Source organism: Nyctereutes procyonoides, unplaced genomic scaffold (assembly GCF_905146905.1).
Source record: "Nyctereutes procyonoides isolate TBG_1078 unplaced genomic scaffold, NYPRO_anot_genome, whole genome shotgun sequence".
Taxonomy (NCBI): domain Eukaryota; kingdom Metazoa; phylum Chordata; class Mammalia; order Carnivora; family Canidae; genus Nyctereutes; species Nyctereutes procyonoides.
Genome location: NW_026575025.1, coordinates 3,960,658 through 4,527,399, shown reverse-complemented (window position 1 = coordinate 4,527,399; position 566,742 = coordinate 3,960,658). Strand labels below are relative to the sequence as shown.

Genomic DNA, 566,742 nt, shown 5'->3' with positions numbered 1-566,742 from the left:
CTATCAGTAGGCTGCCGACCACTGTCATCCTGACCACCCCAACTTCTGGCCATGGGAGATCAACCCTTCCTAATATAGGATCCCCATCTACTGTGGGACCCTCTGTCTCCTCTCTGGTGACATCTCCATCCAGCTCTACAGGTAAGCGATTTATCTCTTTAGTCCACCTTGCTTCCTTTGTGCTAGCGTCACTCAGCTCAGCCTCCTCCATCTGTTGACTCCCACCTTCATTGTCCTCTCACACTGCCCGTTGACTTCCAGGCCATGCTCTTGCCTCTCGGCCAATGTGCACACTACTGACAGGAGCTTCATATTCATTGTACAGCAATCTCCTTTCTTCCCCGTAACACCTTCACTTCTTTTGAGGTCAGCAGGCAGCTCAGCCTCCCCCCATTCCTCTGGCAGGTTCTGGTTGCAGGAGACCAGTCACCCATGCCAAACGGCTGGTGTTGGGCCACAAGGGGAGGGGCCCAATAGTGGCCCCACAAGCTTCAGAAAACCCTTGATTTAAGGGACTCCCAGGGTATCCAGCTTTCAGCAGCAACACCCAAAATGAGAGACTGTCAGCCTTTGTTCCTATGCAGACCTGTGAGATCTGAGGTCAGCAGGGCTGGGACAAGGCGAAATTGCCTGGGCTGGGGGCCCGAGTGCAGGGGTAGGAGCCCAGGGGAAACCCCTCTACAGGCAGGAAGGGATACTCGCCTTATGTAAACAATTGTGCAGCTTGCAATCTGCTCTCTCTATACTCAACTGAGTCGCTTTCATCCCCACATCACATGTCCTATCCTCAGGGTCAGGTCTGGGTCAGTCCCCCTCCATGCCCAGGGGCTGGCGTCTGACCACACCTATTTTGGCTCCCAGGGGTCTGCAACGTGAAGGAGCTTGAGGAGGAGGTCACGTACCGAGGGTGCACAGCCAATGTAACAGTGACCCGCTGTGAGGGTTCCTGTCCTGCCTCGGCCAGGTGAGTGCTGTCCCAAGCACCCTCCAAACAGGGCTGGGACCAGAGCTTAGAGCCGACCCCATCCCAGAGCAAGTTCCTGGCCCCAGTGAGATAGGATGAAAGGCAGGTACCCTCAGCAGCTCCCAATGTCCATGGCACCTGCCTAAGGCTGACTGCCTGACAGCCGGGGAGGTCCGCAGGGGCGAAGAGTGCTGGGGCCTGCCCGAGGGTCCCACCTATTAACTCAAACTCGGTCCACATCCTTCTCTCTGGAGTGGTCCAGCAGCCATGGGAGCACTCTGGGGGCGGTGGCCCTGACCCACACTCCTGGCTCTGGCTTCTTTGCAGCTTCAACATCTACACGAACCAAGTGGACACCCACTGTAGCTGCTGCCACCCCGTCAGCTCCTACCAGAAGCAATTTGTGCTGCCCTGCTCAGACCCTGAAGTGCTGGGACAGCAGTTGGTATTAACACTACAGATGTTCAGCAGCTGTGCATGTAGTCCACAGCACTGTGGGGTCTAGGGGAAACAGCCCCCCCAGGTGTGAGGACAAAGCACCCCTCCCAACACCAGCCCCACTACTGCTCCTGACACTGGCTTCCTGTGCTCAGCAGCCCCTCACCTTCTACAAGGCACAACGTCAAAAAGCCCCCACACACAGCTTACCAGGGCACTTGCCAGGAAGGGGCTGCCGACCCTGACTAAGCCAAGCAGGCGGCAATAAACTGGTGCCTCCTAGCCACACCTGTCGATCGTCCACACAGCCTCTCAGACTTTGAAGGTGGCTACCCCTCCCTGCCAGAACCAGCCCCCGGAAACAGCCTGAGCAACAGGTGCCTGGGAGGGGGCAACGGGAAAGGCCACCCTAGCGGGAGGCCTGAGAAGAGGGGACACATGTCCCACGAGATGCAAGGCATCTAAGCAAGGGACGAGCAGGGAAGAGGCACAGGGCAGCAGTAAAGGTGACAGTGAGGCGAGGATACTACAGCCGGGGAAGGGAAGGGAGGGGAGGATGCAAGCACCAGCCAGTATCAGCAACTGCCCACCAACCAAGCTCACCCTGGGGAGGGGCATCACACATGCCATGGAAGACCAACGCACTGTGAACAGATAACAAATAAACTAGCATTGGCCAACGCATAGGGGCTGGCCTGTGAGCTCTGTGTTGTCTCCCTATACCCTGGGCATCTATGAGTTCCCAAACCCACACCTACACAGAGTAGTAGGTACAGGGCTCTGAACATGGGCCTCTGCAGTGGCACCAGCACGCAAACTGTGACTCCCTCCAGTTGCCTTCCTGAGACCCACACTGCAACAAACGGCTGCCTGTGCCCCTTGCCACTCCACAGGGCTCCCCCAGGGCATGTCTCTGAGGAGCCCAGTCCTTGCTAACAAAGCAGGGGAATGCACAGACCCTGGCTCTCCCTGGGCCCCTTAGGTGCCAACAACAGATATTTTTGTTTAGGACAAGTCTTCCAGCAATACCCTCACCCATATAGCACATCCTCCCACCAACAGAACAGAGGCCCTGGCTCAGACCTGCCCCTGCCCCTGCCCCTGCCACCTCAAGTGCAAACAGGTGACTTGTGTCTGTGACACAGCCAACACAGTGACAAACGAGAGCCAAGAACAGGAACAGCATACAGAAGCTGGGCTCTAGCTCACCCTCGGCATGGCTCTCTGATCCCTGGCCACACACAGAGGCCCTCCTGTGGAACACAAGGTCCCACACACCCCAGAAAAGAGTAGCTCACCCTGCAGAACCTGCTTTGCCACTCACACTTGACCCTCTGATCAAACAAAGGAAGGCCAAGGTGACTATGATTATGGTCTACTCTCTGGGGTGCAGGGACGAGTGAGACTGGCTACACATCCTCTAGACCCAGCAGCAACCCCCAGCTGCTGCACTGTAAACCAAAGGCCTCAGACACTCAGGTGGCACAAACCAACACCCCTTTAAGACCACAGTGCTGGGAAAAACAGAATTCAATCCGACATCCGTGCTCTCATCGGTGGTCACATAAACACCAATATTTCCAGCTTCTGTATTTTGAACCCTGCCCCAGAGACTCATCCAGTGGACGCTGCAGCCTGCCCATGTCCACTGTGCTCACACACCCAGGGCCCTGCAGGCAGCACCCGGACCACTCATGGACACACTGTGCCAGCCATGGGCCTTGTCACACATCTGCTGCACCTGGCATTACCCACTACAATAGTCAAACGGCCTAGTTAAGATCTTGCCCCATGACAGACAAGCTGCTGCTGCTTCTCTCAGAGAATCAGAGAACTATCAGCAATAAAGCAGTAGCATTTTGATACCATTTCAAAAAAAAAAAATCTGTATTTTCATTCAAACTTGTCATTTCCCTTTACTTGGGAGATTAAGTACAGAACTGTCTTGATCTCTATGAACACCGACCCTGGGCCCATGCTCCCTTCTTCTGGCCCCACTGTAGTCCAAGTTCAGCCTCTCATTCTTGAACACACACTAGTATACCCACTCCAACCCGAAAGGGATCTGGTTTGGAGAAGCAAGGCTGAGAGACGCCTGTACACAGGGCTGTTTATTTCAGCACAGCAATGAAGACAAATGACACAGATGAAGAAAAATGCAAGACACAGGAGCCTGATCCTCCATCCTCGTGGATCAAAACTGTTCTGACAGCAATTCACACAACCTCTGAGAGACGGTCTCTTTACTCGTGCGCAGCGTGAGTCGGTACATCTGAAACAGAACACGGCAGGTCAGTGGCCACATGCGGGCTTGTGCACCGTCAGCAGAGTGCTCTGGGACAGCAGATGGCCCCTCGGGCTCCCCTGCTCAGCAATTCCCTGGAGGCACCCACGTTTTTACAAAGACTTAGGCAAACACGTATACTTTCAAGCACCTAAAATACAAAAAGTTTAACAATTAACAAGTGGCAGCAACACGTGGAGCATGCTGCAGATGGGGCACAGAACTCTGGAAAACTGGCAGTGCCCAGACCGAAGGAGCCTGCAGCTCATCCCAAGTAAAGGAAAGACAGCTGCACAGAGGCACACGGCAGCTCTACTCAGAATGGTCCCACACTGGTAGAGCCCAGGTGCCCATCCATAGGACTAGGTAAGCCCACGGGGACCCAAAGGGCACACACACACACACAGCTACAGGGCTGAGTACTGGAGGGCAGGGCCAGGCTGGCCCAACAGCAGCCCCACAGGGGCGGTCTCCACAAGAGGTTGAGAATGATGGAGAGCAGACCTCAGGGAACTTTCTGGGGTGACAGAAATGGTCTATGTACCAGCAGGGTGGTGGAGGTTACACAGGTGTACACATCTATGGGAACTCCTCAGATGACTCCACTTAGAACACACTTGACACCACAACAAGCACACAACTTGGATATATATAACAATTTCCTCAAGAAGTCTGACCTGGGCTTGCAGATTTGGTTCCAAACGCAGTAAGCATCCAATTTGGGTGGTTTTGGTGTGTATGATACCAGCCCCCACGAAATTTGCAGGATTAGGATCTACGTCTTCAAGGAGTGCAGAACCAAACCCGATGATCTGTGCAATAGACAGGCATGCAGGGCAGTGAGACTGTGGACCATGGAGGGACGATAACACAACCGACCAACCTCCAGAGACCAGGAAGCACCCCAACCCTGGGAATGCCCATCAATGGGCCTTACCTTGGCTTTGGTGATTTCTGTGTCCATCGGATGCTTTGCTTTGAAAATGTTCTGCACTTCCTGTTGGGGACTGTGAGGTATAATCAGGGGTCACCACCTCAAGCCTGGTCAGTATGGGAGGACCGAACCCTGCCCTCTGCCCCATGGCCCTGCACTCACCTGCTCAGCTGCTTCCAACGCTGAAAGAAATCCTGAGAAGCCATTTCTGTGGGCTGGAAAAATTTGTTGAGTGTGATAGGCAGCTTAACGGACACATTCTGAAAGGTTCCCCCATACCTACGGGTAAGATGGAGACGCAGTGAGCAGGGCACAAGGGCAGCTGGAAATCCTAACACTCAACTAGACAACCAAACCCCTAATGTGCCAATCAGCAGGGCACAGGGAATGTCTGCTGCTATGGTCAGGGGGTGGGGGGATGGAATGTTCTGGAAGGGTGGCACAGCCTCTATATGCACATCCAGGGGTGCTGCTCCAGCCAGACACCACTAGGCCCATCAGACTAGGTCAAGGATGGGCCTCAGGCAGGATAGCCCAGCTAAGGCTTCCACATCTCCTCACTTTTCCTCACAGCCCATTTCCTACAACTCCCAAGTTGGTTTAAATTGTATGGGATTTTTCCTTTTTGCTATGAAGAGAGACTAAAAAAAGCATTTGCCTACAGAATGAAACAAAAATTTGCATGTCTATTTCCCTTAACTCTACAAAGTACGGTCTTCAGTTCTCTGTGTTTTTAATGTTTGAAAACATGCTGTTCCAAAACTTGAACCGTACAAACACCCTATAGAAATCAGTTATTCACATACATTCTGTCCTACTCACTGACAAATGACAGCCAGGAACGGAGTAGTAATACAAAATCCATTTTTTTAAAATAATCAAAATGTAGGGCACTGGGGTGGCGTGGGGTGGCTCAGCTGGTGTCCAACTCTTGATTTCACTCAGGCTGTGATCTTGGGGTGCTGGGATCAACCCTGCATCAGACTCTGAGCTTAGCTGGGAGTCTGCTTGAGATTCTTTCCGCCCACCGCCCCCCGCTCTTCCTTCTCTAAAATAAAGAAGTCTTTTTAAAACAATCAAAATTTAAAAAAAAATAATAAAAAAAATAAAACAATCAAAATGGGGACGCTCAGTGGTTGAATGTCTGTCTGCCTTCGGCTCAGGTCGTGATCCTAGGGTCCCAGGATCGAGTCCCGCATTGGGCTCCCCGCAGGGAGCCTGCTTTTCCCTCTGCCTAGGTCTCTGCCTCTCTCTCTCTGTCTCTCCCACTCTCTCTCATGAAAGAGCACAGGACCTCAGAAACAGCGCCGTCTCACAGTGGCCTCCCAGGACCCTGCACACACCTCCTACATGCTGTGCACCTAACACTGCAGTGTGCATGGTGGGTGCTGCCACTCATCTGGGTTACCCACTTAGCCCTCACAACAACCTCCAAAGGAAGGATGTGGAGACTTGCCTAGGACGAAGGACTCCCAAGGACATGGCTCTGTGCAGGCATGACCCCACAACCCCAGGCTCCAAGCCAAAGCAGGCTGGTCATTCAACTCACTGGCCCATGAGCTCCTTACCTGAACTGGATGTTGAGGACTGGTGCCTCCGTGAAGTCAGACACACACTCTATGTTCACAACCTGTTGCACCTGGGCTCCACCATCCACAGTCGGGTCCACGGGCTTGGTCTGCAAGCTCAGATGTGTATGTGTCAAGGAGGCCATGTTGACATGTCAACACTGGAGAATTATGCCCAAGCCAAGTAAGCCCCGGAATGTTATAGAAGGGGGTCTATAAGAGAGCTCATGCTCCTCATCTTGGAAGAAATCATTAATACAGTTGATCCTACACACGTTATTTTTAATGACTGATTGGAAACACTTGCCTTTAACAATCTATGTTCAACATTTACCTTAAAATAAAAACACAGACCTGGCCTGTGGCAAACAGGTTGCTGCTTCAATCACCTCCTTGGCGGGGTATGGGAGGGCGGGCAGTATCCTTGTGTGAGCTGGGGCATTCGCATGCCTCACTCCGGTTGACCCATCCTTGGAAAAAGATCTGGATACCGGAGCCGGCATCAGCCAGTCCTACTCTAACCACGTTTCTGGTACTTATGGGGACAAGGCTGCAACCTGAACCCGGCCGCTGAAGACCAGCACAGCATAGCGCAGGTGTGAGGTCCTGGGGCCAGGCAGCCACAGCCCACATTCACTCTGCTATCAGCAGCCGCTCTCTCAGGAAGACTCCCGGAGGAGACCAGAGCTCAGAGGGGCTTAAACATCATGTGACAGGAGAATGAAAAAAGGGAAAACAAAAGTGAGTCTGTGGAACCAAACAGTCCGGCAGCAGATGCCTGCATGCCAGCTTCCCACATGCTACCAGCAGCTACCTCGAAATGAGAGACAGTGGCTCAACGCTGCCACAGCCCCAGAACACCTGGCTCTCCTGATAAAGAACAACTTCCTCAAAACCTTCCACTAAATCCCAAATGCCCATCTGCCAGGGGACACAGAAGAGATGAAACCAAGGATATTCGTCTGAAGGTCGTCTGAACAGATCAGTGTTGGAGTGAAATTTAAGAACTGCGTGGAGGTCTTATTTCCATAAAATATAAACATCCGACCTAGAAGGGAAACCACGATTCACAATGTTTCACACACATCCTGAACATTGACAGTGAAAACCACAGGAGTCACTGTTATCATCCAAACTCCAGGGGAGGGCCAGGGTCACGGGTGGACAGGGAGTCATGGTGCCCCCTGCTGGGAGAACACCAGCTCTCCATCTAAGATGTGGCCTTTCTTGGGAGAGCACCCTGACTGGGACCAGTGACCTGGGAGCTCGAAAGGAGGCCTGGCCAGACCTGCCTCCCCAATACCAATGCCCCTGGTCAGCATGGCTGGACCTTCTGAGCTCAGAATGGAAAGTAAACTTCAAATACCCCACTGAGGACAAACTGCAGCTCCACCCCCTGGCCCCTGAATGCAGGGGGCAGTCACAGCGCAGAAGACGGACACCTCACCACCCGTTCCCAGCACAGAGTTCCCAGGAGGTTTCTGTTAGTCCATACAATGTCCCTAAAACATCCCTGGAAGGCAGATGCACTCTTTCTCTCCTGCTATTCACACCTGCTCTTGTTCCTACACGGAAACCTGCATCTTCAAAAGGCTCAGAGACGACGTCCAAGAGGGAAGCAGGTAGTCCTTGGTCCTCAAGCCCTCCCAGCAGCACCCTTACAGTCAGTGGACAGTTTTCTTGGGGGGACACTCAAAAGTGCTTTTTTTTTTTTATTTGGTAAAATACATGTAACATAAAATGTACCATCTTCACCATCTCTAAGCCCACAGTTCAGGCGCACTACACACATTCACACTGTTGTGCAGCGTTCCCACTGTTCATCTCCAGGACTGTCCATCATCCCTAACAGAGACTCTGTCCCCCTGAGACATCAACCCCTATCTCTCCCCCAACCCTGACCACTGTTCACTTTCTGCCCCCAGAGACAATGACCACATCCCTCCCCTGGCCCTGTGACCATCCACTCTCTATCCCCAGGAAACACTGACTCTCGTCCCTCCCCTGGTCCCTGTGACCACCGTCAACTCTTTGTCCCCGGTAGACATTAACCCCATCCCCTCCGGCCCAGTGGCCACTGCCCACTTTCTGCCCCAGGAGACACTGACCCCATCCCTCCCCCGGCCCTTTGACCACTGTCCACTCTCTGTCCCTGTGAATCTGGAGACTCTAGGGACCTGTATGGTGGAATTCTGCAGGATATGTACCCTGGTGTCTGGTCTGTGTCACTCAGCATCACGTCCCCCAGGTCCACCCATGCTGTGGTAGGTGTCAGCGCATCCCTCCTTGTTCAGGCTGAGTGACCATCTAGCATGTGGATGGCCAGATTTATCCCCTTGTCCGCTGATGGACACTTGGGTGGCTCCCATGTATCAGCTGCCGTGAACATGGGTGTAGAGCTTCCACTCCAGTTCCTGCTCTTGACTCTGGATAAAAACCTACAAGGGGAATTGCTGGATCATATGGTCATTCCATTTTCGATTTTTGGAGGAACCTCCACATTGTCTTCCAGAGCAGCTGCACCAGCTTCCATCCCCGCCGACTGGACAGTGAATGAGGGTCCACCCTCCACATCCTCCCACACAGGTTTCTGCATTCTGCTGACAGTAGCTGTCCTGAGGACTCGAGGAGGATCCTCATGTCAGCTTTGATCTGTGCGTCCCTGATAGGGAGTGACATCGGGCATCTCCCCAAGCCCATTGGTCAGCACTATGTCTTCTCTGGAGAGATGTCTGCTCCGGTCCTCTGCCCATCTTTGAACCAGGTTTTTTTTTTTAATTATTGAAATTTAGGACTTTTCTGGGTACTCTGGAAATTAGACCTTTATCAGATGCGTGACATGCACATATTTTCTGCTTATAGTTTCTGATTGAAGATTTTCATTAAGTAATTAAAGCACATACCCAAATTCTGCCGGAATTCAGACTTCAGTCCAATTTGAAGCAGCTGATTTTCAAACAGCACACCGTTATTTTTACAGACGAACCTGGGAGGAAGGGACAGCATGTAAGTCCCTCAGAGTCACCCAATGAAAATATAAAGATTTTTTTTTTAAGATTTTATTTATTTATTTTGAGAGAGTGAGAGATAGCAACAGAGAACACAAAATAGGAGGAGAGGAAGAAGCAGGCTTCCCACTGAACAGGGAGCCCGACGCGGGGCTTGATCCCAGGACCCTGAGACTATGACCTGAGCTGAAGGCAGACATTTCACCCACTGAGCCACCCAGGTGCCCCCAAAATATAAAGATTTGCTTTGAAAAAGAGTGTAACAAAAAAGCCAGAAAAGGCTCTATGGGACTCAAAGTAATGGTAAAGTAGAAAAGTATTCTAGACAACACCAGTTAAAGTGCCCACTAGAGACCTGGGATGTGGTCACACAGGACAGGGCAGGACAGAGCTCTGCCCTCCACAAGGGCTGGCTTCTCCATGACTCAAGCATGCACACCAGGGCCCAACACACACTCTCAGGCCAGACCTGATGCAGGGCGCTGGCCGCAGATCTGGGGGTAACCACTAGCAGAGCAGCCAGGCCACCTCAAGCAATGCCCACCCCCCAATGTAGGGTTAGTGTCTGCATCCCACAGAGGCCCAGGGTTTGACTCCCTACATGGTATCTACACTACACAGAATCAGGAAAATATAAAATAACGTGTATTCTAGTTTTGCTTAAATTTATCTCATATGTTACATATATATCTTAAAGTGTCCTGGCCTCCTCTACCATAAATCACGATTACATGGTGAATCGAGACCAAAAGGGGCAAGGTGCAGCACAGTCACTGAGGCAGCAGGAGCCAGCCCCACCTTCTGGACACCTGCTCTGGGGGCTCCCTAGTCCGCACATGGAGGAGGAGGCACGGTCCACAGTGGGCAGTGGGGTGGGCAGGCAGGAAGTGCACTGCCATGTGGAGCCCTCTATGATATCCAGGGACAGTGAGAAACAGATGCTCCAGGGCAGCAGCCCCCATACCCTGAAATCTCTTAGTCCAACTGTGCTGCTGGAGAAGCTCAGAGCCTGCACTCCCTGCCCTCACCCTGTTTTGTACAGAGGAGCCTGCAGGTACCCTACAGAGGGTTCAGGTGCCGCTGTTGTGTATGCACGCCCACCAGTGTGGAACACCCTTGCAGTCCCCCTCATATGGAGAAAACCCCAGCAGAAATGGCTGGGCCTGGTCCACCTCGGCATCCACCCCACAGAGCTGTGTTCCCCTTGGTCTCCACAGCTGCCCTTCCACCTCATCCAGCACCCTTATCTCAATACAATCGGCTCTCTGCCCAGCTCAAGCTGCTCAAGCTGCACATGAAGCCTCATAGAAAAAGTGCCTTCCACTCAGTACACACAACTATTTTCCACAATTACACCTGAGCTGTGTGATCTCAAGGGGACAAACACAAGTGACCAGACAACAGGGCTCTAAGTACACACACCCACAGGGCCACTGCTCCGCCCATACTTACCCCTCACCCTAATGCAGACCCAGGGAGGGGCCAGCCCGCTGCACCCCACCCCCACATGCAAGGCCCTGCGGTGGTGGACATGGCCAGGTTGGTTTGGAGCAAACCAGTTTAAGCTGACATTTGTCAAGGGAGTGGCAAGGGCATTGACCTCTGACCGCTAGGTGATAGATGTAGCTTAACAACCAATACATAGTTGGATGGTGGGTTTTGAAGGACGGCCTCAGCCACAGCCTGACCCTGTGGGGTGAGAGGCTCCTGACGCCCGCCTACAAAGGCCTTCCCACACCCTGAGCTGTGCTACCTGCACCTCCACCCACACCCTGCCCATAGCAGCTAAGACACGGACAAGCTCCCTTTAGACAGCAGCCAGGGCTCCAGCTGCAGCAACTGCCCCCACGCCTCCTGCCCCCTCATACTCTGTGCAGACCTGCACACACACGAGGACCCCAAACACCAGGTGAAGTCCCTGCCCTGGACCACTGCCCAAAACAATACACCCAGCTTAGAGCAGACACTCTCCCCAGGACACTCACTGCTTCAGCACTGAAGGCCTCACAACCTGGGGTCTGCGGTGCTTTTCAATGTCCAACTCAGCACTTCTAGAAGCCAAAGATGGTAACTGACATCCATCCAAACCTGCCTCTCTCCTCCTCATCTTCAACAAGCAACAGGAAGCAAGAATAAGCAGACCCTATGAACCCCAAGAGAGAAAAACTGCAAAAGCACCAGAATCCTGGGGCCATGGCCATGACACCGCAGGACAAAGGCTCCTGTCCATCTGGCTGGCCTGCCCCCACCTCCTGGCCAGATTTAAGACCAGCAGAGACACAAGGGACAGAGAGCAGACAGGAAAAAGGTACGGAACCACACCACAAAAAAAGCAGGAAAGAAAACATGCCAGGAAGAACAATGTGGCATCTGGCATCCTGAAGACAGAGAAGAGGAGCCAAGTGGAGGACTCACGGAAGACAGGACATCTCGCTGAAGCCAGATGAGACGCAGGGAAGGCAGGGCTGCTAGAGGAGAAGATCGAACACACCTCACCTCAGGACAGACTGGGATACATACAGTGGGAGGGTGCAACAGAGGAGTGTGTCTGAACGCAAAGGGAAGGTCGGACACCCACCAGGCACACAGCACACACAGGGGGGTTGTGGCCGGAGCTGGGGGTGCAGGCCAGACAATGGCTGTAGGGCACCAGGGGCACAGCTATGGAGGTACACACGCTCATGGCCAGCCCCTATGGTCTTTTTTTTTTTTTTTTACCTGATCTTCTTGAGAAAGTTGCTACCTTTCTCTAGTGAGAACTGACAGTTCCTGAAGGTGCAGGGCTTGTCCAGGAGCAAACCTGCCTAGCATGGCTAGCGCCCTGAGCTCTGCCAGGAAGGGGCCTGGACAAGAAGGACCGAGGCCCCCTCCAACCAGCTGGTGCTGACTGTGGGCCCAGGGCAGGGGTCAGAGGCCGAGAGGGTCCCTGTCTTGAGGATATGAGAGACCAACTACCTGGCAAAGTTGTCTTCAGAGCCGGGAGCCAGCGGTGCAACCGCGGAGGGTGAGTCTGAGAACACATCCACAAGCAGCCCGCCAGAGGAAGGTGGGGGGCCCACGGGGGCAGGTGGTGCAGCCCCCAGACCCAAGAGGTCTGCGGATGGAGAAGGTGTGGACTGGAAAAGAGGGAAAAAGAGGGTCAGTGGGGAACCTCCGGGCACACCATCGCCTGCACTCCCCACCCACAGCTCCCACCAGGCTGCTCTGGGCAAGTGTCCAGCACAGGAGCGGTGTCTGCACCCCAAAGTCAAGCCTGAAGCCAGAGCTGGAGGATCAGTCACAATCTCACACAACTAGAAAAACAGTCAACCTTCTTTTACAAAGATTATTTAAATGGGAATGCTTTTGCCACGCAAGAGATCAAAAAGAAGACCCCACATGCCACTGTCAACCTTCCCAAGCAGAAGTCAGTGTGAGAGATGAAGTCAGCAAGGAACTCAGGGCACACTCTTGGTTTAACTGTAGGTCTTACTGAGTCACAGATAAAAACCCTATAGAACATACATTAAAAAAAAAAAATTGCTTCTGATACTAAGCAAAAGACAAAGCAAACAAACCACTGAGGGACCACGCCCCCGACTAAGCACTCACCCAGCTGACACATACATTCTGACCCTGCATCTGAGAGGCCGCAGGGCTCTGGTTACTGCTACAGCAGTGCTGCCATAAGAACCAGGGATGAGCAGCTCAGCCCTCATCTTGAATGACTTTTGAGTGTTCCACTGAGTGTTCACGAAGATACAAGTTAGTTTGGAATTATCCAAGACTCCATCTTGATGCCATTTCACACTGCGGCATGAATATTTGGCTGGGTTTTCATGTACATTCATCTTTCCAGGAACGCAGCTACCCTACGAGCTGAAGGAGGCCTTTCCTCCTTCCCTTTCTTTCCTCAGCACATGGGCACCCACCCTGGGCATTGGTCAGTCACACCCATGGGCAAGGCCTCTGCCCACCACCTGCTTGCTCCCAGTGTGGCCATACTAACCAGTTACATATGAAAATCAATATTAATATAAATAACTGCTCATTCCTCTTTCAAATTTAGTTAGTACATTGAATTTCCAAAAAATTATATGTGTCACTATGCAATACCATGTACAAACTCCACTCCAAGGTAAAGGAGGTATTACAAAACATGCGCTCTGCAAAGAGGGTGTGGGTCAGACGGGGCTGAGGACCTCCTCTGTGATGGCCCCTCCTTCCCTGAGGCTAGAAGGGGAGGGAGGTGTGCAGTGCACCAAGACCAGCCCTGCAGGGGCTGCTGGCAGAGAAGAGGGGCGGGGCTCCTCAGGAAGGGGAGTGGCACTAATCACCTGGGCCCCAGGAGAAGGGACAGGGACCACAGAGGAGCTGTCAAGAGACGGAATATGAGAAATTTCTGCAACATCAGTATGGGTCTAGATGGGACCTCTAAAGGTGGCTCCTGGCCCTCGCTACACCTATGACAGTACTCCTGATGGCACAGTTACTCACCACACTGTCATTGTTGGAGTCTAACTATCTGAGGGGCATTATGAATTATGCAAGGAAGGTGTCTGTCATAGCTGACAGACCTGCAGCCTAAATGGGGATTATTTCCCCTCTGCCACCTATTCCAAGATCTTTACCACCTGTTCCTGAATAATGGTTCAAATGTTTGTTTAAAATTTCTTTTTTTTTAAGATTTTATTTATTTATTCATAAGAGACAGAGAGAGAGAGAGGCAGAGACATAGGCAGAGGGAGAAGCAGGCTCCCTATGGGGAGCCCAATATGGGGCTCGATCCCTGGACCCCAGGACCACAACCCGAGCCAAAGTCAGACACTCAACCACTGAGCCACCCAGACACCCCTAAAATTTATTTATTTGAGAGAAGAGAAGGAAAGAGAGTCTCAAGCATTCTCTGAGCCAAGGGCAGAGCCCAATGCAGACCTCAGTCCCAGGACCCTGAGATCAAGACCTGAGCTGAAGCCAAGAGTCAGAAGCTTCACCAACTGAGCCACCCAGGCACCCTGGGGCTCAAATGTTTTTGTTTTTGTTTTTTAAGATTTTATTTATTTGAAAGAGAGAAAGAAAGAGAAAGAGAGAGCATGGGTACACATGAGCAGAGGGAGAGGGAGAAGCAGGCTCCTAGCTGTGTTGTGAGCCTGAGAAGGTGGAGCTCAATCCCAGGGCTGTAGGACCCCAGGACCACAACCTGAGCCACAGTCAGGCACCCCCACACTTCTTAAAGTACGAAAATATTTTGTCCAGGGGCACCTGAGTGGCTCAGTCGCTTAAGTGTCCAACGCCTGATTTTGGCTCAGGTCATGATATCTGGGTTGTGAGATCAAGCCCCACATCAGGCTCTGCACTCAGCAGGTAGTCTGCTTAGAATTCTCTCCCTCTGCCCCTCCCCACACCCACATGCATGCATGTGCCCTTGCTTGCTCACTCTCTCTAAAAAATTTTAAAAATTTTAAGAAGAAAAAAAGAGAATCTTTTGCTCAGTTAAGTCAAATATGCACCCCAAAAGTTATAAGAGTTTTACAAAAGCAAGGCTGTTCTGTTGGGAGGACCCACCTGGACAAGCACTCCCTTTCTAGATCCCCTGTGCAGGTCTGCCCCAAGGCAGGAGTGCTGAGATCCACTGCCTCTTTGCTGCCTCCTCCTCCTTCCAGGACTCAGGGAGACCCTGCCCAGGGAGTCTAGTCTGCCTGGCACCCATCCACACAAGTTACTCCTCCTCACCTTGACAGCAACAACAGCAGGAATCAGAACAGCAAGGAGAGTCTCACATGCCCACAGAGTGCATGTTGGCTCCAAGCTCCACTACCAGCCTGAAAGCCCCAGGAGGACTGGGAAGTCTCCACATATCCACCAGAAGTGGCCCTGGCGCCATCACAGACACTCACCATGCATATTCACCACACACAGACAAGCAACCAGAAGGCACAGGTGTCAAAGCCTCAGGCCCATGGAAGGTAGACCCAACCCAAGGAGGTCATCCTGTTACAAAGAAAACATTCTTCCAGCATCGTCCATGACCCTAAGTAAGACATGCTGACCGATGCTACTCCCCAGTAAAACACACCAGTTTTCCACATAAAATCCAGGTATCTCAATGCCATTTTGAGGCAGGGCCTCCCCTTTGAGGTGGAAAGAAGACTAGAAGAAAGTTTCAACCAAGAGAGACACCTTTCTCTTTTCTGTCCTGCTTCTCCTGCTCCCTTTGGAGGGGTCTCTGATCCGACCCCCCAGGAATCTGAGCACTGAGGACAAATGAGAACTCATGTTATCATGATACTGTCCACAGCACTGCCATTTCTCAGCTCAGAAGGGGCATCCGCTCAACAACCACAAACACCTACCCACCAGGCACCCCTAACAGTCAAGCAGAAAGCTCATAGCCTGAAGTTAAAACATTTGCCGAATTAACCTGCAAGAAAACCTCCCTCCTCCCCATTCCCAAGAATATGCATTATCAACAACTAGTTAAATCTTACGCCTTCTCAAAGTGAGGCTCACATCCAGCATCAGTAAGGGGCCAATGGATTCCCAAGGGCCACAGCCTGGGTGCAGCTGGGCAAACCAGATGTGGCCCAAGGCCTAGTACGTGTACACCTCTCAGGAAAAATCAAGAACCAAATAAGGAGAAACCAATGACAATTGTCAGAATTGACATTAAAGCCTACTTCCTGTGCTTACGTATGTGTGCTCAGCTGGCAGCTGGAGCTGCTGGAAAGAAGGAGGGTGTGGGGCTGCCTCCCGAGGCAGACAGGCATCGTAGTTTCTCCAGGATGACAGTCCCATCCTGCATTGTATGTGTCCGTCTTCAGATACACCACTGGCAGTGGAGCCACTGCCCCCAGCACCGAGGGAAGAACCCACCCTGGTGTAGCACAAACACCAGCTCACACACAAGCCCACAGGTGCACTGCCTCCAGACATCAGGCCACTTCACAAATATAATCTATTGACAAAACCCTGGCACTCAGATGACCTTTGGGACCTCCTCACAAACAAGTGTCCATGTGCCCTGGGGCACCTAGAAGAAGGGAGAGGTCAGTCATTGCCTTCAAGACTCAGGTCCACTCTGAGCCCAGGGGACAGGTGCAAAGGCATGGAGTTTAAAAAGCCAGCCCTGGGGATCCCTGGTTGGCGCAGCGGTTTGGCGCCTGCCTTTGGCTCAGGGCGCGATCCTGGAGACCCGGGATCGAATCCCATATCGGGCTCCCAGTGCATGGAGCCTGCTTCTCCCTCTGCCTGTGTCTCTGCCTCTCTCTCTCTTTCTCTGTGACTATCATAAATAAATAAATAAATAAATAAATAAATAAATAAATAAATAAATAAATAAATAGCCAGCCCTGTAGGTTACCCAGGGACAAAGGGATGATGACCACCTGGAGAAAAAGCATGTATTTATCATTCACCACAAAACCAATTTGTGAAATTCAACTGCCAGAAATCAGGGAGCAGGCATCACACGGAAACACACCAGAAGATCCAGACTTAAATCACCTCCAGAAAGAAGGCATCGGGGCTCCGGAGACTTCTGTCACCGGGGGGACCCCAAGTCCAGGGCCCAGTGAGGCCTGAACATAGGGTTCATGGCAGGCCCAGTGTCCTAAGCTCGAAGGCCAGACACATGGTCAATAGGGGCACACAAGCAGACCTGGGGACAGGCAAGGAGACCCCACCAAAGAGCACCAGGACTCAGACACAAGCACACGCTTGACAAGCAAACCTCCACAGCCCTGGTCTGTCCACATATGGACACACATCCCCCCTGACACTCCTCCTCATAATGGCCACCTGATAGCACTAAGAAGTACTGTTCACATCACTGGACCAAGATCCCAGAAAGGAAACAAAGCTCTCTAGAATTCCTTTTGCAACAGACAAGCAGAAAGCCCGTGGTTGTGGGGAGAAAGGCCCAGCACCCAGGTGGTGGCTGCATGGCAGGGCTAGAGTGCACATTCTCACAAAGCTCCTGCTCCAGTCAGGAAGAGTCAAGAAATAACTCTCAGAACTCCATCTCCCATCTGACAAACATCAAAGGACATGTTTTCATTTATATGTGAATATTTTCACCATGTCACACAGAAAAGGGAAACTGGTTCTAATCCAATTCACCACTGAAAACCTCAAAGAACAGGATGAGGTGGGTCGGTCTGCTCCAAATCAACAAGGAGTAATTGGACAGGCCTCCTACATGATGAGGCAGTCCTGCAAGAGCAGTGAGTGACTGCAACATCTGAATCAAAGTTAGGGCAGAGAAGAGCTGGACCCTTGGCAGAGATCTGAAGGATGGCCTGAAATTTGGAGCAGGCGCCTGGGTAAGAAAAGCTTCTGGAGGTCATGGGGAAAGGAGAGGTGAAGACCTAGACTCAGTCCCACCGCTATGTTCTCAGCACATACGGTCAGACTCAACACAGAATTCTCCCCACCAGGCAAACACTCTGCTGGCCCCGAATCTAGGGGAGCAGGCGACCCAGGAGCTCCAGCTGGGCATTGGCATCAGGAAGGGACCCACCGCGGCGCTGGCCGGGGCAGGCTCAGGGCCCCCATTGACATCTGCGCTCCTCTCCCGCTTAGCATCCTCCAGGTCTGTCACAGTGTTTGGGCCCTTCTTCTTCTTGAGCTTGGCCAGGATGGAAGACTCACGCTCTGGAAAAGGTGGCATCTCCTCCAGGACGGTTGCCTGGAGAAAGAAGCGCCAAGTGACCAGAGCTCAAGGCCCTGCAGCCTCCAGCCCCAAGACAAGTGACGACATAGCAGGGCGGGAGAGGCCAGAGCCTACCAGGATGTCGGTGCTGGCCACTGTGCTGAGCCTCAGATACTCCACGGCCCGTTGCTGCAGCTCCACATCCGCGTTCTTCAGCTGGCTGTCGCTGCGCAGCACATCCTGAATGGTGGTTTTCACCTCCGGAAAAAGGTTCACAAACTTGATGTAGGTAGACAAGAGCAGCGCCCTGGTGGGGACGCTGCACAGGTGGAACTTGGAGTGTAACAAGTTGAACTGGATCAGGGGGCTGCAGGGCAGAGACAGGTGGAGGCATGTCAGCCTTTGTCTCAGACACCCCATGCATCTCACCAACAGGGTAAGCGGGGAGTGGCTCTGGGAAATGGAACCACGTTCAGCCAGAGCCACTCCCATAAAAGAAGAATATGCCAGCAGGCATGCACCTCCAACTCTGGACTGAGTTACGAGCTTCCTCTCTAATAATGTCAGCCATATGACCACATGGCTGTCATCAACTAGAATCTCTGTTTTTATACAGCTTGAAGGAAAATAAAAATATATGAATCCAGAGCTAAAGTGTTCTTGTTCTGGCTCTCCCAACAAGCAGGTAAGGACATCTGCCAGCCTTGACTCTGCCATCAGGTGAGGACCAGGAGACAGAGAGCCAATATCACAACACAGTGCTCACCCGACTCCCACAGGCTCTCTCACCTGGATCTCGGGTCCCCAGCTATCAAGTTTCCAAACTCCCCCAGGATGTAGCCACCCACTTTGACCAGGTTCTCATGGCACGCCGGAGCCTGGAGAGCCTGTAAAACAGTGAGCACGATGAGCCCGAGGCACAGGAGCTCACAGCATAGGTGACAGAGCTAAGAGGCATCTGAGGTCAGAGTGGAGCCACTAAGTCATGACGACGCACCACAACTAAATAGAACTTGGGTCGGTTTCTGTATGTTAGTGCAAGCTTCCAGCAAAGCTTCCAGGAGACCCTCCTGGCTTTAGCACCCACCCCCTTTCTTCCCTTCCCACCACTTCTATAGGTACATCAGGAGCAGCGGAGCCCCAGAAGCAGCGATGTGGCCAATCCCAGCCCTGGGATGAGAGCTGGGCTCTACTCAGGCCCCAGGTGGGGGCAGGTGCACATCAGCAACCTCCTGAGGGCACATGTCCCTCACCAATAGAGGCCCTGCTCGTACTGGAGACAAGGCTCAGGCAGAGGAGGTGTCCACAGCATGAGCGAGGACCTCTCAGAATAGCAGGTAGGAGACATGAGGGAAGCCAGAACCCCACACTTTATCCAGAGAGGGGCATCCGGACCATACCTCGAACACCGTCTTGGCAGCATAGCCCTGCACATCGTCCCGGTTGATGACAATCTGAATGACACGGTACCACACCTCTTCACTCACATAGTCACCAGCAATCCGGATCAGGTTGAGGATGGTGTCCACGTACCACGTGTAGTCCACAGCATACTTCTCCGCCAAGATGGCAACCTTCAGCACCTGCAGAGGGTAGAGTCTCAGGGCAGGTGTTCCAGGCCCCACAGCAGCAGCAGCAGTAGTAGTGGCAGCCGTGGCGGCAGCAGGAGCAGCACCGGGTGCTTCCCGACGTCAACTCCAGGGGTTCAGAAGGACCGACGCATGTGCCAAAGTTTGCATGTGCAAGAAGCTTCCCATCCAATTCTCAATAGAGCCCAGAAAGTTTAAGACTTGCAGATTTAACTGGGGAAAACCAAACTACCCTCCAGAAATAAACTCAGAGAGACGCAGTCTAGGAAAACACACAGGAGGGCTGGATCATGGCTGCAGGAGGACACAAAAGCCTCACCCTGCATTGCCACCCGACTACAGCCATGGCATGGGTTCCCCTGGGTCTCCTCCTGCTCTGGCCAGGTTTTCTCAACACTCTCCCGTCTACTCTTTGTGGGAGACCACACACACTCATTTCCCCCTACACACTGCAGAGCACTCTAAGGGTCACATGCACTGCCCAGGGGCAATGGCACTGGGCTCTCCAAGAGCAGACCCTGGTCTCCTCACCCAGTCACCTTCTTGGGGGCACTAAGCCCCCTGAACAGCATCCACTGTGAACACTAGACCCTGTCCTTCACACAGCTGCCCATGCTCACACCACACTTTTCCATGCCTTCACCTTCCTAGAGCCTAGACCACCATCCAACTGCTTGGCCCGCCCTCTGGCGTCCACACCGACTCTCCATAGTGACGCCAGAGCAGCATTCCAAAACTCACTCTGCATCACTGCCCTCAGCTTAAAATCCTTTGATCCTAGAGCTTGCCCCAAAGCTGATCACACAGGGTTCCCCCGCCAGCATCTTCACTGCCCCTGCCACACATGCCCTACTCCCACCATGCTAAACTGCCTCCTTGCCTCCCAGTGGCCCACCCCCCTGCACCTTCACCCTCTCCTGACAAGCTCACTGACACCTCCTGCAGAAGTCCCACAGCTCTTCACAACAATGCCTCCCAAGGCCCCCCACCCAAGGTCCAGAGCCCTGACCCTGCCAATCCTTAGCCACTCTACAAGCAGGTCTGCCATCCTGCCTATGAGCTGCCTTACCAATGGACAGAAAGGCCCCTTGTGAGCAGGGCAGCACACAGAACATCAGGTGTGGCTGCCCAACAGCTAGTGTGACCCCAGGGCACATCCTCATACAGACCAGGCTGCACAGATGGGCAGACAGACCACTGACCTGGAAACAGAATGTTGGTCTTACTCCTCATATGACAAAAGCTGACTGAGGAACATCACTCATCATTTTAAAGGAAAAGCAGGAGCCAACACGGAGCTGGCTAACATTCAAGACCTTAAAAACCTACCCAAATACACAGTCCATCTCTGCTCAGAACACACCAGCAGGGATAATGACCGTGCCCCAGTGACTACCATCCCCAGAGGCAGCTCCGCCCACACAGGCATTAAGCCCATGACCTGCTCCAAACACCTCCAAACATGACCCCCACCACCCACCACTCCCTGCATGTCTATTCCTGGAGCTTCCTCCTCACTTTACTGGTTGGGCATCAGTGCAGCTCCAGGGTTGCTTCCTCTGAGAAGCCTTCCTTGACCTTCTTCTCCAGGGCTGCCCTGCTCCTCAGTGAAGCATGGCCATGTAGTAATTAAGCACGCCACTTAGCATTGAAGAGCTAGCACCTGGCACAGCCTGGCCAGGGAGCCACAGCCATTCAATAAATGATCCCCTATAAACCTGAGTGTCCGATTGTAAGCAGAGTCACATATACCCAGAAGCTCTGAGCCTTTCATTTCCAAACCAAACACCAGCCTAGGAGCAATCCTGAGAGTTACTTGTGGTGAGCTCTCACACTGGACACCTGCTCCCCAGGGCTCCCCACGAGGCCTCAGCTGCACCTTGCTACCCAGAACAACAAACAAGAAACACTTTTCATAGGAGACAGAGGCTGCAGGGTTGCTGACTTTGGCAACTGACCTCTCCACAAAGATTCACACTGAGCCCTCTGTGAATCACACACACTCAGGGTCCCCATGTGCTGACCACAGGATACCAGGAACCTGGTATGCCCCAATTCTGCATCACCACAGCCTTCCCCACAGTCACCACGTGTGTGACTCTGACAAGGTGTTTGGTATATGCACCCACTTTGCTGATGATCTAATGCTGGAAATATCTACCAGGTAGGAAATGGTGGCTGTACTCAACATATCAGAGAGGAAGGAGCATGTGCCCAGAACGTAAGCTGTAATTCCAAGGTTCAATCTTGCAGACTTTTGCCCACAGTAATCTGAACTCGTGCTCACCTGAGTTGCAAAAGTATCTCACTGTGAGGGTCCCTGCTCACACAGGCTGTTCAAAGTCATTTCCGAAAGACTGAAAGGCTCCACTGAGAATGCTGATAGGAAGCTAAGGCAAAGGAATCTCTCACCCAGAACCAAGTAGATTCCCAGAAAAGTGCCAGAAAAGAATCACACACTAAGAAAAGGAAGACTGTTGGCGGCATAATGGCCATCGGACTCACGATCTCCTCCCGGATCGAGTAGTCAGCCGTCTCCAGGTAGCTCAGCATCTCGGCCACAATCTGCTGAGCATTGCTGCGGTCACACATGGCGTAGAGGAGGTCCACAGCCCGCTGCCGGACGCTCACGTCCCGCTCCGTCTGAGGGTGTGAGGCACAGGGTGAAAAGCCACTCAAGCGGACTGTGGGCAGAGTGGCCAGACCCCAGTGGCTCAGGCACCCTTCTCCACCCAAAGCTCACTGTGTTGAGCTCTTCCCAGTGAGCTCTAGATGCAGGGAGCACCAGACACATACTGCTCATGCAGAGCCCCTCACTCCTGCACTTGGGCCCAGCAGCCGTGGCCCCCCAAAAGCAAGGTGCATCCCTAGGAGTAGGTCAGAGGCCTCTCTACTGTATGGTCACATTCTGGCACCTTCCGTATCACCTGGGAGCTCATCACAGTGCCACTCTCAGGTCCCACCCTAGACTGCTTCTGCAATGGAACAATGCTCAGCATAGGACAGCCTGGGAAGCATGGCTGAAGGACCGAGGAACAGGCAAAGGCAAGGGCAAATCTGACTTCTGGCAATAACTGATAACTAACACCAAAACCAGGGCCAGAGAATCCAGAACACCACAAAGCTAACTGCCAGCCCCTGTGTGGCATCTTATTCAAAACACACACCAAAAATGCTAAAACACAAAGGGATAGAGTCAGACCTGTTCTTAACCATAAGCCTGGGACAGAACAAGGGGCTCCGTGGCATCCCTGCCTGACTTCTGTTCCCCAGTGCCCCTAGTCTAGCAATCTCTAACACTGGGAGTACCCTCATGTCCCACCATGGGCGGTGAGCCCACAAAGCCTGTTTTAGAGACCCATAAAGACAGGTAACAGTGGGAAAAAAAAAAAAAAAAAAAAAAGACAGGTAACAGGAACAGGTCATCTCAACTTGGCTCTTCCAGCTCTAGAACTTAAATTCCTTGAGAAAAGGGAGTTTTCTCAGAGACAAGAACAAAATATTTTTTCTATGAAAAAGAAGTGTTTGCAATGATTCATACATCTACCGTGACTAGGTTACATGCAAAACATGGTGTTCCAGGGACGCCTGGGTGGCTCAGCAGTTGGGCACCTGCCTTTGGCTCAGGATGTGACCCTGGAGTCCCAGGATCAAGTCCCACATCAGGCTCCCTGCATGGAGCCTGCTTCTCCCTCTGCCTGTCTCTGCTTCTCTGTGTGTGTGTGTGTGTGTGTGTCTCTCATGAATAAATAAATAAAATCTTTTTAAAAAATGGTATTTCATACTGCGTGCTATAAGCTGACCTCATAGGCAGAGAAAGAATCATCCAGACAGTGAAAGCCCCAGAGGACAGACCACTTGCCTTCAGAGCATTGATGACTGTCTCGATGTGTGTCTTGACTGCCTCGTGGGAGAACTCGGAACTGGCTAGCGTGCACATGCTCTCCAGGGCCAGGTAGCGCAGGTTGGTCTCCCGATGCTGCAGGAACTGGCCAAGCTGGTTACAGGCGCGGACAAGCAGGTTTGGCTCACTGCACAGAAAGGAGAAAGGGAGTGGGTGGGAGTTCCTCAGCATGTACCTCACAGACAGGACCACTTACAGGTCAGCATGGCAGGTGGCATCAGAAGCCAGCACGCTGCTGAGGGAGACCTTGGGGCCCGCTACAACGAAGGCTAGTTTTACATTTGCTCTGTTCACTGCCACCTCATCTGCAGAATTCCACCAGCTCCAAAGAGCTAGTGACACAGAGGGACTATCCCAAACCGAGACCTTCCTGAGCCTCTGTGCCAAGCTCACTTAGGGTTCTCGCCAAGGGGCCAGAGAGGCACCTTGGCCAGAGGCAGCAAGCCTTGGTGAATGGCTGAACAAAGGCCTTGCACACGAGAAGACTCCTGAGAGCCACATGCACAGACACAGAGGCACGAGATCAGTGAGTCCTGAAGGACCCCTCCCCAAGGAGTTCTGGTTGCACTGCTATTTACTCTTGACTTTGTCCTCATGATGTCATTGCTCTTTAAATATCTTCAATAGGGCAGCCCGGGTGGCTCAGCGGTTTAGCACTACGTTTGGCCCAGGGCATGATCCTGGAGACCCAGGATCGAGTCCCATGTCGGGCTCCCTGCATGAAGCCTGCTTCTCCCTCTGCCTGTGTCTCTACCTCTCTCTCTCTCTCTGTCTCTCATGAATAAATAAAATCTTTAAAAAATAAATACACACACACACACACATATATATATATATATATATATATATATATATATATATATATATATATCTTCAATAAAGACCGAAGGGCTTCCTCTAACATCAGAACTTTTAACAGTTCCCAACTCTGCTGACCAACGACTCTCCATAGGACATTCTCTCACAAGAAACTACATCTGCCCAGAAACACTGAGGTGGAAGGCAGCTAGGAGAGGGCCTGCCAGGCCACCTGTGCCCCCACACCACCTTGGGGGTGTGCAGCAGTCTGCAGTCACGAGACCCTAGGGGCATCTCCCCACAGTCCTACCCTAGGAGCCATACTGCCATGCTAACGGGAAGTCTAAAATAAGGCATCATTCGCAAGGCCACAGGCAGGAAGGCCACAGGCAGGAAGGACCACCAGAGCTGAGGAAGACAGGCAAGGAAGCAAACCATTCTACATCTACTATCGCCCCGTGCTGTACTGACACACATGGCTGTTCCACCCCCTCCCCATAAAGGCCTCAGACCAACACTGAGCGCAGCTTTGTGCTGCAGGATAGTTAACAAGCACACACACCCCCATCCCTTCTGTAGGGTTATGGGAGAAGCCAAGCAGGATCAGGGTGCCCAAGGGGAGCAGGAGAGGCCCTCAGGAAAATGGTGCAGAAGTCTGAGGCCAGAGAGAGCAGGGAATGCTGGAGGAGCGCAAAGAAAAGGGACTGCACAGGGGCCTAGGCCCATCTGAGGAGTGCAGAGACACCGTGTCAGTGTCGGGAAAGGATAAGCACCCTATGTCATCCAGCAGGCCTCCTGTCAACAAGAAAGGGCACACATACGTGTTTACGAGGGGTGTATCTTCAAGCCCACTTACGGGAAAGGTCAAGGGAAGGAGAGCACCATCCACTGCTGACCCACCTATCGTGGTGAATGATCAGGCTGATCGCCTCAAAGAGCACGGCGTTCTTAGCGTTGGAATGCTGCACTTTTTTTGACTTTGGTGGTTCCTGGGCTTTGTTCAGAATCGTCTCCAGGCACTCGGTCAGGCGGCCTCGCACTGCGGGGTCTTCTGGGCAACACAGAGCACTGTGAGGCAGGGTTCCCCACACCCACCAGCCCCTCCCAGCCACACCACCTCACAACCCAGGGGGAAATGGCTGGTGCACGTTCCTGGTCCAACTGCAGAGCTACTGAAAATGAGAGGATTTAATAGCCAGGGTAACTACACATACATTTTAAAGCAAATATGATACACAAAACCTTCGCTGCGTTACAGATTACACAAATCAAGAGAAAATAAAATCTCACAGTTTGAAAGACAGGAGGCAAAAGATCTTTTGCTCCACCTTCATTCCCAATAGATAGAAAATGTTACTAAAGCCAATAAAAAGAGAAAGAAATGTTTAAAGTTCTAATTAAACCAGAGGAAAAAAATAACAAACAAAAAAAAGAATAAGAAAGCAGTAAAAATGTCAGAGGATCAGAAACAATCTGTCCACCAAAACCCCCAGCACCTCTGGGGTGTCACAAATCCAGCCACCGGAGAGAGAAGCAGAACTCTGAGGACGATCACAGGAGGGGTACCACCAGGACCCAGCCACCTAGAAGCCCAAAGTTTAGGGGCCAGCCATGAGAAAACTGGAGTTCACGGTCTAAAAGGAGGGTCAGATGAGGAAACTCACACCCACAGGCAGGTGGAGATGCCCCAGATCTCAGAATGAATCAGCAGGATGGCTGCTAGGCAGGCCGAGCGGGCAACCAGGGGCAGCAGGGGGATGCAGTAAGGAACAGAGCCATTGGAAGCATCTATAAAAATTTTCATCTACATTCTTCAGCCAAGAAATTCTATTTCTAGAACTAGTTAAATGTAACATTGTCACCATAAAATATGAACAGGAAAATATCCCCAATGCATACATTAAAGTTATACAGATTATTAAAAATTTACATAAAGTTTGTAGGCCTTTCAAGTTTTACTGAAAAAGAGTGTTTCAAACCCTGCACAGATCTGATACTATATAAAAAGCAGAAATAATCCCAAATTGTAACAAAATTTTGAGTCCTCTACCCACTGCTCTAGGAAAGCCAAAATGTGTGGCAGCATCACAAGGATCCACAGAACAAGAATCAGCTCTGGGAAAAGACTAATAAAAATAATAAACAAAAGACATAACCCTAAGATACTGAAGTAAATCTCACTCAGAGAGGTCTTTGCTGCGTAGCTGTTACCTGGGGGTGGATAGCACTGTAGCAACCTCAGAAGTTTTACGGACAGCCAGGGAGCCGGGACAAAATAGTAGGTATAATCCTGAAGGTCTGTGGATGCAGACGTCACAATCTGTAAGACAATACAGGGTGCGGGCAGATGTCACTAAGACAGGGCCTCAGTGTGGTCCTCAGATCACACACTGAGAAATGGTTCTGTTCAATGAGCTAAGAATATTAATACACTTCTCTCACTTTAGAATAAAGGAGCATAACGATGCCAGGCTCTCAGGGAGAGCGTCCCACCCACTGTCACTTTCAGGAGTGGTACCACATGCTCTTACTGTGTAACGGCTACCGCACTCTGCAAGCACAAACCAGCTGATACCACTGACCTGAAAATGCTACAGAATTCAAATGGTCCTAGACTGGGAACCCAATCTTTCCTTTGTGGACCAAGAAGCGAGTAAAATACAAAAGGGAGAACTTTGGTCCCCTCAGAAGGGAGAAGTTGGTGTTCTGAACCCAGCCCCGTACCTCCACAGGCCTCCAGTGCCAACCCCTGCCATGAGCTCACCAAGGCCAAAGAGCAAGTTTCCTTCATTCATGGTTCCATCTCCTTGGCCGTGGAGGTCCTTGGCAGGGCAGACATTCCCTCCACCTTCTGAATATATGACTGCCCTAAGACATTTCATTTCCACTAACATACAGCCCAGTGCCTTCCCTACCCCCATGTGTCAGGGAGGTCAGAGGAGTGCCGTCCTACAAAGTTCACAGGTCATATGTAAGTATATCACTTTACATATCACTTTAGGTCATATGTAAGCACATTCAGGAAGGTTTCACCCTGACCCCTACCCTCAACTCCAGGACAGCAGCCCACCAGACCCAGGACACGGCCCCTCCTGCAGGAAGGCGAGCTCCACACTGTAAGGCATGGACAGGACAAGTAAAGCAATCAGAGGGCCTGAATGACAAAGAGCAGAAGACAGGGAGCACTCTGCTCCTCAAGACACAAGGAGCCAAAGCAGGCTGTCTCCCACAACTAAAGCCACACTCAGAAACTTAACTTATAAATCCACACATTTGAAACAAATACAAAAATAAAAGCAATGAAGAATTCACCTCAAAGATTTACAAAGGGACTAGCAAATTAACCCAAGAAAGTAAAGGAAATGAAACAAAGATAGCAACAGGGGCACCTGAGTGGCTCAGTGGTTGAGGTCTGCCTTTGGCTCAGGGCATGATTCTGGGGTCCTGGGATCCAGTCCCACATCGGGCTCCCCACAGACAGCCTGCATCTTCCTCTGCCTATGTCTCTGCCTCTCTCTCTCTCTCTGTGTGTGTGTTTCTCATGAATAAATAAATAAAATCTTTAAAACAAAGATAGGAAGAGAAAGCAGCCAGGGAGGAAAACCACAACAGAGACAGCAACAAGTCAGAAGCCATTACACTCAATGGGCTTATCAGGGATGTGAAAAGGCACAAGCAGCCCATGGAAAAGAAAAGGGGGCAAAAGTACGGCCCACACCCTCTTGACCCCACAATGTACAGAGACTTTCTGTCCATACATTTGAATGTTCAAATTAGCAAATGCCATGAAAATAAAATTTAAAATCCAACCAAAACTGATGAAAGGACAGAAAATGTAAAGACCCGTAACTCATTAAATAAGTTGAATCCAAAAGAAGAAACTCTCCCACAAAGAAATTCTAACTTCATATGGCTTCACCAGTTAATTCATGATAAAACTATTTGCAAAGTTATAGAAAGGAATTTCCTTAGTGTGACAGGGAACCAACGACCACAAAGCCAGGAAAACGGCCCATCATGTGAAACACTGAAGACTCCCCCTCGAGGCAAGGAAGAACATCCTCTCATAGCCACACCAAGTACAGGTCTGTGTGGGAGTGGGAAACACATACAAATACAGGCTGGGAAAGAAAACTCATCATCCACAGACATGATGGAGTACAAAGGAGATCTAATGCAACCTACACAGAAATTACTAAGATTAGTGAGCTTGGCAGAGTTGCCAACCCCAAGATCAATGTACAAAAATCACTTGCACAAACCAACACATGGTGGTTATAAAACACACTTTAAGACATCATTGGGGGACACGTGGGCAGCTCAGTCAGTGAAACATCTGACTTCGGCTCAAGTCATAATCTCTGCGCTCAATGGGGAGCCTGCTGCTCCCTCTGTCCCTTCCCTCCCACTCATGCTCTAGGTCTCAAATAAATAAATAAAATCTTAAAAAAAAAGATATTGATATGAATAGCATTTTAAAAATAAGCCGTATAAAGATGAATCTAACAAAAGATAAAGTAATCTCTACTCAAGAAGTTCTAAAACATTACTGAGAAAAATTAAGGACTCTCCAAATAAATGGAGAGGGACACTATGGTCATGGATTCAAAGACTCAATATTGTAAAGATTTTAATTCTTTCAAAACTGATCTACAGATTACAGTCCCAACAGGATTTTGGGGATGGGGGAACAAGATATGAGGGCGTGCTCCACTGGACATCCAGTTCCAGTAACTAGACAGCATGCCACTGTGCAAACTGAACAGAGACAGCAGCAGGGTGTGCAGACCTAGCTCACTGGTTTCTGGCCAAGGTGGCGCCCAGCGGGATGGTGTCAGGGAGGCACTAGGACAACTGGAGAGACACAGAAGCCAGTCCCAAGGTAGCTGTCAACCTAAATGTGAAACTGCAGAACAGGGGCAGACTTCCTAGACAGGGGACAAAAGGCACTAACCAGGAAGGAAAGGGTTCGGGCACTAGAACTGAGTGTCTGTGATCACAGAAGGCTTCACCAAGGCAGCGAAACGGCAAGTTACAGAGCAGGCTGAAGCATACAAAGATGCCATTTTTGAACACCAATCATGGTTAAATGTGGGCAGTTTTGTTTGGTTCAATCTAACATAACCAACAAAGTGCTCATATTTAAATATAAAGAATTTCTTCTACAAGCCAACAAAAAGGAAACTATTAAACGAGAGGGATGCCTGGGTGGCTCAGTGGTTGAGCGTCTGCCTTCAGTCCAGTGCATGATGTGATCCCGCAGCCCTGGGATCAAGTCCCTCATCGGGCTCTCTGCATGGAGCCTGCTTCTCCCTCTGCCTATGTCTCTGCCTCTCTCTCTCTCTCTGTGTCTCTCATGAAAAAATAAATCTTTAAAAAAAAAAAAAAAGACATTCAAAAAAAGCAACAAACATGCAAAGCCACTCAACCTTGAGGATAATCAAAAAAATGCAGGTTTAAATTACAATGAGATACCACCATGCCCCCAGGATGGTTAAAATCTAAAAAGCCAAGATGCAAGGCACTGGGAACTGCACACTGCTGGCAGGAAGGCCAGCTGGTACAGCTGCCTGCTCACCCTTCGAGGTGACCCAGCTACGCCACCTCTAGGGACACACCCACCAGCAATTCACTCACATGAACCAACCAAGAGATAGCCAAGCTGGGTCACTCCTAATCACCTCAGCTTTGGACAAGACAAGGGGTACGTTGTGGTGTATTCATACAAATTCCACACAGCATCAAAAACGAAGGAATGGCACATAAAACAATTATGACAACTCCACAACACTGAGCACTTCGAGTCAAACACAAAAGAATAGATGTACACGTAGGGTCCCTATGGACAACAATTCAAGATGCCCGATTTAAAGAACATGTGCTCAGGCAGCAGAGCAAATGAAAGCAAGCAGTGAGGCTATCCAAGTGAGGACAGGGCTCCTTGTGGTGGGGAGCACCGGCCAGTATCCCCGTTCCCCACCCTGCGCAGTGGCCGAGCAGCTCTCAGGAAACACAACCGTGAGCTGGGCTGCCTTATTCTGGGCACTTTCCCATATGGACAGGACATTTCTCAACTGACAAAAAGGTTGAAAGAAAACCCAACAACATCCTAACCAAGGCAAGTTCTCACTCCTCAATTTACAAACTGAGCCAAAGACCTTGTGTTCTAAATAGTAAGCTAATATCTTAGTTAAATAGAATAACTAGGACCAAAACACACTCTGATACCCGTTCCCCATCAATAGACTTACCCTGCTTAGTCTGGAGACGGCCAGAGAGACAGAGGTCTTGAACTCCTCAGGATTCTTCTGTGCCAAGGTGGTGATGAGACTAGTGGCAGCAGTCACCACGCCCTGGAACAAACACACAACAGATGCATACTATGAGTACATCCAACATGCCTGAAGCTGACTTCTCATTGTAAACTCATTTTCCAAATAAAATTTTAAAACTGAGAGCAACAACCTAGAGCCCCTGGGCCAGATTCAAAACTACTTTGCCCCACCGTGTCTTTAAAAACTGAGATAGCACACAGGCATTGTTTTCATCTTGGAGCTTCTGAGAACCTGGGCATTCGGCAATTCGAGGGCCCAGACCCCTGCCACAGTGGAGGCTGTTGGAGGATGGCAGCAGCCCCAGGCAAATCTCCACCTGCCCCTCCACCTGACTGCCTTATTCTGGATCTGACTCCCTGTCTGGCCCTGTAGTCAGCTGTACTCACTGCTGCCCCTAATGTAAATCACTCCGTGTAGGGCACCCAGCTGGCCTCAGTCAGTAGAGCACCCAACTCTTGATCTCAGAGTTGAGTTTGAGCTCCATGTTGGTTGTAGAGATTATGTAAAAATAAAATTTTAAAAACAAAAGCAAAAAACCCCACTCTGAATGGACCGGGGAAGGCGATGTTACCTTTAGACTCATTTGAATCTTCACAACCCAAAAGTAAGACTGTGGAAAACAGCAGCTGAAAGAGCCCATTCTTCCCCCTCTTGAAAAGTAGTCTGGGTTGCATGCATCTCTGCATGCTGGTCCCCAAAGCATCCCTGGCCCCACAGAGCCCACCCCACACAGCACCCTCCCTCAGTGCACAGGATCTCCCATGCAGCACAGGGACATCTCTGCTCCTGGCCCAGGACAACTAGGAGCTGCTCCAACCAACTCTTGTCTCTTGAAGGGAAATACTGGTTAAGTAAGTAAGTTCTCTCATAAATATAAAATAGTAAAACAAAAAAATAATACTTATTGACAATGAAGATGCAAACAAAGCTCAGGAAGCCACCCAGATCATCATTTAACCCCTCTGGTCCTCCTCCACCTCACCCCTGAGCAGGTGGGGGAAGGGCAGCATTTTCTACAGCTACAAAGGCACAAGGACAGTGAGCCCCGGCCCCAGCGGAGCACCTCCTTCAGCTTTCTACCGACAACCTGAAAACTATCCTAAAGAAACAGATCTAACCGGCCTCCTGGACTCTCCTGACCTCGAGACCAAAGATAGCCACATCTCAGGCCACCTTTAATGACAAAGCCAAGAGGTGCATGACACAGCAACCACAGCCACATAAAGGACAGCCGCCACCAAGAGAACAGAGAACACACGCAAAGAGCAGAGATGAAAAAAGACAGTGATGGGCTTGGCCCTCCTGTGGTTGAGGTGGGTTGTAGCGGCCCATGGCCAGGCACATACCAGGCTATACAGCTGGTGAGCCAGTCATGGGCATCAAAACACTGGGGCTGTGGAATCATATAGTGTCAAAAGAGATGAACTCCCACAGCCACCACTCTGGAAAACTGCTGAGTGTGAACACCTGTTGGGCATGTGGTTCGGGCCTCCTGAGCTGCCCCAGCTCTGAACCTTCATCACCTCCTGGCTCAAGTCTAGATCTTCTCGAAGACACTAAATCCCTCTAAGCCTCAATTTCCATATGTGCAAAACTGGAAAAAGCCCCCCTGCTTCCCAGGGTCTGCCTGGAAGGCGACTTGTAGCCTCGAGCCTCACAGCCTCCAGCATGACTTCCCGACTCTACAAGTGGAGTCTGAACTTGAAAAGACTGAGCAGGACCCATGTGACCCAGCATGCAGTCCCAAACTCCACTCCCCCCAGGTCCCTTCCCTCTCCCTACAACATGGCTGCACAGACCTAGCTCCACTCTGAAGAAGAGCTGCCCTGCTTGGACACAAATATCCCAGGAAGTATGGGCAATGACAATGTGGGAACAGCCCATGGGGCTGCCACAGCAGAAGCAAACATGCCAATGACACATCCACAAGCTCTCTCCTCTAATCTGCATGCAATGATCTTTTTCTTTTTTCTTTTTTTTTTTTTTTTTTTGAGAAGGAGAAGGAGTGAGGGGCATAGAGAGAGTGAGAGAATCTCAAGCAGGCTCCCAACTGAGTGCAGGGCTTGACCCCACAACCCTGAGATCATGACTTGAGCCAAAATCAAGAGTCATATGCTCAACTGACTGAGACAGCCAGGCTCCCCTATTTTTAATTTAATTTTTAAAGTAGATTTCTTTCTGGGAAAAAAATGTAGTAACCAGTTAACATACTCATACCTATCCACTGAGCAGGAAAAATCTGTGTTGAATTTCAATCCTCTCATTTATACAACAAAATGCATGTAGCACAAAGCCACTGAACCCAACATCAGCTCCTATTTAAACCTGACTGCTGGTGTCACGTCCTTGTGTGCCCCTTCCAGTGTAACCCATGTCACATCACAACCACAAAGTCCCCCCTACATCTCTCTGTCCTTATCTACAACACAGGGAGGACAGTCAGGCTGGGCCTGTGCAGTGACCATGTAGATTAGTAAGACTGCATGCCAGAGCTTAGGTTGGGGTCACTGACACCCTCCTCATTACCCCAGATAGGCACACCATACAGAATACCCTCCCAAAACAGGGTACTTCCAGGAGACACTGATCTCTTATTCATCTGCACAGCCCCAGCACACAGGAGGCCCTCTGACGACCAGTTATGTGGTGGGCCAGAGGCCATGTCTGTGTTGTCCAATCCCAGGGAAGTGGGAGCTCCTCCCCCTAGCCACACGGCCCCACAAGTGCTCACACACTCAGTGGACTGAGCTGTGGAAGTCTGCCCCCAGCATCATAAGAAACTACACTTAGCTGCTTTCATAGTGGCTATTCCAGAAACGGTTACTCAGTGAGGTGAGCGGGGCCACAACTCCACAAGTATTTACCAAATGCTGGTCGTTCAGAAGGTGAACAACTCGGGATGTCCAGTCACCCATGGGGACGAGATCAGGAGATGTTCTATACAAACGCAGCAAACAAAGGGCGGCACTCTGCTTCACGCTGTCCATGGTGTCTCTGAAAGACAGATACCGGTGGTCACTCAAGAATAAACTCGGCTCCCCATGTGGCCCCACCAAGCTGAGCAAGGCCCCAAGCCTCACAGAGAACACCCACGGTAACCTGGAGACCAGGTTGCTTCCACCTCTGAGTGTGATCAAGCTCATGCCCACCTCCTCTAAGAGGTCATGTGTGGGCTGTGTCCAGACAGTGGCAGAAGGCTGTCTGCTCGAATGACTTTGCCTCTGACTTCGCCTCAAAGAAAATCAACAGCAGAGAGTCCTGCCAGGAAGTCTTTCATCTCCAAAAGTGTCCATTCTGGTGTTTTTCCCAAATGCTGAAGAGGACCTTGGCTATGCAAGATGGAGCATATTCAACTAATGTTCCTCTGGATCACTATTTTCGTTTAACAATTCACTTAATAACACACAATCAAAACAGTGTTAAGAGAGCCTTGCACTCCCACCAAACTCCCCTGGTGACTCTCTCCTGCCCCCTGCCTTCACTCTGTGCCCTCCTGCCCCTTCAGCACAGTTGATTGTGAAGAGCCAGGCTCCTGCACTATGGAGCCCAGCATCCCAAGAACGAGCCCAGCGTCTCAGGGACACAGCGAACACTGAGAAGCTATAGGTCAGAACAACTGTAGACGCCCCAGGAGAGGGGCTTTGGAGGGTTTCTGGTTCAGGTTTTAATGCTGCCTAAGGGCAGACAATGTTCCCAACACTCTGTCTACCCCTCAGCCTCCCTACTCCCAGCCAAACTCTGCTGGGTCACCAGGGAAGCTACAGGCCCACCAAGGAATAACCAAGGGCAGGCTCTATGGAGAAGAACAAGTCAGCATTCTCAAAGCACTGGTCCACATGGTGGGGGCTCTCGGTCCACACGGAGGGAAGAGAAGGGTTTGCAGCTGTCTTTACCATTCACCTCCCTGGTACAGTTCTGGTTCCTAAATGAATCCAACCCAAGAAACCTCCAAACTGCTACCCATTCTACTCCAAACGGAAAGTACCTTAGTAAAACGTTCTGTCAGATGCTATACTACCTGGGAAGCAGGAGCTACCTGCCCCTCTCTCTGGTCCCACAACTTCCTCACAAGGAGCAGCAAGGAACAAGGCAATGCGTCCTGCAGGCCTCGTGGCAGAACTGCGCTAGTACCAAGGAGCCAGTGTGTCTCTATGCTTGCAACAGTGCATCCCAACTAGCACAGGAGGGCCTTCCCATCCTGCCCTTCCCACGCAGCTCCAATGCCCACCCTAGAACACTCCAGAGGAGGGAAGTACAACATCCAGCATCCCTGGGAGGCCAGGGAGAATGCTGCCACCTTGTTTCCATTCTGTCTCAGGCCCAGGGCTCAATACCTGCACAGCTTCTCTTTCTGAATGCAGAATGAACCTCAGCATAACAGACACCCTACTGAGACGCCTGGGTGGCTCAGCGGCTGGGCAGCTGCCTTCGGCTCAGGTCATGATCTCAGGATCCAGGATGGAGTCTTGCATCAGGCTCCTGCAAAGAGCCTGCTTCTCCCTCTGTGTCTCTGCCTCTCTCTCTCTCTCTCTGTCTCTCATGAATAAATAAATAAATCATTAAAAATAATAATAATAAGAGCCAATTCTGGTGCAGGGATTTGACTTTGTTCAAACCAAGTCACTACACACTCTCCCTTGCAGCCCCTCAGTCTATCTCTGGCCATCTCTGTGAGCTGTCCATGGCTTAACTGCATTTTCAAGAGCTGAGAATGGTTTTCAAGTATGGCTTGTGGGTAGCCCGGACCTGGTGTCTGTGACCTTGATTCTGACAGACACTTAGCTGTGCAAGGCCTCCCCCACCGTTGGCGCCCCAGGCCTTGTAACTCGCAGACATGGCTCAGTTGTCCTCCTGCAGCAGGGCTCTCTCCCCGCCCGTCCACTCTGATGTTCATCCAGGCTGGGCTTCGTTATGCACCCTCTGTGTCCTTTTAATCTGCAAACGCAGTCCATCCTTTATTCTAGGAAAATGTTCTCGAATTATCATCTGAATACTTGCCAGAGATTACCTCTGTCTTACATTTAATTTTCCAACAATATTTATTTACCAAGCATGTGCTGTATACCAGGTATTGTTCAAAATGCAGGAAATAAAGCAACAGCCATAGCAGACAAAAACCTCAGCCCCCAGGGAGCTTGCCTTCTGAGGGCGGAGGCAGGCAGTACACAGACGTGTTCACTGGCATGTGCCAGAACAAAAAAGATGCCAGACAGAGGCCAGAGGGAGCAAAGGGGACCAAGGAAGGCCTTGCCAGGCCTGGAGCAGCCCTAACGGGTAAGGAAGAAAAAACGTTGTGAAGCCCTAAGTCCACACCGTCCCCAGCTCTTTCAGATGGACTCAAGGCCTCTTCTGTCTTGGTACCTCTCCTCTCAGGGTGTCCATCATGCCCTGCAGCCCTCCAAGGCAGACACTGAATGGTGTCATCTCAGCCCCCCCACTTGGTTCCTCAGCTCTGCAGCCCCTTCCAGGGTGTGACTGACTGCTGGCACATCCTCTGTGAGCCTTCCCCACTCACAGTCCTCTGGGGCCTCGTCTCCAGCCTGGTCTCTCTGTCCACCTTTGGTGCCACACACCTTGGACACTCCTCCAGGGCTTGCATGGCCACAGCCCTTCTCGTGGCTCCTCTAGCCCAGGGCTCACCCCCAGGGCACAGCAGGAGCCAGGCGTGCAGGATGTGGAGTAGCATTCCCAGGGTCCTCGCCCAAAGCGCTGTGGCCTCAGTATGCTCACTGCCAGTCATCCTGGAGGAGGTGGTCCCCCAAGTCCTGATGAAGTGCCCAGGACTGGGGCACTTGTTGGGCCAGACATGTCACCAGGGTGTGAGCCCTCAGTTAGTTTCCCAACTCAGCAGAGACCTGGAATATGAAGCAGGGCCCTGCCTCTGCCATGCCCCAAGGCACTGGACAGCCCAGCACAGTTTCAAACTCTTCCAGAGCTGCCTGCTCTCTCGTGTGGCCTCTCTTCAAATTAAAGGGGGTTGGTTTCTAAGAATTCTCAGGATTTGGGTGTTTGGCCTTTTCTTTGGTAATGCTCTTGAGAAAGGGCAAGAAAGGACCCTGTGCTACACCATAGGATAACTGCATTCCCTTCTTCAGTGGTTGAAGGTTGTAGTTGGTTGTGGTTGGCAGGATTCCTCTATTTTTCTTTCTTTTTTAAAAAGATTTTATTTATTTATTCATGAGAGACACAGACAGAGAGGCAGAGGGATAAGCAGGCTCCCTGCGGGGAGCCTGATGTGGGACTTGATCTCAGGACCCCAGGATCATGCCCTGAGCCAAAGGTAGATGCTCAACCACTGAGCCACCCAGGTTCCCAGGATTCTTCTTTCATCTACCTTTTTTGTTTTTTTTTTTAAGATTTTTATTTATTGGGCAGCCCCGTGGCTCAGCGGTTTAGCACCGCCTTCGACCCAGGGCATGATCCTGAAGACCCAGGATCGAGTCCCACGTCGGGCTCCCTGCATGGAGCCTGCTTCTCCCTCTGCCTGTGTCTCTGCCTCTCTCTCTCTGTGACTGTCATGAATAAATAAATAAAATCTTTATTGTTTTATTTTTATTTTTTTGTAAATTATTTACTTACTTATTTATTTATTCATGAGAGACACAGAGTGAGAGAGAGGGAGGCAGAGACACAGGCAGAGGGAGAAGCAGGCTCCATGCAGGGAGCCCAACGCGGCACGGGAGCCCAACGCGGCACTCAGTCCCGGGTCTCTAGGATCACGCCCTGGGCTGAAGGCGGCGCTAAACTGCTGAGCCACCAGGGCTGCCCTCTTTCATCTACTTTAAAACCCAGTGGTACTGGGGGAGCAAAGGTATGAGCAGATGTCACCAGGCACCTAGACATACAATTCTCCCACTATCTAAGACAGGCAGATTAACTCATCCTATAAATTCTTTAAGTAGTTACATGTCTGACTTACTTCACAGGAAAAACATACCCAGCTACAAGGATTTTTGGAATCTCCCCAGCGAAGGCCTCGGCCATCTCTCGGCTGCCCACGTTGGCGATGCAGTGCAGGGCCAGGCCCATGAAGGTGGGGTTCCGACTGGCCAGGTCATTCTTGATGGCATTGTTGATGAGCCGGATGAGCTCACTGTTGGAGTTCACCAGCACAGAGATGAAGAGGTAGCCCTGGGTTCCAGAGACAAGAGGACAGAGAGCTCATGACAACCAGACCAATGCGGGACAACCATGCACACACATCCAGCCTTTAATCAGCCTCCCAAGGCCTCCAGTCTGCCCTGTATTCTGCAGGAGGAATCATGTCAGAGGGTTCCTCAAACACTGATGAAAACACCAGTTCTGTTAAAGAAGCAAAGTGTCTGCTTCCAGCTCTGCCAGGAGACAACCATGTGGGACACACCTAAGAAGCACTTAGCCAGGTGTCCCCATGGTCCCCACCCCCAGCACTCGTCCCATTCACCTATCCGTGGCAGTGTGTCTGAGCAACCTGGACTCACCACTGTCCCAAACGGGGTTGAAAGGACCCTGACTGGAAGGCCCTAAGAAACTACAGTGATCGGATGCCTGGGTGGCTCAGTGGTTGAGCGTCTGCCTTCGGCCCAGGGTGTAATCCTGTGGTCCTGGGATTGAGTCCCACATCGGACTCCCTGTAAGCCTGCTTCTCCCTCTGCCTATGTCTCTGCCTTTCTCTCTCTCTGTTTCTCTCATGAATAAATAAATAAAATCTTAAAAAAAAAAAAAAACCTACAGCAAGTTCCAGAAACCCTGCTGTGACTTTACCCTCTTTCTATTTTCCTTAGCTTCCCCTCACCACTGGCCAAACTCCAGCCCTGAGTCACCCCCTGTCCACACCCTGGCCTTCCTGGACTCATCTCATCCCTGACCACACAGGTGTAACTCCTACACAGCTTCCTATTGTATGTCTACCCATACATCCACATCTTCACATCCGTTCCAGTCACTGCTATCCCCTCTTCAGCTCTGCACTCCATGCACGTGCCCCTGGCTGGGTGTTACCTGCTCTGTCTGCCTCTGCAGACAAGGTTAACTCCTCCTCCTCCTGTGCCCACTCAGGCCCCAGAGAGCACCAAGGGCCTCCTTCCCTGGGCACTGGCTGCAGCTATAATTCTCTATCCATGGGCTGGAGGATGCCATCTCCCCATCAGAAAAGAGCAGGGGCCACGTCTGCTTCTGGTCACGGTGTCCCCAGCGCACCCAGCATACTGCTCGGGCCATGGCAGACATTCAAATTCTTATGGGTAAATACCAATACTTTACAAAATTCCTCAGGGATATAGAGTATTCCTTTCACTTGTAAGTTAAATTTTTGGACAGAGGAAACTGTTACTTTGCAACACTGCAGAAAACATAAAAGTATCATTCCTCCCAGAGGCCATAGGACTAGAGTTACAAAGCCTGAGAGGGTTTTAGGTACCCAGGCACCAGCACCATCTAGGAAGGCAAGGGCACACCCATCTGTGACTCCATCTCTTAAACCAGGTGGCTGTGGTGCCCTTGTCAGAAACAGAAAGTCAGGGGAGTCCTGAATGGCTCAGTGGTTGAGCGTCTGCCTTCACCTCAGGTCATAGTCCCAAGGTCCTGGGATCAAGTCCCACATCGGGCTCCCCGCAGGGAACCTGCTTCTCCCTCTGCCTTTGTCTGCCTCTCTCTCTGTATCTCTCATGAATAAATAAACAAAATCTTAAAAAAAGAAAAAAGAAAGAAACAAACAAACATACAGAAAATCGTACAAGTAGCCACCAGGTGAACCAGGCATTGCAGGGAAGGAAACAGGCAGGCCCGAGACACCCATCACATCCAAACTGGGTCTCGTGGGCATCCAGCTAGACCCACAGCAAATTCTCAGGCAGCAGGGAAGGTGTACAAGAAGGACAAGGAAAGAAATAGCCACCTTATCAGAGGAGCCTTATCAGTCCTTCCATGGGCAGGGCTGCATCCTGGAGGAGGGGGAGGCCCCCCCTGGGCCCTCCACCCCCTCACAACACTCACGATCTGCTTCTCCGTGTATCTGTTGGAGCTCAGCAGGTTCACGGCCTCCATGTGCCCAAAGTCAATGTCATGACCCAGAAGGAAGATGAAGAGCAACTTGCAGACGTACTTTTTTTTACTATAGCCATCAAGAGCCTTGTCACCTGGAGAAGAGGTGGGGGAGGCGGGGAGAGCAGAGAAGCCTTCAGACACATGGCACAGCTATGCTGAGTGCAAATGACATTTCTAGACCAGGCGGTACACATCAGAATCCAAAGGTTTGGCCTCCCTTAAAAAATAGAAGCCTAGAAGCAAGAGTTCTGCCCTCCCAGGGCAGCCCAGGCACGCCAGGCCCCAAGGGCCTCCTCAGACCTACCATAGCCCCGCCAGGGCCCCTGGAGCCAGCCCCAACTTACTAGATGATCCCCCTTTCACTTCAGTTTTAGGACAAATCACCCACCCATGGAAATCACACACAAGAAGACCAGAGGAGTGGCACCAGGGGGACTCAGTTGGTTGAGCGTCTCACTGTTGGTTTCAGCTCAGGTCGTGATCTCAGGGGGATGTGATCTCAAGGTCCTGGGATCAAGTCCTATGTTGGGGCTCTGTGCTCAGCATGGAGTCTGCTTGTCCCTCTCCCTTTGCTCCTCCCCCCAGCACCCATGCTCTCTCTTTCTCTAAAATAAATAAAATCTTTAAAAAAAAAAAAAAAAAGGACCAGAGGGACCCATGTCTTCATCCTCATCACAGCACAACTGAGCCCCTCACTAGAGATCATAACAAGGTAGGTTCAAGACACATCATTGGAAGAATGTAAAATGCTACATTCTGCCATTTTAGGTATCAGAAGTCCTTATTTCGCCTGACAAGTATACAGTGTTCCTTAGACTCAACCATTAGCTGCAGAGGTCACAACCAGAGGAGTGGTCATCTCACTGAGCCGGGTCTCCCAATGACACTGTTGCCACATTATGAAGGACCCACATGGGACACGAGTGGGCCAGACGGGACTTGGGAGAGATGGGAAGACAAGGACAGAAATGGTCATCCCTGGGGAAAGGTCAGGAGACCTGTGCTCTGTGGACGAGCAGTGGCTGACCCCAAAGGGTGATTCCCAGGATGACAATCCAGTGTCACCCAACCAGCTGGTCACCTCGCCTTGACAAGTTCTGAGAAATCTTCCTTTTCACCAAAAAACATAATGACTAAAATTAAAGGGCCAAAGCCTGGTTCCCCCGCCACCACCCTCTACTCACTCACCCACTCCATGCACCTGGGGAGCCCAGTTCCGTCACTTCCTGGCTAGGACACATCCCCATGTGCTGAGGGAGAGCATCTGAAAGTGCAGGGCATGCAGCTCAAGGCAAACTGTAGCAGTCTCCCATCTCCTCCCCACCCAGTCATCCTTCAAGAACCAGCCTGTATTCCATCACCTTCTGAAAGCCTCCTTTAACAACCAAGCCCAACAACCAACCCTATCCTATCTCCTCTCACCTCCTGGAGACTGGTCCCTGCTACTGAGAGCACATCTTAAAGGAAAACACAGCAGTGTCAGGCTTAGTCAAACTGAGCTCAATGGAGATGGCCATGGAAGTACCAGGGCTGGGGGGGGGGGGGGGCTCCTTCCCTAAAGCACCTTGACTGCTTTCTGTTCCTGCAGGACCGGGGACACCGGGTCCCTCCTCTGATGCTGGGACTTTGAGGCTGAGCCCACAAGAAAGGAAAGGTCAACACTCAGGCAAGAAAAAAAAAAAAAAAACACTCCGGCAAGAACACTCAGGCATCTCTCAGCCCCGAGGCAGCTGTGACAGACGGGGAATGTTAATACTCAGAATGCAGTTTGTGGGACTCACAAGGTACTGCAGAGGCTGCAGACCAACCTGAGTCCCAGTCCAGAGGGAAGTCAATAGCCACCCCACCAGAAGCCAGAGTACCCAAACAAGCAACATCTCCAGTGAGAAGGTGGCAAAGGGAACCTGCACCCCCCAAAGAGCACCACCAGGGAGATCTGCCTATTTATGCCATAACTCAGTGCAATCGGTAAAGAAATGACAGCCCCAAGAACATGGGGCCCATGCTCTGCCTCCACACCTCTCCCAGTTGCCCACCCTTGTGCAGCCCCACCTCCTTTTAGGGGCTCCTCACCTACTGAAGAGTGACCCATAGGGAAGCTTTCCCTTTCTACTGATCACCCTAACCCTGGGGCCTGCCATGGAGAACCGTGCCGATGGGCAGGCTTCCCCAAGCCTGGCCACCATGGGAAGCACTGTCACTTCCAAGACTCATGCTGGAATCTGGCTGGAGGGGTTCCTGCAGAGCTTCATAGGGTCTGGGAAGCTCTGGCTACAAGGTTCACAGTGACTCCAGTGCTTTCTCTGGCAAGTTTCAACCCAGGAGCCTTCCTACCAGGAGCCAGCTACAAGGGACCAGGTCACCTCTGGGCTCGAGAGTGACATATAGCACCCTGTGCCTCAAGTGTCACAGGCAAGGAGGGAGATGCCAAGTGCTCCAAGTGAAGGCACCTGCACTTTAGTCTCAGTGAGAGGCATTGAAAACAAAGAGCTTTGCCCACTCCACAGCCCAGATGCTTCCGTACTTACCGGCTCCATCAGCATTCATGCAGCCCCTCAGGACTCCAACCCAGGCACACAGTATGTCAGAAACCCCTCCGTGTGTGTGAGGAGCTTGGCATCCTGATGGTAGAGGGCCATCAGAGGGACATGTCTGCAGATGGGACCCTCCCGCAGTTTGAGATGAGAACAGGAGGGACTCAAACCCAGGCACACAGTATGTCAGAAACCCCTCCGTGTGTGTGAGGAGCCTGGCGTCCTGATGGTAGAGGGCCATCCGAGGAACATGTCTGCAGATGGGACCCTCCCACAGTTTGAGATGAGAACAGGAGGAGCTCTGAGGACTCACAAGACCTCTTGGCACCACCCTGCCCACAAACTATATGCAGCCCTCAGTGTGACCTCAGGGTCCACACCACTATCCACATTCTCTCTGCAGCCTGCACAAGGAGAGTCACCACTCTCCGTGCTCCTGGGAGCCTGCACCCTGGCCTGGCCAAACCAGCTGCCTTCTCTGCTCCCCTGGGAGCTGAGCTAGCCCCTCGCTCCAAGGAGGGGGCCTCCCAACCTGTGCTCCTGGGGTCTCTCCTTCAGTCCAAGTGGCTACACTACCTCATCAGGCCTTGCAGTCACACTGAACAGAGCTCAGGAATTCCCCACAGTGATTGTTCCTCTAACCCACCATGGTTCCACTCTCCCAACCAGACCGGACTAAGATGGTCCTCAAAATGTTGGTTTCAGGGACGCCTGGGTGGCTCAGAGGTTGGGCGCCTGCCTCCAGCTCAGGTCATGATCCCAGGATCCAGGACTGAGTCCCGCATCAGGCTCCCTGCATGAAGCCTGCTTCTCTCTCTGCCTGTATCTCTGCCTCTCTCTCAGTCTGTGTCTCTCATGAATAAATAAATAAATCTTAAAAAAAAAAAAGTTGGTTTCATCGTGGGCTAGAACTGTGTTTTTATTTCAATAATTCTGAACTGTGAAATTGTACCTCTCCTGCCTGAAAGGGGATGGCTCACGTCCTCACTTGTTGAGATCAGAGAAGAGAGGAGGCAGGAAAGCAGGCCATCACTGCACCGCATCCTGACTGAAGATCAGGATCCAGTCTGCACCCCTGGGACCTCCAAGTTCTCTAGAACCCCCTCCTCAGTGGGCCAATATGGCAATTAAGCAGGACACCACACAGGGGACTTAGCAGCGCCCGAGACAAAGGGAGAGTGCAACAGAGGTTGATAAGAACCGTTTATCACTGACTCTTTAGAAGCATGCTGATTTCAAAACGTGAACCATGGGGAAAAAAGCTTCTGATCAGAAAAACTAAAACCTGGTATTTCCATAACAAGATATTAAGCTAAAAGACTGGAGAGTGAGTTAGTGACCGCTGCATCCAGGCACAGAGACACACAAGCTCCCTCTTTCCCTAGTGCTGCGGCTGGAGGGAAAACAGGCAGGCACCCCTGTGTGCCCACCATCTGGGTCACAGTCAGGGCAGTCCTGCAGAACCACAAGGCTGCTCCCCGGCACCTGACCCTCCTGCCACATCCCAGCACCAATTATCTGATAACACCCACTCAGTCACTCATGCTTCTGAAGGCCCATCCCGTCTGTTTCAACAATGACAATGGTGAAAATTTGTCCAAGATAACCACTCTTCAGGGACAGGGGAGATGCAGCCAGCCCAATGTCAGAAAGCTTTACCTACGAACTCAGCCTGACATAAATCTGTCACTTGTGCCTTAAGGATAGGACCCTTGTGCTAAACACAGACCTGGCCTGGGGGCCATCACATAAAGTAGGGAACAGTCTCCTTACCCACTGTGATGTCTGAACACGGCCACCAGGGGCCAACTGATCTTGCCCAGAAAGATGTTCTCACCTGACAACTAGGATGCCAGCAAGAACTGGCACGGCTTACAGGCAGAACCTTCTGTCACTAAAGCAATGCAACTGAGTCCCCAGTAACCAGATTCTTCTGGACAGTTTTCAAGCTATGATCTTTTTCCACCCTTTCTCTCACAGAGATTGGTGCTCAACAGGTATTTTCTTATGTTCAAAGAGGTAAAAAGGATATGATACCAAGGACGGACACAGAACTTCCTTGCTTTGCACCGTGATGATATACTTCCCTTGCCCCCCATGCCATTCTGTCCACCTCCTCTGTGAACTGTCTTAGAAATGCTCACACCAGAAAATCCACTCTTCCTCTCCAGATCCCCGGAGACCCGAGGCATTTCCTTCACTCTCTCTGATGCTTATCGATTTTATTTGCTTTAAAAAAAAGGGGAGATGCAAATTAAATCCAGAACAAGGTACCACCACATCCTGACCACAATAACTAAGCCTTCTGAGACAACCATACCAGGTACAGGGAGAATGTGGAAGAACCGAGACTGTTCACACACGGCACGCCAGAGCACAACACACATAGCCACTCTGGAGAATGGTGTGGTGGCTTCTCACAGCGTGAGACCTACACCTTCCACGTGCCCAGGGAGTGTGTGCCCAGGGAGTGCTCACCACAGCTCTGCCTCTCATAGGCACTGGGCACCAGCTGAATGTCCACCCCTGGGCAAACCCACATGCTATGCAAGAAGTACATCCTGATGCACTGCAGAGGCAGCGTGAGCGCACCGGGGCTGCACTGCGCTCAGGTGAAGACAGCAGCTGTGAGGGACCTCACACCGTACACTTCCTTTCACATGACTTTTCCAGATACAGCAAAGCCATGGTGACAGAAAGTGGGCCTGTGGCTGCTGAGGACTAAGGAAGGTGGCTGAGAGCCAAGGGACATGAGAACATTCAAGGTGCGGGAAATGTCGTTTGATTCGTGTTGGTGGCTGCCAAAATACATACGTCTTCCAAAATTCAAAGTGCACACTTAAGATGAGTAAATTTTATTGTGAATAAATATCACATAAAGCCAATTTTTAAAACATTATCATCAAATACATCAAGAAGAAAAGCACGAAAGATGACAGAACACTGGCAAAGCACTGGGCGCTGGTGCAGTCGGCCCTGTTGTGAGCCAGGGTGACACACCCCTCCCAGTGAGCTTTCACACTTCCTCCATCAAAAGCTGTGGTTTATTTAAGTCTCTCTACACCTACAATAATTCTTCATGGAAATTTCTTTATTCACCTGTGCACCCCTAGAACTTAGTGGACACCCCATGGTCATTCAAGTTAGCATATACTGTAGTAAACTGCAGACAGCGATAAGCAATCATCATGTCTGTAAACTCTAACACAGCAGCTGTTTTCTAATGGTTTCAAGACACAGTGTGCTGATTAATGTCATAATAACTACCTCATTCCACCCCAAGACTCAGTGGCTTACATGACAAGCACTGACATCTTGCTAATGAGTCTTGGCAGAGGTGGCCTCCAGCCACAAGCAGAATCTAGGTCTGAGCAGGGTGTCTCTCCTTCTCTTAGCACAGCAGCACCTGAAGCTTGTTCTTCTCATGGAGACGATGGGAAGACCTCGAAGGGGTGAGTGGAAACGAGCTTAGGTTTGAAGGTGGCACAGACACCATCTATATCACACAGGCCACAGGACCCTCTCTCAATGAAAGAACTCACCCACCAGTAAAGGCATCGGCTCTAGCTCTCTCAGTGGCAAGGTTTGGGATTATAGATGCAGCTTTCTCATGTTCCTGGGATTGTCATGTTTTATCACTTTTCATCTGTTTATCATCAATTTTACTTCAACGTGTATTTGCAACTCCACAATACATTTTTGTGCACAACGATCATGTACATTTCTCCACGTATCTGCCACTCCTTCTCTTTTCTTTTTTTTTTTAACATTTTATTTATTTATTCACAAGAGACAGAGACAGAGAGAGAGGCAGAGACATAGGCAGAGAGAGAAGCAGGCTCCATGCAGGGAGCCCAATGTGGGACTCGATCCCAGGACTCTATGATCATGCCCTGGGCCGAAGGCAGATGCTCAACTGCTGAGCCACCCAGGCATCCCCACTGTCTCCCTTTTCTGCCACATTCTGACCTCTCCTCTGGGATTATTTGTTTCTGGCCCGAAGTACAGCCTTTAGAATTTCCTTTTCCTCATGGGAAACTCTCCATTTTTGTCTGAAAAAGTTGCATTTTAGCTTTATTCTTAAAGACACTCTTCCTGGCTACAGTCTCCAGCTGGTTGTTCTCCAGCACATCACCAGTCTGGCACTCTGCTGTGTGCGCAGCCAGCTGTCAGCATGGCACATCCCCCCACCTGGCTACTCTCAGGACCCTCTGTCTCTGGATTCCCGCATTCCACGGTAACATGTCTACACGCACATTTCACTCACTTAGGCTGTGTGCTGAGCCTGCATTTTGGTAAGTTTCATGCATTCTTTTTTTTTTTTTAAGATACACAAATTAATTACTATTTTGAAGATATTTAACAATTTATTGAAGTCAGAAAAACAAAGTCTCAATATATAAAATCTAGAAAGGTCAAACTAGGAATTCGATTTCAAAGGATTTAGAAAAAAAAAAAAAGATGGTTAGATGCTACGAAGGAGGTGGCAATTCCTTAATCCCTTACTGGTGTGCATGCTGTCAGGTCCGAGGGCCTCTTCCATCCTGTCAAGGGGAACACTGACCTTCTCTCCTCCTGTACACACGATTTCATGTGATCTAAAAGCTGTCACATCCTCCCTCCTTTCCTTCTGGGACGCCAGTTACACCTTTCAGAATCTTCCACCACACCCCTCTGTCTCTCACAGGAGATCTGTCTTTCAAATCTCCTTAGACATTGGGGAGATCTTGCACAAGTCCCAGGGCTAGGGATGCCTCCCAGAAGTGATGTCTATCCAGTTTAAAAAAAAAAAAAAAACAGGCAGTCATCTCCCGTATTTTCCCTTTACCAACTGCTTCAAGGGGCAAACCTCGGCCGCAGATATCCAAAGCCGTATACAACGTGACCACAAAGTTTGATTCTAGATTTATTTTCCACCAGCTCCCCATATGAACCTTACATCACACTCATGCTTATATCCTGCTGCCTGAACACACCCCCGTCCTCTTACCTCTGGGCCATCACCCTGAAACTCCTATCCTCCTCCATTTCAACTACTCCACCTGTTGAAATCCCAAATTGCTCCCAAACCAGGCCAGAGCAAATAAATCACTTTCTGTGTTTCAATCTTTATTATGAAACTAAATCCTCATTACAAAAAAAAAAAAATGCTCTGTGTTATTTGCCCTCTACCTGTGCTATATCCAGGACAGTTTGGTCTTTACCTATCACTCAGAGTACTAATCTCTACGCAGTTACGTGTGCTGTTTGAAATCCAGAGTCCTGGGGTGCCTGGGGGCTCAGTCAGTGAAGCATCTGCCATCAGCTCAGGTTATGACCCCCAGAGTCCTGGAATCGAGTCCCACATCAGGTTCCATGCTCAGCAGGAAGCCTGCTTCTCTCCTTCCCTCTGCCACTCCCCCTGCTTATATGCTCTCTTTCTGTTAAATAAATAAATAAATAAATAAATAAATAAATAAATAAAATAGAAAAGAAAAGAAAAGAAAAGAAAAGAAAAGAAAGAAGGAAGGAAGGAAGGAAGGAAGGAAGGAAGGAAGGAAGGAAGGAAGAGAAGAAAGAAAGAAAGGAAGAAGGAAGAAGAAGGAAGGAAGAAGGAGGAAGAAGAAGAAAGAAAGAAGAAAGAAGAAGAAAGAAAGAAAGAAAGAAAGAAGAAGAAAGAATCCTTCATTCTGGTTACTACAGGTCTCAGTTCTGGAATGTCCATGCTCATGATCCACCATGTCATATTTCATACCGCAAGTCTCCTGCTCAAAATTTCAAGTGTACCTTTTCTTTAAAAATGGTAGACCTGGGGATCCCTGGGAGGCTCAGTGGTATAGTGCCTGCCTTTGGCCCAGGGTGTGATCCTGGAGTCCCAGGATCAAGTCCCGCATCTAGCTCCCTGCAATGGAGCCTGCTTCTCCCTCTGCCTGTGTTTCTGCCCGTGTGTGTGTGCGTGTGTGTATGTGTGTGTGTCTCGTGAGTAAATAAAATCTTTTAAAAAAATGGTAGACCTACTTCTTTACTATGATCTGAATTTGGTATCAGAGGTTTCTATAATTCTGTCTCTGCCATCTCTGCTGATTGTTGCTCATGCTGTCCTGATTGTGCCTGGTCATCTGTAACTGTATGCTTGACGTTGTATGTGAGAAGTCAATTCTTCTAGGAATCATGTGCACCTACAATGATAATACCATCCTCCAGAGGGTCATTTCCTTCCTTTAAGCCAGTGTAAAAGTCTGAGGGTCTGAGGTTCTGTGGGGCACCCAGGTGTCCAAAGCCCCACTGCACATCTGTCACAGGGCTGAGTCACTTCCAGTCCACTGTTGCTCTAGAGCATTGCCTCTGAAAGTCTCAGTGTAAAGTGGAAGACGTCTCTACTTCTGGCGGCCTCTGGGCTTTGATCTTTCTCTTAGATCAGGGTTGCTCAACCTCAGCACTTTGACATCTTAGGCCAGGTCATTCTTGGGCCAGGGGTAGGCTATCCCGTGCATGGCAGGATGATTAGTAGCCTCCCTGACCTCCACCCACTAGATGGCAGCAGCGCACCCCCTCCCCCTCCCAGTTGTGACAGAACTCTAGATGTGGCCAAATGTCCCCTAGACAGCAAAACCACACTGACAGATAATCATCCCTCCTGACTCTCAAGGAATCCTCCTTGTTTCTTGTCACTCTATGAGGCTTTCAAGATTTTTTAACATTGTGTCTCTTTCTGTTTTCAGGAGAAGGTGTCGCTGAAGTCTGCACTGTCCAACTTGGCAGTGGTAGCCACATGTGGCTGCTGAGCACCTGAAGCCTAGCTAGTCTGAACTGAGTGTGCCCTAAATGTACAATACATACCAGATTTCAAAGACTTGGCATGAAAAAGATGGAGGATATCTCTGTATGGAAAGAGAGAACTTTTTCTATTGACTACATGTTGCAATGATAATATTTTAGACATAAGAGATTAAATAAAATACATTAAAAATCAGGTTTTTTTTAAAGTTTTTTTGTATTTTTTAGTAATCTCTACACCCAACATGGGTCTCAAGTTTTTTTGTATTTTTTAGTAATCTCTACACCCAACATGGGTCTCAAACTCACAACCCCAAGATCAAGAGTCACACACTCTTCTGACTGAGCCAGCCAGGCACCCCTAAAATGAGTTTTATCTGCTTCTTTCTACTTTTTTTTTCTACTTTTTTTTTTAATGTGGCTCCTAGAAAATTTAGAATTATGTGTGTGTCTGCATTAGTGACCTGCATTCTATTTCTCCTGGACAACACAGACCTAAATTATGTAATCTGCCATAACTGGAAGCACAAGCCCCCGGGGCACATTTCTGAGGACAAAGGGTAGGTTTTCTCTTATCTGTTACTAGTCAGAGCATACACATACTCAATGCCAACCGGTTAAGAGATAAGAAGGAACCTCTTTCCCTATCTAGGACAGCTTAGCTTAGGCAGGCATGAAGACAGAAGAAATAACAGAAGTCGTGTTTGCCCAAAAACACTTCTATAGACAGTCTGAAGATTTACTATCCAATGGGCCATGAACTGTTTTTTAATAACAATACGATTTATGCTTATTCAGCAGTCACTTTCTATGAAGCAATTTTTATATATTCCCATACAAAGATATAATTAGTGCAGCAGACATAGATGCTCCCTTCACTTAAGGATTGGAACTGCCGAGAGTGTGGTTGGCTGACAGGGTAGCTCTGTCAGGGACTGCCTTCCTTGGCTTCAAGCCACAGCTGAGCAAGGGGGTGATACAAGGGCCCAGCCATTCCCACCAATGCCAGACGCCTCTAATAGGCAATCTTCACCCCAAAGCTCCCTAATGGGCCAGTGGCAATCTGAGCAGACCAGCATTTCCCTGCAGCACCTCCTCTGCCTTCACAACTCCTCTGGCCTCCATGCTCATCTCAAAGTCGGCTTCATAGAAAACCCAGCCCAAGATGATCATCAACATCCCACTTCACAGTTGAGAAAAGACACAGAGAAGGGTAAGTAACGTGACAAGGTAGTACAGCTAGTAAGCATCACAGCAGGGACATATCTGCAGGGAGTCAAGGCACCCTTCCTCTTAACTACCATTTAACAGTCCCTGTAAGAAGTAATGAAAGTTATAAACCCTTCACCAGAGAAGATACACAGATGGCAAACGAGCACACAAAAAGATGCTCTACAGGGGATCCCTGGGTGGCTCAGCAGTTTAATGCCTGCCTTTGGCCCAGGGCACGATCCTGGAGTCCCGGGATCAAGTCCCATGTTGGGCTCCTGGCATGGAGCCTGCTTCTCCCTCTGCCTGTGTCTCTGCCTCTCTCCCTCTCTCATTCTCTATCATGAATGAATGAATGAATGAATGAATAAATAAATAAATAAACCTTTTTTAAAAAGATGCTCTACATCACATGTCATCAGGGAAATGCAGATTAAAACAACAATAAGTGGGACACCCTGGGTGGCTCAGCAGTTGGGCATCTGCCTTCAGCTCAGGGCGTGATCCCCGTGTCCCGGGATCGAGTCCCACATCAGGCTCCCTGCATGGAGACTGCTTTCCCTCTGCCTATTGTCTCTGCCTCCCTCTCTGTATCTCTCATGAATAAATAAAATCTTTAATAAACAAACAAATAAATAAATAAAACAGTAAGAGCCCTCTCCTCTCAGATAGATAAAATCTTTAAAATAGTGAGATCCCTCTGTGCACCTGCTGAAAGGGCCCAAATCCAGAACACTGGCAAGGACAAGGAACAACACAAATGCTCATTTCTGTGGCTGGTGGGGACGCAGAGTGGTCCAGCCACTCTGGGACATGGTCTGGCGGCCTCTTATAAAACGACACATACCATCACCTCCCAATCCAGTGGTCATGCTCCCTGGTATTTACCAAAGGAGCTGAAAGCTTATGTCCACACAGAACCTGCCCCTGGGATGTTCATGGCAGCTTTATTTAGTTCTAGCAATGACATTCTTAACTGACCAAACTTGAAAGTAACTGAGATATCCTTCAGTAGGTGGACAGATGATACATGTGGCCCATCCAGACACTGGACTGTTAGCCTGTGATCAAGAGAAATGAGCTGTGAAGTCATGGAAAGACGTGAAAAAACCTTCAAGGCATCTGCCTGAGTGGAGGATGGCTGTCTGAAAAGACCGTGCACTGTGCGATTCCAACTCTGTGACGTTCTGGAAAAGGCAAAACTATGGAGACAGTAAAAAGATGACTGGTTGCCAGAGGTGGGGTAGAAGGAACAGCTAAACAGGCAGACCACAAAAGATTTTTTGGGCAGTGATACTACTCTGCATGATACTATGACAGTGGATACATATCATCACACATTTGTCCAAAACCACAGAATGCATACCACCAAGAGTGACTCCTAACATCAACTGGACTTTGGGTGATAGAGGTGTCCATGTAGGTTCATCGACTGCAGCAAATGTACCACCCTGGTGAGGATATCAACAATGGGGCTGTGCATGTGTGGGATCAGGAGTATACAGGAAGTCTCTGTACCTTCTTCTCAATTTTGCTGGAACCTAAAACTGCTCTAAAAAAAATCTTGATTAAAAAAATTTAAGCAATGAAAGTTATAGACTCCCCCACCCCATATATCTACATACATATTCACATACGTTTGTGTATACGAAAAAGCAAACCGTGAATTTTCACATACAATTTCAGAAGTTTCACAGACCTCCTAAAAGTTCCTTAGGCCCAGCTAAAAACATGAAAACATAATACATAAACATAATTCCGTAGGGCCCAAAAGGGAAATACTCAAATTCCACTAGTTTTTGCATCACTTGGTAACAAGATATCCATTCTCAAGTCCTAAAAAACCATCCATTCCTAAGAATTCTGCTGTCCACCCATCCCTGCAGCTCCTGGGTTCAGTCCTAGCTCTCTATTCCATTCATTGATTCCAGGCAACCTCAGCCTCTCTCATGGCTAAAGTCTGCTCAGAGGCTTGAACCAGATCTCAAACCTGGAAAAATTAAAAGCTTAAAATGGAGTCTTCACGGACTAACCAGCCTTTCACAGACATATCCTCAAGAATGAAAACCCACACTTAAGTTTTTCACAACAGGGATGCTCAGGAAACTAAGCTCCCTACAAACTGACCTCCAGACAGGCAGCCTACCTGAGTGGAGTGGGTCATGTGATACATTCTGCATTCACAAAGCCAAACATGCTTCAATATGGGAAGTGCTTAATCACTTTATAATACTTGAAACAAATAACAAGTGACTTCAGGCAGAGTGTTTCTTTGAGATTCATACTTTTAGCCAGCTCAGGGGAAAGGCTGGGTCCTGTGAGGGAGCACTCAACCGGATCAATTCTACACACCAGCTGTCAAACTCAAGGGCAACCATTGGTTTGACTTCAAGTAGGGGATCCTGGGGGGCACAGTCAGTTGAGCATCTGACTCTTGATTTTGGCTCAGGTCATGATCTCCGGATCATGGGATCCAGCCCCTCCTCTGGTCCTGCACTCAGCGGGGACTCTGAGATTCTCTCTCCCTCTCACGCTCATTCACTCACTCATGCTCACTCTCTCTCTCACAAATAAATAAATAAAACCTTTAAACACATTTTAATTCTAAAAGCGCCAAGAGAGTAATGGTGCTAACTTAGAACTTCGGTTTGAATGGAAAGAATTAATATGGCATTAGAAAACTAGTCCCTGCTGTTTAAAATTTACAAAAGCCCATTTCACGAAAAAGACTGAATGCACTTACCTTTAAATTTTGATCTAATGTTTGCCAGTTCTTTGTTTATTCTCTTTATTTCTGCTTCTTTACTTTTACCTAAAAAAACAAGAACACAAATGCATTCTTAACTGATTTCTGAGCAAATGTCTGTCCCCTGATAAGACCAATACATCAGAATTAAAGGCAGAATCACTGCTTTTAGGAGTCAAGGAAAGAAGTGATCAGCCAACACCAAAACCAGTAGGGAGGTGGCTGGGACAGAAGCCAGGGGCCCTGACACAGGCCCTCCCCAAGTCAAAACAGGGCAAGTCCATAAGCACCACACAGGAAAGCAGCCACTATAAAAAGGGAGGGGATCTACAATGCCATTTTTTAAATTTTATTTATTTATTTTTTTTATTCATGATAGACATAGAGAGAGAGAGAGAGAGAGAGAGAGAGAGAGAGAGAGAGAGGCAGAGACACAGGCAGAGGGAGAAACAGGCTCCATGCCGAGAGTCCGACGCAGAACTGGATGCCGGGACTCCAGGATCCCGCCCTGGGCCAAAGGCAGGCGCCAAACCGCTGAGCCACCCAGGGATCCCCTACAATGCCATTTTTAATCCTACCTTTGCCACAGCTCTGGAACTGAAAGCACAAATAATTCCTGCTAACCGTTTTCCACAATAAATCATTATCAGCTAATAGTTTACTCCTAAAATTGACTATTACGGCCATGGAGAATTTTTTAAAGTATAAAGTTTTAACTATTATAGGCTGCCAATTTTCATTCTTTATGAAGTTCAACGACCTACAAAACCTGATAAATCCACTCTTACCATATGCGATGAAGTTGGTGAAGTTTTCTCCATAATATGTAAAAGAGATAGAAGGTATATCATATACTTGACAGTCAAACATTCCCACATCCTAGATCTATTGCTAAATTGGACTTAATCCAACAAATATTTGTGTGCATGGAGCATGTGAGATGTGGAATGAAGATCAGACCACAGACAGTCTTACTCCACTTGACCAAGTGTGGAGACCAAGGCCTAGAGTGTGTGGAAGACTTTCTAAGGGCCACATAGCTGACAAGTACTGTAGAAATATAAGAAATGATTCATCACACAGGACATGGAGAATTGTACATGAAAACACATCTCCGTAAATTCCCATCACTTTGTGAAAGCAGGTACAAAGTTTATTTTGAAAGACCCTCTCTAGGCGAGTCCTTGCATCAGTGACTGTATCTGCATTGGGAGGAAAGGCCTCTGTGGCATCCATCCCATCAAAACACTGCCAGCCCCAGGTGCTCACAGATGCCCAGACAGGGAGCTCACCTGTGTCCTCCTCCAGAAACACTGTCCAGAATGCTCAGGCCTACTATGCCTCCCCTTGCAGAACTTAAGTCCCCTCCTCCAGCAAAGCAACCTCTTTCTCTCCAGGACACTCCCAGAACATCATTTATCTTTTACTACTAACTTGTTAAAAAAAATAGGGCCCCAGAAAGCTCCTGACGGAGCAGCTGGTCAGGACAGGGCCAAGAGCAGACTCATTCACCAGGTACCATTGAAGGTGCCAAGACATAGGCTAAAACAACACATCCTGCCCTTGGGGATCCTATGTTCCAGGCAGGGGTGGGTGTTCCTTCAATGGAACAAGCACAGCACAGTCTGCTCCAGGGAACAAGGGGTGCAGGCAGGGGGAAGCAGCCAAGCACCTCTCACCAGCCATGATGTCATGCAAGCCAGAGTCAGTCATGACAGTGAAGATAAGGAGCAGCCAATGGCTTCCCGAAGGGTCAGGGGAGGGGGAGGGGACACCCGGTAGAACAGTGGGCTTTAATGGCACAGCGTGGCAGGTCGAGAGCAAATTGTTTCTTAAATCATTCTTAAAAAGTGTTATTTTTGCTGAAGTTGCCTTTTTTTGGACCTGGCTAAAATGGCCATGAAAATGATGTCTTGGGGATCCCTGGGTGGCGCAGCGGTTTGGCGCCTGCCTTTGGCCCAGGGCACGATCCTGGAGACCCAGGATCGAGTCCCACATCGGGCTCCCGGTGCATGGAGCCTGCTTCTCCCTCTGCCTGTGTCTCTGCCTCTCTCTCTCTCTCTGTGACTATCATAAATAAATAAATAAAAGATAGATAGATAGATAGAAAGAAAGAAAGAAAGAAAGAAAGAAAGAAAGAAAGAAAGAAAGAAAGGAAATGTTAAACATTATTTTAAAAAAAAAAAAGAAAAGAAAATGATGTCTCGGTAGCCTTCTGATTCACATGACAAAGACCACAAGCAGCTTCACACAGCCTGGACTAAATGAAGAAGACAAGCACTGTGGCCATGTGCGCACCTGTGTATGTGTGCGCTCCTGTGCATTTGTGTATGTGTGCCTGTGTGTGCATGCATCCATCTGTGTGTCTGCGTGTGCGCCCGTGTCTGTGTGCCTGTGTGCATGCACCAATGTGTGTGTGTGCCCATGTGTTTGTGCACACACCCATGTGTCTATGTGTTTGCCTGTGTGTGCACACCTGTGTGTCTATGTGTATGTGTGCCTGCATGTGTGCACATCCATATGTGTATACATATCCATGTGTATGTGTGCCTGTGTGCACACACCCATGCATGTCTACGTGTGTGTGCTGGTGTGTATGCCCAGGTGTGTACATGTATGCGTGACTGTGTGTGTGCACCCGTGTATATGTGTATGTGTGCCTGTGTGTACATGCACCTGTGTGTCTGTGCGTGTGCCCATGTGTCGGTATATGTGCCTCTGTGTGTACACCCGTGTGAGTGCATGCTGTGTGTTTGTACACACGCCTGTGTGTCTATGTATGTGCCTGTGTGCGCTGTGTCTGTGTGTGTATGCCTGTGTGTGTGCACCTGTGTCTACATGTGGGTACCTGTGTGCACGCCCACGTGTGTTGTGTGTGTGCACATGTGTGTATGCGCACCCTTGTGTGTGTGTCCATGTGTGTGCACCTGTGTGTATGTTTATGTGTGCTCATGTGTGTGCCTGTTTGTATGGGTGCCTGTGTTTATTATTATTATTATTATGGGTACCTGTGTGTGTACGCCCATGTATCTGTATATGTGTGCCAGTGTGTGAGCCTGTGTGTCTGTGTGTACATGCACCCATGTGTGTGCGCGCACACATGCCCATGTGTACCTATGTGTACTTATGCCTGTGTGTAAATGTGTGCCCGTGTTTGTATATGAGCACCTATATGTATATGAATGCCTGTGACTATGTTTGTGTACATGTGTGTTTCTCACAAAGTGTACAGCAATCTGTTTCTGTGCTGCTCTCTGGTATGTGCACTCTACTCCACCTACTCAAGCCCTATAGGAAAAGAGCCTTCAAGTGGCAAAAATCATGTTGTACAGAGTCAAAAGGGGTCAGATCTACAGCAGAGATAAGGAAATGATTGGGAAGCAGTGGAAAGAAGTAGTAATACTGAATGAACTAAATGAACTTTCATTAAATCCGCAGATATATTACCCAAGATTGGAAAATCACTAAATAAAACTAAAAGCACAAAAAGTTACAAGGGAAACTGTCAGGAAAAACAGAAACAAATGATTAAGCATGCTCCATCTGTGGAACAAGACCAGGGGTGGGGCAAAAAGCCATGGCTTTGTCTCCAAAGTTTTTTCAAAATGGCCAATTTACAACAAACACACAAACATACTTTTTTTTTCCAATCAGGGCAGGTGAGGGTTCTCCTGGAGGAGAGGCACGAAAATATGCCAAGAGTAGGCTTTAGAACCAGGCATGTGAGGCTGGAATCCCAGAGCCTCTCTGTTCCCTCTGCAATCAAGGGGAAGTTACTTCACATCTCTGAGCACACTCCTAAAGCGAAGCCAAGGGACAAGATACAATACATGCATGAGAGAGACGGTAGAGAGGTAAGTGATGTCTTAGCCAGACCAGGGGACAGGAGAGCCCAAAGCAGACCAGGTGAGCTTAGAAGGCTGAGTATGAGGACCTCCCACCAAGCAAGGACTGTGGGCCTGCTATGAGTCACACTGAGCCCAAGAGGAACAGTGGGACAGGGAAGGTCTGCAGAAGCAGGACAGAGCCTGGAAGCTCTGGAAGCAGTCACCAGGTAAAAACAACAGAGGGGGAGCACTGTGTGACAGAAAAGCCACCCTGGACCGTGCCTCCATCAACAGCCTAGAAAACTAATTTCACATAAAAATAAGCAACAGGCAATTACTGAGGTCGAATCCCACACAAGGAGACTATAAGAAAACAGGGCAACAGGAGCAGAACAGTATCCCCACAAACAATGAGGATGCCTCAGAAAAACACCCCAACAGGGCAGCCCAGGTGGCTCAGCGGTTTAGCGCCGCCTTCAGCTCAACGTGTGATCCTGGAGAGTCTCACATCAGGCTCCCTGCATAGTGTCTGCTTCTCCCTCTGCCTGTGTCTCTGCCTCTTTCTCTGTGTGTGTCTCTCATGAATAAATAAATAAAATCTTAAAAAAAAAAAACACACTCCAACAGAAGAGATAGAAAAAGATCTATTTCAAAATAGAGACCTTGGGCAGCCCCAGCGGCCCAGCGGTTTAGCACCGCCTTCAGCCTGGGGTGCGATCCTGGAGACCCGGGATGGAGTCCCATGTCAGGCTCCCCGCATGGAGCCTGCTTCTCCCTCTGCGTGTGTCTCTGCCTATCTCTCTGTGTCTGCTGTCATGAATAAATAAATAAAATCTTTAAAAAAAAATAGAGACCTTAAGAAAAATACAGAAGACATCTAAAAATTCCCTAGAAAAATTCAGATATTAGATAAAAGAAGTCAGGTAAATAAATTAGAAATAAAAGTAATTACAGAAATGAAGAATAACCTATAAGGAACACAAGAACAAATAAACACAAAAGGTCTTGACAGAAACAGAAGATACAAGGAACATTATTTAAACCAAACAGAAATGAACAAGATAAAGGATTCAAGAAAAAGTAGCAACTATTGAAAATGGAGAAAAATACAACATATGGCCAGCAGGAGTCCCTGAGGAAGACCACCAACTAAGCAGCCAAACAGACTACAACATGTCACTTAGAAAGACTTTCCTGGGGCAGCCCCGGTGGCACAGCGGTTTAGCGCCGCCTGCAGCCCGGGGTGTGATCCTGGAGACCCAGGATCGAGTCCCATATCAGGCTTCCTGCAGGGAGCCTGCTTCTCCCTCTGCCTGTGTCTCTGCCTCTCCGCTCTCTCTGAATGAATAAATAAATAAATCTTTAAAAAAAAAAAAAGATTTTCCTGAAATTACTACACCAGTACCTGGGAACACTGACCCCAAAAAACACAAACCAACATATTTTCTAACAAAAGTACTAGACTTTAAAGAAAAAAAAAATCCTCTGAACATCTAAGAAGAAAGAGCAAGCAGCTTATATGAGAAAGGAAATCAGAAGATACCCTCAGATTCTGGTGTCACTTCACAGCAGAAGAAAAGGGTGTGACATCTGAGCTCTGTGCAGAAAGGAAATGTGAGACCTGGACGTTTCACCCAGCACAATCAGCCCCTAGTGTGCCTGGCACAAACTCAATCAATGTCTGAGAATCCAGAGCACCATGAGCATGCCCTAGGCCGCCTGTGTTACTCCAGTGAATGAGCAGACGTCCCAAGCTTCTGAGGACATCAGATAGCACCAAAATGAGAGTGAAGAGGGAGGCCATGCAAGTATGGGTACACACGCAGAGAAAGCACAGCTGCTGCCAGGTGGGGCAGGAGAGCAGGCTGGGCCATCTGTCCCTGGTCACCACACTGACAGTGGCAGGCTCAGAGCCTGTCTTGGGTGCAACAGAGTAAAGGTGACAAGTGATCGGGAGGTAGCCTACCCAGTCACCACCAGCATCCTTGAGATTCCTGGTGTGGAGGAGGTTCAAGAGAAAACCCTGGCTGTCCAAAATGAGCTGGAGTCCACGATGACCTCATGAGGCACCTTCTCTTTAAGATGTGTATGCGCATCTCCTAGAGCTGTCCTGTGAGGAGGCACAGAACAACATCTGGTAGCCCAGGTCGTGCTCTAGGAGCACTACTTCCCACTACTTGGCCAAACCGCTGACTTCACAGCTGGGTGAGGCCCACAACAAGCCCAGACTTCACAGTTACTCCCAAGGAACCCACACCACCAGGACCCTGTCAGGAACACTCAGCACCAAGTGAGGAGCCTCCATGGGCCAAAGGGGGAACAGCATGAGCTTCGGAAAGGATAAAATGTGCAGTAGTCAGTTTAAAAACAAAAACAGTTGGGCAGCCCCAGTGGCCCAGCTGTTTAGCGTTGCCTTCAGCCCAGGGCGTGATCCTGGAGACCCGGGATTGAGTCCCACATCAGACTCCCTGCATGGAGCCTGCTTCTCCCTCCGCCTGTGTCTCTACCCCTCTCTCCCTCCCTCTCTCTCTCTCTCTCTCTCTCTCTCTCTCTCTCTCTCTGCCTCTCATAAATAAATAAAATAAAATCTTAAAAAAAAAAAGCACCTAATTTGTCACCTAGAGGGGCTAGGAAGGAACGAGTGACTATAGAAACTGGTAAATGAAGGGATAAAACCAAGCAGCTGCCCCACCTTGGCCACACGAAGTGCCCCTGGGAACCACAAAGGAAGGAAGGGTCTCTGGATAAACACATCCCAACAGGTCCATGAGAAAGAAAGGGATCACCACTCTGCATCCTCCCAAAGGAAGTGGAACGGAGCAGGAGAGGTGGATGGCTGTGAGCATCACAAGGCATCAGACAGACACAGCATGAGCCCTGCGGAGAACAGCACAGCGTCCCCTCGAGTCTAGCCAATGTCAGTTGCATGTGACTGGCCTCCATCCCCAGCTGCCAGACAGCCAAGAACACGATGGGACGCACGAGGACCTCCACCACTTAATGTCCCTTAATGTCCTGGGTCTTCCAGAGACTGTTGTCAAGAAAAGGAAGGAACACAGATTAAAAGATTGAAGAACAGGAAATGTTTAGAAATGGGCATCCTTGTGGAGAAAGGTGCGGAAGGACACAAAGGAACGCAGAGAGGGCGGTAGGTGTGAGGGGAGGTGAATGGGACAGGGCACGTGGAAGGGCCTCTGGGGCCATCATCCGGGGGAAGTCACAAGGGTGTCACCTTATCATAACTCACTCATCTCCAAACATAGATTTTATGTGATGTCTCTCCATTTTATTTTACAACAAAAAGGAGAAAAGAAGATTCCCTGCTGAGGCAGGATTCCTGAACTTCAGGAATGTTCATGCTAAAGCTGGATGCTGCCCTGCCTCCGGCTGGGTCCTTGGGTCCATCTGACCACAGCTTCCTGTACACTAAACCCGAGCCTCTTCTGAGGGCGGAGGATGCCATCCAGCCCTCTCATGTAGTCTGTGTACGATGTCCTGCCCACCATGCATCACGTCTCCTTTAAGTGGGGGGAACCAAAAAGACTCCCTGGAACCCCCAGTCAACCCCTTCTTCCCTTACCCCAAGCCCTCTGCAGCAGCTTCCCCTCCAACTAAGCAGTGAGGATGTCACCTCTTTAAGAAACCCCCTTGACCCTTCCCAACAGGGCTGGGCGGCTTCTCATGTCTGCAGCCTCAGTGACCTTAAGTCTCCCAGATACTTCCTGCCCCTGTCCCCACCTGACCCTCTCTCAACTAACAACAGCCTTGCATTGCTCCACCCCCACCACCCACCCCCAGGGCTGAGTGAGGACTAACACAGACAAAGAAGGCTAGGCAGGAGGAGTTGGGCTCCTCCATGGACAGTTAGCCCATGCAGGGACTACCAACCAGAACGGAAATCACCAGAACACACCACAGTGGAAGGCCCTGAGCCAACCTGGGCTCAGATTTAGGCCAGACTGTCCCAGTCACAAACTGGACTACAACCCCAGGGCCCCAATCTCACAGCAGACACCACCATGGAGGGCAAGGAGCACCAGCCCTCACAACATAAGCCCAGAGAGGGAGCCCTTAACCGGACACAGGCTGCTCTCAGATGAACAAGGCTATCTCTTGGCATTAAACCTGAAAACGCCAAAGGGGAATTCCACCTGCTGCACTGAGCTCTAACACGCCCATCCAAGGTAAGGTTTGAAAGGAAATCTAGCACAACTGCGGGTGACTGATAATCCATGTGCAGACTAATGCACTCAAACCAACATGTATGTCCTAAATTGACCAGAATGCCCTGGGAGGAGGCCTATTCCCTGGTGCACCATCAATTCACCATTCTCCAGTAGGTGAGGACACCACAGAGCAACTTGTCCACCAGGGCCCCATCAAGGGCTTTCCTGGCAAAGCCTAGTCATGCTCACTCACACTGTACATCTCTCCAGGCAGAGGGCCCCAACAACAACCAAGCCACCCCACACTGCTGGGGGCAAATCTAGCAAAAAAATCTTATCTTTTTAGATGAAGCAGTAGCTTTAGGGGATGAGGAGAGGTCTACTGTCCATCCTGACTTCAAAAAAAAAAAAAAACAATTTTGAAAGGGAAAATTGTCAATGAGAGTAGCTGGACTAGAGTGTTAAGCCTCGCCAGGCTTGATCTTTGTTCCACAATGAAGAGATTCTGGTCTTTGCCACCCTGTGTTGTCCCTATCTAAAATGCAGCAGGCCAGTTAGCCACTGAAGATACTGAGCCTCTACCAGGCAATCCCCACAGTGGACTTAGGAGCTCTGGTAGCTAATAAGTAACCTGGACTAGCCCACACCCATTGCCCAAAAACCAGCCACAATTTGTGCCCAGTAAGTAGCAAAGAATGCACTCTGCACGCATAGGCTTTGATAAAAGCTCTTGGATTTTTAGAATTACCACCCTTGGTCATTCTTCCGGAATAACATGCTGGTTAATGATTTCTTCTTGTTTGCAAGCTGAATTAATCAACTGACAGCACTGGTGTTCTGTGATCCTAAATTTGGAAACAAAGAGTACAGGAGCGATCACAATTTTAAGATACCAACCTACTAAAATCTAAAGATAGTAAGTATGGAAATTTACAATAAAATTTGGTCTTAGTAAAGAATTTTAGTTGGTGTATAAAATGATTTCACTGGGCAGCCCCAGTGGCTCAGTGGTTTAGCACCGCCCTCAGGCCGGGGCAAGATCCTGGAGACCCGGGATCGAGTTCCGCATTGGGCTCCCTGCATTGCGCCTGCTTCTCCCTCTGCCTGTGTGTGTCTCTCACTGTGTGTGTCTCTATGAATAAATAAATAAAATCTTAAAATGATTTCACTAAGTAAACCTAAAGTCCAAAATTTACCAAACAGAAGCCTATTTTTTAAGTTTTTTTTAGTAATCTGTACACCAAATGTGGGGCTCAAACTCATGACCCCAAGATCAAGAGTCAGTCAGGCATCCCCAAAAGCCCATTTCTGAAGTAAGACATTGTTGCTAAAATTAGCACTGAAGGTGTCCACACAATGGTCCACAAGCCTGCAATCAACCCTGGGCTGTAATGCTATTCCATGTCTCAATACCTATGTGACCTGGGACCATCAACTTAATGTCTTTGGGCCTCAGTTTCTCCTTCATTAAATGGAATACTATCCAACAAAGGGCTGTGATGAGGATCACATAAGATAACAAGCAAGAAGTGCACACAAAGCAGTGTGGCCACAGAAGGCTACAGGATCATCAGGGATATTCCCTACATTTTCTAATGCATAGGAAGGATGGGTCTCAGAACAGAAACTGTCAACAACAAATTATAAGAAAACACTCCAAAGATCATAAATTGTTATACTATAAAAAATAAAGTCAGTTTTTTCACAACAGGTTTGCCACCAGAACCCAGGTGTCGTGAAAACCACTGCTAAACCTAAACCAAAATGGGAAAGGAAAAGATTCACATCAACATTGTCATCATTGGACACGTAGATTCAGGCATGTCTACCACTACTGGCCACCTGATCTACAAATGTGGGATCGACAAAAGAACTATCGAAAAATTTGAGGAGACTGCTGAGATGGGAAAAGGCTCCTTCAAGTATGCCTGGATCTTGGATAAACTGAAAGCTGAACGTGAATGTGGTATCACCATTGGTATCTCCCTGTGGAAATTTGAGACCAGCAAGTATTATGTGACCATCATTGATGCCCCAGGATACAGAGGCTTTATAAAAAACATGATTACAGGCACATCTCAGGCTGACTGTGCTGTCCTGATTGTTGGGGCTGGTGTTGGTGAATTTAAAGCAGGTATCTCCAAGAATGGGCAGACCCGTGAGCATGCCCTTCTGGCTTACACACTGGGTGTAAAACAACTAATTGTTGGTGTTAACAAAATGGATTCGACTGAACCACCCTACAGCCAGAAGAGATACGAGGAAATCATTAAGGAAGTCGGCACCTACATTAAGAAAACTGGCTACAACCCCGACACAGTAGCATTTGTGCCAATTTCTGGTTGGAATGGTGACAACATGCTGGAGCCAACTGCTAACATGCCTTGGTTCAAGGGATGGAAAGTCACCCATAAAGATGGAATGCCAGCGGAACCACACTGCTTGAAGCTCTGGATTGCATTCTGCCACCAACTCGTCCAACTGATAAGCCCTTACATCTGCCTCTCCAAGACATCTACAAAATTGGTGGTATTAGTACTGTCCCAGTGGATCGAGTAGAGACTGGTGCTCTTAAGCCTGGCATGATGGTCACCTTTGCTCCAGTCAATGTTACAACTGAAGTAAAGTCTGTTGAAATGCACCATGAAACTTTGACTGAGGCTCTTCCTGGGGACAATGTGGGCTTCAATGTCAAGAACATATCTGTCAAAGATGTTCATCGTGGCAACGTGGCTGGTGACAGCAAAAATGACCCACCAACGGAAGAAGCTGGCTTCGCAGCTCAGGTGATTATCCTGAACCATCCAGGCCAAATCAGTGCTGGATATGCACATGTGCTGGATTGTCAGCTCACGTTGCTTGCAAGTTTGCTGAGCTGAAGGAAAAGATAGATCATCATTCTGGAAAAAAGCTGGAAGATGGTCCCAAGTTCTTGAAATCTGGGGATGCTGATATTGTTGATATGGTTCCTGGTAAAACCTATGTGTGTTGTTGATATGGTTCAATTGTTGATATGGTTCCTGGCAAACCTATGTGTGTTGAGAGCTTCTCTGACTATCCTCCTCTGGGCCTTTTTGCTGTTTGTGACATGAGACAGATGGTTGCTGTGGGTGTCATCAAAGCAGTGGACAAGAAGGCAGCCAGAGCTGGCAAAGTCACCAAGTCTACCCAGAAAAGCTCAGAAGGCTAAATGAATATTATCCCCAATACCTGCCATCCCAGTCTCAATCAGCAGTGGAAGAACGGTCTCAGAACTGTTTGTGTCAATTGGCCATTTAAGTTTAATAGTAAAAGACTGGTTAATGATAACAATGCATCATAAAACCTTCAGAAGGAAAGGAGAATGTTTTGTGGACTATTTGGGGGTTTTTTGTGCATGTGTGGCAGTTTTAAGTCACTAGTTTTTAAAATCAGTACTTTTTAATGGAAATGTCTTGACCAAAAATCTGTCACAGAATTTTGATACCCATTAAAACAAGAGTTTAATGAGAAAAAAATAAAAATAAAAATAAATCACTCTTAACTCTGACAAATGTTAACTGGACTATCTTTTTTTTTTATTGAAGTGTAGTTGACATATAATATCATGTTAGTTTCAGGTATACAACATAGTGATTCAACATTTATATACATTCAGAAGTGACCACCACAGGGTGCCTGGGTGGCTCCATCAGGGAAGTGTCTGACTCTTGATTTCAGCCCAAGTTATGATCTCATGGGTCAGGAGATCGAGCCCCGCATCGGGTGCCACACTCAACAGAGAGTCTGCTTGAGATTCTCTCCCTCTGCCCCTCTCCCCACTCACATGCTCACTCTCTCATACTCTCTCTAAAAATAAATAAATAGGGGCACCTAGGTGGCTCAATGGTGAAGCATCTGCTTTCAGCCCAGGTCAAGATCCCAGGGTCCTGGGATGGAGTCCTACATGAGGCTCTCTGCTCAGCCAAGAGCCTGTGCTCTCTCTTTTGCTATCTCTGTTGCTATCTCTGTCTAATAAAATAAATATTTAAAAACATAATAAAATAAAAATAAATCTTTTTTTAAAAAAGTGACTACCACTATAAATCTAGCTATCTACGTCATACAAAGTGGCTACATACTATTTAACTATGCATTATATCTCCATGTCTTATTTATAACTGTAAATCTGTACCTTTTTTGATCAAGCCCCAACCCCTTCCATGGTTATAAATCAACCATTTTTTTTTAAGGCAGACACTTAATCGACTGAGCCACCCAGGTGCCCAAAGTGAATTTTTTCAATAAATACAGTATGGTACTATAAATGTACTCTCCTTATCATTTTCTGAATAACACATTCTTTTCTCTAGCTTACTTTATTGTATATAGGGGTGCTAGGGTGGCTCAGTCAGCTAAGCGTCCAACTACTGATTTCAGCTCAGATCATGATCTCTGGGTGGTGAGATGGAGCCCTGTATCAGACTCCCCACTCAGCAGGAGCTCTGCTTGGCATTCTCTTTCCCTCTCCCCTCACTTGCATATAATACGTGCACTCTCTCTAAAATTAATAAATAAATTTTTAAAAATATATAGTATATGATATGTACAACACACAAAATATGAACTATGTTACCAGAAAGGCTTCCAGTCAATAGCAGGCTATTAATAAAGTTTTGGTGGGCAAAGTTACATGCAGATATTTCAATGTCCAGGGCTCAATACCCCTAACACCATGCTGCTCAAGGAACAAGATATATGGATATATCACCTTTTCCTCTCTTGATGGATTTGTGGGATGTTTCTGGGCTACTATGAATAAATGTTGCTATGAACACTGATATACAAGTGTCTATGTAAACATGTCTTCATTTCTTGAGTGGACTCCTAGGAGTAGAATTGCTAGGTCATATGATAATTCTATGTTTCATATTTTGAGGAACTAACAAGATGTTCTCCCAATGGGCAGCACCATTTTATATCACCACTAGAAAAGAATGAGGGTTGTAGTTTCTCCACAACTTTGCCAACACTTGCTACAGTCCACGCTTTTCTTTCCTAATGAGTGTGAAGTAACAGCTCACTGTGGTTTTGATTTGCATTTGCCTGATCACTGTTAATGTGCTACTGGACATTTGTATACCCTCTCTGGAAACATGTATATTCATATATTTTATCCATTTTTAATTGAATTGTTTTCAGCTCTTTATCCTGGACACAAGCCTTTTATCAAATATATGATTTTCAAATATTTTCTGGCATTTTTCAGTTATCTTTTCTTTTTTTTTTGGTTCAACTTTTATTAAAGTAATCTCTATACCCTACATGGGCCTCAAACTCAACCTCAAGATCAAGAGTCTCACGCTCCACTGAGACAGCCAGATATCCATGTCTTTTCATTTTCCTGATAGCATTTTACAGCATGAAAGTTTTTAATTCTGATGTATTCCAATTTCTTTATCACTTATACTTCTGTCAGTGTATCTGAGAAACCATCTCCCAGAGTCACAAGAATTTACTCCTATATCTTCTTGTAAGAGTTCTACAGCTTTAGCCCATGAGCAGGTTGGCCTGCCCTTCCTCTTGACTCATTCTCCATGTGACTCGTTTGGCCAGTGGAATGAAGTAGAAGCGACAGCAAGCCAGCTCCAAGCAGAAGACTCATGAAGCCTTCACATTTCTGCTTATGCTCTAGAGAAGAGGTTCTCAACAGGAGGCAGTTTTGGCAGTACCCTGAAAAGTTACTAGCTGTTACAACTTGGGAGATTCTACCCAACCTAGTGAGGTTAGAAATCCTGCTGAAAATCCTGTAGTGGACATGACAACTTTCCACAAGAAAAAATTAGTCTAAAATGTCAAACAGGGATCCCTGGGTGGCTCAGCAGTTTGGTGCCTGCCTTTGGCCCAGGGCACGATCCTGGAGTCCCGGGATCGAGTCCCATGTCGGACTCCCAGCATGGAGCCTGCTTCTCCCTCTGCCTATGTCTCTGCCTTTCTCTCTCTCTCTCTCTCTCTCTCTCTCTCTCTCTCTCTATGATGAATGAATGAATGAATGAATGAATGAATAAAATCTTTTTAAAAAGACTAAATAAATACATAAATAAATAAATAAATAAATAAATAAATAAATAAATAAATAAATAAAATATCAAACAGTTGAAGCTGAGAAACTGTGTTCTTTAAACTCTGAAAGAAGGACATGCCTAAACTGGCCCTTGGGTCTTAGGGGGAGAATAAGAGACACATGGAATAAAACTAATTTGCAGAAATATGAGCAAGCCCATCAAGATTAACTAACAGCCTTGTGACTTATGAGATTTAATAATTTATTTTATAGTAAAAAAAAGTTCTACAGCTTTAGATTTTGCATTAAGGTTTATGATCCATTTTGAGTTAATTTGTGTGTATGGTGTGAGATTCTTTTACATATGGATGTTCAGTTCTCCTAGCACCTGTTAAAAGACTTTTCTTTCCCCCAGTGAACTGTCTTGGCACTCTTGTCAAAAATCAACTGACCGAAAATGAAAAGGCTTATTTCTGACTCTCAATATTATTCCATTCAGGGATCCCTGGGTGGCACAGCGGTTTGGCGCCTGCCTTTGGCCCAGGGCGCGATCCTGGAGATCCGGGATCGAATCCCACGTCGGGCTCCCGGTGCATGGAGCCTGCTTCTCCCTCTGCCTGTGTCTCTGCCTCTCTCTCTCTCTCTCTCTCTGTGACTATCATAAATAAAAAAAAAAAAAATATATTATTCCATTCATCTATATATCTATCCTTATTCCATTAACAACACCGTCTTGATTACTTTGTATTAAGATTTAGAATAGGAAAGTGAATCCACAAACTTTACTCATCTTTTCTGAAACTGATTGACTATTGAGTCCCTTGAATTTCCTTTTTTTTAAGATTCTATTTATATATTCATAGGAGACAGAGGGAGAAGCAGAGACACAGAGAGTGGGAGAAGCAGGCTCCTCACAGGGATCCCAATGTGGGACTCGATCCCTAGACCCAGGATCACACCTTGAGTCAAAGGCAGACTCAACTGCTGAGCCACCCAGGTGTCCCGAGTCCCTTGAATTTCTATGTGAATTTCAAAATCACCTTATTCGGGGATCTCTGGGTGGCTCAGCAGTTAGGTGCCTGCCTTCGGCCTAGGGTGTGATTCTGGAGCCCCAGGATCGAGTCCCGTGTTGGGCTCCCTGCATGGAGCCTGCTTCTGCCCCACCCCCCTCTCTGTGTCTCTCATGAGTGAATAAATAAAATCTTTAAAAAAAAAAAATCACATTATTCTCAGGAAAAAACACCTTGGGGGATTATTGGTATCTTAACAATATTGTCTTCCAATCCATCAACATGGGATGTCCCTACTTAGGACTCTTTTACTACTCCCTTTCAATAATTGTTTGTAGTTAAGTGTACAAGCCTTACACTCCTTTTGTTAGAACTTATTCCTATGGGGGAAAAAAAAAGAACTTATTCCTATGTATTTTACTGAGACTCAGACTCACAACCTCGAAATCAAGAGTCACATGCTCTACCGACTGAGCCAGCCAGGTACCCCTGTATTTTATTCTTTTTCTTTTAAAGATTTTTTTTATTTATTCATGAGAGATACAGAGAAAGAGAGAGGCGAAGACACAGGCAGAGGGAGAAGCAGGTTCTATGCAGGAAGCCCGATGTGGGACTTGATCCTGGGGTTCCAGGATCATGCCCTGGGCCGAAGGCAGGCACCAAACCACCGAGCCACCCAGGGATCCCCTGTATTTTTTTTTTTTGATACTATTGTAAATAGAATTGTTTCCTTGTCAGTGTAAAAAAATACAATTGATTTTTCTATATTGATTTTATATACTGCAACCTTGCTCAACCCATTTATAATTCTAACAGTTTTCTAGTGGATTCCTTAGTATCTTCTATATACAGAATGATGTGACCTATATACATAGGGATCATTCTATTTCTTTCCAACCTGCATGCCTTTTATTCCTTTTTTTTTTTTTTATCACTGTCCAGGCTACAATCTCCAGTATTAAACAAGAGCAGTGAGAGCAAACATCCTTGTCATAGTACTGATCTTAGAGGGAAACATTCATTCTTTCAGCACTAAATAGGATCTTAGCTGTGCAGTTTAATAGATATCTTTTTATCAAGTAAAGAAGTTCCCTCATATTTCTAATTTGTTGAGTACTTTTATCATAAAAGCATATTTGGGTTTTGTTAAATGTTTTTTCTGCAACTATCAATACAACCAGGTGTTTTCTTTGTTGTATTAATATGGCTATTTTCAGATGTTAAACCAACCCTGAATTCACGGGATAAATTTTACAATGACCTAATTAGAATCTTTCTTATATGTTGCTGGATTCAGTTGGCCAGTATTTAATTAAAGACTTTACTTAGGGGCAGCCCCTGTGGCTCAGCAGTTTAGCACTGCCTTCAGCCCAGGGCATGATCCTGGAGTCCCAGGATGGAGTCCTATGTCAGGCTCCCTGCATGGAGCCTGCTTCTCTGCCTTTCTCTCTCTGTATCTCTCATGAATAAATAAATAAAATCTTTCATAAAAAAATTTTAAAAATTAAGACTTTAGCTTCTGGGGTAACTTGATGGCTCGATCGGAAGACCATGTGACTCTTGATCTCACTGTTGTTAGAGCCCCATATTGAATATAGAGATTACTAAAAATAAAAAAAGAGATTACTAAAAATAAATAAACAAACTTAAAAAAAGATTTTAGCCTCTATATTCACAATAGATGTTATACTGTAGCTTTCTTTCCTATGACATGTTTGTCTGGTTTTGTTATCAGGGTAATAATGACCTCAGAATGAGTTGGATAGTATTACTTCCATTTCTTTTTTTTTTTTTAAGATTTTATTTATGCAAGAGAGAGAGAGAGCACAAGCAGGGGGAGGGTAGAGGGACAAGGAGAAGCAGACTTCCTGCTGAGCAGGGAGCCCAACATGAGTCTCGATCCCAGGACCTGGGATCATGACTCGCACCAAAGGCAGATAGATGCCCAACTGACTAAGCCATGCAGGCACCACTTCTATTTCTTTTCAAAGAGTTTGTAAAGGATTAGAGCTGATTATTTAAGTTTTTGATAGAATTCAACAATAAAGCCATCTGGTACAAGATTTTTTCTTGTGGGAAATGTTTAAATTATTAATATAATCTCTTCACCCGGGATCCCTGGGTGGCGCAGCGGTTTAGTGCCTGCCTTTGGCCTAGGGCACGATCCCGGAGACCCGGGATCAAGTCCCATGTCGGGCTCCCGGTGCGTGGAGCTGCTTCTCCCTCTGCCTCTCTCTCTCTGTGACTATCATAAATAAATTTAAAAAATTTTAAAAATTTTAAAAAAAAGTAAAAAAAATATATATAATCTCTTCACCCATTACAAACCTATGCGGATTTTGTGTTTCTTCTTGAGTCAATTTCAGTTATTTTTGTCTTTCTCCAGATTTATCCATCTTATTTATTTTTGATACACAATTATTCATAGCATTCAATATTAATACTTTTTATTTCTGTAAAGTCAGTTCTTTCATTCTTGATTTTAGTAATTTTGAGCCTTTTTTTTTTCCTTGGTCCATCTAGCTAAAGATTTGTCAGTTTTGTTTATCTTTTCAAAGAACCAATCTTTGATCTAATCTTTGTTCTTTTCTTCTTTCTGCTTGTTTTGGGTTTTGTTTGCTCTTTTTCTTCTGGATTCTTAAAGTGAAATATTCAGTTAATGATTTGTGATCTTCTTTCTAAAACAAGTATTTACAGTTGTAAATTTCCCCCAAGTACTGCTTTCACTGCATCCCTTACATTTTGGTATATTGGGTTATTTTCATTTATCTCAAATCTTTTCTTTTAAAGATTTTATTTATTTATTCATGAGAGACACACAGAGAGACAGAGAGAGAGAGAGACAGGCAGAGACTGGCAGAGGGAGAAGCAGGCTCGATCCCAGATCCTGGGATCACACCCTGAGCCAAAGGTAGACACTCAACCACTGACCCACCCAGGCATCCCTCAAAGTACTTGAGGGAGATCATCAAGAAGATGTAATCCCTATTTAACCCATGAACCAGACCCAGGCACCTGGCAACTCCTCACCCCATCTAGTCCTTGGAATATGGGTTCCGCTTGCCTTCTCCTCTCCCAAAAACTGCCCAAATACAGAGCCTTGAGACAGTGAACTATGTGGTACTGAGACCATGTAGATGGTATATATGACTGAATCCACTTAATGCCTCTGAATAAACTTTTTAAGATTTGGTGAGCGGATACAAAGATCTATTAGTCTTGTAGCCACTCAAGCCAAACTTCATATGTAAGTTGTTTTGCTATTAAACCTGCCACCTACCAAGCTGACCTGGCCTGCCTCTTCGTCAGCCTCTTTCTGCCCTCCAAATACGGGGCCCAGTTTCAGACTATACCCAGGAAGCTCCCAAGCAGCTTACAAACCAGCACCCTGTATTTTCTTCTTTGACCCAGTAGTTATTTAGGAGGGTATCTAATTTTCACATATTTGTCAATTTTCCAAATTTCCTTCTGTTACTGATTTCTTTTTTTTTTTAAGATTTTATTTATTTATTCATGAGAGACATAGAGCGAGGCAGAGAGAGAGGCAGAGAGAGAGGCAGAGGGAGAAGCAGGCTCTATGCAGGGAGCCTGATGTGGGACTCCATCCCGGGTCTCCAGGATCATGCCCAGGGCCAAAGGCGGTGCTAAACCGCTGAGCCACCTGGGCTGCTCTGTTACTGATTTCATCCCATTGTGGCTGAAGAACATACTCTGTATGATTTCAATCCTTTTAAATTTACTTAGGCTTTTCTTTATAACTAACATATACTCTATTCTGAAGAATGCTCCATGTGCAATGGAGAAGAATGTGTGTATTCTCTTATTGGATGGAAACAATCTATAAATATATGTTAAGTCTGGCTGATTTATAGTGTTGAATCTCCTAACCATTACAGATCATATCTAATTGTTTATCCTTTTTTTAAAAGATTTTATTTATTTGACATAGAGAGTAAGAACACAAGTATGGGGGACAGCAGAGGGAAAGAGAGAAGCAGGCTCCCCAAATAGCAGGGAGCCCGATGTAGGCTCAATCCCAGGACCCTGGGATCATGACCTGAGTGAGCTGCAGGCAGATGCTCAACCCACTGAGCCACTGAGGCACCCCTCTAATTGTATATCTATTACTGAAAGTAGTGTACTGAAGTCTCCAGCTATTATAATTGTCTATTTCTCCCCTTCATCATCATGTATTTTTCTCTATGTATTTTAAGGCTCTATTATTAGATGTAGCTATGTTTATAGTTGATGTATCTTGAGAGATTCACCCTTTATCATTATAAAATTTAGGTCACTAAATTTTTGTCTTAATGTCTATTTTGTCTGCTATTAGCAGAACCCCTTCAGCTCTCTTCTGGTTACTACTGACAAGGCACATCACTTTTCTTCCATTCATTTGTTATCTTTTAATCTATAGTGTCTTTTCAAGAAAGGGTATACTTGGATTTTTTTAAAATCCATTCTGCCAATTTCTGCTTTTTTTATTTTTTTAAGTATGCTCAACGCAGGGCTTAAAATCACAACCCTGAGAACAAGACCTGAGCTAAGATCAGGGGTCAGACACTCAACTGACTAAGCCACTCAGGTGGTGCAGGTGCTCCCAATCTCTGCCTTTTAATTTAAGTATTTAATCTGCTTACAACATCTAAACTAATTATCAAAAAGGCAGGATTCATATCTGCCATTTTGCTATATTTTCTATATATCTTGTACCTCCGTTCCCGTATTCTTCTATTACTGTCTTCTTTGTGTTAAACAGGTATTTCTTAGTGCACCACTTTAATTCCCTTGTTTCTTTTGCTGTATTTTTTAAGCTACTTTCTTAGTAGTTGCCTGGAGATTATAATTAACACCTTAACTTAAAACAATCCAGTATGGGTTAATACTAACTTAATTGGAATAGTATAGAGAAATTTTGCTCCAATATATATGCTCTGTTCTCCCCTCCCCCCTTTATACTATTATTGTCATACAAATTACATCTTTATACATTATAAACCCATCAGTAGTTTTATTTAAACTGTATTTAAAATAATTGAAATTGTTACATGCAGTTGTTTTTTAAACCAAATAAAAGACAAAAAGTTATTCTAAAGTACTAACATTATAACATGCCTATACAGTTGTATTTACCATTGCTCTTTATTTCCACATGTATTCTACTCTTTAGTGCCTCTCATTTCAGCCTGAAGCACTCACTTTAGTATTTATTGTATGGCAGGTCTGTGAACATCAAATTCCCTCTCTCTTGTTTATTTAATAATATCTTAATTTCTCCATTTTTGAAAGATGCTTTTGCTGAATACACAATTCTTGGCTGACAATCTTTTTCTTTCAGCATTTTGTAGATGTCAGCCCACTGCCTTCTGAGCTCCATTGTCTTAGAAGTGAGCTGTTAATCTTGAGGATCTCTCAAAAACCGGTAAGTCACTTTCCTCACTGCTTTCAGGAGTATCCCTATGTCTTTATCTTTCAACAGTTTGACTATGATGCATCTAGGTATTGATGTCCTTATTAGAGGTCATCTTGGATATACAGATTAATGTTTGTCACTAAATTCTGGGAGTTTATGTCTTCAAATAATCTTTGTGCACCTTTCTCCTACTCCTCTCCTTATGGGATTCCAATTATGGAGAGATCAGTATGCTAGATGATGTTCCACAGATCTCTGAGGCTCTCTTTATTTTTCTTTATTCTATTTTTCTTCCTGTTCCTTAGATTGGGTCTATACTTACCTTGATATTGATCTTAATTTAATTATCTTAACAAACCTACTTTCTCCTGTCAGCTCAAATCTGTTAAGCACCCAACCCCCAGTAACTTTTTGAATTTACTGTATTTTTAACCCCAGAGTTTCTACCTGGCTTTTTTTTTTTCTAATAATTTCTACCTCCTCTTTGATATGCTCTATTTGGTGAGAAATCATTTTCATGTTTTCCTTTAATTCTTTAGACACAATTTAAGTTCCTGGAACAGATTTATAATAGATTTACTACTTGTCTAGTAAGTTCATCATCTAGATTCTTTCAAGGACAGTTTGTATTGCATACTTTTTTTCCTGTGTATAGACTATATTTTCCTTTTTCTTTGCACATATCATAATTTACTGAAAACTGGGCATTTTAGGTAATATAATGTGGCAACCCTGCTGTTTGCTGTATTATTGTTGCTTCATTTGTCTGGTTAGTGACTTTCATATAATACTTCTGTAAAATCTATAATTCCCCAGAGTTTATAGCTACTGAAGTCTTTGCTCAGTTAACTTAGGGTGAGTTCGGGATGCCTGGGTGGCTCAGCAGTTGAGCGTCTGCCTTTGGCTAAGGGTGTGATCCCACGTTCCGGAGATAGAGTCCCACATCAGGCTCCCTGTGAGGAGCCTGCTTCTCCCCCTGCCTGTGTCTCTGCCTGTCTCCATGTGTCTCTCATGAATACATAAATAAAATCTTTACAAAAAAGAAATAACTTAGTGATAAGTTCATGACTGCTCAGGGATTTCCTTAAGTGCCTTGATGAATAAGTGTCCCAGACATTGCCAAGGAACTATGTGTGTTGAAGCACACTTCCAATACTCAAGCAGGCAACTCAAGTAACTCTGCCTTGCCTTCACTTCCTATTTGCACAGTGACTCAAGATTAGCCAGAGGTGAGAAACTGGGGCCCTTTCAAGTCTTTCCTAGGCATACATACAATACTGGACTCGTACAGCCTTCCAGATCCACAGAAATCTGTCAGAGCTTTTCAAAGCCCCCTGATAGCATGTCATTCTTCACATCTTCCTTTTAAGATTTTGGCTAGACTCCTGTTTGCCCCGTTTGTGATATTAAACAAATGTCACTATTTTCCACAAATAAACTAGGACAGAACTTTTCCCACTGAACAAGGTCAAGTAAAGGTAAGTTCTGCAAATGGGGCTTTTCCAGAAAGCTCTAAGACTGGACAAACAGTAATGGTTCTCTGAGAATGGGACTTTTTGAGGGGCTCCAAACCTATCTGTCCTTTCCAGTGGCTGCAAGCCTACTCATTTTCACAGCTACATGGTTGTGAAGCTGATTATCATAGGAGAGGAGAATGAGAGCAGGGCAAGTCAGAGGTTCAACGGTTTTGTTAAATAAATCCTCCTGAGATTGTTTTAACCTTTGGTTAATTTCCAGAGTTCTGACAAAGTTGACATTGACCATTTTTACCACTGTTTTCACTGCTTTTATGGAGGGTTGGATTTATGAAGGTTTTCATTCCACCATTCTAACTAAATGGCAATTGTTATAGATTCAAAGCCACTACAAATAAAGAGTACTTACTTTACCATTCATGCCCTGTCAATTCTGATTTCTATATTTCCAAAATTCACCCCACCTTTCCATTCCTATCTTCATTCAGACCCTCACCATCTCCTACACCAAAGCAATTAAGCTTTTCATAACTGGCTTTCCTGCCTTAACACCTAATCTAAAAACCCATCCTCTGTATTCAAAATTACTATTCTACTAATAAAAAATAAGTTGCATAGTGTCACTCTCCTGCTTAAAATACATCAGTGGTCCACATCTTACAGAGGAGGTTCCCCATGATCTAGTTTTAGCCTCTCCTACCTCTGCTATATTCCCACCACCCACTAGATACTACTCACACTAGAAACCACTCATAACTCCTTAAGTGTGTCTTGCTGCCACTCATGCCTCTCTTCAGCATGATGCATGGTATTCCCCACTTTCCTGGATCATCCCCCCACACTGTGAGTTTAGCAAGACCTGACCCAAACATTATCTCTGTATTACCATGCCTGACCAGTCTCTCTCTCCCCTAAGCTGATCATCACTCATTTTCATTATTCATCTCACACCACTTAATACTATGCATTACAAGGGCATGAGGAACTCTGAGGACGGAGACCACGTCTCATTATTCCCAATGTTTAGTATGAAAAAAAAAAAAGCCAGTCTTTATAATGCTATACACGAGGTCCTACACACCACTTGTCTCCCCACCTTTATTACCACTGTGACCTAACCTCCTACTCCCTTCCTTTTGGCTTGCTCTATTGAAGCCATATAGGCCTCCTGTTTCTACCACACATTGATTATCCTCCTCCCATGAAGCCTTTGTACTTGTTGTTCCCTCTGTCCAAAACATTCTCCCCCCTAATTTCTATATGACCCAGTGTCTTCAAGTCTTGCGCACCTGTTACCCTCATAACGACCAACCCTGGTCACCCTATTTGGAGTTGAAAACCCATATTCCCCATCACCTTCTCTCCTTAATTTTTCTGTTATACTTATTGTCTTCCAACATAAGATATAATTTTCTTTTCGTTTTCCATCTCCATTTACCAGAATGTAAGTAAGCTCCATGTGAGCAGGCAGTGTTGTTTTATTCACTGGCATAGCCTAAGTACCTGGCATTTAGTAAGTACCCAGTAAATGTTTGTTGAGAAAAGAATGTCCAGTACATCATATATGTTAATGACAGCATACACCTGAGCACTCTTAATGTGCTAAAGTGTTCCAAGAGCTTTTAAGCAATTGAGCTAGAAACAAGTAACATTGGTAGCACCTTGGTGGTACAGTCAGTTAAGTGTCTGACTCTTGGCTTTGGCTCAGGTCATAATCTCAGGATCGCAATATCAAACCCAGTATTGGGCTCTGCACTCAATGGGGAGTCTGCTTGAGATTGTCTCCTTCTGCTCCTCTGGCTCATGCTCTGCCTCTCTCGCTCTAAAATAAATAAATGAATGAATGAATGAATTTTTAAAAAGAAACAACTGATATTATTAAGGACTAAGACTGCCATCAATGGGGGCACCTGGTTGGCTCAATGGTTAAATGTCTGTCTACCTTTGGCTCAGGTTGTGATCCCCAGGCCCTGAGATCAAGTCCCACAGCAGGCTCCCTATGGGAAGCCTACGTCTCTTTCTCTGTGAGTCTCATGAATAAATAAACGAAATATAAAAAAAAAAAAAAAGACTGCACCAATGCAGGTGATGTTTTTGTCTTCAAGAGAAAACTCTCCTTCCACATCCTCCCTCTCCCTCACCTCCATCCTATCACCAAGTCTTGTCCATTTTTCCTCTAAAAGCATGTTCTGTTCTTACTCTCTCTATTGCCACCATCTCATCTGGACTCTTCCAACTTTTACCTTCTTTTCTTGGCCTCCTCCAACCTATTTTCCACACAGAAGCCAGGGTAATCTTTTAAATATAATTAGCCCGATCATTTACATGATTTTGTTCAGCAGCTTCCTACATAATATCTAAGAAAAACTCAAACTCAGTGCTAGGGCCTTCAAAGCCTGGTATGTTCTGGCCTCCACCCAACAGTCTACTTTCATTTCTGCTACTCTGCCTCTCACTCACTGCGCTCTAGCTGCATGGGTCTTTCAGGTCCTGAAGCAGCCCTTTTCTCCTCAGGAGGCTGGCCCAGGGCAACTTTACGACCCAGCTTACATGTTGCTTCTTCAAAGAGACCTTCTAGGAACACTTTACCTAAGTAGTCTCTCTTTTAGGCTCCACCATGAGGAAGTATACTCTAAAAATTGTTTTTAAAGTTTGAGTTAAAAAAAAAAAAGTTTGAGTTCAGAGTTTATTTTTTTTTTAATTTTATTTATTTATGATAGTCACAGAAAGAGAGAGAAGCAGAGACACAGGCAGAGGGAGAAGCAGGCTCCATGCACCGGGAGCCCGATGTGGGATTCGATCCCGGGTCTTCAGGATCGCGCCCTGGGCCAAAGGCAGGCGCCAAACCACTGCGCCATCCAGGGATCCCCAAATTCAGAGTTTAAAGTAACTCTTTGGAAAACTTAGGTATCCAAACTCCTGTGGATTGAGTCATCATTTTTTTTTTGATTGAGTCATCATTACCAATAAGATAACTACTGACTTCACCACAAAGACAAATTTCCATTTACTATATTCCATTACCAGCAAAAACTGCCTCATCAACACAGATCATGTCTATGGAACAAAATCCTATTAGATGCCTATCTTCTCTTGCTTTGATTTCCAGGTTTCAGAGCACCACAAACTAAACGTATATATACTGTATTGTTCTGTTTAATGAAGAACAAGATCCTCCCTGCTTGCTTGCTTCAGATAAGAACTAGAAAAAAATGCCACAGAATCACATGGTCTCTTTAAGTTCCACATAGAAACACATGCCACAAGTGCCTGAGTGGCTCAGTGGGTTAAGTGTCTGCCTTTGGGACAGGTCATGATCCCAGGGTCTTAGGATCGAGCCCCGCATCAGGGTCCCTGGTCAGCAGGAAGCCTGTTTCTTCTCCCTCTGCTGTTCCCCCTTCTTGTGCTCTCTCACTCTTGTTCTCTCTCAAATAAATAAAATCTAAAAAAAGAAAGAAGAAAAAAAATACATGCCAAACAAGATTTATAGAACCTTCCAAAATTAGATTTAATAATAAAAGTTATTACTACTTCATTTGAGAATTAGAGAGTAAAAATGCTAAAGTAAAATTATTATTTCCCAAGGCGTGGCTAATCCAAAGTATTAAAAAAAAAAAACCATAAAGGTTTTGAAGGTTCATGTGTGTATAATATATAAAATTAGGAGGCACTTGGGTGGCTCAGTAAGTTAAGCGTCCATTTTCATTTTTTTTTCTTAAGATTTTATTTATTTATTCATGAGAGACAGAGAGAGAGAGAGAGAGAGGCAGAGACACAGGCAGAGGAAGAAGCAGGCTCCACACAGGGAACCTGATGTGGGACTCGATCCTGGGACTCCAGGATCATGCCCTGGGCTGAAGGCAGGTACCAAATCGCTGAGCCACCCAGGGATCCCCAAGCGTCCAACTCTTGATCTCAGCTCAGGTCTCAATCTCAGAGTCATGAGTTTAAGCCCCGGGTTGAGCTCCACACTGGGCATGAATACTACTTGAAGAATATATATATTTATATACTGTATGTTTTGTGTGTGTGTGTGTATAAAATTGATCCAAAACTTACTTAAAAGAAAAAGACTGTATGATAGGAGCCACACTTTGGGAAAAAGACTGTATGATAGGAGCCACACTTTGGGATGCTGGAAAGAGATGATCAAGTAGTAACTACTCAGGCTAACAGAGCTGAAGAGATAAAGCTCTGTTATAACAGAGATAAAGCTGTAACCCAGCTGCCTGAAGGAGGGAGAACTAGTAAAAAGCAAACCTTCCCAAAGAACCTGAAAAGGCTTAGGAATTGAAAATGTCAGGTGCCTCAGGAGATAGACATGAGGAGAAGGGGTAAGTCTATACAAGAAGCAGCAGGCTCCCTCCAGTATACCCTGCAGTCAAGCAATCTACTCCCACAATCCCAGCAGAAGACTAGAAGTTTCCCCTCTGGAAAAGCAGGAACACAGAAGCTCTAGCCCTGGTGATACCACGGAATGCTAGGATAAGGTGACACACTAAGAAAAGCACAACTGAGTGATAGACTCGCTGATGGTGAGACATCCTCTCCCAGAAAAATGGCAGCTGGATTTACAATACCCACCTACCTCACCAAGCAGGAGATGAGACTGAAGGGTCATTCTTGGAAAGACTGAAGAGAAAACTGACACATAGGTTCCCCCAATGACAGAGACCCCCTCATCCATCACCATGCAGAGAGGCTTCCCACTGAAGCCCTGACCATGCTGACCAGGTACAAGTGAGTGGAGAGACTCCAATCACCAGGCATCCAGGAAGGTCTCAGAGCATGAGCCAGAAACCAAAACAAACCTACAAAAAGGAAATCAGAGCAAAGAAGCTATACAGAGGAAGAAACTCCAAAGCAATCCATATTCTTATGTAAAGAAAATACAGCTCTAAGAACAAGATACACCAAAAATTGAGCACGTGGACAATAAGAAAGGCTTCAAATTATAAAGTTACCAGCAGAAAGCTTTAAAAAGTTTGAAAGAAGAGCTAGAGGACAAAGCTGAAAATCTCAGAAAATAAAACACCACAAAGGTAAGGAAATGGAAGATGAGAGATAAAAAGGTAAGAAAATATAAGCCAAGAGGTCCAAATCTCATCTATTAGAGGACCACTCAAAAAAGGAGAAAGTGAAAGGAAATTATCAGAGAAATAAAACAAGAACACTTCCCCAAACCAAAAGGACATTTCAGTTTCCAGACTGAAAAAGGCCACCAAATGCCACACCTGGGCACAGCATCTTAAAATTGCAGACCACTAGAAACTAAGAATACAGCCATGCCTTCAAAATTGAGAAAAAGTTAGTTTCAGCTAGAATTCTATCAGAGCCAAATTCTCAAGTACATAGGTAAAAAATACATTTTTTTTTCAAAAATGCAATTATCTCTGAAGAATTTTACCTGCTATGCACTTTTACCAACTGCAAACGTGCACAAGCCTAGAGCACAGGCACATGGACTCCAAAGAACAGAGGTCCAGCTAGTGACAAGACCCTCAGGACTATGGTGAAGGGAAATCCCAGGAGGGCAGCATGAGCAAAAATAACCTGTCCAGACAACAGCAGAACTGACTACTCTAGGAAGGACACACCCAACATGGAAAGGGGCTGAGAGTCTACCTGCTGTGTCCAACCACATGAAGGGGGATCTTACAGTCATTTCCAGAAACTTAGGGACAAAAAGCAACAAGTGCATTAAAAAGTACAAAAGTACAGGACACCCAGCCAGCGTAGTCAGTGAAAGGCGTAACTTTTGATCTCAGGGTTATGAGTTTGAGCCCCACATGGGGTGTAGAGACTACCTAAAAATAAAACTTCATGGGGCACCAGGGTGGGTCAGTCAGTTGAGCATCTGGATTAGGCTTAGGTCATGATCCCAGAGTCCTGGGATCAAGCCCCATGTCAGGCACCCTGCTGGGCAGGGAGTCTGCTTCTCCCTCTCCCCCTGCCCTGCTGGTGCTCTCTCTCAAATAAATAATAAAATATTTAAAAATAAACAAATAAAACCTTAAAAAAAGTACAGAAGTACAAAGGCAATACTTAACACGAAAGACATTATTAAGTTGAACTATTAGGGCACCTGGGTGGCTTAGTTGGTTAAGCATCTGCCTTCGGCTCTGGTGGCAATCTCAGGATTCTGGGATCAGCCCCACATCAAACTCTCTGCTCAGTGGGGAGTCTACTTCTTCCCATCATTCACCCTCTGTGCTCTCTCTCATATTAATAAATAAAATCTTTAAAAAAAAAAAGGTTAATAAGAGACATTATTCATGAGAGACACAGAGAAAGAAGCAGAGACATAGGCAGAGGGAAAAGCAGGCTCCACGCAGGGAGCCAGATGTGGGGCTCGATCCTGGATCCCGGGATCATACCCTGAGCCAAAGGCAGACACTCAAACACTGAGCCACCCAGGTGTCCCTAAATAAACAAAATCTTAAAAAAAAAAAAAAAAGTTGGGATCCCTGGGTGGCGCAGCGGTTTAGCGCCTGCCTTTGGCCCAGGGCGCGATCCTGGAGACCTGGGATCGAATCCCACGTCGGGCTCCCGGTGCATGGAGCCTGCTTCTCCCTCTGCCTGTGTCTCTGCCTCTCTCTCTCTCCCTCTCTCTGTGACTATCATAAATAAATGAAAAAAAAAAAAAAAAAAAAAAAAAGTTGAACTATCATTCTCAGCTGAGAAGAATATTGAGAAGAATATTTTCAGACATTAATTAAATACTATACAGGGGCAGCCCCAGTGGTGCAGCGGTTTGGCGCTGCCTGCAGCCTGGGGTGTGATCCTGGAGACCCGGGATAGAGTCCCACATCGGGCTCCCTGCATGGAGCCTGCTTCTCCCTCTGTTTGTGTCTCTACCTCTCTCTCTGTCTATGAATAAATAAATAAAATCTTTTAAAAAAAATTAAATGCTATACATTGATAAAATTTCATGACACATTTGAGAGTGAAAGAAGGAAAGCTTGGGTAAATTAAACCCTCATCTTCCATAGCGAGAAGTCAATAAATAATAACTAAAGGGGAACAAATACCTATAAATGGTATAAACATGTGATTTACTAATCACATTTTTTTAAAGATTTATTTATTTATTTATGATAGAGAGAGAGAGAGAGACAGAGAGACAGAGAGACAGAGAGACAGAGAGACGCAGAGACAAAGGAGGAGGGTGAATCAGGCTCCATGCTGGGAGCCTGACGCGGCACTCGATCCCGGGACTCCAGGACGCGCCCTGGGCCAAAGGCAGGCACTAAACCACTGAGCCACCCAGGGATCCCTACTAATCACATTTTTTAAAGTAAATATGAGAAGGAATGACTATGAAATGAAATTAATTGACTCTGAGGTTTAAGAATGGAGAGATGAGGCAGAGGTCAAGTGTTTTATAATTAACTTCTTTCCCCCCCCCCATAATTAACTTCTTAAACTACGTTCTTGATTTTAACTTTTTTCTAACTTTTATAACATTTTTTAAATATTTATTTATTTGAGAGAGGGCAAGAGTGAGAGAGCACAAAGCAGGGGGAGCAGCAGAGGAAGAAGAAGCAGGCTCCCCACCAGAGGCAGAGGGAGTTGGAGAAGCAGGCTCTCTGCTGAGCAAGGAGCCCAACACTGGCCTGGGTCCCAGGGGGATCATGACCTGAGCCAAAGGCAGACGCTCAATCAACTGAGCCACCCAGGTGTCCTTACTAAAAGACAAGATGAAACAAGAAAATAACAAAAATGTACACAATTGGGAAGACATGCCCGATTACTTACTATGACACTACCTATCTCCTTGCCATGCTAGGATCACCATTGGTGATGAATGTCTATGCACATGACCCCACACAACCCGCTGGCCTTGACCTCAGCCACTCACATAATCTAGTCCCTGCCACAGCCATCCCTCCAATAGTTATCCTCCTATCCCTCCAATAGTTATCCTCCTATCCACGGCAGGCATCCTACCAGCCCCAACCTTTCAACTCAATCAGGTAACCCAACTCTTCTGACACCCAATAGCTACCAACCCCAGGACATATGTTGTCTCTCTCTCCCCACTCCTCCCTTTCCCATCCTCACCCCCACATATGTTGTCTTTCTCTCTCTACCCACTCCTCCATTCCCCAACCTCACCCCGACTTAGCCAGCTTCAATCCCATTGCATATACTAAGTCCTGACCCTGCTTCTCCATCTGTTCACTTGCCTGGCAAAACCCCTCCCTGTTAAATCCAATTCTTGGCCAAGAAGCACCACAACCTGGAGAGCTGAGTGTGCCTGGTGAAACCACACACCCATTGATGGGCTGCCCTCACACGCGGGAGGCCCTGCCATCTCTTCTTAACAGCCACCGCACAGTCTCACCTCTACTCGGGATAGCCCCTCCCTCCCCTCACTGGCCTCCAGTAAGCCCACTACTCCCTCTCTGACAGCCCCACATAGGCAATCACTCGTACCACCTTCCCTTGCACCTCAGCTATTCTCCACCCCTCCCCCTTCTCCCTGGCCCTTCTCTCTTCTAGCAGCCTACAAAGATGCTCTCTCCTACTTCCCCTACTACCCAAGAGTCCTCCCCTTCCCTCCCTGTTCAGAGCCTCCTAACAGGTCTGCCTGCTTCCTCCCCGCCTTCCCAACACCACAATCAATAATTCTTCCCAAAGGTAAGTCCCTTCTCCACTCACTCCCTACTGGCTCCACCTGTCACTAGGGATTAAAGCCAGAGTTCTTAGAATAGCCTATGAAATCCCCATCATCTGCCTTGCCCCTTGCACCCAACTGCAATGTCCCAGGCTCCTTCCCCAGCTCAGTCCAGCTACACTGTCTGCCAGTTCTGCAGGTATGCCTGACCCCCAGCTGAACTATCTAATCTTATTTCCTCTTGATATAGTATGTATGCACTATATATTATACTTATTTTATGTCTACCTCACTAGAACATAAGCCACATGAGGATATTGTTTTGCTCACTGTGCAAAACTGGCACTCGTGAACTGAAGAGCAAATGAATTAAACTTAAAATTAAAAAAACCTTTTTTGACTCCACTGTGATAAGCAGAATACCACCACCCAACCCCCATCCCACAAAGGTGCCCATGCCCTAATACTAGGACTTTGTAGGGTATCTTTCATGGCAAGAGGAACTCTGCAGATGTCATTAAGATAGGAAGCTTACCGTGGATCATGCAGATGGGCCCAATCTAATCACATGAGCCCTTAAAAGCAGAGAGGCAAGAGATGAGCTGAGAAGTCAGAGAGTTCCATTATTTTGAAAGGGACTCACCGGAAGGGCCTCATGGAAGACTTGAGGAGGAATGTGGGCAGGCTCTAGGAGGTAAGCCAGCAACGAAAGGGGACCCTCAGCCCCCCACTAAAAGGACTGATTGAAAGCAGCTTCACTGCCAGAGTCTTCAGAAGGAACACCTTGATTTCAACTTTGTGACTCTAGGCAGAGAACCCTGCCAAGCCAGGCTGCGTATGGCTTCTGATCTACAGAACATGAGATAGCATGGGATTACTAAATCTGTGTTAACTTGTTAGAGCTGCACGAAAGAGCTAAGACACCCTCTGCATCCTGTCATCACCATCTCATTTCTCTTCTCTTTAGAGCAAAACTCAAGGGGGTTGGCACTCATGTTTCCCAATTATTTTCCCCTAAACTACCCCATCAGGTTCACCTCTGCTCAGTCCACTCAAGTGACCCACCAGACTGCTCCCTCCTCAGTGGACATGTCTCTTCCTGACTGCTTCAGGCCTGAGTGCCTAGAGCTCCAGTCATCTTCCTAGAGAGCTGGGCCAGCACTGTGCTTGGGAGAAAAGACTTGGAGCCAGGTACCCTGAGTCTGAATCCCTGTTCTACCACTTCAAAGGCAGTCATGTGGCCTTGGGCTCATGCCTTTAGGTTCCTCATCTCTGAAACAGGGAGGATCACAATCCCTACTGGAAAGGACTATCGTGACTATAAGATGTGTAAATGAAGGTAGCAGGCTTGGAGGCATGCCAAGCACACAGTAAAGCTATAGGAGGCACTAGGAGTGAGAGCTATGTTCTGATGACTTCCACTCACCCCCTTGGTGAGCTCCCAGCCTCATGGCTTCAAATAACACCTACCAGTAATGCCCCTGTATTTTTACCTCCAGCCCAGACCCTTTATCTGAATTCTGTCTTGAAAATCTAACTGCAGATTCAACAGATTCCCTCTGCCTGTGTCTCTCATGAAAAAATAAATAAAATCTTTAAAAATTAAAAATAGGGATCCCTGGGTGGCGCAGTGGTTTAGCGCCTGCCTTTGGCCCAGGGCGCGATCCTGGAGACCCGGGATCGAATCCCACGTCGGGCTCCCGGTGCATGGAGCCTGCTTCTCCCTCTGCCTGTGTCTCTGCCTCTCTCTCTCTGTGTGTGACTATAATAAATTAAACAAAAAAAAAAAAAAAAAAACAGATCCAGAAATGAAAGATGATAGACTCAGGAGGTAAGGACATTAAAACAAATCATCATAACTACATTCCATATGCTCAAAGAGGTAGAGGGTATCATAAGAATGTTCACAGATACAGACAACATATGGAAAGACCCAAATTGAAGTTCAAGACATGAGACATGATATCTGAGATGAAAAATATGCTAGATGAGATTGACAGATGAGACACTGCAGATTAGTGGACCTAAAAACATAGCACAGAAATGATCCAAAATGAAACAAACACAGAGAGGGCAGCCAGGTGGCTCAGAGGTTTAGCATCGCTTTCAGCCCAGGGCCTGATTCTGGAGACCTGGGATGGCGTCCCGTGTCGGGCTCCCTACATGGTGCCTGCTTCTCCCTCTGCCTGCGTCTCTGCCTCTCTCTCTGTGTGTGTCTCCCATGAATAAATAAATAAATAAAATCTTAAAAAAAAAAAAAACGGAGAAAAACAGACTAAAAAACATGAGCAGAGCATCACTGAGCTGTTGGACAACTTCAAGTGGCCTAATATACATGTAACAGGAGTGCCCAAAGGTGGGATGGGGACAGAAAAAAATACAAAAATAATGGCCAAATTTTTTAACTTTGATGAAAACCAGAAACACACTGATCTCAGAAGCTCAAATCCCAAACACAAGAAACATGAAGAAAATTACAAGGCACATAACAAATAAAATGGACTAAAACCAGTGAAAAGAAAAGACAATAAAAACAGCCAGAGGGGGACATCTGTGTGGCTCAGTGGTTGAACATCTGCCTTCAGCTCAGGGCGGGATTCCAGGGTCCCCGTAAGGACCCTGCTTCTCCCTCTGCCTGTATCTCTCATGAAAAAATAAATAAAATCTTTAAAAATTAAAAATAGGGATCCCTGGGTGGCGCAGCGGTTTAGCGCCTGCCTTTGGCCCAGGGCGCGATCCTGGAGACCCGGGATCGAATCCCACGTCGGGCTCCCGGTGCATGGAGCCTGCTTCTCCCTCTGCCTGTGTCTCTGCCTCTCTCTCTCTCTCTCTCTGTGTGTGTGTGTGACTATCATAAATAAAAAATTAAAAAAAAAAAAAAAGCAAAACACAAATCCCAATGCAGCACTGCCTGCCCTAAGGAGCTCCAAGTGCTTTAGGTACACTAAATAACTAATCCTCATTACTCTTCAGTTGCCACCAGAAGGGATTTTAAAGGCAAGCAAAGCACCTTACCATGCAAAACAAAAACCAGGCAACCCAACTTGGATGCTGACCTCCACACTTTTCTCCATAAACAGACACCAAATCCTGGGGCACGTGACAAGGTACATGGGAGCCATCCTGAATACAAGGAATACACAAAACCACCACAGCTCTCACTGGGTTCAAATTTAGGACAAAAATGAAGACTCCAGACTTAACAGAGCCACAATTTGCAAAGGTGACAAAGAAAAGGAAACAGTACCAGGATCTGACCCAAACCACAAGCCAGAAATTTGTTTCCCTAACTGAACATAGCTAGCAGGGCCAGTCTCTCCAGTCCCCGTCTCTGGATGCAGCAGGAAGCTAAGGGAGAGATGTGGGCCCAGAACATAACAAGGGAGTGGGTCTCAGCCTCACTACAAAGACCTCCTCCCCTTATGGGGCACATTGCTACCCTCTCCAACCTGCCACATCCCCAAGAACACAAGGGCCAGCCCACAGGCCCCACCCTCCCACCAGATGTGCCTCCCCCTCTTTCCACCTGGTGGCTCCCAATTCCCACAGTATTTTCCTGATTCCATCTCCCACACTCTCATTGTTAGGTGATTGTGGGCCCTAGTTCTTTTTTTTTTTTTTTTAAGATTTTATTTATTTATTCATGAGAGACAGAGCGAGAGGCAGAGACACAGGCAGAGGAGAAGCAGGCTCCTTGTAGGAAGCTCGATGTGGGACTCAATCCCAGAACTCCGGGATCACACCCTGAGCTGAAGGCAGATGCTCAACTGCTGAGCCACCCAGGCATCCCGTGGGCCCTAGTCCTCATCCTCTCTGCCAATAATACTGAAGGAAAAAGAATGAAGAGTTGGCAGGAAGTGATGTTTGCATCAAGTGATGCCTGATGTAAGGCAGGCAGGGACGAGACTGTCACCACAAGTTTAAACTGTGTCTTACGAGCAGTCGCAACACTTTGGGCAAGGCTAGGACTCGCCTCTTCCTTTCTGGTGCTGTGCATCTCTGCATCTCACCATCCCCATACTCTTCTTGGTCTTCTTCCCAACTCAGTCACCAGGGCACTATTTTAAAACAAGGCCACTTCCTCCTTGCCTGCTATTTATCCCATGTGCTGTGGTTGTACCTCCTTGGCTCTCTTCACCAGAGTGCAAGAGCTAATCTTATCGCTCAGCCTCAGCTCCCACCTCCGTGGGAACACCCACTTGAACTTATCTGCCCTGAACTTCTCATAACCAAATGGCTCATACAACTTTTCATGACATTTCAACCATGTCAACTTTCATCGCAAAGCCATTTTGAAAAATGCCAATGCCAGAATCAGTAAATAGAGTTTTATCATCTAAATCTTAACTATCAGGATGCCCAGGTGGCTCAGCCACTGAGCATCTGCCTTCAACTCAGGGCGTGATCCCAGAGTCCTGGGATCGAATCCCACACCAGGCTCTTCACAGGGAGCCTGCATCTCCCTCTGCCTCTGTCTCCACCTCTCTCTGTGTGTCTCTTATGAATAAAGTATTTAAAAAAAAAAAAGATAAATAACACATGACCTAGTGAAAACTGTTCATCTCTATTTCCTGAAAATTATCATTCATTTTGTTAAGGTGAAGGCAAAAACTATTTAATTTACTTCATACTGCACTGGAAGATGACAGGAACCATAAAATTTCTAACTCCCCAACTTGTGGTTTCAATACCAAACCTCTGTGCTTGGGGCACCTGGGTGGCTCAGTGGTTGAGCATCTGCCTTTGGCTCAGGGCACAATCCCAGGGTCCTAAGATCAAGTCCTGCATCGGTCTCCCCACAGGGACCCCGCTTCTCTCTCGGCCTATATCTCTGCCTCTGTGTGTCTCTCACAAATATATAAAATATTTAAAAAACAAATAAACAAACCTCTGTGCTGACCAAAATGAAGGGGCAGAACAGGAGAGGTACCACTCCTATGTATCTATCCTACACTCATTTCATCACACTGGATCCAGGGAGGGAATGGACCAGACATGCTTTAACAAAAAAAGAATATTCAATGAGCTCAGAGGCAAACATGAAACATTCCAAAGTTTGACTTGGAACTACCTTTTGTAGATGCTTGAACATCTGGCATTCCTCTACTATTCCCTCTGCCCTCTAGGACCTCTTCACCTTGCTTTCAGGGCAAAGACTCATCTTGTCCACCTGAACAACCACTTCCTCTCCTTATTCTGCTTTCAGGAGTCTTGAATACAGGTGGCACTCAATAAAGAAGAATGCACTGGCAGAACTCTTTACATTTGTCTGCAAACTCTTCAGGGGGGCAGGGACCGTTAGCTCTATTTCCCTGAACCCCACAAAGTTCACATAACAGGCCCAGGTGCCATACCTTACTCAAAACCTGAGGCCAAATTTGTCCCGGAATCCAGAACTGCTCAGACTTTAGGAGGAAGCACAGCACACATTGTGTCCTGGAAGCACACATTTGTGAACACTCATGCAGGAGGGAGACCACACAGAGCTTCATGACCATACAAGGCCAGCACTTTTGCCAAATGAGTCTACCAAAAAGTTACCAAAAAGACTTTTCATCTTGGGAGTCTTATTACACTTTGAATATCAGTAAGGGTGACAAACATGAGAGACACCTAACTCTGGGAAATGAACAAGGGGTAGTGGAAGGGGAAGTGGGTGGGGGGTTGGGGTGACTGGGTGATGGGCACTGAGGGGGGCACTTGGCGGGATGAGCACTGGATGTTATGCTATATGTTGGCAAATTGAACTCAATTTAAAAAAAAAAATGAAATTTGAGCTAAGGAAAGACAGCCTCAGGTCTGAGAAATTTGGAAGAGCTCCGAGCCCCGCCCACTCAGGAGCTTACACCAGAGAGCCACCTTCTCTGGGGGCACCATCACACTGGAATCCTCTCTGCCCTGACTCTATTTGAGCCAAGGAAATGCTATTTAATCCCACATAGACAGTCTTTCCAATAACTCTACAACTACAAAATCCTGACACATATTGTTGCCAAAACAACAGAGTGAAAATCATTTTAAGAAGAAAGAGAAATCATGCTAAGTATCTCACATGAGAATATACTTATCACCAAGACATTTCAACTTGTCATAAAAGAAACAGAGTGACCTCCACTTCAAAGGAGCCAGAAGGGAAACAAGGAAGAATACATAGGTATTTCCTCGATAGAGGAACCACCAATCTTGGCAGAAAAATTCAACCTGGATCAAAGACTTCCTTCCTCCTCCAGCATAGTGGTTCGTCCCTCCCTTTACCCTCTGTCACACACTTCCTAAATCCGTTTCTAAAGAATATAAATTATGCATAAGACTGCAAAAGAAAATATGCAGGGAGAGCATTCTTTTTCAAAAAGTCAGCATTTTTTCAAATGTCCAGTCAAAACTAAAATGTTTTTAAGAACTTTAAAAGTAAAAAAGCAGACTGGCAAACTCTGATTCTGATCTTTATTATTACTCAGGAAAATCAAGTACCAACTTTATGTTTAATTTCCTACACTGACACTTAAGTGGAATTTAAATTTTTTTTTAAAGATTTTATTTAGGGCAGCCCCGGTGGCACAGCGGTTTAGCGCTGCCGCCTGCAGCCCAGGGTGTGGTCCTGGAGACCCGGGATCGAGTCCCACATCAGGCTCCTTGCATGGAGCCTGCTTCTCCCTCTGCCTGTGTCTCTCTCTGCGTGTCTTTCATGAATAAATAAATAAAATCTTTAAAAAATAAATAAAAAAAATAAAGATTTTATTTATTTATACATGAGAGACAGAGGGGAAGAGAGAGAGAGAGAGGCAGAGACACAGGCAGAGGAAGAAGCAGGCTCCAGGCAGGGAGCCTGACATGGGACTCGATCCTGGGTCTCCAGGATCACGCCCTAGGCTGAAGGCGGCGCTAAACCACTGAGCCACCGGGGCTGCCCAGAATTTAAATTATGTTCAGTTTCTCCATATCCAATTTATGACTCATAACAAAAGGAATTTTATGAATAAATACATGTTTTAAACTTCAATCACGCTAAAATATAATTCAAAGGGATGCCCAATTTCAACAAAGTTAGCAGAAACAGAAAGGACAAAGTTTCATTACCAACACAATGAGCAGAGCGCTGATACTTACTCCACTGCACCTGCAGCAAAATTGCATGCTTTCTCCAATAACATGGGAAATTTGTTTTTCTGCCAAATAGCTAATTACATCTCTCCACTTGTTTCCCTTCATTTGAGCGAGTGCCTGGAGGGATTAAATAAAATGCCTCCAAGCACGATGGAAGTGTCTTAATTCATCTGCACAGTCCCAGCCCCCGCCACCTCGTGCATGGAGGAATAAATGGCAATTTCCTGCCCACTGGCAACGTGACTGGTCTCACAAGAATGAAGACCTATTACTTCTCTTTCATTGCAGTCTTGATTATTTTGCAGTCAATTCCAAGTCTGACAACACTTTCAGCAGTGTTTCACATTCTCAGCGCTGTTACAGCGTTGACATGTGAATGGCAATGCATAAAGACATGAATTAATTTATATAGGACTGTCCGCCAGTAAAAGACATATGTAAAAGTAAACAAAAGTTCCAAAATAACTGAATAGCTAATAACTATTATTTTTCCCAATTTTATCAGTTCTTTCATTTTCTCTCAATTCAGCACTTGGGGGGCACCTGGGTGCCTCAGCTGGTTGAGCATCAGACTCTTAGTTTTGGCTCAGGTCATGATCTTAGCACAGCGCTGGGCTTTGGAGCCTGCTTGAGATTCTCTCCCTCTCCCCTCTACCTCTTTGGCCCCTCCCACTAGCGTGTGCACTTGTGTATGCACATGAGTGCCACGTGCATGCACACAAGCACTTTTCCTCTTTCTCTCAAATAAATCTTAAAAAAAAAAAAAAAAAAACCCACCCCTTGGATATGATAACCATCAATGCAACAGCCTGGATGGGCCTCAAGACAATTGTGCTGAGTGAGAAAAGCCAATCTTGACAAGTCACATATTGTACAATCCCATTCACACAATATCCCTGAGATGTTATGTAGATACAGAGAACAAACTAGAAGCTGGGGGTGGGTAGGTGGGCTATACTGGTAACACAACGGGGCTTTGTGATAATGGAACAACTCTGTATCTTGATTAACATGGGGGTTACAGGAAGCTACACGTGATCAAAGTACAAAGATGAACACGCACGCAGGCGCGCGTGCACACACACCAGTGTGGGTAAAACTGATAAAATATAAATACGGGCTGTGGAATGTACCAATGTCAGTTTCCTGGTGTTGAAATTGACTGTTATTGGAGAAATCCCCTTCAAAGAGGTTGGGTGAAGGGTGCTGGGACCTCCCTGCTCATTTCTTACTTCTTACGAATCTATATCTACTTTGAGACAAAGAATTATTTAAAAATTGGGACTGGGCAGCTCTGGTGGCTCAGCGGTTTAGCGCCACCTTCACCCAGGGCATGATCCTGGAGACCCAGGATCGAGTCCCACGTCGGGCTCCCTGCAATGGAGCCTGCTTCTCCCTCTGCCTGTGTCTCTGCCTCTCTCTGTGTGTGTCTCTCATGAATAAATAAATAAAATCTTTAATAAATAAATAAATAAAAATAAAAATTGGGACTAAATAAAAAGATTAGGATTTTTTAAGTATCAATATAAAAAAAAGACAAAAAGAAACAGTTCATTAACTCCTACACACTGAACTCACATTAGCCAAATTTAGTGGTCCCAGGGTTGAAGTTAATCAGAAAAGGTCAACTTAATTTTATGAGGCACTGAATTAGTTTGCTACATGAGCCACAAAAGCTACAGGCTTGAGGAAGACTACATAACAGGAGCACCTTTACAAACCCTGGAGCATATTCGCTGTTGCCAAAGCTAAGAAGAGTCCTGTTCCCAGCCAGCCATCTGAAGTGAACAACTTACATGAGGCGCAAAGAGATGCAAAGCCTACCCTTGAAGGTCTTAGAAGGGGAAATTTAAGAAACTAGTTCAGAAAGGTAAAAGGGAGCTGCAATTTTAGAGCTGAAACAGACTCTAGTGATACTCTAGCTCAAAATCCACTCCTCTCCATCAGCTGAAGAAACCCAAGGCTCAGCAGCCACTGGCTTCAGGTCATGGAGCAGGTGAGAGGCAGCTGGGTCTCTTCACAGAGCCTGGCCACATCTATCACATTCACAAGAAACCAATCAGCACACAAAATCTGAGGTGGGGAAAGGGGAAGCTGGAGCCAGCTCCCTGCCCCAGGGGGTTAAGCTCAGATGGCTCTGGCCATCCATCCGGCCAGGGTTAGCTTTCTGACCCTATCCCCAGCCACAGCCAGCCTACACATGCTCAGAACGTTCATTCCCTGCTGCTCCATCACATCTTGGCCCTCGACCTGCAGTGCTCTTTAGACAAAATCGGCATGAGAATCATCTTGAAGCTAAATCCTTTCTGGCTCACTCATCTATTCATTTACTAGGCTCGTGTCTCATGCCAGATGCTGTGCAAGCAGCGGAAAGACATGACAAGCAAGACAGATGTGGTGCCTACCTTGTGGGGTTCACAGTGAAGGGGGGGGCACAGCACCACAGACCCATGACACCGCTCTAGAAGTGCGGCACTATGACAAAACAAAGAGTAAGGTGGGAAAGGTGGTCCTGAGGAAGGGACTGTAGTAAACAGAGACCTGGCCCCAAGAAAAATGAGGCAGCCCTTCCTCCTTAAGCTCCTTTGGGGAAGAGACTATCCTATTCATTGGTCTCTATCAGTGGCCCTCAACCAGAGAAAACTCTGCCCCGTAGGGCAACGTCTGGACACACCGCTGGTTGTCACAATGGAGGCACCTCGTTGTATGGAGACCAGGGATGGTGCTGTCCAACACCACTGGACAGCTCTGCACAACAAATAACCCAATCTCAGCAGTGTGGGGGGTGGAGAAAGTCTGCTCTAAGGTCAGTCAACAAGTATCTGCCGAGTTCTCCCATATGGCAGGCAGTTACCTTCCACTCAACTGCAGACCTAGCACAGGATACATGTCTAAGATGCGGGTGACCGGCTGTCAAGAAAATGGGTTTCAATCTCAATGTCTTTCTTGCCCACTGCATTCTTCTTCCAAAATGGAAGAACTGACATCACTCCTAATTTAAGGCTGCTAAGCCTTTACCCAAGGGTTCCCCTGCAGTGATAGCGCACACACACTCAGCTTTACAAAAGCTGAAATCACATTAAATAGCACAGGAAGGAAAATAAAAATACTGCCTACTTGTAAATACTCCGATCTGAGTGTGCTACCACTCTGATTTCTCGATTTCTCGCACAGGAAGGGGAGGGACAGATGATCAGAGCTTCTCTGGGGGAGAAGCAGGCTGGCACCTAGGTCCCCCCCCGTTTAAGGAGGTGAGGGCTTCAAGGCAAGGCTCAACACAACAGCATCTACCAGCAAGTGAGGTTACAGACTCTCTTCAAAACATACATTAACCCTAAGGCAATAAAAATCAACTATCTGGCAGGTAATAAAAAAATAATAATAATAAGATGCACCAGATAGGAAAACTGGTTTTGCCTTTAATTTCTTTAATTAAATAAAGGAGAGATCTCTGAAGGCTGTAGCTTCTCTACAAACAGAAGCCCCCACCTGCCTCCTGGCTTCTTTCGCTTCTGGTGTGGATTTCTTCCACTGTGAGGGGACGCGAGTGTCCCGAAGAAGGGGCCAGCAGCCAGGGCAGCCACCCTCCACTGCCCTGTGTCTGCACTCCTGGGGGCGGTGAGTCATTTCATCAGGGCCTAATAAGCCACCAGGACCCGGGCGGAGCTGCCTCCCAGGCAAGGCAGCTTTCGCTGCCCCCACTCCCAAAGTGAAAATCCACGCTATTTTGGAACACGCTGGGTTAAATGCTCCATTACTAGAAAGATGAGCAGACTGCTCCAGATGACATCATGCTGGGGGGGGGGGTCTTCACCAGAACCCTGTCGAAGACGCCACAGCCCCCCCACGACTGGAGAACCCCCACCTGCCCTGCACCCCGCACCCCTGCTCACTGTTCCCTGACCCGCAGGCCCCAGGCCCAGCCCCCGACTCTGCCTCCCAGAGGCCTGCGCCCTCCTCGGCGGCCCTGTAGGTCCCTCGCACCCCAGGCCCGCGCCCCCGACCTCTGCCCTCTGGGCCCGCACCCAGACCCCCGCCCTGCACCCCGACCCTACGCCCCCAGACCCCCGCCCTCCAGGTCCGCACTGGACCCCGTCCCGCACCCCCACCGACGCCTGCCCTCCAGGTCGGCACCCGGACCCCGCCCCGCGTCCCCGCGCCCCCTGCCCCCAGGGTCTGCACCGGCCCCCGCGCCCCCTGCCCCCGCGCCCCCCGGTCGGCTCCGGGACCCCGCCCCGCGCCCCCGGTCGGCCCCGCGCCCCTGCCCCGCGCCCCTGCCCCCTGCCCCTGCCCCCAGGGTCTGCACCGGCCCCCGCGCCCCCTGCCCCCGCGCCCCCGGTCGGCTCCGGGACCCCGCGCCGCCCCTCGCCCCTCGCCCCTCGCCCCGCGCCCCTCGCAGGCCGGGTCCCGCGCCGCCGCCACTCACAGTTGCGGATGTCGGAGATGAAGACCGCCAGGCCCCGCATCCCGTCCCCCTTCGACACGGCCGGCATCTTCGGGCCCCGGGGAGCGGCCTGGGCTGCCGGGCCGGGAGGAGGAGCCGAGAGCGGGGAGCCGGGAGCGGGTCGCCTCCGCCTCAGGAGCCGCCTCAGCCGGAGCCGCCTAAGGCTCCGAGAGCCGCTTTCAGGGCCGCCGCGCGCGCGCACGCACGCACGCTCGCTCGTCCCGCGTGCACGCGCACGCTCGCCCGCGGCTCGCCGCGTGCACGCGCACGCCCGCTCGCGCGGCTGCGGGCGGAGCGGGGACGAGCGCGTCAAGCGCTGGCGCGTAGAGGCAGGCGCGGGGGCGCCCCCTGCAGGCGGGAGCACGGGGTTCGTGTCCGGGGCTCCCCATCCGCCCCCCACGACCCTGTCCAACCCAGGCTCTGGGTCCGGAGCCCCGAGCGCCTGACGTGCACGTCACCGCTGCCCAGGGCCACCAGCCCCTTCCTGAGGCCTGAAGACGAAGGACTGCCCACCACACCCCCACCCCCACCCCGCACCGCACCCTCGGACCGCGGGCCAGTCTAGACCTAAAGCCCTCCAGGCCCAGCCAGAGCCCTGTGCCACCTGCCACCACCCACCTCCTCTTGCCCCAGACGTGAACACGGAGGACCGTCCCTGTGGTCAACAGAGGCCTGGAGCCTGGACCACCCACCCCACACCCACACACCCCCACCCTTCCACCCCCCAGTCTGCGTGGACAGCAGGTGGCCCTGTTGAGCTCCCTTTGTGAAGCCAAATGGCTTTGAAAAGGAAGCTTTCTCCTGAGGGGGGAGGGGGGTTGTCTGGGCCCCAGAACCTGGTGCAGGTCCCCACCCACAAAAGAGGCCTGTCCCTCCCTGGCTCACTTCCTCAGTTCCCAGGGAAAAGTCAGGGCTGGCTAGACCCTGGCCGGGAGGAGGAAGGGGTGGGGCCCCTGCCACAGACCAGGCGCCCCACCCAGGCTCTGGGCCTGCAGGACCCCCTGGGGGAAACTGGAACCCTGGACGCTGGAATCCTTATAAGGCAGCAATTTCACCAGCCTCCAAGACCTTCTGAAGAGCTGGGCCAGGAGAGGGCTTCCTGGAGGAGGGGAGATCCACAGGGAACACATCCTGGCACCTGGAGGTAACCCTCCCATGGCCAAGCCAGGGGACTCAGACAAGCAGACCCTGACCCACTCACGGCAGCCACTCATGGAACAGGACGATGCCCAGAGGTTGCAGGGACCTACGTGGGGCATGGACAGACTGCCAGCTCAGGCAGAGGTGGAAGGCTTCTCTGAGGGAGGCTTGGAGTTGCGCAGACATCCTACCCCCTTTCAGAGATTCTGGGCCTCCCAAGCCTCCTGACATTCCCCAAAGTATGTGTGTTTGGGGAGGGGATCATGAAAAAGACCCCACAATGTCCCCCAGCTCCCAGACCTTGCCAGACACACAGCTCTCAGATCATTATTACCATTAGATCTCGGACCTGAGTCCACTCAGCCCTTCCTAATCATGGACACTCCTCTGCAAGGGAAAGGCCACCTTTATGAGTATGAAGTGCTTGGAAACAGTTTCATAAGTTGTGTGACATCTGTCACATTTTAGCCACTTGTAGTCACAACTGTGTTTCTAAGGGCAAGGGTGGAGCTGAGAGTCTCAGTCCAGCATCCCTGGACACTGGGAAGTAAAGACAAAAGCCCACCACTGGCATGGTGAAGGAGAACACAAAAGCTGGGGAGCCTAGAGCCTGAAGCGTGGCCATGGGATCAGGAGACCCCCGTGCACCATTAGCTGGCTGTCCTGCCTCCTTCTCAGACGTGAGCCTGCTCAGCCCCCTGGTCACTTTTGCAAGTGATGCTTCCCATAATCTCTGGAGGAGTGGGCTGCAGACAATGATCCTTCCAGAAAATTGGGGTTGGTGGCCTGGTCCTGATGTGGCTAGAGGCCCTGAGCAGGCTACAGGGACGGGGAAGTGGCAGTCCTGGGCACCAGGAATGACATGCTTAGGGAAGGCCAGGTTCTGGGAACCAAGCATGTCCCCTGCCACGGACAACATGCTGAGCATGAGAAATTCAAGAACTCTACAGCAGGCCGGTGTTGTTTTGTCTTATAAAGATTTTATTTATTTATTCATGAGAAAGAGAGAGAGAGAGAGGCAGAGACACAGGCAGAGGGAGAAGCAGGCTCCATGCAGGGAGCCTGACATGGGACTCGATCCCGGGTCTCCAGGATCACGCCCCAGGCTAAAGGCAGCGCTAAACCGCTAAGCCACAGGGGCTGCCCCAGGCCGGTGTTTTAAATGAAATAGACCAACTAGAGAAGGAAAGTCATGGGATGGAACTCCTGACTGCTCCTTTTGGGGTGGCAGGAAGCTGCAGTGTCTGGGGAGCTCATTTTTTGCAGCCACACAGCTGGATTTGGGTTTTTATAAAAAACCACAGAAGTTGAATCTAGGCCCTCCCCAAATCTGTGGGAAAGCTGGAGTGCTGGAGTGGCACACGTAGGGTTCAGGGAACTGGAACAGAGTAAAAGGCATGAGGTGGGGACCCGCAGCACCCCCCCCTTGCCAAAAACCCCCTACCGCCTCCAAGGCCCCTCTCCCCTCATTGGATGAAGTCATCTCTGTCCTTGAAGATGCTCTAATGACATCCTTTGAAGGAATATTTTTTTAAATTTTTTATTTATTTATGATAGTCACACACAGAATGAGAGAGAGGCAGAGACACAGGCAGAGGAAGAAGAAGGCTCCATGCACCGGGAGCCCGACATGGGATTCGATCCCGGGTCTCCAGGATCGCGCCCTGGGCCAAAGGCAGGCACCAAACCGCTGCGCCACCCAGGGATCCCTGAAGGAATATTTTTTAAGAGAAAAGTCTGACTCCCTCAAAGCCCTGGCCCCACCCCTTAAGACCTGAGAGAGTCGGTCTGGATATAAAGTCACATTCCAATGGGGAAAGCTTAGCCACCACAAGAACCAGAGAAGTTAGGTTTATGCCTGCAGAACCCTCCAGAACATGTGTGGGATGAATTCTGAGAGAGTGGGCTTGTCCCACAGGGCACCCGGCAGTCTGGGTCAGCTGAGCCAGCGTAGGCAGCCATCAGCCTGGGAGCTGGACTCCAGGAGCCCTTGTTCAAACAGCTTGAGATGTCAGAATTTCCAGAAATTCCTGGATATGTTGCAGAGAAAGGAATGCAGAGATTTCTTCTCTCGCAGTTCTAGAATCTGGACGTCAAGTTTTCGGAAGGGCTGGTGCCTCCTGAAGCTGTGGCTGAGGATCGGGCCCAGGCCTCTCGAGGCTCGGAGATGGCCGTCTTCTCCCAGGGTCTCCTCACGTGGCCTGCCCTCTGCGCTCCTCATTCTCTGTGTCCACATCTCCCCTTCTTACAAGGACACCAGTCACACTGGCTAAGGGATCTGCTGTACACCGGTATGAAGTCAATTATTACATCTGAAGTGACTCCAGTAAAGTCACATTCTGAGGGACTCCCACATATGAACTTTTAGGGGACACGGTTCACCCTATCACAGACGGTATTGTGAGAACAGGTGGGTCAGGATTTCTGTGCCCTCTTGCCCATACTACCTGGAACAGGCTGAGACAGCTGGAGCTCCGTCTCAGATGGTGACAATGGTCCCTCCACTAGTCGCTGCGCCAGCTCAACCTCTCCTGTTTGAACCGCTGCCACTGTGTCTGGGGGAAGGGGCCTTTGTTGTGTCCCACCAAATCAAGTTCCTACTTAACACCTCTTCCCACGCCTGAGGGCTGCGTGTCATTAAAGTCCTGGGTGGCTCAGTAGTTGAGTGTCTGCCTTCGGCTCAGGTCGTGATCCCAGGGTCCTGGGATCAAGTCCCACGGTGGGCTCCCTGCTCAGTGGGAGGTCTGCTTGTCCCTCTGCCTCTGCTCCTCCCCCTGCCCATGCTTGCTCACTCTCACTCTCCCTCTCTTTCAAATAAATAAAATTTAAAAAAATAATAAGTTTTATTTATTCAAGAGGGGGGAGGCCCAAGAGGGTAAGGCAGGGGAGAGAGAATCTCAAGAAAATCCCCCCACCCCCGTTGAGCTTGGAGCCCAACTGGAGGGCTGGATCCCATGATCCTGAGATCATGACCTGAGCCGAAACCAAGAGTGAAATGCCCAACTGACTGAGCCCCCAGGTGCTCACGGCTTTGGGTGTTTTGTGGCAAAGGCATCTGTTAGGGCCAATATTCACCCAGCAAGTATGAGCTAATGGAATATATATCAAGTTTAAGGTCAGCCTGGGATCGGGCAGCCCAAAAAGCTCAGCAGTTTAGCGCCGCCTTCGGCCTGGGGTATGATCCTGGGGACCTGGGATCGAGTCCCACATGGGGCTCCCTGCATGGAGCCTGCTTCTCCCTCTGCCTGTGTCTCTGCCTCTCTCTCTCTCTCTCTCTCTGTTTCTCACGAATAAATAAAATCTTTAAAATATAAAAAGAGGGATCCCTGGGTGGCGCAGCAGTTTGGCGCCTGCCTTTGGCCCAGGGCGTGATCCTGGAGACCCGGGATCGAATCCCACGTCGGGCTCCAGGGGCATGGAGCCTGCTTCTCCCTCTGCCTGTGTCTCTGCCTCTCTCTCTCTCTGTGACTATCATAAATAAATAAATTAATTAATTAAAAAAATAAAATAAAATAAAATAAAATATAAAAAGATCAGCCTGGGGAAAAATAGAATTAGAAAAGAAAACATGGGGATCCCTGGGTGGCGCAGCGGTTTGGCGCCTGCCTTTGGCCCAGGGCGTGATCCTGGAGACCCGGGATCGAATCCCATATCGGGCTCCCAGTGCATGGAGCCTGCTTCTCCCTCTGCCTGTGTCTCTGCCTCTCTCTCTCTCTCTCTGTGACTATCATAAATAAATAAATTAAAAAAAAAAAAAAGAAAACATGCCCACCAACACCAGTTCAGGCCACCTGTACCACTGCATAAATCCTGTGACAGGGGATCCCTGGGTGGCGCAGCGGTTTGGCGCCTGCCTTTGGCCCAGGGCGCGATCCTGGAGACCCGGGATCGAATCCCACATCGGGCTCCCGGTGCATGGAGCCTGCTTCTCCCTCTGCCTATGTCTCTGCCTCTCTCTCTCTCTCTCTCTCTCTGTGACTATCATAAATAAATAAAAAATTAAAAAAAAAATCCTGTGACAGCCGAAACAAATGACCACAAACTTGAGGCTTGAAAACAAGAGAAATTGATTCTCCCCCAGTTGTAGAGATCAGAGACCAGCAGAGGAATCCCCCCGGAGGCGCTGGGGGGAGACTCTGTCCTTGCTTCTCTTCCAGCTGCCAGTGGTGGCCAGTATCCTTGGCTCTAGGCTGTGGAACCCCAGACTGTGCTTCTGTCACCTCAAGGTCTCGTCTCCTGTGTCTGTGTCTCAAATCTCCCTGTTTTCTTTTTTCTTTTTTAAGATTTATTTATTTATTTGTTCATGAGAGACACACACAGAGAGAGAGAGAGAGAGAGAGAGAGAGAGAGAGAGAGGCAGAGACACAGGCAGAGGGAGGAGCAGGCTCCACGCAGGGAGCCCGATGCGAGACTCAATCCCGGGTCTCCAGGATCATGACCTGAGCCGAAGGCAGACGCTCAACTGCTGAGCCACCCAGGCATCCCACCTGTTTTCTCTTATAAGCATTTCCATCATTGGATTTGGGGCTCACCCTAAATCCAAGATGATCTCATCCTAAGATCCTTAATCACATCTCCAGAGACCACATTTCCAAACAAGGTCACCTTCACAGGTGCTGGGGTTTGGGACATAGACAACCTTCTGAAATCCACAATTTGTGCCACTCCACCTCCAAGACATCACACACACACTGCCCCTCCCTTTGGTACAGGGGTATTTTAAGGACGATTGCGGGATGGTGAGAAGCATGAAACCCAGCACTGACGCCATAAAACACACAGCCCTGTGCCGGGCCACCCACCCACCACAGACGCTGGCTTGCCTCTGCGTGGATACCTGCACACCAGACGGTACAGAACAGCCAGGTCACAGCTCTCACCCTGGCCGAGGCCAGAGGGGTTGGCAGGGGCTCACACATGAGACACAGACAGAAATGTGCTGTGCTGGCTCTGGAGCTAAATCTGAAAGCTTCCACTACACGTGAGTAAGCCCCACTCCTTCCTTCTTTCTCTGGACTATGCTTATCCCAGCACCCCGGGAGGATGTCTCCATCCATGCCCAGGGGAGGCCTCGGCAGCAGGAAATCCTGATATGTGTTCTTCCTGGGCTTCCGGCCTCTTAACTGGAATGTTTTGAGATTCAGGAATGAGAGTACACAGTCAGTGATAGTGGCCTGGGCCCTGCCTTAGGGGCAACCCCTGGCTCAGCGGCACCCCTGCCCCCCCCCATTAAAATAGGAAGAGTCATGTGTTGCCCCTGCTAGGAAGGGCCTTGTCTTGCGCTGACTTGGCAAATGAGGAGAGGCCCAGCACCACTTGCAAGATGAGGACACCGCACCCTTACCCCACCCTCACCACACCCCAGGAACATACAAGCCTAGCCCCCAAAGTCCGACAGCCACCGGGCACCTCCAACAAACATGTGCAAGTGCTCTTGGGGTGTGTCACGAGCTCCCCATAGTTACTGAGGGACACTTTTTTAAGAAAAAAAAGTAATCTCTATGCCCAACATAGGGCTTGAACTCATGACCCTGAGAGCAAGAGTCATACGCTCTGCCGAAGGAGCCAGCCAAGTGCCTCACTTAGGGACACTTTTGAAGATGTCCCAGAGGGGCAGCCTCAGGTTAGGAATGCTTGGTAGGCCAAGTGCCCCTGGGGTGGGGTGCTCTGGCTCTGAGGGTGTCCCCAATGCTTGGGGGGCGTGCTCAGTTGGCCACAGGAGGGCTGGTTTCTGCAGACCTCCTTGCTTCATGTGAACATATACCTGTCCTCTTCTGTCCCCCAGGGCCCACTGCAGATAAGTAGGGGACAAGGAGGAGGACAGTCTGAGGGTGGGTCAGACCTGGGCTTGAAATTCAGAGCCTGAATCTCTACCTGGGTACCCCACACCCAGCCATGGTAGGGTGGGCTGCCTCACAGGCAAGGGAGCCAGGAATCGAGCCTGGAGACTGGATTTAGGGACAAGGCAAGGGGGTTATACTCAGATTTACATTAGATTTAAATAATCAGGATTTGATCTATTGAAGTTATAAATTTTTTTAATAAAATATTTTATCTATTCATGAGAGACACACAGAAAGAAGCAGAGACATAGGCAGAGGGAGAAGCAGGCTCCCTGCAGGGAGCCTGATGTGGGACTCTATCCCAGGACCCTGAGAACACCACCTGAACCAAGGCAAAAGCTCAACCACTGAGCCAGCCAGGCGTCCCTGAAGTTATAAACTCAAAACCTAATATTTAAAAAAGATTTTATTTATTTATTCATGAAAGACAGAAAAAAAGACCCAGAGACATAGGCAGAGAGAGAAGCAGGCTCCATGTAGGGAGCCAGATGTGGGACTCGATCCTGGGAGTCCAAGATCACGTCCTGAGTTGAAAGCAGATGCTTAACCACTGAGCCTCCCAGGCATCCCCAAAACTTAACTTTTTAACCTGTCAGGTCCAATTTCATAAACCCTATTATTCTCTTTATAAGCCTAGCATATTTACAGTCATTTTTCAAGGGCCTCTCAAAATATTTGGTCCCATCTACAAACCGAGCACATTGAACATCTTCCACATCTCAAAATGAATTTATAAATTCAGTTCTCTTTCACTTCCTTTTTAAGGGATTTGGCTTCTCCGAATTGAAAACTAAATCGTGGGTGCTTCAAGAATTCATACATTCAATAGATCAACATTTAAAATGTGGTGAATCCCAAGTTGTCTCTGATGCTCCGGAAACATGACATACCAAACGCGTTTAGGTTTCACTCACTATGTGGGCACTAAGGCTCGGGACAGAATCAGAATTCTCTTAGGCTGCTCTATGCGTCCCTCTAAACCTTACTGTGGCTGAAAGTTGTACACCCGCTTCAAGAAGTCGGTTTCCCATGCAGGTTCTAGGGCCTCTTGGCATCCAGCAGCAGGGAAGCTGATGCCCCAGAACCCTGCCCAGTGGGGGCTTTGCTTAGAGGGCAGACACTGTCTGTCCCTCCTTCCTGCTAGCTCTTGGGTTTCTGTCAATGCTGGCTCAGAGTGAAACTGAGTGGACTTTGCCACTCTTCATCTCTGAAGACCTCTGAACTCAACGGGCGCTCATCTAGTCACTGAATGGTGACTGGGAGCTTTTCTCAACAGACCTTTGAGACTGCTGGAACCTCCTTTGCATTCCTAGGACTGAGTAGCTGGGCACCTAGCCGAGCTGACTGGGGTCCTCTCCAGACCTCGGCCCGACTTGGGGTCACCACTCCTAGGTCAGGCCTCAGGGATGAACTGGGTGCCAGGAACACAGAGCTGCCAGTGACAACTGGCACATAACGTACCCGGAGCAGTAACCTCCGGCAGCCGCCAGCCCCGTTTGGGAAGACTGTGGAGGGTCAGCTGGCAGGAAATATGGGGAAGAGAAAGAAGGAAATATGATCAAGAAGAGAGAGAACGAAGTTCAGTTCAGGAAGAAGCCTCACAAGCAGCAGAAATGGGGAAACCAGGCGGGCAGTGCGCCCTGAGGCTGAAGGGGCAGAGCCGGGTGGGGACGACTGCGCGGTTTTCTGCAGGAAACTGCTGGGAACAGCTAGGAATGGGGGGGGGGGGGAGGGGCCGTCAGCTTGCATCCGGTGTAAAGTGTCTCGGGGTGAAAACCTCGCCCACGATGTGTTCAGCCCCAAAGGCGCCCACTCCTCTTGGCCACACTGAGTTGGAAGCGGTTCTGTGTGCCTGGGGGTGGGGGCTCCCGCCTGTGAGGGATGCAGTTTGCGCCACAGACCTTGGAGGCAGGACACAGAGCACCGGGTCCGAGCCACGCGGGGCTCGAGGTCCAGGGGCCATCCAGGGGCCTGGGGCCCCGCGGGTCCACGGAGCCGCCAGAGGCAGAGGGCCGAACAGCGCCCCCTCGGGGGCATGTGGGGGACGGCGGGCAGGCCAGGACCGAGGGGGGCCACCCCAGGGGAAGGAGGGGCCCCGGACAGGCGACTCCCGAAGGTCTCCGCGCGGCCGCCTCGGGGCGCGGCTGGGGCGCCAGCCTCCCGAGGGCCAGTCTTGCCCCCAGCCCTGCGCTCCGCCCCCGGCCCCCGCATCAGGCCCTGGCTCTACCCCGCCCCCCGCTCCCGCAGCCCGGCCGCGTACCAGCTCCCGCCCGGTTCCAGCTCCGGCCTCTGACCCCGCCCGCAGCCCCGCCTCACGCCCGCCCCCGGCCCGGCCTCTGCCCTGCGCCGCCCCCAGCTTCGGCCCCGCCCCTGCCCCAGAGTGCTGCGCGCGGCGGCGGCGCTCCAGCGTCCTGGGGCGGGACTTCCGGCGGCGCCCGTGAGCGCCTTCCGGCCGCGCGCGACGGTGGTCCGGCCGGCCTCCGGGACATGAAGGTGAGCCCGGCGGTGGCCGGCCGGGGTGGCGTCCGCGCCCCGCGTCTCCGCGGCTGCTCCTCCTTCTCGCACTGCCCCAGTTCCGCGCCGCGAAGTGGGCTCGCGGGGGACGCGTGTGAGAGCAGGAGGCGCGCAGGGAGTGAGCGCGGGTGTGAGAGATGGAGCGTGGATGAGAGGGGTGAGCGTGTGCGGCCTGTGAGAGAAGGGGTGTGAGCGTGCGGGAGAGTGGGGCTGGTGTGTCAGGGGGGGTGAGGGGCTGATGTGAGGTTGGAACTGGTGTGTGAGAGCGCGGCATGAGCGTGCCGGAGAGTGGAGCTGGTGTGTCAGGGTGTGAGCGTGAGGGGCTGGTGTGTGAGAGGGTGTGAGTGTGTGGGTCCTGTGAGAGAAGGGGTGTGAGCGTGCGGGAGAGTGGGGCTGGTGTGTCGGGGTGTGAGCGTGAGGGGCTGGTGTGTGAGAGGGTGTGAGCGTGTGGGGCCTGTGAGAGAAGGGGTGTGAGCGTGCGGGAGAGTGGGGCTGGTGTGTCGGGGTGTGAGCGTGAGGGGCTGGTGTGTGAGAGGGTGTGAGCGTGTGGGGCCTGTGAGAGAAGGGGTGTGAGCGTGCGGGAGAGTGGGGCTGGTGTGTCGGGGGGGGGGTGAGGGGCTGATGTGAGGTTGGAACTGGTGTGTGAGAGCGCGGCATGAGCGTGCCGGAGAGTGGAGCTGGTGTGTCAGGGTGTGAGCGTGTGGGTGTGAGAGGGGCTGGTGTGTGAGAGGGTGTGAGCGTGTGCGGCCTGTGAGAGAAGGGGTGTGAGCGTGCGGGAGAGTGGGGCTGGTGTGTCGGGGTGTGAGCGTGAGGGGCTGGTGTGTGAGAGGGTGTGAGCGTGTGCGGCCTGTGAGAGAAGGGGTGTGAGCGTGCGGGAGAGTGGGGCTGGTGTGTCGGGGTGTGAGCGTGAGGGGCTGGTGTGTGAGAGGGTGTGAGTGTGTGGGTCCTGTGAGAGAAGGGGTGTGAGCGTGCGGGAGAGTGGGGCTGGTGTGTCGGGGTGTGAGCGTGAGGGGCTGGTGTGTGAGAGGGTGTGAGCGTGTGCGGCCTGTGAGAGAAGGGGTGTGAGCGTGCGGGAGAGTGGGGCTGGTGTGTCGGGGTGTGAGCGTGAGGGGCTGGTGTGTGAGCATGCAGGCGTGAGCGTGTGGGACCTGTGAGAGAACGAGTGTGCGAGAGTGGCGGTGTGAGAGCCAGTTTGTGCAAGAGGGTGTGGGAGTAAGTAAGCACCTGAGTAAGAGACAAGTGTGAGCAGCACGCTTCCTGTGACTGAGGTGGGTGTGACTGGTGTCCCCAGAGGCCAGGCCAGAGTGCGGGGCAGGTGGCCCGGTGCTTGTTGGGGTGCACTCGGCTCTGGGCCTCCACAGCTGTAGACCTCTCACACTGGAGGGTGACTCCGCAGCCTCTTGCTTCCCACAGAGCCAGGGGACTGGGTTGGTGGCACAGCTGGACCATGAGCTGTCTGTGGCGTCCTGCGTCCATCGCTCCGTTGAGTTAGTGTAGTGCGGTGGTCGTGCACTGCAGCTCCTTCACCTCTGAGTGGGATTTACTTTGGTTCCTGTGTCCTGGGTTTTGATGGGTGACACGGGGTCAATAAATGTCCCAGGGCTGTGCTCATCCTGCCTCTTACACTGCCTTCACTTCCCAGAGTGCACTCACACCTCACCCAGGAATAGAGTTGGCTCCGAGACTTGTGCTTAAAGGCGAGAATGTGTGTGACTGACCATTTTATCACACTTGGTGCAGGAACAGCCCTACTCAATCAGAAAATTGGCTCATGGTCTAGCCGCGTTTTGATGACACGCAGGGTACGTTGGTTAGTGTTTCTCAAACTGCATATTACTGAATAATGAGACCAATTGGTGGATAAAAATCAATTTTCTTTTTTTTTTTTTTTTAAGATTTATCCATTAGTTTCAGAGAGTGAACACACGTGCATGCACACGAGTGAGGGGAGAGGCAGACGGAAAGCAGACTCCCTGTTGAGCATGGAGCCCAACATTTGATCCCATAACCCTGAGACCATCACCTGACCCAACACCAAGAGTCAGATACTCAGCTGACCAAGCCACCCAGGCCCCCTTAAAATCAGTTTCTTAAAAACGAAATAGAAGAATTGTCAGTGCATCCCAGAGCAGGGTTAGCTCTGGTTAGCGGCTTTCATTTAACGTGTACATGTATTCACATATGGCACATGCACACATGTCCTGGGCTGTGGCACATTCTCAGTGTGAGTTTCAAAACATTTGAAAGTTACTGTTGTGACTTGCTGTCCTTTGGTCAGCACACTTGGAGTCCCTGGAATAGTGGGGCTCCGTTGTTAGAGCAGATCGGAGACGCCTGCCTCCCACAGGCCCACTAGGTGATCACAGACCTGAAGCGGTCACTCCACACCGCACTCTGCAGGCCCCTTGCTGCCTAAAGGAGATCATTGCATCTGTGGAGGAAACTGCCACAAGAGCAGGGCTCTGTGGAGAGCACGATGGGAGAATTTGTCCTTGGGCCTCAGGTAAAGTGGCCAGGCCCACGGTGCACAGCAGGGAGCCATCAGAGGTGCCAGACAAGGGGCCTCACTGCTGCTCGAGCACCCCACGTGTCATGGCAGGTCACTTGCTGTGTTCTCACCACCTTGTGTCAGGTCTGAAAAGTTCATGGCCAGTTAGGGAGTAGCCCGGCATTCATGAGTAGCTGGCTCATAAAGCCATCACGCCTCATCCCAGGGCTGGCCACCAGGCACAGTCCAGTGCCAACAGACCTTGAGCTCAGTCTGGCTCTTTCTGTTGCCCCCTCCACTGGGTTCAGAGGGGATCCATCACTTCCTCCAGACCAGTCCCATCTCCACCCTTTCCTCTTTCTTCCTTCCCCATAGTGTGAAATCACAGGTCAAGGAGCAGGTGAGCCACAAGCAGAGGGGTCTTTGGGTGGGCAGGCAGCAGGTGGGGTGGCAGGCCACGGACCAAGGGTGAGAAGGCTGCTGGGGCACACCCAAGGCCGCTGTGGATGGATTGAGGACCACCCTCCTTCCTCCTGGGTTTCTCATATCTTCCATCCTCGAACCCAACCTCCACCCTGGAGCTGAGGAGGAACCTGAGGTCATGGAGTGGACCCAAGGGGGCTAGGGTCAAAGATGGGGGTGCCTTTCTGAGGAATCCTCCCCCTACTCTACATGGCTCCTACTAGCAGGTGCAGTTGTCCCTGCACGCACAGCTGTCCTCTCAGCTCTGCAGCCCCCTATGCAAACATGTTTGTTCATGTTGTTTTTCTGCCCTCGTGGGGCCAGGCTTCCTAGAGTCAGCCCCTCATAGCTTGGCAGCTGAGGTGTAAGCCTGACCAGGTGTGTTCTGTGTAACCTGCCCTCGGCTGTGAGAGGGAGCCCAAGTCAGAGCTGTGGCCCCAAGATGGGAGGGGGCGGGGACTGTTGTTCTTGATGACTCTGATGCCAGGAAGTGTCACTGAGGAGGTGGGGGGAGGCTGGCAATCTGGGCCTGGGTCTTTGTATCCATCCCCACAGCCCAAAGCTGTGCAGCCTGTGGTGCACCATGAAGGGAAGTGGCTGGAAAGGAGGTTTTGGAGGAGGTGAAAACAGGCTTTTGGCCAGGACATCAACAGGGTGAAGGGGATGAGGGGGTGAGTCCTGCGGAGATCCTGTCTGCCAGCACCTGACAGGGCGCACCCTGCCCGACTGGGGCTCTGGAGACCCCATAGCCAGAGGAAAGGCCATATGCCTGCCTGCTGGCAGGAGGCTAGGCTGGCTCCCCGGGGCCTGCAGGGTCTCCTCTGGCTCTGCCACTAAGTGACTCCTTAGGTGGTCTGGAAGGGGCAGTCCGCCAGGGCTGTGCGTCTGGGGACCAAGATACTCTTCACACTTACACACCTTAAGGCCTCATTAAGGACTGCAGTCAGCCTGGGCCTGCTTGTTCCTTGACTGCCTTGAGTGAAAAACGAGGTGGAATTGTTGGGGGAGAGGGGTGGAGGCAGAACCTAAAAGTAAACTGCAAGCTCATAGAAGTCCAGGGTAGGGAGGGCAGAAAATACAGCTAAAGCCAAAAAGACACGCAATGATCAGCAGTTCAGATAGCCTCCTCTTTTACTTTTTAGCATCACCCTTTCTGTACTCTCTCTGTAGGTGTATGTACACATGGGAATTCTTACATAAAGCTGGGATCCAACCTAAGTTGGAAAGTATATTTATGAATAGATTGTCATCCAAAAGATTTTCACAAATTGAATTCCCAGCAACAGCTCTTGAGAATTGCTGCTGTCCCAGGTCCGCGCCATCAGTATCATTCTCTTTAGTCCTCACCAACACTGTGTGTCTGCTCCTGTGATTGCTGGTGAGGGTGAGGTGTGGTTTCTAGGGCTTAGGGCACCTCTATGTGTTATAGGGTGTATCTGTGAATTCCAAGGTGCCTCTGCGCATTCCAGGGGAGCTCTGTGTATTCCAGGGCGCCTCTGCGTGTTCCAAGGGATCTCTGTGTATTCTGGGAGACCTCTGTGTATTCTGGGTGCCTCTGTGTGTTCCAGGGGGTGTCTGTGTATTCCAGGGTGCCTCTGTGTATTCCAGGGGATCTCTGTGTATTCCAGGGTGCCTCTGTGTATTCCAGGGCGCCTCTGCGTGTTCCAAGGGATCTCTGTGTATTCTGGGAGATTTCTGTGTATTCTGGGTGCCTCTGTGTGTCCCAGGGGGTGTCTGTGTATTCCAGGGTGCCTCTGTGTATTCCAGGGGATCTCCGTGTATTCCAGGGTGCCTCTGTGTATTCCAGGGTGCCTCTGCGTGTTCCAAGGGATCTCTGTGTATTCTGGGAGATCTCTATGTATTCTGGGTGCCTCTGTGTGTTCCAGGGGATGTCTGTGTATTCCAGGGTGCCTCTGTGTATTCCAGGGTGCCTCTGTGTATTCCAGGGTGCCTCTGTGTATTCCAGGGGATCTCTGTATATTCCATGACGCCTCTGTCTGTTCCAGGGGATGTCTGCATATTCCCGGGGATCTCTGCGTGTTCCAGGGGTTCTCTGTATATTCCAGGGTACCTCTGTCTGTTCCAGGGCATGTCTGTGTATTTCAGGGGATCTCTGTGTATTCCAGGGCACCTCTGTATGTTCCAGGAGATCTCTGTATATTCCATGGCGCCTCTGTCTGTTCCAGGGGATGTATGCATATTCCAAAGGATCTCTGTGTGTTCCAGGGGATCTCTGTGTATTCTGAGGCACCTCTGTCTGTTCCAGGGTATCTCTGCGTATTCCAGGGGATCTCTGCATATTCCAGGGGATATCTGTGTAATCCAGTGGATCTCTGTGTATTCCAAAGCGCCTCTGTCTGTTCCAGGGTGTATCTGCATATTCCAAGGTATCTCTGCGTATTCCAGGGGATCTCTGCATATTCCAGGGGATCTCTGTGTATTCCAGGGCGCCTCTGTCTATTCCAGGGGATCTCTGCATATTCCAGGGGATCTCCATGTATTCCAGTGGATCTCCATGTATTCCAGGGCCCCTCTGCCTATCCCAGGAGATCTCTGCATATTCCAGGGGATCTCTGTGTCTTCCAGGGGATCTCTGTATATTCCAGGATGCCTCTGTCTGTTCCAGAGGATCTCTGTGTATTCCAGGGGATCTTTGTGTATTCCAGGGGATCTCTGTGTGTTCCAGGGGATCTCTGTGTATTCCGAGGCGCCTCTGTCTGCTCCAGGGAATCTCTGTGTGTTCCAGGGTATTTCTGCGTATTCCGGGGGATCTCTGTGTTTTCCAAGGCGCCTCTCTCTGTTCTAGGGAATCTCTGTGTATTCCAGGGTGTTTCTGCGTGTTCCAGGGGAACTCTGTGTATTCCAGGGCGCCTCTGCGTGTTCCAGGGGATCTCTGCGTGTTCCAGGGGATCTCTGTGTATTCCAGGGCACCTCTGTCTGTTTCAGGGGATCTCTGTGTATTCCAGGACATCTCTGTGTATTCAGAAGCGTCTCTGTCTGTTCCAAGGGATATCTGTGTATTCCAGGCTGTTTCTGCGTGTTCCAGGGGATCTCTCTGTATTCCAAGGCGTCTCTGTCTGTTCCAGGGGATCTCAGTGTATTCCAGGCTGTTTCTGCGTATTCCAGGGGGTCTCTGCGTGTTCCAGGGGATCTCTGTGTATTCTGGAGAATCTCTGTGTATTCCAGGGTGTTTCTGTGTATTCCAAGGTGTCTCTGTGATTCCAGGGCATCTGTGTGTGCTATAGGCATCTTTGTATCTTGGGTGTGTATAACGTGAGGTACTTCTGCATTATGGGATATCTCTATGTTACAATGTGTCTGTATTACACAGTATCTCTATTATGGGGTATGCCTGGCTTTACAGGGTATCTAGATAGCATGTCTATGTGGGGTACCTGGTGGGTGTTAGGGAGTAAGAGGTGACTATACCTTTGTTTCCTGTATTTTTGTAGTAGAGCGTTTTTTATTGGAGCGTCTTATTCTTGATTTGTAAGAGTTCTTTGCTTATAATGAACAGATGACGGATAGGAACACATTGTGAAGTATGTTCTGATTTTTTTTTCTGGTTTATTATCTCTTTATACTTGCTTTTTTGTTTTCTAAATGAAAGTGTCACATTTCTACGTAATGAATTCCATTGGCGTGTTCTTTAACCTCCACACTGCTGATGTACTTGGAAGAGCCTTCTCTATCCTGAGTTTACAGAGGCAAGCACTCTTATTTTCCTCTAGTCCTTTCCGTGGCACTGCTCTTTCACTCTTAATCTCTCTAGTAGCCCATAGTTCTTTGGGTCATGGGGAGCAGCCACTGTTCTGGTTGGCTGCCTTCTGGTAAGGGTAGCCCTGAGGCAGTGGGGGATGGCACTGACTAGCAGCAGGGAGGCCGCTTTCTGGGCATCTGAGGAAGGAGGGCCCAGCAGTGCCAGAGGCTGGGAGGGCCGCCAGGGTGGGCCCAGGGTACGGCTCTGTCCTGGGGCCAGTGCCCAGCCTAGTGCCACAAGGACCTAGGCCCTATGAGGTGTTCCATTTGGCAGAGGGGTCACCTCACACTCCTGGTGGTCACGTGCTCTGCTCTCCCTACAGCCCCCTGGCCCCCGAAGTTGGACCGCACTGTAACTTCCACCATGAGGATGCTGCTCAGCATGCTCTGGCTTGCTCTGGCTTGCAGCTCTGTTCATACTACTCTGTCAAAGTCAGACGCCAAAAAGGCTGCCTCAAAGACACTGCTGGAGAAGGTAGGGGTGGTCTGGGGGTTGGCCTCTTCCTGCCCCTTGGGGTTGAGTGCTGAGGCCTGTGATGTAACACTCTGTAAGCCAGGAGGCTGGGGCCTTGGCCTCCTTAGGTGGCCAGCTAGTAGTGTTCAGGACTCCGGCTGGTGGCCTGGGAGGGAGTAACTTATGGCGCTGGGGCTGATGGTGTGCCCACCCCTACTGGCCCAGATGTTGGCCATCACCTCGCCTCTGCTTCTCCCCGTGCTCGCACTCCCATCCTGCCTTGCAGAGCAGTGGTCAAGCGGATCAGACAGACGGGCTGTGCTTTTGTGCCATTTTTCTGGGATGGGAGAGTGAGTCCTCAGGGATTGTCAGCTCCTCAAGGGTGGGTCTTTCCTGGTGGTCTCCGGTCAGCAGCACCTTATTCATTACAGGACACAGTGCCTGGCTGATCAGAAGACTTGCTATTCCTCTGGGTCCCATGTTTTACGTGTGGTTGGCAGGCCCTGACTACTTTGTCCTTTGCTTTTGTTTTAGACTCAGTTTTCAGAGAAACCTGTTCAAGACCGAGGTCTGGTGGTGACGGAGCTTAGGGCTGAAGATGTGGTTCTGGAGCATCGTAGCTACTGCTCACCGAAGGCCCGGGAGAGGCACTTTGCTGGGGACGTCCTGGGCTATGTCACTCCAGTAAGCAAGTCCCTGGGGAGGAGAGAGAGATCTTAAAGGCAAGGTGGCCACTGGGATCTGTGTCCTCACTTCATTGGGTTGCTGCTATGCAGGTGCAGTGGTAGAGGGGCCTCCCGACAAAGTGACAGCTGTCCCAAGAGTTTTCTGGGGGCTTGTCCCATGTGGCATAGGTGATCCTGTGGTGTCCCAGTTCAGTCTCTAGGGCCCTTTGTCCCCAGCTGCAAGCGCGCTCACTTGTTTTCCATTTTCTGCCAGTGGAACAGCCATGGCTACGATGTTGCAAAGGTCTTCGGGGGCAAGTTCACACAGATCTCACCTGTGTGGCTGCAACTGAAGCGACGAGGTCGGGAGATGTTTGAGGTCACAGGCCTTCACGACGTGGACCAAGGTTCTCATGTTGCTGCTCATCTGTGCTCATTCTGAGGGCCCAGGAGAGTGTGAGCGCATGTCTGTATGTGTGAGTGTGAGAGTGTGACCCTCTGCCTCGTTTTGTGTGTGTGTGAGTGTGAGTGTGAGAGAGAGAGAGAGACTATCTGGCATTGGCCCAAGCCCTGTCCCCCTTGGCAGTTTGTACACAGGGTCCAAGGAGGAAGTGTCCAGGAGGGCCCAACTGTCTTGACAGCTACTTCTGTGAGCATGCACCCAAGTTTACATAGCCATCCCCCCTTCTGGGTTTAGAGAGAGGGTGTGTTAGCTATTTCTGGTGTTCCAAGACCTAAGGCCGTCCCTCAATACTGGGAGGGAGGGCAGTGTCAGAGGACACAGGCTGGGCTGCAATGGGACCTGGACCTTGGGCACTCTTTAGCTCCAGGAAACAGTCCCAGCCCCCTTGGAGGCCACTTTTCTCCAGATGTGGCCAACACCATCTCCTTCCGCCTACTGGCCCAGTGGTCTGACCTGCCCTGGAGGCTCTGCAGGGAGAGGAGAGGGGAAGGGAGGAGGGAGAAAGGAAGAGGAGGAGGTTGACTTACAGATTCTCTCCTGCTGCTTCCCCTCTGCACTTCCACTGCAGGGGCCCCAGCATTTTCTACGTTGAGGGAGGAGTAAGTCTTCATGTGTGTGAGGGGCTGTGCCCCTGCATTGACTGTTGTCTTCCCGTCCTACAGGGTGGATGCGGGCAATCAGGAAGCAGGCCAAGGGCTTACGTATAGGTAAGTCCAGTGGGCCTGGGCTGTTAGGGTACCTAGCCCTTAAGCTACATGCTGTGAGGTAGAGGCCCTGGCAGGACCAGGCTGAGAGTGTTGCTAACCCTACCCTGCCCAGTCCTGGAGCTCACAGCTGGCAAGAGTGTTCCCAAAGTACAGTGGTATTAGTAGGGTCTAGAGATTGGAGCAGGGGAGCAGGTGACAGCTGAACAGAAGGAACCATGGGCAGTAGGGCCAGGTAGGGACCCATCAGGGTGGAAGATGGTCCAGCAGGAGCCAGGCAGTGAGAAGCTAGAGGAGCTGGGGTCTGGGCACTCAGTGACTTGGTGTGTGAGGGGAAAAAGAGGTTGGCATTACCTGATGCCCCTCCCTTGCCAGGCCATGTGAGTGCTCAGCGGTGTGGTCACTCTACTCTGCTGGCCAAGGGCTGCCCTGAGGGCAGGGCCAAGTACAGAAGGGTCACAGTCGCTGTGTGGGTCTGTCCCCCAAGTGCCCCGACTCCTGTTTGAGGACTGGACTCATGAGGACTTCCGGAACGTCTTGGACAGTGAGGACGAGATAGAAGAGCTTGGCAAGACCATGGTCCAGGTGGCCAAGGTGAGCCTTGGCACTGCATGGGGCCAACACGGGCTGCCCTAGGCTTCCTCTTGAGCACAGAAGTCCTCCGTGCTGGGGAGGCTTTTCTTGGGTGATACCCAGAAAAGGAGCTGCCCGCTGCCCTCCTGGCCCTTCTGGCCCCCAGGGGTTGGGGTTGGAGAGGCATATGAGTAGACAGGACACGAGGGCTGATCCCTCTGCTCCTGGCTCCTGTGGGGACCCCCACACTGCTCCCTTCAGAGGGGCTTCTGAGCCTGCCATGACTTCACTGCGTGGCGGGCTCTGTTGCCTTTCCACCTGTCCCTCTGAGGTCATTAGAACCTCTTCAACTGCCCTGTGCCTTTCAGAGCCAACACTTTGACGGCTTCGTGGTGGAGGTGTGGAGCCAGCTGCTGAGCCAGAAGCATGTGTGAGTGGGCTCTGTGCTCTTCCTGGCCCCCTGGTGTCTTGGAGGGAGGGCCACTCTGGGGAGGGTCTTCCTCCCACAGTCTACACCTGGGGGCAGGGATGACACCTCAGAAACAGCCAAGGGCCAGCGTCTGGCTCTGACCATGCTGCTTTGTTAGCCGGGATACCTGCATGGATGGTAAAGGGAGTATGATAAGCGTCACCCAAGAATGCCTGTGGGAGAACTATGGCCCAGGCAGTGATGGCAATGTCAGGCTTGGGCATAAGCAGGAACTCCTTTTTTGAGTATGATGGAGCCTTCCTAGGGACATGAGAAAAGGTCCGTTGAGTGTGGCCACAGTCATCTTGGACAAGAATCAGCCTCCCAGGCCTGCAGGTTCTGCGTGCTCCCCTTGTGGTGGCACCCACCTGCCTGTGACCACAGTGACCAGGCAAGGCAGGAGTGGTGAGGTGTCACCTGCAACAGCCACCACCCTCTTCTGGCAGGGACATAGGAGGTCAGCCCCACAAAGGACAGGGCGGCTACCAAGCTCTCCTGCCCAGGGTATCTTGGGTGTTCATCTGGCGGAGCAGTGATGTAACCCACACAGTGCTGGGCGTGGCAGAGGCTGGTTGCCAGCTACCCCCAGTTCTGGAACTAGCCATCCCTTCCCTTTTCTGCCTGAAAGACTCCCAGCTCAAAGCTGCCCCCCACCCCACCCCTTCTTTCTCCATGCCTCAGCGGGAGCTCTGGCTTAGGGTGGCCCCCCTTCTGGCCTTCTGCAGCTGCAGGCCATTCTCTGCCCACTCAGAGGCGGCATACCCAAGCAGGTCTCCTCTCACCGGGTGCAGGTGGAAGGTGTGCTATTGGCTTTCATCTGTGCCTGGAGACAGGCATGCCTGGGGGCTCCCACCCCACTTGGGCCCAAGTCCCGACTCCTGAGAGGGCTCTGAGGCCCAGTTTGTGGGGGAAGAATTGGTAGAGATTGTGAGAGCCAAGTTGAGGGGTTTCTTGTGCATGCACAGGGCCAGCACATCAGGGGCCCCAGCTCTTGGCCGAGAGACCCTCCTCACCTATCCCCCCAAGGCTGTGTCGTGATCCTTGCAAGGCAACGGCCCTGACGAGGCAACCTCCCAGCACCTTCTGAGCAGGAAGAGCAGGATCTTTCCCTGAAGCTTCTTACCAGACAGCTTCATTCTGCCCTGGTTCACAGCAGGCAGCACGGGTTTACCTGGGCCGCAGCCAAGATGTAGCAAGCATGTGATGAGGAGGCAGCCAGCAGGGCAGTCGAGCCAGGTGGATGGAGCAGAGAGCAGCCAGCATGACAGATGTCTCTGGGCACATTGCTACCTGGGAGCCATCTCCCAGGACAGAATGGGCCAAGCTGTGGCGTGGCATGGCATGATGAGAACATTTCACGAGGCCATTCCTCTCCCGACCCCCCAACCCCTGCCATGTCACCCGCATTGAGGCTTGTGGCTAGGTGTTCGAGGGTACTGCTTCTGTCTGCAAAAGTCTGCCTGGAAAGGCCGTTGTGGACAAATGCTGTGGGGCACATGGCCTATGTGGAATGGCAGGGATAATGGTACAGCATCTCCATGACACCCTGGACTCTGGGTCCCCCCGGCCTCCATCCCACAAAAGTCCTCTGGAGAGGACCAGGTGGGCTGAGCAGTTGGAGCAGGCAGGGATGGTGCCCAGCTCTAGTGAGTGGCCTGTTCCCCTCCCTTCGTACCTAGGGTGTGGCAGCCTGTTCTGTGGGGGCACAGGTGGCCACAGGTTCCCACCTGGTGGGTACTGCCCCAGGGGCACAAGACCACCCTTGCCTTCTCATAAGCATGCAGTCCTAGGGCCATCCAGAAAGCCAGGAAAGCAAGTGACAGTGACAGTGTTACAGACAGTGTGACATCTTTGGGCAGAGCTGATGGGGCGCATGCTCCCCAAGGGCTTGACCATACCCCAAGCGCCCTCCTTGCAGGAGAGACACCGTGACACCAGAGATCACTCCTGCTGAGCTGTGATCTAGCTGTACCCGTCCTGTTCTTGCCAAGACAGCCGGGGCTGCACCTGCAGCTGTACTCTGCACACTTGTGTGGAGTGGGGCCTGGAGGTGGGCACTGGGCCCCACGCCCTGGCCATGCAAGGGTGGCCAGGACAGCCCCACTGTCCCTGCCAGCGAGTCTCAGTGCCTTAGACCCTCTGAGCTGTGTGTGGAGGATGGACTCCCCATGCTCTACAGACTAGGGCCAGGCCAGAGGGAACACACGGAGCTTGGGCCTGCCACCTTCAGGGCTCATGGACACTGGTCACTTTACGGTCCTATCCTCACTGTGGCCTGAGGGGAGGGGAGTTGCCTGATAGGTGGTCCCTGGAGCCAAGCTAGTCCCCATTCCACTGGGCATACCTGCCATGCCTCTAGGGGCCAGAGGAGCCCATGACTGCAGCTCCCTCTCTCTCCCCTACCTGCTGGCCCACTTCCTTTTGAGATGTGTCCAGGCAGAAGAGGAGAGTGATACCTGATGCCCACCCCAGGTGTTACTTCCATGTGCCCCAGGACTGGGGATGCCCCCTACCTAGGACTGAGACAGACGGCTGAGTCTGGATGTCTTCCAGGCTGGGGGGTGGGTGCCACATGAGGGGGGCTGGGTAGTTGAGGCCTGTGCTTCGGGGTGTTAGGCTAGGACTCCCCCTCAAGTCAAGACCTGGTTGGTGGAGCTGCCCTCGCTATGCTGGTCCTGAGGCACCTCTCAGGTGATGCGTGGCACCCAGTACGTCTTGTGGCATTCGTGGCCTGCACTGGCCTGGCCAATGGCAGATCAGCATGCTGGGCACATGCATGTGGGTCTTTTCTCACCCTCTGGCCACACTGTCTGGGAGAGTCCAGAGGTGGTGGGGGTGCTGCCCAGACACCCCTTTTTTTCCCATGCTATTCTCAGGGTGACCCTGGATGAGGAGGGACAGGGACCAGCCAAGTTCTGAGCAGGCCCAGTTTGGGTGGAGAATAACCCCCACAGGACCTGATGGGCTGCCCTAGTGGTCGAGCATCTGCAGTGCACAGGGCTACATTGGAACCTTCTAGGGCAGAAAGTGCCCATGAAGGGGTGTGTGCCTTGTAGCGGGTCTGGGTCCAGCGGCCCGACTTCTTGTTCTTGATCTCCTGGTTCTTTGCAGGGGCCTCATCCACATGCTTACCCACCTGGCTGAGGCCCTGCACCAAGCCCGGCTGTTGGCCATCCTGGTCATCCCGCCGGCCGTCACTCCAGGGTAAGTGCCATGCTTGCTGGGGGTGGGGCAGATCCTTCCTGGTCAACAGCAGCCCTGGGTGGGTAGACACTGGGAGCTAGAGACGGGGACCCAAGTCAGCCACGACAGCACATCTTCACAGGTCCGCAGTGGAAAGCTATGCCCTTCCACCCAACTGTTAAAAGACATCAGAAGTTGAGGGGTGCATCTTTTAGACACTTCCATTCTCGACTGCAGCCCTGGAGCTTCACCACAATGCAGGGCTTTAGGATGAATCCAAACCTGCCATGCCCTAGGCAGGTCAAGGCTGTGTGGTCACACCACCTCCTTCACCGTCCTGACTATTCACCCTTCCCAGCCTGGTGGAGGCAGCCCTTCTGGAACCTAGGGAACAACAGGCAGCCTAGGCCCACGTCCCCTTCACCCAGGGTGTCACCGGTGCTAGGCACCAGGGATGCTCCAGGTGGGTTGTGAGGACCAGGGGTAGACCGAAGGTCAAATGGGAGGGTGTTGTTGGGGAGGAGATTGCAGGTCCACGCTGGGCCCCCACCGTGTGGAGTGGCAGCAGGATGGTGTGCCAGTTTGTGGGAGCAACATGGGTACTCCCCTGGGGAGCTGGGGCCTGTGATTTCTAACTGTGGTTCACAGGCTGATGGGCTCATAGAAGTGCCTCTGGGGCACTCTAGCAGCTGAGACAGATATTCCCTGTCAATAGCACCTGCCTGGCCCTCAGGCCCCACCGTCCCTGCTGCATGCCGGCAGAGGTTGTACATGTGGCTCCTTTGCATCACCTGGGCATTGGCCTGCTGTCTGAGTGTCCTCCCCACATTTTCTGGGTCCCCAGTGGGGAGGGTCCCACATGCTGGCACCTCCCTCCTGGAGCGAGGCAGATTGCTCAGCCTAGGAAGGAGCCCAGCTGGAGCCCCACCTGTCTGTCCTTCATCTCACATGTACAAACACATGTGCACATCTGTGTGTGTGTTTTTTGGGGGGGGTACTTGTGTGTCCTGAGGCCTGGTTCCAATGAGGCAGAGGCTCTTATGGCCACCTGAGGTTAGCGCTGGGGCTGGAAGAGCAGCTTTTGCTCTGGGGAGGTTGAGGAGCAGACCCTCTAGAATCTGTGAGCTTGGCTGCGGTGCTTGGCACCCATTTCCTGGGTCTCCCAGTTTCTGTGCATGGTTTGGGGAACGGGGTGCTTGGCCAGGTTAAGACCCTGTCGCCTTTTGTGGTCAGGAGCCGTCTGTGGAATGGGTGCAGGAGATAAGCTCCTCAGAGTCTGGGGGCATCTCCTTGGGCAGAGGGCTGGTGGGGCTGGGGTGCCTCCCTGCTGCCCTCTCCATAGAGCCTAGCAGCTTCTAGCACATACATAGGGCAGGGTTACAGAGGATATGCTGGAGAGAGTGGGAGCGTCGGGTGCTGGACGCCCCTCAGGGCCACTCCCTGGGCCTGGCCTGGAAGGCTGCAGTGGGGTGCATCTTTCCTGCTGGCGCCTCTGTGTCCAAGGATTCTTACCCCCAAGCTCCTGGCACCTAGGCAGGAAGTGGATGGCCTGCCTCTCACCCTGTGGCCACCAAGGGAGGATGTACCTTCCAAAGGCAGCTGAAGGGCGGTGTGCAGACCACATGGCCAGTGTGGTCGGGGCTCAGGGTGGGGGTTCTAAGCAACCTGGTTGGGGGGGTATGGGCCTGGTCTGTGCTGTCCTGGCTGTATGCCAGCCCAGCACTTTTCCCCCAGGGCTCTGGCTGGTAGTGCCCGGCAGGAGCTCATCTTGTTGACATCAACCCCCCCCACACACACACTAGCTGACAGCTCCCCAACAGAGAAGCCCAATAGATGCTTCTTATTGACGTCTTCTGCTGCAGAACATAATCCTGCTCATCATTCACCTCACAAAGGCTGGCTGCTGGCACACTGAACAATAACAGCTCTGGGAGGGGGTCTGCAGGCCTGTGATGCCTTTTCTCTGCTGTGGGACTGTGTCTGGGACTCTGGGCTCCGGTAGCCATGCTGACCTTGAGCCTGCCCCCAAGGTCACAGCCCTACCTCCAGTGGAGCTGGCACTCTGGAGCTTTTACACCAATGGAGACACTAGCTCCAGCTGGAGGAGGAGCCACAGGGTTGAGCAGGCAAGAGGCAGTCGGGCTTGGGTGAACAGGCCTATGAGGAGCCAACGTGGTGCCCTGAGAGGGAGAGTAGGGTCAGTGACCTCTGTCTTCCACATACCATCCCTGAGCTGCTCTATCAGGGCCGCTCTGGGGGTGGCGTCCAGGGGCTGGGCAGTGTGGCTGGCGGGGGGCAGGACTTGGGGTTTACCACTAGTAGGTGGCTGGTCTGTGGCATCTTGGGGAAGATAGCAGGGAGGGTCAAGCTGCAAGCCTGTGGCCACAGGACTAAGAAGTTGGGACAGGATCCTCTCTGAGGAAACTAGAGGCACACTGCACATGTGCTCTCTAGCCATCTAGAGGGGGAACAGGGCTGCAGGATATTTGTGGGCCCCACCTGGAGTGCCCTTCCCCCATTTCAGGTAGCTGTGGGAGTCTCAGGCAGCCACGCTGGGCTGCATGGCTGCCCAGCCTTCTAGGAAGGAAAGATACCCAGGGTTGGAAAGAAGGTGGCTCAGCCTTCTGGCAGACCAGGGGCTGAGAAACATCTGGCAGACCAGGACCATCCCAGGAGGAGAGGTGTAGGGGCCAAGCTTGTGGTAGTAGGCTGGTATGTGTGTGGAGGACTGGTCCGGAGGAGCTGGATGCCCCGGGAAGGGTGCCCCGGCTGGGTACAAGGGAAGGTTGGGTTGGGTTGGGAGACAGACTCCATGAAGCCTAAAGCACCTCTGACTGGGCAGCTGCTGAACTTGGCAAAGGAGGAGGGACTCCAGTATTTGTGCCTGATGTGAGCCTGGTCCAGACTTCTCCGGCAGGCATCTCTATGCTGTGGACTTCTTGGGGCAAAGTATTAATGGGAGAAGGGCCTTGAAAAACCAGCCTCCCCGACCTCCATGGCCGTCATCAGGAGTGTCTGCTCTGAGCACTGGTGGGCCCATGGCCGCGAGGCCTTCTGCCACCTGGAGGCCTCCTCCCAGCTCATTTCTCATTGCCCCTTGCCTGCCTGAGTCCTGTTCCCAGGTGACCTTCCCCGCACACCTGATCCTGGCATTTCTGGGACCCTGGGTGGGCAGGGAAGGTGTCTAGCACCAGATGCCCCCCTGGGCACTGTGGGGACTAAGACACGGGACTAAGGGGTGCGCTCCCCGCTGGACCACCACACTGCTGCCCACAGCCCTGCCTCCCCTCCTGAACCACTGAATCCAGCAATGGCAGGGCCTAGGTGTCTGGGTTCCTCTGTGAATGTCTCATCTGGAGATAAGTGAGCCTTTGAAAGGAAAGTGTCTTCCTAGAGCCAATATACATGCCGTTCTTGTGGCACCCCAGGGCCGAATCCTAGAGGGTACAAGATGTGTTCACACACCTACTGTCACCTGTTTTCCTTCTGCTGGGCTCTAGAATCTTCCGCCTTACATTGGGGGGCTTGTCCCAAGTGTGGCCTCAGGGAATATGGCTGTCCTGGTGCAGCAAAGCATCTGCCCCCAGACGTGTCCCTCAGCACCCTATTGTGTCTGATGCTCATCACTGAGTTGGGACTACGAGGTTGTGGTCTGCCAGCACTGCTTATCTTCTGGTCCTATAGGTGCCCCGTGTCTCGGGGCCCTGGGCCTGGCATCCTGGCTGCTTCCCCAAAAGGCAGCTGCTGGAGAAGCTCTGCCCTGGGTTGGAGTGGGGCTGCCTTGAGACAGTATCTCATGGTCACCTGTGTCCCATTGGATGACCATCTTTGAGGTCCTTGCAGTGAGACACACTTGCCCAGGGTTCCTGGGGTGCAGGCTAAGAAGAGGGGTCCTGTCTACTCACAGTGTGGAAAGCCACACCCCCCCCCCAGGATGTGGCATTCTTAGGGGTTGCTGCAGGCAGAGCAGGCAGGCTAGCAGATTGACACCTGTGGGAATGGGGTGATCCCGGAGCTGGGCTGGTCTCGCCCTTGGATACACAGCGAGGAGGGTGGGGACAGGCAGGGAATGAGCCTTTGCTTGACCACCAACATTGGGCTTGATGTTGCCTTCTCAGCCTACCCCTGCTCTTGGAATGTGGCCCTGACTCCGTCCAGGGCTGTGCCGCATACCTGAGTGACATGTTACTTTCCAGGAAAAGTGGCCCGCAGTCCCCCAAAAGTGGAGGAAGGATGGGGCATGGTCTGGGAGCCCATACAGCCAGTTTGCTGTGTCTTTAGTTGGACTAGGGTGTCCGCTGGGGCGGGGCTGGCCAGGCTGTGAGAGATGGGCAGTGGTAATTTTGCTTATCGTTTTTGCAGGACTGACCAGCTGGGCATGTTCACACACAAGGAGTTTGAGCAGCTGGCCCCTGTGCTGGATGGCTTCAGCCTCATGACCTATGACTACCCCACAGCACAGCAGTGAGTGTAGGCACTAAGGGGCCTGGTGGGCTCCATGACGTGGTGCAGGGGTGCTCTCTTTGGGGCCCGGACATTGGACAGGCAGAGGGGCATAGCCTGGCTTCCCACCAGCGTGCTTAAGGCCACACTTCTATCAGCTTTTGGTTCCAGGGATACGGGGGGCCTGAAGCCCATAATTGCCCCTGCATTGGGCAGCCTTCACATTTTCAGGGCATGGGATAGAGGGCAAAGGACAGCCCTCATGGGAAGACCATCCTGGGGTGGCCATCTGTGCCAACATGGTGGCCATTGGCACTGGGCCTGCCTTGTTGCCAAGAATTGCTCCTGTCGGCAGGGCTCGCTGCCTTGGGTGTAGGCAGTGTCACAGTGCTGCCCATTGCTGCCTCACCTACCCCGGAGGCCAGGGCCTAGCGGATGTGGACAGAGGTCCAGCTGGAAGGCACTGTAGAAGGCCTGATGTCTGCTGCCCTCCTTCCCACTGCGCGTGGTCTCCTGCCGCAGCCTGGAGTGCCCACAGTACACGGCATGACCTCTGCCTACTGCTGAAACCCACTCCCTCACTCCTGCAGGCCTGGCCCCAATGCACCATTGTCCTGGGTTCGAGCCTGCGTCCAGGTTCTGGATCCCAAGTCCAAGTGGCGGAGCAAGATCCTCCTGGGGCTCAACCTCTACGGCATGGACTATGCAGCCTCCAGGGATGCACGCGAGCCCGTCATTGGGGCCAGGTAAGCCCAGGGCCCCCCACAACACAGGGTGGCTGCCTGTGCAGACTGCACCCTGGGGCCTTTATTCCAGTGTCTCCTGCAGGTGGTGCCTTAGAGCCAGGGAACGGCCTGGCAGGGCTGAGCCTGTCAGGTTGGGGGGGTACCACCCCAGGGCCGCAGCTGGGATGCCCCTTGCCGCCCTGTCCGCAGGTGTGCAGACTGCCTTCCCAGTACAAGTGGCAGGTGAGCCTGGCCTGGGAGGCCCTTGGCTCTTGCACATGTGCATACTTTCATGGGTCATCTCGCATCCAAGGAGCCCTTCAGGTCTCTTGCCTTTCGGTTCTGCTGGTGTCACATTCTTTCAGCTTTGTTTTGCTTTTATTTTCTGGAAGATATTTTTGCTGGATGGTTGATTCTAGGTTATTCCATCTCCATCTTCCTGCCACAACCTGTCCAATGAGACAGCGATGGCACAGCTTGGTTCTGGTGTACCTTCATGTGGTTTTATGTGTTTTGCACTTGATTTTCATTGAGTTTTTGGGACCTGTATGTTCATACTTTTCATGAAATTTAGAAAAATTTTGGTTAGTTTCTTCAGATACTCTTTCTGTCCTTTTTTTTTAAGATTGTATTTATTTATTCATGAGAGACAGAGACAGGAGAAGCAGGCTCCATACAGGAAGCCCAGTGTGGGACTCGATCCCGAGACTCCAGGATCTGCCCTGGGCTGAAGGCAGGTGTTAAACCGCCGAGCCACCCAGGGATCCCCTCTGTCCCGTTCTTTTTCTCTTTCGGGCCCTTAAATATGTGTGCCTGGTCAGTCGATGTGTCCCCTGCCCACTGACACTTGTATGTTTTGCTGCTCCCTGAGTCAGGCCTGCCCTGGGTCCAATTAGCTGGTAGCTTTCCTGCCTGTGCATCTGTCTGGCCGGAGCTCTGCAGACCAGGTTAGACACCAGACATTGTGAATTGTGCCTTTTGGGGCACTGGGCATTTTGGCAATCCTGAATCTTCTCAGCCTTCATTTGGGGCGTCTGGAAACCATGTGAGCCGGCCACTCTTCGGAGAACTGTCCTGTTTGTGGACGTTGGGTTCAGACCCTGTGGCCTGGGTGTGCTCCTGTTGCAGCTAGCTGTCCTTGGCGTCTCTGCAGGTGACCCCACAGACCTGCCGCCACCAGGGATGTGATAAGTCACCTGGGGCCTGCTGCCCCACCAGGCCTCTCTATGGCTGTCCATACTTGTCGTCCATGGCGACTCCCTTCAGCTGTTCCGTGGTGGAGGGCTGCTTGGTTGGCCTTTGGCTAGACTCAAGGGTCCTGAGGGGTGCTTGCAGCTGCCTACCCAGAGGGGTGGGGGCTTCCCTGTTTCCTCCTGCCCCTTTCCTGATTCCTCCAAGCCCCTCCTGCTCTGAGGGTTGGGCCTCCAGGACAAGGAGAAATGCCCATGAGGGGCATCCTGAGGGGCTCAATCAGCCAGCACTACCGTACAAACTGCAGACACTCACTGTCCTCCATCCTGGAGGCCAAGGCCCAAGGTCCAGGCAAAGGCAGGTGGGGTCCTCCTGAGGCCTCTCTGCATGTGTGTGGATGGCCGTGCCCTGAGTCCTCATGGGGTCGTCCCTTCGTGCGTGTCTGTATCTTGATGTTCTCTTCTTTTTTAAAAGATATTAGTCACTTATTTGAGACACAGAGAGCGCGCACAAGTAGAGGGAGTGGCAGAGGCAGAGGGAGAAGCAGATTCCCCACCGAGCAGGAAGCCCGACACCGGGCGCGATCCCAGGACCCTGAGATCATGACCTAAGCTGAAAGCAGATGCTTCACCCACTGAGCCCCCCAGGAGCCCCAGGATGTCCTCCTCTTACTAGGACCTCAGTGACCCCAAGTTGCCTCAAACCCCCTCTGTAAAGGCCCCATTTCCAGATGTGGCCACATCCTAGGGTGCTGGGGGTCCGCAGTCCAGCATTGGAATCTGAAGGACACAGTTCATCTCTGCCACCACCTCAGGGAGAGAGAGTTATTGTTTATTAACTAAACGTGGGCCTGCAGCAGCATGTGGAATGGATCAGGCTTGTGGGTTTTTTTTTTGTTTTGTTTTGTTTAAGATTTTTATTTATATGAAAGGGAGGGAGATAGAGTGAGAGCACAAGCAGGGGGAGCCAAGGCAGAGAGAGGAAGAAACAGGCTCTCTGTTAAGCAGGGGCCCTATGCCGGGCTCGATCCTAGGACCCTGAAATCATGACCTGAGCCAGAGGCAGCCACTTAACCAACTGAGCTACCCAGTGGCCCCTCATCAGGCTTGTTAACCCCAGTCTGGCAGTGAACCCCATGCACGCCCAGCCTGAGACATATGACAGGCGGCCTCCACTGGCCGCGAGTGTCTGGCCCCTGACCATTGGAGGTGAGGAGACAAGGCCTCAGTGACAAAGGTGTGTGTGAGTATGTGTGCACACACCACCTGCCCTCAGATATGCGGGGCTCTGGCTGTCCCCCAGCCTGGGACGGAAGGCTGTGCCCTGTCCTGTTCCTCCCCAGCTGTGCCCCACTGATAGGTCCAGGTGGGAGTCAGAGGAGGGAGGTGGTACCACTCCAGCTTGTCTAAGGGCAGTGGCTTGGTTGGAGAGTGGTCTAGGGGCTCAGTGGCATGGCTGGTTTGCGTGTCAGGTGAGAATCTGCTGCCCTGCCCAGTTAGGCTGGAGGAGGCCACCGCCACTGCCCTGCCTCTGCCTCACTTTGGTGGGAGCAGGTGGCAGCTCAGCGGGGCCTCCCATGGGTCAGACCCGGCACAGTGCTGAGGTGGCAGGGCTGTGGCTCATGCACCTCCAGGGCACATGGGGTCAGGCAGCGGTACCCACTTTGGTCCTGCCTAGTGGGTTGGTCCTATAGAGAGGGGCTGAGGGGCCTTGGGTGAAAGTGACCAGTGTGTGGCAGGCAGACAGGTGCAGAACTGCAGCCTCCAGGTGGTGACCTGAGGCTGAGGATTTTGAAGCAGCAGGGGTCATGTCTGATTCTAGGGAGGGCCATAGTGTAGGGCTGCCCCAGATCACCTCCACGGAGGACCTTGCTGTGCTCCTGTCCACGCCGGGCCTCCACCTGCTCTGCTGTAGAAGGGGACTAGGCCTGGTGCCCTGAGACCAGGCAAGAGACTCTGGTCCTATAGTGGCTCCTGGGTTTCTCCTCGTGCCCCTCTTATCCCTCTGCTTGTCCCCCTGTTCCTGGGCGATCTCAGGCTGAGGGCACAGGCTGCACCGATGTGCCATGTGCCTGTGCAGTGGGGTCAGGGTGGATACAGGTGCCCCAGGGGGCCTACCTCCTGCCTGGCTTTACCCTCCCTTGGAGGTCCCCCCTGGATCCTGGCAGGCTGGGGGCCATGCCCTCCACAGTGGGCGGGAGAGTCTACGCCCCAGGTCATGGTAGGGTGCCTGCAGTAGAGGGGTGAGGTCCTGGGGAAGGGCTTCTCACTGTCCCAGGGACAGTCAGGGCTGTTGCTGCAACACGAGGTCCTTGAGCCTTGAGCCCCGAACGTGGTGTGGAGGGGCAGACATGCGGCCCTCCGTGTGGTCACTCCCCACAGGCCCCCACGCAGTTGGATTCACGTTTAGGGGACCTTTACTAAAGTGGGGTCTCAGGCAGATCACGGTTCCCATACAGTACCTTCCCTGGGGTTCATGTCACAGTGAGCCACCCCTGTGGAGGGGATCAGGAGGGACGTCCCCTCCCTCCATGAGACGGGGTCAAGCCTAGGGAGGGGTCACAACCCCCCCCCAGGTCGGTCCAGAGATGAGAGCTCCAGTCCAAGGACAGCAGCAGCTCCTGGTAGGAACAGAGGACACACAGCGGGTGATGGGTGCTGGCCCATGTGCCAGCGTGAGCACCCCTACAACACCAACAGGGAGGTGCCCCTCAGGCACCTCTGGGTCTCACTCCACCTCCTTGCCCCTGACATGATTTTTCCAGGCAGTCAGTCCAGGTATGGGGTGCAGGGGAGCCCCACAGTCCCTCGGGCTCTTCAGCCTTCATGCTGACAGAAGCCTGGGAAACCTGTTTCAGGGTCGTCTGCCATCCTGACTTGGCCTCTCCGACACTTGGGACCTAGATCCTTTGTGGCAGGTGTCCCTGGTCCCTTCCAGGGAGTGCGGGATCAGCCGCCTCACCATCTGCTCAGCCTCAGAGCCAAGAGCCCATGGCGGGGGCAAGAGGCCAGCTCCCTCAGGCCTGACATGTGGTCTCCTGGCCTCTGCCAGCCAGGCCTGGGCTCTGGGCCTTGCCAAGGGTGAAGATCACTGTATGATCTGCAGTGGCTCAGTTTCCCTCCTGACTTACTAGTCTCTGTTGGCCATCCCTGGGCAACACACGGACCTCTTGTGACCATGGAGCTCCTTTGTGTGTCTCAGTGACTCCCAGCTTTGGGGAGTCTGGGTAGCTGTGAAACACCCACCCACCCCAGGATGTGGGGTGGAAGGTACTGACCTGTAGGTACCCATACCTGCAAAGCTCCTTTCCTGAGAGGCTGTGTTACTTCCCTGGCAGGCCAAGATGTCCTCTGGGGCCTGCAGCCCCCACCCTGCTGGGCCTCTCCTGCCCCTGCTCAGGGATCCTCCCCTGGACCCCAGTTAAAGCCAGCCCCGGCTGGAGCACAGCCAAATGGGTCCCTAAAGGGCAGGTCATGCTTGGCAGTCTCGAGAGCCAGGGCACCAGGGGTCACAGGGATGCAGGGGCTTGGGGATGGATGCTTCCCTGCAAGGCCAGTCCCTGTGGCAGCCCTGGGCCTCCCACTCCCCCTGGTTGAGGACTGCAGGTCCACATGAGGCCCCATGGGCAGGGAGCTGTGGGGTGAACCACGCAGGCACAGCTGCTCTGCCGGTGTTGCTCTGTTGCACCTCGTGTCACTCCAGCCGACTGGAGAGGCTGACTTTCCGTGGCCTTTTGTCTGACTCCATGCCCTGCTCCTGTCTGGATCCTGGACCTCCTTGGGCACCTTGCTTGGCTTCAGTGCACCCATTGGCACAGTTCTGTGGGCATCTTCCACTGTGGCTGCTGTGTCCTACTGAAGACCATCCCAGCCGTGCTGGGGGAGCCCTGTTGCCTGTGGGTGGGGCCTGCCACCCAGGCTTCTTGTGTCACCTACAGAGAAGCAGCTGGCCTGGCATCCAGTGGATTCATGGTGTGGTCCTACATCAGGGAGACCCTACTTTGTGCACCCCAAGAAGACTGTCGCCAAGGGCATGGCCCCAGCTGCATACCATGGGGCCCTCAGGGATGCCGAGTCAGGCAGCCACTCCAAGGGAGCTCTGGGTTGGCAGGGGCTAGGGCATGGTGGCTCTGGCTGCAGCAGGAGTGGTGACAAGGAGAGGCCTCTGGGCATGTGGGTCCCACCCTTTGTGTTTATCAGGCCAAGGCCCTCTTGTCCTGGGAGGTCAAGGGTCTGGGGTTCGTGTAGGTCCTAAGGCCAGCTCGGCAGAGGTCCAGCACAGGTGGTTTAGACTCGACCCAACCTCTCGTTTGCCTCTGGTCTTGTAGGGGCAGGGGTCCCTGTTAGCGTGCAGGGGGACCTCAGGCCCCACCACTGAAGGCGAGAAGCCACATGCCAGTTTCCTTGGGAGTGAGGGGACCCCTGTGCCCCTCTCATCCTCTTCGGGGTCCTCCCTCTCTGGCTGGGGTGGGTCCTGCACAGACATGCCCTGATTTTCTGTCTCCTGCTGGAGTCCTCTCTCTTAAGCAGCCTGCAGGTGGTCTCTGTGCCCCGACCCCTGCTGCCCCCACTGGAAGGCCCAATAATATCCTCTCTCGGGTGTCCCTGCATTCTATGGTGTGTTTTCACCAGGTCTTATGCAGAGTCCTGTCTGGCCATCCTGGAGCCCTCCCATCTGAGCCTTGTCACTTTTGGGGGGAAACACCCTGCACACCCCAAAACTCAGCATGGCACTAAGTTGTGCAGCCAGCCCCTCAATCCCACATTTTCTTCACCCAAAACAAAGCCTGGGACCCTCTTAGCACCCCTTGCCCCCACCCCACCCCCCATGACCAGTGACCACTGACCCACGTTCTGTGAGTTGGCCTGGTCTGGACAGTTCCTTGGAGCGGAGCTGTGCGCTCTCTACCTGAGGCCTTGCACGTGCTGATTTTGGGGAAACACTCAGGCCATATTGTTGAAATATTTCTTACTTATTTCTGTGCCCAGCTCCATGCTCCCTTTGCTTCCCAGGCCGGCTCCTCCCAACCCGGCTCCATATGCACCCTGCTCTGCGTCCTTCCAAGGGGCCTCTCCCCACTGGCTTCTCTGTGTCCCCAGGGCCTGCTTGGTGGTTCCCAGGGCTGTGCTCAGGCAAGCGTGAGGGCCTTTGTGGCCCCAATCAGGGCACCCAGAGGGGAGGGACTGAACCCTGACACAGACTCCAGCCTCAACAACCCCCAACCCAAGGGCCCATCCACCCCCCTGGCCCCCTGGACTTTTCTCACAGCCACCTAGCACGGGATCAAAAGTCCCAAATAATATTAATGAACAGAGGAGTGTTTTAATTACTGATCATCGGATGCTTCTGGATGGTGGGAACTGCAGGGCATAGCAGGTGCCCGTCCTGTCCTGCCTGCCCCCATGTGGCCACCAGGGAGGACTGCACACAGACACTGAATGTGCCTTACTGACGCATCTGCACCTCGGGAAGCCCCCTGTCCTCTGCAGCCTCAGAGCCTTGGCTCCAGCCGTCAGAAAGGGCTGCTCTAGCTTCAGCCGTCAGAAAGGGCTGCTCTAGGCTTAAGGCAACCCCAAAATATCCTGGCCTCTGGAAGGACCCAGAAACCACTGCTGCAGCCTTCTGTCCCCAGAGCCAGGCTGGGGGGCCACAGGACCGCTGGGAGCTGCCCCTTCAGGGCCTGTTCTTCCTCTGAGGCCTGTGGTTTGCCCTGAACACCCCTCACAGCTGCAGATGCCACTGCCTCTCCCGTGGCACTCAGCAGTGCCTACATGGATGCTCATGGGGCAGGGATGACACCGCATGAGGCCCAGGTGGGACACCCAGCCCCTTGGTACCATCCCACACTCCACTGTGTAGCTCACGGTAGCAAACTTCCAGGTGCCCCCGGGGCTGCTGCTCCCTTCTCTGTCTTCCCCACCCCCAAGGGAGCTCACACAGGTCTGGGCTGAGGGCTCCAAGCCCTATCCATTGCTCCTGGGTCCATGGTACACACGTGGCCCTCACACAGCTGGGCGTGCTGCCAGCACCACCCGGACCCACAGGGGCTGACAGCCACCCAGTCCTGCCACCCCTGCTGTGACAGCCTCAGCTGCCTTGCCCCTCTGGCTGTTGGGGCTGTCTCCACTCCCACACCATGCCTTGGCCTCCCCCAGGTACATCCAGATGCTGAAGGACCACAGGCCCCGGATCATTTGGGACAGCCAGGCAGCAGAGCACTTCTTCGAGTACAAGAAGTGAGTGTCCAGGAGGAGGCCCTAGGTGAGGGGTGAGCCTGCCCAGGCTGGCCAGGGGCCCCTGGGGGCACAAGCTCTACCACCACCCCTGAGGGCTGGGCCAGCCCAAGGAATAGGACCCGTGGAGGGGCCTTTCAATGGCATCTGAGACCTCTGCTGGAAGCAGAGGAGGGGCCAGCACTCCCTTCCACTTGGGGTGGGGGTGGTGGGTGGTGGGAGAAGCAGAGGTGGGCAGCAGGCAAAGCCTCGTCCTCTTTTGCAGAAGCCGTGGTGGGAGGCACATCGTCTTCTACCCAACTCTGAAGGTACGCGTGGGCCGGCCTTGATGCTGGGGGTGAAGCAGGAGGTACAACCCCTCCCCATGATGACCCTTGCCCTCAGTGAGGCCGTGGTGAGCAGTGGAGGTCAGCACGGGTCTGACCTGCTACTGCCTGGTGGCAGGGGGTGCCAGAGGGTGAGAGGTGGGGCTGATGCCTGCCTGTTGGTCCAGTCTGTGCAGGTACGGCTGGAGCTGGCCCGGGAGCTGGGCGTCGGAGTGTCCATGTGGGAGCTGGGCCAGGGCCTCGACTATTTCTATGACTTGCTCTAGGCCTCGCTCCAAGCAGATAGGTGCTTTCCTAATCGTTGGAGTCACTTGACATGCAAAATACAAACTCTTCTGTTTTCCATTCAGTGTGTGCTACGGTCCTCATGCAGTGGTGAAGGGGTCCTGGGAGCCAGGCCTCTTCACCAGCGATGTGGGGAGGGGCCATCCTGGCGGGGTTGCCCGGAGAGCGCAGGCCTCTTACTGCCCAGCTGGCCCAGTCTGCTTGTCACCACCCTACAAGGCTGTGGGGGCTGCTGTACAGAGCCCAGCTCAGAAGCTGTTCTTGTACCCAGAGGCCCTGGGCTGCAGAAGGACTCCTGGGAGCCCATCGATGCCAGTGACCTGAGCGTCAGGTTCTGCCCTCAGGTGTACCCACGTACCCCGGATGAAACATCAGGAGAGACTCTGGGATTTCCAGGAGCCAAATTTAGCTGGTCCCCAGCCCCGCAGCCCAGTCCCTGCTCCCCAGCACCTGAGCTCTGTAGGTCTGTGAGCTCCAAGCGGCAGAACTCCCTTGGCAGACATGCCCGACCAGGGCCCACCTGCTGTTTCCGGGAGCCAGAGCCCTGCCAGGCCAGACCACTCAGATGCTGTGTGTGAGCTTGTGGTTATACCACTGCTCTGGGCTTTCCCCGAAGCACTTGAGGGTTCCTGGCTGAGAGTCCTGGGGTGGAGGCCATGCTCCCTAATCTCTTGCTATGGGACATGAAGTGAGAAGGGCTCTAAGGGGCAGGGCCTGTTGGAGCCATTTGCCATCCAGGAGAATCCTGCTGTCCTGCCAACTGCGCCCACTCCCAGCCCATCCAGACCTGCTCTTGGGGTGGGGTCGGGAGGGCCCCTAAGGTGGGTAGGGAGTCTGGACCTGAATAGGACAGATTGGGGGTGACATGAAGCCATCATAAGCCTATGTTCTCAGCAGCTGTGTATGGGTGTGTGTGTGTGTGCATGCTTAAGCACATGCCTGCACATGTGTTCACGTGGATGCCCCTGCTTGTGGATTGTCAAGCAGGGATGCCGACTGGCACATGGGGCCATAGCCTGGGTTCCCTGAGGCCCCACAACAGGCCTTCTCCCCATGCCCCTCAGCCAGCTCAAAGGCCTGGGCAGGAGGGAAGCCAGGAGGCCATAGCCCCAGGGCTGGGGTGCAGGACTCTAGTGTGTCCAGAAGGCTATTCAGGAGATGGGAGGCTCAGAGGAGTCGGCGTTGGTGACAGACACTGGGTATGCAGGAAGATGGGACCAGTGAAGGGGGTGGGAGCTGGGGAGGGGTCCTGATGTCAGACCCCCGGGGTACTCCGTGAGAGCAGTGAGCCTGGAAAGCACCCAGAAGTAGCAGGTGGGGTCTGTGCTGGTGGGCGGGGACCCTGGTGAACCACAGGCTCCAGGGGCCGTGGGGGAAGCAGAGTCAGGACTGGAGTTTGAGGGGTCACGTAGGAGGCTGTGAGCAACAAGGGTCCCAGGTCTGCAAGCTGTTTGCTTGGTCCAGCCTGAACGTGGGATGGGTGTGTTGCTGGTCACGTACTAGGAGAAACATGACTGGGGGACCCAGGTACCAGCCAGAGGGCACCATGAACACTGCTGGGGGTTACATGGGGACTGCTTTGTCAGACGTGTCACTGTCCCTCCTGGCTTCCCAGATGTTGGCTGGGAGGAGATGACTAACTGCACATTGGTTCTCATAGTTTCTGTGGAGTGAGGATGGGTGGCATTGGTGGGACTTGGAGGCATACTGTGGCCAGGGGCGGTACTCAGCTGGGCATCCCCAAAGGGGCCCTCCACATAAGAACAGGGACCTGAGGTGTCCCCAAGGGGACAGGGAGCTGGCAGGAAGGAGGGCTGGAAATGGAGATTTTCGGGGGCCACATGCCTGACAGCTAGTGAAATTCCCAGGAGGGGCCCATCCCCAACCCAAAACCCCCAGCAGCCACTGCAAGCGGTGGTCACTGCTCCACTCCTGACAGCCCACTTTATTTGCAGAATCCATTACAGATTATCAGTTAAGGGGTAAAGTTCACAGGAGCAGAGGGCCCCCTGGGGCCAGGTAAGGCCCTGGGGCTAGATGGAGGCCGCCCCACATCAGGGGAGGGAGGTGCCCCTGCCTGGCTTCCTGCATCCCAGTTTGCAGAGGTTTCGTGGCTAGTCCCACGCATGTGCAGGAACCCTACCCCAGGTACCGGGCACATGTTAGGGGGTCCCATGGCCAAACGGTCTGTGGGCAGAGGGTCAGGGCCGCAACAGACACCGGGGTGGGGGGCTGTCATCCACGCACTTTATTAAGATGCACCCAGAGCCTGCCCCGGCTCCGCTGTGGAATGTGGGTGGCAGGGCTGCAGCCCCACCTTGAGCACCAGGACCAGTGGGTGGCCTTTCACCCCCACCCCCACCCATGAATAGCCCCGACCAATAGGGGTGCAAACACTGCTCTCTGGAGGATACGGGATGGGGATATGAAAAGCGCCAGAAGCCCCTCCTGTCCCCGTCCCGCCCACATTGCCAGTGCTGGGCCACCCCCTCCAGCATGGTGTTCCCAGGACTGACAGAGTCCGGGGGTGGGTGGTGGGGGTGGGGGCTGGTGCTGAGTCCTGCAGCAGGAGAGGCAGGAGGGGACACGGTCATCTCCCCAGTGGGCGGTGTCCTTTGGCGGCAAGGCAGAGGTGGCAGGCAGTGGGCAGCCTACGCACAGTAGGTGTCTGCCTTCACCACCTGACAGTACATGGTCATAGCGAAGGTCAGACCCAAGAGCTGTGGGGACATGAGGGGGCTGGGCAGGACCGCTTCAGGAACCACGGGCACAGGGGTCCTGCCCACAGACCCCACCCCGTAGCTTCCTCCCCGGAGGCCTGGTCCTCACTTCTCCAGGAACGCCTCCCCCTGATCTTGGCATAGGGGACACGCTGGGGGTTCCAGAGCTTGGTCCCTAGACCAGCCTTTCTGTCGGCGTGGCCACTGTGGTTCTGCTGGTGGCTTCAGGGCCCCTCAGCTCCAGGCCCCCTCTCTGCCTGCCCATCACCCAACTGTGATCACCTGAGTGTGCACCCCAGGAATGGGCTGCCCTCGCCTCAGGGCTCTGTGCTGCCCAGTCCCGTGACCACCACCCACCACAGCCACTGGGCTCAGGCTGCAGGAACAAGGCTGACCTGCCTGTCCCTGAGATGTCAAAGGTCACCTGCCCACAGAGTGGCCCCTGACCATCCCTCTTGAACCCCACCTCTACTGGCGAGCCTGGGTACTAGGCTGGAGGCCGGGTGGGTCCAGCTGGCCCCTGAGGCAGGCCCCCCCCACAGCCTACCTGTACCAGTGCCGTGCACAGCCCAAAGATGCCCACAGCCAGAAGGTTCTCCTGGAGCCATGTCTTCACCGTCTCGTAGCATGGCTGGAGGCAGAGGGTGCGTCACAGGGGCCATGAAGCCAGCCCTTCGCACCCCCAGGTCCCCAGGGCCAGGATGTGTGGGGAGGGTGGGTGCTCACCGCCTTCCACCAGGTGCCAGGTGCATGAAGTCCACAGCTCTCACTGAACTCTAGACAGCAGGAGTCGGGCACGCGGGTGGCATTATAGACCTCAAACCAGTCGGTGTAGTTGGAAACCCCACAGCAGCGAAACTACGACAGGCACAGGCTAGGATGGCTGGGGAGCCGGGGGTGGGCCCTACCCCCTACTCGGTCCACCCCAGCCCCCACCCCCCACCTGCATACCCACACCCAGACTCACGTCGGTCTGGATGATGCTCCATGCATTGGTGAGGCCAACGTTGCCTGGGGTGCCGTACAGATGCAGACCCTTCTTCAGGTCTCGTTGGGCGTACCTGTCGATCTGCAGGTGCAGTGTGGTCAGCAGGGCCACCCACCCCAACGGCCAGCTCCACCTCATCCAGATCTCACAGGCGCCCCACATCACCCCCTGCCTGTCCCTGTCCCTGGGCCCTGGCTGGCACTGGAGTGAGACACCCAGCATGAACTCCTGTTAGCTTCAGGTACGGAGACAGACGGACAAGGACAGAAACACCGTGAGTGGTCTGCACATGCGGGGTTCGGATGAGGGGCCCAGAAGCTATGACACCCCCGTGGCCCCCAGAACTTGGTTCCCGAGACCATCCTCCAGCGGAGGAACTGGGGCTCCTAGGTCTGCAGGGTCGACCAGCACCAGGAAGCCTGGAGGGGAGTGTGCCAGAGGACCCAGGGACCAGAGCCCCCACCGGGCAAAGGCCAAAACCGTGAGCAAAGTGAGGAGCACAGGCCCCGGGTCTAACCCAGACGATAAAACATGGAAAAGAGCCTTGATTTTTAGTATATGTGCTGCCGAAGCGAGCACAGGACCTTGAGTAATGTAAATCAATGACTGCATGGGGACGGGTGTTTTCCTACCCAGTGGACACTCGGTCCAGGACAGTGGGAGTTCCGCCCACACCCCTGTCCCCCCACTCCCACTGTGCCAGAATCCCAGAGCCTCCAGGGCATTGGCAGCCCCTCTGGGACCCGCCTCTGGTGGCTGTGGTGAACAGTGGGACTGCCCTGAGTGGGTAGCGGGGCCATGGCCCCTTGCTGGGTGGGGAGGGCAGGGGTGGCCAAACCTTGTCAGTGTAGGCGAAGAACAGGACAGTGACGGTGACCTCCAGCAGGAGCACCAGCAACAGCGTCACAAAGAACTGCAGAGGAGATGGGTGTCAGGGACGACCACCCCAACTCCCTGCCCCCTAGCCTGTGGAGCCTTCCAGGGCTGGGGCTGCAAACCTAAGACGGATGCCTCCAGCCCAGGGTCCATCCCTGGGGACCAGCACATGCCCCTTGTGCTGCCCCACCCCCCTCTCTGTCCCAGGGGCTCTTCCCTTGCTCCGCTGACCCCAGGGGACGCACCTAGGCTTCATGCCTGTGTCCCTGTGGCAGGCAGGCAGGTGGAGCAGTGCCCAAGGCAGGGGGTAGGTCGGACTGTGATGACCCTGGGGGTCACAGCCGTCAGAGCAGCCAGGGGTGGTCACCACCCCTTTGGGAAAGACCAAGGTGAGGGGACAGCCACCAGGAGCCTGAGAAGTGCCCCCATACAGCACAGACCTTGCCCACTGGGTAGCACCCCCACCATCCGAGCACCCCCAGAGGCATAGCCCTGACCCAGGCCAGCTGAGCAGCAGAGACAGCCTGCATCCACCTTGCCTTTCCTGCAGACAAGAATGAGGTTGGGGCAGGGACGATGTGGACAGGGCCGGGGAAGTGGGCTCTGGACTCCCCCTGCATAGAAGCCTGGGGCTGGGCTCCCCCACACACACTGCAGCTTCCTGCCCTGGGGCAGCTGGGGATCCAGCCTCACCCCACCTGCTGCTCCAAGAGATCAGAGCCCCAGGCCCTGATGGGAGCATCTGGAACGTGCTGAACAGCTGGGGAGGCTGGACATCTTGGGGGGCGTGCCCTCAGGGACCCCACCCTGGGCAAGAGCTCCTCAGACAAGGTCAATTTGAAGGGGTGATTTAGGACTGGAAGCTGCCCAAGGCCTTTACTGGACACATTAACAGGTGAGGAGCCTGACCCGGGGACACTTCCCCTTCTCCATTATCGGTGATTAACGTCCCCAGTAAATGTGTCCAAGGCAGAGGTGGGGACCGTGAGCCTCTCAACAGAGGGTCCAGGGACAGGAGCCAGGGAGGGGTCCCAGGAAGGGTGGTCTCAGAGTAGGCTGGAGGGGCCCTGCCTGGCACTCGTGTGCGCTTGTGCACGGGTGGGCATGTGAGCACACACGTGTCTGTTCCATCGCAGGAGGCTTCCACGAAGCTCTGAGCCAGCAGCTCCCTAGCACCTGACCCCCACCACCCCAGCCTGGTCTGGAAGGCCCCATCAGAGCCCCCAGGGGCTGCCACAGGCCATAGCAGTGATGTGTTCCTGCCCGGAGGGGTCAGCGACCCAGAGGCACCCAGCGGGGGGCACTCACAGTGAGCAAGAGGCACTTGTGCTCCTTGATGGCGCCGATGCAGCCCACGAAGCCGATGGCCATGACAAAGGTCCCGGTAACGATAAGCAGGTTGGCAGCCGACAGGGACGGGAAGGAGGAGGACAGGGTAGCGAAGTTCCCCTGGGTGGCAGCCAGCCAGATGCCAACGCCGAGGATGCCGCAGCCTCCCAGCTGGGACCACAGGGGTGGGGAGAGAGGGCAGTGAGGCCACCACCCACGCCTCCCAGACCGCCCCAGAGCAGGCTGCAGTCCCACCGGATCCCTGTGGCCACGCAGAGTGGCATCCCACAGGCCTGCGCACCCTCGCCTGCCCCGCTGACCTCCCAGCACCCAGCTGGTCCCCATGCACCCCTGGTCCACAGCCACAGTGATGGGGACCCCAAGGTCCCTGACCTTTGGTGAGGAGGGGATGGTCTAAGGAGACTTTTTTTTTTTAAGATTTTATTTATTTATTCATGAGAGACACACACAGAGAGAGAGGCAGAGACACAGGCAGAGGGAGAAGCAGGCTCCGTGCAGGGAGCCTAACATGGGACTAGATCCCAGGTCTCCATGATCACGCCCTGAGCTGAAGGCAGGTGCCAAACTGCCTAGCCACCTAGGCGTCCCTAAGGACACTCTCCATTCAGGACGTGAACGGGGTGGCTGCCCTTGTCCCAATGATATGGTGAGGCAGCCTGGGCAGGAGCCCCAGGGCTACTCCCGAACATCATCTCTCCAGGAAGTGTCCCCTTTTGCCCCCAGAGCCTGGCCCACGTCTGCCCCACAGCCTCTGGACCTGAGCAGTCAGGGAGACCTGCCCTAGATCCCTGGAGACTCTTCCGGACCACACACTCCTCTTCCTAAAACCACCTCCCAGTGGGTGGCCACACTCCCCATCAGCCGCCTGGTGTCCCCCACTGTCACTTTCTAAGCACAAGCCCCAAAGCACCCGCCAGGCCCTGGTGTGGATACCAGCACAGGAGCGGAGCAGACAACCCCATCCCTGGCCCTCCCCTGGCCCTCGCGGCCCCTCCTTAACCACTGGGACTTTTACTGAATTTCATAGTTGCTCTTTATTACACACAATTAAAATGAGAGGGGCAATGCTGAGCTCTGGGGAAAGCCAGGCGGCCCTGGGGACCCCTCCCCACTGCTCACCATCTGGCCTGGCTCCCATTTCCTCAGCCCCCAGGGCTCTCCTGGGCACGATGTCCAGCCCTTGGAGTGATCACCCTGCACGCCCGGGACAGGCTAGGTCACAGACTCAGGGGATACCATACCCACCCAGGGCCACCACAAGCCCTGCATCACCCCCACAAAAGCCTCCTGAGCCGAATGGCCAGACTCCCACCTCATTTCCCAGATCAGTAAACTGAGGCTGGGAAACGAGCCACCTGTCCAGTCAGAGGCAGAGTCAAGGGGAGCCAGGGCCATCCACACACGGCTCCCCAACAACTGGCCTGGTTCCCTGAGCCTGGCAGGGACCCCATGACTCAGCAGACCCCCAGGGCTCGGAGACCCCTGCCCAAGGAAGCCTCACCTTCTGTGTGCCCGTGCTCACCCCTTCCCCTGCCAGCTGGTCAGCCACACCCTGGGGTGGCAGTGGGGCCACCACTCCCTTCTCCATAACCCACTGGGGAGTGTGCACACCACGTATTAAGCCAGGCTGGCAGGAGACTGCAGTTATGGGGGGGGCAGAATGCAGTTCCCAGCCCAAGAGCAGAGGGGCCGTGGCTCCCCGAGTGTAGACAGGCTCTGGGCCAGGTCCAGCGGCATCTGGGATCCCTCCGGGCCTTGCCTAGGCTGAGCGGGGCAGGAGAGCCCCCCAGCTGAGCCCCAGCTCAGCACCATCCGGTGGGGGGGTGGGGGTGGGGTGTCCAATCAGCCCAGGGTGAACATGCGGGTCCTGTCTGGCCCCCTGCCCCTCTTTGCACCTTCCACAGAAGAACTTTGATCCAAAAATTATAAACATCTCCTCTGAATGCTGCTGGCTCGGGCCGGGTTCAGGAAGCTGGGCCATCCTGCCTGTCTGAGCCTCTCCCCAGGGTAGGTGGGCGTCTGCGGCTCAGGTAAGGTGTGGAAGGGGGCAGGGCCAGTGCCCGCAGGCACCAGGTTAGGGGGACCCTGGTCCACAGGCTGCCCTGCCCCTGGATGGATCACATGGCCCTGGACGTTCCCAGAGGGCCCACGGTAGATGGGGACAAAGGCCTCCACCCACCTAGGCCATACCCACCCAGGGATGTGACTCCTGTGAGGCCATCTCCATGCCAGGATCAAACCCAGGGCCATGACAAGGCTGCCCAGACGAGGCTCAGAGGTGGCAGGGCAGCCGGGGGACCCACCCAGAGGAGTGGCTCCATTGCCCCTGTGCCTGGGTATGTGCCCAGTATGAGCAGCCAGCTGCCCTGTGGTGGTTGGGGGGGGCATGGGGTGACACCCCCATCGCAGAGCTGGGCTTGGGCATAGCCCAACAGCAGAACAGGGTCTGCTGGCTTCAGGGAGATGCGCACCCCCCCACACCCCCATGGGGAGGAGGCGGCACCCCCAGCAGCCCCGGTGCTGTCCAAGGTGCTGACCCCAGGCCCAGCCACTGAGGGGACACCCAGCACCTCTGGGCACCCCACGCCCACCTGTGGGAGGCACCACTCAACATGATGGGGACAGAAGCTGGGACAGGCCGTGGCTCATTCAACCCTCCCAGCCAACCTACAGATGAGAAACATGGCTGAGGGCTTTCCTGGGGCTAGGCCCCTCGCCCGTGCCCATCAGACGCCCAGCGCTGTGTCCCCACAACGTCCCTGCTGCCTCTGGGATCTCCAGAGCCCCTGGGGGAGGGGCTGCCCAGTGGGGTGCTGCACGCGAAGGGTGCTGTGGCTGGGGACCAGGGAGGATCTGGGTCAGGGAGGGCATGAGGGTGGGCCACTCCCCATGGAGACGGCACCTTGACCGGCCACCATGCCCAGGCCTTGTGGCGGCTTGTCCCCCACTGAGCTATGCAGCCCTCACTTTGGGCGAGTCACGTCTCCAAGCTGAGCCCCAGAACGCCCCTCAGTGGGTGAGGCTGCCTCCTGCAGCAGGTCCCTGAGCCCAGAAGAATTATTCCTTCCTCACAACCCCACTGCCTGCCTTCAAGGACAGTAGACGGCTCCTGTCAGCAGGAAACTGAGCCCGTCTGAGCTCTCTCGCCCCATGGGAACACATGAAAGGGCACGGGGAGGACACGGCAAGCAGAGCGGCTGTGGGAGTCCAGCTCCCGGGGAATCTGGGGGGGCTCCCCACTCCCAGCACTGGTGGAAATGAATTCCCTTAATTAACTCTGCACACAACGTCCCACCTCCACCTGAGATGGCAAAAGAGACCCACACTGTGACACACACAGCCCACGCTGCTGGACACCTCTCACCGTCAGCCTCACACACAGACGCATGTCACAGACATGCTGCCCTATGACCTGCCATATTCCAAGCCCCAAGGCCCCCCATGTGCAAGCATGTTTGCATAGACCAGTCACCAAAAACTCACACATACTCACTAACAATGTACGAGCACAGTTAATAAAATTACCTGTAATTTTGAAAATGTTTCTGCATATGCAGCTTTTAAAACATTTTGGCAGGAAAATTATAGCCTCCAAGTGCAGGAAAAAACAAGGCCCTTTAGATTCAGATGCAGAGCATGAAACAGGGTAAAAGAGGCTGAGGTCGCTGGGAGACTGGGACACCAGCCCCCGCCATGGATGTTCAGCCCCACTTTCTCACTGCTTAGGACACTGGCTGGACTCTCCTCCCCAGTCACAAGAAAGCCCAGCTGGCTCCCAGAAACAGACCCCATGAAGCCTGAGAGGGGGACCCCCACCCCTGCCCCTCCATCCGCTGTGGCCTCTGTCTCCCTCCATGTGCCTCGAGCACACGCCCGATCTCCGGCCCTCCCCTGTCACCAGCCCCAGCCCAGTACCTGGCTTACGCTCCCCCCTCATCCTGCTGTCCATTTTCCTGTCTGCATTTTTCGGTTTGGCTTAGGGCTGGGGGTATAGGGACGCCTCGGTCTGCGATGCCACCCCACCCCCAGGCCCATGAAGGGGCAGGTGTCAGGTGGCCCTCTGCCACTGCCCCTCCGGCCAGCAGATGGCAGGACAGCTGGCCACGTCCTTGGAACACAGCGGAGGGCCAGGTGCCCGCAGGGCCTGAGCCTGTGCCCAGAAGCCCCTCGCCGGGCAGCCAGCACAGCCTCAGGGTGGGGGCTGGGCATGGGGGGTGTCTCACCCCTCCCGCCAGCACTTTGGGAATGGCAAAACGTGTCCGCAGTGCCAGAAACCAGGTCTGCACCTGCCCGAGTTGAGTGAAGGGGCTGAGCCCCTCCTGCCAGGCAGAAACATCCCCTATACCTCGACTGGGCCCTGTTACCTGGGGGACAGCTCAGCAGGGCGCTCACTTAAAATCTACGCCATGGCCTGCATGTAATTTTCTTAAACGCCAACCAAGCCCCCAACCAAGCACCATCCCCAGCCCCATTCACTCACGCCAGCCCCGGGAGCCCCAAGGCTCAGACGCAAGGAGACCAGCCCCAGGCCCCAGGGAGACAGCCCTACTGACCGAGGACCCCCTGAGGCCAGTGTCCAAGGAGGCCAGCAGCTCCAGGAAGGCCCGAGTCCCCCCTCCAGGGCAAGGAGGAGCTCCCTGGGAGCCTCTGGGGGACAGAGAAGGACCACAGCAGCAGGAGGACCCTGCAGGCTCAGTCAATAGAGAGGGTGACTCCTGATCTCAGGGTTGTGAGTTCAAGTCCCCTATTGGGTGTAGAGATGGCTTAAAAATAAGATTTAAAAAAGGGGGGGCCTGGGTGGCTCAGCTTAGCATTAGACTCTTGATCTCAGCTCAGGTCTTGATTTTGGGGTGGTGAGTTCCAGTCCCCGTTGGGCTCCAAGCAAGAACCTCAGCGGCCCTCCCTGGGGGAGGGGAGGGAGAGGCCATGGCTGGAGCCCCAGGGCAGCCAGAGGGCAGACAAAGCACTGAAGCGCAGCAGGACAGGGCCAGGGCCACAGACAGGAGGTGCAACTGGGTTGGGGACCCCCGGCCTCAACTCCCACTCCAGCCCTTCATGGCCAAGGCCACAGCTCTCTGGGGGCACAGAGCCCTGCTCCTGCTACAGCCCCCCCACCTCTGCTTTGGATACAGAGGGTTCCCTAGAGAGGCCTGGCAGGCCCGCCTCTCCCCCCTCGCTCATCTTCCAAAAAAGGCTAGACTCCAGGGACACGCACAGAGGCACCGCGAAGCCCCTCTGGGCCACTGGGTGGACAGGCCTGACAAGCACCCAGGATAGTGCTGGCGCTGCCTGGATCCCCCTCACTGCCTGCGGCCACCCGCAACCTCTCAGGGAGACCAGCAACCCAGCAACAACCCACAGGCCTGGTGCCGCCATCAGGGCCTCTATACACAAGCGGATTGTTGCTGCTCACAGTATGTCTGCGGCCGCCCCCACCCTGGGAGGGAGGGCTCTGCAGGGGGCGCGGCACGGCCACCAGGCACCAAACATTCCCAGGCCCCAGAGCCCCGTCCATCCCGTTAACCAGCTGCCAACCTAAGGATGAGAGTGCCCTGACTTTTGACCAGGGAGTCAAGTGCCCCTCCCTTCCTGGGGGCCCTCCACTCGATCCCAGCACACAATCCGCCCACCCTCCCTGCACCCATCACAAGGCTGCACAGCCACCCCTACCTGCGGTCAGCAGGACACCCCCTGCCTTAGCCTATCGCACAAAGAAATAGGAGCCAGGACCCAAGGATGCCCCCAGCACCATCAAGAGGCCGGGCCAAGAAGAGCCCCAGGGTCTGGGGTCTGAGATGCTCACTGGTCTTGCCCCTGTGACATTAGCAGGCCCAGTAGCCTCAACAGGCCCCTGTGGCATGCTTCCTTCCCCAGCTGCAGGGAGGGTTGGGGGGAGGTCACAGCCCCAGCTCTACAGGGCCTTCTGCCACCATGTGTCCACTCCTCCTCCACCAGTCTCTGGGGCCTTGCCCAAGGGCCAGGCCACCCACTTGGATGTCATGCATCACCACAGGGGAAAATCCAGGCCCCCCTGTGCTGCAGCTGGGGAAGGGGAGACCCTGAGGAGACCCCGAGGAGGGTAGGACTCACCCAAAGTCCTCCACTGGCCTGCGCAGCAGGAGATGGCAGGCAGGGCTCCAACCCCCACCCCAGCCACACAGAGGGACTCTGAGCACAAGTTCAGGCAGAGGCAGGGCAGCGAGCAGCCCAGAGCTAGGGAAGGGGGTGGGGAGGGACACCTGCCAGGGGTGCAGCAGAAGGAGGGGCCCTCAACTCGGCTGGTCCCAGTCTGGGAGGCACAGAAACAGGCTTACCTTGCTAAGCTCAGCCGTGCCTCCACTCAGGTCCCCCCAGGACCCCCGAGCCCCAGAGACTGACTGCCCCTGGAGGAGCCCCAAGCACTCTGACCCAGGGCAGGGCAGGAGCAGGAAGAACATGTCCTCCCGCTCCCCAAACCCCTACCCCTGTCACGGCAGGGGGGCTCGTAGGGGCTGTACGTCTCCAAACCCTCACCCTGTGCCTGGCATCACACGGTATACCTGCCTGCTCCCAGGAGACACCCCCACCCCATGGTGGAGGCCCTGACCCTAAACTGCCCTGGGCAGGCCTCACATGGAGGCCCCATGTGCTGTGGGAAGGCAGGACAGGGTCTGGGGGTCAGTTGGCTCTGAACTCTGGGGGGGCCCCCACCACCCACCTCTGGGTGGTACCTGTGCTGTCCCAGCTCCCCGTCTCAGGGCACCCCGGCTTTAAACACTGGTGACAACACGCAAGCCTGTCTCCTTCCCTGAGACGAGCCGGGGACCCAGCCAGTGCAGGAGGACCTAGCAGGTCAATCCCAGGACAGACCGGTGATGACTGTTTCCTGTCCCACAAGGGCCCATAAATAGGACTCGATGATCTCCTGAGCCAGCCCTCCTGCTCCCTGCCTCCCCAGGCTGTCAGGAACTGTGGTGCCAGCAGGGGCACCCTGGGGCTAGTGCAGGGGTGGGGGGGGGAACCAAATTGCTGGGGGAGCCAGGGGTGCAGGAGCCTCAAGGGGCTAGGTGGTCTACCTCCCTCAGGATCGAGGACCTGAGGTAAGGGGGTGCCAGGCAGGGCTTGGAGGACAGAAGAGTAAAGACGAGGGCAGGACATAGAGAAGTCATTGCGGATGGGGCCCTCGGGAGTCCCTTGGCCTGTGCCTGCAGCCTTACCTCCTGCCACCCCCCCCAACCAAGGCCCCCGCACCCATGCCCACTGGGAGCCACATGTGGGACAGACACAGCTGCCCCACCAGACACTGACCTGGCCAGCCCTGCAGGGTGGGGTCAGAGGCAGTGACACAGGTGCATGTCTTGAGGTCCAGCCCCTAGGACTCCCCTCCCACTACCTCAGCCCTGACCCTCACAGCTCCAGTGGGGAGACTGAGGCATGACACTCAGGGGTGCAGGGCGGGGCTGTCCTCTAGCTTCCTAGTGACAGAGGGGGAGTCCAGCACCCCCAGGTACAAAGGAGCTGGGGGCTCAGGGGAGTGTGCTCTGGCCTCCGCCCCGGCCACCTGCAGCCCAGCTGATCCCTGCCCAGGGCCCCAGCGTCCAGACCAGTCCCACCACGCCTCATGTCGGAGTGCTTCCTAGGGGCCGAGGGCAGGCCGGGTGCCCCCTTCTGACCCCCAAGGTATCAGACCCCAGCTGGGCACCATACTGGGGCAGAGAGGGGCCCAGGTCAGCAGCAGGAGACCAGTTTGCTTCACAGGGAAGTAGAACTGTGGAAGAAAAGGGAAATGGATTTTCCAGCCCAAGACGGGGTCCCAAGGGGGTTTTCTGATTTGCTCTTTTCCAGGCTGAGGCCTGGCAGAGCGTGTCTGGCCTGCAGCTGGTAGGGACGCTCCCTCAGGGCTCCCAGGGCAAACATAGCCCTGCCTGGGGACCCACTGGGGGGGCTGCTCTCAGACCACAGGCTCCCTTGAGGGGTCCCCTCTCCTGCCCCCAAGCAGTTGTCCAGATGGCTGAGGAGAGGAGATAAGGGAAAGGACAAGACTTGCCCATGTCCCGGGACCTGACTACCCACCACACCCACTGCCTGCCCCACCCCAAGCAGTCGGCCACCTACACCACCACTACTGTCAAGTCTGGTCACCTGCAGCAACACGCAGACTCTGCCAGCCACTCAGTGCAACCACACCGGCGCCCCCTGCAGCTGGGCAACATCCCCCACCAGAAGACCAGAAGACGTTCACGCCTTCACACCCCTGGGTCGGGCTCCAGCTGTCACACACCTCTGCCGCCAGCTCCTGGCCTCAGGGTACTTCACTCTGGGCCTGGGCCTCATTTCTCCTGAGAGTCTCTCGTAGAGAAACAACCCTTGGCATGACCACCTCTGGAAGCAGGCATCTGGGGAAGGGTTCCTTGGGTCTCCTTGGGTCACACCCCTTCCGGGGACCCCTGACTCCCTCTACCACTAGCTGGGAAGAGGAAAGTACAGCCTGACAAGGAAGGCAGGTGCAAAAAGATAGACCCAGGTCTCTGGGTATGTGGCCTTAACTGGACAGCATGTAAACGGCATGGAAGGATGGCCTCCTTGTGGGGCCCAGAGCCCAGGCTGGAGCTAAAGCCACACCCCCTCAGTCCAGGTTATGTCCAGAACTACCCATGGAGCAAGAGGGACCTTGGCATCCTCTCTCCACCACGCCTCCTAGCCCAGCCAGTGGAACCCCAGCCTGGCCAGGCTTGTTCCAAGACGCTCCCTGCAGTTACGGGACTGGGGCTGGGTGACGACTTTGTCATCTCCCCACCCACCCACCCAGCCAGCCTTGTATGGAGGAAGAAGAGGCCACCCTCTAGGACGAATACCTCTGGACACACACCTCCTGTCTGAGCACACCCAACCCACCTCAGCAAAAGTTATGGGTGACCCCCAACACACACTCCCCGCATGAAGGAAGAAGAGCCAGCAGGGAGGCCAAACTCCCCAGCACACTCCGTGGCCCAACACCCTGGTCAGTGTCGGGCCCAGCCAGACAACTCACCGGTACACACACCCCCTCCCTCCCCACAGCACCTGCAGACACTGGAGGGGACCACCCGGACCCCAACAGCCCCCTCAGAACCTCCTAAGTCAGACCACTGGTGCGGGGTGGAAAGTCAAGAAAGGACGCCGGCTGCGCGGAGGGAGGGGAGGGGAGAAGGGAGAGGAGGAGATGGAGGGAGGCACCAGAGTTCCACGCAGGAACCCGGGCGCAGGGGGGCGCAGAGCCTAGCCTCCCTGTCGGGCGCGCAGGTGCGGGACACGTCCGGTCCCAGGAAGACAGCGGAGAGGACAAGGGGCAGCGGCCGGGAGTGCAGAGCCTCGGCCAGAGCCCAGCTGTCCCGGAAACCCGCCTCCCGCAGGCCACCCCAGCCACGGCCTCCAGCTGGGGCGGCGACCCTGCCCCCCCCCCCTGTGCATCCATCTGGGTCCCGGTGTCTGCCCCCCATCCCAGCTGGGGTGGTGACCCTGGCCCCACCCCCACCCCGCGCATCCATCTGGGTCCCGGTGTCTGCCCCCATCCCAGCTGGGGCGGCGACCCTGGGCGCCCCCCACCCCGCCCCGCCGCCACTCACCCAGAAGAGCAGGTTGAAGGCGAACATGAGGAACTTGACGCCCTGGAGGCAGCCGCGCGCCATGCTGCAGCGCTTCAGCTCTAGGAGGAAGATGAAGGAGAGGTCCAGGTAGAAGACCACGTACTTGTTGCCCTTGGGCGCCGTGTAGCGCGCCTGAGCCGCCTTGGGGCCGGGGCTGGCGTGCAGGCCGGAGAAGGGGCCGCCGTCCCCGCCGTCCCCCGTCCCGCCGTCCCCGCCGTCCCCGGCGCCCGCGCGCCCGTACAGGCTGCTGTAGCGCCGGAAGGGGCCCCCGCGCGCGAAGCCCGGCTCCTTGCCCTCCGGCGACGGGCTGCGCCGGTAGGTGGACTCGTCCGTGCTCGAGCGGCGCATCGCGCCAGGGCCGCCGCCGGGCTCAGCGCCCCGCGCCCCGCGCCCCGCCGCGCCGCATCCCGCCCCCCCGGCCCCGGCCCCGCTCCCCGCTCCGCCCCGGCGGCGGCCCCGGACACCTGCCCGGTCCCCGCGCCGCAGCCCCGGCCCTCGCCCAGCGCCCGCCCGCCAATCCGCGCCCGCCCCGCCCCGCCCCCCAGGACCCCTCCCCGCCCCCAGCCCCCGCCAATCCGCGCCCGCCCCCTCCCGCCGCGCCGCCCCGCCGAGCCCACCGCCAATCGCGGCCCCGGGCCGACGACCCCGCCCCGCCCCCGGCCCCGCCCGCGCTGGCGTCCCCCCAGCCCCCCAGCCCCCCTTGCCTCCCCCGGGCCCGCCCGGGAGGAAGATGCTCTGGAAGGGCGGGGACTGCGTCGGGCGGCCCGGGGGCCCGGGGCGGAGGGGGCCGGGAACGAGGTCGCACTGCCCCGCCGCCGGGCCGAGACCTCGGACCGCACTCGAGGCGCACAGGGCTATGCAAATGAAGGGGTGACCCAGTTGCTTTCTGGTGGTGACCTGGGGCGGCTTCGACCTGGGTTCAAGTCAAGAGAGAGACTGCGCCGGGCGGTGCAGCCCCGAACACTCCCTGGGGGGCGCGCTCTCCAGGGACCCCCGAAGCCCCGCCGTTTACAGCTTGGATGGGAAGAGGCCTCTGTGGGCAGAGGAATCAGCCTGGGTTACCCACCCCGGGGTGGGGGTGGGGGCGGCTGCCCCTGAGAGGGACTAGGGCTGGGGAGGGAAAAAGGGGAGGGTGCCTAGGAGGGCAGGCCAGTCCTCAAGAACCCTGGGCAAGGCTTTTGGACTCACAGGGAGGGACTGGAACTCACAGGAGGGTTGCAGGGCGGGGTGCTCCCTGGGTGGGGGCACCCCCCTCCCCTGGTCCTGTTTCTCCAGGTAGCATGAGCCACCTGCTCACACACAGCCCCTTCTGCTTTAATGCTCTGCTGCCACTGTCTGAGAATTACTGGTCTTTTTGGAGGGGGCGTCACATTTCATGTTGCACCAGCCTGGGCCAGAAGTCGGACCCTGCCCCCCCTGGACACATCCACGCACGTGCAGCGAGGACCCACACCAAGCTCACAGATCCCCAGGGTGACCCGCACACACACGCACAACAGTCTAGGTAGGAGTACATATGCATACTACACTCGCACATTGGGGGACATGTTCCCTAAGCTGCACCCCTAGCTCACCCCACTGGTGGGGGCATGGTCTCTGGGGCCACTGGTGTTGGGGGGAGACATCAGCATGTAAGTCAGACACCGCCTTCCTATCTGGCCCCGGGCCTGCAGCCCAGGAGGCCAAAGAAGAGCTGAGCTCCTCCTCCCGGAGCTCTGGGCCTGGGGCTGTAGCCAAGGCCTACTAGGTCAGCATGGGGTCCACTGGCAGTGTCCACCCAATAGGACAGTCCTAGAAACTGAAGCCCAAAGAGGGAAGGGCTGGCTCAGGGTCCCTGAGACTTGGGTAGCAAGAGCTCAGAGTGCGGAGAGGTGGGAGAGAAAGAGGCGGATGGGAAGGAGGAGGGGAGGCAGGAGTGCCCAGGAAGGGATACTGACAAGGTGACAAACTGAGAGACAGTGGTGTGGGAGGCAGCCTGTTGAAGGGGGGAGGGATGTGCAGCAGCCAGGGCAGAACTACCTGGAGGACTGGGGGCCCAGTGAGGTCTGGCAGCCCTGCTGGGCCCTGAGGACCAATAGCATCAGACCTCTGCTGCCCCCTGAAGGCCCTTTGTAGAACTGCACTCAAGCCCCAGGGGCCAAGCCTGAAAGCCTCTTCCTACAGAGCAGAGCTGGCCCTGGCAGGGAGGGGGGACAGGAGAGTCCCAGAGTCCTTGCCTGTCTCACAAGGCTGGCCAGCCTGGGGTTTCCCATGCCCCCCATCTTTCCCTCCTTCAAGTGTGCTTTGGTACATCTGGGCCCCAGAAAACGGACACAACAGTGATGTGCCAGGGGCCCAGTGGAGAAGCAGGCAGCGGAGGGCCCCACCCCAGCCCTACAGAAACCACTGCCCACAGCTCTGCTCAGGAAACGAGTGACCCCCTTGAGACCCCAGCACCCCCTTGGCTCAAGTCAGCAGCTCCACAGCCCAATACGAGGGTGGACGCCCTGGGATGCTGAGTGTGTGCTCAGGGTGCAGCTGTGGGCACAGGTGGCCAAGGGAGGATCCAGGGCTGACCCAGCCCCACCCCACCTCACCCCATATGCCCTACACTGATAGCACCCCCACAGGTTGGGCTCAGACACACTCAGGGAGGTATGGCTGGACCCTGGGCACAGACACCTGCCGCCAGCTCATCAGTTTTATCCTTCTCAAAGAGCCTCGGGCCACAGATGAGTGAGGAGTGGGGCCTGAGGGGCGAGAGTCTGTCTCCTTTTGGGCCTGGCTCCCAAGACAGGGCCTCCAAGGATGAGGAAGCGGGGTTGGCCCAGGCTGGCAGGAGAGCAGTGATGGGCAGGACTCCCCACGGAGCCCCGGACTCACCTCTCCACCCCTTCATCATGCTGGAGTGGGGCAGGGAGAGGACAGAAGGGGAGTTGGCCTAGGTTCCACAGTGGGCCCCAGCACCCAGGGAGCTCTCAGCTCTGTTTCACTCAGCTGTCAGTGTCCCAACGTCCCCCAAAACATCCCATCTACAAAACCCTGTGCCACCCCAGGTGGTGAACAGGAGTACTTGATCTGAAATAAAATTAGAAAATTCATCCAAGGGTCCTGGGGCCAGCTGCAATGAGGACACAGGTCTGGGCTGAGGCCAAGTGGGGCGGGGCTTTCCTCAATGCCCTGGCCCAGTGTCAGGAACCCTGTCCTCAAAGTGCGGCCTCTCCCCCCCAGGGGTCCCCTTCCTCTAGCAGGTGGGGCCCCCGTGAGACATGGTCAGGAGATGGCATCCAGCTGGCTCAGACCCTGCGCCAGGACCCGAAGAGCATCCAGCTGGCAAGGCCCCCGGGGCCCGGGGTGGATGAGCCCATGAGGCTGTCCGGGTCTGCACTGCTGCTGCCACTGCCCACCCCGACTGGCATACCTGGGCCTGCCGCAGGAAAGAAGCTGGGCGGTGCTCGGTTCCTCCAAAGGTGAGCCAGCAGGTGGGCCAGTCGTCAGTGTGGCCAAGGCAGGCTGGAGCCCTGTGGAAGGAAGATGGACAGGATGGAGACCCACACCGGACCCTCTGCAGGGGCTCCTGGAGGCTGAGCAGGCACCCAGGGGAGGGGGGGACAGCCCTCCTCTCAGGACCAGGTCCCTAGGAGGACTGGAGAGGGCGCCTGGGCTGGGGAGGCACTGCCTGATTCAGGAGCTGGGGGCGGGGGGTCACATAGGGCTTTGCTCCCAGCCTTGGATGACTCATCCTGAGACACCCCAGGAGGCAGGCAGACTTGCAGGCACAGACACAGGGACAGCACACAGGGGTCCGTGCATCCAGAGAGTATACATGTTCAGAGGCGTGGATTCATGCACAATGCGGGATCTGGCCTTGGGTGTCCACATGCCCCAAGATGCCCTGCACCCACCCATTCCTGGGCTCCAAGCAGACATGTGCCCTGAGCCACCAACCTCACTCTCCCTGCAGAGCCAGCTGCTGATGACTCACCGGGCCCACTTGCCTGCCATTGGTGTTCACAGGACCATTCTGTCCTCCCCCAGCAGCCAGGGGCTTGGAGGGGACCCCCAATCTCATGGGGTGCCTGAAGGCATCCCGGTCAGGTGCCCCACACCTCACTCCTCAGACCAGGTGCTCCTTGCAGCCCCAGTGGCAGGTGGGAGCGGTCAGTCTTCCCAGCAGCCCAAGGGCAGGAGGGGACTGCAGGTTCAGTAAATCACCCTGGCAGGTGTCTGTCCCCCACACCCATCCTCTTGTGGGCAGCCCACTGCCTGCCAGCCCACCCAAACTTATGCCTGGGGTTGACCAGAGGCCACAGAGCAGAGGGAGTCCTGGCTCCTCCCCCCAGGTGACCTGATACCTGTCCTCCCCAGAACCTCAGAGAGGAGAGGACACACCTGGGAGCCCTCAGCAGTCCCCATGCCCAGGGAGAAAGCATCCACGGGAAGGTTTCAGGCCCAGAAAGTAGGGCAGCAGGGAGGGGGTGGGGGCACGCATGTCATCCACTTTCCCTGATAAGCCCCCAAAGCCCACAGCAACATTCCAGGAGCTAAAAACCATGCACCATATGGTGCCATTGTGCCCCCTATACCCCAAGACCTGGGCGTCAGGCGGACGGGGCCTCCTGGCAGGGCCTAAAGGGCAGATCTACCAGCAGCCCCTCAAGCCTCCTTGGGCCCCCCAAAATGTGGAAGTCCCATGGCCAACACCAAGTGGAGGCTGGATGAGACCCACTGCGCAGTGGTGCTCCAGCCCTCACCCCCCTGCTCCCCCCTCCCCCCGAGGCAGCCCCTGGATCCTCCATGAATGACCTCTGGCCCTTCTGACCTCCATAGCCCTCCTCCAAGAGTGCAGAGCTCCTACTCCCATCTAGGGCAGCCCAGACATGGCCGTGCAGCTGGGCCAGGATGCAGGGGCCAGATGGGACACCAGCTGGGTCCATGGTTCACCCAGGCCCAGCCTCCTCCTCCAGGAAGCCTCCTTCCCCATCCTCTGCATGCAGGGTCTGATGTGCCGCATCCCAGGGAATGGAACCTGTGGCAGGCAGCAGGGACAACCCGAGGAAGAGCCCCAAGACCAACACACCGGCAGTCCTGGGCTGGGCCTGCTCGACTCTCCAGGGCTCTGGGATGGGCAGTGGTTGGAGGACCCCAGAACGGCATAAGCCATGAGAAGGCCGTGGGTACCTACCTGGCCGGATCCAGGTCACACTCAAAGAGGAACTACCCCAAAAGCGGACACAAAGGTGGGAGGTTGCCAGGGGCTGGGAGGCAGCAGGGGCTTGGCCTGGGGGCACACACCCCAGCAGGGACAGATCCTGGGCAGAGCAGAGCCAGCCGCCTCCCGGGGGGGCCCCCAGGCCCAGCAGGCTCTGAGGCGGCTTTGAGGAGCCAGGGAGGCCCCGCCAACACAAACAGTCCTGTGGTGTCGGCCTTCCGGCTGCTGATCCAGCCCCTGCAGGCCCCAGGCCCCACAGTCCCCAGGCCCACCCGGCCCACCCTGGGGGAGGGGTACCCCCTACACACACAGAGCCTGGGCAAGGCCAACCCCCACCTCAGGGTCCTCCCCTACATCCCTGCTCCTCCTGCAGCCCCCCCACCCCCCAGGGGGGCATTTCTGTCCTGGAGGTGGTGGTGGAGAGAAACCATCAGGACCCTCTCTCAGGTACCCAGTGTGTGCCCACCCACCTCCAGGCCAGTGTGGTTCCCCCAGAGCCCTACCACATGGGGCCCAGGCCACAGGGCTGCCTGGCAGTGTTGTTCCCAAATGCCCTGAGCCCGGGCTCGTCCAAGGGGTCACTAGGTCAGGGCCACCGCAGCCTCAAGCACGCTTGCAGACACCGTCACTCAAGACTCCTCAATCCCCAGGGCCAAGGGCTAGTGCAGGCTCAGCAGGCAAGGGACCCTGTGTGACCCAGGGGAGGCATCCGAGCATGGCCGTGCAGGGACCCCCCACCCTCGCCCCGTGAGTGCACATCTGCCCAGAGCAAGAGGAGCAGGGGCCAGGCCTGCATTACCAGGACTGGGTCCCTCCCGCTGGGCAGCTATAGGTTCTACCCACACTCTACAGACGGAGAAATGATGCCAGGACTGGTGGGCAGGGTCGGCTGATTCCCTGTACACCGGGCCAGGCTCTTGGCTGGAGCGTCTCAGCAGCAGAAGCTTCCACTGCTGTCCTCCGCCCCTGCCTGCCCTGCAGTGACCCTTTTCTGGCAGGAAGCGTGGCTCACGGGTTCCCAACCACATGTGGCACAGCCCTCCCTCCCTCCCTATGCCCGCCCCCAACAAGATACCCTATGCTCCAAACGCTGGCAGTCTCCCTCCCCAGAGGCCTGGGCCACATCTGTGCTGACACTGCACCAGAGAGGAGAAGTGAGGGCCCCCCTTCCCCTGCAGGCCCCCGAGGCTCCCCTCCCCACCCCTCCTCCCCACCAGTGCCTGGGGCCCTAAGGGCTCCCTCCCGCCCAACCCAACTCCCCCCACAACACACACAGAGGGACAAGGCCACCCAGGGCTGAGGCAGCTGGCAGGGCTGACCTCTGAGGCTCCCCAGTGTCCTGCAGGGTTGAGGAAGGCAGGGTAGAGACAGAGAAGAGGACCCAAGGCCCCACAGGGTGTCCCTGCACACCTGTGCTGAGGGGTGCAGCCGGGATGCTCCCCACCGTCTGTCCTTGGAAATCAGGGAGCTGGAGGGAGGAGCCCAGGAAGAGGCCACCACCCCCCCAAATCTACACACAACTCACAGAATTCCAGGAATGTCAACTTGGCTCAGGCCTGGATCAAGGCGGGAGGCTCATTCCCCTCACTCTTTCAGAGTAAACAACTACTCCCAGCAGGAGCATGGGTGGGGCAGGCCCTGGGCCCCTCCTCCAGGAAGCCTTCCACCCCAGCGGCTCCCCAAGTTCCACCCAGCTGACAGCCTGGGTCCCCTCCGCTGTGTCCCTCACCTGCACAGTTGCCAATAGCCTCTGCAGGGAGCCTGGGTCTGACCCCAGGCCACCGTGACTCCAGGCCCCCTCTCCTGTCCCTCTGTCCAGGCACAGGATGTGCGTCCAGTGGGTGGGGTGGGGGGGCAGCTGGGAAGGGAAGTGGCCTCTCTCGTGGCTCTGCACGTGGCAGCGTGGAGGATGACAAATGCACTGGGCAGGCTGTCCAGGGCCCAGGCAGAGGTGGCCAGCGCCTCCCAGGCCCCAGGGGACCCTCAGGCTCCCTCGCTGAAGCTGAGGCCAGAATCCACCACCCACCGTGGGAGGGTGGGGAGTACAGGCCCCACACATGCCCAGCCCACCTAACTAGCTGACACCCGCCCTACACCCCCCCCCACCCCCTGCAGGCGCTGCTCTGGAACACATCCATCCCCCACAGCCCCAAAGTCTGCCTCCTCCAGGGAGCCCTCCCTGCCTCCCCCCCCGACAGATCTGCACCCCCCCCCCGTGGCCCCCGGATCGAGGAGTTCACCTCACCCCGCCCCCAGGGTCACAGCCTCGTCGTCCCTTCCACCCTCTGTGGCTGCTGCCCCACCATCTCTGACTCCACCACCTACTCCAGTCCTGGCACGAACCCGCGGCCTAGAGCTGCCCGCAGGTATGGCCTCCAGGCTCCTATCCAAGGGGTCCCCCGGCCAGGATCAATGCACTCCCTGACACAAGCGGGCTCTGCAGGGCGCCTCTTCCACGCCGCCCTCCCGGACCACCCGCTCCAGCCTCCGCCCTGCTCTGAGTCCTCAGAGCCCCGACCGCCCGCACCCCCAGGCCCTTCCTCCGAGGGCCGCAGAGGGCGGCTGGGGCGCTGGGGGGCAGGAGCTGCGGCCGAGCCGGCCGTCGGGGCTACAGTGCGGCCGAGCGGGCCGGGCCGGGGCGGGGACAGCCGTCGCCGGGCCGGGCCCGGAGGGGCGGCGGGAAGGTCCCTCCGGGGCCCCCCGCGCCCGCCCCCCGCCGCGGGTCCCCGCGACCCCGGCCCCGGCCCGGCCCCGCCACTTGTTGCTGCGGCTCGGCTCGGGGCTCCAACTCTGCGCCCGCTCGGCTCGGCCCCGGCCCGGGTCCGGGTCCCGGTCCGGGGTTCCGAGGGGCGGGACCTCGGCCGCATCCCCGCGGACCGGCTCTGTACCTGCGCGCGGTCCGCCCGCCGCGCAGCTGTCAGTCATGCGGACACGAGGAAGGCGAAGCGCCGCCGTCGGGCCCTTTCGGTCCCGCTAGGCCGCCGTAGGCCGGGACGTACCAAGGCGGCGGGCCGGGGGGGGGGCGCCTGCTCCGGTCGCGGCCGCGTGGGCCCCGGAGCCCCCGGTCCGCGCGGAAGGAACTCGGCCCGGCAGGGAACGGACGGCGGCGGCAGTGGGGACGGCGGGGCGGGCCGGGGGCGGCCGGGGGCGTGGCGGGACTGGGACTTCTCCCCCCCGCGCCATGGACGCGCCCTCGGCGGGGCCTGCTCCCGGGCGGAAGCGCCGCCCCATCTGCCAGTCCCCGCGCCGCCGCCGTCGCCGCCGGCGCCATGATCATCCCGGTCCGCTGCTTCACCTGCGGCAAGATCGTCGGCAACAAGTGGGAAGCCTACCTGGGGCTGCTGCAGGCCGAGTACACCGAGGGGTGAGGCTCCGGGCCGGGCGGCGTGCGGAGCCGGGGCCGCGGGGGGCGGGGGGGCCCTGCTGGGCGCGGGGCCGGCGCGTCGGGCCGGGGCGCGGGGGGCGGGGGCGGGGCGCGGGGCGCGGGGGGCGCAGGCTCCGGGCTCCAGGTGCCGGCCGCGAGCAAGGGGGCAGGCGGGCAGCGGGACTGCGGCAGCGCGGGGACTTGCACACGGCCCCCGGCAGGTCGTGGCTCCTGCCCAGCGCAGTTCGGTGCTCCCTGCCCTCCCGCCCTCGGAGGTCCCGGGGCCGCTCTCCCGTCGCTGCGCGTCAGCCCGGCCGTCAGCACCGGCCTCGTGGGCATCTCTGCACACTTAACCCTGGCCTGCGGCGTTTGGGATGAGCGGGGAGGCCAGGTTCCTGTGAGTCCGTCGGAAAGACCCGAGTGTGAGGGAACCGGCCAGAGGCCCTGGAAGCCCCGGGCAGGGGCCGCCCAGCCCTGCGGCTTCCCAGCTCGGCGGCGCCGCACGTCGGAGCAGTGCTCTGGGGATTTTCTGGAAGCCCTTGGGGCAACAGGGGCTGGGCCCCAGGGACACTGACAACTCTAATCGGCTTGGGAAACGGGAGAGAGACGGCTCCCTCCGCGGCGGGCGGGCGGGGAGGTGGGGCTTGCTCCAGCAGGGCTCGGGTCCTCCGCGTGCCCAGGACTGCCTGCCCCAACCGGGTGTGATCTGCCCCTCACCCACAGAGATGCCCTGGATGCGCTGGGCCTGAAGCGCTACTGCTGCCGCCGCATGCTGCTGGCACACGTGGACCTGATCGAGAAGCTGCTCAACTACGCGCCTCTGGAGAAGTGACAAGTGACCTGCTCACGCCCGTCACCCGGTCACCCGCTGTGCTCACCAGGGGCCGTCTGCGCCGTGCCCCCAGGCACTCCAGTGTGGTGGGGGTGGCATGGAGCATGCCTGTCCACCACCTGTGGATGTGTGTCCCTGCTCTGGAAAGAACTGTCCATTAAAGGTCTTTGCAGAACCATGAAGAGGTCCTAACAGTTGGCCTGGCTTTGCGGGACTCCCTGGTGTTTCCGTGTCCTGCCTCATGCTTGAAGCTGCTTGGGGATAGACGTGGCTCTCACCATTCAGGGCCCAGAGGTGGCGGGGGGTGGTGGAGGGCATCTCACAGCCCAGTGACAGTACACAGACAGCCAAGAGCACTCAGGTTGAGGGTCAGGAGACATTGGCCTGCCCACCACCAGGTTCTGGTTGACCTTTAGGACGAGCACGGAGATCCTCACATCTCTTCCCAGGATCTCAACAACCAGATATTTGAGCCCTGAGTGGAATGCCTGCTGCAGTCTCAGCTGCCCATCCTGAGATCTTGCTGCCAGAAGCTTCTAGGCTCCAGCCAAGTTCCTGTGGAGGGGCAGGGGTGGTGCCCAGCCTCCATAGCCAGCACTGAGACCCGCACAGTGGGTTGAGGGTGGCCCTGAGGAGGCTCTGCTGGGTGTCAGGGTTTGCCAAGCTCCCGGTGGCCTGGGTATTAGCACTTAATCCTGCGGGCCTGCCCAAGAGCTATCTGTCCTATTCCAGGTCCACTGAGGCTTACAACTGGCAGCTGTCGCCCTGGACGGGAGTCTACCAGGCCCTAGTGCCCTTAAGCAGGCAGAAGGCAGGAATGTGTGGTTAGAAGAGAGGAGGGGACTCTGACACCTTCTTCAGGGCCAGCCCTGCTGCCCAGGCATCTGACATGCGGTCCTCTGAGGGCCGATGAACAAACCTATCACGGCAGGGGGAGGAAGGGTCTGCCAGGGGTACATGCCCTGCAGAGCTCAGGCCTCTCCCCATCCCTAACGGCTACGCATGCCAGAAGGACGTTTGGAAACAAGCAGGTCCAGGCCATTTGAGGCCTCCATGGCCTCTGGGAGGCTCTCCCCCCCTGCCACCATTTTTCTGTCCCAGAACGGGCATGGTTCTGTTTCACAGCCTGTGCTCAGCGGTCCCTGCTACTGGCTGCCTCTTGCTGGAGTCCCATCAGTCTCCAGAATGTACCCTCCCGGCCCCAGCCCCTGTCCCGGCACTGGGTGGGTGGTTCTGTCCACCCTGGTGGTGGGGGGAAGGCCCTGAGGACCAGGACCCTGACAGTCACTAACACAATAAGCTCAATCCATTCCACAAACGTTTATTGAGCGCCTATTGTGTGGCACGAGCAGTTCTAGGCATTTGTGATAACAGCAGTGAATAAAACCCACAAACCCCCTGCTTCTGGGAAGGAGAGAGGACTGTGGACAAGTAAATGTGTGGCCTTTGGGGAGAGAGGTGGGGAAATCCAAGCAGAGGCTCGGGCAGCAGAGACTTGAGGACAGAGGCCAGGAACCCCAGGGCAGGACCGGGCTTACTTGGCTTTCCCAGGGATCTGTGGACACCTGGGACTCCACATACAGGTGTCCTGTACTCCCCTCACCTACCCCACCTAGCCAAGTCCCCCTTAGACTGCACGGGACCATCTCGGGGTCTAGGAGCATCCTAGAGTGGGCCCGCCCCTCCAGCTGAGCGCAGGCATCAGGAACCCCAAGGTCCCATGACCCCACTCACAGGCAGAAGTACTGCTCCTTCCCCACCCTGGGGGGGCAAGCCTCAGGCCTTTGGTCTGCAGAGAAAGGCACTTGTAGCTCCCTCTGAGGGTGGGGATCCCCAGAGGTCATGGTGATGGTTTGGGGTGTGCACATGGGCTTAAGAACGCACCCTCCCTGGCAGAGTGGGGAGGGGGGAAGGAGCAGCATCCTGGAACCCCAGCTCCTGGCCCTCAGTAGTGTCAGCTCAGTAGTCAGGTGGCGAGGCTGCGGCATACACAGTGGTACACCTATGCTCAGTAGTGTTCCAGCTTCAGGCTCTTGTACAGGCAGCATGTGAAGATCATGCCAAAGACCTGTGGCACAGGGCCAGCATGAGTGTGGCACAGTGCCAGCCACATGGTGTGCCCCAGCACCCACCAGGGCCTGTCCCACCCCACCCCCGAACCTGCACACAGGCGATGCCAATGCCCACAGCACCGATGACCCTCAGGTGCTCCTGGATGAAGGTCTCCAGCTTGGTGATGCAGCCACCCTGGCAGAGTAGGGGTCAGGGCACTGAAGGGAGGCGATTCTAGCCACCCCCCCAACTGCTGCAGCCCGACCCCCCTCCAGGTGTGACCACACCAACCCCCAGCATCCTGGGCCCCTGGCTCCTCGGCCCTTCCCAGGCACCCCAGGCACCCACCAGCCTACCTCCACCTTGTAGATGTTGGAGGCGTGGTCCCGCTGCCCACAACCAGGCACCACAGTCTTGCAGCAGCTGTCGGGAACCACACGGCTGCCCGCCTGGCCCGAGCGGATCCACTCACTGTCCCGCCAGTCTTGTGAGTTGTTGCTGCCACAGCAGTGGAACTGCGGTAGGAACACGGCCCAGACTAAGTCCCCGTCCCACCCACCCCCATGGTAGGGTTCATACAGAGGTCCAGGGGTGCCCAAGGGGATGTGTATGCACCCCATGGCACCACCCACTCACCTCCTGTTGCAGCTTATCCACAGCACTGGTCACACCCTCATGGCCTGGCTGGTGGTACCGCTTGGTCATGGTGTCCTTCAGGTTGTCCTTGAGCTCAGCGTTCAGCTGGGGGTGAGGTGGTCACAACTTCAGCTGTACAGCCTAAGATCCCTCAAGGTAGGTGGGGCAGGTAGAAGCAGGTGCCGACGATGGGGGGAGAGGTTCGGGAAGGCTGCTGGCCTGGGAGGGGGTGGGCTGGGCTGGGAGAATCACCAGGTGGCCATGGAGAGGGCTGGGGACAGGGAGAGAGATCCAGATCCCAGGGACACCCTCCTCCCCTCCTGAGCCCCTAGCTGGGCAGTTTGGGCACTGACAGGCAGGCTGTGCCTCCCTGCTGTCGGCCCTACCCACTGGGACACAGCCCCCACCCCCAGGGCCTCCTGGCACAGTGGTCAGTTCTGGAGCATGGGGGATCATGTCTGTGTGTCTGCACATGTCTGTCCCTCCATGGTCCTGTCTGTCCAGGCTCCTCACCTGCTGGTAGTAGATGTAGGCCAGAATGCCAGCAATGATCTCCAGCAGAAAGATGATGAGGAGCAGGATGAAGTACTGGGGGTGAGCAGGGACCCAGTTAGGTGGGACTGGACACATGGAGTCCTATCCCATGAGGACTCCCAGTGTCCAGCACCGCAGAGCAGAGCCCCCAGCCTCCGATCCCAAGTGGCCACAGAGGGCTCCGGGCAGCAGGTGGGTGCTGGCGGTCCCTTATGCTTTCCCTCAGAGCTGGTGTCTTCCCTCAGCTGGCCCAGCTGGGATGTGGGGACTCAGGGCTGGACAAGTGCCCCCCACCCAGCACAGGTGAGCACAGCACAGGCTATTCTGCAGTGTCACACCTGACCCCCAACATTCCTTTCCTTCTCAGAGCCAGCCCGGACAGCCTAGTAGGGAGCCCCCACTAACCAGGCGCAGCAGGTTCCGCCGCTCCTTGAAGGTGGCACAGCAGCCCAGAACGCCAGTCACCATGACGACAACGCCAGCCACCACCAGGATGTAGGCTGTGGCCAGGTAGGTGCCCGAGGCCAGCAAGCTGATATAGTCACTCTTGAGGGCCAGCGTCCAGATGCCCACTGCCATGACGGCCAGACCAGCCAGCTGTGGGCAGTGCGCACTGGTCAGCACATCCGGCGCAGGTCTAAGGGATGGGGCTGAGCCCCCAGGCCAAGGCTCCCTTCAGGGACCAGGGATGGGAGGGAGGAGACACCTGCCCGTGGTAGTCAGGGGGAGGGAGTCCTCACCCAGAAGCAGCAGTTGAAGGTGAAGAGCAGGTACTTGAGGCAGACGGTGCCACATGTCGTCTTCTCATTGAACTCCCCCATCCTGGGGCCAAGAGGCAAGGGGAGGTCAGATAGCCCACACCACCAGGACTTGACCAGGAGGCCAGCCAGACACCAGTGGGGATGGTAGGGAGGGGGACACCGATGCCCAGGCAAGCCCCGGGTTGAAGCCCAGCCAACCAGCTGCCCCGAATGAAGGTCCTGGGAACGTGTTCACAAGAAGCAGGATGTCTCCTGGGAGAGCACTTCGAGGGCCCCCACCCCCAGTGCAGCCAGGGCCAGTGTCTGGCGCCCACAGCCAAGCTGAAGGCCAGGCCCTAGAAGGCCGAAGGGCCTGGCTTCTCTGCTCAGTGCCCAGCGCACAAAGGAGACATGGAGGACCCCAAGCATCACCGCTGACTCACCTCTGCTGGCAGCCAGGGTAGGAAGACCCGGCAGGTCCCTCAGGGTGAGCTCATGCAGGCCCCGCCCATCCCCCCCACACACACACAACATTCCCGGAGCTGCACGTCACAGTCTGGCAGGCTAGCAGGCACCCACTGGAGGCTGGAGGATTGGAGGCCACTCAGACACAGGCTGATCGGCCCCTTACTAGCCACATAGCCTCAGGGAAGCCCCTTGGGTTTCTGTTAAAGGGAAGGCCTTCCTTTCTCCGAGCCAGGGTGGGAAGAAGAGACGGTGCTGGACAGGCAGAGCCAGCAGAAACACATGCCCCAGACCTCTGCTGGTTCTCACTACTGGAAAGGGGGGCCACACCAACCCCAGTAAGATGCGAAGGGACACCTTGCCTGGTCCGCTGGGCAGAGTCTGGACTGGGGAGGGTGGGAGAGGGCCCGACGGCACAGATGGCAGGTGGACGCCCCCCCTCCCACGTTTCCAGACAGACAGCACCACCCAGAGCTGAACTTTCACCACCCCACCCAGCACTTACCTGGCTGCTGGTGGAGACTGGCTCCTCTCTAAGACAGGTGGACCGAAGTTCCCTAAGAGCCTCCACTAGAAAGGCAGGGACAGGTCACAGGTCTGGCCGGCGCTGGACAGGCAGGATCCTATCACCCCTCCTTGTGGCCACCTCTGGCAGTGGATCCCGACCAGCTGGGCTTCCGGAGTAGGCAGCGTCCACTCCCAGGGCAGGGAGGGGCGAGGCCAGGCCCGGTATTTTAGTCTGGGCTTGGGCGGGGCAGGGCAGAAAACATTTCTGGATAGTGTGATCCTGGAAGGGGAGGGACCACTCGCCTTCTCCAAGCACCCCGCTCTGGGCCTTCCTGCAGACCGGCCACTGCCCCTTACCCCACCCAACAGCAGTACCTGCCAGCCAGGCAGGAAAAAAGACGCAGACCGCTGCCGCGGAGCTGGGGTACGGCAGCCCCTGGGCCCGAGGCCCCAGCCCCCACGGCCCGCGCGCATAAACCGGCAGAGGAGGGGCCCCGGTTTCCGGTAGTGCCTGGCGGATGTGAGCCCCTTGGGACGCGCCGGCCAGAGATAGTTCCTGCGGCCGTGACAGAGCTGCCCCAGCCAGACCCTGCGACTCAGCCGGGGGTCTCGGCCGCCCGCGCCCGGAGGACTGGACCCTGCGCTCCGCGCAGCCAGGCCCGGGGAGGCATCCGCGCGTTACCGCGTGGAGCCGCCGCCCCCGCCCGGGCGAGCGACGGAGGAAGGAAGGGCACCGGTGTCCGGAGACAATGACCACGGTGCTCCGATGGGGCCGAAGGGGCCGCCAGCCCAGCGCAAAAACCCCGGGGGCGCCTCGCCCCCGCTCCGGGTGCCCCTCTGCCCACCCGGGAGCCCCTCTGCGCACCCGGCTCCCCGGCGGCCGGCTCCCTCCCGAAGGGGCCCGCGCAGCGGCTGCGGCCAGGCCCTCCCGGGCCTCCCGGGCCTCCCTCCAGACGCCTGCAGCCGGGCCCCGGAGTCCGGGACGCACAGACCCTCCCGGCCCGTCTGGCCCGGCGGTGCACTCACCCGCCACGCGTCGGAGTCGGCGGGGCGGGCGGGGAGGGGCGATGGGGGCGGTGGCTCGGGGTGCAGAGACTGCGCGGCCGCGGGAGCCTGCGAGAGCTACGCGCCCCGCCCGCGCCCCGGGCCCCAGGCCCCGCCCACGGCCCCAGGTCCAAGGCCCCGCCCACGGCCCCAGGTCCCAGGCCCCGCCCACGGCGGCGGGCGCGGGGCAGGTCCGGACAGTGCGCCGGCGGCGCCGGCGGCGGCGGCGGCGGCGGGGGTCCGCCCGGGACTGCGGAGGCGGGCGTGCTGCAGCCCGCGGGCGCCACGGCCCCGCCAGGGCCTCATACCCTCGGGAGACAGAGGAGCTGAGTGGGGGGGCGGTGGAGACGGCGGCGGCCCGCCCGGCCGGGGCTCTGGACTGTGTCCGAGACCGCGCCCTCCTCCAGGCCCAGTTCCCGGTTCTCTCCTCCAAACGCAGGGACCGCCTGAGGCTGCAGGGTCGGCCGGACAGATGCTGGCCTCTGTGGGGGAGGTCTGGAGTTGCGATCGGATGCAGGAGCGGGGTCTCTGGGCGCAGTATACAGGATGGCCTGGGTCCCTGCCAGAGACAGTCTGGTCTGGGAGGTCTGGGTCCTGGGAGGGCTGGCAAGGGCTGAGGGAGACGGGGCGGAGCCTGCTGACCTGCCAGACTGCAAAACGGACAGTGGGATTAAGGAGACAGAGGGGACCCCCAGCCCACCAGGCTCATTCCCAGACCCAGGGAGGGACGTCAGAATCTGCAGGCATTTGGAATAGCTCTGCGCAAACAGTGGGCAACACTCGTCCTCAGCTCTTTGCCCAGGGTTGGTGGTTCTGGCCAGCAGCTCCCAGCTTCCCAGAGAGGGTGGAGGAAGGAACAGAGAGGTGGCTGGAGACCTACCCCTTGGAGGTCCCGCTCAGGACTGGCTCACCTCTAGTGGGCTGAGGTGGTCCACCCAGGGCCAGGTATGTGTGAGGACCGGTTTGGGGAGGAGGCTGGGAGCGGGTTCCTTAGTGAGACAATGGGCCTCAGTCCCCCTGTTCCTACAGAGGGCCCTATGGGACTTCAGGTTTAATGGACAGTGAGGTCTTGAAGGCATGACCAGAGACATACAGGGACATCCACAGCCCCAGGTCCACAGAGCCAGGGACCCGTGCCACACAGGTACCATCCACTTGGTTGAGTGTACCATGGATACCCCATTTGTGTAGCACACGCATGCAGTGGCTTTTTACACATAGGCCAAGGAGGTCACAGTGCAGTCAATGGGCTTTATTAGGAGGAAGGAGTTTTTCTGCTGGTCAGAGATCGGTTTGATGGAATGGGGACAGGATGGGGACCAGCAGGGAGGAACATGAAACGGGCCACTCCTCAGTTCCTTCATGTCTACATGCAGGCAGGCCAGGCAGTCCACGGAATAGAGCCCACATCCTGGATGAGCAGCCCCTAGCCACGATGCACCACCTTCAAGGGGCAGCTTCTCCAAGTAATGCCCAGTGAGTCACTCAGGGATGGTCAGCGGGCACTGGGAAGATGGCCAGAGCCACGTCTTGGAGGGCGAGCCCAGCTGCAGCAGCAGCAACAGCAGCAGGTGGGCCCTGGCGAGCGGGCCACTGCCAGGGCTTTCCTTCGGCCACTGCCCAGCCGCTTGGCCTCACAGGCATCCCTCTGGTCTCGCAGCCTTGTGTTCAGCTCCCTGGGGAAGGGGAGTCCAAGGTTCAAAGAGGTCTCAAGAGGCAGCATTCCAGGGTGGGGAATGTGGGCTCTGCTCTCCCTCACACCAGAAGAGAGGTGTCCCACTGGGGCTGCAGCAGGAGGGATGGAGGACAGACACAAGGAAGGACTTCCTCCAAGTGGGATGAGGCAGTGGTCAGGAATGTGGGGAGCTGGGAGCTCCCGAGTTGAGCCGAGCCCCTTCCCTCGTGGGGCCTGAGCCAGACCGCACCTGAGGAGCTCCAGCTGTCGCAGGAGGCTGAGCTTCTCTTTCTGCATGTTCCTTGAGACTGCGACCACCTCTCTGCAGGAGGGAGGTGGTGACCGGGATGCAGGAAGGCTCCTGGGGCGTCCCACGACCCTAGCCCACAAAGACCCTGAAGGCGGGGCTGGGACAGGGGCTGGGGATGGAAGTGGCCTGGACCTGAGCCCCAAAACCGATCCCCGCCGGCCTTGCCCTCCCAGGGCCCGCCCCAGAGGGACGGCCTCCTCCCCCAACCCGAGGCACCGTAGGGTTTGCTCCTGGCGGCCCTGCAGGTCGCCCTCCAGTCTGCGGAGCTGCTCCTGCGCTCCCTCCAACTGAGTTCTCAGCGCCTCGTGGGCTAGCCACAGCTGGGCGTTCTGCGCCTGCGCCTCCAGCTGCTCGCTGGCCCGGGCCTGCAGCTGCTGTTCCAGCTGCGGAGATGGAGGGGCAAGGGGGATCGAAGCTGGGGAGAACCCCTCACCTCTCCTTCGGGGCACTGTGTTGCCCCTGACTCCCAAGGGTTGAAGCACTGGGGACACTGAGGCACAGGGAAACCGCAGGTTCACCCAGGAGTACGTGGGTGACGGTGGGGACCGGCCAGGGGCGGGGGGCGGGGGGTGGGGGGCTGGCAGCTGGCGGCCACTCACCTCCCGCTGTCGCAGGCCCGCACGCTCCAGCTCCTGGTCGCGGTTCTGCAGCTCCAGCTCCAGGAGGCCTCTGCGCTCCTCCCGGGGGAGGTCCTGGGGTTCGCGGGGAGCTCCTGAGCCTCAGCGGAGGTGGGGGGCCGGGGCCGGGTGGAGCCGATCGGGGAGGGCGGGGTCAGGGAGACGCGCGCCTGGGATTGGGTCGGGCGGGGGCCAGGGGCGGGCGAGGGGGGGGGCTTCGGGCCCACCTGAGTCCGCAGGCGCTGGCGCTGCTCCCGAAGTTGCTGCTCCATCTCCTCGTATAGACACCGCACCTCCCTCTCGTGCTCGCTCTCCCGCCTTCGGGGACCGGGTGCAGGACAGCTGCTCTGAGCCTGCCGGCACTATAGACCCCAGCCCCGCCTCCACCGCCTCCCGGAGTCCTGCTCCGGGGCGCCAGGCCTCGCCCCGGCCCCAGCCCTCACCGTCGCAGCGCCTGCTCCAGGCTGTCCCGCTCTCGGGCCGCCTCCTCCAGGCAGGCCGACGCGCGCATCAGAACATCCTCGAAGGAGCCCAGCAGCTCCGGTCGCTCGCGCTGCAGCCGGGTCCAGAGCGTCCGCACCGCTCGCTGTCTGCAAGGGGAGTGCAGGAGCTGAAATTGAGGCGGGGCCTCCCCGACCTCATCCCTAAGGGTAAGCCCTCCGGGGCACCTGCAGCGGATAGGCCAGCTGCGTTTGTACATGCAGGGGATCCCTCTAGTGGGTGCTCTTGCCCCTGCCTGGGCTCAGCGTGTCCGGGACTTGGCGGGGCAGCCAGCTGTCTCCTGTGCACACAGGGCTGTGCCGGGCGCCTGCCCTTCTGCCCACAGCCTTGCCGGCTGCCCCCTGAAATGCAAATTCTGCGGGAAATCACGCTCAGCCCCTCCCAGGTGTCACAGCTGACAGAGCGACTGGGCCAGTCCCCGCGTGAGGACCCTGAGCAAGAACAGACGTCGGGCACCCTGGACAGGCAGCATGAACAGGGGGGCATAGAGGAGGGAACTGGGAGCCGCGCTGGCACCAACTCACTCGCCCAGGACGGGGGCCACCCCCAGCTGCTCCAGCGCCTGGCCGACTCTCTCCTCCTCCTCTTCCTCCTCCTCCAGGGAGCCCCCCGTGCCATGCACATCTGACCAGCCTGACTCAAAGGTTTCCTCTGGAGCCTGGGAGGGCAGTGCGCCCTGGGCTGACTCCACCCCCACAAACTTCCCTGTGGACACGAAGGTGAAATTACCAAGGCTGTGGGGGAGCACCCTGGCTTGGCCACCCACCCCACCCCCATGCACGCGCACTCACCCACACACACAAACACATCCTGTCCGTATCCCAAGCCCAGTTTCCTGTTTTTCTTCCTTATTCTGGTCTGATTCTTGGCCCAGGAACGGGAGGTAACACCCGGGCCAGGATGGAGCAAGCCTAGCTCCCAGCCCCACCTGGGTTTGGCACCTTAGGGAGGGGATCATTGAGCAGGAGGGCCAGCTCCACACACAGCATCTGTGGGGGGCTCCCTCCGGTGCCTGTATGTGTTGACACCAGTACATGCTCCGCAGGGAGGCCACGGAGAGGCACAGACTGCCGTCCGTGTTGGGTGCGGGCACCAGGGTGCCACATGTGCCAGTGGAGAGTCTCTGCGCAACAGGGGGTAGGGAGGTGTCTCGGGGCTTAGCTCACCAAGACCAAGGCAGAACTCCCAAGCGGTGAGGAAGCCCATGTGGGCCTGATCCAGGCTTTCAAACACAGCCTCTAGCTGTTCTGGCGTGAGGGGCAGGTCGCTCTGCAGGCCCTAGCCAGGCAAGGATGGCACAGCTGAGGAGCCAAGGTCAGCCCCTGACTGGGGCAGCTCTTGGGAGTGGGGATTCACCTGCAGGTCATGCCGAGTGATGAAGCCCTTGGCGTCCTTGTCACACAGCAGAAACAGTTCCTGGGCCTGCTGCAGCATCTCTGCCCTTGGCCTCACAGAGCCCGCCTCCTCCACCTCCTCCTCCTCCTCCTGGGCCTCCCCAGTACCCGGCTTCCTGGGCCTGGCCAGAGGAGGGGGGTTCCCTGCCATCATGTGCTGTGAAGCCAAGGCAGAGTCGGGGCCTGAGCAGAGCTCAAGAGACATGAGTGGGAGAAGGAGGGAAAGTGGAGGGCCCTGGAAGAGGACTGGGCTGGGTGGCAGCCTGTGGGGAGTAAGGAGAGAAGGGCCTCCTCCCACCAGGTGCGAAGGTGGGACATGGCATGGCAGAGGTCCAGAGAGGAGCAGAGCTGGGGGTGGATTCTCCCTTGGGGGTACTGCTGCAGGAAGGGGTGTCGTGGGTGAGAGTGATGCAGGCTCCAAGCCTGTGGGGGCTGCCCAGGGAGCTAGAGGCTGCAGCTCAGGGGAAGCCAGTGCAGGACAGGAGCTGGGGAGGGCCACCTGGGGAGGGGGCAGCAGGAGAAGAAGAAGGCAGCTGGTGGTGCCTGGTGATGGAAAATAAGGAGGTGGGGTCTCCTGGCAGCCTTGGGGGAGAGAGGTGGGGTGAGGGTCTGGACAGCGGGAGAAGGAGCTGAGCAGGTCCTGAGGTTGGGCACTGGACACCTGGCTGACCGCTGGGCCAGGGGGAGCGTGCGGCCAATCCTGGCTGAGTCGTTAGCCCCTGAGTCCCGGCCTCAGAGGTCCTGGCCTCCAGCGGTCAGGGGACGACGCAAGCTCCTCCCCTCCTGCCGCAGCCCCTCCCACCGGGCCCCAGGGGTGCAGACGCGGGGTCTCCACCTGGGACACCGATGGGACACGAAGCCTTCCAAGGCCCTGGTCAGGAACGCGCCGGACCGACGCTGACGGCCCTTCCCCCAGCCCTGGGCGCTGGGGCACCGCCAGACTCACCCCCTCCGGTTCGCGGAACCTTCCCGGGGCCTCCCTCCCCGCGGGCGCCCCGCCCCCTCATCAGAGCCACCTGTCGTTCCCACCACGCCCAGCTCCCGGATTTCCCAAGTTTACCCCCAGCACGGGGACACCTCCCCCAACCTGGGGGGCCCCGGGTCCTCTCCTCCCAGCCCAGGACCTCGATTTTCTCTCCCCGCCCGTGAGATCTTCCCGGGGCGCGACCTCCCGAGAGGGCAAGTCTGAGGCCGGGCGGGCCGAGGGCGCGAGGGACTCCGGTCGCACCCCGTCCCCGGTGCCCCCGGCCCCCCGCCCCCCGCCCCCCGCGGCTCGTGGGCTCCCGGGACCAGAGGCCATCCCCGCAGGAAGCTGTGCGCGCGGGCCGGGCGAGGGGTGGGGAGCGGGGAAGGGGGGCCGCCGCCCGCCGCCGCTCGGCTCCCGGGGCCCCAGGGTGGGCGCGCCCCGGGGTCGCCGGGGAGGCGGCGCGGTGGGGACCCCGAGGCGCCTACCTGCCGCCGCCCCGCCGCACCTGCCGCGCGGTCCGCGGCTCCCCCGGAAGGCGGCGGCGCGCGGGGGTCCCGGGCCCGGAGCAGCTCCCGCGGCCCTGCAGGAACTGGGACCCCGGGCTGGGCCGGCCGGGCGGAGCCGCCGCCGCCACCGCCGCCGTGTCTCCGCCTCCCGGCGCTGCCCCGGCCGCCCGGCCCTCGCCCCACACCCCGCGGCGCCCCCGGTCTGTCCCGACTGGGCCGCGTTCCCCGCCGGGCGCAGACGCCCCCCGGCGGCCCGGGGACCCCTCCCAGGCGGCGCGGCGGCAGGAGGGCGGGGCTGTCCCCGCGGATCCGGAGTTAAGGCGCCAAAGTGTGTGCAGGACTAAGCCCGGCGGGAGACCGACCAAAATACCCCCATGCTCATCTCGGGTGCGGGGACTTCACGCCCTATGCTTTCCCGACTTCTGTCTTTCTTGCGGTTAAACGATTAGCTCGTAATATATTACAAAATGGCACTTAAATCAGCGGCAGGATGCCTGTACCAGTGCGGGAGGGCAGGAGTGGGCGTGGGGGTCAAGGAGGCCTTCCCCTCAGCAGCCCGACCCTCAGCTCTGCTTCTGGGACGCAGCCCTGTCTTGGGTTCTCCTTCCCGGAGCGCTGGGCGAAGGAGCTGGGTGGGGCCCGCACGGGACCTTCCTGCTGGGGGACAAAACCCATTCTCCTGCCAGCAGTCCCCCCACCCCCTGCCCCCAGCCCAGCCTGCACCCACCTGGAGGGTGGTGGGGGTCCAGAAGCCTCTGCTTCTCCAGGGGCCTGGGATCCTGCTGAACTCGAACAGGTTGGGCCTATAGGACAGGACCTTGAGAGGGAGAGGGGGCCGGCTCCTGGCACAGGCACCCAGGGACCTGCCCAGCCGGCTCTCCCAGTCCTGCGGTCCCACCGTTATTGTTGGCAGGGGGCTGCCACCACTGCCACAGCTACCTGACCCCTTGGCAAGGACTGAGAGCTCTGGACGGCCAGCCAGCCACCCGGCTCTGCCCCAGAGCCCTTCACCCATGGGCCCTCACGGTCACCACGAAGGGCTGGCTGCATCCCCTCAGACTGGCCAGGACAGAGGACACTTTCAGGAAACTGTGCCCATGGAACAAGGTCCAGCCTCCTCTGGGTCAGACCTCACCCTGCCTGACATTCTAGACCCTTCCTACATATTGGTAGGAGACTGGCTACCCTGTGTGGTGGGGAGGGGGACAGGGGATTGGGAAGGTGTGTTCGCTGGCCAGAGGGGTTGGCCCAGGGCCTCGCCCAGAGCCCTGCACCACATGCCCAAAGTGGAGCAGGCCCCGTGTGTCCCAGGTGTCCTGGAGTTCAGGTATACTCAGCTTGGGAACCCCACCCTCCACGGCCATTCAACCCTGAGATCAGCCCCACACCAGCTGTGTCACCATGGAGTGGAGATGCAAACGCCACCTTTTGTAAACATTTCTTGGTTTTTATTTAGCAAGGATCTTGGTCCCAATATTTTCACTGGTCCTTGGAAAGTTAGGCCCAAGGGTCAGTCCGCAGACCTCAGGACAAAGCACAGCAAACATATGGGTCCTGGCTAGAGAGGTGGGCAAACCCCTGGAGGCCCACGAGTGCCTTTAGGGGAAGGCCTCAGGGCTGGCTGGCAGGCCCTGAATGTCAGACTCAAGGAGAAGCTGACCTGAAGTACAGACGTCGGCCAGGGAGGCACACACGAGTGAAGGAGGCAGGGGCTGAGCTGTGGCATTTATTACATCTGCTTTGGCAAAAATAAATAATTCTTCACATATGTTCCTCAGCAAAACATGACAAACGAGGAGGGAGGAGCAGGTGCAAAGTTCTCAGAAGTAATACTGCTTGGACTAGGGGGCACCAGGTGCTGGGGGCCCCGCCCTCTGCCCCAACTCTGGGGCGGAGCCTGGGGGGAGATGAAGGCACAGGTGAGGGCAGGGGTCTTGGGTACCCTCCCTACAGGGGCAGCGAGGGAGTGGTTGGTGGAAGGGTTGACCACAAGTCCCCTTCTAGCAGCTGTGAGGGGCCCCATCTTCTGACTCCTGCAGGGGTGAGAGAGAGGCCCGGGAGGGGATCTCAGCCCATCCCAGGGCCCCACCTCACAGGGCAGGGAAGCTGGGGGGCCCAGCCCTCAGCACTGGGACCCCAGGGGGGCTGGGACAGGTGGTGCAAGGGTGCTCAGCACGGGGGCGAGGAGGGTGGGAGCTGTGGGGGCCTAGGGGCAGGACCAGCGCCAGCAGGCATGCGCAGGGCATCAGGTGGGAAGGCCACGTTGGTGCAAAAAAGGCCCAGCAGCAGCTGGCGCTGGCATTCCTCCCACTTGGCCAGAGCGTCCCCTAGTGAGAGGTTTTTGCGCATCCAGCTGGGCAGCGCCTCGCTGTAGGCAGCACAGGACAGTGGCACGGAGGGCAGGGACTGGGTGCGGCGGAGCTCCATCTGCTCAGACAGCCTGCGGTGGGGAGGGATGGAGGCGGGAGGGCTTTAGCAGAGGCCACTGAGGCTTCAGGCCCTGGGTAGACGCAACAGTGACAGGGGCTCACCTGGAGGGCAGGTGGCTTCCCAGCTTCCTCTTGGCACGCATCACCAGGTACTGGCAGATGCTACCCGTCTGCTCCTTCATCCACCGGATGTCCTCGGGGACGTCAGGCAGCCACTCCAGCAAGCTGGGCCGGGCGGGGAGGCATGGCCGAGGGTCTATGGCTCGGCCCTCATGCCATGCCCCATCTAGCCCCGCCTGTGCCCCAGCTTCTGGAACCCCTGATGTGGCATCTCTGCAGCCCCCCCACCTGTAGCCTTTTCTCCAGGTGATTCCCACTCATAGATAACCCCAAAGTCTGGTCCCCCTGCTCCCTGCCCCAACCCCCCCAGTCCACTCACCGGATGGTAAAGGACACAGCACTCTCCAGAGGCAGAGTGTAGGGCACCATCATGGCAGTGGCCAGACGCACGGGTAACATGTTGGAGAAGGTGCTCAGCAGATCCTTGGGCTCTATGCAGGCCTCCAGCAGGGCTGGGGGAGACGCAGGAGGGAAGCTGACAGCCGCTGGGGAGGCTGGGACCTCTCTGGCCTCAGCGCCCCCCAGCAGCCGGGAGCTCCCATGCACCCCCACTCCCACGTCCACACACCTTCATTGAGCCGCGCGGGCAGATGTTCCAGGATATGATCCTCCAGGGCTGGCTGCGAGTGGCTGTCCACTAGGGCCCTCTCTGTGGCCTCCTGGTTGTCCTCCACATCCTCGTCCTTGGGGTCATGGGGGTGTGCAGGGGGCAGCGCCAGCAGGGGGTTGGGTCGGTTCAGGAGGCCTGGGTGGGGACCCCCGACAGGTGATCAGCACTGTGGCAGGGACAGCAGTGCAGAGCCGTGGTTCCCACCCGCCCACAGCTGCTCGGGGCAGCACCCACGCACCGTTCCGCCTCAGGAAACGCAGGCCATCCCGATAGCCCTGCTTGCACATCTCCCGCAGCACCTGAGGCAGGGACGATAAATTAGAGCAGGGCGCCACATGTCCCCTGCTCTGCCCCCTTGAGTCCCTGGCGTCCCCACAACCCCTCTGCTCCACTAAGCTCACGTGGACCCAGCTGGACAGGCCCGCAGGCCACAGCACTCTGTCCCAGCCCTGAGAAGGGGCTGTCCAGACCCCACCCCAGCCTGGTCCCTCCAAGAAGGCCATCTGACAGCTTACCCACCCCTCAACCCCCAGCACTCAGCGAGGAGCGGCCCTGCAGGCCGGCCCCCCAGCGCAGGGCTGGCCGGGCAGACCCACCGTGGGCTCGGGCGGGAACAGAGCCTTGGACAAGCGGTAGAGATTGCGTAGGTTGAACTGGATGCTGGTGTTGGTCACCCGGAGCTCATGGATGTTGGTGGAGCTGTCCTGCGGGCAGATGTCACTCTCTCCCGAAAAGGGGGACACAGTGATGGTGTTCTTGAGCTCATACAGGGGCAGGTTGTCTGAGATGCCGCCGTCAACATAGCGCTGCAGCCGGGACACACAGTCACACAGGGAGATGCCTGAAGACCCACTGGACTACCTTGGGCCCTACCCAGTGGCTACTTCCCTTGGGCCTTTCACCCAGTGGGCACTGGGCACTGGCCACGGGCCTGGCTGACTATTGAGCAGATGGCTAGGCCTAGGGGGGTGGGGTGGAGACAGCCACGGGAAGTATGTGTCTCTGGGGACCTGCCGAGCTGTTGAGCAACTCGAGGGAAGTGAGGCAACAGGCAGTGGAGCAGTGAGGGGCTGGGGGGCACCAACGGCCTTCTTCCCCACTGCCCAGGAAATGTGCCAGGGGATACTTACTACGCCCTGGAGGGAGGGCGGGATGAGGCCACAGTACACGGGGATGAATGTGCTGCACACATTGGCCTGTGGGGCGGGGACACGGAAGGAGTGGTGAGCAGGAGCCCAGGTTGGTCGTGCATCCCCGGTGCTGCCCCAGCAGGGCTCACCTGGATGAGCTCGTCCTTGGAGTGGAAGTGGGATATGATGACATTCTCGCCATCAGAGACACGGGTCAGGGAGATGCCCAGGCGCCCGCTGGCACGCTCATGGCTGTCAGCGGGCAGGGTCTTGAGAAGACAACTCCGGATGGTCTTCACCAGGTTGAAGGAGGGGTGCAGAGGACCCAGGAACCGCTTCCGCGCTTCCTTGGACACTGCGATGATGTTGGCACCTGCCTCGCCTGGGTCAGAAGGGCCAAGGGTCAAGGGCCGGCACTCCTGGCTTAGCACACGCCCCACGGCTCCACTCCCGGGGGCCCACAGAACGTGGACATGTGGCATCTCCACCCACCCTGGAGAACTCCCAGGGCCGGCCTGGAACCTGGCCCACAACTGGGACTTTTGCTACCTGTCCCTGGAGAGACAGAGTCAGGCTACTGCCCCAGGAGAGCTGACAGCTGTAGCCAAGGCCTGCCCACTGCCCAGTATTTCCCAACTGCTTGGTCTGATCCATGAGTCATTGGGCCCGGCCTGGCGTGGCCCCCAGCCTGGGAAAGCAGAGGTTCAACCTTGACCAGCCTCAGCCTTCACCCACTTGGCCAGATCCAGATCCAGGGAGTCCAGCACAGGCCTGTGGGTATGAGGCTGGAAAGAGTGGGGTCCCACCATCTCTAAGAAACCATGACTGTGACCCACTGCAGCCAAGAACAAGCACCTGCCATGGTGCTTCTTGGGGGCCCAGGGGTGTTGGCCTCACCAAAGGCAGAGCAGGGGCCCAGGAGCGGTCACAGAGTTGGGGGGCCTTGGGGAAAGCTGCACATCACATTATCCTGCTCAGAAGTGGGGCCAGAACCTGCCATGCTCTGGGGACTGCAGCTACCCAAGCCCACTCATGAGAAAGAGGCTTCCTGGGGGTGGGAGGAGATGGTGCTCTGGGACCCATGTCCTCCACTACACACCAGGGAGCCAGGTGTGTCCTGAGACTGGCACACAAATCTGAGAGACAGTGGCCTGAAAGCTTCCAAGACAGGGAGGGCAGGGCCACAGAGGTGAACCCCTAGGTCCCCAGGATGGAGAGCTCTGCTCCTTCATACCACCCTCCTCAGGGCAAAGGTCATGGGCAGGGGGCAGCGGAGAACACTGGACAGGCTCCCGCTGGGCAGGGCATTTGAGAACCTGATGACCCTTCTGTCACCTTGGCTACCCTGGTAGGTTGGGGGCTGGGCACCATGCCCAGAACTCCTGAAGTACTCCGTGTGCTGTAAACAGCACTTGCAGGCGCCTGCCGGAAGTGTGTGTGAGTGGAGAAGCCCATCCCAGCACACGCAGACACGACAGCCCTGCTGTCTGCAGCCCTGCTGTTGCACGACGGCCCATGGGGCTGGAAAGTCCTGAAGCACCTCCCACCCCAGGGAGTGTGGGCAGAAAACTTTGGCCAGCCCTGGGGACCCAGGCCCACAGTGGGTGCTGTGCAAGGAAGGAGCGGGGAGGGGAGGGCCTGCCCTGCCCTGCCCGGGCCTGACCCGCAGGGCTCCCCTCCCAGATGCCCCCGGAGGCACATGCCACAGTACCCAAATCCTCTTAAGAGGCCGCCCTCGTACCGGGCCCCGGGGACAGCGCAGCCTGGAACAGCACAGCCCCAGGACACGGTGACCGCTGGCACCCAGGCCGCCGCCGACTACGGGGGCGCTGAGGCCCCTCCCCCGGCTCTCGCGGTCCCGCCCACGAGTTACTTTCTCTTCGCGAAGAAATCTCTCGGCTGCACCTGCCAGCGCCTCCAGCCTCTGCGCTCCGAGCGCGGCCCCCAAGGCGCGCGCGGCCGCACCCCAATCCCCGGGCGCCCCGGAGCCAAACAAGCCAGGCCCCGCCCCCGGCCGGCTCCCGGCTCGGATCTCCGTCCGCTGACCCCTCCCCGCCGCCCCGCCGCCCGGTCCACACTGCGGCGGCGCATCCGCTCACCCAGGCAGGCTCCGGTCACCAGCGCCGTGGCCGTGAGCGCCCCGGCCGAGGCCCCGTAGATGTGCGCGGCGTTGGCCACCAGGAAGGGCGCGTGCTCGCGGAGGCAGGAGGCCACGCCGATGTGGTAGACGCCGAGGAAGCCGCAGCCCGCGAACGAGATGTTCCACGTCGCCTCCCGGGGGAACATCGCCGCGGCCCCCGGCTCCGGGGCTGCCGCGCACCGCGCGCTCCGCTCGCTCCGGGCCGGCCCGGCCCCGCCGCCGCTGCAGCTCGGGGTCCCCGCCGGCCGAGGCGGAGACGCTGCGGGGCCGGCGGGCGCGGCGGGCTTTGAGCGGGGGCGGGGGGCGGGCGGGGGCGGGGCCGGCTCGCGCCGCCCAATCGGAGCGCGTGGGGAACGGCCGCGCCCTCCGCCGCCCCGAGCCCCGCCCCCGCCCCGACGCCGGCCCCGGGGGGAGGGGCGACCCCAGGCCCGGGGCGCGCGGAACCCGCGGGGAGGCTGGCGAGGGGAGCGCCCCGGGGTCTTCCCGCCCCCTCCTCGGGGTCCGCCTACAACACCCACTCGGGACCCTGAGGAGCTCGCCCCACGGCAGGGACCCCGCCCCCCCCCGCGTGACTCATCCACAGACTGACCCATAAACGTCTGGGATGCAAACAGTACGCAGCTTCCAGAGCTGACACTAGCGCTGTAGACCCCGAGCTGACCTCAGCCCCAGCTGCCCGCGGCCTCAGCCCCCCCCACCCCCAGCTGGCGACGAACCTGGATTGTCCTAGCGTCCGACCTCGGCTCCTCAGGGTGTGGGGTCTACCGGGCTGTGACTCGGGCCCTGCCCCGCCCCCGCTAATTGCCCCAGCAGGTGGAGCATCCCAGTGATGTCACCCTCCCGCCCCTTTTCCGCATTTTTCTCCTTTCTATGTTGTTGGGCAGCATAGCCTGGTTTGCCCCCAGGAGCCAGCTCTGAGCCTCACCCCACCTCCCCAGCAAGGGGCTGGTTGTTGCTGGGGTGGTGGGATGCCTCTGTCTCCCCAGGAACACCCACTCCCTAGGCAGGAGCTTGGCTCAAGGCCCGGATGCTGCCAGAGCTGTGGATTTGGGATTGCCCCCGACGATGCAGGCCCAGGCTCAGGCTGAGAAGCCAGAGTGGGGCACCACCCCGCCCCCCCCCCCCCCCCCCCCCCCCCCCGGCAGGCCCATCATCTATCCCACAGCTTGCTGTCAGCCACCTGTACTTGGCACTGAACTCCCGTCTGGCAGAGGGGCCAGCACAGGATGCAGCAAGTTCAATCCAGACCAAGCCCTACTGGGGGGTGGGCGTGGGGAGACACTGTTTACAGAAGCTCAAAACGAGGACTGAGAGGGGACGGGGTGTGGGGGCAGTTAATCCAGAACGGTCACAGGGCTGCCCAGCTGCCCAAGAGCAGGCACAGGGCCCTGGGGGGGGGGCGAGTTTGGGAGAGGGGAGCCCAGGCCTGGGTACCAGGAAAGAGGAAAGACCTAGATGAGAGTGTTCTATGATTTTGAGAGTACAGATCTGTTGCCTCTGGTTAGGTTTTCTCCTAGGTATCTCGTGGGTTTTGTGCAATTGTAAATGGGATCTAGTCTTTAATGTCTTTCTTCTGTCTCGTTGTTAGTGTACAGAAATGCAACTGATGTGAGCACCGGGGTGGCTCAGTCAGTTGAGTGTCTGCCTTTGGCTCAGGTCATGATCCCGGACACCTGGGATTGAGCCCCACATAGGGCTCCCTGCTCAGTGTGGAGTCTGCCCACAGTCTCTCTCTGTGTGTCTCTCATGAATAAATGAATAAAATCTTAAAAAAAAAAAAACCCAGATGTGGTATATGTATATAGAATGGACTATTAGTCATCAGAAAGAATGGAATCTTGCTGTTTGCAATGCTGTGGTTAGAACTACAGCATATGATGCTAAGTGAAATAAGTCAGAGAAAGACAATTATCTTTAAATTTTATTTATTTTAAAGATTTTATTTATTCATGAGAGACACACAGAGAGAGGAGAGAGAGAGAGAGAGAGAGATGAGAGAGAGAGAGAAGCAGGCTCCATGCAGGGAGCCTGACGTGGGACTGGATCCTGGGTCTCCAGGATCAGACCCTGGGCTGAGGGCAGTGCTAAACCACTGAGCCACTCGGGCTGCCCCGAGAAAGACAATTATAACATTTTACTCATATGTGGAAACCAACAAAGGAGCAAAACAAAGAAGCAGAGGGGAATAGAGAAAGGGAGGGAAAAATAAAACAAGACGAAATCAGAAAGGGAGGCAAACCCTAAGAGACTCCTAACTCTGGAAAACAAACTGAGGGCTGCTGGAGGGGAGGAGGGTGGGGGAACGGGGTCACTGGGTGATGGGCATGAAGGAGGCACGTGGTGTGATCAGCACTGACTGCTCTATACAACTGATGATTCACTGACGTCTACCTCTGAAACCAATAATATGCGATGTTAATTGAATTTAAAATTAAAAAACAAAGTAAAAATAATGAAATCTCAAAGAAAACCCCAAAATTTCATAAATGACTAGAATAATAAATTTGGCCTAGACAAACTTGACCTTCTCTTTTACCTATGGACCCAACCCCCCCCCCCCCCCCCCAGTGCTTTAGATGGATGTATAGTACAGGGTATGACCCACCAGGATGATCAGGGCCCCTCCTGAATAAGCCCCTGGGGATGCAGCCAGAACCAGCAGGGGGCGAGTGTGTAGTACAATGGGGATGAAGCAGACCCCCAAGGCTGGCCTGAGAAGTCCAGGGGTTCACCAGGGTGACCTAGGGGTAGCTGGGCGGTGCAGACTGGGCCAAGGACTGAGGAAAGTCCTCGCCTGCCCTGCTCCAAAAAGCCAGGGTCCAGGCCTTCCTGCTTCTGAGGGACGGGGGCCTAGGCGGGTGGCACTGCCCCAGTGCAGGGAGACCTCTGCCCCCATTTCCACACCAGGGTTGAGCTGTTGTGCGTACATATCCCTCCCTCCAGGCCCCTGGGAATGTCTGCTCTGCAGCCAGGAACACAGCAGCACTTCCAGGAACCCTGGCCAGGGTGGGGGTTGCAGCGGGGGTGTGTGCGTGTATGTGTGTGTGTGTGTGTGGGGTGGACCTCCCCCTCCTCCCAGCCAGGGTGGATGAGAACCCTTGGTGTTTGCTGTGTCACTCCCATAGTGTCCCTCTGACCACACCTTAGTGGTGTGGTCACTTCAGGGTCCAAGGTCTGCCCATGGACTCTGGGTTTTCTCCTCTGGGGAACCCTCTAGCTGAACCTGGGGCAGTGTCCCCTCACCACCCCCTCTCCCCACCCTGCTCTCACTTGCCCCTTGCAGCACAGGCTGCCAGTGATGCTCACGGCCCACTTCGCACCACGGTCCCACTCCTCTGGGTAACCAAAGGGCTTACTTAGGTCTTCTTTCCCACACCCCATGCACACTCCTGCCCTGCAGGCCCCCTTCCCAGGCTTCCTTGACAGCCTCGTTCTGTGCTTTCCCTACAGAACCACAGCCCAACTAGCAGCAGGTCCTCCTTCTGGGATATAGTAGGTAACACAATAGTTCCACCCAGGGCCTTCAAACAGGGAGGCAGAGTGCCTGCTGAGCCATCTGGCATTGGCAAGCAGAGGACCCAAGGCCCAACATAGCAGCTGGACAAAGTGTGGGAAACTCTGCCTTCTGCCCCTGCATTCCAGGCCAAAGCCTGGCAGGAGGCATAAGCAGGTCCCCCAAATAACTTAGTGGGCACATGGCCCAACATCACTTCCTATGAGCCACATCCACATCTGCTCAGGCCTGCACACAGGTGGTCACAGAGCTTGAAGGGGTTTGGGACCGTCCTAAGTTGCTCACAGACCACCATGAGCTTGAACAGGAACCGGACTTGACTCTGCAGAGAAACTGAGGGATCCCGCATGCACCACCAGCATGCCCTCTTTGTGCAACCAAAGAATGCTACCAGAGCCACCCCAAAGCAGTGGAGACCACCCACTGCGGTTTTAAGTTGTCCTGTGTGTCCCCTTAAAGCTCCCTCTCTGGGAAGGCCCCCCAGCAGCCCTCAGAAACCAGGCCCATGCCCAGGAAGGCTCATGTCCCCTTCTGAGCCTCCTCAAGGCCTGGCCATACCTAAGATCCACAGACGTCCGCCATCCCAAGTACCCATTTCCACACCAGATGCCCTGCTCTTTGCGCAGCTTCTCCTGCCTAGAACCCCGCCGCACCAGCAAGGGCTCTGCTTTCTCCTGGGCTGAAGGCCTGCCTGCGCACCAACGCCACACTCTTACAAAACACCCACACGCCACTCCACAGATACACAAAAAGGGTTTTATTTGCCAGTGGGTGGGGGTGGGCAGGACCCTAATCAAATAAGCCGAATCCCATGTCGTCATCTGACTCCTCGGACTCCTCTTTCTTCTCGTCTTTCTTTTCCTCCGCTGTGGAAAAGAAGGGGGCAGTGAGTACAACCCTCACAAAGCCAGACGCCCGTGGAGACCCTGCCTCAGCCTCCACTTACCTGCGGCTGGGGCAGCACCAGCAGCAGGAGCTGCAGACCCTGGGGCGGCAGACACGGCCACAGCCCCACCAGCAGGCACACTGGCCAACTTGCCAATTCCTGTGGGAATCAGGAAGGTGAGACCAGAGAAGTGCTCGGCCTTAGGCCTACCTCAGGGGAGTGATGGCATGGTCTCCCTGATGTGCAGGAGCCCACCACATGGATGCCCCAGCCCTGAGATCCGTATCTGGAAACCCTACCCCAAAGCTAAGTTGGACAAACATGTTCACAATCAGGCAGACACAATCTGGCACTTGGGTCCAGATTCCCGTTTATGGGCTCCCACAGGGCTGTGGGCTAAGGCACCCACCACCACCCACACAGGAACAGAATAACGTCCCATCAGGTCCCATCAGCTCCAGCCTTGTCACCAGGACACCATCCGCCCAGCAAGGATGGCAGGAACCTGCGGTCACCCCTGGCACCCCCAGTCTGCCCCCAACCACTTCACGCAGACTACATGACCAGACTTATTTACAAAACCCGTTCCCAAGATCTCTAAGGTCGCCTCTGCAGGCAGGTGGCCCTGCGGGGTGAAAGCACCAGCATCCCCTGCTGCCTTATGGCCAGGACTGTCCAGAAGCATCCCTGGCACGAGCCACTGCCTGCCCGCTGTCCTGGGTGAGGCTTCTGGAGTGCTCTGGTCCACAAGCGAAACCTGGCGGGCCACGGGAGGACCCGCAGGGATTAGGATGGACCCTGAGAACGCAGCCCCGGCCCACAACCTCACCCTGAGCGATCACGTCCTCGATGTTTTTCCCGTTGAGCTCGCTGATGACCTACAACGACCATAACCGGCAATTACCTGGGGCTCGGCCACGCGCCCCTGCCTCACCTCCCATGCGGCTCCTCCCCGAAAAGACCCGCTATGAGGAGCCCCGGGCGCCCTAAGCTTCCTGGGAAACCCGCCCGATGTCTCGGTGTACGCGCCCCCCCCCCCCCCCGGCGCGGCTGGACACCTGCGGGCTGGACGGAAGGACGTGCCTGAGGAAGCTGCGCCCCTCGGGACACACGACAGGGTCTCAGGGACGCCCCCCCCCCCCCGCAGGCTGGAGTCCGCCTCGCCCCGCAGCCCTCCGGCCGCCGGGGCCGCCCGACACGTATCCGCGGGGCCGGCTACCTTGTTGAGCCGGTCATCGTCCGCCTCGATGCCCACGCTGTCCAGGATCTTCTTGATATCCTTGGCGCTGGGGGAGGTGTTGCCCCCGAGGGCGGCCAGCAGGTAGGAGGCGACGTAGCGCATCCTGACGCGGGAGGAGAGCACGACGGCCTTGCCCCTTGGCCCCGGCCCCCGCCCCGCGTGCTCCCGCCCGGCGCCCCACGCCAAGCCCCGGCCCGCGCCCGCCAGGCCCCGCGGCCCCCCGCGGCCCCCCACGGCTCCCCGCGACCCCGCCGCCCACTCACTCGGCGGCGGAGAAGCCTCACGCGTGCGACCTCGGCGGCGTCAGGGACGGAAAGGAAGGCGCCGGCGCGAGGGGCGGGGGTAATCCGCTACCCAGAAGCCCCCGGGCCCCGCGCGCCGCGCAGCGCTGGCGCCTGCGAGTGACGTCACGCGCGCCCAGGCCGCGGAGACGAGAGCCCTCGTGTTGTGCGGTCCGGCCGCCGCCGCAGGCGGACTCCAAGTCCCAGGGCGCACCGCTGCCGGAAGTGCGGGCACGCGGCCTGCGCGGGGCACGTGGCCGGCCAGCCTCGCTCGCTGCTGCGGGGGTGGGGCGTTGGGCCGCGGTCCGCGCGGGGTGGTCGTTCGTCTGTGGGGCCGCGTGGCCCCGAACTCACCTTCGCGTCCGCGCGGATGTCCGCCCTGTCACGCGCTCACGCTCCGTGCGGGGAGCCTGCAGGTTGCGGCGCTGCGAGGGCGGGGCCCGCCCCTGCTCGTCCGAGCGAGGATGCACGAGAGTAATAACGCTGCACGCGGAAGGGATGCGGCGGCGGCCCGAAGACCTGGGGCGAGCCCGGGTCAGGGGCCAGGGGCAGAGGCCCGCGGTGGCTGGAGAGGGACCAGGAGCAGAGCCGGCCCAGCCCTGGGGGGGGTGCCCTCAGGGTCATCTCCCCATCGTACACAGAGGTGGGGCGCAGGCAGGTCTCCCTGCCGTGGGGTGCCCTCAGGGTCATCACCCCCATCGTACACAGGTGGGGTGCAGGCAGGTCTCCCTGCTGTGTGGGGTGCCCTCAGGGTCATCTCCCCATTTTACACAGAGGTGGGTTGCAGGCAGGTCTCCCTGCTGTGGGGTGCCCTCCGGGTCATCACCCCATCGTACACAGAGGTGGGGTGCAGGCAGGGTCATCACCCCCATCTTACACAGGTGGGGTGCAGGCAGGTCTCCCTGCTGTGTGGGGTGCCCTCAGGGTCATCTCCCCATTTTACACAGAGGTGGGGTGCATGGCAGGTCTCCCTGCTGTGGGGTGCCCTCCGGGTCATCACCCCATCGTACACAGAGGTGGGGTGCAGGCAGGTCTCCCTGCTGTGGGGTGCCCTCAGGGTCATCACCCCCATCGTACACAGGTGGGGTGCAGGCAGGTCTCCCTGCTGTGTGGGGTGCCCTCAGGGTCATCACCCCATTGTACACAGAGGTGGGGTGCAGGCAGGTCTCCCTGCTGTGGGGGTGCCCTCCGGGTCATCACCCCATCGTACACAGAGGTGGGGTGCAGGCAGGTCTCCCTGCTGTGGGGGTGCCCTTGGTGTCATCACCCCATCGTACACAGAGGTGGGCACAGGCAGGTCTCTCTGCTGTGGGGGTGCCCTTGGTGTCATCACCCCATCGTAGACACAGGTGGGTGCAGGTAGGTCTCCTTACTCTTGGGGTGCCCTCGCTGTCATCACCCCCATCATAGACAGAGGTGGGGCACAGGTCTCACTCAAGGCCCCACACTCGGAGTAAAATGGGGACAATCGGGTGGGGCATATTGTGATGTGTGATGTGTGGCGTTGGAGGTGACAGGATATGTCAGGTTTGCCATTCCAGCCACAGGATTCAGTGGCCCTGGGTGTTTTCCCAGTTACACAGCTGTCACCACTCTCTACCCACAGGGGATTTCGTCCTCCCAAGTTGGGAGTCCACACCAGCTCAGCAGTAACTCCCTACTTCCTCCCCCAGCCCCTGGCACCCACCACTTTGGACTCATTTGACTGCTCTGGGATCCCGACTGGATGCAGACGTGGAAGCAGACTATTTACCCTCTCGGACATTCTCGAGGTTCATCCGTATCTTGGTGTATATCAGAATTTCATTCCCTTTTAATGTTGAATAATGGGGCAGCCCAGGTAACTCAGCAGTTTAGCGCTGCCTTCAGCCCAGGGCCTGATCCCAGGGTCCTCGGATCGAGTCCCACATCAGGCTCCCTGCATGGAGCCTGCTTTTCTCTCTGCCTGTGTCTCTGCCTCTCTCTCTCTCATGGGTAAATAAATAAAATATTAAAAAATAAAGTAAAGCTGAATAACGTCCTGTGGTGGTTGTTTAAGTCTCTGGCAGCCTCGCAGAAACAACGGGGGCCAGGAGCCGGGGCAAGTGCAGGCCTGGCGGAACTGCCCTTCCTGGCAGGCGGGCGGCTGGTGGCGTGGGAGCCCCTGATCTGGGGCAGAGCAGGTGAATGAGCACAGGTCTGGTAGGCTCTCCACAGGCAGACCTAGTGTGAGGTTCTCAGCTGTGGCACTTAGTTCCGGTGACCTGGGGCAAGCTCTGATGTCACAGCCTCCTTTTCCTTCCCTGTGAGATGCAAAGATTGAGGCAGAGGAGGCATGGGCTAGCCCCCGGCTGGGGCACCTGGCCAAAGTGCCGCTAAAGCAGGATAGCAGGAGCTGGGCCCCGGCCGCTAGAGGAGCCTCAGGAAGGCTTCCCGGAGAAGGAGGCCCCAGAGGCTGGCCGGGGCCCGGTACCCGTGCTGCTCTGGCTTCTGGCAGGAGGCGGATCTGAGGCCGCAGCTGCGTCTGGGCCCCCCTCCCCCGAGGTTGCACGCGCTCACCTCCCGGCCGCGGAGCGCACAGCTGCAGGGCAGGGCGGGCCCGGGGCCGGGAATCTCCGAGAGGGCGGGCTGGGCGGCGCGACGCGGGCCTCCCGGCGGGAGAGGCCGGCCCGAGGCGGACGAGCAGGAAGCCGAGCACCGCGGGGCCGGCGGCTGGCGGTCGGGGTCCGCGGCCGCGTCTCCTGGGCTGCAGGCTGGACAGGGGCGGGGCGGGGGGTGCGGGCACCCCGAGGCCTCCGCCTGCGCCCCAGCCCGGCGGCGTCCGGCCTGGGCGGGCCCCCGACGCCTGGGCCGCTCCGAGCGCTCCAGCGGGAACCCGGCGTGGGGCGCCCACCCGGGACGGCGCCCAGCCCGGAGCGCAGGTACGCGCAGGGCGAGGGCGGGGGGCGGGGGCGCTCTCCCGGCCAGGACCGGCCCCGTCCGAGCCCCGAGTGCGCGGGCCACTGCTCCTGACCCGCGACCTCGGTGCAGACGGGAAGCGTGGGAGACCCCTCCCCCAGCGTCCCATCCCCAGGACTCCGCGCTGCCCAGTGGCTCACCCCCCCACCCCATTCACTTATCTGACATGTGTGGGCACAATCGCCCCTTTCCTGGCCTGGGCCACTGTCCCCACGTGGTAGAGTCCTCAGCCTCGGGTCAAAGCTGGTGGGTGTGAAGGTTGGCAGTGGGGCTGGACCTCCAGCTCTTGGGGGGGGGGGGACAGAACAGCCAGGATGACACGACAGCTCTAGGGGTCTCCTTCAGATTTCCAGAAGTGGAATGTCAAGCCTCATTTCTCCCTCCTCCCCCCAGTCAGGTTCTCTGGGCTCCTCTGCACACACATCTCGCTCTGGGCTGCCTTCCCAGTCCTGGGGTCCTCCTTCCCCAGCCTTCTTTCAAAAGTGACCTGTCCAGGGGAGGCTCTGGGCTCTGTGCATCAGCTGGTCTGGCTCAGGGGACGACTCCCTCCCCCCTCCCCAGCCAGAGTCCCCATTCCCCTGAACGGAGGAGGGCCCAGCCTCCCTCCCTCTCCCCACTCCTCCCCCTGACTCTGCAGCCTCCCGGGCCCTGTCTGAGCAGGCCTGTTTGGCAGGCTGGGACATGTCTGGCCCCCGAGGACAGCCGGTGGGCGATGGCTGCAGAGGCAGAGGGGCTGGAGCCCCAGGCAGCTGCTACCGAAGATGCTGCAGGAGATGCCACAGAGGCTACGGATGCGGAGCTCCGTCTCCTGGTTGGGAACCGGTTGAGCCTGGACCTGTACCCTGGGGGGTGCCACCGGCTGCTCCATCTCTGTGCCCAGCGACCCCCTCAGCTGCAGGAAGTGGAGTTCTTGCAGCTGAGTGGCCACGAGGACCCTCAGCTGCTAGAGGCTACCCTGACCCAGGTGCCGCGGAGCCTGCAGCGCCTTCGCTCCCTGGTCCTCAGAGGTGAGCCCCACCTGGTCCCAGCCCTGTCCCAACCCTGCCCATGCTGCAGCTGCCCAGTGGTGTCCCCCAGCAGACAGCAGCATGGCTATTCTTTCTGGGGCAGGTCATGGGTGATGGCTGTCAGCCGAGATAAGCCTGTCGTATGCATCCCTGTCTCCCTGCATCGCTGGGGTCTCTGTCCCTCTCTGGGTGGGGTTGGGGTAGAGAGGTCTGTGCCGCTGAGCTGAGCCCTGGGATTCCGGCCCTGAGGGCCACATCTGCTCTCCCCCTTTCTAGGTGGACAACACTGGGATGTGCTGGGTGCCTGCCTCCGGGGCTCTCTGACCACACTGCCCGCTGGCCTGAGTGGCCTGGCCCGCTTGGCCCACCTAGATCTGAGCTTCAACAGCCTGGAGACGCTGCCGGCCTGCATCCCACAGATGCATGGCCTGAGCACCCTCCTGCTCTCTTACAACCACCTCTCAGAGCTCCCTGAGGCCCTCGGAGCCCTCCCCTCCCTTACCTTCCTCTCTGTGACCCATAATCGTTTGCAAACGCTGCCCATAGCACTGGGAGCTCTCTCCACCCTGCAGCGCCTTGATCTCTCAGGGAACCTTCTGGACACTCTGCCCCCTGAGATTGGAGGCCTGAGCAGCCTCACTGAGCTCAATCTGGCTTCCAACCGGCTGCAGGGCCTCCCGACCTCCCTTGGTAAGTAGGGGTCAGGCCCCTTTTGGCTCCTCGGGCCTGATGGAGAGGGCCCTTTGGCCACTGTCTGGCCTCCACTCTCTGTGGGCCCCACCTTGTCCTCCACAGGGGACCCTGCACACACAATCTTGGCCACCTTGGAGCCTTCACTCCTCCAGGTGGCACTCGTTTGCCCTTCCTTCCCTGGATTTCAAGCTCCCCGAGTCTGGCCATGGGGCAGAGACTGGAAAGGCTTCTCTGCTGGGGCCTGCCATGAGTATCCTGTCCTGGCCAGGACTGGGCGTGGCCCTGGGTGGTGGTCCTCTGCCGGCCCTAAGCTGGCACCTGCCCAGCCAGGGCTGGGCATGGCCTTGAGGGTCCTCTGCTGGCCCTAAGCTGGCATCTCCCCACAGTGGGGCTGCGGTCCTTGCGGCTCCTTGTTTTGCACAGCAACCTCCTGACCTCAGTGCCCACTGGCCTGGTACACCTCCCGCTGCTCACTCGGCTGGATCTGAGGGACAACCAGCTCCGGGACGTGCCCCCGGAGCTCCTGGACGCCCCCTTTGTGCGCCTTCAGGGGAACCCCCTGGGCGAGGCTCTACCTGCCCCCCAAAGCCCCCCAGGTAGGCTTGTTCCTGGGAAGGGTCAGACCACAGACAGGCCGGGATGTAGGTACCGTAGGTATACTAACAGCTTGCCTGTCCTTGCACAGGGGCGCCGGTGATCCTGGAAATGCCCAGACTGTTCCTGAACTCAGATGTGGACAGGTGTGTGTGTATGTGTGTGTTGCTGAAAAAGCACGTCTCTACCCTGTCACCCTATCCATAATGTGCACCTCGCTCAGGCTCCAGGGATCTTCTAGAGTTTCCCAGGGGTGCCCGATTCAGCCACACCCCTTTCTATTGTCTGACCTGATGCCCACTCTGTCACACAGCTTCCCTGTGACTCCCCAAGGCTGCTCCGTGACCCTGGCGTGTGGCGTCCGCCTGCAGTTCCCTGCTGGGGCCACTGCTAGCCCTGTCAACATCCAGTATCGTCTCTGGCTGCCAGAGCCACGCCTTGTTCCCTTGGGTCCCCATGACTCCCTGCTCAGTGGTGTCCTGGAGCTGCAGCCCCATGGGGTGGCCTTCCGGCAGGCACGACCAGGGCAAGTCGGGGTGGGGGGCAGGTGAGGAGGGCCCAGATGTGGCCCTGGTATTCACAATGGCCTTGCCTGGCAGAAGGTGAGCCTGTGGCTGCTCTTCGTGCCCCCCCGCATCCGGCGTTGCCGGGAGGTGGTGGTCAGGACCCTGAGTGGTGATAGCTGGGGTGACCTGGACACTCATGTGGAAGAAGAGGCACCCAAGGTGAGAGCTGTCTGGGAAAGGGCACTAGGGAGGAGCTCCGCCTACACCCTGTTCACCCCCACTTTTCCTCTGTCCCTATCCTCTCCGATTCTGTCTCCTCTGACCTCACCTCCCATGCCCAGCGGCTTTGGGCTCACTGCCAGGTGCCCCACTTCTCATGGTTCCTCGTGGTTTCGCGTCCTGTGTCCGACACCTGCCTGGTGCCACCAGAAGGGACGTTGCTGTGCTGCTCAGGATATCCCGGGGTCAAGGTCACATTCCCACCTGGGGCCACTGAAGAGCCTCGTAGTGTCTGCATGCAGGTGCGGACAGGGCAGCCTCTGTGGATGGTGGGTGGTTTCTCAACACATAGGCAAGCCTGGGGTCCCTGTTTGCCCCAGGTGGTGCGCATGGCCAGCAGAGAACTTCGAGCCCTGCTGGGGGAGCCTGAGGCTGCGGCCAGCCCCCTGCTGTGCCTCTCACAGAGTGGTGGCCCTCCTAGCTTCCTCCAGCCTGTCACTGTGCAGCTGCCTTTGCCCCCTGGGGTCACAGGTAAGAGGTGGCCCTTCCTTGGGCCCAGCTGAATCTATGACCCCTGGGTTGAGGGGGTCATGTTCGGGGTGGGGGAGCCCCTGCCAGGGACGCCTCAGCCGGTGGTTCCCTCGCGTCCTCAGGCCTGAGTCTGGATCGCTCTTGTCTTCACCTGCTGTACCGGACCCCTCTTGAAGCTGCTTGGGATGACATCACAGCTCAGGTGGCCCTGGAGCTCACCCACCTGTATGCTCGCTTCCAGGTCACCCACTTCTCTTGGTCGGTGCCCCCAGCCCCAGCATCTTCAGCCCTTCCCCCTCCCCTCCCCCCAGCCTGTCTGTGCAGCCCTGCTCACCCCTGAGCCCAACCAGGTACTGGCTCTGGTACACCACCAAGACCTGTGTGCAAGACCTGGCTCGGAAGGCCTGGGAGCGGCTGCGTCTGCACCGAGTCAACCTCATTGCCCTGCAGAGGCGCCGGGACCCAGAGCAGGTCCTGCTGCAATGCCTGCCCCGCGACAAGGTAGGTGTGGGGCCCAGAGGGCTGCAAGGGCCTGCGTGGGGGTGTGGGGCGCTGAGCTCAGAGCCAGTGGGTGCCCCCCTAGGTGGATGCCACCCTGCGGCGACTGCTGGACCGTTACCGAGGCCCTGAGCCCTCTGACACGGTGGAGATGTTTGAGGGTGAAAAATTCTTCGCCGCTTTTGAGAAGGGTATTGATGTGGATGCTGGTACGCCGCCCTGCCTGCCCTATGGAGGGGATGCTGGGGTCCATTCTCCAGGCTCCCTGCTGAGCCCATCCCTTCCATGTAGAACGCCCAGACTGCGTGGAAGGCAGGGTCTGCTTTGTCTTCTACTCACACTTGAAGAACGTGAAGGAGGTCTACGTGACCACTACCCTGGACCGGCAGGTTCAGGCTGTGAGGGGCCAGGTGGGTCAGCCAGGTGGGGTGCCTCTGGCTGCTTGGACAAAGTTCAGAACACTGAACCTCATCTTATCCCAATGCTAGGTGTCCTTCTACCGGGGAGCAGTGCCTGAGGAGGTGCCTGAGGAGGCCAAGGCTGCCCGGCAGAGGAAGGGCATGGACACCATGTGGATGGCCACTCTACCCATCAAGCTGCCGGTGTGGCCTGGGGTGGTGGGCACTGTGTATGAAGGGGGCAGGGGCGGCACCGAAGCCTGGGGGTGGTCAGGGGCAGAAGGCAGGGCTCATTGCACCCCTTCTTTTTCACAGAGATTGCGGGGGTCTGAGGGGCTGGGGCAGGGGCGGGGGCCTAGCCTCTCTCTGGCACCTCTGAACCTGGGCGATGCTGAGACTGGCTTCCTGACCCAGAGCAACCTGCTGACCGTGGCTGGGCGCCTGGGCCCTGACTGGCCAGCTGTGGCCCTGCACCTGGGCCTGCCCTACCGGGAGCTGCAGCGCATCCGTCATGAGTTCCGGTGAGTTCCTCTAGGCCTTCTGATGCTGGCTCCAGACCAGCCTCAGCCCTGGGTCCTGGCCGTCTGGAGAGCCTCACAAGAGGCTGGCTGAAGTTCCATTCAGGGTGGATGAGGACAGGGCAAACAGGCTCACCCCACCCAGGGAGCTGGAATCTACTCTGGGTGAGTGAGCAGAACCTTGGGTGGGTGGCTGGGCCTCTCTATGACCATCCTCCTCCCCACTAGGGATGACCTGGATGGCCAGATCCGTCATATGCTCTTCTCCTGGGCTGAGCGCCAGGCTGGGCAACCAGGGGCTGTGGGGCTTCTCCTGCGGGCCTTGGAGCAGAGTGACCGGCTGGATGTAGCTGAGGAGGTGAGGGCCATCCTGGAGCTTGGCCGCCAGAAGTACAAGGACAGCATCCAGCGCACAAGCCTGGCCCCCAGGGGCCTTGACCCAGCTGACCCTGCAGCACCACAGTCTGTGGAGTCTGCCCAGGCGTAGACCCCCACTGACTTTGGGATGGCCCCTGATGGACCCTGCCAAAGGGTCAGGGGTCCCCAGTTTCAAGCCTTCCCTGAATATGCGGACAGTGACCTCCTACGTGTAACAAATATGTACTGTTGTGGCTGCTTCTCGGAGCTCAGTTTATTTGTTGGGTAGAAGAGCGGGTGGAAGGCCAGGGGTGGGCTGAGATCAGAGGCCCGGGCCCTGCTGGGAGGGGACCTTGTGTAAAGACTTCAGTACCCCCGCCCCCCGTTGCTCCCGCTTCCTCCCATGTGCCCAGAAGGGAGAGAGGCTCCAGCTACAAAGTACCGGTGCAGCACCGACGACGGATACAAAGTCCCCTGCGTGCGGGGCTTCGCATCGCTGGCTGCGGCGGGCAGGTGCGCGCTGTGCAGCGGTCTCGCCTCCGCGTCTGCCTTCTGCTGCGCCCCCCACCCCCACAGTGCACAGTGTCCCCGCGGAGCTGGGGCCGAGTCCCCGAGGCGGAGGCCAGGCCGCGGGGGGCGCACACGTGGGACCCCGCCGGACCTGTGTGGACCTGCGTGTGGCTGGAGTAGCCATCGCCTGGGGCAGCGTGACGGTCTGGGCCCCGTCCGGACCCCCTTCCAGGGGGACGAGGGGCGGAGCCGGAGCCTCCAGCCCCCACCCCAAGCCTCCTTTGTCCACGGGTTGGGGCACCTCGAACAGGATGGAAACCCCCCTGCCCCAAGGGGAAGGGACGCGGGGAGATTGAATGAGGAACTCGGGGCCAGGGCCAGGCTCTGAGCCTATCCTCCATCCCTTCCGTGGGGGTGGGGGAGGGGGAGCGCAGCGACTTCGTTTGTGCGAGATTTTACCCCTGGGAGGGTCTGCAAGTGGGGGCAGCAAGCAGCCCGTGGGGGATCTCTGTGGGCAGCGGTGACCATAGCCCGCCTTGGTCCTTAATTTACCTGGCTGCAGGGGTGGAGGCGGGGGACAGTGAGGGTTGACAGCCCTGGGCCTCAGGCTTGCAGGGGGGGGGGGTGGGTTTCTGTGGCAACAGAGACTTCGTTGGGGGTGGCCCTTCCACAGTTGTCTCCCAAGTGGGGGGGTGGGAACCACAGAGTGAGGACAGACAAATGGGAGGTTCTGGGGCCAGTAGACCCCTTGCCAGTCTCCCCAGGCAGAGCTCCTTCGTTGTCACTGCTGTCAGGCCAGCCACCCTCTTCCCTGCTCCTCCTGCAGCCTGAGCCATATCATGGGAGACCCCAGGACTCCCTGTGTCCTCAGGGTTGGACCCCTGGGCCCGCCTTCTCCTCCCATGACAGCTGTCTTCCCTCACCCATCCAGAATGGATTGACAGTTACTTATCACTTACTGCTCCAGGCTGCGGACAGCTCATAGATATTTCGCTAACAAGTTGAAGGCATTGGGGATCCCTTTTCTCAACCATGGCTCTGGCCTCTATGTCTGGATCAACCTGAAAGTGGTGAGCACTGGGAAGGAGGCCCTGAATTTTGGGGCAGACCTGCCCGATGGGTTTTTGGCTCAGCTCTGTCCTTCAGCCTTCCTCAGTGCCTGGATCCATGCATGTTTGAGGAAGAACTGCTGCTCCATTGCTGCTTCCTGGACAACAAGCTAATGCTGTCCTGGGGCAAGACCTGCATGTGTAAGGAGCCTGGCTAGTTCCATATCCAAGGCAGACGCTTAACCACTGAGTCAGCCAGGGATCCCAAGATTTTCTTTATTTGAGAGAGAGGGAGAGAGAGGGAGAGCACAAGCAGGGGAGGGACAGAGGGAGAGGGAGAAGCAGACTCCCTGGTGAGCAGGAAGCCTGACATGGGGCTCGATCCCCAGACCCCAGACCATGACCTGAGCTGAAGGTAGATGCTTAACCAAACTGAGCCACCTAGGCACCCCTCAAAAGGCTTTTTTTTTTTTTTTAGGTTTTATTTATTTATTCATGAGAGACCAGAGAGAGAGAGAGGCAGACACGGAGGGAGAAGCAGGCTCCATGCAGGAAGCCGGATGTGGGATTTGATCCGGGGACTCTGGGATCATGGCCTGAACCAAAGGCAGATGCTCAATCTCTGAGCCACCCAGGCATCCCTCAAAAGGCTTTTTATTTTTTTTTAATTTTTAAAAAAATTTTTATTTACTTATGATAGTCACACACAGAGAGAGAGAGGCAGAGACACAGGCAGAGGGAGAAGCAGGCTCCATGCACCGGGAGCCCGATGTGGGATTCGATTCCGGGTCTCCAGGATCGCGCCCTAGGCCAAAGGCAGGCGCCAAACCGCTGCGCCACCCAGGGATCCCCCTCAAAAGGCTTTTTAAGATGAATATCTAGTGATAAGCCTGGGGTCTTCCATTTTCATCTCTAGTGTTTGCAGCTATTCGAATCACACCACCTATGAGTTTCTCTGAAAAGCTCTTGCACTTTAGTTGGAAGACTGATGCTATGACATGGGCCCAGCACAGACTACTACATTTTATAGATGACAGAAGAGTTTTTAGCACCAACTGATGGGTTTGGTCAGTCACTTGGCTTTGTGGCCATCTCTCTGGGGTCCAGATTTGGTAGTCCTTGTTCTTCAATGAAAATCTTTTTTCTGGGGATTCCTGGGTGGCGCAGCGGTTTGGCGCCTGCCTTTGGCCCAGGGCGCGATCCTGGAGACCCGGGATCGAGTCCCACGTCGGGCTTCCGGTGCATGGAGCCTGCTTCTCCCTCTGCCTGTGTCTCTGCCTCTCTCTCTCTCTGTGACTATCATAAATAAATAAAAATTAAAAAAAAATCTTTTTTCTTTTTTTAATCATAATTAAAAAAAAATACTCCAGCAAATGCTGATTCTTTGTTGTTGTTGTTTTTATACCAATGTTCTTTAGAAATTGACTAATGGGTTAATAGACACAGAGAAGGAATTCATTGGATGAATGAAGGAGCTCACCAGGCCAGAGAAGATGAAGATGTGAAAGATGAGAAGCAGAGGTGCTCTTGGGATTTCTGTAATGGGGGCTATAGACAGTCTCACCAGGACACTGTCCTAGGTTAAAAGGGATAGTGCCTTTCATGGAAGGGATAGACAATTTTATCTTCCATCCCACCCAAGATTTGAATGGTTGAGTGGAGAAAACTTAGTATCTCCCTATCCATGAACATGGAACTTCCTTCCATTTATTTAGGTCTTTAATTTCCCTCAGCAAGATCTTTGTGGCTTTCAGAGCACACATTTTGTCCTACACACCTCTTGTTAGGTTTATCACTATACTGTGCTTTTCATATTCTGCTAAAGATGTTGTTAACTTCATTTTGTTTGTTGCTAGTATGAAACTGATTTTTGTATCTATCAAGAGCTTTGAGGGCTCTGAGATTTTTACCCTACTTACAAGTGAACAGGTTTCATGTATGCTGGCAGAAGGCATAAGAACTCTGGGTCAGAGATAAAAGACAGCTTATTACAGCAGTAGCAAGGACCAGAGTATCAGTTCATGGTTCCCCAAGCCCTGGTTCCTACAGGGCAAAGCGAGGAGTATCCGCTGATGCCTGCACATGCAGTAAGGGGTTCCGCAGAAGAGGAAACCCAAGCTTAATGGAACAGGATTCTCCCCCCCCTTTTTTTTAGATTTTATTTCTTTGAGAAAGAAAGGGAGATAGAGCATGAGCAGGTGGGAGGAGCAGAGGGAAAGGGAGAATCAGGCTCCCTGCTTAGCAGAGAGACTAACATCAGGCTCCATCCCAGGACCCTGAGATCATGACCTGAGCCAAAGGCAGACACTTAACTGACTGAGCCACCCAGGCACCTCAAGAAACAGGATTCTTTTATGATGAGCAGTAAGCCTGCCTGAACTTTGGTCCCAAAGGAGACATTATCTTTTTTATATTGAGTAATAAATCTATCCTTTGCTCTAGTGGGAGATACTATTGCTGTCATCCAATGCTGTTCACTCTACACATCTGTGGATATATGTGTGTATGTATATGTGTGTCTATCTCCTTGAAGATAGCCTAGAACTAAGACAGGCAGAAACATGAGAGACCTAGGAAGAATCCTCTCCTGACAGTATCCTGTGACCTTGTTAAACTTATTAGCCCTTAGCCCCATGGCAAGGGGGTGGGTGGGTGGGATTTCTTTGAATTTTCAATGTATATAATCATATTGACTGTGGCTAAAGATGATTTTCCTTCTTCCTTTTGAATATTTCTAATTTTTCTGTTCTAATTACCTTGCCTAGGACCTCCAGTACAGTGTTAAATGAATGCAGTGAGGAAGGACATTCTTGTTCTCAATCTTAGCAGAACTGAGGTCACTCTCACTCTTTTTTTTTTTAAGAGAGAGAACAGTGGGAAGGGGGAACCAGAGGAAGAAGGAAAGAGAGAATCTTCAGCATCCCCAGTGAGTAGTTGATCTCCTAACCCTGAGATCATGACCTGAGCTGAACTGAGTCAGATGCCTGAGCCACCCAGTGCCTCTTACTCTTAAGTAAAATGTAATTGTAAATATTTTTCATGCTGCCCTTCACCAGATAAGAGTTCCTTCAATTCCTAGTTTTCTGAGAGTTTTTCCATGAATGAGGGTTCCCTCTTTGTCATAGATATTTATCTATACCTCTAAAGAAGGTATAATTCTTTTAATAATTTAAAAAAATTATTAATGTGATAAATTCCATTGGATTTTTAAAATGTTAAGTCCTATTCCTGCAATAAAATGCATGTAGTCATGATGTATCCCCCTTGTATATATCATTGGATTTCATTTGGTATTAAGAATTTTACATTGGGGGGCACCTGGTGGCTTCGTCGGTTAAGCATCTGCCTTCAGCTTAGGTCATGGGATCAAGCCTCACCTGGGACTCCCTGCTCAGTGGAGAGAGCCTGCTTCTCCCTCTCCCCCTGCTTGTGATTGCTCTCTCCCTCTCCCTCTCTCTCTCTGTGTCAAATAAATAAATAACATGAAAAAAAGAATTTTACATTGCACAGTGGGTCCCCCTCCCAAAAGAATTTTACCTCTATTTTCATGAAGACTATTATGCTATAATTTTCTTATTTAGTAATGCATTGTTGGTTTTCTTATCAGAGTAAAATTGACCTCATAAATAGTTTGGAAATTCTCTTTCCTCAATTTTCTGAAAGTTTGTGTCAAGCTAATTTTTTAAAAAATCTTCAACTGTTTAGTAAAATTCACCTGCAAAGCCATCTGTACTGGAGTTTTCTTTATGGGAAGGTTTTTACTCATGAATTTCATTTCTGTAACAGATATAGGGCTATTCACATTTTCTATTTCTTGTGTCAGTTTTGTCAACTTGTGTCTTTCAAGAAAATTTGTCCATATAAGTTCAATTCCTGAGATGAAATTGTTTATAATGTTCCCTTGTTATCCCTTTAATATCTGCATGATCTATTGTATTATCTCCTTTTCCTTTTCTGATATTGAAATGAGTTTTATTAGTTAATTAATTAATTAATTAAAATATTTTATTTAGTTATTCATAAGACACACACAGAGAGAGGCAGAGACATAGGCAGAGGGAGAAGCAGGCTCCATGCGGGGAGCCCGATGTGGGACTGGATCTCGGGACTCCAAGGTCATGCTCTGGGCCAAAGGCAGATGCTCAACCACCAAGCCACCCGGGCATCACTATCAGTTAATTTAAATGAAAAAATGTTTATCAATTGCACTGATCTTTTCAAATAATTAACTTTTGGTTTCATTTCTCTTCTGTTTCATTTTTACTTTTATTTCTTTTTATTTCCTTTGGGTTTTACTTGTCTTTATTTTATCTTCTTAATGTGGAAGCTTAGATCAACAGTTTTAAGCTTTTTTTATCTTTCAAATAAAAGCATTTGAAGTTATTGACTTCTCTCCAAGTATTGCTTTCCATGTAATTTTTGACATGTTGGGTTTTTAGTATATGTGCTGCTGAAGCGAGCATGACATGTTGGGTTTTAATGATTGTTCGATTTTCTAATATCCTTTGAAATCCTTCACTTACCTTTGTTAATGATTTCTACTTTAGTACCATTATAAGTAGCGAACATAAAATATGACTTCAATCTTTTGAAGTTATATTGAGACCTGTTTATGGCTAAGAATGTGGCCATAACATATGGCCATATTGTCTTGGTCAGTGTTTCATGCACACTTGTAAAGAAGTTTATTTTGGGGGATCCCTGGGTGGTGCAGCGGTTTGGCGCATGCCTTTGGCCCAGGGCGTGATCCTGGAGACCCGGGATCGAATCCCACGTCGGGCTCCCGGTGCATGGAGCCTGCTTCTCCCTCTGCCTATGTCTCTGCCTTTCTCTCTATCTCTCTGTGACTATCATAAAGAAATAAAAATTTTAAAAAAGTTTATTTTGCATAATTAGGTGGGTTGTGTTATAATATCAATTATGTTAAATTGTTTTATGATGTTTAAATCTTCTGATTCTTACTGTCATTTGATCTGTTCTATCTATTATTGAGAGGAGAGTGCTAAATTTCCCAACTCTAATTGTTGATTTACCTGTATTTCCCTTTATTTCTGTTGGGTTTCTGCCTCATATATTTTGAAGCATTGTTATTAGGGGTACGAACATTTAAAATTGTTTGTCATCTTGATGAATGATCAATTTGTCACTTTGAAGTGTCATTTTTAATTTTTGGTAATTCTTTTTGTTTTAAAGTCTACAATATCAGGTATTATGAATTCTTCTGCTTTATTTTTCCTTTGTGTTAAGATACATATATGTAAAATTTCCCATCTTAACCATTTTTAAGTGTACAATTCACTTGTATGTACATTCTAATACATCTGTAATACATTCACATTGTTGTGCAGCCATATCCACTATCCAGCCCCATAGCTCTTTTCATTTTGTAAAACTGAAAATCTATACCTGTTAAATAATAACTCCACATACTTCCCTTCTTCTAGTCCCTGGAAACCACCATTTTACTTTCTGTCTTTGTTTTTTTTTTTTTTCTTTTTCTTTCTGTCTTTGATTTTGACTACTCTAAGTACCTCATATGTAGACTCATACAATTTTTGTCTTTTTGTGACTGGCTTATTTCACTTACGTACTGCCCTCATGTTTCATCCATGTTGTAGTATGCATCAGAATTTTCTTCGGGCTGAATAAGATATAACATTTTGCTTATCCATTCATCTGTTTATGGACTTTTGGGTCATTTCCACATTTTAGCTATTGTGAATAATGGTGCTACGAACATGGATGTATAAATATCTCTTCAAGTTTCTATTCTCTTGAAAATATATCCAGAAGTGGAATTGCTGGGTCAAATATCAATTCTAATTTTTTGAGGAATCTCCATATTGTCCACAGTGGCTGTACCATTTTACATTCCCACCAAAAGTGCACATTGAGTTCCAATTTCTCCCTGCCAACATTTGTTTTCCAGTTTTTGGATAATAGCATACTTTTATGATTATTTGCATGGTGTATTTTTCTCCCAATTTTACTTTTAACTGTTTGTCTTTTTATTTAACATGTCTTGCAATCACCATATACTTGAATCTTGATGTTTTATCTGGTCTGATGATCTTTTAATTGGCCCTTAATGATGACATTTAAGGTAATTATTCATATAGTTGGATTTCAGCCAACTATTTTGCTATTTCTTTTCTATTTTGTGTATGTTCTTTTTTTAAAATGATTTTATTTATTTATTCAGGAGAGACACAGAGAGAGAGATAGAGGCAGAGACACAGGCAGAGGGAGAAGCAGGCCCCATACAGGGAGCCTGATGTGGGACTCGATCCCGGGTCTCCAGGATCACACCCCGGGCTGAAGGCGCAGCTAAACCGCTGAGCCACCAGGGCTGCCCATGTGTATGTTCTTTTTAATTTTTTTCCTGCCTGCTTGCCTTCTTTCAGATTAATCAAGTATTATTTAGTGCTACATGTTATTACTGTTTTTGGCTTCTTGGTTATATTGTTTGACTTTTTTTTATTGTTTGACTTTTTAAAAAATTGTTTGCTCTAGAGACTAATATATATATATACATATATATATATATAGAGAGAGAGATATGGAGATATATATATATCTCCATATTGGTGAGAAGTCCACATTCCTAAACATGGTTTATTTATAATGATTCATGACCTGAGCCCTCCCTGTGTCTCCAGCCTTTCTCCTAAGCCCTGCAAGCTCATCCTGTTAGATCTGTTACAGTTTGTTAATGTTCCAGAGTGACCCTGACCTTCAAGGCCTTATCAAATGCATCCGTTTCCAACACTCCACCATCTCACAAGCTAACTAGGACTTATCCTTTGGAACTCAGCCATCATAGTCTATAGCAATTGTATGTGCGTAGGGCTTCCCATATGGGGCCAATGCATGTGTCGGGGTTGAGGGTGAATCTCCCTGCTGCTTGCTTCCATGGCCCAGTAATCTCTTTTTTAAGGCATTAGTAAGAGTACTTATTGGAATTAAACAGAATATGACTTAAATGGAGAGAACTGGCTTGTACAGAACATAACACAGAGGACCAACAAAGTCATGAGAGGTGCTGAAGGTCACAATGTTCCTGGCAAGGCCAAAGAGAAGACAAGAAGTGGAATGGCCAGAAGACCACCAAGTCTTCCCAACTTGTGTTAAGGGATCCTGCTTATTTCATGGGGAAAAGAGACTTTTCCTATTCAAGGCTTTGCACAGGCCTGGGAAACCTAACACACTGTGGAAGCCCCAGAACGTGTAGGGTCGGTGGCAGAGTTCAACAAATGTCCCATGGAGTGAAAGGAGGTGAATTTCAAATGCCAGCAGAAAAACTCTCACACGGGCAGGATCTTTATTTTATTTTTTTTTAAGATTTTATTACACACACACACAGAAAGAGAGGCAGAGAGAGAAGCCCGCCCACGCAGGGAGCCTGATGCGGGACTCGATCCCGGGTCTCCAGGATCGCGCCCTGGGCCAAAGGCAGGCGCCAAACCGCTGAGCCCCCCGGGCGTCCGGGGGAGGATGTTTTAAGGATGCCCTCGCTTTAACCCAGCGAGCCTTCTCCACGGGTGCAAGCAGGCACGCACTGGCCGAGTAGCCTCCGTGAGTCTAAGGGCTTCAAAATGGGGAAACTGAGGCCGGGGGGGCGGAGGAGGCGCCCCACGTGCCAGGCGAGGAGACCGCGGCCAGCGGCGGCCTCAGGTTCCGAGCGCGGGTGGGCGCCCGGCGGGTCGGGGAGCCCCCGGCAGCGCGCGGGTCACGCCGGGGCGTCCGCGAGGCCCCGCTCCGCAGCGTCCGCGCCCCCTCCCCAGCGCCGCCCGGGGCCGCCACCCCGCACCGCAGCGCCGCGGAGCGCAGGGGGCGGCGCCGCTCGCGCTTCCTCGCCCCGCGGCGGCCGCGTCTGGTCTCGCGAGGCTCCGCCGCCCTCCGAGGCCGCCTTCCCGCCGCGGCCGAGCCTTCCCCGCGCAGCTCCGAGGCCCGCGGCGCGGCGGCTGCAGCCCCGGCCCCGCCTGCCTCTCCGCTCCCGCCGCGCTGCGGGTGCGCCGGCCTGGGCCGTCCGCGGGGGGCGAGGTGAGCCCGGGAGAGCCCGGCCGCGGGGGGCGCGGGGTGGGCGCGGGGTGAGCCCGGGAGAGCCCGGCCGCGGGGGGCGCGGGGTGGGCGCGGGGTGAGCCCGGGAGAGCCCGGCCGCGGGGTGCCGGGGGGCCGGGGGCGCAGGGTGCAGCCGGGGCGCCCCGGGGTTCGGGGTTCGGGGTTCGGGCCGCGCGCTGTCCCCCCGGCGAGGAGTGCTGATCACGCGTTGTACCGGGCGGGAGCCCGGAGCCAGGGTCTGTTCCAAGCGCCTAGCCCACGATGGCTCGTTTTTTTTTTTTTTTTTTTAGATTTTTTAAAAAAGATTTTATTTATTTATTCATGATAGACATAGGGGGAGACAGAGGCAGAGACACAGGCAGAGGGAGAAGCAGGCGCCATGCAGGGAGCCCGATGTGGGACTCGATCCGGGGTCTCCAGGATCACGCCCCGGGCTGAAGGCGGCGCTAAACCGCTGCGCCACCGGGGCTGCCCCGGGGCTGCCCCCCCCCCACCCCCCACCCCGTGACTCGTAACATTTATAGGCTCCGCTGCCCTGTGCTTCCACCGCGCTCTGCAGGTGAGGACACCGGCCCGGAAAGTGGAGGGCTCGTGGCCAATGGCAGGAGGAGACCCCCCTCCCCTGGCACCAGTGCTCCCCTCCACCTGGCTGCGCCTGAATTTGGGAGACCCGCCCCGCCCCGCCCCGCCCCCGTAGTCCTGCCCTTAGTCCTTACACACCATCCGCGCCAGATCACCGGGCAATCTCCTGCCCTTTAGCCCTGTTGACATCATCACCGCAAAGCCCCTGGGCCTCCAGGCTCTTTCTGCTTTGAGACAGAAAATTTTAACCTGTTTTATTATTATTATTATTATTATTATTATTTTATTTTAATTGAGGTCAGCAAGAACGGAAAAGGAACGATGATGATCCCTTAGGCTGCAGAATGAAAAACCCCATAAATGTAAAACAAGCAAAAGCAGCTATAAGGTTACAGTCATATAAAAGTAGCAAGGGTAGCCCCCTGGCCCTGAATAGATCCTTAGCAGAACTGAGTTGTTGAAGCCATTGCACACATGGCTACGACTGGTAAGGGACACAGGAAAGGGTGACTAAACATAAAGGAAGGGGTCTATGGAAAATGGGAAGGGCCTCGTGACTCCCCATTCAGTTTGGCTACTGTGAAAAGCCCTTCTTTTCCGAATGCTTAATTCAGTCCCTGAATGCTTCTGTGTTTTTTGCAGATGTTCACTCTGCCTCAGGAAGAATCCAGGGCACCTGCCACTGGTCTGGGCTCAGCCTCCACACGGGACAGTAACTATGGGGATGGTCTGGAAAGAGAATGCTCCAGAAAACCAGACCAGAAGCTGCCAGAGTTCTGTGCAATGGGTGATCCCACTGCCATGTTTTCCTCTAACAGCTCCTACCTCTCCTCTAGAGGAGGCATCATTAAATGGTTCTGGGACTCAGCGGAGGAGGGCTACAGAACCTACCACATGGACGAGTATGATGAGGATAAGAACCCCAGTGTGAGTGAGACCCCCAGCTCCACTGGAACCCAAGGGGAGACTGCAGGGTGGGATGCCCTACCTTGACCAAGAGGGTAGCTCCTAGCCTGTTCTAGATGCTGGGGTTACAGCTATGAGCAAAAAAAAAAAAAAAAAAAAAAAAAGCAAAGTTCCTGTGCTCATGGGATTTTTGTTTTAGTGGAGGAGGCAGATGGAGAACAGGCAAAAAAAAAAAAAAAAAATCCCTGTAATATGTGGTGCTAAGTGCTATAGCCATTTATAAAGCCAGGTAAAGAGGATAGAGAACAGTGGGGTAGTCTGAGGATATTGCTGTTTTATGTAAAGTGGTCACAGAGGGCCACTTCCCTAAGATGACAGTTCAAAGTGGAGACCCGAAGAATGTGAAGGATTGTATTAGTTATCTGTTGCTGTGTAACAAATTAGCTTAGGTTTCAGCAGCTGAAAGGAAACATTTCATAATTTCTGGGGTTCAGGATCTGGGCAGGTGCCTCAGGCTCAGAATCTTCTGTGAACTTGCAGTGAAGCCAGGGTCATGGTTTCATCTTAGGCTTGACTTGGTTGAGGAGCAGGAGAGAAGATAGCTTCCAGGCTCATTCACGTGGTTGTTGGCAGGCCCGGTCCTTCGCCACACAGGAATCTCCATGGGACTGGCTCACGCATGACATGGCAGCTGGGTTCCCCCAGGGCAGGTGATCCAAGAGAGAATGAGACACCATGAGTACCCAGGATAGAAGCCGTAGACCTCATAACCTGTTCTTACAAGATGTCACATCTGCCCCTCCTGAGAAGCGGGTCACTAGGTTCTGCCCACAGTCTCAGAGAAGGGATTACACAAGGGTGTGGATACCAAGAGGTGGGGATTGCTCCCTGGGAGCCATCTGAGGGGCTGCCTGTCAAGGTGAGCCCTGCAGAGACCTGGGGGAAAATGTTCCAGGCAGAGGAAAGAGTGGGTTCAAAGGCCCCAGGGTGGATCTGTGCTTGATGAGTTCAAGGGACAGCCCAGGGGCCAGTGTGGCTGGAATGTAGTGCGACTGGCAGGAGATGAGGTCAGAAGGATCGGGGGTGGGGGGTGGGGGGGGGGTGGAGACCCTGTGGGGCTTCATGGGACACCGACAGGCTTCTGAGTTTGGACAGAGCAAGATAAAAGGTGTTGGGAGGAGGAGCAGTATGATCTGATTTTGGTTTTCAGAAGATGCCTTGGGGGCTGGCTACCGTGTAGAGGGTAGGGTGAGTGCAGGCAAGCAAGGGAAGAGGGCAGCCTTTGCAAGAACAGAGATGAGATACTCCACTGGGGAGCTTCACTGGTGGCTCCATTGGGGTCTTAGCCATGGAGGGTGATAAGGGACTGGGCTCTCCACCTGTTTTGAAGGTGGAAGTGGCAGGATTTGTGGACGGATTAGTGGTAAGCAGAGGTGCCTACTGGTTTGTTCCTCAGGGGTCAGCAGTTCTAGTGCATGAGCCTCCCTGGGGACTCTGCGGGACAGCTTGAGGTGGGCCTTTCCCCCTCAGGTCCGGGGAGACACTGCCTCGTGGGTGGGATCAAAGTGTTGTGTGGTTGCCCGGGGTCTCCCATGGGAGCCCTTCTTGGCTGACAGGTATCCCTGTTTCTGTTCTACTGCAGAAGGCACCGCAGCACTGCTTTACTTTGTACATTCTCTTGTACTGTAAACATGTATCTTCTTGCGAGATACAGTGGTGTCTCAGGCATGCATCCAGCCTTCAGGGATCTGGTCATCCAGTGGGGGAGATAAAGCATGTACATTGGTCCCTGTGACCTGGAAGCAGAGACTAAGTGGGGTGCTCTAAAGGGCAACAGATCAAGAGCTTTGGATTCCAGAAGAAGAAAAGATACCTTTCTAGGTGGGGTTCTGGGGAGGCTTCCTGGAGGAGATGGCATTAATAGAGCTTTAGAAATGTGAAGATGGGACCAGGGAGCTGAGTGGAGGTGGGACAAGGAAGGGTGTTTGGAGGGGCAGGATTACTCCCTCTTTGCTTTCCTGACTCAGTATGCTCCTCGGGCCACCCTTTGGGACCCCTGGGCTGTGCTCACCCTGCCTCCGTCTCTCTGTCTCCAGGGCATCATTAACTTGGGCACCAGTGAGAATAAACTCTGCTTTGACCTGTTATCCAGGCGGGTAAGTCCTAGTGGCATCAGCAGCTCCCAGGGACTGTCTTTTCTTGGATTTCCCTGGAACACTTCCCTGATAAGAGCCTGCTGCTTGCCTCAGCAGCCCTGGCCTGAGCCAGGAGACCCAGGTTCCAAGTCCGTCTCAGGGACAACCTCTGTGATCTTGGGTGAGTCACTTCCCTATTTGGATCCTGCTTCTTCACCTCTTCCCCACACTCAGTCCCTCCGGCTGCTGGCTGGGTCCTGCTCTCATGAGGTGGGGGTGGGATAGGGAGCATTCAGTGGGGTGTGATCAGTATTTAACAACTGGCTCTGGGGTAGGGAGGACTCTGATTTGTAGCTTTTGCCAATTCCCATAGTGTAAATACCTCCACCGTGGCTGATTTCAAGCCACGGGTATGACCTCCCTGTACACAAAGTTGGGAAAAAAGGGGTTGTGGCACCCATTATGTAGTATCCCCACCATCTAAACACAAAGATGGAAATAACCTCAAGAGCACATGTAGGAATGTAGTGACATAATCAAAAGCAGTGATGTTTTAGTTATTACCTTCGTTTATTACTGGTGTTTTTATTTTTATTTTTATTTTTTTTATTTTTATTATTTATTTATTTATTTTTTTAAATTTTTATTTATGATAGAGAGAGAGAGAGAGAGAGAGAGAGAGAGAGAGGCAGAGACACAGGCAGAGGGAGAAGCAGGCTCCATGCACCGGGAGCCCGACGTGGGATTCGATCCCGGGTCTCCAGGATCGTGCCCTGGGCCAAAGGCAGGCACTAAACCACTGCGCCACCAGGGATCCCATTACTGGTGTTTTTAATGCAGTGTGCTTATTTGTACATTTATACAGTTTAATTAAAAAAAATTTTTTTTAAACATAGCCTGTAAAATTCCTGGAAACTTACTAAGTAGATTTCTTGAGCTGGTGTGAGCCATCTCTAGCAAACCACTAAATATGCCTGATAAATGTGTTTTCCAAGGCCACGGACTCAGAGTCTGGGCTTGTGGTGGGAGTGACGGCTGACCCAAAGGAACTTATTTCCAAGGGAGACAAATCTAAGACCTAAGGGGAGAGGGATATAGGGAGGGGGCTCAAAAGGCATGGTCTACCTACCAGTTCCCTGCTGCACTGACCCACAGAAGTAAAATGTGAGCCACATATATAATTTAAAATATCCTGTTAGATAAGTAAAAAGAAACTGGTAAATTCATCTGAGGAATATATTTTATTTAGCCTAATATATCCAAAATAGGACCATTTCAACATGTAATCAATGTAAAAATTTGGCATATTTTACGTAGTTTTCATATCAAGTCTTTAAAATCCAGTGAGTTGGCTCAGTTCAGGCAAGCCACAATCCAGGTGCTCAGCAGACATGCATGGCTAGCGGCCTTCGACTAGACAGGGCAGCTCTATGGGCAGAAGGGGAGAGGGAGAAGGTTGGAGTTGTGTCCAAGTGGCTGATTGCCTTTCTTCCTTTGGTTCCCTTCTTAAGACTTCTGGCTTTCCTTGGCACTGTGTGTGCAATGCTCTGGGAGTTACCCAGCATCGGGGCAGGGTGGGGATGGTGTCGAAACAGCCGCATTTTTTAAAGATTTTATTTATTTATTCATGAGAGAGAGAGAGAGAGAGAGAGGCAGAGACACAGGCAGAGGGAGAAGGAGTTCTCCATGCTGGGGACCCGATGTGGGACTCGATCCTGGGTCTCCAGGATCACACCCTGAGCTGAAGGCTGATGCTCAACCACTGAGCCACCCAGGCATCCCAAAATGGCCACATTTTCCAAAGCATAGGGTTGAACTGAGCCAGGAACACAATGGCCTGAATCCCTCCAGAAGTTGGAGCCAACACTGAGGGGATGGCACCCAATTCTAGGACCCCTTGTGTCACCCCAAGGAGAAGCCGAGTAGCATGGTCTATCACTGCCTCTACAAATCCACCCCTCTGGGTTTTTAATTTTTTAAATATATTTGTTTATATATTCATTCATTCATTCATGCAAGCACAAACATATGAGCAAGGGGAGGGGCAGAGGGAGAGGGAGAGAGAGAATCCCAAGCAGACTCTCCCAAGCAGCCCCACAAGGAGCTCAGTCAGGTGCTCGATCTCATGACCCTGAGATCATGACCAGAGCAGAAATCGAGAGTCAGATACTCAGCCCCACTCTTCCCTCTGCCCCTAGCTGAGTCAGAGTGACATGCTGCGGGTGGAGCCATCATTGCTGCAGTACCCTGACTGGAGGGGACATCTGTTGTAAGTAGTTGCCATGGGCCAGTGGTTCTCAGCCCAGGGTGGTTTTGCTCCCCAGGGGACATAGGGCATCTGGGAACACTTATGGTTGTTGTAACTGGGGAGGAGGTATTATTGGCATTTCCTGGGTAGAGGCCGGTGATGCTGCAAAACCTCCTACGATGCCCAGGAAAGCCCCCACAACATATAATGACCCTGCCCCAGATGTGAATATGGCAGGTAGAGAAAGCCTGCTTGAGGCTGAGGGCCTGTCCTGGAGACCTGGCAGTCGTGGGGTCTCCTGGAACATCTGCAGGGAGAGAGCGTCTGGCGGTCTCACCCAGCTCAGGAGCTCCCTAGCTTGGTTTCTCGGGTCTGAGGCATGTGGGGGGCCTTCGGGCATGGAGCCCTTGTCGCCATGCTCTCAGTGGCTTTAGAGGAACCAGAATCAGTGTTGTGGGATGGGATGCTGGCTAGGGCATTTCCTTCTGGTAAGAGGGGACATGGTAAATAATGCTAATTGGGGTTTGTACTGACTGAGCACTTGCTAGGGGCAGCTGCTGTTCTAAAGGGCAGTGGCCAAGCAGGACTTGATTCCAAAGCACATGTTCCTGTAGTAATTAGGATGGTAGGCCCTGGAGACAGCCTGCTGGCTTGGGAGTGAACTGTACCACTCAGCAGCAAGTGACTGATTTCCCTCGAGCCTGTTTCTCTGTGAAATGGGAATGACAATAATAATAGCATCATACGATTGTTGGGAAGATTGAAGGAGTAAAGTTCCCTGAGTAACTCCTAACTCCTGCATAATGTAAATGCTCAATGACACTTAGCAACAGTGACTCTGACGATAGTTATTGTTATGATAGCACTGTTATTAGTTAGAGCTGCATGTGGATGGAGTGTTATTTTTGGTATCCTGGCGGCCTGTGTATTAGGTGGTGGGTCCTGTCCTAGAACTACAGAGAATGCAAGTCTGCATGCGTGTAGGTAGTGGTGAGGTGGGGGGCTGGTGGCCCTGAGATGCGGAGGCCACACTGACCCCGCTGCCCTCGTGGGAAGCCAGAGAAGGATAATGGATCTGGGTGAGGATTGACCAGAGGAGCTTTGGGATGGGCTGTGGGTCGGGGATGACGAGCACTGCCCATCTCTCTGTCTGATCTCTAGTCTCCGGGAGGAAGTGGCCAGATTCCTGTCTTTCTACTGCAAGAGCCCTGCACCCCTTAAACCAGAGAACGTGAGTAGCCCCCTGCTCTGCTCTCCCCTGCTCCTCTGCCCACCTCCCCCAACTTTTGACAGTGGGTAGGGGTAGCATGGGCTTGGGATCTGCCTTTCACTCAGTTTTGACTTGATTCCAGGTGGAATTAGGATACCTCTTCCCTTTTTCTTCCTCATCCTAGATATTTAGGGGATATAATTTGGATACAGTTTCTGTTCCAGTTTGTTCTATGGTCCCTCATTGCCTCCACATCCTGGGGCAAGACACATGGAGTGGCCAGCCCCCTCTCCCTTGCTCTGTTGATCTAGAGCACAGTCCAAAGAATAAATCACAGATGCACTGGGCTGTTGGGCAGGAGAGGCCTTCAGCTTCTCCTGGTGGCTTTGCCATGACAGAGCCACAGAGGGCACCAAGATGGGACCTGCTCCCCCATCCCCACAACCGCTAGCCCAGATGCAGCTGGAGATCCTTGTTCCTCCTGGACAGATACTCATCTTTGTCACACGGATGTGTCACCCTTAGGTGGTTGTTCTGAATGGCTGTGCCTCCCTCTTCTCTGCTCTGGCCACAGTGCTGTGTGAGGTGGGGGGTAAGTGGCCCATGGCCTGCTCTGCACGGGGCACTGCCCTATGCCTGCAGTGTCCACAGTTGCCTGTCTTTGCGATGCTTTCGGCCATAATAGACTACTAGACTGCAGGGGGCTTAATCAGTGGCTTGATGAGATACTCGGATATTGGCAGTTTCTGAGGAGGTCGACATGATGCCAGGGTTCTGGCCTTCTCTCTGTGATGACCTTGGTTTTTCCTTTCATGTGATGGCTGTCGTGTCCTTTCATGACAGTGGATCTAAAGTAGGGAGAAAGGGTAAGGTTGTGTCCTGCCTGTGTCTTTTTTTTATTGGCAGGGGGCAGGAGAGATACTCTCCCCCCAAAAAAGTCCCAGCAGAGCCCACCTTATGTCTTATTGGACAGAACTGACTCACAAACCCATTCCCCAAGCAGTCTCTGGCAAACAGGATAAGAACCACAATTGACTGAAACCAAAAGTGGTTCATCCCCAAGGGCCAGGGATAGGCCACCTTCCTCAGACTTACTGCAGGTCATATCCGGGAAATCTGGTGCTCTCTTAGCCAGAATACTGGAATGGCTGTTGAGTAGGCAGTCAGCAGCGTCTGCTACAGGAGCCATAGTTGGCCAGAGAGCGGGTCATGGCCAGGGGTTATTGTCGCCAGAATAGAGGCCCACTCACTCCAGCTTCACTGACAGTGATTACATGGGTAGCGTTTACTGACCACGTGCTATGTTACAGGCACTGGCCTAGGGCTTTACACATAGACTCATTTAATCCTCACTTCTCCCCTCTGAGCTAGGCTCTGTGCCTTCCCCGTTCCACAGAGGAGGACACAGGGCATAAGGAGTTAAGTAACTTGTCAAATTCATACAGAGAGAGAGCGGAACTAGGATTTGAACCACAAGATGAAGATTCATCACAAAGACAGGCTAGGCAATTCCTCCCCATTTGAGAACCGTCAAGAGCGGGATCAGTGTCACCCTCTCCACCTCTCACAGGGGTGTGCAGTCCCTCCTCCTCCCCTTTGTACATGCGAGCCTCTCTTTGGACCTTCCTCACCTCCCACGTGGCCCAGGGTAGCTGCCCCAGCTCCATCTGCTCAGATGCACCTCCTCATCTCATGAGTGTCTCCGCTTCCCGGAGTGACGTCATGGGAGAGAGCACGTGCTGGGTGTCTGGCTGCCAGCGGATCAGCTCCCTTGGGTCCCTGGTTTACATCTGCTCCACTCCTCGTGGCTGGGATAGGGCACATGTAGGACAGAGGCTGCCCCTCCCAGAGCTGTGAGTGGGGCAGATAGGAAGGGAGGGCAGCCTGACCATGCATCCTCTTGAGAACTGGAGGAATGCCCGCCTCCGTAGTAGGGTAGACCTTGGAGGTCATTATCAGCACCCCCATCCATGGCGAGAGTCTTCTGCATGACATCTCCCTCCCACCCCTGCCAGATGGCTCAGCCTTGTGTTTGTGTGTCCCCTGTACAGGGAGGGTCCACTCCTCCTGAACACACTCGATCTTTGGGCAGCTCTGTATGTTGTCACATTTGTTGAAGCTGCCCGGATCCCCCGGTGACTTCAACTCACTGGATCCCAGTCTGTGCTTGGAGGGGCCCAGCAGGTGGAGAGCTTCAGTGGGATCCTCTGAGGCTTGGTGTCCTCCTTGGTAAAGTTAGGGTGAGAATAGTACTGATGTCATAGAGTGATTGCGAGGATCGAATGAGATAACACACAAATACACGTTTAGCCCAGTTCCCAGCATGTAGTAAGTGTTCAGTAAACGTTAGCTACTGATGAGCAGAAAAGGGACTGATCTCAGGGAATCCAAACGTTAGAAAGAGCTTGGGAGTTGAAAGATGGAGTGTACCCCCAATGCTTTCCCAAAGACATGGAAAGCTGGGAGGGACGTGGAGCCTGTGGATGGGGGACTGGGTGTTCTGGCCACAGGGTGACAGGCGCTGGCCCACTCCTGCCCTCAGAGGCTTTCCTGATCCCCGCCCCTTACTATGGAGCCATCACACAGCATGTCTGTCTCTATGGCAATGTCCGACTGGTCTGTGTCCATCTGGACAGTGAGGTAAGAGTTCCTGAGAACCCAGGTAAGGCCTGGGCCTTCTTCCTAGAGGTGAAGACTTTCCTGTCTCTGAATTTGAGGGGAGTCATGGGAGGAAGTCCCTGCTGAGGGCTCTGGGGTTATGGCTGGAAGGGGAGTAGAGCCTTCTGTTGCCCATGGCTGTCCATAACCTGGGTTCCCTTGGGGCTCCCCAGGTCCTGGCTCTGAGGTCTCCAGGTTTAGGGTAGAAGCCAAGGGCAGCCCCAGGGAGACTACAGCAAAATGGCGGGGTGAGGACAGGCAAAGCAGACCTCAGCCTGTAAGTTCTTGGACCCCAGTCAGAGGATCTATGGGGGCTCTTCCCCACTCTGAGTGATGAGATGTCCCTGATATAATGGGGTGGAGAAGGGGGGCCTTGGGGGGAGTGAACTTGTCAGAGTTTCTTCAGAGACTATTCTTAGGAGGCTAGAGATAACAGGAGAGATCCCAGAAGTTCAGGTTTGGGGGATCGGTGAATTTGGCTGGTGGTTTTTCTCCATCTTTCCCCAGGTCACTGGGCTGGACACACGTCCCTTCCAGCTCACAGTGGAGAAGCTGGAGATGGCCCTGCAAAGAGCTCATTCTGAGGTCTGGGAGTCAAATCAAACCCAGGGCTGGGAGGGATGGGTCTGAGCAGGGTGCAGACTTCTGTGGCCGATCTCATCCTGGGAGCAAGGTTGGCCCTCCTCAACAGGGTTGGGGTTTCAGATGGTCACAGGGAACCATTATGGGGGGCCAATCAGGAGCATACCCTTGGAAGGTCTTCCCACTAGAGCAAGACTCAGACCTACATCTCCACAGTCAACCAGGGAGCTTAACACCTCCACCCCTCTTCCACCCTATTTTGACTCAGTGGGTCAAGTGTGGGGCTTAGGGGTCTGTAGTGCATCAGTCTCCTGGTGATTCGAGGACGTGATTCCCCTCTCACTTGGTCGGGGCCTACTGAAGAAAGACAGATGGGATCCCTGGGTGGTGCAGCGGTTTGGCGCCTGCCTTTGGCCCAGGGCGCGATCCTGGAGACCCGGGATCGAATCCCACGTCGGGCTCCCGGTGCATGGAGCCTGCTTCTGCCTCTGCCTCTCTCTCTTTCTCTCTCTGTGACTATCATAAATAAATAAAAAATTAAAAAAAAAAAGAAGAAAGACAGAGACAAGTACTACTCCCATGGCTTCTTTCCTGCCCATGGTCATTAAAGGTTTTTTTTTTTTCTCATTAAAGTTGTAAGTGCCTACTGTGGGAATTCTAAAAGGGAAAACCCCTATCCATTACTCTACCAACAAAGACAACCTGTACCAGCATTTGGGCATTTTTGCCTCTGGGCTTTGTTCTCTGCCTTTTTTTTTCTTTCCTGGTCCACACATTTGCACATATGTATATCTGCTGCAGATACCTAATTCTCTGCCCTTGTTTGCGTCACATTGGGTCATGAACCTGTTCCCATCACATTTCCCTGGGAGTCTGCCCAGCAATCGGCCCCATTCGGGCTCTGGCCTTCAGGAGGAGCTGAGCGTTTTCTGTCCCACTGATGGTTTCAGGGTGTGAAGGTCAAAGGTCTCATCCTCATCAATCCCCACAACCCTCTGGGTGACATCTACTCCCCAGGAGAGCTGCGGGACTACCTGGAATTTGCCAAGAGGTGAGGCACCCCACAGTCACCCCTCAAAACATCCTGGCCAACCAGGATACTGATGGGGGCTTTGGGACAGGCCTTCAAAGTGAGGAGTGGAGCCAGACTTGAGTCTGGGTCTGTGTGTACATAATTGTTTGGCGCTTCATGGTACCCTTCTTCTGTGGAGGTACCCAAGGCCCCTCTTCCACGGTGCTTCAAAAGCCCCGCTGACATCTGCTTTGTATGCCTGGCTTCCTGTTTGAAAAAAAAAAAAAAAAGATGCAAGAAAGGTGTGTCTGGAAAAAAATTTGGTAACCTTGGGCTCAGCTGTGGTCCTCTTGGATTTCTGAGTCATTGCCTCCCCACCCTGTGGGACACATTCGGCCTCAGACCAAGCCGTCTCCTCCCCACTCCCTGCCCCTCCAGGCACAAGCTGCATGTGATGGTGGATGAGGTCTACATGCTGTCCGTGTTTGAGAAGTCGGCAGCGTACTGCAGTGTCCTGAGCCTGGAAGGGTGAGCCTGCCCTGCCACAGCCGACTCTGCCAACCCCGGTCTCCTGGCCCCTTGTGGCTTGGCCCATAGGATGTGACCTGTCCTAGGGCAGTTCTTCCATTCAGCTGGTCCCACTGTCCTCAGATCCTCTAAGGAGAAGACGGGATGGCTGGGCTACATCAGGGGTTTTCATATTGTTCTGTGGCCTCTCTGAGAGCTCCAAGGAGGGGCCAGGCCATAGGATTCCTAGGGGTGGTGGTGGGGAGAGGGCTGCAAGGGTGGGAACTGGTCTCTGTTGCTGTTCCCCTTATCTGCAGAGTAGCTTCAGCCCCATGGATGTATGCATCCATCCATCCATTCATCCACTCACTAATTCATTCAGCAAATCCGTCTGTAGCCCCAGGCATGTGCCAAGCACTTCTAGCTATTTGGGCTTTTTCATTAGATTTAGTCCAAGCCAAAAATCTGTGGTTGAAACAGCTTTGGAAACTCTTGGATCAGATCATCTGTAAAGTCTGTAAATGTGACATTGAGCGAATCTAACAGTTCTTGGTTTTGTTCAGAACTTTGGACCCTGTGAAGTCCTTTCCGTTGGTTCTCTCAGCTGATTTTCACGAGGCTCTGCCAAGTGGATGGTTGTTACACCTGTTTGTTTATGGATTAGGAAAGTGAGACACAGAGAAATAGCAACTTGTCATCTACTCTGTGCCAGCCACTGTGGTAGGTGCTGGGAGACAACAGTGAATGAGAAAGACAGGCCCCATATTATGTGGAACTTTTATTTCTAGCCAGAGAAAACATTTTAAAAATTTTATTTATTTGAGAGCAAGAGGGAGAGACAGTGAGCAGGAGGGAGAGGGAGAGAGAATCTTTTTTTTAAAGATTTTTTTTATTTATTCATGAGAGACACACAGAGAGAGAGGCAGAGACACAGGCAGAGGGAGAAGCAGGCTCCATGCACCGGGAGCCCGATGTGGGATTTGATCCTGGGTCTCCAGGATTGTGCCCTGGGCCAAAGGCAGGTGCCAAACTGCTGCGCCACCCAGGGATCCCTGGGATAGAGAATCTTAAGCAGACTCCATGCTGAGGGTAGAGCCCAATGTGGGGCTTGATCCCATGACTGCAAGATTATGACCTGAGCCAAAACCAAGACTTAGACACTTAACCAACTGAGCCACCTAGGTGCCCCCAGGGAAAAAAAAAATTTTAGCAGCTAAATACACAGTCATTTGCGGCTGTAAATGCTAAAAAGGGGAAGTCTGGGGAGGCATGAGGGGATCTGTTTGGGGTCCCCAGTGGGCCTGGTCTACTGGGAGGTGGTCAGAGAAAGTCTGAGGAAATGGAGCTTGATCTGAGCTATAGATCAGGAATTGGCAAATAGTTTTGGATCAGATGGCAAATATTTTAGGCTTTATAGGCCTTTGGTCTCTCACTCAACTCTGCCTTATAGCACAAAAGCGGCCCCAGACAGGATGTATATGAGAAAGCATGGCTGTGTTTCAGTAAAGCTTTATTTACAAAAACAGGCCTCTGGCCCGGTTTAGCATGCAGGCTGTAGTTTGCTGATCCTTGCTCTGATGCACATATAGGGTTTAGCAATTCAAGAGATGAAACCAGGGCTTCACACAGAACCAGAACCAGATTCATCCAACTCCTCATTTGTTCAGCCAAACATGTATGAGCCTCTGTGGATCTGTGTTGCTTCTGTTCCCACACTGTTCTCTGCAGGTTGCCTGACCCCCAGAGGACCCATGTGATGTGGGCGACCAGCAAGGTAGGTTCTTGGCTGGCCTTGGGTGTCAGGGAGGTGGGAGGGCAGAGAGGGGGGTGGAACCAGCTTCCTCTGTGGAGGGCTGGCCACTGCCTAGGGTGCCTTTCTCCTGTAGGACTTCGGGATGTCTGGGCTCCGCTTTGGCACGCTGTACACAGAAAACAGGGACGTGGCCACTGCGGTGGCTTCCCTCTGCCGATATCATGGCCTCAGTGGCTTGGTCCAGTACCAGATGGCACAGCTGCTCCAGGACCGTGGTGACTGCCTGGGCCTGGGCCCTTGAGAATGGGGAAGAGGTTGTAGTTGGTCGGGGACTGGCCAGGGATCGTGGGTGCCTCTTGCATGAGAAGACTTTAGGGTGGTGTTCGAGAGCCCCAGGACCACAACTGGGTTTTTAACTGGCTTGCTCACTCCCTGGCTGTGTGGCCCATTTCCTTCACCTCCCCAAACCTCAGTTAGTGTGATTTGTCAATTCAAATAGTACCTGGCATATAAGAGCCACTTACTTGGTCAACATGAACTCATTATTATCATCTGTGAGCATTTGAAAAAAGAGAGTAGATGCTACAAAGGGAACACGGTTATAATGGAAGCATCTCTGCCTATGAGGGTCTCAGATACTGAGTCTTAATAGCAAGGTTCCAGTTTGGGGTGATCCAGCAAAGGTGATCTGTAACTGGAGCTAGATATTCTCATCGCGCCATCTCATTCCAGAATCCTAGGAAGCAGATATTCCTTTATTTTCCCTGGTATTTTATAGATGAGGAAATGAGGGCCGGATACTCTAACCTGCTACAACAGCTGAAATTGAAAATAGCAGTGACACCCTCAAGTGTTGGCGAGGATGCAGAGCAACTGGAACTCTCGCACTGCTCTGGGAATGTAAAGTGGCAGAGCTGCTCTGGAAAGCAACTGGCAGTTACTTGCAGAGTTATACATACACTTAGCAAATGGCCCAGCAATCCCACTCCTAGCTCTTTACCCATATGGTCACTCAAAACCAAATATTCACTATGGGAATATTTGTAGCTGCTTTGTTCACGATCACCCCAAACTGGAAGCACCCCAAAATGTCCTTCCATGGATGAATGAGGGAGCAAAGTGTGGCACGTCCACACGATGGAATACGACTCTACAGTGAGATCTAGGGCAGCACAGACTAAGCTCAAAGGCATTGTGCTGAGTGAAAGAGGCCAGTCTCACAAGATGGCATGACTGTAGGATTCCTCTCGTGACATTCTGGAAAAGGCAAAACCAGAGTGATGGAGAACAGACCCTTGGTTGTGGGGGGGCAGGGGAGTGATGTGACTATAAACAGCACGAGGGTGTTCTTTGGAGCAAGGGAAATGTTTGGTGTCCTGCTTGCAGGGGGTGATGACACAAATCTGTACATGTGTTGAAACTCATCAAATGGGGGTCTCCTGGGTGGTTCACTCAGTTAAGCATCTGACTGTTGGTTTCAGCTCAGGTCATGATCTCAGGTTTGTGAGATCAAATCCCGCATTGGGGTCCATGCTGGGTGTGGAGCCTGCTTGAGATTTTCTCTCTCCCCCTCTCTCTGCCCCTCCCCCTGCTTGCGAGCGTCTCTCGAGCTTGCCCACTCTCTCTCAAAAAAAAAAGAAATGTCAAATCATTAAAAAAACCCCAAAACTTCATCAAATGAGACACTAGAGAAAGTTAATAAAAAAGATGAGGACGGGGAGGCGAAGTAGCCAAAGGCCCCACATCTTGTGAGTGGCCAGGCCAGGATCTGAACTGCAGCCTCTGTGACTCGGAAGCATCCCTGTGTGTGAGTGGGCCATCCTTCAGTTAGGGTCTGCACCCTGAGGGACTCTGAGTCTGCAGGCTGGGAGCTATGAGGCCAGGTATCTGGATTTTGGGGGCTTTTTACTGGACATTGAATATTCCCATCCTCCCCATCAACCAGCTGGAGAAAGGGTCTTGGCAGCTCGTGGCCCTTTTCTTTTCTTTTTTAAAGATTTTATTTATTTATTCATGAGACACACAGAAAGACATAGGAGAAGCAGACTCCCTGTGGGGAGCCCGATGTAGGACTTGATCCCAAGGCCCCAGGATCACGACATGAGCCAAAGGCAGATGCTCAACTACTGAGCCACCCAGGTGTCCCTCATGGCCTTTTTCTTGTTACCATTTAGACTCATGGGACAGAGTGGAGGATTGATGAGAGATTTATTTTTTGGCTTCTCTTTTCACCCAAACAGACTGGATCAACCAGGTGTACTTGCCGGAGAACCATGCCCGGCTCAAGGCTGCCCACACCTATGTCACGGGGGAGCTCCGGGCCCTGGGGATCCCCTTCCTGAGCGGTGGGGCAGGCTTCTTCATCTGGGTTGACCTGAGGAAGGTAATGCAAGTGGGGCTGTAGGCAGGGAGGGAGTTTAAGCCTCTCTCTCTGGCAGGGGAGGGGTAGGGGTGTCTCATCTGCAGCCTGAACCCCTTCCACCCTCCCAGTACCTGCCCGAGGCCACCTTTAAGGAGGAAATGCTGCTGTGGCGCTGCTTTTTGGACAACAAGGTGCTGCTGTCCTGTGGCAAAACCTTCGAGTGTAAAGAGCCTGGCTGGTTCCGCTTGGTCTTCTCAGACAAGGCCCACCGCCTCTGCCTGGGTGAGTGACCTCACCTCCTCACCATGCCCTTCATTCTGTCCTCCCTCTTCTCGTCTCACCTGTGGCTCTAGCAGCCTCAGCTGGCTCATCCTGCCCGCCCCCTAGCCAGGGTGCTAACTTCTCCTCCCCAGGGATGCAGAGGGTCCGGCAGGTGCTTGAGGGCAAATCCCAGGCAGCAGAAGCCCCGTCTTCCTGTCAGAGCCAGGAGCCAAGGAGCCAGCACAGGTGAGCTGGTCATCGCCCAGTGACTGCAGGGCCTGGCAGCAACCGCCAATCTGAGCTACTTGGGGCTGGGAAGACTGGTGGTGGATGACACATTTGGCAAGAGGGTACCCGACGCGGCCTCGCCCCTGAAGAAGAACCATTTCTTGCCTCTCTCAGAGGCGGTGAGAGACTCCTCCAGCTGTGCTATGCTCTGGCCCTTCCCCCTCTATTAAACACGACTGGGAGACACTAGAAGCCTCTGTTGTGAGTAATTTACAGAAGGGAGGAGTCGTGACTGCTCCTAACCACAACCGTTAGCCCCTCTGAGGACATGGAAAGAAAACAACTGGTACCTTCTTTTGATGGCACCTTCCTTCCTCCTTCGTTGCGGGGGACAAGTCAGAGGGACAACACAGAGAAGAACGATTACTGCCCAGAAATAAACAAGAGCGATAATTTCCCAACTACCAGGAGAAAGGAGTTACTTCCGTATGTTCAGATGTTCTCCCCATGTTAGGGTATGTGGGCCCACAGGACACCTGGGACCCGGGACAGGCCTCTGGGTGGACCACGGTGAACAGGACTCTGTGGTGGTGATCGGGAAGGGCTTCTCTGCCTCTGGGATGCTCTTCCTCCTTCTCTTTCCTGGCAAGGAGCTGCCTGCACGGACCATCTCACACCCGAGTGATCTGGCCATGACTGTTGGGGCGGGGGGGATAGGGGCTGGACCTCAAACCAAGGCTTGCCTTTCCACCCTAAGTATATAGAGGGCCATTCATGCCATCCTCAGGGTGCTTTAGTTCAGAGCCCAAATGAGCTTTCTGAACTGACCTGAAAGCTGTGTGCTAAGGCCCCTTCTCTGGTATCTCCACTGCCATGTAGAAAAGCTTTCTCTTTCTTTGTTTCTGTTTTAACAGTGTCAGTGTATATATGCTGTAAACCATAACATTTGATAAAAGATTTGCTTTCCCCTACATTTCTGCCTTTCATTCGTTCATTCCTTCTCCTTGTCTTTTCTTGAATACCTTCTATGTGCCAGACACTGTGCTGGTAATTTATGTGCATTATTTCTAACTTTGACAATTCCTGGGAAGCTGATGTTATTATCTCCCATTAGAGGGCAGCCTGGGTGGCTCAATGGTTTAGCGGCACCTTCGGCCCAGGGGACCGATCCTGGGGGTCCTGGGATCGAGTCCCACGTTGGGCTCCCTGTGTGGAGCCTGCTTCTCCCTCTGCCTGTGTCTCTGCCTCTCTCTCTCTCTCTCTGTGTGTGTCTCTCATGAATAAATAAATAAAATCTTAAAAAAAGATAAATTATTATCTCCCATTTGAGAGATGAGGCCCCTGAGTTTCAAAGAGATGGAGTGATGTTCTCAAAGTCACGTAGCTGGGAAGTACCAGAGCTGGGATTCAAAGTCAGGTCAGTGTGGTTGCAAATCCTGTGCTGTTTTTACCCTGCCAAACCAGGTGCCAGCAAGATGCTTTGAGTCTTTTCAGAACCAGGCTTCGTGTTGTTATCGTCAGCACCTTTAACGATTTTTCAGTCTTTGGCCAAGTATTGCTCCTTTCTATTCCTGCTTCCAGGAAACACTGGTACTAGGATTCGGTGATTCACTGGAAAGCCTTTAGGTTTTATAGAGGGTCAGAGTAAGAAGGGCCACGTTGAGAGCCCTTTGCATCCCCTTCAAAAACCTCTGTTGTGATGCTGCCATCGTTGTTCGGGGTCCCCCAAGGAGGGACCCAGGTGATACACTGCATTTAGAATTCTCAGAGGAATGACTCCTAGTTCTTCTTTAGGGGGAATCCAAGGTAACTTCCTGGCAGAGGCCGACTGAGCCATGAATCTGGACCTGAACCCAGTCCATCTGTTTCATTTGGCAGAAGGGGGGTGCCTACAATCCCAGCTGGCTGGTGCTGTGTGAAGGGATGTGTATCTCTTTGTTGGAGTATGGGTCTGGATACCTGTCTCAGGTCCCCCTTTATGCTCACCTTCCTGCTTTGCTTGTTATAACAGCCAGCCAGTTGTGCATGAGCATAGCCCCAGGGCCACCTCAGCTGCTCCAAATGTCACTTATTGTCCCTAGGCTTCTCTCACAGCCTCATGGGGCACACACAGACTGAGAACTCTAAGTGAGTTAACACTTCTGGGGTGATCCTTAAGCCGTGGGGGACAGTAACCAGCAGATAAATACCCCTGCATGCACGTGGCCTGCTGTGCAGGCCGTCGTCGTCGTCGTCGTCTTCTTCTTCTTCTTCTTCTTCTTCTTCTTCTTCTTCTTCTTCTTCTCCTCCTCCTTCTCCCTCCTTCTCCCTCCTTCTCCTCCTCCTTCTCCTCCTCCTTCTCCTCCTCCTTCTCCTCCTCCTTCTCCTCCTCCTCCTCCTCCTTCATATTTTATTTATTTATTCACGAGAAACACACACACACACACACACACACACACACACACACACACACACAGAGTTAGAGACGCAGGCAGAGGGAGAAGCAGGCTCCATGCAGGGAGCCTGACGTGGGACTCGATCCTGGGTCTCCAGGATCACGCCCTGGACTGCAGGCAGCGCTAAACTGCTGAGCCACTGGGGCTGCCCTGGCCTTCTTTTTAAATTTTTTTTTTAAAGATTTATTTATTTATTTATTCATTCATAGAGAGCGAGAGAGAGGCAGAGACGCAGGCAGAGGGAGAAGCAGGCTCCATGCAGGGAGCCTGACGTGGGACTCGATCCCGGGTCTCCAGGATCACACCCCGGGCTGCAGGCGGCGCCAAACCGCTGCGCCACCGGGGCTGCCCTTAAATTTTTTTTTTATTATTATGTTTTCGATTCTGCATAGCTTCTCGAAGAGTCGGGCTGGGACGGAGCCCCGGGTCCCAACGGCAGTAGCCTGCTCTATAACACACCTCTTGACAGGCTTTTTTTCTCTTAGGCTCATTGCAATCTCACTGTTCCCTAAGATTGCTTCCCAGAATAGCCACCTGCTTCAACACTGTCTGTCAGGGAACTATGCAAAACAGGGTTTATATGATAGGGGGACCACATCCACCATCTGTTTTCTGAGCTCAAGCTACTTTCCCCAGCAACCCTGAGATGCGGGTCCGGGTTTGGGTACCAACATGGTCAGACACTTCCCTGGTGTTATCTGTGAGTCTTTGCAAAAACCCTCTATTGTTGGCTATTACAAGGATAAGTGTCTTCCATGGGGAAAGAATAAGTTTCTCCTTTTCAATCATTGAAAATTCCTCAGCTATTCTGTTACTTAAGACTTGTTCGCAAATGATAACTAAAAATGGTAAATGTAGCTCACGTTTAAACAAAAGGGGGATGGGTTTATTGAATTAACCAAGAAGGGGAGGGTTAGATGTTTCAGGTATGGCTCTAGCCAGGAGTTCAAATCATGCCATCAGATTTCGTGTTCTCTCTTTCTAGCTTCCTCTATATGGCTTCATTTTCAAGTACATTATAAAAACTAATAAAACCAGCAAAATCGATAAATCCATTATGAGGTTGACTATTCATGACAAAAATAAAAGCAGACAGAGTAAAAGCTACCAATATCAAGAATGAAAAAGGGGATATTACTACAGAGTGGGGGGAATAAAGAGAGAAAGAATGTACTATTGATACATGCAACAATATCAGTGAATCTCCAAACATTAAGTTAGACAAAATAGCCCAGACACAAGAATGACCAACTGTATGGTTCCTTTGAGAAACTGCATGCACAGAGAGTGGAACAAGAACAGCAGTTGCTTATGGGAAGACTCAGAACAATGGAATTGTTCTATTCCTTGATGGGTTATGGGTTACACAGATGGGGATATTCATCAAAGTCATTGACTCTTACAGCTAAGACCTGTGCAGTTCGCTCTATGTACACTTTACCTCAATTTTTAAAAATTAATAGCTATATTTTAGCAGAAGCTCAAGAGATGTCTGAGACCAGTACTAGACCTAGATGGTATGTGTAACTCTCCTAGGGACTTAGCCTACATAGATTTCTTTGAAACACTTCCAAAGTCCTTTATTGGAAGCAAGGCCAGGAGCCGCTCTGGGAGTGGGGTCCCAGTCCCAGTCTATGGTTCCTCTGATGCTGTTCCTGATTGGGACAGGTGGCTTCCACGGATGGGCTACTTGGTTAGCTCCTTCAAGAATTCTGATTCTTGATTACTTTTGTTAATGCTTTCTATTGTATATTTGCTTTGTAATTTAATGAGGTTTTTCTTTTTTTTTTTTTTGCCTGAGTACATGTGAACTATGATTTTTGCATAAAAGGAAAATGATTATTTGTCACTCCTTTCACCTGCCTTTATGTTTTCCCCATCACTGGCCATAGCTATTATTATTCCCTGATTTCTTTCAACTTAATTTTTTTCTTTCTATGTGTCACCCCCTTCACCCATTTTTGTCACCTTCCACCCCCACCTCCAGCAACCACTAACCTATCCTCTATATCTATAAGCTTATTTTTGTAACTTTTATTTTTTTATTTTTTGTTATTTTTAAATTTTTATTTATTTATGATAGCCACAGAGAGAGAGAGAGAGAGAGAGGCAGAGACACAGGCAGAGGGAGAAGCAGGCTCCATGCACCGGGAGCCCGACGTGGGACTCGATCCCGGGTCTCCAGGATCGCGCCCTGGGCCAAAGGGCCAAACCGCTGCGCCACCCAGGGATCCCAATTATTTTTGTAACTTTTAAAAAAGATTTTATTATTTATTTATGAGAGACACAGACTGAGCGAGAGAGGTAGAGACACAGGCAGAGGGAGAAGCAGGCTCCTCTCAGGGACCCCGACGTGGGACTCGATCCTGGATCCTGGGATCATGACCTGAGCGGAAGGCAAGTGCCCAACCGCTGAGCCACCCAGGTGTCCCATATAAGCTTATTTTTCTAAAATTTGTTTTTGTTCTTAGATTCCAGCGTAAGAGAGATCACCCAGTATTTGTCTTTCCCTGCCTGACTTATTTAGTATATGATGTCCTCGAGGTTCATCCATGTTGTCCCCAGTGGCAAGATTTCGTTGCTTGTTATGGCTGAATAATATTCCATTGTATGGAGGTACCTGGGTGGCACAGTTGGTTAAGCTTCTGACTCTAGGTTTGGGCTCAGGTTGTGATCTCAGGGTCGTGAGATCAAGCCCTGAGTAGGACTGTGCTGGGTGTGGAACCTGGTTAAGATTCTCTTTCCCTCTGCCCCTCCCATCTGCTCTCTTTCTAGTATAAATAAATCTTAAAAAACTTGTTATAAAAAATATTCCCTTGTATGTGTATATATCTCCTTTTCTTCACCCACTCATCTCTCTCTCTCTTTTAAAAAGATTTTATTTATTTATTCGTGAGAGACACACAGAGAGAGGCAGAGACACAGGCAGGAGGAGCAGGCTCCCTGCGGGGAGTTTGATGTGGGACTTAATCCCGGTACCTGGGATTATGACTTGAGCAGAAGGCAGATGCTTAACCACTGAGGCATGCAGGGGTCCCTGTCCCTCTCTTTTAATGCCTTGGTCCATCTCTTTGTTTCCTCTTCAATCTGCATTCTGGGTAGTCTGTTCAGAGCTATACCCCAATTTACTAATTGTGTCTCATATACTATTTAATTTAGGGATTGAGTTCCTGGTTTTTATGTTTAGTACTTTTTCAACCTCCTTGGTCTTTTTTTTTTTTAATTTATTTATTTATGATAGTTACAGAGAGAGAGAGAGAGGCAGAGACACAGGCAGAGGGAGAAGCAGGCTCCATGCACCGGGAGCCCGACGTGGGATTCGATCCTGGGTCTCCAGGATCGCGCCCTGGGCCAAAGGCAGGCGCCAAACCGCTGCGCCACCCAGGGATCCCAGGATAGGGTTTTATTGTGCATGTATAATAAGCCTAGATCTGTGTTTATTAAGACAGATCGTATAAATAATACATGATCATATAAATAATACAGAAAGAGACAAAACAAGTCTCTTTCCCCATTTCTAGCTCCACCATTACTCCTTCCAAAACAGTTTCTGCTTCTTGGTTTCCCTCCAGAAAAAAAAAAAATTATTACATAAGCTTGAATATAGATATCTGCATGCATATTTTCTCTCTCCTGTTTTTTTTCATATACATATTTTACGGAAAGGGGACCATATTTGCTCACTGTTTTATTTTTTATTTATTTATTTATCATAGAGAGAGAGAGAGAGAGAGAGAGAGGCAGAGACACAGGCAGAGGGAGAAGCAGGCTCCATGTCAGGAGCCCGACGTGGGACTCGATCCCGAGACTCCAGGATCGCGCCCTGGTCCAAAGGCAGGCGCCAAACCGCTGCGCCACCCAGGGATCCCCTGCTCACTGTTTTAGAGCATGCTTCCATATTAACACATCTTCGAGGTATTTCTCTACCGACCTATATGCATTATTACGTGATTCCATTATAGCCACAATTTATTTTGATTGCCATAAAACTTTCCGTGGTTGATTTTGTTTCCAGTTTTCAGCTATCGTCTGGAACGCTGCCGTGACGGGTATTTTTGGTAGGCGTTGTTGAGACTAGCCTTAGGGTAAGCTCCGTGCAGAGGGACTGGTTGGGCGGGTGGCGGGGGTTTCACCTGCGAGGGATACAGCCGAGTTGCTCTCGAGGAAAGCTGCACGCCCCGCAGCACTCGTCGTCGTCAAGCGTTTACACGTGTCGGGTCTGTAAGCGCGGCATGGTGCCTCGCCGTTCGGGCCTGCAGTTTCTTTAATTATGAACGAGGCTGCCGTTGTGTACTGAATTTCCTATCATCTTGGGGGCATGTGGGTTTGTGGACTTGGAGTGCAGAGCAAGAGCAAGGCTCTCTCGGAGCTTTTTTTTTTTTTTTTTGCGCAAGAGTTTCGGGGCGGAGCTCCAGCGGGGAGAAACCGCCAGCGGTGCCCTGACTCCTCCTGTCCAGCAGGGGGCGCGGGCCCGGCCGCTCCCGCAGGCGCAGGGCGCCCCGTGTCACGTCGCCCCGCCCGGTCGCTGGCGCCGCTCTCCCCGTGCGCTCGCGCGGACCCGGCGCCGGCGGTGGCGGCCGGCGGCTCGGCGCGACCCCTCCCGGGCGGCCGTGGCCCGCGCTCCGCGACATGCCCCGGTGACCGAGCGGGAGGCGAGCGTGGCCGAGGTAAGCGCCGCGCGGAGGGGCCCCGGGGGCCGCGCGGAGGCCGGAGGGCGGCGAGGGGTCACCCCAGCCAGCCGGGGCGGCTCGGACGTCTCCCGCCGCGGGGGCGCCTGCAGCTGCGCCCGGCCTGGCCCCGGCCCGCCGCGCTCCGTGCTGCCCACCTGTGCCGGGCCCCGCGCGGCCCCGCCCCTCCACTCCCCCTCCCCGCGCAGCCCCGCCCCTCCCCTCCCCTCCCCCCGCGCAGCCCCTCCCCCTCCCCTCCCCTCCCCGCGCAGCCCCTCCCCTCCCCGTGCAGCCCCGCCCCTCCCCCTCCCCCTCCCCGCGCAGCCCCGCGCCCGCCCCCCCGCGCAGCCCGTCCCTCCCCTCCCCCTCCCGTGCAGCCCCGCCCCTCCACTCCCCCTCCCCGCGCAGCCCCGCCCCTCCCCCTCCCCGCGCAGCCCGCCCCTCCACTCCCCTCCCCTCCCCCTCCCCGCGCAGCCCCGCCCCTCCCCTCCCCGCGCAGCCCCGCCCCTCCCCCTCCCCGCGCAGCCCCGCGCCCGCCCCCTCCCCGCGCAGCCCCGCCCCCCCCTCCCCGCGCAGCCCCGCCCCTCCCCCTCCCCGCGCAGCCCGCCCCTCCATTCCCCTCCCCGTGCAGCCCCGCCCCTCCACTCCCTCCCCCTCCCCGCGCAGCCCCGCCCCTCCCCCTCCCCGCGCAGCCCGCCCGTCCATTCCCCTCCCCGTGCAGCCCCGCCCCTCCACTCCCCTCCCCCTCCCCGTGCAGCCCCGCCCCTCCACTCCCCTCCCCCTCCCCGCGCAGCCCCGCCCCTCCCCTCCCCCTCCCTCGCTTCCTCTCCCGCAGCTGCCCGCCTCTCCGCGAGCTGCGGCGGCTTCGGACGCTGCCGGCGGCCTAGGGCAGCCCCTGCAGCGCGGGACTCCGGGCGGCCTTTGCGCCGTGGCCCCCGCGCGGACAGAGGACTGCGTGGGGAGGCGGCCCGGAGTGCTCGGGCCCGGGGCATCCGCTGGAACCTCGGGAGAACCAGCTCTGCCTACAGTTTCGAGGCCCAGATGATTCGGTGCTTGGTGCGACTGAACTGGGAGCCGCTCATCCAGAAGGGTCCTTGGCTTACTGGTCTGAAGAGGCCTTGAAATAGGCCCGTTTTAATTCTTACAAGTCCGTCGAGTGCTCTAAGGCCTTGACCTGGTCTTGGTTTGTAAATTTCAGAGCTCAGGGCAGCCCGGGCGGCTCAGCGGTTTAGCGCCTGCCTTCGGCCGAGGGGGCCTGACCCTGGAGACCTGGGATCCAGTCCCAAGTCGGGCTCCCTGCACAGAACCTGCTTCTCCCTCTGCCTGTGTCTCTGCACCCCCCCCCCCGCCTGCCTCTCTCTCTCTCTCTCTCTCTCTCTCTCTCTCTCTCTCTCGCTTTGTCTCTCATGAATAAATAAAAAAAAAAATCAGAGCTCAAAGGCTATTCGCAGTAATATATTGACTCAATTTCCAGCATTCCTCACTTCCGCTGAGCTGATTTCAGCCTCTTGGTTGCATGTGATGGCATGAATAGATAGATTTGGGTCCGTCAAGTTATACTGGCTTTCCTAATTGAGGAGTGAAAAAAGGTATAGATCTAGGCTTTTATGGGTAATGAGGGGAGACATGGACGTTAACAGCTCTGGCTCCAGAGTCAGGCTGCCATCCTCCAAATCCTAGCCTTCGCATTTTCTTTTTTTTTTTTTTTAAAGATTTTATTTATTTATTCATGAGAGACACACACACACAGAGAGAGACAGAGACAGAGACACAGGCAGAGGGAGAAGCAGGCTCCCTGCAGGGAGCCCAGAGTGGGACTCGATCCCGGGTCACCAGGATCATGTCCTGGGCCAACTGCAGGTGCTAAACCGCTGAGCCACCTGGGCTGCCCCCTCATTTACTACTTTTGTGACATTGTTCAAGTTACTTAGCCTTCCCCTTGCACTTTCCTTGTCTATAAAATGAGGATAAGTATAGCTTGTCGCATGGAACCGTTAGATTAAATAAGTTAACGCAAAGTGCTTAAAACAGATGCATGTAGTAAGTCTTCAATAAAGTTTAGTTATTGTATACATTGTATTAATTATAGTATAATTCCCACAATCGAAGAAACACTTTTCTTTTTCCCATTGGAGACATTTTTTTAGGGATGGTTAGCCATAATATAACTTTAATTATAAAGAACACTATCAGATAAGGCAATGAATCACAGATATTCCTGTTTTTGCTAATATTTGGTTTGTTTTCAGGCACAGTGGACTTAAGTTCCAGTATAACAGTGGCCCTGGGAGTTCAACTGTGAGGGCTTTTCTAAAAAGTTTCAAATAATTATTGTGACTCAAAGGATTGGACTAGTTGGATTGGATGTAGCGTTAAGCACCAAGTAAAGTTTTTTCAGGCACATTTTAGGAATAAATAATTCCAGGAACAGAAAATGCATCTCATCCTGACAGTAGAGTGGACTTAAAGGTTTTTCCAGTGACTCAGTGCTTGACAGCTAGCCAGATGATTCCAGTGTTTTGCAGGGACAGGTTTGGTATGTTTTAAGGAGGATAACGTTTGTAGGGCTTTGTTGTGAAATTCTTGTTTCATCCAGGTTATGGTATTATGTGGAACATTAATTAGTAGAAGACTCCTTTCATTCTGTCCTGTTCTGAGATGCTCAGAGTCAGGGGCTTCGAATGTAGTGGTAGTAGTGAGTATCCTCTTTGGATGGGAAGATCATGGCTTGTTTTCTTGGGTGATGGTTTTGGGGACATACATCCTTCTCTGCCTCAGTGTGTGCAAATTGATTATAAGAAAATGAGAACCAACAGAAGAGACAGACTTGCAAATACTTAATATAACATGGCTAATGCTGTGATATATGTGAAAGGCAGATGGATGCTCACCAAGAAGGTTCTCTATCTCTAAAGCACCACTTAGTAAGGAACTCCCCTGCCCCATCTCTCATCCTTTTCTTTCCTTTTTCATTTAAGGCTTTTCTCCTTTTTTTTTTTTTTTTTAAGACTGACTTACTTGAGAGGGAGAGAGAATGCAAGCACGTGAGCAGGGAGGAAGGGCAGAGGGAGAGAGAATCCCAAGCCGACTTCCTGCTGAATGCAGAGCCCAGTGTGGGGCTTGATCTCATAGCTCTGAGATCATGACCTGAGCTGAAATCAAGATTTGGACGTTAAATGACTGAGGCACCTAGGTGTCTCTCCCCTCATTTTAAAATAGTTTAATTATACCTCAAGGGCTCACCATATCTCTCAGCTGTTTTTTTTTTTTTAAGATTTTTAAAAAGATTTTATTTATTTATTCATGAGAGAGAGAGAGAGAGAAAGAGAGAGGCAGAGATACAGGCAGAGGGAGAAGCAGGCTCCATGTAGGACACCTGATGAGGGACTTGATCCCGGGTCTCCAGGATCACACCCTGCGGCGGTAAACCACTGCACCACTGGGGCTGCCTTCTCTTAGCTGTTTGGCAGAGACTTGTGGGAGTTTGCTTAGGCTGTGTAGGCATATCTCAGATATGGGAGTTTACATCTGGGAATAGCCCCCGACCACTAGGGGATGGGTTCCAATAGATGAATGCTGTAGCTTCCTATCCTTCAATGAGACAGTTCTGTGTTCTCCATGACTCTGCAGAGCCCCATACTGAGCCCCATTCCCAGCTCAGTATGGTAACCCTCATGGCTATCCATTCTCCCCTGACTCCTCTCCTGTGTCCCTCACTCTGGCGTTCTGGACTCATCTTCTGCAAGCTTCCTGCTTTCAAGTTGTTTTTTTCTTAGTTTGGCAGAACGTGAACTAAGACAGTTGGTGCTAGAAGTGGCTCTAGAAAGCCGACCCTGAGAATAGTATTGTAAAACTGGAATCCCTTACCCTCAAATGGCAACAAGGACCCCTGTGTTGCTGTTGACAACCCCTGGTACTCTCTAGCATCACAGTGGTACAACTCTTGCCCATGGTGGGTGGTATGGGATTCAGGTAGAAGGAAAGCATTGGCTAGTACAGTAGCTCTAGTACGTGAGCAGTATATGGACAATGACAATAATGATAAGGCTCATGGACTTGGCTGTCTCTTGGCATCTTCCTTCGAGCCTTGAGGTAAGGTCAGGCTCGGATCAGCCAGTTACCAACCCAGTGCACACCGTGAGCGACAGAAAGCTCTGTGGTCATATCTCCTGCAGCCGGATGGCAGACTGTTGAAAATCAGGTCCAGAATTTAATCATTATGGTAGAGCTGCAGAGGACGCCCAATGCACAGCCTTGGCAGGTTGCCTCTGCTAAAGCCAGGGGGGAGACCTGAGATGGAGATATTTGGTGGAGGCATTGAGAACTCTGAACTCCCAGATTTCCTTTAATCCTCTCAGCTGGCAGAAGTATCCACCTCTCTTTGTCCGGACATTCTGCAAAGACCTCACTGAAGGCTCTTGCCTTGCAGGATGGTCCTTATCTTCCTCAAGATCTGCCTCCTCCCCTCAGGATTCCAGCATTGGGAGGAAGTATAGTCACTGCTGCTGGGCAGGTAGCTTTTGTACTAAAAGAGTTGCAGGATGTGGCTCATGGGAAGCAGCAGGAGCTGGGGGCACACGTGTGGGAGTGAATCTTGAGGGTGTCAGCTGAAGAGTGGAGTGGTGGGGGACCGTAGAGTTGCTTGGGAGAGGCTGTGTTGCTTGGGGAGCATCCTCTAGGGATTTGGGATTTAATGATCTTGCAAGAGCAACTGGAGCCAATCCTAATAGGCTGCTGGACAGATGCCTTCAAACTTGGACATGACAACAATCTGTACCGCTGGTTCTCAGGTAGGGGTGATTTTGCCTCGCCAGGGATGTTTGGCAGTGTCTGGATGTATCTTTGGTTGTCAAAACTGGGGGTTGTTTCTGCCTCCCCACAGAAAAGGATGATCTGGCTCGAGATGTCAGTAGTGCGTTAGGGCCTGGCCTGTGGTAAATGAGGTGGAGATGCCAGAACTGTCTTGTTAGAGTGTTGAGGAAAGGATCAGAGGTATAGGGAGGTGGAGATTTGAAATGGATTTCTTGGGCAGCTCGGGTGGCTCCAGTTTAGCACTGCCTAAATAAATAAATAAAATCTTAAAAAATAAAAATAGAAAAATAAAATCTGTTGTTTATAGAAAAAATCCATTTCATTTGTTTTTAAAGATTTTATTTATTTATTCATGAGAGACACACACACAGAGAGAGAGAGGCAGAGACACAGGCAGAGGGAGAAGCAGGCTCCGACATGGGAGCCCGACATGGGACTCGATCCTGGGTCTCCAGGATCACGCCCTGGGCAGAAGGCAGCGTTAAACTGCTGAGCCACGGGATCTGCCCTGTGACCTGATTTTAGATCTCCTGGTACACACCCCCAGCACTGGGGCCAAGGACTCTGTTTCAACAAGCTGCCCCCGAGATTCCGACCCTTTGGGTGTTAGAGAAGCACTGATTCAAGGTATAACTATACCTTGAGAGCCTGTGGGGAAGTGGAATGTGCAGCTCCTTGCATGCATTTGTCCTGAGACTTCCTATCTCCTAGCTCCCAGAGACCTAGAGACTGGCAAAGCTGTGGAGGGGCCTGGAGGGAGTAGGGAGCAGGGGCAAGCTGGTTGTTAGAATGACAGAAAAAGTGAAATCACTCTCAGGCCTGTACTTCTGTCCTGGCATCAATGAGTATATATGAATGGTTGATGTATATTCCCCAAAGATGATCGTTTTTAAGCTTCAAATGTATGTGCTTTCATGCATTAGTCTGTGACAAATTTCTTATGTTCCACCTCATAGTCTCAAGAGATAGGAGTTGAAATCTTTGGTGATTGTTTATTTACATTTTGCCCAAGAACTGGTATGAAGGCAACAATCAAGGCTTGCCGGTACCCTGCCAGCTAGGCAGGAAGCAGTTTTGCCACGTGGGCAGTGACTGGGGAGAGCTTCGTTTAGCCGAAGTAAAAATGGTTGCTAACCTTTAAGATGGTTTATGAACATTTCAGTTATTTCCTTTTTTATGAGTAGCTTTTCTGAAAAACCAGTGAGTAGAATGAGACCATTTTGTAGGCTGGGACTCTGACATATGGCATGTGGAAGCAGCTTATCGCAGTGACATGGTGAGTCTGTGACATGTGACACAGTCCCATGGCTCTTCCCTCCCCACACAGTGTCTAGACATCAGATGGGGAAGATTTGTGTTTGGTAAGGATCTTAAGTTGTGGTCTACAGGGAAAGTGTATTTTCAGTGGAGGACTAAGAATTTTCTTTATATCAGCCAGGGATGCTTATTGGCTGTTTCATTCATGTATTGCCGTATAACAAACCAACCCACAATTTAGTGGCTTAAACAACAATAACCACTATGTATTTGCTAGGGGTGTGCAGTGGAACTTGCTGGGCATGGTTCCTGTCTGTTGTATACAGTTTCCATTGGGGTCTCCCCGAGGTTACTTTCAGCTGGGAGCTTGGTGTCCTCATGACATGACAGCTGGGTTCCCAGAGGACAAGAGGAGCAGATGCAGGGTCTCTCAAGGTCTAAGCTCAAAAGCCTGAGAATGTCACTCCTGTCATATTCTCTTGGTCAGAGCAAGTCACAAGGCGAGCCCAGATTCAGGGGGAAGAGAAATAGATTCTACTTTTTTTTTTAATATTTTTTATTTATTTATTCATGAGAGACACACACAGAGAGAGAGAGAGAGAGAGAGAGAGAAAGGCAGAGGCAGAGGAAGAAGCAGGCTCCATGCAGAGATCCTGATGTGGGACTCGATCCTGGGTCTCCAGGATCATGCCCTGGGCTGAAGGCGGCGCTAAACCGCTGAGCCACCAGAGCTGCTCAGATTCTACCTTTTGATTAGAAAAGTGGCATGCACATCAAAGATGTGAAGAATTGGGCAGCCCAGGTGGCTCAGCGGTTTGGCACCTGCCTTTGGCCCAGGACGTGATCCTGGAGACCTGGGATCGAGTCCCACATCGGGCTCCCTGCATGGAGCCTGCTTCTCTCTCTGCCTGTGTCTCTGCCTCTCTCTCTCTCTCTCTCTCTCTCTCTCTCTCTCTCTCTCTCTCTCTCTGTCTCTCATGAATGAATAAATAAATAAAATCTTAAAAAAAAAAAAGATGTGAAGAATTGTTGACATCAGTCTTTGGAAATTGACCCAGCACGTTGCCCCTTCTTTCCCTCCTTCCTTATCTCCCTAGGCTTTTCTTTTCTTTTTTAAGGATTTTATTTATTTATTCATGAGAGACACAGAGAGAGGCAGAGACAGGCAGAGGGAGAAGCAGGCTCCCTGCAGGGAGCCCAACGTGGGACTCGATCCCAGGACCCCAGGATCATGCCCTAGGCCGAAGGCAGGAGCCAAACCACTGAGTCACCCAGGGATCTCCTCCCTAGGCTTTTCTTCATTGCTTCTTTCCATCTGAATATGTCAACTGTCACCTTCATTATAAAACATCACTGTAGGGCAGCCCCGGTGGCTCAGCAGTTTATCGCTGCCTTCAGTCCAGGGCATGATCCTGGAGACCCAGGATCAAGTCCCACATCAGGCTCCCTGCATGGAGCCTGCTCCTCCCTCTGCCTGTGTCTCTGCCGCCCCGCACCGCGCCCCCCCCCCCCCCCGTCTCTCCTGAATAAATAAATAAAATCTTTAAAAAAAAAAATCACTGTATATGTTTTTTTAAAGATTAAAGAGTATCTTTTCTAACAGCCCTTGGCACTTTATGGACACTTTACTAGTGCTGTTTTTACATTTTGTATCTTGTTAGAGTTTTGTCCCACCTCCCTTAGTAAAATAAAAGCTCCCTTAAGGTGAGGTCCTGCTTCCTTCCTCGTTTCTTGCACTGTGCATGGTAGGTACTCACTCATCACAGGGTTGACCATATAAGTGAATGAAAACAGATTTTAGAATAACCAAGAGTCAGTTTGTCCAGACGAAGCATCAGTTTATGTTAGCAAGTGTTTTTTTTTTAAAGATTAAAAACATTATTTAGGGAGTTGGGGGAGGGGCAGAGCAGCCTCCTTGCTGAACATGGACCCCTTGACACTCAATCTCATGACCCTGAGATCATGACCTGAGATGAAACCAAAAATTGGATGTTCAACTCACTGAGCCACCCAGGTGCCCCGTATGTTAGCCACGTGTTTATTTTTAATTTTTTTAATTAAAAAAATATTTATTTATTCATGAGAGACAGAGAGGGAGAGGCAGGCTCCATCCAGGAAGCCCGATGTGGGACTCGATCCCGGAACTCCAGGATCACGCCCTGAGCCAAAGGCAGACGCTCAACCACTGAGCTATCCAGGCGTCCCTAGCCACGTGTTTAAAAACAAAACAAACCAAAACAGCTATTTTTATTCTATTTTTGATTTTTCTTCCTTGGTTAGTGTCCCTCTTCCTAGGCCCCATACACTTACAACTTATGCTTTTATTAAATATATATTTATAGGATACAGTTATACTTTATCAATATTTGTATTTGATATGTGTAGTATTAAATGCTAAATATAGCGTGTAGCTATATTTAATATATAAATATATACTTGTATATGTTTAGAAGAAGGGTGAAATTCCATTTCATGATGTCCTCAAACCACATCAGGGAAAGAAATAGTAGGCTGAAAGTCAAAGTCCTTTCAGGGGTCATTGGCTGCCCTAACTACTTCATTTTTCTTGTGTCTCTTCCTGGAACTAGGAGTGGGAGGAAGAAGCTGTGTGTGTCATTATGTGTGCGTCAGTTAAGTACAATATCCGGGGTCCTGCCCTTATCCCAAGAATGAAGACCAAGCACCGAATCTACTACATCACCCTCTTCTCCATTGTCCTGCTGGGCCTCATTGCCACTGGCATGTTTCAGTTCTGGCCCCATTCCATTGAGTCCTCCAGTGACTGGAATGTAGAGAAGCGCAGTGTCCGTGACGTGCCAGTGGTCAGGCTGCCAGCCGATAGTCCCATCCCTGAGCGGGGCGATCTCAGTTGCAGAATGCACACGTGTTTTGATGTCTACCGCTGTGGCTTCAACCCAAAGAACAAAATCAAGGTGTATATCTACTCTCTGAAAAAGTACGTGGATGACTTCGGTGTCCCAGTCAGCAACACCATCTCCCGAGAGTATAACGAACTGCTCATGGCCATCTCAGACAGCGACTACTATACTGATGACATCAACCGGGCCTGCCTGTTTGTCCCATCCATCGACGTACTTAACCAGAACACGCTTCGCATTAAGGAGACAGCACAAGCGTTGGCCCAGCTCTCTAGGTATGTAGAACGTTTACAGACGGGGGCCAGGTCCTTTGGGGAACTGCAGGGAAGTACATGGAGAGGGAATGGTTCTCCCTTGAGCTGGCCTTCAGCTGTTCTTTCCTTGTGGGATGGCATGTGTAGGAGTGACCAACTTGTAGCACAAATTCAGTGCTGGAAGCACCTCGCCTCTGTACCAATGAAAAGCAGTTTGCCATTGGTGCTATTGCTGTGGGCTCCCAACATCTTAGAATTTAAAATCAAAGGATAGTTCATCTCACTGCCTTCCTTTTATATTGAAATTCCCCCCCCTTCCTTACTTACATGTATACACGTTCACTGTAAAAAAGTCTGGGAATAAAAGTAAGCAAAAAGAAGAACGTGAGATTGGTTGCATGGTGCTACCTCTAGGATGTTACTTTCCAGTGGCTTTTGTATAAAAAATATAAACACAAAAAATATATACATTTTTGTATGAAGTACCTGCATATGCACGTGTACATACATGTTTTGTCAAAAATGGTATTACACATTCTATACTCTTGTGCTGCCCTTTTTCCTTAATATGTTATGAATATATTTCCAAATAATTTCATATCCTTTTACTATATAATTTTAAGGGTTGTATAGCATTCCATTTTACACATGTTTCATGATGTATTTAACCAGCCTTCTATGTTTCTTTTTTGTTCCTTTAATCAAATGATGTCATTATCATAGGCACTTCTGTAGTGGCCAAGCTCAAAATACACATCCATTTTTTCTTTTTTAAAAAAGATTTTATTTATTTATTCATGAGAGACCCACAGAGAGAAGCAGAGACATAGGGAGAGGGAGGAGAAGCAGGCTCCATGCAGGGAGCCCGATGTGGGACTCAATCCTGGGACTCTGGGATCACACCCGGAGCCAAAGGCAGATGCTCAACTGCTGAGCCACCCAGGCGTCCCTCCATCTGTTTTTTCTTTAGAAGAGCCAGGCTAGCGTCTGACATACTCTTGCGGTTTCTAGGAATTCACTTTACACCCCTGAGAAGTAGCCCTCTTTGGGTTTGGGGATACTTGCTACTTGTCATCTTCATACTCATCATCATATGTCATCATCATACTGACTCTTGTTTTTATGTCTTCCCATAGTTGACACATGAATTCGCCTACATGTTTAATTTCTTAATAGGTGGGATCGAGGTACAAACCACCTGCTGTTCAACATGTTGCCTGGAGGCCCCCCAGATTATAACACAGCTCTGGATGTCCCCAGAGACAGGTAAGTGTATTTGGGGTTGTCCCTGTGATGGCTTTCTGAGGATTAAGGAAAGACCCTTTCTGTCATGTGAAGTCATATTTCTAAGCTTAGTGGGACACACTATGTAATCAGAATTGTTTGTTAAAGAAATTGTCCTAGGCATTGCCCTGCTTGAGACATAGATGTAGTGAGATGGAACCTGCTTAAATCTGTTGTGGAGAACCAACTAGTAGCATAGGGTTTCAAAAAATGGATTTTTTCCCTCAGTCTGGGTTTTGCTCTTCTTAATGCAGCACCTCCACCTCCAAGGCCTGGTTCATGGCTGGCTTGTGTTGGCTCTGTCTGAACTGGGGAGCACTGGCTCAAAGTAGAGCCGCAGTTTACTATGGGAAGGGAGGTATGCAAATGACCCCCCAGTCTGTAGTGTCAGAGCAACGAGGGCACTCCAGTTCATGTACTCCCCATTGCTTCAGTCAGTGGGGTCCTTCCCTCCTGCGCCCACACACTTCTCTCCTTCTTCTCTTCCTATTGAAACCTTCCAAACAGCATGTGTGGTGTGGAGTGGCCAGGATCACAGGATTATGATTCTAGATCTGCTTGCTGTGTTTATCAGCCCTTTCCCACATTGACGGAACTGCTTGGTCTGGAGGCTTCCCAGAAGGCTCGGGAATGAGGTGCCACATGAGGTTCCTTTCCGAGTACTGGGTTCAAGGCATTGAGGACAGCACAAAGGTGAGGCTCAAGCCAGGGGTCTCAGGTAAAACGCCAGGTGCAGCAGTGTTGTAAGTTGATGTCAGAACTCACTCATAAGTGATTTTTTTAAAAAAGATTTATTTATTTATGATAGACACAGAGAGGGAGAGAGAGAGAGAGAGGCAGAGACACAGGCAGAGGGAGATGCAAGCTCCATGCCAGGAGCCTGACGCGGGACTCGATCCTGGGACTTCAGGATCGCGCCCTGGGCCAAAGGCAGGCGCCAAACTGATGAGCCACCCAGGGATCCCCATAAGTGATTTTTTTTTTTACAGTTGATGTTTAACTCTTAAAATCATTGTTAGTGGTTAGAGGGTAGCCTGAGGCCAGCGGTGTTCTCAGCTCCCTAAAGGCTGACCCCATCATTTATGAAAATCTGTGCTTGGTACTACTTTTCCCTGGAAGATTAAACCCAAGCCCTCTTTGCCTTAAAGAGATTACGCAGAGTCAGTGTTGTGTTTCTATCTGTAAATACAGTTATCACTAGAAGAGACCTGGAGGACCGGTCCTCACCTTTGGTGTAGAAACCATGTTGGTCGATAGAGGGCAGTCAGGCCACACAGTTTCTGCAGAAAACCCACTAAAATACGAACGGAGCCCTCAGTTTGGCTGTCCGCCCCAGCATTCCTGACTGGGCTACTGTTTCATGGGTTTGGTTGCTCTGGGAAAGTAAGATACTTTAGGGAACAGAGGAGGGAAGAAAAAGCTGTTAGGAATGCAGTGTCTTCACCTGCTGCTCTGGGTTTATTTTAAGAAGGGCTTATTTCTGTTTGGGACATTTCACTTTTTGCTGACATTTTGGTATATGTATTTGCATGGGAGAAGGATTTTATTTTTATCAAGTGCACATGTTAAATGGGATTTCATTTCTCTGCGGGGGAAGTGTCAAGTAGTCCGGAAGAAGTTTAAGTTCTTGCTATTGCTTAGGTGTTAAGGATCAGGAAGGTTAAATCTTTTTCCCTGTGTATGTATTGTTGTAAGTGATTGTAGGCAGTCCAATACAAGTAATGAATCCCTGTGTAGTCCTCCTTTATCTGTGCATGTGGGGAATTTTGTTTTGAAACCTAGATGGTCTTCTGGTTGTGAGTTTTTCTTATCACTTGTCCTCATTCCTGGATTCAGAGGAGGCAAGAACCATGAGGACAGAATGGTTTTAGCAGGGGTTGCATATTGGAGTATTTGGAAATTAGAAAGCAGGCAGGCACGCCAGATTAGATTACTTCAAGGGTCTCTTGAAGTCTAAGGTCATAGATGTGATTACTTGAGAATGATTTTACTCGGGGAAATGCAGGGACCAGGACAGAAGGAAATGTCTGCTCAGCATATATATCTTTTGTGCTACTTAAATCTGTTTTTATTTCTCTTTCACTATTTAAAAACCCTACACGTGATACACGTGTACTTTCTTTAAACAAGATTGCAACAATGTGTAAGCTTATAAAGAGTAAAATGTGAACATATGTTTTCAAATCCTCCTCTATTTTCACTTTCTTACTGAAAGGTAATCACTCTCCTTTAATACTATGTATTTTTCTAGCTTTTTTTCTATGGATTTATACACAAAGGTGTATATATATGTATATATATATACGAGTACACATATATATATACTTGCACATGTGTGAAATTTAAGTGGGAGCAAATTATACCTCTTTTTTTTGTTTTGGTTTTTTAAAATATTTATTTATTTATTTATTTAATATAGTCACACAGAGAGAGAGAGAGAGAGGCAGAGACACAGGCAGAGGGAGAAGCAGGCTCCATGCACCGGGAGCCCGACGTGGGATTCGATCCCGGGTCTCCAGGATTGCGCCCTGGGCCAAAGGCAGGCGCCAAACTGCTGCGCCACCCAGGGATCCCAAATTATACCTCTTCAATGCCTTACTTTACCAATCTTATTTTCTCATATATATTCTGTAATATTATTATAATGCTGGATTTTTATTATTTTTTTTGCACATATTTTTCACAGATTTCAACTTTGTGTGGGTTTTGTTTAACTTGTTATGGAAAATTTCAAACCTGTATAAAAGAAGAGACTAGAGTGTTGAACCCATACCCCCCTGTCCAGCTTTGGTAATTACCAACTCAAGGCTGGTCTCCATTCATTTGTACTCCTTCTCACTTCCCCACCAGGTTATCTAGCAGCAAATCCTAGGTGTTACATCATTACATCTGTAAATATTTCCATTTGAATCTCTCCATGATAAAGGATTTTTAAAAAATATAACTATAATACAACTATTTTCACACCTTAAAAATTAATAGGAATCTACTATCAACAAATAGCTAGCCATTGTTCAGATTTACCTGTCTCATACATATTTTTTTTTTATAGTTTGTTTGATTCAGTAAACAAATAAGGATGACTCATAGAATTGGTCAGGTTAAAAAAATTTTTTTTTGCAAAATATGAAGCTTTATATTTGAGGAGTTTGCAGGCCTGATTACCTGCATGGTTCAAATGAAATGCAAAAGATGAGCTTGCAGACGAACTGTGTTTAGGCTTTTTGGACACTCAGGAGGAAAACTAGGAGAACATCTGAGGATAGCTCAGAGCAGGGACAATGGAGTGTGTGAGGCCACATGGAAGGCTCCTTGACAGAGGAGATGTACTAGTGCCAGGAAGGCTTGCAACACGCTTAAAGTGCTGGAGGACACTTTGAGTGGCATAACATTTGGCCTGGCATAAGTCTGATTATCAGATTAATGCTTTTTTAGCTACAAGTTTTCTGTTCAATCTCTTTCAGCTTTGGACCTGATCTCTGATTTTGGGATACAGAATAGGAAAACAATGTGCATTTCAGAAATGCACTTTTCACTCAATGCAAAACATGTGTTCTCTAAAGCAAGGGAAGCTTACACTCTTGTCTCTATTATAATGTTATAGAGTCCTTGGCAGATGATGATACGGGGACTTGAAGACAAAATCTTATCAGTAGGAGGGCTGGTGTGAGGTCTGTTTGGCTAATTGCAGTCCTGGGTCTTGCCGAAGTTGCAAGTGGAGATCTCATGTGGATGATCGGTGACATGAGAAGTGTTTCAGATTGCATGCTTTCCTCCTACCAGTATATAACCCCCACCCTACTCTAGAACAGAGTACCAGTGGGGCCCCAGGGACAGAGTAACAGTAAAAGTTGGTGTGATACACACCTGCTTCCTTTCTTTTTTTTTTTTTAATTTTTTATTTATTTATGATAGAGAGAGAGGCAGAGACACAGGCTGAGGGAGAAGCAGGCTCCGTGCACCGGGAGCCTGACGTGGGATTCGATCCTGGGTCTCCAGGATCGCGCCCTGGGCCAAAGGCAGGCGCCAAACCGCTGTGCCACCCAGGGATCCCATCCTGCTTCCTTTCTTGTCACATGCGCCTTCCCCTCTCCTCTGGGGCTGTGGCTGTAATTACCTAATCACCCATTACCCTGGTTTACCTGGACTGCTTGGTCCCTGTATATTGGATCCATGTTTGTTTCTCGGCACAGAGGTCATGGGGTTCCATACAGTCTGCTTGCTGTCATGGAACTGGTCCAAATTCATGTTGGGTGGATTCACTGCTGAATGTTAGTCAGGAAAAATAGGACCGTATGTTGGTACTGAGGATAGTAAGTTTTACAGAGTAGACTGGCAGCTGGAGAGGTTTTTAGCCTGCACATTACCTCACTAACCAATTCTTGGTTTCATAAAGCTTAAATAAACAGATTGGGATTTCCAGGGGTGGTTGGAAAATCTTTGAACTTAAACTGGTCATGTTAGACGGGAATGTAGGTTGTCATCAGGGCAGGGAGAGGATTGGTAGCAATCAATATTGCAAAAAATGTGGTTTCTCAGTTCAGACATTTTGGCTCAGAGTGTGCGGTACGTGGAACTGGCAAAACTCTGCCCCAGTAAGTGATTTTGATGGGTTTGAGGCCCCAGGGACAGAATAACAGTAAAAGTTGGTGTGATACACACCTGCTTCCTTTCTCTGATGAAGTGTCACTGTACTACTTGCTGGATTCAATTAAAACAGTATGTTCCTAGCTTCTAATTAAGGAGAATAAAAGTTAGTGCATTCAGACTGCATGGGACGCACTACAGGTCCAGTCCTGGATTCTTGCTTCCTGTACGGGGAGCGAGTAGCTGGAATGGAGGTGAGAGCTGGTGGAGACCACACGATTCACATGCAGCTCTTGGACAACACTGAAAAGACCTGCCTGGGGCAGGAATTGCAGAGAGGCTGGGGCGTGTGTAGCATGGGATGAAATACTTAGCCATCGTCACTGCTTTCTGTGCCCATTGTCGCCTGGGGTTCAGGCCAGAGGGTGAGTGAGTGACTACTGTAACCAGTTTTCACATGCAGACCTGTTGTCTGTTCCTGCTGTTGTGCGTCTTGAGGAGTGGGGTATGGCTTTGGAGAGGGGTGAATGGGATTTGAGTAAGGTAGCAAAGGAACTTTTCATAGGGTGTCCCCTGGGCTGTGGTGTGTTTTAAAAATGAAAAAGAAGAAAAGACTACTTTGGACTCCAGAAGAAGGCTGTTAACTCAGGGATCAAATGCAGCTGATGTCTAGGATATGTGAATGTAAAACGTTGAGCACGGTGTCTTTAGAGAAAAGTGACTCAGAATACAGGTCTTTGTTAATATTATTACTGACCCGGTTACTCCTATCTCTTCCCACAGAGCTTATCAGAATGAAGACCTTTCTCATTCTTTGACAAAATCCTGTACTTTCAGGGCTCTGTTGGCTGGTGGTGGCTTCTCTACGTGGACTTACCGGCAAGGCTATGATGTCAGCATTCCGGTCTACAGCCCGCTGTCAGCTGAAGTGGACCTTCCGGAGAAAGGACCGGGGTAAGGGGCATTCAGTGCAGCCAGGGGTGCTGTGAGATGCCAGCGAGTTTCCGCCTGCTGGGTTCCACAGCACCGAAGCCTCAGTTACAGGCCAGGGGCTTGGAGTCTGCCATCTTCCCCACCTCGCGCCAGGCCTTTATCCTTCAGTTTTCTCTGGCTCAGTGAGTGCACAGTGCTGTCTGCCCAGCTTTCCAAATCCTGAATTTCTGTGGTGTCCCTCACTGTTTTATCTCCCTTCCTTCCTGTACCAGAAGAGTAAGTCCTATTGATTGCTCCTCCTAAATATTTCTTAGATCTGCCGACTTCTCCATCTCCTCTGCCCCCATCCCACCCCAGGTGACTGTCATCTCTCCCTTGGATCGTGGAAATGGCCTCTTGTTTGGTTTCCTTGCTTCTCATCTTGCTGTCCTCACAACCCGATTGCTGTTCATTTCCCATTTCCCTTTGGGTAAAGCCCAAACCTCTTAAAATGTCTTTCAAGACCCTCTGGCACAGGACCAATCTCCATCTCCACCTCCCCCTCCACCTTTATCCTAGAATGAGCATTGCTCTTTTCAATTTTTTGGGCTGCAAATACTCTCCACTATCTGGAGGTCTTCTCTGTGATTTTCATCAGACTTATGACCTGCTGTCTTTTAGGTTTTAACTCGAGTACTGCTTACTCTAGGGGCACCTTCCTAGCCCCTGGAATGGTTCTTCTGGTTTATGCCCCCATAGCAGCCTCCACTCCTCCTTGTGTACCAGTCACTAGGCCATATTGTAATGACTTGCTTACAGCCTATCTGCTTGGGATTTTGGATTTTGCAAGTGCAGTGAGGCTAATACCTGGTCTGTTTTTTGACTGCCATGTTCACTGTGCCTGTCACACTATTGGTTCATATTGTTGGCTTGTGAATGAAAAAATGAAAAGACCTTGGATGAGCAGGACATTTTGTCTAGGATTTTTTGATGTGGTCTATTTAAAATTGGGCTAATTCATGGTAAGAATCTCAATAAGCTTTTCTATAGTTTCTTTTTCTTTTTTTAAGACTCTATTCATGAGAGAGAGACAGAGAGAGAGAGAGAGAGAGAGAGAGAGAGAGAGAGACATAGGTAGAGGGAGAAGCACATTCCACGCAGGGAGCCTGACATGGGACTTGATCCCGGGTCTCCAGGATCATGCCCTGGGCTGAAGGCAGGCGCTAAACCGCTGAGCCACCCAGGCTGCCCAGAATCTCAATAAGCTTTAAACAAACATGATAATGATAGTATTCTTGTGTGCCATGTGCTCACCTATGAACTTGACCGATTTTTGTATATTGCCACACTAGAAATGTCATACAGGGTGTGATTTAAAAACTCACACATAGTATTTGGTCTCAGAAGTGAATCTTTTTTTTTTTTCCTAAAGATTTTACTTATTTATTCATGAGAGACGCAGAGAGGCAGAGACATAGGTAAAGGGAGAAGCAGGCTCCCTGGGGGAGTCTGATGTGGGACTCGACCCTGGGACCCTTGGGATCACGACCTGAGCCAAGGGCAGGTGCTCAACCACTAAGCCACCCTGGTGCCCCCAGAAATGAGTCTTAAGGAAATAGTTTGCAAAGCATCCCAAACTTCCACTTAGAAGCCTTTATGGATTCTTTGAGAAATAAGAACTTTTCCGAAGTGAAGAAATTTCTCTCCTGTGTATGTGTGTTGTATTGTGTAGCCTGGTGACCAAATTGTCTAACTTACTTAGACATAGCAAATTTTGTTATTTAGATAAGGTGAGATTGAAACATTTTTCTACCGTTAGACAAGTACAAAGAGTGAATAAATAGTTCATGAATTTATTGCCTAGATCAACTTTCTGGATTTTCTGTTAGAGTTGACTTTTTATTTTGTTATTTAAAAATTTTTTTATTGATATAACTCATTTACTGTAAAATTCATTCTTTTAAAGTGTATACTCCAGTGGGTTTATTTATTTTTTATTTTGTAAGGATTTATTTACTTAGAGGGAGAGCGTTACTCATTTCTATCTTCCTCTTTTTTTTTTTTAAGATTTTATTTATTTATTCATGAGACACACAGAGAGAGAAGCAGAGACATAGGCAGAGGGAGAAGCAGGCTCCCTGTGGGGAGTCTGACATGGGACTTGATCCTAGGACCCCTGGATCACGACCTGAGCCAAAGGTAGATGCTAAACCACTGAGCTACCCAGGTGCTCCCATTTCTATCTTCTTTAGAGAAATGTCTGTTCCTGTCTTCCTGTTTCTTGACTAGACTTTTTAATTTTTTTGTCTTGATGACTACAGCTTTGTAATATAGCTTGAAATCCAGAATCATGATGCCTCCAGTTTGTTTTTCTTTTTGAGGATTGCTTTGGCTATTTGTCATCTACCCATTTTTTTTTATATTGGATTTTTGTTGAATTGTAAGAATTCTTTATATATTTTAGTTACTAGATACTTATCAGATATATGATTTGCAAGTATTTTCTCCCATTCTATAAGTTGTCTTTTCATTATCTTGATGGTGTCCTTGAATGCACAAAAGTGTCTTATTTTGATGAAGCCTGATTCATCTGTTTTTCTTTTGATTGCTTATACTTCTGGTGTCATGCATAAGAAATCCTTGACTAAGATCACAAAATTTAGACCTGTGGTTTCTTCTAAGAATTTTATCATTTTAGCCCTTAAATTTTTTTTTATCTATTTTGAGTTAAAATTTTTTTTCTTTTAAAGATTGTATTTATTTATTCATGAGAGAGAGAGGGAGAGAGAGAGAGAGGCAGAGACACAGGCAGAGGGAGAAGCAGGCTCCACACAGGGAGCCCGACGTGGCACTCGATCCCAGGTCCCCAGGACCACACCCTGGGCCAAAGGTGGCACTAAATTGCTGAGCCACCTGGGTTGCCCTGAGTTAAATTTTTTTAAAGGTTTATTTATTTTAGAAAAAGAGAGCATGAGCAGGAGTTGGGGGAGGGGGAGAAGGTGAGAGGATCTTCAAGCAGACTCCCTGCTGAGCAGAGAGCCCATGTGGGACTCCATGCCACGACCCATGAGATCATGACCTGAGCTGAAATCAAGAGTCAGACACTTGACTGGCTTGAGCCACCCAGAGGCCATATTTTAGTTAATTTTTATATGTGGTGTGATGTAGGGATCTATAACTTCATTCTTTTACTGGTGGATATCCAGTTGTCTTAACGACGTTTGTTAATGGGGATCCCTGGGTGGCTCAGCAGTTTAGTGCCTGCCTTTGGGCTGGGGCGCGATCCTGGAGTCCCGGGATCGAGTCCCACGTTGGGCTCCCTGCATGGAGCCTGCTTCTCCCTCCTGCTGTGTCTCTGCCTCTCTCTCTCTCTGTGTCTATCATAAATGAATAAATAAATCTTTAAAAAAAAAAGTTTGTTAAAAAGACTGTTCTTTCCCATTGAATGATCGTGGCATTTTTGTTGAAAATCAGTTGATCAGAGATAGATTGGCTTATTTCTGGACTCCTTATTCTGTTCCATTGGTCTGTATGTTTATCCTTATGCCAGTACCATACTGTCTTGATTACTGTAGCTTTGTAGTAAGTTTGGAAATTGGTAAATGTGAGAACTTTGTTCTTTTTTTAAGGTTTTGTTTTTGTTTTTGTTTGTTTGCTTTAGTCTATTCAAGGTCCCTTGCATTTTAATTACTTTTTTAGTAATACAACTTGAATAAGTACAAATGAAAAACAATTTAAACTCTTTTTGCTTATATGACTTCAAAATTAAAAAAGATTTACAAATTAAATGCAAACAAATCTACAAAACTAATAATGTTCACATTAACAATTTGATAGCTGAGGCTTTTTCTTTGAAACCAAATTGTGTCTTTTAAGGTGAGTGTAGAGTTAATTATGGTTTTGGGGGTTTGGCATGCCTATGCTGTTTACCTGTGGGGGTGATGATGTACTTCTCTTTACCACTTTTCCTGTTTGAATGACGAGGAAGCTTCCCTTTAGCCTATTGTGACATCATTTATCTTTATCTGGTGCAGATGCATGATTCATATTTTTCCCGACATTTTTTTATGAAACTCTTAAAGCCAGGCAGCAGTGTTTTAAAAATTTGGCAGTACAGTGAATATTTGTATACCCATCACTTAGGTTCTGCAATTAGCATTTCATTTTGCTTGTTTTACATGATTTACATTTTAAGTCTTCCTCTCTTCTCATTAGCCCACTACATAAACACTTGGACATTGAAAAACTCTTAGCAGTATTTATCATTAAATATGAGCAAAACTATGACCATACACATTTTTTTTTTTGATCTTCATCAAGATGAAAATACAAAATAATTCTTACAGAGGATCATAGACTGGAGAAAAGGATATAGTTCAATGCTGATTTAAAAAATTTTTCTTTACTATTTTTTATTTTTATTTTTTTAATTTTTTTAATTTATTTATGATAGTCACACAGAGAGAGAGAGAGAGAGAGAGAGAGAGAGAGGCAGAGACATAGGCAGAGGGAGAAGCAGGCTCCATGCGCCGGGAGCCCGACGTGGGATTCGATCCCGGGTCTCCAGGATCGCGCCCTGGGCCAAAGGCAGGCGCCAAACCGCTGCGCCACCCAGGGATCCCCTCTTTACTACTTTTTAAAATTTAAGTTCAATTAACTAACATATAGTGTATTATTAGTTTCAGAGGTAGAGTTTAGTGATTCATCAGTTGCATATAATACCCAGTGCTCATCACATCACATGCCCTCCTTAATGCCCATCACCCACTTACTCCATCCCCCCATCCACTTCCCCTCCAGCAACCCTCAGTTTGTTTCTTAGAGTTAAGAGTCTCTTATGGTTTGTCTCCCTCTCTGATTTCATTTTGTTTTATTTCTCTCTCCCTTCCCCTATGCTCCTCTGTTTTGTTTCTTAAATTCTGTGTATGAGTGAAATCATATGGTAATTGTCATTCCCTGATTGACTTATTTCGTTTAGCATAATACCCTCAAGGTCTATCCACGTCATTGCAAATGGCAAGATTTCATTTTTTTTGATGGCTGAGTAATATTCCATTATATATATATATATATACATATATATATGTATATATATATATATATATACCACATCTTGTTTATTCATTCATCTGTCAATGGACATCTTAGCTCTTTCCAGTTTGGCTATTAATGGACATCGCTGCGATAAACACGGGTGCAGGTGCCCCTTTGGATCACTACATTTGTACCTTGGGGTAAATACCCAGTAGTGCAATTGCTGGGTCGTAGGGTAGCTCTGTTTTCAACTTTTTGAGGAACTTCCATATTTTCCAGAGTGGCTGCACCAGCTTACTTTCCTACCAACAGTGTAAGAGGCTTCTCCTTTCTCTGCATCCTCACCAACATCTATCATTTCCTGACTTATTAATTTTAGCCTCAGTGTTGTGTTTTTTTTTTTAAGATTTTATTTATTCATGAAAGAGAGAGAGAGAGAGAGAGAGGCAGAGACAGAAGCAGAGGGAGAAGCAGGCAGCCTGACGTGGGACTCGATCCCTGGTCTCCAGGATCAGGCCCTGGGCTGAAGGTGGTGCTAAACCTCTGAGCCACTAGGGCTGCCCTGTGACTAGATGTCTGTAATGAGAAAGAATGATCCGTGTGAGTGAGCCCAGCTGGTACTCTTTCCGGTGGTACAAGTCTTTTGTCATGTATCTAGGATCTTAATTTGGAATATTTATGTAGCACTAGATAAAATAGGTATTATAATATAAATACATTTTAATAGATATCATAATATAAAACTCTAATAGTGGAGAAAAGTCAGTTAACCTAGAAAAAAGATTTTACTTCTCTACAGTCTGCTTCTGTGAACATTTACTTAAATTTAAATTTAAACCAGTTGTGTAAAAAAATAAATAAACCAGTTGTGTAGTTTTTGAAAGTCGTTTTTTAACCTTCTGCTTTTTTAAATTTTTCCTCTGAAGTTGTTTTGGAAACTATTTAATTCAGTTCACTGCAGTTCAGATCAAATCCTTATTGAAGGCCTGTTTAGACCAAGCATAGCTAGGCTCGTGGTTCTCAACACGGGAGGGAGCATCATTTTTGTCTCCCCAGGGACATTTGGCAATATGTGGTGCCTTTTTGACTGTTTTGACTTAGGGTGTATGTGTGTTGGGGTCCCTATGACCACCTCCAATTTCAATGATTTGCTGAGAAGCTCAGGACTCAATATATATAGTCATACTCATGGCTATAATTTATTGTAGCAAAAGGAAACTAAGCCTAGTCAGCAAAGGGAAAAGGTACATGAGGTGAAGTCCGAGGAAACTGGGTGCAGGCATCAAAGGTCCTCTTCCAGTGGTGTCACACGGTCACACAGGATGTACTTAACTCCCCCTGCAACCACTGGTGACAAGATACATAAAATGTTGCTTACCAGGGAACTTGTTAGAGGCTCCACACCCCGGGTTTTCATTGGGAGCTAATCACATGCACATTGTCTGCTTGGCATGTGCCAACGTTTCAGATTTCCAGAAAGAAAGCAAGTGTTTAACATAAACCATATTGTTTGTACAGACAGTTTGGGCACAGGAAGGGTTCTGGGGAGGAGGTCCCCTAAAACACCAACCAAGAGCCAGCCTTTCAGAGGAGGGCAGTCAGACCTAGTGTGTTAACTGTTCTGCACAGGGTGTTCCTGGTATCTGGTGAGTGGAGGCCGGAGGTGTGGTGAAATCTCTGCAGTGCACAATGTGCAGCAGAGAATTGTGGGGTCCACCTGTCAGCAGTGCTGCGGAGAGCAAGCCGGAGGGTCAGGTCTGTCCCTTCAGCATGGCTGTCTCTGGGCCTTTCTTTAGTAAGACTGCTTGAACTCTCCTCGCTTTATTATCTAATTTCTCTAGTATAATCTAGCTCTCTTATATTGGTTTGGACTCTTCTTTCCCTTCAGAATTTGACCTCGGGAAAAAAACCTACCAAAAGGAAAAGATTCAGTAAAAACAGAACTAACCATCTCTGAACAGTAAAAATTCTTTTCAGGTGATTACTTTCAAAGATTTAAACTGCTGTCGTGGTGGTATTTTCTTAGTAACTGAATCTTCCTAGTTTTTATGTATAATTAGACTGAAATTAAGATCTTTAACTAAATCACTTAAGCTCTCAGGCTCTGAAGAATTTTGTGTCCAGTAACTAGAAGGAGGAAGAGTAGATCTGTGAGGACAGGGAAGACAGCTAAAGGCTGCCTGGGGCGCCATCCTCCCCCTGCTGGCCAATTGGTGGATTTCTACAGCTCAGCTCAGCAGGACTCGTGCTCCAGTTCCCTCCAGCTTGCAGTTTGGCCCAGAAGTTTGATGTTTCTTTCATAAGCAACACTCCCTTCTCTCTGAAGGAAAAAGAAGAAGAAGAAGGAGGAAAAAAAAGGACAAAGAGAGACTCCAGACTCATCACCCTTTCCAGGGACTTGAGAGGAGGCAGGGTGGGTGACCTTATGGCCACGCTCTGGATTTGTTGTTCTTTGTGAGAGTTGCTTCTTAAGGGAATTCCCACATCTCTTGAGGGCTACATAGAGTAGTGAGAGCTTTGTTTTTATTTTTATTTTAAATCTCTCTCAATATTTTTTCAATGGGAAGCTGAGGATTGTTGCTATTGATAGCTTCTTCTCACAGCTGTGTTGGGCTCAGCTGGAATTCTTGTCCTTGTCTCTCTAAAAGGAACTAAATTGGGAGTTTACAACTGTTACTATTGAGGGAGACTTCAAGTTCTCAGCATGATTTTGCTTAAACTTAAATATCAGCGCTGCTGGGAGGAAACATGAAAGTCCTAACTAGTAATTTCAGTCCTTAAAAGAAAAACAAATCCACCTTAAGATTTTGTTTGCTTAAAACTAAAATGGGCACACTCCATCAGCCATCTGTCAGGTCAGGGAGAACCAGCAGGCAGACAGAGGGAATGTTTCTAGACCCTTGTGCACATCTGCACATTTATGCTGAAAATGGAGTAATGGTAGAGTAGGGATTCAGTGACCCTGGTGATCCAATATCTAAAATACAACTTTGTTTCTTGATGGTGAAACTCAGCCAAAGTCCTTCTTTACTCAGGAACGTCTGTATTTATTTCTGGGTCTATGTAGATGGATAGTCTCTGTGTTATCTCTGGACATTGAAAACCGTGCATTCATATCCCTGTCTGCAACTCCATCCAGCCCTACAGGAGCATTCTGTTTTTTTCCTTTTGCATATTTGTAACTCCGTTCTCTGACAGTGAGAAATCTAGCTCTCATTTATCCTCAGTATCGTTACATTTGATCTACTCTTGCACATAACCAAAGTTCTGTGGTGCCATGGCCTCCATCACTGCACAGATGCCCTCTTCACCTTCACTCAGACTCTGAGTCCCCCACGTTGTGCCCCTACTGCTATATCCTACCCAGTTGCCCCAGCAGATACCCTCCTCAGCCTTCTTGGGTTCCAGCACCCCATACTGGGGTGAGAGTGCCATTGCTCTTCCCCTTCCTACAACATAGCACCCTATTCAGCCTGCCCAGGCTCTAACACTGTTCTGGGATTCCCACATGCCCTCCTAACCTTCTTATCCCATTGGATTGCCATGGCTGCAGAGACCTTGGATACCCTTTCAGGGCTCTCATACTCTGCATTGGGCCACCTCCCAGCTCTTCCCTCAGTAGAATCCTTCACCCTAGAAAGGCTTCAGCATTCCAGGCGCGCCATTTCTGTCCCCACCCATGCCATGCAGAATCACTCTTTTCTCTCCGGAACTCCCAACTCTTTGCGCCCTTCTGCATGGACACCTTTCTGGGTACCATCGTGTCTGTTCTTATTCTACACAGCGTAGAGCATTGCCAGTTTTAGGCTAGCTGCTCCACTTAAATAGAAAGTCTCCAGAAGCATCCAGCAAATAACCATTGCCCATGAAATTTATAGTAGAACCAGTGTCTTAGGAATCGGAAAGACCTTTAAAGGTCATTTGGCCCTAACTTAATGCATGGCTGATTTCACCATGACTTGTTAATGAGAAGTTTTCTGACTTGAAAAAAAAAAAAACACCAGTCTGTTTCATTTCCAGATAACTCTAATTGTTAAGGTGGTTTTAAACCCTGCTTGTCTTAGGACACCTGGGTGGCTCAGTGGCTGAGCGTCTGTCTTTGGCTCAGGTTGTGATCCTGGGGATCGAGTCCCACACTGGGCTCCCCACAGGGAGCCTGCTTCTCCCTCTGCCTGTGTCTCTGCCTCTCTCTCTCTGTCTCTCATGAATAAATAAATAAAATCTTTGAAACCCCCCCCCCAAACCCTGCTTGTTTTGTGAGTTTGCCTATAAGTCTTTCTCTTGTTTAACCAGACAAGTTTGATTACAGAAATACTTTGAAGGGAGATGGTATTCACTTTGAGATGATCTGCAAGTGCTTTTTTTTTTTTTTTTAAAGATTTTATTTATTTATTTGCCAGAGAGATAGAGCACAAGGCAGAGGGAGAGGGAGAAGCAGAGAGCAGGGAACTCAACGCAGAGCTGGATCCCAGGCCCCTGGGATCATGACCTGAGCCAAAGGCAGACACTTAACCAACTGAATCAACCAGGCACCCTGTAAGTGCTCTTTTATATGATCTTTCCATCATCAAGTCATCCATCTAAAAATTAATGCTTTTGCAAAAGAAAAATTATTGAGGCTTAGGGCTGGGAATAGAATCCAAAAGTGTTTCAGTGTCTAGAAGGAATACTTTCAGCTATAAATATTCAGCATATTGTTCAATAAATTGTAATTTAGGGGGAAATTGTCCAGGATGAGAGGAACCAGTCTGTATGGCTGATCCAAACTGGCTCCCCGATGGGTTGCTATTCCATATCTTTCTTATCTCCACTTAACTTTACCCTGGTGTCTGGATCTGAGTGGCCATTGAGGGCAGCTCTATCAAATAGACCTTTCTGCGGTGGGAGATCATCTGTATTTCTGCTCTTAGGTGCCCCACTAGCTACATAATGGCTATTGAGAATTTCAAATGTGGCTGGTGTGACAGAGGAACTGAATTTTAAGTTTAAAGTTTTTTTTTTTGTTTGTTTGTTTTATTTATTTACGATAGTCACACACAGAGAGAGAGGCAGAGACATAGGCAGAGGGAGAAGCAGGCTCCATGCACCGGGAGCCCGACGTGGGACTCGATCCCGGGTCTCCAGGATCGCGCCCTGGGCCAAAGGCAGGCGCCAAACCACTGCGCCACCCAGGGATCCCTGAATTTTAAGTTTAATTTTAATGGTCTCATGTGGCTGATTGCTGTTAAGACAGGTTTTAGGGAATGTGTACATCCTTTTCTTTCTTAACTGTGGCAGGGTAAGTACCCTTTGCTTGTAGTTCAGCTGCTTAAAGGAATTACCAGAAGAAATGGTTCTGAGGATTGGAAGGCCATCTGGCTGTGGGGTGTGTTGTGTGTTTCTGGAGTTTCTGTAGCTGTGCTGGCTGGCAAGGGGAGCGCTGCCCTGCTCCACTCATTGCTCTATGTTTGGGACCTGAAGCTTAGTGCTGGGTGAAATGTGATGACCTTTTCAGTCAGAGTGGTTGTTCTTAGGCTATGGATGTATGGGTAAGGCATTCTCCAGCTAGAACCTCCAAGTAAGTCTAAGAAACTAAAAAAAGAAAAAAAAATTACCCTTCCTTTTTCCCAAAGCAAGAAGAAAAATAAAAGAAAAAAAAAAAAAGAAGAGAGATGGGGGTCAGTATAGGTTTTGGTCTTCCTTCCTTCCTTCCTTCCTTCCTTCCTTCCTTCCTTCCATCCATCCATCCATCCATCCATCCATCAATGAGAGACACACACAGAGAGAGAGGCACAGACACACAGAGGCAGAGACACAGGCAGAGGGAGAAGCAGGCTCCATCAGGAAGCCCGACACGGGACCCGATCCCGGGATTCCAGGATCACGCCCTGGGTTGAAGGTGGTGCTAAACTGCTGAGCCACCTGGGCTGCCTGGTTTTGGTCTTTCTTATGTGCAGACTTGTATCAGCCTGCCTGGTGGCATTGCCTATGAGATGTATGCCCACCCCCCGACCCCCCACCCAGAACTTACCCTGGTGCAGTCTAGTGTGGGGTAGACTCATATTATTACTGCTTCTTGGTCTGATGGGTGTTTCACTTTTTCCTGGAACCTGTTTTATATTATTCATTTCTTTGATGGTGATCGCAGTCGTCCCTCAACCTGTATAGTGTTTATGCCGTGTAACCTCTCTGCCTGTGGGAATCTTGCCTTCAAGGAGAGAATGACTTACCCTGAAACTCCCCCTTGACTTCTGGCTTACTAACTTTGTAAGTATTCGGATTTTTATCTCTTATGGAGATCTAAATGGCACTAGACCCCCAGAAATCCTTACTTCACTCCATTTTCTTTTAGACATCCTTGCTATCCAGATGTTAAGAGTGGCTCCCTACTTTGGTGAAGATAGTTTTTCCCACTTATCGTTCTCAACACAAATTCAGTCTTCCTGTGTCCAGGGGGCTTGGGGATAAGGGGCTGTTTTCACTGCAGCATCTCCAGAGCCGGAGGAGGCCATTCAGCACCCAGAAGCAGTCCTTTTACCCCTCCGGTTTTACAGCCGGTACTTAGCCCATTGTTTCCCTCTCTTCCTATTTGAACAAGGCAGCCAGCTCTCAGTTCCTTTACCCATCTGAGTCCTCAGATATAACTTAGGATAACATGCTGATGCTTCTCCAAACAGCCAGTTTCTCTCTTTTTCCACACACGTACACAGGTATTTATAGCGTGCTCTCCAAGCTTGGCCTATGACAAGCATCTCCTCACAGCATGAACAACTTCTCCCAATAAAATATTTATAAAGATTGCACGTGACTGAATCATACCTTAGGTTCTTATGGTGTATAATACTGTAAGTACTGAGCAACACCACGGAGTGTAATTTTCCAGAAAATCGAGGGATGCGATGGCTGGTGAGAATCCACTTATTGCCATAAGTGTAACATCCAAGTTTATCTTTCCTTGACCAGCAGGCCAGCAGCAGCGTTCCAGTCACACTTTTTGCTCTCTTGTAGTCCCCGGCGCTACTTCCTGCTGTCCTCTCAGATGGCCGTCCACCCCGAGTACAGAGAAGACCTGGAAGCCATCCAGGCCAAACACGGGGAGTCAGTGTTAGTACTGGATAAATGCACCAACCTCTCAGAGGGCGTCCTGTCAGTCCGTAAGCGCTGCCGGGAGCACCAGGTCTACGATTACCCCCAGGTGCTGCAGGTGAGCATTTGTCCTTCACTCTCTCGGAGCTGGTGGAGGGCCCTTTCATGAAGTAACATGCACCCCAGCAAGAGGCCTTGTTTTCCACATGCATCCAGGAGAATTAACCTCGGGGAGCTGAAAACGTACTGCTCCTTACCAGCCACATGGGCCCTCGGGTGCGTCAGTGTCTGGTGTACCGTTTGTGCAGAGCTGCTTGGCCTGGGAGTGTTCTTGCTCCTTTCAGATATTCAGTAACACTCCAGAATTTCAACTGTGATGGGTTTGCAGAGAAATCACATGGATAGAGTGGGCAAAAGTATTTTACTTTTACCCTGTATTCAAAAGCCCGTCCAGAGAAATTCCCTTCTTTAAGGTGGCAGCTTGTATCCTCTGGCATGCTGGCCCACAAGGCTACAGTCACCTTTTGCTGGGAATGGGAAATTTTCACTTTTTGTTACTGTTTTGTCTGTTGCTGTTTTGCCACCCTCGGCATGTCCTACTGGCAGTATGTCCTTTACTTAAGTCATGGGCATGGCACTATTTCCATAACCACTGGCAGAGTAGTCCTTTGGGGGATATTTTAAGCATAAGCAAGATGCTTGACATTCCAAGGGCATGGGGGCTAGGAAAGGAGAAAGTGAGTTTTGTTCCCTGAAATATCTAAAATAGTTCAAGAAGAAATAGCAAGGAGCTGGTGTGATTCTTTTTTTTTTTTTTTTTTTTTTAAATCTCCTAAGAGAACTGGCCCATGCTGAGATTGTTAAAATACTTTCTCTCAAAAAGTGCTGTATCTCCTCTGGAATGTCTGACTGATAACAGTGGTGATGTGAGCAGGAGTATTTATAGTAACCTTTGTCTAGACAGGAAAAATGGCTATCAGCACGTGTGTCCACATCTGGATGCCGACTCTTCAGGGCAGGCTGAGCTGTCCACCTGCACCTCTAGGCGCCATGACGGATTCTCTTCTTTAGCCCTTGCTGCTTTCTCATGTATCCCCAGAGGAGTTTGCCATATTGAGTTTCTCTACATTTTTTTTTTTTTCCCTGAGCCTGCCTTTTCTCTAGCTGTAAAGATGAAACAGTGGGCTTTTTTTTTTTTTTTTTAAAGTATATTTTTTCCTCCTGAAGAGGCAAAAACTGGGAGAAACTGAGTGTTAGAGATAGGGTTGTTTCTTATTTCGGTTTACCTGTTGTAACTGTCCTCCTGTACATCTGTCATTTTCTGAAATGTTCCCCACAGGGACTAGTTTTGAGGGAATGAAAGGAGAAGAATTTTTTTGAGATTTTGCTTTCTGTTTGATTTATTGTTCCAAGAAGAACATATTTGTGTGTTTTCAAAAGCATTGCATTTATAAAATGAATGTCTTCTATGTGCAGAGCACACTGGTCGATGCTATGAGGAGTAGAAGGATGAGAGTTGATAGCTTCCCTCTAGGGGGTCCTCTAGAAAGCCTGAATGCCCAGACAAAATAATTCTGTTATGAGGTAGGCTGATGTCAGTGCTCTAAGTGGGGCTCAACCCCTATGCCATGGTGTTTGCATAGTCAACTAGGGCTGGAAGGGACCAGTCTGTGGGACGTCACATTATTGAGCACCCAGAAAAAGACTTGGACATTGGTTCTGGACATTTTAGATGCCACCAGTAGCAGCATTGGGATGACACTGAAGAGTGGAAAATATGAAGCATTGCAGCCAGTTCAGCTTTTCCAGTTCCACTGGTGTGAGTTTTTATCTGGTAGCATTTGCAGTCAGGATGTCTCAGTATTGCTTGGCTTCAGCCCTCAGGAGGACTTCATGGTCTGCAGTGATCAGAGTAAGTGGATCAGCGAAACTGATTTGTAATCCCCTGCCTCTGCTTGTGTTCCTGCAGGAGGCCACTTTCTGTGTGGTCCTTCGTGGTGCTCGGCTGGGCCAGGCGGTACTGAGTGACGTTTTACGTGCTGGCTGTGTCCCGGTTGTCATTGCAGACTCCTATATTTTGCCTTTCTCTGAAGTTCTGGACTGGAAGAGGTGAGTGTTACCTTCTAATAAACTTTACGCCAGTGATTCTGTGTGTATTAGATTTTGAAAGCGCCCTAAGTAATTGTAATGCCTACTGAGGTTTGGGAACTACTTCTGTAGAGCGTTTTACTGTATTTTCCATCAGATGAGTTAGCCTGGTGGCCTAGAGCAGAGGTTCACAAACTGAAGCCTTTGGGCCAAATATGGGAAGCTGCCAGGTTTTGTAAATAAAGTTTTATTGAAACACAGCCATGCCCATTCACTCACATAATTATCTACTGGCTGTTTTTTTTTTTTTTCTGCTACTACGGCAGAGCTGAGTAGTTGTGACAGATTATATGGTCCACAAAGTCTAAAATATTTATTATCTGGCCTTTTACCAAAGATGTTTAGCAGCCCTTGGTCAAGAGCAGAGGTTCTCCACTGTAACCGCAGAGTATATTCATCTGAAGGACTTTAAAATATGCCTGGGCCTTACCCTCAGGAATGCAGCACGTCAAAGCTCAGTGGGTGTGATTTGTAGCCACACTGGTGAAACACTACTCTAGAGATGCTACAGAATTTGCATAATGTTACTAGCTGGAGGTGGAGTGCCTCCACAGAGAAACATTCCCAGTGCCCAGATGGACAAACGTAGGTTCCGCTCGGTTATGGCTGTAATGGACAGCAGAGCTCTCTGTCTCGTGTCGTTTCATTTCCCTAGGACTCTGACGGTTAAAGATCATTGAAAATTAGCCCCCTTTGTGTATACCTCTCAGCTAACTCTGCCTCAGATACTTTCTCCTCTCCCAACTGTTCTGATGTTTCCCTTCCTGTCCGATCACCATAGGTATTTGTTTTTTTTTTAATTTTATTTATTTATGATAGTTACACACACACACACAGAGAGAGAGAGAGAGAGGCAGAGACATAGGCAGAGGGAGAAGCAGGCTCCATGCACCGGGAGCCCGATGTGGGATTCGATCCTGGGTCTCCAGGATCGCGCCCTGGGCCAAAGGCAGGTGCCAAACCGCTGCGCCACCCAGGGATCCCTCACCATAGGTATTTGAACAATGTAAGTGGTGTTCATTCTTGGGTACCTTCATTCATCTCATAGTTATTGGAAAATCTTCTGTGAATAATGTAGTCTCTGCTCTTAAGGAGCCTGGGATCTTGTGGGGAAGATAAACCAAGCATTTTAATAATGTGTGACAAGTGCCATAGTAGATGCCGGCACAGGGGGTGGTGGAAGCCCAGAACAGAGGGGGAGCCTCATTCAGCCTGAAAGATGAGGCTGTGTAATTCTTTTTATCTTAGGTGCTGAGCCACTTTCAGTCCTTTAAGCACCCGTGGAGACATTTGTTGAGGGCCCTTTATTTGCCGGGTACCGTGTTAGGTATGGGGAAACAAAGATGATCAAGGTCAAACGTTGCCTCTAGGAAGCCCCTAGTCTAGTGGTGGAAGATAGACAAGTAAACCAGCAATGACCAACTACTGTGATGAGACACAACCCGGCTGGATGGAATGGTAGGAGAAACACTAGAAGGATGCAAACACCATTGTCGGCAGTGGATTTGGTGAGGGCTTCGTGGAGGCAGTACTCTGAGTGAACCCAGACCGGCTTGGGTAGCTGTAATAATGGATAAGTGGTGGAAGGGCTTTGGACTTGGAGCTAGATGGCCTGGGTTCAGGTAACCAGCCCTGTCACTGGTTAGCTTTGTGATCTTGCCAAATCATTTTTCCTTTTTTTTTTTTTTTTTTTGAGCCTCAGTTTTCCTATCCATGTAGTAGAAATCATGTACTTATTTAGCGAATATTTATTAAGTACCACGTGTGCTAGACAGTGTACCAGGTGCTCAGGGTGTGGAACCAGACATGGTTTCCATCCTAACAGACTACTAATCTTGATTGGGGGGCAGGTTTCAGATTTAATAAGTTAATTGGTACAAACATAATGGGAAACCCTGCTAGGTGCCCTGGCGGATGGCTCATCGCTGAGCCATCTGTCTTCCTCACCCGCATGTCTAGCCTGCCGGCCACTGCTGCCAGTTACGGCCTCACCACTTTCACCAGCTCTTCCACTGTATTTTGTGATGGTCTCCAGCCATTCTTCTGCCCCGGCTTTCTGCAGTTTCTACTAACTACTAACTTTAGGCAGAATGACCCTGTTGGAACTTAATCAGAGATGCTAGCACTGCCTAAAACCTTCTAATGGCTTTCTGTTCAGTTAAAGTCTAGTCCTTACTGTAGCCTGCAAGGCCCGGTGCGGTCTGCTGTGCCCCTCCCTCCCCTGTTTACCTCCTGGTATTCTCCATCTTTACTGTTCTCCAGCCACCCCAGCCTCCTTGCTGTTGCCAGATCATTCCCAGCATGCTTCTTCTTCCTTGGGGCCTTCTGCTTGTTAGCCCTTCTGCCTAGAATGCTCTCCTGCAGGTGTTCTCATGGCACTCAGCCCCAGACGCCTTTGTCTGGTTTGGTCACTGTTCTAATCCAAGTCCCTGGCACATGATAGCGGCTCCATAAATGTGCTGAATGAGTGAATGGATTTGAGGAGATAGCTAAAGGAGAAAAGTCCTTGCTGTTCAGAGCAGGGAGTGAAGATACAGAGGAGTGCACCAGGCAGGAGGAAGTTCATACCCACAGACCCCCTGGTGGGCAGAGCATGGTTTGTTGAAGTGGCTGAAAGGGCATCAGCATGGCTGGGACACACGGGTGGTGTGGAGGGAGGTGAAGAGACAGAGCAGGTGAGAGGACTCCTTTGAGAAGGTCGGCCCTGAGAGAGGAGGAGGATGAGGGAGCCACTCACTGGAAGGAATGCGGACCGAAGGGGAGTGTGGGTGTTTGTGCTCAGAAGAATGCAACGAGACAGGTCCGTAGAGGTGCTGTGTGTAAAGGGCCTTGGGTATAGAAACTGTTTTGCTCTTGTCTCTAGAGCATCTGTGGTCGTGCCGGAAGAAAAGATGTCAGATGTGTACAGTATTTTGCAGAGCATCCCGCAAAGGCAGATTGAAGAAATGCAGCGGCAGGTAAGAGGCTGGGCAGGCTTGCTGGGGAGGTGACATGGGTGGTCGGAAGGGTGGCTTGTGTGGTGGGGATACACATCCACAGAGCTGAATGCGTGAGGCACTCTATTGACTCACCAGACTGAGGAGAGGAAAGCAGACCCAGGTGAGGCCACATCAAATGAGGTTTTAAATAATAACAGTGAGAGATTTAAAAGCTCTGCTGAGGTAAGCCCACATTTTTCTGTTTTAGGGTCGTAGGGTAGCAGTGTGTTCAAGACACAAATCTGAACCTTTTTGGCTGGTGGTTCTCTCAGCAGGTGATAGTTGTAGTGAGTAAGGCAGCCCTGGAAGAGGGGACATTTCAGGATGATGCCTCTGAGTGGCTGTTACCCAGGAGAATGTTGTCATACCAGCTGGCCTAGGTCCCCAGTTCCAGCAGCCTCCCTCATTGAGCACCCCTGTGCCCTGGAACAGCTATTGCACCCCTGCCTCACTTTCTGGTTTTCTTTCCTTCTGATAACCCTTCCCCTGGGTTGCTCTCTTCTGGTCTGAAGCATGCCACTGGAGGTCCTGGATAGTCCTGCTTCTCTTTCCTTTCTCTGTCCAGAACGAAATTTAGTTGGGCTGAAATGTCAAGTTAAAAAAATTTAAAAAGACCACCCCAAATTGGTTTCTGTGCTAATTGTTTCCTTTCTTTTTAAGTAGATTCTTAAGGTTTTTATTTTTGTAAAAATAATCTTTGTAGGAGATGAACGGCAGAGAGGGTTGGAGGGTTCTCAGCTTTGAGTCTGTGACTGTCCCGTGTCCCCTCTGTTCTCGGTCTGGCACCTCCACCCCAGGTGGAGAGCCTGCCTGTGACCTTGTCCAGGGAATGGGTGTCAGGCCTCTGTCTGGGTAAGGGCAGGGTGGTCACCTAGCTGTGGGATGGGCGGGAATTGGGCCTTCTGACTGCTTTGTGATTATGTGTTCAGTTTGTCCTCTTCCTTCCCGCCTCATCTCTGCCCCCACCTGGGGTGCTGCAGCAGACGACCTTGGGTTTTCCCAAGGTCTGATTTTCCTCAGCAGCTCTCTTGGGCCCAGAGAGTCAGGTGCCATGGCTCATTCTGTCTTCAGCTTCTGTGTTTTGTTGCTGAGGCTCTTCTCCCATCTTTTTCTTGATCTTAGAGTGACTGTGTATTCTTTTTTCAAAATTTGTCATAATCGTCATGTTAGGGTTTTAGGAGGCAGTGAAAATTAAAAATAAAAGAGGGTCGAGACCACCCCCTTTTATTGCTTTAAACCATGGAGATGGCCATGTCACGCAGTACTCTAGACTGCCTGCATTCAGCACCATCTCGGCTGGGCACCGACTCTGCCGTCAGTGCAAATCCTCTGCCAAGGATTTGCCTCCTCTGGATCTCAGTGACCTCATCTTTAAAACATATTGACTTCCTGATTGGAAAACAGGTCACAGGGGCGCCTGGGTGGCTCAGTCAGTTAAGCATCTGCCTTTGGCTCAGATCATGATTCTGGGGTCCTGGCTTCTATCCGGGTATTGGGCTCCCTGCTCAGTGGGGAGTCTGCTTCTCCCTCTTCCTCTGTGTGCATTCTCTCTTGTTCAAATAAATAAAATCTCAGGGATCCCTGGGTGGCGCAGTGGTTTGGCGCCTGCCTTTGGCCCGGGGCGCGATCCTGGAGGCCCGGGATCGAGTCCCGCATCGGGCTCCCGGTGCATGGAGCCCACTTCTTCCTCTGCCTGTGTCTCTGCCTCTCTCTCTCTGTCTCTCTCTGTGACTATCATAAAAAAAAAAATAATAAAATAAAATCTTAAAAAACAAAACTAATCTCAGTTGAGTTTTAGCCTCCTCGTTGTTTTTTCAGAGCTATTCATGTTCATTTTAAGTGTCTGAGCTTCTCAGTTATTACTTGAGTACTAGCCTTATCTGAGTTTCAGTCAGTTAGAAAGTCCATCTGGAGAGCTCTAGATTTTTCATCTAAACCTGTGGTTCTTATAAGTTTCAAAGAAGAACGTGTTCCTTTTCACAGAAGAAGAGTTCTGGTGTCCAAGCTCTGGGTGTTTCTTTTATATAGCATCTTGATTTATTAACTAAGTAGAGAGTCATCTGCCAAATCAGACACCATCTTAAGATTCCAGTCTGACAAGGCCAAGTAAAAACCCACCATCATCATGTTGGGAGAGAGAATCCTTTGGTTTTCAGGGCAGAGTTCCCACTGCTAGCTTATAGAATACCATTATTCCACAGAGCAGGCTGGGGAACCACAGGTCTGAGACTAGCACAGCTGGTTGTTTCTGAGTCCAGGCTCAGAAATCGTAAATCCGTTGAGATGGAATGAGTAGAGGTCATTTAAAATAGGGTACTTTGAGGTTATTTGGGTTTAAAGAGATAAACTTGGAGTCAAAAGACTTGGATATGAGCCATGGCTCTGTCCCTATGAATTATACGACAGTGATAAGTCACCAAAGCTCACTGGGTTTTCATTTTCTCCTTTATGAAATGATGGGATCGGCTAGATCCTCTCTCATGTTCCGTTTAGTTGTTTTAAAAAGTCTGTGAACCTCTTGTCCTTAGCAAGAATATCACTGACCTTGACAGCATTAATGTCTAGTGGCCATGTCTTTGCTACACACCTCTAGACCTGAGGGCCATTTACCTCTCTGAGTGGTGAGCATCCACATTGTGTCAACTTGTTCAGAAAGGCAGTCTCGGCATTTTCTGCCTCCTTTTCCAAGTTTTCCTTCCACTTTCTCATGCCTCTCTTCGCTGCTTTCAGACCTTTTAATGCTCTCCACTGCAGTGCCCCATGGAGTCCTGCTCCCCTTTCCCTGAATATTGTGTTCCCAAAATGACCTCTTTTCTTCTCTCAATCTCTGATTTCTAGACTGGACTGATCTCAACCAAAAGTGAGATTAGCTGGTTGAAGTAATTCCCAAAGAGGTATAAAGATGATCAGGTTTAGCTACTAGATGCCAATAGCACACCCTTTACCCAAGGTGTGATAATCAAAAATGTCTCTAGATATTGCTAAATGTCCCGTGTGGGGCAACACTGCTTTGATCGGGAACCACCATTCCATTGATAGTGAAGGTCTTATCTAACACTAGCGAGAGTTCTTTTGTTCTCTAGGACCCTTTGCAGAATCTGCTTGTCATTTTGCCCTCTGTTTACCATCCATCGATTTAACCTGATCTTGGCAGGAGTGGCTTTGGCACACACTTGGTTCTGAAAAGTTTTTACACCTTAGTGAATCTTTTTAGGGAGGTCAGATTTGGATCTGTTTGTAAGACAGATATAAAATTTTAGGGAAATCCTGTCATATCAGTAGTTGATGGCTTAGAGCCCCTGGTTGATAGGTCAGAATGAGCCGAGCCTGAGCAATAGTCTGAATTTCTTGCTCAGCAGCTGAAAACCAACTTGAGAAGTTGCAGGGACAGTTGCAGCCAGCAGGGGTCTCCATCTACTTTTAAGTGACTCCTTTTCCTTGGGACCGCATAAATGTTTCCAAGATATCCTAAGGTACTTCTCCCTGGCTTTGTCCTCAGTAGTCCGTGACTAGTTCTTTCAGATGAGGAAGAAATAGCACCGGGCATGGGATTTTGGCTGTCCGAAGAGGGAACAGAGCTATGTTTCTGATTGGCTCCAGCGGTCTGGGGGTGCAATCTTGGTGATGGAAGTATTATAGTGACATTTTGCAGCTTAGAGCTCGGGACGAGTGAGGCCACAGTGTGGCTGGCGGGGGTTGCAGTGAAAGTCTTCATCATGACTTGGGCATAAGGATGCACCAAGGGAGAGACACTTTGCCTCACAAGGAAAAGTAAGTAAATTTGCCTCCCGACCTTAGATATGATGTTGAAGCAGCCACAAAGTTAAGGACAAGGCTAGAGCCTACAGAAAGTAAGTTATCTACTCCTGAGAGCTGACAAGAGTGTTGGCAAACATGGTATTGGACAAGCTGGGTCGGGGGGAGCTTGTTGATTTTCTTTGTAGGTAAATTAAAAACCAGTTTCTTCTATTAGTAGAGGGTGAGAGTTATATAACAGTATAAAGCCAACTTATCAGTTGGCCTCTTATCGTCCTATGAGCTAAATTAACTAGTTAATTTAGTGAAGTCCTAATTGAGTGTTGTTTTTTTCAAGGGGAGATAATCATAAATTTATGATTCTCAGCCGCTAAGACCTGGTGGTGTATGGGAATAAGCACAAAGAAAGTTGAGAAGATGGCGGACATTTTCTAAAGCACATTAGGGGTCTGATATGGAAGGGAACAGTTACGGGCTAAAGTCAGGGACAGATTTATTGGGGAAGTGGCATTTGAGGTAGCTCTTAAAGGTGGAGAGGCCTATCCACCACCTCTCTTATGCTGGAAGACAGGCAGAAGTATGCGACTCTTTTTCTGTAATCAGAAGGAGCTTTCATATCCCTAGTCACCCTTGAACGACAATTGAAATGAAAGCAACCTAGGCCCTTGGAAGGCCGGGTGTACACGGGGCTGTATAGTTGGAAATGTTTGTGTGGAGAGGGAGGAAGGCGTAAATGGATCCGCAGTTTATCTGTTGAGTGGAGTTTCCAAACATTCTTTTATTGGTCAGTGGCTCCACCAGCAGTGACCTCTAACCTCGGCCACACTAGGAGGTGGAAGTCAGGAGCCTGCCTTGCCTTTGAACTCTTCTCTGTACTCGATTGCCTGGGAGCCTTTGAGGTGGCAGAAACAGTCAGCATCTTCTTTTCTCCCTGGCCTTTAAGCCTGGGTGAGTTAAAAAAATCAGTTTCTTTTCCGTCTGTTACACTGACCCATCCCAGTTGGCCTTCATATTTTCCTAGTAAGTATACCGAATATCTGTGCTGCTGAGGAGTACTTGAAGATGTAATTGACTGATTAGGAAAAAGACAAAACAGTTCTACTTAAGAAAATAAAACCCAGCCATGTGGCACCCTCACCGACCAGGGCTGTAGTTAGGCCTCGCTATGATAAAGGAGAGAGTGAAACAGAGCTCATAGCAGTGCATGTGTGTGTGTGCACAGCAGAGGTCACGCACTTTGTCTGCAGGACGGCCCCTAAAACAAGACTTGGATTTCAACACAGCGACTTAGCTGGTTTCCATAGTCGTGGTAGCTTAGAAATCACAAATATGAAGGGTCTCTGAGAGGGGTCATCAGCCAGTCTGGTGTGAATAGCAAAGATGGAAAAGCTGTTTCAAAAATAGAACTCTCAGTACATTGGATATATGGCTGGCAGCTTTGCAGGCTTTACTATATCCCGGGTGCGTCATTGTAAGACAGCAGAATTCCTTGGTTCAAAGAAGTACATGTTTGTTTGTTTTTTGTATTTTGGATTTCTGACATCCAAAGGAGACTTGCCATCAGTTTGAACATTGAATATGGTTTCTGTTTTTTTCCCCTAAAGCTGTTATTGACAGGGTGTCTTAAAACTGAGGAAATAGGGATCCCTGGGTGGCGCAGTGGTTTGGTGCCTGCCTTTAGCCCAGGGCGCGATCCTGGAGACCCGGGATCGAATCCCACGTCGGGCTCCCGGTGCATGGAGCCTGCTTCTCCCTCTGCCTGTGTCTCTGTCTCTCTCTCTCTCTGTGACTATCATAAATAAATAAAATTAAAAAAAAAAAAACTGAGGAAATACAGAGGTTGCTTTTCTTGGTGATGCCCTTGAATCTTTAAGTGAAGGCTTAAATTTTGTGTAACATATATATATTTAAAATTGTGGTTCTTAATGTAATATACTTATATAAATATACTATAATATACTTATACAAAGTTTTTATAGAGTCTATCTAAAATGTTTGTTTTTACAGACAAGTAAATACAGAGAACAAACTGATGGTCACCAGAGGGGAGGTGGGTGGGGAGGGGTGGGGGAAATAGGTGATGGGGATTAAGTACACTTACCATGATGAACACCGAGTAATGTATAGGATTCTTGAATCACTGTATCTTACACCTGAAACTAATATAACACTACATGTTCATCCTATTGGAATTAAAATGAAAAACTTAGTAAAAAAAGGTTTTTATCTTTAAAAAGTGTTTTGTGATTCAGTGAAAGGTATAAACCCTCAGATGTCTAGAAACCTTGGCAGCCTGTTCTCTAAAGGTTCCCCATGTGGGTGGCTTGACTGTCTTGTCTGTCTCCAGTTGTATAGCTGTCCCTGTCCACTACCTCCCCACCCCTGCTCGCCCCCAGCACATGGGTTTACAGAGCTAACTGTTTAAACACAGTAGTGAGATAGGCAGGCAGACAGATAATCTGAATGTTTTAATGTGAGGACACCGAGGATAAAGGCATGTAAAGTAATCCTCCCAAGACCGCACACCATGTGAGGGACCGACAGGGAGCACACTCTCTTTTGCTGCCCACAGCTTTATTCAAATCACAGAACTGTGTGGCCTGGATTGAGGCAAAAAAAAAAAAAAAAAAAAATCAGATGAACTTGCCAATAATTCAAGATGACTGCTTATTGGATAGTCTTCTCAAAAAAGTGGTCGCTTGAGACATTTAGGGCTGGATGCATCCCTGGAAATATATTATGAAGAATATGGAAAATATTTCATTTCTGATTTCCAGAATCAATACTGTAATGCTTGTCACTTTTATCCCCCCACCTGTGAAATTGAAAAAATTTTTATATACATAAACTGAACTCTCACAGCTTTTAAAAAATGCCAAATATTCCCTGCCTCCTTTTCTCCTCCACTCTCCGGCCCCTATAAGTCATTTTGAGCTCTGTTTCCCGATCTTTGCTTTTGTATTGGATTGCTTGCCCTTAAACAAAACACACTGACCTGATCCCTGGAATTCTTCCTGCAAAACAGACAACCGTGGTTCTGACACAAAGCTGGGCTCTTTGGCCTGTGGGAGAGCCTTCGGGATTGAAGTGGGGTCACTTTATGGGATATTCTGAATTTTAAAATTTCTTTTCAGTGGCACTGGATTCTCTGTGTTTGAGTTTTCCTGAACATATAAATCCATATTATAAGAGATTGGTTAATGTATGTTGTTTAAAGCAGAATAAAATAAGGACTCATTTAATTGGAACTCCTAAGGAAGAGCATTTTTATGTGTTTCACTTTTTTTCCCCCAACTTTAGTATTAAGAACCTTATTGGAAAAAGGCTTTTGCCAAGTATCTGATGGGAAGCCAAGAAAAGCATTTTAATAGAACTGTCTCAAATTTATAGTACACTAGGGCCTGTAAATAAATTTTCCTGTCTTTAAGGTTTGCGCTGATTTGCAGTTATTTTGTATAGCTTCTGAGATTTAAATCCTCACAGTCCAGATGGAGAGACCATAAAGCTGCTTTCCTTGGCAATCCTGGCACACCTTGTCCACGGGCAAACATAAATGAGTCATGTGTGGAACCTGGTCTGTCAATGCTCACTTATCTTTCTAAGGTGCCAGCTTTAATTAGTTCAGTGACTTTTCTTAGAGCAGCCCACCTAAATATTCTCCAAATTTAGGAGAATTAGAGTCTTTATTATTTTTTTTATTTTTATTTTTTTAGAGTCTTTAATTTCATAATGCAAACACATCAGATAAATCTGTATTAAGCACCTGCTCTATTCCTAGTATTATACAGGCTTGTTGAGGGAGATTTTATTTAAAAGATCCTGTCTTTAAGAAAGGCCCTGAGGTTGCCGGGGAAGAGTACTTTGAGTAATATACCTACTAAAAAGGCCAGAAGTTCTGTCATTCGTTGTGCCATGGAGAGTCAGGAATAGATCGGAGGTGAAGGGAATCTTCACAACTGGGTAGTCTCAGGAAGACAGGGTGCTCTGGGAGGGTATTGACTTCCACCCAGAGGTGGCTTCTATGAGAAAGAGTCAGCAGGTAAGATGGAGTGGATCGAGCAGGGACTTTGAACACCAAAGGCAAAAAACTTTGTGAGAAGTAGAAGGCAGGGAAGGTCATTGACAAGTGGAGAATAATGATGGGTGATGGAAAGGAAAAGAAGTATTCATTAAGGAGATTGAGAACCAAATCAAAGAGCTGGAAGGGACCTTCAAAACTGTTCAACGCTTTCCTCATATTTTATAAATGATGCATAAGCTCTAGAGTTCAGGTGATCTGGAGAATGAATTGTTAGGGCCAGGGTTGAGCCTGACCGGAGCCCAGGTCTCCTGACTCCCATCTGATGATTTCGGGTGGGGGTGGGGGTGGGGGAGCCTGGACATTGAGTACTACAGTATTTTCTAGACCGAGGGTCATGATTCATTAGTTAGGTCATGAAGTCAATTTAGTGGGCGATGACTAGCATTCTCTCTCTCTCTCTTTTTTTTTTTTAACATATTACATTTTAAATTCAGGTTTTTTTTTAATATTTTTAAAATTTATTTATTCATGAGAGACACAGAGAGAGAGATGCATAGACACAGGCAGAGGGAGAAGCAGGCTCCATGCAGAGAGCCTGACGTGGGGCTCGATCCTGGGACTCCAGGATCACACTCCGGGCTGCAGGTGGCGCTAAACCGCTGCGCCACTTGGGCTGCCCCCCCCTTTTTTTTAATGAAATATAATAGAAAGGAGAATATCAGCATATTACCCAATAAAGGTAAGTACTTCCAGAAACCTCTATTTCAGCCATACATGTAGATGACTTGTGAGCTGCAGTATAAAATGTATTTGTTTCTTAGTGTGGGTCCCAGTCCAGAAAGTTTGAAACATGTTGGTAGTGGCAAGCATGTGGATTTTTGAGTTGAACAGACCTGAATTCAAATCCTAAACTGTGCTGCAAAAGCTAACTTGTGACTGTAGGCTAGTTACTTAACTTTTTGAAGCTTCCATTTTCTTATCTCAGACCTAGGACTAATAACACCATGGAGCAGTGTTATTGATGACATGAAATAATTAAAGCATCTGGGTTCTGGCCTGCTCCATGCTGGCAGTTATTTGGAATTGCTCTGCCTGGGTTTGAGTTTGAGTATTGGAAGGAGCCTTCTGGTTTGGAGTTTGGTCTTAAGGAACCACAGTGAGTTACCAACATGGATGTATTATGCATTTGCTTCTGGGCTTGGAAACTTGAAACAGAATTTATTCCTGTGGGTCTGGTGTACTTTCTATATCTTGGCATGGAAGGCGGTTCACCTCTCTGTTTTTCTGTTAGGATCAGAATGGTTGATTAAAATCAGTGGTTCTCTAGTTGGCCTTTAAAAAAAAAACCAACTCATTGGCACATTTGGATAAAGTACTATTACCTTTTTCTTCTTTCCAGTGAGAAAAACTTATACTGAATCTTTTTTCCTCTCTTCAAATGTATTCTCTGCCAAATGATGATTTTATTCATTGTTTAAACTGGAAAATTCAAAAAGAAATGAACCTAAAGAGAAAAGTTACAATCAGAATTGACATTTGGGTGGTGAAGGGTTGAAGAATGTGAGTTCACTGGGTAAGAACTAAAAATAAAGGGAATTTGTATAAGAGTTTAAGAGAACTGGCCAGATAGCTCGCAGAAATAGCTGTTGTTCTCATCTCCCTGAAAAGAACTGAGTTCTGTTATATAATTTTCCTGGTACTCTCTGCCTCTTCCTTTTTCCTCTCTTCCTCCTACTGCCTCCCTTCCCCATTCCTCTCTGGCCAGCTCCATCCCAGATTTAAAATCCCGCTGGAGAGTGGGGACGAGAGCTTCATCCCCCAGATGATTTGGGCCAGGGGCTAAAACACTGCCATAAATCTGTAGCTCATTTTAATGCCACGTTAAAGCAGTGTGAGCGGCTGGTTTCCGTGGCCCCTGCCCTGTTTCTTTATGGGCTTCTTTGGCTCTTCTTTATAAAGAGGCCCCGCGGAGTCATTTTCAAGTTCTTATCAGTTCGATGACAGCTATATGGGTCTTTCTGCTGAGTCCAGGAGCTCCGGCAGGCGTGTGAAACTTCTGATATTAAAATTGAAGAAAAATGCCAGGCAGGAGGGATGGGGTAGCGTGGAGGCCGCGGTTTGGAGGTAAAAGACTAGTGAGATCATTAACCTTTGCAGGTCCAGAACCCTGCCGTTGGCCAGAAGAGTCACTTCTCTTGGTGGAGGCAGGGCGGTGAGGGTTAGGCAAGAGAGGATTTTCCAAGGGCTTTTATTTTTATCCCTTGGTTAGAAAGTGCCATTGCACTGGCAGTTTGTGTTTTCAAGCTTCATTCGGCAAGGGAGTTGGGCAGCCCCGAAGGGCTAGGGGAGCCAGGTTTACCGTGTACCTGTTTTCTAAAGGCCGCCTGAGTGGCTGGGCCTCTGCTCACACATCTTTGCCCACAGCATCACTTATCAAATTTAAAGGGACTTTCATCATTCTGCTTTGCTGCCCCTCTTAGACCAGATTGCTAACCCCCAGTAATCCTCCCCGAGTGCTGCGTGGAAACACCAGGCCCTCCGTAAATGTCAGCCTGCCATGCCTGGCCCTTTTTACCCTCTCAGTTACGGAGGAATGGAACTGGAAGCTACTCCTCCCTCTTCCCTACCACTTTTCCTTTCTTTTTTTTTTTTTTTGCTGGAAAACTCCCGCAGCAGACAGCTGAGAGGAAGGAAAAACCATTACCTGGATCAAGGCCAGCAGCTTGGTGGGAGCTACAAAATCTCTGGCATCTCCTGACCAGAATGTTTTTCCAGGCGTTTCAAAAAGTGCATCTCTGCCCTCCTTCTCCTTTCAGTTTTCCAACCTTGATTTCCAGAGCGACTGGGGTGGGTGGAATATGCCCTCAGGATGTGCTTTCTATCTGCCAGCTCTTCTAACCCAAGCCTTCAGGAAGACCTTAGTAACGATAAGCAAAACCCAGTGGATATGTGTTTTTAAGTGCTGCGTGCCCTTTTGGCACCAAACACGTTATTTTTCCTTTTTCAGAGAGTTTTGGACATGAGCAGTTTTGCAAGTGTGTTCAATTTAAAATAGCCACTTGAGGTTGAGGCAAAAGGGAGGAATTTTTGTAGTAAGTTCGTCAAATTATATGGCTGTTGATCTAGGATTAATGATTTTCATTGAGCAAACAATAAAAATATACTGGTTGGTTTTATTGCTCATGTAGCTCCTGTGGGGAGAGTAATTAGGTATAAAAACCAAACGAGCAATAAAACAAAATAAAATGCCCCAAACTCCAAAGCAATAGACCTACTTTTGAATACATTTTCTGGGGACTAAATTAGTTAAGAAGTTTATCAAACTGGGTGTTTTGTGTATGGTGTAATTTTAACAAACTTACTGCAAATATTTAAGTTATGAAGAATAAGTTATATAAAAATAATTTGAGTATATTGGAAGTTTTCCCTAAATATGTGATTATGAATAATCATTGCACAGCCTTTTTGAGGGATCAGGGTTGATGGGATGGTCATTTTCCTTTGGGCATTGGTTAGAGAGCTGTCTCTGGAGTTAACATGGGTTAATCCTCGGTAATGAGTCCCCAGTATGGGACATTGCTTCAGGAAATGGCCTCTCTAATAAAAGTGTTAAATATTAATTTGCACCCTATATAAAAATTGTCTGACTCTTTGGGGCTGGTTTCCCACAGAGTGGGACTGTTCGTGAAGAATTTCTGAGAAATAATTGTTTATTACAGGAAGCCCAATGCAGCTCTTGTAAATTTGTTATATATTTGTTTATAAAAATATTTAGGTTTGTTTACAAAATAATAACTTGTCAATTATCAAGTATTGATTGGTAAAGAAAGCACTATATCCAGGTCTTTAGTAAGGGTTCGAGTGATCCATAGGATTTCTGCCTATATTTATAGATATTAATATAGTTATTATATATTTATGTATGTATATATTCAATCTCCCTCAGCATCACACAGGTTGGAAGGATTTGGGGTTGCATAATTATTTTTGGCATGGCATAGTTTTTGACTTTATAGTAGCACAATCAATCTTTTTTTTTTAATTTTTTTTTTATTTGTTCATTTATGATAGTCACAGAGAGAGAGAGAGAGACAGAGACAGAGACACAGGCAGAGGGAGAAGCAGGTTCCATGCACCGGGAGCCCGATATGGGATTCGATCCCGGGTCTCCAGGATCGCGCCCTGGGCCAAAGGCAGGCGCTAAACCGCTGCGCCACCCAGGGATCCCCTAGCACAATTAATCTTATAATTCCATGCTACTCTTCTTGGGAAGATTGTTCTAAGACTATAATCATGTATATTTATTTCATTTCTCTTCACCTAAAGATGTTTCATGCTAAATCAGGTTAGGATTGGTATAGATGTAGCTCCATGTGAACCATTTCTGGCAATAGAGTTATCTTTGTCCTTGTAATTCAAGGCTAATTTGTTATATTTCAATGTGTACTTCTCATTTTGATAAGGACTTTAAATAGGGGGCAGCCCCGGAGGCGCAGCAATTTAGCACTGCCTGCAGCCCAGGGCATGATCCTGGAGACCCAGGATCGAGTCCCGCGTCGGGCTCCCTGCGTGGAGCCTGCTTCTCCCTCTGCCTGTGTCTCTGCCTCTCTCTCCCTCTGTGCCTCTATGAATGAATTAAAAAAAAAAATCTTAAATAGGACAGCAGTTCGCTTGTTATCTCTCAGATTCCAATACTTTTCATTAAAATATTTCAGATAAGTGAAATACATATGCATATTGAGGTATTTTTCATTTTCAGGTTAATTTGAGCAGGTCTTGATGATCTTATATATGTATTAAAGATCCTTGAGTGTTTTTCTTGTTCTAAGCTGCAGACTGAGAGGGTTGAGTTCATCTGTGAGGTGTTTTGGCATTTGACCAGAATGGGAAGACCTAGACAGTGGTACATGTCTGAATAACATGCTCGTGGATTGTGGTGTAGTGTATAGGGAGCAGTGGACCTGAGTGGGTTTCCCGAGCCACGAATAACCACAAATCCATATTCCCCAAATCTCTGCCTAATGAGTTGTAGGTAACTTTGAATATGACATAACAGCAAGCATAATCTTTGGAAATCTTTTTGGCCTAACCTGCAGATTGGAAATCATAGAGTAGAAAGATTTTAACTGTTTCATCAGCTACTGTAGTGATTTTTCACTGTGAGGCAAAGGGAGGGATCAGAATTCCATGTTGGGATTTTCAAACCTCACATACCTCTCAAACTCCCTCTCAGTTCTTTTTTTTTTAAGATTTTATTTATTCATGAGAGAGAGAGAGAGAGAGGCAGAGACGCAGGCAGAGGGAGAAGCAGGCTCCATGCAGGGAGCCCGATGCAGGACTCGATCCCGGGACTCCAGGACCACGGCCTGGGCCGAAGGCAGGCGCTAAACCGCTGAGCCACCCAGGGATCCCCTCTCAGTCAGTTCTTAACTGCATTCTGGCACAGGGGTGTAGGGAGAGGGCAGGGAACAGGGACATGAATTTCTCTTGAAAGTTCCTGCTGTGATGAACCTCAGCTACTCTTACACATGGGTGTATATCATCCTTCAGGTGAGAAGGGGCAGGGGAAAAATTGAGACCCATTGACAAAGCAAGTGTAGCTAGTTCAAATTTTCCTTCTGTCAGAGTCCCAATTTGGAGAATGTATGGGGTTTCCATTCAGGATCAATAGGAGAGCTTGTTTTAATAATCCTTAATCAGATGATGGAGCTTTCCAGCAGCAAGCAGCTTATAGAGTTCTCGTGCCCTGGTCATGTGGAATAGTGATAAATAGCATTGGATCCATACTCTTCTCAATTTCTCTTTTTCTGTGAACGTGTAGGGACAGTGGAAAGGGCTCACATGTGACTGTCTGCTCAGTTAGTATCTGCAGCCAAAAAAGAGGACTTGCCAAAGAAGATCTCCTTAGTTTTCTGTAGTTGGATTGTCACTATGTGGGAAACAGGGCAGAGGAGAGAACATCGCCCTGAAGTATGCCTTCCCATCTGTCCTCTTGGTCCCCTTGCATACTGTGTTTGTGTGTGTCTTAATCAAAGCGGGGCAAGCCTTTCCAATGTGCCTGGTTGGAGTGAGGCTTGTTTTACATTTGCCTTCTCTAATCAAACAGACTTAGGCTCGCATTCTCCTGGTTTTAGCACAGGATATCTCACCCCAGGCAGATTCCTGTACAAGTAGTTGGCCCATGTTGTCTTCTTATTTATTTATTTTTGGTGACAGATCTTGATTAAAGTGTTCCAATTCACCTTTCAGCTATTCTGTGGAAGCAGCTGGGAAAGAGAGTTGGTGAGCTGCTAACCACTAAAGCAGCTCCTGATCTGACCTCAGGAATAGTAGGATTCAGAGATGTGGGTAGCTCAGAGAACGGTCAGAAGCAATGAATCTCTAGTCTTTTTGCTGAGAAGGTTTGACCAAGCAGAGTTTTATTGGTCAGTGGCTCCTGCTTTAGTAACCTTTAACCCCTATGGCTCTTGGAAGTACAAGCCACTGGCCGGCCTTGCCTTTGAACTCCTCATGGCTCCTGCTACCTCAAAGGCTCCCAGTCAGAGGCTTGTGTTTTGCTTGGGATCTCTCCTCACAGCGGGGCGTCAGCAGTTGGGAAAACTGATCCACCCTTAGAACATTGATATATTTGAAGGTGATACCCCTGAGACTTGAAACCTGTGGCTTTCTATTTCAGGAGCTGTCTGTCATATGTCAAGAAACATGGCTCAGAGTACCCCTTTTTCTTCCTGGATCCCTTCTTGTTTCCCATAGGATAGGCGATCATAACATTCAAGCATTCCCTACAAGTGTTCACAAAGTATTCCCCTTTCTTTTTTTTTTGTTCCCTACTTTCAAACTCTTTTACCTCTTTCTCTTCTGACTTGCTCCAAGTAGCATCTATTTTGAAATAATTCTTTTAAATTGCATGCTAAAACATGCAAATCATAGCCATCTTTGGTGTTTGGGTTCATAATTAATGGTGAAGATGGCATGGTACAAGTGTCACAAGGCTCAAATATTCAATCTTTGCTGCCAGATTTGATGACCCCCACTTGTGAGATAGCTTAGTTATACTTTTCACTGTCCTCTTGATCCCATTTGACCTTCTAGGGAAACTAGATCTTACAGGGAGACATAGAAAGGGTGTGGATCACCCTCCACATTTGCTCGGCTTTCTCTCTAAGAAACAGGAGTAAAAGCTTTAATATTGAGAGGCAAATCCAGGGACCCATGGATATTAGATGATTTCAATATAGGTTCTTCAGTGAGAAACCAAATTTCTCATTCTTAGACTGTTGAGTAGAAAATGTCTCTTCTACTCATGATGCCTTTAGCCTAGAAAAGGAGAAAATGGACTCTTCGAGGTCCTCTGTTTTTCTAGAATTCAAATAGAATATTATTGATAATCTTTAGCAGAAAGGACATTCTGGCAAGGTCTTTTTCTGCCTCAGAGCAAAGATTGTTTTTTTTTAGCAGGTACTTAGGTGTTGGAAGAGCCAGGCCTGGTTTTACCACTGTCTTGTTCTGTGGTCATGAACTTATATTTCCCAGTTGGCAAAGGGAAGGGGAACATTTTTATTTTAACACCTGTGTTTGGCACTGTATTGGGAACTTCCTTCTGAAAATCTGATGAGGTAGCGTTATTTTTCTCATATTAATAAAGCAGGAGGGCAAACCTTAGAGGCTAGTAGATGGCCTGAGTATACACAGTATAAGTGGCAGATTTTACATTAGAAAGACTTTGTGGCATGTGATTGAAAAGTATAAAGTTTATTTATAAAGCTCTAATTTTCTTTGTTTAGAGCACCTTTTGTTCTATTATAATAATCTACAATATTTATAAAATGCCCATGTTGTGTAAGATACTCTACATGATTGAGAGCTGCACAAGCTATGGCTCTTGTTCTTGAGCAGCCAGTAGTATTAAGGGGGAGGTATGTAATGTCTATTCATGTCTGTATTAGTTTGCTATGGCTGCTGTAACGAAACCCTCCAGACTGGGTAGCTTATGCTACAGAAATTTATTTTTTCGCAGTTCTAGAGGCTGGAAGACCAAGATAAAGGTGTCAACAAGGTGGTTTTCCCCTGAGCCCTCTTCCCAACCTGCAAGTGGTTGTCCTCTTGCTGCTTCTTTACATGTTGTCCCTCTGTGAATTTTGAGGGGGTATCATTCTGTCCCTCAGTGTCTATATCAGGTACAAGAGCCAAAGAAAGTGGCTGTCATTTAATTGGCTCCATTGAATTGAGCTTCTCTCCTTATTGTGGACTCCACTTCTGAGATGTTTTTTTTCCTAATCCACATCTCAGCTCCTAACCAGGTAAGACTGTAGAAAGGGGGTGCAAGGGGGTGAAGCATAAACTGCTTTAAGTGCCACCTACATATCACATCATTCCACTGCACACCAGGACACAGAGAAGTGGTCTGGTGGGCTCCACTCAGAATTTGCGAAGTGCCTCTGCCCTGGACACCAGTCAGTGAGGTAGGACTTCTGTCACACTCTTTCATCACAACAGGGTGACAAGGATATAATTAAAAGAGTTTATTAAGCCCTGTAAAAGCTTGGTTTTTATTTTGTTTTGTTGTGTCAGTGGAGAGATTCTTAGAGGTGAGGTTGTTTTTTTTTTTCATTGAAATTTTGAGAATCACAATTCATGTTTTTTCTATGGAATGGAAAGGTTAAAAGTGCAGGATTATGTGCTAGGTTGAGAACATTTGGACTTTATTTTTTTTAAAGATTTTATTTATTTATTCATGAGAGACACACACACACACACACACACACAGAGGCAGAGACATAGGCAGAAGGAGAAGCAGGCTCCCTGCGGGGAGCCTGATGTGGGACTCGATCCCAGGATCCCGGGATCATGACCTGAACCAAAAGCAGACGCTCAATCATTGAGCCACCCAGGTGCCCCACTTCTGGACTTTATTTATTTATTTATTTATTTAGATTTTATTTATTTATTCATGAGAGACACACAGAGAGAAGCAGAGACACAGGCAGAGGGAGAAGCAGGCTCCTTGCAGGGAACCAGATGTGGAACTCAATCCTGGACCCTGGGATCACACCCTGAGCTAAAGGCAGATGCTCAACCGCTTGAGCCACCCAGGCGTCCCATTCCATTTCTGCATTTGTGCTAAAAGTGATTTTTCATCTTTCATAAAACTTCTGTCACTGAAGATGGTTATTTGCGGGCAGGAGGAACGGCATGTGGCAGAGGAAACAGGTGTATGAAAATAACAGATTCCTATCCCTAAAGAGAAATTGTTAATTTATTCTCATAACTGTCCCTGCCTGCTGTTGGTTGCCTCACTGAAATAGGTCATCAGGATCCATGCCATCCCTACCTCAACTCACACACGCACATTCTAGCCTCAGAATTAGGTGGATGGTCTGTTAATTTAGTGGTGGATTATAATAAAGAAGATCTTTGTTGAACAATTGTTTTTTCACTTTTGTTTTTAATAATGGAAACCATGTCTCCTCGGCCAAGCTAAGTTTATGGTCTTTAACTATATTATTTTTATGTTTTTCAGAGCATTGAATTCTCCTTGACTAATAACCAGAGCACATGGTGTTCAAAAAACTAAGGATACAGTGAGCTTCTCAGTTTATCTTTTGTAAAGCATGTAAATAATCTCTTTAGAAGTTTGCTCTGTTGATCCATTAGTAAACCAGAGTTTGCTGCTACCCTACCCCTTTAAAACAAGCCAGCTAGGTGCATTTATTTCCAATGGGCTAGGCCTGGGAGAGAGGAGATGTCTGTGTTTTATTGACTTTCACTTTTTTTTTCTTGTAGTCTGCATTGTTTTTCTATAGCAGATTTGTTAACATGATTGGTACATTTGACATATTTTGGGACATGAGAGATAACATGTCTCTTTAATGAAATTATTTCTTTCATCTGAGCAGCTAAGGTTACTTTTCAGGTAATGTGAGGGACACCTCCCCTACCACCCACCCCCTCCACACAACTTCTGTCCACCTCCAAAGAAAGTAACTCTCAGGGAAATTGTGAACTGAGCATCAGACTTGGAGAAAGTCACATCTGGTACCAGCAATAGGCAGGTGGTAGTTGTGTGCATCTACCTTTATTCTGTCCTCTCCAGTGGTGCTTAGTATGTGACTTTGAATAAGTCACTTGTCTTGAGATGTGTCCATTTTATCATCTGTTTGTTTTTATAATCTCTGGTAAGGACTAACTCTTGACTGTGTTACAATGAATGGAAGATTCAGGGTGAAGGTGGGAATTATGTTGTCTAGACGGTTATTCCCTAAGTGTTGTTGAGGAAACTTCGTGGTTATACAGTTATTCTCAGAGAGGTCCTCCAACATCACTTAGGATAAACTTTAACTGTTCCTGCCACTGTATTGGGTCAGAGTTTAAATGCCTCTCTTAAATTGGTGAAAAGCATGTAGGCATGCAGCTGGGAAAGGGAGGTTTCTGGAAAAGTTGAGCATCATGGAGGGGTAGGAAATCTTATTTTTTTTTTAGGGGTAGGAAATCTTGAGGTTGTGGATTGATTCCTTTCATCAGCAGCTCAGTGCGTGTTCTAGTTCTACGTGAGTGAAATCAGGAAATTTAAGAGAAAAGCAGGACCAGTAAACCCCCATGAATGTCTCAGTGGCTCCTTGTTCTCATCTGTAAAATCGGGATGATGTCCTTTGGTTGTGAAGATTAAGTAAGTTAATCTAGGAGAAGCACTTAAAACAATGCCTGGTTCATAGCAAGTGCCTGGTTTAATTGACAAATACTGAGCCCCTGCTTTGTCTGAGATCTAGATTGGAGTGCTGGGGACAAAACAGGTGAAAATCCCTGCCTGCATGGTGCTTACATTGCTGTGTGTGGGATATGTGTTAGATGGTGATATGGTGATGAGCCTCATTTGAGGTTAGGAATGTTGGACACAGAACTAATGGTGAGCATTCAGTTCACTTTTCTCACCCTTTCTCTTGGGGCACTTGACTTTTACACTGAGAAGTATGTCTTTTGGGACATCCTTGTAGCTTATAGGTTGCTTCTCCTTGTCTTCAGTTTCTGTTTTCCACCTAATTGTGCATTTACTTCTCCCTTTCTAACCTCTTGCATGACTTAGAGAAAGAGAGGGATTGGGAATCTCCATTTTTCATTTTCTTCTCTTCATCCTATCTTCTAGTTTTTTTCTCTGTATCCTTTCTCTGTTGATAACTCAAGTTTTTAAACTCTTTATAGGACTCAACCATGTAATATGATGCCAGGTGAGCTTATAAAGAACTTGTAAATAGATGTTGGCCCTTGAAAAAGACACCTTATATAATGAAAAACTCTGAACTTAGGCGGGCATCCTGTTTTGCCATCAGAAAATATTGCCCTGTACTTCAGCTTTCAGACTTCTCCCTTGCATTTTTGTGATTATTGAAGAATATATGGTGTGGCTGTTTTCTCTGGTAACTACGAGTGGGAACTGTGTCCTCAGTCTTTAGTCATTGCCTGTAAACCTGACTCCTGGGCTGAAGATGAACAGAAGGAAATCTGTGCTTCCAGTGGGTGAGGTATGCTTGTGTGCGCACCTGTGGGGGTTTCCTAGCCAGCTCTGTTGCAGAGCTAGGATATGAGTCCTTGTGTGAGTCCTTGCTTGCTTACCTGACCTTCCAGTGAGTGGCTCGTATAGTTCTGGATGTAAGAATGAGATCGAGAACTTGTAGAAGTAAGCTACATGAAGGGGAAGTTGTGTATTAAAGAGTATTCATGCAGGGCTGTGGGCCACCCCTTTTGTCCTCCAGAAACTCTTGGTAGTGTGCTGGGAGACATAGCAGGAGGATTGGACAAAGGCCTCCTCATCTCAGGGCCAGGAGGACCGCGTTACATTTAGAGATGCTTCACAGAGATGCTAGGAGTGGAGAAAGTTAGATTTCAAGGAGTAAGTCCTCTGCAGCCTGCCGAGGGGAAAGGTTCTTTTTTTTTTTTTTTTTATTCATTTATGATAGTCACTCAGAGAGAGAGAGAGAGAGAGGCAGAGACACAGGCAGAGGGAGAAGCAGGCTCCATGCGCCGGGAGCCCAATATGGGACTCGACCCCGGGTCCCCAGGATCGCGCCCCGGGCCAAAGGCAGGCGCCAAACCGCTGCGCCACCCAGGGTTCCCGAGGGGAAAGGTTCTAAGCAAGTTTTCAAAGCCCAGTAGTTTACAGTAGGGTTCGCTCTTGATGCTTTACATTCTGTGGGTTTTGACAAATGTATAATGGCATGTATCCACCATGTTACTATTTCGAATTTAATTCCATTGTGGCAAAAGAGTTGGTATTATTATTCTTTTAAATTTATTGAGGTATGTTTTATGGCCAAGAAGGTGGCTGTCCAGGTGAATGTTCCATGTGAGCTTGAGAAAAATATGTAGTCTGCTGATGTTGGAGAAAGTAGTCTTATATGGTACGGTGAAGTTCTACTGTGTCCTTACTGATTTTCTGTCTTCTGGATCTGTCCGTTTCTGATAGAAGGTCTCCAACGATAATAGTGGATTCATCTGTTTCTCCGTGAAGTTCTGTCAATTTTTGCCTCACATATTTTGATGATCTTTTACTATGTGCATACAAATTAAGGAAAGTTTATTGTCTCCTTGGAGTATTGACCCCTTTATTATTATGTAATGCCCTCTTTATGTAATTCCTTGCTCTGAATTCTACTCTTTCTGAAATTAATACAGCTATTCCCACTGTCTTTGGATTAGTGTTAGCATGGTATATTTTTCTTCATCCTTCTACTTTTATGTGTCTTTGTTTTTTTTTTTTTTGTTGTTGTTTTGTTTTGTTTTTAAAGATTTTATTTGTTTAAGAGAGACAGAGTGAGTGTGTTCCCAGATTGAGAGGGAGAAACAGACTCCTGCTGAGCAGGGAGCCTGACATGGGGCTCGATCCTAGGACATTGGGATGAAGACCTGAGCCGAAGGTCCTCTTTATTCTTTTTTATTTGTTTTTTATTTTTCACGTATTTTTTTAGAGAGAGAGTGCACACAAACGGCGGGGGAGGGGCAAAAGGAGAAGGAGAGAATCTTTTTTTTTTAAATATTTTATTTATTTATTCATGATAGACATAGACAGAGACAGAGACACAGGCAGAGGGAGAAGCAGGCTCTATGCCGGGAGCCTGACATGGGACTTGATCCCGGGACTCCAGAATCATGCCCTGGGCCAAAGGCAGGCGCTGAACTGCTGAGCCACCCAGGGATCCCCAGAAGGAGAGAATCTTAAGCAGGCTTCACACCGGCATGGAGCCCAACATAGGCCTCGATCCCATGACTCTGAGATCATGACCTGAGCCAAAATTGAGAGTCAGATGCTAACTGACTGAGCCATCCAGGCGCCCCCCCCCCCCTTTTAAGATTTTATTTATTCATAGAGACTCAGAGAGGGAGAGAGGGAGAGAGGCAGAGACACAGGCAGAGGGAGAAGCAGGCACCATGCAGAGAGCCTGACGTGGGACTCGATCCAGGGTCTCCAGGATCACTCCCTGGACTGCAGGCGGCGCTAAACCGCTGCCACCAGGGCTGCCCCCAGGCGCCCCTTTTATGTGTCATTATATTTAAAGTGGGTTTCTCATAGACATAAACAGTAGGTTTTGGTTTTCAACCACTCTGACAATCTGTCTTTTAATGGTTATATTTAGACCATTAACATTTAAAGTGATTGTTGAAATAGTTGGATGCATATTGACCATATTTATTATTGTTTTCTATATGTCGCTTTTGTTCCTGTTTCTGACTTCCACACTTTTTTTAAGATTTATTTATGAGAGAGAGAGAGAGAGAGAGAGAGAGAGCGAGCACATGAGCAAGGGGCAGAGGCAGAGGGAGAGGAGAGAGAAGCTTCAAGCAGACTCCTGCTGAGCATGGAGCACAATATGGGGCTCCATCTCAGGACCCTTAGATCATGACCTGAGCCAAAATTAAGAGTTGGCTGCTTAGCCAATTGAGCCATCCAGGCACCCCAGACTTGCACACTTTTTATGTCTTTTGTGGTTTTAACTGAGTACATGATTGCATTTTCTGAGCATATCAGTTGCACTTAACTTTTTAAAAACATTTTTAATGGTTGCCCTTGAGATTGCCCTATACATTTATGTCAAATCCAAGTTCTCTTTAACACTTTTCTGCTTCAGAGATAGTGGAAGTATAGATCTTCCTTGATTTACAATGGGGGATATGTCCTGTAAACCCACTGTAAGTTGAAAGAAAGTATAAGTCAAAAATACATTTAATATTCTTAAGCTACTGAACATCACAGTTTAGCCTGGATGATCTTAAACGTGCTCAGGGCATTAGTCTCCAGGGGGCAAAATCTTATAACACAAAGCCTATTTTATATTTATATTAAGGTGCTGAGTATTTCATGTAATTTATTGAATCCTGTAGTGAAAGTGAAAAACAGAATGGTTGTAAATGTATCGATTGTTTACTGCATGATCTTGTGGCTGACTGGAAGCTGGGGCTCACTACTGCCCAGCATCAGAAGAGAGTATCATATCACATATTGCTAACCTGTGAAAAGATCCAAATTCAGAATTCAAAGTACAGTTTCTACTGAATGCATATTGCTTTCACACCATTGTGAAGTCAAAAAAAATCATAAGTCAAACCACCTTAAGTCTAGGGGACTCTCTGTACCTTATGTTAACAATATAATTTTAATTCCCTCCTCTTGTTCCTTGTATCACTGTTGTCATTTTGTTTATATATAAGTATACATATTGGACTACATTTGTTGCTGTTATTATTTTGAACAAATTGTTAGGTGAATTAGGAATAAGAAACATAAAAGTCTATATATTATCTTCACTTATGTCTTCTTTGATTCTCTTCCTTTCTTTATATAGATCTAAGTTTCTGACCTGTATCATTGTTCTTCTAGCTGAAGAAACTCTTCTAACATTTCTTGCAAGGCAGGACTATGGGCAACAGGTTCCCTCAGTTTTTGTTTGTCTGAGGAATTCTTTATTTTTCAAAAATGCTTTTTGAAGGATAATTTTCCAGAGTATAGAATTCTAGCGTGGTGGGGTTTTTTTCACTTTAAATATTTCTGAGGAGAAGTTGGATGTAATTGTTCCTTGTGTTCCTATAGAGGCAAAGGGTTTTTTTTTCTCTTCTTCCAGGTTTTTTTAATATTTGATTTTTCTGAAGTTTTAGTATGATGTAGCACTATTTTTGGTCTTTATCCCAGCTGGTGTTTTCTGAATCTGTGGCTTGGTGTCTGACATTAATTTGGGAGAAATTGGTCATTGTTGCTTTAAATACTGCTTCTCTTCCTTTCTTTTTTTTTTTTTTCCTGGTATGTATATTGTGTGTATGTTACACCTTTTATGGTTGTCCCATATCCCATAATCCTTGCATATTCTGTTCTAGTTTTTTTTGTTATATCTTCAAGCTCAGAGATCTTTTCCTCAGCCCTGTCCATCCCATACTGATGGTCATAGGCATTCTTCATTTTGGTACAGGACTTTTGAAGGATTGTCCTGCATTTCTTTTCAGTTCTTTTTTAGAATTTCCATCTCTCTGAATTTCAGGTGTGGAAGAGCCCTTAAGCATCATGTAATCCTGTCAATTGTAAGGTATGAAAATTGAGATCTGGAAAGTTAAATGACTTAGCATCATTTATTTCCTATTTAATGGCAGAATAGAGTAAATTGGAATCTGTTCTACCTACTACCTTTATAAAGTTGATACTACAGACAAAACCCTTAAGTCAAAAAAAAAAAAAAAAGCCTTACGTTGTGGGCTGTCCTCCAGCTGATACATCATTAATTATACAGCGCAATCCCTGGTTTCCCTGGGAGACCTATTGCTTTCATATACATAATCATTCTTAAATATACAAGGCCTCTCTCGCTTAATTTGAACATGTGGTATTATTAATGATACTGCCTTGGTGATTGGGAATCATGTTCTGTTTAGTTAATGACATTCAGAGAAACTTATATTGGAGATAAACCTTAACAGGTTAAACCCAACCTGATTCAAAGCATAGCTGCAGTTCTGGATTTATCCTTTAAGGCAGCCTGTGGTTTCGTCAGTACCATGATGAAAAGAACATGGACTTCAGAGTTAGATGAAGTGGTTTTGAGTTCTGGATCTGTCAGTTAAAAGCTTTGTGACCACAGACAAGTTACCGTTAATCTTTCTGAGCCTGGTCTTCTTGTCTGTAAACTGGAGATATGTTAACTGTAGGATTTTTGGGAGGGTGAAGTGAAAAAGTTTATGCCATTTTTTTTTAAGAGTCATAATTTTTTTTAAATTTTTTTATTTATTTATGATAGTCACACCCAGAGAGAGAGAGAGAGAGAGAGAGAGAGAGAGAGAGAGAGGCAGAGACACAGGCAGAGGAGAAGCAGGCTCCATGCACCGGGAGCCCGATGTGGGATTCGATCCCGGGTCTCCAGGATCGCGCCCTGGGCCAAAGGCAGGTGCTAAACCGCTGCGCCACCCAGGGATCCCGTTTATGCCATATTTAATTGATTCTCCGTCCTGTATTTTTTTTCAGATTTTAAAATCTCCGATGTCAGGATTGTATTACAATTTGGTGTTATGCTTTTTCTTTCTTAGCGTTCTATAAAATAATGGTGCATCTTACAATTTTTGGTGCTAGGCAGCTATCCCACTTTCACAGAATGCACAAATCCTAGACAAAATAGTAAAATTGAATCTGGCAGCATATAAAAAAGGGATACTGTCTCATGACTAAGTGAGATCAGGAACGTAAAGTTGGTTTGATGCTGAAAAGGTTTTTTTTTTTTTTTTTGATGCTGAAAAGTTAATGTAAATTACCACATTAACAGAATGAAGTAGAAAACCCACTTGATCATCTTTCAAATGTAGGAAAAAATCATTTGATAAAATTCAACAGCCATGCTTGAGAAAAACCTGCTAAATGAGGAATAGAAAGGAACTTCTGCAATTTGATAAAGGAGATTTATGAGAAACCTACATCTAACATATTACTTACTGATTAAATATTGAATGCTTTCCCCTAAGATTGTGATCATGTGGGATCCCTGGGTGGCGCAGTGGTTTGGCGCCTGCCTTTGGCCCAGGGCGCGATCCTGGAGACCTGGGATCGAATCCCACATCGGGCTCCCGGTGCATGGAGCCTGCTTCTCCCTCTGCCTGTGTCTCTGCCTCTCTCTCTCTCTCTCTGTGACTATCATAAATAAATAAAAATTAAAAAAATAAAAAAAAAGATTGTGATCATGTCAAGCATGCTTACTTTTAGCATTCATATTCAGTATTTTACTGAAGGTCCTAGGCAGTGCAAAAGGAAAATAAATAAAAGGCATAAAAGTTGGAAAAGAAAAAGTTAACATGGTCTTCGTTTGGAAATGACATGATTATATACTCAGAAAGACCAGAATAATCTACAAGCACTGTACTAGTAGGTAAATTTAACAAGGTTTTAGAATACAAATGATTGGGCTCTAAGAAAATTCAGATTTTTACTTTGTCAAATGTTTTCTTGTTGCGGTGTAGGTGGTGGTCTTTTGTGATCTTCTGTAACCTAGCTAAAAGTAGAATCAAACTATTGATTTTATTATGCTTATTTCATAATTATTTACCTTCCTGGATTTTGTAATTACTTTACAGATTTCTAGCTGATTCTCTTGATTTTTCTAGATATAAAATCCTATCATCTGCAAATAATTATCGATTTTGTATTTAAGGTAATGAAGTCCATATTTATGGTTTTGATGTAAGAGGACAGTAACAGGAGAATATTTAGATGAATGTAAAAGAAAACTCCGCTAACAATTGCTTAAGGAAATCAGGGTTTAAACGTCTCACATTGAAAGAAACCCAGAATTAGGTCATCCAGGAGAGGTGTCATGATTCAGTGATACCATCAGGGAAGCAGGTTTCTTTCTGGATTTCTGCTCCATCACCTTTAGCATGCTAACTTTTTCTTTTCAGTTAAAATACATCTGCTTCAATCCCAACCAGTCGTGTTTGCATTCCAGGTAAGCAGAGAGAGGGCCAAGGGAAAAGGCCAGAAGGCTTCATGTAGTAAGACTTTATCTTTTTATTTAGGAAAGTGCACTTTTTTTTTTTTTTTTTGCATTGCTGCAAAAAAGGCTGGACTATTTGTATTTAAGTTGATTTTGTTAGTAAAAATGAGGAAGATAATGGATGTTGGGGAGGCAACTATTGTCTCTCACGAGGACTAAGTATTATCTGTACTATGAGAAGTTGGGGTAAGGGAATGGGCCCTGCCGCCATGCTCTGTATGTGTAAAATCTTGCTGAGTACTGCTGAGATTTAACAGTTTGGGGTTTTGTTTTGTTTATTTAAAAAAAATTATTTTGTACCTGGTTACTTTAGTGAATTTCCTTACTAGCTCTGATAGGTTTTTAACTGATTCTCTAGACTTTTCTTAACAGCCAATCTATGGAAAGCTCTTGGATTTCTTTTCAAATTCCTTTCTTTTTTCTTTTTTCTTATTAATTCTATTAGTTTTCTTTGTTTCATTTTTTTCCAAATGATCAAATTGGGTGCTTTAATTTTGAACCGTAATTCTGTGTGTACATCAGAGTGAAGCTAAATATGAGACTAGAAGCAATTGAAATTTAGAAATATTTGCAGGGTCAGTAGATTTCATCTTTGAGTTTTTATTTTTTTTTTATTTTTAAGTTTTTAAAAAAGATTATTAGAGACAGAGAGAGAGAAACAGGCAGAGGGAGAGGCAGGCTCCATGCAGGGAGCCGGACACAGGTCTCCAGGATCACGCCCTGGGCAGAAGGCAGTGCTAAACTGCTAAGCACCGGGGCTGCCCTCATCTTTGAGTTTTTAAATAAAACGTAGCTATGAGTTTTCCTCTTTTAAAGAGATGAGATATATGATTGGGCATCCACTTAACACTTAAGGCAAATGTCAGTTTTTTACTTAGTGAAATTATTAATGAGGAAAGAAAATGTTTTAGTATTTCCATGAGCCACAAATCCCCATGGTTTTAAGGATTGTAATAGAATGCCACACCATATGTCCATAAACTAGGTAAAAGAAGAAGGAGGAGGGGGAGGGGGAGGGGGAGGGGGAGGGGGAGGGGGAGGGTAATACCCAGTGAATACAATTTTACAGTTTTTAATCTTTTCAAAGAATAGTGAAAGTTCTTTGATACATCTTTCTCTAGGAGGTGGAGCTTAATTATCCTCCCTGGGAAAATAAACCAAACATAGTGACTTGCTTCTAATCTAATAGAATATGGAATGGGATGGCAGCTTTACAGTGGAGATGCCAACAGACCCACTCTAACCGGGTGATCAGAGTTCACTTCTCTGTAATGAGTCATGTTGGTAGCATATGTCTCCCTATATGATGGGAAGAGAACAGGACATCACCTCTGGACTATCCTCCAAAATCCATGACCTCAGTCTCATGATTAAAAAATATCAGACCAACCGAAATTGAGAGACATTCTGTGAAATGCCTGACCAGTACTATCCAAAAGTGTCCAGGTCATGAAAGAGCAGGAAAGACTGAGAAATTATCTTAAATTGGAGGAGACTAGGGAGATGTGACAACTAAAGGCAGTGCAGTCTCCTGGACCGGATCCTGGAACAGGAAAAGGATCTTAGGGGAGAACTGGGGAAATCCGAAAAGAAAAATCTGTTAGTGAAGGGAATTAACTACATGTGAACATCCTAGGTTTGGCCATTATACCCGGTTTATATGATGGTAATGTCATGGGAAGCTGGCTGAGGGATATTCGGGAACCCTCTGTGCCTCTATTGTTTCTCGAAGCCTCACATTATTTCAGAATAAAGTTAAAACAAAAGCATTTATCACTTTGCATGGTAATGAAACAAAAAAAGATGAACGCGTACCAAAAAATTGCAAAATGGCCTCTGCTGTTACGTGAACAGAGATCTGTGGTTTTGTCTTTTGTCAAATTCCAGTGAGTGTGGCACATGTGGGCTCCTGCAGTGCTGCTTCAGGTAACTGAGATGATTGGATTGGGAAGCCGTACTGGTTGGTGGAAAAGTGCCCCAGAGGCATCTATCAGACTCTCAGGCAGAGGATGCAGCTGGAGAGGGCAAATAAAGTGGCTCACGAACAAAGGAGTGAAAAAAAACCCTTTTGTGTTCTCTGTTCTAAGGTATTCTAAATGCAATGAAATTAACAAAATATTTTATTAAGCAAAAGAAAAAATGTAGTGTTGATAAATTCTAGGTATATTAACCTTTTTTGCTTCACAAATCTCTTCTTATTTGGAAGAAAGTAAATTCTATTATTGTTTGTTGAATTGTTCTGTGAAGGTGGACCACATGTTTGTGAACTTCCTTTACTCTAGAAAAGCCTTTAGTCCATGAGAAGCGCCTCTGAGCACTTTGGTTGGTATTTTTTTTCATGTAACTCTTACGTTTATAAAAATGGAGTAAAAGAAAAAACAAAGCCAGCAAGCTCACAGTAGTTCTCAACTAGCAGTTAGGATGCTTGGATTATAATGTGACATCACTGCTGAGTTTTTTCAGCTGTCAGGTAGAGATGACCTGAGCCTGTGCCTGCTGCCTCCAGGATGTGTTGAGGTTGTCCAGGAAGGGCATCAGGCCCCCTGCTCCGGCACTCTCACCTTTCCAGTAAGGTATTGAGGGAAGGAGCCAGTCTAGCCCTGAGCGTGCTGCACAGAAGGTTTGGGAAAGGCAGGGATGTTCATGTGTCACATTTTGTCACAGCAAACCAATGAGAAGGAGATAATGAGCCTTGGTACGTGTGTTTAGAAAGACTTGGAATCACTTCGGAAGTTTTCAGATTTGTCTTCAGACACAGCTTTGAGAAATTAATCCCTGAGGCCTGGAAATATCTCCCAGCCCTGAACCTGAAATAAATGGTTCCTTCGATGCTAGTGTGTCAAGGGGAAGCTTCCCATAGCTCAGGTCTCCTGAAAAAAAAAAAATACAGAAGTAATTCTGCATCTTTAAGAGTATGGCTGCTCCTTTAACTTGTTGAGGGAGAAGGTGAATGCTTTATTTAATGTCTTGGTTCTCTGAGCTTCTCAAGTCTGTGTTTTGTTGTTTTTCATTAATTTTGGAAAATTTAGCCATTATTTCTTTAAATATATCTGTTGCCTTGTTTCCACCCTTTCTTTTGGGACTCCAGTTACAGACACATCACATCAGAATATTCGATCCCATCCTACAGCTGTTGGATCTCTGTTTTCTTTTGCTCCTTTTCTTCTGTGCACTTCAGTTTGGATAACTTTCCATTTCAAGTTCACCATTTCTTTCCCCTGCTATTTCTAGTGTGCTGAGAAGCTAGTCGAAGGAATTCTTCATTTATGATACTGGCATTTTTATTTCTGGCATATCATTTAGTTATTTTTTGTAGTTGCCATCTCTCTATCGAATATTCTTGTCATTTATGCAGGATGTCTACCTTCTTCACCAGATTCTTAAACTTATTAATTATAGTTATTTAAAGTCCCTAAGAGTTCCAATAGCTTGGCTATCTTTGGTCTGGTTCTGTTGACAGCTTTATATTATGACAGTGGATTGTTTTCTCTTACTTTTTTCTTTCTGGTAAATTTTGATTGAATGGTAGTGTGTGTAGAAAAACTGCCCTAAAGTAAATGCCACGTGCAGAAATGGGCACGGAGCTAACTGGCCTAATGGATGACAGGCCGGGTTTGTGTTTTCTGTTGCCTGGCTTACCTTCAGCACACCTCAGATATCAGGTGGTGCCGCTGGCCAGCCACTGCCTTGTGCTCCATGTGGGGCCAGGGTGCTGGGATTTCTCTCAAGAGTTCACCCTCACCCTCCTCTTTCAGCAGGCCCTGCGTCACCTGTGCCACACAGGAGGCCTTTTGCCCTGAGCCATGGACAACCATTGCTTGCATGGGGTGCCAGGTTCATGGTGAGAGTGGTGGGCTTTTCCCTTCCCCTGGTCCAGTGTCAGTCGTGGGCAGATCTGTTTGCCAGGGTATTGGAGGTGGGGCTTTTCAGGTTCTGCTTCTTTTCCCTGTGGCAGCTCTGTTCTTTACTGCCAGGGGTCTCAGCTTCGAGAGAATTTCCTGCCCCTCCTGTAGGGGCAGAGGCTTTTGCTTTGATCCCTCCCTCAGTGGTGGTCTGAAGGTTGCTGGAAGGCTTCCTACCCATCCCCAGTGGCAGGCTGCCTTTCTACCCTTCTCCCGCAGCTGGGACCTCTGTGTTTGCCTCTTGAGCCTGGGAGGTTTTCCTGCTTCTCCCCCGGCAATTCAAGACTTTGCTTTGGATGAAAAAATGTCCACAAAATGGGCAGAGTGTGTACCTGTGCCACTGAGGGGGCTTCTTTTTGATTTCCTTCCCTGCTCCAGTCTTTCTCAAGAACATCCAGCAGAAAGGAGCTTGCAAGGGAATTGCAGACTCCCCTTGTGTCTAGAGCTTCCAAATGGTCCTGCTAACCCACACTCAGTGGTAAGAATTTGTTAATATTTTGGCTGGTTTCTTTGGCTGCTTTTACTGCAGCACCTCTACCTTATCTGATCTTCCAAAGCTGGAGTAATTTGCCCCATTGCTCCTAGAGGAGCTTGTCACCCTTTGACATTCGGGCTCCCCTGATTGCCTCATGACCACAGCTCTCTGATGGGCCTAAGATAGTTATGATGTTAATGGGTTATCTGGTGGGTTTTTGTCATTGTTATGGTGGGGTCCGTGTTCTCTTGTGGCTTACCTCCTAAGCAGAAGCAGATGCTTTCTGTTGTGACCAACCAGTGGGTTTGGGGCAGGGACACAGCAGCATTCAAGCAAGTACTGATCCACAAGTACTTGTTATTGTCAGGTGTTTGGACAGTGTTACTACCACTTGGAATTCAGGACAGAAGCATTACTGGCTGGTTTATTGTTTGGTGTGTGTGTGTGTGTGTGTGTGTGTGTCTGTGTGTGTGGTTTTCACTAGGAAACTCCTTTAACAGGCTGAAAGGAGACCATTGATGGGGGTCACATTCAGGAGGTTCTGGTGAGAAGGGCAGGGCAAAGTTGGTTACTGTGAGGGCACTGGAGAGCCCTCATTGTACTTTTGGGATGAAGATGCTCTTGGATGACTCTGGGGTAGTGGGGGTTCTTAAATATGAACTTTGGACTGTTAGATATCTTGACCACTCCTAGGTAGCAAACTTACATGGCATCGTTTTAGAAACTGTTTATTTCCCCTCAGAGTTTGTACCTAGTCTGTACTAAATGTAGTGTGAGGGACACTATTGTCCTATTTCTGCCTTGCTGTCCCACCTCCAAATAGGTTTGCCTTCTTTTCCCTCAAATCTATGTCCCCATTACACTATGTTTTAACATTTTGTATACAAGATGTGATCATTGTTGTTAAATGATGGGTTGGTACTTAGAAGATTTGGAAATTTCCGTGAGATGCCTGTGGTGCCTCATGCCTGTGAGGGAGTAGTGGTTAGTGGATTCCCTCTTTCAACAAGTGTCTGACTGCCTCCTCTCTGACAGGCACTGTGCCAAAGCTGGGAGTCGTGGTGAGCAAAACCAGATGTGTTCCCACTCTCCTGGTTCCTGGAGAAGTACTGTCCTCTTCCTTGGAAGCTAGGAGATTACCTAGAAGGGACATGTTATTGGTTCTTGAACTTTTCAGTACAAACTTCTGTCACTCCCATTTGATGTGTTTTTATTATTTCTAACTCTCGTCTCTGACCGGTTGGATTTCTTTACTGTCTTCAAGAATTAAGATGAATGGAGTGCAACATTGGAGTCCCATTCTCTCTTCTTCCCCTCCATCCATTCTCACCCTCAAAGTAGTGTTGATTGTGTTCTAATGTAAGTGACTAAGACCCTAAGGAGACAGGGTGGATGTAAGTATTGAGGACAGAGCTAACATCTTCTCATCGTCTATTCTGCACTAGTACTGAATGAGGAGCTTTATAGACATCATTGAATCTTTACAGCTTCGTGAGATAGGTGGTATGTTCTCCATCTTGCAGATTCACCAAACACAGAGAGGTTAAGTAATTTGAATTGTTCCACATGCTCATAGCTTTTTTACAACACTGCCTTGGCTTCCTTTAAACACTTATTACTGCTCATCCTGTTAGCTTTATGTTACTGAAAACCAAAGAAATTAATCACAGTTAACTGATGTATAAACTGAGGTAGCGATTTTAATTTGAAATACCTTTTTGCTTATGAAAGCTTTAAATTGGGCCAATTCCTGATCTTTAGGAACTTTAGAATTCTCATGATTGGAAAGCATTAGGAACTTTGTGGTTCTTATGCTTTGAAATCTGCATTTTTTTTTTTTTTGGTGAAATCTGCATGTTTTATAAAATTACGGTGGCATATGTTTAACGAAGAAAGGTTAGAGGCTTTGTTCAAGATTATGTTGGTATGACCAATGCATCTGTGACTTAAGTCTTCAGCTGTGCAATTTCCACAAGGTTGAGTGACTAAGGAATTTGCGTAGCTGCTGAAGAGATCTTCGTTTAGCATTTCAGGAAGTGATAAATGTGGCCCATGTTTTAGGGGATAAAAGGAAATCAAAACCTAAGTATTTGCTTATTGGATGGGAACAGTGGTGCTTTCCTGCATTGTCTTCGTAGCTGAAACTCCTTCCTCTCTGCCAATGAGTGGCTGATATTGAGTCCTGGAGGGGCCGTAAATTATAATGCCTTCTAAATACTACAAGGTGTTACCGAGGTCCTGCAGAAATAATTAAGCTTGAGAAGTTCACTTATCCTCAGGCAGAGATACTTGAGCTGTGATTATTGGCCAGGCTTGCTTCCTTTATAAGTGAATTACAATTTGGTGGACAGGGCGAGATGATTTGAGACAACTTAAATTAGAAGCTTTGTCCTACAGTTGTGCCTTTGGCTGGTATGCTAGGTGGATTTGTTACCAATCATTGTTTCCTTTAAATCCCAAAGGCTGCTGTCTCCATGGTGATTGAATGTGAACATAAAGCTTTGGAGTGCTTAAGTTTGAATGTAGCTTAATTTGGATGTGATTTAAAATCAAAGAATACATGATGGACCCATTTGGGTGGAAAAGTGGGTAAATATTGAAGATGTATGTGTTTATGTGTGGGTTCTTGCTTCCTAGTGAATTTTTACGCCTTTCAGTTTCTTAAGGAAGGACTGTTTCCTAAACCTCAGTGTGGCTGGTACTCCTGCACTCTAGAATGGGCTGGGAAAGATCCTGGGTTTGAATTGTAACCCTGCCACTTAACCTGTTTTGTATCTTGGTTTCCTTATATAGAAAATGAAACTGCACCAGGTAAGCAACACACTGATTTTAAAGAGCAAATGAGATCATGCCTACAAACATGCATTTGCAACAGGTCATCCTAACACCTACAAGGAAGCTAATAAAACAAAAACCAAGACCCCCAGTTTCCACATCCATGAAACTCAGGGTCTAGCTGAAGAGAGAATAGTGCTCATCTGAAGTAACAGGAAAACCATTCTAGAACAGTAGATAGCAGAAACAACCTATAAAGGCTCTAAGTGCTGTGGGATTTCCTGGTAAAGAGAGATTGTTGGTATTTGGGGTGATCAGTAAAGGCTTCACAGGGAAGATAGATTCTTTCAGGTCTCATAAAATGTCAGTATTTCGGCTAGATGATGGGCAGGACAGCAGCAACATGACTAAGCAGGAATGAGATTGGAGTGAGTAGTAGGGTATATCTAAGAAGCAGTGGCAGGCAGCCATCCAGCCACTGGGCCATTCCCAGATGGCACACTACAGGACAGCATAAGCCAGATGCCCTTGGTTGACAAATCTGTGTCAGGTTTTCCTTGAGTAGGAGAAATTCTCATTGTGAGGCTTTGCCTCTTCTTATACTTCGTGGGGAGATTAGTCATCACACACCTCAGCAGGTGTTGCAGGCTTTCTCTTATGAATGGAGGACTTGCTTGGGAAACAGAACCAAAGTTGGCTGGTGTAGACTAGAAAGCATCTTTTTCCTCCACCTGTTTTGGTTGTATTTTGAATTTCTCACATTACGTTTCCACATGTTCAGTCCCTTGCAGAAATTCTCGTAGCCTCTGATTTTGAGTGGAATCACAGGTCTGAACGATGCTGGACAGACAGGTCACCTAGACCGGCATCTTGCTTTCTTGGGAACTGAATCTGAACTCTGCTTGGACAAGAAACCAGCTTCTTTCAAAAGACTGTATCGGGCTGTGACAGTGTAGCTGGTATTATAGTAACCCTCCAGCCAGGGAAAGAAGAAGTATAAAAGTTTATGAAAATAGATAAAGCAGCAGTATAGAAGCATTCAAGAGCAATCCGTGCAGTCAGTGCTTAAGGGACCATGGCTCCTGAGAGACGGGAGGCTCACTGAGCTGTGTTTCCTCTGGAGTCTGAGCAGAAAGCAGCAGTCCCATCGGGCTGAGAGATTGGAATAAGGGCTGTCCCAAAGCATCCAGGATTTGAAGGACAGTATCTTAGTAAGACGAGAACCACAGGGAAGGAAGCAGAAATTGGCGTGCAGTCTTTCCTTGAAGTGTTTGCCAGCTCCTGAGGTGCACGTGATCAGAGCAAGACTCCCAAGACTCCCCGCAGGAAGAAGCAGCTGGGAGCATAACAAGCTGTGCAAACATTCTAGCAACCATATATAGTGCTAGTGAGATGGAGTTTGGTGTTTGAGGCCTGCCAGGATAGAGGGGTCCTGATAAATACCCCAGGCTTTATCTGAAGGCTCCAAAGGGCTACACTGCAAGAGTTAGGAAAGGCCAAAAAAATTTGGCCCTAGCAAAACTTAAAACCAGCCACTGAGGATTAAAGTGCATTCTCTGTGTCTTCTACAAGAATGTTATATACTCTTAGGAAGATATCTGGTACATCCAGAACCTCTGCAGTTTTTAAATACTGAATGTCTGGTACCCAATAAAAAAATTAAGAGGTAGAAATGGAAACCAGATGACCAAAATGAAGAGTAAATACAGATAATAGAAAGAGACTCACAGATGACTCAGATATTAGTTATCAATCAGGAACCATGCTCAATAAAATAATAGAATTTCAACAAAGATAAGAAATCTACTTTTTAAAAAAGTCCAGTAGAAATTCTGTAACTGAAAAATATATGAACTAAATTGAGAAGTCAATAGATGGGTTTAAATGCAGTTTAGTCATACACACATAGACACACATACAGGACAGAGGATTATTGGACCAGGAGAAAAATTAGTAGAAAATACCCAGATGGCAGCATAGAAAAGAGAATAAGAGACAGATGGGGCATGGTGAAAATGTAGAGTCCCAGGAGAAGAGAGTGTGACAGAACTAATATTTGAAGAACTATTGTCTAAGAGTTTTCTAAAAACAGTGAAAGACATCAAACCACAGAGTGAAGACGCTCTACAATTCTCAGTGGGATAAATACGAAGAGCCACACCTAGGTACATCATAGGTGAATTGCTCTAAGCCAAAGACAGAGAAAAGCTTAAATGTGGTAGGGAATAAAGGGCAAAGTTTTTATTTTTTATTTATTTTTTATTTATTTTTTATTTTTTTTTAAGGGCAAAGTTTTTAAATAACACATGATCTCTGACCATAGTGCAATCAAAGTAGAAGTCAGTAACAGAGATAAATAAAAAAAAATCCCCAAGTGTTTGGAAATTAAATAATATATTTATAAAAAATTATTTTTTTACCTAAATTATAATGAAAATGTATATAATTGTGTAAGATTCTTTTAAAATCGTGCATAGGGGTCAACTTATAGCTTTAAGTGCATATATTAGAAATGAAGAAAGATTAAAATCAGTAACCTAAACTTCAGTCTCAAGAAACCAAATGCAAGGTGAATTAAATGAGATATATTACTACAGATTCTACAGGCATTGAATAGATGTTAGCACATGTTTAGTCTAATAAATTTAACAATTTAGGGATCCCTGGGTCCCTGGTGGCTCAACGGTTTGGCCCCTGCCTTCCGCCCAGGGCGTGATCCTGGAGTCCTGGGATTGAGTCCCACATCGGGCTCCCTGCATGGAGCCTGCTTCTCCCTCTGCCTGTGTCTCTGCCTCTCTCTCCGTGTGTCTTTCATGAATAAATAAATAAAATCTTCTAAAAAATTAACAATTTAGATGAACACATTCCTCAATACTTTTTGAAACTGACACACTCATTAAAATATGTATAAACCTGTGTCAATGAAAGAAGATTAATCCATGATTCAAAACTTTCACACATCCAAAAACAAGTAGCCCAGATAGCTTTCGGGTAAATTCTAAACCTTTCAAGAGAGAAATAATTGCATAGAATAGTTGCATAAAATGTCTCAGGGAATAGAAATAGAAGGAATACTTTTCCATTCATTTTATGAGCATAACCTTGATACCAAAACCTGACTTAAACGTTAACAAAAGAAGACACAAAAGAGTAAATACCATTTGGGTTCTATTTGTGTGAAAATTCAGTAGCAGACACGATAGAAATCAGAATAATAACTACTCTTGGATGATTGAGATAGTGCCTGGGAGATAGAAGGAAGTCTTCTGGGGTCCTGGAATGTTTTATATCTTTATTTTGGTAATAGTCACGAGTATGTACATACCTAAAAATTTGTTGAGTTGTACACTTAAGGTTTGTGCACTTTATGTAAGAAAAAAAAGGACTATAACTTATTCTGGTATAACATGTTGATATTTTCATCAAGATATGGTTTCTCTTATATCCAGATTGAACCCAATGTGCATTTCACTTGCTCACACTGTTTTGACTCCCATTTGATAAATGCACACTCCTGATGCAGCTGGCTTAAACAGCAGGGAGCATTCGCTGTAGGCTCCCTTCCTGTGGGAATAAAGGAATTACTCAGACCCAGAGCTGGCTGTGATAGAGCATATCTAGTTCCTCCACTGTGTCTCGCTTGCTCTCTGAACATAGCGTTGTTTTCTTTACAGGCACGGTGGTTCTGGGAAGCGTACTTTCAGTCAATTAAAGCCATTGCCCTGGCCACTCTACAGATTATCAATGACCGCATCTATCCATATGCTGCCCTCTCCTATGAAGAATGGAATGACCCTCCCAATGTGGTGAGTGAATTCCGGTGCTAACCATGTCAGCTATGGTCCAGATGTCAAGATGGGACAAAGAAAGACGTACTGAGTGTGTAAAGTTTATTTATTTAAATACTAGCTTTCTGACATGAGGGTGTGCTAGCCGACAGCTTAATTTTGAAATGATAACAAAAGTAAGAAATACAGAAGCAGCAGCTTCCAGTTTGTTTTAAATGTGCTTAGGAAGACAGTATGCTTATTTATTGCAGAGATAAATGGGGAGGCCTGGCTCTTGTTGGAAATCAAACACTTCCTGATGATTTCTGCAGTTGTGGTGCTTAGAACTCTTGAAAAGATCCTGTAAGCAGCTTAATAAGAATAGCTTATATTTTGAGTGCTTACTCTTTGCCGAGGACTGTGTTAAGTGCTTTACATAGATGATTTCAACTAATATTGCCCTCACTGTGTGAGGAAGATAATCAGCAAAAGGGACCTGGAGGCATCATGGATGGCTATAGTCAAGACTTGCTCCAGACCGGCTGAGGCCCCTGGGTGTATCCAGCATAGTTGGGGTGGTCGGAAGCTGCTCTCAGGACTTCTTCCTTGCTTGACGGGTCATAAGGCCACTAGTGTGGCATTGTAGGGATTGTGGCAGTGGTCACACCTTCTTTCTCATGGAAAATGCCTGGAGCTCTGGGACTGGAAATTACTGTTTCCTAGCTGCACTGGATCATACCCGCCTGCCTTGTCCACAGGCCTCAAGGCTTTCATGTAAGAGAACTAGACTTCAGTCCATTCTTCATTTTAATCAGTGCTATCTTTCTGGCCAGCCCTCCTGGTCTCCTGATTTCACCTTCTCTAAATAGTGTGTATACAACCGCCTGGTTAATCTTCATATAGGATCCTCCTTCCCTCCCTCCTGCCACTACTAAGTGGTAATTGTGTGTCAGGCACCCCACCAGGGGCTGGGCATGCAGAAAAAGAAGTCAAGTCCCTTGTATCAGAGGAGCTCTCTGCTAACTTGGAAAATCAGTGAGTAGGCAATGGAGTATGTGAAGTCCTGTAATAGGGTGGTGTCCAGAGTGCCACGGTGCCAGTGGGGAGGTGGCACCATTGCTGGGAGGGGCCGGGACACTGCCTGAAATGGGTTGTCCTGAGAGGAAGGAAATACATACTTGTGGTAAAATCCAGCACAACAAAAACAGACACCTTTCTGTTGTGCTTGAGGGAGTTTCCTTCTGTCTTTCTTTTCCCTTGGATCCATCACTGGAGGTGACCTTCCAGAGTGCTTCTATCCATGTATGAACATACGTATGTAATTTTTAGATGAGATCACGTTACACATGGTGTTCAGTATTTTGCCTTTTTTACTGTAATAGGAATAGATCATGGACTTAATTTCCACTTCATTCTCCATAGGTGTCCTTTAGCTCTAAGGATGGCTTTAAGTATTCCATTGTTTTAAGTCTGTCTTACATAACAGATCTATTATTGATAGAAATTTAGATTGCTTTTATTTTTTTCCATTTCCAAATAGTAATACAAGATGTATTTTCATATATGTTTGCTAAAATATGGGAATATATTTATAGAATTCTAGCTGAAAAATATACACATTTTGAATGGTATTAATTTCAGCTGAGAAATAATATTTTGAATGTTGATAGACATTAGTAAATTACCCTTTCAAAAGACTATGCCTGCTTATAGTTCCACGAAAAATATTTTGGTTATTTGGCTCTCCATGCCTTCAGTAACCCTGAGTACTTGAATTTGTGCTGTTAGGTAAAAAATGGTCTTATAAGTGGGTTTTTCAGGTGGAAGGTTGATATTTCTGTCAGTTTCTCCTGGAGTACATGTACAAATCCTTTTCGTATTTTATTAGCCACAGTGAATTTTTAGATTGTTTTAGGCATTTATTCATTCAGTAGGTATATATTGAGTTCTCACTAACTTCTACTTTCTAAACAGTGTTCTTGGTACTTGAACTGTATTAGGGAACAAAGCAGAGAAGATCCATGCCTTTGAGAATTTAAATTGCAATGGGTCTTGCTATCTGGAAGCAAGATTTGTCTTTCAGTAGAATTTTTTTTAAAGACTTTATTTATTCATGAGAGAGACAGGGAGAGAGGCAGAGACACAGGCAGAGGGAGAAGTAGGCTCCCCATGGGGAGCCTGATGTGGACTCGATCCCAGGACCTGGGATCATGCCCTGAGCCAAAGGCAAACACTCAACCTCTAAGCCACCCAGGCATCCCTTTCTTCTTCTTCTTCTTCTTCTTCTTCTTCTTCTTCTTCTTCTTCTTTCTTCTTTCTTCTTTCTTCTTTCTTCTTTCTTCTTCTTCCTCCTCCTCCTCCTCCTCCTCCTCCTCCTCCTCCTTCTCCTCCTCCTTCTCCTCCTTCTCCTCCTCCTCCTCCTCCTCCTCCTCCTCCTTCTCCTCCTTCTCCTCCTCCTCCTCCTTCTCCTCCTCCTCCTCCTCCTCCTCCTCCTTCTTCTTCTTCTTCTCTTTTCCTTTTCTTTTTTTTTAAGATTTTATTTTATTTATTCATGAGAGACACACACACACAGAGACGAGAGAGAGAGAGAGAGAGAGAGAGAGAGAGGCAGAGACACACACAGAGAGAGAAGCAGGCTCCATGCAGGGAGCCTAACATGGGACTTGATCCCAGGTCTCCAGGATCACACGCCGGGCTGAAGGCGGCGCTAAACTGCTAAGCCACCAGGGTTGCCCCAGGCATCTCTTCCTAGTAGAATTTTGAAGTAGTTTTTATATCAGTCTTTCACAATTCCAGATTAAGTTTTTAAAAGATATTTTACCTTTCTTATACTCTATAAAGGAATGCTTTCTGATATTATAGTTTCTAACCAGTTATCATTGTATAAAGATACATTATTGGCTTTCAATATAAATTTTGTTAATACAGGGATCCCTGGGTGGCGCAGCGGTTTGGCGCCTGCCTTTGGCCCGGGGCGCGATCCCGGAGACCCGGGATCGAATCCCACGTCGGGCTCCCGGTGCATGGAGCCTGCTTCTCCCTCTGCCTGTGTCTCTGCCTCTCTCTCTCTCTGTGTGTGACTATCATAAAAAAAAAAAAAGTTTAAAAAAAATTTTTGTTAATACAAATTTATTATATTATTATTAATTATTATATATTAATAATACATATTATTTATTATAATACAAATACAAAATTTCAATATAAATTTTGTTAACTACTTTTTAAAAAAGGTTTTATTTATTTATTTGACAGAGAGAGTGCAAGAGAGCACAAGCAGGAGGCAAGGGCAGAGGGAGAGGGAGAAATAGGCCCCCCCGCTGAGCAGGGAACCTGATGTGGGACTTGATGCCAGGACCCCAGGATCATGACCTGAGCCCAAGGCAGATACTTAACCAATTGAGCCACCCAAGTGCTCCTTGTTAACTACTCTTACTGAATTCTACAGTTTCACTTTTTAAAATGTTGACTCTCTTGTGTTTTCTACCTATACAATCATATGTACCAATACTAAATTTCCCTCCTTTTTCTGGTACTTGAACCTTGTATTTTCTTTTATCTAAGTGCATTGGCTAGAACTTCAGAGAAAGGGGAGAATGGTGGTTCTATGCAGAAGGAACAGCAAATTCAGAGGTGCAGAGGGTCTGGGGAGCATGCAAGTTTAAGGAACTTCAGGAAGGTCAGTGGGGCAGGACTGAAGGAGGCTCATGAGGGAGGGGTAGAAGAGAAAGCCTGGAGAGGGCCCCAAACCCCAAACACCTCCAATGTCACAAAGGTGTTGGCGTTTTAGCTGTGAGTAATTTAAATTGGGACGGAGATTGCATTTTGGGATTTCGGGCTCTCCATGCCTTCAGTATGGAGAGTCAAACATCAGCATGGAAAATGGATCCCTTGCAGCAGGACAAGGGTAGGAGCAAGGCCCAGTTTCAGGAGCCCAGGTGAGAAGTATGGGGCAGATTTGAGGGAGGGCAGGCAGAAGTGATTGTGCTAACTGGCAAATGAGGGCAGTTAGGGGAGTGAGACATATGGGGCATTTTATCTAGGTAGGGAGTAGGTACATGGGGGTCATGAGTGAGGGTGATACTGGCGTCCAAACTCAGTCTGGCTCCAGCCTTTCTGGTTTCATTCCCTTCTCTTCTCTTTCAGGGAGTTCTAGATTCTGGCAATACAATGTTGTCCTTCCTATGTATGCTCCATGCTCTCCCTTTTCTGTTCCTTTGTGACTATTGGTCCTTTTGCCGAGATGCTCTTCTCCACTGTCACCTCTGATTGTCTACATTTTATCCAGGTTTCAGTGACCTGCTCATATACCCCTTTCTCCTTGAGGTTTTCTGGTTGCCTTAAACAGGAAGTAATCTTTTCCAATTTGTAACTCTTAGAGCGTGTTATAGGTGTTTCTTTCCTATCGCTTAACATGCATAGAAACAGTTTCCTATAGAGTTTAAACCCTTAAAGGAATTTCTGAGCTATCTTGGTATTTCTTGTAATACCCAGGACATTCTTTTTTTTTTTTTTTTTTTTTTTTTTTACCCAGGACATTCTAATTCAGACAGAAGGCTCTTGATGTATAAATGACAGAAGGAGGGTGGGATGGAGGGAGGGAAGGACAGGGGAAAGGAGGAACATTGGGATCCCAGGACATGAGCCATCCAGGACTCACCCACCTGCTAATATGATATCCACTGTTTCATTTGATGTAAACCCTGTTGGGAAGGTGGGGAAAGTGATAGATTCTTTTCCCATCTTAATAGTCATGATGAAACTCACAGTTATGACTTGTCTAAGGTCATATAGTTGGCAAGTTGTCTAAACAAGTGAGAACCTAGATCTTTTGATTATCTTGAATTGTTTATAGAATTTTGTAGGAGCCATTGAGCTTCCTCCTCTAGGCTGAGGCATTTCCACTATTCCAAGTATGTGGCATAAGTTTGGGACGAAGAATACTACTCCTGTTCCTCTGCAGGGGAATTCGTTTAGATGGGATGGTCATGACCCAGCCAGAAGGTGTGGAAAGGGTGGGACTTTATTCTGTACTTTATCTAAAGCTCTAAGAAAAGTCTAATAAGAATAGGTGGTTGGTATTTCCGTTCTCTGTGTTTCATAAGACTATGAGCCAGGGGAAAAACACTACCTTAAATTCTGTAGTTTTGAAATCGATGTGTTTTAATATAGGACAAAATGGTCAAAGTGCTGGACTGTCAATTTGAAAAAGAACGTAAGTATAAAAAGCTTAAATCTGGATATGCAACTGGAAAATACAGCTTCTGTTTTTATTTTAGCTTCTTAAATTGTTCTTTTCAGGCTAATTTAGTGCTCACCACATTTCTAGGAGCTCAGGTGCTGAGAGCCCTGATTTAAAGCAGTGGGTTGTACATTTCTGCATCTTCAATGAAGGCAACTGACAGGAGGTCTGAGTAGCACTGATTTATTTACAGTTAACTTTTCCCCTCCCCTTTGGAAATATTTAACCTACTCTAGATGTGATTACCGTGAGCCCAGCCTTCAGGGGAGTCTCCCCTCTAGATTCCATCAAATTTACAATATCAGACATCCCGAGGTGGGAGTAGGTGTGGATCTAGGTCGGTAAATCAAGGGTTGGTCTGATGTTTTCAAAGCAGTGCTGTCAGAGGCTCTAGCCAGCCACGCATTCAGCTTGCTCAGAGCAGAGAGGAAGGGGTGAGAGCAGAGAGTCCTATTTTGCCAGATACTGCTGCCTTAGTTTAATGTAAAAAAAGCCCCCAAACCAAAAAACCCCAAGTGTTTGTGTCACAGATGACATTTGCCTATTTTATCTCTAACTGGGTAGGAGGCAGGTTATGTTACCCACGTTGTGCTGCACTCTCAAAACTTGAAAAAGTTTGACAAAATAATTCTTGAGCATAACTTTAAAGTAGCAGACCTGTCTGATTTGGAGAGATTGGCCCTCTGTTTTGCTTCTTGTCCTTGGAAGGAATTTCTCAGCAAGTTAAGGTTCCTTATGTGTGGACAATGAGTTTGCTTTTACCGATTTGCTTTCTTAGCTCCTCATGGTTAGGCTGCCCGAATTTCACGTCTTTTAGGTCTCTCCATGCTTTCATTTTTCTCCCTTTTTTGCAAATGTCAGTAAAACTTTATCATCTCCCCAAGTACTCCACACCTGTATCACTTCTAATGTTAGTGTCATTTGTGGTCTTACCTGTGGCAGGTACATCCTTACATCTGGACCTAGCTGATGGAGGGGGGAGCTCCTCAGCTACCCTCTCTTGCCTTACCTCTGGTTCTCTGCCAAATGTGAGCATGTCTGGAGGACAGAGATGGAGGCAAGTGAGTTCAATGTGATATGGGGATGCATTCGACTGAGTTTTTGGTTTCTGACATGTGCCACCAAAACCGTATCCTCTTAGTGACAATTTTTAAAAAACAACATAATATGGCCCTAAAATTATGTTGGAGAGTGGAATGTATTCCCAGGTCATGTTTCTATGATGTGATTTGAAAGGTTGTACCCCCTTTTATCAATATGTCATAACCTTATATACCCAGTCCCGTTTGAGGGACACTTTGTATTTTTTTAAATTTGCTATCCTAAATAACACTAATCAAGAGACGTGATTAGTCACATTTTCCCCTTTTCTGCATTGACCATATTGGACCTAGAGTAGAAAGGAGAGATAGCAGGGATCCTAGGGCCTTTCACAGAAATTGATGAGGAAAATGGGGAAGTGGCTTAACATGGACTATTGTACCCAACATAAGAAAAAGGTTGAAAAACAAGAGTTTATTCCTGTGAAATCTAGCCAGAGGGGTGACTTAGCTGCGAGCAAGACCACAGATGAGGATTATATACTTATCTCGACTTCTAGGAGCCTCACATCCAAGTCTCAGTAAGGGATTGGTAGGGGGGAGTGTGCATCAGAGCACTTGATTAGCACTTTTCACCCAATGAGGAGTAGCAATCAGAACTGCAGGTAAAGGGCGTCCGAGCTTGCCGGTAGCTCCTGTAAGTTCTCAAGGAGATGAGTGCATACTTAGTACACACTAGAATCTCCTGGAAAGCTTGTTAAAGCACAGATTGCTGCCATTCCACCCCATGTCACAGACTGGGTAGGTCTGGGTGAGGTCCTGGAATTTACATTTCTAGCAAGTTCCCAGATGGTGTTAGTGCTGCTAGTCCAGGGACTGTACTTTGATGTGGGGTTGATTCACTGTGTGTGTCCTAACTCACCCACCGGAGAAGGCTCTCCCTCTCCTGCCCAGTTCCTCTTTAGGACCTCTTGGGCCTGGATCCAGAGCATCTAAGGAAGGCTCAGACTGCATCTGTCTTGGCCCCATGAAGTACTCAGGGCTGGCTGCACCGAGATGTCCAGACGGCAGCCCCCACTCACCAATGTTGTGGTTGTACAAGCAGCTGAAAATATCACTCAGCAGTAAACACTACCAAGCAATAAATCACTCTGCAGGCTGAAGAAGCGCCAGCTCACATGCGTGAAACAGAGCTCTGAGTCGAAGAGATACCATGTTAACAGTCTGTTTAACTCAGCTCCGTGCCCTTTAACTTCCAGGTTGTGGAATGTTTCTCTGGAATTTGAAAGCCTACCCTGCCCCCAGGAGGCCTGCTTGGCTTATTCTCCTCTTCTTCCTCCCACTGCCTAGATATGACTAAAGTATGTATGGAATTTGGAAATTTAAGCTTGAATTTTAAGCACATACGTGTAAGCTTTTTGAAGTCTTGTTTTTAGAGATATCACATTTGTAGGATCACAGTTATACAATGGCTCCAGTACACTACCATGAATTCCAAACCTTCCCTTGTTTGTGTAGACCTTGCCACCAAACTGTTCTGTAGAAACTGGCTAGAAAGTCTCAGGTCATGAGTAGCTAGGGAATAAAGAAAGCTAAGTTAGGGCTGTGGGTGGAGAGATGCAGGAAGATCCAAAGAGCTTGATATGGGGCCCCAAGCAAAGAACTTGGCTCACTTGGATGGTGAGTAGAAAATGGAAAAAACAAGAGGTCACAAGCCAGATCCGGATGGGGAGGGTGTGTAAGGAATAAAAGGATGAGCTTGGGGGTGTGGCCGAGATGATTGTGTCCATTAGATCTTTTGCGTGAACACCCTGTATCCTTCCTAATAGAGAGAGACTCATACACCTATGTCACACATGCCATGTATACATGGCCAATGTGGTGGTGGCGGTGGGTGAATTGGCACATGCTGGTTCCCTGGATACAGTCCTACCTCCATTGCTTTTATAGAGGCCAGTTTTATGGCTCTTGCTTTCATGAATCAAAACCTGACTACTTCCTTACATCATATAGCTGGTAGGAGGGCAGTGACTAGAATGGTTTTTTGGAGTTTTGTGGATGCTTGATCTGGCAGCAGATTAAATAAGAACATATTGAGTGTTTTGGCACAGTCATCCTTGGCACTTGCCCCAGCTATCACTTATTAGCACATATTCTCTTTCCCCTTTGGGGGGGACCATTTTAATTCTCCCTTGATGTGTGGTTAAATGATTCAATAGTAGAAGTTACTAGGAAAATATAGTTGCTAGGTATTAAAACATCAGTATAATGAATTTTGTTTTCATTTCTAATATCCTATGGTAGTTACATGCCTCCCAATTAATGAATATTTGAGTATAATTTTCTAATAAATGGGTTGTTGCAGTTGCAGAGTAGAAAAATTTCCCCATTGCTCCAACTAGGTTGATTCTTGATTTTTGCTTCTCTTTTTTATCTTAGTTGTATTTCTTAGTTTTACATTTTTAAAAGTTGTATAGCTTAACAGTGCTTCAAAATTCAAATGGTAAGATAAAACATATAACTAAAATTGAGGCATGTTCCCAAGGGGCAACTACTTTCAACTCTTACAGCTTTCCTCTGGGATTTATCTTCCTATCTTCCCATCAAATGCTTAGGGTACTATTTTTTTTTTTTAATTTCTCAGTCATAGACATTATCTTTTTACTTCCTTTGGGTCAGTACTTTGTCTCTTTTCTCTCCTCTTTCTTTACACATTTCCTTTCTCCCATCTTACCAGTGGGGCTGTATCACCATTTTTTATTGAAGCAGTATTTATTGGGTGTTTTTAGCTGAACAAAGTGGTAAACCATGATTATGTGTTTTTTTTCTTGTACAACTTTCTATTTTCCGGGGAGTTAATAACTGCTTTTTTCCCTCTTAGTTTTCCATGTTCTATCATTAACTGATTTTTACTCAGTTCTCCAACAAGAGTAAAATGGTCAAACCTAAGTAAATTATAGGATTTCCCTTCCTCTTCCTTTTCATTCTCTTTGTCTCTTTTTTTCCCCCCTCTCTTTACCTCCCTCCCTTTTCTCCTATAGCAATTCATCTTAAGCTCTGGTCTGGATTGATTGCTCCCTGGGTCTCCTATGCAGTGGTCATCCTAAATTTTCAGTTCACTATGATTCTGGGAACTCCCCCCTTTTTTCCCTCTCCTTTGTTGAATTCTTTGTTTCCAGGGTCTAACATCTTTCTCTTTTTTGTTTTATTTTTTCCAACAGCTTCTGGAGAAAGGGACCATTGGAAGATAAATTTTCATGTCTGAAAATGTATTTATTCTATTTTGCATTTGATTAATAACTGGACTACTAGTGTAAACTTCTGGTTGAAATGGGTTTTCTTTAGAATTTTGGAAGGATGGTTCCATTATTTTTGAAGTTTCCCATTTTAATTTTAGAAAGTGAGATGTCATTCTAATTTGTGTGACATTTTTATCTTCTTGGGAAATTCTGTGTTCTGAAATCTTATGATGTGCCTGGTATGAGTGGTTTATTTTGTTCAGTAGAAACTGATTTGGGCCCTCTTATGTTGGAGATTGAGGTCCAATGTGAGAAATTTTCATGTTTTAGATCTCTTTTTATTCCCATGTTTTCTTTTTTTTCTCTTTATGGAACTTCTGTTAACCTAAATGATGAATGTGTTAGATTGAGTCTTATTTTCCGTATCATTTCTGTTCTACTTATCATCTTTTTATTTCAGTTATCTTTTTTAGTTTCTTAGCTGTTTTCTCAATTTTACCTTCTAACCAGTCTTCTGATTTAAAAAATTTGTTTACTTTTAATTTCTAAGCTTTTTCTTGGTTTTATAAAAAAAAATATTAGAGAGAGAGAGAGAGAAAGAGAGAGAGTGACCAAGCAAGGGGTAGGGCAGAGGGAGAGGAGAGAGAGAATCCTCAAGTGGACTGACTCCCCCATTAGCAGGGAGCCTGACTCAGGGCTTGATCCCAGGACCCTGAGATTATGACTTGAGCTGAAATCAAGAGTTGGACACTTAACTGACTGAGCCACCCAAGTACCCCTTTTTCTTGATTTCTAATTAATCTTTTTTTATAGCTTCCTATTCTTGTTGTAAGGATATAGTACTTTCTCTCTTAAGATACTGTGATTTTCTTTTCTTTTTCTTTAGCTCCCTGTATTGTTTGTTTGCTTTGAATTCCCTTTTCAGTTCTTTATTTTCTTTCGTATTGGTAACTTTTTTCATATACTTGATGTTTTTCACAGTCTTCTCTTGTTTAAAAGTGAGACTCTGAAAGCTGGTTGGGAGTTCTCTGTAAGGCTTATCAACTGATGGGCTTTACTTAGGCTAAGAGAATGGAGACCCAATCATTTGCCCAGATGTCAGTATTCATGGGTTATTTGTATTGGATCGGTTCATTGATGCAGAGAATAATCTTTCTGCCTTCAGGAGTGGGGGAGGATGGATAGTGTCTGGGTTGCAAACATTTGGGGAGCTGAGTGGAGCGGGGAAGGAGACAGGTTCTCATTTTTAATTTTATAGATGATTACTTAATCCGTCATATTCAGCGTGGTGCCTCACCCTCCCTTCAGTGCCTCGGGTCTCTGACTGTGGAGTCTCTCTCATTCATTTTCTCCAGAGGATAAACTTCCCTTTTCCTGCTAAGGCGGCAGGGGGTGAAGGGAGGACTGGGAGAGGATTGTTGGCCTGCCTGTGCCTGTTAGTTTAAGGGATCTGGGAACCAATGTTCCTTATTTCTGTTTTCAGAGTCCCTTCTTCCTAGATACCTAGTACTTACAATTTTTTAAAAAAGATTTTATTTATTTATTTATTTGAGAGAAAAAGTGTGTGGGAGGGGGGAGGAGCATAGGGAGAGGGACAAGCAGACTCCATAGTAAGTGTAGAGTCTGATATGGGGCTGTATCCCAGGACCCTGAGATCATGACCTGAGCTGTAGTCAGACACTTACCTGACTTAAGCCACCTGGGTGCTCCCTAGGATCTCTAATTTATGAGATCCTCTAATTTCTTCTAGTCATCCTTGGAAAGTTTAGCTTTTTTTTTTTTTTTTTTTGGTTTGTTTGGTGGTTTATATTACTCTATCTGCTGTTTGTTTAAACAGCCCTAAAATTCTCTAAATTTTAAATTTTGACATAATTTCAAACTTAAAGTTCCAAAAATAATAGTTTCTGTACCTGCTATACCATATTTGTCAAATGTTAATATTTTACATATTCTCTCTATTCTTTTCTCTTTCTGTATATATGTGTATGTACACATTTTTATTTATGTATTTTTTCCTGAGCCATTTGAAAGTTGTAGTTATGACACACATTTACTCCCAAATGCTTCTCTCTTTTTTTTTTTAAATTTTTTTTATTTATTTATGATAGTCACACAGAGAGAGAGAGAGGCAGAGACACAGGCAGAGGGAGAAGCAGGCTCCATGCACCGGGAGCCCGATGTGGGACTCGATCCCGGGTCTCCAGGATCGCGCCCTGGGCCAAAGGCAGGCACCAAACCACTGCGCCACCCAGGGATCCCCCAAATGCTTCTCATAAAGAATCACAGTACAGTTATCAAAGTCATCGGAAATAAACATTGATGTAATATTATTATTTAATCTACAGACCTTATTTAGATTTTGTCAATTATCCTAAAGTCCCTTATAGCAAAAGAAAATTCCAGACCATATATTACTTTAGTTGTCATGCTTCCTTACTCTAGAACAGTTTCTCAAAGTCTTCCTTTGCCTTGCATGACATTGATGCTTTTTAAGAGAAAGTGTTAGTTATTTTGTGATTTGGATTTGCTGGATACTTTTGTATCAATTTATGCATTCAATTTGAAGTTGTCAAAATTCAAATTATGAATTTTTGACTAGAATATCACAAAAATAATATGTTCTCAATGCATCACATTGGAGGACTCATAATGTCAATTTGCCCCGTGACTAGTGATGGTAACTTCAATCACAGATTTTGGCTGGATTTTTCCAGTGTAAAGTTACTGTTTTTGTTTTTAATGAGTCTTGTGGGGAAATGCTTTGAGACCATGTAAATACCCTGCTGCTTCTCAAACTTTGCCCAGTTGGTTGTAGTATCCACTGATGATTTCTTGCCTGAATCAGTTATTGTAGTGGTTGCTAAATGGTGATTCTGTAATTCCCATTCTCTATCTGCTTTTGAGAGTGATTATTTTGTCTTTGACCTGAGCTCTCATGTCTTTAATCAGTTTTGGAAAACTCTCCGTTGTTTACTCTTTGAATATTATCTGTCATTTTTACAGATTATTATTTTTCCTTTTCCTGTTAAATACATGTCAGACCTCCTTCATCCTGTTGTTATGTCTTTCAGGTTTTTTCCCCCCTCACGTTTTCCACATTTTTATCTCTCTGTATGGAACACTGGATAATTTTTTCACATCGATTTTGCTGTTCTCTTCAGCTGTGACTGATTTCTTTTTCACCCATCCATTGAGATTTAAATTTCAGTGGTTAGTTTTAGAAACTCTATTATCGTTGAAATCTGTCTGCCTGGACTTTTTTTCATAGTGTTTTTTTTTAAAAAAAAACTATGATTTAAATTCATTCTTTTGTATCTTTAATTATTTGAGATACTTTATATTTTCTAGTTATCCAATTTTTAAATTTCTTGCAAGGTCTGCTCCTGTCATATGTCTACTGCCTGTTGTTCTTGTTGCTTTGTTTTCTTACATGTTTTAGAATTTTGGAATGTGAGTTCATCTTCAAGAAGGCTTTCTCTGGTAATCTTTGCCACCTGGGCAAGGGAGTATTACTCCAGAGGGTTTGTTCATTCTAGTTTTTTGTTTGTTTTGGCTTCTGCTAGGTGTTCCAAAGTTATGCTGGAGACAAATCACTTATTAATTTCTCAGTAGGAAGTTTCCATACTACCGATGTCAATTTGGTTTATTTTTTAATTTTTAAAAAATATTTTATTTATTTATTCATGAGAGACACACACACACACAGAGAGAGGGAGAGACAGACAGAGACAGAGACACAGGTAGAGAGAGAAGCAGGCTCCATGCAGGGAGCCTGATGTGGCACTTGATCCTGGGACTCCAGGATCATGCCCTGGGCTGAAGGCAGGCGCTAAACTGCTGAGCCACCCAGGGACCCCTGTCAATTTTGTTTAAACACCAAACCTGTATGAGGGCTAGTCTCTGTTGAAAGCATCCCAACCCAGACTCAATTTGAAAAAGATAAATGTTTTTTATCACCTCCATCTATGAGGGGATGATATTCTGGACCACCTTTTCACTGAAGGATTCTGTCTTTGTGTGCATGCCTCACTTCTTGTTTCCTTATTCGCTGTGCCCAGAGCCATTGTGCCTCTGACTGAGTGGATGTCAAATCCCTATGTCACCCAGCCCAGCAACTCCCTCTGCCCTCCACAGGGCTCCACAGCACCCACCCCTACACTTTCAGCTCCCAATTGCAGTTTTCTTGTTGGTTTTGGTGCCTGGGATTTCCCATTTCTTGTGGGCTCAGCTATCTATTGAAAAGGAGTTATATTCTATCCTAGGTTTCTGTGTATTATATAGCAAGAAACTTCATCTGTTTTACCTCCCAAAATGTGTTAAATTCTTGTCCACTGTTGTCTCCTGGCCTTTTTGCCCTTCTAGGTTACTGCCTTTCTTTTTTCCAGTAGGAAGTGGAAATAAAACAAAGTAGACAAAGCATATGCCTTACTGAAATTCCAGAGAAATGAAGAATTGAGAAATGACTGCATTGTAGAGGTGATCCTTTCCACATTGTATCATCTTGAATGGTGGTGGTATACTCCTGTCAACTCAAAACCACCAAAAGCTTTGGTTTTCTTGGTCATACCTGTGTTGGTGTGTTGGCTTAGAAGCCATAAGCTGTGACTGAATCTTTTTTCAAGAGTTTCTGTTTACAAAGCCGGTGAAGTCTTCTTCCATACTATATATAGCTAGCCAGCAAATATTTTTATCCTGGGCCAGAGAATGAACCTCTCTTTCTGTCAGAATATTTCAACTATAAGATAGATGAAATCAGAAATTTGTTTTACCTCTTGTGAGAAGTGGTGATTTCAGCACTTTCAGCACAGAATGTGTTGACATTCTTGAATGCTTTGGATTACAGATGAGCCTTGTTTATCTGAATCAAATAAATCACTAGCTTTTTCACTGAAGCGTTTTCAGTATACTTATTAAGTTACAGATGCAAGGATGATGTTTGTGTGTTTAAAGACCATGTTTTAAAAATAATCCCTGTCTTTTGAATTATCAACAGCTGAACTGTTATTTTTAATATATCGAATTATGAACCAATAAAATCAATGATATGTTATTTTTGCCCCTATTTTATTGTATTCACCCACTTAACTGATTAGCAGTATCTTAAAACTATCTTACCATAGATATATTTAGTGAAATTTATTACTTGCAGACTGATATAACTCATGAATTATTAAAAGTATCAGCATATGGAACCCACTCTTTCCTCATTCCAAATTCTTTTAATATGGCTTATGTTGAGCCATTTAACTGGCTTCTATCCATCCCACTGATGGAAGCCACAGCCAGACAAGGGTTCTTATAAATGATTGGCTTCCTTTCCAAGCAAAAGGAGGATGAAATGTCAACTTTTTCCTCTACTACCTGAAAAGCAATCAGTGGCAACCCTTTCTGCTCTTCTTGACAGTAGTTTGGCTTTAGTAGTTTGACAGTAGCGGGCATTTAGCCAAATGTGAATTTCAGTGCTATATAAAGAAAAAATTGAAGTAGCTAAAACTCAGATAATAGCTGGAATTTTCAGAGAGGGATTCAGATGGGTTTAACCTGTGAGTCTTCAGTAAGTTAACTATAGCTCAGAAATTCCTGAACTGCACATTTTAATCCCTTCTTTCCTGGTGATGAGCTGAGTGATTTGAGGTTACTTACAGAATCTCTCTTTGCAGCAATTTGCTCATCTGTAGGACTGGGTTTAGGGATAATAACAGCTTCAGAAGAATAGTGTAGCTGATTACTAAAGACTAATCAAGACCACTGAAGAAGACATTTTGGAATCAAACCTTGAGTTTCAAGACTATTTATTAACTTGATCTTGTGCTTTGAAATTTGTTACCCTTATTTGTGCAATGGGGCTTTTACTTCACAGGATTATTATGAGATCTTAATGAAATAATATACGTGGAAGCATTTTGTAAGTGGTATAGCACCATAAAAAGTAAAGTGTTGTTCACATAAGGCTGCTAGTATAATACTTTATCACATGGAAGCAAATTTTAGAATTAGATAGGACCCTGGTAGGGAAAATTGAAATTCTCAGGATGATGGCTTTTGTTTTTGTACCCAGATAGGCTCTATTATGTATTTTCTGTTGTTCAGTACTTAAAACCCCAACAGTTAACATTCTATTTGCTCTATTCTTATAGAGGAGAAGTGTGACTTACTTAAGGTCCACATCTCCATCATTCTATCTTATAAAAGAGGAAATGGAATCTGAAGAAGATTCTCAGCCCATCATTCCATCTATTATATTGCCATATTTTCATAAGTGTTTTTATCTTGCACACAAACGTGGCACCCCAATTAAATGGGAAACACAACAGTAAATAATTAGATTGACAGTGTGAATATAGAAAGACTTCTGTCACTGGTTTTATGATGGATTAGATATGCTAAATGACCTTCCCATCTGAACAACTGACATACTAGATGAAGTATCATAAAGCAGTTTTAACCTATTGCTAAGCTGGCATGAAAGTAAGATGTTTATTGACTCACTAAACAGAGTGAAGCTTGGTATTCTGGCAGGCAAGTAGGAACCAGGGTCAGCTTTGGCTGTGGTAAGTTTTGCCATTTTGTGACCTGGGACTTCTGCTATGCAGGGGATAGGATGGAAAGGCTATGGCCTGTGCACACTGGGGAATCTAAAAAGAGCTTCCTGGAGGAGCCAGAAAACTGAAAGACTGTATTTTCAGTGAAAGGGTAAAGAGAAATAGGTTTGTAGTGATCCTGCTGCTGAAATACAGTTACAAGCCACCTTCACATGGTTTATAGTCCAAATTCATAAAACGGGTGCAGTCCTGGGATTGAGCCCCACATCGGGCTCCCTGCTAAGCAGGGAGCCTGCTTCTCCCTGTCCCTCTGCTTCTCCCCCAACTTGTGTGTGCTTGCTCTCTCCCTCAAATCAATCAATCAATCAATCAATCTTAAAAAAAAGGAAGTGGCCCTGAATTGATATTGACCAGTAGATGTAGACTCAGACCCTCTTTTGAGTAATTGATCTTCCATCTAGGTCTCAAATAATTCTTACAAATAAAGTGTCTAAGGAAAATGAACAGCTCACAGTTAAAATCCACAAGACCATAGAGAAATAAGGCAATATCATGATTGAGAGATCAGCAGAAACATACCTTCAAGGACTTTGATTATTGGATTAGATTAGATTATTAGATTCAAAGAAACTGTTCCGATGCAGCCCAAAGAGACAAAAAAGTGAAATGATATGGAAAACAGAAGCACAAAATCTAATCAGAGTTCCAGAAGGGGAAGATGGAGAGAGTGGAAAGAGACCCTTTGAAAGGGCAATAACTGAGAACTTTCCAGAATTGTTGAGTGTTGGCAGACCTCAGATTCAGGAAGACCTAGAAACCACAAGCAGGATCATCATAATGAAACTGAGGTACACTGAAGATAGAGAAGACCTTAAGCTCCTCTAGAAGAAGAGAGGCAGACTACTGGGAGAAATTCCTTGCCCCATGCTCCTGTGACCTGAATTAGTGTCTCTGGCTCAGTTTCTTTGGATGTCAGCGAGTCACAGTGCCTGATACCTCGGATGTGGTTAGACTCATTCCCAGCTCCACCGTATATATGAACAAATTATGTAAGTCAGTTACAGGGATTTTAAGTTGATAAGTTATTAGTTAAGTCTGCAGCACGGAGGGGATTTCTAGCCTTTGCTTTTTCTTCATCTTTCATGTATCTTTTTAATGGGAAGTCAGTGAAATTTAGCCATTGGAGTTATTTTTTGTGAACAATGAGTTATTTTTTGTGGGTGGAATGAATCAGAGATATAATGCAACGAGTAGACTTCAGACTTGCAGCCGAATCTTTTCTCCCTCCATCTAGGAGAGCCTGCTAGAAAAGGGGCGTTAGATCTCCGTGCCTCTCTGCTTTCCTGAGACAGCGCATGCCCAGTGGCATGTGTGCTGCCAGTAGTTGGGGCTGTAGAGGTTTAATGGCTAAGGTAACGTGGGCCACGTTACTGATTGCCCCTTTCAAATCTCCCAGTAACCATTAACATAAATATCATCTCACCATTTTGGACAGGGGACACCACCCTTATGCACGTTAGTAATACGATGCTAATGCTTAACCCTTTCCTGGCTTTGTTTGCTTCAGAGGCCTTGCCCTGTATCCATGGGTAGGTAGTCTGTCTGAACCTAGAGGAGAAACAGAAGGGTTAACTCCTTTTGGTTTTGCCCTTTGACCACTTCAGGATGAGAGGCATGATGAAATACTTTTCAAAATCTTCAGTGGAAACACATCATGCATAATTGGAGCAAAAAAGAATAAATCAAAGCTTTTACCCCCTTTTAGTCTGGTAATTCATAATTGAAACCACATTGAGGTAGGGGTTGATAACTTCAAAACAAGCAGGAAAACTGCCCTTTCTATCAAGGTAGGGATAGGTAAGACTCCTCATTACCAGGGGCTGAAAAGCTTCTGTATAACAAGCCTGTCCTCTCCTTTCCTTTCTCCTCTGAATTCTCACTTTTCTGCTTAGGTAGATACCTCCAGTGAGAGCAAATGTGGGTTCACTCCAGTTTTCCTAGTGCTCTTTTTGTCACATGAATTTAGACATAGTGACATTTAAAAAATTTTCTGATACAGTGAATAATAGGAATTAAATTTTGAACCATCCTGCTTCGAGGTTGATTTTTTCTGTCTGGAGTTTAGTTGGTTTACGTTGAAAGAGCCCTTCAGTTGGTAATGGAATGTGCTTTTCCTCACTCTTGATTTTCTAATCCTCAAGTAGTTCCAGCAAGGACATTTCAGAATGCTTGGCAAAGGTTATTTGCTCCCTACCTTCCTCCACTTTCTGTATGGTAAGTAACCTGGCTAGAATGGTTTTGGTAGGGCTTCCATGACCTTTCAACTAAAACAAAAGAAAACAAAAAGGCAAAACAAGATTGCAGGAAGGGGCCAGACAACCTTCTTTTGTGTGAGATTGCTAAAGATACACCTAGTTCGAGTTTGAATTTCTTTCTTGAAGGAGGAAACCCCTTTGCACTGGAAGCTGACTACGCCTAGCCTCCCAGGGCCTTTCTTTCAGGCATCCTGAAACCCAAACCCACGACTCTCTTGCTGTGTAGTCTGCTCACTGCTAGCTCATCGACCAGGGCTTTCCAGAATAAGCAATATGAAGAAACTTTCCTAAAGCTGGCTGGTATCGTAGCTACTATGAATTACATTTATGTGATTGCAGTTTAACAATCTGGATTTCTTATTGAAGCTTCTATAATGAATATCTGTTGTGGGAATGAGAAGTGAAGTTTGGGAGGATGGGCGAGAGATGGACAAGGTATTTTGGCCACATGCCAGTGCTCTGTCAGAATGATACACACTTCTCCTCCCATCTTTGAGTGAACAGCTTCACTGGGTAGATTTGAAAGTGGTATTATTGATAACCAAGATTCGGACAGTTCGGGTGTATTAGGTGGGCTTTGCCTTTTTTTTCAGGTCACCAGGCTGGGTGCCTGGTTTCATGCCCTATCTTGCCGTGATGGAGATCTAATCAGGCAACAGAGTTAATTGCCAGCATTGTTTGCCTTTTCCCTGGCAGAAGTTAGAGTCTTGAGTAAATTATGGAGGTTTAAATTTGCTTGATTTCCTGCAGAAAGTGGGGTCAAGAGGTCCCAGACTGTAGACACTCTCTTTGGTCAGCCAGCAGGGGGTCAGTTCTTAAAGGTATTTCAAAGGTGACTAAATGCTGTTTTTGAAATGTCCTTCTCCACTAAGTTTTTTTCTCTGGGGGTTAGTTTGTTGACCTTAGCCCAGTGGAGTGGAGTGTCTGTGTGAAGGCACGTACCCCAATTAAAGCTGCCTTTCTCCACGCTGTCACTGTGCTCCAAAGGCAAATGGGATTATGTTTGAGGAGGGAAAAGGCAATTGGCACAGAAGCCTAGTTGCAGATCAACATTTCCTATTTCTGACCTTTTGAAATAGAACTTAAAGGTAGCCATGATCACTTAACAGTAAAACAATAATCAGGGAAAGAAAGTTACGAGAAAGAACTGATCACAAAGCTAATCATGTGACTTAAAGAACCTTCCCTCATTCAAGGCTTTTCATGCTGTGGCAGTTGGCCTGCCTGGCCGGTCCCTCTCATTTCCACTTTCCTTCCTTCTCTCCTTGTCCTGTGAGCCCCTCTAAGCAGGGCTGCTCAGTTTGTCCCCTTCTCATCTCCTCCAGGGAAGTAGAGGTCACCGTGTAGACCTTTATATTCCCAAGGGACTTGAATACCTTGTGACAGTACTGGTTATTCTACTTAGCTGTCCTCCCCATCAGATTATGAACACGTTGAGGGGAACGCCTGTGTTGTCTTGGCATCTGTAACACTCTTCTAGGTGTATAGTATGTGCTCAGGAAATGCTGACTGAGTGAATGAGCACCAGAAATACCATTGGTAGGGATGATTGTTGAATTGCTGATGCCATTGTTTTGGCAGGTAAGAAGAATACGAATGGGGAGAACTGGACTTTTTTGTGTTTGTTTTAAGCTACAGTTCATACAGCTCTGTGCTGAGCTGAGCCCTCTGCTCATTACTTATGTGCCAGATCTCATTCTGTCATTATCACCTTAGCAGATAGGTACCATCATGGTTCCCACTACTTTATATATGAGGAAATTAATACAGGAGTAGCTTTACACATCACAAAACTAGTAAATGGCGGGGCCTAGAATCGAACTCTGTTAAATATCCTCATCCTGCACTTCTTCAGAATAGTTGGCACAATAAGATTCTCGGTAAGTGCTTTAAAATGAATTAAGTTGGAAATTATTTCAGCACTCATGATATCAGTCATTTGAGTGTACATCACCTGTCTACACTCATACATAAAGAGGGCAGAAAGAACATGACCTGGGTCATTTGGGTTTAACTTTCTCATTTGAAACAGGTTTTTATTGAGTAGTGCTAGGCACTGGCTGGGTACTGTTATAACAGTTATGGCTCTTGCTTTCATGATAAAATATAAAGAATAGGAAGGAAAAGAGGAAATTGTGAAAATAAAAAAACAGTGTATTTGGAGAGGAAGTAGAGGTAGAGAATCCAGATAAGTTAGGACCCTAAAGCATTATAAGGTCAATGTAGAAAGGAAGAAGGATTTCATTTAGACTTGTTGCTGGAAGAGACCTCACAATTGCCATCCCACTTGTAGGAACTTGGAAAGTAAAGCCCAGAGAAACGATTACTCCCACAAGATCCACCATTGCCTACCATTTATCGAATGCTTGTAGTATGAGGTACTTTACATGTATTAACCCTTTACTTTCATTAACAACCCATGGGTTGTTAAGAAATAATAATTTAAAAATGTTAATAATTAACATTATTAGAAAGTATTGTTATTATTATTTATCATACCTGGAAAAGTAGTAGCATTATCACAATTATGGAAACTGAGGTGCAAGAGAGGTTAAGTGCCTTTCCCAGATCGCACAGCTGATAAGTTAAAGAGCCTAGATTCATGTTAAGGACACGTGATTCCCAAACTGACCCCAAGTAGGCCAACTCCTGTTTTGAAGTCATTTGCCTCAACCCTGTCAGCATATCCTACAGTAAAGCACCACGCCTGTGTCCTAGGAAATAACACAGCTTCTGTGTTACGTCTGTTTAAATCTCAACATCTGTATTTTATGGAGAAGTGTTGGTAGAATTTCAGACCTTGTTGTTATGCTTGTTTGCCTGCTCTGTCTCCCCCTTACACTGTCTTTTCTGATTCCCCAGTTTTCAGCCCTATCTGGTATGCAAGTGAGTAGTATGGAAAAACTGAGCACCAGGACAAGTGACTGTCTGCTTCCCACCCATCCCTTCCTACCTCTCCTCCTCCTCTTCCACAGTCATCCATTTCCCGAATGGAGCTGGCAAATGGGATGAGACCAAATCGGTCCTCTTGCCAGAGAGTCTGGTTCCTTCTCCTGGCAAGGCCTTGAAATCAGAGCTGTAATGCCCTTCAGGGGGTGCCTGTGTTTAAATTCCATGGGATTCGTTTTCTGAAACCCAGCTTCGCATCTCTCAGGGAACTTTCTCCTCCTTTTAATGTCATCCAGGCATTTGAGTGTGTTGGCATTCCCCACTTCTCCCAAAGAACAGACCCCATTTTGTTGGAGTTTTAATAGTTTTTCCTTCTGTGTTAGAGGTGTATTTACCTTTTTTAATTTATGTGTTTCCTTTGTGTCAATGTTATGTATTTGGTGTGTTTTAGTACACATACTTTCTGAAATCGTAGTGTTTGGGGTGGGCTCTATCTTATTGGCCCATATGTGATTATCAAGGATAAAGAACTTCCAGCATTTTTGTCTCAGAGAAGAGTTAGAAGTAATAAACTCTAGCATTCCCCACAGTTCCAGTTTCCAGAGTCTATAAAATGCTGATCCTGCCTTGGACTCAGAGTAGGAGGGTGTGAGGAAGGGCCATGGGCCTTCATCATTGGGTGTTCTGAAGGCAGACCTTGAACATCATAACATCATTCACTCTTCCCTCTCTCCCTCCCTTTCTTTTTTTGACTGGTAAAGCAAATGATTAGACATCATTCAGTGTTTTCAACCCTAGAGTTTCATCATGTGTAAAATGAGAGTAACCGTATCTGGCTTGGGGGTTGTTGTGAGGCTCAGATAAGAGATTGCTTGTATAGCCCGGTTCCTGACAGTTAGTCAGTGCTCAGTAAAGCTTTCACACACATTGCAGTATTTAACACCCATCCTCAAAAACTCAATTTTTGTGTCTTTTCCATTTAACGTGGTGTTTTTCAAGGAGAAGAGAGTATTGTTTTGGGAGGAGTAAATGAGTGGATTGGGATGATGATGGTGAGATGCCGTGTGGGTTCAAGATTAATTGTGTCTGGAGCACAGGGCTACTTGCTGACTTTCATTTCCATAAGGATCAGGAATACAGAATAAGATTTGCAGTAGAAAACTAAAAGGGGTTCCTACAGATGTGATGAGATGCTAAGGTACCAGTGCTAAAATCTAGGTGCATTCCTGAGACTGCAGCTTAAAGTCAAAGCGTGAGGTCATGGAACCAGAAAGTCAGCACTGAGAAGACAGCCTTTCTTATTGTGTCTCATGGCTGTGAAATCTAATTATGGCCTGTTGTGGACATTTTGGCTTTAATATCCTGATTACATTAGGACTCCTGGAATCCCATTCAGTCTCTTGAGTTCCCATCCCATGTGGATTCCATGTGTTTGTGTACATTTCCTGTCCCACACTGTTCCATCTGGCAAACAGCTGTTGTCCTCTACGTGGTGATGGGTGTCCATCAGTGATAAGGGTGAAGTTGATGGGGGACCTTGGGAATCCCAGAGGACAAGAGAATAAGCAGCCAGAATAACAGGACATTTCATGTTTAGCCACCTTCTGGCAGAGCTGAAGTTTGGTCCTGGGCTTTTCACATAATAACCTACCAATGTGAATATAATGAATGCCACTGAACTATACACTTAAAAATGGCTAAAATGCAGGTTTCGTGATTTTTACTACAGTTTAAAAGAAATGTCATATACCAAAAACCATTTTCTGCTTTAAATGAGAAGATTGTATATTATATGAATTATATCTCAAAAAAGCTGTTTAAAATATAACAATGTTTTAACAATCTTATCAGTACAAAAGTATTTTTGCTTGTATTACTGCATTAAAAGTTACTTAATGTTTTAATGGTAGCAAAGAAATTGAATTTCCTTCATTACTTTTTATACCTGATTTTGAGAAAATTTCAGAATTACAGAGAAGTTGCAAGAATGTAGAGTGAACTCATGCTGAGAACTCATTGCCTAGATTTTTGCATTTTATATGTTCTCACTCTTTCTTCCCAGTGTCAGAAGTGATGTGCTTTGATACGTTTTTTTTTTTTTTTTTTGCTTTTTTTTTTTTTCAGATTCAATGTGCTAATTACTTATTGGGCCCTTTCAATCTGAAAATTCATGTCTCTTCTATATTCTGTCCTAAGAATTTATTTAATTTCTTTGATAGTCTTATTTCTTCTGTGTTCTTTGTCTTATTTTTCAGGAACCTCCTATTAGGTGGATGTTGGACCTCCTGGGTTTTCTCATCTTCTCTCTTCTATTTTTCATCTTGCCTTTTTGTTCATGAGACTGGAATATGTTACCTTTTCCTTTCAACTCTTTTAAATTAAGCTATCATATTTTTAATGTCCAAGAGTTCTTTCCTATTCTTTGACAGATATTTTTAAATAAAAATAGCAGTTTATTCTTATTTCATGGATGAAAAATTCTCTTCCTGAGGATATAATTTGTTGTTGATGTTGTTTTAATTTCCTTCTGCTCCTTCTATTGTCTTTGTTTCCTCTGAGTTCCTTCTTTTCTATATGTCCATTTGGTTTTTGTCATTGTCCTGAAGATGTTCTTGAAATGACTGATTCTAGGATCTGTTCATGATTATCAAGGAAGCACTGAGAACCTGATCAGAAAACAGCTCTATGTGTGAGGGTGAGCCTCCTACCTGGAAGGCTTCACTGTTAGAGAGTGGAAGGGCCAGCTAGCCATGTGGCTGCCAGCGTTTGGGGACCTGGAGGGGAAGAAGGCTGGGTGGCTCATCATTTAGAATGTAGACTTTCACCTGCATTGTCCTCTCCGCTCTGGCCATGTTTCCATATCCAGAGCTTCAGTTCCTCAGAGAATATACCTCCTTCCACTGGCAGGGATGGGCAACAAGAAGAGGTTTCTGGCTGAGTGGCTGGTTGAAGGGGAGATTTGTAGATCTGGGTCTCTTTTGCTCCTTCTACATACTTTTAACCAGTCTTCCTGTTTTCAATCCTGCCCCTCCTCTTACCCCACTAGGTTCCCACAGAGTTTATTTATGAGCCTTTGTGACATTTAACACTTTGGACTTATTTTCTTTGTGGGCCCCCTCTGTGTGGTAGCTTCGCTCTTGCCCTCATTTTCCTGCCCTACTGCTGCCATTTCTCTTGTCCCTCCCCATCTTTCTGAAGCCCATCGATACTGCTCATCTGGTGTTGTATTTTCTCTCATTTCACTGTCATTGTGCACTTGTATTTTGTATCTACTGTCACTTGAGTGGGCTTGAGGGAGATTGGAGATCAGTGTACATGTTTAATTTGCTGTGTTTAACTAAAAATCTCTTCTCAGCTACAGAAAGTCTCTGCTTCTGTTTTAGTGGCCTCAGAGCTAAAGTTTGGGGAACAGAAGACTTGGAATAATTGCTTTAGTTCTTGGGTTTGTCTTGGTAAAAGCCACCAAATCTCCCATGTTCTAATTTATTGACAGCGGTGAAAAAGAGATCAGCCCCATTGTTACTAGATCCTTCTCTAACCCCCACTACTCTGTTGCCTTGCAGAAGTGGGGCAGTGTGAGCAACCCGCTCTTCCTCCCATTGATCCCACCACAGTCGCAAGGTTTCACCGCCATTGTCCTCACCTATGACCGAGTGGAGAGCCTCTTCCGGGTCATCACTGAGGTGTCCAAGGTGCCCAGTCTATCCAAGCTGCTAGTCGTTTGGAATAACCAGAATAAAAATCCTCCAGAAGGTAAGAAGAGTGGGAAAATGATGTGTTCAGGAAAGGCCTGGTTTGGGTGTTAGTGCAACTCTCAGCTGGATCGATTTTGGATGGCCAAATTATTTGTGTCCTTAGGTTTAAATGAATTTTCCTCCTTTGTCAACAACAATCCCATTTCTGAGGCAGTGTGACCCCAGTTTTCTCAGTCATCTCATTCTTGTTCTAGGGTGGCCCATTTAACTCCAAGCCCATGGCATGTGCTATAGCCACAAGTGTTTGAGAGCTTAGGAATCAGTGGGATCAAAGGCCAGCAGCCTTGGGAAAACAGATCTCTGCTTCCCTCAGCCATCTCAGCTGATTTGTTTATAGGAAAACTGAGTTTAAAAGGCATTAGTTTTCTCTTTCCTTATCTCAGCTCTGATACTGCACTTTTCTTCAAAAAAAAAAAAAAAAAAAAAAAAAGAGAATGGCCTCACTTCTAATTAGGATACTCAGCGGAAGATGCCCTGCTCAGGCTTCGAATCAGTTCCTTAAAGTGAGTGCTCACTCAGGTTCCCATTGGTTCATCCTTAATCACTTTGTCCCTTGCCGTGGCCACCCCTGTAAGCTGCTGGCTGGCGCTGGCAGCTCGGGTTGAGGACTGTTTGATTAATTGGATTTGTTTTTCATTCAGGACGCATAGAGTATGTTCCACCTGCATTTAGTTTCTCATTCAGTCTGTCTATTACTGATCCTAATCCCAGGGACTTCAAAGCTCCTGCCCTTTATAGCCTATTAAAGCCAGGAAGTTTCTGATGGATTAGAGCAAGGAATGAGTTTGAAGTTTGTAATGTGCACCACTGTCACCGATAAGGTCTAGTTTATTACCTGACAGTAGTATCTGCACTTTTTATGGCTGTTCCCTTTTCATTGGTAATACTGAAGTCAGGATAGTCGACCTTGGAGACTGGTAGTAGTGGGTCTCTGAGTTTTGGCAGGGAAAAGAACATTTTCTGTAGACAAATCAGAGTTTGCCCCTAGAAAATTCTTTAGTTCCTCCTGAGATGTTTAAGAAATTTTCCTTAGTGGGAAAATGTTTGTTCTCTGAGGGAGTCATATGCGTTCTCTATTTAGGGAGCCATAGTTTGAGTAAACAAAATGGCTGCTTTAAATGAAAGTCCTGTTTTACGCTCCAGAGAGCAGTACTTTTTCTTGTTAACTATCTTTTTATGCCAAGTTTGTTTTCCTCCCAGCATCTCATTTTCTGGGTTTTTGTTTGTTTGTTTCATTTATTTGACTCTCAAAAAAAGGAGAAGGAAAGGGGTAGAAGGAAATAAGGAACAGAGGAGAAGGAAGAACTGGACGGGAAGGAAAGGAAAGACAGCGATAAACAGGAGCTGTGCAGGGAGGCCCATGGGGAGGGCCACGGAGAAGGCCATTGAGAGGGCCACAGAGAGGGCCTCGGCCAGCTTGCTCGGAGGGAAGTGAATCAGATGGTTTGGTGCTGCTCTGTAGTGTCTCCTGTAAAAAGAATGAGTTGTGTTTTGAGAAGGAAGGCTGCGTATCCCTCTTCAGATCTGGAATAGCCCACTGCGTTGTGCTGCACTCACACTCAAGCGTTTATTCCCAGGTACAGGGACCGCCAGCTTTCAGAGGGAGCCTATCAGCACCCCACCTGCCCAGATAGGCACAGATGCAGATTCTGGAGCTACATGCAAAAGAGGCTTCTCCTTCCCTGAAACATTGGTTAGCCACTTCAGGCTTCAGGTGAATGATTTATTGTGAATTCAAGTCACTTCTTTGGGGCGAGTATCATTGCAGACGGTGAGAAGGGAAAAACCGTGTTCTGCCTTCTTGGTCAAAGCCCAGACACTGATGTAACAGAGCAGTAGCACGAACCTAGGTTTTGGAGCTGGGTGTTCAGTTTTAATTTTTGGTAGACACTGGTTACCAAAATGTAGTGGTTAATTTTATGACCAGGAGCTTAGTTTATTTTTGAAATATTTTGGCTCCAGGGAGGAAAGCGAGCCCTCAACTGACGAGGCCCCAGTTTTGACACGTTTAGAGACTGAACCAGCTTTTTTTTCTAGCAGTGGTTTTTAAGTCTATGCTCAGGCTCTGGCAGTGTGGTTGTTTGGGGAGAGCATGAACCATGTTTAATCTTCTGTGGGGTGTTTGTTCAGTTGGTAAATGGGGCTGTCAGCTCTGGCCCTCATGCCAGCAAAGCCATCTGAATCTGTATGTATGGCATTAGTAACACATATATATTTTTTAAAAAGTAAGTCCAGGGCTTTGAAATATTAGAGGCAAAAGTGATGTTTTTCACTTTCTCTACATTTACTAAAATAAATATTGTGGTGAATATGTCTGCTGCTGGGAGGGTTCATGCAGGCAGAGACCACCCCCCACCCTCCCAACGCCTTTTTTTCACCCTCCAACCAAATGCTTTTTTTCTTTTTGGTTACATTTAAGTCTAAATTGCTGGGTTTGAAGTTTAAGTAAATACTTAGACTAGGCAATAGAAATTTCCAGTGAGCTTTCATCACATTGGTTTTGAGCTCTGTCAGAAAAAAAAGGCAAGCCAGTGCTTTCCTCCTCCCCAACTCTTCAATTTCCAAACTTGATGGATATAGAGGTTGTTTGACTTGGCCCCCGGCCTCCCTATGAAGGAAGCTATTACATTGTACATCTCATATAGGTTTAACTCAGCCTTCTGTTTTAGCTGATTTCAGGGTTAAATTTGAATTGACCTCAGGAGCTCCCTAGCTTCAGATTATGACTTTCATAGTTGTTAGCAGGCAGGATGGCCTGGGCTGAATGTGTCAGGATGGTCATTCCAGAGGAGGCAACAGAGAAGTAGAAGCAACAGCTGCCTTCTTTTGAGCTGAATTCAGGGACTATGAGGAATTAAGGTCATGTGGACCCTCCGTACACCAAGCAGCTTGAGCACTCCTAAGGTGAGCTCAAGGTTTGTATGGAGATAATCTGGCCATTTATTTTATTGATCTGTGGTTGTGTTTGTGACAGTGATTGCCAGGATGGGTGTGAGGTCATCTGCAGTCAACCTGATAATTTTATAGTACCTTTGCCAAGTTGGAGGAAAAATTCTCTTTGCTCACATCTTTCTTGGCATCCAACATGGAGCAAACCGTTAATCAATACACATTTTAAAAAAATCCTTAACACAAAGAGTTCTTTTTCTCCTTCAAGCTAGGCTAAAGTTCCTAACTGTGAAGTTATCAGGTCACCTGGCTCAGCTGTTTGTTTTTCATAAATTCGGCAATGTGTTTAAAAAAACCTGTTTTTCAGACTACGTTGTGTGGATGGAAGGTGACATTTTTATTTTGCCAGCTACAGATTCAAAGGATGAGACACAGGGTACAAGGCTATGCTGTTTTAGTTTGAATACATTTAGAATTTCACTTAGAATTTAGAAGGAGTAAGGGAAAAGAGACCCCATTTGGCCTCAGCAATGGAATTAGAGCCTGAAGGTCTCTGGCTATGAACTGTGTCCTTCCACACCCTAAAAGGGCTACCTCACAGTTTTCTGTGTACACCTCCTCAGGTTGTCAGGAGAGAAGTGAAGGCCATAAGGCTTTACAAGAACTCTTTTATGAAGATAAAGATGAAATGATGTTTTTATCACCATGTATTATATACCTTTTAAATCCCAGGAATAGAACTGTACTAAATTCTTTACACATATTATCACATCCTTATGACAGATCTGCAAGGAAGCTGTTCTCATTCTCATTTATAAAAAATGAAACCCTGATTAGTTGTGTAATATGCCTGAATCACAGAGCTGCAAATGGCAGAGCCAGAAATGAACACAGCTCTCTGTGGATCCAGAGCTCATGCCCCTTACAGGAAGGCCCACTGTATCCACTTAAATTACCATTTAGCGGTAGGAAAATCATCGTGTTTGTCTGTTCTCTGATTTGGGATTATGTAGAACTAGGTCTTGTCAGGGACTCAGAGACAGAAAAGTAAATCTGTTCTTTTGAAAACACTAATGGAAGGGGGAAAAAAGTTCTTTTTTCTCACCCATATTTTTCTTTCTCACCGCATGCTTCTGTACTAAGTTTTTAAACAATCGGTATTACCTGCTTTAGGGCAGGGAGTAATTACAGTAATTTGATTTCTGTTCTCCACAGAAGGAATGCTAAAGCCTGAGAGAATGGTAGTTCCCTTTCTTTGAGGCCTATTTTATTTGAGAATGTGAAAACAAAAAACTGGAAATTCTATTTAGAGGGCTGTCTTGTGGTAATGATGGTGCAGCTGACCATTGAGGTGGAGACTGCTTTTGCCCTGGCTTTTGGCTACCCAGGCCTACCTCAGAACTCACATTTCCTTCTTCACCCCATGCCATCCTTTTTGGTCTTCATCATTCTAAAACTTCCCTATCAAAGACTTTACAGGGCAGGGCCAAGTTAGTTCTCTGTGGATATTGATTGTCGCAGGTAATTCTTTGGGTATAGGTAACAACTGTGGAAAACCCATTTGTGGGTTGAACATGCTGTATCCACTCACCAAGTGAAAGTCCAAATCCCATCCAGGGTAGAGGAATGTTCACACTTAACTAAAGCAGCTAGCCTATTTTCTGTATTTATATTGCAAAAAGAAGAGCTGTTTGTTACTTTGTGAGATTAACATGGAAAAGGTTCCAGGTTCTTTTGTTTCATTTGTGAGTTCCATTGTCTCAGTTCTAGAAGGTTATTGGCAGGGATCCTGTTTATGTGAAAGTGGATATGGAAGGTACTAGCTGGGGGCATGCCACTGGATCATCAGAGTAATGTGCCAGATCTAACATGTACCACTTTTGCCACCCTTACACCTAAGGTTTAGAAGTCCATTGGTTCAGTAAATAGACACAAATGTTCAAAGGAAGGTACTGCTGACATTTAGTGGATGTCTCCTTTGGGTCAGGCACTGTACTGCTAAGTGCATTCATGTTCATGTTCATTCTCACAGTCAGCCATGGGAAGATAGCGTTATTATTCTATCTTCATAGTTGAAGAAACAGGTTAAAAGTGATTCACTCGTTTAAGATCCCATGGCTAGTAAGGACTACACCTGGGATTCAAAGCTCTTCCCAAAAACTGTTCTTTCTATGATATATTACAGCCTCATGAAATCCTGGACCTCAGAGGCGTCCTGTTTGGTTTCTCATATGATGTCAAGTAGAAATCTGACCTAAGTTAGTACATTTCAAGTAAAAGCACACATTGAATTGATAAAGGCATTTCATCATTTCATTTTTTCTGTTTCTCCATCAGAAGATTCTTTTTAAAAACATTTTTATTTGTTTATTTTTAAATGTTTATTTGAGAGCGAGTATGTGCACAAGCAGAGTGAGAGGCGGGGCGGGGAGGGGGGGAAATCCTCAAGCAGACTTGCCACTGAGCATAGAGCCCAATGTGGTGCTTCATCTCACGACCCTGAAATCATGACCTGAGTTGAAATCAAGAGTTGGACACTCAACAAACTGAGCCACCCAGGCTCCCCTATTTATTTTAAGTAATCTCTACACCCAACATGGGGCTTGAATTCATAACCTGGAGACCTAGCATCACATGCTCCTCTGGGCCAGCTGGGCATCCCTCCATCAGAAGATTCTTGCCTATTTTGAGTCTAAATTAGTTGTCCTGTAACTTCCACCCAGCCATTGGTCATGGTTCTAACTTGAGAGATATGTCATAGAGAAAAATTCCCCTTTCATCTAATAGCCCTCCTGATACCCTGTCTATATTAGTCAAGGCCTAGGTAGGAGACAGAAACCACACAGTAACCAGAACAAGAAAGGTTTAATGGAAACAATTATTAACTGGTAACAGGTGATTGATGACTAAGGGGTATAAACTGTAAAGACAGCAGGAAATAAATTTGGGAATGTCCCTTCCCCAGCTAGCTCTGAGTTTCAGACTGTGTTGGACAGCATGTGACTGTAGCCCACTGCATAGTGAAGTTTGCTGAGGTGCCACAGGCCAACTCTGGCAAACAAACTTAACCACCCCCCTTCAGTACCCACAAAATTCAACAGGAAGCTAGCTACCCGGGCACGTTCTTGAGTTTGCTTGAAAATTGAAGGCTTCAGTGGAGCTCCCTGGGAACCACCCATGGGAAGGAGCTCAGCTAGTTGCTCTTGGTGTCTGCAGGACCTGTCACAGAACTGCCCTGAGGATGCCACTTAAACTTGGTAGAGAGAAGTGCCCCTGCTGCCTATCTTCTGGTCAAGTACTGTAGGAGCAAGAAGTTAAAGAGGCACTCCTGAACCAGGAAGAACAGCACCCCCTTCCTTCCCAAGTGTCCCTCCAGCACCCTCTACTGGCAAAGCCTAATGTCAAGCTAGTTGGTGGAGGGCAAATATTTACTGGATCTAGTTCCAGTATGAGAAACAGGGCAGTGATGGGTGAAATTGAAGCTGAGAGGCAATACATTGAAAACTGGCGCCATTAATCTCCTTAAACATTCTGTAGAAATTCTGGATTCAAGTACCTGTACTGTCCTTGTAACTCCCCCCCACCTGTTTTCCAGCTTCTTGGAACTTTTCCCATCTTACCATACCTAACTCTGAACACAAAACCTTTCAAAGTGTGGTTCAGGACCTCTGGACATCCATGAGTACCTTTCAGGGGGCCTTGAAGTTGAAATTATCCTCATAGTAATGCCAAGTCCTCTCCACTCCCCACTCTTTATCCTTTCACAAGGGGACAGAAGTTTCCAGAGGCTACATGACATGGGCTACATCACTCTATTGGCTAGTGGGATGTGCTTGTGTATTCTTGTGTTTTAAAATTACCTCAGTTTTAATTTCTCATACCAATAAATTGTGTATGTGTGTGTGCGTGCGCGCATATCCCAGAGAAAGCTTCTTTGGGGTTCTCAACAATTTTTAAGAGCATATAGAAATCCTGACACCAGAAAGTTTGAGAACTAACTGGTGGTCTAGTCTAGTAGGTGGAGCTGTAACCTCTTGCGTTTTAGATATTAACAATTTATGTTTCATAAGACTTTGGAAAGTAGACTAATGGCCAAGGGTTGCATTTATCTGGAAGAGGAGGGGAAGCAAACAAGAATAAGGATGACTGCTGGAAAACCTGTTGAGCTTCATTGTTTTGCCCCAGGTCTAGAGAAGCATGAGGTCTTCACACTGCAGTAGATGGTACATGTTCTGTTTGGCCTTTGATGCTAAACAGACTTAGATTCAATCGCTGGCCTTATCATTTAGTAGCTCTGTAACCCCTGCCAAATTACTTAATCTCTCAGAGCCTTGTAACTACTGCTTTGTCAATAATTCCTGCCCCAGGAGGTTGTCAGGAGGATTGGATAACATTGCATCCACAAAGTGTGTGCCATATATTAGTTGCTTAATAAAGGCCCTCCCCCACTCCGTTTATTCTTAGAAGACAGTGAGAGGGACTTGCTGACACCCCATAGGTAACATGGGACATAGTCTTCAGTCTCGAGTCCTGTCCCTATCTACCTTATTCCAAAGCTATTGATTAATTATGCGCTTCGAGCCAGGGATGAAACTATAATTAACTACTGTTATTGATTAAAAGACAGTGGCCCCTAGGATTATTTCTTTGATGTTCCATCTTTTTTTTCCAAACATGCTTCTTTTGGAGTTGACCGCTGTTTTAGGCTCTGTGCTTATTTAAGACAGAATGTCTTAATTATAGGGCCTCCATTTATGCAGGCTTTTTCCGGGACCCTGGTGGCATCACAACAATGTGTTCCTTGGATATACTATAAAATAGATAGAAGTAAGATATTTTATCTGCAGGCAGTACAGACAGCCTTTTCCTTTCTGACTCTCCCTCCCCATACTTCTCTTCAGTATTGTGACTTTGGGATGGCCACAGGCATTTTGGGGCTGCAAGACTCAGGCAAACTAGATCTTTCCACAATTACACGATGGGCTTCTTGGAAGCAGTCTGATACCTAGCTTTCCCATCATCATTTGACAAATGTTGTGTGAAGAACAGACTATCCTCTGTAAAGAACCCTGATGTTTATGGACAAGGGTACTGTACTAAAGAGGTACTAATTTCATGCTGTGCTAAATGCAACATTTTAAAATAAGGAACCTGCGGTTGAATCACTTCAATCATTTCAAAGTAGAATGGGAAAAAATGTAAGGCAAGTCATGGGTTGGCGTTTCTTCAGTATACTAGAAAAATCCCACATAATTGGACGTAGAAATTTGATATTTACTCTGTAAATTGTTCGTGATGAGAAACCAACTCCAGTGAATCAGAGAGAAGGGGCTGTTGAGGGGATGACGTGCTATAAGTTAAGAAACCTACATTGTACAAGGAGAACGTTTTTGAGGGGTGGATTTGAGCAGCATTGGTATTTGTGATTGCATTGTGGAGGTTGGCACACTGGGGCGGACATCTAGAGTACATGTTTTGTAATTGCCAGCAGAGCGGAGGCATGTCTTGAGCTGGGGTGTACCTCACTGAAGGTAGTTTGGGGAGGTGCAGAGCTGTGATATTAAACCATGAGCCTGAGAATGAGACTGTGTGGACTCCTGCCCTCTTGTTGTTGTCATGATCTTGGGCAAGTCTTTTGGCTTCTCTGTCTCAGTTGTGAGTTGAAGCCATTTGTGCATTCTGGTGAAGATAGTATTGAGAATTAGAGGTGTTGCAAGGACTTAGAGAGGACAGAAATACTTACCAAATTTTATAACAGTGCCTTTGTAAGAACACCCCCTTGAACAGTCATACGTGTAGATTTAATGGGAGCCACTGAAGGAAGTTTCGTCTCATATGTGATGTGCTTTTACCTTTTCTTTTCTTTTCTTTTCTTTTCTTTTTTCTTTTTTTTTTTTACCATTTCATCTCCTCACAGGCGTTAGAAGAGTAATACATGCCTCATCCTGTTCCCCATCCTTCCCCTAGATTCTCTCTGGCCCAAAATCCGGGTTCCATTAAAAGTTGTGAGGACTGCTGAAAACAAGCTGAGTAACCGTTTCTTCCCATATGATGAAATCGAGACGGAGGCTGTCCTGGCTATCGATGATGATATCATCATGCTGACCTCTGACGAGCTGCAGTTTGGTTATGAGGTAAGGAGCTTTCAAACGGTCTATTTACATAGTTGATATTTCTTGCCTAGTGTTGCTTGTCTTTCCTGATGAAGAGTATTCTGTGTCGTTCTCTAAAGTCATAGTTTCTAAATCCTAGTAGAGTCTAAAGGTGCGGCATAGGAGCGTGGGTTATGAAGCTGTTCTTTAAAACTTGGGGGAAACCCTCTTCCAGAATGACAGCTGTGCCCTCCACTCGTTTTGGGAACTCCCAAGGAGAGCCCCAGGGGATGTTTTCAAAAGAGCATCTATAGCATGTAACGAGCACTTAATTGATGTCTCCTTGAAGAGTGCTTCCCCTGACTCAAGCAGCTGGGCACTGCAACGATAAAAACGTCAGTAAGCGAAGAAGCTGGCGGCACTGACAAACAGAAAGCAGACCCGGTTGATGACTTTCTCTCTGAGGTTTAAGTGGAGAGGCTGGCCGCCTGTCTTCAGGGAGAAACATTCTCTATCACCGTTCATTCAGTGTGGCTGATGGATGAGGCTGGGTTCAGGGGTTAAGTATGGAGACCAGTAAAGGTCTCCCCAGGGGAAAGTGCCAGAGCCGAGGCCTGGTGAGAGGCAATGGGAATTGATGAGCTCTGTCAGGGAGGATGTGCGGGAGAGGCCTGATGGCGGCGGCAGGCAGAGGCCTGGGACCCAAGCAGAACAGAGAGTATGCATCAATTAGCCTCAGCCAGCACGGGGAAAGTGGTGAAATCTGTCCCCTACACTCGTCCTGCCCCTGAGAGAGGGGCAGCCATTTTCTCTGGCTGACTCAGAGTTTGCTGACTTTGAGGTTCTAATAAATCATGAAATTGTATTATATGAAGCCATTGGGTACTCAGATTTCATTAAAAGACAGATAATGAAGTTGTATTTTATGAAGCCCTTTGGTACTCAGATTTTACTAAATGAATACATTTTGTGTATTCTATATTTATTATAGAAGTTTATTTTGGGGGGCACCTCGGTGGCTCGGTTGAGCGTCTGACTCTTGGTTTCAGCTTAGGTCATGATCTGAGGATTGTGGGATCTAGCCCTACGTTGGGCTCTGTGCTTAGGGAGTCCACTTGGGATTCTCTCCCCCTCCTCTTGGTCCCTCCTCCCACTTGCACACACGCTCTCTCTCTCTCAAATAAATCAATCTTTTAAAAAAAGAGAGAGAAATTTATTTTCTAACCCTTAAAATAAAGGTGGATTTTGAGGGGAAAGAAATAGGAATCCCCCTCACCATTATCACCACCAAGTTTTCTGGTTTGTTATTGTTGTTGTTTTTTAATGTAGCTCCATTTGACTGTAAAAGAAATTGTTGTGAACTAGGCTGATGTGAGACACAGTTGGTCAGTGTAGTTACCGGCCAGCGAAAGGTGTGAGAGTGGGTAATAAAACATACATCATCTTTTTGGGTTTATTCTCATTCACAGAGTTATCTTTTACATGATCACATCTAGGGTATTGGATGATTTTTAGCATACCATCATTCCCATTTTTTAAGAAAGCCAATTACCTACTTGTTTCTCTAGCCAACTCTGGCAAAAAGACCAATTTTTTCTGCCAATGTTTTCTCTGTTTGTTGCATATAGTGGCTTTGGACTATACTTACCTGTTTATTTTTGTGGTAAAAGGGAGGTGGAAAAGGGAACATTTGGAATGATATAACCAAGATGGACAGAGTGCTCCCTCTTCAATGTTTTCAATTGGACTAAATGATGTCTAGTAAAAGAAAGATAGACTAATGTATTCCTTTCGACCTTGAGTTGAAACCTTGATACTCAGGTATATTGAAACCTGGGATTTCTTTCAATCTTGAGTTTATTTCACTCCTCTTCCCCTCTTTCCTCGGATGTTCTGTGTTTGATTCCACGTCACCTTGAAGGAAGTAATTGCATATCAGAGGAGTGGTGGGCAAGAAAACACCTCATCTCCATTAATCTTCTCAAGATCCTGTGTAAGGAAAACTTTCATAACTACCCTCCATATTCCAGTGAATGTTTTGGCTGTTTACAGACATTACTCAACGATCTTTTCCCAAACCTGCAAGATGGTTATTATTTTCTCCTTCTTTACTAAGGTGTAGCAAGGCTAGGTATCTTGCCTGCAGTCACACAGCTAATGAGTGGAAGAGTTGGAATGTAGGTTCCAGTGTGTCTACACTATACTGTCTCCCTGGAGGGTTTTATCCTGTCATAGACCACAGGTTTGCAAAATTCACACTAAGAGCCAGGAGCATATCTGTTGTCTTTCACAGAATTATCTTGGCTAAGGTAAACAAATAGGTTTCTCAGACATCCCTACTATTGGTGCTTTAGGGTAATTTTATAAAAGTTATTTCTTGCATAGTAATTAATATAATGGACAATGTTAGGAAAGCTCTGGGCCTTCTACTCTTTGACCAGTTAACGACCACAGACAAGTTATTTAATCTTTCTGGGTGATAGTTTATTCTTATATGAAGTGGCAGTAATGATAGTGACTTCATTAGGTTATTATGTATATTAGAAAGTTACAGTGCCTCCCACATGGAAGGAAAATGCTCAGGAACTGTACTTTCTATGTGGTGGGCAGTGTGCTCTGCACTTAACAAGACATTTTATAAGACATTGTATCAGTAACTGCTACAATGGCAGCTACTATGATTAGTCTTGCGATTCCCCTCACGATTCCACCGTGGTTCATGAGAAAGGTGGTTTGTTGTTTCCATTCTTCAGAGGGGACATTTCTGTTCTAGAGAGGATACCCATTTTTGTGTTGAGTCAGAAGACAGAAGTTGATGGTGCTCCCGAATCCTGTTTTTCTTTTTTTTCTCAAAGCCTAAGACTATTTCATGCAGGAATTGGGAGGAGCCTGACTGATTAAGTAAATAAACAAATCTGTTAACAAAAATTTACATCTTAAGGAAGTTATGTTGGAACCAGAGCTACTTTCTTGTATTTAGCACAGAGTATTAGGATTCTCTCTTATTAATTGCTACTCATCCTTCAGTACTCAGCTCAAATGTTGCTATCTCAAGGAAGCTTTCAGAGAGTTCCCAGACTAGGTTAGGTTCAGAGCACTCTCTGCCTCTTTGTAAGCAAATAATTAATTGTGAAGTATATTGTTTAGTGTCTGCTTTTCTTCTGTAATGTAAGCCCCACAAAGGCAGGAATCATGGTTGTCTTGTTCATTGCTATATCGTCCATGACTAATCCAGTTTATTCCTTTCAGGGTTACTCTGTAATATTTGATGAATAAACAAATTTTTATTACCAGAATGCATGTGAAAGATATGAAATAAGTTATTCTGGCCTGCCTGCCTGCCTATGTACTCTCCCATGATCCATAATCTCGATCCAGCCATTTTGGAAAACAGTTTGGAGTTTAAAATGTTAAGGATACATCTACCATATGGCCCCACCATTCTTCTCATAGAGATTTACCCTAGAGAAATAAGAGAATATGTATACACAATACTTATACACCAATATTCATAGCAGTTTTTATTTGTGATAGCTGGAAACTGGAGGAAAAGCACCCAGTGTCTATCAAATTTGAATGAATAATCCTGGTATATCTATACAATAGAATACTACTCAGTAATAAATATGAATGAGCTATGGAGACATACAACAACATGCATGTATTTAAAAATAATGCTGAGTGAATGAAGCAAGATGGAAAAGAATTTATTTTATGATTCTATTAACATGAAATTCTAGAAAATGCAAATTAATGTTTAGTGATTGAAAGATCAGTGGTTGCCTGGCATAGGAGTAGGGAAGGTCAAGCTGTGAAGGGCAAGAGGGAACAATAACAAAGGGGCAACAAAACTAGGGGAAATGGAGATGTTCATTATCTTAACTGGGATGATGATTTTACTGGTGTATACAGATATCAAAACATAAAAATTATGCACTTTAAATAGATCCAGTTTATTGTATGTCAACTATATTTCCAAAAAGCTATAAAAAATTATCTTCATGCAAAAGTGTAAAAAATGAAATGAAATATGTGCCAAACATGTTCAGTGAAAACCATAAGACTTTGCTGAAAGAAATTGGAGAGCGACTGCATAAATGGAAAGATGGACCATATGGATCTATCCAAAGACTTAACTATTACTAAGGTGTGAGTGTTCCCCGTATTCTTCTGTAGGTTCAAAGCAGTCCCATGCAAAATCCCAGAAGGCTTTCTTTATTTTTTTTAATTGAAATTGACAAACTTGGGGCACCTGTGTGGCTCGGTGGTTGAGCATTTATTTGCCTTTGACTCAGGTCATGATCCTGGAGACCTGGGATTGAGTTCCACATCACACTCCCTGCAGGGAGCCTGCTTCTCCTGCTGCCTGTGTCTCTGCCTCTCTCTCTCTGTCTCTCATGAATAAATAAGTAAAATCTTAAAAAAAAATGAAATTAACAAACTTGTTCTAAAATTGAAATGGAAACACAGTAGACCTGAAGAAAAGCCAAAGCAATTTTGGGAAAGCAGAGCAAGTTTCAGGACTACCTTATTTTAAGAATTACTAAAAAGCTACAGTAATCAAGACACTGTGGTATTATTGTCAACTTAGAAATATACATCAGTGAGACAGAATAAAGAGTCCAGAAATAGAACACACATGTATGGTCAATTAATTTTCAACAAAGGACCCAAGTCCGTTCAAGAGAGATGGGACAGTCTTTTTCACTAAGTGGTGCTGGAACAATGTGATATCCTTAAGTAAAAAAAAATAAATAAATCATGACCATTACCACACACTGTATATAAAAATTTAGCTAGTCCTAAATGTAAGAACTGAAATTATAAAACTTCTTGAAGAAAACAGAGGAGAAAAATCATAGTGTATCTAGGATAAAGATGATTCTTAAATAGGAGACAAGTAGATGACTTATAAAAGAAACCAAAATGGATAAGTTGGACTTCTTCAAAATCAACAATGGTTGAAAAGACACTTCTAAGAAGATTAAAATGCAAGTCATATATTGGAGGAAATATTTCCAGAACCTACATGTGATAAAGAACTTGTATCTTTATCACAGGGGCACCTGGGTGGCTCATTTGGTTGAGTGTCTGGCTCTTAGTTTCAGCTGAGATCAAGATCTCAGAGTCCTGGAATTGAGCTCCGAGTTGGAGTTGGGAGAGTCTCTCCCTCTGCCCACCCGCCACTCTCTCTCAAATAAATAAATAAATAAATAAATAAATCGTTTTTTTTTTTTTTAAGAAAAAAAAAGAAAATAAAAATATCCAAAAAATAAAGAACTCTCACAACTCAATAAGAAGAAAACAAAGAAGTAAAAAAAAAAAAATGGGCAAAAGGTTTGAGGAGTTACTTCATAAAAGAAATTGTGTAGATATAAACTAACATATAAAAAAATTCTCCACATCGTAGTCATTAGGGCAATTCTAAAATAAAAGCACAAAAAGTTACCATGACCTACCTTCTAGAATGGCTAAATAAAACTTAAAAGACTGACAATGCCACATGTTGATGAGGCTGTGGAGCAACTAGAACTCTCATTGGTAAAAATGGAAACTGGTACAACTAATTTGGAAAACAGTTTGGCAGTTTCTCATGAAGTTAAACATATACTTCACATGTGATGCAGCCTCCAAAATAAATAAAAACATACGTCTTTACACCAAGACTTGTACTCATTGTTCATAGCCTTATTCATAAGATAGAGAACTATATATATCAGCGGGCAAATGAAGGAATAAATTGTGGAAAATCTATGCAATGGAATACTACTCAGCAAGAAAAAGAAATGAACTACTGATATATGGAGCAACATGGAAAAAGCCTAAAATCATTATGTTAAGAGAATGAAGGCAGATACTAAAGAGTATGTTCTGTGTGGGTCCATTTGTATGAAATTCTAGAGTAGAAAAAACTATATTACCAGGAGTAGAGGGATGGGATCGTCATCAAAAGAATAGAAAGGAACTTTGTAGGCAATGGAAATGTTCTATACTATGGTTGTGATGGTGGTTTTATGACTATGTCAAAAGACTTAAAATTGGTGATTTTATTGTAAGTAAAGTACATTCTAATGCTGAAAAAAATTTTGGGATGCAACTGAAGTAGTTCTTAGAGGAAATTTATAGCATTAAATGCTTTTATTAAGAAAGAAGATTGGTCTGAAAGCAATCATGTTAAGTTCGTTCCCCTTTAACAACTTAGAAAAAGAAGAGTAAATTAAACCTAAAGCAAGTTAGAAGGAAAGAGTAAAGATAAGTGCTAATAAAGTCAGTGAAGTAGAAAAACAAACCAACAGAGAAAATTAACAGATCCAAAAATTGACCTTTAGAAAAGATTAACAAAATGGATAAACCCCTAGCCAGAACACTAAAAAAAAAAAAGAGAGAGAGAACATAAATTATCAATGTTAGGAATGAAAAGGAATTAAAGGAGGATTGTTTAGATCCTAGAGACATTAATAAAAGAATACCAATAGAATATTGTGAAAATTTTCATGAAAGTATGAATTCTTTGAAAATTACAACTTACATAAAAATTAAATGGAATGTATATAATTCACTATTAAAAAACTGAAGTTATCGGGCAGACTGGGTGGCTCAGCGGTTTAGTGCCGCCTTCAGCCCAGTGCCTGATCCTGGAGACCTGGGATTGAGTCCCATGTCAGGCTCCCTGCATGGAGCCTACTTCTCCCTCTGCCTGTGTCTCTGCCTCTCTCTCTGTGTGTGTGTCTCTCATGAATGCATAAATAAAATCTTTAAAAAAAATTTTTAAAATTAAAAAAAAAACTGAAGTTATCAAAATCTTCCTACAAAGAAAACTCCAGGCCTAGATGGTTTTACTGGTGAGTTCTTGAGAATAAAGTGATAGTTTTAGATTGGAAAGAAAATTAGAGATAATCTAGCTTGCTCTCTTTTGCTTATGGGTAAGGCCCATCCTTAAACTACATAAAGCCGGTAAGTGACTTACCCAGTGCCACCCAGTTAGTGGGTAGCACTAATAAGGCTTAAACTGAGTTTAGTGGTATTTTCATTGTACCATGTCACCTATAAAAATTTCATTATATAACTGAGCTCATAGAGAAAACCAATTATATAGAATTATAATAATCATTATATAGCTGTTCTTATTTTTGACTGTGTATCAGACCCATTTGTTGAAATCTCTGTGTGGTGAAGATGAAAACAACTGAGCATTTTCCATGTTATTCTAATAGTCACAAACAAGAATATATCAGTCAGGAAAATAGAGTCCATACTAGTTGTTTCAGTAGAATGGATTTAATATATGAAATTTCTAATACAGGGTGTTAGAGAGCTTGAGACAGCAAAAGGGGACACTGAAAGTGTAAAGAGGCAATAACTCCAGGACTTGAGGAACAAGGGAAAGGAGGGAAGTGGCTGGGATCATTAGAACCTACATGTTTGGAAGAGAGTCCACCCCGCTTCTCCCAGCGCTGGGCCTTAGACCTTGGTAGAGGGCCACTGGTTGGTTTCTGTTAGTAGTTCTGAGGGTCCAGATGAGGCTGGTTCTGGAATGCTGGAAATGCCTAGAACCATCTCCTGTTGAGGTAAAAGGCCACACTGCTGGGAAAAGCAGGCAAGACGGGAAATAATTCCCTTCTTCATTTCTCCAGTGTCTCTCTAGTGCCCCCCATTCACAGAACCTAGCAAAAGTGAAATAATTGCAGTCTTGGCCCTAGCATCACAAAACAGAATTTAGAAAGGAGAGTTGAGGCTTCAAGACGACAACTTAATAACTAGCACCGCCTGCCCACCTTTGGTTACTTGTGTCCATTCACACCCTTCTACACGTTTGAGCTTCCTTACAGCAATATTTAATAACCTTATTCTTCCATAAGAGGATGCAACTGTCCTTCATACATAGAAAGACCTCCCATTTTCTCCCCCAAAAAGGAAGGTACAAAGTCCCAATAGTCATATCAATCTCTGGGTAATTATTAATTCCTTCTAAATTTAGTTACAAGTCTGCTTGAGTATTCTGTAACTTAGTGAATAAATGATAGACTTCCAATTCTGGATGAGCTTGAATAAGCACATTCTACCCTGTTCCTCAAAAAAGAAGTCAGGCTGGCTAGGGACCTCAGGACTTGAGGGTTGCCCCAGCAATGAGTTTCCTTGGTTCCTTCCCTCCCTCTCTCTCCCTCTTTACCATTCTCCTGTATAACCCCAGCCTCAGTACTAGAGAAGGCCATAACATAGGCACAGATAGAAACAAACAACAACAACAAAAAAATGACAACAACAAGAAAACAAGGACTGGGAAGAGGGCAGCCCTATGATTGAGCCTTTTTAAAGACTATACCACTCTAGGCCATGCAGATACCATGAAAGAAGCCATTCATACTCCTGCCAAGTAGATGCTGTGACTGTAGAGGTTGTCGTGCAGAGCCCTGTTGACCACCCTCACCCTGCATTAACAGGAGCAGAGACTCTTTCTCTGCCCGCCTCTCTCCACTGCCCATGCCTTGCACTAAGTGTCAGCAAAGAGGCAGGTGCAGAGACTGTTGGGCAAGAATTTTGTCCATCATCTCCAGACTGCAGTAAGCCATGGAGAGCGAGGAAGCAGCACCTCATCTCTTGCCAGCCAGAGAGTTGGAGGGAAGATTAAGGAAAGGAGGAGACTGTGAAAGGGATTCTTCAATGAATCCTGTGTGAAGTCCTGGGGCACTCCCATCTCTTCCTTCAAAGCAACCCATGAATGGAACTGGGAATGCAGCAAAAACTGAGAAACAAACAATGGTGTGGAATACCAATGAGGTTTCAAAAATTAGCCTCTGGGTAATGGTACCATGCAAGATGGGCATACCAGAAGAGCACTATCAAGTCTTTGAAAACTGAATTGTTATTCAGCCCACAGACCATGAAGTCAGGGCATACATTCTGAATCTAAACTCCCTGCTCAAGTGGAGAAATTTAAAAGGAACAGAGTCTCATAGTAATATTCAAAGTGTTCAAGATGCAATCCAAAATTACTCATCATACCAAGATTGAGGGAAGTCACAATTTTTATGAGGAAAGACAGTTAACGGATACCAACACCAAGATAACACAGATGTTGGAATTATTTGACAAGGGTTTTAAAACCGTGATCATAAAAGATCCTCTAATAAGTGATTATGAGCACTCTTGAAACAAATGGAAAAATAGAAAGTCTCAGAAAAGAGACAGAGATATGAAGAACAACCAGATGGAAATTTCAGAACTGAAAATTATAGAAACTGAAATTTAAAACTTACTGATAGGCTTGGTTGGTAAATGGAGACAACAGGAAAGAAATCGTGAACTTGAGGGTAAATCGATAGTAATTATCCAATTCAAACAACAGAAAGTAGATTGAAAAAAAAAATAACAGAGCCCCAGATACCTGTGGGGCAATCACAAAAGATACTATGTTTGTATCATCGGAGTCCCAGAAGAAGACAAAGAATGTGGTGCTGAAAAAAATATTTGAAGAAATAATGGCTGAAAACTTCCAGAATTGGCAAAGGATGTTAAACTCACAGATTCGAGAAACTAAAGAAAGCACAGACATCCAAAGAGTGTTATTTTTTAAAAAAATTTTATTTATTTATTCATGAGAGACATGGAGAGAGGCAGAGACATAGGCAGAGGAAGAGGCAGGTTTCCCATGGGGAATCTGATGTGGGAGTGGATCCTGTACCCCAGGATTACACCCTGAGCTGAAGGGAGATGCTCAACCGCTGAGCCATCCAGGTGTCCCCAAAGAGTAAGTTATATAAATTTATGTGTAGTGTATAAACTGAGGAAATTGTGGCAGTAATTATTATTAAAATAGTAATTGGAAAAGGAGACAAATAAATGGCACAAATAAAAAGGAGAGAGAGAAGGAAAGGAGAAGATATGCCTCCTTGCTGCTACAGTCTCTGGGCCTATTGCTTGGTCCTGAGACTGTCGTTGATATTTATAACTTTCCTCTTGCCCCACCCATCCGGTGTTCCTTTGTTCTCTGCCAACACTCTAGCACATTCCTCACAGACCCAGTCTTTTTAATGTCTCCAGCACTATTCAGACTTCCCATTTCTTCTTGTGTTTGTTTTGATAAATTATGTTTTTCACGGAATCTCTTCATTTCATTTGAACTATAAAATGTATTGCTGTAAAGTCAGGATATTATGTTACTGTTGTTTCAAATCTGGGAGATCTGCAATGATGTTCTCTTTTTCACTCCTGGTGTTTCAGCATCTTGGTCAGTCCTGTTATAGCAGTGCAAAGAATCTTTGCACTATATCTTTGCAAAGAATCAGCTTGTGATCTTGTTAATTTTTCCTTATTACCTATTTGTTTTGTCTTTCATTAACTTTCCTCTGCTTTCATGAGTTTGAGTTGCTGTTATTCTCCTAGTCTTTCAGTTTGATAGCTTAGATCATTGATCTCAATATTTATTTTTCCAATATATACATTTAAAGCTCTAAATTTCTGGGTAATTACTGCTTTAGGCATATCCCCAAGTCTTGATTTGTCATATTTTTGTTATCCTTAAGTTTTAAATGTTTTAAAATTTCCATTGTAATATCTTCTTTGACCCATAGTCATATAAAAGTATATTATTTATTTTGCCCATTTTTAAAGTTATCTTTTTCTTATTGATTTTTTTTTTAAGATTTTATTTATTTGTTCATGAGAGAGAGAGAGGCAAAGACACAGGCAGAGAGAGAAGCAGGCTCCATGCAGGGAACCTGATGCCGGACTCAATCCCGGGACTCGGGGACCATGCCCTGTGCTGAAGGCAGACTCTCAACTGCTGAGACACCCAGGGGTCCCTTCTTATTGATTTCTGATTTGATTCTCCTGTGGTCAGATACTCTATACGGCTTCATTGTTTTGAAATTTACTGTGACTATATGGTCTAGTGAAAGGTCTGTTTTGGTAGATGTTCTGCATGCACCTAAAAAGAGTTTACATTCTGCGGTTGTAGATTTAATGATCTTATGAGGTCATCTAGGTAAGATTAGTTATCTTGGCACTTTTAAGTTTTTAGAAGTTTTTATTTAAATTCCAGCTATTTAACATACAGTGTAATATTATTTTCAGGTGTACAATATAATTAGTCATTCCACTCTTCCATAAAAAACCCCCTGCATTCCTTAATCCCCATCACTTATTTTCCCATTCCACATCTTCCCCCCGCCCCGCTGTCATCACCAGTTTCTTCTCTGTAGTTAAACTTTAAATTTTATTAGAATCAAAATATTGCCCTGCTTGTTCTTCTCCAAAATAGGCATCTCCATTTCTTCTGTTATTTTCCCCCCATGGCCTTTATCATTTCTGTAGTAAATTCGTTATCCTCATTTAAATAAAAAAAATAGTTTAAACATTTAATATGTGGGCACCAAAGAGGAACCATGCAACAGACCTTTCTTACTGTGGCTCCAAAGAATTTTTTGAGAAATCTGGAGAGACAGAAGCATCTCCCCATCTGGGAATTTTTCAGAAAGAGGAAGCCAGCAGTCTTTCCAGTATCTCGAGTGGTTTTACTAGTGCTGCCAGGAGATGGAAGACTAGACCAGATGACTTCCTGAAATCCCTTTGGGTGTAATGAATCTGAAGCATAGGCAGACCGGTATAGTGTAGTTCCATGTGAAAAAGTGTCAAACTTCTGTGCATAGAAAGTGGCAAACTCCTTTGCTTCCTTGTGTAACAGGGAGGTGATGGGCAGCCACACACCAGGAGTTGAAGGGAGAATGTGGCAGTTACTTTGATAGAGGACAGCCAGAGCAGAGAGGATGGTGAGCTGGGGCCTGTTTTGGTCGTGGTTCTGCTGATGCCTCTTCTGAGGCCTCACATGTATTCAGGCACAGAGTTCCAGCATGGTTTTCATAAACGTGAGAGCATTTTAAGGCAGTGCTTTTGTTAGAGGAGTGGAAGCATCAATGTCCAGGGACCACTTTAAAGCAATGGGCTCCAGGGCTTGCTTAAGGAACACGGAGCACAGACCAAAGGGCAGCTTGCACACTGCATGCTTCCTGAAGTGAGAGAAGGAAGCATGGGGCTAATGTAAGAGGTAGGTGAGAGTGGACTCCAGAACCCTTTTCCAGAACGTGGTTTACTAGTGCACGGCTAGGTAGCACTAACCTCATCTCCTGAGGTGTGTAGACTGGGTGGGAGGTTCGGGATTGCTGTGTGCCTGGTGACTGTCCCCAGCATTCCCACTGGAAGGCTGTGTAAAAGAAACACGGTGTCAGAATGTGAAGGGACCTTAGAGATCATCCTGTCACCTGATGTTTTATGACTTAGGAAACCGAGGTTACTTCTTTAAGGTGTGAAATGGGCTTCGTTCCCCTGGAGGTACACCCTAGCGAGTGCCTGGGGGAGGAGAGGCCAGGCCATGTAGGAGACAGCTTTTTTCTTCCAGTGGCTGTGATTTGAGCCTACAGACATTTGGATTTGAGACCTAATACTGGGGATCATTATTTATTTAATTGGAGGAAAACACAGGGGTCATTTGCCTGTTTATATGGGTCATATTCCCTGTTGGAAGGCAGAAAGTTTGGGAAATGTTACATTCCCTTTCCAGCCCTGAAATCAGGAGCGAAAGAATGCTCTTCTCTAGCCCTGCGTGTTTCTGACTTGTTTGACAAGCTCTAGTGAGCTACCAGATGTGGAAATTCTTTTCAGCCTGGGATAATTTATTTATCTGTTTATGTATTTTACCAGGAAAGTATCTATTGAGTTCTTGATACTCATTTGCAAGGAACTCCTGGGGGAGCAGTAGCAGTGTATAGTGTTACTTGAGTGTTTGATTTTTTTTTTTCCAAGTCTGTCTGCTTTTACTTCAGACCTAAAGAGCTGGGAAATAAAATGCAACTTGTTCCTCCTCCCCTCCCCCGCCTTTAAGAGCATTTAAAACATGTGGCAGAAAATGAGCCAGGCGGACTTGGCTGAGTGTATGAACCCGTGAATTTATTTTTCCTTTCATACTTTGATCCTCATTTCCAACCATAAAAATTATTAGTAGCACTTAAGTGTTGAACATTTTTCACCTGAGAGATGTGGAACGCTCTTGGCTAATAATACTGGTTATAAAGTCAGTACTTCATGTGGGGATGGGAATTGGCTTAGAATGACTGTGTGTTGTTAGGAACACAAAATGCTGATGCCTTTCTCTTACTGCCTGGGTATCCTGTAGCTGGCAGAGGCTGGTTGAAGCTCTTGTGTGCTAATAAATTATGAGAATTTCATTATATTATTTTGTTCACAACAACCTAAGGTAATGGCAAGTATCAACGAATAGTTGTTGACTACAAGTATTCACTGAATCATGGCAAGACAGCAAAATAGCATAGAACGCCCCACTTTTTTTCTGGAGAACATAACACCATTTCTGAGCAGGTTCCCCTGGTATAAGAAGAACCAAGAGGAAAGGTGTCAATTGGAGAATGAGCGTGCTATGTATGGTCACATGAGGCAGTGAGAAGCAGACTGATACGAGGAGGGTGGAAGTTGTGTTTGGGTTAACACTGGAAACTAGGTTGGTCAGGCAATATAGGGCCAGCTGAAAAGATTAAGGCAGTAAAGAGGTATTCTAGGTTTATAAAAAGGTGTCTGGTCCAAGCGAATTTGAAACAACAGACACTGAAGACAGGGAAAGCTGGGTAGATGGAGGTGGAAAGTCAATAGACCTAAGGTTCAAATGGATGAAAGAACCAAATAGAAGGAAAAGATGGGCTTACAATAGTTCACATTTAATTTGCAATGAGGGAGCTTGGCTAATTGGAGAATTCCAGAGCTGAGGCTCTATGTAATAGTTATATTTTAAACAGAATTAGTAAGGTTTGACATACCTATATACTTCAGGGAGAGCAGAAAGATATGATCTGTGATTCTAAGTAAACTATCCCACTTTCTCTCTTCTCGGTAGAGGAGCTGAGAGGTGAAAACAGCCTATCATAGAATAGACAACAATCACCTCTTCTAAAAGTTAGCAGAGGAGTGGCTGGGTAGCTCAGTTGGTTAAGCATCTGCCTTCAGCTCAGGTCATGATCCCAGGGTGCTAGGATCGGCCCGTGTTGGGCTTGCTGCTCAGAGGGGAATCTGCTTCTCCCTTTCCCTCTGGTCCCTCCTCGCTCATTCATTCTCTCTCTCTCTCTGTCTCTCAAATAAATGGGATCTTTGAAAAAAAAGAAAGGGAAAAAAAGTAAAAGCCAGCAGACAACTTAAAAAGAATGACTATCTCTGGCCTGTTCGTTTCTCTCTAAGCCTTCTGCCAGTGAGAATACCACAGATACTGGGTCTGAGGAGCAAATAAATGTAAAACAAGTGTTGGACTGGGTCTAAAGATTGTTTCTCACAGACTTGTGGTTATGGTCCCTCTGATAGGAAATTAACTGCTTTCCTTCCTAGATGTAAGCCAGAGTCCTAAATCTGAAGATGTGCTCAGGTTTCTTGGGAATCCAGGAGGCTGTCTTCAGAAACGTTCTTCTTGATGATACATGGAACTGCCTGTCTCATCCTGCCATGGGCTTTTGGGCAGGTTTACCCTTTGGGTTCATCCAGGGCTCCAAGAAACATGGTTCTTACATAGCCACAACTAATAAATAGGGGGCGTCCCTAAAGGAGTCCCAGAATGCAAGGGATATCCCTGTAGTGGGTGGATAATCTAATTTTTTGAAGTGTCTCAACCTTCAGAAAGAACCAGTACTGTAGATTTCCATTCTTTAACCTTTTGGCTGACTTAGATCTTTGAGCCTTCACAGAATCTGATCCAGTGGGTTACTGAGAGATTCCAGCATTTCTTTCTGTCCCCTGAATGATGGACTGTCCACATGACCACCAGCACTAGGATTCAGAGTGAGCTGGCCCCATTTCTAGGATGCAAAGACTCAAACCTTGCCAAAGCTGTTCTGGGTCACAGCGTTTGTTATGGGTCTGGCACTACAGCTTTACAGTATACCTAGAGCCATTTTGCCAGAGCTGAGCTTTTGAGAATTACACAAGTCTTATGACTTGTACAATATGCCCTCCTCATTAAGTATCTAGAGAAGTAGATGACTGTAAGTTCTTTGAACCTTATATATTATATACTATTATATCTGGGTGAGTGATAGTACCTTTCCTGAGCATGGCTATAATATCAGCACAATATTGAATCTTGAAAAAGACATCTGTCTGTCTTCCATTTTTCAATTTTCTTATGTACCCAAAGAATGGGCATTATGGAAACTGTTGTCTTCAGAAGAGGAACGGGCCAAACAGCCCATTTCAGTGAGCGCCTCTGCCCAGAAAGTATGATCAGAGCCTCTGTCCAAGGAGACACGTGGAAAAGTGTGGTCGGAGGTGGGTGGCTCTTTCTTAGAGAGTTCTCTCTCTAGGGTGTTCTTATTGCTGCTCCTTGTTTTCAACCCGGAGGAGAACCGGGGAATCTATCAGGTCTATCCTATCTCCATCTTGCACTGATTTACACCCGAGGCTCCCGGGAGCCGGGGAAGCAGTGCACGTGGGCCACCGCTACAGCAAGAGCTGAAAGAAGACCCCCGAAGCCGCCGCCAGGAGCCCATGGAGGTGCTGAGAGGAGCCGCAGTGAAGTTTGACCTCTCAGAACTTTTCTAAAGCACCCAGTCCCCGCCGGAGAATAAGGCAAACAAATATTAAGGGAAGGAAATCGAATATGTATGCTGAACCTTGAAGCAACATCTGAGCGTTTAAAAAAGTGCCCATTTGGGAATTACAATAGAGTGACGCTTTTTTCTTCCCCACTGAGCAAATTAAAATTACAAGCTCAGAATTTATTTACCTAGCCATTAATGAAACATCAAATGCTCCCTGTCCTGAAGAGGCGGGAACATGCTTCCTGCTGGTGTATCTTATCACCCGAGTGTCTCCTCCTCACAGACTTCCATCCCAAATAAGTCAGGTGAGTGGTTTCAGTATGTTTTCCATAAGCGCTTACTTTGTTTGCGCCGCCGGGCAGTACTGGTGCTTTCCCCACCTTTCTACTCCAGGTGCTGCGTGCCCCCCAACTGTACCCCAGCATCTTTCCTGTCTGCAGCCAGGTTAGGCGCACCTGGCTTTGGAGCCCCACTCCTCTAGAACTGATACTTATGATGTGGGATAGTTATTTTAAAGAGGTGTCGATACACTTGATGGTTTAAATATGCATACTTTCCCTTCCCCCATTCAAATGGAGATAGCTGCAAAGATATTCCAACCTGAAAGGATCCATATGTTCGAGGGTTATTGTTCCAAAAGCTGCCTGTTGTCTTCTTGGGATTGATTACAGGCTTTGGCTGTTCCAGGAATTCAGAGCTTCAGAATTCGGCTTATGATTTGGGGATATGGGGAATTTGTCTTGCATGGGCTGCTTATCTGCCTTGATTTTGATAGAGTTGCTTCAGGGAGGTGTGTGGGCAGGACTTGGCATGGGGCCAGGGGAAATGAAAGCCGAGGCAGCATCCAGGCTGTGAATGGCTCCGGCTCCAGGGGCTCTCAGGGGGACAGCGTCTGTAGCTTTCCAGAGAACATTCTATGTTGTTCCCCAACGTGAAGCTGCATCCTTCATTGCCAGTTGTAAAACTGCTTGTGAGATCATGAATTTGAGGCAGTGGTTGCTGATGGCTGCAGCATTAAAGAGCAGTTGCACATTTTGGAAGAATAAGAAAAAAGCTTAAAGGATCTGAATAGTCTGCTGGCTTTAGAACTGTCATGACCGGGAACAATGAGTCTTTAGAAGGCAAGGTGGACCAGTCAGTGAGATGTTTATAGCTCACCTCTTAGGTCATATTCATTTGTTGGTGCTTGAAAATTGGTGCCTGGGGTTCTCATTAATCGTGATCGTGGTATATTTGCTACTGTCCGGCCAGTTAGGATCAGGAGTTGGCAGCATTCATTTCTAGGTTCCCAACCAGCCTTTGAGTTAGATTGAAGATTTGAGGATTGCGGCTCTCATGTTGACACTCTACTCGTTTGTACAGCCAGGCCGCTAATTACACCCGGGGCCTAGATCTCTGGGGCTGGATTGCAGAGCTCCTCTAACTTAGAGCGGTCCACTCAGGCAGGATTGTGTCTGCCCTATGTACTACTCTATGCCTAGTGCTTGACACATCGTGGATATTTGGTAAATATTGACTGAATGAGTGAACTTAATGTATTTGGACCTTGAATTTTCATATATATATTTTTTCATTCTGTGAGTAAAATTATAAGGAGTTGTTCAAAGTTAAATGATTCTGTGTTCTATATTCAGTGAGAGAATCCAAGTAGGGGTCTGCTTGCTGGCCTGCCAAACACCTAGGGAAGAATAATTTCATACTAACTACTTACCTGGTTGGGGACAATGGGATTCTCAACCCTCACTTTGTAATTTAACTTTATTCTTAAAATGAAATCCATAAAACTTTTTCCTTGTTCTCCACTTGTTCCTTTTTCCATGCTTTCCTACCCCAACCCAGAAGTAATCTTACCATCCTCTTAACTCTTTGGGGGGGCTTTTTCAACTTCATCCTTGCTTTCTTTCATCTCTAGCTTTTTATGCAAATGACATTTAGTTTTTCTAAATGGTAAGCTCCTAAGTAACAGGATCTTTGCTTTATTTTTATATTCTCTCTTTGAAGTGTAAAACTGTCCCTAAAAACTATGTCTGGTGAAGGGCGCCTGGGTGGCTCAGTCAGTTAAACATCCAAATCTTGACTTCGGCCCAGGTCATGATCTCAGGGTCGTGAGATTGAGCCGTGTGTCAAACTTCATGCTCAGTGTGGAGTCCACTTGAGATTCTCTCTCTCTTCCTCTGCCCCTCCCTCAGTGTGCACTTGTGTGTACTCTCTCTTGCAAAATAAATACGTTATAATTTTAAGAAATTATGCTGAGTGAAAAAACCCAATCCAAAATGTTGCATACTATGTAATTCCATTTATATAGTCCTCTTCTTCAAATTATAAAATTACAGAAATGGAGACTACATTAGTGGTTGCCTGTGGATGGAGGGGAGGATGTCTCTAAAAGATCAGCAGGAAGAGCTTTGTGGTGACAGGGATACTCTGTATCTTAACTGTGTCAATGTTGTGTTGTAAAGTCACACTAGTTTTGCAAGCTATTGCCATAGGAGGAAACTGGGTGAAGCTCTGTTCATTTATTTCTTACAACTGCTTTTGAATTTGCAATTATCTCAAAATGTTTAATGGAAAAAAATAGTGGTGGCTCAGTAAGTATCTTTGAATTGAATGCATAAATAATTAATAATAGGACTACTCAAATCTCTCTCTCCCTAAGCTTTAATGATGATTTTGGCTTGCTGTTCGATTGCCTTTCTAAAACTTGATATTAGGATTAATATTTTTAAGGTAGATGGAACAGCTCTGGATTAAAAAAATGTGTTGAGGACATCCTTCCTTTTGACAGTTTGGACTTTATTCTAGTTTTTCCCTTATATTGTAAGCCACCCCAAGTCATTTTTTGGAAATGCTTGGGATATAAATAAATAATTTGAAAGATTCCCTCAACTGCTTAATTACCCAATAGGAGATTATGGGGGTTAAGCAGATGTATGGGGAGGGCATTAAGCTGAATGAACTCATTACATAATCATTTTTGAACTGCATTGATGCTTTAGCGAGGATTACAGAGTTTATGGTCAGTGCTACTTCTTCCCTTTGCACAGTGAGAAAGAAACAGGGTTTTGGCCATTTTGTAGTAGCATCCCTGATTGCAAGTGGTAGAAGTCACCAGGGCAGTGACTTGAAGTAAGGAGAGTTTCCCCCCTTGCTGGACAGAGCTCAGATCTTTAGTCCCCGATCTTTTAAATTGAGCCTCACCAAAATCAACTTGAAATTCTGAAGGCTGGGTCATGGTTATTTACTAAAGTTTTGTTTCCACTCATGTGGGATTTAAAGAGAGTAGCCATTTGACTTATGATCACTATTCTTCTTTTAACTTCATTGAACAATCCTCTGGGACCAGACTTAGAATCATACCCCTTCCCCAGAGCTGGGGTTATGGAAATACAAATGATTTCATGTTTAGTGGGTCTTAAGGGGTGCAAGATTGGAAAACCCACGACCCAGTCATGACCCATCCCATCCTCCTCCTGTCGCCTCAAACTCACGTCTGTCCTTCCCTTTGTTATTATCTCTCGGGAGATTCATTGCCTCACAAAAAATAGTGGTTAAATTTAATCTTTTATTCAGCAGCCTTTTTCTTGTATCTCCTTTTCTGTCCCGGAGCCTCCCAGATTACAAGATTCTAGTAGGCCCATGGATGTCACATGTGGGATCCCACTAGATTGGTGCACAGCTGACAGGACTTCCTTCTCTCAATGGTGCGAGCATGTGGCTTTCTTTCCAAATGGGAACTGCATTCATGGAGAGCCTTCAGCTTTTAGAAGACAAGTACCAAGGGGGAGCAAAGGGTTTTGTGGACTTCCCCACCTCCTCTCCTTACCCTATTCTACTTTCAGCTTGGACAGTGTGCACAATTGACTCTTCCTGTGTCTGCACAAGCACTGGTGGCGAACATGAACTCTGAATATGATTTCAGACATTCCCACCTGACCTTGTTTCCCAAGTGAGGGACTGAGCTTGGGGAGCTGAGGTGCTTTTTAGACTCAGAAGAGTGGGGAATCCCATGACTTCACAAACAGATGCCTGGCCTGGGAGTTAGGACTGAGTCTAGACTTGAAGTAAGAGTGTGATATTAGGAGAACTAGTTCCTCTCCAGCTCTGTTTCCTCATCTGTACCATGAGGGAGCTGGACTGAATGAGCTCTGTCTTCCAAATGGTCTCTTGCTGCAAATTTCTGAGGTCACATGGGCAGGGGTCAGCAGCCCAAAAGGCCAGAAGTGTGAATCTTCTCCTTACCATCTGCAGAAGGCACCTGGTTGCACCATCTGGTGAGCTGGCACAGGTAAGGATGAGGAGAAGGTGTTCAAACCACATTCTCCAGCAGTGCCTTTTGGATCGTGGTGACCACTGCAAGATCTAACAGCACACATTCCTCTATCAACTCTGGCCAATGGCAGCCTGTCTCTTTTGCCTTCATCACTACCCTGAGCCTGAAGAAAGAACTTGAAAGGAATGGAGAGCATGTCTCCTGGAACCAAGGCATGAACCTTCAGCCAGATTGGGGCACATAGGATTGCTGCCCAAATCCCAGAAGCCTTCCATGATCCTGGCTTTCCTGTGCGGCTTATTTTAAGCAGACCCCTGTCTTGGGTTGGAAAGGTTTCTCAGGCAAACTGAAGTGATCTAACAGGTAAATCTTAATACTTAGCACAGTGTGTACATCTATTTGTCAAAACCAATCAGCATTAGGGAACTCAGGGTGACACCTGCAGGGCTCCCTTGCACTAGATGTCTAGCATTAGCAATTAGTTCATTGTGTCTCAGGCATGGACAGAGGCTCTTTGGCTTTTTGCAAAGCACCCCCTTGACAAAAACTACCAACCGGCAGTGTGATTAAAAGCATGAGCTGAAAATAAGGCCAATCAGGCTGGAGCTCTCCGTTCCACTTTGTTTCAGGAAATGCCAAATATAAAAGGTGAGCTCTGTTCCCAGAGGGCTGAGAGTGAATCTGATAACTGGCTCTTCTGTTAAAACTGGCTAGGAATTGGAATGCAGCCAGCTTGCCCTTTCCCATCTGGGCAGCAGGCGAGACAAGCCTGGGGAAAGAATGGCCACTAATTCAAAGACATTCACAAGTTGGGTTCCTTGCAGCTCTGCCTCTGCTGACCCAGGCATGCATGACCACAGGGTTCAGTCTGGCTCCTAGAGTTCTCTTCTTCTTTGATGGTTAGGGATTGACACAACCCAGGGGGCATGCACCAGGGAGAGAGGTGAAACCCTGGCCCGGTTTGATGCGCCTTGGATCTGTATTTGCTGCATTTCCCTCAACACTCCTTAGTCTGTCTCTGGGCTCCTGAATCCTGATCCATATGGTATCCCTCTCACCCAGTAGCAATATCCCTGTGGAACCGTGCCTTTGAAAGTGTGATGACTATAGCAGCCACTTCAGAGAGTTACTTTTCTCCTAAAGCTGACCCATGATTTCATAATTGTATATCCCAGATGGGCACCACCTGTTGTTACACCTTCCCCCTTATCCCCTCCCTGGTCTGTTTCCTGAATCTGACTATGGTTAGCACACACCCGGGGTTTAAAATGCACTCTCTGAGCTGGCTTAGAATATAGTGCATTAGCTAGCCTCTTTTCGGGAACATTTATTGGGTACCCATATGTGTATGGCATTTTAAACCGAAGTTAAATAATGCAGGCCATGTACTTTAGAAACTTAAACTTGCAACTGATCATAGTTGATGAGTTAGTTTCTTAGTAAGGAAAAATATATAAGATTTTATAACTTGCAACTGATCATAGTTGATGAGTTAGTTTCTTAGTAAGGAAAAATATATAAGATTAATCCAACCCCTTTTTTGCAGATGGCAAAATGAAAGCAGGGCAACCTGAGCAGGTCACTTGCACAACTCCTCAGTGGCAGAGCTAGTCCTTCATCATCCGCTTTGACCAGGTCCGCATGGTGCACTTTTTCGTAGCATGTAATCTAGGTTGCCTCTTTTGCCTTTGAAACAAAGGTGGAAGATCTTAGTTTGATCACCTAGCATGGGGAAGCCACAGAAGACCTTGGAAGTTTAAGAAGAGAAAGAGAGAAAAAGAATAGATAGATAACTCTGCAGAGAGCTCAGGGAGGGCAGTTGGGAGTCCAGAGAAGAGCAGATTTCCATAAGAAGTGAGTGGTTAGGACCAAGATTGTAAACATCAGAGTGGAAGGAAGCAGTTAGAGCATGGTATTATGTTGTTGCAGTCTCCATTTGAAGAGTGATGTGGAAATAGGCCCCAAATGTAAAGACCATTAAATTATTGCTAAGCCCTTAACTAAGGCATAGAGTTTTTTTTCTTTTTCTTTTTTCTTTTTTTTAAGGCATAGAGTTTTAATAGAGGCTCTGTCTTCAAACTTGTGCATGATTAAAAATACATGAGATTGGTGTATACGGAGGACTTCAACAGTACAGGCAAACAATCGAGTAGTGGCATAGTGACCTGCACATAGCCAGTGGAGCACTGTTACAGAGCTCTAGGGATTTAATGTGAAGTTTTAGATGCCCGCGCTGCAATATATAAAGGCATCTGTTAGTAATGACAAAAGGCTGACCCCAGAGCATTTCCCTGAAGTAAAAAGAAAAAAGCTGAATTAGAGTGGGAGGTGGATAGTCAGGAGGAGAGGGGGTGGAATTTGAGTTCTTGTTCTTCTGGCTGGGAAGATGCTTTACTGTCTACATAATCGACTTCGTACTACACTGGGGCTCGATTAGAGAGGGCCCATCCTGCTCAGCTCCACTCCGTTTTGATCCCGTAGTCAGCTGCAGAGTTATAGATGAAGTGACAAGGATGGTATCTTGATTGTATCCAGCTGCCTGGAGTAAGTCAAGGGCAGAGAGGCCCCGCGTGAGGAACAGCGCTCACTCACGGCTCCAAAGGAATCTGAAATCCAGGACACCTCGGATGCTTTTCGAACAGCAGAGTTTAGCATTCTGTGACCCAGCACCACCCAATTAAGTCCCTGTGGAGAGAAGTCTGATACATGGCTTCAGCTAATAGGAAGAAGATTGAAATCCTAACAGCATTTGGCCCAAAACTGAGCTGATGTTATTATGGTTCTTGCAAACGGGCAGAGTGTACAGATCGGAGGGCTGTGTTGCCTCAGAATAGCTATGGATTGGAGGAGAATGCAGCTTCCGTCCATCAGGGGTGTGACCCATGGATGCCTCTCTATCCGACCCCCCCCAACCCTCCGCCCAACTAGCCCACCTCAGTGGGTCGTGTGTAGTTACTTGTGCCTGGACCCTTGCAGAACCTCTTTAATTCCATGGAGGGGAAGCCAAGAGTGGGTACCAGTGTGACTGGACCAGGCAGGTGCCCGGTGCTAACAGAAGGAGACTGGCAGTGCATCGGATGGTGTGTGCCCAGGCCCCCAAACCAAACAGAAGCCCTGGCTCACATGCTATGTTGTTGCTCTGGGCTCTGTAAAACCGTAATAGTATCATATTATTTTAATCTACTGAAATCCAAACCCAGAGTAGGAACACAGCAGCAGCCTCACACATCTGAGGAAATGTTCGACATGGCTTCGTTTGTCTGCAGCTTTTATGATGGTGGCTGTGGCTGATTAACTCTGTTGGGTACAACATGGTGTTAATGAGGCCAAGGTTGTGGGTTTGAGAGATCTGTTAGGTGAACCGGTGTCACACAAAGGAAACTCCAGACCATGCTCAAGACCCGGGTCAGATATCCCATAAAGGCGTGTGGATGATCACAGGAGGACTGGGGAGGACGATGTAATGACAGCGAATATCGCTTCCCTGCTTCTGGAAAAGCAGTTTAAAACATGTGCTTCAGCGATGGTGAATTATTACTGTGATCTTCACGCGCAAAGGAGATCACATTATTATTAATGGTAACCGTTGATCAGTACTGTCGTTGACTTCCTTTCTGAATTAAGGAGAACACTAGCTCTGCCTGCGAGGGAAAGAGAAAGGCTCTTTGGGTCCTTCTTTATTGTCCGCTTTTTTGCCTCTTGATATCTTGTGTTCCACGTGTGCCTATGGAACACTGTCCTGTGTGGGCACTGCTTTTTGTGCTTGGGAAACCACAGTGAATAAGACAAAGCCTCTGTCTTCGTGGAGATAAAATTCTGTGGGAGGAAAATATGTAATAAATAAGGAAACAATAAATAACTGAAACAATTTCAAGAGATTGGAAGTTTGGTGGAGGAAAGGACAGGGAGGAGATGTGATGAATAATGGCCGGGAGGGAGACAGTGTTTACCTTGGGTAGGAAAGTCTGAAAAGGCCTCTTGAAAGGAGGTGACATTTAGGCAGAGACCTGACTGATGGGCTGGCTTTCTGAAGTGCTGGGACAACATTCCAGTCGAAGAAATAGATGAAGAGGTCATGATTCCAGAACAGCAAGGCCACCAAAATGTGGGAGAATGTGGTGTGAGAGGAGAGGTTGGACATTGGCTGGGCCCTTTAGGGGGTGTTAAGGAGTTTGGCTATTATTCGTGGTCAGCGGGAATCCATTTTTTTGTTTTGTTTCAGGGGTGGAACAATTCTTGATGATTTTGGAGGGTGTTGGGTTGAAGTGTGTCCTCCTAAACAGTTATGTTGAAATCCTAACCCTTAAGAAACCTGATTTGGAAATAGGATCTCTTTAGAAGTAATGGAGTTAAAATGAGGTCATTAGGGTAGGCCTTAATCCACTTTGACTGATATCCTTATAAAAAGAAATTTGGACACACACATACACACTGAGGGAGGAAGGCTGTATGAAGACAAAGGTTAGGAAAGATGCATCTAATGCACCTACAAGCCAAGGAGTGCCCAAAATTGACAGCCAGCCATAGAAGCTAGAAAGCACCAAGGAAAGATGGTTCCCCTATAGGTGTAAGAGGGAGCAGGGCCCTCCCAACACCTTGATTTCAGACTTCTAGATTTCTGTTGTTTTAAGCCATGTGGTATGGTGACTTTGTTACAGTATCCCTAGCAAACTACAAAAGGGGCAGGAGGTGCTGGCACATGGCTCTGCCCTTGGGAAAGCAATGATGCATCCTCCCTGGACTCAGTGACATGTGGGTGTTGGGGAAGCATCTGTCTGCTGTAGCATATGACCATATGACACACACACACACACACACACACATATATATATATAATGAAAATAAATATATAATGAAGATACACACACACACACAGAGCCTGTTGGTTGAGATACCCTCAACTAGATCTTTTTCACCTTACCAGAGGATTCCCCGGTAAACTTGTAAGTTGGGGCACCTAGGTGGCTCAGTCAATTAAGCATCTGACTCTTGATTTTAGCTCAGGTTATGATCTCAGAGTTGAGATTGAGCCCCACATCTGGCTCTGTGCAGAGTCTGCTTGTCCCTCTCCCTCTGCTCTTCCCCCTGCTTGTATGATCATTCTCCCTCTTTGTCTTTGAAATAAACAAAGACATAAAATCTTTAATAAAAAAAAAGTGCTCAGAACACTTACATTAACCTAAAGTGGGGCAAAATCATCTAACACAAAGCCTATTTTATAATATTAAAGTATTGAGTATCCCATGTAATTTATTTTAATACTGAAAGGGAAAAACAGAATAGTTGTCTGAGTACAGGATGATCTTAAGTGTACTGATTATTGACTGTCAGCAATTGTGTGGCGGACAAGCTGCAGCTTGCTGCCACTGCCCGGTGCGTAAGAGAGGATCATACTACATATTGCTGGCCCAGGAGGAGATAAAAAATTTGAAGTAGTTTCTACTGAATGCATATTACTTTTTTACCATCGTGAAGTCAAAAAATCATAAGTTGAACTATTGCCAGTTAGGGACCATCTGTATTCTAATATTCTTTTAGGAATAGTCCTGTTAGAGATATTGTGGAAATAATGGTTTGGGAGGGTGAGAGTGGAGGCAAGGACAGGCGTTAGAGGCCTATTAACAACAATCTAGGTGAGAGATGATGATGGGTTGAGCTCAAGAGTGGGCTGGGAGAGTTGGTGAGAGGTGGTCAGAAGTAGAACCAGCAGAACTTGCTGATGGATGGGGTGTGGGGAAGAAAGAAGTAGAGGAATAAAGACTGACTAGTGACTTTTGGGCTGGGGTGGTCTGGGTAGACGATTTACTGAGATGGAGAGGATAAAGAGAATGGCATATCTGGGGATAGGGGCTCAGGAATATGCATGCACTGGACATGTTAAGTTTGAGATGCCTATTGTTTATCCAGTTGAAGATATTGAGTAGTTGGTTATCTCAGGAACATTCTGGGCTAAATGAATTTAGAGATCAGTAGATTATAGAAGGTGTTAAAAATGATTGAAACTAGCTGAAATGATTCAACTTGTTTAAAGAAGAGACCAGGGCACAGGACTGGACCCTCAGGAGTTCTGTTGTTTAGGGGCCTGGGTAAAGGATGAGGAATCATGGTTGCTGAGAAGTGGCACCATGAACAGCTACTAAGTTGTCCATACGTCTTAATGGCATGAACTTCCTCTTTAAAGGTTAAACTAAGGATCCCTGGGTGGCGCAGCGGTTTAGCGCCTGCCTTTGGCCCAGGGCGCGATCCTGGGGACCCGGGATCGAATCCCACGTCGGGCTCCCGGTGCATGGAGCCTGCTTCTCCCTCTGCCTGTGTCTCTGCCTCTCTCTCTCTCTCTCACTGTGTGCCTATCATAAATAAATAAAAAAAATTAAAAAAAATAAAGGTTAAACTAAATTATACAGAAATACACGAGGTAAGTATTGGGAGTACCCCATCCCCAGTATACCAGATTCTGTTTCACAAAACTGTATCTAAGAGCCTTCCCAAATATGGAAATCAAGTTTTTGTTCTCAGTATGTTATAGATTATAGAATCAGACACATTCTTTCTACATGCGGCTTCTAAAAGGTCATAAGGATGGCTGTGTTCTCTAGGGAATTAGAGTTTTAAAAAAGTTTTTTTAGAAACAGACTTTCTAGGGCACCTGGATGGTGCAGTCAGTTAAGTGTCTGATTCTTGGTTTCAGCTCAGGTCATGATTTCAGGGTCATGGGATTGAGCCTCATGTCAGGCTATGCGCTGGGTGTGGTGTTCACTTAAGACTTTTTCTCCCTCTGCCCCTCTCCACTGCTTACTTGCTCACTCACTCAGTCTCTCTCCCTAAATAAATAAATCTTTAGAAACAGAGACTAAGTTTTCACAATGGCCAAATTTAATGCAAATGTGGGCAGTCAAGGGGCACCCGGGTGGCTTAGTTGGTTCAGTGTCTGCCTTCAGCTCAGGCATGATCCCATTGTCCTGGGATTGAGCCCCACATTGGGCTCCCTGCTTGGTGGGGAGTCTGCTTCTCCCTCTCCTTCTGCCCCTCTCCCCCCACTTGTGCACTTGTTCTCTCTCTCCCTCTCTCTAATAAATAAATAAAATCTTCAAAAAAAAAAAAACAACAAAAACCGAGAACCGTCAAGTTGCAGGAGTCCATGTATTCTTCACATGTGCGTACATTAAGAATGGAACCTGTTTCCATGATCATGTGTTAAGAGATTGCATACCTTGGCCCAATTTAGTGAGCCGTTACTACATTACTTGAAATTTCCCAGCAATGGCAGGGGGATTTGGAGGAAATTAGAATCCACATCTGACTTTGAATATTGACAGAGTAACTAGCCCCTGTTTAATGAAGTATCTTCAGAAGCCCATTTCAGCCTTAGCTGGTCAAGATCTGGCTCTGGGGAGTCTGTCTGTACCGTTTGGGTAACGTAGCACTGTGCCTGGTCACTGTCTGAACTGGGAAGTGATTGTGGATGTGTTTCTCCCCTCAGGTCTGGCGGGAGTTTCCTGACCGCTTAGTGGGTTACCCAGGTCGTCTGCACCTCTGGGACCACGAGATGAGTAAGTGGAAGTATGAATCTGAGTGGACCAATGAGGTATCCATGGTGCTCACGGGAGCAGCTTTTTATCACAAGGTAAGGTTGGGGGTGGGGCAGGCTGGGGCCATGTGGGTCTGAAGTGACAACTGCGTGCATGACACTTGTGCTGCGTGGCTCAGTTGAATTTCTGCCGAGTGTAGGAAAAAATGTCCTACTCAGAGAGCTTACAGAGGCCATGTTGTAGTGGGTGTCAACTATACATCAGTTAAAGAAAGAAAGGCTATGTTGTGTGGTTTTTGTTACTTTTCTTACTATGCAAATAATGTATGCTCATAATAGAAAATAGGGAAAATTCATAACAAACTTCATCTTACAAGAAAAGTCACACACATACAAAAAAGTCATTTGTAGTCCTATCACTTAGCGATAACCATTGTTATTGTGTAAATGTTTTCTCCAATTTGCCTTTGGAGAAAACTTACTTACTTACATATACATTCTGTGTAAACATTCTCATTAGCCTGCTTTTTGCATGTATTATGAGTTCCTTTAACATCAACATTCCTTCATAACATAATTGCTAATACGGTATTCTAATATCCATAAATCATGTGTAACTATTCTTCTATCACTGGATATTTAGATTGTCTCAGGGGTTTTTTTTGGCTATTTTAGATAATGCTTAATTTCTAATGCTTAGTGATCAATATCCATTTTCATAACTGTACTTGTGATCATTATGATAGATTTCTAGAAGTGGAATTATATCAAAGGGAATGAACATTTTGTAGAGGTTTTAAGATTATATATATGTCTGTTTTCTTCAGAATTGTTTGTGCCAATTTACATTCCCACCAACAAAATATAAAACTATGTTACTATAACCCGTCTTGCATGAAATATATAAAAAAGGGAAAAAATCAAACTGAGCTGGTTTGATAATTGAAAAAGGATCTCTTTTCACTATGATTTGATCACGGTGGTTGAAATTCCTTTTGTATCTTTTGTATTTCCTCTCTTCTGAGAATCATCACTTCACATTTTTTACTTTTTTTATTAGGGAGAGGTTGAAATTGCTTTGGACTTTAGAATATTCAGTTTGATGGTAGAGTGCTCCTGGGAGTGTATGGTTGAATTGACTATAATACCTTGTCCCTTGTCATCAGTTGTACAAGGTACTGATGTCAGGAGAACATCTGCTTCTCTCTCCGGCCCAGTGTAGTTAATTTAACAGAATTGTGTTATATTGACTGCATGTTGGTTTCTCAGCGCTGCTGTGTACTTTTCAGGGCTCTCAATCCAGAAATGGGTTTTGTTCTTAGCAATAATTGAATAAGTTTATAATTCTTGGGGTTTATGGTCATATACTGTGTACATTCCCCCCTGTCCATGAATTTCTGCACTATCTCATACATGTAGGTTATGGCAGCTTCAAAACTGCCTCATTTGGGGTTGCCTGGGTGGTTCAGTCATTTGAGTGTCTGACTCTTGATTTCAGCTCAGGTCATGATTTCAGAGTCCTGGGTTCAAGCCCCATGTTGGGCTTTGTGCTCAGCATGGAGCCTGCTTGTTTCTGCCTTGCCCTCTCCCTCTGCCCCTTCTCCCTGCTTGTGCACACACACACCTACTCTCTTTCTCTAAAATGAATAAATCTTAAAAAAATAATTGCCTTATTTTGTATTTTTTTAAAAAAGTGCACACCTTTGTAGTGTCAGTCTGCCATGAGTTTATCTCTGTTTCTATTTGCAATCTGTGGACAGAAAGTAGAACATAAGATGGAGTACTGTGGCTCAAGGCGAAGAACTGAGTAGAGGTCAGTGTGTAGTGTGTCTCTGGCTGATATTTTATTTATCAAACATAGGATATATGAGCTTGAAGGGCCTGCATCCTATAAGGGCTTCACAACCTGTCTCTCTTCTACAATAGGTGACGTTTCAAAGAATGACAGTATTAAAGATTCTTTGTCTTCTGTCCAAAAGCATTCTAATACTTCTTACAGCCTTGTGTTAATCCTAGGAGAGAAGGCTTGTCCCCACGCCATGATTAAGTTGCCCTTTGACTATTAACCGTGGGACAGTGCTATATGAATCTTTCCTCTTTTTGTCTCACCTGACAGTATTTTAATTATCTATATACCTACAAAATGCCTGGGGATATCAAGAACTGGGTGGATGCTCATATGAACTGTGAAGACATTGCCATGAATTTCCTGGTGGCTAACGTCACGGGGAAAGCTGTCATCAAGGTAAGACATCCTGGTCTGGCTCTGCCACTAACTTTGTGATCTTGGGCAAATTTCTGTTTCTCTGGGCCTGAGAAGTTCTGATAAGTATAATTGAAGCATTGGATTATATGAACTTTAAGCTCCCTTCCAGCTTTAAGATTTTATGATTGATGTAGTCACATTTTAACACTGAAGCTAGGCTTTGATAATTTAAACATGTTTTCTTTTTCTATATGGTTTCTTTAGTTATAGTTTTTAATCTCCAGTATCAGAGATAAAGGCTGTGATGGTCAATCTACAAATCATGTTTTAAAAATGTAATTATATTCTCAAAGCTGATTTGGAATCTAGATCTGTTAAAGAATGCAACTTACATCTTTCTTAAGGTAGCTGGTTTTTATTTTTTAAAGACACTGAAGAGGGGCACCTGGGTGGCTCAGTGGTTGAGTCTGATTTTGGCTCAGGTCATGATCCCAGAATCCCGGCATCCAGTCCCACATCAGGCTCCCTGCAAGGAGCCTGCTTCTCCCTTTGCCTATGTCTCTGCCTCTCTCTATGTCTCATGAATAAATAAAGTCTTAAAAAAAAAGACATTGTGAAGATAGTACACCTTGTACAGTTATAACTGTAGTTTTTCTAAACATTGTTTTTAAATATCAATCACCAGTTTTTAAAAGCACCTTTTCCATAATGTGTTAAAAGCTGAGAGTACATGAGGATCACGCAAGGGGGAATGCCTGGGTGGCTCAGTGGTTGAGCATCTGCCTTTGGCTCAGGGTGTGATCCCAGAATCCTGGGATCCAGTCCCACATCGGGCTCCCCACAGGGAGCCTGCTTCTCCCTCTGCCTGTGTCTCTGCCTCTCTTTGTGTTTCTCATGAATAAATAAATAAAATCTTAAAAAAAAAAAAAGGATCACATGAGTATCTCTTTATCTGTAAATGGGTGTCTATTCCTGAAACATAGATTTTGCTCAAACCAGATCCCAAGAAACAAAGAGAGTTTACCTTTTTTTTTTTTTTTTTTTTTAATGAGTAGAATCATCCTAACCTTTTTTCCTTCTGGATTAGAATTCCATATAAAAATGGGCAGTGCTTCTAGGCCAGATTCTGTATTGGAATCTTTGCATACTGGAAGCTTACATTGGAAGTGTGGTGTGGCATTCCCCACTGATTGTTCATGCTATGAACTGATGGGAGAAGCCCAATTAAACTGAAGTGACCGGGGAGAGAGGAAGAGTCCCTGTCTGAGCTCTGTAAACTTGGCCCAGGCCTCACCCTGCTGCCGCCCTCTAACTCAGTCAACAGTCACTGCAAGAGAAAGTAAAGCATGTAAACCACAAAACTAAGTTTTAAAGGAACCCCTCTTATCTCCAAAATTGCTTTTTGATGTGCTTCAAGATATTTTTAGCTGAGCTTGCTTACTCCGGACAGTTGTTGCGGCATCTGTGTGCTTCTTAGCCTGGCCTTAGTTATCTAGCTTTCTCTCCTCACCCCCCACCTCTCTATTGTTTACTTAGCTTCACTAGGTTAGGATAACAGTCTCCCTGGGTTTGCTAAGAAAACCATTAGAAGTTTAAGGTTTGGGAGAGCAAGAGGGAGAGTCAGGGAAAAGAATTCCAAGGGTGAGGGGGACCATTGGATTTTTTCCTGATCGAAGGGAATTGCAAAATAACCTGGCATCTTCAAGAGCATGGCGCTGTTCATAGCATTTGCCATTAGCTGGAAGAAGGAAAAAGAGTGCCTGTTGGAACTAAGGTTACGGTGAAAGTTATGGGAAGCTGTATTTCATCGCCCTTATGGCTGCAAGAACAAATGGTGTTTATACAAGGACCTTGGCAGTGAGAAAACAGTCATTAAACAGGAATTAAGGAGCTTGTCATCACCACTTCTTTCCAGTTACAGAAGGCAAAAGCCCTCCAAGCCTTTTTTATTGGGCCCTTGTGAGTTGTGCTGTTGGCCAAGCCAGACAGAATTGAATGGAGGAATGGTGAGGTGTGTGTGTGTGTGTGTGTGTGTGTGTGTGTGTGTGTGTGCACGCGCGCGCATGCGCACACGCATGCGCATGCACACGTGTGGGAGAAGTAAGCAGCTCAGCTTACAGAGCAGATGCACCACTGTGCACAGTGGTGTCACAAACATGATTTTACTGTCCTTGGTACTAACAACCAGGTATATTTTTTTATTCCTCTGGCAGGTAACACCACGAAAAAAATTCAAGTGTCCTGAGTGCACAGCCATTGATGGGCTTTCACTTGACCAGACGCACATGGTGGAGAGGTGAGTGAGCCTCTAACCAGAAGTTTGCCCTAGCCTCTGATCCCCATTTCCTGCCTTGGTCCTGTTTATGGGACTTGTTGGAGATATAAGGACAGCAGCTGGTAGCCATAGTCACCTCCTTTTGCACTGTGGGAATTGGGTTAGTTCAAGCCCAGGTCACCCAAAGAATTAATTTGGAATGCTACTCACTCAGTTTGTAATGGCTGGAAGGGTCTTAAAAATATAGCTGGCCTTAAGCTCCAGAAGTCGGATTCTCCATGTGGACTAAGCATTTAACTATCCACAGTCATTTGAGTGGAAGATAGTTAATTCCAAGAAAATACTAGATTGTTTTTCTGGATAGTATCTCCATGTGACAATAAAAGCTTGATTAGAAAGCATTAAACCAAACCCAGAGACAAGTTACCTTTCCTGACCTACCAAGAACAGAATTGAAAGCACAGCTCTTTACAGAGAGAGAGAAAAGAAGAGGGCAGCTCTGAAATACTCCTTTTATTCCAATTTGGTCAGTTACTCATCAAGCACACCTTTCTGTGGAATGTGATACTGAGCGTTGTAGGTGAGTGTAAAACAAGTGAGAGGCGTGTACATCTTCCCTCAGAACCGTGATAATCTTATAGTAGACCTAATTGTTCTCAGTTGTATCCCACAGGTCCCCCAGCTTGGCATCTCCTGAACCAAACCTAATTCTCCTTACATGGAACAGCAGGCTTGGACATCCAGGTGCACTGTTGTCAAGGGACCAGAGTGCACTCAGTGTCAGAGTAGCCTTTTGGAATAAGATATCTAGTTTGGGTTTCCAGAGGGCTCAGATGGATCTTCTTTCAGCATCCATTTCTGAAGTGTATCAGCCATATTAAAGTCCTTAATGCCTGGAGGATTTTTTGTACAAAAAAATTGTTTCACTTGGCCTGGGTTATAATGCTTTTTTCTCTTTCTTATTTTTTATTCTTATCCTCTAAATAATCCTTTACCCTTTCATATATAAATATCTTACCCAAATGACATGACTTTTATCAACTGTCATGTGAAATAATACATTATTGTGATTTTGGAAACATCTGTCACTGGTATCATAGGAATTACATAGCCAAGGGCAGCGATAGTAAGAAGAGACCCCACAGCTCATTTAGAAGAGACCCCAATTATGGTTATATTGGAGTACTTGAAATTATTATTAAACCTACCTCCATTCTTTGTGTTTGGGAGAATTCATAGCATGAAGCAATTGAATAATTGATTGGGCTGAGTGAAAATGGTGAGGTTATATGGTATAAGATAGAAATTTTAGGAAGAAAAGTTGGCCTGATAATGGCCTGGAAGTTCATGCTAAAGCCAAACAATTCTGGAGCACCACTGAGATAGCAGATGTAAAGAGACTTAACATGCAGTGAGAGAGATTTAAGTTAGATATTTTTATTATTAAACATTGAAGAAAGTATCTAAGGGAGAGGTGGGGGCTTCCTCTTGGGAATAGGCTTTTGAAAATAGATTAGGTGACTGCCCAGATGTTGTTAGGCTTGAATCAGATTCTGTCAGAGTTTATAATTAACAACAACAAATATATGCACACACGTGTAAGTGTGTGTGTGTGTGTAACAATCTAAAGCTATATGTGATAAGTGCCATAAGGGAGGCTCCGAATGTTATAATTTATCGGAGGAAAGAGAAATGACTTCTCACTAGGTCGGTTACTAGGAATAATTTTGTAAAAGATGGCTCTTGAAGTCAGCCTTTAAAGATCATTAGGATCCCTGGGCAAGAAGAGGAGATCCCAGGCAGGGGAGACTGGGTGCTTGAAGTTCCAGTCAGCAGGATGAAGGTGTATCTGGCAAACAGTTAGGAGTCCAGTCTGGCTAGAGTGTAGAATTCTGTTGGTGCCATACCCTAAAGAACTACCCAGTGAAGGAGTTTGAACTTCCTTCTTTAGGCTCTGATACACCATTTAAGGTTTTTGAACAGGGGAGCTTGATCAGAGTATTGTTTTGAGATTCATTTGGAAGTAGTGTACAGAATGGAATGGAGATGAAGGAACTGAAGAAAACAAATTTGGAAAGCTTGAACTAAATTGCATGTAGGAAGGAAGGGATGAGTTGAATTGTAAGAGATTTTTTTTTCTCCGCAAAGGAGGATATGCTAGAACTTGAGGTTATGGGGAGAGAATTGACGGTGGGAGCATAGATGTTAAGTCAGGAAGAATGGTAGTACCGTCAGCAGTGTGAATGATATAGTTCAGAGGAGACACCAGTTAAGGGAGGAGGTGGTGTGGATGGTTGCACCTTCAGCAGTGTGATTAATGAGGACAGGAGGAGATTTGAATCATGGCTGAAGTTGGAGAGCAATAAGGCAGATGTGGAGATGTAGGTACGAAGCAAGCATTTGGAAATGTGGAACTAGACCTTCAGGAAGAAGTTGAAAACAAAGGTAGATATTGAAAAGACATCTGCCCAGGGATGGCCATTGACTGGAGAAAAGGCAAGGACAGAATCTTGAGAAACTCTGACATTTAGGAGACAGAACGAGTAACTGAGAACAGAAGCAGCCACGGTGAGGCCATGAGAGAACCACGGTCTGCAGTGCACAGAAGCAAGGGAGGAGCAAGGAACGCGCAGACTGGGAAAAGGTCTTTGACATGAATGGTCAGTGGTGACCTTGAAAAAAATAATGCCAGGAAGTGATGGGGCTTAGGGGTTATGGAGTGTGAGTCTGTGGTGAGGAAGTGGAGTTAGTGAATGTAGAATACTCTTTGGAGAAATTTGAGAGGGAACGGAGGAAATCAGTCTTGAAATCAGAAACTGGGAGCAAAACTATTTGGATTAAAGATTGAATCACTAAATGATTAAATGAGGCACTTAAATCGGGAGGGAGGAAGGTATGATTTAAGCCATCCTGGGTAGACCAAGAGATGGAGTTACAACTGAAGAATTATTCATTTGCTGGGTTGTGGGTTTTTTTTTTTTAATGGTTCGCTTTCCAGAATTCACATTTTGCACAAAACAGTGAAAAAAGTTAACCGCTTTGCAAGTTATGACCTTCTGTTATTTATTCTCATATTTGGGGTCTTGAAGCAGAAATCTCGTTTGTGTCCGAGAGTAGCTCTTACTGCCCAGCATCCATTTCCAGGATCTACTGTTAATTCTTTACAAACCAGAAGACTTTGTAACTGTTCATTTTGACCAGTAGCTTCAACAGGCTAAGGCAATATGGCAGACAGACAGTGCTGCTCTTAAGAAAAGGAACATTGTATTTTGAATCAGTCCCATCTTTGTTCAAATTATGGATTTGCTATTTAGTAGCTGTCTGACTTAGAAAAACTGATTTGCCTTATCCTGAACCCTGGTCTTTTCATCACCTAAAATAGATATATTAATATCTATCAAACTACAGTGTCCATTCATGGGTTCAACAAATACCTATTGAGCGTCTTTGTACTGAACACTGTGTTATGTGCTGGAGATGAATGCGGTAATAATATTGGAAAGCCTGTAGCATGATGCCGGGCAACATTAGTTTCCTTCCAGTTTCCTCCAGCACTAATCCTAAAGGCTCCAGGTTACTTTAGGTAATTGTATGTGTTTACAAGGAAAACAGAAAACCGTTAGTCCTTTCTCCCGCAGACACTTCCAGCACTTCAGAGGTAGACATTGGCGTTTCTGAGCCTGTTCATACTAGATTAGAAAACCAACCCAGGGAGCATTTACTGACGGGATGGCTGGATCCCTGATGGAACAACTCAGGTGAGCCTCCAGCAACCAGCCAAAATCACCATCTACCCCAACCTGTTGCCCAGCCTAGATCTCCTGTGTGAAAAGAGAGTGGGAAACCCTGTTAGTACCTGGCAGGAGAGTTAAGGACCTTTACCACTCAGTGGCCAGCGGCTTCTCCAGTGGCTGTGTGGAGAGAAAGAAGCACTCAGGAGGCCTGCGTTAGCCAGGGGCAGCTGTCAACAAGTCAGCTGGCCTGAGCCCCCAGTGGCCTCTTGCCTGTGGCTCGGCCCTGTTGGCAGATCTAGGTATAGAGGAGGCATTGTCCTCGGTACTACTCTCCAACGGGCTGTGGAGCCACTGTCCTCTGCCAAGAGCCACGGTTCTTTAATGTGTGCTCACTGGTACCTGTGCTGGGCGAGGCTGGGCTTTGCTGGCCAGAGTCTACGGGCGTGATGACCGGAAACTGGAAGAATCCGTACATGTTTATTGGCAGAACAGCTCCTGAAAGTAAGACCTTGGAGAGACTGACTTTGCCGCCACCTTGACCCTCTACTTGGAGGAGAGGGAAGTCGCTGTGCTTGCTCAATACCCGCTTTGTGGAGATTCCTCCAACTTTCCCAGGATCCCCTTGGACGCCCACCTCCTGAGTCTCACAAGACTGCCAGCAGGAGGGAAAGTCCCTTACCTGCGAGTTATGGTAGTGTGATGGAAGCACAAAGGCTCTCCTGCCAGTGTAGAGACCCAGCTCTTGCATCATTTCCACTCTGGGGCCTTGGGCCTCAGCTTTCACTCCTCGGCCCTTAATAGGAATCTACTGTAAACCAGCCCTTGGAGACCTCAAGGGGGCTGCCTTAAAGAATCAATGAAATCATATTTTTAAATTGTCTGGCACATAGTAGGTACTTAACAGTGGTTAATTTCCAGCCTCTCCATTTGGAGACTTGGACTCTGGAATTATGTTCATAAATACATTTATATCATCTCATAGGAATCCCTGGGCGGCGCAGCGGTTTGACGCCTGCCTTTGCCCCAGGGTGTGATCCTGGGGACCCGAGATCGAATCCCATGTCAGGCTCCCGGTGCATGGAGCCTGCTTCTCCCTCTGCCTGTGTCTCTGCCTCTCTCTCTCACTGTGTGCCTATCATAAATTAAAAAAAAAATTAAAAAATTAAAAAAAAATATATCATCTCATAATTAAGATTTTTTAGTCTCAGGAGCCAGACTGCCTGGCTTTGGCTCTGCCTTTTATTGTTATCTGACCTCCTTTGGACGTGTTCCTTAGCTTCTCTGTGTCTCAGTCTTCCCAGTGTAAAATCGGAATGATCATAGGACCTACCCTGTGGCATTTTTGGTTGGTGGAGTGGGTTCCTGATCTACATAGGGCATTTGTAACATAGCCTGGAACTATGATACATAGTAGTTGTTGCTTTGTGGTGCTGGACAGTGGTATTATTAGCCAGAAGAGCTTCGAATGACACGGTAACACATTCTTTTAGAAACATAATGACCAAGAGAAGAGAATTGATGACTGGCTTCTTTATTAATTGATTTCTTCCTCAAGCTCCAAAGATTCAAAAACTTGTGGATTAAAATAATTTGAAACAAGGCTTCCAGTATCTCAAGACAGAGGAGACTTCCCGTCTGTGTCTTGAAATCCAGCCCCTCTTGGGTTAATGGTTCTGCCTAATGGGTTTGTTCTTACTGTAGCTCTCGGCTGCCTGGGCCCAACTTGAGGGGAGACAGCACTGACCCTTCTGAAATCCATCCTGGAGGTCCCCTTCACTTCAAAAGCCATGTTTACAGCCTTGTTTTTCCCCTCTGGTCTGGATGCTAGAGTGTCCTCCCAGCTGTCACACTCAGTTGGCCTGATTGACCAGAACCATTTCCCACCAGCCTGCCTGACCTGCTCACCTCGGAGGAGGCTGCTCACTGGCTTCAGGGGGTGGTATGGTGGCAGGGGCACCCCCGGCTCCCCTCCTGCAGAGCCTATGGCCTGTTCTATCACTGAGCCCCATGTCCCCACATGTTCTGACAAGGGAACTGGACGCCAGCTGTCAGCTGGCCAGTAGTTCTAGGATCACCGTGAATAAATTGGTTGAATGAGTGCAGGGTTTATTGTTTGGAGGTGAGGCTCACTGCCCATTACCTTCTTTTACCTTTCCTTGCTCCAGGTGTACAGTCCTTGCTGAAGCTCAGATCCAGGTGCCTTTTTCCTCTCCAGCCTTTGCCTTCTCTTTAGCTGGCGGAGATGGGGTTAAGAATGGTTGGCAGCTAATCCACCTTGGTTTGAGGCCTGCTTGTACCGAGGGGGAAGAATGATTGGAATTTGAGGGGGAGGGGAAGAATTCTTCTGACCTCTGCGGGCCCATGTCCTCCAGACAGCATCCCTGGTTCACTTTCTCCCCCTGAACAATAGTCACAGCTCCCCCAGATCCCTTCTTCTGCCCACACCCTCCCTACCTTTTATAAGAACCTGGGAGCAGCCTGAGGATGCTTGAATGTCTTTTGTTGATGCTGAATAGGATGTGTTTTGCTCTCATCTGTCAGCCTCTTGAACTTTTTCTCTGTTTTCCTCCCCCTTCCCCTCTCATCCATCACCCGCCTCCCCTCCCCAAACCCCTCAGGTCTGAGTGCATCAACAAGTTTGCTTCAGTCTTTGGAACAATGCCTCTTAAGGTGGTGGAGCACCGAGCAGACCCTGTCCTGTACAAAGATGACTTTCCTGAGAAACTAAAGAGCTTCCCCAACATTGGCAGCTTATGAAACAGGCCCCTGGCAGGGAGTCTGAATGTTAAGCTTGGACGGAGGAGGAGAGCACAGCCTCCCTGATACTCTGATATCAGGGTGTGGGGGATCTTCAATTGACATGCTGGACTGTGACACCTAACCTGCTTCTACCAGAACCGGAACCTAAAGAGAACATCCAAGCACCTTGAGTGGTGCACACCCTGTTCTAGTGTTTTTTTTATCACCTCCAATGAGCTCTTGTTGAATATGCCAAATGGAAGTCTTTGTGGCATGCTCTCAATCTCAGGCGCCCTTTGTTTGCAATTCCAATAGGACCATCTTAGAGGAGACGTCACTGCCCCTAAGACTGGAGAAGACCAACCTACTGGCCATATTAGATTTGGGGAGCCACGTACATAGCTTACCTTTAGCTACTTCAAATCAATTGAGTTCTTAGGAGGAAAAGTCAAACCAAGAATTTGGTGCAAAATCCCAACATCTTAGTGGGATTTGACATACGCCCTGGGTCCTGGGACACTGGACCCATGTGTAGGCAGAGGACCGAGTACTGAATTGGGATCTTGTAAGTTCCATGAACCATACCTCTTTGGTTTGGCTTTTTGATATGATTAAAATAATTTTTTATTCCTTTTTATACTATGTCTTAACTGCTGATTATTGGTAATCCAAGAAACTTTCTTTCTTTCTTTCTTTCTTTCTTTCTTTCTTTCTTTCTTTCTTTCTTTCTTTCTTTCTCTCTCTCTCTCTCTCTCCCTTTCTTTCTTTCTTTCTTTCTTTCTTTCTTTCTTTCTTTCTTTCTTTCTTTCTCTTTCTTTCTTTCTTTCTTTCTTTCTTTCTTTCTTTCTTTCTTTCTTTCTTTCTTTCTTTCTTTCTTTTCTTTCTTTCTTTCTTTCTTTCTTTCTTTCTTTCTTTCTTTCTTTCTTTCTTTCTTTCTTTCTTTCTTTCTTTCTTTCTATATTTAACTCCATCTTCTGGTTAATTCCAGTCTACCGTCCGTGTCTAGGAGGATATGGAGCCAGGATGAATATCTGGTGTCATGTGCATCAAGTAGAACATCCCCAAACCATAAACATTCTAAGAGAAGATGTCTTCGAAAACCTCCAAGGGAATCTGTTTGCTTCTTGATTAGATGAGTGGATTTTTTTATAGGTGTTCTCTGGGAAAGCACAGGGCCTCTACTAGCCATACTCTGATGCTCTAGTTGGTGCCATGTCAAGGGAGTTGTGACCCCCACCCCAAGGGGATGCCAAAATTTCCCTCATTCTTTCGATGTAAACTTAATGTTAGCCAGGGAGGTTCTGGCTAATGTTAAATGTGACTATAACAACTGCTTTGCAATAGTTGCCGGTATATTTAAATCGTTAAATTTCAGCATTTAGTAATACTGCACATGTGTGAATTATACCTCTTTAAGCCCTGTTGATGAACAAATCTACTCTGGCAAATGTTAGATGTTATGGATTCGAACCAGATTTATCTGGCTCTAATATTAAGATTAGCCACAGTTTGGGCTTTAGCCATAACATATGTCCCCAGAACACAAAATACATAACAATTTGCTTGGAATATGGTTATAATTACTGAAACCTAGCTGTGTGCCAGTCGAAGTCACTAATACACCACCCATTGTTCTCGAGTGACACGAAGGTGAATAGTTACTATGCTATATATTTTAAACTTGTAGTTTTAACAAGAGTTACTTCAGATGTGTTCCCATAGACTTTGAGAGGTCAAAACAAACTTCAAGAAGTAGCAGAATTGAAAAACAGGAATCATGAGAGTTTCATCTTCTCTCACAATGAGATGTGAGAACACTGGACTGTTGTGTTAGAAAGGACGAAATGCCATCTCCCCGTCGAGGCTGTAGGTGTGGACACGGAAGCTGTGATTTGTCCACGTGCTGCATTCAAACACTGGTGCCCAATAAATACTGTTGATTTGAATAATTATATTCTGGCCAGGAGGGGACACGGGAAGGCACTTAGTCTCATATTCATAAACCTGGGGGTGGTAGGATAGAAACCAAGAGAAGGGGCTTTCTGCTGTCACAGACAGTGAGTACTGCCCCCCTTCCTGGGGTTCCCTAGCTTGTTTTCCAAGATTCAGGGTGGGTGGTGGAGTTGGTCCTCACATTTAAATAACCCTGCTGGCAGCTGAGAACCATGCCAACTTTGTATGCGTGTCGTCCCCTCAGCCTCACCCCCTGAGGTTTTCTGCTCTTTTTCACGTCACTGAATCCACTGCCTTAGTGGCTGGCGTGTAATCCAGGTTTCCCTCTCTGAGGACAAATGTTTTCTTTCTCTTTTCTTTTTTAAAACTCTGTTAGCCCTTTGGTTTTGGAAGAGGAACACTTCAATCCAAGATGATTGGGAGCCCCTGGGAGCTGTGTTAGTATGACTTTATCACCTTCTTAGGAGTCACTGGACTTCTCAGGGCATTAAAACTCCATGTAAGGCACCTCACAACCCCCAGAAGTATTGTGGATTAGATCCAGCAACATAGCATGAAACGACTTGCAGTATGGAATGAGTATTTATATCCCAGGCACTTGAAACCTCAAAGTTTCTACCTAATGGACAGACAGGTGGTGCAGGTCACAAGGAGAAATTCAGGGCAGGAATATAGCAAGCAGTCATGATTCATGGATTCCGAGGGGGCTGGGGACTCCACGCCCTTCTCTGTATTTCTAAGCTGCTCACCAGCAAGCCTCACCCATAAGCTTGGGCTGGGATCATCTGCCCTTGGGATGCCATAGAGCCTGGTTTCAGAAGCGGAACAATAATGCTAATTAAAATGTCATGTTCTGGCCTACAACAGACAACAGCTGGTTTTAGATTAAGAAATCTTTTTTAAGAAATTGCATCCTGCTGGCCTGTACAGAAGATGAACCTGAGCTGGCCCTGGCCCTGGCCCAAATGTGCACTGAGTCACTTGCCTTTGCCCCCAGGGACCTAATTGGGGTGAGCCAGCTTGGAATGCAGGTTGGAAACACTTTTTCACTGGTTACCATTACATAGTTCTTAATATTCTTATCTCGTGTATTTAGCAAGACTTACACGTGTTTAGGCAAGAACCTCCTTCTCAAGGAAAATTAGAGGAAAATAACAACTTCTGTTCTCAGAACCTCTGGTTCTTTCCTGCAAATGATGCGATACTGTCTCTTCTCCATACTCAGTGTCATGAAGTTCAAGACTCCAACTACCTGGTTTCTCTGCCAAGGCCTTATGTACTTCCAACTGTGCTGCCAACTTGTGGTTTTGGGGGCTAGTTTCTCTGCTGTCTTTGAAAGGAAGCGAGCATCATACTGGTGTGTGCTGACCAGGACTGGGAGCCGGAAAGGGCAAGCTGCCTCTTTGCTGTCATTTGCCGAAGGAGCCACTAATAATTGTGTGCCCCCAGCAGCTCCTGGGATGGTCTCTGGCAGGAATGTTCCTACCACTGAGAGGTACAGGTTCCTAGCCACAGATTCTAAAGTTGTGATTGCTGGGGTAACATTCAAGACCCTTTGACAGTAGAATTAAGAGGTAGCTGAAGGCAGAGGCCACTTGGAAAGTGGCTCAAGTCTGGTGACACTTCATGGCTGGCCAGTAGGAGGGTCCCATGGGAGCCCAGCTGGGAGGGAGAGGTTTGGGCTATTGGAGGTCTCCCATCAGCCACCCATCCTGAGCCTGATGGGTCCCACTTGCTCTGGAGCCATTAGCTTCCTTTGGGGTAGGCTCCCTTTCCCGTCTCTTGTGGCCCAGGTAGCCTGTTGCAGCAGAAGCAGCTGCAGCAGGCTGCTCCCCAAGCAGCCCTGGTACAGAGAGGCGGGGACAGAGTGCAAAACTGGCCCCAAGCCTCTTCGGCCATTTCCTGAGGAGGTGTTCTGGCAGGAGTGCCCACTGTATTGGCAGGCAGCTGCCATCCAGGAAGACTCTGGAAGCAACTTGAGCTTTCCACTGCAGGGCCTGCAGGCAAATGAAACCGAGGGGCCGGTCTACTCACCTCAGCCCTGCTCAGTTCTAAGCTCTGGGGCTCCTGTTCCAGGGCTTAGATACCCACCATTTCCTGTGTCTGAGTAAAATCGGGTACAGCTTGTGGCTCCGTTGTGCCAACCAACCAAGCACGGCCTGACAATCTGTGAACAGGCTTCATCGACCTGGTGGAGAAAAGTTAGGCAGGACTGTCCTCTCAGTTTTAAGGTTTTGCCTTCCCTTTATGGCGGGAACATTCTAAACTCAGCCCACAGCCTCTCACCCACCTTTGTCAAAGTTGGATGGACTTGTCAGGGATTTCAGCCTCAGGCTTTGTGACTTCCAGGTTCTCAGGGAGGGCTGTGGGTCTGCACAGGTACCTTTGTGCCATGGCTTTTTCGTTTCAGGCTCACCACTGCTGCCGACACAGGGAAGGTTACAGGACAGAGGGGGGGCCCCCTCCCAACTTTCCAGGCCTCTTTCATTCTCAAGAAACAGTTGAGTCACCAAGCATCTGTGTCTGGTATTTTGCTTCCACAAATTTACAACCTTTCCAGGGTAGTTTTTTCTTTCTTTTTGCCTACTCCCCAACTAGGCTTGGGCCCCTGGTTGCATTTCTTCCCGGTCCCCCTAAAGGGTACAGAGCTGTCAGGCAGAAGAGGAGGAAGGGGAAGGATGCTTGCGTGGCTCTCGAGAGCTCTCGGGCAGCTGTGTCTACTAGAGGCTTCTCAGCAAAGCTCCATCTTGTCTGCAACCTCTCAGGAGCTGCACATGGGGTGAGAGCTGCCAACAGAGCAGGGACTGGAGTCCATATGTCTTAGCCCCAAACCACCAGCCACTCCGTATAGAGAGTTTTCCTATGGAAGCCACCATAAGAGTCTTCCCTTCAGAATATGTCTACGTGGGCTTTTACTTATAGCCACCAACTTATATCACTAGAAACTATGCCCAAGAATAAACTCAAGGAGCGTCTCATTTTCTGGCAATGCCAACTGAAGGACAACTGGCTAATTACTGACCCAGGTGGAATAAGAGAGCATTTATTCAGTCATTAGGGTTTTCTAATCATTCATTCATCAAAATACACTTTTTGCTAGACTCTGTGCCAGGTCTAGGAAATAGAGAGTTGAATAAGACACTGTTCTGAGTTCCAGGCGCTCCAATTCTGGCGGGAGTTCTTGAGGTGTGTAAGATGGTGGGAGCTGGTCAGTGGCCTGGGACTCGACACATACGTTTTATCCTAGCTATAAATGAAGACTGTTAACACCATCTTCTCTGGTCCGTGGAGGATACAAGGATATTTTCATTTCCTCTTCTCATAGCACCTTCCCTTGAACTCTGAGACTCCCTTGGCCTTGAGAGAGTCCACTCCTGTCCCTTCATTTCTTCAACCAGAAACAAGGTAGCAAGAGCACTTAGGCCTGGGATGGTAAGATGGAATGATGTATGAGATCTTTTCCCCCTCTCTTAACCAAGGCCTTTACAAGGTTATACCTGGTGATGCTGGCAGCCGGCCCTTTTCCGGCCCCTATTTCTGCTCACCCTGTTACCAGAGAGCCTGGGGGTCTGGATCCTATCTGGCCCCGTCAGGGTGGATTACCAAATGAGTGGTTCTTTTGCCCCAGTCCCTTTCCTGTGCTATAAATAAGCCCCATGTTTATTTTCTTATGTTATTGAAATGAGCACTTGGGATCTGGGCCTCTTGACGAGTCCAGAGAGCGTCCATCCGGTGCCTGGTGAGGGCCCTGCATGGCTGGCTGCTGTCTGAAGCTATTTGGAGTCCTACCCCTGTGTTTTGGATGTGGCTTAATTTCAATAGTAAGGTCTGTATGCAGCCCTGTATCTGCTGATTTTCAGGTTTCAGCTTTCTGCCAGCCTCACTGCCTGCTTAGAAGTAAAGTTGTGTTTCTCATTAAGGGGATAACAGCCACAATTGAGGTAATTAACAAAAATTGTGCATTGGTGGCAGCAGCTCCTATAGGATTTCCAATAGTCTTTCTCTAGTAGATCCTGAAGGGTTATTTCATCCCTTCCCTTCTGCCTACCCTGTGCCTACTCTCTGTTCTTCTTTTCTGGATATAGTCCCAATAACTTCTCTTCTAACAGCTTTATTCTTGTCACCAGTTTGGTTCAACGTATTGACAACTTGGCCAAATGAGAATTCCATTAACACCATCTTCTCCAGTTCTTGGGAGATGCAGGGATTTTTTCCCCCCTCTCTTCTCATAGCATCTTCCACTTGCTAATTGTATCTTGGCCTTTCTTCAGAAGTTACAAGGATGAAGATCAGATTGATGCTCCTTTTAGTCCCATGGCCACACCATCTTACTGGAGAGGTTGACCTAGGACAACATTGGATTAGAAAGGGAACATCTGGCAGTCCAGTGCAGCGTATCACATGCTGTGTCTAGGTCTGAGAACTAGGAAACCTTCTGAGTTAGGACTTCCTAAGGAGTGATTTCTGCCTCCTTCAGGCTCTGACAACACATCAAAAGTACCCAGTGAGATTATGGGCAGGACACAGCTTTATCAGAACTTGGCCTGAAGAGCATCTGCTCCTCCGGATGGATTAGCCTGGTAAGTCAGTAGAGAAATCTTTTTGTAGACATAACCTGAACCTGAAGTCTGTTAATGAAGAAAATTGTGCCAACAAAATTTAATTCACTTTCAGAGAAGAGACCAAGAGAAAGTAAATTTTCACTCAAGTATTTTTAGTCTGCTGACTCCTAAATATTCCCTCCCTTAAAAACTAAGAAGCCTGGGCAGCCCCAGTGGCTCAGTGGTTTAGTGCTACCTACAGCCCTGGGGACTCGGGATCGAGTCCCGCGTAGGGCTCCCTGCATGGAGCCTACTTCTCCCTCTGCCTGTGTCTCTGCCTCTCTCTCTCTCTCTCTCTCTCCTCTCTGTGTATCCTCATGAATAAAATAAAATCTTTAACAACAACAAAAAAACCAAAAGACTAAGAAGCCTGATGTGATGGATTCATTCAATCAATACATATTTGTTGAGCACTTACTATGTACCAGATACTGTTCTTCATGCGAGGATGCTACATTGAACAGAACAAAATGCCCACTTTTGTCTAAAAGTTTACATTCTAAGAAAGAAGATAACCAAAACAAGTGAAGGAATATAATTTCAAATAGTCATAAATGCTGTGAAGAAAATAAAGTAAGGAGAGATAGTAGCTTGGGCATGAGGAGGTATTTTAGATGTGTTGGTCAGAGTGACATTTAAGCACAGATGTAAATGTTGAGAAGAAGTGAACCATGAGGGTACCAGGCAGAGGGAAGCACTAGCACGAAGGCCCTCCCTTCAGGCAGGAACAAGCTCAGCTTCTTTTAAGAACAGCAAGAACGCCTGTGTATTTAGTGTGGAGTGCATGGTAGAGGTGACACCAGAAAAGTAGGCCAGCACCAGATTGTGTTAGGACCATGGAGGCCAAAAGGATTCTAGATTTCTCGTGTGTGATAGGAAGACACTGGAAGGTTTTAAGCAAAAGCAGTGATATCTGAATGGTATTTTTCTAAAAGATCATTTTGGCTACTGTGTGGAGAGTAGGCTACATGGAACAAGAATGAAGGAAAGGAAATCAATTAGAAGGCTATTTTAGGGAGCCTGAGTGAGAGATGGTGGCTTAGTTAGACATGGATGGTAGTAGCAGAGGCAGTAAGAAGTTATACTGGGAATACAGTCTTACTGGACTTCCTGATGAATGTAGGAGAAGAAAACAATAGAGGATTCACAGCCAGCTCCTGGGTTTTTGTCCTGAGTACCAGAGTGATACCATTAGTTGGACTATGTCGACTATGCAGGGGTGAGGGCACTCAAGTGTTGAGAGTGAAAATCAAGTGCCTTACTTCACACATGCTAAGTTTGAGATGCCTTTTGGACATCCAAGTGGTAGTGTCATTTAAGCAGATATCTAGAGCTCAGGGTAAAAGTTAAGACTGACTATATAGATGGGATTTAAAACCATGAGATAAAATGAGATTGCCCAGAGAGTCAGTATAGGTAGAGAAGAGAAAAGGACCAGGGCCTGGTTACTAGGTCCACTCTAACATTTATAGATAGAGGAAAAAAGGAAAACCTAGAAAAGGAGATTGAAGAGTTGCTGGTGAGTTGGGAAGAAAGCTGGGAAAGTATCTGCAAGATGGACTGTGATAAATTAACGATGCATATTGTAAACCCTAGAGCAACCACTAAGAACTTTAAAAGTGGATAGCTAATAGGCCAATATTGAAGGTGGAACTCCAGAAAAATATTTAATTAAAAAGGCAGAAAAAGAAAAAAGTAAAGAACAGGACAAATAAATAATAGACTTAAACCCAAATATATCAGTAATTGCATTAAATATAAATGTAAACATTGTAATGAAAGAGTAGAGATTATAATTTTGAATTAAACAGCAAAAAGAAATACTATCTATAAGGAAAACACTAAAATACAGTTAGAGTTTACTAGACAATCATAAATCATAAGGAAGGTGGAGATGATTATATCAATACAGGACAAAATTAACTTCAAAGCCGGAATATTGCTAGGGAGAAAGAGGAATATTTCATAATGATAAAGGAATCCATCAAGAAGACAAAACAGGTAGTCCTAAATTAGGCACTGAATAACGATGCTTCAAAATATATAAAGCAAAAACCAACACTGAAAGTGAACAAGAAAGTCTACAGTTATATTTGGATGTTTCAACATTCTTCTATTAATAATTTTTTCAAAAGACTATTTTTTTAATTTTTATTTATTTATGATAGTCACAGAGAGAGAGAGAGAGGCAGAGACACAGGCAGAGGGAGAAGCAGGCTCCATGCACTGGGAGCCCCGACGTGGGATTCGATCCCGGGTCTCCAGGATCGTGCCCTGGGCCAAAGGCAGGCGCCAAACTGCTGCGCCACCCAGGGATCCCATCAAAAGACTATTTATTAGAGAATATGAGAGGAGAAGGAGAGGCCTAGGGAGAAGCAGACTCCCCACTGAGCAGGGAGCCTGATGTGGGGCTCAAAGCAGGGCTCCATCCCCTCATCTAACTCAGATCATGACCTAGGCTAAAGGTAGATGCTTAACCAACTGAGCCATCCAGGCTCCCCACTGTCTAGTAACTAATAGAACAAATTGATAGAAAAATCCTAAAGATACAGATGAGGGATGCCTGGGTGGCTCAGTGGTTGAGCATTTGCCTTTGGCTCAGGGCGCGGTTCAGCAGTCCTGGGATCAAGTCCTGCATTGGGCTCCCTGCATTTAACCCGCTTCTCCCTCTGCCTGTGTCTTTGCCTCTCTCTGTGTCTCATGAATAAATAAATAAAATCTTAAAAAAAAAAAGAAAGATACAGATGACTTGAATAATACTATCAACTATTTTGGCTTAATTGATAGTTACAGAACACTTCATTCACTAACTGATTACACATTCTTAAGTATACATGCAACATGCACCAACAAATGCATGGCACCATAAAATAAGTCTCAGTAAATTTTGAGGAAAACACAAAAACTGTGTTCTCTGTTCACATTGGAATTGAATAACGTATCTGTGGAAGTCCTCAATAGGTCGAAATAACATTTCTAAATAATGCATGCGTTCATAAAGACACAAAGGAAATTAGAAATATTTGGGGCTAAATGAAAATGAAAACACAGGGCAGCCTCCTCTCTGTGCATTCTCACGAATAAATAAATAAAATCTTGAAAAAAATTAGTGAACCAAATCCAACAATATAGTTTAAAAAATCATAGACCACGACCAAGTGGAATTTGGTCCCAGGATGCAAGGGTGGTTCAATATTTGCAAAACAATCAATGTGATATGTCACATCAAGAGAAAGAATAAAAACCATATGATCATTTCAATAGCTGCAGGAAAAGCATTTGACAAAGTACAACTTCCATTCATGATAAAACCCCTCTGCAGAGTATCTAAAGGAAACAAAGTATCTCAACATAATAAAGGCCTTATATGAGAAACCCATAGCCAACATCACTCTCGGTGAAAAAGTGAGAGCTTTTCCCCTAAGGTCAGGAACGAGACAAAGATGTCCACACATACCCTTTTTATTCAACATAGTACTGGAAGTCCTAGCCACAGCAATTGGCTAGGCTATGCTGTGGCTATGTTGGCTATGACAACATAAAGAAGTAAAAGGCACCCAAATTGGTAAGGAAGAAATAAAACTTTCACTGTTTGCAGATGACATGATACCATATATAGAAGACCCTAAAGACTGCCAAAACACAACTAGAACTGATAAATAAGTTCAGTTAGGTTGCAGGATACAAAATCAATTTATAATGGGACTATATTGTTGCACAAAAAAAAAAAACACCTAGGAATAAATTTATCCAAGAAAGTGAAAGACCCACATACTGAAAACTACAAGACATTAATGAAAGAAATTAAGAAGATACAAAAAATGGGTATTCTGTGCTCATGGATTAGAAGAGTATTGTTAACATGTCCATACTAACCAAAGCAGTCTACAGATGTAAGGTAGTCCCTATCAAAATACCAATAACACTTTTTACAGAACTAGAACAAGTAATCCTAAAATTTGTATGGAACCACAAAAGACCTCTAATAGCCAAAGCAATCTTTTTTTTTTAAAAAAAGATTTTATTTATTTGAGAGAGAGAGAGCATGCACAGAAGAGAGAGAGGATGAGTGGGGGGAGGGGCAGAGGGAGACGCAGACTCCCCGCTGAGCAGAGAGACTAAGGTTGGGGGGGGGGGGGCTAGATCCCAGGACCTTGGGTTCATGATCTGAACTGAAGGGCAGATGCTTAACTGACTGAGCCACCTGGGCGCCCCCCTAAAGCAATCTTGAAAAAGAAAAAACTGGAGGCATCACAATTCCATATTTCAAGTTATATTACAAAGCTGTAGTAATCAAAACAGTATGGTAGTAGCACAAAGATAGACTCCTATAGATCAATGGAACAAAATAGAAAACCCAGAAATAAAACCCACGATTATATGGTCAATTAATCTTTGACAAAGGAGGAATGAATATACAATAGGATGTTGGGAAAACTAGACTGCCACATGCTAAAGAATGAAACCGGGCTACTTTCTTACATCATACACAAAAATAAACGCAAGATGGATTGAAGACCTAAATGTAAGATCTGAACCCATAAAAATCCTAGAAGAGAGCTCAGGGAGTAATCTGTCTGACATCAGCCATAGCGATAGTTTTCTAGATATGTCACTGGAGGCAAGGGGGAAAAAAACTATTGGAGCTACACCCAGTTGAAAAGCTTCTGCAAAGCAAAGGAAACGATCAACAAAACTAAAAGGCAACCTATGGAATGGGAGGAGATATTTGCAAATGACCTATCTGGTAAAAAGGTTAGTATCTAAAATATATAATGAACTGATACAACCCAATACCCCAAAACAAATAATCCAATTAAGAAATGTGCAGAAGGGGCCCTGGGTGGCTCAGTGGTTGAGCGTCTATACCTTAGGCTCAGGATGTCATCCTAGGGTCCTGGGATCAAGTCCCACATCAGGCTTCCTGCATGGAGCCTGCTTCTCCCTCTGCCTATGTCTCTGCCTCCCTCCCTCTCTGTGTCTCTCATGAATAAATAAATATTTTTTAAAAAAATGTGCAGAAGACATGAACAGACATTTCTCCAAAGAAGACATACAAATGGCCGACAGACACATGAAAAGATGCTCAGTATCACTCATGATCAGGGAAATGCATATCAAAGCTACCATAAGATACCACCTCGTACCTCTCAGTGTCATGCTAAAATCAACAATATAAGAAACAAGTAGTGTTGGCAAGGATGTGGAGGAAAAGGAACCTTCTTGCACTGTTGGTGAGAATGCAAACTAGTGCAGCTACTGTGGAAAACAGTATGGAGGTTCCTCAAGAAATTAAAAATAAAACTGTCCTACAATTGAGGAATTGCACTACTGGGTATTTATCCAAAAAATGCAGACACTATTTCAAAGGAATACAGTCATCCCTGTGTTTATTGCAGCATTATCTACAATAACCAAACTATGGAAGCAACCCAAGTGTCCATTGACTGATGAATGGATAAAGAAGAGGTGGTGTGGAGTGTGTGTGTGTGATGGAATACTACTCAGCCATTAAAAAGAATGAAATCTTGCCATTTGCAATGACGTGATGGAGCTGGAGGGTATCATGCTAAGTGAAATAGGTGAGTCAGAGAAGGACAAACACCATGTGATTTCACTCATGTGGAATTTAAGAAATGAGCAAAGGGGGAAAAGGGGGGGGGCAAGCCAAAAAACAGACTCTTAACTATAGAGAACACACCGATGATTACCAGGGGGGAGGTTGGTGGGGGAAATAGGGGATGGAGATTAAAGAGCACACATATCATGATGAAATAAAATGATTTTTTTAAAAGGTGGGAAAGTGTAATGGATGTCTTGGATTTGCAGGAATCTGGAGTCCGGGTTGGGGCATTAGAAAAGATGAGGCTGGGTAGGCATTTAGGCCTAAATAAAAGAGCTGAAATGTCTATGTGTAGGCCGTGCAGAGACTTCTCCGTTGCCTATTAGGGTTAGGGATGTGATCAGAGCTGGCTGGTCGTTGGCAGCCGCTTTGGGGTCTGGGTTGGCCATGGCATGGAGCAGGCTAGGAATGGCACGTGGCCACTTTGGGACATAAGCAACAAGGCTCAGAGTTGAGATGTTGCTGGGCCCGTTTGCGAACTTGCTGGGACCTGCTGAGAGCCTCTGGGTCATGAGTGTGGGGAAGAGCAGCCCTCGTCATTTCTGTGCCTTCCCCTCCTATGTCACACACCAGCCACCCTGCTTGTTAGAGACTGCATTGTGTCCACCTGCAAAATTCCTGTATTGAAGCCCTAACCCCCACCGTACCCCCCAGTGTGACTGGGTTCAGACACAGGGCCTATGAGGAAGTAATAGGGGTTAAGTGAGGTCCTAAGGGTGGGATCTTAATGCCATGGGACTGGTCTTCCTAAGAAAAGGAAGAGACACCAGAAGTCCTTCTGCACGAGCGGAGAGACAAAGCCACGTGAGCACACAGGGAGAGAGTGACCGTCTACAAGCCAGGCAGCAAAGCCTCACTAGAAACCAAATGTGCCAGCACCTTGATCGTGGACTTCTCGCCTTCGCCAGAACTGCGAGAAAAGAACCATGATTTAAGCCACTCAGTGTGATGGTGTCTTGTGCTGGCAGCCTGAGCACACTCATACACTGCTCCCCACCAGCTCTCTCCCCGGCACCCCCTTTTCAGTCCAATATCGGGGCTTCTTATGCTTCCCAGTATGGCAACTTCCCAGACACCGGAGTGCATGACTCCCCCTGTCTGGACAGCTAGCTCTGAACTAGTTTCAAATGCTCTAATTCTGGCAGCCTGGGTGGCTCAGCAGTTGAGCGCCGCCTTCAGCCCAGGGCCTGATCCTGGAGACCTGGGATCGAGTCCCACGTCGGGCTCCCTGCACAGAGCCTGCTTCTCCCTCTGCCTGTGTCTCTGCCTCTCTCTCTCTCTCTCTCTCTCTCTCTGTGTGTGTGTCTCTCATGAATAAATAAATAAAATCTTAAAAAGCAAAAACAAATGCTCTAATTCTTTTGACTTCATAACCACCTTGTAAGAAAAGCAAGAGAGCTGGTTGTCCCCATTTTACAGGTGAAGTACCAGAAAGTTGGAGGGGGCTTGAGATAACTGAGCTAATAGGTCGCAAAATCAGTTGTTAAGTCTGGGTTTATGGGCACTGGGGTGGCTCAGTCAGTTGGGTGGCTGTCTTGGGCTCAGGTCGTGACCCCGGGGTCCTGGGATCAAGTCTCATGTCGGGCTCCCTGCTCGGTGGGGAGCTTGCTTCTCCCTCTCCCTCTCCCTCTGCTGCTTCCCCTGCTTGTGCTCTCTCTTTGTCAAACAAGTAGATAAAATCTTTAAAGAACAAACAAACAAACAAACCTGGGTCTCCTGTGCCTCGCTTTACCCCAAGGCTTCCAGGCCCGTGCCTTCCCACGCTCTCATCTGAGCAGAGCTTTCCGTCCAAACCTATCTCAAGAGGTGACACGGGCCACTTTGTGTTTCTTTCTTCATCAGGATGACGACGGCTCACATCCCGTCCCTTGTCCTGCCCGTGCACCTGCCCACCCATGCACTTCTTTCCTGTCTCTTCATAGTAATAGCTTGGCCTGTGGTCACAGCAACAGGAGCTCCTGTCTTTCTCTGAGCCTGGATGTCGCAGAGATCCGCTGCGAGTAGAGGACGGAGAAGGGATGGGGAAGGGGCTTGAGATGCCACCACGGAGAAGCCCCAGGGATGTGGCATCTGCAGCGGGCCCCGACAGGGAGATCTCATGCAGGCCCCACAGCGGGTTTGCTCCCAACTCCTTAAGGCAACACCTTAACACATGGTGTGCACATGGTCATAAACTGAAGCTCCTTTCGGAAGTTTGCCTTCCTCAAGCCTGTTGGTCTGTGTTGAGCTGGAAAAAAAAATCTGTTTGGAATCACAGAATTCCTGGGAAAATGTCAACTCTCACACCCCATTGTCTCTGGAGCTGGCATGCATCTCACTTCTGAGTACACAGACAGTTTGCAGTGGCCCTATTTTGGGGAACGGGCTGTTTGTGGAGGGCCTATTGTTCCTCGGCAGCTGAGCATGCAAGTCTGGGCCTGTGGGAGGAGGAGGGCCCCCGCTCCGGCACCGCCCTGCTCCCCCGCAGCTACGTCGGGGGTTCTGCTGATCAACGGACAGCCAGCCTGCGGCACCCCCAGGGCAGCACTGTTCCCTGTGGCACGACCTGGGGTAGTGGGGTGGGTGAGGAGCTGAAGGTGCGAGCAGTGAGGGGGGCACGTGTGGATTGCCCTGAGGCAGGTGGAGGTGTGGAGGGCTTAGGTGGTATGAGGACTCTCCAGGGGTGACTTGGACAGTAGGGGCTGAGCTCAAGCCTCAGCAGAAGAGGTCTGAGATGAGCACCCTCGGACATGAGACCCCGGGGCCATCTTGGGGAGCTGGCCTTGTGCTGGCTTTGGCAAGCCTCGAGGGCGCTCGATGGCTGGAGAGACAGGGTGGGCAAGGCCCACGGCCAGGTGGAAGCTCTGAGTCCCCTCCTGGCTGATCCCCGGGGACCTGAGCCGGCTCCCAGCTCCCTCTACGTGAATCCCTTCTCTGACCTTCCCCTTCCCCCCTCGTGAACCAGAGCATCACCTCCTTCCCATCTTTCCATTTATTCTCTCGGTTCCTCAACTGAGGACATTCTGAGACATCCACATGTGAACAGAACCAACCTGTCTCTCCTTGGAGCTTTTTAGGCCCATGGGGCCGTCAGACAACGTGTAGACTACGTGCTGCAACAGTATTAGCAACAGCTCTGCGGGAGCCCCGAGGGGCCAGCAGTTGACCTTGAGTGGAGGTAGGGCTGGGGGCCGGGACCTAAGGAAGAGCTTCACAGACGGTGTGTCGCCCTTGGGAGGGAGCCTCGGAGAACCAACAGGGGTTCCCCAGGTGCAGGCGGCTGGCGGTGGTGGGGGTGTGGGCATTCTAAACAGACGGCGCATCCGGTAATGTGGCCGACTGACCCGCCCCACGGGGCGTGGGGGACAGTGGTGGCACTGGAGGGTGGAGCCGCGGTCGTGTTGGAGGAAGGCCCGCTGCCCTCACCTCCCCGGGTCCCCAGGTCCCCTGGACGACCCTGTCAAGCCACCCGCGCTTGGGCCGTAGCACTCACCTGGACTCCGGGAGCCGGGGTGCTCAGCGCCCATGGCCAAGAGCGGAGGCACCGGGCAGCACCCAAGCCCATGGCGCTTCCCTCTCTGCTTCCTGCCCGGGGACTCGGCAGAGACTGGGGATGGAGATTCCAAGTGCCACCGTGACCGAGCCCAAGAGGTGACTTCTTCAAAAATAAAAGCCCAGGGCACCTGGGTGGCTCAGTGATTGAGCATCTGCCTTAGGCTCAGAGCGTGATCCTGGGGTCCTAGGATCGAGTCCTGCATCGGGCTCCCTGCATGGAGCCTGCTTCTCCCTCTGCCTGTGTCTCTGCCTCTGTGTGTCTGTCGTGAATAAATAACTAAATATTTAAAACAAAAAGAACAACAAAAATGCCCAGCCCAGACCAACCTAAAACCAGGTTGGGTCTACACTGAATATGACCTCACTCACCGCAGGTACCAGATCTGAGCTGTAGCTCTGAGAAAGCAACACTTAAAAAGCTGGAAGGAGAGGATGGGAAAGACCTTCCTGGTGGATGCCCAGCTGGTAACCAGAGGGGGATGTCTTTCTTTGGGGGACAATCATCGTCCTTTATGTCACTGCACCACATCTGCTTACAGCCTGTGTGTATCCCCCACGCCGGTGACCTGGTCAGGGACAGGCTTCTTGCCCACCACGATGTGAGAGCTGCTCCCCCTCCCCACACAGGGGTCCCTTGGAGGCCAACTGTCTCTTCCCTGAGTCACCTTTGTGTCGGAAAGCAAGGAAGCACCTACTCTGTGGGCCCTCCCTGCTTTGTAATCGGCTTCTAGAGTTTGCTGTAAAAATCATCTGGCCACATCTCCTGCACGTTCCCTCAGCTGCTGAGGAGTAGAGCCTGTCCTGTGCTCTGGGCCAAGCAACCAGGCTTCCCTGCCCCGACCTCCCCGGCCCGGCTCTCTCTGCTTGCAGGACAGCCCCTGGAAGTCCAGACTGGCGCTCAGTGCCCGAGGGGCTGGCTATGCCACCGTGAAGACCTCGAAGACCTCCGGGCATGGGCAGGGCTGAGCACACCCGAGCCATGGTGGGGGTGAGATGGTGGGGGGCAGAGGAGCTGCTGTGACCCTTTGTGCTGCCTGAGAGGTGGACTCTGGTCCCTCGCAGCTTGTGGGCTGTGCTGGCAGGACCTCTGGGATGAAGGGGGGCTGTCCCAGACCCTCGCAGGCCACGCACCCCCCTCTCCGTGCAGGAGCCCTGGCCACCTGTTGTTAATCTAGCCCTGGTAATCCATTCTGTTCTGTGTCAGCAGTTCAAAAGGGCACTGTTAGTATTTTTTGCCGACTTCAATTAATGTGAGATTTCAGAGGCCCCTCTGATCACATTTCATCTGTCACAAGTCAGGAACAAAACAGACAGGTTCCAGTTGAGAGGAGGAAGGAGAAGGAGTTTATTGCAAACACCAACCAAACAGACAGTTTGGGCTGTGCCCAGCAAAGGGTGCTCCGGAGTGCCCGGTTGCTCCCACTCGCCGTTTGGCCCCATGCCTAGGCCCTAGGTCCCCTTCTCGCCAAGATTCCTCCCCTCCCAAAGAAGATGTAAGTGCAATAACTTACTTTAAAAAGGCAAGAAACGATTCTTTTAATATTTTGCTATAATGTAGTTACATGGTGGTATAGGCAGTAAAACTTTATGGAACTGACCTCATTTTTTTATACATTTTTCTGAAATTTTAACGTATTTTTAATATATATTTTTAATATTCCACCCCAGGCCGTTAAGCTAAAGGAAAAGTTGCGTTTATACAGGGTTAAAATATCTTACAATGAGAACAGTCATTGTTGGCTGAGGTTCACGTTCCTTGTAGTGCTCAGCTCTCTTTTCAACCACTGCACATCCAAACAGATTATTAGGCACTGAAAGCTGTCCTTCAAAATCAGTAGTATAAAGGCCTAGCTCTATGTGTGTAAGTGGGGGTGGGGGGTGGGGGGTGAGGGGAGGGCGAGATTAGGCCACATGTGGTTCGCCTGAATGCCTTTCCTCCTTCCAGCATCCTTGGCGAAGGGGGGCTGTTGTGACTTTGCAAGTAGGGTTCTCGTTGTCTTCTCATTTTTCTCTTTCAGGGGTGTGGATTATTATCCTGGGGGCCAGTCTGCCAACCATCCTCCCCCAGCTAGTCTTGTTTGCCTTTGCCCCTGACACACCGGGGAGACCAGGGGCCCAGAGTGTCCTGCGAGATGGTCTCCCCTCAACCTGGCCCCGGAGACAGAGCGGCCACCTGGGGATGGTACGGGGTAGCTTTCATGGAAAAGCTCCTCTTGGCTGCCCAGCCAGAAAGAGGTGGGGGGTGGTGGCGCTGGAGCTGGGCCCCATGTGGCTACTGCAATGGATGCTGGGGACCCACCTCGCGATTTTTGTCCCCATCCCCTTGCAGCATCTCTGAACCGACCGGGCCACCGTGCTTCTTGGAGCTGGAGGCGCGGTGGTGAGAGCCAAGAATCAAGTATAGTTGAAAGGATTCAAGAAAGGTTACAGAGCCCCTGTCCCCTCAGGTGCCTTTGGAGACGTGGGGACAAGCCTCTCTGTGGCCCCCAGAGCCCTCTCCTCCCATGCCCCGGGAGCACTGAGGGCAGCTGAGGGCGGTAGCAGCACCTTGGGGTCAGGCCCTGGCTGCGCGGCCTATTTCGCAGCCGGGGTCAAGGCTCTCCTGGGTCGAGGAGGCTGCCCTTGGGTGGCTGGCTCCCTCAGGCTCGCACCTCTGTCTCGGTGCAGATCTGGGGCAAGTAGCCCAAGGGAAGCCTCGCCTCTTGTAGCTTATCTGCTTAGCACTGAGCCACGGGCCTGCCTGTTTCCCCTCCCTGCCCGCCTTCCTGAGACCTCGCTCCCCAGGAAGCCAGCCAGCCCTGGAGGGGCCCCCACAGCCTGCGGGGTGCTCCGGGGACGCCTCCTGCCCTCCCGGGCCTGGGCCTAGCCACCCACCAGGAAGCAACCCAAGGGAAGGCCGAGGAGAGGGAGGACCTCGAGCGGAGAGCTGAGATGCTGCGTGAGGCCCCACCACCTGTGCGCCCCACTCCTCGGGTGGTCCTCCCCGCTCTGGCCTCCCCGGGCGGGCACCTGCTCATCTCCATCGTAAAGGGATCCTATTAAGTACAGGGTCTCCAAGTCCCTCCCAGCCCTAGGTTCAAGGATTCTCAGAGGACTGGGCAGGCCCTGGGGGGCTGGGGCAGGCAGTTCCCCGTGGGGGGTGATCCAGCACGGTTCATGCCGACATTTGAATCATAAATACTTGGCTGTGTGGTGGGCCACAGGGCTTCCCTCTGTTAGAGGCTTTTTTGTCAAAATTTATCCGACTTGGGTCTAGCCCAGCCAGAAAGCAGTCAGACAGGGGAACTGAGCACTCAGGGTCCTTTCCAGAAGAATCTGCCTAGAGCCTGCTCTCTCGGTCCCCTCCTCCTCCAGGGCTCTCCTGGGGTCTCCACCTCACTGTGCTGACCCCCTCCTGGGTGAACACAACGTATGGTGAGGGTTCCTCCCTTGTCCTTGGCAGCCACCAGCGCCCTGAAGGGGAAGACTGGGAACTATTCCCAGCCTTAAATGCTTCTCTCTTCCCCTTCCTAGATTTGGGGAGCCTGAGTTATTTCAGTGAACCTCAGAACTGGAAGAGGATTCCTAAGCGCCCTTCCAAGATCCTCAGATATAGGGAACATTTAAAAACCAACATTTAACTCCATGTCCAAGATGCTTTTCACTTCTAGAAGATCGATGTTAGAGCTACGGTTCACAGAGGGGTCGGACTCCGACCAAGGGCGCCCAAAGCCAGGTCCTTCCCCAGTCCTGCCTCCAGGGCACATGAGAACACGAGGCAGAGGCGAGGACTGGGATTCCTCCTAAACCTTGAGTGTCCCACCCTCCACCCAAGCCAACGGGCTGTCCTGCATGCAAGCCCCCAAGGCTGCTGGCCTCTGCCCTCTTCCTGGACAGGATCAAGGGTAGGGAAAAGTGAGGACTTCTCCCCAGCGGCTGCCTGGAGGGGCCTCTCGGCCTCTGAAGGCTTCCCCGGAGGGCACGTACTTGTGCCACAGGCTTAGGTGGATCTGGTGCCAAAACTCAAGCCTCACATCTCAGATGGGACAGATGTGCAGCTCCACCTCGGAAGGAGGCCCCTTCCTGCAGGCAGGGAAACTGCTTCTGGACAGCATCCTGCCCCCTGTCCCCACCTGGAACAGGGCGAGTGACCAGGGGAGCGTAGCTAGCCCAAGAGCCCTTCTCGAGGCTGGAGGGGGCGCTGAGCTTTGGGATTCCCTAGGGAAGGAGTGCAAGAGCAGACTCTCTCTGGCCCGCCTGGGAGATCAGGAGCCCGCACCCACCGAGGAAGGCTCTGGGCAGATCTGGTGCCGCTCCTGGGACGGCTGACGAGGGACAGGCAGTCTGAGGCAGTGTAAGGGCCGAGGGGCCAAGGGTGGGCCCCCCTCCGTCAGCAAATTCTGCAGGCTGCTCTTGCCTCCTCTGCCAACACGACTTCAGGCCCCGCTTGTGTGTTCCGACGTGTTTACGTCCTTCCACACCAGGACACTGCTCAGCAGCCCTGGCAAGTGACCAGAGTGGATGGGGGACGGGACAAGCGTCTCCAGGTCCTCCTCCAGGGGCCTGGCTGGCTGGAGAACAAAGCTGCCCAGACCTGCCTGCTGTAACAGGCATCCTGCTGGTTGTGGGGTGTCGGGTGGTCAGGAGAGTGGAAGTGTGTGCCTGAGCCCCTGTCCCTTCCCAGACACCTCCCTGAAGCTCTTCCTCTCTCTCGAAGCTTCTCTTCTCCCAACCCTGTTGGGTTACCGTGGGCGGTGTGTCCTCCCCTTGCGGCGTTTGCCAAGATGCAGAATCTCGGGGTGCAAGGGAACTCAAACACGCCCCCTCGGGGACTGTCTGCTCTCCTAGGTGCCAGCATCGCTGGGTGACAGCAGGATTCTTCAGCTCCAGCTCCTGTCCTTTCTGTCCATCCCTCCAGGTGGGTTGGGCACAGGCACGGTGGGTGAGGCTGAGGCAGGTGTCTTGGGTCCAGGAGGTTGGATTCTGGGGGGCTTTTAGGAGGACGAAAGGGGGTGGGAGGGATAGGAGGCCAACTCTGCAGGACTCTGAAGAACAGGTCACTGGCCTGGTGACCAGGGGACCACACAGCAGAGGGAAGGACGGACGTGGCTGCACTTGGCCGCTGCTGGGCCTGGATGGGGATTGATCCTTGCCTCAACCCTCAAGCCGGGCGGGGCGGAGCAGCAGTGGGGAGAGGGGGTCTTCAGCTTATAATGGATGCAAAGCTGTAAACCTCGGCCACCTGGCCTCCTCCACCGCCTTGGGCCGGGAGCAGGGGCCTCGGCCTCAGTACCAGGGAGGGCGGGACCGGCTGTCCCCTCCCTCCCAGTGGCCGGTGGGGCCTCACACTTGGGGTGGCTGAAAGTGCTGAGGGCCAGGCCCCTGGCCCAGGCCAGGTTCCTAAGAGGAGAGTCCGACGGGAGGCTGGGGGCCTGGAAAGCGTGGGCGTGGCCGGTGCCCCGAGGTGGGGGAGGGCGTGGGGATGGGCCGGGGGCTGCCCTGTCATGTGGCCCAGGAGATGGCCGCACTGTGCTCCTTGGCCTTCATGCGGAGGGCCGCGATGCTCGACGTCTTGCGGTCCGGCTCCCCGTTGAGCTCGTAGCCGTTGAGGCCCGGGCTGAGGCCCGCTGCTCCAAACAGGCCTCCCATGTGCGTCTGGCCCACGTGGCCGCCCGCCCCGGAGACGCTCAGGAAGTCGGTGACGCCGCCGGCCCCCGAGCCAGGGGGGTGGGTGTGAGGGGACATGCAGGCGGGCACCGGGTCACAGGGCACCACGCAGGCTGGCACCGGCGAGGCAGCCCCGTTGTTGCCGATCCAGGACGGGTTCTGAATCTGCGGAGAGCGAAGGGAGAGCTGTCACAGGCTGGCAGGGGTGGGGCGCAGAGGGGGGCGCTCACCCCGGATGACCTCGCCCCGCTCACCAGCCCCTCATCATGATGGAGTGAGTCCTTCTGGACTGTTCACCTGGGAGCCTCTCAAAATTTTCGTGGCCGTCCAGACCTGGGACGGTTGGGGTTCTAGGCTTTGGCTCCTCTGTTCCAAGCTGTTAGAAATTCTGTTTTCAGGACTGAACTCCAAACTCCATCAAGGGTCCGGCATCTGAGGGCAGGTCCGCCCCAGCCAGCTGGCTTCCGAATTTCAGGTGTGGGGGACAGACACTGTCTCCCCCTCCACGGCCCCCTTAACATCAGCAGCTGTGTCTTACTGACCTGTGGTTCCTCACCGGGCCTGGGGCATCCCAGGTACCTGAGAAATGGGAGCGGACCTGAACTCAGAGAGCTCTGGGCTTGTGGGCGGAGGTGTGGAGGGGGCAGGGCTGGGCCGTGGGGCCTGATCTCCCAGCTGTGAGACCCAGCGGCCGGCCGAGGTTCCAAGGCCCGTGTGCCTGAGGCTTCAGAACTTATTCAGAATGGAAGGGGCTTACGGGCCACCTCAGAAGGCCATGAGGCGAGTGCCCGTGAGTGGGTGGTTGGAGCCAGCCTGGATATCCACAGGCCTGTGCGTGTGTGTGTGTGTGTGTGTGTGTGTGAGAGAGAGAGAGAGAGAGACAGGGAGGGAGATGCTCAGACAGCAGGTGGGGGTGGACTGGAGGCACACCTGAGGCAGGCAGGGTGAGCAGGACCTCTCAGCCGTGATTACTGGTGGTGCTCAAGCAGCTCCTGCTGGCCTGCTCCCCGCTCCCCACCCAGAGTTTGTAGTCCACTCAGGGAAGGCACTTGGAGGCCCAATGAGGCGGGAACTCTGCCCCCAGTTCCCACAGGGCATTGCCACCGCGGGTTGGCCTGGCCACCTTCTTCCCAGTTGGGGTGCTGGGGAATCAGGGGCCTTTCCCTTTCCCTCCATCAAGAGGCCAGCATGTATGATAGGTGGTGCTGCAGGCAGGAGGTATGAGCGCACCCTGTGTTGGTCCTCTGCCCCCCTCCCTCCTCTCGGGCAGCAGAGATCCAGACCCAGGAGCCAGGCTGGAGGCCCATCCTCTGGAGCCAGAAGATGAAAATATGCAGCAGGAGCTGAGGACCAGGTGTGTGTGCGTGTGTGTGTGTGCATGAGTGTGACACCTCACATTCCTCAGCCTCACCCCAGGCCTGACCCCTGCCCCTGCCCCATGAATCCTGGCAGGGGGTGGGACAGAGCTGGTCTGAGTGGGGCGCCCAGGAGCCGCGGGACAGCAGGGCCCTGGGGCAGTGGGTCTAAAGGAAGCAGGGAGGCCTGTGCCGTGGCTGGGCTTGCAGCTGAAGGCAGACGCCACGCTGCCACTGCCACCGAGAGGCCTGAGCAGAGGGAACAGTCACCTCTGCCAAGCAGGTTGTGGGTGTGAGGAGCTGACTTAGCTAGAAAGACATTTCTGCAAGTGCCCCGGGTATCGGCCGCTCCTCACACTACTTCTCATCCCCACTGAAGACCCCAATGCCACTAGAATGGGGACAGGCTGACAGGACAGGACACAGTCGCCTTTTCAGAAAGCTGAGAGCCGCAGAGCAACCTTTATCCAGCTGTCTGGTCCCTATAGTACTCCTGCGTTGTCTAATTTTGGCCTTTTGACCACCTCACGAAAGAGCTGGGTGGGTATTGTATTGTGTTCAGTTTTCCAGGGAAGAAACCGAGGCTCAGAGGGCGCGTGGCTGGCCTGCAGTGAGAAAGAGCCGGAGGCCAGCCCATCGGGGACCCAGACCTACATGGCTACTACAGCCTTGCCCTGTGCCCCCCAGCTTTCCAGACTTCGCCTTCCTAGGAAACACTCCGAATGGCTCCTGAGGCCCCAGTCTTCATGCAGCCTGGGTTCTGAGGCCCACAGCCAAAGTGGTAAAAATGGCAGAGGAGAAAGCCACCCTCTCTGTCCCAGCATGTCCCTCCTGAAGCTCAGCCAAGCCTGGGCCAACACTTAGGCTAGGTAGAAACGGTCCCAGCACCCCACCTTCTGGTACGAACATGCGCACACCTGTTCCAGGCTTGGTGAGTCCCATCTCGGGGTGAAGGGTGGGGGGGCTAGGCCCAGAGGTGCCCATTCCCAGGGCCTGGGGGCTGGCGGTGGCAGCTGGGGCAGGGCCTCACCTGGGCATAGTTCTCCGCTCGGGTGAGGAGGGGAAGCTCATAGGCCGTGGAGAAGTGGGTCCGAACCTGCTGCATCTGCCCGAAACGTTCCCTCTTCCTCCACTTGGCCCTCCGGTTCTGGAACCAGACCTGCAAGACAGCAGTCGTCACAGGGGTCGGCAGCACACATCACTTCCTGGAGCCCCCTGCCCTCCACCGCGCGGGCTGGGCCGTGGGGCTGCAGAAAGGGTCTGCCTCAGCCTTGAGCCTCTAGCCTCACAATCCAGAATCATCAGTGCAGAGTCTGGAAGGCAGCTCACCCCCAACTAACCACAGTGGGACCCTGGGCCAGACTTCACCTTTCCAGGCTTCAGAGTACAGAGCAGGCGAGTGTCACACCCACACAACGCGACGCTGGCCATCCTAGCAGTCACCTAACCGACCCCGGAACAGTGTGGCCTAACCTGCCTCGGGCTGCAGACTCCCAAGGGAAACCTGAGGGGAACCTGAGAAAAGCTGTGATGGCTCCTCTGGAAAGTCATTTTCTGGATATTCATGCATACGTGTGTGTACACACACACACACACACACACACACACACACACACACCTGCTATCATCTTCCACAAGCTCCCTGGGGCCAGTCCATTGGCCCAGAATAAGAATTCCTACCTGCCTGAGTCCTCTCTGCAGCCTTCATGTTGGCAAGCCTCCCGCCTCAAGCCCCCTGTGCTAAAGGTCCCATGGGGAACAGGGGTTAAGCCGAGCAGCAGAGGCCCTCAGGGATGACTTCATGGAGGGGGGGGCTGGGCCGGGCCTGACTGCAGAAATAGCAGGGCCCACTCAGGAGACCCCAGGAGGTCGCGCTGCCCCGCTGGCGGGTGGTGGGAGAGGAAGAATGATGGACGCAGAGGTCAGATTGTGGAGGGCCTTGAGGCCCGGGTGAGGGGCTTGCCCTTGGTGTGCTCGGTAGGGGTGGCCACGGCGAGATCTGGCCTGACTGAGGAGGAGTGAAGACCCACCTGTCCCTGAGCAGGGACAGATGTGGCGTTGCCTTAATTGGGGACCTGGGAGGGGGACGGTGGTCCCTGAACCAGACGTGTGAGCCGTGGTCTTTGATGGGGCGTGGGGGTCATTGGGTCCTTTCCCTGTGCAAGAACATTTCCGGCAGGTGAGAACTTTCCTGAGCTTTGTGGGCAAGAGCTGGACTTGGGGCCTGCCACTCCTGCCCATGATTTGGGATCTGGGGTGTGAGAAGGGAAGGGATCAGCTTCCAGACCAGAAGTGGCTTCAGGCTGAGTCAAGGGCAGGCCTCAGATCCCCAGATGGGGGCTTTATCAGCTGGAAGTGCACCTGCCAGTGGACTCAGGTGCCAGCGGGCCCACCCCAACGGCTCCCCGCCAGCAGCCTTGCCGAGAGCACGGAGCATCCTCAGAAGAGGGAGAAGGAGCTGGCTCCGCCTGGTCTGGCTTCTGCTGTGCTGGACAGCAGAGCCCCGTCCTAGCTCCCGCATGGCTGCTGGCCTCAGTTTCTGTATCTGGGAAATGGGGCTGATATCTGTACGGGTGTCCTCACAAGGGTGGTGCCTCACAGAGCAGCAGGTGAGAGGTGAGAAATGCTGTCCGAGAGCTTTTAAGAGGACTTCACACTTGTTTATAGCTCCTGACCTTTCTTGCTGTCTTTTGCTAAAAGACGTCAAAGAAGCTGGGGTGTGTGTGTCTCGTGTTAGTGTGGGGAGGGTGGGGTCGGGGGGGAGCATGGGGCGGCACCTCAGTTTCCCTCCCTAGTCCCAGCGGTACATGTGTGCGGGCACAAGTGTCACGTGCGCACACCCACACACGCGCGCGTGCGCACACACACACACACACACAGAAGCTGGCATGGCTTTGAGAGTCATTGCGCCTCCCCGTCTTGAGTCGGGCGCAGGAGGAGCACTCGGCCCCTGCTCCAGAGCCTGCCGGCCCGTCCCCTCCAGGGGCTCCTGGGGTCGGGCCCCCGGCCGCCTGCCGAGAGCCAAGGGCGGATCGGGTCTCCTCTCTGTGCCTCTGAAACGGGATCCCCCTTTATCAGTGGCCTGGAATGGGGGGCAGGGGGCAGGATGAGAGAATGAATCAGAGGAGCTTGTTTTCATTTCATGTTTAATTTCCTGCAGGCTTAGCTCCGTCTTTCCGCTCCTTCCTCAGCCTCCCAGGGTTTGCTGGGGGGGACGCCAGGGGGAGGGGTGAAGCCCACTGGAGGCATCAAGATATATGGCTCCAGTCTTTCTCTGGGGGGTGGGGGGGGTGGAGAGAGGGTGAGGAAAAGTCGCTGTGGCCGCCACTGTGGGGGGTTTGCAGGGAGCCCCATGGGGGGGAGGGCAGAGCGGCAGGTGGAGGGGTGACCTTGGAGGTGTCACTCAGGCTCTGGACAGGCTGGGGGCGGGCACAGTACAGGGCGTGGGGGGGTGTTCAGCGGTCCCAGAAGTGGGAGGAAGGGCAGAGTGGGGGGTGATGGAATGTGGGGGAGCGGCGGTGGGGGTGCTGGGTTATCTGGGCGGACAGTGGCGGGGGAGAGCCGCAGAGATAGCGCTGTCTTTGGGATGGGAGTGGAGGAGGGTTAAAGACTCAGAGAGATGGGGAGGTGGGGGGGCAGCAGAAGCGCCCAACCCCTCCTCCTGAGCCTGCAGCCCTGGGCCCTGCTCCCTGCACAGGCCTGGAGCTCTCCTGCCCCGGGGCCTGAGCTTCATTAGCCTCGTGGCTCTGCGGCCTCCTGGGGCATCAGCCCATCCACTGCGTGGCGGCCGGGCATCCTCAGGCCCCTCTGAGCTCACGCTGGAGGCTCGGGGGTCAGGCGCGGCTGTCCTTCCATCCCTGGGCCCTGGAGCCTGGCGCTCCGAGAGCTGTCCACAGATGCTCTGTGCCTTGGGGCTCTGCGGCCCCAGCCTGGCTCCACGGGACACCCCTAAGGGGGACAGGGGACCACGAGGTCCAGCCTTCCTGTCTGCATGTTGCGCCCCAGGACCACCCCGCTCCTGGCCCACCCTGGCCTGGGCCTGCTCAGCACAGGCCTCTCCCCAAGGAACCAACCGTCTTGGCGGGGGCTTCAGTAACCGCAGCCCATCTGGGGCCAGGGCGGGGTGGCCCAGGGCGGGGAGGCCTCTGTCTTATTGTCTTCAGACACCAGCTGCGGAGATTGGAATCCCAGACAGCAGAGAGAGAGGCCCCTGCAGCCCCTGGAGCAGGGCCAAACCCCGAGCTTCTTCCCAGGAAAGGTCCATCTTGGAGCTGCCCACCCCCTCCCTGTCCCCACCGCCACTCTACGCCAGGCACCTGGCTTCCCACCAGCTGAGCACGGGCCCCCGAACAAACTCGGCAGAGGCAGGCAGGGGGTTCCACCATCACTCCCCCCAAACCTCAGGGCACTGCCAGGCTCGATCCAGAGGTCTGACGCACATGGAGATCCCACCCACCCTGCTGCCTTTATAAAAAGAAAAGTCTCAGAACAATATGGCCCATGTCCTGGCACAGCAAACTAAAGAAAAGAAACACTGTGCGGGAACTCAAGAGTCCTGGATTCTAGTCTCAGCACCGCCACGGAGTCACCGTTCTTGAGTTACCTGGCCACAGGTGATCACGTCCCACCTGTGGGCTTCTTCCTCCTTACCATCAAATGAGAGGACCCGATGATCCTTTCCAGTGCTAACACTCTATACTCTCATGATCCTCTCCTTGGATGATAAGAGAGGCGACATGTCAGCATCTCCCTTTCTGCCTTGGCTGCTGGGAAGCTCGGGGTTGAAATTCGTGCTCAGTGGCAACGATGATTCTTAGCCTAGACGTCTGAGGTAATAACCTTCCTATTTCATGACACTGTTCTTGTTTTCAGATGCAACTAAGTCTTTAATCATAGCTGCCTCAATGCCTTTACGGAAGTTGGCATAAATGGGTATGTGTGCATGCACGCAGAGGGGACACTCTGCTTTGGCTGTGTGATGGCACCTCAGAAATGTTTTACATGACCGTCATTTCCATGCTTTGTACTAGAAGAGCCATCCTTCTCTTGATACTAAGTGAATTCTACTCCTGGGCACTCCCATCCCCTTGTAAGGAACACACACTGTGCAGAGGATGTGCAGAGGTCTATCCCACGCCAACCCGGAGCCTACAGGAATGTCCCACAACTGGCCGCCCCCTTCTTCACAGTCTCCTTCGGTTCCTCCCAATTCACAGGCTGGGCTGAGGCCAGGTTCTGGGGTTCCTGTCCAGACTCTGAGGCACATGAGGTCACATCGTGGCTTATCCTGATGCAAGTAACAGAGTTGGTGTGTGGAAGCTTCTGGAATGACAGTTGAGCCTCAGATGCTCTGCCTTTCTTCCCCAACCACTCAGCAGGCACTGGACAGGACTAAGAAGGGGGTAGCCCGACCCCAGGAACTTGTGGCTGGCTAAACAAGCCAACTTCGGTTCGTTTTGGGTAGTACCTGCAGTTTCTGGATGGCCACGTATGTATGGTTATTGCTGGTCCTTTTCTGCATGATCCATTTTGAAAGAAAACGGCTCTGGACTATGTTACAGTTGCTCTGCCTTGTTACAGAGAACATGGTTGAGACTGAGGAGCCTTTTACTGATGCCCTTCGGGACGCTCTGCTGAAGGTTCTCTAGTGAACTGAGGCAGCAGGGGGCGCCCTTGGGGCCTGCGGATAACGGAAGGCTCTGTCCTGGCACCGAACCCACCCACTTCTGAGCTGAGGCCAGCCCAGATGAGATGTGTTGCTTTAAAAAAAAAAAAAAAAAAAAAAAAAAACAAAAAAACCAACAACTGCTCTTTGCTCTCAAGCTGTTGACTTACCCAGCCTCCTGGAGGGGAAAAGCTGCTATCTGAAAACACTTTATTTGCCATTTCTAACATGCTCTTGGTTGGAAAAGTAGACTGAGCATGGCATTTATTTATGTGAAGCTGAAGCCCGAGCTTTAAAGCATGGGTTTGTCTCCCGAGTTTTGGGTTCTCAGAGGTCTTTGCTTCCTTTCTGGTTCTTTTCTTGCTGTAGCTTCATGCGAGGACACACCTCTCTGGACAAAGGAGGTCCACCAATCTACAGATATTTATCTTTTGCCCTTGTTACTCTGAATTCAGCCTTCTCTAATTGGTAGGAATACAGTGATGAACAATCAGACAGTACTTGTCCTCAAGCAGCTCACATTGTAGTGAGAGGAGACAAACATAATTTAAGCCAGTCATAAATTCTATAAAGAAGACAAAACAGGACAGTGTGATAGAAGGTGACCTGATTTGCTTGTGTTGTATCGTGTTGGTTTGAGATGGGTTGGGTTGTGTTAGGTTGAATGTGTTGGCTTGGGTTATGTTGTGTTGGGTTGGGTTCTGTTGGGTTGTGTTGAGCTGTGTTGGGTTGGGTTGACTGCATTGTTTGGGTTGTGTTGTGTTGGGTTCTGTTGGATTGTATTGAACCATGTCAGGCTGGGTTGACTGTGGTGTTTGGGTTGTGTTGTGTTGGGTGTTTCAATGGCTGGATGGTGGTAGGGGGCTACTGGTTTAGCCATGATGGTGGAGGAGGAGGCAGCCATCCTAGGCAAAATGAAGAGGTGGAATGTTCTCTTCTTCTGTCCATTGGACTGCGGTGGATGTTTTTAGGTTTACCCTGCTTCCTTCCTAAGAGATAGGCTTTTGAGGGCATAGATGAGTTATCTTCTCCTCTGTGAAAGGGCCTGAACACCCATACCACAGAGAGCCTAGAAATACACTAACCGCTTCCTGCACCTCCCCCGGGGCCCTCCTTCTGTCCCTGCTCCCGCCAGAGCAAGAGGCCTGGTATTCAGGTAGATAAAAGCAGACTTGCTCTGGTTGGAGCAGGGACTGGGGTAAAGAAAGCCCTGGTGCAGTTGAGGGACGGTCAGGTGGTCCCAGCTTTGGCCACTGGCCCGATGGCAGGCCCTCACCTCTCCCACCACCACCGCCGGGTGCCATCACTGACCTGCACACGGGCCTCGGTGAGGTCTGTCCTCATGGCCAGCTGCTCCCGGGCGTATACGTCGGGGTAGTGGGTCTTCTGGAAGACCTTCTCCAGCTCCTCCAGCTGGTAGCTGGTGAAAGTCGTTCGGTTCCTCCGCTTCTTGCCCTTGTTGCTCTCAGAGTCGGCCTTCTCCAGCGGGCTGGGGAGGTCGGCGCTGGCCTGGTCCTGGGGCCCCTTCACTCCAGCCTCCTTCACACTGAGGTAGCTGCTGTCCATCCCCACGGTGTCAGAGTCGGGTGGCAACTCTGGCTCACCCAGGGAGCTCTCTTTGGCTGGGGGTGGGGAGGGGGGAAGAAATGAGGTCAGAAACCAGTGGCTGAACTGAGCAAGAAAGAAGGGAGGGGCAGGGCCCTCCCTCAGCCAGTCCCCTCTCAGCGTCCCACTGGATTCGAGGTCAGGAGGCCCAGGTTCTAATCCCGGCTTGCTCCGCATCACTTGCCATCAGGGAAATACAAATCAAAACCACAATGAGATCCCACCTCACACCAGTGAGAATGGGGAAAATTAACAAGACAGGAAGCCACAAATGTTGGAGAGGATGCGGAGAAAGGGGAACCCTCTTGCACTGTTGGTGGGAATGTGAACTGGTGCAGCTGCTCTGGAAAACTGTGTGGAGGTTCCTCAAAGGGTTAACAGATCTGCCCTACGACCCAGCAATTGCACTGTTGGGGATTTATCCCAAAGATACAGATGCAGTGAAACACCGGGACACCTGCACCCTGATGTCTATAGCAGCAATGTCACAGTAGCAAACTGTGGAAGGAGCCTCGGTGTCCATCGAAGGATGAATGGATGAAGAAGACGTGGCCTATATATACAATGGAATATTCCTCAGCCATTAGAAACGACAAATACCCACCATTTACTTCGATGTGGATGGAACTGGAGGGTATTATGCTGAGTGAAGTAAGTCAATCGGAGAAGGACAAACATTATACGGTCTTGTTCATTTGGGGAATATAAAAAGTAGTGAAAGGGAATAAAGGGGAAAGGAGAGAAAATGAGTGGGAAATATCAGGGAGGGAGACAGAACATGAGAGACTCCTAACTCTGGGAAACGAACAAGGGGTGGTGGAAGGGAGGTGGGTGGGGGGTGGGGGTGACTGGGTGACTGGGCACTGAGGGGGACACTTGATGGGATGAACACTGGGTGTTATGCTATAGGTTGGCGAATCGAACTCCAATAAAAAAAAATACATAATCCCGGCTTGCCATTACCGTGCTGTGTGACTTTGGGCAGATCCATTTCCATCTCTGAGCCTCTTTGCCATCATCTCAGAGTGCACCCCCTTCAGCACCAACATAATATGACTCTGGGTCAGCCAATCTGATCTCTCAGACCTTGAATCCCCACCCCCACTGACCCTAGGCTCCTCCTTCTAGAAGGATTCCCTTTGCCAGGACTTTTGCTTTGGATATGGGGAATGCCAACCCAGTGCCTCAGACTCCTGGGGAAGGGGAAACTAATTCAGCATCCACGTCTGGCCCAGTGGGGCGGCGGCGAGGAGGAAGGCAGCGTCGAGGCAGACGGGAATGCCCCTCCTGTCCTAGCCTGGTCCCGCTTAGGCTCAGCAGGAGTGTGGAGAGCCCCCTGCCCCCAAAGGATCCCGCGCCAGGGGTCACGCCCCACCCCCTCCCCGGGCTTCACCTACCGCCCACGCAGGGTCCTGCCTCCTCCAGGCAAGTGGTGCATTTACTAAGGAGCCCGGGCGGCACCTGTGTCACGTCCCCACCTGCATTCCCGGGGACACTGACACGAGCGCCCAGGCAGATTCACACTAAGCTGGCGGCCTGGGAATGCCGCCACTGCCATCTGCCAGGACGCGGCTCCGCGGGCCGATTCCCAGTCGCCCAGCGCTGGAAAGGAGCGGTGGATCTAAGTAAGTCAGGGGTGAGGGCGTGGAGGCCAGTGGGGGTGCGGGGGGCGGCGGGAGTAACTGGTCCGTGTCCAAATGGCCCAGTGAGCCCCCTGGGCAGACGCACTGGCCTCAGAATCAAGGTTAGAGGGACACCTGGGGGGCTCAGTGGTTGAGCATCTGCCTTCAGCTCAGGTCGTGATCCTGGGGTCCTAGGATCAAGTCCTGCATCGGGCTCCTGAAGGGAGCCTGCTTCTCCCTCTGCCTGTGTCTCTGCCTCTCTCTGTGTCTCTCATGAATTAAAAAAAAAAAAAAGAATCAAGGTTAGAGCACGGTCTCTAGAGCCGGTGAAGGATATGAATCCCACACATACTGCACTCCAGCTGTGTACTAGGACAGTTCCCTTATCAGCTTCGTGCCTCAGTTTCCCCACCTATAAAATGGGGATGAAGATACCTGTGGGATCTCCCTCCTGGGGTGGTGTGGGATTAAGGAGGCCACCAGGCAAAGCCCTTAGCACGGCGGTGCGGGCGGGCTGCGTAGGTTGCTGCCTGTAATGGTATCCCCAGTTCTGGGATGGACTTCCGAGCAGCAGGGGGCTCTGGCCCTGGAGACGCCTTCCCTTGGGAAGAGCAGGCAGGCCCTCCCCAGAGCATCCGCGTGTAGAGACGGGTGCAGGTGCTGGCCTGGGAGATGCTTGGGCCCTTCTCGTGGCCCGTGACTCCCGTGGAGTGCGGTCGTGTGCGGGGCGCAAGCACAGAGTAGTAAGGCCTCCGGGGAGCCTCTGAGAAGCACAAGTACAGGTTCCGATTGACACCAGCACATGTGTTGGTGTGAGCCCCTCTGAGGGGCAGGGGTCCAAGCGGTGGGCACGAAGGATCAGGACTGTGCCTCCCGCTCAGGTCCCCTGACAGCATCCATGTCCTGGGGGCTGAGGGTTCGGGCTGGCTCTCCTCCGTAGCTTTCTGTGTGCCCTGGGGGCTCTCTCGATGCTGGGGAGGTGGGAGGGACATCGGCCTGGCATCCCCACCTCTCTCTCCAGAGCACCGAGGAAGGGAGTGGAGGTGAGTGCCTGGAGCCCACTGCTGGAGGCCACCAACCACGCTGATGCCAAGGGGGAGGTTGACAGCTCCCAGGCCTCCTGCGGGGGACACCCACGCGAGCCCGGGCACACGCAGACCGCCACGGCTTCAGTGACAACATTATGCAAACTGCAGCTGGCAGTGGGGCCAAGAGCTTTCAGCGAAGATATTTATCTTGCTGGCAGACAAACAAGTTTTATGTTTTGGGTTTTTTTTTTTTTTTAAGAGAAGAAATCCCACCCAGCCTCACCAAAAATAAACATCTCTGTTATGCAATTTCCTGGAGGCCAGACTGGGGGGCAGCCCCTGCCCCTCCTGCACTGATCTCCAGGCCCCATCCCATGACCCCACAGACCCTCAGAGTGTCCTCTGGCATCCGGCCTGGGACGGGGACCACCCCGCACAGCAACAGGGGCCCGGGCTGCACGGGGAGCTGCATGTTACAGAAACCGAGGGTTGTAGGGAGCAGCCCAAACTCCTAGTTTTAACTGGTGGGAAGCTCACGCCAGAGAGAGCAGGGAATGTGTGCTAATAAGTGACAAAGCACAGCCTCTAGGTCCTGGATCGGTCCTCTATTCCTACCCTGTGGCTTGGGGCCTTTTCCCGGGGAGACGGGGTAGGGCCAGAGGAATGCAGGGAGCTCCCATAATCGAGGAGTCCTGCTCTGCTCCTCCTGGGGGGCAGAAGGACCAGCCTCTGAGGATGAGGAGGGGAAGACACGGCCCCTGAGAGGAGCCCCTCCTTGTTGACCTAGGTCTGGTCTTAGCCAGTGGGCAGACAGCAGAGCCTCCAGTCTTCTATGGCGAGAAGTAAGAATCCAGTTTCTCGTACTACTGAGACCCAAGGAGTGGGGGAAAAACAGGGAGACAGCACAGTGTGCACAAAGGCCACCGGACCAGGAGCTGGAGGTCCGCTCTTGGCCCCAGCTCTACCATGAGGTGCCCGTCACCTCGGATGACTCTTCTCACATCACAGAGTCTCCTCTGCAAATGCAGTGGCTGTGCTCCATCTGGAGCCGGGGGGCGGGGGGTGGCAGGGCTGTGGCACCGCCTCAGCCCAGTGGAGTGTCCCTCCTGCCCAAGCCACCACCGGGGCCTTCCCTGAGGGTGTGGGGTGGCGAGAAGAGGGGACAGGGATGGGGACCTGTCTGCATCCAGGCAAACGTCGGCCAATTGGGAAGGCTTAGGGATGGAAGGAATTCTGGCAAACGGATGCTTCGGCTCCTCAAAGAAGAGGGAAGAGAGCCTCCTCACCTCAGTCTTCACTACTGATCATTTTGCTTTAAATCTGGAGACTGGGTCTCTAGTTTCAATGGCAAAGAACAATTCCCCAAGGTTCCATGGCCCACCCGATGGGTCAGAAGGACAAGCCAAGGCCCTCTCAGGGGCTCAGTTTGAAGATCCCAGACTGGGGTGAAGAGGGGGTCTATTGCAAACTCTTTCCAACCTGCAGCATCTCCAGCAGGTGCTGCCGCGGGGGCTGCGGTGATGGCCAGCTTGCTGCCAACAGGACAGCCGGGCCTTTCATCCTGAGGTCCAGCCCATGTCTGTCTCTCGGACAGTGTGGCTCGCTGGTCCCGGCTCCAGCTCTGCAGGGCCCTTCCCGGGATGGCCACCACACCTCCCCGAGTCCTCTGTCCTGACTAAACAGCTGTGGTTTTGACTCCTGTTCTCAGGTGGCCCCACATTTAACAAGACTGACACAGTAGGTGCCAGGGATGGGCTGCGGGGTGGTGCTGGGCCCCGGGCAAAGCCAGCACTTTGCTCCCCAACCATATGATCCTGAGGAGCTGGGTGGAGAGTCAGGCGGGTGGCCCCAGGCCTGGGTGCTTGGTCAGGATCCAGTCGCCCTGCAGTGCCCTCCTCAACAAGGCAGCTGCTGAAAACAGAGGACCCCACAACTCACGAGGAAGTACCCTTGACCAAAGGTCACCATGGACCCCCTTGGTCTCCCTCCCATGCACCCCCGGCCACCTGCCTGGAATGCCCTCCTTGCCAGCTGACCTCCAAGATCCAGGCAAGAGCCAGCTCCTCCAGGAAGTCCTCCCAGACTGCCACAACCCTACGGATCCCTTTATCCTCTGCTCAGCCTCTCCAGTTCCTGCCTGGGTTTCTGACTAGTATCTAATCAAGCCCTGAGTGTCCATTTCCTGCTAGAGAACCTCAGTTCCCCAAGGGTTGGAAACTCATGTCGCTGTGTCGCTGACTCTGGGCTGAGCCCAGGATGGGGCTGATGGCAGATGTACAGCGAGAAGTTGCTGAAGAATAAGTGAACGACTCTAGCAACCAAATACTACGGGCTCTCACTCTGTCCAGCTACCTTCATGTGCTACTGTGAGCCAGCTGCACGCAGAAAGGGTTTGTGGAACAAATGAATGAGCCAATTCATCCTGCCAGACGAGGAGGAGATGGGTGGGTAGGATACGTGAAAAAGAGGCTTGCAATCACGAATGCCTCCACGGACAGCTGGCAGCGGAAGGAGCAGGAGGGGATGACTGGCCAAAGGGGAGGGGGAGAAGGCCAACAGACACTGAAGGGTGTCAGGGGACAGGGGAGAAGCAAGAGGTGGCATTCACAGAAGAGGCTCTAGAATTTAATCGTCCAGGGAAGCCAGTCCCAAAGTGGCTCCCAGATCTGCCAGGAGCCAGCTCCATCCCCACCATGTGGCCACAGTGGGATAAAGGCCCCTGGGAGACCCTCAGCTTGCCCTGCTTCAGGGCCAGGCTTCTTCAGGGACGAGAGCACCATGCTGCACGAGGCTGAGCCGTAACTGAGCCCCCGGGGTCCAGGCCACCTGCCTGCAGGTCTGGCTTCCCCCGCCCTTCCTTCCATATGCACTCGGCCCTGGCACCATGTTGGTGCCCCTCTCCTGAGAGGGCTCTGTCCTCGTTCTGGGGCCCAAGACCATGTAATTCCGATCTGCAGCTTCCCAAGGGAATGTCCCGATGTGGATATAAACCCCAGACGGCCCAGAGGAATCAAGTCATGTGCATACACAAAACATCAAGAAGAATCCATGGCTGCCCCGCCCAAGGTCTGCATGCAATGGCAGCCACGATGGTGCGGCATGCCCTTCGAACAGCCCTAGGTACATATTTCCATCAGCCACTTCTGATGAAGTAGAAGCATTTGGTTCAAGGATATAGTCCTAGTCAGGAGCCCCAGAAGGTCCCTCCAACCTCTGCCAGAACTCCGAGAAATACAAGAGATGGAAAACCTCTCTTCCTTCCCTTACCCTCTGCTGCTTGTCCTGGTTCAGCCGGGTGATGTCACACTAGGCCCATCTAACCTTTTTTTTTTTTTTTGATACAGAAGCCCTTGAGAGATTTCTGAAAGTGACTGTGATTTTTAAATTTTTAGAATTCTTCATGACTGATTTCAAGAGAGGGTACTTCTGAAGCGGGGAGGATGCTGGAGGCCTCTTTGTGTGTATTCAGTTCTGTGTGCGCGGATGGGTGCCCTCGGGCATGTGGCACCAGTCTGCAGTTGTGAATGGGTGTGGGGAACACATGTGTGGTTGCCTGCGGATGGGTCTGTGCAGCAAGCAGGCCCACAAGTAGGATGTGTGCTGCTGTGTACGGGGATTTGTGCAAGTGAGCGTTACTCTGCAGACACACATAGGTGAGTATGGACATAGGAGCGGTGTGTGTGTGTGTGTGTGTGTGTGTGTGTGTGTGTGTAGTTGCGCACAGGCCCATGCATATGGAGTATATGTCTAAGGGGTCTGAGTAATTTTATCCTCCATGGTTTTGATTACATCTATTTTTCCTCCAAACATCTGCTTTGTGGGGGACATGCGGCTCGCTCTGTTCTCGGGTGAGCTGGCCTCGCACACCCTGTGGCAGAGTGCACAGCGCCGATGTAATCTCCTTAAACAAAACAGGCCAGCATGAGGCCCTTTCATGCTATTTAAAGGGCACCGACTAAACCCACTGCTGTCCAAACAGTCCTGTGGGGGTAGGGGCGAAGGTTAAAGGTGAGCCATTGATCACGTCCCCAGCCCACCTCATCTGCCACTGGGCTCCATCCGGAGCTCAGCCTGGCCAGTCCCTGGTTTAGCTCCGGGCCCAATAAATAATCCCGAAGGGGCAGCAGTAACTGAGGAGACATTTCAGGGAACGTGGTCTCACCGGGTAGAGGCAGCCGGCGTCCCTGCCCTTGGGGAGCTGCCCATCTGCGGAGGACCGCAGGAGGTGGAAGCTCAGGTGCTCAGGCCAGCCACCCGCAGGTGATGTAGCTGAACCCCTGCTCCCCAACACAAGCTCCAAAAATGTCTCTTAAAACACAGGAGGTCCGAGAGACTGTCACAGACCATGGGAGGGTAAGGAGACTTGTGGCCTACCTGTGGTGTCCTGGATTGGGTCCCAGGAAAGGGACATCAGGAAAAAACCAGTGACCTCTGAATAAAGTGTGGGGTTTAGTTAACAGAAAAGAGAAAAGGGAAAAGACACACAAAAAAGTGGATGAAACATCTACATAGACACTTCACCCGGCAAGACATACAGGTGGCAAAAAAGCATGAAAAGACTCTCCGCCTATCATCCAGCCTGGAAATGCAAACTACAACCCCAGGGAGAGAGCACCACGCACCTACTGCAAAGGAGGTGGAAAACCCGATGGCACCAGGTGATGACGGGGCCGAGGAGCAAGGGAAACTCCCATGTCACTGGCGGGAAAACCGAGCAGCAGTTACACGATTAGACACACGCTCCCCAAGTGACCCAGCAACTCCACTGCGAGGCATTGGCCCGGGAGACACGAAGACTTATTTTCAGAGGAAAAACACCAAACCTGCCTGCAAATATTTACAGCAGTTTTGCTCAGAATCATCCCAAACGAGAAACAACCTAAAAGTCCCCTAACAGGTGAATGGATAAGCAAACTTGGAACCTCTGTGCAAGAGGATAGGACTCAGAGATAGAAGGAGTGAGGTATTATCCAGACAATGGCATGAAGTAACTCTCAAAAGCAGCATTATGGTCTGTAAAAGAAGCCAGACTCAAAATTTACATATGTATGACTCCACTTATTTATCATATGACATCCTGGGAAAGACAACAGCCTGAGGATGGAGAACAGATCACTGGTTGCCAGGGGCTGGGGGGGAGGAGGGCTTGACCACACAGGGCCGGGATGGGGACCCATCCTGCACCCCAGCTGCGGTGGGGAGTATGTGAATCTGCACAGGAATCTGTGAAGATTCGAAAAACTATACACCCCCCGGATTTTAATTTTGCAGCACGTTATTATAAAAATGAAAGGCATGTACACTATACAGAAAAATATGCAATTGTGTTTCAGTATATCAGAGAAAAACTCAAACCAAACCAAACCAAAACAAACCTAATGAATGAAAAGTTTGCATGTCTTCACCCACAAATCCCACTTCCAGAATTTATCCTAAAGAAAGAATTACGGATGGGCACAAAGAATTAGCTGGAGAGAAGGTTTGTTATATGGAAAAACCAAAAATAACCAAAATGCCCAGTAATAGGAGATTGGTTAAACAAAGGATGTTATTTTCATAAATAGAAGATCCTTCCTGATATTTATTCTGCAAATTGTTTCTTTCTTGGCATCTAGCACACATTATTGTGTATTTATTTGGGATATTTCCCCCTTGTTTATTGTCTCTCTCTGCCTTCCATAAAACGGGGAGTATATCTGAATATATTTGCTTTGTCTACCCCTGTCCAGTGCCTACTAATTGTGGCTGGTAGGCAGTAGGGGTTCAATAAACATTTGATGAGCCAATGAATGAAACCGATGTTCTAAAAGAACAGCATTTTAGCATCTGGCAGGATGTTCCTGTTATAGTAAGTAAGTCTCATCTTTAAAAATAGGAGAATGGAGTATCTATCCTTAGAAAATTCTAGAAGTTTCCTGAGGTGGGAATATAGGTATATGGGTTGATGTTCCTTTTATCTTTTCTGGTCTGAGTTAATTTTCTATTTGTCCTACCATGAACAAGAATTGCTTTTATCAAATTGCTATTTGAAAGCAGCAATTAAAATCCCAAATGATAGGGGTGCCTGGGTGGCTCAGTTGGTTAAGCATCTGCCTTTGGCTCAGGTCATGATTCCAGGGTCCCCGCTTGGCAGGAGGTCTGTTCTCTCTCTCTCTCTGTCAAATAAATAAATAAGATCTCTAAAAAAACCCCAAGAAGAATCCCAAATCATGATTGCTTTCATAGGGTGCTGGACTCTGCCGTGAAATTTTGGGAGGTGAGAGATGAGCACCAATAAGGGTGGATGGAAGAAGAGAAGGGTAGGGATGATTCAGAGAAAGGCCACTTTTGTGGTGGGGATTGGGCGCTGTCCTCATAAACTGGGTGCCCCATACCTCTTGAGTTTTCTTGGGCACTGGAGGCTTCCAGACCACAGGCTTACGTTCACCTCCCAATGAGTTTCTCTGCTGTCAGGCCCACCACCCTCAAATACAACCAGACACACACATCTGATTATATTGTGACCTTCTCTAAAGGCTTTCCCTAGCACCCAGAGCTCTCACTGGGATTGCCAGATAAAACACAGGGTGTTCAGTTAAATTAGAATTTCAGAGAAACAATGAATGATTTTTAATATACATATGTCCTAAATACTGCTTGGGAAATACTGAAAATAAAAATTTTTCCTTGTTACTTTGAAATTCAAATTTAACGGAGCATTTTGGTTTTATTGTTAGGGCTTTTAAAAAAAATCTTGTTTAGTTTTTTGTTTTTTTGTTTGCTAAATATGCCAACCTTACAAATCAGACTTACTGTGGTATTTATGATTGCCCAGACAGGACTAACGTCTGCCTACTGTATAGACTTACCTCCTCTCACCCGCCACCTCGATTCTAGTCCCACAGACCCACTTTCACTCCCCCAGAACACCACACAAATATAATCATTATCCATGTTCCATATGGAAAAATGTTAAAAATCAATAAGCTAAGTGAAGATAAACCAAGAAAAAAAAAAGTATAACACACAAACATAAACACACACCCAGGGGGACACAGTTTTTCCTATGCCTTTTTTTAACCTAACACAATATCCAGGACATCTTTCCATGCTGTTCTCTATTCTTCTACCATCACATCATTTTTAACGGCTGCATATTATTCCGCCAGAAGGACAAGCTCTATTTAGCCAATACCCTACTGCTGGGCAACCGGGTTTCTGATTGTTTGAAATTATAACAGGCCTGCGATGAACATCGTCATAGTTAAATCTTTCATGCATCATGGTGAAAAAGTTAGAAGAAACTCCAAGAACTAGAAAAACTCAACTGGAGCCTATTCACATTGGAAGGTCTCTGATACACACGGCCAAACTGTCTTTCGGAGCCACGGTGGTTCCTCAGCTACTTGCATGCCTGCCTGCTTCAGGGCTAGTGGCGGTCATCGTGTTTCAAAAATCTTTGCCAGTGTGATAAATGAAAGTGAGCTCTTAAAAAAAAAAAAGTGAGCTCTTGTTTGAATTTACATTTTTATTACTAGCAAAGTTAAATCTTTCCTCTGTTAGATTCCTTCTTTTGTGGATTGCTTTTACTGGACTCCCAAGATTCAGGGCAAGGATGACCCCTGGACTGGACTTACCTCTTGAATACTAATTCCTTGCTTTCTAGTGTATGTACCCACCCTCCCAACCCCCCACTCGAGTGTGAGCAGTCCAGAGCAGGGCCTCCCCGAAGTGCAGCTGGGTCCTGACCCAGGCCTGGGCTCCTGCTGCCTTTGCTTGCTCTGTACGTCCTGCTGGGGGGTGACCAAGGGCACTCATAGGGGAGGGACCCAGGCCACAGGGCTGGGCTGCAGACCCAGGAGGGCCTTGATCTGTCAGCACACACTGCTGTATGGGGTGGCTGTGGCATGGGGGCAGGAAAGTGGGATGAAAAACCCACCTAGCCACAGGGCAGGGCACAAAGGACCAAAGGTGACCCTGTTGCTGCTATGGCCCTGCACAGACCTTTTGGCTTCTCTGTGTCCTCATTTCAACAAATATTGCCTGGCTCCCTGCCAGGGAGTGGGGATGGAGTTATGGAGGGGGCACTTCTCCTTGGGAAGTCACAGCTGAGGAGGAGTCCCCAGGCCCTGGGACATGATGCTCAACCAAAGGCGAGTTCCCTGGTCCCCTGCCTGCTGGAAGATTCCAGAGCCCCACTCCCAGCTGGCCAGGATCAAGGCTGCAGTTGCTCCTCCTGCCACCAGGAGGCACTGCAGTCCCAATTAAGTTCCTTGGGGGCAGAAGGCGGTCCCCAGGGCCCCAAGCCTTGAGGAGGTTTCTGGAAGTTTGCTCCAAAACCAACGCCCCACCTGAGAGGGTTTGCCAAACAAGCAGCTCTCCGGCCCTACTATGTGTCTGCCACTATCCTGGCACCACAAGGGGGTCACAGCAGAGATGAACGAGATGCGTCCCTGCCCTTCCCCACAGAGCACATTTCCCCTCCAGTTCTGGGGGCTCTCACGTTCTCGACTGAAATCAACCCCCTCAAAACTCCCACACGGGGGCTCTCATGAGTGTCCTCACTCCACAGAGACACAGAGAGACAGGACTCCTTGAATGTCACCAGCAACTGAGTGGTGGCTTATTTCCTAAAGCCACCTCCCTTGGTGGGGACCCTGGGGAATCTGGGTCCTCCAGCTGCTGGCGAAGGAGCCATGCAAAGGCCCCCCCAACACACCTGGTGGTTTCTCACCCAGCTGGCTTTCTATGTTGTGGGCAGATCTGTGGCCAACTCGTCTGTGGGTTCTCCTGGAGGGGGGGGGGCATCACAGGGGCAGGGGAAGCAGCCCCTGACCGCTGCGCCACCCGCACACAGAAGCTCTCTTCGTCCTTCTCACACTGGCTGGGGTGGTCTTCTTGGGGCCCAGAGGCTGAAGGGGGCTGCCCAGGGCCCAGGAAGGAAAAGGAACTAGCAGTGTGCTTTCCCAAAAAACCAGTGACTGGGCCTTGTGCTGGACCCATGACCAGGACATCATCCATCAGGCCGCCACCACGCAGCCACAGTGTGAAATGCATCCAGAACCTGTGGCCTGTGGGAGTTAGTGGCTCATCCAAGAACCTACAAGTGGTCAGAGGCAGAGCTAGGGCTTGAACCCCCTGCCTGGGCATCTTCTCTGCAGGACAGAGAAGAGCCTCTGGGGGGCAGAGGCTCCATGCAAGGCTGGGATGGGGCAGCCAGGAGATGAGGTCAAGAGGAAAGAACAAGATCAAGAGTCCCAGGAAGCAGCTCCTCTCAGATGCTTCTCTCACCAACCGTCCCACCTTCAGCGCCACCCCCGAGACAACTCCTTCGAACATCTGGGATTTCAAATGGGGACCCATGCCTTTCTCGTGGGACCTCGGCTTCGGGGTCTCCTCCATCCCCCAGCCTGCACCCCATCAATCCTCTCCCCAGCACACTGTCTTGTTTTCCATTTGTTCTCCTCTAAAAACGGAAGGATTCAGAGGAAGGGGTTATGTGTGTGCAGCTCCCTTTTAAGCAGTGTGCAAGGAAACAACATGTATGTGTGTGTGCGCGTAAATCAGTACATGCATGTATATGCAGAGAGCCTGCAAGAGGGGCTGAGGGTCACACAAATACAGAAAGACTTGGCGCAATAGGGACCCGCAATTCTTTGTCCTCTGCTTCTAACTTTTCTCTTAGCCTGAAACTGTGGCCAAACAAAAAGTTTTTTAAAAAAAGAAGTATGTGGATCATGCTGTATTATATATTTGAAAATTGCTAAGAGAGTAGATCTCGAGAGTTCTCATCCCAGGGAAAAAACTGTATTGCAACTACGGAAGGTGACAGGTGTTAGCTAGACTTACTGTGGCGATCATTTCTTGACATATCCAAATATCAAATCATTATGTTGTGAACCTGAAAATGATATAATGTTCTATGTTAATTATACCTCCATTTAAAATTTAAATTAAAAAAAGATTAGGACTACAAAAAAAAAAAAAGGATGTGGGTGTGAATGGGAAGAAACCACCTTACACAGGAATCCCCTTTCTGAAGGTGGCGTCAATAGGAATTTGAGCAGGGCGTGCACTGGAGTGTCCTTAGCAGCCACTGCCATCCCCGCCTTCACAAATGGGCCTGCACACCAACAGCAAAATCCCAAGGCAGATGTCAGCTCTGGGAATGAACCTTGCTTCTCCAGCCCTCTGAAAACTCTCACTTCCACGGAAGCGCCCGGTGACCCAGTCGGAGCACGTGATTTTTCTAGCAGCATTTCTAAGACCTGTAGGAGGCATATTTTGTTAGCAGAGGTCAAGCTACCCTTGGAACTTAAAAGTAAAAGAAGTACTTTATTTTTTGAGGCCATTATAATTTCACCTTGCTTACAACTGATATGAATGAGTGAGGTTTCCTTGTCTCAAAAAAAAAAAAAAAAGGAAGAAAAGGGAATTATAAGAAAGCCTCTGACAATAGCTAAAATATGTGCATGGCAGATGAATGGATAAGCAAACTGTGGTCTCTCCCTACAATGGAATGTTATTCAGCCTTAAAAAGGAAGAGAATTCTGATCTATGCCACAACATGGATGAACCTTGAGGACAGGCTGATAAGTGAAATAAGCCAGTCACAGAAAAGCCTCTGCTCCTGTGAGGTACCTGGGGTGGTCAAGTTCACAGAGAGGGGGCCCCTGGGTGGCTCAGTGGTTGAGCATCTGCCCTTGGCTCGGGGCGTGATCCTGGGGTCCTGGGATGGAGTCCTGCATCAGGCTCCCCACAGGGAGCCTGCTTCTCCCTCTGCCTATGTCTCTGCCTCTTTCTCTGTGTGTCTCTCATGAATAAATAAATACAATCTTAAAAAAAAAAGTTCACAAAGAGAAAATGGTGGTTGCCAGGGGCTGGGAGGGGGTGGCAAGTTAGTGGTTAGTGGGTATAAGAGTTTTGCTTTTCCAGGATGAGAAGAGCTCTGGAGATAAATGGCGGTGATAGTTGTACAACATTATTAACATATTTAATACCACTGAACTGTGTACTTAAAAATAGTTCAGGTGCTAATTATTCCCCAATTAAAAGACAGTTTTAAAATGGGGCACCTGGGTGGCTCAGTGTCTACCTTGGGCTCAGGTCGTGATCCTGGGGTGCTGGGATCAAGTCCCACATCAGGCCCCCACAGGGAGCCTGCTTCTCCCCTGCCTGTGTCTCTGCCTCTCTCTGTGTGTCTCTCATGAATAAATAAATTTAAAAATCTTTAAAAAATAGTTTTAAGATGGTAAATTTTATGTTACAGGTCTCTTTCATCACAATCAAAAAATTGAAAAAAAAAAAAAAAAGTAAGTCCCCTAGCCAGTGTTCCCTAGGGCCTGTGTGCTGGTTTCGGCTCTACCCAGGGCTAGGTCCCCTCCACCTATCAGCTTCCACCCCCAAGTTCCTTTTCTCATTGTCTCTTGATACCGTGTCTGGGTTTCCATCTCTTCACGCCCTCATCACTCGGTCCACTCAGGTGTCCATTTATGGACCATTTCCCCTTGGTCGTGGCCTTATGGAGAGGACAGATTGGGTAACAGTGGTTAATTGTCCTGGGGCCCAAGAGCAAGAGCCCTGCATCCTGCACACAGCAGGGTCTATAAGAAGGATGGTCAGTTTTGCTTGAAAAGGTCCAGGGAGGTTTCAGTGATGGTGTGGCCTTGAACTGAATGCTGAAAACCAAAGACATGCTACATTTTATGGTAAAACAGGACACCTCTAACTCTCAGGCCAGGCAGGTCCTAATTAATTACCATGGAGGAATCTGAGATGGGAGCCTCCCCCCAGGGCTGGGGACAATAATAAAAACAATCACATAATCCCTCTGAGTGGTACCAACCCATCCACTAATTTCATGAAAAGCCCACTTACGATTGAACACTCTTGATGTTTAGTATGGTGGGGTGGGGGGCTTGACCTCAGCCAGAACTCACCCCCTGCCCCATTAGCTGTTCCCCAAGGACACTGAAGTTTCCTGGCTCCTCCCTTCCAGCCCAGCCCTGGTCTCAACCCCAAGCTCGGCCTCCCATGGCTGGAGGAGACCCTGGAACCTTACAGGGAGCTGGCCTGGCCAGTCGGGTCGCTGCCAGAGAAGCAGAAGGAGCCTCACAAGCCCTCCCCTCACCCCAGCTAGAAGCCCCAGAGCTTGGGGACCACACGCCCCCACCTCCCCAACACCTTACAGGGAGGATGTGGAGACTCTGGGCCATCCCACAGCCTGTTAGGGGAAGATCTCCGTCTCCCGACTTCAAATCAGCCCTGTGGTGTGTCTGCAGTTTTGCTCCTCTCCACCTCCACCAAACCATACAGCCTGGGGCTTGTCCCTCAACATCTCCCACAGAGCCCTTCTGAGCCTCCATCCCTCCTCCATCCCTCCGTCATCCCTCCTCCATCCCTCCTCCCCAACAGGGAGAAAGTCTGCTGTCCCCAGCCACCCCCACGGAGACACTGAAATAGCACTTTTCAGACCCAAGGCAGGCCAAATGGAGAAGTTTAAATCCTGCCCCAGGCAAAATGAAATGAATGAGAAATCTTTGGAGTCGGACAGACTTGATTTCTGATTTTGCCAATCATTTGCTTCACTCACTCACGCACTCATTCATTTGTTCGTTCATTCATTCATTCATTCACTCAGCAACATTTCTGGAGGACCAGCTCTGTGCAAAGTTCCCGGTGGTGGAAATACAAAGCCTGATTAAGAACTTCCTTCAAAAGGCCCACGGTCGTGAGGGGGGCACTGATTACGGCGTAGGGTGCTGGACAGAGCTGGGGCACCTAGGCAGCCCTCAGGGGAGGGGGATATTTTTAGGGGCCAAACCAGATCTCTATAAAGCAGGGGCTTGGAGGCAACAATTTGATGGCCTGAAGCCACGCTTTGCTAGCACTTAACAAAAGATGAGGAAATGTCGGTTTTCCCTACCCAAGAAGTGGAGGGAGTTCTAAATTTAGTAGGTTATGGGGAAGGCTCCCAAGCCAGCTGTGGCTCTGCTGCTGAAGGGTGTGACTTGGCCTCTGTGTGCCTGGGTCTCCTCACCTGTAAAGTGAGGCCAATACTGCCCACACCCCAGAACGTTTGTGAGTTTTGAATGAAGCAGAGTGCAAGAATGCATATCCCTGCCGGAGACACAGCATGATCTCTACCAGAGGGAGTCCTCCAGGAGAAATTAATACATAGGTTATTTGGGGCCAAGTCAGGCCAGGGCAGCTGCAGGAGCTATGCCAAGTCACCCCACCTGCACATGTCCCCTTGTGATCAGGGCCCACTTCCCACATCTATAACAAAGACTGGGGCAGCCCCGGTGGCGCAGTGGTTTGGTGCTGCCTGCAGCCTGGGGTGTGATCCTGGAGATCCGGGATCGAGTCCCACGTCTGGCTCCCTGTGTGGAGCCTGCTTCTCCCTCTGCCTGTGTCTCTGCCTCTCTCTCTCTCTCTCTCTCTCTCTCTCTCTCTGTCTCAATTAGTAAATAAAATCTTAAAAAAAAAAAAACAACCAAAGACTGTCCATGGGCTGAGACGCTTGAAACCACAGTAAAAACAAGATGTTAGATTTATTTTGTTCAATACTTACTTAAAACTATAGTTTTTTATTTTTTTATTTATCTACGATAGTCACACACACACACACACAGAGAGAGAGAGAGGCAGAGACACAGGCAGAGGGAGAAGCAGGCTCCATGCACCGGGAGCCTGACGTGGGATTCGATCCCGGGTCTCCAGGATCGCGCCCTGGGCCAAAGGCAGGCGCCAAACCGCTGCGCCACCCAGGGATCCCCCTATAGTTTGTTTTTTAAAGAAAGACCTTCCATAAATACGTTTTAGCCTAAGGTACATTGCAAGGTGAAGGCACAACGGAGAAAGGAGAATTGTAATTTTAACCACTGCTTTGATGACAAAGTTCGGGTCAGTTGTAAACTACTTATAAAATCCTCACTCCCCCGTACGCTCTTGGTGACATCTGGACAACTTGCCTAGGCGGGCACCCCAATGTTTAACTGCTCAAGAATTTGTCAGTGGGAACATCTAGTGCCTTCCACCCGCTGTATCATCCGAAAGGCATCTGGGGTGGGCAGTGGCAAGAGGGGCCATTCCAGAAATGTACCACTAGCTGCTGTCACAGAGAACTGGGCTCGCTGATTCAGGGCGGGGTCTGGCCCCTTGAGCTGGGTGAGCCCCAAGTCACCTTCCCAGGCTGGTATCACCACCTCCCTGTGAATTCCCTGCCATACTCTTCTTTGAGCTTCCCTAAGGCCCCTACCAATTAAATCACTCATCACAAAGCATCACAAGAGAAGAAGGGCAGCCTCTGTCATTGGATGGGACCCTCACCAGAGGCAGGGAAGGCATCTGGCTGTGCTCTGTCACCCATGCTGCCCCCAGCGAATACCTGTTGCTGAATTAATCTTGTTAAACAAATGAACATCTCAGCGGAAGGACCATGTGGGCCTGCAGAGACTGCTTCTTCCACCAAAATCAAGGGTTTTCTTTCTCCAAGAGTGTTTATTCAAACCTAAAGAATCATTTATAAACTGAAAAAGCAAGAAGATTTTTCTCCCCTTGGGCAAGAAAGGAAAACTAATGGCTGAATTCATTGTAAGCCTGCCAGTTAGTGTTCTGAGATTGATAAAGATGGATAAGATTATTCTATCTCAGCTTCAAAAAGTTCCACCTTTGGGCAGCCTGGGTGGCTCAGCGGTTTAGCGCTGCCTTCGGCTCGGGGCCTGATCCTGGAGACCTGGGATCGAGTCCCACGTCGGGCTCCTTGCATGGAGCCTGCTTCTCCTTCTGCATGTGTCTCTGCCTCTCTCTCTCTCTCTCTCTCTCTCTATGTCTCTCATGAATAAATAAATAAAATCTTAAAAAAAGTTCCACCTTTATAACTATCATATGGTTAAGATTTCAAAATTTCTAGAACATACTGGTGTCTAAGCTATTGATAAGCGTTTCCATCTAAATGGCTGGAATTTGGAAGTAGGTAAGTATCAATAATCCTCAATATTCCAATATTTATGTGTTGGTTGGAGAATGGTCCTTTCATTGACCTCTGCTCATCGGGACTGAAAAAAAGTTTTCAAAGACGTCTCTGCTTTAAAATGGATGGTGTGGGGGATCCCTGGGTGGCTCAGTGATTTGGTGCCTGCCTTCGGTCCAGGGCGTGATCCTGGAGTCCCGGGATCGAGTCCCACATCGGGCTCCCTGTGTGGAGCCTACTTCTCCCTCTGTCTGTGTCTCTGCCTCTCTCTCTGTGTGTCTCTCATGAATAAATAAAATATTAAAAATAAAATAAAATAAAATGGATGGTGTAGGGGCGCCTGGGTGGCTCAGTGATTAAGGGTCCACCTTTGGCTCAGGTCATGATCTCGGGGTCCTGGGATGGAGTCCTGCTTTGGGCTCAACGGGGAGTCTGCTTGTCTCTCTGGCCCTTCCCTGCTTGTGTGCTCACGTGCTTTCTCTCTCTCTCTCTCCAATAAATACATAAAATCTTTTTAAAAATAATAAAAAATAATATAAAATGCATAGCATGCACCTTCTACCAAGAAAACCTTAATCTGAAGAGGATATGTGATGAGCTCATCTCTTTTCTACTTGTTACCACTTCTTGGGAGATGAAACATCCCATAAAACAGTGAGAATGTACTTTGTGTAGCATAAAGCTGACTTCTGTAGATCTTCTCCGACGGGCTGAGTCCCATGGGGCTCATTAGGTAAAGCCAGAGTCAGCTGCCTGCCTTCAGGGAGGAAGCCTGGCCCTCACTGTCCACCCACCTGCCCCAGCTCAGGAAACTTTTTTCCAGGTCAGCAGTTCCCTTCAACCCTGGTCCAGGCACTGATGCTGAACCAACAAGGAGGCTGGTCCACATGTGGTCAGTTATCATGAGTTTTGGGGTGGGGTTTGCTTGGCTCCTTCCTCACCCACGGAGCTGCTACCAAGATGGGGCCTTGAGCTGGGCTGGCCTGGTTCTGAGGATGTCTCTGGAAGCAGGAGGGAGATGGGGTCTGTGCACCTGCTACAGTGGTCATCACTGTAGTGGGTGAGGGGAAGACTGTGCTGCATACTGAAAACCTGCCCCTGGCACACCCCACTCCACAACTTACTGAGCTCTCCCCCATGACTGATGGTGCCCGACGGGCTCCTGGGCATGAGGTCGCCAAGGCCATAAGCATTAACCTTATGGGCAAAGGAGTGGAGGAAGAAAAAGTCCCTATGGCTTCAGGACATCTGGGTTCAATTCAAGCAGAGCTGCTTGGGCACCTGGCCCTCGCTGGTTCTCCACCTCTTCATTTGTAAATTAGGAGTACTAATACCTCCTGAGGGGTTTGAGTGCTAGAGCCCAGTACAGGCTTGGCCCATGGGCGATGCTCACCACCACTCCCCTACTCACAGCTGGGTGAGCTGGGGCCCAGAGGAGGTGCAAAACCTCCCTGACAGGCACTGAGCCTGACATTCTCTGTGTCCAGCCCTGAGCCCACGCAGAAATGAATACACTCGAATCCCACCCTTGGGGACCTCCTGGTCTGATGCTGTCAGACGAACACAGAGAACAGACTTTCAGAAGCGGAAGAAAGAAAGTTATGTTCCAGCTCCTGATGCCTGAGTACAAGGTATAGCAACCTGGGAAGATGCAGGCTGTAGGTTCTGAGGGGTGTGGGGGTGCCCTCCTTCTCCCTCCTTGACCCTTCCCTGTCCTGTCCCCATGCTAAGGCTGTCGGGCAGCCTCTACTCCTTGTATCACTCATCCATATTTTAAAGGATTTTGTCAACCACCCAGTTTAGATTCAGTAATCATTTGTTCAATTTCCAATCTGATGTACCCAAGTCAACTGTAACTACCCATCAAAATTTCTGATCAGCCTTGCATAGTCAGGGTTCCAGCAAAATCCTTGCAATAATAACAGCTCATATTTATTGAGCACTTACTCTGTTCTAAGGACTGTTCTAAGATCTTTACCTATATTATCTTATTTAATTTTCATGGTACTCCTAAAAGGTAGGTAGTAGACTTATCCTCACTTTACATATAAAGAAGTTGAGGCAGAGAGGTCAACTTATTTGCCCAAGGCCCCTCAGCTGTACAGGCTGACATCTGTTCCCAGGTCCTGACACACCAGCTTCCCCAAACCAACGGCATCTAAAGCTTCGGGCTGCCTGTGAACCTAGTCGTGGGCCGCACACAGTTTCTACATGATTCCAAGAATACCAGGGAGTGTGCCTGTTCTCCATCTTGGGGCACCCAGTTGGGACACCAGGCTTGAGCAGGTCTATGTCTAGTCACCAGGGCTGGGGCACTGCAAGGTAAGAGGCCCCGGCCTCACAAGGGAGCCCCCTTAGCAAATCCCTCTCATGGGAATCAAACAGAAAATAATTAAAGCTACAGGGCCAACAGCATGGAGCTGGTTTCGGGTGGATGGGGGCTTGGCTTCCCTCTGGGAGTTCATCCCTGCTCCACCAGAAGGGGGCGCTGGGATCCTCTTACTGAATGAAGAGGTCCCAGATTGGGGCTCTCAGGAGTCCAAATGGAGTGTAGACCCTAAGAGCACGCGAGAGTTTTCTCAGGCCACGTCCTCACAGGAGGGTCAGCTGACATACTTGGTACTTCTAAACTTCCAGGGGCCTAGCCAGTGGCCAAAGTCATAATTCTGGCACTCTTGCCCATGGCTCTGCCCTCCACCCCTTCTTACCCACTCTGGTTCCTGGAAAACAAATGTGTCCCTGAGCTGGATCTCTTTGGCTGGTTAGTCATTAGCTTGAAGGAAAGGGGGTGAACAGGATGACTTTTAAGGTTCCCCATATTCTGGGATTCCGGACTTCACCTCAGAAGGCCATGCCAGGGACAGACAGACAAACCAATGGAACAGAATGGAGAGCCTAGCAACAAACTCTCAGCTATATGGCTAAAGGATTTATGACAAAGGGGACAACAAGACCATTCACAGAGAAAGGAAAGTCTTTCCAACAAATGGTGCTGGGGAAACTGGATATCTAACTGCGAAAGAATAAAGAGTTGGATCCTTACTCAGAATGGACCTCAACGTAAGAGCAGAAACGATAAAGCTCCTAGAAGAAAACACCAGGGAAATTCTTCACGACATGTGAGTTAGCGATGATTTCTTGGATGTGACATCAAAAGCACAGGCAACAAAAGACAAAAATTGATAAATTGGATTTCATCCAATTAAAATCTTCTGTGCATCCGAAAGACACTATCCAGAGAGTGAGAGACAACCCCCAGAATGAGAGAGAATATTTGCAAATCATGTATCTGATGAGGGATTATTCTCCAGAACCTATAAAGAACTCCTACAGTTCAACAACATATAAACAAGCAACTCAACCCCAAAAATGGGCAACAGACCCGAATCCTCATTTCTTCAGCGAAGATCTACAGCTGGCCAGACACAAAAGGACAGCTACTGTGTGATTCCGCTTCCATGAGGCACCTACTCATCAGGGAATGGTTCGCTTAAAATGGTTACAATGCTAAATTTTATGTACTATTTTGCCCCAATAAAAAACTATCCCTTAATTAGGGAGATTTGGAATTTTTATAACGGCCATGTGAGTAGCACAGAGAACACTCAGCCTGGGCTCTGGGCCTCTCGCTGCGATGCCCAGAGGCCTCCACGGGCCAGGCTCGCTCCTTCCCAAACACCTCGGGTCCTCTCCCAACTAAAGCCCTGCGCCTGCTGAGCCGAGGCTGCCAGTTCCAGCTCCTTCAGCGTGAGTGCCTCTTCGACCTCCCCAAGGCCACTTCAAATGTCCAGACCCACAGAGTCCCAGTCCCTCCACACTTTCCCTGGGGACTCTGGCTCCTGCTCCTCCGGGTCCCTGAGGTCAGGGGTCAGCTCACTCACTGCCAGATGCCCCACACCTCCCTGACGCAGGCTCAGGCCTGTGGGGATTTGTGGACAGGAGAGGCCTGGGGCAGCCAGCACACTTCCCACAGCGGTGTGTTTATGCCCAGTTCTCTCTACAAAGGGGGAGGAGGGAGCCCTGGGCCTCTCTGTCCACACCATCCGCCCCCCCTCCCGCCCCCGCAGAGCCTGGTGCACTGTGATCATGGCTGCCCCCCCAGTGCTGACTATACCACACCCCAGGCTCAGGTCTAAATGCTTTTTCTTGTCTGGGCTGTGAACTCAAGAGGGCATCCTGGCCAGAATAGACCACTGTATCCCTTATGTGTGTGTGTGTGTGTGTGTGTGTGTGTGTGTGTGTTTGGGGGATGGGTCTCAGGACCCCAGGGGTGTAGGCTAGGAGGACAAGGGGCCCAGAATGGGGGGCAGGTGGGAGTGGGGCCGCAGGTAGGAGGGCCCTAGCACTCATTGCAGAGAATGGGGAGACCTGGGGACAAGAGTCAGGTGGGGAGGGAGGGTACTCATCTCTCTAGACCTGGACCCTGGCTTGTGACCCCTGAGGTGACAGCCAAGGGGAAACAGTGGGGCAAGGGGGTGTCCCTCCAACTGCGGGGTCTGAGAGAACTCCAGGCTCCTACAAAATAGGGCTACCCAAGGCCTCTCTGCTCCCACACCCCGCGCTCTGCAGGGATCCCTGTGGGGAATAGGCTATTTTCCGCCAGGGTGCCAGAGAACTGGAAGTTGGGTTTTCATCCCAGGTCTGGATTCAAAGGCAGGAGGAATGAAGAGAGAATTAGAAAGACTGGCTCATTGTTGGTTCCTTGCAAGGTCTTCAGCGCCACCCTGCCCTGACCAGAGTTTCTGGTACGTTCCTGGGGCCTCTGGAAACTCAATGAGAAATCCCTAACGCTGGTTTGGGGCACCTGTGTACCTGTGTCCTGCTGCCCGACTCCCCACCCCCCACCCCCCAGCCGCCCCTATTCTCACCGAAGCTCAGCAGGACACATGAACAGGTGAAGAAGCTGTGCCCATGGTCAGAGTCAGGTCTGGAACTCTGACCTGCCGAGCACCAAGCCCACCCTTGACCTCCCCACCCACTGCATCCTCCTATGTGTGGAAGGGAAGAGCTCTTTGGAGGCCACATCTATAAAACCCAGTCTTCCAATCTCATAGGGTTAGCGTAGCCTCAACTCTAATCAGGATCATCCTACAAAAGGATGCTTTTCGGGCTCTCAGGGCCTCTGGCCATCAGAACTTACTTTCTCCCTTCCTAGTAGTCTCACCTAGGGCAAGGTCCTCGATCCCTCCAAGTCTGTTTGCACCCGTGAAGTAAGGATGGCAGGAGGATCTATCTGATGGGGGCAGCAATTGACTGGGGTTCAATGAAATCACACACAAGATTTGGTACATGGCCTGTTGCCTGGACAGGAGCACTCAGGACTTGTGGGTTGTCACACCGTATCAGCAGCACAGAGGTTCTGTCCTGACCACTCAAGCCCCTCTTTTTGCCTCACAATCCACCAGACTCACTTCATTCTTGTCTCTGTCCTGCAGATGAGAAAACTGAGGCAGGGAGCCAGGCCAGGCACCCCAGACTTGCCCTTTGGCGGGTCGGACTACCCTTCTGCTTCCAGAGGGGCCTCTCTCAGTACAATGAATCGGGCAGAGTGGTGGGGCCCCGAGACCATCTGAGGATCCTGAAGGAACCATTCACCTCTCTCCTGGTGCCTTAATCCCAGGCCTGGACTAGCACAGAAGGCCAAGGCCTCAGAAATCGTCTAGTGTCATGTGGGGATTTTACAGATGGGAGACTGAGGCCCCGAATGGGGACCTATGTAGGGGAGCTGTGCGCCTGTCTTTCCTGCTCCTTCTAGATAGTGGGGGCGTGAAGTTGTTCCAGCTCAGTTGTCCACCCATGAGGCTGGATGGTGGGGCCATGGAGCAGACCAGGGAGACCAGGGGACACTGAGGTGTCCATACACCTGGGAGGCCCCAGAATTTCCATCCCCATTCTGAAACCTGATTAGAACCCCCCACTTCCCTGCCATCATTTGCCATGACTTAGTGCCCTCCAGGGTGGATAGTGTGAGGGGGTGGGGCTCTCAACCCTTCCCAGCAGAGAACTTGACCATGCAGGATGTACCTGCAGGCACACTACCTCTCTGCACCCTCATATCCCCACACTCTCCTCCCTCCCAGGAAAGACAGGCCCAAAGGCCTCAATTTATAAATGAGAAGATTGAGTGGAACCATGGAGATAGGGGACAGTTCCAAAGGCACATTTCTGGGCAAAGCCAAGACTTGAACTCAGATCTCTTGCTCTCCAGAGAAGGCTTGGAGGGAGAAAAGGAGGATGAGGCAGCCTGGAGCTGTTCAGCTACCAGAGAAGATCCAGTGAGTCCGTGACAACTTCTGACTTCCCCCAACATCTCTGAGCCTTCCCTTAACTGGGCGAGGTTAGGCTCACCTGGGAGTGGGGTGGGGGGACTTCTCACGTGTACAGCCCCTCCTGCCATGCATGCCCCACTGCCTGAGTTGGGGCTTCCCCATCCCAGTACCAGCCCCAGTGAACTGGACTTGCCCCAGTTACTGATCCTCCTCCCACTCTAGACCTGCAAGCAGGGGCCACGTCCTGTGCTTCTCAGAATCCCCCACAAGGCCTGGTGCAGTGACGGCAAAGTTTGAAGAGCAGTGAATAAGTAGAATCAGCATCTCAGTCCCCCTGTCTGTGAAACAGGACATTTGAGCCAGCAGACATCTGGCGTCTCTTCTAACACTGGGTGGGACACCCTCCCCAACAATGTGATCCGCTGCATATGGTGGGGGTGGGGGGACCAAGGCTCCTGGACATGACCAATGCCCCGGGCCGGGCAGGTGGCCCTTCGAGAGAGAGGGACATTGGTCATGTGGCCTCACCAAACTCCTTCAGGCATGCACACGCATGGTTTCCACCATTCAGGGAAGAAAACTTGTCCTACAGAGCCTTGCATCGATCTGGAGTCCCAGCCAAGTCACAGGTGGGATGAGTCCCTGTAATCCCACGGGACCTCCACAGTACTCTACTGTTGCCCTGATTCCCCAGGCTCTCACGGTGGAGTCCACCTTTTTCTCTCAGGGGAGTGGGGCTGCAAGCACCTGCCCTATTTGAGGGGTGAGTGTGTGACTTACTGAAGGGGTTACGGCAAAGGGAGAGGGTGAGCGAGCCCTGCAGATATTCCCTCAACCCCTTCCTCACCCAACCCCAGCAGTGGAAGGAAGGAAACCCAGTTGTGCTTTCTGCCTTCCCACTAACCTGCCTACAGGGCTCCACTTCTCTCTGGGTCTCAGTTTGCTCATCGGCTAAACAGGACGTGCAATGTGCATAAAGATGGCATCCAGGGTGGTTTCTCTTCCACAGTGAGCTACACAGAGGGTATATTTGAGAGGGAGGGGTTGGAGGAGGCCTCTTGGTGGTGTGGGTGGGCTTCGTGGACCCTGCCAGGGACCCAGGAAGACTCCAGGGCTCTGCATCTACTGGCCACACGGGGACTCTCCTGCCACTCAGTGAGTCAGCTTTGGGGGGGCGGGGAGGACTGCGATTGGTGGCTGGGCAGGCCACAGGCCTTGAAGCACAGGCGCTCAGTCACTGTGTTCCCACAAGTGACTCTGGCAGCTGACTCTATGCCTGCCACAGGAGGCCTAGAGGGGTGCCCCTAACTGGCACAGGTGCTCCCCCTAACATGAATGCAGCTCCCCTGCACAGGGTACAGCAGGCACAGGCACGTCTTTCACACAGGAGGGCACATAAGTTAGTCCACATGGCCATACCTTGAAGCACATGTGGACAGCAGGACCCAGACCCAGCGACTATGGGCGGGACACATGACAACTGAGGTCACGCTGGGCACAGGCTCATAAAACCCATAGCTGTGCTCCAGCACACTCTGAATGAGACACCAGTTCCCCATCATCCCTCCAGCCAGTAAACATTGATTACGCCCAAAGATAGGACCTAAGCTATCGGAAAACAGGCAGGCACTGTGTTCTAGGAGAAAGTCTGGCACGTAGTAGGTGCTCAGTAAGTGTGGAGACAGGGAAGATGAGTGGAGATAGGGGACGTGAGCAGGCTGGAGGAGGGGCTGGGGAGCCCAGGGCCTCCGCTGCAGCTTGGCCATTGTGGGGCCAAGCCGCTCCCCAGTTGGCTCCTCTCCATATTTTTAGCCCAAGCCTGGAGTCCAGAACCTGCATTGAACCAGGGCCCTTCAGGGCCACCTGCCCACTTATCCTGGACTGCAGCTCACTTTGCCCCTGCGCCCCTTAGCTCACCTCTGGGAACCCTCAAGACCCGTTTCTGCTTCCAGGGAAGCATTTTCTGTCCATTCTATCCAATCTCTCCCTGTGAGAAAGTATGTAAAGGGGAGGGGAGGGCAGGGAAATGGGGTGAAGGCCACCCCGGACTGGTACTGTCCCAGAAACCCCTAGAGGGCCTTTGGAAATTGCCCAAACTCCTGCGTTTCACAAATTTGGACCTGGGAGGGCCTGGGGAAGGGGCTTTCCCAAGGCCACGCAGGGAGTAGAGAGCACAGCAGTGGAGACCATAGGCGGTCTACACCGGATTGTGCGCCCTGCCCTGTGCACGGGTGCCACGCTGGATCTCAGCATCCTCGCCCAAACCCCAAGCCTTCCACAGACTCTCAATCTTCTCCACCAGGGCCCTCGGAGTGCGCAGAGAACCAGCTGCTTTGCCCCAGCCCGAGTCGCCAGCAGTCCATCTGCAAGGGCCTTGGGGCTGCTGCCCACGCTCCGCGGCCCCCAGTTTGGAGGGAGAATCCGCTCTAAGGCAATCTGCTTCCAGAATCCAAAGAAGCCCGCGCAACTCTCCCTCTTTCTGGAACATGCAGCAGCGCCCGAATCCAGCAGCTCAGAGCCTGGGTGCGTACTGGAGCCCTGGCAGTGAGGTGGCCCGGTAAGACAGGTATTTGGTGGGTGGTAGCGCCTCAGTCTCTCTCTCTCTCTCTCTCTCTCTCTCTCTCTCTCTCTCTCTCACACACACACACACACACACACACACACACACGCACGCACTCACACACACACACACACACACACGCACTCACACACACACATCCCACTAGTATTTCCCAGTAAAACCTTCCTTTCCAAAAAGGCGCTTCGGGTGCAGTGGAGCTCCGTGGTGATCCTTCTATCTGCCGCTCCAGCCAAAATCTGAAACTGTTCGCTGCCGCGGATGCCACCCAAATCCCCAGGCTTTTGCTCCTCTGAACCTCCCCTCCGCCAAACCTCAACTCTCTTCCCACCGCTCCCTCTCCTCTTCGGTGCTGGCAGTGGCGCCTTCGGGGTAGGATGGGGATAGAAAAATGGTCTTTGGTAAGGTAATGAATGCACTAGGCATGATGGGGGGCGGTGGGCGGGTCTGGGGTCCCCAGGACACTTCACTGGACACTGGGGAGGCCTCTATCGCACCACTGAGTCAGCCTTTGTAGGGAGACCGGCTGTCAGGCAACAGAGCATTTGCCGATGATGATCCAGGCTCCCTGGACCCCTGACTGGATGAGGAAGGAGAATCTTGCAAGGAGGTGGGGGTGTGGCCCATTTGCACATTTGTTAGCCAGAGATGGCTCTAGGGGGCTGCCGCTCTGGAGGGGAGGTCCCTGGCGGCCACGAATAACTGTGATCCCAGATAAGCACCCGCCTGGGGCTGGGAGGGATTGCTGGCTGGAGAGAGGTGCCTCCTCTTTCTGGTCTAATCCAGACCAGTCCCAAGGCGCGTGGTGCCCAGGGCCGCTGAGCAAGGGGACCCGGTGTCTTAAACCCTGAATTCACTGAGCAGTATCAGCACGGAGCTGTCTTGGTTTCCTAATCTGATGGCCCGGCTTGTCACTTTAGCGACGCTGGAGAACCCGTAGCTTCGGGAGGAGCACGTGGCCAGATGGCGCCTGGCAGGCTGCGTCCAGACGCAAAACCCGGCTCCCACCGCCCCACCCAAAACAGTGCCTGGGCCTCGGTGGGGGGTAGGGGGGCGTGGGAGCGGGCTTAGAGTGTGGGGAGCCAAGTACTCTGTCACAGAATCTTTCCCCTACTCCCATTTCCTTGCAACAAAATGCTGCGTACCACCAAGCCTGGCTTCCCCCTTCCCGGACCCCTGCACTCGGGGGGCCTCGGGGGTGCTCCTGGCAGGCAGTTTTCCCCGCCGCCTGCCTGCCTGCTGCTTTGGGCACCGTGGGCTGCGGATGAGCCCAAACCCAGATGGAGCGCTCTCGCTCCGGACTCCAGCCTCCCCTCACCTCCACTGCTGCAAAGGCCACCGTACTGCCATTAAGTATTTCAATTTTCCATCAAAACAAAGCCCCCGTAAGCGGAGCGGCAGGAAGAAAGCGGCTGAGGCCCAGATAAAGGTATGTCCCGGGAAAAGTGTGCCCAGCTGCTCTCCAAAACGAAAGTCCTTAGGGACTTTGGCGAAATGTTACGCACAGTATTTTAACGCGTTTTCCTACCTGGGCTCGGTTTTGCAGCCTGCGCAGCCCAGGGCTTGGGTGAGTCCGGGGCAGCCCGACCGCTGCAGCGAGGTTTGTGGGGCAGCTGGTAAGCCACCTCGTTTTGCGTTTTGCAGTCCGGGTAGTGCAAATGTCCCGGCAGATGGGGTCACCCTATTCAAGGTGTCTCCAGCTCTCTGAAGTCTTTTCTGAAAATTTCTTAAAACAACTCACCAAAAAAATTTCCCCCCAAATTTTCGTCTGCATATACGTGTCTGTATCGTGATCCCGGCGGTAGTTACACGGGTGTACACATACGGAACAATTCTTCGAACTTTCCACTTAGCTGTGTACTGTGCTGAACGTGAATTATAATAAAGAAAACTACAAATCGATTGATTTAAAATACTAAACCTTTCATCCAGGCCTTCGGTTTTTCGTAGTTAAGGTCATTTGCGGCGGACTTTTCGCGTTGCTGACTGCTATGGAAATCAACCAAGTACTACATTAAAAGCATTTTCCTTCTCTGCCCCCTCCTCGAAAATTGACCCGGGTCGGCCACTGCACAGCTACCCAGGCTGAAGTTTTCTCTCCACCAACCTACAATCGCCCACGGGTTCTTGCCTGCTTCTTCTCCCCTGTCCCTTCCTCGCTGTCTTATTTTCGGCTTTCTCTTCTAGGAAACCGCACGCTGATTCTTGGACTGGCTTTGACTACGACCCTGGCAGCGTCGACACATTTGGTGGTGTGTGGATCCTGCCGGTGCGGGGAAAGAAATACCCTTAGCGTTCACACACTGCGTCTAATTCGGTAAATGGGGACGCGCCCCAGGGGTCTCCAGCCTGGCCCGGGTCTCCAGACCTTTGAGCTGTGAGCGCTTCTTTCTTGGGGGCGGGGGGGGGGCGCGATGGCTGGCAAGGTAGCCAGCTGCTAGCCAGCAAGGAAAACCTGCGTGCACCGAATCGAAAGCGAAAGAGGAGGGCGCGGGGCTGCTCCCCGAAGCTTCCCGGGGCGCAGGGCTGGGGCCTGGGGCTGCGGCTGCTGCGGCAGCGGCGACCGGGACTGGGGGCGAGGCGCGGGACTTCTCACCCGGCGAGGAGGAGGCTCGTTGTGCGGCTGAGAAACGTCGAGTCTCCAACCTGGCGTGTCTGCTGGGGGCCCACGGGCCCAAGGACGGGCCAGGGACCAGCAAGGACTTCGCAAGGCTGAAGTGCGCACCGGCCGGAGCCCAGCGAGGCCGAGATTGCCGCGCGCGCGCACCCGTGGGTCGCATTCGTAGACTTGCAATGATCTCCGCACCGGCGCGGACTGCGGACTCCGCTGGCTCCCGGCACTTTAGTACTGATGGGGCAACGGAGGCCCAGGAAGGAGTAGGGACGCCAGCGGACTTAGAGGAGTTCTCACCTCCACTTCGGGGAGCTCCGAGAAGCAGGAGGCCGGGCCCTGGGGGACGAGAGGCGGCTTCTGCGCCCCGCGCTCTCAGCGTGGACCCGGCGCAGCCCCCAGGCCTACACCTCGCTCGGTCAGGGGCGCTTGGACACGCGGAGAGTGGCTCCCGGAGGAGCTCTCCGGGGCCTCGCCTCCCGCTGATGGAGTTTGGCAGATCGAGAACTGGGATTTCCAGCCCCCGGAACCAACAGAGTCCCGAGGGAAGTTGCAGGGTCCAAGCTACCTGCCCTCAGACCGCCAGCAGCCGCAGTGGAGCCCACCGCTGAGACCTTGTCTGCTCCCGCCCCGTTCCCTGTTCCCTGGGCTCCTGGGAACACCCTAAGGTTTTCTCGTTGAACTCCATTTACCCCCTTTTGACCCCACACTCTCCAAGTGTGGGGGAGACCTGCCACCAAAGTGTGCCTCAGTTTCCCTGCTTGCTGGCCTTGGACAAAGCCAACTCCAGAGGCCCTCCTCCCTGCCTCTGTAAAGGGCGCAGCCCAACCCCTGGGTGTCTTGGTTTCTCAGCTTGGACTTCATGTGCCTAATCTTTCTGCAAGGGCCAGAAATCTCCTCCTGGCCAGGGAAGCTCGGCTGCTAGGAGAAGAATAAACAGAGCTGTTTGTTGTTTGTGGCTTTGCCCTGAGCAGTGCCTCCATCTCAGGCAGCAGCGGAGTTGGGGGTCCTGTTGCTGATTCTGGGCTGCTTTTTGTCCTGCAGCCTGTGGCTTTGCCCAGAGCTTGTCTTCAGAGCGTCGGCAGGTCCCCAACAGCACAGGGGCTTTTAGGGGGAAACCTGGAGGAGACAAGCCGTTGGCTCTCACAGTGTGTGTGGGGGGTGGGGGGCACTGACTACCCAGTTATCTCTCTGAGGAAAGGAGCTTTAGAGGAGTCACTGGTTCAACTGGTCAATGCAAGTGGAGGAAGGGCCAGGCTGGTGTGTGGGAGCCAGAGGGGGCCATCCCTTTCCTCTTCCTCCTAGACCTGAAAACATCTTCCAAACAAGAGGTTTGGAAGCAGCTAGAGACCTCTTCTTCTGTAATGTCTCTTCCTCTTCAAAAGCCTCACTGGGGAATTTCTTTCAAACATGAAAATCCATCATAGTAGGAGAGAAAGCCTATGAGGCCCTGGGCTTTGCACAATAGACCTCCATGAGTCCTCCAGGCCGAGACTTGCCCCCACCTAATAGTCTCCAGTGACAGGGACCAGGAGGGGCCTGGGTAAAGCAGAGAGGAGGGAGCCTGTGTCTGTAGCATGGGCAGGCAGGTGCCTGCTGACTGGAGCTGACAACCCCTGCCTGCGCCAGTGTGGAAGGAGCACCTGTGTGGAGCCGAGAATGTCTGTGATCTGAGTGCCTGATCTCATTCCAACGGGAAGGTGGGGAGGAAAGGTGGAGGAAATGGGGAAAGGCCACTGGATCTTTCTAAATTTGCTCTCAGGCCTGTCCTGTGGCTTTGGGAGTGTGTGACTTTGTGTGAGGCCACACGAGTGAGTGTATTTGGTGTGTGACTATGTTGGTTCAGGAGGAAGAGGTTGTGTGTGTGCTTGTGTGTGTAGTAGTAGTCAAGTGTATGATTGTGTAAGTATTTGTGTCAACAGCCACTAATGAACTAGTTCTGAGCCTCCGCAAAGCTAGTGTGAATATTAGCAAGTGCCTGCCACGGGCTGTTTTCCTGTTCTAGCCACCAAGGCCTCCACCATGTCCCATGTCCCATGTCTGTCCCCAGTCTTGGTGTCTCTCCATCCTTCCTGGACTAAAACAGCCAAAACCACTGCTGTGTCAGGACCAGCTCATCTCCAGGGCCCTGCCTGAATGCCAAGGCCTCAGGGAGAATGTGTACGCAGGGCTCCTAGCCCAGAGAAGATATTTTACTCCTTTCTGGGTTTCTGTCTGCCAGCTCGGGGCTTGTCAATCCTGATTCAATGGGCAAGAAGGCCCAGGCTCCCGAGCTGCTCCGGCCTCAGGCTGCCCTTCCCTCCATCATGGTTGCTAAGCTCCAGGGGCGCAGGCCTACCTCCCGCCTGCAAGCTCAAGGGGGCCTGGAGGTCATTTAGGCCTCGGGTTCCCTGTGGGCACAAGTCAGGACCCAGAAGCTTCCCTCTTTCCCCAGTATTGCGCTGCCTGCGGCTCTGCAGCTCCCTGCCTCCTTGCGGGTCGGTCCTTAACCGTTGTTGCGAGGCCAGCCAGGTTCGCGGAGGAGAAACGCGCCGGGAGCGCCCGCGGGCCTGCTCTCCACCGCGAGCGGGGCTAGTAGGGGGTGTGCGTAAGGAAAGAACTCGGGTCTTCGGCGGCTCCAGGCGTCTAGGGCCCCGCGCCCGGGCGGCATCCGGGGCGCGCTCTGCCGACTGCGCCCCGGGCTCCCAGGGGGCTGGGCACCTGCGACGCTCCCACCTGCAGCACGGCCGGGGGAGCCCCGGGGCCTTCGGGGAGCGAGGCCTCGGCAGCCCGGGAGCCCCGCGCCGCCCCTGTCGGCCGCCGCACGCCGCGAGCCGGGCGAAGCATCCGCTTCGGAGGCGGCCCCGTGAGCAGCGCTAAGTCAGTGGGTTGGGGAACCGGCGAGGTCGGGGTCGAGCTGAACAGCCCGTACGCTCCGAGCCCCCGGCGTAGGGAGATGACGGCGGCGGGACGGACCCCAGGGTCCCCTCGGAACAGTCGGTTCCTATTTCCGACCCGGAGCCCCCCAGCGCGGCCCCGCGCCTCCCCGGCCCGCAGCGTCCGGCCTCCCGCAAGCCGAGGGGGCTCGAGGCGCTCCGAAGCCCCGGGCCCGGGCTCCCCGGCCCTGAGCGCGCCGCACGTGCACTCACCGTAGCAGGGGACCTGCAAGGCCGCGTTGTGTCCGCCACTGCCCTCCTGGAGTTTGAGGCTGCCGTCCGGGGGAGTCTTGCAAGCGCCGCGCTGCAAGTAGAGATGCGGTTGCTGCGCGGGCGGCTGCGGCTGCGGCTGCGGCTGCTGCGGGGCCGGCGGCTGCGGCTGCGGCTGCGGCTGCGGCTGCGGCTGCGGCGGGAACTTGTTAAAGGAGCCCCGCGCCCCGGCGCCGCTCTCCAGGGGGGCCCCCAGGTCCTGCTGCCCCGCGCCGCCGTAGCGGGCCCGGCTCTTGGCGTCTCCGAAGCCCTGCGCTTTGGTGGCGGCCGAGAGGAAAGTTGTGCCGAACTTATCGCCGCCGGGGTATGCCCTAAAAGGCGATGAGCCCTCCCGGCTCTGCGACACCGGGCCGTAGTAGGCGTCCATGGCAGCAGCCGGCGACTCGCAGTAAGAGACGCAAGTCTCAGCATTCATGCCTGGCCTGCGCGGGCGCGAGCGAGAGCGCGAGGACGCCACCGCGCGCCTCGGCCGGGAGTTTGGAGAGGCGAGGAGGCGGGGGCCTTGCGCGCCGCGCGGGCCTGCTCCGCTCCCTCCTCCTCCCCTCCACGTCTCTCTCTCTCTCTCTCTCTCTCTCTCTTTCTCTCCTCCTCCTCCTCCTCTCTCTCTCTCTCTCTCACTCACTCTCTCTCTCTCCCTCTCTCCTCTCCTCCTCCTCTCTCTTCCTTCTCCCTCCCCACAGCTGGCCCAGGGAGAGAACGGAGGGCTGTAAGAAGATTCAGATGTTTCAGAAAGTTGACCAGATCTCCCAAACCCTCTTAAGATTTTAAGGTGGGAGGGGGGAAAAGAGGGAGAGTGAATTTTTCACCCGCCCCCCCACTCTCTCCTTCCTTCTCTCCTTCTTCCCCTCCACCCGCTCCCCTCTCCCTCCTCTCCTAACACCCTCTGCTCCTCCCTCCCTCTCTCTTAAGGAGATGCTACTAACTCGCTCGCTGGGGATTAAACCCGGAGGCGCCGGAGGGCCTTTCGGATTCTAGATTCTAGGCCCGAGGGAGAGGTCACCCGCCCCGCCCCCCCCCCCCCCCCCAGGATTCCTGAGACCAGGCTGAGAACTGGCGGGTCCAAGCTTTCGCCTTAGGGGAGGAGGGCATGCAAGACTTTAGCGACAAATGAAAAGAAATTAGAAAAGAGAGAAGAAACAAACAAACAAAAAACAACACCTAACAAGTTTTCACTTTCAAAGTCAGAAGGGTTGCTAGCCTCCCCTTGCCGGTGGGTCCTTTGGACACTTCCCTTCGAATTTGTCGGCACAGCTTTGGGCCTTCCCACTGGTGCCTCTTCTTCTGCTTCCAAATCCTTGTCCCCATTCTCGGTCCCTTTAGGAACTTAGCATACTTCAGAGGCGGGAGTTCTGGGCACCACCACTTTTCTGTCTTATTAACTATTTCCCTCCCCTATAAGGGCGGTCGGTCAGGGTGTCGAGGGGCCTGTGTGCACTCAAATACCGGAGAAAACCTTGATGGGCCAGGTTACAGAAGCTGTAGAGCTCGGTCCCCTCCATCCCCTCCTTGGACAGAGCCACGATTTCCTCACGTCTGCGCCCAGCCCAGGGGATTCTCCACCGACAGGGCTGAGAGCAAAGAGTTTGGAGACCTGCTGGCCACGCCTCGTCGTCGCGCTGTCACCTGCACACAGCTTGGGGTAAGGGTGAGGCAGTCTCTTCTTTCTCTAGACTCACTGTCTCCGACTGTAAAACCAATGGCTTGGATTTGATGGGCTGTGGTTTCCGTCGGCAACGCGCGCCTCAGGGCAGTGCGGCCAGCCACAGCAAGCGAGTAGAACTTTTAGGGTGCGTCCACCCTTTCCCCAGGGTTGGTCATCCACTGCGCTGTACCACAACAACTGTGAGGGGTGGAGGTTGGGATCCCCAGTTTTAGATGAACAAACTGAAGCTCAGAGGGGTCGGTCACCTGGCAGGGGCTGCCTGGGAACCCATGCTGGGGCTAGTCCCTCCGCGGTCCTGGGATGCCAGTGGGGATGGAGACAGCGAAAACGCAAAGAAGGGAGGAAGCGGGTCCCCCACTGGGGAATGACTCCTTCCAAGGAGACCACTTAGAGCAGCTTTTGATAAACTGCAGGGGAAGTCTGCGGATTGAGGACTCACCTCCGAAGCAGCCGGATGGGGTGAGAGATGGAGGGGCAGAGTAAAATGAGAGAGGGCCTGAGCGTTATGGACCCAGGGATGTGGGTCGGAAATTAATCTTCTGTGCCTAAGTTCCCCCCAAAGAAAAAAATACCAGGAGGGTCGTGCTTCTACCCCGAACTTCAGCCAGGCTAATCCTCATTCCCACCCCACTCCCTTGGTATCTCTGCTCCTTGCTCTGCCGCCGACTGCTCTATCCCACATCTGGTTTCTATCGTGGCTTACCTTGAAGTGCTCGTTAATAAAGATATTCCGAAAACCTAGGCCAGGGGTGTGCAGATCCGAACCCCTCCCCCGCCGCCCATTGGGACCCGGGCTTCTCTGGCCCGCAGACATCAGCCACACAGATATAAGTAATTTTGTATTTATTGAGCACCCATTGTGCCAGAAGCCATCCTCACATCATTCTGCCTGCCACCCCAGAAGGACATGACAACGCTCATCTTGTCCTACCCATTTTGCAGATGGATAGACTGAAACTCGAAGAAATCATCCGATTTTCCAACCTCAGATAGTAAAAAGTGGATAAGCCTCCCATCATCCCAAATGCTCCTGTCCACCCAACTTCTTTCAGTTCTTAGAACCTGCCAAGTTCTGCCTATAGCTTAGGGGTTACCTCTACCTGGAATTCCCCAATCTCATTCTCGGGGCTTTTGTCTTGTTAATGATTTGGGGTCCAGCTTAGGGTCCCTTTCTCCCGAAAGCCTTCTCCTGTCTCCTGGTGGTATTTAGTGCTCCCATTTGCTGAGTCTCTATCTTGGACCATGTTGTTTTCTTGGTTGCGCATGTCAGGGCGAATCTTGACCTCACTACTCAGAGGTTCCTAGAGGGCAGCATATGCCATGCCTGGTGCCTCACAGATATTTGTGAAATAAAATATTAAAGCCAGAGCTGTTGGCAACTAGTTACTCTCCCTTCCCCCTTCAGGAATCAAGCGACAAAATTAAGAGCTGCCAACCTCTCTGGGGCTGCCCAAGAATAGTGACCTCTCTCAAAACAGGGACCAGGCCTGTTTTGTTCACTATGGGACTTGATAGAGCATAGGTCCTCATGAAATGTGTGTTGAATGAATGAACGAAAACGGCATGTGGCCCAGAGGCTTAGGGGTGAATTTTTGCCAAAGAGTGCCAAGCAAGCAGGCTATCCGTTCCATGCACCCGGAAGCTGCCTGCAAGCACCTTACATGCTGGCAGCAAACCCTCCCTCTACTTCTCCCCCACCCCTTCAATTCCAGGCCTAGACATGAGGGGAAGACCATGAGCATTAAAATGCATGGGTATAAGACAGGTGCCGTTGCAATTATACAATATTCTCCAGTAACCTTTGTGCTGCTGCCAGCTCTCAATGCAGAAAACCTACCCAGTTCCAGGAAGCTTTCTTTGAGCACTGCCTCTCACCACCTACCCATCTGCACTTTTATCACCTGTTTCATTAGTGCCTTATTAATCAGCCTTTTCCCCAGCTACCTGGGGAATCTCAAACCCTGGGCACTTGGGCACAGTATTTGATGCCTTCAACTAGAATCCCTTTGGCTCACCAAGGTCCTGCGTCCTTGGAACCATGATGAGAGCCTTCTACCTTTCTACACTGTATCTTATCTTATGGATGGACTCAGAAGAAGTTAGTACTTGCCTGCGTGCGAGTGAGGAAGCATGTACTTGCATGTGGGTTTGCCTGTGTTGGGATGAAAACATGCTGGGTGTGTTGTTTGCCTCCTGAAAATCACAACTGACCCCCTCTCCTAAGCCCCTCCGAAAACACACCTTTCAGGAGGGAACAGTGATAAGCGTAGCTCGTTATTTCTGTGTGCGTTCAATCATTTGTTCACCCGTCAGTCCATCCATCTGTCCATCCATCCCTCCCTCCCTCCCTCCATTGCTAAAAGCTAAGCCACTACCACCCACCTCCCCCTATGAGGGTTACCAGCCATCTGGCAACTCCGAGGGCACTGAAGCCAGGTTTTGGCCCTAGCCTCTGCCTTCTAGGTGGGTTATTTCTCCTGCAGCTAATGCTCCCTCTGCTTGCTCTTTGTCTTGAAGCTCTGAAGACCGCCTTAACTTGCCTGGCTTGGCCACATCTCTGTGCTTCCAGTTATTTCACTACACACCAGGAAGGATGTGGATCATCAGCGCTCTCTGTTTTAAGTCCTGCATACCCACCCCTTGGCAGGCACATCTCACCTGTCCCCTTTATTCTAGTCTACCTTTCGAAACTCCTCCTCTGAGGGCTGCAAGCAGCTTCCCCCTTTGGAGGGCTCCACACACAGCTGGGGAAGGGGAAGTGCTGAAGAAAAGCCTTTCTTTGTCAAGCCCAAGTGCCTAGGGTCACCTCTTCTGGGAGACCTTCCTTCACTACCCCAGCTACTGCTCCATCACATCTGCCCGTTTATTTTTTCCCATGATATCTATGCTGATCCGACATGATTTTCACATTTGTTGATCGATTTGGTTTGTTGTCTGTCTTCCTACTAGAATGTGAGTTCATGGCTACTCTCTCCCCAGTAGGAAGTACAGTGCCTGGCACACAGTACTGCTCAGTAATATCTGTTGAATGAATGCCTGAAGGAGTGAATGAATGAATAGCAGGGGAGCATGCTCCAGCATTAGAGGGCAACTGCTCAGTCCTTGTGGCTCAGGGCTGGAAATCTGGAGATCAGGCATGTAAGACTGAGTTGGTTAGAAGGTCCTGGATTGGGGAAAGTCATTGCAGACACACCTTTCTTTCAAAGGGAAGGACAGGGACTTCTGGAATGCTCAGTCGAGGGTCTGCCTTGCTCGGTCTTGATTCCAGAGTCCTGAGATCCAGCCTGCCTGACAACAAGGGGTTGTTGGGTTGTTGTCTTTGTAGTCATTGGGGCTTCCTGCTCAGGGGGGAGCCTGATTCTCGTCTCCCTCTGCCTGGACTCCCTCTGCTCATTTGTGTTCTCTTTCCGTGTCAATAAATAAATAAATAAATACAACCTTTCAATAAAAAAATAAAGGGAAGGACAGATGTGGAGGCTTCCCCTTTGGTCTAAGCTTTCCCCCGTGCTCCCCCCCCCTTTGCACTCTCACCCCTACTGGACAAACAGTGGAGCTCAGGGCTCAGGCACTCTAGCCCTGGGTGGCCGACTAGCTTATCTTCTACTTGACTTCTCCTGACTGCTCCTAGCCTCAACTTCCAGCTTGAGGAAAATAGGGAGCATACCCACCTCAGCGAGTGTGTAGACTACTTGGCTCCAAATTGCCCCTCTTCAGATTGCAAGAGGCAACAAAGACTGCTCAGAAGTTTGGGGCCGATGAAAGGATGTTTTGGACACCTGGAGAATGGGCAGGAAGAGTCAATATATAAATTGGGGAGGGCAAGAATCTTATGAATTTTGCACAGGATCCCTTCCTGTCCCTGCAGACCCCTGCTCACAAGCCTCACACGCTGGAAATAACATAGTATTGGCAATAATGTATTGGACAACTGTTTTAAGTAAGTTCTTGCACACTGAGATCTTTGCAGTCCTCACAATAGCCCCATGGTGGTACTATTATTCTTATTTTACAGTGATTAAAACATCCAAACACAGAGAAGTGAAGCAATTGCTTAGTGTCATCAGCAAAGCAGGGGATTTGATTCTAACCTAGGTCATCTTACATCCGAACCCATGCCCCTGGGGCATGTGGGTGCTCAGTCAGTTAAGTGTCTGTCTTCAGCAGGTGGTGGTCCCAGGGTCCTGGGATGAAGCCCCGCTTGGAGCTTTCTGCTCAGCGGGGAGCCTGCTTCTCCCTCTCCCTTTGCCTGCTCCTCCCCCTGCTTGTGCGCGCTCTCTCTCTGTCAAATAAATAAATACAATCTTAAAAAATAATAAAAACTAAAAAAAAAAAAGAAGAAGAAGAAGAACGCATGCTCCTGATCACTTTTCGTTGTCGTCGGAGACCTCTGTAACCAAAGTCTGGTTCTCAGAGATTTCTGGGGACCGGCGGGTCGAATGGTTCTTGATCCCCCCGGGCTCCAGGGCGCGCAGAGAGGCTCTCACTTCTCCAGGGCGCGATAGGAGTGAACCCGGCCGGGAAGGACTCGCAGCGATCCGCAGCCCCGACCGCGCACGCGGACCCACGAGCATCCAGCATCCCATACCCAGCCCCAGTCTCCCCGAGGGCGGAGGGACGCGGAGGCACCTGCACCCCGTGCGCCCGCTCCCGCGCTGCCCTCGGGCCTGCCGCGCCCCCTGTCGGACGGCGGCGGGAGGGTGGCACAGCCCCGCCCAGGTTCTCCAGGCGGCGGGGCGCAGGACGCCGCAGGTCCGGCCCAGGTGCACCCGGCTGCCGTGCGGAAGGAGCGGGGTGGCCTAGGAGCGTTGAGCTCGCGGGAGGACCTAGTCCGAGGGGCGCGGGACCAGGTCCCCGCCTGCCCTTCCTTCCTGCAGGGCTTTGTACCCCGAGTTTCAGTGCTTCGCTTTTTCCCATGCCCCCGGGCCCCATTCCACCCCCGGCTGGGGACGCGCCGGAATTCGGTGCGGGAAGAGGTCTTGGAGGACAACCACCTCCCCCACCGCCTGCACTTTGTTTAATAAGGTCGGAGAGCAAGGGGTGGAAAGGAAGCCCGCCTTCAGGGGCATGTCCTGCATTAATCTGAGAATGGCGCGAACTCCCTCCCGAGGGGCCGGATAAGCGAGGCGTTCTAGAATTCTCGTTGCTCACACTTGGTCTTGGGCTTCGAAGAAGTAACGGGGGAAGGATGGAGGTTTTCACCAAGGACCCACCCCGCCGCCTGCTCCAGCCGGGACGCGCACCTTTGCCCACCCAGATGCGCGACGTCGCCCCCGCGGGCTGGGTTCCCGTCGTCGAAAGGCGCAGGCCCCGAGACACAGCTCGGTTCCCTGCCCTCCTCCTCCCAAGCGCAAGGCGGGGGAGAGAGCTCTGAGGGCCAGAGCAGGCAGAAAATAGGGCTCAGAAGCTGGTGAGAGGGGGTCTGCACTCTGCCGCCTTCATCCCCCATCCGGAGGGGACCTTGTCAGAACCCGAAGGCTTCCTCTGGGCTCCCGGTACAGCCCAAGATGCACCCCTGGCTAATTTATACCTGCAAACACTTCTCTCAAGCATCATTATTAGCCAACCCCCCAACCAGGTGTTTGGATTAAGACCCCTGGCCCTTGTTTTCTCCCTGTCCTTTCTCTCCTGGAAGTCAGTCCTTAAAGTTTCAAAAAGTGGCTGAAAAAGACTGGTCCTGGGAAGACAGGACACTCCCCCTCACATTCACAGGGATCCTGAGGCACCTCCTAGGCAGAAACCTCAGTTTCTTGAGGTGCTTGTTGGGAGGAGAGGATCTGTCCTGCTCAGCCTGAGTTCTGGGAAAGCACTAGGAACTCTGTGCCCATTTCTCTGATGGGAAAATGGAGGCTTCAGCAATGTAGGGAAAGAAGTGGCAATGGTGATGGCCAGAAGGATCTGAGGCTGCCCTTACACTGTGTGTACCTTACCTGTTTCTGGGGAGAGGGTTCAAAACTTTCAGCAGAGTCTCAGAGGAGTCCTTAACCCCAGCAGGTTAAACTCCACTCGTCTGGGCAGAGCTGACTCCTGGGACAAAACTGGGCTTTCCCCAAAAGTCCTCTCTGGTCCTCAGACCTGTACTCTGCACCAGAGAGGCCCACATGCTCCTCCTGGGACCATCCGACTGATTCCTGTCCAGTGAGGGTGGTCTTTACCTCCCCCATCACAGACAACCAAGCTGGAGCCAGAAGAGGCAAAGGGGCAGGCTTTTATGGGGGCAGGAAAGAACTGGCATATTGATTCTCTCCCACTGGGGATCCTGGAGTTCCACCCTGGGCCACCCTCCCTTTTCCCTTGGTTCCCCACCATTGCCAAAAACTCCTGGCACATCCCCAGTCCCTCACCCACCCCCTCACTCTGCTCCTATCACTAGGGGAAGCAGGGTCCCTAACTCCATTTCTCCTTCTCCTCAACTTCCAGGGCCCTGGCCTCCAAAGTCCTCCTCTATGGTTTCATTTGTCCACTTACCCCCTCTGCCAGCCCCAAGAGTTTGTGGGGCAGCCAGTGGCAACTGTGTTGACTCCAATTCCAACACTTCCCACTTCCCCAGTGTTATGCTCTAGGATGGTGGGAGAAGGCTTCTGGATGTTCTCTGGGACAGAGCTGGGCTGGGGAGTCTGCGGGTAGTGATGGGGAGGTCTCTGGGGCTGGAGAAGGGGGAGGTGGAGGGAGGAGGGAGCTAGGACAGCAATTCCATCAGGGGTTCAGAGCCCAGCTTCGGATTCAAGTTTGAATCCCAGTTCTGCCACTTTTTGGCTGCGTAATGTGGGCCAAGTGACTGCCTTTGGAAGTCTCGGTTTCCTCTTCTGCATAATGGGGGTGATCACAGCAGCCACGTCACAGGATGGCTGTACAGAGTAAATGAGATCATGTTAAGGTATTTTCTAGTAACAACAGTAATTGTCTCCTTTCTATATTGGAGAATCTGCTATTTTAACATCATAGCTCAGCCTTACAGAAGCAGAAATGGCCATTTGGGGTTTCTGTCCTTCTACCTTTGGGGAAATGGGCCATATTCATCCTCGTCTCTGGCCACAGCTCCTCCATGGATGGGTCAGGTTCTTCTCAAAGCACCGGGAGTGAAAAGGCCAAAGGAGTTCACAGCTTCCAGAGTCCTGCCATTCCGAAGTTGGTGCCAGTCGTTGGTGGAAGTTATGTGGTGTGTGTGTGTGTGTGTGTGTGTGTGTGTGTGTGTGTGAAAGGGGAGTTAAGGGGAGTGCAAGCTCCCCCCCTCCCACCTTGCCCTTCAAGCAGCAGCTCCCTCACATCCTTTGATTCTTTTTGTAAGCTCCCCACTGTCCTGTAAGGTAGGGTGTAAGCCCCTGTTTACTGCCAGGGAAGTGGAAGCCCAGAGAGGTCACACCCTTTGCCCAAGGTCATATTGCCCACAACAGGTCAGGCTGACCCCCAAGCTCAGTGCCTTGGGCTCCCTGGCCTGGTATCTTTGTCCCAGCAGTTAGAGTGGGCCAAGACCTCACCGTCCTGGGGTGGGGGTGGGAAGCTGGCATTTACATGCCTCCCCTGCACCCCTCCCCCGCTGACTGGCCAGCCCCAGGCCTCAGGGCCTCTCCAGAGGGAGGGATCCTGGCCCTAGCACCTGTCATAAGAGGCAGCCAGAGTGCACATTCTGATCCGAATAATCCCGAGGCTTGTGATTGGCAGGGAGGAGGGGGAGGAAGGGTTGAGGGGAGGGCAGGGCAGTGGAGAATGCCGAGAGAAGTATTTCAGGAACCCCAGAAACCAGAGAAGGAGGAGAGACAGTTACAGAGCTTGGCACAGTGCCTGGCACATAGTAGGTGCTTAGGGCGCGGTGGTGGTTATTCTATTTCTCTTGCCTCCTGCGCTCACTAGCTGCCTCTCCACCTCCCTACGTCCTCCAGCCGTCGGGTGGTATCTGAGGACGCCCGAGGTCTGACCTGGACCCTCTCATTCCCACCCTGCCTGCGGTCCTTCCGACCCTGGGACCTGGGGGCTCACAGCTGGCCTCGCCGCCACCGCACTCCCCCGGTCACACCCCAACGGCGCGCACAGCTGTGGGCAAACTGGGACTACTTCTCTTCCAGTTGACCTCTCCTCCCCTAGCCCAGGGAGGAGGGAGGGGGTGGGGGAGGGGGATGTGGGGGCTTTCACCGCCGAGAGCACAGGGCCCAACTGCAGCGCGGCCGGGTGGCTCCCCAACACCTAGCCCTAGGGGGAACCTAGGGCGGCACCGACTCCGCGCCCCCGGCACTGGAGTGAATGGACTTGGAAAACCCAAAGGGCAGGCGTCAGGATAAAAGACACAGCACATCTAGGGCGCTGCGCCGGGTTCGGGCCGCCACCAGGGGACGGAGGCGAGGCCCCGCGGTGGTGGCACCTTCCCGGAGTTGCTTGGATGCCGGTTCAGGCCCCCGGGGGCGCTGCCGCGGATCCGTGCAACGCGCTCTCCCTGGGTCCTCGCCCCAGGGCTGGAGCTGAAGGAGGCCGAGCGGGCTGGAAGAGGAGCCCCCTCGCCCCCAAACACCGGGGAGCTGCGAGCCCGCGGAGGGGGCGGCCGCACCGCCTGGGGCCAGAGTCCCGGCCGCGTCTGCGCCGTGAGGCGCGGAGCTCGCTCTCCGCCCGCCCTGTCATCCCCGCGGGCGCCGCACCCGTCGGCTACTTTCTCTAAGTTGAATTCGTTTGCAGGCTGGGGTCGAGTTGTTCAGGGGCTGGTTGAAAACGCGCGGGCTCTCGGGTCGGGGCGGAACTGGTTGCTAATCCCAGATCTGCGCGCAGAGCCTTGGGTCACTTGTCTCCGCGCCTCAGTGTCCCCAGCTGTGAAACGGGCGTGCTCTTTGCTGTTTCCTGGGGAAGACGCCACGAGGGTGGGGGCTCCCTCCACTCCAGCTCTTACTCGTTGGGACAGTGGCAGGATTTGCCCGGCTTGGAGGAACACGCGGTTCTTGCCGTTACAGTGACCTCGTGTGCAATCGCGTTCAGATGACCTGGTCGCCAGGTTCCCGGGCTCCTCATCCTCCCCCCCCCCCCCCCCCCCGTCCGCTCCTGGGACCACGTGCCTCCCTTTAGGGACTCTTCTGGTCCCCAAGTGTGGCCAGTCAAATCCTTTGAGGATTTGTCTCCTTTAAAATAATCGCCCGGGGGATCCCTGGGTGGCTCAGCGGTTTGGCGCCTGCCTTTGGCCCAGGGCACGGTCCTGCATGCGGTCCGGCAAGGAGCCTGCCTCTCCCTCTGCCTGTGTCTCTGCCTCTCTCTCTCTCTCTCTCTCTCTCTCTATGTCTATCATAAATAATAAATAAAATCTTAAAAAAAAGTTTAAAAAATTAAAATAATTGGCAGGACTCACCCTTCCTCTCGCCAAGCTGGGATGGTTTCCGTTTCTGGGAGATAAAGGTGGGGAACCAAACGAGCTTTGCTAATTATTGCACCTAGAGTAGACATGGATGCCTATTTTCCTCTTTTTTTTAAAAGGTGAAATTCACATAACCTAAAATTAGCCATTTAATTAATTTATTTTTTTACATTTGCCGTTTTAAAGTGAACTGCAGTGGCATATAGTACATTCGAAGTGTTGTACAACCACCACCTCTGTCTAGTTCCAAAACCTTTTCATCACTTTAAAAGGACCTATATTTTCCTTTTTTCAGTTCTGTCACCAGAATGGAGCTGTAAGTAGGCAGACAAACTAGATGCCAGAAGTCCATACCTTGTACCTCCACGACTTCCCTTTTCAATGCCTTTCAAAGAAATTCAGTTTCTCAAATGATTTGCAAGGTTGATCTCAGGGGACTGCGGAGCCAAGGAGGTGGGAATAGCGTGTTTTTTAGAACCCAGGGAACCAGTGTGTGTGTGTGTGTGTGTAAGAGATTATGAAACAGGGCACTGGAGAACCAGGCCCAGGTAACAGGTGCTTGCTGGTCCTGCTCATCCAAATTACAGGTGCCATCGTCATTCTGCAGGATTGGGGACTCTGCATTTACAGTTTCATACAAACATTTCACAGCGGTGTCTTTTAACCGTTTGAGGGCAGCCGCTGTGGTAATCGCATGAAAACAAAGGATCCTCTTTCTAGAAAGATGCAGATAGATGTTACATTGGTTTCCTGGGGCTGTCATAACAAATGACCACAGACTTGGTGCCTTAGAAGAACAGAAATTTATTCTCTCACAACTCTAGAGGCAAGACGTCTGAAATCAATGAGTCATGAGGGCCATGTTCTGGGGAGGACACTTCCTTGCCTTTTCCAGCTCCAGATGGCTCCAGGGTCCCTGTGGCTTCACAACTCCCATTTCCACCTCTATCTTCACATGACCTTCCCTGTGTCTTCTCCTCTTCCGTGTCTTATAAGTACACTTGCCACTGGAATAAGGGTCCCCTGGAGAATCCAGGATTATCTCAAACATCTTTTTTTTTGTCCCCCCAAAACAGTCATACTCGCAGGTACCAGAGGTTAGGACCTGGAGATACCTTCTGGGGGCTACCATTTCACTCAGCGCACCCAATTTTGCATACAATGTCAGGGCATCCCAGACTGCTGTTTAGGCCAGGAGTCTCTGATTTAATTCCTTTCATCACAAGGGAATCCTGCGATGTTGCTGTCAGGAAGGGAAAGGGGAAAGAGGCCACACTTGTGTCCATGGTTTCCCTTAAGGACCCCCCCTCCCTACACACATGGTTAAAAGAAGAAAACGGACCCACTCTTCTGCCCCCTTGATATCATCTACCCTTTTGAGGGAGAACATTCCAGAACAGAAGGCTAGAGACAGAAACTGGTTTTGCCTTTTGACAAAGAAGCCCTTGAAAAATGCAGCATCAGCCGGAATCTAAATTTGTGAAAATGGACCAACAGGAAATTTTGCCCTGTCAGACAAGCTTCATAAAGACCCTGTAGGGGCTCTCTGGCTCAGAGACGCCTTTTAAGAAAATTGCAACTTTTAGTCAAACCCTGAGGGAAATCTCACAAAGATCTTCAAACTCCTTTGTGGCTTCTCCTGGGGTGGTGACAGAAGAAACAAGCTTCTCTCCCTCCCTCTCCTACCCCCCCCCAAGGGGAGCAGTGTGGAGAGGAATCAGGCAGGGCTGGGGAGAGTTATTCTCAGAGCTAGGCAACAGGATGGCCCCAAAGATAGAAGTGACAGCTCCCTCAGCTGAGTCCCTGGGCCGTCACCTGTGTCCTTCCTGCAGATCGGATTTATAGAGTGTAACATTTTAATAAAAAACACACACACCTTCCCATTTTGGTGCATTAAGAGATTTCTAACAAAACACTGTAATGTTGCTATAAATTTTTCTCCCAGCACCCTCAAAAGTCATAACTCAGCTCTAGCATTTCGTATTTAATGTTTATTTTGATGGCAACATTCCAGCCAGCATAGGGGCTCAGGGTGGGGAAAGAGAGAATGCAGAAATGCCTCCTCCTTCCTAGCCATTCACTGTGTGTTTTTAATAAAATCCCCGCAAATTGGGGAGCTGACACTGGGAAAGGAAGGAGGGAAATCATGACACCTTATCAGGAAGCACCAGTGGCCTTAGCTCTAGGGAGAGCTGGGGTGAGGCCCTGGCGGGGTCGGTCCAATCTGGGTCCCCAGAGGGTTTTCTGGAATGTCTCCTCTGCCCATGCCATATGTTCTGTCTGAAATGCTCTTCTCTCTTCCCTCTAGCAGCTTCTGAGGCACAGAAGCTTCATTTTCTGGAATTTCCTCCACACCTGTTCTCCACTGGACAACTCTCCCTGAAAAGTATTCATTCTATCCACTTACCACCTGTAATACAACCTGGGGCTGGAAGGCAATCAGGCAAAAATGTTGAGCAAATGAATGAATGAATGGACCCATGAACTTAGTAGCCCCGGCCAGAGAATTCTTTTTCACTACATTTGAGCTACCTTCACAAAACCAGCTGTTTTGGGAGCAGTTAATTATTTTCTGCTTTAAAAAGAGATCTGAATAGTTGAACATCATATGGAAACCAGCTCTGGCCTCCTTTGCATTCCAAGTTGCTGTATTCCAACTGTCTTATGCTCAGACACAGGTCAGAAGAGAGGTCAGTTAGGCCTTCTGGTCCCTTACTTTGCCTCCAGGTGGAAATGAAAGGTGAGGTGCCACTCCAAACTGCCAAGACGTGGTGACTGCTTCCTGGAGGTTGAGACTAGGGGTCCTGATGATACCTGATGCTTTAGCTGTGGGGCCTCCCCAGGAGTCTCCTGCCTCCAGCCTCTCTTTCTCAGCACCTCACAACACCCTCTGCTTGTCTTCCCATGGGGCCACTGGTCAAAGCCTGGGTTTCCAGGATGACCCATCACCAGGGCTTGCTCAGATTCTCAGTGGAGATAATGAATGGAAAACATGCTTGTGAATGGCAGAGTGCCACAATGGCGTGGAGGGTAGCACTTAACACAGTTCAGTGGTTGAGAGTCACATGGGTAGTGAGCGGGTCAGACCCTGGAGTCCCTGCCACTGTGTCACCTACTGGCATGAGACCTCAGTTTTCTCATCTGCAAACTGGCAGTAACTTTAGTAATTGGGTCCTGGGGAGGAGGAGAGAGGATTACTTGAGAAAGTTCCGGGGGGGATTGGCATAGGTAAGTACTCTATCTTCATTCTTTAGGATGAGACATGATCTGGCTGTCGACCTGCCACTCCCAGATCTCTGGGCATGGTCGGCAATTTGGGCAGGGGTCCTGTTCCTCCTCTCCTACCTCTACTCCACATCCCTCCCCAGAAGGGAGAAGTAGTCTCTTCCAGGCTGCTTTATTTCACTTTCTCTGTGGAGGAAAACTGTTCTTTCATCAAGGGTTTGAATCCTGCCTCTGCCACTTATTCACTGGTCAACCTCAGGTGAGTTACTTAACCTCTCTGGGCCTCTGTGTTCCTATCTGATGAATGAGGATGATAATGCTGGCCTTCATACATGCCTCTGAGGACGAAAGGAGATGATGGGAAGGCGTGGTACACAAAGGGTCAGGGTCACTTGATAAATATGTTTTCTTTCCTCCCTTACCCCAAGTAGATGACAAGTGGATACCTTATACCTGCTGTTCTGGGTGCCTCTCCAGGGCCTACCCACAGATGGTGCCTATTAGCTGCCACAGGTGGATGGACGAGTGGGAGTTACATTGCCCATACTGGGGAGCTCTCAGGGAGATACCTCACTCATCCTGGCTCCATCTTTCCTTTTTTTTTAAAGAAGATTTTTTTTATTTATGTATTTATTGTGCATGTGAGTGGGGGGAGGGGCAGAGGGAGAGGGAGAAGGAGAGAGAGAATCCCAAGCAGACTCCCCGCTGAGTGCAGAGCCTGATGCTGGGCTTGATCCTAGGACCCTGAGATCATGACCTGAGCTGAAATCAAGAGTTGGTTGTTTCACCAACTGAGCCATCTAGGCGCCCCTACATTTTTCCTTTTGACAAAACTCTCAGCCTGGCCCAGGACATTTAAAAGCTGAGATAAACAGTTACAGGGCAAAGCCAAAGATTTGGGCTTTTCCCAAAGTGTTGCAAATCTTTGGCTCTTTCCAAAGTGTTTCTGAGCCTTTTAGGCAGGATCTTAGCCCCCAGCCTACAACCCCTCTAGCTTTAATGGGTGCTGAGTACTTTACACCCCATGAAACCCACTGCAAATGGTCCTGGCCTCTGATGTGCAAGTCCAGGCTGGCAGCAGGGCGCTGGCGCGCAGCCTCTGCCTGAGGGAATGACAGCCTGATGGGGGCTGGAGGAGGAGATGATACAGGACCTTCTAGAAACACCATGGCAGCTAGAGCAAGTCAGGCCTTTACCCTAGCTGGGCAGACATCTCTCCCTTGCCAAATAGGGCAGCAAGACCTGCTCTTTCAGGAGCATTTCCATCAACTCCCAGGAGCACCTCCTGATCAAGCTGTGAATCTGACCCAGAGTAATAATAATCAATAGTTAGAGTCATGTATTGAGCACCTATGATGAATCAGACCCATTTCTCAGCTTGTCCCAGGGATTCTATCTTCTGGGGGTACCCAATGCAAATTCACCAAATTCACCACCTCTGGGACTCATGGTCACTTACCTTGCTTTAATTCTTTGGAGCACATATTACTAGCTGTCACTATGTGGCTTATTTATTTGTGTACCTGTCTACTCCCTGTCCCCACATTAAAATGCCAGGGACCTCAGGTGTTTTTCATACTCCAGGGCCGAGTGTGCCGAGAGGTGCTCGGCACAGAACAGGTACTCGGTAAATATTTTATTATTTTATTTTTCACTGGAATGAACGGATGCCTTCATTCAGAGAAATCTTACAGGAAGGTACTATGGCTAATCTTCATTTTTCAGATAAGACAAATGACACAGAGGATTGGCCTGGAGCCTTGACAACTGGCACACAGTCTGGACGGGTGGACCTGAGATTCCATCTCTGGAATATTCGACTGAAATCCATACAGTCCTACCCTACACCACCTAACCTTGCCACCTGGCTTCCTGTAAGGTGAATATTCAGTTGGAAACATAAGGCCTGGTCAAAAAGGGAAATTTGTTTCCCTTGTATTTGAAGAGACATTTCCCAAGCATTTCTATTCATGATCCTACCAACATCCTGTGTTCTTTAGTTTTCACAGAATCCGTTCAGGCTGTGATCATTGTGGACATTCTATAATGAAGGCATCAAAGCTCAGAGAGGTTGACCATGTGCCAAAAGACACACAGCAAGGAAGTGGTGGCAGAGCTGACATTCAAGTCTGGATCTGGCCAGAAAGGCTGTGCACCTCTCGCCTTGTAGGCTCATGGCCTCCCAGGGAATCTGAGTGACCTCTCTGGGGTCACACAGCCAGGAAAGGGGCAAAGCAGAAACTGGGTTAGGGTTTGGGATGCCCCACCTGGTTCTTCTCCCCCAAATCAGTATTGCAGCCTTGAAGCCAGGGGTGCAGAAGGCAGGTGTGAGGTCCATGACTGAATATGTGGTGGGGATGCCCTGAGGGCCAGGAATTGGCAGAGGGTGATGGAGCCTCTATCAAGGAGACTCATGGGACTGCATGCATGCATGTGCACATGTGCGTGCATGTGGAAAATGCTAAGGCCTGAGTATTCGGAGCTTCTGGCCCACCCGCACCCCTACCCACCATGGATCAGAGGCATTGCAGAGTGAGGACAAATGGCAAAGAAGCCAGAAAAAGTGGTCGTGTTTACGTGGGAAAGGCTGCAGAGACATAGGAAGCAGGAACATCATAGACAGGCTAGGGGTGGGCGAGTGGGGTTTTGAGACTCTGCAGTCAGGAGAGAAGGGAGACAGAGGTGAGGGGGGTGGAGGTGCCAGTTCTAGGAGCCCTGAGGGGAGAGCAAGGGTCTTTCAGATGGTCTTGGTGTTACGCATTACGAATAGAATCTCCCTGGTCTTGTGAGCCTGAAGTAAACATTTTAAGGGGATTTTAAGTTGGTTTTGGATGCTGGCCAATGTTTCTTTGATTGAGGTTCTGGGACTAGAGGGGCTAGGAGATGACTTAGCTTTAGGGAGTTAAGGTGTCTGTGCAGGTGTGTTCTCTATGTGTGTGCATATGTTTGCACATGTGTGTGTTCATATGCATGTAGGAGGTTGCTCTCACTGAAGTTGTCTGTGTGCACGTGTGTGTGTGTGTGTGTGTGTGTGTGTGTGTGTTGGGGGGTGGGTACCAGCACTGCTCAGCCCCAAACTGTGAACATAGCCCCTACTCGGGAGTGGAATCAGATAACCCAGGAGCATCTGGGAGGCTTGAATCAGGAGAAGCTTCCCACCTCCACTTTTGGGGAATTGGAGTTTGTTATGGGATAGGGCAGGGTGTGGGGGAGACCAGCTCAGAAAAACCCAAAGTGGCCTCTATGGGGATTTAGCTGAGAGCAGAGACAGAAGGACCCAGGCAACTGGTGGTGGACCTTGGGGAGAGGGGGAGATTCTAGAGGTGGTGAGGAGCATCCACTGAGGCTGCCTTTAGCTTTCCTCTGACCCCCCCACCCAGAGCGAGTAGCGCTGGGGCCCTCTGGCAAACAACAGCAAGTGCCTGGATCTCTGCAACTAAAGCACTGGGCACAAGGAGAAAGTCTTGAACTTGGTCTCAAGAAACTTGGGTTCTCAGCATGGCTCCATACACAATGACAGGCTGTGCAACCTTGGGCAAGTCACTCGGCCTCTCTGAGCCCAGCTTTTCCACAGGGAAGACTGCATGGGCTGGTGGGCAGAAAGTGCTCTGTGAGCTCCGAGGGGCTGGGCCAGTGGGGGTCTGGGTTTCTTACTGCAACAACTGCCAGTGGTGACCCTGCCGTGCTTTCCACGAATTCTGGCTCTGCCCTTCAGGACAGCAGGGTCTCAAAAATCCTCTCAGCCTTTCATTTCATCTTCTTGAATTTGACATCAGTCTGATTCTTTTAGAAGGTCAGTCCGGGGACCGGCTCGAGGGTCCAGCCTGGGAGCTTGCCCAGGTGCCCTGTGATCTGTCTTCCAGGGGGTGACCGGTGGCTACGCCAGCTACTCGTAGTTCTTTTTTCTGTTAACGTTAACAAATTGCACTTGTTGTCCTCTGAGACTCAACTCTTGCACCTCACCTTCTCCAGGTCACCTACAGTGCCAGGTTATCTGTTGATAATGTCCTTGACTGTAGACACCACAACTGCCGCTTACAGGCAGGGAAACCAAGACCCCCAACTCTCAGCTGGTGGCAGAGCCAGCAGGTCCCTCTTGGCTCCGGGCTGTAATACTCTGTGGATGAAGTTAGTTGTCAGCGGCCCTATTCTCAGTGCACATAAATTGCTCCCCGGTTCACATCCCTGAACCCACTGGTTAAACTTCGTTTTCCTGGCCACGCGATGCACGCGCAGTGCTCTGAAACCCACCCTGTGAAGGTCACAGACAAGCCTCTGGGCCTCCAGCAACAGCCTGTCACCGCTGCCTTGCAGGGTGCGTGTGACCGTGTGACCAGCACCTCGCTCCTTCCTCCTTCTGGCTTTTTTTTTTTCTATACCATTCCCGCCCCCTCTTCCAGCACACTCCTCCTCAGACCCTCCTTCTGGCCCAGTGGCCTCCCCACCCAAACGCTCAGTCTGGCCTGCTCCCTCCCCCAGCCTCTCCTCCAGGGCTGAGCCCCTGGAGCCAGAGCCTTGGCCGGGATGAAAGCCCCTGGCCGGTCCCATAAATCAGCTGGTCTGTGCCCCTTAACCTTTCCCATTAACCTCTCACACTGGCAGGTATTAGGTGTTACACTTGGTTGCCATAAATTACTTGCCAATGAATTTATGAGCACCCCCCCCCTTAGAGGCCTGCTTCCTCGTCCTCCCCCCACCTCCCCTCAGGGCCTTCCAGGGACCAAGCCCCAGGCTTGGCAGTGCCTGGTCCTGGCCTGAAACTCCCTATTTGATGCTCCACCCCTGACCCCCTAGTAGGTGTGGCAGACTGGAGGGTTCTAGGGGCCGAGGGGAAGGCAGGCTTGTGTGACGGTGATCCCTTAACTCCGACACCCAGAGCTCCTGGCCCTGGAGGCTGTGACCTGCTGCTTCCACAGGTTTACCTCAAAGGTGACCTGATCCTAAGTAATAATACCTGCCGTTGCTCATTGTTTTTACTGCCTGTCGGGCCCTCCACTGTCTCTGACTCTCCTGACAGTCTTGTGGGGGGTGAATTGTTACCCCATTTCACATGGGAGGAATCGGACACGCAGGCAATGACGTGAGGTGAAGAGGCCCACAGGCTGACGGTGACAGACATTCGCCTTCCTTCCACACAAGTGTGTGAAGGGAGGAGGCCACTCTACAGATAAGAAAGCTGAGGCCCCCAGAGGCCAGCTGACTTGCCCGAGTCCCAAGCTCATGGGGGACGGGCGGGGACCACTGGTGTTGGGGGTGAGTGAGTTACAACCGTGTCCACTCTGTAAAAAATCTGGTCCCGCAAGAGTAATGCTGCCTCTGGACACCGTGGTGACTCTGTGAACCAGAATATTTGTCTCATTCGCTTGTCTCGCTGCCAGTCAGGTTATGGTGATAATAATCATAATGTGATGGTAGTGACCATAATGATGCTGGTGGCTGCCATAGGGGGTTACGTGTACTTAACTGCTACAACAGGCATTCTTTTTTTTTTTAAGATTTTATTTATTCATGAGAGACACAGAGAGAGAGGCAGAGACACAGGCAGAGGGAGAAGCAGGCTCCCCGTAGGGAGCCCTGTGCAGGACTTGATGCCAGGACCCCAGGGTCATGACCTAAGCCAAAGGCAGACACTTAACCGCTGAGCCACCCAGGCGTCCCTACAGCAGGCAGTCTATGTGCAGGAAGTTGCCAATTTTCTCCATGTTTTGGGGTAGATACTATTGTTATGCCCATTTTACAGAAGAGGAAACTGAGGCAAAGAGAGATCAGCTAACTTATTGAAAGTGACCCAGCTAGTGAGCGCCAGGCCCAGGAGCCCAGCAGTTGGTCTCTGGGGCACCCACTCCCCATGGCTAGTACGGATGCTAATAACCAATGTGACGACACCACAAATAATTAGAGCGACAGTTGCACGGGCCCCTCCAGGGGCCAGTGGCTGTCAGTCTACTGGTGTCTGTGGTAGAGGCAGGAGGTAGCCATGTCTCTACCCAGGACATGAGGCCTGCCTGGTTTTCAGGCTTCTGCTTTTCCTAGGTGGCAGTGGAGACTGGAGCTACACGCTTTCCCTACATGAGCCCAGGTCCACCGGGGGTGCCCGTCCTGGCTCTTGCTCCAGCCCTGACCCCTGGACTCCTGGAGCCAGGGGGCCTTCACTGCAGCTTCCCGGATGTGGTACAGAGGAGAGGGGAGCAAGTGTCTGGGACGGTAGGGAGCAGCTGGAAGGGGACAGGAAGGAGGCATGGGGAGGAAGCTGGTTTCACGGGACCCACGGGGACAGCAGACAGAAGTCTCAGAGGCCAGTTGCCATCGAGGGCCATGTGCCCTCCTCCCTGGCCTCTCCAGTACCCAGGCCCCAGAGCTCAAACACATGCACAAGGCCCCCCCCCCCGCCCCCCCCCGACAGGGCCACACTTTCAAGAAAGGCTATTTCCTAGTATTGCTCTTGCTTGTGTATAATAATCCCGACCCAGAGGGCAATGGAAGGCTCGGTCAGAGGGTGCTGCTGCTCCCTCCACCCACTAGATGGGAGACCTGGGTCCCCATCAAACAGTAATTGATTTTAGATACACCAGGACAGTCTGGGGATGGAGATTATTTCTAGGTGAGGATGGGGAAAGGAGAGGAAGTGCTTTCTTTAAGGGTCTGGGAAACTGACCACTAGGGTCCCGTTATACCGGCAAGGGCACGAGTGCCAGTCCTACAGACCTGGTTCACCTTCCAGCCGGACTGGGTTCAACAGTGTCTCCTTCAGACTCGCGTCCGCTCAGAACTTGCAAATGTAGCCTTAATCGGAAAGAGGGCCTTTGCAGATGTGATTAGTTAAGATGAGGTCAGATTGGATTAGGGTGGGCTCTCACCCCACCACCGGCCTCCTTATAAGCAGAGGGAAGTGGGGACACGGGCACGTAGGGGAGGCAGAGGTGGAAGGGACATGTGAACAAGCCAAGGACTAGGAGGGGTTGCCGGCAACCGCCAGAAGCTAGAAGCAGCAGAGAAGGCTTCTTTCCTTAGAGTCTTTGGAGGGAGCATGGCCCTGCTGCCCCTTGGTTTTGGACTCCTGGCCTCCAGAACTGGAAGAGAACAAACTTCTGCTGTCTGAAGCCACCCGGGTTGTGGTACTTTGTTATAGCAGCCCCCGAGGAAGGGACAAAGGGGCCCCGGACTCCCAAGCGGGGTTACCTTGTGCCGGTCACTAGCCTCTCCAGGCCTTGCTGAGAACCCTTCCAGTGAGGAAAAAACCTAGTTCGGGGTGTTGTGAGGATTAAATGGAATAATGTACACAAGTCTGAAGCGGTTCAGTAAACAGCAGTGGAATCTGACTCCAGTGTGTTTAAATACAGTAATTCTTCAGAGCTGGGCTCCCCGGCTGCTCCGGGAGAGGGGACCGACGGCCCCATGTTATTTTTTATGGTTAATTTTGGAAATTCCAAGTTAACAATTATGTTAAAACTTGATATTTCTGTAAGCTCTATTGAGAGTATCACAAGTTGTATATTCAACATTTTGAAGAAGAAGGGGGGAAAAATCCGTCGTATTTTTCACTCTGCGCGCACACAGATTACATGCTTGTACCAAATGAATGAACAGTTAGTTTATACCAGATGCCAGCCGACAGCCTGATGCCAACTGGAAATAAAGTTATGGATGTATATACACTCATATAAACTGATCTCTAACCTTGTATATAAAACCATATGTGTCTATCTCTTTATGCACACTGGATGCATAGATTACTCATCACAGATGCATACACATATATGTCTTCAACAGGTCCATCCAGCAAATATTTACTCAGTGTTCACTCTGTGCAGGGTGTGTGTATGTAAATGTGTGTGCGCAGAGAGAGAGGAATATGTGTTTGTACATAAATAATATACACACATAGCTGATTCTACCAGAAGCCAACCAGATTCTGGATGCAGGCAGTGGGAGCCTTGCCACGGGAAGACGATATACTCCACACGCCCTGCCTGGGGGATGTGCCAAATTTGGAGGTGAACATAGCCACCCTGGGGAGTGAGGGGGCAGCATGGGGCAGATGGCAGGTGAGGGAGGAAGGTCTCTGGCTCCCTCTAAGGAGAGCAGAGTTAGGATTAGAGTCGCAAGCCCCTTCAGGTCAATCACACCCGGGCTGTCTCTGTCTCCATCTAGTTGGGGACATGGGAGGAAGCACCTCTTGAGAAGCATCTGGGGTGCATGGCCCCTTGTTCCTGCCTTCTAGGCTGAGTGTCAGCTCCTGGATATAGGGGGACCGAATGGTCCCCAGCACCAGCCTCCACTTCAGAGGCCTCCCATGTGCTCCACAGCCCCCCCCCCCCGCTCCCCGATGGCACTTCTCTTTAGGATAGGGCTGGGTCGGTGTGGCTGAGTCAGAGCTCACTGGGGGACAGGTTGGGGGAGAAGAAGAGGGTAGCCGGGAGGGCTGTGCTCTCTCCTTCCTCTCATAACTGAAGTGATTCATCCACCCCCTGCCTTCTCCGCTTGACTCCAAAGGGGGCTATTGGGTCCTGTGGGTGCTCTGCCCCCAGAGCCCAGTACAGGGCCTGCCTCCCTGGGAGGCTCTTAATGAAATTCTGGGAACATGGAGGCTTAGAGAAGTGAAGGGGCTTGCCCTGGGGGCGTGGGCAGCCAGGCAGTAGAGTGAGGCTTGAGTGCGCACACCCGCCTCAGAGCAGACCCACTGCTTTACACATGCAGCAAGTGGCTCACGGCCTGTCTGGGACTGGACCCACTCCACGTGCCACTGGCTTACTGTGGCCCGGCCCACCACGACAGGAGCGGCCCCTTGTCTGACTTGTTTGCACCTGAGCTCCAGGGCACCGAGCACACAAATGGGATGGCGGTCGGTGCTCGGCAGGTGTTCACTGAACAAGTGAATGACTCAGGGCCTCCAGTCAAGGACACTTCCCATAACAACTAGACATTTCTAAAAGGCCTGGAGCTGAAACAGTAATTGATTTTAGATACACGAGGGCAGTCTGGGGATGCAGATTATTTCCAGGTGAGGATGGGGAAAGGAGAGGAAGTGCTTTCTTTAAGCGTCTGGGAAGCTGACCACCAGGGCCTGAACGTACTTTATCTCATTATGGGTAGCTGGCATGATTTCTATTTCACAGATGAGGAGGCTGAAGTTCAGAGAGGTAAAGCAACATGCTCAAGGTCACACAGCCAGGATGTGGCAATGGTGGTCTGATTTAACTCCCATTCTGGGCCTCAGGGAAAAATCACTGCTGGTCTTGCTGTTGAACCCAGGCTGTAGTTACTGCCTGCCTGACCTCTCCCCTTTCTCTTCTTCTATGAGGATCTAGTTATTTTCCAGAGCAAAAAAGGATACACTTGGGGTATTCAAGCTTGGGATTCTTTTTTCTCTCTTTTGGTATGCCATTAGGAAGGATGCTGGTTCTGGCCTCTTCCAAGGGCTACACCAGAGGCAACATAGGCTTCTGGCAATGCGCCCCCTCCCCAAGAAGCCCACCTTTCTTTGTCCTCTCAGGAGAGTTCCCCTGATGTGAATGAGAGGGATGGTTTGTAGGGGTGGTCTCTAGTCCCAGCCAGCTGGCACAAAAGGAAATGGTTTGTGGATTTAGGTGTTGGATGAATGAATAAAGGAACATAAAGCGGGTCCCTGGTCACTAGGAACACAATCAGCATACACCTGTGGGCTGATGCAGGTGGATCGTGCTTCTGCCACGGGGATGGAGTGCAGATGTCCCCTGGGGGTGGTCCCTGGGGTTTACATCGGTGTGCCCCCTGCCCCTTCTAACCCCAGCTTAGTGGCCGAAAGTCCAGGCACACGGCCTGGTCAGGGACCCTTCCTATCCTAACAGAACCAGGCTGTTTGCCTAGATCATGGCCACTAAGCTGGGGTTGTGGAGTTGGGGGACTGGGCTTTGTCGCAACCACATCCTGCTAAGCTTTGTGGCTCAGGGACCTTGCATGTAAGTTGCTGGGTGCCCCTGGGCGAGTCACTTTAGCTCTCTGCTCATTTCCTCATCTGCTCAATGAGGGTAGCACTGCCCACCTCCTGCATCTGCTGTGAACTCTCCAGTAAAGCACTGAGCGCAGAGCCTGGCACCTGGGAAGCTCATGAACAAACATTAGCTGTTATGACAACGATTAGCCTCATCAACAAAGCACCCATAAAGGGCAATTGGCGGGGCTGGTGCGCAGAGGTGGGTGTCTAGTGTGTGTGTGTGTGAGAGGGATGTGTGTCACCCATGCCTCTGCTCTGGGGCTTCTGAGGCCGAAGGCAGACAGTGGAGGTGCCCACGGTCTCCTGCCTCGCCAAGCCCTCCAGCAGGAGCCCCTTCTGGCAGCACAGGCTGCCTCCTGCAATCTCTGTCCCTTGGGCTGGCCGCCTGTCCCTCCGCTGGCAAGGGCAAAGAGGAGGCCCGGCCAGGGGGCCCTGGTCCTGGGCGGCCTGCCCGAAGCCAGCCAAGGACTCTTTGTCCTGGGAGGGGCCCAATGCCTGGTTGCAGCTGCTCCTCCCGGGAGGGGCTGGAGGGGCCCCTCTGGTCTCTCAGCCCAGGGGTCAGCACCCAGAGGGGGGCCCAGCCCTGCAGACCCTCCTGGTCCCCCCAGGGCTGCTTCCTGCTCTTGTTTGCCCTGAAACCTGAGAAAATGAGCCAAGTCCCCGGGAAAGGGGGCTCCAGCTGGGGCCCCGGTCCCCTTGACCCCAGTGACTTCTGGTTGGGGATGGGGCGAGTGGTTGTCCGTGCTCTTGAAGATGCTCTCCGTATGCCACCCTCCCACTCAGGCCATGGCCGGTTTTCCAGATTTCGTCTTTTCCCACACTCTTTCCTCGTGCTCCTTCACACACCCAGTTCTTCTTAAAGGGACTCTAAGAAGAACCAATTTTCTCTGAACAGAACAATGCCCTATTAATCTTTCGGGGGATTTGAACTTGGCAACGTTTCAGCCTTTGATTTAAATATCATTTTGGTAATGGGGCAATAAAAAGAAGTCTGACTCTTGGACAACACGGGGTTTCCAATACCTTCTGAGCATGAGACAATTTCAAATATAAAATTAAATCCAACTCCCTCCGCCCTCCTTCCCTCCCTCCCTCTCTCCCTCCCTCTTGCTTTCACTCACACAAAAGCTCACTTCCCACATACTTCATGGGGATATTTCAAGTTAAAGTTTTGTTTACCTTATAGAAAAGTTAATTAGTTCCTTTTGATCTCATAGGGAAAACCACACAGGAAATTTTTCTTCAGAAAGTGTACACACGAAGGCATGCTTTTCCCTCATAACCAGAGATATTCATTAAAACAATTCGTTTCGATTTTTAATTTAAAGAAAACATTTTACATTTTCCTTATTTATTATTAAGAAAGTCATTGTCCCCAGGGCAGAGCGTAAAGGGGGTCGGCTTGTGGTGCTTTTGCTGTGTAAGCAGCCAGCGTTGGGCAGTTTATAATCTGCCCCTAGTTTGTTTTTCTACTTTGGATAACAAGAGACTTCTGCAGAGAGGCAAACCTTCAAACATGCCAAATTTCAGTCGCCAAAATATTAAAAATCCGGGGTTTGGGAGATTGAGACTGTATGGTTTAAATAACGATATTTAGGTTCTGAAATATAAATATTCAAGATCCTGAAAAAACATATCATTGCATTAAAATCTGAAACAGGCAGTGGGTGAATCGAAGGGAGAAAATGTTTACTTTTTTGAGGTTTATCTAATGAAATATAATAAATAGTACATCACGCTCTCTCTCTCTCTTTTTTAACCCCTAGAGATATTTAAGCAATACCTGGATTTGTACAATAAGCTGCTTAGCAAAAGTCTAGAAAGAGAAACGCTTGGATTTTGAAAATGCGATTTTCAATCTTAAGCACATTTTCCACATCTTGTATTGTTACGGGATAAGGGATGCCGAGGACTCTGCAAATTGTGGAATTCATTTCCAGCACAGACCGAGCGAAAAAGGAATAGTATGGCTTCCTCGAGGTTGAAAGAACAAATTAAAAGATACTGCTGTCGGAGCAGGCTGGGGTCCCCATGACTGCAAGGCAAAAAAAAAAAAAAAAAAAAAAAGAAAAGAAAACCCAACTCATCTATAGATATGGTATGGACCAAATGCCCGGGGAAGAGATGTTTTTACAGAAGAAAAACCACAAAAACATAACAGCTCTAAAGAGTGGTGTTGACATCAGTATATAATTTTGAGGATATTTTTGGGTGCGTATCCCTTTCCTGCCCCTGACACAAATATTTGGAGATTGGGACTGTCATTGTTGATAAAAATTAAATTGATGCTGCATACAAAAGATATATAAAAACCATGTTAACATATGGAGCGACTTTGATGATGTTCTGTACAGTGAAAGTCTAAGAATCTGATGACATTTTATTGTCGCCCATTTGCATTTTCATCTGCACCAACCACTGCCTTTAAAAACAGAACTCTTAATATAGATTTCTTTATCAAAGACTTTCACCTGAAGATAAATTTTCTGGTTTAAATATACCCTGCTTTCCGATTTTACTTTTTAATTTTTATTTGTAAACGGTGAAGGTGTGTGACGATCCACTTGTGAAAGTTAGAAAATTATGCATCTGTTTTGAAGAGGGCTTTAAAAACGCTGCCTGCTGCCCGGAGGAGCAGATTCCTGCAAATGAACAGCCCTAGGGAAGCCAGTTATTAATGCGAGTTTCCAAAGTCTTTCCGTTCAAGTGCAGCGTCCGAAAACCTTTTAAAAATCGCCCTTCTCTCACACCATTATTTTCATTTCCTCCCTGAGATAACTTTAACAATTTCTTCTGAAGAAATGTTTATGCTTTTTAGCGTTGGAAATGTTCTCTTCCTTTTTTTCCCTCCCTTCTCTTGCTTCCTCGAGGAAAACAGTTTAATGTAAAGTTCAAGGGGGAAGAGAGACTCATTTAGCAAAAGGGCTGGAAACAGAAGCTGAGATGAATACCCAATTCCCTCTTTGGATTTGCCAAATAACAACGAAAAAATCAAATACTTCCCAGAAGACCACTGATGGGATTCCTCCCAAATAAATACGCATCTCTTCCTATTTTCGTCAAAACAAATAATTTTCTTTGTGGCTAGGACTTTTGGAGACTGGGGGGCCCGCACTCTTTCAGTGCCCTCCACTGGGAACCTTGAGATTTCAATATTTATATCTCTATATAAAATATATAGGTATATAAAAAATATATATAATTTTCCCCTTCCATGAATTCCCATAAAGTTGGCGTACTTTCTCTAGGGGAGCACGGGCTGGGAGAGCGTCGGGTCCCTGGGTCGACACTTCCTTGGCCTGAATGCAGGAGGAAAGGAGGTGAAGAGAGCTGAGAGAAAAACACGATCCTTACAGGAGAACACGTTGGCAGAGGGATAAAAAGAGCGAGACAAGTAAATATTTTTCTAGCGCGCTTCCAAGTTAAAACCAGCGAAGCTACCCAGTTTAAAGAAAGGGAAAACAAAATTCGTCCCTACCTTTGTCAGATGCAAAGTAATGGGGGGACTTGTTTCCAGAGTGGTTGGGACCTACACAGAGCTTCTTACCTTAAATCTATACATTTTGAGCAAAAACAGCTTGGAGCAATTCTTTCCAAACAGCCCCAAATGTTAACCATTCCATTCAAGATCAGGTTTCTCCTTCAGCCTAGACGGTGATATCAGTTGGATTTTCTTTTCTTTTCTCCCCCCCCTTCTTTTTTAAAAATATGGATTCTTATGTTTCCAATCCTCAAACATACTTTTTTCATCTTTGTTAACGCTCCTCTCGCTGCTGGATGGGGTGGGAGTGGTCAGGAGTCCTTCTCTTTGGGACAATTAGCCTCCCACTTGGTCATTTTTAATAAGTCTGAATGATTTGTCGTGGTCACTGAGTAGGGGCTCTCTCTCTCTCTCCCCTCCAATATTGTTGTAGATACGTAAAGTTTACGGCGTGCTGTAAATATGTCAGCTTTTGCCTGGGAGTCTGCTAATAAAGAACTTCGAGGTATTATTGATGGAAAAGAGAATGTTTTCAATAAGACTGGCCGGGGCTGAGGTTGGAGACATTCCACACCCAGCAGAGCGCAGGCGATGGAAAGGCCGGCGACGGCGACCGCGGGCGCTGCGCTGGGCCTGGCCGCCTTTCTGGTTCTCTCGGCACCACCGTGTGAAACTTTTAAGAGCTCTGTCCTCTTTTCAATGGCCTTCCCGGCCATCAGTGACATAACCGAGCTTATCAGAGGATCACAAGACACCGCTTTCCCCGCTCTGATCCCCTTTGGCTTTCTGAGCTCACCCCTGTTGATAGGAGACATAAAGAAATCCAAACTGTTCCATGGGAATCTCACTTTTTCACTCTACGCGGCACCTTCGCAGTGCAAATTGGAATCGTTTCTCTTTCTTCCTTCTTTCATTTGCAGTTTAATTCTCCTGCTTTACCCCCACCCCCGCCCCCCGAAAAAAAAAAAGAAAAAAGAATTCGCAGAAAATTTGGTCTCTGGCCACCACGCGGCCCTGGTTTCTCCGTCGAAGTGGCTCGCTCTGGGTTTTTTATTTTTTATTTTTGTCACATCGCCCCACATGACAGTTTCATCTGGTGCTAATGTGGCCGTCACATGGGTCGGCCCTCAGAATTCCATGCTCATTTACCATTAATCAAATGCATCATTATGAATTGTGTATGCATTTTAGAGCAGACCCAAGCCCCGGCTTGATATGGAAGCGCTTTTTTTTTTTTCATTCATGTTCAGCAACAAAACTCACATCTGCTGTGAAGATTAATGGCGAGGCCAAAGCGGCATTCTTTGTGTTTGCCTAGCCCAGAAATCAACAGCCCTAAATTACAGGTTGGTAAGCTATGTCCAGGTAGCATTAGTTTTTCCGGATTATTATTATTATTGCTAATGGGGCACTCTAATCACCCCCAGCAAACTGAAGCTGGTAAGAGAGAGGCCAGACGAAGCTGTCGGAGACCACAGTTTCAGCTTCCTAGGGGCCTGGGGTGGGGGTGGGTGTCTCCTTGAGACTGGGGTTTTTTTGTCTTAAATTGCATTTTGGTCAAAATGGGGACTGGCCCTCCTAATTTTGAAGAATTCGAAGTATTTGCAGGCTGAGCTGGGATGGGTGGGGGTGGGGACTGGGGACGGTGTTACCCGCTGGACGCCTTCAGCAACTGTGAACTGTGCTTCCCTGGGACTCATTCCCCAGTTAGGGCTCTGTGGGAGCATTCTGAGTTCTGGAACCTTCCTTGGAGGGCCTGTCTCCTATCGGCTGATGGGGACACGGAGACTCCTGGATGTATAAAAAAGGGTTTTCGCTGGGAGTTTACAGTGATCAAAGTCTTTCCTGAGGTCGGGGACTATGTTTCAGGTAAAAGCCTTTTCCTGAGCTGTCACAATAGTTCCAGGAGATGGGACCTGCTGCCTGAGACCGGACCCCAGCCCTGACCCCTCTCTCCCTGCTAGGCTGGGGAGATGGATCTGACTTGAGGTCAGCTCACATTTTGATGTCTAATTGCCAGCAATCCCCAGCACAGATCGGGAACACGCAGAGAGATTGGCCTCCAGGAGTGAGAGAGGTGAGGTGCAGGGGGCTGTGCTGCTGGCTTCTTTTGTGGCACTGGTTTTTTTTTTTTTTTCTATTCTCCCCTCCAAGCAGACAGCTAGACAGCTGGGCCTGGATTTTGACTTGGTTGCCCCTCATAGGGGTATAGGGACACTCTTGCTCCCAGGGAAACGTCTCTGTTGTGAGGCCTTCCTGTGCTGTGCTGGGGCTCATGATATTAGTGAAGCCTGTTAAAAATAAACACCTTTTTAGAGTGTGCTGCTCGTGGTCTGCCCAAGCCCCTGGCTGGCGAGTCTCCAGGAGAGGCTGAGAGTCTTGAACTGCTTGGTGGGCTCCATGCCAGGGTGCTGAATTCGCTCATGTGGCCCCCTGGGCATAGTTTGGGAACCGTCCTCCCTTAGAAGACTCTGTTCCCACCTGGAAGGTCTGGGCCGCTTCCCTGTAGGGGAGTTCAGAGGCACCAGAGCACAGATTTTCAACCCCTCTTCCTTCCTTCTCCTGGTTAGGGATGGTGTGTGTGTGTGTGTGTGTGTGTGTGTGTGTGTGCGCGCGTGCGCGCACAAAAGTTGGTGCAGAGCAACAGTAGATGGGCACTGGCTGAGCTGGATGGTGGCTGCCAGTGGAGGGTTCAGTGACGGGAGATGGTCCCTCCACACACGCAGTGTGTGAGCATGTGTATGGTAGTTGGGGTCTACCCGTGGTCCCCAGGCCAAGCCCCAGGCTCCATTTTTGTCATGCTGGGGCCTCTTTCCCAGTGGGGAAGTGCCTCTAGTGCTGATGTCAACAAGGCTGAGGCTGCGATCAGGAATGGGCAGCTCAAGGCTGGCAGGTGTGACCTCAGAGGGAAGGAACAGCTGGGGATGGTGGGCGCTGTTTTCCCTCCCACTCCCATGACCTTTAGGGCCGAGAATGAGGCAGTAGCGTCCAGGCTCTGAGCCCGGGGTTCCAAAGGGCTTTGAAGAAGCCTGTGGGACAGGGTTTTGGGAGTGCCTTCAGCTACTCTGGCTGGGTCTGGGCTTAGTCTCAGAATGACTGGGGATTTCACCGAGTGGCAGAGTCCACTCCATGGCCACGGCTTCTTGGGGACCCTCTTCCTAGGGCTATTCAAGCCTATAACAGCCCTGGGAGCAGGACTCTGGTGCTCAGAATGGTTGTTAATCCATTTAAGGTCACCCAGAGGGGCACCTGGGTGGCTTAGTAAATGAGTGTCTGCCTTTGGCTCAGGTCCTGGGATCGAGTCTTGCATCAGACTCCTTGCCAGGGAGCCTACTTCTCCCCCTGCCTATGTCTCTGCTTCTCTCTCTATGTCTCTCATGAATAAATTAATAAAATATTAAAAAAAAAAAGAAGTCACCCAGAACCCAGGTCTTTCCAGGTCTGAACCCTGAGCCCAACCTGTGCCAGTGACGCCCCACAATGTCATTAAAGCTGAAAAATGCAGGGCCTTGAGCTTCTGAAGTAGATTTTCTTCGAGACTTAAGGAATAGTCTAATTAAAATACTTACAAACAGGCCGAGGTCTGGTCCCGCTTCGAGCAGCTCTCTGGGGCTTCCAGGCAAATAGCTCTGGTTCCATTGATATTGGTTTTAAAAAAATTAGAATTTGGGTCACTTTGGTTTGAGGCTCAGTAAGTCAACGTGGCTTGTCTGGCTTTTGTCTGCTACCTAGTTTGCCTCAAGGACGTAGAAGGGTTTCGGTTTATAAAGCATGTGCAGACGTGGCTGTCCGCTGGTGGTGATGTTCTTTCTCTCTGTTTCTGGTCCTTTTTTAGAGAAGCAGGTGAGTCTGGTCTTCTCCATCTCGGGGCCAGTCATTTAAATGGGCCTGGACCAGGACAATGCCACATAGAAAACTGCCACTGGTGAGTAGAGGTGATAGGTAAACGGGTATTATTTGATAGATATTATTTGACGTGGAGAGACGCTCACTAGCTCACTAAGTTTGACACCTGAAACTCATTTTAAATTACAAAAGTAACACATACACCTGGTAAGAAACGGAAACTTGACAGAAGAATTTTTAAAGTCCATGAAATGGATTAATATTTGCACAGCGCTTAGAAGAACAGCGCCTGGCACGTACTAAACACTTCGGAAGTGCTTACTAAATAAAAATATGTGACATTCGAAGTAACTTTCTCTCCCATCCTAGATCTGCGGTCTCCCTCTCTGGAAGCAACCAAGCGAATGGTTTCTCGGATATCCTTCCAGAAATTTTGTGTGCTTGGGTAAGCGTGTGGGCACACACGATCATTTTTAGGCTGTAAAGTGAAAAGAGTAGGTTGCAAAGCAGCTTCCAACAGGACGATCCCATTTTTAAAATGATCAGATCAACAAACAAACAAACAAAAACAAACGTGCATAGAAAATAATTTGGAAAAAAAATAAAATAATCTGGAATCATGTACACCAAAGTAGTAACAGCAGTTATCTCTAAAAGGCGGGATCGTGAGTGGGTTTTCATTTTCTTTTTGTCTCCTTTTGCTCACGCTGTTTATAATTCTAAAAATGAATGAAAGGGAGCATGCACACATAAGCGAGGGGGTGAATACGTGGACCTTGGTCCTCTGGTGTAAATGTGTTCTCTGAGGGCTAACGTCCTGGCGGGGGGCCCGGGACTCCCATCACGGGGTCTGCACAGACCACCTCCCATTTGCTGCCTGGGACCTGCCACTCTGTTGCTGATCTGCATTTGGCTCTGCCGGGTGGCTCCAGGACTCCTTGCGGGGCCCCCTGGACGGGATATCCAGCCAGGATAAAGTTTCCAGGGCTGTGCTACACACACTTTCTAGCTTTCCCTATTGTTTCTTTTGCTCCCTCCATAGCCCTCCACCGTTGTGGGGAAGAAAATTTCTTCCCTCTGCCGGCCTGGGCCTGGGGTGGGGGTGGGGGGCTGACCTCCCCAGCAGGGAATGAGGGTGAGAGCCATTTGAAGTGAATCTGCTTAGGTGTTCATTCGGGGAGCCCGAGTCCCATGACCTGGGTCCTTGGAACCCGTCGGGGGGGCCGCCTCTGGATGTGCCTGTGATACACAGAGAGGCAGGCCAGCCCGCCTTGCTGACTTTCCGGCCTGACTTGATTGAAGCCTTGTCTGAGTCCTGCAGTGGCCAGTGGAGCAGGAGTCCTGGGGGTGGGTCCTGACTGTTTCTGACTCTGAATACAGTTCTGGAGTCAAGTAGACTCGGGCCATGAACCTGGCACTGTTGTTTACCGGCCGAGGCACCTGGGGTACGTGAGTTTGTCTTTCTGAGCCTCGAATTCCTCATCTCCAAAATGGGAGCAAATAGTGGCACGTTCCTCATGGTGATGGCATATCTTCATTCTCAACTCTTGCCTTCAATACAGATTTTTCTGAGCGCCTCCTGGGGGCCAAGTCCCTCACCTGACCCTGTGTGGGCTCAGACGTGTAAACTTCTACCTAGGACACCAGATAGAACAAAAGACATGCTTTCCAGGGGTAAAAGCATGGGGAAAGCAGGGGGGGTTTCTCAACGGGTGGACAGGAAGGCCGATATGGTGGGGCTTGCAGTTGGAGAGGAGACCCTAGCAGTGTCCACAGCCCTTCCACAGATAGGACTTCACATATTTCTCACAAAGGCCTTAGAATCTGACTTTTGCTGAGGGGAACATTAAATTAAACTTATTTTTCAGCCAGGTTGAGTTGGATATTCAGCAGAGTGGAATGTGCTGGACAATAGTGAACAATACTCAGAGTCCAATCTGTCCAGTCTCCTCTGCTCTCATCCTGGGAAGCTGGATGCCCGTTTAGCTGTGAGGCAGGGAGAGCTTGAAAGCCACCCCAAACCCAGCTTTCCCCAGGAGACTTCCCTTCCACTCTTCTGCTGCTGCTGTCCACAGGGCTGGAAAGGACAAGATCTTCGGACAGACCAGCCCCCAACCCTGACTCTGCCATGTGCATGCTGGAGATCTTGGGCAAGCCTCAGTGTCCTTGTCAGGAAAACGGGCACAGTGGCAACATCCACCTTGCCAAGCTGCTGTGAGCATTCCAGATGGTACAACGCACCCACATAATGCCTAGCACATGCCAGGACGTCTGAGGCAGGGCTGGGTCCTCTGCCAGTGGGGCCCCGTGTCTGGACTCAAGACATTCTTCCCCTTATTACAAAGCCACACACCAGGACCTAGCTCATCTGGGACCCACGTGAACCCCGGGGCTCTGAGATATTTCATCCCTCTATTTGGCTTACGTTTTCCTGACCCCGGCTCAATGTCCCCACCCACCTGCCACCCTGCCAGGCCCCCAATGAGCAGAGAAATTGGGAACCTGGCAGAGCCGAGGGAGAAGGAAGTTGCAAGGTAGAGGTCAGGAGAGAGAAGGGATGTACCCAGGATGCTGCGACCACGGGATCTTCCGGGGGACGAGGCCAACTGCAAAACCTGCCCTGGTGCTCTCTTTCCCCCAGCGCTTCCCAAATCAAGAAGGCAAAGAAGGGTTTGGCTTTATTTTCCTCCCTCCTCTCATCTGTAAAATTGAGACATTACAGTTCCAAAATGGGCTTTGAGCCTGTAGAAATTAATCCGGTCTGGCAGGAGGTCTGCAAATAAACATATTGTTTCGATTGGTGTTGACATTTGGATTGTGAGAAGGTTTGAAAATGTAACTGTAGTTGGGATTTTCCAGCCCATCCAAGTTTTTCCGTGGAGGGGCTCAACAAGCCTTAGCTGGTGGCTGGGTGAGAGCCCTCTTGAAACCCGTGTCGGGCACTGGCTGAGGCCAAAGCGCCCCGGCTCGGAGCCTGCACCCCAGGGGACAACCTGTGCTCTTGCGTGGGTGCGGTAAGCACTTTGGGATGCAAAGCCTCTGGGGGTGACCGACCTCTCCAGGAGTGACTTAAAAGACTTAGAGCACCTACCATGTGCTGGCACCTTCTATGCGCAAACTCATTTCGTCCTCCGGCCAGGGCTGCAGTGCAGGATTACCCCCATTTTACAGATGGGGCCTCTGGAGGAACTGAGAGGTTAGGTGACTTGCCCAAACCACACAGAAGAAAAGTGAAGGCTCAAACTCAGCCTGTTCTGACTCCTGACGGCTTGCCCTATATCACCTACTTTCTGCCAGGAATTTTCCAGAAGGTCATCCCACCAGTAGAATGGCTCTCTACCCTCGGGAAAGGGCTGAGCCTGGACTGAGGGAAACCTAAGTTGGCAGAGTGTTTGGTCATCAAGATGGCTGGTTCCATCCCATTTCTGGACCCCCGTGGAGGGAAGCCCCCCTTTACCCTCTGGCCACTGTGGAAGCAGGTGGCATTCCCACCTCCCCCCTTCACTGCACAGGAGCTCATCCTTCAATGGCCTCTGAGCCTCCCTGCCTCCCCTCCCACTCAGCTCCAGCCTCCCCACTCATGCCCAGCAGGGAAGCGGCCTGGTTTCCCATGCACGGGGACCCGAGAAAGCCACCTAGTCAGGGAACAGGGACACACAGCTTCCAACCACGAACTCAGGCTGCTGGCCCGATGTCGGCACCGTATTTTTAGGCTTGGTGATTTCTGTATCTGGTGGCCTCTGTGCGTCCCAGGCCTCTCTCCCTGCTTCCTAGCTTCGGCATTGCAAAGATCCCTCTGCAGTGGCTCACTGCTTCTGTCTCCCTCCCAAAGCTCTGGGTCTGTCCCTACAGAGCAGGACATGGCCGGGAAAGCTCACCCTCGGGAGCCTCCCACGTGTCAGTAATGCCGACTGGCCAGCCTCCAGCCATTTCTTAAGTCCATGCCCTCGCCTGCCTCCCCAGGGGCTATTTCCCCAGGCACGGATGGCAGTCCTCAAGGGCGGGGCCTTGATGCCACCTGGGATGAAGGTCTTCTGGTACCCACCACCCCGCCTCCATACCCTTTGCTGCTTGGGGTGACCGGGAGTGGGGGTTGCAAGATGAGGACCCGGGTCCAGCCCCATCGCCAGGGCTTCGTGGCGAGGTGAGCCCATGCCAGGAAGATGCCTCCTCAGGGGCAGCCCTCCTCACCGACTTCTCTGCTCCCTCCCCCTCTCCCTGGGTGGGGAGTGAGAGGGGACCTCCTAGGGGAAGGACTCACCTCATTTGTTCCCACAGACAAGGGAAGTCTCTAGCACACAACCTTGAGGCTGAGAGTGGCCTCGTCTTTGCACCTTGCCACACCCTTGTCTCTGGCGCTACCCCCCAGCCCCCATTTGGTCTGACTCCTCAGTACCCTCCTTCTCACATTCAAAGGCTGGAAACCATGACCAGAAGTTTGGGGGCATTGCGTTTGGCCTGACACTGTTCTGGGAGCTAATGTTTGGGCTTGGATTCCTTCTGAATGTTATGTTTTTTGTTTGTTGGCTGGCTTTGCCTTCAGGAGGTGTGAACCTTCGACTGGGTTTGAGTTTCTGGAAACCAGGAAGGTTTGTGTTCATTTCAAGGTTCAGAAAATCACTGTGGTTTTGGGTCACGGTTGGGTTTGATTTGCGTGCTTGATGGCAGCGGAGGCCCGGGGGCTCTGAGCTAGGCCTGAGCAGGGGTCCCCATGGGATCGGAGTGACAGACACTTGGGGTGTCCCCTGGGAGGGGCTGATCCTGGGCCAAGCCCACAGGGCGAGTGGCTGAGGTGGAAGGGAGGGGCATGGCACTGGTTCTGGGGAAGTGGAGACAGAGAATTCACTTTCCCTCAAACTTCTTATCACAGAGCATGCCTGGATATGATTTTCGGGGACACAGGAGAGGGAGTTTGTGGGGAAAGCATGCAGCGAGAGCCAGGATGAGAGTGGGACGGCCCCAGACACTGTGGTGGGAGGGAGCAGCCAGGTGTCTGCCTGCTGGGTGACTCGGGGCAGCTCTTCAACTTCTCTGAACTCCTTTCCTCATGCCTTTTCCTAAGGTGGTTTTGAGATTAAAGAGGATAATATTTGTAGAAACTCACGGGGGAGGTCAGAATATATTAGGCCTCATGAGCTCTACAAAGACAGGGCTATGCCTCATTAATCATGTTCTTCCCAAGTTAGCGGAGCGCTTGGCCCTCACGCTCATTCAATGAGCCCTTCTCGAAGCCAGATGGGAACTGGCCGCTCGGTTATTACTGTCAGTTTTAACAGCAAGTCTGTTTCCCCAATTGGAGGTTGGAGCTGGAGTCCTGAACTGCCCTGACTTGCTCTGGAAGGAGCCCTTCTCTCTGGGCACAGCGGTCTTCCTGCAATGGACACGAGCCTTTGGTCACCTCCCAAGGGTGTTCCCCATTCTCGCCAAGGCCTGTCACCTCCTGCCTCCAAGCTGACTTAATCCATTTCCATCCTCCAAGGGCTGGAAGAGTCTTTCTTTGCTAGTCACAAGGAGTTCCCAAAGTGTTTGGTTTTTCAGATTTTGGATCAGCTGGAGGCTGAGGCCCCTTGGTAGAGTGCCCACATGTCCCGGGTTTCCAGTTATAGTCTAAAATCTTCAGGGTCATCGTCCCTGTGAGTGTCAGCCTAATAGCCTTGAATTTTGGTCTGTAAATAATAATACTGGACTCCACTTACTGACTTTCTTGTTCTGGGCCCTTACTTAATCCTCCCCCATGTCCTGGAAGGTGGCATTATAGCACTATCCCCATTTTATAGACCAGGAAAGTGAGGCTCAGAGAGGTCAAGTCCCCAAGGCCCCTTGTGGCCCAGCTGGGACCCAAAGCCAGGTCTCTGGCCCCCTGGTAAACTGTCCTAGTGCACAGGTCGCAATGAAGGCGAGGACCCCTGAGCCTCTAAGTTGGTCTGTGAACCCAAATCTGGGAGGGTGAGGACCCCCCTCCCCAACCTCCTCCCCAAGGCGGCAAGCGGTCTCCAGCCTTGGAAGACGTAAATGGCTGGCTGCTTTGCGGGCTGGGCCGTCACAGCCTGTTCAGGGGGGCAGGCGGTCCTGAAAGGTGAACTGTTAGGAGCAGAAGGCCTGGGGCGGTGTCCAGGCTGCCTGCCCGCCACCCCGCACCGATTAAGTCGCCCGGCCCCGCTCAGTCCCCGGGTCTGTTTTGCCACCCAAACCGCGGGCCTCAGGACGACAGCCACACGCCCTCCGCCCGCGCCCCTCACCTTCCTCCTCCCGGGCTGGCAGAGGAGAACCCCGGGCTCGGTCAATGCCCCAGTGTTCCCCCGGCGTCGCCCACGTCAGGGTTACTTTGCCTTCTTCAAATAGGATCTGCTGCTCCCCCCGCCCCCAGGGGGGCTTTACAGGCCCCGGGCCGGCTGGGGTGGGAGCACAGAAGGCCTTTTGTGGCTGACCTGCGAAGGCCCTGCCATCTTTGAAGATGATAAACAACCACTTGAGGAGAGAGTCACGTTTGCAGACGGAAGGACACAATTTAACTTGTCAAAAAACATTTGGGTTTCCTTTCTCACCGGGTTGGGGTGGGAGCAAATGATGCAGCAAGATTTCTGTCCCTTTCTCCACGCTCTTCTAGATTTCTTCTGCAGCTTCCCTGTTCCTTTTGCCCACCCAGCCACCCACTCAGCAGCGCTCGAGGTGTCCCCCACCCTGAGCCTGCCGTCAAGTAGCTCTTGAAACGTGCCCGTGTCTCTCTGTTCCAGGCTCTCCGTTGGCATCTCTCACTGCAACGAGCCTGGCGCCTGGGCTCTGGGTTTCTACTGCTGCCCGCCTTGGAGCCTCATGGGATGACTTTGGTCAACGCCAGTCTGACCCCATTGGCCTGAGTTACCTCACCGACCATCTCCCCCTCTGCCCCCTCTGATTTTCTGCTCTGGCCATGCTGGCCTCCTTCCAGGCAGGTTTCTGGCTCAGCGCCTTTGCAAGCACTGTTCCCTCTGCCTGGAATGCTCTTCCCTCAAAACCCCAGGAGCATCCCTCATCTCCTCTAGGTTTTCCAGAAGTTACCTTCTCAGTGAGACCTTGTCTGTCTACCTCATTTCAAATAGCAGCTCCTTCCTCCAACATTCCTCATTCCCCCTGTCCCCACTGCAGGCTTGATTTTTCTCCATCACCTTGATCTGACCAGAGGTGGATTTTCCATGAAACTGGTGGTGCTTATACCTCAGAGCCCTGCACTAGCAGCTTCCAAGGCCCTGACCAAAACTGATATTTATAATTCTTCATTCTTAAGGAGTCTGCCCTTTCCCCCAAACTGTATAAGCTTTAGGCCCCACAAAAAGTTTCCCAGATCTGCCTGCCCCTTACCTGTTTTAATTTTTTTATTATGTCTCTTCCTCTGCAATTAAAATACAAACTCCACGAGGGCAGAAGTTTTTATCTTAAAAATAATTTTTTTTAAAACGGTTTTATCTCCAGGATGTAGAACAGTGGTCACACACAGAAGGAGCTCCAGAAATGTCGCTGTCTGGCTGTACGTCAGCTCAGGTTCATATGTCATTCAGGCCCTCATGTTTCTTTTAGGATTAAGACCAGCCTCCTGGGAAACCTGGGTGGCTCAGTGGTTGAGCGTCTGCCTTTGACCCAGGATGTGATCCCAGGGTCCTGGGATCGAGTCCTGCATCGGGCTCCCTGCATGGAGCCTGCTTTTCCCTCTGCCTATGTCTCTGCCTCTCTCTCTGTCTGTCTTTCATGAATAAATAAATAAAATATTTTAAAAAATTAAAAAAAGAAAAAAGACCAATCTCCTAACAACACTCTCAAGGCTCTGCCCTCTATCTGCTCCCAAATGTGCTAAGATTCCGACTCAGGGCCTTTGCACAGGCTGCTTCCTCCCATTGAGGCCCTTCCTCTCCTCTTGGCCTCCTTGTCCTTCCTTCAGGTCTTGAATGCTGGTCCTGTGTCCCCGGCGCAGTGGGGCTCCGGGGTCACGTGACCTCTTGCACCTTGGAGTTTCTCTTGCTAGCATTGTTGTCACAGTCACACACCATCTGTGCCATTGCTGGTTTAGGATTTGTTTCTCTTCCAGGACTGTAAGCTCTGTGAGGGCAGGGCCATGCTGGTCTTGGGAGCTGCCATCTTCCCAGCTCAATGTCTGCCATGTGGTCCTTTTCACTGACTCCCTAAATAGCTGATGTGGGAAAGAGCAAAATAAAACCCAGTTAGGGAAAGATGGGAATCAGGTGGTTAATTATCAAAATAAGCAAAATCTCATTAAATCTATGGCATATCAGAGCTGAAAGAGATGGTCCAGTCTGTAACTCATAGACCAGGTGCCCTCACATCCTGGGGGTTCTATGGAGTGTCCTACAGGTTGTTGCTGCATACATGTAAGTGGGTGTGCATGTGCATGAGTGTGGGCATGTGTGTGCACACGTATATGCAGGTGTGCATGTGCACATGTATGCAACTCTAGGCGCAGGTATGTATGTGTGGGTGTGCATGCAAGTGTTGGGGGTGGGGGTCAGGAAGGTGAGAAAACAGGCATATAGACGGATGTTAGACCCATTCCTACTTCAAACAGAGTCATTCTGCTTTTATCCATTTATATATTGAACTTTGGCTTCTGCTTTTGTTTGAAAAGAAATAAGCCAAAAAAAATTAAATTAAAAAAAAAAAAAGAGAAGAAATAAGCTCTCTGGGGGGCCTGGCGGGCTCAGTTGGTAGAACATGCGGCTCTTTTATTTTTATTTTTTTAAAAGATTTTATCCATTTATTCATGAGAGACACAGAGAGGCAGAGACAAGACATAGGCAGAGGGAGAAGCAGGATCCCTGTGGGGAACCTGATGTGGGACTCAATCTCAGGACCCCGGGATCCTGAGCTGATCAGGATGAGCTGAGCTGAAGGCAGACATTCAACCAGTGAGCCACCCAAGTGCCCAGAACATGTGACTCTTTTTTTTTAAAGACTTTATTTATTCATGAGAGACACAGAGAGAGAGAAAGAGAGGCAGAGACACAGGCAAAGGAAGAAGCAGGCTCCACGCAGGGAGCCTTATGTGGGACTTGATCCTGGGACACGGGGATCACACCCTGAGCTGAAGGCAGGTGCTTAACCACTGAACCACCTAGGCTTCCCAAAACATGTGACTCTTGATATTGGGGTGATGAGTTCAAGCCCCATGTAGAGCTTACTTAAAAAAACAATTTTGGGGATCCCTGGGTGGCTCAGCAGTTTAGTGCCTGCCTTCGGCCCAGGGCATGATCCTGGAGTCCCGGGATCACGTTCCACGTCGGGCTCCCTGCATGGAGCCTGCTTCTCCCTCTGCCTGTGTCTCTGCCTCTCTCTCTCATGAATAAATAAAGAAAATATTAAAATAAAAAAACAATTTTTAAAAACAATAAGATAAAATAAAATAAAATAGAATAAAATAAAATAAAAAAAGTTTCCAACCAAAATCAAATTTGGAAAGTGCTGGTCTGATCACACCCCTCCTTCCTCTTTTACAGGTGGGTAAACGAGGCCCAGAGAAGTAGAAGCACTTGCTCAAGATCACAGAATGAATGAGCAACAAGCCCAAGGACTATTCCCTGATGTTCAGCCCACTCTTCCTGATTTGGGCAGAGCTTTGCATCATTTCTTCTGTGAACAGGTGGCCAAGCACCTGGACGTCCTGAAGCTCATGGAAAAGCTCCAGGGATCATGGAGCTTTAATCCCATCATGTGAATCAGGAATCATTTTAGCTGCGGAAGATATGACTCCCCAGATGCACGCAGTAAAAATCACAATGCTGAGCACAAGTGCTCAGGGGAAAATCCCGACACAGAACACTAACCTGACTTTGAGTTTTTCAGTTGATATTATTGTCTGGAGGTGCTTTCTAGCAAACCTATAGCAACAGGCACCAAAGGTTTAGAAAAATTTATGGGGGCAAAACTGAAAAGGGAACTAATTCTGTCCATTAGTTTCATGGTGTCTGTTTATGTGTGTGAATATGAAAAAGATTAAGAGGATTATTTCTCATATGCTTTGATGCTGGAACAAATGCCTCCAGCCAATGGGGTCTTGGGGGGGGGGAGGAAGAACCATTGTTTTTCATCCTATAAAAATAAATTTTTATTTGTTCTCTGATTACAAAAATAATAGGTACACCCGAAGAAGTAAAACACTATAGAAATATGCACAACTTAGAGAGGGAAGGTGTTTCAATATTGTTCTCCCCCCAAGCAGACTCGTTAATACTGACTTGTTTTCAGACCTACTAAGTGAGTGCCAGGCACTGGGAGGGCAACAGTGAACAAACACAGATGTCATCTGTGATCTTGCGGGACTCATAGTTGAGTGCAGAAGAGATATGAAATCATCACACAACTGTAAAAATTCAATTGTGTTTTGCATTTAAAAGGAGACATATGAAGGCACGAAATTGGGAAAGAGACCTTGATGAGAAGGCTTGGGAAAGCTTTGTAGAAGGAGTCACAGTGGAGTTTGGGACCTGTTAAGTATGCGAAGATGGGAGGAAAGAGTGATCAAGGAAGAAGAAATGTCTGTGCAAAGGCCCTGTGGCAGGAGGGAGAAAAATCAGTGTTGTCAGAGTGACTGGCTCATGGAGAGGCAGCAGAGGCATCTGGGGGGGGGGGGTCTGTGAAGATCATGGCTGAGACTTTGTCCTAACAGTAAAGGAAGCCATACTCTTTTAAATAAAATTGAGTGTGACCAAATTTGCACCTGCTATCAATTCGTTCTCATCGTGTCTTGGTGCACGTGTGCATCCACTCATGCTTTGGCAGGGTGACTTGTGGAAGCGAAATATTTTACTGGCTCAGGTGGACAGCTTGATCTAGGGCCTCAAACAACAGCCCCAGTTTCTCTCCATCTCTCAGCCTTGTCCTCTGTCCCGCTGGCCATTTCCAGGCACCTACAGCCCCAGGTACTTACACACCCTCTTCCCACCTGCATCAGTGTGAAAAACAGGGCCTGCCGGTGGGTACCAACCCCTGAGCCAATCACCCATTAGAGGAATGCGATGCTCTGGTCAGTCCCAAGTCACGTGCCCCGGGGGGCGGGGCTCGGAAGCAAGCGTGCAAAGGAGCACCCAGGCCGGCAAGGACCACATCCCTGTGATCAAAGTCGGAGGAGGGTTATTTCTGGGATTAGGGGGTAGGATTGGCTGAGGGGGCACAGGGCATCTTCCGGGAGAGCTGGAAATGTTCTATATCTTGACTTGGGGGTACCTACCGGGGTGTGTATGTACCCAAGCACCTGTTGAATTGACACTTGAAGATGTACACACTTCACTGTAAGGTATCCCGACATTTTATGTATTTTATTTTTAAAAAGATTTTATTTATTTGAGAGAGAGTGAGCGTGCGCGAGAGCATGAGCGGGAGAAGAGGCAGAGAGAGAGAGAGAGAGAGAGGGAGAAGCAGACTTCCCGCTGATCAGGGAGCCTGATGTGGGGCTTGCTCGATCTGGAAATTCTGAGATCACGACCTGAGCCGAAGGCAGACGCTTCACCGACTGGGCCACCCAGGCGCCCCATATCCCAAGTTTTAAAAGTACCCGGTGGAGCACGCGGAAGAGGGTGTTCCTGGAGAAAAACAGGACACTGTTACCAAAAGAAGGGTGAACGGATGTTCCCTATATCAATATATACATATGTACAGATAACACATAGATGACTTTTAACATAGTGTGGCACCACAGTACCCCCTCTTATGTCATAGTTTTTGCTTGACGAATCTAGGGGGTCTTCCTACAATGACTACCACTTTATGCCATAGATTTCATTTCAGAAGACAGATGAGCTTAGCTCTTCAGCATTGCTTGCAGGAAGGGGCACCCCAGAATCTTGCTGGGGACCAGCGCCCTGAAACAACCCATTGCCTGCAGAGGGCTGGCACTTGCATGGTGGAAGACCTTAGGCTTTGCTTGCTAGTTGGCTTTGGCTCCCCAGAACTGGGCCCCTTTCTCTCCTCTGGGAGTGCTTGCCTCTCCCCTTGGACTCTCCTGTTTTGCCTCTCTCCAGTGTGCCCTGCTAAAGGGAGTACATTCTCACTTGTGCTAGGTTGGAAATGACTGGTAGCTTCTAGAGTGCCTCTTTGTGCAGCAAGACACCTGGTTTTCTCTTTACAGCTAGAACAGTGATACTGCTAAAAGAGGCTCTCCCAAAATACAGGGGAATGGTTGGAAATAGGACTCTGGCTCCAGGTACCGGGACTGAAGTCTCATCCTACTGTTGGCATCTTATGACCCTTGGGCCATGGGCATCTGTGGTCCCTTGGGCATCTTATGACCTCTCTGCACCTTGCTTTCTCCTTTTCTCTGGAGAGGATAGCAGCAGAGAGGGTTAGAGTGCCTGACACACAGTAGGAGCTTTATACGTGTTGGTTGCTACAGGATGGTGCTGCTGGCCGCCCTTGGGAGTGCGTGGGAAGTAGAAGGGGGTGTTCCCAGCTGGGGACAGAGGGGTCCCCTCTCCTCTGGTTCTGGCCCACCTTGGTGTCCTCTTTTTCAATCCTCTGTCTGGTTTCCTCTGCTTTTATTCTTTCTTCCTGGGGCATCTTCTCCTTGCAAGGAAGGGACTGCTTTGGGCTGTTCCCGGGGAGGCTGCAGGAGGCTGCCCTAGTGTGATGGCCTGAGGGCCTGAGCTCACGAGTACCTGAGGAGAGATGCCCCAGGTGTCCCCTCTGTTACCCTGTGGCCGGCCAGCTGTCCCCACTTCTGTTTCTGTTCTTCTGACTCAGGAGGCCCCCTGCCTGTCAGCATAACTGGTGAAGAGAACTCAGGCCTTGAAATCAGAGAGATGGGAGTTCAGACGTGGAAGGAAGGTGCTTCGCTTCTGAGGGGCTCTGTTTCCTTGGTGGGGAGAGGAGGCCCACACCGTGCCCGGCAGGGTTGGGGGCGTTAAATGAGTCACGTCTATGTGGCCGGCACACAGTAGGCCTTCACCTTTAGTGTGGGCTTGGTCTTTCTCTTCAGCCTGACTGATGAGATTTACTTGGCAGCCATGTTTGCGGTGTGTGGGCCAATTTACTGGGAGACAAGGTAGGGGGCGTATCCATTTGCTTGGGCTTTCAAACCAGACACCACGGGCTAGGTAGCTTAAACAACAGAAATTAATTTTCTCACCATTTTGGCAGGGTGGGTTTCTTCTGATCTCTCCGTGGCTTGCAGACGGCCGTCTTCACACATGGTCTTCCCTCTGTGCTTGTCTGCGTCCTGCCTGCCTCATGTAAGGCCCACCCAGTAGGGCCTCGTGTTACCTTGCCTGTCCCCTGAAAGACAGGTCTCCACATACAGTCACATTCCGATGTATGGGGGTTAGGACTTCAACAGATGAATTTTGCAGAGACGTACTGCCCACTACGGAGACCTTGGACCAAAGCAGCTCCTCTGTCCCTCCCTCAGCATCCTGTCTCCTTGCTCTAGGCCTTGGAGGGTTTTGAGCTTCCAGAGTTCCCTCTCTTGTGCTCGCTTGGGCAGCGCACACACTAAAATTGGAAAGGCACAGAGGAGATTGGCATGGCCCCTGCATAGGAATGACATGCAAATTCATGAAGTTTTCCATATTTAAAGACAAATTTCCCTCTCCAAGTGGGCTCATCGCTAGGGCAGAGGCTCCTCTTATTGGCTAGCTTGTAGGTAAGAGCAGAGCTTAGCCAAAGTCCCTGGGATGGGCAGCAGGGAGGACGGCGACCCAGGAAGGAAGGTCACTGGCCGGGGCGGGTGTCTGGCCGTTGCAGAAGCCACCCATGCTCCTGGGGTGGTAGCAGCACCCGGGCTGGTCCTGGGCTGATCCCGGGCCCAGCCATTTCCTATAGGGTCTCTGTAAACCTGACTGCCACATTGCAGGTTTCCAGATGCCAGTCCAATCCCCACTTGCTAGGCTGCCAGGCCTGGGTGTGGGGCATCGGGGAGGAGATGGGCAGACCGTATTTAGTGAGATGGGCAGACTGGCAGTCATCCCCACGGAGCAGGGTGGGATGGCATGAGTTTGAAGCTAATCTCATTAGCAGCCACATCCTGCATCTCCCGAGGCTCTTCCCCGCCCCCGCGGCCCACAGCTCAATGCCCACTCCTGGGCAGAAGGCAGACGAAGCATGAGCACAGCCCAGGGTTGGCACCGATCTCTGGACCTCAGAGACGCTGCCATGGCCATTCTTGCCATCCAGGACAGGTCCTGCAACTGACTCACTTTGTGCCGAGGGCAAGAAATTTGAGTCTCTGTGAAACCATTTCCTCTGGATGTGCAATGGGCCATACTACAGGATCCCATGACTAAAAAGGCCTCTATGGTGATTTCTGTGCTAGGAACGCATGTGTGCCAGCTTATGCTTCAGCTGAAGCACACAGTGCTTATTGCATGAGATGGGGCCTAGGGGTGAGGGTCAGGGCCAGGTGGAAACACTTCAGAGATTATTAGAATACTCTGGAACAGGAGGATTGACCAATACTCTTTGGGACAGAGGATACGGGGAGACAAAGCTACCCACCTGTGGGATTTGCAGCTCTCTGTTTTGTGTGGGAGCTGAAAAACTTAGGAATTTGCCCAGAGGTCTAATCATAGAATTTTAACCTACATTGATGCACATACACATCAAAATTTCCTTTTGAATGAAGTCGTGTATAAAAGAAAGTGCACAACCTCTTTTGATCATCAAATAAAAGGAGCAGAAAAAAAAATAAAAGGAGCAGAGTGATGCATCATGTTTTCCTTTTTACCTTGGCCACCAGGAAGCTCTGGGTAAGATCTAGGCCAGTTGTTATACCTTCTGGATCTCTGGTTTCTGACACAATTTCCCCCTCCTTTCTCTTAGTTCATATTTGTTACTTAAATTATGCACAAGCATTAAAATGAAAGGGGATATGACATATGCATGATTACTTGGTATGGAATTTGGCATACGGTAAGTATTGAGGTGTGTTTATCTATGGGCGGGAGTCATACTTCTGACATTTATACATAGGGACACAGAATGCCAACTTTCATGATCTGCAATCTTATTTTTTAAAAAAGATTTTATTTATTTATTCATGAAAGACGCAGAGAGACAGAGGCAGAGACACAGGCAGAGGGAGAAGCAGGCTCCATGCAGGGAGCCCGATGCGGAACTCGATCTCGGGACCCTGGCATCACGCCCTGAGCCGAAGGCAGATGCTCAACCACTGAGCCCCCAGGTGCCCCTTCTGTAATATGATTTTATTTAACAGCCCTTACTCTGTGCCAAGTGCTGCTGACGTGCTTTCCAAATATCAATTCAGGTGATCTTCAGGACAACTCTGGGAGATGCATACTGGTAACAGCCCCATTTTGCAGATGAGGAGACCGAAGGAGGTGAAAATGAGGCCACTCACCCAGAGTCACATGGTTATAACATGGCAAGCCAGGATCTGAATCCAGAGCCCACGCACCAGGTCTGTGCTTTGGGACTTTGCCACACTATCGGAGCCACCAGCCACATGTGGCTACCGAGCACCTGGCACGTGGCTTGTGTGACAGAGGAACTGAGTTAAATCAACTTTAAAATTTTGTGTGGCGACTGACGGCCGTGTCAGACAGTGCAGCTGTTGAGCATCACGCTTTGCTGCCTCTCCCCCATCCCTGATGTCGGCGGGGAGGCAAAATTTGGGGCAGCGGAGTGGAGTTGAGTACAGTCTGCTGTAAGACTCAAATGCCTGAACTCCTCCCCCTCCTTCTCTCCCTCGGTTTCCTTCTTTTTAATCATCATAGGTAATACTTTCTGAGCACTTGTGATTCTCACTTAATTCTCCCCCAAATCCTTGGATGTAGCTACTAAGAAACCTGTTTAACAGAAGAGAGGACTGGCTCTCAGAGAAATTAAGTGTCTTGTGCAGAATCGTGAAGCCGGTAAAGTGGCCGAGCCAGAATTTGCACCAAAGTCTAAATGTTTGTAAAGCAAATTTTTCTTTTTCTTTTTCTTTTCTTTCTTTTCTTTCTTTCTTTCTTTCTTTCTTTCTTTCTTTCTTTCTTTTTTTCCTTCTTTCTTTCTTTCTTCTTTCTTTCTTCTTCTTCCTTCCTTCCTTCCTTCCTTCCTTCCTTCCTTCCTTCCTCTCTTTCTTTCTTTCTTTCTTTCTTTCTTTCTTTCTTTCTTCTTTCTTTCTTTCTTCCTTCCTTTCTTTCTTTCTTTCTTCTTTCTTTCTTCTTCCTTCCTTCTTCCTTCCTTCCTTCCTTCCTTCTTTCCTTCTTCTTCTTCTTTCTTTCTTTCTTTCTTCTTTCTTTCTTTCTTTCTTTCTTTCTTTCTTTCTTCTTTCCTTCCTTCCTTCCTTCCTTCCTTCCTTCCTTCCTTTCCTTCCTTCCTTCCTTCCTTCCTTCTTTTTCTTTCTTTCTTTCTTTCTTTCTTTCTTTCTTTCTTTCTTTCTTCTCTACCTTTTTTATTTTTTTAATTTTTTTAATTTTTTTTATTTTTTGTTTTCAAAGTGTGTTTATTTAGGGGAAAACGTGATTATAGAAAAATACTTGAAATAATTTGCCAATGAGGTTGCAGATTCTAACAATAACCCACATTTTAGGTTTTTAAGTGTGTGGCTTCATAATTTAAACAAATCAAAAACTTTTTTAAACAAATTATATCGAAGAGTTATCAATATACTCTCTACCTTTTTTAAAAAGTAAAATGTGTTCCCTTCCAACTCCAAAGGTCACATGCCTATCAGTTTCCTCCAAAGTAGAGTTTCTGTTGTTATCTAACGTCAGCATTTCCAAAGGAAGGAGAGAGGAAGACAGAGGTGGTGAGCAGAGGCGGGTGAAGTGTTGGGTCAGCACAGGCGCAGAACAGCTGGTGGGGACATCATGCATCATGGGGAGGGCCTGGCGGGCCTCAAGAGACAGCCAGAGAGCCCACGTCTCTCTAGGTGGTGCCCTGGAGAGCCCAGGACCAGCCCCACCTCCACCCAGGGAGCTCTGCCCTCTGGGAGAAGAGTCAGAAAGGGACACCTTAGTTTCCTCATCTGTTCAATGGGGATGAGGAGGATTAACTAGGAGGGTGTCTGAGAACACACCTGGCGGATGGAACAGTGCTTGCCTTTCCCGCCCCCGAGCTGGTCTCTGGGGTAGGAGCTCCCGGGAGACCTCGCAGGGGAGAAGCAGCACGGTGCTGTCTCCACTGTGGGCGAAGGGGAGGACACCAGCTTGTTAGCTGAGGGGTCGGGGTGGGCGGCGGGGGCTGCTGCGCATGGCTGTCGGCTGAGATCACTGCCTCCTCTCTTCCAGCTGCCTGGGGATATTATGAAGTTGCAGAGACAGGAGAGGAAGCTCAAGCTTGGGGGCCTCTTTGGGGGGCTAGGGAGGGGAGCAGAGAAGGAGACGCTAATGAAAAAAACATTCCTCGTTCAAGGTGACTGAAAGGTTTCGAGGCTGCTTGGGTCAGGGTCTGGCTGTGGCTAAAAACAAGTCCCCCAGATGGGAAGGAGCCAGGCCTGGGACAGCTGCTGAGGGGGAGGCTGGTGTTGGCCCAGCTGACTGACCCTCTTAGGGCGGCTGACCTCCGAAGACCCCTGACTCTGAGGATAGACACCTGAGATGGGGCAGCTGTGAGGTCCTGGGCCAGAACATCTGGATGCACTAGGCTCGTCCTGCCTGTGGTCTTCCCCACCCCATCTTACCGCCTGTCTCTGGGCTATCCGTGGGCACCGGGAGGTGAAGGTGCTGCTGGAAAGTTTGCAGCCTGACCCAGAGATGACCCAGGCTGGGCCCGGCCTGAGAAACAGAAGAGCCTGTCAAGATGGGAAGCCCAAGATGGGTTTCTTGGGGGCAACTCCTAACTCAACTCCTGACTTGGCCACTAGATAATTTCTAGGCCAGCAGAGAGTATGCGATGTCTGACCAGCGTCTGAGTAAAGGCTCCTCTCATTAGAGAAAACCAGTTTTCCCAGACAGAGCTGGTCCTTGAAAATGGCCCGTGGGGTAGGCATTCTCATCTCACAGCTGGGGAGTTGAGGTTCAGAGAGGGGAGGACCTCCAACTAGCCAGGTGAGCGAGGGGCAGGGCTGGGACCAGATTTCAGATGCCAGGGTAATCAGGAGCACTTTGCGATGTCTGCTGCTTCTCCCCCACTTTCTTTTTTTTTTTTTATTTATGATAGTCACAGAGAGAGAGAGAGAGAGAGAGAGAGAGAGGCAGAGACACAGGCAGAGGGAGAAGCAGGCTCCATGCACCGGGAGCCTGACGTGGGATTCGATCCCAGGTCTCCAGGATCGCGCCCTGGGCCAAAGGCAGGTGCCAAACCGCTGCGCCACCCAGGGATCCCTCTCCCCCACTTTCTTCTGGTTGCTGCAAAAGTTCCAGAAGGCCTGAGCCTCGAGAGAGAGCCCCAGCCTGCCTGGAGTGCACCGTGCTGGGGCAGAGCAGAGGGGCGAGGAGTGCATGTGTTTTGTCCTCAGGCCACTTTGACAGAAGGCAAAGGTCCTATTGCTTAGAACGAAGGCCCAGGGGACACTGAAGGAGTAGATCAAAGCTGCGTGGAACCAAAAATAGGCCCCTCATCGTGTGCTGGGACCCCTGTTCCCTCCTCTGAGCCTGATTTCATCAGGACTGGCCTTGATCCCTCTAGACTGAAAGGGGAGGCCCCTGCAGTGTGTTTTAGGATCACACAGAACACACTTCATTGGGAGTGAAGCTCTGGTTGGCTGCGCAGTCAATTGCCTCTTTCACCCCTGTAGGCCCCGCTAGGATGGGGACCCCGCCACCCTTTTTCTGACTACATCAGCATTTGTCAGAGCCCAGTTGCTTGAGAAAGTTGCAGAAGATGCCCATGGCTATGAGCTGGTCCAGTGGGGATGCCCGGCCTCCAGAAGTCCCCCTGTTGGGCATCTGAAGGCCAGATGGCATCTTAACTCTTCTCAGACTGGTAAACCATCGTGTCTGGAAGAAACCCCGGAGGTCATCTCATCCAACTCCCTTCTGGTACAGGTGGGTAAACTGAGGCACAGAGCAGGAGAGGCACTTCCCTAGCGACAATTGGAGTGGAGCTCCTGACCCTGACTGGAGGGCCTTCTGGGAGCCCACACTGCTTTTCTGGAGAAGGGCCCATGTGGATGGAGCAGGATGTGGCTAGACCGAGGTCTGCTCGCATGTTCTGAAAGGAGGGAGCCCCTGGAATATTCAGAATATGCCCAGTGAGGTGACTTGCCCAGGTCACACGGGCCCAGGAAGTGGAAAGGGACAGGCCAGGCCATAAACTCATGTCTCTCCTTGACCCCATGCTTCTCTGGAAAATAGTTAGCTAAGGAGTGCTTATAAAAAATCCTAACTGCCCATTTGCATTCATTTTGCCCACTTCAGACACTCTGTATCATCCCTTCTTCTTTTCTGTTTTAAATTGAAGTTGTAGATCCCCAGAACCCCCAAAAGAAAAACAAAACTGAAAATAGCCCTCTGAGTCCAGAAAGATATGATGGGCTGGGACACCAGCCTCTCGGCATCTTCTAAAGTAAGGACTCCCGTATTTCTGTTCAGAAGCAGAACGGCTTTTTTTTTTTTTTTTTGTCTTAGACAATGTGGTTCTAATATATATCAACAGAGCCAAAGAAAAGCCTTTTTTTTCCTTTCTTTCTTTCTTTTTCTTTTTTTTTTTTTTTAAAGAAGTTAACTTCATTTCAAGAACTTGTGTGTTTCTCATTAGTAACGCTGTCTTTTGAAATCCAGCCCAGGGAGGCGATTCCAGTTGAAATCAAAACTGATACGCAAGGGTTTGACTCAAACGCTGCTCTGTCCCTCGCTCGCTGCCTGCTGGTGCCATTGGCTGCAGGGAGGGGGACAGGGCAGGGCCAGAGGCGGATCTCTGCTCCCCAGCCCCTGGTCCCAGGCCACTGTGACTGTGGGGTGGCCAGGGAGCTGGGAGGCAGGGGGTCTTTGGACCTGGTGTGTGCTTCTCACCTGATGCGGGGAGTTGTGGTGAGACCTTGAGGCCTGGAAGAAGAGAAATCAAGCCCCCGGGCCTGGCGACCTGGACCCCAGGGCCGTACAGAGGGCACAGGGCTGCAGCCATGGCCAGGGCCACGAGCTCAGTAAGTGTTGCGTGATAGGGCATGATCGAGTCATCCCAGGAGGAGCCATGCTGCTCTCCGAATTGTAGATTTTTCAACTTGTTCTAAGTGGAAAGCCCCACTTTTTACTTTTTTGAGCCAATTTCGGCATTTCTCCTCTGTGAGACCAGGCCTTCTGGAGAACATTAGAAAAACAACAAAATCTTGCTATGGTCAGCCAAGGAGCTGCTCATCCTTCCTGCTGGTGGAGGCCACTTTCTCCAGGCATGTCAGTTCTGGATGGTTGAGGAAGGCAAAGGGCATTCTCTTCTTGCCTTTCTCTGCTCTTCTGTCCACTGACCCCCCAAAGAGGGATTTTTTTTCCTTGATAAAAATAACACCTTGTTCTTAGGAGGTGGTCCCCTTCCTAAGGTCCCCCTGACGCAACCCCCTCATCAAGATTTCCCCATCCTTCAAAACCTAGCAATGTCCTTCCTTCCATGGGGAACCTTTCTCTATCCAGTACTGGTGATAACTCCAGTCTTGGGGTTCAGGCTGAGCCACTCCATTTATCATTAATGGGGTGATATTTTTTTATGATCAGAGTGTTCCTTCTTGCTTATATTATTTAACTTTCTGGACATCCAGACATTTCTGTCTTGTCCCCTTATTTAGACAGTCTGACTTTCTTGGGGACTGAGACTTTGGCAACACTGTAGCCCTACAGAGTTTAGTAAATAATAGCAGTAATAATTAAAATAACTATTAACCCTGTTTTTTTTTTTTCCTACATCAACCTATGTTCTTACTGGTCCCTTTAACAGCCACTCCCTTAGAAAAGTGAAAAAAGATATTTCCGAGGGATGAAAAGAATAATTATTGCACCACTTTCTCTATGGGACCCCTTCCAGTTCTAAGTGCTGTGAAGCTGTGTTTGGTTGGGCAGCCACCAGGTGCTTGGGCTGCTCATTGCCTTGTTTGAAGACTTTGTGGGTTTGTTGATAAACTCTTCGGTTCTCTGTGAATGAGACTGAGGCACCATGGTTTCCCCACGCCTCCCTTCCCAGATTAGGTTTGGGGAAACAGAAAGCAATGGGTTGTAGAGGAGAGTGGTTCACCTCCCAGCCCTGTCCCACACCTGCTGCAGGCCTGCCGAGCCTCAGTTTCCTCATCCATGAAATGGGAATCATTATGGTGCCTTCCTCACGTAGTTATGGTCTAGATGAAGTGAGGCCTCAGTAACATAGCACTTGCTACAATTTGTTGACCTTCGCTGGGCCAGGCATTGGGCTGAGCGCTTGGCCCAGAAGTCTAGAAGCTCAAACATCAGGGCATTCCAGCTATTCTATGGCTGTTCCATCAGCTACACCTCCCCTTGGGTTGGCTCCCTCTGTGATCCACTCTGTACTTCCCCTTTGCAGCCACCACCCCCATTTGTATCTACTGTGTGTCATGTGAGTGGTTGACATAATTTTCCCCAATAGAAGCTCCCAGAGAGCCAGGGCATTGTCTGTTTTCGCTCCCCACCATGACCAGGGGCTACCTAGAGACTTAATAAACATTAGTTTCCATTCCCTTGGGTCCCTTTTCTGAGTTAAATTAGCACTTTCCTTGTTTCTCTGAGAACCTTATATCAAGGACTGTCAACCGAGGCCACTGGATGGGGACTTCATGTCCATGTCATGGTCTGAGCTATGCAGGGATGTTCTTTCCTGATTGCAACCTGCAAGATTTCTGAGCCCTTCCTCCTGCTGAGGACTTGGCATCTGATGGCCACCCCACATCTCCATCTGATCCATTCTAGTCTTCCTCAGGGATGTGTTTCAATGCCACTTCCTCTGAGAAGCCTTTCTTGATTCTCTATGACAGATGTAGAGAAATGAAAATAGCACCGGTAATGTCTCATTCATTGGATGGTGGTTCCCCAGGGACTCATTGAAGTTTTGACTTCCCAGGGGCCCAGTACAGAGACAGTGACAGTGACCAGTAAGTGCTGATTGAATCAATCCTGTCAAAGCAAAACCAGACCAAGTCACTCCCACACTGCCCAGAAAATGTTAGCACACACCCTTGTGATTTACACAGTTAATTTCTTTCTTAATTCATTCAAAGAAAATTTTGTTGAATACCCATTGTTGGTTGCTATGCCTCAAGCTGGTGCCAGGGAGCCGGTGGTAAATTGGACAGACTCATTTCTGTGTCCCAGCTACCTCGGAGCTTCCTGTCCAGGTCAGTGGATTCATGGGCAAGGTCAAAATAAAACCAGGGAGTTGGAGGGAAATCACCAGCCCCAAGCTGACTGTGCATCTGCAAAGCAGAGGATGAAAATTCCTCCTGTGGCTGCAGCACCTGAGGACTAGGGGAGCAGACAGGCAGGGACAGGACAGTCCAGCTCCCCAGGCAGGGCTGACCCTCTGAACTCAGGGCAAGGGGGACTGTGTCCACCCAGAACCAGCTGGGGCCGCCCACCGCTGAAAGGTCCTAATTAGCTCATTTCCCCAGCCCCGTGGGCTGCGAGCAAGTTCCCTTCACCTTTTGCCCTGCCCCATCTCACTCAATTTAGCAGTTCAAGGTTCACTGTGGTGTCAGGGTGGGGACAGAGAACATGTCCCCCACTCCCATGCCATTAAATAAAACCATCCCTTTGTGGCTGGCTCCACCCTGAAGACTTTGGAAGCCTTCCCTCCCCAGCCTGGTTCTGGTGTCTACATTGAGGACAGAGCCTGTGGGTCCAGAGCCCTAGCTTCAAACTCTGTGTCTGCCATTTGATAATTATCAAATGGCAGAGACTTTGGCTGTGTGATCCCGAGCAAGTGGCTCACTCTCTCTGACCCTCAGTCTCTTCAATTATGAAGACACTAACACTCGCTTCACCTGGTGGCTGTGAGGATGCAATGGGATAAGGCCTGGGAGTCAGGAGGCACAGGGCTTAGATATAACCTTCAATTCTGGCCCCTAGACTCTGCCCAGCTTTCCCAGGTGGTAAGCCCTGTGGGGGCAGGTGCAGGTGCAGTGTCTACTCTGCTCATCGCTGTATTTCCAGCATCTTATTGAGGTCGTGGCTGGAGGAGGAGCTTTCTCATTCTCTTCTTTAGTCAGTTAGTACATATTAAAGGCTTCTGATATGCCAGGCCCTGGGCCTGGGGAATATCTGGTGACAGAATGGATATTTTCTTCCTCCTCCCACCCCTTCTGCAGGGCTGAGCCCTGGTGAAAAGGGGCCTCCACCAAGCAGGTAAGACCACTGGATGGAGAATGAGACATGGGGTCAGGAGGCTAGGAAAAAGAGCTCTGAATCCTGGTAGCCCGCCTCTCTTAGGAAATGGGGATCAGTTCTTCCTTCCTTGGCCCCACCCCACCCATGATCAAGATCCCAACCCCAGAGGTTCCTAACCAAGGCCTGAGACTGGAGGAAGTCTGGAAAACCACCCTGTAGCTCTCAGATCTTCAGCTCCCTCAGCAGAGGGAGTGGGAATAAACGGTCCTCTGTCCCGAGGTGACATGTGGCATTGACCAGGGCATGAAACAGCGGTGAAGACTGTAAAGAGCCTAGCACAGTGCCTGGCCAGGAGAGGAGCCGCCGTGTCCCCTTCCTTCTCTTTAGCCATTGTGATGGCAATTTGTTTTCTCAAAGTGTGCTCCTTGAACTGGGGAGCTGGTTGGAGATGACCAATCCCTGGCTGCCATGCTAGATCCACTGAGGCAAAACCTGCATCTTAACAAGACCCCCAGTTGTTGGGGTGCCCACCCAAGTTTGAGAAGTGCCGCTCTACTCCATGCCCCTGAGCTAGTCATGACCTCTCTGTGTCTCTTCTTCAACTGTAAGAGGAAGGGATGTTAATAATGACTGTCCAGACTTGGCATACATCAGAGCAAGAAAATCCAGTATGGATAAAAAGAATGGGATGGCATGCTCCCGAACCAAATCAAAATGAATGGACTGAGGGCTTTCTGCTGGGCCGCAGCCTGTGGGTTGCTAGAAGCAGATGGAATCCAAGAGTGGGGCAGGGGACAGGCGTTGGGGTCTCCTCCATCCTGTGCTGGGTTTAAAAATAGAGCTAAGGGAGCATTATGCATCTGGATGGGTAAAATACCTTCTCCTGCTTCTCTTTATGGGTCTGTGCAGGGGAGGTCAGGAATCACGCCCCATCCTGGGTTTACAGGACCTTTCCCTAATAAAGCCGAGGGCCGGGAGGCCGTGCATTCCAGGGGACGTAATTAAAACCACCGAGGGTTATTTGGAATAACAGACCCGTTAGTCGGAAGCACTTGCCATGCTAATTCAAACAAGGTGATTACAGGCGATTAGCGAACCTAATGCCTTCAGTTTAGAACCAGCCCGGGGAGGGATGAGCCAATGGCCTCTGCTACTTCCTGTGGGTGGAGGAGGGGGCTGACCTGGGACTGAAATTTCATAAGGTCAGTGCTAAGTGGGGCTCCTAGGCCCCCCACCTGGGTAAGAGTCTCTCCCAGTGCAAACTCCTTCCCTGGAGGGAAGGAGGCAGCCGTCTCCTGGGGAGAGTCAGAAATGAACCCCTCCAGGTCTCCTGGGGACCATTCTGGGCACACTCCCCAAGAGCTGACCCTTCCTACCCCTTCAGCCCCATCCTCTGTGGCCTCTTGAGGGCAGGTGCCGGGTTTTGTGGTCCCTGCATCCTCCCAAGGGAATGTTTAGGGCTGCACCTGAGAGCACCTAATAACATTTTACTTAGCACTTACTATGTGCCAGCAGCACTGGGCCAATCAGTTGATGCGCATCGCTCCATTTAATTCACTTCCATCCATCCCGCTATTGTTCCCATCTGACAGATGTGAAGTGTGAGGCAGAGAGGGAAGTCCATGCCACGCCACTGGACAGAGTGGTCAGGAGGGGCCTTCGCCCCAAATCCACGTGACTTTCAAGTGCCCCCATGACCTCGCTGAATGCTTCCCACAAGTCCACGAGGTGGGGGCTGTTATCACTGCCACTCCCTCTTGCAGGTGAAAGGACCGAAGGTCAGAGAACCAAGTAACTGGCAAGAGGTCATGAGCTGGTGAGTGGCTCAACTGGGATATGACTCTTATGCTACTCACACACCACACACACACACCCCTCTTCCTTTGAATCTCTTCACTGTAGCACTCTGGGAAGGGCGCAGAATGGTGGAAGGGGAGGAGGCCAACAGGGAGGCTCCCTAGGGAAGGGCATCCAAGACAGAGGGACCTGAACAGATACATGAAAAAGGGAGTTTTCAGCTGCATGTCAGGAACCCCCAAATCTACCAGCTTAAACTTACTTCGTAAGAAATATTGGAGTACTTGGCTGGCTTGGCTGGTAGAGCAGGCGACTCTTGATCTCAGGGTCATGAGTTCAAGCTCCATGTTGGGTGCAGTGATTACTTAGAAATAAAATCTTAAAAAAAGAGAAATATTTATTATCACCAGCCATGAGAAGTACTGAGGACTGGTTAATTTAGGGGCTCCACAGCATCGTCAAGAACATTGGTCACCTTCTTTCCTTCCTCCCCTCCCCTGGTCAACCATCAGATATTACTGGGTGCCGTCTGTATGGCAGGCACTCTCCGGAGCCCTGTGGTTATGGTGGGAGAGAAACAAAGTCCTTGCCTTTTTGGAGCTTATGTTCCTGTGTAAAAGACTGATGATAAACAGGCACACACACACCCAACCACACATACACACAATGTATATCTTATATACTGTATATATAATGTGTCTATATGATTACATCCACATATTATATATAACTATAAACTATACATAACTATATATATGTAAATGTACTATACACCCAGCACAGTGGGTATATTATGTGTACACATTGTGTGTGTACATATATGTATTATATGAATAACATGATACCAAATAAGAGCTGTTAAAAAACAAACAAGAGAGTAGAGTAATAGAGGGGAGAGAAGTTAGGGAAGCTCTTCTAAGGAGCTGGCCTTTGAACAGAGACCTGAATGAAGTAGAGGAATGACCTCGATGAGATCTGAGGGAAGTGTTCCTGGCAGAGGGAACTGTGTGTGCAAATGCCCTGAGGTTGCGTAGTGCTTGCTGTGGAGTGAGTGAGACCTCTTTGTTGTGCATCCTCCAGGCAAGTCTCCTCGTGGTGGTCAAAGTGACCAGCCATTCCAGGCACCATAGGCAGACATGACATAGGCCAGTGAATAAGAGGGTATCCCTTCTCTGTTTGTTTCTGCTTTGTAAATCTTTGAAGAAACCATTCCCAGGAGTCCCCAGTGGGGTTTTCCTCTGTCTGTTTGGCCAGAGACACAGGCCCATGTCTGACCCCATCCCGACAGGGGAGTGGGACTACAGTGGTTGGCTTAGACCACTGAGGATACATTCTGGGAACTGGAGGCAGGGCTGTCCTTTGACTTGTAGGAGGGAGGGGTAGAGTAGATATACCTTTAATAAAATGAGATCCTGCCAGGGAGGAGGAAAGGGGACATAAGTAGAAAGGATGTGTACAACTATGAGCCATGACTTTAAAAAGAAGGGGCGTGTCCTTCCCTTCACTGGTTGGAATGTGGGCTTGCTGATGGTCAACAAGTAGTGACCATGAGGACAAAGCCTGCTGGCTTCAGTTGGCAGAGCCACGAGACAGAAGGAGACTGGGAATCATCAAATCAGCTGGAATACTTGCCATTAGATGATGTATAGAGAGAAAGGAACAGGAAGTCTGATTTAGCTCCAGCCCTGCCTCAATCAGACTAAGTCCTCTTTACAAATCAGGGCTCCTGCCAGGCTTTACTATGCTTAAAACAAGTCTTTGACAATGGCTTCTGTAGTCCAACCTCCTTGTGTGACAAACTGTACACTGAGATCCAACAAGGGGAAGGGACTTGCCCAGGATTACACATTCAGCTGGTGTCAGAGCTGGGGCCAAACTCAGACCCTTCCCAAAGGGAGCAGGTTCCAGATTCCTGGATCTTTCCAATCAAGCACACTCTCTATTGGGATCTTGAAACTGTGCTATGGAATGAACCTTGTTGATCCCAGGCCTAATGGAAGGACAGCCTCATGGTTCCCAGGCATTACATTCTCATGTGGTCACTTCGGGTTTTATTTCTATCATCACATTCACCTCAGCCAGGGTGTAGACCTGGGCAGGGAGGTGGCTGATCCTGGCTTTTGTTAGCAGGTCTCAAAAATATTCAAAGAATCACCTGGGAGTGTGTGTGTGGGGTGAGTGGGCACTGATTTAGAATGCATATTCCTGGGTCCTATCCTGAAAGGTTCTGATCCAGTGGGTTTGAGGTAGGGCCCAGGAATCAGCCTCAGAATTAAAGCCTCCCTGGGAAGCTGTGCTACAAGTTACCCCCAGGCTACATCCTGAGAAACACTGGCCCAAAGGATTCCGAGGAAAGTTCCCTCTATAAAAAAAAAAAAAAATCCACGACAAAATCTGAGACTTGACACTGCTTGTCCCCATGCTGACCCATTTATTATAGCTGGAGATCAGACTTGTTTCCTGGGGAAGAGGGTTGGGGTTGTTCTATTTCGATTAAAATGTGAAAATAAGTGGGATGCGCTCTTTCCTGAGAGAAGGTTTTGCAGGAAGCTTAAGGGTGCACTGGTTACCCAGGCATCATGAGTAAAGGACATTATAGCTTCTGCCTCACGGATCTGTCTCCCGCATCCCGCATCCTCTGACGTGCAGTGGGCAGGCCCTGGGGTACTGTGCCCCTTTCTTCCTGGGGTAGTTCTCTCCTTCATCTCCAGACCCCATGGATCCAGGGGCTCTACCTCAATATTTAACTTTCAAAATATTTCCTTGCTCTCTTTGGCACAGCTAAACTAAAACAATAAACAAAACCCCCGTCTTTTGACAAAATTCATAGTTGGAAAAGTAAAAAACAAGTATGTGGATCTCTTGAAAATTAAGATTGCATAGTTCTATTTAAAAGAACACTTCCCCTGTTGGGTAAGAAGGTTGAGAAGGTGACAATGTCCAGCAGGCTGGTGTCTTCACCCTGCTGCATTGTGACCAGCACCTATGGCTGGATAGCCAACATGGAGCAGGTCATGGGAGCCCAGGTGCTTCAGGACAACTGGACAGTGGGCTATGTGATGGCCAAAAAGCCCCTGGAGATCAATCCTGGTCATCCCATTGCAGAGACACCCCAAGGTGGCAGCGGATGAGGACAAGGCCATCAAGGACCTGGTGGTGCTGCTGTTTGAAATGGCACTGCTGTCCTCTGGCTTCTCACCTGAGGATGTCCAGACTCACTCCAACCACATATGCTGCATGATCCAACGAGGCCGGGCACAGCCGAAGACGAAGTGACAGCAGAGGAACCTGGTGGAGCTGATCCTGACTAGATCTGCCCCTTGAGGGTGAGGAGGGTGCCTCTTGTGTGGAAGTAGATTAGTTTCTACTAATCTAATGTGTGCCCTCTGCATAGTGTCCCCGTGGCTCCCCAGCAGCCCTTGAGTGGTCCCAGTTCAGTTGGTTCCCTCTCCTGACATCTAGTGAGGTTTTCCTCCTGTCTTTGTCTGAGGCAGGATACCCAGGCCTTAAGCCCTATCTCTTCCTATATTTGACAAGGGGCTTGGATATGTATTGTGGGTTTTTTGGTTTATTTTGTTCTGAAATTAAGGTATGTAGAATAAAGAAGATACAATTTTATCCTCCCCCCCCCACAAAGAACATATCCCCAAAAGCAGTCAGGTCCTGATATTCCTTGCCTTTGGCTTAGATTTCCCGAGATCTAGGTTTCAGAACCCCCAAAGCCACTTCCCTGCTTACCTGTAATCAGGAATTCCAGGGTTCATTGGTTTCAGGTATGGCTGGATCCAGGGGCTCTATGTCTATCTCTCTTCTACCTCTTGACCCTGCTTTCCTCTATGTGTCTTCATTCTCAGGCAGGCTTTCTCCCTGTGTTGGAAAAGATAATTTCTGGAAGCCTGAGGTATGCATGGTGCTGACAGCTTGGGATCCTAAGGAGGTACCCCATATGGATCTCTTCCAGCATCTATATACCAAATCTCACGAAAGGACTCTGATATGCCCTACGGAGGCCCAATTCTTGGATCAATCACTGTGGACTACAGAGCGGAGGTTCCATGGTCTGCAGGTGTGGATCCTGTGCCCATCTCCATCATCTAGGGATCAGCTGAGCTCTGAGATCGTGCCTCATGAGCTGTGGAATGGGATGAGGGTGCTCTAATAGACAGAGGGCCCCTGCAGAATAATAAGAGCTGCCCAGCTAAGAAGTGATTAGTCTGGCATCATTCTAGTGTTAAAAAGCAAAGTCTGATTCAACCTAGTGTTCAACCCATGGCTTGTCCCATCATGCCACTGGCTCTTAGGGGATATTGGGAGCCCTTCTGGAGGCTAAGTTGTCTGTGGATGATGAATAAGGTAGGGCTAGGGTGAAAGTGGTTAAGGTCTTGACCAAGATCTCAGGCAGCCATGACGTAACAGGCAGATGACTGGTCTCAGCATCAGTGATGTAATTCTCCCATTTACTCTGTATTTGGACTCTGCCACTTACTTGTAATTGTGGAATGTAGCTAACCTGTCTGACTCAATTTTCTCATCTGTAGAGGGGGACACTTTGCTCAGCAAAGCCTGGCATAGCATAGGGGTAGGGGGACAAGGTCACAGCTATGCCCTGGCCTTTGGAGTGGACTTGGCAGGAGATGAACAGTGTGGCTCCTCCACAGTGGACCTGTGGGGCCGGAGAAGGTTTGTGAGATTCAGCAAAAAAAAAAAAAAAAAAAAAAAAAAAAAAAAAATATATATATATATATATATATATATATATATATAGGATGCCCCGTTAAATCTGAATTTCAGATAATTAACAAATATATATATTTTTGTTTTTTATTTTTATTTATTTATTTATTTTTTATGTATTTATGATAGTTACACACACACACACACACACACAGAGAGGCAGAGACATAGGCAGAGGGAGAAGCAGGCTCCATGCACTGGGAGCCCGATGTGGGATTCGATCCCAGGTCTCCAGGATCGCGCCCTGGGCCAAAGGCAGGCGCTGAACCGCTGCGCCACCCAGGGATCCCTATTTTTTTTTTTTTTTAGTATAGGTATGTCTCCTACAATATCTGAGATAGTCCTATTCTAAAAAGTTATTTATTTGCCTGCAATTCAAATTTCCTAGATTTTATCTGGGACCATTAGGTCAGGGGCAGGGAAGTCTGAGGATCTCATTGGTTCAGGTTGATGAACCTGATCCTCGGACTGCAGCCTATTTGGGGCTCTAGTTCTATCAGCAGGAATTTGTCTTTCTCTGTCTCTTGGCTCTGCTTTCTTTGGTGTTGCTTCGTTCTCAAAGGCTGGGAAGGTGGCCACCAGCAGCTCCAGGCTGTCTCTCCCACAGCTTAGGAAACCCAACCAGGTAAAGCTTGCCTCCTTCTCATATTTCCAGCAAAAGTTTCAGGCCTGACTCTCATTGGCCCAAACTGGGTCACACGCCCTTCCCTGGACCAATCACTGGGGCTTGGGAAGAGGAAGTGTCCTGATTGGCCAGGCCTGGGTCAAGTCCCCTGGGTCAAGTGCCCAATGACGGCTGTTCAGCTTGCTCCACCTGGATTAAAAGATGAGGAGTTCCCGGAAGGAGAAGTGGGGTGCTGTCTGCACCAGAGGAAGTAGAACCGGGCTGCAGAAAACAGCAGGCGTCCTCAGTGGGGCACCCACTTCTTCCCGCCTGGAGCCTTGTCTTCAGGACGGGTGGGGCCCCCTCCGCTAAGCCCAGGGAGCACCCGCTCCTCCCCACCGCAGGTCAGGCCTGTCTTTTGCTGCTTCTGGAGAAGTCTGGGGGCTCCAGCCAACGCAGACTTGGGATGAATCCCAGCCCTGTGTGACCTCGGGCATGTTCTTTTATGGCTCTGAGACTCAGTTTCCTCATTTATAAGTCAAGAGCTTACAGCAGCTACCTCATCAGTGTTATCAAGTGAGTAGGGGGCCTGGCTCTGGGGCTGGCAGGTGGCCAGCAGTCAATACGTGGTGGCTCCTTTTCTGGAGGTTATGGCTCCAGGTGGGAGCCTTTTAAGGGGTAAGTGGCCAAACTTTGGTCTCTGGATTGTAGGAAGGCACCGTCTTTCCGTATTTGGGTGGGTAAAATGTTTGAATAGCCCTAGCCCACCTGCTGTACCTACCTTTGAGGCTGTTTCCTGGGGGTGGGGTGGGGTAAGCAGGTCCCTCAGAAGGTTTCAACGGGTGAAGTCCCAGCCCCAGTGGTAAGTCAGGTGTCAAAGTCATGCGGAGAGGCACATGGACCCCAATGGTTCAGGAAGCCTAATGTAAGCTGTCCCCTCTGGGATCCATAACTGTCCTCGGTGGATACTCCCAGACTGACCTACAGAAAGGACCCATGTGGGTTTTCTGAGCAGCCAAAAAAGCTCTGGAGTTATCCATTTGCAATCTACCCCAAGTTTGAACTTTCTTATCATGGCTGTGTGCCTTAAGTCTCAGGCTTTCATCTTTTCTTTTTCTTTTTTTAAGATTTTTATTTATTTACGAGAGAGAGAGAGAGAGAGAGAGAGAGAGAGAGAGAGAGAGAGAAGAGAAGAGAAGAGACACAGGCAGAGGGAAAAGCAGACTCCATGCAGGGAGCCTGATGTGGGACTCGATCCCAGGACTCCGGGATCATACCCTGGGCCGAAGGCAGACGCTCAACTGCTGAGCCACCCAGGTGTCCTTATCCTTTTCAAGATATAAATATTCTGGGGGTGCCTGGGTGGCTCAGTGGTTGAGCATTTGCCTTTGACTCATGTGATCCTAGGATCCTGGGATCAAGTCCCACATCAGGCTCCCTAGGAGGAGCCTGCTTCTCTTTCTGCCTAGGTCTCTGCCTCTCTCTGTCTCTCATGAGTAAATAAATAAAATCTTATTAAAAAAAGTTAAGAAAAGATATAAATATTCCTGGGAGGAGTTCAACTTTATTCAGTTCATAACTGTTGACACCTCTTTGTGAATGAAGGAGGTGAGAACAGATTTATAAGGAGAATGAAAGGGGGAAGGGAGGGGGTACTGGGTAGGAAAGGAGGTGGTTTCAGGCCCTACCAATGGGGAGAATTATTAGCACTGGGAGGCTGGGGCTGCTTCCTCCATTGGGCGCTGCCCCAGAGTGCGGGCTACTCACATTGTCCTGCTGTTCCGTAGGATTGTGCCAATGTGGGCAGCGCAAATGATGAAGAAAGAGAAGGTGGGCTTTGAAAACATTGAGAACAAGGTGAGAATCCTGACTTTGCCTCCTAATCACAATGTTTGGTTGGCCTCAGGCAAGTGACTTGACCTCTTAGAACCTAGGTTTCTCATCTGTTAAATGGGGATCCCCTACCCCCTTTAATAGGGCTTGTATCAGAATTTGTGGATTATAGCTCAAGACCCTTTGTCTTACCAGCTTAGACTTTCCCAAAAGCAGTTGGATTGCTCTAGATATTTCCATGTTCTCATGCAACCCCACCTGAGGGGTTCCCCTGCTGTTCCTGGGCCCCAACCCGGACTTCAGAGACAGACCCAGGCAGTGCATCAGACACTTGAGGAAAGGCTTTGGGGTTGGGTTCTGGCCTGGACTTCACCGCCAGGTCCCCTAAATCAAGAGGCATCTTTACCTCCAGCACCCCCCACCCCAAGCACCACCATTTGCCTGTCAAGGAACTTGGGTCCACGTAGAGCTCAGACAATAGCAGCTTTGTTCTTCATTAAAGAATCTTTATTGACTGAATAAGAAGAAAAAAAATCTGAGCTCTTCCTTAAGAAGCTCATAATTTAATAGGTGAAATGTCAGGGAAAAATCATTGCCAGGCTGTTTCCTGGCGGCCTCATTATGCCACCATTAAACAACTTTTATGTTTTGTTTATAGTTGCTCGTTTGTCCCCCCCCCCTTATTCCACCCCCTGCCTTTAAAAAAAATTTATGATGTTAAAAAGGGACATGGGCTGAGAAATGGAGTTACAAGAAACCTACTGGCTGTCTCCGGCAGGGCTGAGAAAATCAGGCCACCACAGAAGGAAGACCTTCCCAGGAGCAGACTCTGCTGAGGGCCGGGCCCAGCAGGATGGACTCAGGGTCAGTACACTCTGGACATTTTGCAGATTTGGAGGGGTTTTTCTGAGGTAGAAGGGTCCTCATTTATTGGGCGATGGTCAGGGAGGCCCTGGAGGACCCCCAGGGGGACAAAAGAGCAAGTGGATCTTGAAACTTTCCTTTCTCCTTCGAGAAGAGAAACTCCAGGCTCCATTGTCTGGCAGGACCTGGTGGGGCAAGGGAGATGCTCGCCGGATGTGGTACCATTTATGGTTCTGTAAACGAGCAGCTCCACACACAAAGGAAAGTCTTAAGAAGCAAGGCCTCCGGCACCATCAGCTGGGTCCCGCTTGTTCCTGGCCATGAGTGTGACCTCTTGGGGGACACCTCAAGATGTGGGAAATGACCCAGGTTGAAGATTAAGCTATGCCCAAGCTGGGGGTCTGGAGACTCGGTCAAGGCAGTTAGGCAGAGGTCAGTCACTCCGGAGCTTCTAGAGGATGCTTTTGTGTCTACTATCCCTGCTTCTGCCAATCACCAGGGTCCGGACCGACTCCTGCCAGCCTGTCGGAGGGGAAAAGGTATTCTTTCCAGAGTGGTAGGAAGGTCTCTCAGTTTTAGTATAGGTTTCCCAGAAGCTGACCCAGAGACAAGGAACCCAGTACCAAAGGTCTATGTGGAAGCTGATTCCAGGAAACGACAACGGAAGAATCTGAAGTGAGGCAGGAAGAGGAAGGGCTTCCGTCAAGGGCGGATTAGCAAATGGATTACCCCTGCTGTGACAGGGGCTTAAGTATTGAACCTGCAGAACATGCCCCAGGGAAGGCATGGCATGTTAGGTTCTGGAGTCAGAGCCTCTCCCCGCTCCATCCTTCCTTCTCCACTCTCAGCACAAGGATGTGGGGATGGAGAGGGGAGGGGCTGTGGCCTCTGTCCCCAAGGAGGTCCCCGCCCCTGGAGATCCAGAAGAGGGCAGTTCTACACTGGGGGCTGGCGTGGCTGCTGTGAGCGTACAGGGCTGGAGGTCCCCCTTGCTGGGCTCCTGATCTGCATGGCAGCCCTGGGTCAGCCTGTGGTCAGCCCGTGGGCCCTCTGCTCCCTCCGCCTGCAGAGCGGAGGTCATCATGCCTCCCAGTGGCCTGCGCCATGGCTGTAGAGGTGGTCTGGTGTAGTGGTTAGCTCCTCGCATGGACGGAACTGTGTCTCCTGCTCCCCAAATTCATATGCTGAAGCCCTGACCCCCCAATGTGACTGAACTTGGAGATAGGACCCTAAGGTTCAGTGAGATCATAAGGATCACGCACTCAACCAGTAGGATTAGTGTCCTTACAAGAAAAGGAAGAGAGGTATCCCTGAGTGGCGCAGCGGTTTGGCGCCTGCCTTTGGCCCAGGGCGCGATCCTGGAGACCCGGGATCGAATCCCATATCGGGCTCCCGGTGCATGGAGCCTGCTTCTCCCTCTGCCTGTGTCTCTGCCTCTCTCTCTCTCTCTCTGTGACTATCATAAAAATAAATAAATTAAAAAAAAAAAAAAGAAAAGGAAGAGAAAAAAAAATAAATTAAAAAAAAAAAAAGGAAAGGAAGAGACCCTAGAGGTCTCTGTCTCTTTCTGTCTCTGTCTCGGCAAGCCAAGGAGAGAGGCCTCCCCAGACACCAATCTTTTTTTTTTTTTAAGGTTTTATTTATTTATTCATGGGAGACACACACACAGAGAGGCGGAGACATAGGCAGAGGGGGAAGCAGGCTCCCCATGGGGAGCCTGATGTGAGACTCGATCCCAGGACCCCAGGATCACGCCCTGAGCTGAAGGGAGACGCTCAACCACTGATCCACCCAGGCATCTTCAGAAACCTATCTTGATGGCACCTTGATCACCAGGCTCCCGGCCCCCACGCTGTGAGAAGATGAATTTCCATTGTGTAAGCCCCTGGCCCGTGGTGTTTGCTGAGGGCAGCCTGAGCCCGGCAACCCGACGCTGGGGGTTTGAACCCCACCACTGTTCACGTGTAAGCTGTGGGACCTTGGGAAGTTTTTTCTTATTCTTGATTTTCTTATCTGTAAAAGGGGAGAGTAATGATACCCGCCCCACTAGGAGGCTATCATACCCCAACTCGGTGGCTGGAAACAAACAACTCTTACTTCGTGCGAGCCCACATTTCTGCTGGTGGCTCTTGTCTTGGTGGCACGTGTCTGCAGTTACCTGCGGCCGAGCGGGCAGCTCTGCCTCTCTTGGCTGGGTCCTCAGGTGCTCGGTGGGCAGCTGACTGGGAGCTGAGCCGGGCTGGTCTCGGCTGCCACTACACGCATCACCACGGGCACACGTGTACGCAGATGCTGCACGCGCCACCTCATACACCGTGCGTGCAAGGCCGTGCCTCTTGCCCTCGAGCTCCTCCGGAGCATATGGAAGCTGCCAGGCCTCCCGAGGCCTAGCCCCGGACTGGCACAACGTCGCTTCTGTCACAGTCTATTGGCCAAAGCGAGAGTCCCAGGCCAGCCTGGGTTCAAGGGGAGATTCAGACCCCGCTCTGCATGGGAGTTGTTAAAAAGTCAGTGCAGAGGGTGAAGGTTGAGGGAGGCCATTGATTGCCATCACTCTACTCATAGGGTGTTTGCAGGAGGAAATGGGGTGCTCAGAGGGCTATGGCTGAGATAATGCTCTCCTCCAGTCTTTGTGAGTGAGCCAGGAATCTTCAAGAGGAGACTGGATGGTCAGGAGTCAGAACCTGGTTCTTCAGAGCCACAGCTTCTGCTCACTCAAACCTTCCTCTATGAGGGCCGACACAGGGGTACACTGCTTTCTCTCTGCCTCGTACACACAAACACACACACACTCACACACTTAACCATCCGTAGGCAGACACACATACATGAGCTGGTCATACGTACCTAGATACACACAGGCGCATGTGCACACACACACACACATCTGGACACACAGATGGAGCACAGCACCAGACACACCCTCCTTGCACGTGGGCAGGGATCCAACTGTGCCCTGCCAGGGCCCAGCAGGCCTTGTTGTCTCAGCTTCTAACCTCCACTGGGCCACGTGTCCTCTGGGCTTTTGGCAAGACCTCTTCGAAGGGGCGAGAAGAGGAGAGGGCAGGTGGGGTGGGTGGCAGGCAGGATGAATGTTCTTGTCTGGCCCCAGTGCCTGCCAGGGACGGAGAAACAGTAGAACCAGGTTGGCATTAGTTGAGCCAGACCTCAAGGATGCAAGACAGGTGGAGGATGAGTTCCAGTAGGAGAGGCGACCCTCCCCAGCGCCAGGCCCAGGACCTGAAGACCAGATGCTCCCTTCTGCAGCTCCCCAACACAGTAGGATGATTGCAACTCCCTAGACCCGACTTACCTCCCCACTCAGGGGCTTCTTAGCAGGCAGTTGGAGGTGGTGGTCACGGCAAAAGGCCCCACCGCTTTGTTGGTCACATGGCCTTTATTGCAGAGTCTTGGCCATGGGCCCCAACTGCTGCGGTCCCGGGTAGAACCAAGGGAAGCAGGAAGCTTCTGAGGCTTGGTCCTTCACCTCTCAGATGGCCTGGCAAGCAGCCACAGACCTTCTCTATAAGTTGTGATGATAGCTTTTTAAGGGTTTATCATTTTCTGGGTTTCTGCATCTTCAGGGTGACTCTGATCCAGAATCCAGCTCCTCGGGGTTTGAGATGTGCTCGGGGCAGAGCATGACGTACTCCAGGAGGCTGAGAGAATTGTCTGTGGCTTGAGGACCCAGGCCTCTGCAGAGAGACGTTCATATTTGTGTGGCTGCCCCAGGGACTGGGTCTACACCCCTCAAAGAAGGAAACCTTCTGGCCCACGGGGAGAAAGTGGGGGTTTGTATCTGTGGATATGGTGGGCAGGTATGTGAGACAAACCAGAAGTATCTTTGTGTTCTTGTTTTCGGTTTTGCTGGTGGTGGTGGTGATGGTGTGTGGGCAAGCTTTCCTCCAGTGATCAGCAAAGTATGGCTCATGGGCCAAATCCCACCTGCTGCCTATTTTTATAAGTAAAGTTTTATTGGAACACAGTTGTGTCCACTCTATTATGTATTGTCTCTAGCTACCTTCAGGCTGTAACCAAAGAGAGAGCAGTTGGGACAAAGCTCTGATGGCCTACAAAGCTAAGAAATATTAACTATTTGGCCCTTTATAGAAAAAGTTTGCTGATCCCTGAGACTAATGACCTGGGCTCCAGAATGAGAAAGCCCTGGAATTGAACTCCACTTCCTAGCTCCGTGACCTTGGGTAGGTCACTTAACCTCTCTGAGCCTCAGTTGCCCCATATCTACCTTGTCGGGTTGTGTGGAGGGTTGTAGCACTCAGCCCAGTGCCGGGCACGCATGCATGAGGGGTTGCTCAGTAAATGGCTGTTATTCTGTGTCTTGCTAGAGGCTCCTATAAGTCAGTGTCTCCCCAAGTGCCTGGAGATAAGAATCCCTGGTTGGGGAGCTTGATAAAAATGCACAGTCTTTGCTTCAAATGTAAATGGGATCTATTCCTTAATTTCTCTTTCTTCTGTCTCATCATTAGTGTATAGAAATGCAACTGATTTTATATCCTGCCACTTTGCTGAATTCCTATATGAGTTCTAGCAATTTGAGGGTGAAGTGTTTTGGGTTTTCCACACAGAGTATAATGTCATCTGCGAACAGTGAGAATTTGACTTCTTCTTTGCTGATTTGGATGCCTTTTTCTCTTTTCATTGTCTGATTACTGAAGCTAGGACTTCTTGACAATATGGAAGTTCCTCAAAAAGTTAAAAATAGAGCTACCCTATGACCCAGCAATTGCACTACTAGGTATTTACCCCAGAGATACAACTGTGGTGACCTGAAGGACCACCTACACCCCGATGTTTATAGCAGCAAAGTCCACAATTGCCAAACTAGGGAAAGAGCCTAGATGTCCATCGACAGATGAATGGAAAAAGATGTGAGATATATATTACTCAACCATCAAAAAAATGAAATCTTGCCATTTGCAACGATGTGGATGGACCTAGAGGGTATTATGTTAAGCGAAATAAGTCGGTCAGAGAAACACAATTATCAAATGATTTCAATTTCATTCATATGTGGAATTTAAGACACAAAACGGAGAAGCGTGGGGGAAAGGAGGGAAAAATAATACAAGAGGAAATCAGAGAGAGACAAACCATAAGAGTGTCTTAATCATAGAAAACACACTGAAGGTTGCTGGAGGGGTGGAGGTGGAGGGATGGAGTAACTGGGTGATGGGCATGAAGGAGGCTCGTGATGTGATGAGCACTGGGTGTCATATGCAACTGATGAATAACTCTACCTCTAAAACTACTAAATACTATATGTTAATTGAATTTAAATAAAATTTAAAAATGTAAAAATAAACATCTAATATAAAAATAAAAAAAGCAGAGTCCTGAGCCTCACCCAAACCTGCTGAGCCAACTGTGCAGAGCTTGTGCCTCACCAGGCAATACAGCTACGAGGGGTAGGGCTAGAGTGGAGGTGGGTGGTGTTTAGGGCAAACAACTGCCCTGTGTGCTTGGGACTAACCAGGAAAGTCCTGGGCAAACCTGTGTGAGGTAGTCACTGTAAGTGGCTCATTATAACAGATATCCAGAGGGGTGGCCTGGCAGGCAGAAGCTTAGACCCCAGAGCACTGCTCAGTTGAAGAGACTTGCCCCAGGTCACACAACCTCTAGAGAGTCAGGGTCTTCAGAATTCTGTAGAGGGAACACATCACTATAGTTGTCTGAGGTGGCCTCACCCCACCCCCTCCTCCCTGCCCAGCTCTCGTCGTTTCCACATTAGGTGGGTTTCCACCATTTTTGGGGCCCACGCCTGCCTCCTCCCGTGCTCCCATTGAGACTAAATCTCTCAGGAAAGGATGAGCGACCAGTTAAACCTTAAAACTAATTTCAGCAAGTGAGATACCTTTCCCAGGGGCTTCACTTTTGAAGCTTCATGGTTAAGAATGAAAGGGTGATTTGTTTTTGGTAGGGAAGAGGGAAGATATTTTCTGCAATGAGGTGGCAGGCACTGGAAAGAGATGTCTGGATTCACACGGAGCAATAACACCTACCCTTACAAGGCCTGTCCCAAGAGCCCCAGGAGAAACTCAGGGGGTGTCCTCTCACCCCCGAGGGGAGCCTGGGCCCTGGGCTGCCCTGGCCAGCCTTTGTCTTGACTCCCCTGAGAATGGTGAAATCTTAGCTTTTGAGCCAGGAATATTGTTTTGAAAAAATGAAACGCCCAAAGAGTCCCTATAGTCCCCAAACCTCATTTTAAAGGGATTATAGCAGCTGGCTTGTAAATCCTGTTTCTTAGGTGGGGGGCTTAGAGCAGGGCTCAGGCAAGCACTGGGGTGGGGAAAGAAAGAAGGTCATTTCATTTCCTGGAGAGGAAAACCCAGGTTCCCCCCACTGCCGGGCCTGGGACAGGCTCGCTACCTCTGCTGGGGAAGAGAGTCAGAGTCAAGCAATGAGTCCCAGCTTTGCCATCAATTCATGGCTAACCTTGTAGTTATCATATTATTTCCTCTGGGGCTTGGTCTTCTGAGTGACAAGGATTTGAAAATAAAGAAGAGTTTTGCTATCCTCCTTTCATTTCTTATGCTCCAAGTAGGGGTCCTATGCTCCGGGGCCCCCCCACAAGTGAAGTTCTGATAGAGGGTGGATAAAAGGAGGACTGATCAAAATGCTCTGTCCAGGGATGGTGGGGAGCTATCAAAGGGCAGCTGTGTAGCTGAGAGTCTTCAAAAGCTTTCTTATTTTTAATTTTTTTTTTTTTAGTGCATGAGAGGGGGAGGGAATGGGGAGGGGCAGAGGGAGAGGGAAAGAATCTTAAGCAGGCTCTCTGCCCAGCCTGGAGCTGACATGGAGCTCATTGCAAAACCTTGAGATCAGGACCTGAGCTGAAATCAAGAGTGAGTTGATTAACCCACTGAGTCACCCAGGTGTCCCTTGAAAAGCTTTAATTAAAAAAAAATAAGGCTGATTTTTGGGGGAAGGGGGAGGTGGAATTGGACAAGGAATTTGACATCTGCCAGGAAGAGGGCCGAGGGGGAGGGTAGAGAAGTAGAGTAGAGAAGAGGGTAGAGAAAGAAGATTTTAGGTGCATTTTGCTGCAGTGCTGTGCAATGTAATTCCCCTCCACTGCCACTCCTGCAGAAAAGCTTCTCAAGGTTGATCAGCTATCATAGAGTTTTGGGATCGCATTAGCAGTTCTTTTCAGCAAGTACCTGTGCAGAGGCAGTCCTTGTGGAAAGAATTTGAAGGCCCAAAATTTCTATTTGGCTAGTATATCTAGAATACCAAAGATGGTCCAGATCAGTGCTGACCTGAGTGTGGGGGTTGAATCACTAGTGCCTTGTGAAATGAGTTTGGATGGCACCTCTGGGAACTTAAGAAAATTGTTATTTATTAATTTAAATGGGTCTCAACAGAAAATAACTCATGTGTTGAACCTGCCATATTGAGGATATTATTGCTTAGGACAAGGTCAAAATAGGTACTTCTGTTAATAAACTGTGAGTTGGTTCAAAGGGAATATGAAGTGATGCTCTGACGATGGAAAAGGTCCAGAGCAACCCTTAGTGGGACAGGACCTTGGGGGGGCATCAGCTGGCCCACCTCCAAAGGACCTGGCTCTTTGTCCAGCCCCAACTGCTAGGAGGTTTTAAGCCCCTCCCCCAAACACCCAGCCACTACTTTGGGGGCAGTAGGGAGAGTCCAGGAGGAATGGAAAAGAATGAGTGGCGAGTGAGTTGATCCTAATTAAGTGTTAAGATGGTTGGATTGGAATGAGTTTTAAACCAGACTGAACGAAACTCAGCTTCCTTCTCTCCTCTCCTCTTATCTCACTCTCTCTTTCCGTTCCTCTCTTCTTCCCTTCTACCCACTGGGCACAGGTTCATAAGGGAATTTAGAGTAATTTTAGAGAAATAAACTACATATTCTTGGCATCCTTGCCTCACCTAGAGCAGTCAAGCTACTGGATGATCCTCACAGACAAAGATAATACTAACCAAATTGAATAAATTTTTGGTCAATAACACCCTATGCCCCTTTCTTGGACAGTCAGAACATCACATGTGCAAATGTTAAGATTCTGAGAAGTCCTGCACTTAAGGATACACTTGACTGTGAGCATTTTTTGAGTGCATTTGACTCTGGTATGCTACTTCTGTACAACACATGTTAATATCCAGCATAATTGGTTCCTGAAGAACCCATTTTGGAAAGTGCTGGACTGGAAGCTGGTGAAGATGCCTTCCATCCTGACAATTTAGGCATGGATGATCGATAAGTCCCTCGAGACAGCTGCCTCCCAGGCCAGCCTCTCCTGGGTGGGCAAGAGGATTGGTTATGCTGTAGGAGGCTTCCGGCCAAGATCTGTCCCCCACTCCATCTCTGTCTCCACCAAAGAGAAGTCAGAGTGACCCGCCAGTCGTGGGGTGGGGTTTTTAGAGCTCCCGAAGAGTTTCCAAAAAATGCCTTCCCTCTGCCCAGGCTTCCTCTTGCCTCTGTTATTAGGATTAGAAAGAGAACAACAGCAATAAAAATACAAAACACCAAATAACAAAATCCCCAAACTGAACAATACCCCAAGCCACATCAGAGGAGCAGTTTCCCTGCTGGCCCCCCGCCTGCGCAGTCGGGATGTCTGGGTACAGCTCCGAGCTCCACCCCATGGTCAAGAACAGCATATTCTCTGGGGGCCTTGGTTTCCCCAACTCTTCCCTCCTTCTGGGCCACCCTCCTTGGGTGGTGTGAATGAGTTGGAGGGTAGGGCAGGCCCCATGGTGAAATCTCAGCCTTATGGTGGTTGGGAGCTCTTTATTTAAATATTTAAAATTATGAACAACCTGAATACTCTATTCATCACAATTAGTAAATTAACATCTGTTCAGCATTTGACAGTTTACAAAGCAGTTATATAGTCATTCCTAAGAAGAGCCCATGAAATTAATAATGCTTCTCCACTCCATCAATGAGGAAACAGGCACAGAGAGGATAAATAGCTTGCCCAAGGTCACAAAGTAGTGTGTGGTATTGCCGGGATTTGAACTTAAGTCTCCTGCTTTTTCAACTGGGCATTTTTATAGGGCAGAAGATCTAATCCCACCATTGAGAAATTTCCGTCCTGCTGAGAAAAGGAAGCTTGTTTCATACTATTTTTTTTGTTGTCTGTTTTTTGGATGTGTGTGAATAAATCCGTCTATGAGTACTGTAGACACTGGCTCACTCAGGAGATCTGCATTCAGAGAAAAAAGAAATCCCTGTGGGATGATGTGGTTAAGTGGCTTTCTAGGGGAGGCAGACCCAGGGCTGGGCCTTAAAGAATAGCTCAAAACAAAAAAGTCTCTAACATATCAGTTATTCATACCATAGTATAAACTTCACTTGGTACCCCATTTTTAAAAGATTTTATTTATTTATTCATGACAGACACAGGCAGAGGGAGAAGCAGGCTCCCTGCAGGGAGTCCGATGTGGAACTTGATCCCAGGACCCCAGGATCATGACCCAAGCCAAAGGCAGACACTCAACCACTGAGCCACCCAGGTGCCCAGTACCCCATTTCTAACTGTAGGATGAAAATAGGGCTTTCTTATTCATTCACTTAATACAGCATTTTGAGCCATTACTGTGTGGCAACCCTAGGCTAGGTGCTGAGAGCAGCTTGTCCCATGGAATAGGCCCCTCAGGATCAAGATATGCCTCCAAATGTGAAGAGGAAGGAGGCACAGCTCCCATAGCCAGGGGGTCATGGAGGAGGACCTACACCTGGCTGCCAGCCTATGCTCTCAGCACACTTTTTTCTATCAAAATGGCTGACCTGTCCTGGGAAGCAGCATCCAGGGCTCAGACAGGGCTGAGGACTCAGATGCTAAGCTTCGTATTTCAGTGGGAGGGGTATCAACACCCCCCACCCAAAGCAGGATTTGGACTTCAGGAGGTGGGAGCCTGCAGTTGAAGCAAGGGGGAACAGGTGTCTTAAGCACCTGGTTCCCTAAGAAGGTGGAAGAAAGAGAATTTTAGAGTATAGATTAGTAAAACTAAAGAAGGTCAAGAGGTGAAGAGGTGGAGCAGGATCCAGGGGAGGCTGAGCCTGTGGGCACTGGGGAAAGAGCTAATGAGACTCTAGGGTCAGGGTGGATAATTAGCAAATGAGTTGTGTTTCTAAAGGTATTTCTGATCCCAACCTGCTCATCTAGCGAGTGAATTGATAGGAGATGGGAAATCTAAAAAGTAAGATAAACTTGCAGTGGAAAGTGATTTATGAAACTTCATTAGGGGCTGTTGGCTCATCTCTCTAGTATTTATCAGCGTGGATTGCAAACAGAGGAACGTCTTGTTCTTCTTTTTTTAAAAATTAATTAATTAATTTACTCATGAGAGACACAGAGAGAGGCAGAGACACAGGCAGAGGGAGAAGCAGGCTCCCTGTGTGGAGCCCAATGTGGGACTCGATCCCAGGACCCTGGGATCATGCTCTGAGCAGAAGGCAGAAGCTCAGCCACTGAGCCACCCAGGTGCCCTGTCTGAATGTCTTCTTTTTGCTTGATGTTTGCTCACTGCCTGGTGATCTCTGGCCCCGTGGCTTTTAACGTTTGTCTGAAAGCTTGAAAATCCTGTGTAGCTTCTCCAGTTCTGGTGTCTCCTCTAGGCTCCACCTCCATGACCGCCTCTTGACATCACCTCATACGGCCTCCCTTCTCCTCTCCTAATTCAATCCAACTCCCGTCCTTGCTGTCCACACAGCATACACACTGGGTTTTCTGCCCCTTGAACATACCAAGTGTGATCTTATCTCTGAGGCTTTGTCCATGCTGTTTGCTCTGCCTGGAATGCTCTTCCCACACCTTATGTGGCCAACGCCTTTTCAGGTAGGGCTAAGTTCAAAGATCGCTAACTTGAAGTGGCTGTTGGTGGCCACCCCATCTCAAGAAGCATCCCACCAACACCAGTCAGTCCCATTACCCACTATATGTTATTTATTGTCTTTGACATTGTGAAATTGTCTTCTTTCTTCCTTCCTTATTTACTTTTTTGAGATGTAATGTCTATTTTATTAAAGATATATGTGGCTTTGAAAGTCAGAGCTTTTTATCAAAAACCAGCAATCTCCTGCCCCTCTCCTTTCTGCTTCTCAGAAGCAAGCATTTTTATTTCTTTCTGCTGCTGCTTCTAATCTACTTGTATGTTTGTAAATCATTTGCTTGTATTAGAAGTTCTTGATTTTTGTTTTATTCATAATCCATGGTCCCTATCCTGATGGTTTAACTTTTATGCACACATATAAATGTACATGCAAACACAGGGCAGCCTTTCCTTCCAACCTCCCTTAGTAATTTATTGCAAGTTTTGGTAAAATCCATTATTTAATTCTTTATGATCATAGCCTATGTAAGTATTATTCATGGATAAGCCATGTGAAATAATATAATTGTTTGTGTGGTATTATTGGGGAGGGACCCAAGCATTTATTGGGAGTTTCCCAGACCAGTATCTCTGGGTCTTTCTGGGCATCTCTTTCCTCTTGTTTCACTCATTCATACCCCTAGTGTTTATTAAGCACGTACTATGAACTTTACATTGTGCAAGACTGTGGAGACACAGTAACAGACAAGGCGGGTAGAGTCCCTGTCTTTAAGGAGCTACAGTCTAAAGGATGAGTGGTTACAGTCAGGTAGGGTAAACATTGAGAGAAAAACACAGGACTCTGGAGGGAGGGGGAGGGACTAAAAAAAGTGGTGATTACAGTGACACCTGATGGCCAGTGAAAATTAAGCCATCCTGTTGAGGATGAGCCTGGCTGGAGTGTCCTGGGCAGAAGAGAAAGCATGTGCAAAGCCTGGTGTATTGGTTAGCTACTGCTGCATAACAAATACTACCCCTCCCCAAGTAGCAGCTTAAAACAACAGCATCTATTTTCTGAGGGTCAGGAATCTGGTCATGGCAAGCCTGGTCCTCTGCTTCGGTCCTCAGAGGTCCTCTGGTCCTCTGCCTCTCAGGCAGAGAGACCTCTGCCTGGTCTCTCCTATGTCCTGTCAGGCTGACAGCTGGGGCTGGGCTTATCTGAGGGCTCATCTGGGCATGGATCTGTTTCCATGCTCATTCAAGTGGGTTTTTGCAGCATTCACTTCCTCCTGGGCTGTTGGACCGAGGGTCTTAGTTCCTCCCTAGAGGTTGGCCCTCTTGGTTCCTTTCCATGTAGGTGTCCCCACAGGACAGCTCACAACATGACAGATGGCTTCATCAGAATGTGCAGGTAAGAGAAGAAGACAAAAGCCAGTATCTTCATAACCTGATCTTGGAAGTGACACCCACCACTTTTGCTGCCTAGAGAGTTAGAAGGGAGTCCTGGGTCCAGCCCACTGTCAAGGGGTGGGGACTCCTTAGGCCCTGAGTCCCCAGAAGGGGTGACCCCTGATCACTGGGAGTCACTTTAGAAGCACCTTCCCTGCCTGGGATGCAAGACTGGGGTGTTTGGCTGGAGCATACATACCCACAAAGTTGGGACCAAGAATGTGCAGGGGAGAATGGGGGTGGGGCATGAGAGTTAGACAGTGGCTGAAGCTTTCTCAGCGGTGTTTTAGCTCAGGCTGTCATAGCAGAATGCCGTGGGCTGGCGGCTTAAACAACAGACAGTTATTTCTCACAGGTCTGGAGGCTGGGGAGTCCGAGATTAAGGTGGTGGCAGATTCAGTTCCTGGGGAGGGCTCTCTTCCTGGTGTGCAGATGGCCACCTTCTCGCTGTAACCTCATGTGGTAGAGACACAGAGAGACAGCCAGCTCTCTGGTGTCTCATGGGGCACCAATCCCTTCATGAAGGAACCAACTCATGACCTCTTCTAAACCGAATTACCTCCTGAAGGCCTGCCCTCCCAAACCATCATTTTGGGGATAGGGCTTCACATACGAAGTTTGGGGGAACACAATTCAGTTCCTAGAAGTAGGTGAGGTTCACAATCAGATGTATGGTTTTTGGAAGACCAGCTGGACTTCTTTGAGAGGTCTGAAGGCATCAGACTGCAGGATAGGAATGAGTTTGGATGAAGGGAAGTGGGCAGAGCAGACCCAAAGAGGGGCAGCCAATGAGGCTGGGGGAAACCGGGGTCCGGGTGATGGCCTGATACCGAAGGAGAGGAAGCGTTTCCAGGAGGTGGGAGCATAGGGTTGGCCCACTGGTCCAGCCACCATAAGTCCAACCTTCTTATAAGTTGTCACCTGGTCAAAGTATCCATGGCTCAAAATCCCGAAAAAGAAACTGCATGACTCTAGCCCCTTCATTTATAGGTGAGGAAACCAATGCCCAGAACAGTGATTTCTTTGGGGCTGACAGGCTGAAGGCCACATTTTAGCACCATGGTTTCCAGGTCATGTCAAGTGAGCAAATCTGGGTTCTGCTCGCTCTCAGCATGTGACAGAAAGCTCATGATTCTGCATATGACAGAGGCCAAGAGAGAGGGTGGCAGAAATGGAGAGAAATGTCTCTTCCTGAGCTTTCCAGAACATGAGCTGATGGGGGCTCAAGGGGAAACGGAGCCTGACAGAAGAACCAGCTTTGGTGATATTAATTGTTCTCCTTTTGGGGTTCCTGACCACAAGTCCCCATGCCCAGCCCAGATTAAAGCCCCATGTTGCTGCAATCCAGGCCTCCAATGAAGAGATTTCTAACAATGCAAAACCACTAATGAAGCAATCCTGGTGGAAGGCGCGAGTCCCCCTCCCTGGACCCCCCTCTTGGGTTTGGCTTTGAAATCCCATCCAGGGTGTGGGTGGGGGGAAGCTGTGGTCCTGACTGGCTGGAAGTCCCCTCTCCACCGTGCTGGCGTTCTGGGACCAGCCAAGGGTGGGGAGCACTCCCTGGATGGAGTTCAGCTCCTCCCCGACCTCCTGCTCTTGGCCACGCTGCACTGCGAAGCTCACTTTCTTGGCGGGGGTTCGCCTGTTCCAAGAGTCAGATCCCACCCTGGGAACCTCGCTGGCTGGGGCTTCCTTGCCAAGTTGCACAAGCGTTTACCACACGCAGGCAGGCTGGGAGCGGGGGGGGGGGGGGAACTGGCTCCCCACTCCCCAGAAGGAGCAAGAGGAGGAGCTGCTGCTGTCATTCTGCGGTGCCTGCGCCTGGCAGGAGGCCAAGGCGACACCTCAGGGACCCCTTCCCACACCCTCCTGGCCCACCCAGCCCTTCCTCAGAGCTGCCAGGCTGCTGGACATTAAGATGAGCATTGGGAAGGCGAGGTCCTGCCCTGGTGCCCCACCTCCCAGTCATGAAGAAGGAATGGAAGTGTCTTCACAGAGCCTCTAAGCACGGCCAGTCCCTGAGACAGGATGTGCTCTGACCCTGTGCTCCAGGCCGGCTGCCCTCTCAGTGCCTGGGAGACCTGGGGCAGGAGAGGGGCACAAACCCAGCAGGGAGGTGGTTGGCCAAGGCCAACCCCTCTATTGAGTATAGGGGAGAAACTGTAGCCCATGAGAGGGGGTCGCTTTGGGAACCCTTTGGGAACTCATGTTTGATGCCCGGCAAGAGGCCATTTGGTCAAGGGGCCACCTAAGGAACCTGTCCCAAAGTAGTCTTCCTGGCAAAGGACCATGGAAGGTTCTAAACCCTCTGAAAGATGCTTCATATGTTCTCAGGTGATTCAGGGGGGAATTGAAAAGACATTCAGTATATGTGAAGCACATTACATTCCGGATCATATTTGTTAAGAACTCTGCACCAGAGGTAGTACTATTATCTCCATTTTACCAATGACACCATCACCGAAGCATAGAGAAGCTAAGGAATATCTTTAAGGTCACCCTGACAGTAAGGGCCAAGCTGGGACTCAAGCCCAGGGCTGTTCGCATGCACGCTCAGGGTCAGTGCCTCTCTCTCCTCTCTCGTATCTCCTTGGGCACGAGCTCCTGATGGCCACGTGCCCCCGAGCAGATGCCCCAGGAGTTCCAGAGCCTTCCATCCTCCTGTGCTCCAGCCCCCACCCCTACCCCCAGGGGCAATGTAGAGGAGGGGTTGGCCAGAAAGAGGCAGAGTTTCCCCTTCTTCGTTCTGCCAATTTTGCAGCTGGTGCCCTGAGTCACAGCCCACGTGCAGTGGTGCTGCAGGGCCTGAGGCCTCCGGACACCCCTTGCAGGCTCTGGTTTGGATCCGGCCTCTCTTGATGCGCCTCTCTTCTCCGGGGAGGAGCTGTGGGCACAGTGCAGAAAGAGCAGTGGGGTTCAGAAGCTACACAGCCTCAGACCTGAGTTTCTGTTGATTTGCTACCCCTGCAGCGTGTTTTCTCTCTCTCTCTCTCTCTCTCTCTCTTTCTCTCTCTCTCTCTCTCTCTCTCTCACACACACACACACACACACACACACACATCCTGCATAATAGCTTCATTCTTGAGCAAATGACTTCATCTCTCTCTCGCTTTTTTTTTTTTAAAGATTTTATTTATTTATTCATGAGAGACAGAGAGAGAGGCAGAGACACAGGCAGAGGGAAAAGCAGGCTCCCTGCAGGGAGCCTGTTGTGGGACTAGATCCTGGGACTCCTGGATCACGCCCTGAGCCAAAGGGAGATGCTCAACCACTGAGCCACCCAGGTGTCCCAGACTTCATCTCTCTTAACCTCAGTTTCCACATCTGTAAAATGAGGATAATCTCAGTACTTAATTCTCAGGGCTGATGTAAGCGTTCAATGCAATGATGTGTCATTTTCATTTTCTCTACTTTTAGCCCCAAATCAAGCCTGTGATCCTCATGGCCATACACAGTCATCCTTGGGGGTGGGAGGGAAGGGAGGGAGTAGGATAGGGAACTTTAACCCCCATCCCAGAATCTTAACCCAGGCCAGCCTGGCCATCGGCCAGTACCAATGTAGAAGTTTGGGGGTGTTCCTTTTTTTCCCCACCTTGCATTACTTCTGTCCCTTTTTTTCTGGTGACAGGATTGAAATCTTTCTATGGTTCCTGAGGTTCAAATGGATCTGACTTAGGTTTCCAAGACTGGGTATGTGATCATACCCGCCTGCTCAATCAGGACACTGCATTCTCTAGCCTAGTGTGGGTTCAGGGATGGTCATGTGATCCGAGATGTGCCAATGAGAGCCTTAGCTGGGACTTGGGCAGGGTTTGTCCAGCCCTCCTTCTTTGGGATTGCTCCCAGGAGAATGTACATTTGAAGAGCCCCACAATGTCTTTGACATCACGTGGGGAGAATCTGCCTGAACTGGAGCCATGAACTTACGTTGTCCGTCTTCTTTTTCTCAAGAGGGACTCAGATGAGGATAAAAAGAGAGATGTGGTTGTGGCTGTAGACTGTAGAACCCATGCTCTACAAGATTCTCATTTGAAAGGAGTCTGTGGCCCACTGAATCTGGAAGGTACCTGCTGCACCTGCTTAGACATCAGAGCACACAGGGGCATGTGGAAGGTTCTGAGAAGGCCTGAAAGCTGTGTCTCCTGACTTACGGCATGTTTACCAATTGGACTATGAGATTCTCATTTCTGTTGTTCAACACATGGTTACTGAGTTATTGCCAGAGGTAATAACTCGGGATTCAGGAGTGAAGATGACAAAGGCCCAGCCCTCAGGTGGTGACATGCTCCCATCACTCCGGTTAGCACCTTGTGGTTAATCAGAGGACACACTGGGAAGCCCCTTTAGATCAAGCCCTCAGACCGGACGGTGAACCTGAGCCAACTCCTAAGGATGCACAAGGCCACAGCCCCATCAAGCCTTTGTCACCTTGCACTTGACTTGTGGGTGCAGCATGGGATTTCCCAGGGATGTTGCATGCCCACTTTGCCCCAGGCATGCAGCCAGGAAGAGCCCAGAACTGCCCTTCTGTGGTCACCTCGGCCAGTTCTGAAGTTGGGCCAGGAGAGCTGTGATCGGTCCAGTCAGGTTGTGCTGCTCTGAAATGATCAGTGGTGGGTAGAGGGTGCAGGCAAGATGGGGTGGGCCCTTTATTGTGGAGTCTGGCTTAGGAGGTACAGGTACAAGTTCTGATCGTCAGTAGCCAGGCTCACTGGAGCCAGAGGCTTCCTATGAAGCAGTCACCTCAAAACGTTTGTGAATTGTAGGGCATATAAATACATAGCAATGCTAACTTTCAGAGGATTTTTACTTATTTCCTTCCATATGAGAGAGAGAGAGAGAGAGAGAGAGAGAGAGAGAGAGAGAGAGGCAGAGACACAGGAGGAGAGAGAAGCAGGCTCCATGCAGGGAGCCCGACATGGGACTCGATCCTGGGACTCCAGGATCGCGTCCTGGGCCAAAGGCAGGCGCTAAACTGCTGAGCCACCCAGGGATCCCCTGCATTCTTTTTTAAAAAAGATTATTTCCTTACGAGATATAGAGATAGAGATAGAGGAGATAGAGATAGAGATAGAGAGAGAACACAGGGAGAGGGGAGAGGGAGAAAGAGAAAGAATCCTCAAGCAGACTCCTCACTGAGCACGGAGCCCAGTGCTGGGCTCGATCCCACAACCCTGAGATCATGACCCAAGCTGAAATCAAGAGTCGGTCACTCTACTGACTGAGCCGCCCAGGCACCCCAAAGCATGTAGGCATTCTTGGTGGCTGCGTTCATTTTCACTGTAGGCATTTTCACGTGCCTGGGCCAGTGCCACCTGCAAGTCTACTTTAAGATCACCAGACCTTACCTGGTTCTTTTCTTTGAATGGCTGCGTAGACATGGCTCCTGGAAGAGCCGAGAGTCAGAGAGAGCAGCAGGATGTTACCCAGGGTCCTTGACAGGGCGACAGGGTCGATCTGTCACATGCACATCCATCAGCAGGTACGTGCTGCACATGATCAGAAGCCACTGAGTTATTGGCTCTTGGGGACTCAATTTTCTGTGCAACGTCCTGACTGGTGCCTCTTTACCAACAGATTTTTAGGCGGCTTCTTTCTTCTTTTCTTTGCTTTTTCTCTTCAGTTTTGACATTTGAATGATCCATCTTGGCTTTTCCCCCTCTTTCCTTCGAAATAATTCACTATAGAGACACTTCCTAGTTTCTGCCACTCACGAGATGGCAGCAGGTCCGCCAAGCCTGTGCCCCCACCACCAGTTACTTGCATCCTGTGGCCTTTTCTGGACAGAGGGAATAGGGACCCTGCAGAGGCCGGGGGCAGCAAGGACAAGCACAGCCCATTGCTCGCAGAAGATGGTAGAGCCAGGGAGGAGGCATTCCTGGGATGTATGTCTTCACTCATCAACCAGATCTTTCCATGGGACTTCAATCAATCTGACCCAATCTTTTGGAGGAACTTGCTGTTAAAGAATTCCAGAACTTGGCAGGCGCCTTAGAGCTCTTGTGCCACGGTGTGCAGTCTCTGAAGTGACTCAGCCTCCCAGCAGTCACACCCCACCCCCTGGCATGGGCTGCATTGAAGACTTGCACTAAGGAAAAGAATAAGCAAAGTGACTGGATGTCACTTTTGAGATTAGAAGATTGTGACTTCTGTCTTCAGGCTCTCTCTTGTTGTCTGCCACTTGCTCACATGGATGAAGCTGGCTGTCATATTGTGAGTTGTCCCATGAAGAAGCCCCTCATGTGATAGGAACTGAAAGCGTGCGGTCTCTGCCCAGCAGCCAAGAGGAACTGAGTCCTGCCAACATCCATGTGTATGAACTTGGAAGTGGATCCTTCCTCAGTTGAGTCTTGAATAACCATGGTCCTGGATGACACCTTGATGGCAGCCCCGGGGGAAACCCTGTGCCAGAGGACCAGCAATGCCATGACTGGATTCCTGACCCTGAAAACTGTGAGGTAATAGGGTTGTTGTTTTAAGCCACCTTGTTTTTAAGGGGCATTTTGTTATGCAGCAGTTGATAACTATGACAAGTACAAACCCTCTATTTCCCCTGGAGACTTCCAAGGCCAGAGAGAGAAAGAGGCTGCCTAAGGTCCTATAGGCAGTGGTTGGGTGGGTGACCAGGGGCTCCCATGCAACCTCTTGTTCTCCAGTGCTGAACACTGTCCATCACACTTGGGGAAAGACGTGGAAGCAACCCCACCAGGACCATCCCCATGTATTCTACACCTAATGGAATGAATAATAATTAAGTGGAAGGTGTATAGGTACCACATAGAAAGCACCTAGTGTGTGGCACATAGGAGGTGCGTAGTATGGAGAAGTCTTCCAAGAAGAGAAGCCTCACCCAATACCATCTGTGTTGAGCCTCTTAGAAAATCAAAGCAGCCAGTCAAAGGGGGGAGTCCTAAAAGCTATACACATTTTGTCTTACTTAAAACCATAAATGGACCCATGGTTGCACACCTCCTGGTAAGGTTGAAACTCAATGTTTGAGCAGAAGTTCATGGGTGAGTCAGTGGCTGCTGGAGAGAGTTCCATGACATCAGGGGCTGACCTGGGCTGAGTCTGCCTAGGCAGGGAGGTAACTCCACACCCTGCTCCCCTCTGGTCCATGGGGGGCCCCTGTGCCCCATAATGGGATGGCCCGGGAGAGTGTATCCCCTTGGCAAGCCACCAGGAGCATAAAGAACAGCCATCAGCTGCCCCCCGGATGGAAAAAGCCCAAACCTCCCAAGACAGAGGGACAACCTAACTAAATAAATTGTTACATGTTCATCCATAGAATGGAGTACTACACAGTAATTTAAAATGATGTTTTAGAGAAGTCACCACTTTCTCCATGACCTGCCCTCAATTCCATCTAGCACCTTTGTCTTTTCTCTCTGCCCATGGTGTCAGCTCCACAAGGGCCATGATCATATCACTCTTCCCCCTCCTGTTCCCCAGCGGGCGCAATGCCTGGAGGGAGGGGGGACCCCGTAGATGTACAACACATGCCTGTTATGTGAATGCACGGATGGAGCTCGCTGCACAGGATGCTTCCTATTGGGAATCACCCTGGCCCCACAGCCAGTAAAAGTAAAAGCTTCATCTGGTTTCCAAACCCCAGCCTCCTGTTTTCACCAGCAATAATTTGCTGCAAGCCCTGCCAGCAAAGGGCAGACCATTTGGGATCCATAAAGCAAAATGGAATCATGTGTGAGATCTTTGGGGTGGGCTGTGCTGCTCATCCAAAATCTGGGGGGCCACAGGGGCATGAGACAAGGCTGGAGGAGGAGCTGGGCTGGTGAGAAAGAGGGGGTAAGAGAGAACATTTGTCCCGTTGCTTGACTCCTTTCTCGCTATTTAAGAAACGAGGGGTGGGGTGGACAGTGAGGGACATATAGACTGTGCAGAAGGGCTAGGGGTCCCCCCTTCAGGTGGAGCTTGCTGATGGCAGGTGATCTCTTGGGCAGCCCCACTAATGGGTGGGCTTGGACACTGGAGTCTCATGCCTAGAGGGCTGCTGAAGGTTCTCGGATGATTTGTGGGGTTCCATTCTGGCTGCTTGGTGATCTCTTATAAAAAATACTTACTATCATATTGTTGGTTTTCTCTGATTATACATAAAATGAGGGCACACTGTAGAAAAGAACATGATAAAATCATTAGGCCCCCACCCATCACCCAGAGCTATCCCTGGTACCATGCTGCCATAGTACCTTCTGCTCTTTTCCCTCCTCCCTTGTTCAATGAGGAGAGACTGGGCATGAGAATGGTTAAGAATATGGATTTTGTAGACTGACAGCCAGAATTAAAATCCTGACTCTGCCCCTTGCTAGCTGCATGACTTAATGCAAATTCCTTAACTCCTCTGTTTTGTGGTCAGCACAATGGGGCAGTAGCCTACCCGTAGTGCCCGCCTCTGAGAACGGTTGCGAGGATATTCCGAGGTAAAGTGCACAAAGCATTTGGTTCCTGGTTAACACCGAAAAAATGTTAGCTCTGCAGTGTCAAACTCATTCAGTCGTTCGGTATTTATTGAGCACCTACTGTGTGCTGAGCAATATTTGAGGAGCTGGGTATGTAGGGGTGAACAAAACAAGCAAGTTGTCTGGCCTGGGGGCAGTTTACAGTCTCTTTGGGGTGAAGGTTGGGGGTAAACACGGTGCACATAATATGCCAATGAATTCATGCTTATGCATTGTGTTGAGCCTCACAACCATAAAGAACAGGGTGGTCTGAGAAAGTTATGTTTTGGCACAGGCCTGAAGGACACGGAAATGCAGTGTGGGGCAGGGCATTAGGCAGAAAATGGGAAGACTCCCCTAGAGCAGGGTTTGGGTGTGTTGAGGTGTGGATAGCTGGTCTTGGTGGCTGATGGAGCTGAGCAAGGGGATGGATGAGCCACATGAGCGGGGCTGGAGGGGCAGCTGGGTCAGCTTACATAGGGCCTTGTCAGCATCCCTGAAGATTTTTAATACAGTTCATGTGCAGACTGGATGTCCATCGTAGGCAAAATGTTTGAAGAGGGACCATATATGTCCACCATTCTCTACCCTGCTTTTCCCTCACTTGACATGGAGCCCGACTTCTCTAAAACATCATTTTATTTATTTTTTTAATTTTTATTTATTTTTGAAAGATTTTATTTATTTATTCATGAGAGACACACAGAGGGAGAGAGGCAGAGACACCAGCAGAGGGAGAAGCAGGCTCCATGCAGGGAGCCCCATGTGGGACTCGATCCCCGGACTCTAGGATCACGCCCTGAGTCAAAGGCAGACACTCAACCACTGAGCCACCCAGATGTCCCTCTTCATTTTAAATTACTGTGTAGGGCTCCATTCTATGGATGAATGTATAACAATTTATTTAGTTGAGTTGTCCCTCCGTTGTTGGAGGTTTGGGCTCTTTCCATCTAGGGGGCAGCCCATGGCTGTTCTTTATGCTCCTGGTGGCTTGCCAAGGGGATACACCCCCGGGGCCACCCTACTGTGGGACACAGGGGCTCCCTGTGGACCAGAGGGGAGCAGGGTGTGGAGCTACCTCCCTTCCCAGACAGACTCGGCCTGGGCCGGCCCCTGATGTCATGGAAAGTTGGCCAGCAGCTGCTGGCTCTCACCGGAGCTGGCTGTACAAGGCGGGCATCTGCCCCTTGACCGCAACTTGGAACCCAGACCCTCCACCAGGACATCAAGGGCCCGGCAGAGCCTTCTGGGGCCTCATTGCTCCATCTCTTGCCTCTTCATTTCATCCCTTTGTTCCGTTCCCGAGGCCCCTGCCCCTCCCCCCAGTCCTAGCTCCCGTGGGATGGATGAGCTGGGGAGGGGGTCTCTGGCCTGTTACTAATTATTTCCAAATGCCACTTGTGAGCAGACAGGTCAGAATAGACACCAGTTCTTCTACTGTCCTACAGCTCATCTTGCAGAAAGCCCATCGCAGGGGCAGTGGCTAAGGGACAGGGGCAGGGGCACAAGGGGAAGGGTTTCCCTGGGAGGACAAGTCTCTGGGGGGAGTCCCAGAAGACAGGATTGACGTGGGACCTGGCACAGCTGGTGGGAGGGCCCCTCACCGGAAGAAATGTATGGGTGCCATATTCATGTTGTCTTCTCTCTTCTAGAGCTATCTTGGGAATGGGGAGCCAGGGACCCCCTATGGGCCTGACACAAATTCCTTGATCAGTTTGCGTGCAGGAGGGACTGAAAGCACCCTTGGATTCAGAATCTCAGGGGGATGAAGATGCTTCGAGACCCCTTGGTTCCATGTTCAACTTCTCTTGGGCCAGGAACTTTTAGGAGAATCTGATAAAGGTTATGGTCCACTTTTCAGAAGCTTAGTCTGAGCTCCCCACCCCCATTCAAAGCTTTAGTATGGTTTGGAGGAATCCTCAACCTCTGGCACTTTCCTCTGACTGCCCAGCCCTCCCGCAGTCAGGGAAGTGGCTGCCCAGAGTGGTCCAGGAACCTGCCCGAGTCCTCAGCAAGTGGTGGCCAATGTCCTCTTATCCTCTCCCTCCTCCCAGCACTCAGAGCCCCATGCGCTGGGATCCTGGGTGGGCTGTTCATCAGCTGTGGGATCCTGTCAAGATCCCCGAGCTCTCTGGGCCCCAGCTTCCCCTGTAGATGGGGATAAATAGTCCTCATGCCTGTGGCTCTGTATTTGCACTAAATGAGTACGATTGTTGACTTCCTGGATGCCAAGGCTGCTCGCTGGGTCTGGCACGTCCCCACCGCACAGATGGAAGTTAGGGCTTCTGAGAAGGGAAGTGTTTTGCTCAAGTTTCCCACTCAAGGTAGAGCATGGAGAGTCCTCCCTTCACCCAAATACGAGTCCCACGACACCGGGTCTGTCCCCTCCCTCTGTGATGTCAGAGAAATGCCCACGTTTGGGTTCCTGGTGTCCCAGGCAGGCCATGTGGCTTTGGGTCTCCGCCTTCTGATTGAATGAGGTAAAAATCCAGGACCTTCATGTCCTTCAATGCCTTAGCTCCTGTCTTCTTAGAAATGATCTCTTCTGTCCCAATCATAAGCTTTGTGAGGGCAGGAGTTGCATATGACTTGCCCTCTTGCATATGCACAGCCTGGCGCATAGGAGGTGCTCAATAAATATTTGTCAAATTAATGAGCCAACCAGACTACAAGGGCACAGGCTTTGCTGGCTCCAGTCCCAGCCTGAGAGCCTCGTTAGCCAGACTCGACAGTGGCAGCCCTGAACACGGCAGCACCCATGGACATCTGTGCAGCCGCCAGCCAGCTCCCAAGCCCCTGTGACGTGCAGTTGGCATTTGGCATGTGGAGGTATCCGCTGGGCCACTGAGCGCTTTCCCATGCACGAGGCCCCACGGAGGCCCCAGGGAGTGGGGCATTGTCCTGCCCAGAAAGCTTCCACTTGGGTCATTAATAATAGTGCATTTTATTAAAGGAAAGCGGGCTTCAAAGAGCTGTGGGTTTATGGGAAGAGGCTTGGATGGAAGTCATTATTCTTGCCGTCCCATCTCGCTCATTCTCTCTCTCCTCTGTCTTCCATTCAGCCCACGTTTGATCTCCTGCCTGTGCTTTCTTCTGCTGGCTTGGGGTCCAGGGGGAATGGGCTATTGTGTCCGTGATGGGAGGGATGGGGAAACCCTTTGAACTGGCCTCTGGGCCGGGACAGGCGGCGGGCATGGTGGGGCGGGGTGGAGTGGCTCTGAGAGGTGTCTGGGAGTGTGAATTGAAGGCTGGGTTGGTGGTAAGGACGAGTGGAAAGTTCTCTGCTGGATCAGGTAAAGAAGGAGGCTCCATTTGCAAAAAGCCTGAGAAAGAGCCAGAACCTCTCTGCTCCATCACCCCTAACAGATGTAGTAGTAATCACGATGATTAGTGTAGCTCATGCTTACTGAGTGCTCACTACGTACCAGGTCTGTGCTGGGCAGGGGCATGGTTTCATTTCATCTTCACAACAACATCTATTCCCATTTTACAGATCATGAAACAGAGGCCCCTGTAGTCTGGCACCTGTCCACGGCCACACAGCTGATCTGTTTCCTCAACCCACAGAGATGTACCCAGGATCCTTGTTTCAGCAGCACAGCTCCTGGGTCCTGGGGGAAATACATGGCAAGGAATTCTCTAGTAGGTGCCTCTCCAATAGCAGGTGAGAACACATGCTGATAAAGCTGTGGCTTGAGGATGAGTTCTAGTCCTTACTTGCCATCAGTGGAAGGTGGAGATTGAAGAAGGATAGGGCCTTGCGTGCAAACCAGAGCCTGGGGACCCAACCATGGGAGAGAGAAAAGGAAGGGGACAGAGACATAGAGAACATGAGAGAGATAGAAAACGAGACATGAAGAGAAAGATAGAGACAGATGGTCGCACAGAGAGATGGTGATGGAAAAACAGAGTCAAAGAGAGGAAGAGAGAAGATCAAAGAAAGCCAGAAACAGAATAAGACAGGAAGAGAAAGGAAGTCAGGGAGAGGAAGAGTCACAGGAGACTCTTTTTTTTAAAAAAAATAAGATTTTATTTATTTATTCATGAGAGATACAGAGAGAGAGAGAGAGGCAGAGACACAGGCAGAAAGAGAAGCAGACTTCCTGTGGGGACCCCGATGTGGGACTCGATCCCAGGACCCCGGGATCACACCCTGAGCTGAATGCAGATGCTTAACCGCTGAGCCCCCCAAGTGTCCCAAGTCACAGGAGACTCTTATGGGGAGAACATAAAGGGAATGAGAGTGGGGGTGGCCCAGGGAGGCCCCGCTTGGCACTGGGCTTCACCCTTCTGTGATTGTGGGTGTGCAAGCCCAAAGATAGTAGCTGAAAAGTGAAAGCCAGCACACCCCAGAGAGCTGCCCAGGCCGAAGGGCCTGGAAGGTGATCTAGAGATGTGAGGCCTTGGACAGTGTTCGAAGGGGAGAGAGAAACCTGTGGTTCTTTTAGTTAAACCAAAATTATGATTGTCCAGCTCAATTTCAGGAGTGAGCAAGATGCCCCAAAGCAGGCCTCGTGTTCTCTCTGTGTTTTATGGGAGCTGGAACATTGTGGGTGTTAAGCAAACATGGTCTCTCAAGTTCAATCATGGAGGGAAGCTGGATGGGGAGCTATTAAGCAGAGCAGCTCTTGCAGCTGGAAAAATAAACCCATGGGCTGAGGCATTGCTCAGTGAAATGAGCTGGCCTCCTCATCCAAAATGGCAGAGGGAGTCCTTCTGCTGTAGGGAACCCTGTTATAAATGGGAGCCCTGGGGTGGCCAGTGGGCCCAGGTATCCACTTAAACTCTCAAGGCCACTGATGCTCAGATGAGACAAATTCTTGGAGATGAATAATAATAGCAGCTGCCCTTTATGGGGCAGTGACGATGGGGGCCAGCCTCATCTAGTGCCTTGTAAATATTCTCCTTCATCCTCAAAATAACCCTATGAGGTAGGTCCTATTATTTAACCTATTTATTTACTGTCCTTAACTTGTTCTTTAATGGAGTAGCCCCCATTTTATACGTGGAAAACCGAGCCCTCTTGATTTGTCCAAGGTCACAGCTAGGAAATAGCAAAGCCAAGAGTCAAATCCCAGTTCTCTGACTTTCCTGGCCATTGCTCTCCAGGTGGTCATGATGAGATCTTGCAGGTGCTTCCAATAGAGAAGGCCTGGGCTATGGTCACAGATCCACCCTGCCCCCATGTTTTGGGGATAAGGAACAAAGGGGATTGCTGGAGGTCCTGACCTGGGACTGCAGCCTTGTCTTTTTTTTCTAGATCCTCTCTTTTGTTGTAGGTAACCTGTACCCTTTTGGGGAAGTGAAGGGAGGATGGGCAGGTGGCAGGGGTGAGTGATAGACAACTACTGACTTGTTGGCTCAGTATCTTTTTAGCTGCCCTTTTGCCAATGTAACACTTTCCTTTTCCTCCGGGGGATCCCTCCCCACCCCATTCCATGTCATTCTGGGGGAGATACCCATCCCCAAACTTGCCCCTGCCCTTTACAGAAGCACACATATGACATCCTCTGCTAGTCATGCTTCACCTGCAAGTAATGGAATGCACAGCTACGAGAAACTTCAACACTTAAGACATTTAATTATCTCCCATGAGAAAAAAATCTGGAAGCAGAAATTTGTAAGTTCGGTGCAATAGTTAAACAATAGCATCAAAGACCCAGATTTTGATCCTTCTCCTGGTATGACTGTACTGGATTTTTGTCTTTAGGCTTTTAGACTTGTAGCAGCAAGGTGGCTGTAGTGGCTTCTGCATCATGAATGCATTAAAAAACCAAAGATGTGAGACTCTCTGGCAAACCTGGCTCTTACCTAAGAGAGAAAAACTTTCCCAGAAGATACCAGCATACTTCCCTTTATTATATATATAATTCAGGTTTTCTACCTGGACAGCAATCTATCCCTCCATCTACCTGTCTACTGTCTATCTTTCTATCTATCTGTTTATCTATCATCTAATTATGCATCTACCACCTATCTATCTAAATTAAAGTTGTCTAGGTGTAAAATCTGAATTTTAAATTTCTGACATGGGTAGTTATAGGTAAAAATCCAGTGAGATCTTACTCTGGGGTAGAAATGAGTACTTGTAGAATTGTGTATAGAAGGCAATCTTGTGAAGCTGTGCGGATGGAAGGACGATGCGCGGGGCTGCCTTCCTTAGAGATCTTTTAAAGGAGAACTCTATTTGTTTTCCATTGCGGCATAACAAATGACCACACACTTAGTGGGTTAAAACAACATGCACTTTTATCATCTCAGTTTCTGTGGGCCAGCAGTCTGAGCAGTCTCTATTCAGGCTTTACTGTAGGTGCTGGCTGGGGCTGCAGTCTTATCAGAAGCTTGACTGGGGAAAGATCCATTTGCAGATGCGCTCTGGTTGTTGGCAGAACTCATCTTCTTGTGGTGGTAGGACTGAAGTCCCCACCTTCTTGCTGGCTGTCTGCTGGTGGCTGCTGTCAGCTTCTAGAGGCCACCCACAGGTCCTTCCCCATGGTCCTTGCTCAACAACATGGCAGTTTACATCTTTACAGTCTGCAAGGGAGTCTCTTTCTAGTCTGTTAAGATGGGGTCTTTTGGAAGGAAGCATAACCATACAAATGGCATCCCAGCACTGTCACCACATTCTTTTGATTAGAGGCAACGCAGGTTCTATCTCACACTCAAGGAGAGGGGATTCCAAAAGGCATGACTTGGTATTGGGGAGGTTCATAGAGTCATCTTAGGGTGTGTCTGCCACAAGAATTGCTCTTCAAGTGCTTCTTAGAGGAGTTTTGCACAAAGGCAGGGGTAGCTTTGATGACCTTTGACATGTCTGTGCATGTCAACAGTCCATCCAGAATGTCATTGAGAGCCTCACTGGGCTGAGTTTTAATGGCCATATGAATAAGGCACTATATCACCCTCCATGGATTCCTTGATATGAGCCTGGTTTGCAAGCCTCTGATTGGCTGGCATACTCTGCTCTCTTCCTGGAACATGTCCCCCGCATTGTAGAGGTTGGCTGTGACCAAGAGTGTGACCACAGGTGTCTGGGCCTGAGCACTGCCCACAACTGAGTGCCCAAGTGTCTCTAGCCTTTTAAGTTCCTATGTCTCTAACCTTTTAAGCTCCCCCCACCACCTGCTTGCTCATCGGGCACCTGCCAGGCTGAGGAAGGAAGGTCTAGAGGAATTGGACACATTCTGACTTCCACATTCTGTTGCCTGCAACTCTGCTGTGTTCTCTTTCTGGGTCCTGCTTGCTACTGCAGCGCTGCCCTCTTGTCCCACACACTGTCCCCGCCCCAGCCCAACCCTCCTCTTAGCTTTCCTCTGCATCATTCATCAGCCTGGTCTTGTTTGCCACCTGCTTCTGAGTCTGCTCATTCATTCACTGATTCATTCATTATGTATTTACAAACCATTCACAATGAGCCAGGCACAGGCTAAGCACAGAGAGTACTTAGCAGTGAACAAAATGGAAAAAAAAACAAAGTCCCTGCCTTCTTGGAGCAAATAGGTATATGGACAAATATGAACAGATAAATAGATAATAAATTGTCAGATGGTGAGAATCGCTATGAAGAAGATGGAGGAGAACTTAAGGGTTTTGAGAGCGAGGCTGCTGCTTTATACACATGGTCTGGGGAGGCCTTTGATAAAATAGCAGCTGATTAGAGCCCTGTGGGGGTCTGTGGTGAGTGTTTCTGGGAGAGGGAACACACATGCAAAGGCCCTGAGGCAGAAATGTGTTTGGTGCATTTGAAGAAGAGCGAGGAGGCAGTGTGGCTGGCACAGAGTGAGAAGGAGAGTGGTGAGGGAAGAGAGGGGAGAGGTTGGCGGAGCCTTCTAGGCCCTGAAGGACTTCAGATTGTGTTCTATGTGATGGGAGTCCAGCTCTCCGTACTTGAAATGCTGAGAGCAAACCACCAGGAGATGTCACCTAGTAGATCTCTAGGACATATCAGCCATGTGACCTTGGAAAGGGACCCGAGTTCTCTGGGCCTCCGTTCTTTTTGTAATCTGAGAAACGGGGGCAATGATAACATTTATATCAGAGAGCTGTCAGTCACTCATCCAACAATCAGGTGTTGAGCTCCTCCTGGTGCCAGACCCGAGCTACAAGGAAGACAGCTCACTGGAGCTTGTGGGAAAGATCACAAGGGCACAAGTACACACATAACACACATAACTGCAGGTTGTGACACCGACTAAGTGGGAAATGAACAGGGTGCTGCTAGAATGATAGCAAGTGGGACTTACTTCAACCAGGTTCAGGACAGCTCTGAGAAGGGGACATTGAAGCCAGGCCTCAAAAAGGAAAACAGTTACTCAAAGTTGAGGAAGGAGGAGGGTTTAAATGAGATGGGTTTGGAGAACATCATGCCGGGCACATAGAAAGTCAACGGCCGTGGTTTCATTGGCTCTGAGGTCAGGGAGGTGGCAAGTAGGAAGCCTTAAGGCCAATCACGGCCGATCACCCCCCATCTTACAGGCTCGGGTTAAGAAGATTGAATTTTGGCCACAGAGCAGGGCAAGTCTGTGATGATTTCTGCCGTTGAGTTATTGCCCATGCTGCTGTTGAGAGAGGGCTGGGAGGCCCCGGGGACGACAGAGAGCAGGGATTTCGGTGGCCAGTGGGTGGAGGGTCCCCGATCACATTTATGGCCTCTCCTTCGCCCCCTGGAGCCCTCCGAATCCAGGAGGGGACAGCACCATAGTGGTTATCTTCATACCCCACACGGGAGCAGCACTTCACAGTTGGTAGGGTGACTTGGCGTCTTTTCTCCCACTTCCTCGGAACTGCTCTCTAAGGGAGGGAGGGCAGTTGTGTACTCGCTCCATTTCACAGCTGAGAAGCTGAATCCCGGAGAAGTCCGGGGATGTGCCCAGGGCTCTCATGTCAGGTGGCTTTGCCCCTGTGGCCGAAGAAAGCCTGGGGAGCCTCGGACCCTTCCCTGTGTTTGCGTGGGGGAGGGGGCATGGACGAGGGAGACCCACCCAGAGGGGAGACACCCTCGTGGTTAACCAAGGCACGTCAGGCACATCCCTGTGCCAACCCACTTGCCCGCCAGAAAAGCAGCCCCACGCCCCCACAATATGACAAGGACATTCTTCTCCTCTCCCTGGGGTTCGCCAGCCTCAAGACAGAGAGGAAACCAAGCGGGTTTATGAGCTGACGCGACGAGAGACACAGGCTCATAAACCCGCTCCTCTCCGTCCCCTGGAAGACTGTGTTCGTCAGAGGCTCTCTTCTTGCATTTTTTCCTCTGCTCGTCTCCTGGCCATTAATCTACAGGCTTTGCCAAGGCTCTCAGGCCCCTCTGTGACCCCCTGGCCTTCCCAGGAGCTTCTCTGGGACAGGGGACTCCTCCACTCTCACTTTTCTATTTTCCTTCTTGTATCCACTCATCCATCCATCCATCCATCCTTCTGTCCATCTGTCAATCCGTCTATCCATCCACTATCCACCCTTAAAGTCATTACTTCTAGGGGCTATAAGGAGGGGCAAGAGGTGGCCCTGCCCTGACAGGCCTGGCTGCGCTGTCATATAGCATGAAGGAAGAGGGAGGGGCTGGGGGAGGCGGTGGTGATGACGGTGCGAGGCTTGGGACCCTCCGCTCAGGTCTCCGTCTCCCCAGAAGGCACCGGAATTTAGGAACTTGCTTCAGATGGTCAGGAAGAGACGGCTAAGGGCTTCTCCCTGGGCAGGCACCTTGCCTCTCAGGGAGAGGAGTCACAGAAATACTGAGGCCTCAGGAAAGAGCCTTCTGCCCAACAGCCCTCCTCCCCGCTCCATCCTCAGAGTGGGCCTGCTAAAGCACAAATCTGACCAAGACCCTCCCCTGCTCAACAACTTACTGTGGCTCCCCGGTGCCTTCAGGTTAAAGTTCAAGCTTCTTTGCTTTGCCTCACAGTGTCTTTTTAGTCCCCTCTTCTGTAGTATTTTGTCCCCAGAACTCTGTGTTCCAGCTCATCATCAGAGGCACTTATGCCTTCTCTTTGACTTTTTTCCCCTAAGTAAACTCAAAGCCTGACGTGGGGCTTGAACTCACCACCCCGAGATCAAGAGTCACATGCCCCACCACCAGAACCAGCCAGGCGCCCCTCTCGCCTTCTCCTATGCAAGTGGCGTTGCTGGTCAGCCAGCTCTCTGGAATAAATAAAATTTAAAAGACCTGATTTATAGCATTTGACGATTTCTGCGGTGCAAATACTGTCACCAGGGGCGAGTCCAAGCTACCAGCATGACATGGTTGAAAGCAGAGTTGGGGAGAAATGCACAGGATGAGTTCTTGCCAGTTGCTCTCCCCTCTTCTCCATCCGGGGCAGCACCGGGTCTGAGTTAAGAGCGCTGCCCTCCCATTTTCCCACCTGGAACCATATGGCTTTGGGAAAGCCCCTTAGGCTCTCTAAGCCTTGGTTTTCTCTTCTCTAAAATGGGCACAGGGATCACATCTCCACACGACCATTGTAAGAATGAGATGAGCGGATGCCTCTGAGTGCTTAGCACAGAGCCCGACAAATAAATACTACACCCCACCTGCCTATGAAATGCTCCCCATCTTTCATCCTCAGTCGAAAGCCTCCTCCCCCCCAGAGACTCCCGTGACTTCCTCACCAAATCAAGTTACTACTTTTAGACACCAAAGCACGTGCCTCATATCTCTCTTTACCACCTAGGTTGTTTCACCTCGTAACACAATTGCTGGATCTTTGGCCCCACTGAATGGCCTGTGCCTGATGCCTCGCCACATCCTCAGTGTGTTTGCAGAGCGTGCTGTAGGTGCTCGGATCCGTCCTTAAGAGTGGTGGGTGAGCTTGTGCAGGAAGAAGGTGTGTGTGTGCAGTGGGGGGAGTGGGGGGAGGTGGAGAAGTGGGGGACGTGTGTGCCCAGGTAGGAGCTGGCGGGGCAGCAGGGGGAGTGGCACACATGGGGTGCCATGCTCCATGGACTCGACAGGCGAGGACATCGGGCCAACGGTGCCCACCTGGAGACCCGGGTGGCCCTCGGTGCATCCCAGCGTGGGGGAAGGAGGGGTCTCCCGGGGTCGGGCTGGTTATTGGAGAGAAGCCGGCATGGAGCTGCGACCCAACGGAAAAATAAATCCCCATCGTGCCAGACGAGCCTGGTTCCAAGCGGGGGGAGTTAATAAAGCGGCTCTGAGGTGGTTTGGAACCACCCCGGCGGGGCTGGGGAGGAATTTGCTCATTTCTCGTAAAACCTTAATCAGTGTTAGTCACTTCGAGTGATTATGAGGGCTTAAAATAGCCGCAAACAGGGAGCTTTGAGGGCCCATCTGAGGCTGTTTGGGTTTGCTCCTCTAGGGAGCAGAGCTGGGCCCTGCGGGACACATGTCCTCACCGGACCGTGGGCGACCCTGAGCTCCTGGGGGACAGGGATGGGTCCAGCTGGTCCAGCACCCCCACGTCTGGCACAGTGCCTCAGATGCCAGGGGCCCCACAGGCCCGGCTGGGCTGCCACTGATGGCCTGAGGGGGCCTGTCGGCCTGACTCTGATGTAGGTCAGCTGCTCTCCCTCTAACACCTCTTTTTGTTTGTTTGCTTTTTATGTTTCCCTCCTGAGAGTATCAGTGTTCTTTGCTACTGTAGTCCTGGAGCCTTCAACGGTGCTGGCATGTGGCAGGAGGAACGGATGAGACGGGAATCTTGGGAGGGCACCCGTATCACTATCACCCAGGGGCCTCCAGACCCGGATCCTCAGAGAGGCTGGAGACCTGCTTCCAACCAATGTGTTTGTTCCACAAATTCCTCCCTGGGCACACTCACGCTTCCCTTTCACCTCCACTCATGACACCTGATAATACTTGCTCTGAGGGAAGGATTCCAGGGCAGTCATTGACACTCTAGTATGAATTTCAGGAAGCATGTCACCTCTCTGGGTGATTTGTGGAAGGCTCCATCCTCACCATGGGTGCCTAGGCTTTACTGCTTCTATAAATTCATCTTGGGCATGAGAGGAAGAGGGAGAGAGTTTAGTCCCAGATCTGCCTAAGGGAGCTTGGTATGTAATCATTAAGAAAGCAGGTTTTGGAGTCAGTCTGCCTGAGTTCAAGTCCTAGCTCTGCTCCTTCCTAGCTTTCTGAACTCGGTGTTCTCATCTTAAGATGGGGCATGTCAATAGGCTTTATCTTCCTGAGGTGTCGTGAAGCACAGAGGATGGGACCCAGGTGCACAGTGAGCACCCAGGAAACACTCGCTGCCACCATTCCTTTTCTTCTCTGAGCATCAGACTCACCCCAGAGTCACATGCTGCAGCGGTTAAGACCACAGGCCATGGAGTCTCGCCGGCCTGCCTTTATTTCCCACAACTGCCATCGCCAGCTGTGGGAATGTGGACACAGACTCATCTCCTCTCATCCCTGTAACTCCATGCCACTCATAACATGACACTGGTAAAGTCTGAGCACCTGGGGCCCAGTCTATGCCAGTCATGTTGATCAGTGTCCTACCTCTGAGTGGAGAATGTGACCTGGCTCATCTCCTGGACCCTCCCCCCACCGAGGCTAAACCAAGAGGCAAACCTTTGCCAACAGAACATCCATCCCTGCTTGTCACCTGCCCAGGGTTCTCATTCCCTAACAAGTGCCCCCTCGCCCCAGAGCCAGCTGGATCTTGGTGGATCAGACTGTGTCTTTGTGTTGGAGGGGCAGGTGGTGCAGGGGAAATTCAGGGAGGTCCGTGTCTGGAGAAATGGAGGGGAGAGAACCCACCAATGGCACATTGGGCGGCTGGGCCAGAAACCCTTCATGGGTCTCCTCCTTGCACCTACAGTCATGGCCAAATCTCCACCAGTGAGGAGACCCCCCTCCCCGCACTCACCACTCTTTTGCCACATTGGCCTTTCTATCGATGTTGCTCCTTCCTGCTTCATGGCCTTGGCTCCTTCCCTCTGTCTGAAATACCCTTCCTTCCGTCTACATGGTCAATGTCTACTCACCCTTTGGGTCCCTTTCCTTAGGGAGGGTACCCTTGACCCATCCCTGGTACTTTAAGGCCTCTCTGCTAGACATCGCCACCATGCCCTCTACGACATTGTCATTGCCTTCGTCGTAAATACCCTCGGTTAGTCAGTCAATCAATCGTGTGAGTTAATGGATCAGTTAGTTCGTCAGCTGTGTAACATCCACCTGCACTGGCCTCGGGGCTCCACTGGAGCAGGGACGGGGTTTGTCTTGTTCACCTGGTGGGTGTCCGAGAAGTATTCATTGAATAAATGTGGGGACTGCCCGAGTTACGATCTACTGGATTGGCCTTTGTTACTAGGTAAGGCTGTTTGAAATGAACACATTGTGTGTTTTCATTCAGCAAATATTTGTTGAGCACCTCCTGTATATCAGGCATGTGGAATTCTTGCTCCTTTCCCTAAGGGGGCTGAGAGTCCAGGAATCCAGACTGACACGAAGAGAGACAATTGGAAAAACGTTGCACTGGGGGAACGTTCTGGGTGTTATGAAATCTGAATGGAAGGGGTTACCACACAGTATGGGGGAAGGCTTGGGAGGGGATGAAGTGAGGGCTGGGAAGGCTGCAGGCAAATCAGAATTGGGTCTTTGAGGATGCATGGGAGCCTAAAGGGCATTCCAGGTGTATGCACAGCATGTGCGAAGGTCCTGAGGCACCCCAGAGTAAAGTGAGCTTGGGCATGTGAGTATTTGGTTTGACTGTGTTGAGTGGGTTGATGAGAGACAAGGTAGGAGTGTGGGCAGTACCTAAGTTTGGGCTTATCCTGTAGGCCAGTGGTTCTCAAGTGGGAGCAGTTTTGCCCTCTTCCCACATTCCAGTCTGCTCATCAAGTTGATGGCTCCTGGCTTGGTTGGGAGGCTGTGTCTGTGAGAATCTGAGGGGCGTCCAAAGGCCCTTAATTCACAACACCCCAGATGCCTGTCTGGCCATGCTTTACCCCTTCTTTGGTCAATAGGGTGCTCCTGCCCGTGTTCTTTACACCACCTGCTCTCTGGCTGGGCAGGGGACTGAGAGAAGACACTTGCCACCCCCGCAGGTGGGATGGGTGGCTCCTGGGCTCTGCAACCAGGCCATCTAGGTCCAAATCCCAGTTCAGCCCTCCCTGCCTATATGAGCTTTGGCAAATCGCCCAACCTCTCTGTACTCACTTTCTCCCTTGGGAACCATGCCTGTTTGGCAGTACAGTTGTAGGGATGACATGAGATGAAGAGAGTATAGAGTAAGATCCTGGCTGTGGCGTCCAGCTGACCCAGCTGTGAGTCTCGGCTCTGCCCCTCAATGACTGCGTGGCTTGAGGCAAATCACTGAACTTTCTGGATTGCAGCTTCCTCCTTTGTAAATTGGAGGATATTGCAGTACCTGACTCATGTGTTGCTCTGAGGATGAACTGAGGCCATCCCAGCCCCGTGCCTGGCACCCCAGTGAGCAATGAACACACATTACTCGCATGGTCCCCTGTCCTAGCGCGGAGCCCGGCACATGGGACGTGCTCTGGGGATGTTCATTCCTTCCACTATTGTCCCGGTCAGGCCCCAGAGATGCCTTGGCCCCTGCTGGGACCTCTCTGTTTGTGCAGCCTGCCTCCTGAGCCACCGTCTGCCTGGGTCTCTGGGGAGGGGCAGGCACCCTAGGTCAGGCCAGGGCCTGGAGCAAGGCGGGTCTTCAGCTTTCAATTTCTGCAGCTCCCCCATCCCTCCCGCAGCCCAGCCCAGCCTTGGCAGCTTCCTGGATGCCCCAGCTCTTCCTCTTCCCCTTTGAAATCCCTGCCGATGTCCCGGGTCCCTCCAGATATTGCACAAAGGCCTCTTGGATTCCAGCATCAGCCCCAGAGGCCAGCACAGTAATTCAATTACAGCGAGGAGGCTTTCTCCTTGCTTTCCCCCCTCTTCCTCTCCCGTCCTTTCTTCCTTTTTTTTTTTTTCTTTTTTAGATCAAAAACGAAAAGACAGACATTGTGACCCTCAGAAGACGCTGTGAGTGAAAATTCGCTTCTTGGCTCCAGCCCCCACTAATGAAATACCAAGAATTTTCTCCCCTCGGAACACGTGTGCACAGCATTTGATGTGTGTTCTTTGTTTGGGGCTTTTTTCCCTTGCGTCTCCCGTCTGAGGCCAGGGACCCATAGAAGTTTCCTACCAGAGCCACGACGGCTGTCCCTTCATCTGCCCAGCCTCGCCTGGGGCACCCTCTGGCTGGACCCAGGAAGAGACTGTCTCCAATAACGCCCCGCTCCACTTCTGAGCTTGGCATTTATTCTTTGCAGACTTCACACATGTGACATGTGTAGATGGGGTCACTGCCTGGAAGAGAGTGGGCCAGAGAGATGGGGGACGGGGCAGCTGCGGTCCAGGGGCCAAGCCCAGGCCCCCCGTCCTCATTCGGGCTCTTCCGTGCTGTGTGATGGAGGCAGCTCACCGGCCCTCTCTGGGTCCCCCTTGTGTACAGACCACAGTTCTGTCTGCGGTTCAGCAAACCTGCGCTGGGTGTTTGCTTGAGCCCAGCTCCGCACAAGGAAATGAAAAAAAATCGTAGCCTGGACCTACAGGATTTTGGAGAAGATGCTCTTGGGAGCCCCTTCTGTCTCTGACATGCTAAAAGCAGCCAAGGTGGGCAGACAAAGCTGATTTAGCCAGGGGCCACCAGGAAACCAGGTGGCAGGGATAGATTTTCTGTTGCCTTTATAGTGCTTCTTCCAGAACAAATAGAGTTTTAGAGGCAAAACGATTCTGAGTGTTTGGCTGCCCCAAGTCCTCTCTGCAGCATGAGGTCCCTCAAATGCCCTCCTCCCTGCACCCGCGGGGAGACAGCTGCCCCCAGGGGGCAGCACAGAGCACGCTGGGAGAGCAGGCCTCTGCGGCCCCTCATACATCCTACTTCTGCCCCCCAGGGCCTCCCAGAGAACCCAATCCCTGCCCCCTCTCCCCCCAGGCAGATGCGGGAAGATGGTGATCCTGTTTCCAAAAGCCCTTCTGTAGGTTTTCCTTCCCTAAAACACCCCCAGTAGTTCCGATTCTCGTGCTCAGGGGACCCCGGGGAACCAAGAATGACCAGATGGGGGAAATGACAGGCAGAGCTGGACAGAGTGACATTGGTGAGCAGAGACGGATCCATGGGCTAGAGAGCCGAGACAGCGTGGGCAGCCCGGAGGTGCACACCTCGACGGCAGCCCTATGCCAACGTGTGGAGAATGGCCGAGAAGGAAGGCTTCTGTTGGCAAGTGGGAGGGAGGTCCAGAGGCTTGGGGGTGCTCGTCCTTTTTCACCTTGGTGCTTCTGCTTCCATTCTCCCCTTCTTCCAGGAATGCGCTCCCCGAAGCTCTGCACACTCACACCTTGCCCATCCATCCCTGCCCGGCTTGAAGGGCCCCTCCTTTTTGAAGCCTTCCCAGATCTCCCGGTGTGGGGGCGCAGGGTTGGGGGGCTGCTTTTCCCTCTTTTCAAACTCATTCATTTTGCCCACCTTGCTAGAGAGACATTTAAGACTCTCCTGCTCTACGTCCCACGTGTGCTGGTCCCAGGATGCGGGGCTGTAAACTCCTGGGATGGTACTGATTGTGTCGTACTCATTTCCAGACCCTCCACGGCCGGAGCACAGGGCTTCCCTGCTGTTGGTGGAGTGAATCAGGGAGAGAAAGAGCGGCCAGCCTCCACGATAGACGCTTTCGGTGCCTCATCCCAGTTTCAGCCCCGCACAACCGTAAAAGCTGTGGATTGCTGTTGGACCCACTCTGCAGATGAGGAAAGCAAGGCTCAGAGAGTCCTACACATTCTCCAAAGCTGCAGAACTCAGTTATTGCCGAGCTCCTCCCACTCTTTTCTCCCAGAACAGTCTGCTCTTCATATGTGCTCTAAGCAGTGGGGTTTTTTTTTTTTTTTTGATGTTTGGTTCCCCCCCCCACCACCACCACCACTGGGATGATTTAAAAAATTGTAGTCCTTATTTACTTCAACGTTTAGCAGAAAAAATGTAATCAACACAGTGAACCTGTTATTTTGTAAATGTTACTGCATAAAACGAAGCCAAAGGAGGTACATGGGTTTAAAAAAAAATCAGAAGGTTAATGATGGATGAATTTAAATTGGATTCTAATTAGAGAGTGTGCATGGAGAAATCGTGAATGTGGTTAGAAGTGACTGGAGCTTGTGGGACATGGGTGTGCAAAGGAATGCAAGGCCTCTAGGTGTTTAAAAATTTTTTTTAAATGATGAGGAGTAATGGTTGCATATTAACTGGAGAAAAATTGGACAATGGAGATAAGCTGGGAAAGAAAAGCAAGAGTCCTCCTCCATGCCACGGGGAGGTGCTGTAGGTAGCTGTGGCAGGGGTGAGGCTGCTCAAGGGGACAAGGAACAGCCTGCAGAGGTGAGTCTGCGCAAGGTGATGGGGGGCAGCCTGCAGGGGTGAACCTGCCCAAGGAGCCAGGGGACAGCCTGCAGGGGTGAGCCTGCCCAAGGGGACGGGGGACAGCCTGCAGGGATGAGCCTGCCCAAGTCCAACACTGTGGACAAGGAGGTCGTAATCCCCTTTCCCCCATCCCTGCTCCAGGAGTTCAGTGTAGGCCCCAGGGGGCTCATGCAAACATCCTCCTTCTCCCACCTTTTGCCTCCTCCTGGGGAAGTTTATTCCCATATTCAACATCCTCCTCCAATCCCCTAGAGCTCTCATGGGGTCACAGATGCTTTCCATAGGACTGGGCACATAGTAGGGACTCAATAAATACAAATTTCACGTCAGTGCCATCCTGTTTGGAGACTAGTGCATGTCAGATTGGTCCTGAAACCCAATGGGACCTCGAAGAAAAAGCAAACTTAGAATCTAGATTCTTTACCTATGAGACAAATTGTCTCTCTTACTGCAGTCTTCTTGGCTTTCACTTTTCCTAAAAAGTAATCACTGGATACCCAGCTACCTATTTGTCTGTCTGTCCATCCATCCATCTGTCTAGATCTTCAAGAAGGATAGTATTGCTCCTTTGGGACAGCCGGGGGAGGAGGGCAAAGGCCTTGATGCCAGGTCACTCCATGCTCCTTCTGGCTTTTTTCATTCTGTCATCACACCTGAGACACGATTCTTCTTCCTCTTTCCATGGAGAGGAAGCTGACACTCAGAGAGCATAAAGACTTGTCCGAGGGGCTGGTGCCCGTCATGAGGGTGGTTCACCAAATATATTGAGTTGAACTCCGTGGCACATGGTAGGATCGTCCTTCCTTTGGAGTAGTCTGTGGCCAGGTACTTGTTCTAGCCAATAAAACGTGAGCACCGCATCGCCTTCCACGGCCCAGGCAGATGGTGGCATTCCAGATGCCAGAGACTCTTGACAGTCTTGGTTCTGGAGGGAGGGTGTCATGGGAACAGAGCCTGCCTCCCACCAGCTAGCAGGGGATGCATAGTAAGCACCCGAGTCTCGGGGATGTTTGTTACTGCAACATAACTGAGACCTTCCTGAATCAAACAATTACAAAGCGAATGAGTTGGCAGGGCTAGAATTTGAATTTTAGTACCTCTGGCCCTAAAGCTACTGCTGGTCTTTCTATATTCCCATCGTTTGTGACCAAGTTGACGTATATTATAGCAGAGGATGGCTTCCTAGCAGTCAAGGCAAAAATTGACAGCAAGGGATTGTACATTTTTGCATCATCTGTTGGAAGGAAGCATGCCACATTTTGTGTTAGGGAAAAAGTCTGCCATCCCAAGAAAATTAGAATCGTCCCATGGATCATTTTATGGGGAATACCATGGAGTGCGTGATTTTTTAAAATGAAGCCTTTTGTTTTGAAGCCATCGTGGAGTTCTAGAAAAGTTACGAGAACAAAGAACCCCTATATGCCCTTCACTCAATCCACCTGTGTTGACATCTGTGTCATTTGCTTTATCATCCTCTGTCTGTAATATATGCCGATGAGTTTTCCAAACCGTTCGAGAATAAGTTGCAGACATCATTCCTCATCCAGATTCCAGCGCAGACTCACACATTACTACATGGAGCTGTAATGTCTCTTTGGTCACATTTAATCGGGAGCTGTGCCTCAGTCGCTGACATTTCTCCAGAGCAGATGATGTATTCGTAGAATGCCCTTCGATTTAGGTTCGTCTGATGTTTCTTTGTGAGTAGATGTGGGCTGTGCGTGCTCAACAGGCATCTCAGCAAAGTGTGGCTGTCGCGGTGCATCACATCTGGAGGCACGTTGTGTCCGTGTATCTGTCTCAGTGTTGTGGATGTTGACTTTAACCTCTCGAAGGAAGTGGGTGTCTTCCAGTTTTCTCCGGCACAGAGTTCCTACCTCTCTGTTTGTAATTAGTAAGTGACCGAGGTGAGAGCCTTTTGAGGTTATGTAAATATCCAATTAACCTTCAAATTTTCACACACTCCTCTTAGCATATACTAATGATTCTCCGTGTGACTTTCTTTTAACCGTGGTTTTATGAACGCTAAAAACAAATTCTTCCCAAGACAATTTCTCATACAAGAATCACTATGAACATCTGGGATATCACCTCTGCTCAGAAAGGCCATTTTCAACTCACTGGGCTGACGGAAGAGGTCTTGATATTCATTGACTGCTTGTCCCCAGAGCGGAGGGGAGAAGGCTGGAAAACCTGGAGGCATTCCAAGTATTTGGGGGTACGCAAAGGTTGCTACTCTTTGTAGGAATAGGTGACAGAAGGAAGGGGAGGTTCACATCTGGAGAGCCCAACCTGGTATATTAATTTGCTGGGGCTGCCATAACAAAATACCAGAGACTCAGTGGCTTAAACAATAGAAATTTATTTTCTGAGTTCTGGAGGCTGGAAGCCCAAGATCTAGGTGCTGGTAGGGTTGGTTTTCTCTGAGGCATCTCTCCTTGGCTTGTAGATGGCCATCTGCCCACCATGTCCCCCCAAACCCCTGAATGGCTTTCCCTCTGGGGGCACACATCCTTGATGTCTCTTCTTCTTATAAGGACGCCTTTCGAATTGGATTAGGGTCCCACACCTCAGACTCATTTCACCTTAATTGCCTCTTTAAAGGCCCTAGCTCCAAATACAGTCACATGGGGTGGGGGGAGGTTAGGGCTTCAACATATAAATTATGGGGGTTAGGACACACGATACGGTCTGTAACAGCTGGATGGAGGAAATAATCAGGATGGTTAAAGAATGATCTACGGGTATGTGAATTCCTGTCCTTACTCCTCTGCTCCATGTACTCAGTGGGTCTGTTCATAACCATCATGAGTGAACAGGCCTCACCAGGGCAGGCCTTCGCGTTCCTTCCTTCAGATAATACGTCCAACCCACTGGCAACCCCACAGGGTACAAACAACTTCTATCTGCCTAATGTTGTTCGCCTAAAGGGTCTTCCAGATTATTCCAGATTCAGGAGTAGACATGAACAATGGAATGCTAAGGTGCCCCCTGGGTGTCTCTCAAAGAAGTATCAGGTTAATCTAGGGTCTGTGCCATATATCGTCCCCAAGCCGGCTTGCACAGGGAGTATCCAGGAGGGCCAACTGAGAGCTACAGCAATAATAAACCTATAGGAGTCAATCCCTTAGATCTCAGCATGTGTCTTCTATAAACCGAATCCTCGGCTCCCTGTGCACTTTGTCTATACCTTCTTGGTGGCAAGGGATCTATCTATAAAGAGTCACTCCTTAGATCCAGACATAAAGTCTTTTTTCTATGCTGGAAAGACCCCCCTCCTCCAAGCTGCATTCGCAGAAAGCTCATTGGTGAAGCATGTTCGGGGAGGGTCCTCCCAATATTTTCAGTTTCTTGATCCTGAAAGTCTCCTGGGCAGCTCAGTGCCACTGTCTTGGGGGTTTACTGTTTTACCCCATGCCATCAGCTGCAGCTACCTCTCCTCAGGCCAACCTCCCTATGTCCAAATTCTGTTTTTCCTCCCTATAGTCCTTCACCAAGTCTGATGCATGAAGCCCACAGCCACTTGGGAGTGGTCCCAAAAGTTTTCTCTCTCTTCCAGATCCTGTAGGGTGGTGCCAAGTGGGAGGAGGTGGGGCGCAATTCTCCGCCTTCCTGCAACTCAGCAAATTGCAATTTATGAGTTTCAATCCACATGAAAGGGCCCCCACTAAGTCTCTCTGGATTCATTTGGAATGTTGAATTAATTTGGAAAACAAGGGGAAAAAACAACTTGGTTTCAGCCCAGCAAGGGCTCATGACATTTTACCAAGTCCTGTCACCCTCTTTACATTTTCTTCATCTCCTACTCCAGTATCTCCTTCCAGAATGAGCACGAGTAAAGTGGGGATAGTGGCAAAACTGTTTCCCGTGGTGAGGGTCCCATTGGGTGGGTCAACATTCACCCAAGAGAGTGCAGAGAGCCTGGGACTGGGCACAGGACACCTGGGGTCTGGTCCTGCTCCGCACTGTTTGCCTTCTCTCATCTTTCAGACATCTGTGACTCTGCACGAAGTCTAGGGACCTGTGAGGGGCTTTACTCACATGAGAGTAGCAGCTACTGACAATGCCTTTTCCCAAGGGCCTCCTCCTATGGAGTCTTATACCCCAGATCTGTTCTCTGCCTGGCTGCTGGAATGGTCTGGAAACCCAACTGGATCACGCCAACCTACTGTGCTTAAACCCTTCAACGACTCCCTGTTGCTCAGATCATAAAATCTGCAAGCAGCATTACGACCTGGAGTCCCTGCATGGCCCGGCTTCTGCCCACCTCTGTAATTGCTTCCTGAAGCATGCCCACTCCCCTCCAGCCACCCAGAACTCTCCACTCCTGCATGCCCTCTGTGCCCCTCCATCCAGCCTCACTGCCCTTGCGTGTGCTGTTTTTCTGGCTTGGATGCCTTTCCTCACTGTGCCCTCAGCTGTCAGCTCAGACTTTGCTTCCTCAGGGAAGCCTTCCCACACTGAGTCAGACCTTCCCTTTACTCACCCTCAGCTCAGAAGTGCTTACCCAAGAGTTTTGTGTGTGTGTGTGTGTGTGTGTGTGTGTGATGATTTTGTGAACTTCTGACTCTCCCACTAGACAATGGGATGCAGAAGGCAAGACCATGTCTGTTTTCTTTCACCACTGGGTCCCCAGTGCCTAGTACAGTAGTTGAAACACAGAGGGTACTTGGGAATAATTGGCACAAGAATGAACTAATGGATGAATGAGTACAGACAAGACACTGGTTTCCTTTGTTTTAAGCCATTGGTTGATAATGACCCTACAAGTTCTTGAAGAGAGGTTGGAGAGGTCCTACCCAAGCACAGGGGAATGACATCTCTTGAGGAGGGAGTGCAGAGCTAAGAGGAGGACCAGCTCCTGCTCATCTGTTGTCAGGTGGGGACAACTGTAGCATCTAGTTATGGGGCTGATGAGGAGAGTCCAAAAGAAACAACATGTATGATGTTTTGCCCAGTCCCCGGCACAGAGTGAGTGCTCAGTACATGCCTCTGTTCTCCTTTTTTACTTTCTTCTTCCTTCTATTGCCTGCTAATTGACTTCTCCGAAGTAAATTAATCTAGAGGCCAGGCCCGTGGTCCCGAGTGTGCCTGTACTTGCTCCTTTCCTGCAGATTTTGTTGGCCAGGGCTCCTGTCGGTCCTACTCTTCTGACCTGCGAAGGCATTGGTGTCCACATGCACCTCTGTGTTCAGGAGCATTCACTCAAACATCATTCTGGATAAACACATGGATGTGAAAGTAGGGGCTTTGCCGGGGGGCATATCTAACGTTCCTGGTGCATGCGGAGGAGTTTGGCCCTTTGCACATCTGGGCGGAGAGCAAATGAGCTGAAGGGAAAGGAATCTCTCATGGGGGCGTTCCTGGCATTTGGGAAGCATGAGCCTTGAACTTCAAGGCCTACAGACTGGGATTCGAATCTTGCCTCTCGGCAGGATATATATTTCTTGATTTCTTGAGTGCCGCCTTTCCAAGTAGTCCTGGGGGTGGGTTAGGGCAACAGAAGGTGCCCCCTCCAAATGCATCCTGTATCTGCACGTCTCTCTCTCCTGAGTTCACAGGCCTTGCTTCTGTGCTTACTGCCAGTCTCCCACTTTCCGCTGTCCCCACCCTCCCACCTTCAAACCAATTCTCCATGTAGCAGCCAAAATAGTCATTTTAAAATGTACCTTGGATCATGTCTCTGCTCTGCTAGGCCTTCCATTGCTTGTTGTCATACTTGGGTACAACCCAGACTCCTCTCTGTGGCTCACTGGATAATAAAACCTGGCCCCTGCCTTCCCCTTGACCTCCTCGCTTTCCCCCGCCCCTCACCTGCATCATCCCCTTCTCTCTGCCCCTCAAACCCACAGGCTCACTTGATAGAACCTTCTTCCCCTTTTACCTGCTTGGCTCCTTCTGGTCCTCTGGGTGTCAGCTCAATGCCCCCTTTTCAGAGGGGGTCTCACTGACCCCTTGATTTATAGACACGCCCCCTTCCCCCCATCTAGTTTGTCTTGTTTTTTGTATTTATTACCAGTCAAAAGGATCCTCTCTGTTTAGTTGTTGTTTGGTTTGTTTTTTTGCCTACCTTCTCCACTGGAATGGCAGATCTGTGAGCACAGGACCTTTCCAGTGGGTCTTGTCTACTCCTGAATCTCCAGGGGCTCAAAAGGGGCCTCCTGGCCCACAGCAGTTGTCCAACAAATGTCCATCAACTGAATGAATGATCAGTGAGGGGACAGGAGCGGGCGATGGGCCCCTCTCAGCTATGGACTATAAGGGCAGGGTCAGCCGTTATAACAAAGAGCCCCTCAAATTACAGTGGCTTAAACTACCTGCAGTTGCAGTCCTCTCTCACATAATAGCCCCGGGGGGATGGGCAGCTTCACCATCTTTAATATATGGCTCTCAAGTGGCTGCTCGCATTCCAGCCACCTCCCCACCAATGTGGAGGGAGGGCAGAGCACAGGGATCCACAGACTCAGCATTTTAAGGGCAAGACGTAGAAGCACACTGCTTACTTTTGCTTGCATCTTACTGCCCGGAACTTAGTCACGTGGTCGGACTGGAGTGCAGAGGAGGCTGGGAAATATAGACATGTGTCTAGTACCTCAGAGAAAGGGAAGAGCAGGTGTGGACGTGCAAAACGCACAGTCTGCTACCGGTACCCAGAGCTGCCCTCGAGGGCTGAGATGCCTCTTGCTCCCCTTCTGCAACACAGAGCAGCCTCCCATGAATGTTGGGGAAATGAATGAGACCGTGGGGTCCAGAGAGATCCCTCGTGACCCGGATTGAGAAAGCAAAAACTCAAAAGTTGCCTAGATCTTCCTCCAATCCCACTTATGTGAGCCTGGGCAAGTTGCTTGAAGTCTTTGAACCTCAATCACTTGATTTATAATGTGTGGACAGTAATAGGACTGTGCTCATAAGTTGTCTGAGGATGAGATTAGTTCATGATATAACGTGCCTAGAGCACTGCCTAGCACACAGTAAGCACTCGAGAAGTGATAGCTCCCAATATGATTATTTTAATGTAATTATCATCAGTGCCACAGATGCACTCTGTAACTCTAAGGAGTGTCTCGGGGGTGCGGCGGTATCTAGGGTTGGTTTTCTCTCCAAGGGATGTCCTTGAGTACCCCCATGGTGGTGGATGCCCCCTATCATGCCCTGCCCTTCGGAGGCCCTGGATTGTTGGCAAGAGCATCAACTTTAGTCAAATGGAGTGGAGTACAGGTCCCAACTCTGCCATTTTGAGCAACAGACAAGATCTAATCTCTTCAAAAAGGAGATTCAATAACTCCCTATTGTTGGAAGGGTTTCTGACACCCAGCAGGTTCTTTGTAAAGTTCCCTCCCCAGAGAGTCCGTCTGGGCCCTGCTGGAGAAGGAGGTAACGGGGGCTTCTGGTCTCCCTGGGATGCCAGCATACCTGAGCCCTGCCACCTGTCTCTGTGCTCGGCTGCTAGGCACTTGCCACCTTTGAAGAAACTGAACATTCTAGGGAAAGTGACGCCGGCCAGGTTGCTAATGTCCAAGACGCAGCAGGATCTGGAGGGCCTCCCCGTCTCCCGGTGGAGCTGGCTTCCCTCAGGCAGTCCCCCCTCTCTCTCAGCCCTGGGTGCATAATAAGGCCTGGCGAATGGCTACCCGTTCACCCAGTACTGGTGTGAGTACTCATCACAGTGGCCCAGCTGGCTGCTGCCGCTGGAAGGCAGTGGTTAGATTCTCTGAGTCTGAGCCAGGCATGGGCTTCAAATCTTTACACCACTATGTATTGTTCAAGCCCAAGGGGCTGCAGCCACATTGAATCCCATGTCAGAGGAACCCCAGGAAGCAGGGATTACACAGAAGTCATGCCCCCAAGTTTGCAAGGGTTTGTGCAAACACACCTCAGCGTCCTCATCTGTACAATGAACATGCAGACACGATTAAACAAGACAACATATGTTAGCAAGGAGGTGAGCATAGGAAACGCTCCGTAAGTGGCCACTGTGGTTCTCTTTCTTTCCCTCTCTGGGTATCCCTGGGATATTTACCTGTGTAAAGCCCTGAGGTCTCACTCCTGTCTGCCCAGAACAATCTCCCCCAGGCCAGAGCACTGTTCTTGAGATCTTCAGAAGCAAACACACCCTCCAGCACATCTTTCCAGTGGAAAATACCCAGGGTGGCTCCCAGCTAGTCCTCCCCTCCATTCTTCTGACTGTCCGGGGGGGTGAGTCTCCCTTGGGTCCTGGCTGCCAGGGTGCAGTTAAGCAGGAGGCTTCCGCCAGGGAGCAGCTACAGCCCAAGGAGCTGCTGGTGTGGGATGGAGCAGCGAAGCCCTAACCTCTCCCCAACCTGGAGCATCACCTCTTTGAAAGGCCAGGAGGGGGGAGACCTGCCCCTGGCTCGCCTCACCCCGCCCCAGCACCCCGTAGCTGTGTGAGGTGGGGAGGTGAGGCCTCTGTGTGCTGGAAATGAATCCATGGAAAATGCTGGAGTGATGTCCCCGCCTCTGGAGCCACTGGGAGGCCGCAGACCTCAGGCGGGGAGCAGCAGATGGCGGCCCATGGGGGGAGAGGCGGGCCAGGCTGTGGGAACACACAGGGCGGACGGGATCAAACTGACTTTTTGACACATTTCTGTGGGAAGGCGTCCCTGAGTGTGAAGCCGGCTCCCAGAGCAGCCTGGGACCTTTCATGTGGCGCCAGGGCTGGCGCGGGCCCCCCGCACTGGGCACTGGGGCCTGGGGCGGCCTGGGCAAGGAGGCCGCGGGGGGGACGGCAGGGGGTCCAAGGGGCACACCAGGTGGCCCCGGGCCCAGGCCTTGAGGCAAAGGCCGAGACTCCGGCTTCTTCCTACCTCCAGCGCCCTGGCATTCTCCTCACCCGAGGCTGGGGTCAAATTCTGATTCCGCTGTGTGACCCGGGACAAGACAACTCAACCTTCTGAGCTTTCGGTTCCTCCTCCGTAGAATGAAGAGCGCTCCAAAATGAAGCCCCAACGGGTGGGCAAAGGTAGTGCTAGTTACTGACCGGCGAGGTGTTCCAGGCACCTACAGGTGCTTCCATTTCATTAGGTTGTTCTATTGAACTAGATTACCTGTATTATAGGTCATTGAATCAGAACCATCCTGCAAGGCAAAGATTAGGAAGCCCATTTTACAGATGAGGAAACGGAGTCTGGAGCCTGAGAAACATCCAGGCGGTGAGGGGGCACAGCCCAGTGCAAACCTGTGCCATTGGCCTCCAAAGTCTGTGGTTTTTTGGGCAATATCCAGAGACCTCTCTGGTTAATGCTATTAATGAAATGTCATTTACATTTTGTTAGTAAAGCTGATCGCCTGGAGCACACAGCACACAGCATCTTCACGATCCTTTGGTTGGAGCCTCTGGACATTCCCTATGGGGCGGGTGCAAATGTCCCCATGTCATGGGGGTGGGTTGACACTGAGGCTCATAAGACCAGTAAAGGGACCCAGTGAGGAAAGGGTACGGGCAGCATGCCTCCCACTGATGGCACAATGTCCAGTTCTCTCTTCTTCCCCTGGAACCATGCCAAGCCTGAGAACCATGGGGTCATTTGGAGAAAACCACCTGAAATTAGAGTGGACAGGCGGGGGGGGGGGGGGGTCCACCCTTGGCCTCCCTGCAGGCTCCCCACATAGCTGGCGGATGAGTCACCCACCCCTAGGGGACCTTCCTAATTGCCCACAGGTATGCAGGGCCTCCCTGGCCAGCCTCCCCGGTGCTTGAGAGTCCAGGCGGAGCACAGGGAGCTGGGAAGCACAGTGGCTGGAGAGGCTCAGATGAGGTCAGGAAGGGTGGCTGTCTTTGTGTCACCTGCCCTAGGATCCCCAGGGTTCCGTGTGTGAGAGCAGTGATGGATGAGCTGAGACACAGGCCGGGACAGTGTCCTGGGGCCACATGGGAGAAGCGTTAGCTGGGGAGCCAGAACCAGCCTCGAGATCCATTTCTGCCACACCAGCTGGGGAGCCTCGGAGGACTGACTGACCCTCTCCGAATCTTAGCTGTTACTTCTGAGTAAAGGAGTAATAAAGGTGTACCCTTCACAGAGGTGTTGAAGGACCCACAATACTGTAGCGCTTACACAGTAATAAAAGGCTCAGCACATGGAAACACTCAACGTGCACTGGCTGTTACTGCTATCGTCCTCGGCCCAAAGTCTAGAACCTTCCATCAGCTCAAAGCCACACACTGAAGGGGGTGGTGCCCAGAACTGGTTGATAAGTCAGTGAAGCACATAATCCCATTTGGGGGATGGTTGAAGGTCAGTGAAGCTGTTGTGGGATAATGGAGAGATGGAGTGGGGCTCCCAGTGAGGCAGTCTGGCTGGGGATGCTGGCAGGTGAGCCTTGTCCATTCCCTGACAGCCTGGCTCAGGGACTAGAACCTGGATGAACTGGTGCGCTCACTCTAAAGCAGTGGTGTCTGGGATGGCACCTGGAAGCCAGGTTTCAAATGATCCAAATCATTTTGTTCTCTCCTTGACATGTCCCCCTGAAGGCCACTGATGGGACATGGCCATCCTTGCTGCTGAGGTGTGGTGCCCTCTGAGTTGCTAGAGGACCACAGGGCTGACTCACAGTGGCCTTGGGTGAGATGAGGCCCCTCTCCAGCCCTCAGTGTTCCCTTCTGAGAAGGGGGTAGAGGTTCTCTGGCTTTGTCTGCCCCTCTGGGAGAAGCTAAAGAGGAAGGGGAGGCTGGCTTTGGCTGGTGAGTTTGCCTGGAGGGACCCAGGATGACTCCTGGTTTGACTGGGAGCCAGGCTGGGTTCTTTAGGGCTCCCCAAGTTGGCGGCCTTGTCCACACCACCACGGGCGGTCAGCATACTCGAGGCCTCCGCCTGAGCTCAGCACAGCCGTCGGAGGCCCCTGCTTTCTGGGAAAGGAGTGAAGATTAATTAAGGTTGTCAGGGCCTAAGTAAAATCACCAATGTCAATTTCCTCCCTCTGGTTCTTGCTGTCAGAATAAATTGGACAGTCATTACCTAATACTGAGCCCTATTTTCCCAATATTTCATGCACGCTGAAGCGTTGATGGGAAACAGGGAGGGTGAGGCCCTTTGGAGTGGTAGAGACCGGGGGCTGTGTGGAGCTAAGGTTGTCCTGGCAGAGTGGCTTTGCCTCCAGCCACTCCCAGGAATGATGACCTCAGGAAGGAACCCAGAGGACAGTCCTGGGGGCCAGGGGTTGGGCTCTGTCCACATAGGCCACCGTTCTGACCCAAATGAGACCTACTGGCAACAACTCCCAGGGACCTCCCAGTGCCACAGCAGCTTGTACTGCCATGGACTCCAAGATAGCCTCAGTTTCTTAATCTGAAGAATGGGAATGAATGAAAAAGCTTCACTCACAAAAGCAGACAGTCTGTCCATTCCTAGGTGCAGCCATCTTCCCAGGGGATGCTCCAAAGACCAGGAATCCTTCAGGCCCCCAAATAAGAGCTGAGGGTGCTGACAACGGGCTTTTAGGGCTTCCCATGTAGGGTTACATGCCTCACGGACTTATCGAACCAGCCCTGGGCACCTCCCTTCAGTGTGTGGCCTTGGGCTGGAAGAAGGTTCTGGAAAGGGGGCCAAGGATGATAACAGCAGCAACAACAACAGTCAGCACACATTGAGTGAATGTCCATATATACTTCTCAGCTGATGGTTACCTTTGTGAGAGCATTGATTAGGAGGAGACAGAGAGAACTTTCCAGGGTGCCAGAAATACTCGATTTCTTGATCTGAGGATGGCTATCCCAAAGCACACAAATAAAAACATTCACTGAGATGTTCACTTAAGACTTTGCTTCACATACACTCTATATCGTTAAAAATTTTGAACAGCCAAAGGACTCAACCAGCATTGGATCTGGGTGTTGATTTGAAAACTCAAAAGTGCTCTGTGATGCTACTTCCCCTTGAAGAAAGGGCCCCTTATTGGGCATCCCCCCGTGCCTGGCATGGTGTGAGAGTGCTCCACAGGCCCTCTTCTGTTAATCCTGCGGGTAAGCCCATGAAGTCGGGGTGACCAGCCCCACCGCAGAGGGCACAGCGTGGTGAGGGGGCGGAAGACCAGCTCTGCAGCCAGGCTGGTTTACGAACCTTGGCTGCCACCTCTCACACGGAGCCCTTGGGCAAGTCAGCCTCAGTCTGCACACCCATGACAGGGTGATGAGAGAGCCCACCTTAGAGGGCCGTGATGAGCCACCACTGGCAGGAATGTAAAGTGGTGCAACCCCCATGGAAACAGTATGGTGGTTACTCATAAATTAAAAATGGAATTACTGTATGATCTAGAGATTCCCCTCTGGGTATATACTCAACAGAATGGACAGCAAGGCCTCAGAGAGATAGTTAGACATCCATGTGTCCACGGTAAACACGGCCAAGAATGGAAAGTGCTTGCTTCATTGAGGCTAAAACTTCAGCCAAGTGGCTTCCATTCTCTGGACCTTGGTTTCCTCCTCTGCTGGGGATGTGTGTGCCAGTCCTCCCTGCAAAGATTGTGCCCACTGATGGATACCACCCAGACCTGCAGCTCTCGGGAGCACGCTGGCTCCAGGGATGGATGTAGGAGGTTCTGTTTAAGGCTGGACTCTATGCTCCCCTTTCAACTGGAACCTGAAAAAGATATATACTCCTACTCTTCTAAGTCACAGCCAGCCCTGAGGCCTTCTATCCTTACCAGGTCACTGCAGAGACGTTCCTTCCATCTGATGGAGGCAGCTCAGGCCACATTTGGACAGAAGGGGAGGGTGCTCATTTCTTTTGCACAATAGCATTTTGGAGTTCCTATGTGTGCTGGGCCCTGTGCTGGGTTTCATGCAAGTTACAGACCATACATCAGGGCTGGCTGCCTCCTCCAGGGAGCACAAGAGCAATCAGGATGTCAAGTCCCTGTCCACAGATCTCCATAATGCAAGAAAAAAAATGATAGAGGCTGTGAGGAAGGGATAGAGTGGACCCGACAAGGGAATTCTGTGCTACAGCCACCAGATTGCACACAGTAATGTTGGTCTTTGCCCAAGGTCTCTTGAGCTGGAAGGGGACTTCCATCACACGTGGACAGAAAACTTTCTGAAGACCCCCTCTAGACATTCAGATGGCCCCCTTGGAGTCCCAGGGCATAGCAGCCCTACCCAGTTCTCTATCTCCTCCTTTTACCACTGTCTGGGGATAGGGGACTGGAGAAGCTGGTTGAGGTAGGGGAGGGAGTCAGAAAGCTGGAAATTTCAGACTGCATTCACCCGAACTTTGCTGACTTGGCAGCAAGTTCCTTCACTTTTCTGAGCCTCTGTGAGCTGATCTGTGAAATGGAGATACTGTGCTTTGGGCCCTGCCTGTCTCTGATGTCACCCCAGAACATAACTCCACCACACCAGAGCTTAGGACTAGACATGTCCAATCCCCAGGGCCTAGAACACAGCAAAGAGTGGGGACTTAGTAGATATCTGTTGAATTGACATGTATAATAAAATCATGCATGGGATGGGACCCCAAGTGGCCAAAACAGTCTTGAAAAAGAACAAACCTGGAGTGCTCACACTTACTGATGTCAACACCTGCCATACAGCTGTGGTAATTCAAATAGTGTGCTGTTGGCATGCAGACGGACATATAGACCAATGGAATAGAATAGAGGGCACAGAAATTAACCCCCACATATATAGTCAAATGATTTTTGACAAGGATGCCAAGACCGTTCCATGAGTAGAGAACAGTTTTTTCAACAGAGTGCTGGGAAAACTGGAGATCCACATGCCAAAGGATGAAATTGGACCCTTACCTCACACCATATACAAAAATTAACTCAAAATGGACCAGGAACCTAAATGTAAGACCTAATACAATAAAACTCCTGAAAGAAATCACATGATAGTTGACATTTTGTGCCCCAGAAGTCACCATCCACAGAGTGAAAATGTCTCCCCGCAGAATGGGGAAAAAACATTTGCAAATCATACATCTGACAAGAGATTCATTTCCAGAATACAGAGAGAACTCTGAAATTCAACAACAGGAGAATTCAAAAATGGGCAAAGGGCTTGAACAGATATTTCTCCAAAGAAGATATACCTCTGGCCTAACAAGCACATGAAAAGATGCTCAGTATGGCTCAACGTTAGGGAAATGCAAATTAAAACCCCAATGAGAGATCACCTTATACCCACCATGATGGCTACTATCAAAACAAACAAACAATCAAACAAACAAACGTTAGCAAGGATATGGAGAAATTGGAGCCCATGTGCACTGTTAGTGGGGAGGTTATGTTATATGGTACGGCTGCTGTGGAGAACAGTACGGAGGTTCCTCAAAAAATTGAAAATAGAATTCCTACACAAGCCAGAAATCCTGCTTCTGAGTAGATGCCCCCAAAGCATGGAAAGCAGAGTCTCAAAGAGGTATTTGCACACCCATGTCCATAGCAGCATTATTCACAAAAGCTAAAATGTGGAAGCAACTCAAGCATCTACGGACTGATGAATGGGTTACGAAAATGTGATACACACAGTGGAGTGCTAGTCAAGCTTAAAAAGGAAGGAAGCTTTGCCATATGCTACAACATGGATGATACTTGAGGACACTATGTTGAGATAAACCAGTCTCAAAAAACATTATATAATTCCACTTACACGAAGTGCTGAGAGTAGTCAAAATCAAAAAGCCCGAAAGTAGAATGATGGTCAGGCGCTGGGAGGGGCGGAGGGGAGGGAGATTGAGGAGTCACAGTTTAATAGGTAGAGTTTCTGATTGATAAGAGGGAAAGAGTTTGGGGGATGGATGATGGGGATGGCCACTCTACAGTGTGAAGGCAGCTAAGGCCACCGAACTGTATGCTTAAAAATGGTTGAGATGGTAAATTTTATGTCATGTGCATTTTAGCGCAATGAAAAGAAGAAAAAAAGATCAAGCATGGGAGAGTGCTTTGTAAACTCTGAGATGAGATGCATCCTGGACCTTGTTATTCTTATCCTGCGCTGGACCCTAAGGGATAAAACCTGGGACGCCCCTCCCCCCATCAGTTTGGGAGGCATGATGGGGGAGGAGGCAGCTCCTGGGCAGTTGGATGAGTTTAAGCAAAGCCTGAAAATGGGAAGGGAAGAGCCAGGGGTGATGGAGCTTTGTTATTATTTTCTTTTCTAACCAGTATGTGGGTTTAGAGCAGACATGGCGTCACCCTGGTCCCCAAGTCCAATGACACCAGCCACAGGGTCCAGTCTCGGTGTGGACAAGAGGCACACCACGGCTGCTCTCTCTGAAGGCCTCCTCGTTCCCAGGGCTTCGCAGTATTGCTTAATTCCCCCAAATACAAGCAGCCTTTAATTTATGGGGACACAGTAGTGGCCTGGGGGGCTGAACTAGAAATCAAAGCAAACAAGCATCATTTACCATAAACAGGCCGCTCCCCAGTGGGTTCTGAGGCCCAGGGAAAAGGAAACCCCGAGATCCTCAGGAGCTCACAATAGACACCCGGCCTGGGTCCAAGGCTCTGACCGCCAAGCCCCTCCCAACTCCCCGTCTTTGAGGAGCCTCTGAGCAGCTGGGCGGGGCCCAAGGACAATGAGGGGCGGCGCTGGAGGGGGAACAATGGGTCCCATCAATCCTGGAGACTCCTTGGTGGTTCTAAAATAAGTCCTGGAGGTCTGGGGGTGGAAGTAAATCCCACTAGGGAAGAGCGGCCTCGCATTTCTCCTTTGGGGGTAGGCTCGCTCCTAAACGTGTAACAACCAGCTCTGGAGGGGATTAGCCCTGATGTGGAGGGGTTGCTGACTTCCCAGGTGTAAAGCCTCCCTCTAGGCCAGTTGCAAGCTCCCAAGGCAATATTCTGGAAGGCAGAGCTGGGAAGATGTTTGCCGCTGGGTGCCACAGGGGAGGACTCCAGCATGCACACGCCATGGACATAAATGATTTCAGGTGCCCTCCTGACTGGAAAAGTGTACCCAAATGCTTAGGAAATGATGAGTCTTGATTATCACCTTCGTTTGAATATAATGTATTTAACTGCATATTATGTCATTTAATTTTTTAAAAAGATTTTATTTATTTATTCATGAGAGACACAGAGAGGCAGAGACACAGGCAGAGGGAGAAGAAGGCTCCACGCAAGAAGCCTGATGTGGGACTCGATCCTGGCTCTCCAGGATCACGCCCTAGGCTGAAGGTGGCGCTAAACCACGGAGCCACCCAGGGCTGCCCTATTTAATTGTCATTTAATTTTTTAATGATGGCCTGGGAGGTTCCTGACAGAACGCGGAGGTTCACCAGTTGGAGCAAGTTTACATGAGTTGGTGTGGGTCCAGCACACCTCCGAGTCCGGGGCCCCTGGGCCGGCCATCGCTACCTCCCCTCCAGCCTCTGGGTAACCCTGAGCTTGGTCCCTTCAGCCTGTGGGACCTGGAGACCAGCGAGGCTGCCCCCGAGTGAGGTCTGGACATCATTCAGGTGACGGAGAAGAGACGATAGCAGAATTGCCATGACTTGGGCTCTAGCCCTGATACCTCTGCCTGAACACTCTGCTCCTACCTCGGCCCTGCCTGACCCCAGCCTCCTTGCAAACCTCTGCTCCCCCAGCAGGGTTTTTGACCAGACTCCCCCATTATCTTGGCCACCCAGCTATAGGCAGTTCTCACCGAGGCAAGATTCCACGGATTTATCATAAGGAAACTCCTTGGTGATGTGCTCCAAGATGGTTCTGGAACCCCAGACCGTCCACATGGCTCCTTGCCTGCCTATGACTCCGATGGCAGCTCTCACGTGTATCGACTGTGGCCTAAGTGCCAGGCACAGGGCTGCCACAATGTGAACCTATGTGGTAGGGGATCACTGTTATGCCATTTTGCAGAGGGATAACCCAAGGCACACGGAGTGGCGAAACTTTTGTCAATAGTTTTAGGACCCAGATGACCTGGGCCACAGTCATCACGGCCCTGACTGCACCCCTGCTCCGAGGCTCTGGCCCCTGTCCCTACCCCCTCACTGACACCACTAGCAGACTGCTTCTCTGGTATGTTGCCAACGAGATTCAAACCCCCATCTGCATGCCTGGGTGGGAAATGTTAACGGAGCTCCCCGGGGAGCAGCGGCTCCGTCCCCCTGCTCTGGGGCTGCCTGGTTATTGACAGCATCAATGCTCATGTGAAACACCAGTTGCGCCTCACACTTGCCAAGCTCTGCTCCAGCTCTGGACTCTGTGTTTGATCATGTTGAAAGGGCTTGACGCAGACAATCCAGGTTTGGAGGCCAACAGGCGAAAGCGTGCTGAAGATCAAGCACCGGCAGGGTGCTCCTGGGACCTCAGCCCGGCCCACAGAGCGGGGCCAGCAGCCTTCGCTAGCCTGGCGCTTCTCACCAGACACAAACCAGGCCGGGAAACCGGTGAGGGCAGCCAGGAAGCCAGCCTGCCAGGTGCCAAAGAGGCTGAGGATCTGTGGGGCTGCCCTTGGACCTCTCTCCTCCCCAGCTGCCACCCTGGCCCTGGCTTCTGAGACCACATTCTTCACCCATGGGTGGCCAGCGCAGTGATGGGAGCAGAGGGTGCCAGCGCACCTCTGTTCTCCAGCTTTGCCAAAGAGAGACACCCCTGGCTCCGATGTGGGCCAAAGGCTTAGCTTGAATCATCCTCACAAACACCTTTGGGAGGCAAGAGAAAGGCCCACTTCACAGATGGGAAGGTAGAGGCCCAGAAAGCTCCAGTGGGTCAGCTGTGAGCTGCAGTCTGTCCGCTTGATCAGGGTCTTTCTGATTCACGGTCTAGTGCTCTTTCAATTAGGCTACCACCGTTCCCATGAAAATGACTGGGTGTGTGGCACCAGGCAGAGGGAAAATTCTTTTTCGTCCTTCTTCCATAGGGGCCATGGCCACCCCAAGTCTGGCAGCTTTACAAGAACAGGCTTGTAAACTCAGCAACACCCCATAATCCTTTTTATGGGGCCTGCCGTGGTAATGGACATTCATCAGCTCTCCCAGACGAAGCCTGGTGGGCCCTGGAGGGGAGATGCTGAGGGGAGCCAGGCCCGCCCCTCTGCCCAACCCCCTGGCCCGGTGAATGGCCCCAGAGGAGGGACAGAGCCCACACGTTTCTGAACAATGCCAGGACTCTCAGCCAGGGGGTGCTGTGTGGCCAGGGCAGCCCAGGAAGCTACAGAGGAAAATCACCTGGTCGACATCACCTTTGTATCCACCCAGAAGCTCGCAGGGACTGGGAAGGGGGAAGCATTGTTTAAAATTCCAGTTCCCAGGCTCCTTTCCAAACCTCCTGATTCAGAATCTCCGGGGGTGGCCCCAGGAAAGTGCATTTATTAAGAGCCCTTGGTGCCTTTAACATTTTATATCCTCTACCTTAGGAAGAGGCAGAGGACAGTGGCAGGGAAGTGAGAGCTAGGTCAGACGCCTAGATTATCACTTTACTCCCTCAACAAACACTTGCCAAAATCTGGCCTTGATCTTAGAAAGGTGAGGCCGCCCTTCGCTTCCATGTGGGTGGGTAGGGTCTGCTTCCACCCTCACCTGTACGATGACCTTGGACTCTCCCCCGCCCCCCCCCCTCTGGCCTCTGTGTTGTCCTCCTTCAAATGGGAGGAGTCTTTGCAATCTCTTCCAGTTTCATGATTCTATCAGGGTGTAGCTAGTTAACCAGGATGACCTTGAAATCTTTTAGCTTCCTGGGCTATTAGGGGATTGAGAGTAGATCCCGGGGAGAACTGGAACCCAGGGCTCATCACTTCTCGGCCTTTTGGCTAAGATCAAGTGTGGAACCCAGGGCTCCAGCCAAGAGGCTTTCAGTTCTCCTTTGCACCTGCCCACTCTCCCTGAAGATGGGAGCTGGTGCCCTCTGAGCCAGGTCAGGCAGAGGATGGCAGTGCCCTGCCCCCCTCAGTCAAAGCAGAGCTTGAGAGGGCCAGTTGAGGAGGTCTGTAAGGCCTCACCTGGATGCCCTGACTTCGAGGGATCTTCACGCCCCCTCAATGGCAACATTGCTTATTGGATCCCAGTTTGTTTTCTTTAGTTCGATTTGGGTTTTCACAGGTTGCTATGTACGATATGCCTACATGTTTGTGAACTATGATTCTGTGTGTGTGTAAAAAAGTCAAGAACAATGATTCTAAACTTTTAAGTGTGTCTTACCATCCTTGTCTGTAAAATGGGATAATAATAGTAGGACTTACCTCTAAGACCTTTTGGGTAAATTTAATGACATGATATATATATATATATATAAAGCATTTAAAACAGTGTCTGGACCACAGCAGATACTCCATATAAGCTGTTTTTCGCACAGCATTTTTGCCAGCTTTGCCATAGCTGAGTACAATCTACATCTTTGTTTTCTTAATACATTTCCTCAAATCCATTTCTTCTTTCTTTTTTACTGAAGGCGATTTAATTAAAGGGGAAATATTATGTCATTACCGTAAAGTGCAGTAAATATTACTGCACCGAGAGAATATAGCAGGAAAAAGTAACATAAAGAAAGCAGAGCAATGGTATTAGAACCTGGGTAGATCTACATCGTGCTGCAATGGCACAAAATTGTACCCACATGGCTGTACCAATGGCAATTTCCTAGGTTTGACGGTGTACTTTAGTGATGTAGGATGTACATTAAGCTTTGGGAGAAACTGGGATAAGAGTGCATGAGACCTTTGCAACCTAGTGTGAATCTATAATTTTAAAATAAAAAGTAAAAAAAAAAAAAAAAAAAGCTATCTTAAGTATATGGGTGCTTTCTCCTAGTCTGAGGCTGGGCCTCTGTTTAAAGAGGAACCAGCGGGATCCCTGGGTGGCGCAGCGGTTTAGCGCCTGCCTTTGGCCCAGGGCGTGATCCTGGAGACCCGGGATCGAATCCCACGTTGGGCTCCCAGTGCATGGAGCCTGCTTCTCCCTCTGCCTGTGTCTCTGCCTCTCTCTCTCTCTCTCTGTGACTATCATAAATAAATAAAAAAAAATTTAAAAAAAGCTTCTTAAAAAAAATAAAGAGGAACCAGCAAGGGTTGGTGTCACACATCCTAACCCCCTACCAAGACTTTCTCCTTGACTATCAGAAGGCGAGAAAGAGAATTCTGAAAAGAGCCAAACGTCCCACTACAGGAGTCAAAATCCCTACACACTAACCCACCTTACATGCCATGAGTGGGGTGTGTGCCCTCTTAGGGAAACATTGCCCTTGGTTTTGTCTCTGCTGCCCTGTGTGGGACAGACAGCCATGGTGGAGGGACTGCCTGCTTATCCTAAAGGAGCACAGAGCTGCAGAGACCAGGTCCACCCTAGCCAGTGCTGTCTACACTTAGGAACCCACCGTGCTCTTGCCAGGCACCTGCTGTGGGCTAGCACAGAGGATCCTGAAGTCAGGAAAGTCTGGGTTCTAGTTGCAGCTCTAATTGTGGACCATGTGACCTTGGGCGAGTCCCTTCCCCTTTCCATATCACCCTTTCTTTATCTGTAATGTGGAATCAGGGGTTCCCCAACTAAAAGTCATGAGAGGAAACCAAACTTCTTTAAATTGCAGGGCAGCTGTCATCTGTGCATTGTTCTGGAGAGAAGCTATGGTCCAAAGCCAGGCTACCCAATCTAGGACAACCAACTGTCCAGGTTTGCCCAGATCGAGGGGTTTCCCAAGACACAGGACTGTCCGTGCTGAAACCAGGACTGTCCTGGGCAAACCAGGACACTGGTCACCCTAAATGTGGCAGCTAGTAGCCACACGTGGCAACTGAACCCTGGAAATGTGGCTAGTCTGAATCAGCTGGGTTGTAAGGGTAAAGTACGAAGACTTGGTAGGAAAAAAGAATGTAAGATCTCTTCTTAAAAATTTATTTGTTGATTATGTATTGCAATGATAGTAGTTTGGATATATTCAGTGAAATAAAATATGTTATTAAAATTAAAATTATTGTCAAAGTAAATGAGTTTCTTTTAATTTTTTTTAATGTGGCCACTTAAAAATTTTAAATTATATATGTGACGCATAAATGTGGCTCCCATGATATATCTATTGGACAGCACTACTCTGAGAGCTCTGAGATTTCCAAAGGGGTCTGGTCTATGACTCACAAAATGCTCCAGCTTTTCTTGATAGAAGATTCCAAAGTTCCTTCCAAGTTCGTGAGAGCACTTCGTGCTTTTTCAGGTAGCGGCCTGGACCCTTCTTTGTGGAAGGCACTAGTGTGTTCACACACGCACCAATGGCTACCTCGGCCAACTGTCTCTCTCCTTCCCTAATGGCTGCCCAGCCCCCATCCTTTTCTTGAAAGGCGCTCCTGAAAGCCCAGGGCTTCCTGTCCCTCTGCTCCATGTGATTTTCATTTGTCTAATTAAAGCTAATCTGATAAAGGCAGGAATGGCAGAGATGCGTAAAAGCTCCAGTGAGCACAGGTCATGGCCTGCTCTAAAGAGGGGGCCTTTGTCTCCCTACCCCCGGGCAGCAGCCAGCTGGGCAACGGGTCACCCAGCGGAGTGGGCAGAGGAGCCAAGACCAAGGAGGGGGCTCTACTAGGACAAACTGGGCTGACATCACTGTATATACCATTTGCAAACCAAAGAAGCCAAAGAAAGAAGCTAAAAAACGAGAAAACTCTGAAAATCACAGGACAAAAGCCCTATGAAAACAGGAGGGCTTAAGCAGCTCATTGTGGACTGGAATCTCAGCCCCTTGTCCCTTCACCTTTCTCTTCTGGTGAGTGGCGGTGTCAAGGTGAGGCTGAGGTTGGAGTTGGTGCTCCGAGCCAGAAGAGAAGGGTTTGATAGGGCTGACTGGTATCCTGTAACCATGGACACTGGGTTCTCCCAAGAACCAAACCCAGCCCTGGAGCCAACCTCCGAGGGCTCCCCACAGAGGCACTTCTTCAAGAGCGGGGACCCCTGGAGCAGCCCCTCTGACCATATAGGACATTGTGCCGCTCGCCTACCCACTCACTCACTCAGCATGCTGGGAATCGAAAGGAACCGGACATGGTGTGGAACATCTAAGATTTCCTGTGTTTGCTTCAGCTCCGCAGTTGAAAATTCTCTCCTCCTTCCTAGGTTGGGGGACATAGTCCAGTTGGGGAAAACCAAAGATGCTGGCCATTAATGAGTTAACTGAGCCAAAAGCATTTACCCAGGAACTGGTGTGTACCTGGGTTTCTGCTGGGAATCTGATGGAGACAAGAGAAGCAAATAGGAGGCCCACTCTCACCGGGGGACTGAACTCATGCACAAGAGCAACTAGAGAATAGGATGGGCACACCTGACGGCCAAACAGAGCAGAGCACAACCAGGACTCTCCAGAGAATGGGGAGAGGGCGGAGGAGCCTCGGCATCAGGGTGGACATGCTCAGAGGTGCACATGGGCCAGTCTCACAAAATGAAGGTGAGGCTCATGGGAAGAGGAGTACAGTGGCCTGGGGTTCTTATATCAACTCTATGAGCTGGGCCAACACAACCTCCTCCCTGGGCCTCACCTTCCTCATCTGTAGAGTGAGAGTGGTGGCCACTTTGGCATCTTTACTGACCATAATATTCTAGGATTTGAACCACCAGAGAAAGAGGATGAGAATTCCAGGTGGGAAGAAGCATTGGAACACTCCCGATAGGACCAAGAAAGTGTCAGTAAATGGAGGAACCTCGTCCAGAAATGTTGGAAGCAAGCTCCCCAGAGCTGGCGAAAGTGGCCCAGGGCTTTCGCTCATTCCAGCTCATCTCAGCGCAAGGAAGGCCTATGGCCTCGCTGGGGTCTCAAACAAGTGGCTGTATTGTGTGTACCCAGCTGGGGTGCAGGCCAGGGCGGGTGTCATGGGAAATGCCCCTCTGTTTTTGAGGAGAGAAGGGAGCTCTGGCCTCAGAGGCCTTGCCTGGCGCCTCTGTTCTTTGCTGAGAGAGATTTGGCCACTTCCCGAGAGCCCCTCTCTGGCCTTCTCCATCATCTTCCCGAGGTCAGCATGACCCAAGTCAGAGCTGACTGTGCAAGGGATGCAGGGCAGGGGTCAGAGGTGTCGGATGCGGACCCTAGAGAAGTGTTAAGGACGATGTCCCCCATTTTGGTTTCATCCATATTGGAGCTCCATCCAGCCGCAGGCTTTGTTGCACGCCGGCTTGGTTTCAACCTGTGAGAACCTTTCAGGAAGTTCACCGATGTACATGATGGTGAGCTTTCTTTCTTGCTTTGTTCTTTCAACAAACCGATCCACAAGGGCTCACAAAAGGCTGTCGTGTACCAAAAAGCGGGCCGTGTGGTTTGCGGGGGCAGCTCTTCTGACACTGGAAGATACCCCATATGAACTGCACCCCAGATATGGGTGTCTGATGCAAGCTGTCTGAGGCTGTGTGTCCTTCTCCATCAATGACCCTGCTTTATCTTCTTCCTACACATATCTGAGTGTGCTAGTGGACTGCCCATGTCCCCGGCCTCTCCTCCCACAGGAGCACATGGCCTGTCCTGTTTCCTGCTGTGCCCTTGACCCCTGGCAGGTGGTGAAGAAATGAATGTGCAGACACAGGCATGAGGGCACCAGTCAGGACAGCGTAGAGCAGTGGGATAGGGCATGTGATTGAGCAAGCTCTATTTGGACGGGCATCAGCCACCAGTTGAGGCCCTGGTGGGCATCAGGGGGCACTCCCGGGTGGGTACACAGAGGGGAGTTCAACAAAGGGCTCTTGATAAAGGCACCGCGGGTGTTAAAGGAACAGTAAAGGGACCAGGAAGCACAGGGGTAGGGAGGAGAAGGGCCTTACCCCCCAGGCCTGGAGTGCTAACAGGTGGGGGCGATTACTGGAATCTAGAGAGCAAGCAGTCCGGCGACGGGGGCCTAACAGGAGCTATGGTCTCTGGCAGAGGGTTCTGCTGACCACCGGGACCTGACAAGAGGGAAGTCGGGGAGAAATGCCTCAACTCGTTCTCCTCACAGTGCCCCCCATAAGCTAAGGCCCACCAGGAGCCAGAAGCCTGGGCACCCCAATGATGCTGTTCACACAGACAATGGGGGGGGAGGTGGCTTCCTGGGGACAGACAGACAGATAGATAAGAGTGGAAAGAGACCCAGGGGACAAAGGGAGAATGTCCAGCCCAGGTGGACCATGGCTGTTTCAGTAACTATTACTGCAAAACAGACCTCCCTGCAGCTCTGCAGCCAGAAACAGGTACAATCCATCCAATGGTTCTCACAGTTTCTGTGGGTCAGGAGCCCAAGAATGGCTTTGTGGGGTGGTTCCGGCTTGGGGCCTCTCCTGATCCCAGGCAGAAGGTGGCTGCAGCTGCAGTGGTGAGGGAGGGGCTTAGGGAGCAGTATGGGAGCTGGCCAGGTATCTGCTTCTTCTAGAAACCTCTGGCCTCTCCGATGCTCTCTCCACGTGAGCCAGTTCGGGCGGCCTCACTGTGGCAGAGCACCTGGCATGGGACCCAGAGGTTCGGCTCGAGTATTTAGGGAACCCAGGAGAAGCAGCGTGGCCGCCTCTGACCCAGCCTTGGAGGTCACCCAGTGTCATGCCCACTACGGTCTAGTGACCAATCAGTCACTAAGCTTGGCCCAGATTTCACGGAAGGGACTGTAGTCCCCATCTCTCTCTCTCTCTCTCTCTCTCTCTCTCTCTCTCTCTTTTAAGATTTTATTTATTTATTCATGAGAGACACAGAGAGACACAGGCAGAGGGAGAAGCAGGCTCCCCACGGGGAGCCTGATGTGGGACTCGATCCCTGGACCAGAATCATGACCCGAGCCAAAGGCAGACGCTCAACCACTGAGCCACCCAGGTGCCCCTAGTCCCCATCTCTTGATGGGAGGAACGTTGAGGCATTTGAAGATGCGTTTTAAAGACTAAAGAATGTGGGGCCCCATGAGTTATAATTGAGTATTATTTGGGCGTTCACCAGAGAAGTCTGTGAAATATCCTTGGAGGAGACAGGGACAGGATGGGAAGCCTGCAATATTTTAGGGGGTTGGAAGTTGGATCTTTGGAATTTCTCCTCTTCGGGAGCTGAAGGTTAGAGGCTCAGAGAGGGAGTATGACAGGTCAAAGGGCAGAAAGGGCATCAGTTTAGCAGAGTAGACCTCTTGCCGGGGTCTCAAGAGATTCTGTGCTAAGTAGTAGAGAAACCCAGGTGGCAGGGGGGCAGAGCCCATCCCACAGGCCTCCAGGGCTGCTCATCCAATGCTGGAGAACCCAAGGCCGCTTGCTTTTGGCTAATTTCCTCCCTTCCTCTCCCAGACTCCTGCAGCCTCCCTCCCTGGAAGGAAGGGAGAAAGAAAGGCAATTTGGAGACTATCAAAGCAGTGGCTTTCACTTTCAGGGAAGGGGCTGAGGAAGATTGCTTCCAGGTGGCCTCTCAGGCCCCTCCCCACCCTGCTGGGGCAAAGGGTGGGCCTGGAGGCGTGGGCAGTGGGCCTGGCAAGCTGGAGGGGTGGCCCCCACCACCCCGGGGATGCTTGTTCCCAGAGCTGTCAGGACAGCCTGCTCCCCAGGCCTTCCCTCGTCACCAAAACCAAATCAGCACCCCTGCACGGTGGCTACCTATATAGGACCGGCCCTGGGGCCTGCTCTGGCTACTACCCTACTCCTGAGGTATGGAGTCCATGGCCCAAGGTGATGTGTCTACCTGGAGAACAAATCCGCCCGTCTAGACACTCTCAGGGCTCTAAGAACTCTCGAACTCCCTGTCCAAACACCCTGAGCCTGCTTCCAGGCATGGGGCCCTCTTGTCCTGGTCTTTCTTCCAAGGGGGACACCACGCTGTGTGTGTGAGCAACCCCAGGCGTTGGCCCAAGGGGTGGCCACAGTGGCAGTGTGGTGTGGGTGGCAGAGGAGGTGGACAGAGTTTTTGTGTGTCCACACTGCATGAGAGGCCCCTCAGGATGTAGGTGGTGACTGGGGAGGAAAAGGAGGGGCACAGGCTGGTCCCTCCATTTGTACTTTTGCTGGGTCCCATGAATACCAGGGATGTTCCTGGATTTCTATCACATCTTTTTTTTTTTTTTTGAATCCTGCTGGCTTTTGCTAACATTTGTCACCCTTTGCCTTCTTGGTGACCCTCTTACCAACTGGAATACACATTCAGCAGGAGCAGGGGTCTTGGGGTGCATGGCTGCTTCTCTACTGGGGTCCCTCCACTCTACATGGGGTAGGGGTATTCATCTGTGAGAATGTCCTAGTGGGAAGGAGCCTTTTCGCAGATGGGTACACTGAGGCCCAGAGAGGAGAGACTTGCCCAAGGTTACCCAGGTGACATGTGACAGGAGGGGGCATGCCCCAGATTACCATGCCAGCCCCTAACACTGGACTGGGATGGTGATTTTTGGGCCAATTGAGCGGCCTGGCCCCTGCCCCCACAAAGGACTGGAACTCCTCTAAGTAGGCAGCTCCCAAGTGGGAAATGTGTTAAAAATACAGCTGCCCAGCCCCATTTGGCCTGATGCAGGATGCCTGCAGGGCTGCCGAGATGTCTGTGTTCCCAGCAAGCACCACAGCGAGGCTGGGGGTTGGGGGTGCGCAGTGTCAGGAGGGAGGGCATGTCAGGGCAGCCCTGGGCGTCACAGCCCTCGGTGCCAGGGAGTCCGTTCAGAGTCCCATCCAGATGTTGCCCTGGCCCTCGCTCACTCTTTCGTGGGAGAACATGATGCCTTTAGCTGACACCGCCTGTCACCACAGCCCCAGGGCCAGCTCCATGCCCTTGCCCAAGCCATGAGTCAGAGCAGGCGACGCCCCCAGGAGGGCAGTGAATAGACAGGGACATGGCGAGGCCTCTCATGTGTCACCTGCTCGCCCACTCACTCGCCCAAGCCCCCACCCCTGGGCGCTTCTCTCCCGGGTCCCGCTCCCACTCCCGGAGAGCACAGTGCTGGAGATGAGTAGCCTCCTTCATCTGTCCTTTGGCTGAGATCCTCTGTCACTGCACCCGGACAGGAAAGCATGCAGCCCGGGGTTAGGAGACCTGGGTGCTGGCCCCGGGCTCTGCTACAAGCAAGTCACTCAAGTTTCTGTGTCCTTAGGAGTAGCATCCTTCCCAAAAAGGATGTGCAGGAGAGGTGCAAATCGTGGCTGCAAGTGTGCCCTGAGAGCTCAACCGCACGTGCGTGTCTGAGGATGCTTATTCGACTTAGCAGTGACCCCACAGAAGGAAGGCATCCAACTCAGGATGCCTACTGTTCTTTAAAAAAAAAAAAGGGTGGGAAACACTTGGGTGGCTCAGAGGTTGAGCGTTTGCCTTTGGCTCAGGGTGTGATCCTGGAGTCCTGGGATTGAGTCCCACATCAGGCTCCCCACATGGAGCCTGCTTCTCCCTCTGCCTGTGTCTCTGCCTCTCTCATGAATAAATAAATAAAATCTTTTTTTTTTAAAGGATGCCTTCTGAGTGAGCATCCTTTGTGTATGGAAAAAAGTAAATATGTGTGTTTTTACTCAGGGTCAGACCAACAGGGCAAGAGGAGAAGGAGTATAAGACAGCAGAAAATAATGACAAAGGTAAGAACAGCCCAGAGTTAGGGAGGCCTTACTATGCGCCAGGCATGGCTGGAAGTGTTTCCTAGTCCCATCAGTCGGGCACTATTTAATACCTCCTTTAACAGGTGAGGAAGCCGAGGCATGAAGAGGCCCCAGAACAAGTGGGTGGCAGAGCCGGGATTTGCATGGAGGACAAGCCCCACCAGCAGGTGTAGTGGGGCAGGAGGGCGAGGCCAAGGACTCCCCTCCTTGGGGTGGGGCACAAGAGAGGGCCTCTGGAAATTGGTTAAATGAATGGGGTAATGCAGGCCTCGTCCCAGCCCCAGAGAAAGATGCGATTTCATCAGACTGACAAGATCCCCCAGGACAGACCACAGCAGAGCAGGAGCGAGCATGCTGCGCATTCCCGGACTCAGCCAAGCTTCTCAGTGCCCGGCACGGTGCCCATGAGGGTTTCTGGGATTCTCCGGAACCCACCGTGTTATTAAGCCTTGCTGTGTTGGGGGCTGGGATCTCTGGCTTCTGTCCCCCTTCCCACAATGTTCTGCGGGGCTTGACACGGTGTAGGTGCTCACAGAACCCGAACTGTCCCTTGGTGGGATGGGGACCTGCCCCGAGAACAGGCTCTCCAAGGTAAGGAGGCGGGCACAGGGGCTCACTGAGACCTCAGGGCTGCCCTGGCCTCCTGCGAGCCTGCGAGCCTGCCTGCTGCTCCCTCCTCCCTCGTGCATGCCCCCCCCCCCCACCTCAAGACGTCCCAACTGCCCATTCTCTCCTTTGAGCCAAGGGAGTGGGGTGGGGGTCAGATAGGGACCAAGGGTCTGTTTCTTGGACAGTTGATGGTGGGTGTGTCCTTGCCTTAGACCCCTCCCATCCCAGGTGGCCTTGCCAAAGCCTCCCCTCAGATGCCTGCTCCTTTCAGATGTTTCCGAACCCTCCCCAGCGGAGGCCACCACTTCCTCTGTTCACCCACGTCACCCGACTCACAGTAACTGGGCCATTGCAAGACTTGGCTTCTTTTAAAAATTGTGGTAAAATATGCATAACAAAAAATTGACCGTTTTTAACTGTACTCTTCAGGAGCCTCCATATTCCCAATGTTGTAAGACAGATCTCCAGAATTTTTTTTCATCTTGCAAATCTGAAACTCTACACCCACTCCTCAGCTCCTCATTTCCCCTGCCCCCAGCCCCTGGCAAGCATCATCCTACCTTCCGTCTCTTTGAACTCGCCACTCTCTAGGTAGCCCGTACGAGTGGGATCACACAGTATCTGTCTTTTATAACTGACTTATTTCACCAAGCATACCTTGGGTTTAATCCAAGGTAGCACGTGCAAGAGTTTCCTTCCTTTTTAAAGCTGAATAATATTCCATAGTATGGATATTGCATATTTTGTTTATCTATTCCCCTGTTGACTGACACTGGGGTTGCTTCCACCTTCTGACCGTTGTGAACGACACTGCCAGGACTTTGCTTTTTAGATAAAAAAGCCTACGCTATGTATTCATTTATAATCAGGTGCTTTATGAGCTTTTCTAAGAGACTATTATTGTCTGCATTTTACAATCAGCAGAGGCTGATTTTGGATTCATGTCTGCACCAACCCTCTTGGTGCTTTCTGCTCCCTCCTCTTGGAAGGTTTTGCTTTCATCTCTTACTCTGCTGGGGATTATACAGGCTGCATGGGCCCTCTGAGGCTAGGGGCCAGAGCTTGTCAGGGACAGTATAGCATAATGGTTAAAATCAAGGACTGAATTCAGACTGCCCAAGCTCAAAAGTTGGCTCCTCTCATTTATCAGCTATGTGACATGTGCCAAATTACTTAACCTCTCTGTGTCATGATTGAGAATGGCTGCCATGAGCTCAGGATGGAATACATATGCCTCATGTCTGCCTCAGTGGACAAAAGGAAAAGCTTGCCTGAAATGACACCCCATGCCCAGGCTTCTTCCAGATTTAAAAAAAATTTTTTATAAAGATTTTATTTATTTATTCATGAGAGACACAGAGAGAGAGGCAGAAACATAGGCAGAGGGAGAAACAGTCCCCGAGGGGAGCCTGATTCGGGATTCAATCCCAGGACCTGGGGATCATGCCCTGAGCCAAAGGCAGATGCTCAAACACTGAGCCACCCAGGCATCCCTCCTTCCAGATTCCTGGTCTTGGAAGCAGGAACACTTCCTACAGAACTGCAAGAGCAGTAAAGAGTTGTCTGGGATCTGGGCATGAGTGGCCTCCGGGGGATTTTGGTTTCCAGCAGAGCGGGGTGCCTTCCCTGGCTCACAGTCCACTGACTCTGGGGTGGTGGGATTGGGTCTCCAGGCCAGCAGGCCCAGGTGGGGAGATTAGAGTACATGGGGTCTCGTGCCCACACAGGCCTTTGCCCATGCGGCATCCTTACTGTCCCTTGAGCCCATTGCTCATTGCCCGAGGCCTGGCCACATCTCCAATGCATTTACGAGGTCCCCGGTGGTTCCTTCCTTCCCAGGGTGTCCATGGCCCTCAACCTCTCTGCCTCTCCTCCTGGCCCCCTACTCTGTCAACACAAGTCTTCATCTGAGGTCCCGGGAGAGGTGGCATGGGATCTCCAGTTTGGTGGTGCCCTGCACAAAAATCTCTGTTGGCCCCGGAGCGGAAGAGGAATGGGTTTGCAGGCTGTGCGGAGGTGGGGCTGGAGGCCACGCGGGGCACCTGTGGAAGGGTTCGGCTGGACTCCGCGCTGCTCAGAGGTGACAGCGAAAACAGTTACGGTGGCATCTGGGCACGTGTCCTGCTGTGGGTGATGGCATGATTGTGGGTGATGGGGTGACAGCAGAGAGCATGGGTGGGTGATGGTTTGAGGGGGTGGAACAACATGGTTGTGAGGCTGGGGGGGGTGGTAGTGCCGGTGACCCTCCACATGTCACCGCGAATGACTGGCAGAGCCGTGCAGTGGGGATTCGAGGGGGTGAGCTCGTGGGTGGGTTCCCAGGAGCAGCCGAGGACCGAGGCGGGTGGCGGGGTGGCAGGCGCCGGGACTCGGGCCGGGCGGAGCCACCAGCAGGCCCCTGGGCTTGTCTCCTGGGGACATTGTACACGCCGGAAAGAAAGAACGAATGTGTTTTCTCTGCCTGTTGAAAATGATTCTGAACGAAGGGCCTTGCCTCCTGGCCGGCGCGAGCCTGACTCCGCTGTGTCAGAAGATGATCTTTCACAGATGCTGAAAAGTTAGGAAGTGTAATTATGGGGAAATTGCACTCAGGCAAACGAGTACAAGCCAAGGGCTGCCAGGCCCCATTCCTCACCTGAGCCCCCTGATTGTGGCCGACAGCCCCACATCTGTATGTGCTTTGCAGCCAAAAGAGGAAAGAAAGAGGGAAGCAGGACTGGTTCAGGGAGAAGAGGGGGAGGTGAGGGGACCTTTAGCTACCCTGCCAAATGCCCCCCCAGCTTCCCCGGGCAGGAGCTGAGAGGGGCAGCTGAGGCCTGGGGCACATTCCCCGGTTCTGAGGGCCTTCGGGGGCGCACTCGCTCCTGGGGAGATGGGAGGAGCCTGAGATGACTCTGGGGTAGGCTGAGGCTGCTTCCAGCTCAACCTCCTCATTTCACTGGTGGGGAAACTGAGGCTGGTGACGGCCCAGGGTCCCCGAGTCAGTTATTGGTGCAGGCGGGCTGCGACCCTCGGCCTCCTGACCGGCTAGGGCTCTTCCCGCACTGCCCGGAGGAGGTGGGGGCAGACAAGGGGCTGACCTGGAGGCAGCCAGGTGCCCCTGCCCTCCGCTCAGCCCCTCATATTAAGCCACCAGCAGCCTCTGCATTCCTCACATTCCTCTGTCTCTCCTCACTCTGGCTTCTGCCCCTTGGCATCTTCCTCCTGGGGAAGGCCACAGGGAACCTCCAGCTCCCCCCATGCCGTGAAGACCACGGCTCTTTCGGGTCTGTCGCCCCAATGGGACCCTTCTCGTGTCCTTCCTTCCAGCTCCTGGGATGGCCCCTAGGGAGTAGGGCAACGCCCCTTGTTCAAACCGTCTGGGGCTAACTCAAGGGCACCCCGATGCCGGTTGCCGCCCCTCCTGGGCTCTCCTCTGGTATGTGGAAACTATTCTTTCCTCTGAGTTTGCTCCCATTTCCATTCTGGAAATGGAAGTGATTCGTGGAGGTGACAAGCCTCCCAGCCCCCAAGCCTCAGAGCCGAGCCCCAGGAGACCCAGGCTGGGCCCATCATCCCACCATCCTCCCGGCCCCAGTGACTGGGTCAGGCATGATGCCCCCGCCCCACCCCCAGGGTCCACCAGGGCTTGTCCCCATGAGGGACCGGGAGTGGACAGCTGGCTTCAGTCCTGCTGTGCGTGGTAGACTGGGAAGCTGTAGATTTGGGGATCCTGGGGCCTCTCTTTATGTTGTACAGGAGCCCATTTACAAGAGGCAAGAATGAGGTACGTATTGACAGTTGGGGGCAGAAGGAGGAGAAAATTAATTATGAGCATTTTAGAACTCTGGATTCAGTCTTATCCCCATCCCCACAGCTCTTGCTTGTACTGGCCAATTTCTATTCTATTCTATTCTATTCTATTCTATTCTATTCTATTCTATTCTATTCTATTCTATTCTATGCTATTCTATTCTTATTTTGCTTTCAGTGTGTCCAGCCAGTGTTTCTGTCACTTGCAATCAGGAGACCTGATTAACACAGTGGCCACAGAGCTGGAGCCTGGGTGTCCCTGGAGGTGCTGATGGGTAAGTTGGCAGGACTGAGGCAGGACCGGTGGCAGAGAGGATGGGCGGGGCTTGGTGGGACAGCGTGGCATGGTGGACGCTTGCCAAGGAGCAAGTAGGCCCAGAGGGATTCAACAGGAAACCCCAACACAGAAGGATGGGGGACAGCTTTTACATCCAGCTGCAGCGGCTGAGGGAGAGAGAGAAGTGCTTCCCCAGGAGGAAAGGGCATGTGAGGGAAGGCGGGCCTTGGAGGCAGTACTGGCCTGGGAGTCACACCTTTACTGCCCGGCTCGGGGCGCTCCCAGGGCTGCTCCTGTGGTAGCTGCAAAGGATGCTTCTGTGCAGGGAAGGGAAGAACCAAGAACACTCTGGAGAAGACCTGAGAGGAGCACCAGCGTCATCGCCACCTGCCCAGGAACTGAGCAGGAGCAAACTGGAAGGAGCCCGAGTGTGGTCAACACCCCCGATGGAGGCCGTGTCCTGGGGCAGACCCCCTTCCCCTTGACAACCTCAACACTGAGGAACTGCAGGCAGCCAGCTCTTGGCAGGTGGGGCTCCGGGTCCCAGGATGGATGGGCCACTAAGCCACGGAGCCCCGAGCCGTGGGCCCGCAGGACCTGACCTGGCCCGCATTGGTTTCTGGCTGCCCCGGTGGATGGTTTGGTTGGATGGTTCCCAAACCCCTCATCAGGAGGGATGGGGACTCGCCTCCTTGGCTGTGCGCTCCCTTACCCTCACGGAGGCTGGTCAGTCAGTCTCCCTTGGGAGATTTTACAGGGCAGGTTCCATCCTCCAGAGGGAGCATGATATAGGGGAACTATCAGAGTTTGGAGACATCTAGATCTGAGTTCAAGTTCTGGCTCTGCCACTTTCTAGCTCAGGGACCTTGAGCAAGTTCCTTAATCGCCCTGAGCCTCGGTATTCTCATCTGTGAAATCTCCCCCACGAGGTTGCTGTGGGATTAAGTGAAATCACAGATGTGATGTGCATTCAGGGAAGCACAGGTCGGCTCATTTGCCTGGCACACGGCAGGTGCTCCTCCTTTGCCTTTGTTTGCTGTGCTCGAAGAAAAGCCCTTAACTAATAGGAACCACTTTGGTTGTCGTTAAGGCAAAGTACTGAGCTAGAGAGACGTGCATGTAACTCGTCAGCACTCTGCTGGAGCTGCCCAAGCTGGTGGCTCCCCACCGCTTACCAAAGAGCACTCAAGGCAGTTCTTTTTGGGAAAGCCAGGCTTCCCAAGAGGGCGCGAGACTGGACGCCCTGAATAAAGTAGAACGGGCTTGCTGAGCCTGAGACTTTTCAGTGTCAGTGGTAGCATCGGCAGGCTGTGCGCTGGAGGATCCGGGGATGCTGAGGCCCTCCACTCCTTGCCCACCTTGCCCTGCTTCTCCCCGCTCCAATTCCTCTCACGCACCCCAGCCTCAGGCATGCTACAGCCCTGCTCTGCAACCTTCAAGAGCTCCCTCTTTGCTTGGAATCAAGTACAATTCTCCTTGACATGGCACTTGGTGCTACCCACCGTCTGGTCCCAAGCACTGTACTCGCCTTACCTTCCACTGCTCTGCTTCTTGCTCCTTATTCTCTGGTCAAATCGAACTGTTCTTTTCCAACCACAGCCTGTGCTTTCTCATCTCTATGCCTTTGCTCAGGCTGTACCGACTGCCAGCTTTGCCCTTCTGCCTTCTTCTGTCTGTGGAAATCTGATTCCTCTTTCACAGTGTGGGGTGAACCCCCTCTCCTTTGTGAACCCTCTTTATCCCTTAGCCAGATATGATTCTTTCCACCCCCTTTTTCCTGAATCCTACTTTGTGAATTTCTTGAAGACTGGCTTCATCACCATCATGGATGTTATATGATAACATTCATCCCCCAAGAAGGATTCATCTCCCCACTTTAGATCTGCAATATGCTGTTCTCAGCTGGTGCCTAGGACCACTTGTTTAAGTGACTTTTTTCTCTACCAGGGCACAGAGACTTGCATTTTTGAACCTTGCCTATACAGCTCTAAGTCTTCCTTGAGGGCTTGGACAAGCTCAATCCGTGTTTTCCAGAAGGATGCCTGATGGGCCCAGAATGCTGGCTGTTCCTTTTCTCTGCATTTATCAGGCATGCCTGGGGTTAGAATGATGGCAGTAACTCCACGCATAAGGGACCTCATGTTCCATCTGCTCTCCCTGCTGTCAAAATTCCTCTGTCCCCAAGCAGTTAAACCTTGGGTAAGTAACCTACTCCCTTGAGCAGGGGTTTCCTCATCAGAAAGAAGGACAAGTTGACCAAAATCATCTCTAGCATTTCACCTCAGGCTAAAAAGTTCTCCCGGCAGTCTCTCTCAGAGGTAAACCCATGAATCATGGTAGATAAATAGTTAATCATACCATATTATATATTTGAAAGTTGCTGAGAGGGGTCTTAAATGTTGTCACCTCAAAAAAGAAAAGTTAATTATGCAACATGATGGAGGTGTTCGCTAACCCTATAGCGATAATCACTTCGCAGTAGGTAAGTGGATCAAATCAACACTTTGTACACCTTACGCAATGGTATATGTCAGTTATATCTCCAGGGAGCCAGAAGACTATATCATGGTGGGTGAACATTTGAATGGTAGAGTTCTAAGCACCGCAATTGGAGGCAATTGGAGCAGAGGAGAATGAGCAGGGTGGTGGGGGTGTTGATAACGTTGATAAGATTTATTATTATCGTTTATTAGGTGTTGCTGTGAACTAGGCACTGTGTAGGCTCTATCTTGGATCTCCCCTATAAACCTTTGAAAGAGTATTAAAACCCACTTTACAGGCAGGGAAACTGAGGCTCAGAGCGGCGATGTGACTTCCCCATTCTCCCCTCAGCAACGGCCATGGCACATCTTGGAGTCGGGCCCACGGGGCTCCCTCCCATCCTCCTCTGGTGCATTCCAGGCGGGCCCAAGTGGCCGGAGCAGGCCCCGCCCGCCTCCCCTCCTGCCCTCTGTGGCTGTTTCGCATCCTGCTGGATTCCTGAGGTGTCAGGCCTCATTAGAGCCTGTGGCCCTGCGAGCGCCGAGAGGCAGTTGACAGGTATACAATCTGACCGCGGCTGCCTTCAAATCATCAAGCTGTCTTCAGGCAGGAACGTGCCGGGAAGCTGGGCAGAGGCCCCGGCGTGGCTGCATAATCTGATGCACATTAAAAACATCTTTCCGACGCCTTTGCCTTGCTACACGCTCGTTCTCACTCTCCCGGCTTCTCGTTTTCTCCTTCCAACAAAAGCTGCCGAAGTTAGCCGGCTCCGCGGGCCCAAGCGGGGTCTTGCTGACCAGACGCCCAGCCGGGGAGTGGCTGTCGTCCTCGGGGTTTGGCTGACACCTGGCCGAGCCCACCTGAGGCGTCGGGCCCCCTCTGGGCATCTTTCCACGGGGGCCGGTAGCTCTGTCCCCTCTGTGGTCTGGGCAACGGGTGCGATCGTACCGCACGCATCGGTGCAAAGCCGGGCCCACGATCATCCCGAGTGGCCTTGCGTCAGTGCTCCATCTGGGGGCTGAACCCTTTCCTGTATTGGAAGAGCTCTCTGTCCCTTGGCATCAGGAGGGAGAGGAGAGCCAGCCTTCGCTAAGAAGCTGAGAGGGCCGATCTTAGCTTTCCCAGAGGCCCTTGCAACCAGGAGGGGGACATGTGACTGAGAGCCACCCAGTCCCACGCTCCTGCCCAGCACTTGCTTCAGCTCGGGGGCAGCCGAGGGACTGGCCCCGCAGCTGCCCACCTCCCGTGGCAGGGCCCCAAGTGGCGGCAGCTGGCATTGGGTGCCCAGGGCTGGGGCAGGGACCCGGAAAGCCCCGTTGGGTGGCTTCGGTGGCATGGCTTGCACCGTGGCTGCCAGTTCTAGCTTGTTCTGATATTCTCTGGCCCTAGATTTCCAGCCTTCCTGATGACTTTGAGTGGCTCCTTTTCTGCTTAAAGCAGCAAAAAGCTGACTCCTGTTGCCTACAGCTACGGTTCTCAGGCTAAAACTCACAGTCTAGCTTCCATATTTCTAACAACCACCTGTGAGAGAAGTTTCCCTTGTGAGTTTCATTTTACAGATGAAGAAACTGAGGCATAGAACGATTACGTAAGTCAGGGTCACACAGTAAGGAGTGGCAGGACGTGTCCTCAAGCCCCGGTCTGTGGACATCAGAGCCTGGGTTCTCAACCACTTCTAGAAAGAGCTTGTAGAAGGCTGATTGATGGGCACCTGCCCTCCCCAAACATGTCCATGTCCTAATCCCCGGAACCTAGGAGCATGTTATTTTCCAATGCAAAGGGGAATTCATGGATATAATTAAGGATCTTGAGATGGGGAGATTCTCCTGGATGATTCAGGGAGGCCTACTGTAATTACAGGGATCCTATAACAGAGAAGGATATAAGGACAGAGTCTAGGACAGGGAGGAGAGAAGATGCTACACTTCTGGCTTTGTGGATGGGGGAAAGGGCCAGGAGCTAAAGAATGCAGGCAACATATGGAAGCTGGCAAAGATGAGGAAACAGCTTCTCCCCCGGAGCCTCTAGAAGAAACCAGCCTGCCCGATACCTTGACTTTAGCTCAGTGAGTCTGATTTTGCACTTCTGACCTCCAAATCTATATAATAGATTTATGTTGTTTTAAGACACTACATTTGTGACCTCACACCAGTCAGAATGGCTAAAGTGAACGTCAGGAAACCACAGATGTTGACGAGGATGTGGAGAAAGGGGAACTCTCGTCTCGTATTCTGTTGGTGGGAACGCAAGCTGGTACAGCCACTCTGGAAAACAGTGTGGAGGTTTCTCAAAAAGTCGAAAATAGAGCTACCCTATGACCCAGCAATTTCACTACTGGGTATTTACCCCAAAGATACAAATGTAGTGATTCGAAGGGCCACCTGCACCCCAATGTTCATAGCAGCAATGTCCACAATAGCCAAGACAACCCAGATATCCACTGAATGGATAAAAAAAATGTGGTAGATAGACACAATGGAATAAAACTCAGCCATCAAAAAACCAAAATCTTGCCATTTGTCATGACGTGGATGGACCTAGAGGGTATTATGTTAAGCAAAATAAGTCAATCAGAGAAACACAATTATCAAATGATTTTACTCATATGTGAATTTAAGAAACGAAACAGAGGAGTGCAGGGGAAGAAAGGAAAAATAAAACAAGATGAAATCAGAGAGAGAGGGACGCCTGGGTGGCTCACAGTTGGGCGCCTGCCTTCGGCTCAGGTCGTGATCCCAGAGTCCTGGGATGGGGTTCCGCATCGGGCTCCCTACATGGAGCCTGCTTCTCCCCCGAGGCAGGTAGGCGTCTCTGCCATGGACACCTGTGTGCCCCGTTCTTTTCCCTTCTATGGCTTAATTCATCCCACAACGTGACAATCTTTCCCATTAGTCTAGTTGCTCACGAGGGAAGAGGCTGTGTCTTATTGCACTTTCTGCACCCGTCACAGAGCATTGACATCGTAGCTGTCACCGTGCTAAACCACTTTATGAGCTCTCCGTCTATTAACTCCTTTAATGCACATGGCGACCCTGAGGGTAGGCACTAGTGTTATCCCCATGTCACGGGTGGGCAAATTGAGGTCAAATAGTGACATAAGTCACCAAGCGAGGAAATAGCAGGGCTAGCACCAGGGTTCGAACAGCTCGGCCAGCCTGGCTTCAGAATTCAGGTGCTGACGCCTGTGCCAGGGGAGGCCCTGGGGCTTGAGGCCTGAGCCAGCCGTCGGCAGCGGTTAGCATCCCAGCTTTGCCACGTGCCAGCTGTGTGATCCTGGACAAATGATTCAACCTCTCTGAGATCGGTTCCCTCCTCGGTGAAATGAAGAGGAGAATAAAGACTACTTCTCCAGGAGTGAATGGGGCATATCAAGCGCTCAGCATGGTGCCGGACTCGTAGCAACGGAGCCACCGATGACGGTAAGTGGTGACCATGGGGACCGCGAGTAAGGTGGTAAATGGTAACCATGGTGATGGTGCTCCGAGTTCGGTGATGACCATTTAATGCTTGCTGACTCAGTGAACAATGCAGGAAGGAAAGGGGGTTATTACCAGTTTCTGGAAGAGTCCAGACATGATAAATTTGGTGTCGGAGGGAGAGCAAACTGCAGCCCGCAGGTCAGTGACCATCAGTCCGGAGACCAGAGAGGAGAGAGTGGGGTAGGAGCCCCGGTGAAGGGAACACGGCCAGTGGAGGGAGGGCAA

The 566,742-nt window shown here is 50.2% G+C and overlaps 12 protein-coding genes and 3 non-coding genes across 31 annotated transcripts; 6 read left to right on the top strand and 9 right to left on the bottom strand.

Annotated features, from left to right (window-relative positions):
* Positions 1–3,500: 3,500 nt before the first annotated feature.
* AP2A2 (adaptor related protein complex 2 subunit alpha 2) lies at positions 3,501–94,998 on the bottom strand. Of its 3 annotated transcripts, XM_055311261.1 has the most exons (23): positions 94,784–94,997; positions 58,514–58,657; positions 52,718–52,786; positions 39,425–39,567; positions 37,389–37,582; positions 33,316–33,445; positions 30,368–30,469; positions 26,328–26,436; positions 25,017–25,167; positions 23,277–23,445; positions 21,920–22,057; positions 19,226–19,408; positions 18,615–18,712; positions 17,961–18,192; positions 17,694–17,861; positions 12,152–12,312; positions 9,092–9,174; positions 7,147–7,236; positions 6,189–6,312; positions 4,783–4,899; positions 4,624–4,693; positions 4,364–4,498; positions 3,501–3,674 (listed from the first exon to the last, which is right to left on the bottom strand). In XM_055311261.1, the coding sequence occupies exons 4-23, from the start codon at positions 39,473–39,475 to the stop codon at positions 3,597–3,599; spliced, it is 2,583 nt and encodes an 860-aa protein (XP_055167236.1). In that variant the 5' UTR covers positions 39,476–39,567; positions 52,718–52,786; positions 58,514–58,657; positions 94,784–94,997; the 3' UTR covers positions 3,501–3,596. The 3 variants fall into 3 exon arrangements, with proteins under 3 accessions (XP_055167236.1, XP_055167224.1, XP_055167229.1); XM_055311249.1 differs by lacking the exon at positions 58,514–58,657 and having other exon boundaries at positions 94,784–94,998; XM_055311254.1 differs by lacking the exon at positions 58,514–58,657 and having other exon boundaries at positions 25,017–25,164; positions 94,784–94,998.
* Positions 46,463–46,594, bottom strand: LOC129503263 (U6atac minor spliceosomal RNA). The gene has a single exon (XR_008663145.1). It is a non-coding gene; the product is annotated as a U6atac minor spliceosomal RNA (small nuclear RNA).
* Positions 94,999–104,182: 9,184 nt separating the features above from the next.
* CHID1 (chitinase domain containing 1) lies at positions 104,183–130,781 on the top strand. Of its 3 annotated transcripts, none has more exons than XM_055314963.1 (13): positions 104,183–104,277; positions 111,331–111,482; positions 111,996–112,145; positions 112,401–112,533; positions 113,252–113,296; positions 113,781–113,887; positions 114,235–114,296; positions 117,447–117,539; positions 121,881–121,982; positions 122,552–122,707; positions 130,033–130,113; positions 130,376–130,418; positions 130,604–130,781. In XM_055314963.1, the coding sequence occupies exons 2-13, from the start codon at positions 111,372–111,374 to the stop codon at positions 130,700–130,702; spliced, it is 1,182 nt and encodes a 393-aa protein (XP_055170938.1). In that variant the 5' UTR covers positions 104,183–104,277; positions 111,331–111,371; the 3' UTR covers positions 130,703–130,781. The 3 variants fall into 3 exon arrangements, with proteins under 3 accessions (XP_055170938.1, XP_055170939.1, XP_055170937.1); XM_055314962.1 differs by lacking the exon at positions 104,183–104,277 and adding an exon at positions 110,891–110,955; XM_055314964.1 differs by lacking the exons at positions 104,183–104,277; positions 130,604–130,781 and adding an exon at positions 110,886–110,955 and having other exon boundaries at positions 130,033–130,138.
* A 1,865-nt stretch (positions 130,782–132,646) lies between these two features.
* On the bottom strand, positions 132,647–154,479 carry TSPAN4 (tetraspanin 4). 5 transcript variants are annotated; one of them, XM_055315005.1, is made up of 9 exons: positions 154,340–154,479; positions 149,661–149,760; positions 146,240–146,319; positions 136,614–136,805; positions 135,268–135,342; positions 134,409–134,510; positions 134,168–134,299; positions 133,989–134,072; positions 132,647–133,441 (listed from the first exon to the last, which is right to left on the bottom strand). In XM_055315005.1, the coding sequence occupies exons 3-9, from the start codon at positions 146,300–146,302 to the stop codon at positions 133,373–133,375; spliced, it is 717 nt and encodes a 238-aa protein (XP_055170980.1). In that variant the 5' UTR covers positions 146,303–146,319; positions 149,661–149,760; positions 154,340–154,479; the 3' UTR covers positions 132,647–133,372. The 5 variants fall into 5 exon arrangements, with proteins under 5 accessions (XP_055170980.1, XP_055170978.1, XP_055170979.1 ...); XM_055315003.1 differs by lacking the exon at positions 154,340–154,479 and adding an exon at positions 153,181–153,486; XM_055315004.1 differs by lacking the exon at positions 154,340–154,479 and adding an exon at positions 152,977–153,131.
* Positions 154,480–154,658: 179 nt separating this feature from the next.
* POLR2L (RNA polymerase II, I and III subunit L) lies at positions 154,659–155,829 on the top strand. The gene is made up of 2 exons (XM_055315008.1): positions 154,659–154,815; positions 155,539–155,829. Exons 1-2 carry the CDS (start codon positions 154,721–154,723, stop codon positions 155,645–155,647), a joined length of 204 nt encoding a protein of 67 aa, XP_055170983.1. The 5' UTR covers positions 154,659–154,720; the 3' UTR covers positions 155,648–155,829.
* A 1,123-nt stretch (positions 155,830–156,952) lies between these two features.
* CD151 (CD151 molecule (Raph blood group)) lies at positions 156,953–161,702 on the bottom strand. Of its 2 annotated transcripts, none has more exons than XM_055315197.1 (9): positions 161,608–161,702; positions 160,580–160,644; positions 159,610–159,691; positions 159,275–159,466; positions 158,849–158,923; positions 158,336–158,440; positions 158,056–158,214; positions 157,808–157,894; positions 156,953–157,715 (listed from the first exon to the last, which is right to left on the bottom strand). In XM_055315197.1, exons 3-9 carry the CDS (start codon positions 159,688–159,690, stop codon positions 157,656–157,658), a joined length of 759 nt encoding a protein of 252 aa, XP_055171172.1. In that variant the 5' UTR covers position 159,691; positions 160,580–160,644; positions 161,608–161,702; the 3' UTR covers positions 156,953–157,655. The 2 variants fall into 2 exon arrangements, with proteins under 2 accessions (XP_055171172.1, XP_055171173.1); XM_055315198.1 differs by lacking the exon at positions 161,608–161,702 and adding an exon at positions 161,447–161,597.
* Positions 161,703–162,862: 1,160 nt separating this feature from the next.
* On the bottom strand, positions 162,863–169,154 carry CRACR2B (calcium release activated channel regulator 2B). 4 transcript variants are annotated; one of them, XM_055314781.1, is made up of 10 exons: positions 168,323–169,154; positions 166,085–166,279; positions 165,895–166,006; positions 165,253–165,433; positions 164,671–164,817; positions 164,455–164,545; positions 164,210–164,302; positions 163,827–163,993; positions 163,551–163,622; positions 162,863–163,301 (listed from the first exon to the last, which is right to left on the bottom strand). In XM_055314781.1, the coding sequence occupies exons 1-10, from the start codon at positions 168,608–168,610 to the stop codon at positions 163,121–163,123; spliced, it is 1,527 nt and encodes a 508-aa protein (XP_055170756.1). In that variant the 5' UTR covers positions 168,611–169,154; the 3' UTR covers positions 162,863–163,120. The 4 variants fall into 4 exon arrangements, with proteins under 4 accessions (XP_055170756.1, XP_055170763.1, XP_055170778.1 ...); XM_055314788.1 differs by having other exon boundaries at positions 165,895–165,997; XM_055314803.1 differs by lacking the exon at positions 168,323–169,154 and adding an exon at positions 167,575–168,293.
* Positions 169,155–169,308: 154 nt separating this feature from the next.
* On the bottom strand, positions 169,309–174,283 carry PNPLA2 (patatin like phospholipase domain containing 2). The gene is made up of 9 exons (XM_055314817.1): positions 173,984–174,283; positions 172,034–172,266; positions 171,885–171,950; positions 171,351–171,560; positions 170,993–171,053; positions 170,713–170,889; positions 170,464–170,596; positions 170,127–170,249; positions 169,309–170,035 (listed from the first exon to the last, which is right to left on the bottom strand). Exons 1-9 carry the CDS (start codon positions 174,168–174,170, stop codon positions 169,765–169,767), a joined length of 1,461 nt encoding a protein of 486 aa, XP_055170792.1. The 5' UTR covers positions 174,171–174,283; the 3' UTR covers positions 169,309–169,764.
* Positions 174,284–178,280: 3,997 nt separating this feature from the next.
* RPLP2 (ribosomal protein lateral stalk subunit P2) lies at positions 178,281–180,053 on the bottom strand. Its single transcript, XM_055315020.1, has 5 exons — positions 179,928–180,053; positions 179,644–179,767; positions 179,254–179,302; positions 178,485–178,583; positions 178,281–178,404 (listed from the first exon to the last, which is right to left on the bottom strand). The coding sequence occupies exons 2-5, from the start codon at positions 179,764–179,766 to the stop codon at positions 178,328–178,330; spliced, it is 348 nt and encodes a 115-aa protein (XP_055170995.1). The 5' UTR covers position 179,767; positions 179,928–180,053; the 3' UTR covers positions 178,281–178,327.
* LOC129503258 (small nucleolar RNA SNORA52) lies at positions 179,094–179,223 on the bottom strand. Its single transcript, XR_008663141.1, has one exon. It is a non-coding gene; the product is annotated as a small nucleolar RNA SNORA52 (small nucleolar RNA).
* A 2,537-nt stretch (positions 180,054–182,590) lies between the features above and the next one.
* On the top strand, positions 182,591–188,463 carry PIDD1 (p53-induced death domain protein 1). 3 transcript variants are annotated; one of them, XM_055315019.1, is made up of 16 exons: positions 182,603–182,845; positions 183,556–183,889; positions 184,166–184,579; positions 184,969–185,178; positions 185,268–185,322; positions 185,490–185,691; positions 185,776–185,901; positions 186,024–186,203; positions 186,282–186,432; positions 186,555–186,690; positions 186,783–186,933; positions 187,016–187,139; positions 187,222–187,340; positions 187,419–187,532; positions 187,644–187,849; positions 188,075–188,463. In XM_055315019.1, the coding sequence occupies exons 2-16, from the start codon at positions 183,595–183,597 to the stop codon at positions 188,331–188,333; spliced, it is 2,742 nt and encodes a 913-aa protein (XP_055170994.1). In that variant the 5' UTR covers positions 182,603–182,845; positions 183,556–183,594; the 3' UTR covers positions 188,334–188,463. The 3 variants fall into 3 exon arrangements, with proteins under 3 accessions (XP_055170993.1, XP_055170992.1, XP_055170994.1); XM_055315017.1 differs by having other exon boundaries at positions 182,601–182,845; positions 186,024–186,432; XM_055315018.1 differs by having other exon boundaries at positions 182,591–182,845; positions 186,024–186,432; positions 186,674–186,933.
* Positions 188,464–197,648: 9,185 nt separating this feature from the next.
* Positions 197,649–215,238, top strand: ACCS (1-aminocyclopropane-1-carboxylate synthase homolog (inactive)). The gene is made up of 15 exons (XM_055312520.1): positions 197,649–197,805; positions 199,048–199,332; positions 201,408–201,467; positions 203,645–203,715; positions 204,856–204,925; positions 205,430–205,496; positions 207,447–207,544; positions 208,070–208,147; positions 209,095–209,195; positions 209,595–209,684; positions 211,392–211,437; positions 211,550–211,691; positions 213,657–213,799; positions 213,907–214,060; positions 214,192–215,238. The coding sequence occupies exons 2-15, from the start codon at positions 199,048–199,050 to the stop codon at positions 214,287–214,289; spliced, it is 1,503 nt and encodes a 500-aa protein (XP_055168495.1). The 5' UTR covers positions 197,649–197,805; the 3' UTR covers positions 214,290–215,238.
* A 5,976-nt stretch (positions 215,239–221,214) lies between these two features.
* EXT2 (exostosin glycosyltransferase 2) lies at positions 221,215–364,262 on the top strand. 3 transcript variants are annotated; one of them, XM_055312348.1, is made up of 14 exons: positions 221,215–221,369; positions 230,027–230,592; positions 231,748–231,837; positions 237,280–237,396; positions 249,376–249,571; positions 251,423–251,562; positions 254,465–254,558; positions 291,191–291,322; positions 316,114–316,303; positions 325,162–325,328; positions 352,624–352,767; positions 354,788–354,916; positions 357,091–357,173; positions 363,505–364,262. In XM_055312348.1, exons 2-14 carry the CDS (start codon positions 230,057–230,059, stop codon positions 363,641–363,643), a joined length of 2,157 nt encoding a protein of 718 aa, XP_055168323.1. In that variant the 5' UTR covers positions 221,215–221,369; positions 230,027–230,056; the 3' UTR covers positions 363,644–364,262. The 3 variants fall into 3 exon arrangements, with proteins under 3 accessions (XP_055168323.1, XP_055168303.1, XP_055168313.1); XM_055312328.1 differs by lacking the exon at positions 221,215–221,369 and adding an exon at positions 222,214–222,425; XM_055312338.1 differs by lacking the exon at positions 221,215–221,369 and adding an exon at positions 222,214–222,474.
* Positions 364,263–380,657: 16,395 nt separating this feature from the next.
* On the bottom strand, positions 380,658–426,372 carry ALX4 (ALX homeobox 4). The gene is made up of 4 exons (XM_055315134.1): positions 425,797–426,372; positions 393,314–393,624; positions 387,368–387,496; positions 380,658–385,147 (listed from the first exon to the last, which is right to left on the bottom strand). The coding sequence occupies exons 1-4, from the start codon at positions 426,266–426,268 to the stop codon at positions 384,818–384,820; spliced, it is 1,242 nt and encodes a 413-aa protein (XP_055171109.1). The 5' UTR covers positions 426,269–426,372; the 3' UTR covers positions 380,658–384,817.
* A 44,437-nt stretch (positions 426,373–470,809) lies between these two features.
* LOC129503240 (U6 spliceosomal RNA) lies at positions 470,810–470,916 on the top strand. Its single transcript, XR_008663128.1, has one exon. It is a non-coding gene; the product is annotated as a U6 spliceosomal RNA (small nuclear RNA).
* The last annotated feature ends 95,826 nt before the right edge of the window (positions 470,917–566,742 follow it).

Bases quoted from the DNA above. Each gene is read 5' to 3' on its own strand.
- AP2A2 (XM_055311249.1), bottom strand. From the start codon at position 94,850: ATGCCGGCCGTGTCGAAGGGGGACGGGATGCGGGGCCTGGCGGTCTTC. The intron at 30,470-33,315 runs GTAAATACTTGT...TGTTTGTTCCAG, and splicing joins TTCTGAACGACCAGCATTTG to GGCGTGGTGACTGCTGCCAC. The intron at 3,675-4,363 runs GTCAGACTTCTT...GTTCTGTTTCAG, and splicing joins AACCAAATCTGCAAGCCCAG to ATGTACCGACTCACGCTGCG.
- CHID1 (XM_055314963.1), top strand. From the start codon at position 111,372: ATGAGGATGCTGCTCAGCATGCTCTGGCTTGCTCTGGCTTGCAGCTCT. The intron at 112,146-112,400 runs GTAAGCAAGTCC...ATTTTCTGCCAG, and splicing joins TCCTGGGCTATGTCACTCCA to TGGAACAGCCATGGCTACGA. The intron at 113,297-113,780 runs GTAAGTCCAGTG...CTGTCCCCCAAG, and splicing joins GGCCAAGGGCTTACGTATAG to TGCCCCGACTCCTGTTTGAG.
- TSPAN4 (XM_055315005.1), bottom strand. From the start codon at position 146,302: ATGGCGCGCGGCTGCCTCCAGGGCGTCAAGTTCCTCATGTTCGCCTTC. The intron at 136,806-146,239 runs GTGAGTGGCGGC...CTGTGGTCCCAG, and splicing joins CCTTCAACCTGCTCTTCTGG to CTGGGAGGCTGCGGCATCCT. The intron at 133,442-133,988 runs GTAGGCTGTGGG...ATGTCCCCACAG, and splicing joins TGTGCACGGCACTGGTACAG to CTCTTGGGTCTGACCTTCGC.
- POLR2L (XM_055315008.1), top strand. From the start codon at position 154,721: ATGATCATCCCGGTCCGCTGCTTCACCTGCGGCAAGATCGTCGGCAAC. The intron at 154,816-155,538 runs GTGAGGCTCCGG...CCTCACCCACAG, and splicing joins CAGGCCGAGTACACCGAGGG to AGATGCCCTGGATGCGCTGG.
- CD151 (XM_055315197.1), bottom strand. From the start codon at position 159,690: ATGGGGGAGTTCAATGAGAAGACGACATGTGGCACCGTCTGCCTCAAG. The intron at 158,924-159,274 runs GTTAGTGGGGGC...GCTCACCCCCAG, and splicing joins GGCGGAACCTGCTGCGCCTG to TACTTCATCCTGCTCCTCAT. The intron at 158,441-158,848 runs GTGAGGAGCCTG...CCTCACCCCCAG, and splicing joins CCTACATCTACTACCAGCAG to CTGAACGCTGAGCTCAAGGA.
- CRACR2B (XM_055314781.1), bottom strand. From the start codon at position 168,610: ATGGGTGAAGGGCTCTGGGGCAGAGCCGGGTGGCTGGCTGGCCGTCCA. The intron at 164,818-165,252 runs GTGAGTTGGTGC...CTCCCCTTGCAG, and splicing joins GTGGCCCCCGTCCTGGGCGA to ACAGCGAGCGGTGCGGACGC. The intron at 163,623-163,826 runs GTGCCTCGGGTT...TCCCTCCTGCAG, and splicing joins CGCCAGGAGCAAACCCTACG to AGAGGTGGTCGCAGTCTCAA.
- PNPLA2 (XM_055314817.1), bottom strand. From the start codon at position 174,170: ATGTTCCCCCGGGAGGCGACGTGGAACATCTCGTTCGCGGGCTGCGGC. The intron at 171,054-171,350 runs GTGGGTCTGCCC...TCCCTGCCTCAG, and splicing joins TGTTCCCGCCCGAGCCCACG to GTGCTGCGGGAGATGTGCAA. The intron at 170,036-170,126 runs GTGAGCCCCTGT...TCCCCACCGCAG, and splicing joins GGAAGCCACCTGCCCTCCAG to GCTGTCTGAGCAGATGGAGC.
- RPLP2 (XM_055315020.1), bottom strand. From the start codon at position 179,766: ATGCGCTACGTCGCCTCCTACCTGCTGGCCGCCCTCGGGGGCAACACC. The intron at 179,303-179,643 runs GTAGCCGGCCCC...TGGTCGTTGTAG, and splicing joins ACGATGACCGGCTCAACAAG to GTCATCAGCGAGCTCAACGG. The intron at 178,584-179,253 runs GTGAGGTTGTGG...TGATTCCCACAG, and splicing joins CGAGGACGTGATCGCTCAGG to GAATTGGCAAGTTGGCCAGT.
- PIDD1 (XM_055315017.1), top strand. From the start codon at position 183,595: ATGGCTGCAGAGGCAGAGGGGCTGGAGCCCCAGGCAGCTGCTACCGAA. The intron at 185,902-186,023 runs GTGAGAGCTGTC...TCCCATGCCCAG, and splicing joins TGGAAGAAGAGGCACCCAAG to CGGCTTTGGGCTCACTGCCA. The intron at 186,691-186,782 runs GTCGGTGCCCCC...GAGCCCAACCAG, and splicing joins CAGGTCACCCACTTCTCTTG to GTACTGGCTCTGGTACACCA.
- ACCS (XM_055312520.1), top strand. From the start codon at position 199,048: ATGTTCACTCTGCCTCAGGAAGAATCCAGGGCACCTGCCACTGGTCTG. The intron at 204,926-205,429 runs GTGAGTAGCCCC...TGTCACCCTTAG, and splicing joins CACCCCTTAAACCAGAGAAC to GTGGTTGTTCTGAATGGCTG. The intron at 214,061-214,191 runs GTGAGTGACCTC...TCTCCTCCCCAG, and splicing joins GGCCCACCGCCTCTGCCTGG to GGATGCAGAGGGTCCGGCAG.
- EXT2 (XM_055312328.1), top strand. The intron at 230,593-231,747 runs GTATGTAGAACG...ATTTCTTAATAG, and splicing joins GCGTTGGCCCAGCTCTCTAG to GTGGGATCGAGGTACAAACC. The intron at 325,329-352,623 runs GTAAGGAGCTTT...TTCTCCCCTCAG, and splicing joins AGCTGCAGTTTGGTTATGAG to GTCTGGCGGGAGTTTCCTGA.
- ALX4 (XM_055315134.1), bottom strand. From the start codon at position 426,268: ATGAATGCTGAGACTTGCGTCTCTTACTGCGAGTCGCCGGCTGCTGCC. The intron at 393,625-425,796 runs GTGAGTGCACGT...CCCCACCCCCAG, and splicing joins CTTGCAGGTCCCCTGCTACG to CCAAAGAGAGCTCCCTGGGT. The intron at 387,497-393,313 runs GTCAGTGATGGC...GCTGTCTTGCAG, and splicing joins TCACCGAGGCCCGTGTGCAG to GTCTGGTTCCAGAACCGGAG.